The sequence below is a fragment of the Balaenoptera borealis genome (assembly GCF_965194805.1).
Source record: "Balaenoptera borealis genome assembly, chromosome: 5".
Lineage (NCBI taxonomy): Eukaryota > Metazoa > Chordata > Mammalia > Artiodactyla > Balaenopteridae > Balaenoptera > Balaenoptera borealis.
In genome coordinates this window covers 78,179,096-78,755,811 of record NC_138862.1, presented here as the reverse complement: position 1 = coordinate 78,755,811, position 576,716 = coordinate 78,179,096, and the positions used below count along the sequence as shown (strand labels likewise).

General features: G+C 37.8%; 2 protein-coding genes, 3 long non-coding RNA genes and 1 pseudogene across 16 annotated transcripts in view; 3 read left to right on the top strand and 3 right to left on the bottom strand.

Annotated features, from left to right (window-relative positions):
- TPRG1 (tumor protein p63 regulated 1) overlaps positions 1-104,002 on the top strand; it is a 376,146-nt gene extending 272,144 nt beyond the window's left edge. Inside the window, exons 5-7 of one of the 2 annotated variants that reach the window (XM_082393410.1) lie at positions 18,093-18,269; positions 77,677-77,830; positions 95,524-104,002. In XM_082393410.1, coding sequence (XP_082249536.1) covers positions 18,093-18,269; positions 77,677-77,830; positions 95,524-95,718 — 526 coding nt within the window. In that variant the 3' untranslated portion in view covers positions 95,719-104,002. Of the gene's footprint in view, positions 1-18,092; positions 18,270-18,566; positions 59,016-77,676; positions 77,831-95,523 lie in introns of those variants that run through there. The other variant, XR_014245019.1, reaches the window with a different exon arrangement.
- Positions 104,003-104,154: 152 nt separating this feature from the next.
- LOC309629511 (abasic site processing protein HMCES pseudogene) lies at positions 104,155-145,687 on the bottom strand (annotated as a pseudogene). Its single transcript, XR_014249488.1, has 2 exons — positions 144,990-145,687; positions 104,155-136,865 (listed from the first exon to the last, which is right to left on the bottom strand). The product of XR_014249488.1 is annotated as an abasic site processing protein HMCES pseudogene (transcript).
- A 70,020-nt stretch (positions 145,688-215,707) lies between these two features.
- On the top strand, positions 215,708-223,528 carry LOC309629406. Its single transcript, XR_014245060.1, has 2 exons — positions 215,708-221,067; positions 221,310-223,528. It is a non-coding gene; the product is annotated as an uncharacterized lncRNA (long non-coding RNA).
- A 63,876-nt stretch (positions 223,529-287,404) lies between these two features.
- Positions 287,405-311,045, bottom strand: LOC309629401. Its single transcript, XR_014245055.1, has 2 exons — positions 309,213-311,045; positions 287,405-303,374 (listed from the first exon to the last, which is right to left on the bottom strand). It is a non-coding gene; the product is annotated as an uncharacterized lncRNA (long non-coding RNA).
- Positions 311,046-313,725: 2,680 nt separating this feature from the next.
- LOC309629409 lies at positions 313,726-320,900 on the bottom strand. Its single transcript, XR_014245063.1, has 2 exons — positions 320,255-320,900; positions 313,726-315,699 (listed from the first exon to the last, which is right to left on the bottom strand). It is a non-coding gene; the product is annotated as an uncharacterized lncRNA (long non-coding RNA).
- Positions 320,901-334,672: 13,772 nt separating this feature from the next.
- On the top strand, positions 334,673-575,246 carry TP63 (tumor protein p63). Of its 10 annotated transcripts, XM_082393246.1 has the most exons (15): positions 334,673-351,208; positions 351,436-351,510; positions 436,494-436,622; positions 437,384-437,516; positions 496,110-496,364; positions 544,599-544,785; positions 546,772-546,887; positions 547,927-548,036; positions 548,682-548,818; positions 550,727-550,809; positions 553,724-553,860; positions 565,220-565,377; positions 567,580-567,724; positions 569,035-569,128; positions 572,084-575,246. In XM_082393246.1, exons 2-15 carry the CDS (start codon positions 351,449-351,451, stop codon positions 572,378-572,380), a joined length of 2,043 nt encoding a protein of 680 aa, XP_082249372.1. In that variant the 5' UTR covers positions 334,673-351,208; positions 351,436-351,448; the 3' UTR covers positions 572,381-575,246. The 10 variants fall into 10 exon arrangements, with proteins under 10 accessions (XP_082249372.1, XP_082249374.1, XP_082249373.1 ...); XM_082393248.1 differs by lacking the exon at positions 351,436-351,510; XM_082393247.1 differs by having other exon boundaries at positions 334,673-351,510; positions 548,682-548,806.
- The last annotated feature ends 1,470 nt before the right edge of the window (positions 575,247-576,716 follow it).

The following is a 576,716-nucleotide window of genomic DNA, read 5'->3' as shown; positions in this document are numbered from 1 at the left end:
AGGTTGGTAGCTTGGAATTGGCCCCAGTGACAGTGATTATCCCGTGGAAATAAGCAAACTAGAGATCAGAGTTTGATTTATTGTTTTGTTTATTGTCTAAACTTAAGAAAGTAATAGAAGATATATTAACAATGCAGATTAAGTTTAAAAGTGAGTCATGTCTGTGGCTATAATATTGTCATAGCACAAAAAAGTTGAGGAAATATTCTTCCAGAATTCAAAAATTATTATCCAATTCAGCAAAAAGTCACCTTTTTCATTGGTGAATGGATGAAGTCTGGACAGGTGGCTGAGGAAAGATGAATGCCAAGCAGAGGTTGCAAGGTTGCAGAGGGTCTGTGTTCTGGCTGGGGCAGAGGCCATTGGCTGTTCTCACATCAACCTGCTGACTCCCAGCCTAAGCTGGAAATTCCAAAGGCCTCTTTTTCCTCTTTATCCCTTTAGTGCTCTGTACTGCAAAATCATAACATGGGGCACACTTGAAAGCAGAAGTGCTTAAGGGAATCTGATGTTTATCATAGAGCATATACTGAAGTGTGCATTAGGAACTGAGAAGCAATAAGCTGATAACTGACATAGCTGGGCTTTGTGGATCTTTGTGTTTAATCATCTAGGAGGAAGGAGTTCCGGGTAATGCTTGGGCTTTGGCCTGGCAAACTGATGGGCTGTCTGTGCCACAATTCTAAGTTAAGAAGGACATGGTAACTCTACCTTACTGAGAAACCACCATATGCCAAACATTGGAGGAGAAACTGTGCACACAGTCTCACTTAATCCTCCCAACAGTCTTGTCATTCACTTTGTACAGAACTTGTTGTATAAAGTTGTGGGGAAAAAAATGTGTCTGAGGTGTCCATAGAGCCTCCTCATAGTGGTATTGAATAGATGGTTCTACATATGTGTACAGATGCCATCTCCATTAGTTTTCAAAAGGGACAGTAATCCTGACATATTTATATAGGCCTGCCTTCTATAGGTGCTAAGGGCATGAAATAACATTAAGTCAGTCAAAGCATTTTCCAAGGGATATCACCCAAACTAGTGCAGATTAACTTCTTTGAGATGTTCTAAATTTAGACAGATATATCATTCAGCAGATTAGAAAAATGAGTTTGAAGGCACTTGGGTAGCGAATACAAGGAGGATGGACAGAGAGACCAAAAGGAGAACTAGAGAGATGCTGTCAGCTCCAGCGAGATCCCAGTTAGCTGAAACCATTAAGAATACCCTAAGGTATTCTTAAAGTGTACCATATATACTAATATGTATAAAATAGATAACTAATAAGAACCTGCTATATAAAAAATAAATAAGTAAAATAAAATTTAAAAATTCAAAAGAAAAAAAAAAAAGAATACCATAAGGAGACTTCAAGTGAGACTCAGGCTTCCAGCCCAGCCCAACCCATTTAGGAATTTTATAACTTTACAGCTGTAAAGACAGGATGATGTTTATCTCCTCCTCGTACTGTCTTTCTTGGCCCTCTGGGAAAGGGCTTTTACAATAAATAGTGCATATGCTTTTAGAAGTGATCCATTAAGCCAGTACCAAGGAGAACATCTTGACACTCTATTGAGTCTCAGAAAAGTGCAATACGATGGCAATGACGTGGCTCTTCAGTCAAATGTACTCAAGATGTCTTTGTCTGTGGTGGTTCAGGAGGCGGGAGGAGATGGGATCTTCCCTCCACACACATTAGTGTGAAGTGGTGGTGTGGGTTTTTGTTCTCATCCCTCTTATTCCTGAATGAGAGGACTTGCCTCTAGTGGCTGGGATCAAGTAACTCTTGCTCTTCATCTTCATGGCAAATACTTTCAGCATGTTTCATTGCCTACTTCTCCCAAAACCCACCTAGGTTTTTATCCTCAGACTTTGGTGAAATCCGACTATCTGTGTCGGACATAAAGACAGTAGAATGAAAGTGAAGTCAAGGAAGCAGCCTGGTGTCATAGAAAGAGTCCTGAATTTGGAATCAGAAGACTTGGGTTTGATTCCTGACTCTGCTACTTATTATCAGTGTAGCTAGGTGAACTTGAGTGGGCTTTCCATTTTGTTTTTTTAAATTAGTGAATTTGTTTTAATACAGTCTTTAATCCATTAGAAATCCAATGCTCTTGAAAGAAGCACAGCTAGTGTTAATTTTTGGTATATATCATTCCAGCTTTTCTCCATGCAATCTTCTGTCAAAGATTTTATAACATTAATAGGTAACATTTATTGAGCACTTAAACTGTACCTTGCGATAAGTGCTTTCCATGCATTTACCATTATATTTGTATAATTTATATAATTTTGATGATCTCTAAATGACATTTTTCTTAGGTTTTTTTCCTCGTATTTTTCTTGGTTATCTTGTAATTTTTGTAAAGTAGTAGACAATTACTTTTAAACTGTCAGTGGCTACACAAATGTGAAGGTTTATATTATCCTTTTAAAATTGAAGCACCAAGTAAGGGAGAGTTACCAGTGGGCCAGAGTAACATTTCACAATTGGAAAGAGAAATGAAAATATATAAGGCAATCTCCACTTATTTTTTGATAAAAAATCATAAGTAATATTCCTGTAGCACTTTATAGTTTAAACATTACTCTTCTTCATTTAATTCAATCTTCATAACAATTGTCTGAGGCAGGAAACATGAACTCCAATTTTCAGATGAGGAAATCAAAGCTCAGAAGAGTAACACATACAAAATAGATAAACAAAAAAGACCTACTCTATAGCACAGGGAACTATACTCAATATCTTGTAATAACCTATAATGGAAGAGAATGTAAAAAAAGAATATATATATATATATATATATGTATATATTGTATAACTAAATCACTTTACTGTACACCTGAAACTAACACATTATAAATCAACTATATTTCAATAAAAATTTTTGAAAAAGAAGAGTGACACAGCTCTAAAGTAGCAGAGACAGAGCTCCAATGCATTATGCTGCCCTGACTTTTGCTAAAATGGTCTTTTGCTACTGTGCCCAGATTCCATGTTTGCCCCTTATCAGATTGTAACCCAAAGGTTAAACTCAGAATTCTGTTTCTTGGGCTTGGTGGGGTAAGTGGAATTGTGCAGGGCATCTCTGCTTAATTTAGAATGATTTTCCAGAAGAAAGAACTATCCTAGATGTTTAAATAAAAAGAAAGGCATCCGGGAAGTGAAGCAATGTTGAGGCACAGGAGACCGAACGATTTCCCAGGCACAGGGTGCCACAGGAGTTCACTGATCCCCAAAGCAATGCCTGTGTTTGCTTTCACACTTGCACTCACATTTGATCTTCAAACAGACCCAGGGAAGAAGGCAAGGAGGAACTATTGGCTTTATTTTCTGGTTGAAGAAACCCAGAGATTAAATGACCTATCTAAGGGCAACCACTTATTAAGGGTCACAGGACGGCTTGACTTCTCAGGACCTCTCTCTCAGCCCAGTTGTCTTCTCACTGTACTGCTCTTGCTGCCTTTTGTGATTTTTTTTCATCTCCCGACACAGCCATCACCACGGTTTAAATTGGTTAAATGATCTTTGTGCCTGTGTCTGGTTTCTTCATTGATTGTCTATTGTTTGCAGGGAGGAGGACAGTGATTCCTTGGGCAGGTTCAGAGACCTTTTCCTCTTTTCCTCTCCAGACCTTTCTGGCCTTGTGTTGTCCGTTTGACTTTATTTAGTCTTTTCCCAGAATCAAGTAAAAAGTCAGATACTTGTAGGGAATGGTGGCTGCCGTTGATGGGCTAAGGTCAATCATACTTTATCTTGTCACAGTGTAATTAGGAATGCTGAACTACTTTTGTAATGAAAAACACTGCTACTAATAATTTAAAAAATGAAGACACACCCAAACCAAAACCCCAAGTGAACTGAGGAATCAGGGACTGCTAAACATTTTAGTCATGAATAATAAATGTAATATGAAAATTAACAACCTGAAATGTATCTCCTACCCAACCCCACTCATTTTTGCATACTTTCATTTATTCTAGACTTTGCTACTCAAAGTGTGGTCTTGGAATTAGCAGCAGCAGCATCACCTAGGAGCTTGTTAGCAATGCTGACCCTCAGCACCCACCCCAGTCATACTAAACCTGAGTCTGCATTTTCATAGGATCTCCAGTTGATTCCTATCATTAAAGTTTGAGAAGCACCAGTCTAGATCACTCTCATGCTCATGCTCTGAGGATATCAGTGGATTCTCACTGCCTATATACCCTTCTGTTGCATCTCTAAGACCCTACATGTCATGGACCAAATTTCCCTTTCCAACCTTACTTACCATTATGCTCTTTAACAAATTCTACCAGTCAAATTGAATTGCCTGCTGTTCCCCCAAAATTCCTGACACAATACCTTGGCTTCGTGATTGTACTCATCCAATTTGCTCTATTTGGTATGTTTTCTCTCCTTCCTGTTCATCCAGACATTTCTTGTCCTTCAGGGACACTATGCCTATAAAGCCTTTCCATATTAATTCAACCAGAATAATCTTCTCTCCCGTCTCTGTGCTCACCTTATACAACATAATATAGTTCATTGTGTACATTGTGAGGAAAGCATTCCTTAAGTCAGGGCCTGATTCGGAGTCACCGTTGTCCAAGCCCATCTCTGCCCACCTGCCAGTACTTAGTATAGTGTCTGGCATTTGGTAGGGGCTCAGAACTGATCATGGACTTGACTTGCATCTAATTCTGATAGAGCCATTTATTGCTTGAAGACCTTCACTGACATTAGCAGGGTCCATCCATCGAGTCCTGCCTCTATTATCCTGGGCCTCCAAGCAGCTCAAAGCTCAACGAGACTTCCCCCATCCTTGGGTGAAAGCACTCAGGCTGAAAATGCCTCAAATCTATCAAGATGTTAATGACCTGTGGCAGGACTCTGGCAGCAACAAAGGCACCTCTGTTGCCAGAATCCATTTATTCTGGGTGGGTGTTTTCGACAACCACTTAATTAAACACATTGCTTTTCTCTATAAATTCCTCCATGGCAACAGCCTCATCCAGATAGCTAATGGTCCTAAGTAACCTGAATTACAGGATAGTGAGGACATTTAGATACTGCAGTCACAAACATATTGGAAGTGTTTGTTTTCCCAAGACTGCTATGAGTTAAGGAGGGGTCAGGAAGAGCCAAGTGGTGAAAAAAGGTCTAATGAAGCTAAATGCCCAGCTCCATCACTTATTAGCTATGTGACCTTGGTATGTAAGTCTCTTACATCCTCTGGGCCTCAGTTTTATCATTTATAAAATGGCTATGTAAAGAGGGATATTAATTTAAGAATTAAGTTATTTAAAATATATACAATGCTTATACCAATTTTTGCCACATAGTATGTGCCACCTAAGTGTTTGCTTTTATAATGATAATAACTATTATTATTATTAATAATATTCACCCATTTATACAACCATTTATGTGTTTACTGAGCTCCTTACATAAGCCAGACTCTGCCCTAAATGATGAAAATACAGAAACAAGTAAGACAAAATTTCTGTCTTCAAGGAACTCTCAGTCTTGTGGGGAAGGAGGACATGTAAAGGAAGTCACAGCACAATATGATACTTGCTGATACACAGTCCTACAAATTATTCTGTGAGAGCTCAGAACTCAGTGTGTCTGCATTGTAGACATAGGTCAAGGGGACATCCAGGATTAAGGGAGGAAGAGAAATTTCCAAAAAAGATATTATGGGAAAGAACATCTCAGGAAGAGGGAAGAATCTGTGTAGAGTAACTGAGACAGGCTCAGGGAACCACAGACAGTTCTCTGTGGCTGGATTAGTGAGCGAGAGTCAGAGAACTAGAAAGAAGTTGGAAAGGCAGAAAGGAGCCAGAAAGGAAAGAATTTTGAACGCCAGGCTAAGGAGCATGGATCAAATTTTTTTCTTGAGTCACAAATTGGAGATCCATAAGCCATTTCCACCCTGCTAAGTATTTTTCAAAATTTGAATTTGAATGTTTTTAGTTAAGGTATGTGCTTCCAGTTTGGCAACACCTTGTCACTTCCCATTGTCTTACACTGGCCCCTCTTCATTCCCTGATGCAGTGGTGTGTGCTTGGCTCTCCCACTCATGATGGCCAGCTGTGTGCATCTCTTCCAATTCCAGGTCCAGTGACCTCACCTTGGGATCTTGAAATCAGTCATGACAGGAGAATTTATACCAATGAAATAAAATCAGGGCATCATCTTATCATTATTGTTACTTTAGAATGTGTTTACCATTTACAGCACACCACTGCCTTTATGTTTCCTTCATGACCACTATATAGGCATTTCTGTCTTGAGTTAAATAGGGTGTTGACATTATTAGAAAGGTAATAGATTCTGGAAATAATTGCCAAATAATTTAAACTTAGTCTTGATTATTTAGGGGACTGCCAATGTGTGGTTTATTAAAGAAAACAAATAAGACCTCAACCTTGATATTGAGGCTATCAACACATTTAGGTCACTACAGCTGTTATACAGACAACTATTATAGTCTCTTATGAATAAACGTGCTGCCTGATACACAAAGAGGAAATTGTCTCCACTGCATTGGGTCCCTAGGTTATCGCAAAATGCCCTGTTGTATAGACAGTAGGTTGGGTTTAGGAAGAGTAATCAATGTGAAGAGAAAAGAGCCTCTGCTCCCACTAGTATGTTCAATAGAAAGAACTACCAAGTTTAAGAATTGCTGTGGTCTCTGAAACGCTGTGCTATGTGAATTAGTAAAAATGTAATCTTCTGAGCAAGGAAAATTACCAGGGAAATTGAGAGGAAACTGTATAATGATGAAAGGGTCAATCCTTTCATCCAAGAAGACAGAGAAATCTTAAATGTGTATGCACCAAATGATAGAGCTGCAAAATTTTTGAAATGAAACTGATAGAACTGAAAGGAGAAATAGACAAATCCATGATTACAGTCGGAGACTTCAAGACCATTCTTTCAATAATCGTTATAAAAAAATGGGCAAAAATTCAGCAAGGATTTAGAAGAACTTAACAACACTGCGACCCAATCAGCATTTATAGAACACTCCACCAAGTAACAGCAGAATACATGTTCTTTTCAAACATCCACAGAACATATACCAAGATCCACCATATCTTGCACTACAAAGCAAACCTCACCAAATTTAAAAGAATTGAAATCATACAGGGTATGTTCTCTGATTACAGTGGAATCAAAAAAGAAATCAATAATAGAAAGATAACAGAAAAATATCAAATGTTTGGAAATAGAACAATATATTTCTAAATATGGGTAGATAATCTTGAGGTCAAAGAAAGAGTTTCAAAGAAATTAAAAAGTTCATTGAATGGAATGCAAATAAAGACAAAACATATCCATAGCTGTGTGGGATACAGCTAAAGCAGTCCCGAGAAAGAAATTTATAGTATTAAAGGAAAAGTGCTCAAATCAGTTAAAGAAACATCCTAAGTCAATAGTATAAGCTTCAGCTTCAAGAAATTAGAAAAAGAAGAACAAACCCAAAGCTGAAAAGGAAAGAAGTAATAAAGATAAAAGTAAAAGTTAATAAAAAACAAAAACAATAGGAAAAATTAAAGAAGCAAAAAGCTGGTTCTCTGAAAATTTCAATAAAGTTGACAAACTGCTAGCAAGGATGACCACCCAAAAAAAAAAAAAAGTCATAAATTACAAATATTAGGAATAAAACAGGGGGTATCACACAGACCTGACAAACACCAGAGAGATAATGAGGAATTATAGCCAACAACTCTACACACATAAATTTGACACCTTAGATGAAATGAACCCTTTCCTCAATACACACACCCAAAATGAAATAGATAATTTAAGTAGCCCTATAACAATTAGGAAATTAAATTTGTAGTTAAAACCTTCCCCAAAAGAAATATCTAGGCCTGGATGGTTCCACTGGAGGATTCTATTGAGCGTTTAGAGAAGAATGAACACCAATTTACATAATCTTTTCCAGAAAATAGAAGAGAAAGGAATACTTCCCAGCTCATTCTATGAAGCCAGTATTAATTGATACTAAATCCAGACAAAGACAGTACAAAAATAAAACTACAGACCAATACCCCTCATGAATATAGATTTAAAAATTCTTAACAAAACATTGGCAAATAGAATTCAACAATATAAAAAAATAATTATATACCATGACCAAGTGGGGTTTATTCCAGGGATGCAAGGCTAGTTCAATATTAGAAAATTAATCAGTGTAATCCATCATATTAACAGGCTAAAGAAGAAAAATCATATGATCAGATCAATAGATGCAGAAAAAGCATTTGACAAAATTCAACATACCCATTCATGACAAAAACCCTCAGAAAATAACAGAAAGGAACATTTTCAATTTGATAAAGGACATCTACATCAAACCTATAATTAACATCATGCTGTTGGGAAAAGACAATGTTTTCCCCCTAAAATTGGGAACAAGGCAGGTGTCCACTCTCACTACCAATATTCAACATAGCCCTGGAAGTTCTAGCCAGTGTAACAAGGCAAGAAAAGTAAATAAAATGCATACAGGTCAAACAGGAAGGAATAAAAACTGTTCCTAATTGTAGATGGCATGATAGTCTATGTAGAAAATTCCAAGGAATCTACCAAAAAGTTTCCAGAACTATTAGATGAGTTTAGCAAGTTTGCAGGATACATGATAAACATACAAAAATATTTTAGTAATAATTTTTAAAAAATCAAAAAATCAATTATATTTCTATACACTAGCATTGAGGAGGTAAAAACAAAAATATAATAACATTTATAATCACTCAAAAAAATATTTAAGTGTAAATCTAACAAAATATATATAGGACTTACACACTGAAAGCTACAAACTGCTGATGAAAGAAACAAAGATCTAAATCCCATGTTCATAGATTGGAAGAATCAATATAGTAAAGATGTCAATTTTCCACGAATTTGACATACAGATTAAACATAATTCCTTTCAATCTCAGCAAGATTTTTGTAGGTATGGACAAAACTATTCTAAAAAATTTTTTTCAGTTTGCCTGTTTTATTTTTTTATTTTATTTTATTTTTTAATATTTATTTATTTATCTATTTATGGCTGCGTTGGGTCTTCGTTGCTGCACACGGGCTTTCTCTAGTCGCGGTGCACAGGCTTCTCATTGCAGTAGCTTCTCTTGTTGTGGAGCATGGGCTCTAGGTGCGCGGGCTTCAGTAGTTGTGGCATGCAGGCTCAGTAGTTGTGGTTCGCGGTCTCTAGAGTGCAGGCTCAGTAGTTGTGGCACAAAGGCTTAGTTGCTCTGTGGCATATGGGATCTTCCCGGACCAGGGCTCGAACCCGTGTCCCCTGCATTGGCAGGTGGACTCTTAACCACTGTGCCACCAGGGAACTCACTATTCTAAAATTTTTATGGAAAGACAAAAGAATTAGAATAGTTAAAACAATTCTAAAAAAGAAGAATAAAGTGTTTCTCACTGGCAAATCCTATTTTCTACTATATAACTTCAGCCCCTGGCCAGAGCTGATAGGACAAATGGGGGGCTAATCGGTTAGCTGATGTGAGACTCAAAAAGACAACTCAGAGGAATGATTTGGGCTAACGGAATCTCTTATCTTGAGAGTCTGAACTGGGAGATTTAGGACAACAGAGGCCAGTTAGCTACGAGAGCAGATTCTGCAAATTCACGTATAGTCAGGACTAAGGAAGCAATGAGGTCATAGGCAAGGTGGAATTAAAGAGCAGCAAACACTGGCAGTAAGCACAAGGAGCACATCAGTCGAGAGGAAACAGATGAGATGCATAGAGGGATACACAGACATCCTGAGAGAGACAGCCCCTAGAGAGTAAATTTCATTCCTTGTGACTTTCTAGGTTTCCTAAATCCCAACTGTGCTATGGTTCCTGTTTGTAGATTTCTGTGGGATTCCTCAGAGTATTTTTATAACACATCTCCTCTTCTTGGACTTGCCTGATGTGGGCTGTGTCTCCTGTACCCAAGGAGATGTAACTAACACAGTACAGTAAGCAAATATCTCTCCCACTTAAAAGAATAAAACAAGGGAGGTGGCAAGATGTGAGCATTTGTTGTATCCCATCCCTCTGTTCTTCCCTCTCTGTTGCCTCCTCAAAATTAGTCCTTGTTCTCCTGCCGCTTCTTTGGCTTCTGATCAAGTGAATCCCCTAAAGTGAATTTGGGGGAGGCAGGGAGGAGAGAGCCCCTCGGGGATGGGCCTCTTGTTAGTGCCTGGTGTGCCCAGTAGCTATGCAACAGCTATTCAGTTGTTTTGTGAGAAAGAGAGAAGGATGGGGTGTGCCCAGAGTCTTCTCTTTTGTGTAGCTTTTAAAATATCCTCTTACTGATGGTACTGTGGTAGAGAGAGGCCAAATGCCTGCTGCACAGGGAAGGTAAGTGGGAGAAGCAGCTAGATGGAATGTATATGGCCTGGGCTGGGGGAGTCAGAAGCGCTGGATTCTCACCATGGCTCTGTCAGTTGTACTAGATGCACGTCACTTTATTAAGACTTGGTTCCTCCACCTGTGAAGTGCGGATAATAGCCATTTAATGTGAAAACGTTCTCAAATTGCAAAGAAATTGTGGTTATTTCAGATTTGGCTTCTGCTTAAATCTCCTTCCACTCTCCTCCTTGTTCCTTTTGCTTTGGTCATGCTGGCTTCCTTGCTGTTTCATAAAACGTGATGGATCCCATCTTGCGGACTTTGTTTTCCAGGGGGAAAATTGACCATTGTTTTTTTCTGCACTCAACTGGAGCAATATGAAATGTCATGGTAGGACTTCTCTTACTCAGGCAAAAAGTGTTCTGTGGATACAAAAGTGGATGTTTCCAGGTTCATCCTTGTCCATATTTTATGGGGACACTTTGCCCTATAGTGAGTGGTACATGTTAAAGACGTGTTGGAGAAATGAATAAATATTCCTGATGCCTTTTTAGTGTACCTCCAGAGAATCATCTGTACTTTGCAACTTGTGCTTTTCCAACACTGAGATCTTCACCATACAGCAGGAAATGAAAAGCTGATAAGAGAGTCTTCTTTCAGGACATCAAATAGATACCTAGGGTTCCTTTTCCTCAGCCCTGTGGGCAATGGGCTGGGAATCCAGACACCTGACTCTGTGGACTTGTGTTCTCATTATCCAGTCTCATCATACCCATTAACTCTTCCTTAGGTGATTTCACCTCACTTCTTAGAGAACTGTGTATTCCTTAAGAGTTGAATGCTTTTCTCAGTATTCCCAGTAGCTAAGCACAGGGCCAGGTACATGGCTGGTTGCATGGGGTAGTGTGAAAAAAATGAACCACAGGAAGTCAAGTCAGGGGATGGGAACAGGGAAGGTTTGTGGACATCGGGTTTTTATTAGAATACTGTGTTTACTTGGAGGGTCCCCTATACACATCGGAGAGGCCCAGGGAGAAATTAACCAAATGACTGAAAGAATTGCATGTGGGTTATTTAGCTAAAGGTTTTATAAGACTTCACTTAACTCAGGGGGAGGCAAATTGCTTTGCTTCAATGCCATGCATTTTTCATCTGTTTGTGTTTGAATTGCAAACCCAAACTGGATTCTCTTCAGGGCCTGGAACCCAGTGGGTGCTCAGGGAATATGTGTGGAATGAATGATTCAGTGTTTTCCTCCTGAGTTGCTGATTCCTGTCTAACCAAGAAGCTGCTTCCTCTTTCAAGGGCTGGTTATTCTAAGAGGCTACAGGGGCACAGGAAAGAAGATTGATTTGTAAATCAGGTATAAGCACTCTATTCAATATCAGGGACGATGTCTTAGTGGTGTGTGTGTGTGTGTGTGTGTGTGTGTATGCGTGCGCATGTGCATGCATGTGTGTGCATATTTGGGGGAATCATATTAGAAGAAAATATTTGGGGGAGAAAAATCATTTCCAAACCATAAACTGACTTGACACGGCCTTAAAAGAGCAACTGAGAGTATTGTTAGGAGTAGGGCTGGGGCGACTGGCAAAGCATCTGGGATGGTTTGAGTAATGGGGTGGGGGTCCTGGAAACTTGCTCAGATGGGTCCCACCTGTCATTGCTGGTTCGCTGTTGCCCTCTGCTGGCCAAACTGTTGTAGTACCAGGAAACTGCAAATCTCCTGGAGCAACTAGGTTCCCTGTTTCCACCAGGAGGTCTAGGCCCCTTCCCCATCAAACAGGGGAAATGCAGCTAGTGCTGAGGAACAGCAGTGGTAGGAGAATGTAGCAAATTCTCTGCCAGGAGAGACAGGCTCTCATCACTGTGGGGATGAATCTTATGATTCTAATTTTTTATTCCATGCTCTGTTCATTTACTAATACCTTGCTCTCTCTTTGGCTCTGTGCTGGGCACAGTGAGGGGAGCCAGATATGGCTCAGTCACTGTCTCTACACCATAGGGTCTTCCATCATGTGTGTGGGGAATGAAAGGACAAGTACAGAAAATTGTGACTAAGGCCACAACTGAAACCTTAATAAAGGCTGTGTGTATTTAAAGGAAAGAGAGATGGTATCTACTTGGGGGCGAGGGAGGTGAGGGGAAGGTGCCATTAAACAGATAGCATTTAAGCTGGGAACCTGAAGGATAGGTGATTTTTTTATTTAAAAATATCTCTTTTAATATTACCCAGCCATAAAAAAGAATGAATTCACGCCATTTGCAGCAACATGGGTGGACCTAGAGATTATTATACTAAGCAAGCAAAGACAAATATCATATGATATAACTTATATGTGAAATCTAAAAAAAATAAAAGATACAAATGAACTTATTTACAAAACAGAAATAGACTCACAGACATAGAAAACAAACTTATGGTTACCAAAGGGGATGGTGGGAAGGGGATAAATTAGGAGTTTGGGGTTAAAATACACACACTACCATATATAAAATGAATAGCCCACAGGCACCTGCTGTATGGTGCGGGGAACTATACTCAATATCTTGTGGTAACCTATGAAGGAGGAGAATGTAAAAAAAGAATATACATATTTATATATGCATATATGGCTGAATCACTTTGCTGTATACCTGAAACTAGCACAACATCGTAAATCAACTGTGTTTCAATAAAAATTTTAAAAGATATATCTCTTTTATCATAAAAGTAGAAAGTTTATCATAAAAAATTAAACTTTGGCTAATAAAAGCATGAGAGCAAATGAAAGTCACTTGAAATCCCACCACTCAGATACAATCAGTGTTAACATTTTGATCCATATATTTTGCTGTTGTTACAAAATTGGAAGCACACTGAAGGTACCATTTTGTATCCTGCTCTTTCTCACTCTTTTGGTATGAACATTTTCCCAATGTTACTTTTATTTATTTATTTTTTTTGAAAATGTACTATTTTACGGGGGAGTATTTCAATGGGTACAACTGTGGATAGGATTCTTCAAACAGCATGAGGCAAAGCATACAGGTTGCACTGCACAAGAATTGTTAACTCTTCACCAATTCATTTCAGAAATATTTTTTGGACACCTACTACCGTGGCGACACAATGCTAAGAACTGACTCTTTCTTTGTGATGTTTACAGTATAGGAGAGAAGACTGACATGAATTAGGTAATCACAGAAATAACTATAAAATTGCATCTGGGAGAAGTGCTGTGAAGGAGAGATGTGCAGTTCTATGAAAGTATATATTAGGAATAAGAGAAGTAGTCATGGAGGTCTGGGAAAGCTTTCCAGAGTAAGGAGTAATTGAGCTCAGCACTATAGGAGTTAATTAAGTAAAGAAGATCAGGAAGAACATGACCGGCAGAGGGAACAGCACGTGCAAAGTCCCTTCAGCAGGAGTGGGCGTAGTGAGTCCAAGAAACTGAAAGAAGATCAAAGAGAAGGGAGTGCAGAGGCCTGAAATGTCGTTGAAGAAACAGGTAAGGCCTGACCCTACAGAGCCTCTTAGACCAGGTGAAAATTGTCATTTCTTGTAAGAGCTATGGGGAACTGTTGAAGTGAAGCCAGGGTTGGGAGGTAAAGGACAGACAGATTTTATTTTATTTATTTATTTACTTTTGGCTGTGTTGGGTCTTCGTTGCTGCGTGCGGGCTTTCTCTAGTTGCAGAGAGCGGGGGCCACTCTTCGTTGTGGTGTGCGGGCTTCTCATTGCGGTGGCTTCTCTTGTTGTGGAGCACACAGGCTCTAGGTGTGCGGGCTCCAGTAGTTGCGGCACGTGGGCTCAGTAGTTGTGGCTCACGGGCTCTAGAACGCAGGCTCAGTAGTGTGGGCTTAGTTACTCTGCAGCATGTGGGATCTTCCTGGACCAGGGCTCAAACCCGTGTCCCCCACATTAGCAGGTGAATTCCTAACCACTGCGCCACCAGGGAAGCCCCAGATTTGTTTTTAAAAAGGTCTACCTCATAGCAGTATGGTATGAGGCTGGGAGGGAACTAAAGTATATGTAGATAAACCAGGTCCAGGTGGCTAGTGGCCCAAGCCCAATGAGAAGGGGACTCCAAGAGTCCAGGCAGAAGATGTGGGAAGACTGGATTAAGATAGTGAAAGTCGAGATGGAGAGAAGTGGATGGTTTTGAGAGCTGTCTGGGGAGTAGAATGTTTAGGACTTGGCATGTGAGGTGAGGAAATAGGATGCGTCCCGAAAGACTCCTAAGTCTCTAGTATACATAACCGGATGCAAGAAAGGTTTTCCCCCAAGATAGGAACACTGGAAGAGGTCAAAGTTTGGAGGGGACAGTCATAGATGTTTGCTTTGTTTCCCAGAGAGAACAATTTCAGGAGTGGTATTAGATCATCACATCAGCTCCTTCCAGAGATAGCTCTTACCACACTTGCACACCACACTGAAGGGTCCTCTATTTGGGGGTGAGTGGTCCCATGGAGGAAGCCAACACTATGCCTGGATTTGCTGTCTCCATACTTATTTCAGGGCCTTGAACTACTGCTTGCTAGGTGTAAAGCATTGGGCAAGTCATTTTAAGGGTCTCTGGACCTTAGCTTCTTATCTTTAAAATGAGGGTAATAGCTTTTAGTCCAAAAGATTGTTGGGAGGATTAAACAAAAGCATTGATATTCAAGAGCTTTGTGAATGTCCGTGGACTGCACAAACACAATATGTTATTGTTATTCCTACTCCTATATTTGCTCTGAATATTACCGCCAAACTTATATTAATCTTAGGAATATAAAATTCAGTGTTTTCTCCAAGAGTTCTCTGGGAAGTAAGGTGTGATTGAAGTCTAAATAAATAAATATACCACCCAGAAGCTAGAGATGCTGGCCCCAAACTATGTATAAGCCTGTGTGTTTACTTGGATTCAGACTTCTCGACCCGTAAATTATGTAGAGTCTGTGTCACAGCAGAGCACTCCGTTCCTAAAAAGAATTCTCTCTTTTTTTTTTTTTTCCTGAATCCATCCTTTACCTTTTAAAATAAAACTCATTATGGAGTGCTAACATTTTCAGTAAAACCATTAAACTAAAATCTGAGGATTTTTTAGACTAAAAACAAGTCTGGTTTATTAGGCAGCAGCTTATAACTTGCTGCTAAGTAGATACAATCTATTTAGAGAAATTTATGTAGATATCTGATAAAACATTTCAGAATCCTCGTCTCTTTCTGACTAAGACGGAGAATGTTAAACAGATTATCAAGAATTCTTTCCTTCTCTTGGTGGAGTAGAAGTTGGGTATTGCAGCATTGTTAGAGTGGATGGAGACCAGAGGACCACGATTTAAACCAGATCTCTTGACCCTGCATCACTAACACTACTACCATATTCTAGCTGAGCAACTTTCAATGTGACTTTCTTCAAAGGGTAGTGCGGAGATGTAGAGCTAATACTTGTACATGCATAATGGCCAGCATATAATAAGGCATGATCTCATCTTTCTTTCCTTCCTTCTATTTCTCCCTATTTCTTCCTCCTTCATCTCCCTTTTTCTCTCCTTCATGTCTCCTCCTGTTCCTCTTCCTATTGATTAAACTTTTAATTTTGTCCCGCCTGTCTTTAGACTACATTGAGGAATGGCATATATTGGGGTTACCCAAGGTCACTTACTCACTTAGGTCCCTGACAATGATAATAACAGCTCATTTACAAACCACCGATTGAGAATCATGTCCCTTAATCCTCTCCCCAAACTTAGGAGATGAGTACTGTCTCCATTTCACAGATAAGGAACGTAAGCTACAGACAGGCTCAATAGCCAATCTTACAGAGTTAGTTAGCTGGAAGTTTTCACCCCCATACTCTCCCAACCCAAAGGCCTCCAAAATGATTATGATTGGCACTCCTTTACCACTCAACAGATATTTATTTAGAGCAGGCTATTTGACAGGAACAGAGTAAATAGCCCCGCAGGAACAGTCACAGCCCTCATGGAACACACACACACACAGACACAGACACACACACACACACACACACACACACATAGGGATGATCCTCAGACAACACTCACGGGCATTGCCCTACCCTCTGTACTTTGGTGTCCATTCTGATTTGTCAGTGTTCATGTGGTACCAGTTACTAAACTTGTAACATATCGTTCCTTCTTACAAACTATGAGAGGTGCTGAAAATGGAAAAGGACCAGAAAGCTTTGAGAAAATGTAATAGGGGGACAAGTTTATATAGGAGTTTAAGAAATCTTCTTTGAATGAGGCATTTGAACCATGACTTGAACAATGAGTTTTCTCAGCCTGCTATGAGATGGTGCTGGGCAGAGACCAGACCATACAGGGACCTGTAGTCCATGTTATGTAACTTGGATTTGATTCTGAAATCAAAAAGATGTCATTTAATAGAGTGAACAGGGGAGGAACATCATTCCTTTTGTATCTGAAGAATAGCACTCTGGTTACTATGTGAGAATGGATGGGAGCAGGGTGCCCAGTCCTAACCTTTACATTAGATGGATTCTGTGTAGTGGGGATTCAGATATGAATCAGTCACAAATCATCCTTTTCTGTCTCTTCGGGAAGACAAAACATGTACTGAAACAGTTATACAAGTCATGCAGTGCTATATACAAAGGCTGTGGCAGACAGACAACAAAAGCGTTGAGAGTGAGAAGAATTTCAGACCATGCTCACTTTCTTTTAACCAGAAGCCATTGCTTCTGTTTCTCTCTGTTCTCTCTGTTGGAGAGATTCTTAACTCTCAGAATTTTCCATGAATACCCTGAAAGGCTCTCAAATCTGAAGCAAATCAATTCAGTAAACACTTATCCAGTGTCTGTTTTGTCTTTGGCTTGTAAGAATCTCACTTCACTTGTTTCACTGTATTTCTACCATAAGAAAGTGATAGAATGAGCTTGAAATAGTGACGGTTTGGGTGGAGGTCACTGGACCTATATTCAAGTCTCCATTTTATCTTCAGTCAGCAATGCGACCTTTGGAGATTAGCATAAACTAATGCCTAGTGAGTCATCCAGATTGAGTTAGACCAAAGATTATTTTTGGTGTGCTTTGAGGAAGATGTGCTCCGTGAAGGTTTTCTAGAGAACTGGGAAGACATGGAGGAGCATGAATCAGTTGACTGCCAACATGATACAGTCTTGCTATTCCCCTAATGGATCCTGTCAAGGCTAATCATCTCTGAGCTCTGTGGCCATAAAACCTCTCCCTGTGGACTTCCCTGGTGGTGCAGTGGTTAAGAATCCAACTGCCAATGCAGGGAACACAGGTTCGAGCCCTGGTCCGGGAAGATCCCACATGCCATGGAGCAACTAAGCCCGTGCGCCACAACTACTGAGCCTGTGTTCTAGAGCCCACGAGACACAACTACTGAGCCCGCGTGCCGCAACTACTGAAGCCCGCATGTCTAGAGCCCGTGCTCTGCAACAAAGAGTAGCCCTGCTCGCCACAACTAGAGAAAGCCCGTGCGCAGCAACCAAGACCAAACACAGCCAAAAAAACCAAAAAACAAAAAAAATCCCCAAAAAACAAAACAAAACTTTCCCTGTGATCCTCCACCTCCCTCCTCCCTTAGTCATGGGGCTGGAATGAGAGAGAAGGGATGGCATTCTTCAGCTTCTCTTTCTTCCGGGGTGATCAAACCTCATTATTTTCTGTGTCAGTAGATATGTTTCAGACAATTCCATTATTTTCAACTTGGAAAGATTATGCAAACGACTTTTCTTCTCTGTGGTGTTTTTTTACAGGATAGACCGCTGGAACAATGAGAAGCAGAGGATTTTGCTGGTCACAGACAGGACTCTCTTGATCTGCAAATATGACTTCATCATGCTCAGCTGTGTGCAGTTGCAATGGATTCCCCTGAGTGCTGTCTATCGCATCTGCCTGGGCAAGTTTTCCTTCCCTACAATGTCACTGGACAAGTGAGTATGATGTCTTAGACTCGGGAAAGTGGTGCAGTGGGTGTGGGGCAGGCAGGGGAAACAATCACCAAGTTCAGTTCAGTGCTGTAAGCTGGGAGAATCCAGGGGAGAACAGTGACACTGTAGCCGAATTCATCAAACAATCCTTGAGTTTCAACTCTACGTCAGACACCAGGGATACAATTTTAAGTACATTTGTACTTTAATATGAGTACCTGACAAGTCAGTGGTTGAATGTAAAGTGGAAAGAGCTGTGGGGACATGGAGGAAATGGTTTTAACCTAATTCCTGTGGCAGAGATCAGAGAAGCTTTCCTGTAGAAGCGCTTGAGCCAATATTTGACATGGGGTAGGAGTCAGCCGAAGAAGAACAAAAGCTTAAGAATATTGCAAGCAGAAGGAAGAGAGAGCAACCAAAGGAATGAAGGTGGGAAAAAGTTCTGTAGAGTAAACACCATACAGTACCACTCGCATCTGTGGGGTAAGTCTGAATACCCCCCTGTCTCCTCAGGGTGCTGTCACCTGCAAGACACCCAGCACTTTTAATTAAGGCAGTCTGGTTCTAGACACCTTGGTGCCTTTATTCGTGACATTTTAACCCATGGCTTCTAGCCCCAAGCAACTGACCATTTCTACCCTTCCTTGCTGTACAATGTTCCTGCAACTTTTTCTACAAAGGTAATGCCTTCCACGTAGGGTCAACCAGCTCTGAAACATTCCAGGGAGAGGTGCAGCCAAATACACCAGTGTGGCCTTATAACAGCAACCGCTGGAGGGCCTTGTTCTTGGGGTCCTGCTGCCATCCTCACCCCCAGCAGCGGTCAATTGCCTTTGGGAATTGAAATTATTCTACAAAGCTTAATGAACAGAACCCAAGATGGCTAATAAGACTTCTTGAAAGAAGACTCTTTGGGATCTTTCCTGGAAGCTTAGTGGAGGAGGGGACATCACCTCTCTCGGAGAGGTTGACAGTTACCAAGAGACCTGATGAGGTCTATAGAGGAGGGTTGCTGAACTGAGCAAATTCTTGTTATGGTCTCAGGAGGAACTGACTTTCTTCAACATTTTAAATCTAAGCCGGAGGACAGCTGCCTTCCTCTGAACCTCTGAATGTGAACTCTGCCCGTGAAACTGTGAGCTCTTTGAGGGCAGGTACCTTTTGTTGTTGTCATTCTTTAAGCACCTGGCTGAAAAATCTTTCTAAAATACTGAAAAAAGTATAGGCCGATCAAGTGATTGGGTTTCCTTACGTAAAGCATATCATATTAGAAAACTATTTCTTATTTGCTCTTTTCATGGATGCTAGAAATGATTGATTTAGTTTACTGACTTTTTGAACTGGTGGATTTTTCAATAATATAGGCACGTGGTAAACATCTATTTAAATATCGCAAAAAATTATTTACTGTCAGGATATCTCTCCTAACCCAGACTTTCAGTTTTCCAGAATTATTTTCATAGGTGATAGTTAGCAGTTTCATGTGTTTTATTCTTTTTTTTTTTGAGAAATAATCTGCAAATATATAAGAATAAAAATGTCTTTGTATGTATATATGTGGATTTACACATATTTGTAATATTGATATACACATACATCTATCACAAATTATTTTACCCAGCAGGTACACATACCATACAATGTCCTGCCTCAAGCTATTTTACCCAAAAATATACCTTGGAGACTTTATTATGTAATCATGGAAAGATTAACTTCAGTCTTTTTACTAGTGCAGAATATTCCACTTCAAGTCTAATCTGTTTATCCAGCCCCTCATTCATGGATATTTATTTTTATCTTTTCTACTACAAACAAAGCTGCTATAAATATCCTTGTCTACAGGACTTTGCGCATATGTGCAAATGTATCTGTAATGTAAATTTCTGCAAGTGGAATTATTAGGTCAAAAGTCATGTGAATTTCAACTGACAGCTACTGCCAAATTGCCTTCTAAACAGGTGATGCCAGTTCATGCTCCCTCAATGTGTGGGTATCCTTTTTCACACACTCTCACCAATATCGTGTGTTATGAAACCCTTCTTCTTTGCCAGGGAAATAAAGAAAAATGTCTTATTTTTGTTCTAATTTCCATCACTAGAATTTGAAGGAAGTTGAGGGTGTTTTTCTTAGGTTAGAAAGTAATTTTATTTCTTTTTCTGTGAACTGCTTATTTTTGATCATAGCCCATATTTTTTTCTATTGAGATATTGATTTTTCTCTCACTGATTTGTAAGAGCTCCTTATATATCAAAGAACTTGGTCCTGTTTCTACCATATATATTGCAAATATTTTTTTTCCCATTTGTCATATCTCTTTTAACTTTATAATGCTATGTTTTACTGTCTTTGAGTTTTAGGTTGTCAAATGTATCAATCTTTCAAGACTTCTGAGTTTATTTCTTTTTGAGAAAGGTTTTCTCCACACTGAAATTATAAAATATATTTCCACGTTTTCTTCTAAAGTTTTACAATTTATTTTAAAAAATAGTTAAATTTATGTTTCATCTGGAATTTACTTTAAGTTAGAAAAAAGATAAGCAATCAGCTTTATTTTTTTAACCAGATGGCAGGCTAGATTTCTCAACATCATTTATTCAATGCTCCCCTTTATCAATATATATTTTACCATGTGTATTTGTGCTTATTTCTGGATTATCCATTCATCTGTTTACTAGAGTACAAAATGGTTTTAATTATTATAACATTTTATTACATTTTAATATCTGGTAGAGTTACTCCCCTCTTATTAATTTTTTAAAAGAATTTATTTATTTATGCATATTTATTTTTCCATCAGCTTGCCTAATTAAAAAAAATCCTATTGTTAATAGGATTTTCAAATGTTAAATCAACCTTTCGGTCTAAAAATAAACACATTTATTTATGGTGTATTATCTTTTCTATACATTGTTGAATTCAGCTTACTAATGTTTTATTAAAGAGTTTTGTGTCTATGTTCATGAGAATATTAGTCTATTATTTTCATTCTTTGGAAATGTCTTTGCCAGGTATTTGTGTTATGCCGACCTCATAAAACAAGTTGGATACTGTTCCCTTCTCTTTTATTTTCTAAAAGATTTTGTGTATAATTGGTGTTATCTCTTCCTTGAATGTTTGATAGAACTTACAAAGGAAATTTTCTGGGCTTGAGATTTCTTTGTGGGATAGTTTTAGATAATAAAGTTAATTTGTTTTATAAATATTGAGTTACTCGTATTTTTTTCTTCTGTGTTAATTTTGGTAAATTATATTTTTCAAGGAATTTGTTGTTTAAGTTGTTTTATTTGAAAGCATATAGTTGTTAATATTCCATTATTATCCATTTAATGTCTTCTTTCTTGATTTTCGTGATCTGCATTCTCTCTCTTTCTTTATTTTTTCTGTTGATGAACCTATTGATTTTTTTTTTTTTTTGGTTTTAACAAGAACATGCTTTTCACTTTGCCAATTTTCATGACTGTCTAATTCTATATAGTTGATTTCTACTATTTTCTTTATTTTTTTTCTTTCTTCTACTTACTTTTTGGTTTACTTCTCTTTTTCTTTTTTTAACATCTTAATGTGGAACCTGAGGGCATTGATTTTAGGACTTTCTTTGTTTCTAACGTGAGCATTTAAATCTATAAATTTCCTTCTACACACTGCTTTCACTACATCTCACAGATTTTGGTATATTGTGTTTGTACTATCATCCAGTTAGAAAGATTTTCTAATTTTCCTTGTGATTTCTTCTTCGACCCATGGATACTTTAGAAAGTGTACTGGAAAATTTCCAAATATTTTGAGTTTTCCTAGATATTTTAACATTACTGAGTTTTAATTTAGAGAATATACTGTCTTTGACTTTAATCCTTGTAAATGTATTGAGACTTTTTTATTGACTCAGCTATATAGTACATCTTTCTGAATGTATCATGTGCATTTGAAAAGAATTTTGTGTTTAGTTTTCTATAGATATCAATTAGTTCATTGAGTTTGATAATGTTGTTTAGATTATTTATGGGTTTACTGATTTTTGTCTAATTTTTTTTTTTATGGGTTACTGAGAGGGGAATGTTAAAATCTGCTATTATTGTGGGGTTTTCTCTTGTCTCTTTAATTTTATTATTTTTTGCTTCATGTATTTTGAGAGTCTATGTTAGATGCACACACATTCTTGATTAGTATGTTGTTTTGATGAATTGAGCCTTTTTTCATTATGAAGTGTTACTTTTTATCTCTGGCAATACTCTGTCTAGAAGTCTATTTTGTATCTCATATTATTATAGCCACTCTATCATTTTTATACTTATTTTTGCATAGTATATATTTTTTCATCCATTTACTATCTCTCTTTGTATTCAAAGTGCATTTCTTGTAGAGATTAATAATTGGGTCATACTTTTAATCTGTTCTGATCATCTCTGCCTTTTAATTAGAGTGTTTAGTTCCCTTTGTAATTTAGTAATTTTGATATGATTGAAGTTAAGGATACCTATTACTTGTTTTCTCTTTCCCCCTTCTATTTTTTATTTCTTTGTACTTTTTTCAACCTTCTTTGTAAGTATATAAATATTCTTCATAATTATATGTATAATTACATATATATAATTCTCCATAATTATATATTGGGTTGGCCAGAAAGTTCGTTTGGGTTTTTCCATAAGATCTTACAGAAAAACCTGAACGAACTTTTTGGCTAACCCAATACAATATATATAAGCTTTTTAGCTATAACATTTTACATAATTTTGTAGTTGCTTTAGGCAGATTTTTCCAACTTCAGCACTATTTACACTTTGATCAGGGTCATTCTTTGGCGTGGGAATCTGTTCTGAGCACTGTTGGATGTTTAACAGCAACACTGGCCTCTACCCACTGGGTGCTAATAGCACCGTGCCTCTGTGTTATGACAATCAAAAATATCCCCAGACATTGCGAAACGTGCCCTGGGGGTAAAATCACTCTGAATTGAGAACCACTGTTCTAGAAATTATAATATAAATACTTTTCACCATGCACTTATAGTTAATAATATAACACTACACTTAATATTATAGCACTACACTTAAAACATAGAAACCTTGTAAATACATTTTTCTAAGAATGTAAATGTTGGAAATGGCATGATAAAGTCAGTGTAGTCACAGGAGGAAACAAGAATGAGACTTTGAAGGAAGAAGTTTATTATACTTACAAGTCCCAGAAGGGGAGTCACCATATGCCATGTAGGGCCATAAGGGAAGACACAGTGTCTATCAAGAGGCAGAGGGGCAGGAGCTGGGGGACAACTTAGGCCATGATCTTTATTAGAGTTTCCACAGGAAAGGCAAGGCAGGGCAGGGTAAACAGTTTATGATTGGCCAGTATGAATAATTTTGATGGACTTTAAACTGCAGGTGGTTCCTGGTTGCCTGGTACCTGGTCCTTGGCTAAGGCAAAAGAATATTGCCTTATGGGAAGTATGGGCCAGATAGAGGAGGTATGCCTCTGGATTGTTTAATTTGCATATCAAAGTCCATGCATTGGGACTTTTGCTATCTCTAAGAGTTGGCTGCCCCTAAGAGAGGAAGTCTCTTCCCTGCCAGAACATTATAATACACAGAAAATTAAAATGTATGTATACAATATACATATAGCTCCATTTACATCCCCTCCTCACTGCCTTTTACATTGCACTTGTCATGCATATTACTTTCATGTGCATTTTAAACCCCACAAGATAACATTATAAATTTTGCTTTAAGAAATCATATGTATTTCAAAGAAATTAGAAAATAAAGTTATCTTTTATATGCACATGTTTTCATTTCTGATGCTCTTCGTTTGTTCCAGAAGATTCAAGTTTCTCTTTGAGGTCATATTCCTTACACATGAAAAATTACTTTTTAGCATTCCTTGTAGTGTAATCTACTATGATAAAATTTCTTATTTTTTATTTTGGGAGAGGTCTTTAGCCTTTATTCTTAAAGAATATTTTCTCTAGTTAGAGAATTCTGAATTGACATTTTTTTCTTTCAGCATTCGCAAGATGTTGTTCCACTGTTTTCTGGCCTCCATAATTTCTGAAGAGAAGTCCACAGTCTTTTGAACTGCTATTCCTCTGTGTATTCTCTAGCTGCTTTCAAATGTTACCTTTATCTTAGTTCTCAGAAGGTTGACTAAAATGTGCCTACTCCCTTGAGTTCTGCTATTAATTTCTAGTTTTAATATTACACTGTGTTTAGAAAATGTCTTCTATACTATTTCTACTCCTTGGGATTTACTGAATATTTTTTACATTTCAATTGTTAATTTATATCAACATTTCATAAATACTTGAATGTGCAGTCTCTGCTTTCTTTGTATAGAATTCGATAAGTGGTACTTAGATCCATTATCATTATGTTCTTTGTGTCTTGTTTGTCTTTGCCTATTATTCACTAATTAAGTTTTTTTCGCTACTTGATCCCTCATAGACTGAGAGAGGAGAATTAAATTTTCCTTAACTACTATGCTTTTTTTTTTTTTTTACTTTGTGACTTAACATTATGAATGTTTGTATTGTCTTGTTTGATGTAGGAACATTTATAGATGTTGAATCCTTATTTTAGATTATAATCTTTTTCATTATAAAGTTTATCTCCTTTAATGTCTTCCTTGTTTTTGGTCTTGTCTGCTGAATATTGCAAACCTTATGTCCTTTTTATTTGAATTTTCTTCGTATATTTCTGCCTGTTTTTTACTGTAAACTTTTGGGGTTTCTTTATTTTTTGATGTGTTCTTGTATGCAGCATATGATTGAATTTTACTTTGTGATCCAACCTGAGGGTCTTTTCTTTTAATTGGTAAGATTAACCTATTTATACATATTAATATGACAGTTACAGTCTTAGTTCTGCCATCTTGATTTTTGTATTATTGCATTTTTCTAAATATATTACCGTATTTTCTATATTTCCTTTGTTTTCCATTGAGCGTATTTTTCTTTAAGCAAGAAAGTTTAGAGTCTTTTTCTACTAGTGACTATAAGTGTAATTTATAGTAATCTTAATTCTATCTTTTTTGAATATTATCTATTTACTTCCTAAGATAAACTCATTTACATTAACAACCCACTTTTTCATCTTTATCATTCATTTTTTAAAGTTGCTTATAATTATTGTTATTAGTTATATCATGGTTATTTATTTAAAGAATATGCTTCCACTTGATACACCGTCTTCAGCAGTGTATATTAAAGCTCCATTGTGAAACATAAGAAATCTACATATTCATACTATTCCCACATTCTCTCATCCTTCACCTCCCTTCTTTCATTAGTTTTACCAGACAAATTTCATTTTTTATGGCTTGTTTTATTTGATTTCCCATGAGGCACCTAGTTATTACCATAGAGAGTTGGTGTAATTCTGGGCCTCCTAATTAACTTGTGTGGCTTTATTCAGATTTTCATCCTGGGGTTAGAGTAAGAAAGCCTGTCCCAGCAGCTAGCATGCTGTTAAAAATTAAAATGCTTACTCTGGGCCCCCCAGGTGTAGGAACATAGTGTGATGAAGGGGTGGTTTTTAAAGTTCTGCTCAGTTTTTTTTTTTAGCAAACCTCCATAGTAGAGTTCTGGACTGGGGATAGAGTCTTGGATTTCAGTCCTAATTTTACAACTGTTAACTTTGTTTCCTCATCTTTCAAAAGGTCATTCATACTGTCATTCTGTTTCATTAATAGTCTTATTGTACAGCTCTAATGAGATAATTTGGAAGAACTTTGTAATATGCCTTATAGATATCAGGTGTTAACAAGTTCTGATTCTCTCCCAGATAAAAGCTTTTGTTAACATGGAACTAAGTAGATTAATTTGATTTTTATCTTTATTTCCAAGTCAGTTAGCCCTTCTTGGTTGGGCATTAAGTCACCATTATAAGTCAGAGTTCAGGCAGCAGCAGGCAGGGAAAGGAGGAAGAGACAAGGGAAAATCACCTGCTAAATAATCATAAACTGAATCCAGAGGAAAGCCTGAATAGAGTGAGCAAATTCCCTTGTTATAAGAAAATGCAGTGACTTAACATTAGCACCTGCTGGCTGCAGAAGGTAATGCTGACACTGTTTACCAAGAGCTCTTACCACCCTCGTGCCATTTGACCTTCAACAGCAAGAATAAATAGCATGGACTAACTACATTTTAGAGATGAGAGAAGTGAGACCGAGAGGGGTCCAGGGATTCATGCACCATCAGCTATTTAGTATTAGAGTTGGGCTTCAAAATCAATTCATCTAACTTCCTGTCCAGTGTTCTTTTCTTTTAATAAATAATATTTTATTTACTTTTCTTCTCCCTCCCCTCCCCTCTCCTCCCCTCCCCTCCTTGTCCCTTCCTTTCCCTTCCATCCCCTCTTTCTCTCTCTATGATCTTGCTTCTGTTTTTTCATCCTCTGTCCTCTCCTTTCCTCCTCTCTGTCCCTCTGGGTGAAGATAATCTCTCCTGTTAATGTAGCTTCTGCTTCTCTTAAGAAGCTGTGAAGAGGACTATTGGAACTTAGCAGAACATGTGCCAGTGTATCCCACGTATTGGCACTTACAAAACAGAGTTGTTCTGTTTTATTCACTGTTTTTCCTTTGGCTTAATATGAAGTGAGAGTGTGATGGGAAGAGACAACTACAGGCTATGGATCATTTATCTGTGAGATGAAGGAAGATTCGCTTTGGATTGGAACATTCACCAGACACAAAACCAGGAAATGGTAAAAGGTCTGGTTTATCTTACAGAGTAACTAGCTTAACTAGTTGCTAGTACACAGCCTTTGTTATTGTTCCTTATCTGAGATGAGAACCCTATATCTTATTTCTATCATAATTGGATTCATGCCCAGATTTTAATTAAAATTTAATTTTCATAATCCTGTTGTGTCTATAACCTCCCAGAAAAGTGGAGGAGGGAGAGGAAGACTCTGTTTCTTTGAGATTAACCATTAGGTTAAAGCTATAACCAATTTTAACCACAGCAATTTTCTTACTGCTTGAATTTGGACAATTCATTTTAATTCCTGGGCTCTCAATTTCCGATCTATAAAATGTCAATAATAAAAATCCCTGTCAGGCCTAACTCATAGGTCATTATAGATTTAAATAATTCATATAACAGTGTTTTGTAAGTTGTAAGGTGTTAAAATAATTGGTACTTAAAGAGTTCTAAAAATCCGTATTTACTTGCTAACTCTCCCATTTTTAAAAATATGCCCACAAGAGATAATGATGAGGAAACTGAGTGGTCAAGTGACTTGTATGTAATCAAACAGATACATGATGGTGGGTTCTGGAACATGAGATCCTCTGATTTCAAATCCTCCCTTTGTCATGCACCTAGTTCCTACTGGTCCTCAAATGCATTGTAATTTTTGAGGATAAATGGGCCCCATTTCATGACCTCTGTTCCTATCTGAAGCCTGTAATCAGGAGGTAGAGTATAGCTAGTTTAGAGCTTAGAGAGCAGCTTCTGAAGTCAGGCTGCCTGGGAGCCAATCCTAGATCTGCTTCTGGGTGACCTAGAGCAAGTCACACAACAATCTGTGCCTCAGTCTCTTCACTTGGAAACTGGAGAGGGTAATAGTATCTATCTCAGTCCATGTTGAGGATTAAATGAGATAATACATATAAAATATTTAGAAAAATATCTGGTATGTAATAAACACTTGAAGGATGTAAGCTTCTATAATAGGTTTGGGAGAAAGACACTGATTGAGGATTCAGGGATCTGAGTCCTGATCTACTTTCTTAATCAGGAAAGTCTCCTCCCCTGGCTGAATTTCAGTTTCCTCACTTATAAAATCTCTGAATTTTTTTTTGAAGTATAATGTCTGGGATGGCCTCCTCTTTCATGCCTTCCTCCTGCTGATACTAAGTCAACAGGGGGCAACTCCTAGCATTTACAATGTTGTGTTAGTTTCAGGTGTACAGCAAAGTGATTCAGTCATTCATATATATATATATATATATATATATATATATATATATATATATATATATGCATACATGTACACACACACATATATATTCTTTTTCAGATTCTTTTCCCTTATAGGTTATTACAAAATACTGAATATAGTTCCCTGTGCTATACAGTAGGTCCTTGTTGCTTACCTTTTTATACATAGTAGTGTGTATATGTTAATCCCAAATTCCCAATTTATCCCTAAATCTCTAAAAAATTTTTTCCTTTTTTAATTTTTTTTTTTGGTCTTGAAATCCTATGCTTTTGTGGTACTCTATTTATATAGCAATTTTCCCAAGTCATTCATCTTAGAGGGCTGAATGATTTTACCTAATCAATTACTCCTGTGAAAAATGTCTAAGGTTTTCTGCTGGAAAATATTGTTGCTGTCACATTGATATGCCAACAAAAGCTGAGTGGGAAGGTCAGGCCTAGAAATTCCTTCCTGCAAGAGTAGGCATTACACATTTATCTCTCCATGACGTTTAAAGTTTGCATTCTGCCAAATATAAGGGATAGCAATGCTGCAGGAGGGAGGCTCGGAAATTGCTTGAGGTGGTCACCCCTCATCCTGTCTGTCTGTAGAGACGCTGGTGAAAGCAGGGGCTAGGAGCTGCCCCTGTTGACTTAGTATCAGCAGGAGGAAGGCATGAGAGAGGAGGGCATCCCAGACATTAACCCATCACCTCAACCTTGCTCCCTGAGATCCAAAGGCCAACGAGCTGCTCCGTGCCCCCAGAGTTCTAATTTGGCATATGTTTGTCAGATGAGAGCTTCAAAGGGCCTCTCCTCTGCTCTGGGTGAAACCAGCTCATGGCCCAGGCTGATTCTGCTGGCTTCGCGTCTGTCAGTGCGTCCTAATCACTGTTATAAAGTGTGGTTCTGCGGAACGCCTTGTAAAATATTTTCCTATTGCTCCAGCCACATCTCCTGTCTAGACAATCTAATTATGAGCGTGGAGCAAACAGCTGAAGTGTTTGCCGCCCCCAAGGGTTGCCTAACTCCAGGAGTGGCGGTGGAAGGAGAGGGGATAGGGTGTGGATAGCATTGGTTACTTCTTGTTGACCAGAAAATTGAGTGTTCCAAAGGAATCCAACTAACTTTTAATTAAAAAGAAATGATCTGGTGGAAGCTGGCATTTTGTTGTTTTTCCACACTCACTGGAAGATTAAAGGTAGCGATTCATTTCCCTCCAATCACATCTTTTTCTTGGCTTCAAAGGTGGTTTGTGGTCTCTTTGCTTAAAAAAAAAAAAAAAAAAGCCACTGACTTAGTCATCTGCCCTCCCAGCAGCATTCTGAAAATAAAAAGCGGCTCCCTAAATGTATGTTCTTTCAAAGTAGTAACTCGATTACATTCACTGAGTCCTTCCTGAGCTCTGGCCACGTGGCAGGCATGATGATGACAAGGTAATGAGACCTGGATTCTGTCCCCAGGATATTTACGGTCTCATGGGAAGACAGACACATATGAGCTAATGCTTTAACCAGGCTTTGATTACTGCTTCAGTGGAAAGCCAACAGTGCCATGGGCACAGGAGAGGGAGAGAGAATTTCTCCTGGGAGATATGGGAAGGTCTTAGGGAGGAGGTGGAATCTGAGCAGGTCTTTATAGGATGAGCGGAATTTGGGCAGAGAGACAGTGAGGAGTAGTTCAGGCATAAGCAGACAAATGCCCAACTAGTGTGATCATGCCAGCTCTCCTGTGGGGTTGGGTCTCAGCTGTTGAGAAGGCATGGTGGAAGTTTTTGAATGGTTTTGGATAATTATATGAGGTGTTTATTTTTATTTTTTAAAATTTTTATTGGAGTATAGTTGATTTACAATGTTGTGTTAGTTTCAGGTGTACAGCAAAATGAATCAGTTATACATATACATATATCCACTCTTTTTTTTTTTTTTTTAGATTCTTTTCCCATATAGGCCATTCCGGAGTAGTGGGTGGAGTTCCCTCTGCTATACAGCATGTTCTTATTAGTTATCTATTTTATGTTTAGTAGTGTGTATATTGTCAGTCCCAATCTGCCAATTTATGCCTCCCCCCCATCCCCTGGTAACCATAGTTTTGTTTTCTACATCTGTGACTCTACTTCTGTTTTGTAAATATGTTCATTTGTACCTTTTTTTTAGATTCCACATATAAGCAATATCATATGATATTTGTAATATGAAGTGTTTAGGTTTTAATCATCTTAGAATCTGAGACGTTGAAGGTTTTAGGGGAGGAGCTAAAACAATTGGCATTTTTCTTTGGAAAGATAAGGGGGGCAGCAATATAAGAAATGGTTTGGAGGAAACAGATGCTAGAGAAAGGCACAGGCTAAGGGAGAGATTCTCATATTCTCTGAGGGTAGAGTTGGGAAATTATAATAATCTGAACTGGGTCAGTGGATGAGAAAAGGAGACCATGGATATGAGAAGACTTGGCTGCAGTAGAAGCTCTGGCATGTCATGACCGAATCGGGTATTCTTTGTATGGGAGGGGGAGTGGGGGAAGGAGCTGTGAGCCTACAAGTGGAAGATGCTCATCATGCTTATTATTTGGGGGCCTGCTTGGCTAGGGGAAAAGTCGATGGTTGGAATAAACTATTCATGCCACTGACATTTACCGAGCATTTGCCATTACCAGATGCTGGGCTGGGCACTGTGATGCCATTGTGCTAAAGAGAGAGTTTCTGCCCTCACGGAGTTCACAGTCAAGGGGACAGTCAAATTATCATACCAATAAGTATAAAATTACAACACTGAAAGTGCTTTGAAGAAGAGCTACATGCGGTATGTGAATTATAGATTGCTAAGTAACTACTTACTTCAAAACTTGGTAGCATAAAATAAAAATCATTTATTATTTCTCTGTTTCTGGGTCAGGACTGTGGGTGTGGCTTAGCTGAGTCTGGTGGTTCAGGTCACTGGGGCCGTGACATCTCAAGCTCACTCGTGTGGTTGTCAGCAGGCTCAAATCCTTGATGGCCAGAGAGATCGGTTCCTGCTGTGTGAGACTTTCTCTAAGACTACTGACAACATGGCTGCTGGCCTCCCTCACAGGGAACAAGGGAGGGAGTGAGAGGGAAAGAGAGAGATTAAGCAAGACAGAAGCCACAGTCTTTAGGTAACCTAATCCTGGAAGGGACAGCTTATCACCTCCGCCATGTTCTATTCACTGGAGGCAAGTCGCTAAATCCAGCTTACGCTCAAGGGGTGGATGCCACACGAGGCCATGCATGTCAGGAGGTAGACACTGGAGGCTGTGGGACAGGTAGCCTACTGCATGAGGGCGATCAGAGCATTTATTACAGGATTTAGACCTAAATCGGAGGGTGAAGATGAAGGAAGATTTCTCTGAAGAAAGGCTTCTGGAACTCGGACTGAAAGAATGAGTAGGTGTTGGCAAGGTGAAGGGAGTTATGGAGAGTGGTTCAGGGAGAGAGAAGAGTTTGTATAAAGGAGGGAGAGAGGCTGGCACCTCTGAGGAACTAAAAACAGGCCAACATGAGGGCCCAAGGGACACCGATGTGGAGATGAGTTTTATATTTAGATGTTGATGAGCTATGGCTTTTGGAAGAATTAGAGTAATTCAGCTTGTATCTGTCACTTGCATTGGCATTCCCTAGAGGGAAGGGGTTCACAGGTAAAAGTAGTTTGAAAGCCCTTGCTCTAAACTGTAGGACCGTTTCTGGAACCGCTGGAAAATGGGTCTGATTCAGTGTATAAAATGAATCAAATTGCCCACTTATCTCTTAGGATAATTACTTATTGTGTAATGCGATAATGTTCATAAATCACCCTGGGCTTCTTGGGGAAAGGTATATAAACACAAGGCTTTATCAGTGATGATGGAAACAGATTTGGAGGATTAAAATCAGATGTGCACCTTGATGCTATGGCCTTCTACTCCCAACTAAGAGACCTGGGAAGTTCATGTGAGTTCTTGAGGAGGGTTTCACGTTAAGAAATCGAGACAGCAAGGTGTTGGGAGGTGGTTGGAATGGGTGTAGGTGTGGAGAGGCAGGGTGGGGGCTGAGGAGGTCTGTCTTTTTAGCTATTCACTCTGTTATTGAAGGGCACTAGCTTTCGTCAATCCAAGTCAAATGAATGTGACTACTTAGAAATGCACCATGGAGATTCTGCTGGGCTGGGAATAAGAAAATCTGAATTTTTATCTCTATTGTGTCTTCAGTGTTCTGTGTGTCCTTGAAAGAAAGTTGTTTCCCCTCTCAGAGACTTGCTCTACCCCCATGTAACATGAAAGGGATGAAACTAGACAATCTTTAAGGTCTCTGCCATCTTGTGGACCAATGATTTTATAACCTTCTTTCCACCATTGCTCTTGTGAAATGAGAACAATAAGAACTCCTTGTCAGCAGTCAAGGAATATTGTGACCAATGACAGTTTTTGTTTTGGGAAAGTGTTTAACATTGGTGGCAGAACTTGAACTTTTGTGCATTCATTCTACAGACCCCAGGGAAAGATGGAACCAGTGGAGAGAATATAGGCTAGAGTTGGTGTTTGATACATTTTTTTTTTTCCAGCTTCAACTGACACATTCTTCTTCTTTCTCCTCTTTTTTACCCCTCTGCTCTTCTCTTAGTCCAAACTCCCTGGACCCCGCCATATAGTTCATATTTTGGGGTTAAGAATATCCACCATATAGAGCTGTGAGGATTAAATGAGAACACTTGAGAAGTGCCAAGTTGATGACTGTTATAGGTGCTCCAAACACATTAGTTTCCTTTTGCTTTCCAATATGCTCTGCTTTTTTTTTTTTTTTTTTTAATTAGGAAGGTGGCACTCGACAAGTATCCTTTAAAGTATTGCAAAATGCTAATAGAGAGCCACTCCCTGAAAATTTACTGAGTCACTGATGGGGCAGTTAGGACTACAGGTCTGTGCTGTAAGTTTCACAGGAAAGAAATGTTAATTATTCACTCAACTCAAGGCCTGTTACTCTGCAACAAAATAATGGAGAGCTGGAGCCTGTTTTCTGATGGAAGTAGGAACTTGATGAGTTGGTTTGAGAAAGGCTAAGCCCTGTTAATGGGAGATGGGGTCTATTTCTGGGAGCAGGGAAAGTACATGTTAAAATGCTCCTCGGAACAAGATGGTAGCTCCCAGTTTAGACCAAGCAGGAGGCATGTATAAGAAGGGATGACTCTACAGGTATGCATGGAGAAGTGGCCTTAAACCCAATACATGACCACCTGAAACAACTAGGGTTATATTTTTTTTTTACCATTTGGTGATGCGGCAGCAGGCAGAGGAAGCTGGTTCCAGCGTAAAACCTGACTTATAGTGAAGAACATTAAGTAATTAATAATCTTTGACTTTTTAGTTAAAAAGTTGTTTCAGCTACTTCATATAGTTACAGTCTTTGTGTGTTGCCCTTGCATTTCTTTCTCCTTCACAGTAAACTGGATATTGCTGCATCTAGATTCTGGAAACAAGCTTTAATTGTAATAGTTTTAATGTGATGATTTGACAAATGGAAGACAGTGCCTAGTAGTCTCTGTAGGGAAAGAAAGATGAATTATATATTGGTCTTGCCCTCAAATAGTCTGAGCTGTAATTGGGAACAGGGAGAGTAAATATATAGAAAACTAATTTTCACAGAACAACACATAACATGACAAACCCTAAGTGAAAGCCAGAAGCAATGTATTATGGGAACAATGATGAGGCAATTATTTCTTTTTAAGGTTGGGAATTTTTGCTAAAGAGACAGACTGATGAATTTTGCTAGAGAACAGTAAGGTGCCTCATAGACTAGGGGAAGAGAATTATCAAGAGGTGATGATACAAAAGTATAAAACATTGCTTCAGAAGCCATGACTAGCCTCCTGGGTGGCTGGAGAGTAGGGAGAGTGGTGGGAGAGAGGAGGGGGAGAGGAAAACCTGTTCACGGAGAATGGCAAATGGCAGCATAAGGAGGTTGTATATATTTTGATTGGCTAGTGCAAGTCATAAAGGTTTCATTGCAGAGAGGTTTTCTACCTCTCTTGTGTCCCTACAGCCTATAGTACATTAGTATGTGGCAGGCACAACACTGTGTACTCAGTGACTGGTGAGTACCTGACCACACCAGATAGTGGTGTGTGGGATGGATTGGAGCACTGAGAAAAATATGATCGGATCTTTGATTCAGTCCTGGTGAGAGGTGTTGGATGCTTGACCTAGGCGTAGAAAGGAGAAGTCATAAATGAGAATCTGAGTATCATTCTCTTGCGGGCAACACTGATGAATGGCCTCAGACTCCAATGGAGCAAAGTCATTGAGATTTGCTTGGATGACGATGAAATCTGGAAACAGAATTGCCTTGGGGTTTATGGACCTACCATCTTCAGAAAGTATCAAGTTACATGACATACTGCGATGAACTGGGCAACAGGCAAGGATTTTGTCACACATGCTCTTGACTTTGCCTTTGGAAATCTGTGCCAAGAATGCCCTGGACTTGATCTTGGGTGCGGTGCTGTCCACTCACTCATAATGCCCTGGGAGGCGTGTTGACAAGGATGGGTGGATGGTGGGGTTTTGCTGAGCTATTTCGTGGCAAACCTCTGAGAGGAGGCGTTCCCCAAATGCCACAATACTGTTATTTTTGAGTAATGGACTGAACCCAGGTGCCTGATTGGACAGGGCCATTCTTCTAGATAAATATTTGGTTGCCAGGAGGTTATATTTAAATGAGAAATACCTCCTTAGGAAGTTATTGCCTAGCAATTCCTGCAGAGGGCAGGATCCCACCCCTGCTAGGAAATGTTTGAGAACCACCCTAAAATGTTTTCTGTACTCACTATACACTTAGTGTGAGGGCATCCACTTTGAGGTTCCCTGAACTCTGTTGCTCTGAATTACAAGAAAACCCAGCAGTGTTTGAGACATTGCATTTCTCTGGGGGAAATGCTTCTGGTCTTCAGTGTCATAATGGCAGGACTCTGAAGAACAAATGGAATCCGTTAGGGATCTGGCTTTAAAGAGAGAAATCAGTTCTCTGAAAAAGAGCCTGGTTCCTTCTGGAATCCAATCACAGAGTCTGGGGAGCTAAGGAATCTGGATCTTTCAGACGTAAGTCTCTCTTGCCTTTGCTCTTGCCCTTTGTAATCAATGTTTGAATGTTGGTTTTTCAGGCCCCACCAATTTAGCTTTTCTGGTCTCTCTATGGAGAGAATCCTTTTAGTTTATGTATTTTCTTTCCATTTTCACTGAATGAGACTATTAGGACTCAGCAATTAAATCTTATAACTTTTTTGGGAATCATCTGTCCTTAGAAATTCCCCAGTTAACATCCTCATTTTTTTCTTTTAAGGACTCAAAACAAAACACAAAGCAAAAAACAAGGCATAAGCAAAAACACAAGTAAAAAGATGATCACTCCAGTGTTCTGGATCAAAGTTCGTTTTTTGGGTCCTCCTATCAAGATCCATCTTAAACACATATTCTCCATGACAACATGTGGCATCAAGGTCACAAGCTGTGACTCTCCCCATGATTTTGTGAATCATCACTTAATCACTAGTGATGTATTATTTATTATTATTATTTTATTTTTAAAATATATTATTTTTGTTTTTAACACTTTGGATGCCTTTCATTAGGGGATCCACTGACATAGATCACGTCAGAAAGAAGAAACCTTACCCATGTGTACCAGCTAAAATACAAGCGAGAAGAGGCTAGTTTAACAGATGGGGCTGAGCCCCCGGGCTATGTAGGGTCTGTTTTGGTGAGAATCCATTTGGAGGAATGACATGGGGACTGGGGGACACTTGGCAGAGTCAAAGTTCAAGATTTGTTTCTTCTGATTTATTGCAGAAAAAACTACTATTTATGATGTGTTTAAATTCTTTCAATGTGCTATTATTATAATTCAGTAAATGAGAATGAGTGATAAGAAATATAGGTTTTTGGAGTTGGAAAGGAATTTAGAGTATCTGGGTCAATCTTTCTCATTTTATAGATGTAAAGTGTGGTCTTAGGGGACTGTGGTCCAGACTCCCAATGGCAAAGCCGAGAGTAGAGCTTAAAGATGGAGAAACAACCAAGGAGGTTGTTCATTGACTTAAGTCTGTAAATTCCAGCATTTTAGGTTTTCTTCTCCTTATGTCATCAGAAAACAAGGAATCTGCTTTTTAGAAACATCTAGAGAATGACGCATTGGCCAGGTAGATAGAAGATGTAGAATAAGAGTTTCGACTTTCCATAAATGAGCTCCCTGACATTACACTTGAATATCTTCTCTCTTCTCTGGACTATTTTTTAAACATCTGTAGAGCGATGAGAGCAGTCTGTGATCTTCCAGGTGTCTTTCGAAACCAAAATTCTATAATATGAAACTGTTATTGCTCTTAAAAATAATAATGAATGATATACTAAGGTGAAAAAAAAGGTCCAGGTGGTTTTATAGAAATTATACTACATGGAAGTAGTTTTAAATTTGACCTGATCCCAACATTTAATCCCTTGTGCCTTTGTCAATTGTCATTGCTGGGAAGAGTCTTTCAAAAAAGGTTTCCCCTCATTGCTTCTTAGAATTTTCAAATAACCATCTCTTTAAATCCTAATTTTCTTAAAATCTATGCAGTTTCCCTGGGCAGTTGCTGGGTGGCAGCAGAAGTGCTGAAGTGGTGACCTATGTAAAAAGCAGAATGGCAAAATCATTCTGAGGCTCATTGAGCACCGAGTGTATGCCCTAGTCTGCATAGCAAGTGAGTGATACAGCTGGAAGGGCTAGTAGGGCTGGGATTGGCAGGTAAAGGAAGAAGCTTTCCTTTCCCATTGTTTGTCACTGGTCCTTTGAAAAAGGTGGTAAATAATTATGGTAGCCACTACAATTTACTGAACAGCTGCCGTGGACCAGGCACTGCCGTAGGCTCTTTAGATATGTCATTGTAAATTCATATATCACCATTAGCAAGGTGTTATTATCTCCATTTTACAGGTGAGAAAACTGAAGAAAAGAAAAATTATCTGAACCATGCTGAAGGTCACAAAGCCAGCCAGCACTTTACCTGGGATGAAACACAGATCCCTATGACACCAAAACCTAGACTTTTCCTACCATGGGAGTGCTGAAAAAAATAAAGCCAACAACAGAAATCTCATCTCTGTTTTTGAGGTGAGTGAATCAATGGGTCAGGCAAAATTTTGGCTAGAGAGAGAATAGTAATGTCTGTTCCCAGCATATTAGTGTCCTGGAATCTGCAAGACACCTTGCACACTCATTATTTGATTTGATTCTCCTCTCTCTCACACACACATGCATGTGCGATCTCATAATAAATGCAGGAGGGTTGGTTAATTTTGAATTGTATAAGTGAATAAACTGAGACTCACTTGAAGGTGAAGTCATCTTGGCAAAGCCCTCAATAAATAGTGCAGTGCTGGGTCTCCTGATCCCTAGGCTGGGGCTTTTTCACTAAACCACAGTGCCTTGAAGAGATGGGTTATTTTCTCTACATGGGCTGTCCTCTAAGATCAATTGGACCAAAGGTAGAGGGACTGTTCACCTTTGCCTTAATGCATAGAACTGAGATGGTCTCCATCCATTTGATGGCCCTCGTCTTTCAACACAAGCTGACTCCAGCCTGCATTTATGATGATGCCTGTGTAAGCTGCAGCTGGTTACAGAGCTCTGCACAGAGTAGATGTCTCACTTAAGTTTGCCTGTCATGCACATAAAGAAACTGAATGTGTTGCTTCTTTACTGAAGGCCCTCAGTTTGTGCCAACATTCAGACAAATTTAGCTAAATGAGTCCTAGCAGAAAATAACAAAGAAAGTAATGTAGATATCTTGGCTATTGTGCATGCTTATGTTTTACATTATTTATTTTTGGATAGAATATATATATAAGAACTTCTTTCAAATCTTGAATATCGGAGGTTGCATCAGAGAACTTCTGGAACTAGAATGGGCCTTAGAGATGATCTGAGTCCAAAAGAGGGCAAGTTATTTATTTAAATCAAACTCATTTATAGAGTCATGGGTGACTGAGGTGTCCTGATCCCTTGGGACAGGAGCTTGGGCTTGAGAACCAAATAAATATGGATTTGAATCCTGACTCTGGTATTTACTGGCAGTGTGACAAGAGGGTAAACAGTTGATGTCTCTGAGCCCCAGTCTCATCTTTAAAAATAGAGATAATTATAACTACGGGTAGTTGGTTAGTCTAAATAAGCTAGTATATTCAAAAGCCTGGTGCTTGCATACTTTGTCTTTCTTATCTAGCCTGATGCCCCAATGTCTCTTATTTGGTTTGGATTCTAATGAGATCATGTGTTTTAGAGTTTACAGCACAGAGGAACTACATGATACAGGAGTACAACTCAGTCCTTGATAGGAAAAATACAGTGCAATCAATCCCTTTATAATTTATTTACGTCATAGATTAACCATGTTATAGCATGCTTTTCCCATATGTAGTTTTAGCATCTCTTATCACACTGGGATCTGCTTTGACTTGTATTTCTGAACCTGTATAATTAAGTGTTATATTATAGTGGGCTTCACAGCATTGGGTAATGAAAAGAATTCTGGCCTTGTAATCAGTGGAATTTTGTGCCAACTCTACCAGGCACTAGCTGTGTGATTATAAATGCCTCCTCTTGAGGACTATACATGAGCATTTTAGTTCAGGTGATCTATAAGGTTCTGATAAGTTTTCAGATTTGGTTGGTCTATATTTCTTCTACTGGTATATATTGAGACCCCTGTTTATTATGTCTGTATCGTGCTCTAGTGGGATGTGAGCAAGTGTCATTCTTCTAACTCAAATCAACCTAATAGTGCAAGTTTGAGCGGCTTCCCAACCATAGACTTCTCCTGCTAAATTGGGTGGGTTTTTGGTTATTTTGGTTCTTGATTTTTGTTTTGATATTAACTGCAGAGCCCCAATACTAAATAAGATCAGCAAGTTCACTTGTCAGCTCAGGCAAGGATAGACCTTTACAAAGTACCCCAGGTTACAGGAAGATGGCACTAGAGACTCTTGTCTCAGAAAAATGATGAGGCCTACTATCTGGAATGGAATGGAATCATAGAGTCACTAAATTGGAGACCACCCAAAGCAGACATCTTCTCTCCAGTAAACCTGACAAGTGGTTTATCCAGGTTATCCAGCCTCTGTTTTCAGGCTTCTGGTAAAAGAGAATTCACTATTTCTCGCCTTGTCTGTCCCACTCTGGGAGGCTCTGGTTAGAATGGTCTTTCTTCTATTGAGTTGAAATAAGTTCCTCTTGAAGCTGTCGCCTGTTGGTCCTAGTATTGTCCTCTGTAGCTACACAGAATCAAACGTCAGTTCATTAACCCAACAACTACTTAGTTCCTGTTATATGTCAAACACTGTGCTGAGCTCTGGAAAGGCAAAATATGACATCTTTTTTTCAGGGGCTTATAGTGTAGCTGAAGAGCTAGACAAGTACAATGTCAGTTGCAGTATGATGTAGCAATTGCTGCTTTAAAACATGGAGACACAGAGGAGTGCATCTTACTCAGAGAAGGAGGGCAGGAAAGATACCCCAAAGAGTTTGAAAACCAAACGTTTTTATGTCCTCCTTCATCTCTATCCTCTGCAGGTTAACTGTACTTCTAGGGTGTGACAGGCAGTGTAATTTTGGAAGTTACAGAAAGACTCAGGAGTCTTGAGTTCTAATCCCATTTTTGCTACCATTGTCCCCTGTGAGACATGGAACACATCAGCCCATGTCCTGTAGTAGAGGACGCAGATAGCACCATTTCATGTTACTAGTCCTGGACGTTTTAAAATAAACAGTCGATGCACTCATCTGATGAATCTCCCAGTGTTTCCCTCCTCTTTATTTCTGCTCCTCACTGGTCAGCCTAGAGTAGAAAATTAACACTTAATTCTCCCTGTATCTGGGCCTTATCAAGTCTCACTGAGCCCCCCTCTTCCACACCATGTGCCTGCATGGGGGTGACCCTTAGCTTGTGCCTGAACTGTTCCCAGCATTAAATTAAAAAGCATTAAATTTAAAAGCACACTTAGAGAAACCCACAGAAATTTTAAACGTGTCCAGGCAAATTGGAAGTTGCCCCTGGGATCTTTCCCTTGACCAGCACAAGAAAGATGACTAAGACAATGTCTGCCCACTCCTATGTGGAAATAATGTTGCATTTGTCTGAAGGACAATGAAAAAATGAATGTTGGAGATGGCCTGATGACAAGTTATTTTGTACCCCAAATGCCTTGATATCTCAAATCCTTTATTTTTAAAATTCTTTCATTCCAATTTTTTTCACTGATCCTTGGAGGGATTTTCAGAGAAAGAGCTAGTGGACCAGACTCAGGGGTCTGAGAAGTCTTTTAGAGCTGAGATAGGCATTCCTCCCACACGCTTCAGCCAAGCTCTGATAAGCTCTTGGAACTAAAATAAAATGAAAATATTGGGTGAATGGAACATCTCACAATCACTGGAGGGAAATCTCTTAATGATGGGATATGGAATCCAGTCTCCAAGTCCCATTACATAAAATATTATTTTCTTTGGAATAGGAAAAAATAATTGCTGTTTTTTTGGCCAGTCTGGGTAAATTTCAAGGTCAATGGCAATCTTTCTTGGGAGTTTTTATTATATTATGCAGGACTTAAATCAGAACATGGACTCAAAGAGACAGTGGAGTCACTGAATTTTGGATTTTGAATGACTCTCACATGTGTGGTAGGGAAAATAGTAATTAAGGCATGGGACTTAGGTAGTAGCACTGAGAATTCTCTAAGACCATGTTGTCAGGGTACAGATTTTCTAATGCAATTTCAGTAAACTTCCACCACTGATTCAAATTTTTGCAAAAGAATCCCCAGGATTTTCTACCTCCTCTTTTTTGATTTTTTTTCTAAAGGAAATAAGGCTTGTCCCTCAACTTGGCAATAGGTATTTCTCATTGATTTAAAAACATTTGGAGGGAGTTGACTAATTTTGATCATATTTGAGAACATATGAATAGCTATCAATTCCTACCTTACATTTAATTTTCATCTATGCTTCTTCTAAAACAAATACAAGACACTAAGTCTTCCCAAGAGCATATCTTGGGAATTTAGTGAATTTTGATATATGTATAAAAGTGAAGTTTATTATTTACTGTAATAATTGTAAGCCACAAAACCATTCATTTATCAAAAATTTACTGAGGTTAAGGCACTGCACATATTTATGCCTTTTGATTGCTCTAGGAAGAAGAAAATGGAAAATGCATCACCTACAGGGAGGCCTGAGGCCTTTTCCTTTTTGACTGGTCTCCCCCAGATCAAGCTTCTACTCGATAACTTGGCTCAGACACCAAGTAGCATGCGTAAAAGTAATATTTCAAGCCAGGTTCAAACAATCTGTTCAACTAGAATAAGCATGCATTGGGTATGAAGATGTGCATATCACTATATCAGGTGTTGTAGTGATACAGAGCCAAGTAACATAGTCCCTGCTATGAAGGATGCATTTTGCAATAGTTAATTTGAGTATATGGACAGCTATACTTTAAGGTGCAGTAAGCTTTGCCATTGGAATGAAGTTGGCACCAAAGAGAGAATTCATACAGCTGAGGCTGTATCTGGGGAACATAAAAGAAATACTTTATGACATGACTTTGAAGGAGGGAGCTAGAATATTGGTGGTGAGCTGGGATGTAAAGAGAGGGTTAGGGGAAGAGGGTGGTCCAGGTGGAAGGTACAGCAAGAATAAAGCCATATGGTCAGGAAAGAGCAGGGAAATTCAGAGAAGAGTGAGTGGATGCAGTTTTGCTGGAGTATAATGAAGGCATAGGGAATGATGAGCCTAGAGATGGGGCCAGATAAAGGAGGGAGGATTTGAATGCCAGTAAAAAGTCTTTGTACTTTCTTGGTGGAAATAGAGCTACTACTGAATTTTAAATGAGGAAGTGCATCCATTTAACAAAATTTTTTTGAAGTGCCCTGTATAGGTCAGGCACTATGTAAACTACTGACAATTCAAAGAAAGAAAATAGACAGTCTCAAACCTCAAAGTCTGCAGGGAGGAGAGGCAAATACAATTATTTTAATACAGGTATGAGTAACAAGAGGGATATGTTGTTCACATAACTAGGGGATTATGGGAAGTTTCTTAAAGGCAATAAACCTTAAGGATTGGATGGGAGTCATCTAGGTGGAGAAAATGAGAAATTCGGCTCCAATAAGACCCTTGGAACAATTTATATGATTGTTAACACAAGGAACACTGGGAAGAGAGATTTGAGTGGGAGGGATGGGGAAAGAAGGATGGGGGAGAGAGGGAGGCCAGTTGGGAGGCTGCCGCAACAGAATAGGTAAGAGAGGATGAGCCTGGACCATTGAGATGGCTGTGAGGATGAGGAGATGGTGACTCCTATGGAAGAAGCAGCAGCAGTAGATCATGATTTGATGCTGGAAGTGCGGATGGGGGTAGGAATGGCAGAAGTGGAAGAGAAAAGGAGTTAAAAACAATGATTGCAGTCTGAGAGGTGAAGAAGATGATGCTATTATTGTTAGAGAAAGTAGCAGTCATGAGCAGCAGGTTTCAGGGGAAATGTGTGGAGTTCAGTGTTGAGTGACTACTGAAAAGCAGAAAAAGCAAATTCCGTCAAACTGGGCCATGAGCAAAATTCTTGGGTTATGATGTCATAGTTTCTCTTTCTTCCTTCCTGGAAAATTTCAGGACATAGGACAAGTGGCCAAATATTGCCTCAAGTACATTTTAAAGTGCTGTTGTCGAGGGCAAAAAGATTGTGTGTATTAACTGTAAAGTGTAAAAACCAGATATTATTAACAATTCCTTGGCTTGGCTTATGGATGTTCTAAATAATACCTTGGGATTATTTATGATGACAGGTTTGGCGTTCTTCTTGGAACATATACCTGCCCCCTTAAGCAAACTGCTTCCTGGGGAGGAAACCAACAGAGGCAGGGTTTTCTCCAAACACCTAATTTTCGTTTCTTTCTCCCCTTTTCTTTTAACGTAGTGGGGAAAATTAGTGATCACTGGACCGCATATATATATTTAATGACCCCGCATGCTTTAAGGGTGAATCATGGTGGCCTCCTCTCCTTGCCTCCTTATTACTTCGTTTGCAACACCATCTCTGTCTCCACTGTAATTGCAGGGCTGGGGGAGATGTTGCTGGAGGAGGAATTAGCTACACTGTGGTGGTTTGGCAACAGAAAGGTAGAGAGGAAATAACATGGGACAGGAGGTCTGTGTGAAACATGTAGGCTTGTGGCTTTCTGCCCCCAAGGCAGCTTCCCCTACAGTTCCCTGCCCTCCGAGGGCTTTCAAGACATTGAGTGTAAGATGGGAGTGTAAGATGCTGCTTTTGTCCCCAGTATCGTTATCTTGCTCTGAAGGGGCAGCTTAAACACAGATATATGCAAACACAACACCTCCTATTCTACAATCTTAGGGGAATTTCAAAACCCCTATACATGTTGCAGAAAAAGAGTTAATTCAAAGTAAGGAGAGGAATTGATTTGGGTTGTCTGATAGTCTGGTGGAAGAAGGAATGCAGATAGTAGGATGAAGTTAAGAATAGGATACAGCACAGTTCTGTTCTATTAGAAACAAGCTTTTTTTAAAACTTTTTATTTTATATTGGAGTATAGCTGATTAACAATATTGTGATAGTTTCAGGTACACAGCAAAGGGACTCAGCCATACATTACATGTATCCATTCTCCCCCAGACTCCCCTCCCATCCAGGCTGCCATGTAACATTGAACAGAGTTTCCTGTGCTATACGGTAGGTCCTTGTTGGTTATGCATTTTAAATATCACAGTGTGTACATGTTGATCCCAAACTCCCTAACTATCCCCTCCCCCCATCCTTCCCCCCATTAACCATAAGTTCGTTCTCTAAGTCTGTGAGTCTGTTTCTGTTTTGTAAATAAGTTAATTTGGGTCATTTCTTTTTAGATTCCACATATAAGAGATATCATACGATATTTCTCTTTCTCTGTCTGACTTACTTCACTCAGTATGACAATCTCTAGGTCCATCCGTGTTGCTGCAAATGGCATTATTTCATTCTTTTTAACGGCTGAGTAATATTCCATTGTATATATGTACCACATCTTCTTTTTTTAACTTGTAACTCAAGCCTCCCCAAATCAAAATGGGCCACTTACTAGGGCTCTGCACATGTTTGTGCTCTGCACTCGGCACATGTTTGCCCAGTGGGGGGAATATAGAAGACTACATGAAGGTTCATGGCTTGCAGTGCTGAAAGCCAATTAATCATTCAGGGAGACCAATTGTTGGAAAACTATGTATAGGCAACCTCAAAACAAATGCACTGAGGACCATGGGTAGCATCAATCCATGAATTAGAGTGTAGTTTCCAGCTTTCCTAGTCCAATTTCACAGTCTATGTGGGAATTGCCATTAGCTGGCAAAGGGAAATAGGTGTCTGCTCTGACATGCTCAGAAATTGGGAACTCACAACCTCTTCAGGCAGCGTGTTCCATTTTTTAATGAGCTATAATTCGGAGAAACTTCTCCTATTTTGCCAAATCTGCCCCATCAGTGCTTCTTTTGCCTCTGTAGCCAAATGCAAGCCTAGTTCTTCATATCCATAAACATGTTTCTGATTTGTGAACATGTGATTTCTCAGGCTTTGTGTCTCCAGGCTGATTGACCCTCTTCACGGAGGACGTTCCCTTCTGTCAAAGTCCTCCATCACTACGCCCTTCCTTGCACCCCTGCTTGCCGATTTAGGCCTGGTGCCTTTTCTTTGCATGATGTTCCGTCTTTGTGGGGTTAAAATGGTGCTGTGACACGAAGGCTCAGGAGCAGCGAAGGGCCTGGGAAATCTATTGTCTGGATCATCAGAACGAGTGTTCTCAAGGCAAGCATTTGGGTAGTGGTCACCACTCCCCTGAGTGGGGAGAGCAGCAGGGGTCCAGAGGCCAAAAGGAGTCTTGGGTCTTCTGGCCCAGCGTGGGGTGTCAGAAGCTGATGCTGGGAAGTGGATTGATTTACAGCCTGAGCAAATGGTTCATCCAGATCCATAATGTCCCATCTCAGTAACGTGGTAAATGATGCTGTGAGGAATGCCTGTTTCCCTCTATCTCAGTTACAGTACATGTGCTCATTCCATCAATTTGGATATGGCATCATGGAAGGAGAAAAGTACCAGGCACTGCTCAGTGTTCTTAGGAAGTGTGTACATAGCATAACATAATAGAATTCCACAGGTCAAACCTTTCAGGATATATCTGAGGTCAGGTATGTTCTAGGCTGGAAGTCAGCAAACTTTCTCTTACTAAAGGAATAGATAACAAATATATAAGACTTTATGGGTCATACAGCGTCTATCAATCACACTACTCAGCTTTGCTGTTACAGAATGAAAGCAACTGTAGACAACATATAAATGAATGGATGTGGCCGTGTTCCAATAAAGCTTTTTAAAGTAATTACAGGCAGTGGGTCAGATTTAGCCACAGGCCCTAGTTTGTCAATCCCTACCCCAGAGGGTGGACAGTTAGTGTTGTGGAGGGTAGTCCTTGGCGGCTTATAGCAAGACCTTGTTCTGTCCTGTTCAACATTCCTGTGCGTGATTCAGTTGAAGGCAGAGGGCACACCTGGTAAATCTGCCGATTTTAGGAAATCGAGAATGTTCTCTAATATATTATGCAACATGATTAGGGTGCAGAAAGAGGAAGGTATAGTCTAGTGGCTAAGAGCACTGCCTTTGGAGTTAGGTGGACCAACATTTAAATCGTAGCTTTGCTACTTTCTATTTGGAGGAATTCTTACTAACTTGTGTAAGTTAGTCAACCTCTCTGAGTTTTATTTTCCTCATCTGTGAAGTAGCCATATTTTTACCTGTCTAAAGGGCTGTTGTAAGGATTAAATTAGTTGATGTATATAAGGTATTTAATGCGATATCTGGCACATAGTAAGTCCTCAATGAAAGGTAGCATGAGTAACCTCACTGAATCAATTACAGGAACAAAGGAAGCTGTCCAGTCTGGAGGAGAAAGGACATAAGCTGATTCATCACACTGAAGCAGAATCCCCCAACTGCTACTTCACATTGTGTCTAGAGACATTATCGACCTGTATATCGTGACTTTGAATGGAACAGTGCAGAAAGGTGATTCCCTCTTTAGTGAAGTGTTTACGGAAAGTTACAGAGGGGGAACTTATGAATGAAAGGGTAAACTGGGTCCAGTCCTTCAAATAGGCAGAGCAATTAGAAGAAGAGGTCTCTAAACAAAGAGTTAGAATATTCTGAATATTCTCTTAAACCACAGGGTTTTATCTGGAAAATCTCTGAGCTGGATCTGCAGCAACTTCCCGTGATCTCTGTGGTTGGATGGGATTCCTACTGCAGAGGACAGAAGGGAGTAGTGATATTAATAACCTTCTCTTTTGCTATTTAGGGATTTTGCTGTTAATATAAATCCTATATCAGCAGCATCAGCTGTTTACAGGACTATCAACGTGCTAGACTTGAAGATATTCCAGGTGGTGAACTGGGTTCTACTTAGCCTTGGGTCCCTCTAGCCTAGCAGAGTATAGGAGAAAATGTTTTTTGTTTTTTTTTTACAAGTATGAGAATCATACTTGAAATGATAAATTAGTTAGGAAAAAGGATATTATAGCCTATGGGATATAGTAAATTCTAAAAGGAAACATGGTCTAGTCAGCAAAGTTTTTCCTATGTTCATTACAGAAGAGACACTATCTAAAAATTACTTAGTTCTCATATTTATAAAACAGAGAAAGAACATTAAAGTAAAATGAAAAGAAATGAGAAAATAGAAATTAAAAAAAAATAACAGTAGAAGTTAGCACAATAAATATACAAATCATCTAAAACCTGATTCATTTTAAGGCAAAACAAGGAAGATAAAGCTGTCGCTAATATGAAAACAGAGAATTAAGTACTAAAATCACTAATTTTAGACAGAAATAGATAAAATTAGGAATGAGAAAAGAGTATAACCACTTCTGGAGAAAAGGTTAAAATAATCATAAGAGAATGCTACAAACAATTCCATGGGAAAATATTTGACATCTGAAAGGAAACAGATGATTTCTTGGTAAAATGTAAAATACAAAAACTAATTCATGAAGAAGAAAACTCCATAAAACCTATTTCCATGGAAAATATTAGAAAAATGAGTCCAGTTCTATCAAAAGTGCATCAGAATTCATTATCATTTCTTTCTTATTTGTAAGCACTTAAGATACTTCTAATGCCTTTCAAACTTTTAGAAAAAAAAGAGTATGAGTGTCTTGAGTGAGCTGAGACTCAAACACAGTTCATTTAATAGATGTATTAATAATAAGAACTGAAGAACTTGTGGCTCTTTTTTATGTCCTTCTTACCCACTTCCTCCATTTTTCCACTCTCCTAAGTTGTAGAATAGAGACAAGGGCATAAATCCTTTCCGCAGGCAGCTCCTTAGGGCTAAGGGAAAGCTATACAAATGGAGACTTGGAGAAGCCCTGGATCTTCCATTAAAGTGGATCTGGCAGTCATGATGGAGAGAACACAGGGCTTGCAAACAGCCTGGTTTAAAGTACCAAGCCTATCATTGCTATTTCCATTACCTTAGGCCAGTTAACCCCTCTGAGTCTTAGCTTCTCTGTAATATGGGTAGGATGCAATTGCATTATAGGGTTGTAATAAGGATGAATGGATACAGCACATGTAGCAGCCACTGTTGATTGCCTACCCAGCAACCACTTACCCCCTTCTTCCATTCTAGCCAGAACTAGTTTTATTTGTGTATTGATTTTCTTCTGAGAAGTATGTGATTCAGAGAAGGGGCTCTCCAGGACTTGAGATGAGCTCCCTCTCTTGTCAGTGAAGGCTTTAGGGGTAAGTGTATGACCCAATTCAGACACAACAGCTAACATGTAATAGGACTTTCTATGAACCAGATGCTATTATAAGGTCTTTACATACATTTACATATATCCTATGAGGTAAATACTGTTAATTAACCTCATTTTACGAATGAGGAACCTAATGAACAGAGAGGTTAAGTAATGGGTCCAATGCAACACAGTTAATAAGTGGTAGATCTGGGTTCAAACCTAGGAGTCTGGCCCCAAATTCTCTACTCCTAAACACTAAACAGTACTGCTTCTTACATAAGTAAAAGTCTGGGAGGACCATATATAACTTTATAAATATAAAGTCAAAATATATAATAATTGGCATTTTTTCATCATCCTTAATTTCTAAATACAGACTTAATGTTCATTGTAAGCCTGGGTTTCACAAGGATTGAGCGCTAGTTGAGCAGGCTAATTTTTGTCCTCCATGACTTTAGCTTTCTGATTTGACTCTTTTTCCTGCTCAGGTATCTACTAGTGTCATGTATTTTCTTCTTACCCCCGGGTCCAAACCAGCACCCAGGAAAGATTCTGAAAGTCACCTACAAGAAGATTAGAAATGGTTGCAAGCAGGCTGAAAGAGTTCCCTAACCCAGGGCAATGTCAGTAGGCATCATAGAGCTTTCCAAAATAAATGAAGCATGAACAGTGGAATTTTAGGCATCAGCCAGTGGATGAATGGTGTTATTTTGGGCAGTGGGTCATCCAGGCGCTCCTGAAGTCACATCTTGTAGGCGTTTGTGTATTCTTTCAGGGTGCCAGGCCAATTCTCTTTGCTGCTTCTGCACACCTTTATCTGCCTGGACATGCAGTTCAAAAGTCAGAGAGAGTCGGGGAGAGGGCGTTAAACATGTGGTTTCGAGCCTCATTTTGTTTTTGCCTCTTTTCTCCTTTGATTTCTTTCCTCTCTCTTATTCTTTCTCTTTAGCCCTCTCTTGTCAGTTCACTCTCCCCACTTCCCTCTCAGTCATCTCCTCTCTCCCTCCCTCCCTCCCTCCCTCCTTCCTTCCCTCCCTCCCTCTGTCTCTCTCTGTTTCAGTCTCTGCTTTCCTCTCTCCCTTTCCCCTCTTCTTCTCTGCCTTTCTCTTGTAGCTGTTCTAAAGAAATCATATTTTCTGGATTTTCTACAAAATTGCCTTGGGGCACTTCAAGGAATATCTTTCCCATCTCCTTGTTTTGATTACTTCGAATAGGTATACACAGCTGGCCTCTTTTCTTTTTGAGTGAAACCACAATCCATTCAGCAAATCACTGCTTTTCATTTTGCTGGCTGGAGGGAAAAAGGATCAGATAGGTGAGATGAGGATGTGGAGGGGGGATGGGAAGATAATGACAGATTTGATGATAATTAATATTTTCTGTGTCTAAATAGTGAAAGTCTCGTCCAAGTCCTCCAGCCAAGCTCAAGTTAAACTCTTGGTGTGTGGGTTTAAGAGCTCTGCAACCTGGCATGCTGGGGCTGGTTCAGAGGGAGTGATGCTGTATATGTGGAATTTTGTGGTTGTCTTTCATTATTATTACTGAGTAAACCATGCATATCTAAAAAGGAAACTTTAAGTAGACCCACTCGCAAGGTGAATTAGTATATTGGGTCTGAGTTACCTTGCCCATAATTTAAATTACCAGAGGTTTATGTATTAATTATTAAAGGCTTTGGCGTTCCTCAACCATTCATTTTCATTTTTATATCAAACCTCAGTTATTTGTGCCTCATGTTTGTGCCTATTTTTTAAAGTAATGGGACATCTTAGATCTTATGGACTGCTAATCATTTTCAGATCCATTAAATAGGTATTCGGCTTCCTTCAGAATTTAAGACTGGGAATGCCTCTTATGTGACTCTTAGGTTTTATTCTGGTTTTTCTTTCAAAAAGACATTTATTTTATATCAATAATGAAAATTAATAAACAAAATATGATTTTCTTATAATATGACTTGGCAATTTTAATGCTATGAAATTAGAGTGCTTTATTTTTTACAAATATATTTTAGTAGAGAGTAACTGGATACAGTTAGAGTTTACTGACTGTGAAATTGATGTTTTCAACAATATCCTTAAAAATAATATTGGATGGAATCATGAAAGCCAAGAGGGAAGGTATTTTCATGACGGAGAATGGTTACCAGTGACTAGTCAGTCACTGGTTCCATAAACACCTGTTAAAACTGAGCATGGCAAGGAATTGTCACCGCCCCCAGCCCAAATGTTTCATTTAAAAACAGGAAAAGTAAGGCATGGGGAGATTGACTTCTCTAGATCACAGAGCTAGAAACTAGCAGAGCCAGGATCTAAACCTGACTTTTAAATAAATATGTTAAATAAATCAAACATCTGGATAGAGGGATTGACACTTTAAACTTGGCCATTTTTATGTTTTGCAATAGACAAGATGACTGGAGACTTTCTCCCTTCTCCTATGACCAGAATTGTATTAAAAGCAGGGCAGAGCAAGGACATTTAACACAAAAAGGATACACAGATATTATTAATACAACGGCAGGTATTCAACGTGGTCCCACTCATGCTCCCAAGGTCTGGATCAATGTTGTCCCATTAACTTCAGGCAGAAAATGTTCTCCCTGTCCTCTGTCCTCATTTTTTCTTTCCCTTTCAAATTCCCCACTTTTCCTTGAGAATGGACTTTAGCATTCTTCTGTAATACTGGTTGTCACGTTGTTGGGAGAAGAAGGGGGTTACAAGTGGTTTGGAAAATGTTGGTGGACTTCGATTTGTGAATCTTTCTCTCCAGTACCTGCCAGGACCCAGCAGACCTGTGGAAGGTGGGTCTGCAGTGCTGCAGGGCTCCGCTTAGTGAGCCACTGCAGCTTTTCTCTGTCAGAGAGGGAAGGGTCCTTCCAGGACATCAGGCCTGATGTGTTCCACGGAATCACACACGTAAGAGAGGTGTTCAGCGCTCCAAGTAAATGAAGACATATCAGCCTGCGTAAAGTCAAGGATTTCTTCCTGATGCACGTCCAGAATGTTATTCGACTAACGTTCATTGAGAATGTCTAGAAGAGAGAAGTGTTTCCCGAGGTTCTTTGATCATAGAACTCTTTCTTCATAGACTTTCTGCATGTAAATATCAGAGGCACTGTGCATAATTTAACTTATTTCATTCTCACAACAATCCTTTAAAGTGGGTATTAACTCTGTTTTACCTGAGAGTCAGAGAGGCTAATTCACTTGTCCAAGGTCCTGCAGTTCTAGTGGTCCAGGTAGGATTTGAACTCAGGTCTTTCTGATTCTACAGCCCATGATCTACCCTTTATTCAATTCTGCCTGTACTTTCTCCATAGAGACTTCCCTGACTTTCCACACATGATGATTGATCTTTTCTAAGTGCTCTAGTCCATTTATACCAGTTTGTATTAGATATTTTGAGGGTTGTTGTCCAGTCCATATCAGTGTGGTTTGCATGGGGGCCCTGCTCTCAAAGGTGAGATTCCAGAAGTCATAGTCTGATCCCTCACTTGACTTATCTGCTACAACTTGCACCCTACCTCCCTCTGCTGAAAATATGCTGGCTTCCTTGGTGTTTCTTAAAAAATGCCAAGCAAATGCTCTGATTTCAGGGTCTTTGCATTTGCTGTTCTCTGCCGAGAACGCCATTCCCCAGATATCACGTGGATCGATCCCTTATTTTCTTTAGATCTCTGTTTAAATGTCACCTTTCCAGAACCCAGATCATCCTATAGAAAAAAAAATTTTCCCTGTTGTATTGATCTTTTGCTTTGCACTGCTTTATTTTTCTTTATGCCGCATATTTCCACAACATATTATATATTTGTTTGTTTCTTGCCTGTCTTCATGAGCCAGAAGGTGAGCTCCACAAGAGCTAAGACTTGTTTTTGTGCACTGCTGTATCCCCAGTGTCTAAAACAGCTCCAGCTTAGAGTAGGAGCTCAATAAATAATAGCTGACAGCAACTAAGTGAATAAATGTTTATTCTGTGCTACCCTACAACCAGGCCATGGGAGCAGATACCTGTCCCAAGCAGGAGCAATCATATTCTCCCACTCAGGTATTTGGAGTTGGGACTGAGAGACACTAGGTGGGGATTAGTAGTTGGGGTTGTGAGTAGGATGAGAAATACATGTAACCTTAGATATGGAGGCCAGCCATGTGCATGGAGGCAGAGGAAACATCTGGTCTTTTTCCAAAGAGAGAATAATGATGAAGCTGCACAGAGAAGTTTAGGTATAACAGATTATGTGGCCTGGGATAGAGGGAGATGGAATAGCTGTCTGGGTTCCTGGGCAGCTTTCTGCTTTCTGTTCTCTACTTCTCAGGAAGCCAGGCTGCATTTCTCTACCAGGTTTGGGGAGAGATCTCTGTATCCTTATAATAAATTCTTTCTTTTCACTCAGGTGAGCTTGAGTGGTTTAGTTGTAGGGATTGTTTTGTAACTATTAAGAGTAACAGTGGCTTAAACACTTAAAAGTTCAGGGCTGGCATCCATGATGGCTCACTGAGGCCATCAAGAATTCAGCCTCCTTTCATCTTCGCATTCTGTCGTCCTTCACCTGAAGACCATGGTGTTCATGCTTGTCACCTCATGGGCAAGATGGCACTGCATCTCCTGGCCTCACTTCTGCACGTCAGACAAGAGAAAAGGGGAAGGAGGAAGAGGCAAAGAATGTTCTCCTGGTGAGGCTTTGCTTTTTCATTTTGGACAGAAAGTCTTCCTTGGGGAATTCTACCTGTATCTCATTGTCCAGAAGAGTGTCCCATTCCTAAGCAGAGAAAGCAAGTATTTTAGCTTTTAGATTTTTTAGATTCAGATGGCAAAGGAAAAGGAGGTTGTAAATGACTTTTGGTTAGCTGGTCAACAGAATTTGATGCAAATAGAGGCCCAAAGAACCTGCTATGTATCACAGAGTTGAGCCTTAATTGCTCTCAATTGTTTTCTCTATCCAATTTGAAAGCAAGACATTGGGAGAAGGAACACATCTAATGCTTGTTCTGTGACCTTCAGAGCATGCAGTATAGTGCTGGACATATAACATGTATCCATATGAAATGTGATCATGGATTTTAATTTGTCTGAGACTCTTATTTTCCACAAGGGAAGGCTCAGCTCCAACCATATTAATTGCCATCTTCTCTGACTCCAACAGCGTTCCTTGTCTAACTTCATGTCTTAACTCTTCTACAGCTCGACTGTAATCACTTGCTGGTTGCACTGGGCCTTAACTTTCTTTTATACACTTCTAACAAGGCTATCTTCATGGTCAGTGCTCAATGAATTTGTAAAAAGTGAATATACATGTCATTGAGTACCAGATCTTAGAACTCGCTGTGCCAGAGGGTGAATTATTTACTCATTTTAAAATTTTTTTGGTACTGTTTAGTTTTCTGTGTATTTTTCTAGAATTCAAATAAAAGTAATGTTTTATTTGATTTTAGTAATAAATAAATAAATAATTTTCCTATAGATACCATCAAATGCTTAAGATTCTCTAAAAAGAACATGACTATAAACTTTGCTGAAAGTGATTAAAATGCTTGTTTTAAGTGCTCATCTGCTAGTACTGTGATGATAGACTTCGGCTATGAGCACCAGTGAGAGGGAAAGTGGAAGCCAACAGATAAGATGAGAAAAGAAACAAGAAATACTTTAGATCCCCCACACTCCAGGCAGCTCAAAGGGCATTGTGATTGTGATTTTTCTAGGAAAGCGTTTCTAATATCTGAGCAATTTGCTCTGAGTACTGATGATTTCAGAGGGGAAGTGTTCAGAGCTTCTGGTGTTGCTTTACTGTTCTAAGTGCTATGGGCATCACAATATCTGTCAGTACCAATGTCAGTCTGGTTGAAGATGCTGAGTTAATGTCACCCAGAAAAATCACCAGGGTTTTATAATGAGTATTTAATATATCAGCATTTTCAATGCAAAGTCAAATCTTGAAAGCATAACTCAAATGTGTTCATCTTTGTAAAATTTTCCCCAACTTAAGGTCTAATTTTTAAAGAAAAAAAATTAGGTGGGAGTATGGGGAAAGATTTAGAGAACTGAGTTCACAATGATGAAATAGGACTACATCACCTAACTCTATACTCATGGAAATTAGCACTTTGATGTTTAACAAACAGTTTATATTAAAAACAGTGACAGGGTAGAGAGAGAGAAAAAGAGAGAATGATGTGCAAAATGTGTGTGTGTACATGTCCAAAGTTCAGCTAAATAATAAAACTAGTTTCAAATTTTTTGGCTTTGGACAAATAATGTTGCTACTACACTTTTATCTTAAAAAGTGCGTAATATGTTGTGTGTAACAAGCAGATGCTGCTATCTGTGAAAAACTGAGATAGCAAAGTTTATATACTCTGTTTAGTTCTTTCTGGAATCTGTAATGAGATGGCAGTAAGAAGTAAGAACACAATTCCAAAGGTCAACATACATTGCAGGAGGAAAGGAAAGATAAGTATAGTATAAAAAAACTACTGTGAAAAGTTACATACTATTTACCATATAATTTTGGGTTTATGCTTATTTTTAGGAAGGGCAAACCCGGTCAACCCCATGACCATAAATCCCTAGTAATTGACATCCAGAGCCAGCTGTGTAAAGGACCTTGGGGGTTCTGTATTTCATCTCCTCTTTTTTTCTGCCAACCTTGGACTCTTCTCCATTGTCTCCATTTGCCTTTCTTTTCTCTTTCCACCTCAGCCAGGTCAGGGGCCCTTTTAGGCCCAACCCTGAGCAATGGAAATCAGTTTGAGCCAACCGGCACTTTCAAAATTCCTAAGTAGACTTCATTATCATGCAGGAGCAAATTCACCTTTACAAGGGCAGCTTGCTGCAGGGAAGGAAGGAATTACTCAGATGTCATTGCATCTATCCTCAAGCCACTGATTCGTGTGCCTAATATTCTGTGTTTGGAAAATAAGCAGCTTAAGATGGTTTGGGAAAAGACTCCAGCTTATTATGAGGTGGTCGAATTTCTGGGTGCCTGTGTCCGTGAGTGAGCCTTTTTTCTTGTTTTCAATTCCAAGCATTTATGGCAAATTTTATCCTGTGTCTGTCACCAAGGTGCAGGGTAAACCTAAGACTGAAAACCTAGGCTGACAATAGCTGCTTGGACCTTCAGCAAATGTGGAGGCCCAGTGATGGGAGGCACTCCACACCTGCATTTCTTCCCCTTGGCTGTCTCCACCTGTGTGCCTCACGGGCATCTCAAGCTCAACACATCATCTCCGCTGCCCCCATCTCATGCTCCCCCAGCAAACCTGTTTCTCTTCTGCAGGCCTTTATTTATGAGGATGGCCTCATTATCTTCCCAGTTATCCAGCCTTGAAAAATCACTCATCTTTGACTTTTTCTTCTTATTTCCTCCAATCTAATCAGGTTGTCACATACTGTCAAGTTTATCTTTGCTGCATTTCTTAAACCTAACCCTTTCCATTTCCAGTGTCGGGTCCTCTTTTGGGTCTTTATCTTTCATTTTCATTTTGATGATTATGGCTGTTTCCTGACTGTGCTTCAATGCAGCGGTTAAGAGCCTGGACTCTCCTGACTTTCTGGGCTGGCTTAAGTTCATGTTCAGCCACTTACCTACTATATACTTTTCAGAATATCTTTTATATTCTCTTTCTTTTGGTTTCTTCATCCGTAAAATGGAGATGATGCTATTTTGTATTTCATAGGATTGTGAGGATTAATTGAGACTAGTTAAACATCTAATACAGCACTGAATAAATATTAAGTACTGTAAGATGATTAGATTTTCCGGCCTCCACTGTGCACTAGTCCTCAAATTCATGCAATTTAGCACTACCAGATTATCTTCTTCAAATATCACTCTGATCAATTTATCTCTCTGCTCAAAATGCCACCAGTATTGTTCCATTTTCTCCTTATGCGTCATAAACTGGATTACAGAAAATCTCAGGTAACAGAGAGTTGTGCTAGGGGTTATGAGAAGCCACAGGATAAACATGCCTTATCCTCCTGAAGTCTAAATTTTGATCAATGTTAAATGGTTTAAATGTTAGAATATTAATTCTTGTTAAAATCAATCCATGCCAATTAAATGCAGTAGGAAACATAATTACATGATTTTAATGACAAAACAAAGCAAGAAATTGCAGATAAATTTTGTGTTTGTAGTGAGTGGCTTTGACCCTACAGCACTGATGATATTCCGCTGCAAAGTGTGAGAAGTAGTAACATACAACTTCATAGCTTGACTCAAAAGATCTTTGCAATATGGTCCCAACCTACTTTTCTAGTCTGTCCATTCCTAAATTCCCTTTATATAATTCAAAACCTCATCAAATCAGACATATCAATGTTTCCCATACATGTCCCATCTTTCCTCTGCCAATAAACGGACTCACCTGGTTCCTTCCTCTTGAACTGTTCTAAACCACTCGACCACCGCCACCAACACCCGCACACATTGCGTGTACTTTCCTTTGGTCTAAATTCATCTATGTCTTACAGCTAGAGTCTTGATGATGAATTGATAAAGAGAGGTATGAAAGGTGACTTGAAGGTTTTTTTCATTGAGCACGCTAATGTAGAAAGCTATGTCTTAAGCCATGTTAGAGATAAATAAACAAATAGATATATTATTTGTCATCAGTGGAATCAGCAGTTCAGGGGGGAGCGTTGATTAAAGAGAGGTTGGATCTCTTTGGAAGGAATAAGGTTTTGTGAAGAAAAGCTCTCTGAATGATTTCAGGGCAGAGAGGAATGGCTATGTTTGACTGCAGACTGCTTTAGGTAGAGAAGAAGTTGGGGAAGTGGTCATTTTGGAAAACCTTTGCAGATGTCTTTGGAGTTATATGGGCTGGAACTAAGTCAGGTAAACCCCCTCTTAAAATAGTGGGTGCAGGTGCCGACCTTGGGGTATTTGGGGAGTTAACTGGATGAGGAAATTTTTGATGATTGTGTGACTGAACACTGAGGCAGTCACAATTTAGTTGAAAAAATCCTAGATAGACCCAGTTATAGACCAAGATCTGACTTCTACAAATTTTGTGACTTTAGGTAAATTGACTTTCTGAGTCATAGTTTCATCATCCAAAAAATAGAAATAATAGTAGGGATATAAGAGTCAAATTAGGTGATCTGTTTATATATAAAAACACTTTGTAAATTTTAGTGGAGTTTCCCTATCTGTGAAATGGAGATAATAATATATCTCCACAAAGGTTATTCTGAGGATTAAATGAGAAAGCCATGCAAATCATTTACAAAGTGTTTGAAAAGATGATGCCAAGGGGAATAGGTATTAGTCATCATTATCATGAGCATTATTATTACTATTTATATTCTACACCTATGAAAAGGTATGATTTTATTATGGTAGCATTTTGATTATGGTTTTGCCACTAATTTATTGTTTAGGGTTTTAAAGGAGTAGTATCACGACTCCCTTGGCAAAATCTTCATCTCAGAAGTCAAGTCCTTAATTATTAGAGATTTTGACAATTATCTTTCATTTGCATAGTGCTTTGTTTACTTCAAAGGGCTTTCATAAATATTTATCTCATTAACTCCTGAAAACAATCCTGATCATTAAGCAGGGTGAGACTGACAAACACCAACTGGGAGATGGACAAATTGTAGCCAGGAGCATTGTTTTATGGCCATGGTCACAAAACAAGCTTATGGAGGATACAGTGGATCCATCTGCTGCTGTTGCAGAGACCTCGCAGAGTTCCGGTTTATGCCTCTACTCATCCATGGCTGCCCTTTGGGGGAGCTTCTGGAAGACGGGTACTAAAAGAACACCGATGTCTTTTAATTTTCCACATACCAAGTGGTGTTCAAGGACATCGGAGGCCTTGCTGACTACTTCTCAAATTCACTTTTTAAAAACTCTAAAGACATCTTTTTTGTTTTTGCTCGATGATTCTGAATATAGCAAAAAGATGTAATTTGTTTGAAAGCTTTCTGCAGCATCAGTGTAGGAGCTCCAAAAAGCGAGTTAAAACTTTTGCAATTGCAGGCTTTACAACAGAATATTAAGAGCGATTATCTCTGGGTGGTGGGATTAGATGTAATTTTCCTTATTTTTTGCTTTTTTGCTTCTCTGTACTTGCTACTTGTTTTTTACTCCTCATTAAATTTTATGTAAAAATAACAGTTATATTAGGTTGGCAACACTACCACACTTTGGAGCTGGTGTACGTCTCCTCTGCTTGGTACCTGGGTGACTTTGGAAAACTTCCTTCACCTCCCTGAATCTCAATTTCCTTATCTATGGAATATGATAATAATCACGCACAGTTCACAGAGTTGTGAGGGATTAAAAGAAATAACATAAAGATCATGGCATATGATAGGTGATCAATTAATATATATCTATCACCACCCTAACCTCTTCTTTCCTACTGTTCAAACTTATAGTAGTTTTAGGCTGGAAAAGAATTCTATGTGGAATAAAATATACACATTTGCAAAACTAAGTGAATGCTTTAAGGTGACTAATTACCCAAATCTCAGTTCTTTTCCACATGTCCTTTGGTGTCAGGCTCTTACAAGATAGTCTAATTAAATGCTACGTGGCAATGAGCAGAGAAGCCTGCCAGGTTATCATAGACGGGAGGTTGTGAAGCACTGTTTGCAAAGACATCCTTAGCTGTGAGGAGACGGATGGCAGTAGCCTGTGCAGTGTGGAGTGTCTCGCTGTCTCCTGGGACAGGCCAGAATTCAGGCATCCCGGGGTCCCACGTCTGCTTGTTCTGGCCCTTGTTCAGATCACTCTGCCTAAGAGGGACCTGAGGCCTTGGTTTCAGAGCTTGGGCTCGGTGTAGGCAGCTCTCTAATTGGTTTATGTCATTCTTTAGGAATTTCTTTTCTTTAAAGTTGGCGACTTGAAGCCAGACTGTGAGAAGAGATTCCGTGCCACGCATATCTGTTTTGTTTTTACCCAGGTTATAAATGAGGTGTTGTGGCAGCTTCTCTGGCAGTGTCCCTAGATTGGCTCCCAATTCCCCCATCTTCTATCCTCACCTTCGCAGACTGGGAAGAGCGCTGGTGGCAAAGTGCCTGCAGGAACCAGCCACTTTCCTTTTTCCCTTCTGCACGTAAAACCGAGGGCCTCCAGATCTGGGGCCTGGATAATTGAAGAGCTCTTTCATTCCCGGAGAGGGTTTGGCTGAGGGAAGGTGGGGAAAGATGTGGCAGGAAAGGAAGCAAAGAAATGCCAAGGGTGGGTTTGCTACAACACAGACTCTTCAAACTCAGCAGGACGGGGAATAAACCCATATTCCTCCCAGACCTGCTCTGACTCTTCTGGTTAAGGGCACAACTGTCTTCTCACTCACTGAGAATGCAAACCTCAGGGCCATCAAAAAGCTGAGAGAAGGGTGCACTAAACAATTTTTCAAGGATATTTCCAACTTGAGGTCAAGAACCTATTACCTTTGACTCTGAAGTCTACCTCTTTTGTGTGTGTGTGTGTGTGTGTGTGTGTGTGTGTGTGATAATTGTTCTTTATTAATATTTTAAAATTTTTATTTCTCTTAATGTTCTTTTATTCAAATTCTATTTGACCAATATTAATATTGCTAAAATACTTTGTACAATAATTTGCAAGGCATGTCTTTTTCTATCACTTTATACTCAGTCTTTACGTGTGGTTTTGTTTTAGGAGTATTTTTTATAAGCAGAACATAGTGGATTTTACTTTCTTTTTTAAAAAAAAAAATTGATAATCTCCATAATAGAACAGTTTTACCTATTTAACTATTTTTTTTAACATCTTTATTGGAGTATAATTGCTTTACAATGGTGTGTTAGTTTCTGCTTTATAATAATGTGAATCAGCTATACATATACATATATCCCCATATCTCTTCCCTCTTGGGTCTCCCTCCCTCCCACCCTCCCTATCCCACCCCTCTAGGTGATCACAGAGCACCGAGCTGATCTCCTTGTGCTATGTGGCTGCTTCCCACTAGCTATCTATTTTACATTTGGTAGTGTATATATGTCCATGCCACTCTCTCACTTCATCCCAGCTTATCCTTCTCCCACCCCACGTCCTCAAGTCCATTCTCTAGTAGGTCTGCATCTTTATTCCTGTCTTGCCCCTAGACCTTTTTTTTTTTTTTTTTTTAGATTCCATATATATGTGTTAGCATACGGTATTTGTTCTTCTCTTTCTGACTTACTTCACTCTGTATGACAGGCTCTAGGTCCATCCACCTCACTACAGATAACTCAATTTCGTTTCTTTTTATGGCTGAGTAATATTACATTGTATATATGTGCCACATCTTCTTTATCCATTCCTCTGTTGATGGACACTTAGGTTGCTTCCATGTCCTGGCTATTGTAAATGGAGCTGCAATGAATATTGTGGTACATGACTCTTTTTGAATTATGGTTTTCTTAGGGTATGTGCCCAGTAGTGGGATTGCCGGGTTGTATGGTAGTTCTGTTTTTAGTTTTTTAAGGAACCTCCATACTGTTCTCCATAGTGGCTGTATCAATTTACATTCCCACCAACAGTGCAAGAGGGTTCCCTTTTCTCCACACCCTCTCCAGCATTTATTGTTTATAGATTTTTTGATGATGACCATTCTGACCAGTGTGAGATGATATCTCATTGTAGTTTTGATTTGCATTTCTCTAATGATTAATGATGTTGAGCATTCTTTCATGTGTTGATTGGCAACCTGTATATGTTCTTTTGAGAAATGTCTATTTAGATCTTCTGACCATTTTTGGATTGTGTTGTCTGTTTTTTGATATTGAGCTGCATGATTTGCTTGTAAATTTTGGAGATTAATCCTTTGTCAGTTGCTTCATTTGCAACTATTTTCTCCCATTCTGAGGGTTGTCTTTTTGTCTTTTTATGGTTTCCTTTGCTGTGCAAAAGCTTTGAAGTTTCATTAGGTCCCATTTGTTTATTTTCGTTTTTATTTCCATTTCTTTAGGAGGTGGGTCAAAAAGGATCTTGCTCTGATGTATATCATAGAGTGTTCTGCCTATGTTTTCCTCTAAGAGTTTGATAGTGTCTGGTCTTACATTTAGGTCTTTAATCCATTTTGAGTTTATTTTTGTGTATGGTGTTAGGGAGTGTTCTAATTTCATTCTTTTACATGTAGCTGTCCAGTTATCTCAGCACCACTTATTGAAGAGGCTGTCTTTTCTCCATTGTATATTCTTGCCTCCTTTATCAAACGTAAGGTGACTATATGTGTGTGGGTTTATCTCTGGGCTTTCTATCCTGTTCCACTGATCTATATTTTTGTTTTTGTGCCAGTACCATACTGTCTTGATTACTGTAGTTTTGTAGTTCTTTTTTTTTTTTAATTTTAATATTTTTGTTACTGCCTTGATCCAGGTCTTGCGATTCCTTCTCGCAGAGGCTCCTAACTGATCTCATTTACTGTTTACTCTCCCAAATCCAACCTGCCTCTCAAGTTTTGACCACTTAATCTTTAAATCAAAGCTGTGGTCAAGTTCATATCTCTACTCTTATGAAAAGCTTTCCTCAGCCCCCAGTTGTTTATAGGATCATATCTTACAGGATAGGGATAAACTCATTAGCCTAGTTTTCAATATGTTTTATTACCTGACTCCAGTCTATTTGTCCAACCTCTGGGTTGACTTCTTCTCCCATGTATACTAGGCTTAAGTCACACTGGAACACTCAACATTTTCTGTGCAATGTTTGACAATTTCTTCTGGGAATATGATGCAATATTCTAAGTACAAGGGGTAGCTGGATATATGAAATATGTGAATGTCTCCCTGTTAGTTTAACCTTCCCACCAGCTGGTTCTGCCCATGGGGGACTGACTGGTGATTTTAACTGAAATTTAAGTTTCTAGAGAAGGATAAGTGTGAAGAAGATTTGGGATCCAGTATTCAGACTGTGTTGCTTCTGCAACAGTGATATTTAAGATCCTACAGATGGGCAAAACAAAACAAACAAAAAAGAAAAAGAAAAAAGCAAGCACTTTCTTGGAACTAATTCTAAATAATGTAATAATCAGATTGATGGCATAATATCACCATATGAGATAGTAAAATTTGTGCTTGGGACCCATTTTACTTCTTGAGTGGGAGAGACTGAGCAAAGTTAGAACTAGAATGATAAACTAACATTACTGAAAGACTCTGCATCTTACACGATTTTTGGGAGGAGTTTGGCTGGATAAAACCTACTGCCAGCCTGCCTCTACCCCCTTTGGAGAGATGAAGAGTAGGCTGTGTATCTTGGGGGGAAATACATAGGCCTTAAGGTCAAATAGACCAAAGACAATAATTCACTACTTTCAACTAGGCTTTTTGAATAGTTTGCATTTCAATTTCCTCATAAATCTAGAAATTGATATCTGCTTTGAAAGATTGCCATAAGATGTACAGGCAATGAATGTAAACTGTCTGATTAATACACACACACACACACACACACACACACACACAATGGGAGCAGAGGAGAGAGAGAATTTCTCCCTTATTTTAGAGCAGGGAGAAACTGGTTCATGATTTAAGTGCAATATTAATATTGACAGTTCTCAATATTCACCTTGCCTAGGGTGAGAAGTAGAAAAACTCCAACACTTTCCCACATTCATGCCTTCGTATCATGTCTTTCTATTTGGAATAACCTTTCTCATCTATGGATATCCACTTCTTCTTATACCTTCATGTTCCAATTGCTACTTCTTTCAGTATTCACTGATCGTTAAGTCAGTGGTGGAATCTCCCTTTTTGCTTTTCATGGTTTTCTCCTCCTTTCTTTCTTAGACCACATAGGTCTTTCCCAGTAGACTGTGAACAACCTATTGCAGAGGACTTCCCTGGCTTATCTCCAGTGAATGCTGCTTGGGCAGTGTTTGGACCAGTGAATGCTGCTAGGGCAGTATTTGGTCCCACTGAGCTCACATTTGCTGAATGAATATTATTGTTGCTAAGATAGAGTTCAATCCTTTACATCTTTAAAACTCCATTGTCTCTATGGCTTTAAATGGAAATTCATCTTTGTTTAGTATTCAGTACTTAGTTAACAGAAACTCTATTGGGCATCACTCTGATTACAAAAAGGGCCTTGGTCTCTTTGTCCTTTAAATTATTATGAAGAAGCTACTTTGATATTCTGAGACTCATTTCTTCTCTGCTGTCTGTAGAAATATGTGGGGATATGGTAGAAGAAGGCTGTAGTTGGACCGGAAGCATCTTTAGGGGATTCATGTATGTACAGATTTTAATTTCAATGATTAGAAGTTCCCAAGGGTGCACGCTACTGTATTAGGAATGATGCAGGATTAATTAAAGACAATGCTCAAACTGTCTTTGTGGCTCTTACAGCATTTTGGATAATGTTCATAATACAAATGGAATTAATTTTGCCAGACACTGAAATGTTTTGCCACTTTCTGATTATGTTGTGGGAAGATGATTTATTTGGTTTCATTTTTAAACTATCTCTTTTGTTTTTAACACTTAAGCCATTTCTTAAGCTTTGGCCAGGTTAGGAGATAGGAGACCTATCTATCAATCTATCTATCTATCTATCTATCAATGTCACCTGTTTGGGGTTCTATCTCCCCTAATTCAATAATTAGTTCTAAAATGGAGGTACATTGTATGATAAGTTGGTAATTCAATGCCTGTCTTACCATGATATAGCATGTTGAATTCCTTTTGCTTTTGCCTTGAGCTTTTAGCCTACATAAGTCATCGGAAGGGCTTGTTTGTTCTGCCGTATAGTTTCTGATCAAAAACTTCTTTATGAAAGATCAGGTGCCAAAGGTGGAATTTAACTATGAGTTATATTTTCCATGTCTACTTTCTCCAAAAGTCAATTTGAAAAATCAACTTTTCACAAGATATTTTAGCAGCAGCATATGTGAAAAAGACTCAGGAATTAGAAACTGTACTTGATGGTAAACTCCAGGTAAGTCAGCTTTGTGGTAAGTCACCAGCACAGCTCATGTTGTTGTCGGCTAAATTAACAGATATACAGCCTCTAGAAAAAAGGAGCGGGCTGTCATAGTGTATTCCACAGTGCCTGAATCACTGTTGTAGCATTGTTTTCCTTTCTTGGCCACATACTTTAATAAGGGCATTGAGAAACTGGAACATATTCAGAAGAGGGTAAGTTGGATGATCAGGGATTTTTGACCTTCTCAAGTGAGGAATGGTTGAAGGAACTAGGTGTTTGTTGTCATTGCTGTTGCTTTAAAACACACACACACACACACACACACACACACACACACAGAGGGAGATTCTATGATAGAAAGTTGTATCACTGTCAACATTAGAATAATCTTCAAGCAAACCTAATACAAGTCAATTTTCTTGATGAAAAATGAATTTTCTTGAGGGTTTCTGTTTGATAATTCCATTATATGGTAGGAAAACTGTCTCAATTTTAGCATTTGGATTTTGCCTTGAACTATAATAGATTACCAACAGAACCCTCTTCTCTTACATACCTGCCTTGCAATTATGTACAAACCATTGTGCCTTCCACCAGCCAACCAAGACCCCTGCCCTAGGTCCTCACTGTAGATAACCCTCCTTTGATCCTTACCTAGCTGTGGCCATCCCTACAGGGTTAGGAGCATTTAGGACCAAAGGGCTATACCCACCCATAACCCATGTCCCTCCGTGCCAGCTACTTGTTACTAGGACCAGTGGTATTAGGATCACCTGGGAACTTATTAGAAGTATAGTCCAGAACCTCGGGATCCACTCCAACAACTGCATCAGAATCTGTGTTTTACCGAGGTCCCCAGATGATTCAAATATGTATTAAAGTTTGTCAAGCATTGTTTTAAACCATGCTCTGGGTACCTGAGATGCTAGAATTCTTGGCCCAAATGGCCTCACACCTGCTTTCAGGGCTCTTCAGTGGGTTTGTCCTCCCAAGAGCGTACCATGCTGCCAATGGACATGTACTTAGGCCTGAGCGGTGACCAAGAGATGACCATTTGGGAAGCACACCTATGGGTGGAAGTTGGAGAGATGGGCTGATTGTTCTCACTCATGTATGCAAAGCTGCCACACTGATGGAGAGAACACAAGGATTGAAATAAGAGGAAGGATCTCAGTTCTCTATCTGTATTGTTGCTCTGGGCCTGGGTGGAAATATAAAGCTCTGTGGTAGAGGTAAATCTTAAGTAAAAACAAAATCATAAAACCCCAAGCTCATATGTATGCAAAACAATACTATTTCAACATGAAGATAAATCAAAAACATCAAGTAAACCCTACTTCACTTACCTCAAAGCAAATATACACTGTGGAATGTAGGTAAATCAGTTCTATTTCAGGAAATATCTGGAATTTCTTAACTTTGTACATAGCTTAGTATTTTACACCATGTTCCTTCTTTGTCACACACTCTCCCCCATCAAATTATGATTGGCAGATTTTGCAAAAATGCAAAAGAAACTAGCAGGAGGGCAAGAGAATTCAGACTCTTCTTTTGATTTAATTTACAGAGCTCTGCTAAAGGAGTGCTTTAAACCTGTTTTGAGAGGTACCAGACACTCTACATATAACCCTACAATAGTTCTGCAAGCTAGGCATTCTTATCTTCATTTTGCAAACCAGGTAACAGACTATGAGGATTAAAGTGACTTCCCCAGACCATGTAGGAAATGAAGACACTGAAATTTGAACCCAGGTCTGTATCCTCTAAACTTCATGACATCTTTTATTACATCAAAGTACCTCATTAAATACCATGGGGTTTTTTTGTTGTCTGAGTTTCACTTGTGATAGGTAGAGTATTCCCTTTGGTCAGGGATGGAAAGGGCCACTGAACACCCAATTCTTGCTGAACAGTTTAAACGGCTCACGTTGGCCGTGTTAATTGTGACTACATTTTTGTGTGGAAGTTAGAGATGGACATTTTTGCTTTGTCCACAAAATGTACTGTATTAAATACCATAAATAAACTTCCCCAAGAAGTGTTTTCATAAACTTAAAGGGAAAAATAAATAAGTATATGACATTCAATCTCTTGAAATTTATTCTGTTTCAGTTCCCCCAAAGTGGAAAAAGCAAAACATTTGCAGCCATCAGAGCATGGTCCAAGGGGCAGTGTTAGGAGAGGATCTGGGTTTCTGCTCTGTCAGTCAGTCTTCTGCGCCCATTGCCTTTCTGGGCAGCCCCGGTTGTTTCCCAAAGGGCCATGGAGCGGTGGGCCAGGAGTTTGCAATAACTGGTCTCTCTAATTGCCCTTTTATGTGTTCCAGACAATCTACTCTCAACCTCTCTTGAGAGGAAATGAAACAGATAAGATTCAAAAAATGTTTTTCTCAGAAGAAGCTGGGTGTTTTTTGTTTTTAACTTAGCTACTCTGTGCTTGTTGAAACTTGGTTATTTGGGGGTGCTCAAAAGTAACTTCCTTTTAAGAAAGGAACAAAAACTTATACAAACCTGAAGCCAATGCAATTTGCCAAATAACCCAATTGATAATAGAGGGAGTTGCCTCAAAATTGTTTCCTTTATTGTGTGGCATTTTTTCTTGGTAGCTCTGTAAGAGTTAACCTCTCCTCTGTATACATGGCAGCCTCTTGGCACAGAAGGACCCCAATATGGAACTGGCATGCCAGCCTCAGCAGCACAGTGCTTTCAGAGCAGGATCACAGATAGACTACCTGCATACAAAAGTACAACCCCTTCTGTCCTGGACATTTCTCTAAAAATCTCATTCTATGTATACCTCAGAATGGATGGATTCCCCAATCTCCCTTAAACAAACAGAAAACAATTCAAGAGCTCATTTTTAAAACTCTGAAATTCAGAAATGTAGACTAATGAAAGGAAAAAGTAGCAGCCAGATCAATCTGGTCTAAGGGATGAATATTTCTGTTGTGTTGTGATTTGTATTTTTAACAGTAAAGACCATGGGTCTATTCATTTCAAAACTGGTTGGCCATGAATTATAAGGTGGATATCGTGAAGGCAATGGCCATGGTTTGGACATAGACTCTATTCTTGAACAGTTCCAGTTCATCTGATGATATAAGACAAATATTCAGAATCCTTTCATGTTGGTGAAATTATCACACATGCTGTAAGATAGGCTCAGCAAGTTGAATTGTTTGGTTGGAGGCTTGAGGAGTTCTGGCTTTGAATATTGGAAATGAATGCTAGGACTCTAATGTTTGAGGGCTTGAATGTCAGGCTGGGAAAGTGTTTCGAATTTGATAGGCATCTGGAAGTGCCTTTAAGTTTCTGAGCTGTTCGGATCAGCACTGTGGAGAAAGGCAGAGGGTGGGTTAATTTAGATGAAGAGAGAGTACAAATGAAAATGTGAGCTCCAAAATGACTGTCTTTCTCATTTTGCCCAGTTTACCCTTCCCCCTCCCTGTGTCCACCTAGAGGGGTGGGAAAGGGAGGGTGGGAGGGAGACGCAAGAGGGAGGAGATATGGGGATATATGTGTATGTATAGCTGATTCACTTTGTTATACAGCAGAAACTAACACATCATTGTAAAGCAATTATACTCCAATAGAGATGTTAAAACAATCAAACAAACAAACAAAATGACTGTCTTTACATTGGTTCACTGGGGGAATGAACGACTGGTTGGGATAAATGTCTCTTTTTTTTACTGATTGATTGATTGAAATATATTTGTTATATATAGTATAACATTTTTATATTGTAAAAATGTTGTGCTACTTTCTGCTGTACAGCAAAGTGATTCAGTTGTACCTATATATACAAATCTATTCTTTTTCAGATTCTTTTCCATTATAGGTTATTACAAGATATTGAGTATAGTTCCCTATGCTATACAGTAGGTACTTATTGTTTATCTATTTTATATATAGTAGTGTGTATCTGTTAATCCTAAACTCCTAGTTTATCCCCCACCTTTCCCCTTTGGTAACCATAAGATTGTTTTCTATGTCTGTGAGTCTATTTCTGTTTTGTAAATGAGTTCATTTGTATCACTTTTTTAGATTCCACATATAAGTGATATCGTATGATATTTGTCTTTGTCTGACTTACTTCACTGAGTATGATAATCTCTAGGTCCATCCGTATTGTTGCAAATGGCATTATTTCGTTCTTTTTCATGGCTGAATAATATTCCTGTGTGTGTGTGTGTGTGTGTGTGTGTGTGTGTGTGTGTGTGTGTGTGTATCTCACATCTTCTTTATCCATTCATCTTTTGATGGACACTTAGGCTGCTTCCATGTCTTGGCTGTCATAAATAGCACTGCTATGAATATTGGGGTGCATGTATCTTTTTGAATTATAATTTTCTCCAGATATATACCCAGGAGTGGGATTGCTGGATCACATGGTAACTCTATTTTTAGTTTGTTAAGTACCTCCATACTGTTCTCCATAGTGGCTGCACCAATCTACGTTCCCAACAACAGTGTAGGAGGGTTCCTTTTTCTCCACACCTTCTCCAGTATGTATTATTTGTAGATTTTTTCATGATGGCCATTCTGACTGGTGTGAGGTGATACCTCATGGTAGTTTTGATTTGCATTTCTCTAATAATTAGTGATGTTGAACATCTTTTCATGTGCCTGTTGGCCATCTGTATGTCTTTTTTGGAGAAATGTCTATTTAGGTCTTCTGCTCATTTTTGTTTGGGCTGTTGTTATTGTTGTTGTTGTTTTTGATATGTTTTGTAGTTTTGAGTGTGGCTGTCAGGGACATATTTTCTCATTTAATTAAAACACTCCCCACTGATTCTCCAGTGGCTTCTCATTAGCTCTTTCTTCTTCTTCTTTTTAAAAAATATTTATTTATTTATTTATTTGGCTGCACTGGGTCTTTTGTTGCGGCGGCACGTAGGATCTTCATTGTGGCATACGGGATCCAGTTCCCTGACCAGAGATCGAACCAGGGCTCCCTGCATTGGGAGCATGGAGTCTTAACCACTGGACCACCAGAGAAGTCCCATCTTAGCTTCTATGTTAGGGTTAGGCTGCTCCAGACCTTTCACTGTCCTGATCAACCACCTAACCTCAACCTTACCAGTTATGTAGCCTTATTCTGGCCTGTCTCCCACTACCCTGCTGACTCGTATGTAGTCAAACTGGAAATAGATAAGAGCATCATAAAAATACAAATCATGACACATACACTGAATTTCTCTGTTTCTCTCCCCAATCCCAACCCAACTGAGTCTTTGCTCTCATGATTTCCTCTGTCTTCAGTGCACTTAATGCTATTCTTTTTCAATCACCTTCTTGACTTATCAAAGTCCTCATATCCATCAAACCCCAGCTAATAGACCATCTACTTTACAAAACCTTTAGACTTCTCTGAGTTTCTTGAAGACTTGTTATATATTCTTCAAGCTCTTTGCATGGTACTTGGTACAGGGTTGAAGATCATTAAACATGTGTTAAATAAATGAAACCTTCTTTGATTAAACTCTAAGGGATTGTTCCAACCTCTAAGTCTTATTTACAATTTTATCCAGAGCAATTTCTCTGGGCTTTATAGAGGAATGTTAATGGGGATTTGCTGATAATGTTGACACTCAAAGCAATTGTTAAATATTGTGGGAGTTACACTCTAAAAGGTTTGAAGGAAGGATCAGAATATGAGGCTCCTTGTACAGAATATCATAACACCAGTCTACCAGAGTATGTCTCTAAGGATGACAAAATTTCATGTCATCTTCATCAGTGGCAAGCAGGTTATCATTTTTAATCCTGGGATCAAAATTTGTTTCATTCTGACAAGCATGGAGCTCCAAATGACCTTCTAAAGCATGAGCATTTAGGTGCTCAAGACTAAAAGAACCATACAGTTTCTTCTCCTTTATCTAAAACTTATTTACCCTCAACCTTATGGGATTAGCTTTCCATTTAAGTGGCATCTGTGAAACCAAAGCTTTTGCTATAAGATGGACACATTTCCCTTTAGGAAAGGGCCTGAGAAGGAGGTTTGTTTGTTTGTTTAATTATTTGCCCATGACTCCAATAGTAACGCATTCCTAGTTAACCTGTCAATAGGAGTATAGAAATAGCAAATTAGAAAGAAGAGCTCTGGAGTCAGGAGTGTTGATAGCAGCAGGAAATGACAGCCTGATGGTGAGAGAAGAGAGAGCTGATATAAGAACTAATAAAGTTAGCAGTCAAGAATGTTTTAGAACTTGAGTAATAGCCTTACTCTTCATATACAACAGTTGGCTTTCTTAAAGGAAAACATGAGAGGATAGGAAAGAAGTATGGAGGTTTAAGTATTAATCTAGGTACTCTTCTAAATTTCTGTCTCTGTTTTGGCAAAGTTAATGGGTGAAGGACATAGGACATACATGAATAATAAATCCCTTCCATGTCTTAAAATCTGGAGTTCGTGATGATTTTTATTAAGCCATAAAAGAATTAGTTATTTTTAATATAAACTGTTTAAGAAAGTAAGAATGTAAATTTTAAAATGATATCCATCCAAATAATCCATTCGTACACCTTCTGGAAAATAAAAAAAATTCTGTATGTCATTTAAATGAAACCCAAAAGTAGATAATCCTTGGCTCTTTCTGGTCAGAAATGCTAGATATGTGCATAGTTGAGTGTCTTCTAGAGGGTTACTAATCTAGAGCCTTTAGTATTTTATAAGAAGTGTGTCTTAGTCTTTTGGGGCTGCTGTAACAAAACATCAAAGACTGAGTAGCTTATAAACAACCAAAATTCCTCTCTCACAATTCTGGAATCTGGGAAGTCCAAGATCAAGGTGCCAGCAGATTCAGCGTCTAGTGAAGGCCTGCTTTCTGCTTCAAGTATGGTGCCTTCTCTCTGTGTCCTCAAATAGCGGAAAGGGCGAGGGACCTCTCTGGGATCTCTTTTATAAGGGCACTAATCCTATTCATGAGAACTCTGCCCTCATGACCTAATCACCTCCCAAAGGCTTCACTCCCTAATTCCATCATCTTGGGCATTAGGATTTCAACATATAAGTTTTGGGAGGATACAAACACTGCGAAAACATAGCAAAGGGAAATGAAGATCCAGAGATAGTGTGCCCAGCTCTAAGCCACACAGAAAGTTAGCATTGGTGCTAGGATTAGACCCAGGTTTTAGTGACTGCCAGTTCAGGAAATATACTGCCATAACATGTAACATCCTAAGAATGGACTCATATGGCATTCAAACTCGTAAGCATCCTAACTTGGTCTGTGAATTTATTTATTCATCCATCATCATTAAAGAAGGACTTATTAAGTGATTACTATGCACCTGGCACTATAAGTGTCCATGTTTACTTTATTCTAAGTATTTGCTGTGAGCATACACACACACACACACACACACACACACACACAAACATGCAACAACAGCACTGTGAACCATGAAATCTTAGCTCATCAAAGGTCATACCTTTGGTTTGGACCTCAGTCTTCTTCACCTCAACCGTGAATGTGACCACCTCAAGGACAAGCACATCTAAAGTTTCCCAAGCAGATCAACTTCTCTTTTAAGGACTTTCAGCCCTGGAGCTTCCATATATTTTTTCTGTTACCCTTTTTGTAATTATTCACCCTCACTTTCTCTGAGTTCTGCTTTTGTTTTCACCCTAGGTCTTTCATTCTACCGTTTAAGATGATTTCTTCTTCTTCTAGGAGGAGAAAGGTCAGGTCTCAGCAGCCATCTGAGAATTTCTCTTAGCCACTAAGTTATCCTTTGGCTTTTTGTCTAGTAATATACATAATTAATACACATTATTTTGGTCTTTCTGCACAGATATTAATTTATTGGGACAGAAAAGGATCTTAGAGATGATCTAGTTCAACTACCTGGTTTCACAGAGGACCCTTGGAGCCCAGAGAAAAGAAAATGGTTCAAGTAACTCAGCAAATTGGTGGCAGATCAATCCGTTGAATGCAGGCTTCCTAAATGCCACACAAAGTTCCACCTCTGGCACCACACTGCCCCTGAATTCTCTCTTTATAGACACTGCTGATCTGTTTTTAACTTTATCACTCACCTCTTCCTCAAGGAATATAACTCACAGAGTTTCTTGGTTACCCATGCCAGTAAATGGTTAATCTCACTGCGTCCAAGGCCCTGGAAACTTCTGGGAGGGAGCCAGGTGAGCAAAGAGAGCAGATAAAGGCAGCACCTGCCTTGGGTTTGGAACAGCCTGGGGACACGGAGAGAATGTAAACACATTCTGCAAATCTTATTGTCTGACTCTGTGCCAGCATCTTTTGGGTTCTTGTCATGGAAAATGTTTCCTCTGAGGTCATTCATTGAACAGAGGAGCACTGAATACCCTCCGGGGTGCCAACCCAGTGCCCCCTTTTGTCCAGGTTAAATAAGCAAGGGACTAACGTTTCGTGGGCCTAGAAGGCCCACCTTTCAACAATACAGGATGGGAGGTAGGGAAACGGAGCCATTTAGAAAATACACTGTGCTGTTCTGAACTGCTCTCTCCCCCTGGCTGCCCGCCCCTCTCCTTCCTCCAGTGCGGCCTCCCTCTGTTTGCTCACCCATACTTACAAGCACACGCCCTGCGTTTAGAGCAAGCTGTTAATGTCTGTGCTTCCTCATAAATCTCGGGTTGCTGCCTGGAGCTATGTTTTTAATTCTATGGTGGAGCTTTGAGATTCGAGAATGAGTAGAAAGGAAGGGCAGCGGATGGGTGTAGTAATGGAAGCCGCCATTGCTCCTTCCGGGGAGCTGGACTTCTCATTTGCTTCTTTGAACAGGTAGTTTATACCTCAGCACAACATCTGTGAAGGCCAGGATGGAAGGAGAGGGGGGCGTCGTGGGAAAAGATGTTGGCTATCTCACACTGTGCAAAAGGATGCATGGCTTCTCTCCGAAGAAAGAAAAATGTGTGGAATGAGCAAATGAACCCAGACTGGTGACCGGCTGGCATATTTTTCTAGTTCAGCTAAAAATGACTTCAAGGAGAGGAGTCTGACAGAAATAATTTTTGTCTCACAAAGCTTGTAATTGAAGAAAGTTTTCCCTCCATTGAACTTGAGCTCCTCTTTGTGTTGTTCAACCATATTTATTTTCCATGATTGGTCCTTCGGCACTTGTTTGATAGCTTCTTCTGTATAAGCCTCATCGCTTCAACATGCCTGTGCTTTTCTGGTGTAGGAAGCAAATCTTCTACTGGGCTGCTGTGATGGTTTAAAGTAGTAATTGCTTGGGCCTTCCACCCTGCCAGCAACTGTATTTGAGTAGAATTTTGCGTATGAGTCACTGAGTAAAACGTGTAATTAACATGACTAAAGGAAGAGCTCTGGTCTTTGAAAATTCTGGTCCTCAGTTTATATATCTATAAAATGAAAGAATTAGAAACACACCTCTAAGGGGCCTTCCAACTCAGGCAGTCTAGGATCCTAAAAATCTCCAGCTATTATTATAAACCCTCTTCCTCTACCAAGTTCTTATGAGTCCTAATGGATCCTTTCTTTTACTTCTATACCTTTCTGTGAGGTTTTGAAATTTATCAGAAGTGAAGGGTACATTAACCTTCTTGCTTCCACTACTGTGGGAATGGAGGCCAGATCCAGTTGGTATCTTTGAGGATAGAAAGTGCGAACAAAATAAGTTGCAATAGGTGAACTCCTCTACTTCCGTAATGGGACTGTCAGGTTTCTATGTGTACCTGTTTAGGCCTGGGAAGCAGTTAATAGTAAAATAGGCCCAGAGATCACTAGAGCATGGGCATCTGGAGTTCAGGGATTGGGCCTTATCCATTTCTCTACTCGAGATAACACACTGCACAGAGAATGTGCTAATTAAATGGAGGAATTGAAGGTAGACAACTTAGGAATGTTTCAGAGAACCAGCTCTAAGGTGATTTAAAAGATCGTTTTTAACCTATTATAAAAGTTTTACAGAACTAGGCTTATTCAGTCTGAAGAACAGAGAATTGAAAGGGTGTTTTAAGGTGAATGAGAGTCTCTCTGATGGATTTAAGTTTAAGTAGGAAATTATATACATCAATACATTGATGGGAAACAGAAGCTGAACACATAAGAAATACCCTGGGACTCAGAATCAGATGAAAGAAGAGGGATTAATAGGTGAAGCAGAACATAGAAGATTCCAGCACCTCCTCTGTGCTAAAGATTTGCTCCTCTGGTTTTGTCTATGTCCAGAGATCATGGTGTTTATCTCTCTCTTTTTATTCTCTTTCACTAGTGGTTCTTGACTTGATGATCTGATTAAACCTGGTCGTATTTTTTATCTTATGTCCTGTTAACTTCATCTATTTCTATCAAAAACGTTTAAAAATTGCTTATAAGTGTTGAATAAAATGAAAAAAATATAAAGGCTCTAACAGTACCCAGTAAGCATTATGGTACATAATAGGGACTTAATATTTGCTTAGTCAGACAGAGCCTTACAGCATACAAAACATTTTTTCATTCATTATCCTCTTGTCCCTCATGAAATTGTTGTTACCTGAAGATGAGAAAGGTGATGTGAAATGCCCAAAGACACGGAGCTAGCAAAAGCCAGGGTTTACACTCAGAGTATGATATTGGGAAGAGAGCTACCAAGTCTTTCTTTGCTAAATAATTTGATTTTGGCATTCTTTACCTGGGACTATAATCCCACATTGATTAATTTGACCAAAGCAGCTCAGCGAGAAAGACCCAATCTTCTCACCCTGACAACATAACATTTTTGTAATTTCCCCCTACCCTTCTAGTGCTAACTTATTTTCCTATAATCTCATAATTGCTATTGTTGAGAGTATATAAAAATTTACAGTTCCTTTTGAGACAGAGATTTTCTTTCTGACCTTTAGCTAGGATCCCTGGGCAGGTTTTTTGCCCACAGATTATGGCAGGCTCCTTAGGGCAATTCTTTTAACTCTGTGTCTATTGGAAATAAAGCAGGCTATGTTGTGTAATGGCAGGAGCTTAACTTTGAATGTATTTTGTGACTATAGCCCAGGATGGTGAAAAGACCCCTAACTGAAGTCTTGAGAGACCAGGGCTCTCACCAGCTCAGCCCTGTCTGCAGTGATGCTTTGGGAAAGTTTTAGTCCTTCCTGAGTCTCAATATTCTCATCTCCAGAAAGAAGGCACTGGGCTATAGCTTCCAAAAGTCCTTCTAGCTCTGACATTCTACAGTTTATAAACCTTAAACTACTCTTCCACCACATGGTGGCTGATTTGTGCTTTTCCATGTTTGTAAAATAGGGTGGTAGGTGCTAAAGTTTCCGAGGAGTGATGGAATAATACTGGGTGTAGGCTTTGCAGCAGAAGATCTGTTCTACTTAAGGAGGCTATTTTGATACCCCTAAATTACAGAAGCCATAATCCAGAGGCTTCTTATGGGTCCTGTATGTCCTTGACAGGGTGAATGCTAGTAGCATCATGACCATAGCTGTCTACACCATTTACACAGAGTTACCAAGATCATAGAATATCACCACATTGAGACACCCTAAAGGACATATGGGGAAACTGAGATTCAGAAAGAGAAATGAGCTTGCCTATAGTCACATAGTCATACAGCATTAAGTGTCAAAACCAAGACTAACACAGCACTCCCTGACCTCCTGTTCACTGCATTTTTTACTCTACTCTTGTCACCTCGGATGACCACTCTCATGGTAAGCACGAGTAACTGTTTAATAAAGCGTTCCCAGTCATAAAGGCAACTATATTCTCTGCAATTGCCCTAAGGAGACATTTGACAGAATATGATAGATTTTTATAGCACTCTAGTACTAAAAGTTTTGCGGAGAAATACCACCTTAGTTTTACCTTTGGAGAGACTGCGTGGTTGTAGATTTCTCTTCCCAGCTATCACCTTTGGAGCTCAGGAGAGAAGGTTGGCTGAGCTTGTATGTTTAGAAGTATACTACATCTCTGAGAAAGGGCATTGCCACACTCAAATTGATTGGTTATTTAGAAATAGGGTCCCTCTTGAATTTCATGCTTAAACTTCATTTGGGGTTTCCCTAAAGTGAAAGATATAAACTGTATTTACTAGGAAAGCTATCTTGGAAGATTTTCATTGCCTTTGAATAAAAGCAAAATTGCACCCAGCACATAAATTGACATATGAAGCAGTAAATAATTGTATCGTGCAAGTTGTTTTAAGGGACTCAAGCCAGAATGCTCCATTAACTAGCATGCATAGAATATTCATTGAGCTTAGGGCTTATTACCAGGCCAGTGGAAAAAAAAAAAAAAGAATGAAGGAAAGTACAGGGGGGGAAGATAAATGTCAGTATAGCAGCTGAGAAAATGAAGGGTTAGAAAGGGAACTTTAGAGGTATTTATGATGTTTTTATTTTCCTCTCTCTTCCTTTTCTTTCTTTTTTTCCCCTTCCTTGGCAAAGGATCAAGTACACAAAAGGTGGGTATCAGCCTTCAAATATAATCATCAAGAATCTGAGAACTGAGCAGCAGAATGAGCCAAGCTCTTTTCTTACTTCGCTTTTGAAAGAAGAAGCTGAGCAATCAGCCCGTTGAGGTGTTATATGCATACGTGTGAGATTGTGTTTATAGACATTTCTACACGGATAAACATTCAGAAACCACAATGACATTCCCAGAGGAATCCTGTCCTTAATACAGGAAGTGACAGCTTTGTGAAGGCATCACAATTGAGCTCTGGTTTTCCCTTGAGGTCTGGTTTTTCCTTCTAGATCCCAGGATTTAATTTCTAGAAGAAATGAGAGCTCTGTGATGTTCCATGGGGCTGCTTAGAATTACAGGCAACTTAGTTTTAAAGCTTGTCGAACGCAAAGCACCTGAGCTAGGCTTAATCTCCAGGGACCTCTTTTGCACTCAGAGATGTCTAAAACCATAAACCATAAATTCTGATGGGTACATGCAAAAGCAGAGGCCACAGAAATTACAAATTTGTTATCCAATGTGGCCACATTCCCCTGCCACAACTTTCCTCCCATCACCACTCCCAAGCTGACTTTCTCTTGCTCTGTACTTGGGTTTACCAGATGACCAGGCTTGCGCTGTAACAGATGGTTACTGCCTCCTACAAAATGTGCGTCAGGACTGTGACCAGGCATACTCTTCCTATGAGCTCTGACGTGTTTGTTGCTGCAATTTTGGTAGATGGAATGTGTGCAGAGAATAGAGAACCATGAGACATAGAAGCTGAGGTCACAGGGCATTTTGAATTGGTCATCAACCCTCTTAAAGATCAGGCATACCCTCTTGGGAAGGTCCCAGTTCTTCCCAGTTCTTGGGAAGTCCCAGTTCTTTTCTCAGTCATTTCTTGCTTGGGTTTACTGCTTAGTGGATACTGTAAGTTGTAGTCATCTTCCTTCTCCTCGAAACTGTCTCCCATGTTGACGATGTCTTCCATGTTTCAGCTCCTGTCCCAGCACCTTGACTCTTCCTTCTTCCTTTCTCTTTTAACTTTGACCATCAGAATATTGGCATGAGTTCAGTATCCATATTTCCAGCCATGGCCTCTGTCCAGAGCACCAGAGTCACATTTCCAACCAGGCATTTACCCACAGAATTCTCAACAACGTCTTGAACTCATCATGTTTGAAACCAAATCCACTCTTTTCTTCTCACCTCCTAAATTCCCTGGAGCAATTTAACTAGTTGGTCAGCCAATTATCTCAGCATCAATACAAAGGTTGACTGGGGCATTACATTCCCTTCCCACACTTTTCTATTTGTTTTAATCTAATGAAAATGGCTAATCTAAAGAAAAAAACTCCTTTCTTGCAGGAGACAAGGAGAAGGCCTTAGGATCTGCTGGGGAAGTCCAGAGCAGCAGTCACTATTATCCTGTTGGAACCCGTGGTCCACTGAGGTGCCTTATGCTACCTTCACTGAACACCTTATGAAATACACCAGTGAGAAGTTTCTCGAAATCTGCAATGTAGGAGACAGCTTGGGTATCACTCTCCAATTAGCTTTGTTGGTGAAGCTATGTGCTTTTAAAACATGCACTGTTAAAAAAAAAATAAGATACAACCTGGGGTTTATATAGATAAAAACTATAATAGGTTTATAGGACTTTTTCAGTAAACAGTAAAGCTGTTTTATATTTGAAAAAAAAGAAATCAATATTTATAGTAACCATACCACTGCTGTTTCCTCTTTGCTAATCTCTGAGCAAAAACTGTAGTGTAATATTGTTTTAAAATTGCAGTAGTATTGTTTGTCTGTGTTTATTGCTTACAGGGTACATAAAATTTTGGGTGTATAATTAAATTTGAATTATTTTATTCAGAGAAGGAATGTGGAATAGTGTGAAATATGAAGTCAGATATGGCTCGGTGGTCATGTTTAAGTCACTCTTTTTCTCTGGGCCTTGGTAGTCTCATCTCTAAAATGGACACAATGAACAACTGCCCTTCCTCTCAACCTCACTGGACCATTGTAAGGTTAAATGTGATAAAGCATATATAAATGTTCTGTAAATCATAAAGCAATTAAGAGTTATTTTTAATGCCTTTAAATTTCATCTCCCCGAGTAAATTTAAAATTCATCAGTGGCAGGGAGGTCCCCTTCTACTACGGTTTCATCTTCCCTAGGAGACTTAGCAGTCCTTGGACACTCTGAGTAGTCAGGAAGTAAAACAGCTGGAGCTGTAAACGCAGTGAAAGAGCAACCTGTATACTTCCGACAAAACCAGATGTACACATAGGAGTGTGCTTACGGCCTAGAAATTCTTGCCTTCTCTGTTCTCGCTAAGTTTATCTTTATATGCTGTCATTCACTTCAGAATAGCATAACTTTATTTGCTATAAATTCAAAACATGACAATCTACATCTAAAGTCCTTCTGTGGTTGGATGGCATACATTACATTTCTTGCCTTATTTTAAACACATTTATTCATACAAGTGAATATGTATATGTATAAACAAATATTTTTAATTGGTAAGTTCCCTATTTTATAAAAAAGAATCTGAGGCAAAATGTATGTGGTTAGAGGCTAGATGGGACCTCCATCCCCCCTAACATGTAGGTGAAGTTGGCTTGAATCCCCTTCTGCTCTCAGCAAAGCTCAATTGTCCTCTCAAGATTTATGCAGATGTCCTCAGGGGCTTCTGGTCTCCAGGTTTGCCTCTGACACCAAGCTCTTGCAGGCACTAAATTAGTTCTTTGTATGGATCGTTTTGCTAGTCTCCCTGTTATACTCCTATTTCACAATACCTCAACCCATGCATCAACATCAGCCCCTGGCTTGACTCTTAACCACCCAAAATCAACAATAACAAAAAACCAAAATGAAAACCAGAAAGAACAACATAACACTGACACAAAGGCATTTATGTGAGAGTAGACTCACTGAGGACTTCTGGGAGATAGAGTGGGAGTTTACATCACAATAATGCCCCAAAATTCAAATGGAATATCTCTTCTCCTTATTTTTAAAAGACTTTATTAATAATAATGCTCAGATGCATCGCTTCATAATCTCCTCTCCTTTCCTCTCTATCCTGCTCTTGTTCTTCCCCAAACTCCTGTTCCTTTTCTCTTTCTTATTAAAAGTGCAGAGTCATTTATCTGTTTCTTTTTTTTTAACATTTGTTAATCCAACTGAAAAAACTTAATAATGTATGTTTCCAAAGCCGTTTCCTGCCTTTAAAGGAAAACTGGTTCTAATAATTAATTTAACATATATTTTGAAGTAGTAGTGATTCTCTTTTATTTTAAGTCAAAAATAAATACCAACTGCCTGGGTTATTACGTCTATCACTTCCTGGGCAAAGTCTTCTCTTATTCCTCATATCTGGTGTGTTTAAGCACTTATTTTCTCAGTGTCCTTTGCTGGAAGAAATTCAGGTTAAAGGATTAAAAAAGAAATTCTGTGAACTACAGAGAAATGCCACTGCAGTACTCTAATACTTGATAGTGCTTTATTGTTTTTCTGCCATAGAGAAATAAAATTAAATAATTTAAAAGGAAGCTAAAAAATAAAATATCAAAAGGGGGATGGAAAAAAAGGGGGAATGGAATAACTGTTCCCCAAATACCCATGAACACAATTAGCAGACTGGAGCATTAAGTTTTGGCCAAGACTTCCTATCAGCCAAGGCTAAAGGGGAAACTTGTTGTTCATATAGCTCTCCTTGGATGGAAGAAGGAACAACAGGTGTGTGTGTGTGTATGTGTGCACATGCATGCATAGGTATGAGCACCATGAGTGGTTGGTTAGTTAGTTGGTTGGTTTCCAGTCAATCAAACTACTTTTTGAATCTGTTAAGTGTATTTTCTTTAAGGCTTTTCTCATTAAATTATTCTTCTAAAGTCTTTATTTCGTTCCTGAAAACAATCTGGAACTTTCATTTGCCAAGCCATTTCTCAGTTAAAGGCCACCCCGAGTCCCAGATCCCTAAGAAAACAAGTGATCTCAGTCTGGGATATGAGATGATGACTGCTCTGATCCAGTTCTTTGTGTCTTGATTTCTCTTTTGTTGTTGGTTTTTGTGTCACAAAGTTATTTGTGTTTAGGACATTTTCCAAAATTGGCTTTGATTAATATTCAGTTTTATTAATGTAAAAGTATAAATAAGAAGAACAGTAATTCTGGGGATATAGAATCCCTTTTGTATGAATATTTTGACATAATAAGATTTTTAAAAGGTGATATAAACTAGTTTTTTCATTTCCCCTATGAATGAAATAGGAAAAAGTGGAAGAACGTGGGGGAAATGCATAACTAAATAAAATACCTGAAGCAATTTAATTCAATTTAGCAAACCTATGATGGCAGAGGAGAGGGAATCATGTACAGCTGAGATATCCACAGTCAAAAATTTCAAATTATTTACAATCTAATTGAGTAACTTGTTTTTAAAAGTACTTTTATAAAATTCATTTTTTTTGTTTTTACTCAGAGTCTTTTCTTCTACAGAACCTGGACTCTCTCTATTTAACAAATGTTTTCTGGTACTTAAAATGTGCAGCTATTCTGATTGTTGTTAAGAATACAAACATAAATGAGACAAGATTCTTGCCTTTGTGGAAGGCATTGCTTAATAGAGGAGGCAGATAAAAATGCAAATATTTTAAAATAAGTGCCAAAGAACTGAAACAGAGTTTGGATCAGATGAAGAGAATTGGAGATAGTTGAAGGTACATGGAGTATCTTAGACACAGACAGTTTAGCTGGAGTTTAATCTTGTATATTTCCCACCATAATTGTATTGGCTCAGATGGTAGGTATAAGGACCTAAACTAAGTTAGGAGTGTTAGGAATGGAGAGAAGATGAAGAGATTTTGAGATATTCAGGGTATCAATGGAAGATGGTAACTGGCATGATATGGTTGGTGAAGGAGAGGAAGAAATCAAAGATGGCATGGTCTGGTTTGGGTAGGTGATGAGTCCATTAATTTGAATGGGGAAAACTGAAAAAAGAGTAGGTTTAAAGGTTTAGTTGAAGACATGCTGAGTTTGAAAAGTCCGTGGAATGTGGGGTTGAGTTGGTGACCAGGCAGTTAGAAATTTAGGTCTTTCTGAAGCTCAGGAGAGAAAGTTGAGCTGTTTATATAGGTTTCAGACCATACAACACTGGGTCGAAGCTGAGTGATGGGGTTGATTGGTCAGAAAAGTACCTGAGGAAGAAGAATTAATGGAAAAAATTGCATTCAAATTCAAATTTATACTATCTCTAAGTCCTTCAGCACTGATATAAAAAAATCACCGTCAAGTTTATGAAATACTAGGTCAAAATACATTACTTCTTTTACCCATCTCACTAACTCTATATCACTTCTACTTCCGGTAAGTGTGATGGTCAAATGGCTTCTTTCCAGACATTCTTGCTTATCTCCAAGCCTTACCAACTTTTTTCAACTTGTGCATGCACATACTTTGCATTACTCATACAAAACAGTTGTGAAAATAGGAAATAATATTTTTGGTATTGATTTTATATTACAAGACATAAAAATAATCTCATCAGTTATGTAATTACACTTTATATTTATTGATTACAGTTTGCATGTATTCATGTAATTCAAGTAACAAAAACCCTTTGAGGGCAGTATGCTATCTCCACTTTAAAAGTGAAGGTACTTAGAGTGACTAAGTGAATTGATTGAGGTATTATAATAATAACTGTATTTCCACACCCAAATAATTTGCAAATGCTCAGGGAAATAGTTAAAAACCAGAAAGAACTCTGTGTGTGTGTGTGTGTGTGTGTGTGTGTGTGTGTGTGTTCATAATCATTGCTATGATATAATATGATATGATACTTTACAACCAAGGTTAATTATTCTCAATTGTTTCATCCACTTTATATTTGCAACTTTTAGCATTATCTTCCCTCTTTTAACCATTTGTAACAGAATCAGTTTTGTTTGCCCAATGGGCAGCAAGCCAAACGCTTAGATGCCGAGGTTTTCAGCAGAGAAAAGGTTTATTCACGAGGCAGCCAAGCAAGGAGATGGATGAACAGATCTCAAGTCAGCCTCCCCAAAGACAAGGGCCTTGGGATATTTATGGGATAAAGAAACAGGGTGGTCTGAGACATGGGGAAACGTGATTGGAGGCAAGAAAAAACTGAGGTAATCTGTGCTCTGTGCAGGCGTATCGGAGTTACATTCTTTTTCTTAGGGTGCTTATTCAGAAAATGATGGTGTTGGTATAATCTGAGGGTGGAGTTTTTGGCCTTCTGACATCAAAAGGTCATCCTCTGGACACTTACACAGTTGAACGGTCGGTGGTCTCGACCAATTTGAACTGGACAAGACTAGCTCCATGTTCCTGAAAAACAACTTAAGCCACCATTTCTATGGCCACCCATAAGTTAGAGGCGTTATCTATAGGGGGCAGTTAAAGGACTCTTGTGATATAGTCTCTAACCTACATGAAGCTTGGAGGGCATGCAATTTGCAGGAACAATTAAAGAGAGCTTAGTCAATGAAGGCAGGTTACAGAATAGTATTTATTAAGCAAGTTATAGTTCAAGGGATCTAACTGATGACTGCCCTTGGTTTCACGTTGCCTTGCTGGATTCTCGGACTGTGTGGAGTCTTGCTGAGAGGAACTAGTGATTGAGCCCAGAGCTGTAGAATAATAGTGAATGGATTATGGATGCTCTACAGCTTAATCAAAGTGATTTACAGACCAACGCTTTTTACTTTTGTCTGGCATCTTTCTCCTTATTTTCAAGGGAATTATGAAAGTGAACCAATGTTTTAGCAATCAAATGTAACTTTATATTCTTAACCCCTTGGTTTCCTGCCACATTAATTCAACAAGTATTTATGTAATTATTTATATATTTTTTATTTTAATTTTTTTTGGCCACGTGGCTTTTGGGATCTTAGTTCCCTGACCAGGGACTGAACCCGGGCCCTGGCAGTGAAAGCGCTGAGTCCTAACCACTGGACTGCCAGGGAATTCCCTAACAAATATTTACTGAATACCTACCTGGCATTGAATACTACATGCTGAGCAATGCTGTAGATAATTGTTGGGATAGCAAGAAGAATAAAACAGATTTTGCCCCCAGACGTTTATAGTGTAGAGGAAGAAGGCAAAAAAGGTAATGAACAAATTATAATTTAATGTGCAAATACTGTTGATAGAGAGATTCAAAGTTTTTATCAGAGACCAGCAGAGAGAACAGATAAGTCCAAAAGTTAACAAATGTGATAACATTTGATGTTAAACTCAAGGTAAGAGTGATTTAAGCATCAAAGCAGGTGGGGAAAGACATTTTAAATAAAAGAAACATGATTAGAAGCTGCAAATTACAGAGGTGTATAAAATGTTCTTGGACAAAGAGTCGTGCACTTAAGCTAGAGTTTAAAGTGTGTGTGTGTGTGCACGCGTGTGCGCGTGTGCATGCGGAGGGCTGGGAAAATGGAATAGGATGAGGATGGAAATTAAGATTTGTAGAAACAACCCTTTTGTAGGAAAAAAAGCTTTTGCCACATCTTCCTTTTTCCATCTATATGCCTGAATTTACCCACAGTCATGGTGTCTCTAAGATAATTCCAAGTAACACGTGCAAGGATGATATAAACATCTGTTTATCTTCTGTTCAGCTGTGTGGTTTCCCAAGGAGTTTCCATTGCTGGGTATTGGATGGACTTTTTACTGCAACATGCTTCACTTGCTGCATGGTGTGGCTGGAACCTGTAGCCTGAAGGCTTGGAAAACCTGCTCAGCTAAAGAATGTGGGCCTGCAGGCATGAAACCTGGTCTCTTTACCCAGTGTAAACAGGAAGCAAGTGATGGTTGTAATAAGGAAAACTGAGACTCTGGGCAGTGAACTGCTGGCAGACAGCATCTGAAGCAAACCAGGGGCCCAGTCACTCAGCTGGTAAATAATCGCTGTAAAGTCAAGAAGAACATTACACACACACACACACACACACACACACACACACACACACAGACACACACAGAGCTATACTTTACCTTAACCAGCACACAGGCCCTATGTAACCGGAGTTGTTAAAACTTGACCCTCTGTTTTTGAGACTGGAATAAAAGAGAGAGCCACGGGTGGGTGTATAAAAGCTTTTAGAGAAAAGTATGTGGCTGGTGGCATTCATATCAAATGACACTGCGTTCCTGTCACACAGATTGAGTTCAGGTGCTTGAAATGCTCAAGAGCCAGCTTGGGGACTTGGCCTTTTGTCTGCCTCCTTCAATGCACAGCTTGTCCCTCTGTCTTCACGGCCCCTCCTCTTTTTAAAGGGCTCACAGAAATGACTAGAAATGAAGTGCATCTGACTCGAATGAAATGCCAAGTTCACTGAGTATGAAATAGTGTCAACTTTTTCTTTCCAGCACTTTGATTCTGAGGCCACAGAGAATTCCCATGAAATAAAGCTTATGATGAGGACTGGGGAGGCATCCAGTAACCCAAACTGATATATATTGATCTGTGAAAAGGCATCCTGACAATCCAGAGAGTGTTGACCATGGAAATATTGAGGTGAATTGATGAATTGCACTTTGGACTTCTGGAAATCATAGTTCAGTGATGACAGTGATGATGTAGTTAATGATTTATTGACAATATTCATTATTGGCAATAGGCTTCCTTTAATGCTTTTGCAATATGATTCCAAATTCCAGCCTCATCTTATTCACCTTCCCCAACCCTTCCTGAAAGAGATTAGCATGTGGGCACACACACATAGAGCTTATTACAAACCCTTTGTTTATTAAAGTTAGTTTAATCTATGCAACCAACCTATGAGTTTGATGGTATTAATAACCTTATTTTATAGAAAGGAAACTATAAAATTCAGAGAGGTTAGGTAACTTGCCCAAGGTCACACAGCTCGTGAGGGCCATATTTGCAATGTAAGAGCAGATCTGTTTGATCTTAATACTCACGTTACATCATGCTATATACTTCCTTTAGTTCAGTGGTTCTCAACAGGAGACGATTTTACCCCTGGGGCACATTGGCAATATCTGGGCAACACTATTGGTTGCCATACCCGGGGTTGTGGTGCCACTGGTATCTGGTGGGTAAAGCTAGGGATGCTGCTTAACTTCCTAAAATACAGAGGACATACTCCCCTGCAGCAGAGGATTATTTGGTCCAAAACAGCAATAGTTCCAAGGTAAAGAAATCTTGGGTTAGTTGTATAGATGGACAGCCATACTTCTGACTTTAATTCTTAGAAAACTGGATGAAATATTTGAGATGCCTACATGAAATGCAACAGAATAAAAAATAATTTTTGCCTCGAGTATTTGGTGGGGCATTGTGGAAGAGATAGGATTTGAGCTTGGTTTTGAAAAATGAGTAAGAGCGTGAGCACTATAGATCTTTGTGGATTGAACAGACTGTCAGAGCTAGAGGTTCTTAGGCAAGCTTAATACAGTGGGTTTTTTGTTTTTGTTTTTTACATTTTTATTTATTTATTTATTTATTTTTGTCTGTGTTGGGTCTTCGTTTCTTTTTTTTTTTTTTTAAGATTTTTAGAAATTTCATGTAATGTCTGAAACATTTATATTAACATATTTCCATACATATTTCCATACAAATACAAATATAAGATTTTTAGAAATTTCATGTAATGTCTGAAACATTTATATTAACATATTTCCATACAAATAACCCAATGAAAGTTTAGTATTAGTTGTTTTGTTTGTTTTTTTATACTGCAGGTTCTTATTAGGCATCAGTTTTATACACATCAGTGTATACATGTCAATCCCAATCGCCCAATTCAGCACACCACCATCCCCACCTCACCGCAGTTTTCCCCCCTTGGTGTCCATATGTCCATTCTCTACATCTGTGTCTCAACTTCTGCCCTGCAAACTGGCTCATCTGTACCATTTTTCTAGGTTCCGCATACATGCATTAATATACGATATTTGTTTTTCTCTTTCTGACTTACTTCACTCTGTATGACAGTCTCTAGATCCATCCACGTCTCAACAAATGACTCAATTTCGTTCCTTTTTATGGCTGAGTAATATTCCATTGTATATATGTACCACAACTTCTTTATCCATTCGTCTGTTGATGGGCATTTAGGTTGCTTCCATGACCTGGCTATTGTAAATGGTGCTGCAATGAACATTCGGGTGCATGTGTCTTTTTGAATTACGGTTTTCTCTGGGTATGTGCCCAGTAGTGGGATTGCTGGGTCATATGGTAATTCTATTTTTAGTTTTTTAAGGAACCTCCATATTGTTCTCCATAGTGGCTGTATCAATTTACACTCTCACCAACAGTGCAAGAGGTTTCCCTTTTCTCCACACCCTCTCCAGCATTTGTTGTTTGTAGATTTTCTGATGATGCCCATTCTAACAGGAGTGAGGTGATACCTCATTGTAGTTTTGATTTGCATTTCTCTAATAATTAGTGATGTTGAGCATCTTTTCATGTGCTTCGTGGCCGTCTGTATGTCTTCTTTGGAGAAATGTCTATTTAGGTCTTCTGCCCATTTTTGGATTGGGGTGTTTGTTTCTTTGATATTGAGCTGAATGAGCTGTTTATATATTTTGGAGATTAATCCTTTGTCCGTTGATTCGTTTGCAAATATTTTCTCCCATTCTGAGGGTTGTCTTTTTGTCTTGTTTATGGTTTCCTTTGCTGTGCAAAAGCTTTGAAGTTTCATTAGGTCCCACTTGTTTATTTTTGTTTTTATTTCCATTACTCTAGGAGGTGGATCAAAAAAGATCTTGCTGTGATTTATGTCAAAGAGTGTTCTTCCTATGTTTTCCTCTAAGAGTTTTATAGTGTCCAGTCTTATATTTAGGTCTCTAATCCATTTTGAGTTTATTTTTGTGTATGGTGTTAGGGAGTATTCTAATTTCATTCTTTTACATGTAGCTGTCCAGTTTTCCCAGCACCACTTATTGAAGAGACTGTCTTTTCTCCATTGTATATCTTTGCCTCCTTTGTCATAGATTAGTTGACCATAGGTGCGTGGGTTAATCTCTGGGCTTTCTATCTTCTCCATTGATCTATGTTTCTGTTTTTGTGCCAGTACCATATTGTCTTGATTACTGTAGCTTTGTAGTATAGTCTGAAGTCAGGGAGTCTGATTCCTCCAGCTCCATTTTTTTGCCTCAAGACTGCCTTTGGCTATTCGGGGTCTTTTGTGTCCCCATACAAATTTTAAGATGATTTGTTCTAGCTCCGTAAAAAATGCCATTGGTAATTTGATAGGGATTGCATTGAATCTGTAGATTGCTTTGGGTAGTATACTCATTTTCACAATGTTGATTCTTCCAATCCAAGAACATGGTATATCTCTCCATCTGTTGGTATCATCTTTAATTTCTTTCATCAGTGTCTTATAGTTTTCTGCATACAGGTCTTTTGTTTCCCTAGGTAGGTTTATTCCTAGGTATTTTATTCTTTTTGTTGCAATGGTAAATGGGAGTGTTTCCATAATTTCTCTTTCACATTTTTCATCATTAGTGTATAGGAATGCAAGAGATTTCTGTGCATTAATTTTGTATCCTGCAACTTTACCATATTCATTAATTAGCTCTAGCAGTTTTCTGGTGGCAGTTTTAGGATTCTCTATGTATAGTATCATGTCATCTGCAAACAGTGACAGTTTTACTTCTTCTTTTCCAATTTGTATTCCTTTTATTTCTTTTTCTTCTCTGATTGCCGTGGCTAGGACTTCCAGAACTATGTTGAATAATAGTGGTGAGAGTGGACATCCTTGTCTCGTTCCTGATCTTAGAGGAAATGCTTTCAGTTTTTCACCATTGAGAATGATGTTTGCTGTGGGTTTGTCATATATGGCCTTTATTATGTTGAGGTAGGTTCCCTCTATGTCCACTTTCTGGAGAGTTTTTATCAGAAATGGGTGTTGAATTTTGTCAAAAGCTTTTTCTGCATCTATTGAGATGATCATATGGTTTTTATTCTCCAATTTGTTAATATGGTGTATCACATTGATTGATTTGCATATATTGAAGAATCCTTGCATCCCTGGGATAAATCCCACTTGATCGTGGTGTATGATCCTTTTAATGTGTTGTTGGATTCTGTTTGCTAGTATTTTGTTGAGGATTTTTGCATCTATATTCATCAGTGATATTGGTCTGTAATTTTCTTTTTTTGTAGTGTCTTTGTCTGGTTTTGGTATCAGGGTGATGGTGGCCTTATAGAATGAGTTTGGGAGTGTTCCTTCCTCTGCAATTTTTTGGAAGAGTTTGAGAAGGATGGGTGTTAGCTCTTCTCTAAATGTTTGATAGAATTCACCTGTGAAGCCATCTGGTCCTGGACTTTTGTTTGTTGGAAGATTTTTAATCACAGTTTCAATTTCATTACTTGTGATTGGTCTTTTCATATTTTCTGTTTCTTCCTGGTTCATTCTTGGAAGGTTATACCTTTCTAAGAATTTGTCCATTTCTTCCAGGTTGTCCATTTTATTGGCGTAAAGTTGCTTGTAGTAGTCTCTTAGGATGCTTTGTATTTCTGCGGTGTCTGTTGTAACTTCTCCTTTTTCATTTCTGATTTTATTGATTTGAGTCCTCTCCCTCTTTTTCTTGATGAGTCTGGCTAATGGCTTATCAATTTTGTTTATCTTCTCAAAGAACCAACTTTTAGTTTTATTGATCTTTGCTATTGTTTTCTTTGTTTCTATTTCATTTTTTTCTGCTCTGATCTTTATGATTTCTTTCCTTCTGCTAACTTTGGGTTTTGTTTGTTCTTCTTTCTCTAGTTTCTTTAGGTGTAAGGTTAGATTGTTTACTTGAGATTTTTCTTGTTTCTTTAGGTAGGCTTGTATAGCTATAAACTTCCCTCTTAGAACCGCTTTTGCTGCATCCCATAGGTTTTGGGTCGTCGTGTTTTCATTGTCATTTGTCTCTAGGTATTTTTTTATTTCCTCTTTGATTTCTTCAGTGATCTCTTGGTTATTTAGTAACGTATTGTTTAGCCTCCATGTGTTTCTCCTTTTTACGTTTTTTTCCCTGTAATTCATTTCTAATCTCATAGCGTTGTGGTCAGAAAAGATGCTTGATATGATTTCAATTTTCTTAAATTTACTGAGGCTTGATTTGTGACCCAAGATGTGATCTATCCTGGAGAATGTTCCATGCGCACTTGAGAAGAACGTGTAATCTGCTGTTTTTGGATGGAATGTCCTATATACATCAATTAAATCTATCTGGTCTATTGTGTCATTTAAAGCTTCTGTTTCCTTATTTATTTTCATTTTTGATGATCTGTCCATTGGTGTAAGTGAGGTGTTAAAGTCCCCCACTATTATTGTGTTACTGTCGATTTCCTCTTTTATAGCTGTTAGCAGTTGCCTTATGTATTGAGGTGCTCCTATGTTGGGTGCATATATATTTATAATTGTTATATCTTCTTCTTGGATTGATCCCTGGATCATTATGTAGTGTCCTTCCTTGTCTCTTGTAACATTCTTTATTTTAAAGTCTATTTTATCTGATATGAGTATAGCTACTCCAGCTTTCTTTTGATTTCCATTTGCATGGAATATCTTTTTCCATCCCCTCACTTTCAGTCTGTATGTGTCCCTAGGTCTAAAGTGGGTCTCTTGTAGACAGCATATATATGGGTCTTGTTTTTGTATCCATTCAGCCAGTCTATATCTTTTAGCTGGGGCATTTAATCCATTCACGTTTAAGGTAATTATCGATATGTATGTTCCTATGACCATTTTCTTAATTGTTTTGGGTTTGTTTTTGTAGGTCCTTTTCTTCTCTTGTGTTTCCCACTTAGAGAAGTTCCTTTAGCATTTGTTGTAGAGCTGGTTTGGTGGTGCTGAATTCTCTTAGCTTTTGCTTGTCTGTAAAGCTTTTGATTTCTCCATCAAACCTAAATGAGATCTTTGCCGGGTAGAGTAATCTTGGTTGTAAGTTCTTCCCTTTCATCACTTTAAGTATATCATGCCACTCCCTTCTGGCTTGCAGAGTTTCTGCTGAGAAATCAGCTGTTAACCTTATGGGAGTTCCCTTGTATGTTATTTGTCGTTTTTCCCTTGCTGCTTTCAATAATTTTTCTTTGTCTTTAATTTTTGCCACTTTGATTACTATGTGTCTCGGTGTGTTTCTCCTTGGGTTTATTCTGTATGGGACTCTCTGTGCTTCCTGGACTTGGGTGGCTATTTCCTTTCCCATGTTAGGGAAGTTTTCGACTATAATCTCTTCAAATATTTTCTCTGGTCCTTTCTCTCTCTCTTCTCCTTCTGGGACCCCTATAATGCGAATGTTGTTGCGTTTAATGTTGTCCCAGAGGTCTCTTAGGCTGTCTTCATTTCTTTTCATTCTTTTTTCTTTAGTCTGTTCTGCAGCAGTGAATTCCACCATTCTGTCTTCCAGGTCACTTATCCGTTCTTCTGCCTCAGTTATTCTGCTATTGATTCCTTCTAGTGTAGTTTTCATTTCAGTTATTGTATTGGTCATCTCTGTTTGTTTGTTCTTTAATTCTTCTAGGTCTTTGTTAATCATTTCTTGCATCTTCTCAATCTTTGCCTCCATTCTTATTCCGAGGTCCTGGATCATCTTCACTATCATTATTCTGAATTCTTTTTCTGGAAGGTTGCCTATCTCCACTTCATTTAGTTGTTTTTCTGGGGTTTTTTCTTGTTCCTTCATCTGGTACATAGCCCTCTGCCTTTTCATCTTCTCTATCTTTCTGTAAGTTGGGTCTTTGTTTCTGTGTGAAAGCTTTCTCTAGTTGTGGCAAGCGGGAGCCACTCTTCATCGCGGTGCACGGGCCTCTCACTGTTGCCGCCTCTCTTGTTGCGGAGCACAGGCTCCAGACGCGCAGGCTCAGTAGTTGTGGCTTGCGGGCCCAGTTGCTCCGCGGCATGTGGGATCCTCCCAGACCAGGGCTCGAACCTGTGTTCCCTGAATCGGCGGGCAGACTCTCAACCACTGGGCCACCAGGGAAGCCCAATACAGTGGGTTTTTTAAAAAAAATTTTTAAAGGAAAAGACTTCTAAAAATAAGATCTTACTTAGAACCCCAATACATAAAACCTATAAAAATAGAGCAGCTCTGATTGATTTGATTATAGGGACTGAAGCTTACCTTTTACCTTTTCTTCCATATCTTCTCCCCAGATCCTCAGGTATCTGTTGTTTTAACACTATTAATAATGGCGCTTTCTTTCTTTTCAAAAGAATCCTGGTTTGGATGATAAATTGTAAGGTCATCCAACCTATGAAGAAATCTAGTGTTCTAAGGAACAAGTTATAAAAATTATTGAGTCTGATTTTTTCTCTATCCCTTTTGAAAATGAGGAACATAAATTCTTTCCTAAATATTAGGATTTCATTCAAATGCTTTTAGCAACTTATATAACTATAATATAGATATCAAAATCTGGAAATTAAACATTGGTACAATACTATTAACTAAACTACAGACCTTATTTAAATTTCATCAGTTTTTTGTTTTGTTTTTCCTAATGTCCTCTGTCTGCTCCAGGATCCAATCCAGGATCCCATGTTACATTTAATTATCCTGTCTCTTTATTCTGTTTCACAGTCTTTCCTTTATTTTCATGACCTTGGTGCTTTTGAAGAATACTGGTTGGTTATTTTGTAGAATGTTCTCACTGTGGGTTTGCCTGATGCTTTCTCATGATTAGATTGAAGTCTGCTTTTTTGGGGGCACAGATACTGCAGAAATGATGTTGTGTCCTTTCACTACCTCATATTGCAGGCACACGATGCCTGTATGTCTTATTACCAATGATGTTAACCATGATCACTTGTCTAAGATGGGGTATGCTATATTGTTCCTTTGTAAAGTTAGTATTTTTCCCTTTATAATTGATAAATATTTTGGAAGAGGTACTTTGATGCTCAACCCATGTTTTTTGAAGTCATGGTTTCTGAGTAGAATTTAATATAGCCTTTGGCATCTAGGGAACTTTTATTATTTTAAAATAGTGCATATCACAGGTTTTTACAAAAGTGCTTTCTGGAGTCTATCATGCGTATTAAAGAAATGGCATTCAAAGTCTGAAACTGAAGGGAATAGGACTAAGGAAGCGAAAATTGTTCTTGCTTGTAAGTGATAATATTTATGTCTATAAATAGTATGCTTTAAAAATATTTTTGAGCAATGCACTTGGATCTGATGAGGTTGGTATTTAACATCATTATCATTATTATTATTTTCCCATTTTCAGATGTGTAAACTAAGGCTCAGGGAGATTAAATGATTTTTCCAAGTCTAATCATCAGTAACAGATAGGGCAAGGGAACATACTTTTTTCCCACTATACGCAGTGATGGAATGGACATGGTTAGATTGCAGTGAGTTCCATATCACTGATATGTCCATGTAGAAGGGTGTGGCTTCTTGGAGAGGATGAGTCTAGGCAAATTAAACAATAGATGAGTGGCTGGATCTATAAACCTAAGATCGCTTCTGACCTTGATTATTCCATGTTATTAGTTTATTCTTCCGATTTTGCTTTTCTCTCTTGGAAACTTAAGAAAGAACACTTCTTTCTGACTTTTTTTTTTTAAGATACTGGTGATGTATTTTCTTTTCTTGTTTTTTATAAATTTTATTTATTTATTTATTTATTTTTGGCTGCGTTGGGTCTTTTGTTGCTGCGCGTGGGCTTTCTCTAGTTGCAGCGAGCAGGGACCACCCTACCTTGCAGTGCGCGGGCTTCTCGTTGTGGTGGCTTATCTTGTTGTGGAGCACAGGCTTTAGGCACGCAGGCTTCAGTAGTTGTGGCATGCAGGCTCAGTAGTTGTGGCTCGCAGGCTCTAGAGTGCAGGCTCAGTAGTTGTGGCGCATGGGCTTAGTTGCTCCATGGCATGTGGGATCTTCCCGGACCAGGGCTCGAACCTGTGTCCCCTGCATTGGCAGGTGGATTCTTAACCACTGCCCCACTAGGGAAGTCCCCTTTCTGGCTTTCTTATCCAATCAACTAAAGAACTGGTGGAGTTTGCTGTAAGGGACGATGTCCTCCTTTCCAGAATCCCCAGACTACATGACTATAGTTTGTTTCATTCAATGATACTAATATTTAGATCCATTCTAAGGTCTTAAAGAGGGTGCTAGGACTGGGAACTAGTAATAAGAGGTAACTTCTGTCTGTCTTTGTCACTATAGACTCATGGAAAACAAGCAAAATCCTACTTGTCTGTTGGATTCTTTAGTCAGTGATCTTTAGAAGTGAGTCTGTTTTTTAAATTAAGGTTTGACATTATCTAATTTGGTAAATATTACTTGAACTAAAGTAGAGGGACAAGTACCTTAGTTTATTTTGAAAACCCACAGATACTGAGGCACTCTAGCAAACTCTATGTTGTTTATCATAAAGTCACTATTTTTTTAACTTCTGGTATCATCCCCAAACCATAGATTTAAATGCATCTTTTCAAAAGAGCACACTGAGGCTCAAAAAGCAGAAGAGAATTTACAATGTCACAGAGCAAGTAAATCAGCAGTATTATTTGCATGGCTTTTCTTTCTTTCTTTCTTTTTTTCTTATAGGTTAGGTCAAATAGTAGTGATGTATATATTCTAAATTTTAGATTCTTTTTCTTACCAACAGGGAAACTAAGCCTACAATGGAGAAGTGGTTGCCCAAGGGCAATTTGGTATAAAATTAAGAATCCAGGATAAAACCTATATTGAAAATGGGATTATGGGGAAAGACTACAGGCTTCTCTTTCTTCATTGAATCGTCATTCTGTATTAGTCCCTCAAAGCCAAGATTGGCCTCCTCATGGAGAAAAGGAAAAACAATGGTCACTTTATTGAACATGCTTAATAATTTAGATTGATATTGGAATATACTCTAAAGGTTTTAATTTAGACTTGTAAGCCAGTTGCCTAGGAAACATATTTGGATCTCACTGTGAGTAGGCCCTTATTCCTAATGTTCCTTTTTACCATGATGCAGAAAGTGGAGTAATTCTGGAAAAATCATTTACCTTCTATGAGTCTTGATTTCCAACACGGGAATATCATACCTTCTTTTACTTACCTGATAGGCTTATACTGGAATGAGATAATGGATATACAAGAGCTTATTGGAAATACAAAGATATGAGCTTTCCTAATTCATTTTCTTCTTTATATCTCTGTTTGCAGTGCTCCCTGAATTACCCTCCTCGTAACCCAATTCAACTTGATTTGACCAAAAGAAGGAATTTTTTTTCACTCATTTAACTTAAAGTTCAGGATAGGCTGATCCAGTAACTCAAATGGCTTTGTGAAGAATTTCTCTCTCTCCATGTCTTAGTTCTTTCACTTTTGTTGGTTTCAGTCTCAGTCAGGTTCTCACTGTGTGGCCAAAATGACCATGAATACCTCCGGGCTTGGATGCCATCAGTTTCACAACCACATTTGTCATGTGCCCATACCTGAATCAATCTCCTTGACCAGAGGAATGGATTCCTCTGATTGGTTAGGACTGAGTCATGTGCTAAAGTCAGCTCCACTTAAGCTATTTGGACTAAATGGAAGAATGTGGTTCTCCAAAGGAAAATCGAGGTACTCTTATTGGAAGAAGAGTCTCAAATGGAGGAAAGGATGCTGGCTTGGAAAGAACAGCAGCTGTCAGATAGGCCCTCTCTAACCTCGTTTCACCCATTGAAACCCTATTAACCCTTAAAGGATTGTCTCAAGAGTTTCCTTTTGAAGTCATTCCTAATCCTCTAACCACGTATGATTTCTCCCTCTTTTGTGTTTCTTTAGCATCATGTGCCTCTTTTTGCTGTTTATTTTCGTGGACTTTGTACGATCATCACAAGTTCATTTTTTATGTTATTATAGTGTCACTTCTGTGAGGGCAGAGACTATATCTCTCTTGTCTTTGAGTCTTCAGCAGTACCCGACTGGTGTCTGATCCATAATGGACTATCAGCAAATATTTATTAAACTGACTTCTTAATGTTGTACAAGTTATGAATAATGAAAAATAAACAAGGTGTGGCAGCTAATTTTATTATGTACATAATTTATTAACTGATTAATTTATTAAAAGACTAACAGAAGCAATGTTAACAATTCTGAGATACGATTTCTGTTTAAGAAGTAAGAATAACTGCAGCTGCAGGAGAGTGGTCAACTTTTGTGAGCACTGGCTGAGGAGGGGGTGTCTCTGGACCTACTCTACATTCACTAACTCTGTACCTTCTTTTCCTCTTCAGTCGTCCGGGTTTATGTCTAAGCTTGTTCCAGCTATCCAGAATGCCCACAGGAATTCCACTGGATCTGGAAGAGGAAAGGGATTGATGGTGTTAACTGAACCCGTTTTGATTGAGACCTACACGGGTCTGATGTCATTCACTGGAAACTGCAACAAACTTGGCTATTCCCTTGCCCGGGGGAGTGTTGGTTTTTGACATTCTTTTTGGGGGATAAGTACATCATTCATAGCTACATCATTACTGAAGATTCTGTTTCAGCCCACCATATTTTTGGACTGAAACAATTAGTTACTGTTAAATAATATTACATGATTTTGAAGATTCAGTATCTTAGGGGACCTAAAAGCTTGATTAGACTGATAAATACACACTTCAGACCTTATATAAGGATAATCAAATTTCTTAAAACCAGAAAATAAATTTTCCTGAGCCCATCAAATAATGTTGGCAAATGAGTGACAAATGAACACCTGATCATAAACTTGGGGAGGACCCTCTGGGTTCTTGTTTCTCTGTCCTCTAAATGTAGACATGTTCTTGGTCTTTATTTTCAGCCCTCTGACCCCGATCTTCTCTCTCACTGGGGTCTCAATCTATATAATTTTAGCTACCTTTTTTATGAGGATGACTTCCAAATCCATATTCTCATCCCTGGTGTTTAAGACTCAGTTTTGCATTTCTGTCTGCTGATCATCTATATCAGTGTTCCAATGGCCACTTTTACTCAGCATCTTCAAAATCTTGGATTTCTGTATGGGATTTTAATGGTCTCAGTCATCATCCCTGAAATCCATCAGTTTTGATGTCTTTAAACTTCTTGCCAGATACATTCCATATAGTATCTGTCTTTGTCTGGGCTGCTATAACAAAAATACTACATACTGGGTGGCTTATAAACAACATAAATTTATTTCTTACTGTTCTGGAGGCTGCAATTCTGAGATTAGGGTGCCAGCCTGGTCAGGTGAGGGCCCTCTTCTGGGGCTCAGATTTCCTGTTATATCCTTACAGGTAAAGGGGCAAGAGTGTTCTCTTGTGCTTCTTTTATAAGGGCATTAATCTCATTCATGAGGGCTCTGCCCTCATAAGCTAAGGCCCCCTGTTTAATACCATCACAATGGGCTTTAGGATTTAAACATATAAATTTTGGGGGGGACATAAACGTTCAGACCATAGAAGTACCACATCTGTATGTGACTTAGATTGTGACCAATGCCCACATGTCAAACTTAAAGTTCATTCTTCTTTCAAAACTGTTCATATACTCCTTCTCCTTTCCATTCTCACAGGTATGTTATTAGATCATGTTTTAAATTCTGTTTACCTGGATATTTGTTATAGACTTTTTTTTTTAAACTGTGTGTCCCAACCCCAGAGGATTTTTTTTTTTAATTAATTAATTAATTAATTAATTTATTTATGGCTGTGTTGGGTCTTCGTTTCTGTGCGAGGGCTTCCTCTAGTTGCGGCAATTGGGGGCCACTCTTCATCACGGTGCGCGGGCCTTTCACTATCGCACTCTCTCTTGCAGGGCACAGGCTCCAGATGCGCAGGCTCAGTAGTTGTGGCGCACAGGCTTAGTCGCTCCGCGGCATGTGGGTTCTTCCCAGACCAGGGCTCGAACCCGTGTCCCCTGCATTGGCAGGCAGATTCTCAACCACTGCGCCACCAGGGAAGCCCTGTTATAGACTTTTAATTGGTATCCCTGCTCCAAGGCTGACCCTCTTCTAATCCATTTTATACTTGGTTGCCAGACTCCTAAAGCACAATTTGATCATATCATTTCCTGTTCAAGAACTTTCAATGGCTCATTTCCTTTTGCAGGTTTTTTTTTTGTTTGCTCATATGTTTTGTTTTTTTAACAGCAGACCTTTCCTTCTAATAAAATCTGTTTCAGATGCCCAATATGTAAAACAGATAGAAGTAGGACCACTATGATTGAAATAGAGATGGGAATGCCACTGATCTCCTCTTTTTTGGGTCTCAGAAGTGCCCTCTGTGGAATGTCTATGGATCCCACAGGAGTTTAAGAAGAATGTTTCCAAAAATGCTGTTCTAGCTCATTCTGTTTCTATTTTCTTTTCTCTCATATTTCCTCTTTGTCTCTCCTTGACATAGGTCTAATTGTGAACAACTCAGGAGGTCATCTCATCTGTTTTCATCTCTAAAATTTTTTTTCAATTTTATTGTATTTTTAATTTATTTTGAAAAGAACCTTTTAATGTTGAGCACTATAAACATTATTATAATCAGCTCTTTGCCTGTCCAAAGAACCAAAGTTGAGACAACTTGGCTGGTATTCAAGTTAAAAATTCCAGCTGTTTTTTGGGGGGTGGGAAGGGGGAAGTGGGTGCTTATGTGAAGTCTAAAGTCTTTTCTTCAAAATGCTCACTTTCTCAATTTCAAAGATTCCCTCTGATATTTCACAAACATCAATTTGATGGAGGTATTCAAAATCCAAGCCTTGAATAACCCTCATTTTATTTTGTCTTTATCTTTGTTTACTTCCATTAGTATTTCTCTCCCTCTCTTTCCACTTCCCAGCACCCACTTTTTTTTCCCTCATGATGGCAAATATTGGTATAGTCCCCAAGGCAGGGAACTTCTCTTCAGACTGTAAAAGGAAATGTTGAAATCCTTAGCTGTCCTGTCGACAGTAGTGGAATGAAAAGTCGTTGGATTGTTTTGGCAGTGGTTCTGAAGCAGGTACAATTGGCAAATTATTATAACACCACTGCCCGAAAATCCCCGTTTGCCTCAAGATAGTGGCATTTGTTGACAGAAGCCTCTGAAATGTCCAGCACATTCTCTTGAGTTAGCATTTAAGGATCAGTCTGACAAGTGACATCTTTCTGCGTATTTATTCCCCTTGTAACCTAGGCTGGACTGTTTCCAAATGACCTTCGAAAGGACACAATACAGCATCATCCATGGAGCAAATCAGAAAAGATGAGAGGAGGGAAATATCTCTTAGTCCTGAGGTCAGTCTGTACCAATAGGGTACCAAGGCTGTTTAGTGTGGAGAAGAATGATCTCAGAGATGACATGAGAATTGCCTTCACATTTCACACAGATTGTCCTGTGGGATATTCCAGAAACTGATAAATGGGATCTAGAAAGCAGGATTATGACCAGAGGATGAGAGGATTCAGGGATTTGGATGGCAGTTTAAGACAAGAAAGAACTTCTTATAGTTAAAAATGTCTAAAGATGGGAAGATTTGCTCCTTGAAAGAGTCTCCCATCACTTGATGTGTACCAGTAGGGACTAGATAAAGTGGGTATTGTGAAAGGGATTGTTAAAGGGATGATTGATAAAATCATTTAAAACCAGAGACCTTATGATTCTCCAAATAATTGTTGTTGATGATTAGGTAATACATCCTTTTTTTTGGAGAGTTGAATCAATCATGTGAGACCCTGGAAAATTACCTGAACTTTCCTAAGGTTTAACTTCCTCATCTGTAAAATGGAGACGATGCTATCTCTTTTGTCTACATCATAAAGACCTTGTGAGGATTCAATGAAATGAGGTTAAATTATTTTATTAAATAAAAATCATTGAGTATCTGCCTGTAGTGCAATGTCACTTTGGCAGCAGAAACTGGGACACCATCCAAGGAAACTAAATTCAGTTCTTCTGGGAATTGTTTTTTGGTCACCATGGACCTGCCGACCATCTCTTTCCCATTTGACACATGGTATTCTCACTTGAGTGAGTTCCTTGTCCATAAGCTTGACAAGTAACCACAACCCACAAACCAGGAGACCTATATGTATACCTGGGCTTTTCCTTCAGGCTAGCCTCTGAACTATACCAATAATGTTTCTCAAAGGGGCATCCTAGGTCTGATTGGGAATAAGATTTGATACAAGAGGCATTAAGTACAAAGCATATCATCATAAAAATGTCATGGTTGGCCATTTTCTCTATCTGATCTTTGTCCATTCAAGAAATCCCACTAGAAAATCTCCAATAAATCTCTGTTCAGAAACTATTTGAACAATTCTATTGACAGATTGCTCATAGTCTTCTGATACATCTTGGGCAGCTCTGATGGTTAGAAAGTTCTCCTGTTGATTTAGATTCTGGAACATCCATCCGTCATCTCTTTTATTTAAAAATAAGATTCCCATGCTGGAGTAGGTTCAGCTTGTGTTTCAGTACCTGGATGTGGGGCATTGGGGTTACAGAACCAAGGTTGATGGATTCTCTAACACTTACAAGAAGGGGATCTGCCATGAATCACCACGCCTGGCCTCCCAGTGGGCAGTCGGGACTTCTTGGAAGCTGACATTTGGCCAGCCTCTAAAGCAAAAAAGAGAAGCCAATTTATGAGGATCTTTTGCCTTGTGCCCCCTTCTCATTGTCCCTTTGCTGAAGCGTTACTAAGGAAGCCTATTCATAGAGCCCTGGGGCTAAGGAAGCAAAGAAACCATCTAATCTAATGCTTTCATTTCACAGAACACAGAGCAAAGGCCTAGAAACTGGAAAGAAATTGCTCAAAAAGCAGATGGCGAATTTTTGGCAATATGGGGATTAAACTCTAAAGCTTCCAATCTCCAATTCCAGCTCCACTACTCTTTCCATATACCTCCATTCCCAGGAAAAGGCACATCATCTAAATCAGCGTATCATAGTTCCTGTGTTCATTCTGACGTGAGAAAACAATAGGTCACCGTTGTTTAGGGGGAATTTCCATAAATTACCTGTATTTTCTTAAAGGCTAAGGTCACTCATGGAGCTCTCTGATGTCCTATCTGATTTAAAAGCCCAAACAAAGCTGCGGAAGCCAGCAGATATTTTGTAAGGCAGCTTTACCTCTGCCTGGCATTTTGTGGGGCAAAAGAGGGGAGGGCAAAAGTATTAAATTCAGGCTTAAAAGCTCCTCAGAAATTCTTTACACACAGGAGACCAAGTTGGAGAAAAGAAGATGACTCCTGCCAAGGGGAAGAAAGAGAGAGATGAATGCCTGTGGTTTTCAAAGGTTAACAACAACAACAAAGCCCAAGTATTTGCACAGGGATGAATGTTCATTGGCTTTTGGCCAACAACTGTACGAGGGCTTGTGCCCACATCCTGTAGCTGTGGTTTAGGGACGCTGCTCATGAGTGACTTCTTATGCTTAGTGGCAGGAAACTTTAGTCACTGATGTGTAAACTCACCTTTGGTCTGCACCTCCCACAATGTGCTCTGAAGGCAGTTCGGGGACCAGGCCTCCTGATTTTCTTACAGATACCAGTTCCTCAGAGACTAAGGAAGAACTCAGTCTAAAGCCTTGGGAGGGACTGAGACTTGATCAGTACTTACCTTACTCCACTCAGTTGTAGCAACCCCTTAGGATAATTCTATAGCCACAGGGAGGAATTATGATATCCTCTGTGAGATCCTCCCTTTAACCTCAAAACCCCAGACAAAAAAAGGCGAGCTCTGTTTCATTTCAGGGCTGCAATATGAAATATGAGAGGCGAAGTCAGGAGGTTGCTTCTGAGCCTAGATCTTGTATCTGATGAGCTATTTTACACTCAAGTTTTAAAAGTTCGTAGTAAACTCAAAGTCTCCTTTTCAGTGAAGCTAAATGGAATTTGCAAGAAATTGCTCAAAAAGCACATGGTGACTTTTGGGCAATACTGGGATGAAACTCTAAAGCTTCCATTTTCCTACTCCTAGCCACTGCCCTTTCCATATATCCCCATTCCCAGGGAAAGGCATATCATCTAAATCAGTGTTTCACAGTTGTCATCTAAATCGGTGTACCATAAGTTACTTTGAGGTGAGAAAACAATAGGTCCAGTTTAATTAACTCTCATGTTTTTAGGCAGATATGAGAGATTGTTATGTTACATTATGGGTAGAGAGTATGTTGAGATCAATTTCTGTGAATTACCATCTCGTCTGTCACATCCTGTCCACAGTGCCTACCTCATGCATCTCAGGAACTACTTTTCCTTCCTTTTATATTCCCTGCTCACTCTTTATGGAATTATTGAAACAGATTGGAAGGGACCCTAAAGGTCATCTAGTTTAACCTCCTACCTATTGCAGGAATGCCCTCAACCAAAACACACAGCAGATGCAGGCTCAGCTTATGCAAAAGCATTGCCAGGGCAGAGAATCCCTTGCTTTCTACAGCAGCTAATTCTACTGCCAAGCAACTGCAGTGAGTTAAAGGTTTTTTCTAAATATTACATCCAAACCGTCCTTTCTGGAAATTTACCTATTTGGTCCTTGATCTTCCTTTGAAGTTACCCCAGGTCAATCAATTTCCTCTTTCATATGGCCACACTTCAGATAAAGGCAGTTAACTTCTGCTCTCCCAACAAAGTAGTTTTATTTTTGTTTTTTGACACAAACCCCCAGTTACCACAACCGTTCTTCATGTGCTGGATTATCCATAGCCCCTATTGTACTCCTCCTTGTTCGTGGACTATTCTGTTTGGTTAACATTTCTTTTAAAATATTGTATTCAGCACTGGCATGGCAATTCAAATATAGGCTGACCAGTGCAGGTTAGAATGTAGTTGTTCTTCACTTGCCAATGTACTGTTATTAATGAAATCCAGGTTTTCCTTATTATACTATTTGTTCACATGAAGCTTATGGTCAACTTCATACTATATATAATACATAACACTATTTTTTCTGATTTAATAATCTCATTTAAGGAACCAGTGAGGTCACTTTAGTATGGATTAATTGTAATGAACCTGGATTAGCTCCTAGTAATCACTGCTTTTCTCTTTTGACTTTTAAATTTATTCGTTAAATTTTTTCTAAAGTATGTATTTAATATTTTATCCTGAATCAGTGTCAGACTTATTTTTCTACAGTATCTGGCAACCAACATTATTTTTAAGTGGGATTTTTTTCTGTCTTCAGTCTGGAGGACAAAGTGGGAATTGTTACCATGATGGGCAGCTGAGCCAAGAGATCTTTGGTGTTGGTTAGCTGATCATTTTGTCCTCAGAGCAAAAATAGATGGGCAGTCCACTCAAGTTTTATTTGGTCTGTGTAAGCAAGAGTAAACAGAAGGCTGACTTAAATCAGCATCTACCACCCCACTGTTACTGAAAGTGGGGTCCAGCAGCTTGCCACTCTAAAGCCAATAAAAAGACAAGGTTGGTGGAAAGGAAATTTGCTTTATTTCAGGGGCTAGTAATGGGGTCGGAGGGGAGTGTGGACTCATGTCCAAAGGCCAACTCCCCCACGCTGACAATCAGTGGGCAAGACCTTTAAAGGGGAGATTCAGGCGTGTATAGGCAGAGGGAAGGGGCTACATGCAGAACAGCACAGGCAGCTCTGACAGTCGTCTTGAAATTGATCATGTGGTGGTCTGACCAGCATCATCTTGATTGTTCAAAGTACAGTTAGTCTTCAGTTCCAGAGTCAGTTTGTTCCCATTTCCTTGAGGCCAGTTCTCGGAATTGTGGCAGCTTCTGTCATGGCTACAGTCTGCTCATCATGTAGTTAACTTCTTCCAGCTGGTAGGGGTTTCAGTATCTACAAAACAGCTCAAAGGATATGGCTCAGAGTACTATCCATAGCCCTTGAGGAGAAACTAAAGGTCCTTGACTTTGCTTAATGGCTAAACTATTATTATATTGTCCTGTTTGACTGTTTTCCTTTGCTTCTGCATTTTCTCACTTCTCTGATTGAAGTTATTCTTTGGCTAAAGTTTTTCTACAGACAAAAGGCAGGCAGAAGACATGGGGGAGAAGGCCATAGGATCCTGCTCCGTTTCACCACAATACTATTATCTTCATTGAATGCAGATTGCCCAATTCAGTGGCGATAATTCCCACTGTCATTTTTGGCCTATGGAGACTAGCCACAATGAAGCTGTTTAAGAATGTTGGGTTTCCCCTCACGAATGTATTTCTCTTGGCCTTGGTGAAGGAAGTGTCTCTGAATCTTCTGAAGGGATATAGTTAGAGTGAAACTGAGACGCTCTTACATAATAAATACACTTGAGCATCACAGTCTCCCTAAGCCTTTGGATACCTTCTTCTAGCATTTCAACTTCATTCAGAATACACTTCCTCTGGGTCCATCTTTGGGTCAATTAACCAAGCAAACTATTGGAGCCATTTTTTCTCCCACCAAGCCTTTTTATTGTTTCCAAAAAAGCAATTTTGTCCACAGAAAATCCCAGTGCCCCACGTTTGTTACAAAATCATTCCCTAGGTCTGAGGCCAGGAGAAAACAGTGAGATATGGAATTCCTCCCACCAGCAGCATTTTCTGAAATGTAGACAGTTTATCAATTATAATTTATTCAGAAAAAATACAGTGTTTTAAGAACTTAATTCCAAAAGAAGACTGAAAAAGCCCAAAGGCTGAGCAGAAAACAGCCTCTGCAAGCAGCACCAGGTCAGCTGAGGCTGAGAACAGCCAGCAGGGTCAGGATCTGAGGGAAAGTCCACCGGTCCTACCAGCAGAGGGCGGTAGGCACAAGAGCCCCTCCCCTCCCACCATGAATTGATGGTGGTGGCCATTCTTCTTCCCAGGTTGCCCACCCACCCCACTGGGGGGTTTCCTGGTCTCAACCAGGACAGCCACTCCCCCAAGAAGCCACAACCCTTTAACACTGTGCTACCTCCTCCCAAGCAACCCAGCCCCTCCTTCTTCCGCTTCAGCCATCGCTCCAGGAGTCCTGCCCCGCCTCTCGGCGGGGAGGGGGGAGGGGGGAGGGGGGAGGGGGGCGGGGGGCGGGGGCGGGGCGGGGGAGGCTCTTCCGCAGGAACCAGCTGGACCACTGGGGCACATCTGACTCTACCTTTTGGAGTGTTTTGGGGGTCTTCCTTTTTGGGTGACTTTGTGGCCAGCCATTGCAGTATCTTCTGGCTGATGCTCCTTTTTGACCAGTAAGTCAACAGGAAGCAGACACTCAGGACTGCTGTTTCGGGAGTCGTTCACCAAGGGAGAGACTGGATGGAAGGTGATGTTCTCTGTGGGGTGGCTAAACCTCAGAGCTTCTTGAGCTAAGACCTCACCAAAGTCCAGCCACTTAGAGACTGCCTCCTCTCCATCTAATATGGCAGGCCGCCTGGGGTGGATGGCGTTCAAGCCTTTGCAGGAGTCCGCTGTGATGATGGTGTAAAAATACAAGTACCCCCTCCAACCCCAGCCCCCAGCCGTCAAAGATCCCGTCCATTGTCAGCAGCCTCCAGCTGTCCCAGACTTTCTCCCAGTCCTCAGGTCCCTATGCAGCACCCACGCTCTCTGACCTTTGTTTTGATTTGGGGGAAGTAGATGAAGTAGGGTTGCCTCTGGCTTCTTGCCTGACACGGCTGCCGCTCACAGAATCCATCTGCTGAAACAACACAGCGTCTTCCTTTTCCCAGAGGCACCTTGAAGGACCGTTTCTCCGTTATGGTGTCACTACAACAGCTGGGAGTGTTGAACTGCAGCTTGGAAGGATCAGCTCCTTTGAACCAAGACGGGACCAAGCCCCATCGCATGGCAGCAACTACACGCTCAGGTGAGTCTGCGCCCTTCTCCAAGCGCAGCCGGGACAGGAGCCCTGGGCTGCTGGACTGCCGGCTCTTGTACGAGGGGCAGTACCGGTCCGGGTCCCTGGCGGTCCCTGTAGGCGCAGGCCCTGGCGAGGGCCTCCCTGGGCAGGTGGCAGTCCATCCGCCTGCACACCCTCCGCGCCGCCTTCACACTGCGGGTCCCTTCGCATCAGGCCCCGCGCCCGCGTGGCTCTCTGCGCGCCCGCGCTCCCCGCGCCAGGCCCCCCTGTTGGAGCCATTTTTAGTGACTCAAACACATCGAATTCAAAATCTTATCCTGGTGCCCTCTAATCAATAACATTTTGTTTGTCCCAACATTATATTGCTGCCACCTAGATCTAATACGCTTCGAATCATTTCCCATACATGTTTTCTGTTAGTATGAATTGGCAAAACCTCAAAATTATTTAGGGGCACTTTGCACCTTCTCATGAATAGTATTTCTTTTACTTATTTGTTAGAAGCTGAATTTGGTTATAAGTCTAGAAACAATGCAGAATGAGAATAGATTATTGTACATTTAATCACGTACTGACTCTGACTACAATTGTTGATCCAGATGTGTTTTATTTTTTTTTCACTTGAGTGAAACAATAAATTCCCTGGCACCTGGTATTGCCAGTTATTGATCTGGCAAGTTTTTTTTTTTTTTCTTTTTACTTGATATTAAAAATCATCAGTGGCAGTTTACTGCCAGGTGTTAGGACCAGCAATGTACATCAACCTCCTAAACCTATGTCATATTCTAGTCAATAGGAAACTTGATCACCTCTGTGTTCTGTAAAACATGGCATTGGTCTGTTTTCCTGATGCTATCATGTGATGACCTAACCAGGTGAACAGGAAGTAGAAACTATTCCAAAACTTGTGTGACACAAATCTCTCCAAATTCTGAGGCTTATATCACCAAAAGTCACATTGGTGATTTTTCCAGGGTGTCAGTGGTCTGGGACATGTTAAGATATGCCTCCTAAGGGAAATGGCAAATTTCTGCTTTCTTATCACTGAAAAATGCCACCATGCTTAATGGGGTTCCTCAGATTATAGAGGCAACATTTATCTCCTTTAGGTCTGCTATTTGAACCTATTGATCAAGTAATCCCAAAGGCTGCTAGTTTTGAGTAGGGGACAGAAAAGGAAAAGGCTCTGCAACTGGTCCAGTCTGCTGTGAAAGCTACTTTGTCACTTGGACTATATCCCCAGTAGATCCAATGGTGCTTAAAATCTCTGTGGCAGATAGAAATGCTGCAGGGAACCTTTGGCCAGCACCTCCAGATGAATCACTGGATAGAGCTTAGGATATTAGGCAAAGATATCCCATTCTTTTAGATAACAGTTTTCCTTTTGGATTGCTACTGGGCCCTCGTAGAGACTGAACACTTGACCACACACCATCAAGTTGCAGTGCAGCCTAATCTGCCCATGATGAACTGGATGTGGTCTGACCCACCAAGTCTTAAGTTTAGGCATACACAGCAGCACTCTCTTATCAGTTGGAGGTGACATATACCTGATAAGGCTCAAGTAGGTCCAGAGGGCCAAGCAAGCTGCATGAGTAAGTGAACAATGGTACCTATTCCTACTACATTTTCTTCTCTCTCAACCTACACCTATGGCTTCATGGAGAGTTCCCTGCAATCAATAGACTGAGGCAAGAAAAATGAACCTGATTCATAGATGGCTCTGCATGATTTGCTGCATCACCTGGAAGTGGGCAGCTGTGGCATCTTCTCCATGGTGGTCCTGGAAGGCGATGCTGAAGAAAATGCCTCCTAGTGGGCAGAGTAAATGGAATTCCATTTCCATGTTCTGCTTCAAGACTACTTTCTAGTTTATAACTGAGGAAACATATCTGGAGTAGGGGTGTGATCCAGTTACTCTCACACATTGTCTCACAGAGCCACCACAGCTTCCTAGTGGTAGACACATGATGCCGTCTTCCATTTTGCCTATATCAGGTTGGGTACCTTTCCACATAATAGAAACCATTTCACAATTTTAAACACAAAGTGTTTTAATACATGGAATTAAGTATTTACAACATTGTTACAAAGGCTGGAGGCACAGGCTGGGACTCAGGAAGTGATTCCCAGAACAAAACTGCAAAACTGGCGCACCCGAGGGATAGTTATCTCTGCCATACACGAGAAGCTAGGCAATCAGGAGGCTGCTATCACAATAGCAGGTACCAGGAACACAGCCCCTTAGCTACAATTCAACAACCAGGAGTTTTTTCCTGGAACTGTTGGCTTCAGAGCCTCTTTACATCTGCTAGATCTGTACCAGCAAAATGAATACGACAACTTCTGCCCCCTTCCTCCTTACTTACTCTGAAGTAGGACATGGGAAGAGCATTCCGTTATTCCTCTTAATAGTGATTGCAAGAATTTATTGAGTATCTATAGGTACCAAGCAGGGTGCTAATGTCTTTGTATTCATTACATCAATGAATCCTGGAATAAATCTCTCAATATAATATTAATGTCAAACCTCCATCTTGAAATGAGGAAAGTAAAAGTACAAAGAGGCTAAGAAACTTGGCCAAGATTCTGTACTCATTGGTAGAAGACCTGGATTAACCTAGAACTTAATAATATCCAGAATCTAGCTACAAAGGAATCTGAGAATTGTAATGTTTAGCTTTCTAACTTCTGCAGTAAAAAAAAAAAAAAAAAAAAAAAAGCCCACTAAAACAGGGTTGGAAGAGATGTTGAGCTGGCCATTTTACTGAATCCTCAACCTGACATATTTAAGATAACTGTGGAACTATTTTTCAGCCTGATTATAAACTCCTTGAAGTTATCCACATTTCTCCTCCACCACACACATTTACCTAGGTAATTGGTAAATGTGTTTTATGATGCTGATCTCATAGACATTTCGGTTTCAATCCATGTCAGTAGCACTTGTTTAAGCTTCCAGGAAAACACTGCCTTTTTGTAGTCTGGTTTTATAGAGCAGCATACCCACTTAGGCCTTCTCCCTGACTTTAGAAAGAAATAGTATTTTGATTTTACCAAAAGTCTTTTTATTCCCAGACTTTGTTGTGGTTAAATACATAGCAACACTCAGAATGTGTCATCATTACAGAAAGTGAGGAATGGCATTTTCCTGGGGTAAAAAAAAAAAATCATAAAGAAGACTAGCTGAGTGATGGCCAGAGCACCAGCCAGGAGCTTGACAGCTTTAGAATGTAGCTAGTTTACCAGAAGTGTGGGCCACACCTAGAATAAGCAGAACGTGATGACCTGGTAGGTATTCTGGCCAGAAGGAGTGTATCAGGAAGAAGAGATGAGCTGAGGCTCCCCCAGGCTGACATCAGCTTCAGGGAAAGTGAACTGCAAGCAGTAGACACCAGCCAACTGATTCTAGTGACTTTTCAGATGATGATTCCAACAGGAGAGGTGGAGAATGTAGGAAGCAAAAATGACTTCCACAGGAACTAAAACATGTTCAGATTTGGATAAGTTGAGTATGAAGGGCTGTGGGACATAAGTGAAAATATTCCTGTCTCATCAACAGGTACACGTGAAGGTACGTTGCTCAGGAGACAAGATCTTTGGCTTGAGATAAAGGCCAGGGAGCCATCCAAGGATGAGCGGTAGCTGAAACCTTTAGTGTGGATGAAATTGCTTAGAGTGAGGGTATAGAACTTTCTGCAGTAATGGAAAATTCCAGAATTCTATGCTGTCCAACACAGTAGCCATTTGTCATGAAATATGGCAGATGAAACTTAGGAACTGAAATTTTGTTTTATTTTAACGAATTTAACTTCATGTGGCCACAAGTGTCTAGTGGCTATCCTATTGAATAGTACAGGTATAGGAATAAAGAAAAAGATGCTGAAAATGAAATAATAATAGCAATATTGAATATCTGAGCTTATACTGATGCCACCAAAGATAAAAAAGAACACATGCCTTTTTGAGGTTTTTTTTTCCCTCTCATATTTTATCAAATGGTAAAGAAAATCCAATGATACCAAAGAGTTTTGTTGGAAACCAACAGCTTCCCAACTCACCTCTTCCCACTTCCAGCTTAGTGGTAACTTATCTTAAGAGCCTTTCTTTCTGGTTCTGCTGGTAGTGACCTTCATAACTTTGAAAAATATGTTTCTATTTCTCTATATTGATTCATCAATATCAGATATTATCTGTTGACTGTCTTCTATGAAAGGACCAGACTTAGTTCACATACACTATCCTTCACACTTCTCTTTCCTCTCTACCTGTTTATTTTCACTTTTCTATTGATAAAATTTGTTACTTAAATAATACATTTTCACTTCTATTTCTCTGTCAATTTTAGTTTCTATTTCATCTCCCCTCTGTGAAAATAAAGATGTTGATGAGATAACTCTAGATTTCTCCAGCAACTCTTATTTTTTTGCCTTTTATCAAACATGCATTTACTTCTACCTTATCCAGGTTATAAACATTTACATTCTGTTCTGGAATCATATGAAGTGTGTCACACTTGTCTGCACTTAGTAATTCTGAGGAAAAAAGTGATGGGGCTTGTGAAAGGAGGAACGTGAGACAAATTATCTGTGCTTTGCTTTAGTTCTCCGTTTTACTTTGATGGTGCAAAAAATAATAACTCATTGTCTATATGTCTCCAAATTTACCATATAGTATCTTATGATTTTCTTACAGGCTTATAGGTTATTAATATCCTTGTTTTGCAGGTAAAGAAATCAAAATAGAAATAAATAGAATGACTTGACCAAGGTCATGCAATTAGGAAGTAGGGAAGTTGACAGTCAAGTTAGGTTTTCTGATGACGTATCACCTTGCAAATCTTTCTCAGTAAAGTTCCCTGACCACTCAAGTTTGCAAAAAAGTAATGAGTTGGGTTTCTTGCTTTAGGTTTAAAATCCATGGTTCATTTTGGAGCAGAGAGATCTGAAGCTTGTGTACGGTGGCCACATTTTCTTTCAAGGAACTGCAGAAATACCTCCAAGCATCTGGGTACGTCATGAACCCAAGTTGGCAAATGCTTACCTATCGGTAAAGAATCATCCAACATTAAACTAACATTTACCGGGCACTCATGTGCCAGTGTCTGGGTTAGGATATTTCATACTCATTATTTTATTTGCCCCTCACAGCAACTCTTTGAGTAGAGAACATATCAGAGATGGAATTGAGTAATTTGAATGTCAATAACTCACCCCTATCATTGAGTCTTCTCCTTCTTTAAAATGGGGTAGAATAACCTGTCCCCCAGACATATTTTGCAAGTGCGCATATTTGGAAGATGAATTGAATGTGGTAAAAGGAAATGAGATTAAGTGGTTTGTTTACTTGGGAGATAGGTGTAGACAGACATAACACTGATGAGTAATAGTGAAGTCTTATGAGGCCTTTGCTTCCGTTACCGGCAGTGAAACTGACCCCAATGAATTGGCATTGGGAACTGCTCTCGTGCACAACGCAAATGACTCCGAACACTCTTCTAAATTGCTAAATTCCAGTGAGGATCATGCTAGCATGATTGTGCAGTAGTAATGGGTTCCTGATCCACAAAACCCACCCAGGATATTTCCTATCATTTTCAGTAATACTGTGATTAATGCAAACTCATTAAAGAGGTATCTCAGGCAGGAGACAGATCCAGATTCTATGCAGTTTATGTGACAAGGGGGCTCTCTTTGAGAAGAAAAGACTGTAATGCTATAAATACAAAATTAGGCATAAAAATGAATGTTTTTGAATGGCAAAATACATCCCAATCAAATATCCCAATCAATATTAAAAAATATAGGGCTTCCCTGGTGGTGCAGTGGTTGAGAATCTGCCTGCTAATGCAGGGGACACAGGTTCGAGCCCTGGTCTGGGAAGATCCCACATGTCACGGAGCAGCTAGGCCCGTGAGCCACAACTACTGAGCCTGCGCATCTGGAGCCTATGCTCCGCAACAAGAGAGGCTGTGATAGTGAGCGGCCCGTGCACCGCGATGAAGAGTGGCCCCCGCTTGCCACAACTAGAGAAAGCCCTCGCACAGAAACAAAGACCCAACACAGCCAAAAATAAAAATAAAATGAATAAATTAAAAAAAAAAAATCAGCCTGAAATCCAACACATTCCTTTCTTAAAAAAAAAAGAAAAAAAATGAAAAAATATAGATATTACAAACCTGAAATTTACTACAAAATTAAAAATTCAGAAAATAACATAATACCTTTGTTAATTAGCACACTTATATAATACTTCATTCATACTCATTGTGACTGCATATTATTTGACTACATCTTCCTACGACAAGGGGAGCAGATGGCCTTGGGTCCTAAACCAGAAGTCAACAGTGTGGGCTGCAACAGCAGAGTAAAATGATAATGCTGAGATTTGGTACCTATTTCACTTATACAGATTGTTTTTTAAGAAAGTTAAAAAAAAAAAAAAAAAAGGGAATTCCCTGGAGGTCTAGTGGTTAGGACTCCGTGCTTCCACGCGGGCAACTAAGATTCTGCATGCCGAGCGGCCCGGCCAAAAAAAAAAAAAAAAGAAAGTAAAAAAAAGATCTGTGTCTCCTTCTGCATTTGATCCTCAAAGGCTGTTCCACCTGAGGAGGTCTGGGGTCCAGGAGTGAGGTTCCCTCAGACCATCCACCTTGGTCTTTCCAAGGATAACCAAGGAAGACGGTCTTGAGTAATCCACACCGTGGAGTATTATTTAGCCATAAAAAGGAATGAAACACTGATGCAAATTACACCATGAATGAACCTTAAAAACATGATGCTGAGTGGGAGGAGCCAGTCATAAAAGACTACATGTTGTATGATTCCATGTGCATGAATGTTCAGAAGAGGTAAATCCACAGAGACAGAAAGTAGATCAGTGGTTGCCCAGGGCTGGGGGGTGGGGAGGGTGGGAGTGACAGCTAAAGGGTACAAGGTTTCTTTCTGGGATGAAGAAAATATTCTAAAATCATTGATGGCTATGGATGCACAACTCTGTGAATATACTAAAAGCAATAAATTGTGCTTTTTAAACAGGAAAAAAAAAATTTCCATAAGGAGAATAGTTAATTCATTTTTTCTTCAGTTTATTGAAGTGTATTTTCATAAAATTATTATTAATAGTTTTGAAAAGTTTCATTCAGCTTTACAATTCATTGTTGATAATGGAAAATATTCATCAAGTTTCTTCCACATATGAGATATGAGATTTGGAAGAATTTTCACGTACTACCTCCTGACTCTACATATTTTAACGGTTGTTCTTCTCCAATACCCTCATGTTTCCTGTGCCAGATGCTTGAGGGAGCATTTGTATCTTCATAGGAGCTGAACTTTGGTCTTGCCCTTTCTTTGAATCTTGTTGCTAGTTGGTTACGGAAGTGGAGGCCAGTCTTAAATCAAGATAAGGGATAACTTAACTCTTCATGAAAGTGAGTGGGAACCATATAATTTTATCCTACCTGCTTAACCACAGCTAAATGCTAACCTACCTCAACGTTCCTTTAACCATATCTCACAAATGCCCATGGTCATTCTGACACCCAACTTGAGGGGACGAGTGATAAAGGGAGAGACAAAATGGAAAGGAACAGCACTTTAAACCAATTTCAGTTAAATAAAATTTACTTTTGAAAATTAAGGAAAAAAAGGAAAGAAAAATGGCCATGGGAGTACATTGCTAGGGCCCCTCTCACAGCCTCAGAATGGACCCATTAAGGGATGTATTTTGAAATTTAATCTTTATTAGCTTCACAAAAAATCCACTCTGACCCTAGGATTGTGGAAGGGGTAACAGATCTGGAGTGCAAAATCTTGATTCTAGTCCTGGCTTTCCCACTGATTCACAATATGGACCTTGGACATGTTATTCACCCCCTGGCCCCTCAGTTATTCCTTTAAAAAATAAGAGTTTGACTAGGTAACACCCAGAGTTCTCTTCTCCCTCTGACATTGAATTGTGTCAAATAGAACTGGCTGCAGTAGCAAAATCCACACAAATGGGGACCTTCCTGCCTTCACAGTCTCAGGGCACATAGCATCTAGGCCTAAATTCAGGAGGCAGAAGCAACCCTGGCTATTTTCACTCCGTTTTAGAAGCAGCTGCCTTGGTTTTCAAGAATGCAGTCATCTCTTCTCAAGGAAAAAGGTGTAGTCTTTCCAGGGACTCTAGTCCCCTGTACACCCCAGTGATCTTGTGAGTCACTACAAGATTGATGAGGGGCTTCTTTCCGTGGTGACCACTTCTGCTCTTCCCAGCAGCTGGAGGGCTTAACCCAGCCCTGACACAGCTTCCTCAGTTGGGTTGGGCATCCACTTAACCAAAGCATTCAGGGCAAGACTTGACAGCTCGGCACTTTGGGCCCTGGAAGGGATTCCAGAAGGGAGAAGGGTGGGAGCATGGTGAAACGACTCAACTGTGCTCTCATTTTTTCCATGGGTTAAGGTCTCAAGAGGTGTGTCTTAGCTAGAAAGGAACGTTAATGGCTAAGGAGGCTTAAGGGGCCCTCAAATGCTGAATGAAACATTTCTTGGTGGGTGGGGCTGTCCAGCGAGACTTCCCCATCCCATTTGCTTCTGACCTTCATAGAACAATCTTCTCTGTACCCTGGTCCATTGGGCTAAGCTGACTACGTCTCAATCTCAATAAATACACCTCTTTCACTACCAATCAATTCTCTGACAGTTTCCAGGTCTGCCGTCCTCTAGCTGCTTTTCCCCAGGTCTGGCAATGTAAGACCAAGAGCCATTTGCTTGAATGGAGAACCATGCCTAAAATTTAACAGACAGTCACAGCTGTGTTAAGAGGATTCAAGCTCGAGTACATTCTAAAATAGAACTCGGCCACAGAGGGCATGGAGACACGCCGTGCTCAACACTGCCAGAGAATGCGGCCCTGAAGCTTGGGTTTTCACGCCTCAAACTCATTAACCCCCAGCCTGCATTTCACACATCATGTCCCTCCAGAATCTCTGGCTTCCTTTCTTCAAACAGAACACCCTTTTCTTCCTCAGTGGCTTTGACTGGTCCTTGACTGTTATTGATACTACTACTCAACCAGAATGTTCTGAATGCCAAGGCTACAGTAGGAAACAGAATGTCCCTGTGGGGGAAGACTTGCTCTAATTATTAGAATTATTGGATTATAGGCATGTAGAGTTGGAGGGGATCCTAGAAATCATGTAATTCTACCACCATCATCCTACAGTTTGGGCAAAAAGAGGACCAAAGTTTACGCAGTGAGTTTGGGTCATTACCGAGAAAGTGGAAACTAACTCCTTGCCCTGTATTTATTTCTATTAGACCATTTAATAATCATTATTCTTAACTCTAAGTAATTTTGCAAAGATACTTTAGATAAGTTTTATAGACTTAGGTACCTACTACAAACATTGAGCCAATTGCCTTAATCGTTTGCTTTAGTTTGGGAGTAAAACCGAGCCTAGAAGTGCCAAAGAAATTATCCTCTGACATACACAAACATCCGAGATATTGTTTTCCTTATCCAAATCTCCATGTACAAACATCATAGTTTATAACTAAACACACTGATGTATACATATATTCATTCAAGAGGCTGTCAAACTACGGGCTGTGTGCAGGTGCTGTCTCTTGTCCTGTGAACTACTGAGAGAGGAAATAAGATAATGCTGAGGTGGAGTCCCTAACACAACAAGAGAGCCAGGCATGGCCCTCTCCCACCCTTGCACACTGTGACTTTAGAATAAGACAGATTGGGATACCTAATTTTAAAAGGTTTAAGATGGCTAAGGGAAAGAAGAAGAGAGAAGGATTAATTTAAACTAAGTCCAAGGAAGGCTTTTGGGGATGGTAGTATATGACCAGATCTTAAAGGATGGGTAAGAATTTTACATGCACACAATGGCAGGAGAGTGATCATCAAAGAGGGGGAAGTAGGGTGGACACAGCATGGAGATGGGGAGGGCATTGAGGGTGTTGGTGCCAACTTGTGGCCCGCTGATGCTATATCCCATGGCTGAGTCAGAAGGAGGAAGCACAAAACTCTACTCAGAAAGAGGGAATTCTCAAAGAGTTATATCTAATTTTCTAGGTGTGAATTCCCACATCCAGAAAAAAACACCAAGTAGGTAAGACTTTCAGATTTTGAGACTCCCTCATTTTAGCTATTTCTCTATAAAGAAGTCCCAAGATCTTCCTCCTTGCCTCGGTTCAAATCTTAGCTTTAAACTTGCTAATACTAAGATCTTAGGCAACTGATCCAATCCTCTCGGATCCTTTGTTTTCTTATCCATATACCTCCTCTAGGGTGCTTGTGAGAATGTAAATAACATAAAGCCTCAAAATTGCTCATAAGAGTACTTGGCACCTATGAATATTTAAGTTCTTCCCTGTGAGTTCAGCCTCCCAAGGCTTGAAGATGGATATGGCAACCAGACTAACTGGATCATTTTTTGAGGCTTGGGTTGAATTGTTGACAAACCACAGAGTCAGGATAGTTATGCGTAGGGTGATCAACTGTCCCAGTTTGTCCAGGACTGACGGGTTTCCTGGGATATGGGACTTTGATTGCTAAAATGGGGACAGTCCCAGGAAATCAGGATGGTTTGTCACCCTACTCTTGTGGTTAAGCGTGGGGCCTCTGGAGCCAGTCCATCTAGGTTCCAATCTTAGTTTTGCCATTACCACATGCATAAACATGAACAAGGTACCCAACCCTCCATACTTCAGTTTCTTCATCTGTAAAATAAAGACTTAAATAATAGTACTAACCTCGTAAAGTTGGTATGAAGATTAAATAAGTTAGTATACATAATTTAGCTCTTTTTAGTAGTAGAAGATACCAAACTTTCTTTGTCTTGACCCACCTAACTCTAAGTTCCTTAGATAATCCTTAAAAAAATAACTTGTTGAAAGGAATCAAATTAATTGCTACTTGTGTACTTACACACTCTCTGTCTTCACAATGGATTTGAGGTGGAGTGAATCTCTTCTCTCGGTGACCCTGGCACCGTGGGCTTGCCCTGTCCTCATATCGTGGCACTGTGTTGCTTGGTCTTTTGCATCATTGGGTATTTGGGTTAGAATGTGGCTTATGACTCAGAACCTTTCTACTCCCCCTGAAGGGAGCAGGGCTCAGCATTGGGAGTCAGGACACTGGGCTCATGGGTTCGACCTTGGCCACAGCCTTCCCTCTCTGGATCTCAGCTTCCTAATCCTTTAAATAAGGGGGTTGAATGGCATGACTCCCAAAGTCCTTTGGTTTTGAGTGAAAACATTGCAGGGATACATTTTCTTCTTTTCCCTTTCTTTCTCTAGCTCAGGAAACAGAGAAGGGAGAAGCAGACAACAGCAGTCTCCTTGCATGTCCCAAGATGTCTCCCCATCCTAAGGAGGGGAATTCTGGAGCCTTACACAAAGGCTAGTGTAGGCTCTGCCCCTCTAATTATGGCCCATTAAGGCCCCAGATCCCTCCTGTCTGCAGAATGTTCTATTTAACATTCTCCCTGGCGGTGCCGTCGCCAAGGACGCAAGCCATTGCACTCACTTCTGTTGATGTTTATGTTGAGAAAGTAGATAATCCTCACTGCAGTGACAAGTTGATTGAAGCAAGTAAAAACCGAATAGGGTTTAGAATTCTAATTGCTGACAGATTCATAATGGTGTGTGAGCCTGGTGTCTGCTTGGCTGCCCTGCTGTTCAGAACAAAGTGTGAAGTTAAAGAGTATATTGTTTCTGGTATGAGATTTCTCAACCCCAGAATTGTTTCTTTTCTGAAGGGAGGTATGGGAGGGAAATGTGGCTTTCTGAAAATGATGAAGAAAAACATCCAGAGGACTTAAGGGGAAAGAGACAATCAGGTGGGGTTTTCTAGTGAAAAGATAAGTGGAGATGGGTGTAGGGGGAAAACATCTGAGTTCTAGTTGGATGGTGACATTGTGTCACTTGGGGCAAGTCACTTAACCTCTCTGACCTGTTAAATGGGTCTATTAGATTGAAACTGTTTACAATTTTGTTGTCTTACAGTAGTTTTCTATTAAATATTTCTAGGAAGAATAACACACAATCAAACAAAATCAGAATAGTTTTGATTTAATGTCCCTAATCCCCTGGCACTAGCTGGGAATATACATTGCCCATTGATATCTATATGTGTATGTTAAATTATACAAAGTAGATTGCAAGGATTCACAAATTTCTAATATTGGCTGTCCTTGGGTTGATAAGGATGTCAGTAAGACTAGGGGTTGGGAAAAATGTATTGCAACTGTATCTGCATAGTTTTATTTCTTATATAAAATATTTGAAAGAAATATAGCAAAATATGAAGAATTATTAATTATAGGTAGTGAGAAATACAGGTGTTATAATAGTTAAGTACTTCTATTTCTCTAAATTAAAAAAAAAAGTTGAATAAATATTGTTGCTTCTTCAAATTCGAGTATTTTGTGATTTGGTCAGGTATCCTTTTTGAACCTCAGCTTTCTCATTTATAAGATAAGAAAGTAAGTCTAGGTGATCTCCAAGATCCTTTGAATCATTAAATTCTATCTCTGGTAAGAAAATAAAAACAAGATGGCTAATTGACAGGGAAGGAAGAACTAATTTTAAGCAAGTATGCTGGAAGATTGTGTTGAGACCCTATTAAAAGTAAAGGTGATGATTTTGTATTCCTTCCAACTTCCAGTAATTCTATGTAGATATATAGTTCCCAAATGCTAATTTAAACATCCAATGTTTGAGAATCACCCACAGTATTTCTCTGCCTTTGCAGAAATTACCACTATGATGAAGAGGAAAGTGGTAATTATTTCAGAGGAAGAATGGGCTCTTGCAATGAAGTGTGGTTTGGGAATTAGAAGATTCAGGATTTTAGTCCTGTCTATGGTACTCTCCATCTAGGTGACTGAGCAATTCACTTTAACCTCTCGGGATCCTGGTTTCCTCATTTGTAAAGTGAATGAATTGGACTAGGTAATTGTAAAGGTCTCTTCTGTAAGGAAAAAGAAAGAAGCAAACATTTTACTTGATAATAAAACCACGCTGGGAGAAAGATGGAAGACAGCAACAGATCAGGAATGTCATAGGTAGAGTTTGTAGTGATTATAGCTATTAGACTAGCTGTGATCAGTCTTTTGGTCATCTGGAAGCCAAGTATTCCACAGTTTTATTTCAAGGTGGAGTCACTCTTTCAGTCCCTTCTCTCTGGACTCTTTTTTGCCATCTTCTCTATAGCATGTGCACTCTATGCTGCTTTGCTCTTGTGCTATGCTGGGCTCCTTACTTATCTTTGTATCCTGAACATTATTTTTCTTGATGCTCTGATTATTCTCCATGAAAACACACACACACACACACACACACACACACACACACACACACACATATGTATATACACACACATTTGAGATTTTTCAACCTCAGAAATATATATATACATATATATATATTTGTAGCTCATGGTCTTTGATTTCTTAACCACTTTCATTTTCAGGAGTATCCCTCCAGTGTGCACTCTGGGTAACTTCCTAAAACTTTGGTGCTGAAAATCCTTTGTAATGGATAATTTCATGTTTATAAAAAATAATTCTTTTACTCACTCATCAGTTATTACTAGATGGAGTTAAAAATGGTTTTACTCCTCTTGAAACAAAATATAGAATGCTTTTCTTTCAGAAATAAACTTTAGTTCTGTGCTCTAATTGCTATATTATTTTGTCTCTTCATATCCTTATCTCATATCAATCTGACTTTTTTAGAATCATCTCCTGGATTTATACAAGTCTTTCTCCAGTAAGATGGTGAAAAGCTTCAGGCACATTATGAGCTAATAAATTGACAGTTTCTAGATTAAAGCAAATGCAGAGACAATGATTAAAGAGCTTCTACACTAGTAAAGTGAATAATAAGCACTCAGAGATTGTCTGTGGATAAAGGATCCCTGTGGGCATATTTCAAAGTCCATTCAGTGGCCAGGGGTTGGAGAGCTCTTCTAGAAGAAGAAAAACCATAAATCACTTGCTCTTCAGATTTTTTTCTAAGGAGACAGAGACTGAAGCCATGACTCAGGCTTGCCAAGATTTTAGACCTGTGGTTCCACAAAGTCTAAGAATTCTGAAGCTGAGACCACTGAGTTATCTTTCCAGTATCAAAAGCCAACTGAGCATGGATAGTCCCCTGGCATTCTGAAGACACTAAAATAGGATGGTCCTCTACCTTTCTCTAACCGTTTTTTTTGCCAATCACGACTTCCATTCTATATTATGGATGGTGGTGCAAATTCAGGAAAAGGTATCTGTTGGCCATGCCAAATCCACCAAACACAATTTAACCATTATGAATATTCAATCCTTTTGTTAACTTTTAACACCTGCTTTTTCAGAGCTGTTGATTTTTCTTTAATGATAAGTCTCACCCTGACCCCCTTAAAGTGTAATTGACAGAGAGAAAACAGAGCCTGGATTATTGTCACTGTCAATGGACCACAAAGAAGACAAAACCTGATGACAGTGACATGTGGGGGGGAAGTTCCAGTGATATTGTATTTTCCGATCCACTGACAATCAACACGTGTTTATGGAAATCACTCTGTCACTGGATTTCCATCACAAACCTTGGGAAAGAAGACTGAGAGAGTGAGGGGAGAGGAAGAAAGTTTTGGAATTATCCCCGAGAGAGATCATAAATCTTCTACAGGGCTTGATTTCTTGTAACTATTTCTTGCCTTAAGAACAGTAAGAGTCAAATGACTACCCTGAACTACTGCTTTTCTGCTGACATCTAAGAGAAATACAATATCTTGATATTAGACTAGAGAAAGAGGATTGAAAGTTATGTAGCTCATTCTTCTTATTTAAAGACAAGGAAACCAGAGAGTGAAAGCCCACGATCTCACTGAGAATCAGAGTTGGAAGTTGTATTTGATTTTTTCACTCACAGGCCCATGTTTAGTCTGAGCTTTGGAGGTAGACTGCATTTGATTTCAATTCCAGCTCCTCACCTTAATAATTGTACACTCTTGGGCATGCTACTCAATCTCTGTGCCTCAGTTTCCTCATTTGTCAGTTACAGATAGTAGTAATATCTATTTCATAGGATTGTCGTAAGGAGTAAATCATATAATTCAGGTAAAGTGCTTAACACAATCCAGGCACATATTAACACAATATGTATTAGCTATTCTTCTTCTTCTTCTTATTGTTACACCATACAACTGAGGGCATAGTGAGTCAGATATATAATCCCTGGACAGCGAGGTATGGTTAAGAAGATAATGGCAAATCTGATCCCATCACCCACTGTCATTAAAACACTTTTGAGACTCTGCATTGTCTTCTGAAATGCCTGCCTTCCTTATCCTCAGGATAAGGCTCACAAGACCCTTCCTGGTTGGCATCAGCTGACACTCCCAGCCCCATCCTTGGTCATCTTCCCTCCTTATCCACGTGTCTGCTGTTCCCCTCCCCAAGGTTTGATCAGTCCCACCCTAGTTTTCTCAACAATCCATGACCTCTCTCATCTGTAGGGCTTCACATTTGTCCCCTCCACCTGACAGATGCCCCCTCTAAGCTCTTTTCCTGGTTAATTCCATGTACTCTTCGAATTGATTTGCTCTAGCCAGGCAACCCCTGAACAATCTGGACTTACTTTTTTCGTATCCTTCATGACACACATTTGATTTTCCGATTTCCTTGTCTGTCTATCTGGCTTGACTAGATATAGACCCATAAGGTCAGGGATTATATTTTTTCCACTGTTTTATCCCAGCTTTTAGAGTAATGTCTGCTTTGTGGTTGCTGCCCAATAAGTATTTGTTGAATTGAGCAAATGATACACAGGGTTCCTTTCTCCCTACATAAAGAATCTTGCAGCCTGAACATAATGCAAGCTTTTGTTCTATTCCCAGTTGCTGGTAAATGGGAGCTTACAGGTCGGAATCAAAATCACCGAGGTAGCAGTTTCCCAAGAGGGACCCATCCGAACCTTTGACTACACATGAGCAGGGTTTAGGAAAGAACATTGCTGTGCCCTGAGAGAGGCCTGGAATATAAACAATTCAGCCATGAGAAAGAGAGGAGAATGGTGATTAGGTCTCTGTGCTAAGCGAGGGACTTGAAGATGTAGGATTTGCATTGTCTCTCTGGGTAATCCTCCCTTATATTTTCTCATGATTGCCTGCAATAAGATTTCTTAATCGTTTGGGGGGTTTAGAGTGTGATCCCTTGAATGTATAATTATCTCCATTATTCAAAACAAAGAAGATGCGTGCCAGTCGGAAAAAAATAAAAATAAAAATGTAGCCTCCAGCAGAAAACCAAGCTCAACTCTCTCCCTCACTCCCAGATTATCTTTTTTGTTTATTCCCAGTGCCCTCCCTCACATGAAGCATTCCACATCTCTGTTTCTGAGGGTTCTTAAGTGGAAGCAGCAAAGTAAGAGTAAGTACAAGTAGTGGATGGGTACTGGGACCGAAAGACATGCGGCATTCAGTTCAGACCAGGTTAGATGGCCAGATCTCACAGTAGAGCATGTGCTGGACCAAAATGAATTTGCCGTACACCTTCATAATTAGTTTCAGTGTTGTTTTGTCTTGTTTTTTCTTCTCTTCTCCTTAGGAAACACATTATTCACGTATGCTCCTGAACTCTGGAAACTGTGGCTCTGGTTCCTACAGCCTGTTCAGTCACAGGCTTGCTGTCTGTAATCCTGGGGACAGCCCCCCTCACCTCCACCCCAGGCCACTTGGTATAATGAGAAAGGATCCCACATGGAGTTTAGATGAGTGGGTTCTAGAGATATCTCTGTCGAATACCAAGTGGGTGACCTTGAGATATTTCTTCTCCTTGGGTTTTAATTTTCTCATCTTTAAAAGAAAGCATTGGTTTACAAAGGCTAGACAATTTTTTTTTTTTCTGTAAAAGGCCAGATAGTGGATATTTCAGGACTTGGGGGCCACATGATCTTTTTTGCACACACTCTGCTCTGCTGCCATAGCACAAAATCAAGCCACGGCCAATAAGGGTGAGTGTGGCTGGGCTCCAGTGACACTTCATCTATGGACACTGAAATATGAATTTCATATAATTTTTACATGTCATGAAGTATTATTCTTCTTTTGATTTTTTTTCACCACCATTTAAAAATGTAAAAACCATTCTTAACTCATGGGCCATATAAAAGCAGGCTGCAGGTCATAGTTTACCAATCACTGACCTATATCTTAGTTCTCCAAGGAGGGTCTGTAAAAGTTCAAGGGAGCCGTGTGCCATGAATACACAGCAGCACACTTTGTTCCATTGATTTGATTTGCCTTTTTGTCACAATACTTAATGTACCTTGAATTTTAAATGCAATTAAATGTGGGCGTGTGATTTATTTTGTTTATCAAAGGGAGCTTGAAAAGACTGAGGAAGTCTTTTAATTTTGATTTTGATTATCTCCAAGGCCTTCACGTTCATACTCTAAGAACTCCTGGAATGGGTTGCAGCTGATCTTCAGCTTCTAGGGTGATTCTGGACCACTGTGGACCAAACAACATTTGTTAAATTTCATTTATTCATGGCCATGACAGGGAGCTGAGGCATGAATAATACAAAAGAGTGGATACAAAATCATTTATACTCCATTCGGCTTTAAAATACATCATGGATATTTTCTCCCTCTGGAGATTTACCTTCTTAATCCTTTTTGCTGATATGAAAATTAGTTTGCATTACCTGAGCTCACAGTGGATTATGGTAGAATTGGGATGCAAAGGAAAGATGTGCTAGAAATGCAATAAAAATGACACCCACGGTTAAATCTTCCTTCTCAAAGCCTCTTGACTCTCCTAGTCACTGAGCTTTTTCTTTTTCGCCAGTTTCTTCATTGCTGCCCTCATCGGAGCCGTAATATTGTCTTTCCCGTCCTGACCATTCACCTTAGCCTGACTCTGGTCCTGGGACTCCCCTGATGTTTCCTGTGTGGCAACAAACTCCCTCACTCACCTGGTTTTGAGACTAGGACATAGAGAACACTGCATAATTTGAATAGTTGATTGACCCATAAGGAACTGATTAAGAATGATGTATCAACTTCAATTAAAAAATTTTTTAAAGGTACTCTGATGGTGGAGATCTGCCTTGGCTTGCACGTGAGTAGAGGTGGAATAGCCCTCCATTCTGGTGATCATTTTTTCATAGTGTCCTCCTTTTTCACCCAGGAAGATGTCACCACTTTCCAGGTTAGCAGACCAACATATGGATGCCTTCTGAACCTTCTCAGCCACCCCCTTCCTCCCCATGCTGGGCCTGCCTGTATCCCCTCCTAGGCCATCCCTAGGATGGCCTCCTGTCCATTTGCTGACATGATTCTGCACTCTAATAACTACCGGAGATTCTAAGGGCCAAAAGGAATTCTTGTGACTTACATGCATTTTAACTGGACAGGAGATAAATCAGGTAGGGATACCTTCTGTGATTTCACTTGGATAGGAGATTAATAAAGTAGGAGGAATAAGGTACCCTGCAGGGTCATCTGAGCCTGTCTCTTAAGACCCTGCAGCAGGAGCACCCAGGTGATTGAAAGGTTGGGGATATGGGAATTCTGGATTATAAGTGCTTTTGAACCCTTCCTTCCTGGCAAGGAATCCCAAACATTCTGTTTTCTGGAAAGCTGAATAAGATTTTTAAATATTAATTGATATTTTTACCTCCTTCCAATTTCTTGGATCCTGGGACTATTCTCTTTAGCCTCATGCTGTCAAGGTGAATTGTTAGTACAGAAGTACAGAAACAAGACAGGAGGAAAGGCTTGATTTTTTAGTTTCAAAATAGGCTTTTCAAAGCCCATGACAGACATGAAAACTTTCAGAGAAAATGCGGTAGAACTTTTAAGAGTCTGGCTCTTTTAGAAATTCAAAGCAAAGTCAAATAACAAACTAACAATTTTTGCCACCAGACAGAACTGGGATTTCAATTATATAAGATTATACCATCTTTATATCTATGTATAAAGATAATATACAAATGTATTGTATTACAGTTTTCTTTGTGTATCTGTGTTTTCTGTATTGGAAATACCATATGTGCTACACTTTTTAATAGCATGGGTAAAGGAAAGACAATATAATGAGTGTATGAGCTTCATGAAAGAATAAACTAAAAGGGAAATTTGAAAGCAGAATGGAAAATATAAGATGAAGGAAAGGGCTGTGGGGATCACGTAAACTGATGACGGAGGTAGTCAATGGTCCTGCTCTCTGTGTTTCATCAGAACACACGTGAGTGGCAGGTCCTAGATCTAGGGACCAGACCTTTGAGTGACAGGAATCTTTAGGGAGAATGACTCAAACCACTTCCTATGAGGTAGTCACTTGCAGAAGATTTAATGGAATTATCTTTATCATTTTCATACATCTGAAGCGCTGGCATGGAGGAGGCATTATACTTGTGCTCTAAGGGTTAGAGTAGGACTAAAGTTATGGAAGCTCCAAGAAAACTGGTTTCACAAGGTGAAATAGCCAGTGTTGTTCAAAGATGGGATGAACTGCTCCTAGGAGTTAGTGAGTTCTTTGTAGAGGGAGTTTTCAAACAGAAATTCCAGAGCCATTTGGCAGAGAACTGTACAGAAAGGATCAAACAACAAGTTCCAGTCCAAACCTGAGATTCTATTAGCTAATGATGGCACTGTGAAAACATCGACAGAGACAAATGTGATCTCAAAGGCTCAGCAGGATATGGGGAAGACCAAAAATGAGGACCTAACTCATGAAATCATTTTCTGCTTGTATGCATTTGGCAAAGTATAATGACTGGCCACATCTTCTAACATAGACTTTCATTAGCCGATTGGATAGGAAGATTTTAGGTTTATTCTAAATACGGAGACTTGAATATTGCCTAAATACATACTGGATAATTTGGCAGCTAAGAGTAGTTTGAGAAGAGAGTTGTTATTCTCATTTTTTTTAATAAACATACACAAGAAGAGAAAAAAAGTGTTTCTAAAGGCAGTTTTAAAGGATCAGAAGCTGGGATTGAAGAAGAGGCCACAAAGCTCCATTTTACTGTGGGGTGTCATTTTTCAAATGGCTCCAAATCACATTCCCGAGCCTGTCTGGAAAGGCCAAAATATTAGTGTTCTTAGGTGCAAGGCAGTTAAGTGATTACTGTCTCATGCCAACACACCTTGGTTTCAGCTGAGATCGACACAGCGAAATTACAGTCTCTGTGTCCTTAAGTTGGCCTCAGACTTTTCTGACAAACAAAAAGACTATAGTCATGCCCCTAAGGCACGTGTAGAACTCAGGGTAGAACTCAGAATCAGGATCTTGTCTCCTCCTTTGAGTTTGCAGTTCAGACTTTAGACATTGGACAGTCATCTTTTTGTCCAGAAATTTCACATCACATCCATTCATTCAGCAAATGCTTTTTTAGTACTTCTTATGTGTCAGTCGTTATGTTAGTCACTGTGGGGCTAGAAGATAAGGTAGGCAATGTCCTGGCCTTCAGGAGCTCACAATGGGAGTGGAAATCCAGGAAACCAACAATAAGAATGCTTTGCTTTGCTTTACAATAGAGTCCTGGGAGCAGTTAGTGGTGGACTTCAGAGGGTTGATGCAGGCCAACTTTTAGAGGTAATTAGGTTTTAGGCAAGAAGGCAAAGATGGAAGATTGTGGTTGGCAGAAAGAGTAACATGTATTAATGTCTAGGGGCATGGAAGGATAGGAAGCCTTAGTGTCTCAGGCTGGCTGGAGGAAAAGGTGGATGGATGTAGGGGATTGCGGGTTAGAGGTGAGGGAAGCCAGGTAAGATGGAACCAGATGCTAAAGGACTTTGTGAGCTGACCCGAAGAGTGGGAATTACATCCTGAAAGTGATGGGAGACATTCCTATTTTACAGGGCTGCTGAAGAACCAATGAGATAAGACATGTGAAAATGTTTTGTAGGAACATGTGTATCTAGAAATCTGTTTACATCTTCTGTCATTTCAATTTTGTGGGGAAAATCCTTGGACCATAAGAGAATATAATCAAAAGATCATAAGAAGACATAAGTGCAAAGCTTTCCGTGGTGGGAAAGGGCTCAGTGAGACTCAAAGCCAAGGTAAACACACGATAGTGAGGCAAGAAGGCACCCTAATGCCTTCCAGTAGCCCAGGGATAGTATGGATGTCTCAGGGAAGCAAGAGCTTGTATACATACAGAACGTGACTCCTTTAAATTTACACTGGGTGTAAAAGACTACAGACCAAGTGAATTTACTTGCTTGGCAGCCCTGGAAGAGTCTAAGAGTGCCCTGGTGATTGAGATTTCAACTTTTAGAGGAGCATAAAGTGAAAATAAAATATTCTAAAAGAAGATGTTGTGACAGAGAAAAAACACTAGAATCCAGGGTCAGATACAATCTGAACCACATTTGAATCCTGGGGACCACACCCTCCCTCTTTTTGTCTTATTCTTTTAAATTTTAATGGAATTTATTGAGATATACTTAGCATTTTTACCAATATATTCACCCATGTTACCACCACCCCAGTCAGATATAGAATATTTCCATCCACCTAAAACGTTTCCTCTTGCCACTTCGTAGACAATCCACTCTCCCTTCCAGGCTTGGGTTCCCGTCACTATGAATAGTTTTGTTTTTTCTAGGATTTCAAACAAATGGAATCTTATGTATTACTTTTGTATGACTTCTTTCATTTAGTATATTCTTTTGAGATTTATCATGATGCTGTGTACATCAGTGACTTTTTTTCCCCTTTCTATTGTGCAGTAGTTGTCCATCACAGGGTTATGCCAAAATTGTTGATCCATTAACTGTTGATGGATTGTTTCCAATTTTCAGCTTATTCTTTTTTCAGTAGACTCTATTGGCCAGGATGTCAGAGACAGGGCCCCTAGGCACAAAGTATAACTTGCTACAATAGTTTGAAAGGAGAATTTGACAGCACCTATTAGTTTTAAAATTTCCATCCTTTTTTTATTTAGCAAGTCTACCCTTTAGGATCTATTGTACAGAAATACCAATATTCACACAAGTCTGCAAGGCCATGGGTATGAAGCATATTTTTAAAATTCTCTACATGTATTCCTCTAGAATCTCCAGCCATTCCACAGTGGTTTTTGTTGTTGTTGTTTTGTTGTTGCATCCTTACCTTTTACTCCTCCCTATTGCTAAACTTTTTTAGCTGACCTGAAGGTAATTTAGGAAGGAATGCATCTTTTTTAATGCACCCAATTCCTCATCCAAAAGAACTAGATATCTGTATATTCTATGTATTGATATACGTATCCTTTTTTAACATCGGAAAGTTTTTATTACCCCATAGCTGCTAACTTTGGTTTTACTTTTTCATCCTTAATTCTGAATTTGTTCAGAATGTAAGAAAGTACCCGAGGAGTTTGTTAAAGTGGCTTGTTTAAAATGGTATTGTTCTTGCAATTCTCTCTGGCATCCTGGGACACCTCATTATCTGGCTAGGTTTTAGCCAAATGCCTTTTCAAAGAGTTTTGTTTTTTTTTTTTTTTTTTTTTTGAGTCATCTAATGAGTTTGCCCTACTCAGTGGTCACTGTAATAATTTTTATTTTACAACTGATGGCATTTAGTCACAAACCAAGTAAATATCCTTCAGAGAGAAAGACCAGGCAATGGCAGAGCACTGGATCCAAGGAATTCCCTACCTATGTCTTGGTATCTCTTCAGCTGTCCACCCTAGTGCATATCACCACGCCCAGAATATCTACTAGCATCTATAAAACAGTAAAGTTTAAGATAGTGTATAGCTCAATGACGTGAGCCAAAGTCAAACCCTGGTGATAGGAAAGTCTAGATCTGAAATTTGATCTTCCGCTTATTATACATGAATTCAATCATTCATTCATTTATTTAAGTGTTTATAGAAGTCCTCTTTTTTGTGCAAAACATTAGTCTAAATTCTGGGCCAAGAATAGGAATGGATCATTCTTGGTTTTTAAGTATACCTATCTAATAAGAGAACTAAAATAGGCAAGTAGCAACAAAGACAATAACACTGAATCCTAACTATGTGCCAGGCACTGTGCCAAGAATTTTACATCACTTTTATATTTAAATCTCACAGCAGGTAATGTTATTATTCCCATTTTATAGAAGAAGAACCTGATGTCTAGAGAAGTCAGCCAACCAGATCAAAGTAGCACAATGGTAAGTGACAGAGCTAGCATTAGAACAAGGCAGTTGGACCCCTGGGCCTGTGTTTTTAACTTCCTCACTATGCTGCTCTGGAAAAGAATTTTTCCACTTCATAGGTGCCATAAAGAACAGTTTGAAAGCAGGAGTCCTTCTGGAAGGATGGGAGGGTGTAGTCAACAACCCATTATGACCTCCCTAATCGCTCACTGCTTTCCATATGTATCACTCATAGTTTCACATTTTTTTGCTTTTGCTGCTGCTTTGACTTCAGCATGAAATGAGCTCTCCCGCATATTCTCTGAGATTCAGGTCAAGTGGTACTGATTTCATGACGGCCTTCTTGACATCCACAGCCAGAGTTAATTGTGTTTTCTCTGCATTCCATAGCCATAACTTGTCACTTTGCCTGATATTAGAGTTGATTTTCTTTTTACCTATTTATTCTCTCTGTACCTTTCTTGAGTGAAAAATGTGAGTATTGTTCATCTTTTATGCCTAAAACTGGACATGGTAGGTATACCAGAAGTAGGTACACTTTGACCTGCCAGAATGCTAAGGGTTAAATGTAACCAAGAAAGAGTTGGATATGAAGTAGTTACATTTTTCTTAAACAATTATCATTTAGTCATCTGTCTTGAGGTCCAGTGCTTCTCCATCCTGGCTTGTCCAGAAGAAGATTTATCTTGAATCCAGCTTTCTTCCTTCTCTCCATCACAGGAAAGAAGAATCAAGTTGAAGCAGTTTGTGCAAAAGCAGTTGAAGTGATGAGACTCGATCATAAATATTAGAAACCAATGGGTCCCTACTGTAACTTCCAAAAAGCTCGGGAACCTCCTCATGGTCTGGTGTATAAAGATTCCTTTCTCAACAACAATCTGCTCCCATTTCTTTAAATAATAAAACCACCGAGATTTTTCTGAGTTCTATGCTCTCTGCCAGGGAGATTCAGAGATCCCTGGAGCCTGAACTAGCAAAGCTCATGCAACCTCTCCATTTCATGGGCCTGAATATAAACTCTTGTCATCTGTCCTCTGAATGTTCACGCACTGTCTCAGAGAGGTTAACTGATTCACCCAAGATCACAGAAATACTTATTATGACTTTTAAAAATGAATTTCCCTAATCGCATGGAGCTAAGATGAAGTTACCAGGCATTGACTATCATTTTGGAATTTGAATCATGATCAGTTTCTCCTTTCTGTCATATAAGAGATCTAAGATCTAAGAGAATATATCTGAACTTCTGAAAACACAGATGCTGTAGAAGGAAGGTTGATTTTTATAAACTAAGGGGTTAAGACTATAAAAAAAAAGGCATAGTTTCTAGTTTCCCTGTCACCTAAAATCCTGTTGGATCAGGCTGTGTCCCTTCCCAGCCAGAGTATTAAATTAACTGCAAGTTGCTCAGAAAGCTGTATCTATTTCAAGGTCTCAGCCCTGGCTGTGCCTTTTTTTTTTTTTTTTTTTTTCATCTGAACTGTTGGGTGGCAGAGGGGTCCCAGAGGGTGGGGAGATAGAAGGTAGGAGAGAAAGGGGGTTATTTCAGGCCTTGCTTCTCTAAGCCTTCAACGTCTGAGCCCCAGGACAGACCTTCCTGTTGTGAAATACTGGACCAGTTGTTGCGGTCTGAAGATAAACAACATTCCAGTAGTTCCCCTAGAGGCTACCCGAGGCCTTGTGCTTTTTAACATTTCCCTGGCCCTACGATGATCCAGGAGCTGAGGATTACTGCATTACCCGCTTCAGCACACACAGCAATTTTGTGGTCTCTGTGCTCTTAAACTGGGTTATGGTAATGAGCTCAGGGTGAGATCTGGATGACTCCACTGGCTCATTAAACCCCTGAAACACTAGCATCTTTTGTGTACCTTTGGACGCTCAAGCTGTGCTGATTGGAGGTTTGTAAGAACAAGGGTTCTTTGCCCTGATGTGCGAGGTTTCTGTCTTCATTAAAGTTTGGGGCTGAGTTAGGACTCACTGGGGTTACGTAAGGGCAAGTTTGGAAACCAGATGCAAGCCGTTAACTAAATCAGCCTGGGTTCATCATGAAAGGGTTGGGCCCCACTTTGCTGTACCCAATAGAACAAACGTTTCAAATGAATTTCTCATAAGTTCTTGGTTCTTATATAGGTAGGCGTGGCTTTAAAGGGCATAAAACCACAACAAATCAAAGGATAGCTTAGACTTGCCTTTCACTTTATGACTGAGGATTTGAGTGATGATTCATGGACTGTGAATGTCGACCCTGGTCCCTGGCTTAGCTCTACCTGCAAACATCATCAGGGCCAACAAACTCGGGAAACACATTCTCTCTGCTCTGGTCACTTTCTACAGTTTATCAATTTCACTCATAACCATTGTTATAACTGTTTCCCACAACTACCTATAAGACATATAAAGGGAGTATTACTAACCTCATTTTAATGATAAGAAACTGAGACTCAGAGAAATGAAGACTTTTCCCAAAATGTTACAGCTGCCACCATTGTATAAGTAAAACAATTTAAATTGTGTTGCCTTTTGTGCGTGTATATGTATGTATAATTGCTAATTCAGTAGGTATAAGATGGCTGTGACAGGCAGACATCTAAAGTGTCCCACAGTGATTTCTGACTCTTTTACTCCTTACAAAAAGGAAAAAAAACATTTCTTTGATGTAGCAACAACTTTACTATTAGGTTCTGGGTGTTGCAGTATGGGATAGCTTGAACAAATATTCAGATTAAAATATCGAATGTGATATTTCCAATAAAAAACAAAAGCATCATAAAACAATAGAAAAATGAATGAAAAGAAACATGACTATTTTAATCATTAACAAATAAATACAATATTATACCTTGCATCTTCTTAATAAGACTTGGCACCTGGCATGCCCAAGTTTTGAAACAATGACATAACAGTAACAAATTACAAGTAACTAAGAAAATAAATAATGAAAAGATTTATATGATCATCAGGCTAAATGGTCATATATTCCTAGGATATAAAAACAGCTAAAGAGAACAACATCTGTAATATGATAGCAGATTCACATTGTATGGAGTAGCACTTGAGGAAGAGGTTAAAAAAGAGAAATAAATATAATCACAGTAAAAATGCCTCACAGGTACAATGCCATATAGTTTTCCAAATTGTTTAATATAAATTATTTCTTTTAATCTTTATACAAATTCTGTGATGTAGTGAAGGAGGCAAGGTGGAGATTATTATTTCCAGTTTACAGACATGGAGACGGAGGACCAGAGATATTAAAAGTCTTGCCTAAGGTCAAAGAAGAGAAAAGGTTAATAATCAACTCTTGCTCTTAGAACTTTTCATTAGTGCTTATGCATTTATAGCTTATCATTTTGTAATAGTATGCACGTCAAAATCTCTGTGTGTTTACAAATGTATATAATACAGAGTTTTGATGGCCAATAAATAGGGACATATGGAGAAAAAGGTAAGACTCCGCATATTTTAAAGCAGCAATGGAGTAATTGCAAAATAATTTTACATGCCATTAAAAATCATTGAAAACTTTCCAATTAAACCAGCATTTGAATAATTCAAGAACTGTGTCACATAAACCCTTCTTTTCTTTTTTTTTATATACATATATGTTTTGTTTGTTTTGTTTTTAGGGGCAAGAAATCCAGCATCTGTAAAATTTGCTTATAAAAAAGAGACTTTTCTCTTTGTATAAAAATCATTGTCAGTTAAAGATTAAACTGAATATGATTATTTATATTCTGTTTTTGAAATGTACTTTAATGTGTGATGTGGACTCATCAGACCACGAGGCACATTTTGCCAAAAAGTGTGATGAGAACGCATTCAGCAGAGACAGCCAGAAGGAGGGAGTGGCACTTGGAGGTGGGGAACCAACAGGAATGGCAGCCATGACCCTGTAACATAGGGGAAAGCAGAGTATTCCTAACTCCCACTCGAAGCTGACTGCCCAGGGCCAGTGGAATCAGCAGATGTCAGAGCTTAAAGATCCTCTGGTCCACTTACAGACAGAAAAATAAGAGGACAAAGAAGGAGAGAGGCTTGCTGGTTATCAGGAAGAACAGCCATCTTCCATGATTTCCGCTCTCATCTCCCCCCTCGTATTTAGAGGAATAACCTGGGATTTGGTGGTGAGAAGAACAAACACTGAGTGCATATTACAGCACTGCCATGACCCCAGGGCTCTTCTGCAACCTTTCCTGTCTTCCCCAGGGGCAAGTGGGATTGACCTTTAGCCCACTAGGCAATGCCTTGGACTGAAGCTTGGTCAGACATCTCCACGATCCCCTTCTTGGTTAGCTAGGGTCTGTCATTATGATGTGAGGGAAAATGCAATGTGCTACGACTCAGAAGTTCTGTTTCTGCACTTTCCACCTGTAAAATCTGAGACCAGTTCCTTAACTTTACAGGGCTTCTGTGTTTTCATCCCTTCCATGGAATTTAATAGTTCCCACCATGACACCTTCCCACATTTTCATGAGGATTTAATAAGATGGAGGGTATTAACATTCGTTAACCCTGAAGGACAACATAGGTGTTAATTAACACCATCTATTCCCAAGTGTAGAATAGTGGTTAGAAGCTCAGGATCTACAATTAAACAAAGTTTGTTCAAATGTTGCTGTTGCCTCTGAGAAGCTGTTTAAATTCAGACATGTTGTGTCTCTTCACTAGATCTCAGTTTCCTCATTCTGAAAAGGCAATGACAGTTCCCACCTCCCCTCAGTGGATGACTCTGAGGGTTAAATTAGGTAATGCCACGCGGGCTGACACAGTAAGTAATCGGCACATGTTTCTATTACTATGACACCGCATCTACAAACTGTGGTTGCTGTGATTCCCAAACTCTGCAAGAGAAAGTCTTTCTGGAAATCCACACTAGAACTCCTTACACTGAAGCAATTGCCCGGGTGCTCTTTTGAGCTAGTCCTTAACTATCCTTGGGAATTTCATTGTTCGCAAGTTTTAAAAGGCAGCTATTTTTATAGTGGGCAGTAGGAGTGAAAAAAATCAAAAGGATTTTTTTCTTTCCCATGTTTTCTTACTTCTGTATTACCTCTAAATTTTTCTGGGAGGATAGTGAAACTTGGTGGTGGGGGAAGGGGTGGTGGCAGTATATGAGGAAAGGGAACAAAAAACAGATTAAGGAGTTACCAGACTGGGAATCTAGTCCTAGGTCTGCTCTTAAGTCATAGTGTGAGCTATCATCTCAGGTGTCTTTTCTAAGAATTCCAGTTTCCCAGTGGTGAAATGGGGAGGGTAAGATTAGAGTTCTTCAATGTGGTAAATAGTCATGGTAAAGCATCTAACACAGTTTCTGGTACAGGATTAGTACTAAATACATAGTCATTTTCTCCCACTTTCTTTTTTAGGGAATTTCTAGTTCTGATATTCTATAATTTTAGAAGTGTGTCTTTTGGCAAAGTGAGACCCCTCCGTCTTAGATATGCTGAGGTATTTAACATAAGGCAGAACCTAGTGGGAAAAGTCCCAGGAAATCAGGAGATGGTTTCCTGGTCTGAGAAACTCTTCCCTAGCCTACCTCTAAGACTGTTTCTTTAATGACAATTTTGTGATGTCCTTATAGTTGACACTATTGGGTACAAAGCAGTACGTACTTTGAGTCATTCTCTCCAAAGTGGCGATCGGTCTCTTGGTGCCAATCCATACACAGTGAACCACCAAAGTCCTTTAGAAACCAATGTTTATTAAAGGAGGATGGACTGTACTGAGCCAAGCCCTGCAGACCACACAGAGAACTGAACTTAGAAGCCTCACCTAATTAATTGCTCTCATTGGCTCTAGTAACCAGCCAGCTTCACTACAAAGATATTATCTAAGAGAGCTGAAAAAGGATCTTAAGTATGCTCTCTAATCAAGCTCCTCATTTTATAGGAGGGGGAAAGAGGGATGAGAGAGTACAAGTGACTGTTCAGGGATCAGAGATCAGTAGAAGAGGTAACACTGAAAGCTAGATCTCTTGACCCCCAGCTACAACATCACCAATGCCCGAAAATAATGTCAAGGGATAGAGAATACTTTTTTCTTTATGTTAAACTGAACTTCCTTCCACCAAAATTTCCAAATTTCCTCTAGACACTCAAGTTCAGTAACTTAATGGACAATGTTTTGTATTCTTTAAACGAAAGACACTGCAGAGGCTATTTAAAATGGCCTGGAGACTAAGCCTGCTGCCCTTGCATGGGGCCAATTTCTGGTCAGATATCACTTACTAAATGGAATCTCAATGCACGGATTTTAGGGTTTTGTCCTGTGGGTTTAGTTGGTCTGTTGGCCCAGCTGTTGGAGGTTCAGGCTGTGTGGTCTCTTGCCTCTGTTGCCCCTCTGGGGAGACTTGTTCTTGCTAATGTCAGGGCATGGGTCCTGCAGAACCCAGAGAGACAACATGTGAGGTCACAGGGAGGTCTGTTGCCTGGGGTGATGGGTTTACGGAGAATCCTGAGGAAGCTGAGCAGTATCAGGCAAATAGAGTAGAGGTTGTCCATCTTGAGCATCGGAATCATCCAGAAGGTTGGTTAAAACACAGATTTGGGGCCCTACCCCCCAATTTTCTGATTCAATATATCTGAATGGGTCCTCAAAATTGCATTTCTATCCATTTCTTTAGTGACGCCGACACTACTGGTCTGGAGACCACACTGAGATCCACGGGCCTACAGCAGAATGAGTTAATGCACACAGTTGATATCCAGCCACACACAGCTGATGTCCAGTAATTTGAATGGCATATAAAGAATTCTAGAAGCTCTCTCTGTAATGGGCTCTCTGGGTAAGGACTTCAGCTTTTTCCTTTGGGTCAACTTGGGTCTTTAATGATCTGGCTAGCATTTAGGAAGGCATTTGATATTCTGGTTTTAATGTAAACACTTCCCACCTGTCCCAAGTATGTGTATCCCTTTCCAAAAGCTCCAACATTTCTGACATTGGCGGAACCCTAATCTCCCGTCTCCTCCCTTCTCGCGCTCTCCCTCTCTCCTGGCCAGCATCTGTTCTTTTCCCAGCTGTGGCTGCTTCATTCTGTCTGCCTCTTTCTCTTCTTGTCCCCAACTTCTCACTGGCCCCTCCTCCACACTCGGATCAAAATACTCTGTTTTTATTTATTTACTCGACAGCTGTCAGTGTTGTGTCTGGATCACTGCAGTGCAACTTGCAGGGAAATGCGATCCTGAAGAGTCCTTAAAACTTCAGCTACTTGTAGTCACTAATGTACCCACACTCAATAACACAGATACCTTCCTTGGTCCCTGGATTGCTCTGAAAATGGCTGGCTTAGGCCTGTGTGTCAGGGTGACCCCAGGAGGAATGAAGCTAATAGTCCTTGGAATTTACACTCGACCATTTAAAGGTATTGAACAATTCTGAGTATTTAAAACTTTAGCACTAGAAAAGGAGATGGAATTGTTCAGTGGAAAGAGCTCTAAATTAGGAGTCTGGAAACTACAATCCTAATTCCAGCTCTCCTACTAATAAGCTGAATGACCTTGAACAATGAGCCCTCCCTCTTTCTTTCTCTCTTTTTTCTCTCTCTCTCTCTCTCTCTTTCTCATCCTTAAATTGAAAATAGTACACTTGATAATAGCCTGCCCTCAGTGAGTCTAAGTAATAACAATGTGAAGACTCCCTTGAATGTTGGATTTCTCTATGGTGATTCCACATACTGTGCATAGCGATCCCAGGTCGGGTTCTAGGGGGTTTCCAATCTTTCACTGGGGTAACTGCAAAACGAGAAAGTTGTGGGTTTTGAGGCAAAGAGACTAGGACAATGAGAGCAATACAAGTTAATAAATCAACCAGTGAGGATTTATTCAGCAAGTAATATGTCTAAAGGAGATTTGAGAGAGGCAACCTGACAGGCATTTATTTCACTAGTGGTTGAAAAGGCACTGAACTGGACCAGATATAGGAAAGGTAATAGATATGAAAGAAAAATCAATGTGATGCAGAATGAAAGTGACCAGATTCTATGAGTCTGTGCTGTCTTCTGTCTTTCATATCCATGCTCTAGCTAAACCAACCTGAAGGGTGAAAAGCACAGAGTCATGCCGATAGCAGTGGGGAAATGACCTAATGGATGAAATGAATAATAAATACTGCCTGGTAACATTTTTAATTCAGTTGCACTGATTTCTCGCATTAGTAGGTAACCTTTCTGGGAAGTGGTTACTGTCATATAGTTTAAAGAAAAAAAATCCTTCTTAATGCCCAAAGTGCAACACTGTGTGAACTTAATTTATTTTCTCTTCTTTAGTGCCTTAATTTTTTGGGTTTTTTTTTGTTACTAAGTGATGACGACCAAAAAACATGAAAAATTGCATTAAATAATAATTCATCTGTTAGAGCCAATTACAATTATAGCACACAATCACACCCTCTTTTCCGTTTGGCTGATACAATCCCCCTATAAAGTGGCCAAGTAATCACTGTTATTCTCCTTCAAATTTGGGATCTGGGATCAGAAAGGATCATGGACTTTGTTCACATGGATAGTGAGTGCGGTAATGTCACCAAAACACAGAACTTAATTTTCATTAATTAATTTAAGAACATTTAATATGTCTTAGAATTAGGACTTACCTGGGCTTATGAAGGTAGGCATGTTTCCTGTCCTCAAAGGCGATTCAGGGGGGAAGGTCAAGTGTGTGAAAGAGTGGGTGCAACCATGAGTTCCAGGTGGTGTGAGGACAGTACTATGTCAAGGAGGGGCATAAAGCTGGAAGCTTCAGGAAAGGAAGTCACATGGTTTACTCTCAATCTCTAAGTTATAAAAGGTTCCTGTCTGACAAACATTTAAGCTTCGTTTTATTATAACTCTATTCCTTAACATCAAACAATTCAATATGTAGAGTGCATATGAATAAGAATTTATGTAGAATAAATGCCTTCTAGAAATATTGACTGTGATGCCCGTTTCTGTAAAACAAATACAATGGGTCACTTCACTTAAATTATAAATCAAACATATTTCCTTGATGATAAACATCTCAGAATATGATTTTGAAGATATTTTGCTGAGAAAAGAGTAAGGAAGTGGCCAGTTCCAGGCATTCTGTGCAATGTTAAGCCATTGGTCCATGGCAAGCCGGTCACCTTTCCTTCATAGGACCTGTGCTACACTGCAGAAACTTTTTAAGTTAAGAATTTCCCCGACATTTTAGTCTTTCTCCTGCCTTCACTTCTTACCCTTCATTTTATATTTTCCATGTTGGTAAATTCTCAGCCTAAAAACTCCTCTGTGAATAGAGGCCATTGCAATAGGGGGGTTACTTATTTTTTATATTATTTTTCAAGTCTTTGACTCCTTTCAGAACTAAACCTGTATATTTATTATTATAGAGCACTAGGGCATAACCTCACAAAGACTATATAGAGTATAGTTGTTTGTAAAATAAATCAATATGCCTGGTTAACATTTCCTCATTAATTTTTTCCAATGTAAGACATGCTCTGAACTTTACATGATGAAAGAATCTTTCACTGAACATATGCGCTAAATTCTTTTAATAAATACTTATTGAGCAAGAACAGCTATGCTGGGTGAACGAGTGGAGCTCTCAGAGGAGCTTTAGGAATGATTTAATTAAATACCTTTATTTTAGAAAAGTTCAGTAAATACCATAACTCACCCAACAATTCAGAGGCAGAGATGGCACTAAAATATCGCACTGTTGATTTCTGTCCTAAGAGGCTACTTTCTGTAACTGAGTTAAGGTCAATGGTATTTTCAAGCAGGTAATTTTCCGAGGCCCAACCATTTCACCACAACCTTAATTTAATCATAAGTTCTTGAGAGACTTCTAGTGCACCAGATGTTGTACCAAATTTTGCTGAAGCTATTTGGGACCAGTGATACTTGCAAACTTCAATCGGATATTTGCAGAGTTCCTAAGCAATTAATTGACAGTAGTATTCTATAGTGCAAAGATCCCTGGTCTGTTAATCAGTGAAGAATCCTACCAATAATTTTTTGGGGGCCCTTAAGCAAGTCCCTTGATTTCTCTAGGTCCTCATTTTTCTTTAGTAAAATTATGAGACTGGTTTAAAGATCTCATTTTTTTCTTACATTCTGACTCTATAACTCAAATTTGGCTATTGTATAGATACTCAGGGTGATAATGACTAGATGACCCCCATTATCTTAAAGGGTATTTCATGTCTTGCAAAATTTAATTGGTGTCTCATTGTTCATTAAGTACTTTAAGTATTTTATACAGAATTTTAGTTTTGTTTAATTTTTAACAGGTATATATATATATATATATATGCATCAGTGTATGGGGATTTTGGATTTTGTTTATCCAAAGGTAACTATCCTGTGAAAGAAAATGGCTATAAAAACATAGTCTCTTTCATGGGAAGCCAGTCCACTTAAAACTAACTGTAAATAGACCATTAACACCTCTATACTTTTACTTATGAAACTGACAGAAGTTTAGCCTTGGGTAAAATCAGCTCAGCACACAGTGAGAGGAATGTGGTGGCCTGCACCTCATTGGAGAACAGACTAAAAATTCTTCTTAAGCGGCCCTCAGTTGGAATGGATTGCTTCATGAATTCTTTCCATATCTAATTCTCATGATTCTGCAATAACTCTACTTCCTGAACATAAAAATAGGTTGTCAGCACAGCAGTGAAATGGTGACTCCCTTCCACCCTAGGAAGGAAGGGTCTCTGTTAGATGAGTAACCACAAAGGTGGACAGGTCCAATTCCCAACCAAATTCACATTTTTTTCAACTCAAATGAAATACCACTATCTGTTTTTTTATTTTTAAACCACCTAAATTTTGAGGACCTGATATGACTGAGAATACTGAGCTATAGTGGACACATTCTTGGAAGTGAAAGGTACTCTAAAAATACAGATATCATTGACCTGGCATCAATAGGCTCTCACTACATCCCTTCATTCCCCTCCCCCCACCCCTGCAGTCTATCTTCAGTAAAAGTGCATCCAAATATAAAGTATATGGGTCGTGTCCCATTCCATGGGATCTTGAAATGTCTGGACTTAAAACGGGATAAAGCTAAAGCTGTGTTTGAAGTGTCCTAAACTAGGGCACCAAGAGCAGCTGCTCTTATTTCCAGCTGGATCCCTCAGCCTGACAGGGAAGAAGAGCAACAGCTACCTTGACAAATTCTCATTTCCAGGCATTTGGAGATTCAGCTGTGAAGATTGCTCAAGGCAAAAAGCTGACAAGTCCAAAGCAAAACAAAACAAAACAGAAAACAAGAATCAGAATAAAAACAAAAATTATTCCATCATTTTTAAAGGAAATAGTCCATTTAAAATGTGAATCAAACACATACACTATTGACAAATTTTTATAGCGTTCTGTAACTCTGCTGCTTCTGATGTTTGTAGTTGTTCATATTCATGATGAGGAGACAGGCATTCAAAACTTTTCAGGTAGATTTTGAAGACTACATTCAGAAAATGAGATGTACCTGTGTAGAGGCTTGATCTATAGAACCAGGCTTAAAGTAATGAGGAATGACTTACAGTTACAGAAAAATTCATCATTTGCTTTATTATTACTACTTGCCATTTATTGAGCTTCTACCTTATATCAGGCATTGTATTAAAATCTTTGTTTATGCTCTTTCATTTTTACCACAAGCCTATGAAATAAGGAATGGTAAGTGTCATTTTATAAATGTGGGAAGCGAAGCTCAGAGGAATTAAATTGACCAAGTTTACACAACTAGATAGGGGTAGATCAAGGATCCAAACTCAGTCAAACCCTACTACAAGCCTGTCTTTAAAAATACTATGTTGAGTGGCAGGGAAAAAAAATTGAAATTATAACCGATATTTTTCTTCCTTAACCCTGGTACTCCCTTTAATGCCATGATGCTATCCAGTCAAACTAGGTAAATCTAAATGCATTAATTGAGGAAAGAGGTGGCAGAGCAGGGTGAGTAAAAAAGACTGTTATTTTGGCTTTTGAGCTTTAAAAGTATAGCTCTTGAGGAGGGGCAGAGACCAGCTGATTTTATACTCACCCCATATCCTCTTCCTCCTATAGCACACAGCTCATTGTTACTTTCCAGGCTCCTTTGCAGTTAGGTGTTGCCATGGAATATGAATGGATGTGATGTGCACCATATCCAGGCTGGGAGCATTAAAAAAAAACAAACACCTCCACATGGGATAATCCATGTTCCTCTTCTTTCCTTGTTGGCTGGTTGACTGGAATGAGAGGACATGCTTGGCAAACTCAAAAGTGTTGTGTTAGACACGATGGAGCCCTGTATCATTGCATGGAGGAGAGCCACTGTTCGGAGGATCAGTAACACCTGTTTAAACTTGAAGAAATATACTTCCATTGTGTCAAGCCACTCCAATTTGGGGTTTAGGTATCATGCACTAATACAGGGAAAAAAGCTTGAAAAATAGATTGAAGAAGGATATCTGATGAATATGTATATGTAAGGGGAAGGGGTGGTACAGGGGCTGGAGTGTCCCCATCTGGAGTCCAGATAAAGATTTCTTGAAAATATATAGGACAAAGACCTGTTTTTTTTTTCAAGAAAAAGAACAGGTTTTTTGTTTGTTTGCTTTTTGGGAAGGGATGTGTGTGAAGATTGATGGAGCCATACCTATTAGATAAAAATAGATTTATAAGAAGTATCAATCAATAGCAATAAGCCCTTCTTGTCTGGATCTCAAATTGTTTAAAAAGAAAAATATTTATTAGACACTTTAAGTGTGAAATATATGAATACTAAGTAGATATTTGATGATACTAGGGAATTATTTTCTGCGTGCTAATAGGATTATATCTTTCTTTTTAAAAGAATTCTTACCATTTAGCGATTGCCTAAATGTTTTCAAATGAAATAATATGATGTCTGGGATTTTCTTCAAAATAACCTTGGTGGGGAATGCTTGGGAGTATAGGTAAGACAGGATTGGTTTGGGGTAGATGATTGCTAAATCTGGGTAATGGATACATGGGGTTCATGATATTTTCTCTATTTTTGTATATACTTGCAACCTTTTATTATTAAAAAGTCTAAAAAAAGAAGAAAATGTTTCCTAGGTTGGGGAGAGAACTGGGTTACAAAGCAATGAACATGTAGATATTATGAGATCCTGAAAAAGTTATTCTGCCACTTTTTTTTAAATCCCAGATTAAAACCTTGAGAAGGATACTCAAATCCTCATATAGATTTGTAGAATTAGAGAGCTGAGAGGCCTGTGCCTTACTTCCCAGGAAAGCCTGGGCAAGAAGCAAAATCCAGTGTGGAACTGAGTGTATGGTGTGTGTGCAAATAGACCCTTGGCCTCACAGTTTCCTATGGCCGAATGTGGCCCAGAAGCAGCAGAATGTGACCAAGGAAACACAGGAAGAGAACCAGACCTCTTGGCCGTGAGAATGAGGGATGACTGAGCAGTGACCTGTGTGGACCTAGGGACATGAATCAAATTCATGGTGGATATCTCAGTGAATGGTTAGATGGCAGTAGAGGACCAGATGTCTCCTGGTGCCTCAGCATAAAATAAATCCTTTGGAACTGAGCCGAAAACCTGGGACAAAGAGAGGATCCCTTAAGTGACCAAGATTAAGTTTCTACCTCCTGGTAAAACGGGAATACAGCATATACAGGACGTTCAGTTACACACAAATAAAGAAAATGAAAATTTTTCTCACTTGCATGTTTGAACTACAATTCATATACACTACAATTACAGTGCCTTTCAGAAACCCAGTGATTAATTCCACCACATTTTAGTACCCCGGATGAAGCTCTAAACACATCCTTGTTTCTCTATTTTTCTTCTTCATTACCTTTATCTCAGCCCTTTATGTCAGTTAAATATTTAAATTCTAAATTCCTATAGGAAAAGCTCTTCCAGGGAGGTAAGAACTCTGGGCTGAAGCCTGTGCTCTGCTCATAACTATTTGTGTGACAAGTGAAAATAATTTACCTTCCTGGAACTGAGATTCTTCTTCAGTGAAATGAGGCTTTGCCTCTAAATCTACATTCAAATTCTCTTTAAGAGTGGTTTTTTTTTAGGGTTTGGTTTTGTTTCTTGTCCTCCAGGTGGCCAAGAATGTCAGGGAATGTCAAACTATACCATGTAGACTCACTAGTTGACCCCATATGATGTAGTTTCACAGATCATAGTCCAAAATAAAATTTCTCAAACTGGATTAGGGGTTAGGATAGAAGTAGTCAGTGTTTTGTGTGTATAATATTACTGGGGAAATCATAAAATGACAAATTCCAAATACTAGAAGGGATTTTAGAAATTATCTAATGCATTCTCCTTTGGTTCTCTCTCTCAAGAGAGAGTAACTTGTCTGATATTACAAATGATAGTGGTAGAGCCCTGCTTTGAACACGAGTTTTTTTGGTTTATGGTTTTTTCACTACTCCTTCCAGCTTCAACTATAAAGCTGCCGATTTCAACATGTCTGTCTTTGTTGTTCATCCCAACTACTATTACTGAGCATCTGTTGTATACAGAATGCTATGAAAGCTATGTGAGTCATCGTCGTCAGGGGTGGTGCTCATATTTAGGGGGGAGAGAAGCACCCATATTTTAAAATTATATCAGATAACACAATTCCAAGTGGGCTTTGTTGAGAGCTTCCTTAGGAGCCTTAAATAAATGTTTTGGATGTAAAGTTGAAGAAGAGCACAGTTCTGGGAGACGAATAGTATTTGACCTGGACCTTGAAATTTGGGCAAATTTTTCTGAAACGTGGAGTAGGAAGAATTGGGAAAGATATTTCAGAGTGGAAAAAAAGCATCAATAAAGTTTTAAAGAAAGAGAATGTAGAAAATTGGGGGGAAAATCTCTGTTTTACTGATGTACCCAGAATCATGGCAAGGCTGGAAGTTAGTCCTGGGGTTTGGGCCTTGCCATGGAAGAGGGAGTCATTGAGTTTAAAGGAAATGAACAATGGTGTGAGCTCAGTGGACTCAAGAGTCTCTTAAAGTTAAGTTTCGCAAAGTTAACCAGATCCCTGTTTGGAAGAATACATTGTTTACATGTTTCAGAAGTACATCTAAGCATGGGAAATTAATAGGGAGGAGCTTTGTCTGAATCCCTAAGGAGGTCAATGAAATTAGGGTTAGCTTCACTGGGAACATTAAGTTTAAAATTTGAATTCAACTAGGTACCAAATTAGGACTGGGAAGATGCTGGCTTTAGGCCAGAACACAGAAATACAATGGTAAATTAACTTAAAGTGTTTTAAATTGTTTTAAAATAAAACCATTTGCGCATAAGAACTTTAGGGCTGTGTAAGGGCCTGAAATAATTCACAAGTTTGCATTTTCAGAGTGACAGGAGCAGCTGACAATGCCTACTATGATTTTCCTCCTGAGGGCTTGTTTTAACACTGTCTTACCTTCACACATTATAAGGTTTAGCTTTTGGTAATGAAAACAAATAATTCTAAAAAATGATATTAGGTTTGCCAGGTTCCAGGGTTTTTGTCAGTTTCCAACTGCATTGCCTCTGCCTTTATATCTGGATGGTACTTACAAATAACTATTGTCCCAGGGGAATCATTTATGCCACGGAAATAGAAAAATAAATGAAATCTGTATGCTTTTTTATGATAGCAGCTGATCTTGCAAAAATTCCCTCCATGTGTAGTTACTTAAAATAATGTGTAAAATAATATGAACTCTGGCTCTGGAGCCCAATACCTGGATTTTAATTTCACTCCTACTACTTTCTTGCTCTGAGACCTTGGCAAAGGTAACTTCTCTGTACTTAGTTCCTTCATCCTTAATATGGAGATGATAATAGTAGCTATCTCATAGAGTTGTTTTGAGGCTTAAATGCATTATCATATGTAAAGAACTTAGAATGCAGCTTGGCAGACAGTAGCATTGTAAAAGTATCAGATATAATAGTAATAATTTTAATTAATTAATTTATTCAGTTGCATTAACCACTGTTCTCACGCTGCTCCTCATATCCCAACTATGCCAGACTACCTGTTCTTCCCAATCAAGCCAGGCATGTTCCCATCTCTTCCCTTAGTCTTGAGTCATTCATTCTGATGAAATGAACTTCCCTCACTTAACCTCTTGATGAAATGTTCTCATTCTTTAGCTTTTGGATCCTGTGACATTGCATTTTGAAGTCTTCTCACACCATGCCCTTCTGTAGCAACCCTTAGCGGAATTCATTAAAACCTCTTCTGTGCTCCCATAACGTTTTTCATATAATACCATTGTTATATATTTATCCTTGTTGCTAAAGTATGAGTCTACAAAATGTTGCCCTTTAGTCTTTTTTCTCTCCAGAGCCTTAGACAGGGTCCTGTTCCAAATGAACACTGTATAGATAGTCATCAAATTAATTAATTAGATGGCACTGTGCATATTGATATCAGAAAAAGTAAAATCATTAGAAATCATGAGACTCCAACAAAAATATCACTAAAGTTTGTTGAACTGTCTAGAAATAAGAATTTAAGTAAATTAATACCACATGCAGGATTACAATGGATTGAAAAGAGGCTTTTCAAGAGTGTTTTCTATGACAACTCATGCCAATTAATTTTTATTGAGTGTGAAAACAATTATGCTGTGGTTTCCCGCTACAACAGTAACAACAAATTTTTTCTAAAATTGTGAAGATTTATAGCATGACATGTCACCATACTTCGAAAGCTTTTAGGTCCACCAGGTTTTATTTATCTAGTCACAAACACTAAGTTGTATTCATACACACATGCACGTGTATACACACACCACCAGCACCACTGTTACCATCCCCTAATCCAAGGCAATCTCTCATGGATCCCCTCAGTTAATTAATTATTAGCATGATTTTGAATTGCTGAGCAATATGAAATCCTTTCTTATCACCTTTGGGAATTCATGAAGAAAGAGTACTCCTAACACTGATGAGTCTGCAAGCTAAAATATGTCAGATAATTCAGTAGATATTTCCTAAAAGACAAAAATGCAAATTAATTATTTTAGTTCAGTGGAATTAAGAAAGGCGCAATAACAAAAACAGCATAATGATAATAACGATAATGATAAATGCTACAATCTACCAGGAACAGAGGACAATCATAAACTTGTAGTTGATAAAGAATATTGTCTCAAAATACAAAGTTCACAAAATGAATTGGACAAATTCATAATCGCTGAAAAATTTTAACACACGTGTCGGCAACCGATCTACCAATCGAATAAAATTTAGCGCTGAATATGGAAGATTTGAAGACAAAATTAACTAGCTGATCTAAATATCCAAGCAATTGGTCACAAAGGGAGTTTCACCAAGTTTCAAAGAATCAATATCATGTTCTTGAACCAAAGTGGATTTAAATTAGGCATTAGCTACATAAAAGAATGCTCACACCGACACTCAACAATAACACGTTTGCAAATAAAGAAACACACTCTAAAATAAGTCATGAGTTAGTGAGGAACTCATATTCAACTCAAGAAACGACAGAAGAGGAACTAAAGAAATTTGTAGGAAAAAAATGCAAATGGTAAGAGCCAAAAATAATTTTTAAAAAAGTAAACAACAAAATCAAAGGCCAATTCTTTTTTTTAAATTAATTAATTAATTAATTAATTAGTTAATTTTTTATTTTTGGCTTGTTGGGTCTTCGTTTCTGTGCGAGGGCTTTCTCTAGTTGCGGCAAGTGGGGGCCACTCTTCATCGCGGTGTGTGGGCCTCTCACTAATGCGGCCTCTCTTGTTGTGGAGCACAGGCTCCAGATGCGCAGGCTCAGGAGTTGTGGCTCACGGGCCTAGTTGCTCCACGGCATGTGGGATCCTCCCAGACCAGGGCTCAAACCCGTGTCCCCTGCATTGGCAGGCGGATTCTCAACCACTGCGCCACCAGGGAAGCCCCAAAGGCCAATTCTTTAAACAAACAAAAATTAACTAATTTTAATTGCATGAACCTCTATCCAAACTAATCAACAAAAAGAGAGAAAAGACAATGGATTGGATAAATGTACTAAATATTCACTAATTTGTATTAGATTTTAATAAATAATTTTAAATTGTCAATAAATCTTAGGAATAAAAAGAAGAGATGACTGTTTTCTAGAAAAATATTAATTTTAAGTTTGACTTAACAAAAAATAATAAATGCATTAAATGAATAGTAATTATAAAAATTGGTTTGATTGGTTTGATTGGTTTGATTCCCTTCAGAATATACAGAGGTCATGTTTTTTTTTGTGTTTTTTTTTTTTTTAACATTTAAAAACAAGATATTTATTATTAGCTTTTGAAGTTCAATATAGATATGACTTCTGATAGGTTTTTACAAATACTGAATAGCTTCCAGATCTTGTCTTCTTTTGAGGATCTTAGGAGATTCTTTTTTTTTTTTTTTTTTTTATTTATTTATTTTGGCTGTATTGGGTCTTTCGTTTCTGTGAGAGGGCTTTTTCTAGTTGCAGCAAGCGGGGGCCACTCTTCATCGCGGTGCGCGGGCCTTTCACTGTCACGGTCTCTCTTGCTGCGGAGCACAGGCTCCAGACGCGCAGGCTCAGTAGTTGTGGCTCAGGGGCCTAGTTGCTCCGCGGCATGTGGGATCCTCCCAGACTAGGGCCCGAACCCATGTCCCCTACATTGGCAGGCAGACTCTCAACCATTGCGCCACCAGGGAAGCCCCTAGGAGATTCTTAAGAACTACCAGATTTGATGACTGCAGTTACCATCCAAGGAGGAAGAAAATTCATGACTTCTCAAAAATGAAAATTAACATTAAATTACAAGTCTTTTTTTTTTTTTTTTGCTCTGTCTTGCATGGCTTGTGGAATCTTAGTTCCCCAACCAGGGATTGAACCAGGGCCCTGGCAATGAAAGCGCCAAGTCCTAACCACTGGACTGCCGGGGAATTCCCTAAATTACAAGTCTTGATTATTCTTATGTACTTTTTAACAAAATGGTCAACAGAATTTTAAAAAAACACAAAAAAAATTTTGCATTTTACATAATAAAATACATAAGCATTTTAAAATACAAAGTGACACTATGAAGCAGTGACAGGTCTTCCTCTGTCACTTGTAAACTGGATTAGAAGGCCATCCCCAGAATTCCAGTAGTGCTGTGGAAATATTTTAATTTACAATTGGGATAAACTGAATTCAGCTGGGAGCCAAGGGGTCTAGGTTCTAGTTGCCATCTTGCACCATGTGATCCTGAATACACTCAAATTCTGGACATCAGAAGGCCCATGACAAAATGAAAGGGGCTGAATCAGGTCATCTTAAATATCCTTTCCAGCTCTGCTATTTTGTAACACCATGAAATCAGAGTAACATGTCCCAAGCTGTTTGGGATCAGGGATTTTAGAACCTAAATTCAACATACAGTACTTTCAATCTTCATACTTCTTTTTTGTGTCCTGGTCTTATTAAATATATGTGTATTTCCACATTCTGTGTCTTTAAATATATTTTCCTTTTTAACAGTCTTTTCATCATTAGCAGTAAAAAAGTTTCTCAAGGGTGTACTTTTCATTTCTTGCTTTTATTTTTTTTCAACTTGCTTTTTCAGTTTCTCCAAGATCTCTTCCGGAGTTGTGGAGGCCAAAAGCTTCACCACTTTTTCACGAGATTTACCACCCTTGTTCATTGCACCAGCTTTCTTAGGCATCTCGGTGCCCAGAGGGAGCCGGGCAGCAGCCCGAGCACCGGGTCCTGTCCGCAGCTCCCTCACCCCGGAGCCGAGCCGCAGCATCCACGCCAAGGAGGCGGCAGGGAATCAGAGGTCATGTTTTTAATGTTGATTTTTACCACACATTCAAGGAATATGTTTTATTTATATATATATATATATATATATATATATATATATATATACACATAATACACATAAATACATATATAAAATAGAGAATATATAGAAGAAGCAACTCAATTCCTATTATGAAGTAGATATTATCTCAATCTCAATAACAGTAAAACTTATATGGTACTTTACCATTGTAACCGAGCAGGACCCTATGGAGCCTTCCTGGGACAGAATCCCCTGTCTCTTCTTCCTGCCTCTTGTTTGTAGAAAAACTTTAGCCTCCTAGGCCTTCTCCGAGTTTCAAAGAATAAATTTAATCAGAGAAGTGAGAAAATGCAGCAACAAAGGAAAACAATCAAGACAAAATGATAATAGTTTAGCCATTAAACAAAGTCAAGGACTTTTAGTTCCTCCTCAAGGTCTATAGATAATATCCTGAGCCATATCCTTTGAGCTGTTTGACAGCTACTAAAACCCCCACCAGGTGGAAGAAGTTAACTATAATGCTGCCCACAAGCACCTAGAACCCAGACCAGCTGAAACCAGAAGGTTGATGATGTTGACTCCTGATTATCTCACCATCACCAACCAGAAGAAAGTCCATGAGCTGATCACACACCCTAAAACTCTTTCCCTCACTTTGTCTTTAAAAACCTTTCCCTGAAAGTCACTGGGGAGTTCAGGCCTTTTAAGCATTAGCTGCCTGGACTCCTTGCTTGGTGCCCTGCAATAAACTCTGAACTTTCCTTTACTGCAACCCAGTGTCAATAGATTGGCTTTACTGCACATGGGCCAGTGGACCCAAGTTTGGTTTGGTAACACCATGTGTTACATACTATTTTAAAAGTGGTAAGATGGAAATTCTTCTGCACTGCTGGTAGAAAAATAAGATTATACAACAATTTTAGAGATATCCAATAAAGCTGAAGATATATTCTTTGACCCCTCAATTTCTCCCCAAGAATTGCTCTTGTGTTCATGCCCTGAGAGATGTGTTTTAGGATGTTCATTGCATTGCAGTGCTGCATTAGTGATGAGTTAGAAACAATTCAATATCCAGCAAAAACTGTGTAGTTAATATTGATAAACAAAAGCCGTGTATATTAGTACGGATATATCTCAAAAACATAATATGGAATTTGGACAGTAAAAGTAGAGCAGCCTACAGAGATTTGACAAAACACAAAGTCAAAATAGAGGTTCTGTGGAGATAAGGGGTGGGATTTGAATCAGGAAGGAAATTATAAGTAGCTAAATTATATCTGTAATATTTTATCTCTCTGAAAAGGAAAGAAAACAGAAAAAAAAATCTGAAGAAAAATAATAAAGGAATTGTTCCAGTATCCAATTAGAGAAAACAAATCTACAAGATATAAAAATCCAGGCCAAAATCAGACATTACTCCAGTAACATTCAATTCTGTATTACAACAGAGCAGTGTCTTCAGGTATCTAAGGAAAGAAACTGTGACTAAAGGATATTCTACTAGTCAAGATTCATTCATTGTATAAAGACAGTTACAGGTCGACATTCTCTCACATGAAAGAATCCAGGGAGTATAAGTATGCATGAGCCCTTTGGGAAAACATTTCTTAACAATAATATCTAGTCAATTAAAGGATGACTCAAAGAATACAGAAATGAAAAATGCATGATTTAAAAAAATAATAAAGATGACTAAGTAAGTAAGTGACTCCACTTAAAAACAAAAATATGCAAAACAATTTTGCTAATTATGATAACAGAAGTATATTTTACAAACATTAGCAGTGTAAACCTAATAGAAACCACAAGCTGAGAGGAGGGATTTGATGCAGTAATTGTCAGAGTTCTCATATGCTCAACATTTTAGCCAAAGGATTCACAATCCTGTCTACATTCAAAGTGCATAGTTAAAACATAATGACTTCACTTGTTTTTTTATACGAATTTTTTTAATTAGAAGAATTTTTTACAAAATATTTCTTGTAGCAAAGAAACACACAAAAAGTCAGCAACTTCAGATTAATTTCACTTTCTATTGCTTCTGCTACATTTAAGTAAAGCACTTATAATAAATGTTAGCACTTATATTACTGCATACTATTATATTAAATGATTATTATACTATTATACTACTAATTATTATACTAATATATACTACTAATTACTCAATAACATTACTCATGTTATTGGTTTTCCTCAAATACTGATGATTCTAATTTGTCTCTTCATCTTTGTATTTAAGAATGTTTAATGTTTTGAGAATATGATTTCTGTGTTTTCCAGCCTGTCTTCAAAATTGTAAAAGAGGGAGAAACGTGCTGTTTGTCAGGTTATACCAATAGCTGGCATTGAAAATATGAGAATTTCCTCTGCCTTTTAAATGTAACCAGTCATCCAAGGTCCTACCCTGTGTCTCAGGTCTAAGCATTCATAATTACTGCTTTTGCTTAGAGCGAAAGCACATTTTCCTCTATTGTCTATTGCCTGGGGAGTGAGAGATGTGAAGAGCAGATCTCTCTGAATATTATCCTGAAGTTTGCCCCAAGACTTCCTTTCTTAAGGATCTATTACCTTTAAACTTGGCAAACAAACATCCAAAGCCATTTCTACCTTTTATAGCAGTGCTCCCTTTTAAGTATATTGAACTGTGATTTTCTCAGGAATCAAATCCTATGTGTGTGTGTGTGTGTGTGTGTGTGTGAGATGTATATATATATATATATACATATGTATATATGTGTATATATATATATACATATATATATAGATATAGATATAGATATATAGATATAGATAGACATATAGATAGAAAACAATGATCTAGTATACCTTCTGTTAAATGGAGGTGAATCTTCCTTGTTTTCAGCACTGTAACTCATTTATATTGATTCAAAATTCATATATATAATAGATACAAGTACTTAATATGTAATTCTATATTTATAATTTCCACATATATACTCACATGTGTACATACATTTAGTGATTTCTAAGGGTGTAAAAGATCAGAAGGAGGTAGGTACATGTTCACATTTGATTCACTTTCACTCAATATCTCTTTAAGTTCGGAACATAATCACTTTCCTTGTTTAAGAAAAAGTTATACTTAACAGAAATTCCAGGAATTCAAAATAACACAGGTCAAGCTGTGTGTGTATGTGGGTAAGGATTGAAAATAATCCTTACATAAATAAATATCACTAATTAATACTTTTTATAAAAAATAAAGTTCTGAAGTATACCTCTCATATCCTTTTTATCAATATTAAGATAACTGACATCAGACTTTTAAAATTTGTTAGAAGTCAAATTTTTAATTTCAGAAATCTAATGAGTTATTGGAATTTCATAAATATTTTAGGACATGCACATTAATAAAGATATAAATAAACCATTTAATGTCTTATCATCATAATGTCTTACAATTTAAAATATTAAATTACCTGTAATAAGCCATATTATTGACCATTTTTTAAAAAAATTTTATTAGAGTATAGTTGATTTACAATGTTGTGTTAGTTTCAGGTGTACAGCAAAGTGAATCAGTTATACATACACATATATCCACTCTTTTTTTAGATTCTTTTCCCACATAGGTCATTACAGAGTACTGAGTAGAGTTCCCTGTGCTATAACAGTAGGTCCTTAATAGTTATCTATTTTACATATAGTAGTGTGTATATGTCAATCCAAATCTCCCAATTTATCCCTCCCTGCCCTTACCCTCTGATAACCATACGTTCATTTTCTACATCTGTAACTCTATTTCTCTTTTGTAGATAAGTTCATTTGTACCTTTTTTTAGACTTCTCATGTAAGCAATATCATATGATATTTGTCTTTCTCTGACTTCCTTGACTCAGTATGACAGTCTCTAGATCCATCCACGTTGTTGCAAATGACATTATTTCGTTCTTTTTTATGACTGAGTAATATTCCATTGACCATTCTTTATTACATTCACTTCTGGCTCTCTTTAATGGCAGTGATGTTAGTGGTGTGAGATTATCATGATTTTACCCCATAGAACTGCTGGGTTTCACGGGAACTACTGACCTCAGGATTTATACGAGGTAAAAAAAACCCTTATTGTTTAAATTACTTTTGACTGGTTTTCTGTTATTGCAAATAAAAACACCCTAACAAGAAAAATAACTAATTTTTTAAAAGTTACTGATAAAAATACAATTTTTCTTTTAGGAGATATGTTTTTAAACTTATAAGTTGATTTTGTTTTATATAAAAGTTAAATTTCATGTGAAATATTGTTTGCTTTGTCTTTTGCTGCTCTCTGATGATGGTTAAAATGAGTTCTGAGTGCTATTCTGGCTTCCATGATTCTGAGAGCAGTTCCAGAATGAAGTTAAATTTTAACCTTCACAAAACAACCTAGCCTAGTTCTCAGTCACAATGGTTGAAATGAACTACAATATTCAGCATTGGTAAGGTATTTTTCAGGCTATATAACAATGAATTGCTATCAGATTCATGATGTGGATCCAGGAAGATAAAACTGTTCTGATTGTGAACTGTTATCTATTGCATATACTTACCCAGAGATATATCTGCTCAGGCAACTGAGAATAAATCTACCTGCTTGGAACCAAAGGAAAAAAAAAATCATTTTCTGCGCTAAATTAGTACGAACTTAATTAAACAAATAAAATTTAACAAAACTTTACATTGACAAAGTGAAAGGGAATTAAACAAGAAAAAGATTAAAAAAGGGACACTAAAGTACTCAAAGTTTTAAAGAAAAAATTTTCATCATTTCTCCTTTTTTATGTTCATTGTTCAGAGGAATATACAGTATAAAAATTTATACACTTTAGTTTTTCATTAATTCATATGTAAGCCTGAGGAACAGATTGAAAATTAAACATTTAACTGGAAACCTATATTTGGTAGGTGAGTACTTATGAATATATCTTGAAAACCAATATTTACTAGTAGTGTTTATAGCAAAAACCTTCACATAATGATCCATTGGTCTCAAATTTATAGGTCACTATTTACCTAGAAACAAACTGACATTTAAATATACAAGTACTATTCAGGACTGTGGGTGCCCAAATATGTTTCTCCATGAGACTAAAGCAAATACAACAAGAAATGGTTTGAAATGTGCCAGAATTAATGTTTAACCTACTGGATTTAGAAACAGAAAACCTAGGTTTATGCTTTCATTTATTACCTTTGACACTATGAGCTTCAGTTTCTCATCTACAAAGAGGAGATAATAATGGTAATAATAACAATAACAATGGCAGCAATTTGTTCTAAGGAAAGGTCAAACCGAACGAGTTAAAGTATGAGAGAATTTTCTTTAAATGAAAAATTTATAGAAATCCTAAATTTTAGAGTGTTCTGAATTGCTATGTGATGGGCCATGTAAAATATTACCTAAAAAAATAAAAAATAAAAAAAATAAGCAGATGGTTCATTTCACACTCATTCTGAGAAGAGTTCTGTTTACAGTTTTGATTTCGGGGCTTTTTTATTTTGCTATCTGGGATTACCCAAAAGTAATCATTTATTTTTAAGTTCTTAACCTATTCCACCGGTCAAATGTTTCTAGGGGAATCCCACAAGGCCATCTTTATGGAGTCTTATAAGCACTGGAATTGGAATCTAAGAAATCTGGGGTCTGTTTACAGCTGTCACATTAACTGTGTGGTGTTAGGCAAATCGCTTTAACCAAACTGATTTGGGGCAAACCCAGAGTTTCGTGAATAACAAATGAGATAACGGATATGAAACTGACCAGTTAACTGCATATGCCTCTGGTCCCCTTTGTGAACCTGAACAAATTGAGTTCTCTCTGTGTGCCTTGGTTTCCTCATGTGTAGAATGAATAAGTTGGACAGGATCATCTCTGAATTCCTTCCAGTATTTATATTAACTCAGTCTGTAATTCACATTTAAAGAACTGTATCTTAATATTTTAAAGTGTTTAGACATTTTTGGGAAACGCTAAAGCATAAGGTAAATACTTGTTTTTGTCATTGTTAGAGTAGGAAGATAAAACTGGTAAAAGGACATTAATATCGGGGGCTGCCATGTTTCTTATTCTGTTTTCTCCACCCTGCCCCTTTTTCTCTTCCTGAGCATGCAGGACTATAGTGACAGGATAGCTGGGGAGTCCAGACACAGAGAAGCACCCACATGCTGACTTTCCCTCCCTCTGTTTTTTGTTTCCAGTAAGTTCAAAGTAAAGAAGAAATAAAATCTACCAAGGACTTGTGTACTGGACACTAAACTTAGACTGGCCCAAGATCCCTAGCCAAAGAATTATTCCTAACCTCTTTACAATGAAGGCGGGTTTGATTATACACTTTTGATTTTCTCCAAAGGATCTACTTGAAAAAAGTATAAAGGACATTGGAGGGTTTTTTATTCCTCAGTTTTCCGTAGTTTCTTGCAACAAATGCCATTCATGAAACTTCTAAATTTTTAGTGCTTATTTCAGGAGGGAAGGAAAGCATCTATGGGACATCAGAGAGGAGAAAAACATGGTCTTACACCTCAGGTGCTATCATGGAAGGGTTTCCTGAAGAAGAGGAACAGGATGATTATGGAGACTGCAGGACTGAGAGATGTCTATGGGGAATTTGTCCTGGAAAAGACACTCTGTCCCACATTTTCCAGGTCCCTAGTGTCCTGTGGTCATATTCTCCCTTTGCATTCTCACTCTCTGTCCTCCTGGACCCAGTTAGTATGACCTTGAAGTCTCCATCTCCCACTTCAGGAAGGTGGCGGTGAGAGTTTCCAAGCATTCTAAATTAAAGTCCATTTTCCCACACACACTTGGTTGCATTTCATAGTCAGTTACTGTAACTGTTCTGTACAGTGTTATAAGTGCATCATAGAGTAAGTAGCTTTTTGTGACATAAACCTGGGTCCCTAACCAACATTTATGCCATGGTTTCCATAGGAAATTTGGATCTCAGTTCCAAACTACTGCTCAGTCTCTATGTTAAGGAAGACTTGAAGATAATTTTTTCAAGTATGACCTTCTAAGTTGAGGGTAAGAGGCACATGAGAAATGAAGGTCCAGTCTAATCGTGGTTTGGTTCTTGACGTCTGCTGAGTCTTGGGAGAATGGCTTGGTCTCCCTGAGCTTCCATTTGCTTGATAGCAAAGTGAGATGGGACATTTCTACAGCGAGTTGATAGTTACATGCCAAGCATCTTAACAGACATAGAGAACAGACTTGTGCTTGCCAAGGGGGAGGAGGGTGGGGGAGGGATGGATTGGGTGTTTGGGATTAGCAGATGCAAACTAGTACATATATAATGGGTAAACAACAAGGTCCTAATGTACAAAACAGGGAACTATATTCAATATCCAGTGGTAAAACATAATGGAAAAGAATGTGAAAAAGAATATACATATGTATAATTTCTTGCCGTACAGCAGAAATCAACACAACATTGTAATCAACTATACTTGAATAACATAAATTTTAAAAAAAGCATCTTCTAATAATCCTTGTGTTTGATTCTGTACTTCAGCCATAGGGAATTGCTAATTCCCTAGAACAGCTACGCTGTCTCACACTCTGACACTATACGCCTTCTGTATCCTTAAAGATTCAGCTCAAGCATCACTTCCAGGGAAATCTTTCTGAGCACCGCACACACGCACAACACAAACACACACAAGACGGTCCTCCCTGGAGCTTCCACACGCCTTGTGCTTACCACTGTTACAGCATATATCTCGCTGTATCAACTTTAGCTCTTGACCTGCCATCTCTCACTTTCTGAGAACAGGGGTCATGTAATTTGCCATTGAATACCTGAATATTTGCACATCTCCTGGCATGTGGTAGGTAATCAATAAATATCTTTTGCACAAATGGATGAATGCATGAAAAAATGATAATGATTTTCCCTGAAAAAGCAAATCTCTTTATTTTTTTTATGCTGAGTGATGCCCCTCTAATTCATGGCTCAGTTTACCTGGACCAAGCATATTTTAAGTTGGGTGAGTAATCGAAGCTGCTCCATGTCCCAGAATGCATTAGCAGGAGCCCTTCAGGGTGAATCCACTCTCCTCCCCTCTCATTCACCCAGTCACACTGACACACCTTTCCTTTAGACTGTACCTTGGCCCCTAAGGTGCAAAGTGTTCCGAAGTCTGAGTCAGCCACCTCTGCCCATCCACATGCTTGGCTGCTGTCCAAGACTCGGATAAGAAACCATCCAGGTGCTCAACCTCAGAAAACCAACAGCAAGGTGGTCGGGGTCAACAGAGACCAAATCAACTGAGTGCGGAATAGAAGAGGAAGAAAGCCCTAGCCGAGAGTCAGGAGACTTGGTCTCGTTTCTCCACGGGTAACATATACAGCCTTCAGTGAGTTGCTTCTCTCTGGGCCTAGTCTCATCATCTGGGAAGTAAGTGGGTCAAGCTCAATGATCTTTGTGGTATTGTCCAATTCTCAAATTCTAGGATCTGAAATAAAGGGCAAGCCAAATATTTTCCATACCTGAAAGGATAATGATATTTGCCTGTAGCAACTCTATCCACAGGGGAAGGACCAGGAGCTCAAGTTCACTGTCAGTGATGATTCAAAACGCACACAACATACTCTCTTGGCCCTCATTCCATGAATCATCCCAGAATCATTCCATGATTCTAAGAAAATTTAGTCTCACAGCCCCTATTTATTAGCAGTGGTAATGCGGTACTAGTACCAAGCAAGGGCCACAGTCTAGTCTGCATCTGCCACTTAAACAAGCAGCTCCCGGGACTTCCCTGGTGGTCCAGTGGTTAAGACTCGCAATGCAGGGGGCACAGTTTAGATCTCTGGTCATGGAACTAAGATCCCACATGGCACGGCCAAAAAACAAAAAAAAAAAGAATGAAAACACCAAGCAACTCACTCACCATTCCCTCTGCACCATCTATCTGCAGATTCCCCACCAAGCACTGCATTTGTGCCCTGTAAATAGGCTGGGATCAAACACTGATTTCTTTGGAACAGATCAATAAGAGTAATGGTAATAATAGCAGTACTACTACCAAGAGTCCTACTTTTTATTCAGCGTGTAATGCTTCCAAGACTTGTGCCATATGCTCCACATGTTTACTCATTTTGTTCTTATAACCACTCTGTTAAGGCAGTATATTTATCCCCCTAATACAAAAGAAAATACCCAAGTTCATTGTTCACGTAATTCAGACAAAATGTATAAACTAGCTGAGAAAGGCTATATGACAATTATAATCTCCCACATGTGTATAGCATTTTAAGCTTACAAAGGCCGTTTTACAACATCATTTGATTTGGTTTTTACTATGAGGTAGTGGCTGAGTCATGATTGTTTTCACTTTACAGAATGGAAACTTGAAGTGAGTTGAGATAGTAGTTCAGGTCTCTTGATCCTCAGTCCTGGGCCTTCCCAAGAAACCACAAATCTGTGTTGGGATTCCTCAGAGGTAAAAAGGGGTCCAGGGCCAGCGGGTTTCCTGGAGAACTGACCTGAGGTCAGACATAGGGTGTGAGGCTGGATTTCCAGAGCTTAGATGGAGATGGTGGATGAGATCAGGCTATGAACAAATGTAGAGATGGAAGAAGGACAAGTGGAGGAGATTCATTTTGTTCATGGCATCCTGGACCATATGCACATAACACCAACTGTACACAGTCATATCTGTGCTTAGCTCACTTTCAGCAGCACAGAGAAAGGTCCCAGAGTGTGGTAAGAAGACAGATCATTCTGGGTGGAGATATTTCTGTTTCCGCAGGGGCTTTTGGTGCTTATTCAACTTGAAACTTCTAAAATAACTCATTATGTGTGTAATAGCAGGTGTTCACATGCAATATATTTGCGTGGTCTCACGTTATTTGTTGTTCCGTGGCAATTTCTCTTCTTTTTTTCTTTTACCTACTGTCAGGTCATTAGTCAGACAGAGTGAATCATGCACAATGTTTAGAAAGGAATTATATATCTGAATCCTTAGGACAAGGAAATTTGACATCTCACGTTCTGGGTAGAATTAGGCTTGCCAAAGTTGGTAGCGGTCATTCTGTCATTTGGTGAAAGTCAAAGCTTAGAAAATTCAGGATTGCTCTTATTTTATGAAAACTTAACTCACAAAAGAAGGGCGGGTAAAATTCACTTTAAGAAACTGGGGTTCTACTTATCTTATGCTTTGGCCCCCCCGAGTTAGCTCTAGAAGTCTATAATTGGAAGGACGATCAAATCAAAGGCGACATCCTTTAGCACCGCTCATGTTCATCCAGGTACGTGTGCCTCCAGCCCCTGAGTCAGCCTGGAGTGACTCCTCTCCTTCTGCTTTCCTGGTTCATTTCCATTGATCCTGTCTCCTAAATGTCCTCAAATTCATCTTTTAATCTCATTTCTATGCCTTTAGATTTGCCCCTGTGAACTATTGCAATAGCGTTTTAATCATCATCCAGGCTGCAACCTGGGCCAGATTACTGATAGACTACAAATAGATTACACCAATGTGTAAAACCTTCCATGGTTCTATAACCTCAGGGTAAAATTCAAAATCCTGCACATTCTGCCCCCTTAGCCTCACTGATTGCCCATCTACCACACATTTATTTAACCATATTGACGTTCTTGCAGTTTCCAGAACACTCTATAGGTCACCATGTCTCTGATTACAGCGATACGTTATCCAGAATGTATTTACTATCCTTGCCCCACAAGTGATTTATCACACTTTCTTCATAAATTTCTTCTCGTTGCATCCATCCCTGACTGCTCCCTTCCCCAGGCCTCCACTATCCATTTATCCTTTGGCAATTTACACAATCTTCTCAGTTCTGATTTCACTAGAGTTTCAGTTAATGGCCCATACATTTGTTTACTCACTAAAATGAATTTCTCAAACACAATAGCTGTGTTTTTATATCTCTTCTCCCTATAGGAAAACTCGACAAATATTATTAGAATAAATATTTAATAACATATTTAAAAAAATGTTTCCCAGTGCAAACAGGGAAGTTACTCATATTCTTTTTTTTCTTTTTTCTAATGAATGATACAGGGAAAGCCTTGTATCATCATGTTGATTTCTTTTATTTTCTGAGAATGACCCTTGTTTAGTAATAAAGGTTTGTTCCTTCAAAACTGTTTAATTCAGGCGTCCATACTTGTAGCATAAATGGACTTCTGAGAATGTCCATGTTTATCCTCTTTACTGTATAACTTCTGGGAATAATTGCTTGGGATCCAGCCCCGCCCTATCATCTCTTAATATTATTCCTACTTTCAAGCCATCATTAAATCTTTACATCAACATATTGTTCATTCAACCATTTTGAAAAATTTTGGAAAGAAATATTTTTAGTTTACACCATGAAGAGCAAGTTGTCACTTTTAGTGAAACATCATTCTTATTTAGAGATACTAATAATAGATTGGAAAGCTTAGAATGTTTCACCTTGTTTATATTGGATATGAAATGTAAATGCCATTTTTGTCTGTTCCTTTTCATTCATGGATAGTATTGTAACCTGAAAACCCTTACTTTGTATTCTGGCTCCACCACCTGCTTCATCTATAAAGTAGAGGTCCTAATTATACCTGCCTCATAGGGTTATTGTGAGGATTAAAAGATATAATACATACGAAGTCCTAATAATGCCTGAAACACAGTAAGTAGATAGCTATTAATCTTTATTTTTGAGTTCCTCTTCTTGGCCTCCCTTACCTTAGGTCACTCTGTCATTGTGAGAACTGTCACCTTCTGATTCTGGATCTTATAAATGTTACAGTGTACAGATGTGAAATTGTTTTGGTCATCCTAGATCGTTTACATTCTCATATAAATTTTAGAATCATCTTACTTTCTTCAAAAAGCCTGCTGAAATTTTCATTGGGATTGCAGTGAATTTAGAGATTAGTTTTCACAGGGAGGATATAAACAATACTCAGTCTTCCAATTCATAAATATTGTATATCTCTCCAATATCTTCAGGTTTTATTTGTTTTTATTTTTTTATTTCAGCAATATTTTCTAGTTTTCAGCATTGATACCTTGTTATACTTATAACTATATAGTTGATGGATTTGATGATATACTAAATGGTATTTAAAAAATTTCAATTTCCAATTATTTGTTGCTTATTTATAGAAAGACAATTGATTTTTGACTAGTAACTTTGTTTCCTGTGAACTTGGTATATACATTTATTCTAAAAGTATTTTTTGTGAAGTTTATTGGGCTCTTAATATTAACATTATTTCACCTATGAATAACAATACTTTTACTTTCTTTCTTCAGTTTTTATCCTTTCTTTTATTTTCCTTGCCTTATTGCACTGTTTAAGACTCTCACTAAAAAGCTGAAGGCAAAGGTTGAGGAGGAACAGGACACCCTTTCCTTATTCCCACTCTTAAGAAAGAAAGCATTTTAAGTCCCTCACTATTAAGAATAATGCTAGGGCTTCCCTGGTGGTGCAGTGGTTGAGAATTTGCCTGCCAGTGCAGGGGACACGGGTTCGAGCCCTGGTCTGGGAAGATCCCACGTGCTGCGGAGCAACTAAGCCCGTGTGCCACAACTACTGAGCCTGCGTGTCTGGAGCCTGTGCTCCGCAACAAGAGAGGCCGTGATAGTGAGGGGCCTGCGCACCGCGATGAAGAGTGGCCCCCACTTGCCGCAACTAGAGAAAGCCCTCGCACAGAAACGAAGACCCAACACAGCCATAAATAAATAAATAAATAAATAAATTAAAAAAAAAGAATAATGCTAATTACAGGTTATTTTTAGATGCCCATAGTCAGATTGAAGTTTTCTTCTATTCCTGGATATTGAGCGTTTTATCATAACTGCTTTTTTGCACCTATTGAGATAATGTATGATTTTTCCCCTTTGTCCTATTTATGTGATAAATTTCATTGATTGATTTTCTTATTAAACCAGGCTTTTATTCCTGAGTTAAAAATCACTTAGTCACGATGTATTTATTGTCTTTAAAAAATATTGTTAGGTTTAACTTGCTAATATTTTGTTAGAAATTTTTGAATTTTTGGTCATAAGTTATATTGTTCTATAATTTTATTTTCTTGTGATATCTTTGTCAGGTTTTGGCATTTGGATTATGCATATAATTTGGAAAGTGTTTCCTCCTTCTATATATTCTACAGAATTAATATTAGTTCTCCCTTAGTTGTTTGTTAGAATTCATCTTGAAGCCATTTTTGACCAGGATTCTCTTTGTGGGAAGGTTTTTGATTAAGAATTCAATCTCCTTAATAAGTAAATGAGCAGTCAGATTTCTTATTTCTTCTATGTTCATCTTGGTAAGTTGTATTTATCAAGGAATTTGTCCTTTATATCCAAGTTGTCAAAGTTATTGATATAATGTCATCCATGATATCACCTAATTATCTTTTGACACCTGTAGTGTTTCCTCTTTTGTTACTGATATTGCTAGTTTTCTCTCCCTTATTTTTTTGAGAAGTCTTGCTAAAGTGTTTACAAATAATCAGCTTTTGCCTTTGTTGTTTTTTCCTATTAGTCCAGTTTCTATTTTATTGATTTTTCACAATTATTAAAAAATTTTTTTAGTATTTCTAAAATTTGTTATTTTTCTAGATTTTTTTAAATGGTGGAAAGTTTGCCCATTGATTTTACTTCTCTTTTCTTTCTAACATAGGTATTTAAAATAATAGTTTTCTTATTCTTCTTTCTATTCCCATTTCTTCCTGAAAAATTCAGCCCAAAGAAAGTTTGGTATCAAAATTGGGAAGAGAGGAAAAACTATGGTGGCCCAGAGCGAGATTTTAGAGCTCAGCTAGTGTGCGAGAGGTGTCCAAGTGCAGATTTTGGAGCCCAGCACAGGGCATTGGAGCCCAACAGGGGTGAGGAAAGTTTCTGTGTGTGGGGAGAGGGACAGTTCAACATGGAACATTGGAGTTCTGGCAATGGAAGGTAGGAGCATGTGTCAGCAGTGAGGAAGATTTTTAACATATAAGTGGTTAATCAAATAAGCAAAACCATTAAATATCATGGAAGCCAAGTGCCTCAGTGTTAGAGAAGGGCATTGCAAATATGGAAAGGGAAAAACAAAATGAAACTGTTGGTGTTAGGTTAGAATTGAAGATATCAATGTGAACTCATGGTTTTCAGTTTAGATAGATAAATAGATACAGAGATAGATAAATTAATTAATAGATATATAAATAAGCATAGGCATAAATGAATATGTGTGTGCATTCCCTAGCTCTATTCACTAAGAGGACTTGGGAGCAGAGGTATGCTTATATAAATGAGCATAATATCACTTAAGTCTTGGTTTTGAAATATAATTCTCCACTAAAAGAAATGAGGGATCTTTGAAGGAATGGCTATTTCCAGAGCTTGGGCAGGGAAAGCACGAGATGAGCCTGGAACATTCTATAATGCTGAAAGAGTAAAGAGATACTCTTAGAATGATGGGTACATGTCAAAAGGACAGAGAAGCTAGTTTGAAGGGGCCCCCACTGGCCAAATCTGGGTCAACTTAAGCACCCAAATAAATAATAAGACTGGATTATAGCCATTAGAATAAAATAAACATCTATGAATCCATAAAAATATAAATAAATGATAAATGCAAAGTTTAATAAGTCACATAAAGTATAAATTTTAAAACACAGCAAAATGTGCTAAGGCACCTATACTAATAAAGCTTGTGGTAAAAAAATATGTATCAGTAAATCCTTGAATTCCACTTCAGTTACACTTTAAATATCTTAGACTTACCCTTCATTGTATTCAAGTAGTATTATATTTAGTGCTCTTTATAAGAAATTATGATGTAATATAATTTTAAATATCTTCTACCCTTCTGTCTACCTACATATTTATTTATTTTGATTATCTATCTATCTATCTAGAAAGATCTGAAATAAAGTATAAATCATGTATAAACAATGGTTATTTCGAGTGGTAAGAATTATTTTTAACCCTACTCTTTCAACTTTTCTCTATTAAAAAATAATGATGTTTCTTTGTAAACATCTATGTGTTTTCCCAGGCAACTTTAACATGTTTGTGCTTCCCCTCTTAGAGAGTATCCAAGCTGGAATTTTCTGTGCTTCTCCGCATCCATTGTCCATCATCTTCCACCCTGCACTGTGACCTAGGAGGTTGACCTCTGGATCTTACTGTCTAGGCTCCCCTTCCCTGAGTCTTCCAAATGGGTTTGGCCAATGGGAGGCATCATCTTGAGATCAAAGGGAGGGTATTTGTCTTGCTGGCTAGCTTTCCATCAGGTGATGGTTGGGAAGTGGCTCCCATCTATGGCTACAACTCCTGTCAGCCACAGCTCCTGTGAGGGACCCTCCCTTACAGCTATAGGTCACGCCAGGTATTGGCAATTGCTTCTTGCACCTGCCCCTTGATGTAATCTGGGTACTTTATCATCCCTGATTGTTTTACCTAAACATGGTCCATAGTTTTGTAAATTGCTGTTCATTAAACTCTCTTCAGCAACAGTGTGCCATCTGTTTTCTACTCAGACTCCAACTGACACAGTATTTAATGACTCTCTCCTATGAAAATTATACTTCCTCTCACCATTGACTCACTAATTTATAGATCTTAATTTTCTATTACCCAGCTAGATACCTTTCTAATTCTAAATAATAGACTGCAATTTCTATTTCTTTATTTATACATTTTAGACTTCCCAATAGAAAAGATGAATAATTTAGCTTCCCTACAGTTGCTAAAGGAAGGGATTTGTCAGACAGGAGGAGCTGTGCATTCTTAAAATAATTAATAGAAAAATATCATGTTAAAATTACCTTTGACCTTGGTCCCTCAATCACTATATCCTCCATTTCAGCTGCAATTTTATCTTCCGATTATGTCTAAAAGTGTATGGCATTTTTATTCTAGATATGATATCTAATATATCCCAAATGTTTTTTTCCCACTAATATAAAATGTATTAAACAATAAAATAATCAGGATATGCAAGTATCTCATGAAATAGAGTATATAATCTAGATAACTGGGACCCACCTTTCTGCAGGTAACCTCATTAGGAAGTAAAGATCTTTTTTAGAAAGAGGCTTTTTTCATATTGAAATATCTGAGCAGCCAATTGTAGAAATCTGTTGCCATAGAATCCAACAAAGCATAGCACAGGTGTGCTAGGCCTGGGCTAAATAATAGATTGTACAGAACTCTGATTCCTTCAAATTTCTTGACTTCTGTGATCAGTGAGCTGGGGTAACGTCTGTTGGAGAAGTGTGGTATCTCAGACGCTCTCTCCACAGGCTTCCCTAATTCAAATGATGGCCGCACCATCATTCCAGACCCTCAGACTAAATACCTTAAAGTTATTCTTGACAACTCTCTTTCTCTCACCATCACATTCGATCTGTTAAAAAAATTCTGTGAGCTTTTTCTTCACAATTTACACCAAATGACAGGTGAGGTAGATTATTGTTTTAATTTTGTTTTGAGACTGGAGACTCAAGGAGGTTAAGTGTGATAAGACTAAAGTCACATAGCAAAAATATATTATGAAAAATTAGAAGATGTAAACGGGAAAACAGTCAGCCTCACAGATCCCTCCCTTACCTGCAAATCTTATTCTTTAGTGTTACATCAAAAACATTTGTTATAATGATGTTTGACTATGCTTTATGCTGATGAAGACATTTTTCTTATTTATAAAAGCATCCCTTTTTCTTAACCATGGGATACAACTTTTAGAGTCTCAAGAACTGAGTCTATGATGTTTGAACTTGTTCCTGAGTTTCACTGTTGGCATTTTCACTTGTTCTTTTACTGCACTTTGACCAAGAAACTGATGCTAAGAATTTTGTGTTTTGTTTTTAAGTCTGTTTATATGGATTATAAATGGGTGAGGTTTAATTTAAAAACAGTAAAAATACTGTAGCAACAGCTTACATTAACTATTATTAAATTGAACATGACTGGTTTGAGAACATATTTCAGGTGTGTCTATGATAAAGGCAGTTCTCACTGTCCTTCGTATGTTTTGTGTATTTAACTAGTATTTTTGTGTCTTTGTGATTGGAATTGTTTAGATAAGATTCCTTTAGTATCCCTGAATCACTCCTGCATTTGTTTATTTTTATCTTTTCAACTTGTTTAAGTAAAGGGAGTAAGCAGAAAATTAGTCTATCTCCTTTATTTTAGGACTAGATTGAAACTCTGGTAAAGCAACCAGTTTTTGTGGGTTTTTTTCACTCCCTTAATTGAGTATCTGGACAAATAAAAATGAGAAAATACCAAAGAAATAGAATTGTGGGAATTTAATAAAGCAAATAAAGTGGCTTTAAAAAGGTTTTAAAATAATATATCAATAACAGGTAATTTTAAAAAGCATTACAAATAAGAGAAAATAGTTTATGGAAATAAGGAATCCATTGATAAGATATTTGGGGCAGTCAGATTTGTCTCATAACCTGTGCTTTACTGGTGGGAGTGAATCTTAAGAGTTACAGAAGGCAATTTATAGTACCTCTGATAGTTGATGTAAGGTGTAGTATGAAGGCAGGGGAAGAGTCTGGATTACTTCTAGGTTTGAGGTTTATGTTTCCTAACTCTTAAATTACAAATGGAACAGAGGGGGTAATGTGACCTAGTTTAGATATCTGGATTTGGAGATTCTAAGCTTGGCTCTATAAGGACTAGCTCTGCCACCTTGGGGAAGTCATTTCCCTTCTGTAGGGCTCAGTTTCTTGTGTGAAAAAAATATACTAATCCTTTAATCTAGCTTTCTTATCCTACATCTTTTGACTGACCTGTATTCAGATTGGCTGAACTGTCTGAACTAAAAAGTCAGAAAATCCTATTTGTAAATGCTTCAGTGTTTCTAATTGAATGCATACTTTTGTAAGTGAATAATAAAGGTTCAAAAATACTTTGGTTTAGCCTTGCCTGTTAAGGGATATTATAGCCTTCAATATAGCACATTATTTTGTTAAAAAAGCATAAATAATGTTTATTTATTTAAACATCTAACTAACATCTTTCATCTACAAGTTCATATGACAATCTACAACTACAATATGAAAGTTAGAGTATAGCATCATACTTCATACCATAGCTATGAATTATTGAGCATCTAGTATATGCCAAAACTTTGGATCCTTTACCTACAGTTTGATTATAACAAGTCTACAGAGTATAATATTAGCCCCACTTACAGATAACCCTTGGAGATGTTTAATGGTTGCCAAAGATCACACATGCTAATAAATGACAGAATTTATTTCATATACTAATTAAAAATCTTTTTCAGATATGAATTAAAATATGGATTTGACTAACATTAAAGTATGTATTTTTTTCTGTAAACTAAATTGATAAGAAATGGGTCAAAAATCCCATTTTTTCCCAATAACTTATACTGTCACATTGAGCAAAGCATTTACTTCCTCTGGACCTTGGTTCTACCCACTATAAATGGAAGGATTAAGCAAGGTGATCTCTATTTGTCTCCATAGTCTTAAAATAACAAACTATGAATGCATTTCTCTGGGCTTGTATCCCTTTTTTCTCTCTCCATGCATGTACAAGTTATTGTGAGATCATATTTTTAAAGCATTATGATGTGATTTTTACTCCTAATGTTTCCTCCATTCATCCAGGTAGGCATTCTTTGTATTGCCTCAAAGAAGAGATGACATAGCAGAAATAAAAGAGAAAAATAGAGTTAGCCCTTGGCTTTTGAAAGTCTTAATTTCAGGGGTCTGGGTAGGATTCACATGCTTCAAATCAGATTATAGAGAATACTACGGGGTGTGAGGGAGAAGAGAGATGCTTCCCATTCTGGAGACTTCAATAGATCCCTTGGGTTGTCAGGGGGAAAGAGATTCTGTGCTGATGTGGTAAGTGGGGAACTCGGTAGGTCTAAACTGATCTTAAGTGGCACCGACAGTAGCAGCATCGGCAGCTGAAGACCTCCGAATCTCACCATTGCACTCACTTAAGATAGAGCCTTTGCTGGCTGGGGCTTAGGAACCACATGGAAGTAGAATCAGAGCCACAGCCACTCACTCAGTTTTCACTGGAATGAGAAATGTACATTGCCTGGGTTGAGGGATTTTTTCACCTATCTTTCATGATGGCATCCAGTGAACACGACAGCAGCCAGCAAGCTGTCCTACAGAAGTGTTATCGTGCCCGACACTTTGTTTATCTCCGTCCGACTCGCTCCATGTACAGACACTCATTTTAATGTGCCAGAATAGTTATAAAGAAATATTATAAACTCGTCCACTCTAGATGGAGATTTAGGTCAGGAGCAGTAGCAGGACAGAATAGTATGGAAGACAAAGTTCCTTCCCTCGCCAACCAAACATTCTTATTTGTATATGGGTGGGACTGGAGAGCTCTTGGTCTCTTCCACAAACTGATTCAGTGATAAAACACACTTTGTAAAAAATAAGTCCTGCGTGTTCAACTAGAATATATTAAGAATCCCAAATAGGGACGATTCCCCTTAAGGAATGAAACATAATATTTCAAGCACATTCCTCTATAAAGAAAAATTATTTTGGATTGTGGGAAAATGCCCAAGGCACTATTGATGACCCTAGTAGTTATGCCCAAGTTTAAAGTTATTTTTTATACATCTAATTAAGCTTCATGGGATCTCAGAGCCCTGAAGTTTATTTACCACAAATATTAATTCACTTCTATTCTACCCAGGACAATGTGTGGTAAAAGGGAAGGTTCTTTAACTCTCATTTCTAAAAGAAAATGGGATCAGATGAAAATATGCACCTGAGCCTCAGCATTTAACTGTGGATTTAAAAAGGGACAACCTTGGGTAGATAAGTGTCACTGGTTTTGCCCAAGTGCATTTATTACACAGCCTTTGATTACTTATGTGTGTGTATAGTTGTTTTTCCAGAAAATATCCCATTGTACATTATTCCCAAGCATAATATATGTAATTCCAAACATCGATCACAACCAGCACTAAGTATTAGAGAACTTACAGTAGTCATTTGTACTCTTTCTTTAATGTACTGCTGGCAATGTGTACACACTGCATTGAAGGAGCAAGATGAGATCTTTGCAAAAGAGAAAAATCTGTCTTTGAAACACTCTGGGATGAGGATATTGGCAGCTAAAGACATTTAGATGTCAGCTTATGGTACAATCTATTGTCCTTGCCATGCTTTTTCATCCAAGGTCACAATTCAAAGGGGCCAGTTAAGGGTTAGAACTTTGGCAATAGCTCAAGTTAACTTTTGTGTTCCAACCAAGAAATATTACCATTACATTCTTGTTGCAGCAACCTAGAAACAATGGGTCTCCACCGTCATCCAAATTCCCACCTGCTGCCCCATTATTCATTAAACATGTATTGATTATCTATGCGAGTTCTTTTTCTGTGCGAGAATTGGCAGTGGTGCTGTGAGATGTTGGGGTGAATAAGACACGGTTTCCACCCTCAAATGACTCTAGCCCTGCAGGGGAGAGACAAGGACTCTGAATCATATGAGGCAGAGTATCCATCCAACCACTGATTTTATGATTTTATGATCTTTTTCTTTGTGATATTGGATATTTTTAATAATTAAACATTTTATCAAATGATAAACAGTGATGAGCTACAGTGTACCAATTATATGCTAAGTGCTGGAGATACAGGCAAAACTGAAGACGGGGCGCTTAATGAGCTAACAGCCTGCTAGCTAAGGAAATCATTAATAATGTGCCATAGACTAGGTGTAATGCCCAAAGATGAATTCTAAATACGTTTTGCCTAAAAGTACCATTATTTAAATATCCATAAACTTCTTAAAAGACTATTTTGAATGGGCAAAAATAAATCTATGTTTATTTGGAAATGTGATCTCTGGTCTGTTTTGAAAAAAGAAAAAAAACAGTATGGCAAGATGCAAAAGACTCAGTCCTTGGAATCCTGAGATCTGACTTCTAGTCTTACTCTTTCTGTGTGATTTTGGGAAGTCTTATCCACTCTAGGCCTTAGTTTTCTGTGCTGTAAACTTAAGAAGTCTGACCGATTAGTTTCTGACATCTGGGTCAATTCAGTGACTACAACTGTGTAGAAATCACGGACTTGACTTCTTCGGTTGTCCATCCGCAAGGTCAATGGTGAAAAAAACTGACCATGTTGGTCTAAAATTACAGGACCAGCTGTATAAAGAGCTTCGTAAAATGAACTGAGAGGTGGAACTTAGAAACCAGAGGGACTTCCCAGGGAGCTGGTGAAAATCCCTTCTTCCCCAGAGCCCAGTTCCCAGCTTCCATTGCAGATATAACAGTTTCAATGAAAAGAAGGCTCCTGAAATGAATCTGTTTGTGATGGCAAATTCTTAAAGATCCAGGACATCCTAATCCCTTGACCTGAAGTTGTACTGAATAGAGGGATTAGGGTACTTGATGTGAAAGGTGAGATCCTGAGGTTAGAGTCGAGGTGATGTCACTGGTTTGGCCCCTTGCTTATGAGACCACAAGCAAGTTCTTTGCCAATGCAGGGGAGATTTTTCTCCTTATTTGGTCTGTGATAAGCACTGGACAATCACAACAGCACTTATCACAAACAAAATACGGAGAAAACAAAATAGCTGTCTGTTTGCCTAAGATTTTCCCTTGAATCACAATGGACTATTGCTGAAGGGATGGTGCAAATACACAAGAGGCCATTTCTACCAGTTTTCTTATGAGAAATCATGTCCCGAAAGATGAACTGCCTTCTGTCGGGTCTATCTCATTTCTCCAACTATTGATTTTGAGTTAACTTTGGCTAACTATTATTATTAATTTCTCTTATGAATGTATATTATTAGGTTGAAAATTTGTATTCCTGATATTTTTAGTTCCTTAGTATAAAAAATTATTCTATGGCTGTTTCAACCAAAATCAGTTTTGTGGACCACTATACATAGAATGAATAGAAGAGAGATTATTTTTGTGTATGTTTGCACTGGAGATTATCCTATTATATGTTTATAAGAGACTTTGATGGTTGGTCTGGTGCATTATATTAATGGGGCAGACTCCTGGCTATTTGGTTCTCAGACATGCAAAAAAAAAAGAAGAAAAAGCCTGCTGACTATTAGTTCTCTCAATGCAAAGCGAAATATATGATGAACTTTGCTCTTCTCACAGAGCAACAGTGAGAAAGTGTTCCTCAAATTATCAAAGGACCAATATATTCTCTTTTCATTTATATTTTTCTAGCCAAATATTCTTTCTCATGTGCCACAGGAGACTTTGCCCTATGCAAAGGTTTTAGTCACTAGAGGGAGATGTAATCACAAACTCCCTTTAGTAGGTTGGAGTCCATGGGACAGATGGAAAGGCAAACGAGCCAGGAAATGACATGGCCCTATATCCTGCCAGAAATCTCAGTGGTAACAGAGCTCCAATGGGTATCTTACGTTAAGCTCACTCTCTGGTATTCCGATGGCTACTTACCAGAAAACATCTCTACTTACCAGAAAACATCTCTACTGAAAAACTGGCACCCTTAAAGGACCACAATTTCCATCGGTGTTTAAGTAAACACATGTTACTGTTAGATGTCATAGGTTGTTGAAAGCCTGGGCTACTTAATAGTATCATGAAATACAAATTTTTAAAGAATATTTATGGGCCCTGTAAATGAATGCTTCCTTTTTTTTTTTTTAATTTTTATTTATTTATTTATTTCGTTTTGGCTGTGTTGGGTCTTCGTTTCTGTGCGAGGGCTTTCTCTAGTTGTGGCAAGTGGGGGGCACTCTTCATCGCGGTGCGCGGGCCTCTCACTATCGTGGCCTCTCTTGTTGCGGAGCACAGGCTCCAGACGCGCAGTCTCAGTAGTTGTGGCTCACGGGCCTAGTTGCTCCGTGGCATGTGGGATCTTCCTAGACCAGGGCTTGAACCCATGTCCCCTGCATTGGCAGGCAGATTCTCAACCTCTGTGCCACCAGGGAAGCCCCAATGCTTCCCTTTTTAAGGAAACAAGAGAGTCTGGAATGTCAGAAGAAATGGGAAACTTAAAGGTGATCTAATCCCCTCCCCTCAATTTACAGATGAAGAGACTGGGTTTCAGAAGAAATTTGTTTAAGACGCTTCTTGGTAGCTACTTACTGAACTAGAATCTAGGTCTCTTCATTCCTAATTCAATGTTCACTTTACCACCTACCTTTCCATATGTCTTGAGCACCTAATATTTGCTGGGTCCAATTAGTCATACAAAGATGAGTGAGAGCTGTCTCTGACCTAAAGGAGTGTATGATTTAATGGAGGAAGCAGAATATGAGTAACAATCACTAGAAGACTATGTAAGTTTCTACAGTAGGGGGACACATAGAGGCTACGTAAAAACAAAAAAGCTAATTAGTGTACATGGTTTCAGCTGTTTGTATCCCACATGCACACTGTAAAGGAAAATTTTCACTCAGGTTCCCTCTCCAAACGTTGCATCTCCGAGTACTCCAGCCTCAACCTCTCCTTCTGTGAATTATTATACATTTAAAAATATTAGTAAGTGTTGTTCAATGAAAAAAGTGTATAAAAATATAGGTAATGTGTCATCTTACTTATATAACAAAGGACATGTGTACAGAAATGAAATTGGAAGTATGTGGTATAAATGTTAACAGCACTTGGTTTCTGAGGGCTAAAAGTATGGATGAATTTTACTTTTGTGTCTTTTTATTAATTATTATAGAAGTAATAGATGAATATATTTTTATTATAAAAATCAAAATATGAAACTTGGAACTTTAAAAATTTTAAAAGAAATTATAGAATATGTTAGGGATATTGGAATTAGAAAGGACTTTATAAACAAGTCCCAGAAGGCACAAACCATAAAAGAAAAATATTGATAGTTTTGATTATATTAAAATTTAAAACTTGTTTTTTATGACAGGACACTGTGAATAAGAGCAAGTCAAAGATGGGAAAAAAATTCTTGCAACTCAAATAAGTGATAATTTATGATGAAAACTGTGTCCAGGGCTTCCCTGGTGGCGCAGTGGTTGAGAATCTGCCTGCCAATGCAGGGGACATGGGTTCGAGCCCTGGTCTGGGAAGATCCCACATGCCGTGGAGCAACTAGGCCCGTGAGCCACAATTACTGAGCCTGCGCGTCTGGAGCCTGTGCTCCGCAACAAGAGAGGCCGCGATAATGAGAGGCCCGCGCACCATGATGAAGAGTGGCCCCCACTTGCCACAACTAGAGAAAGCCCTCGCACAGAGACAAAGACCCAACACAGCCAAAAATAAATAAATAAATAAATAAATAAATAAATAAATAAATAACCCCCCCCAAAAAAAAACTGTGTCCAGAATTTATAAAGAACTTCTAAAATTAATGAGAAAATGTCAAATAAGCCAATAGAAATATGACCAGATGTTAAATATAGGAATTTTGAAGAAAGAGAAAACTGAGAGGCCAATAAGTTTCTGAAACTCCTTTAACAATCAGAGAAATGTTCATTAAAATCACAGTGAAATTCACATCCCTCAGACTAGCAAATTGAAAACTTGGAAAATATCAAAGATTGATGAGGGTGTGGTAAAAGGAAGCTCATACACTGCTGGGGGAGAACAAATTGGGAAAATCACTAGCAGCACAAATTGACAATATCAAATAAATTTGAAAATACCATATTCTATGACTGAGAAACCCACTTCTAGGAATATTACTTAGAGAAACACTCACATATCCAAATGAAGAAATATGTTCAAGAATAATCATTATGATATAATTTGCAAGACTGAACTTGGGGTAATGTAAACATTCATCAATGAGAGAATGAATATATAAACACAGTGAAATTCTAGGCAGCAATTAAAATAAATGACCTTAATGTATCAAGATGGATAAATATTAGAAACATAATGTTGGGGGTAAAAAGATATCATTGGATACATACAATATAGTACCATTTAAATTTTTTTAAATTAGTGAAAGATATTATTTGTATGTACTTATGTATGTATTAAACTTATAAAGCATATGATGGGAAGGATATATATTAACAATAGAACAGACATGATCTCTGGGGAGAAAGAAGCGGGAAATAGAATTTTAGGGAAGCATAGGATAAATTTGTATCATGAACTTTTTATTCCTCAGCATTTTTATGTCTTTGAAAACATGTTATATTTCTTAAAGAATGATTGTATTTTTTCTCCCCAAAATATATTTTTATTTCTTGAAAATTCTGAAGCCAAAATGGTAAAATATAACAACATATAAATCTGGTTGGTATTGATATGCATGCCTGTTAATTATTTTCCATATTTTTGTTTTTTAAATATTTCATGACACAAATTAAAATGTTAAAAAATCAAGCATAATGACTTTAACAAATTGTAAAAAAGTGCACTTATGAATCTTTTGGAATATTGAACATGATATTTGATGACATGAAATGATTAATTTTTAAAATCTGGATAATTATCTTGTAACATGAAAATATTTACAGGTAATATTATGTCTGAGATTTTCTTCAAAATTATCTATAAAGGGTGAAAATGGGTAGGAGTAGAGATAAGATTGGCTTTACATTGATAATTATTAAAACTGAAAGATGCATACATGGGGGTTCATTATACTAGTCTCTCTACTTTCCCACAATAAAAAGTAGAAAAATGTGCAGAGTTTAAAAAAAGAATGAAAGTCATAGGGGAAAAGAAAACAAAACAAAACTATGTAGAGCTTAATTTCCCCTTATAATTCACACCACACTACTGTCAATTCCAGACCTATTCCCTGAAATCCTTTATGCATTTGTATCTGTAGAAATGTAACCATATGCTTCTTATACATGTTATCACACTGAACATATTCTGTAGCTTCCTTCCTCTCACCAACAACATTTGTTAGAAATCCACCATGGCAGTACAGTTGTCGCCATGTAATTATTCTTAATACTGCATTAAACTCCATATTAAACTCCATACCATATTCTCTTATTGATCTATTGGTTTTTAAATCCAGTTTGAAACTTTATGAACATACTGCAACTAACATCCTTTTGTAAATGTTATGGACATATTTTTAAAGATTTTTAATTAAAAGTTCTGCAATTGACATATATTTATAATATTTAAAAATTATATGCACATCATGAAAAATAAAATACACAAAGGCTTCCAATGACAATCACAAGTCCTCTGTCTTAACCTTTAACACTGTCCAGGACATTTCCCCTTTTATGGGTTAAGTTCATCTGCTGGTTACTTCCAAAACACTAAATGATGTGCTTATACCTCTATTATTTTTATTTGAAAATGTTATGTGACATCTTTTGACTCTCTAATTTTACAAGATGAGAATTTAACATTATTACACTATTTCTCATTTCTTCCCAATATTTAAACTGTTTTCATATCATTTTTAGTTCTTCTATTGATTGTAACTTTAAATGTAAGTTAAGCTACTTATCTTATAAATATAGTATTTACACCTCTGTTTCTCATTTCAGCAACTTCAGACGGTGCTGTTTAGCTGCTCACTATGGAAAGTAAGGAAATTAGTATTCCTGTCCTTATTTTTACACAACCTTCGCCTTCTAGCTCTCAATTCCTGTTGACCAAACCTTTCAAGGTTAGCATTTGCATTATCTTCTGAAGTTAAAGATAATGAGTTTTTTACTCTGTATATACATTGACTCTAAAAGGTGACTACAATAAGCAGATAGTACTATTACGATTTGATAAATCTTGGTCATTTCAGAGTGAAATATGCTAAAGTGTTTTAGGATGAATTTCCTTTTCTAAAAATCGAATGTAATGATCCCTTTGTGTTACTTGGTGTATAATTTTCTTAGAATCTGTGTTAACTGGATTTGCTTTTTTATACCCCATCAATTGCTCAAAACCATAGTCCATTTTAATTTATTTTATGTTTGTACCATGACTCTGTATAGCTTTTTTTCAAAATTAACATCCCTTTATTTTTAAAAATCAATAGCATGGCTTCACCATATCCCCACATTTTTCAGGCTCTTAATTGCACAGTCAATTACATGGAATTCCCTTTTTCTTCCTTTTTTTAATCCCTTGAAATCCTCTCTCCCAGACCCTCTGACACCCCACTACAATCAGGACTGCTTGTCCTCTGTGCCTACTTGCAAGGGTGTTATCCTGGAGGTTCACTGTCCTCCCAGATCAGAACCTCTCTTTCTTAGATTCCATATTTTCTTCTCTCTTCAATATTTCCTTGTTTTGTTGGAATATGTTACCTGTTGACTTGCTTAGATAAGATGTATAAGAAACAAATTTTGGTGTTATTGCACATCTGAAAAGCTTTTTATTTTGTAGTAAAAACTTGGGCTAACAACTTGTCAGGATAGAGAATTCTATGTTAAAATAATCTTCCCTCACTGTTTTGGAGCTATTTTTCCACTACTTTCTAGTTTATAAAGCTAGATGATGCGAAGTCTGGGACCAGTTTCATGCTCATTCTTCCATAGGTATACTTTTCTTTCTTTTCCCTCTGTCTACTTTTGGGATTTTAAGATTTTCTCTTATCCTTGATATTCTCAAATTCTGAAGATGTAGGTAGTAGGTATATTATTTCATTCATCCCTGCTCTCTCTATACTTTGAGTCCTCGAAGTATGAAGACTGGTGTCCACTTTTACTTCTGTGAAACATTATTCTGTTATTTCTTTAAGAATATGTTCCCATCATTTCTCTTATTTCTCTTTCTGAAACTTCTTTGATGGGTACCATGCTTCCTGATTGCTTTGCCCTGCCACTTGTATTTTTTTCATATTTTCTATCCCTATTTCTTTACCTTTGCATTCTAAGATTTTTTTCCTCAAACTATTCTTCAAATACTTTTCTAAGCTTCTATTCCTATGAATTTTTAATCTCCAACAGTTCTTTTTGATTCTTTGATTGCTGATATATATTTTTTGCCTTCATTCTTATTTAATAGGTGAACTATCTTCTCAAATCTCTCTAACAATATAATTACAAATATAAACATTATTCCTATTTCCTGTGTCGTTCTTGTGTCTTTGGGGTCAGTTTTTCTTTGTTCATCTTTGTTTTTTATTTGATGGCATTTCCCACAGGTCTTGTGCTACTTTGTTTCTATTCTAGATAAATGTGAACAATTTAATTAGGATTCAACTGGTTATTCGGGTTGATGAGCCTAGAAATTCCTAAATGCAATGTGATATCCTTGATTCAATCTTGGAACAGAACAAAGACATTAGTGTAAAAACTAGTGAAATCCAAGAAAAATCTCAAATTTAAGTGATAGTAAGGTATTAATGTTAATTTCTTGGTATGGGCAGATATGTAAGATATTAACATTAGGAGAAACTGCGTGAGAGGTATATGGGAACTCTTTACTATATTTTCAACTTCTCTTTAAATCTAAAATTACTTCAAAATAAAGTTTACTACACACACTCACACACAGAGCTCTATTCCCTTTGTTTCTTTTCTTGGCTCAGCCATTTTATAGGAATTGTCAAGACTTAAACTTCTTTAATAAATATTTATGAAGCACCTACTATGTGTCAGAAAATGTGGTAGATACTTGGAAGATATAAAGATAAATAAGATGTTTCAACTTATATTTATAAACAGTCACATTTTAAGAAAGACATGAATGTTATTTATAATTTCCCACTTATATCTGCTAAGCGGGTATCTTTGCCTTTGTAGAATGGAATCAAAGGGCCCAACTTCTAGGTGAAGAACTAAAACTTATGTCTTACCTTTAAAATTTTAACTATCTGAGCAGTTTCTTGCTTACAGTAGATGCACACAAAAGATGAAAATATTTGTGATGCTATATTTGTGAAGGTAGGGATAGCCTGTGATTCTGCCTTAGTGCCTAACACAATGTCATATGTATAGTAGGAATTTGAAGATGTTGAATAAAAAAAAGAGTTTGTTTATTCAATAAGTACATAATGCATGCTTACTGTGTGCTAGGCATAGAGTTTACATTTGAAGAAAATACATGAGTGTCAGAGAGGTGATCTCTCCAAGGTAAATGTTGAAGGTAAATGGGTGACACATGTAATAGTATGGAGAATGCCTGGGGTCCTGAGTCAGTAAACTTAGGTTTGAAACTGGGTCTGTCACTTACTGTCTACCGTGTCTGTCCTCAGATTTATCTTGTGTCCAGTGGGATTTATAATATTCACTTTACAGGTGTTTAAATAAAACAATATATCCTAAAGCATTTTGGAAATAAGAAAATGTTAATCAAAGTAGTCATTTTAATATACAAAGATCCAAAATGAAGTAAAACCAATTTGCCTATTTATTCTCTTTAAATGATTTCATTTAGAAAAACATTAATAAACACCTTTAGAACATATTTTAAAATATTTTTAACAAACTGGAAGTCAATTTTTGAAACTTTTTGGCACTGTCTATAATAGTGAGTCTAAAAATTTCCAATTTTATATTTTAAGAAAATTGTTGACAAATAATGACTTCATTTCAAGGTAAAAGCAGGTTCAGGTATTTCAATTGCTATCAAATCTGTCATGCATCAGCTTCATAGCCGCTCTTCTTCATGACTTAGTATAGTTTACATTGCTACGTGACCTCAAAGTGTGGTAGCCTTTGACAGCTCCCTGGTCATAAAAGATTGGGAAGCAAAGTGACCAAAAGCCTTTTCTAGCTTAGAAGGTTCGATGTTGAAAAAGTCAGTATTCCTAAGTGAGTCATTCTTGAGTGACTCGCTACTTTCCTTGAGCAAGTTATTTCACCCTTCGTGAGACACGTCTCTTCCCTGTAGGGGCCTGGGACATAATAAAGTAAGACTGTATCAAAATCAAATATAGTAAGACTGTATCAAAATCATTTCACAAATATTTGTTGAGAACCTTCTATTTCAAGGGCCCAAATAAACATTTATATAATGCTTTATAATGCAGTTTAACGAACAGTATCTCAATGAATTCTCAGAAAAATCCTGAATTTGTGGTGCTAATAGGTGAACGTTATCAGCATTTCATGGAAGTGGAAACTGATGTTCAACATCTCATATGTTTTAGGTCATAAAATCAGGATTTGAACTCAAAACTCTTGAGGGCAAATCCCAATTTCTGTGAACTATACCACAAGTGATTCCCAAGAGAGTTTCTGTGGGGAAGCAGAGATAATGAGACACAGATCCTATGCTCAAGATGTGTGCAGTCTCTAGGATATAAGATCTTTACCTAAAGTGTGCTCACATAAAGTAGAAATTGAGAACTGTAGGAAGACGAGTACAATTAAAAAATAGAAAAATCAATCAAAAGGGAGGGAAAATATCAGTCAAGTCAGGAGAGACTCCACGTAACGGGAAATGTTTGATTTTGGCTTTGAAAGAAAAGATTGTTTCAGGGAGGTGTATTTCATCCCATTTTTGTGCACTTTATTTTTTAAATCAAAATATTATGTATACAAAGACTACATACATTATATTTATATGGCTTAAAGAATAATAGCACTGTTATTACTCATATATCCATTACATTCTCAATATCTTTGAAATTCCCCCAGTGGTCTTCATCTATTAAGAATCTTGTTTCCCCTCTTACAGAGGTTGCCACTATCCTGAATGTTAATTATTCTTTATTCTCTTGCTTCTTTTGTAGTTTAACCACAGATACATGTGTCCCTAATTATATATTGTTTAGCTTTTTGATCTTTATATAAATGAAACCATATTATACATGGTCCTCTGTGATTCATTTTTTATTCAACATTATGTTTTTGAAATTCATTACTATTGATTCATGCAGCTGTAGTTCATTCACATGTATATTTGAGTTGTTTCTAGTTTATTCCTTTCTATTACAATGCTGCTATGTACAGGCTTGCACATGACTGCTAGGTGCACACATGCAATATTTGCATCTGTTCAAGAACATTTAGGTGTGGAAATGCTGGGTCCGAAAACATAAAATCACACCTTGAAGTGTAACAACTAATCAAACTGCTTTTCCAAAATGGGTGTGCCAATTTATTCTCCCACCAGCAATGTGTGACAATTTCCATTACTTCATATCCTTGAAAATAGAAGCCATCATTTTCATTTATGTGTCCTGATCTCCTAGCACAACACCTGGACCATGGTGGGCACGGTGTAATGGTTGTTGGTCAAATGAGTGAATGAAGAGAGCTGATGCTTAAGCAAAGCCAGAGAAAGAAGATGCAGATTCTTTTTGGGATTGTTATAGAACATACACTTTTTTTCTAGTGGGAAGAGACAGAAAACCTTATTGCTGAAGAAGGTATTTGTAGGCAAAATTTTATTTTTTGTGCCTACCATGGTAAGTGCTGGGTCACTTTCCAACTTGTGCTCTGCTTCTTGCTAACATTATTCCTTCCTTTCTTCCTGACTTGGGCAACACTCTCTCTTTTATCATTTTTAGTGCATAAGGAATGCATGTTCATGAGAGATGAATAAAAAACTAGAGGGCTTCCCTGGTGGCGCAGTGGTTGAGAGTCTGCCTGTCAATGCAGGGGACGCGGGTTCGAGCCCTGGTCTGGGAGGATCCCACATGCCGCGGTGCAACTGGGCCCGTGAGCCACAATTGCTGAGCCTGCGCGTCTGGAGCCTGTGCTCCGCAACAAGAGAGACCGAGATAGTGAGAGGCCCGTGCACCGCGATGAAGAGTGCCCCCCACTTGCCGCAACTAGAGAAAGCCCTCGCACAGAAACGAAGACCCAACACAGCCATAAATAAATAAATAAATAAATAAATAAATAAATAAATAAAATTAAAAAAAAAAACTAGAGTTAAAGACATTTTTTTACATTATCATCTGAAATTGCATCATTATGAAATAACCACTATTAACATTGTATGGATGCATCATTCTCTATTTGTTACTGAGGTCATTTTGATGTTAGTGACTTCAAGGCTAGAGGAACTAGCTTTGGGGAATGTGCTTATTGACACAGAATGCATATGGAATGACACAACCTTTTGGTTTTAAATGTAATCAGATATTCAAAGCAGTAGCATGGACTTTCAGAACATTAGAGCAAGGAGAGAATTACAGAACATTTAAATCATTCCCCAAGACTATTAACCCCAACAATAATGATTACACTTCCTTGCTCTGAAACTTCAGCGCTCCCAAAGAGTTGAAGAGAGGTCAAGGTCCTCAGCTGAGCATGCAAGAACTTAGTATAGTGCTCTTTCCAGTATGAAAGATTCAGTCAATAAAAAATGTTTACTACCTACTACATACCAAGCTCTGTCAGAGACTTTTTTATTCATGCCTAATGAAAATAGTGATACAGTTGTTTATTGCTACCACCAAAAACCATCTGATTTTACAAATGAAGAAGCTGAGGCTGAACATTCAGCACTTTTTGCTTAAAGTCTCAGAATAAATCACCACAGTGCCTGGATAAGCCAAGTGCCCTGATCCCCAGCACACTACACTGAGATAATTCTATTCTAGGGAGTATCAATCACTTAACACATTCTACTTTCATTGAACCAAGGGCAAGTGACACCTAGATTTTCCACCTGGCATTATTCTTACCCATTAGGCCTGTCTCTCTTCTTTAGTCACTCATGGGTGGCTTTGATTTCTTACCTTCAACTTGTCTCCAGCCTGACATGTGGCTGTGACACATGAAGCAGAGAAGAGTGGGGAGCAGAGGTGGGTAGTGTGGGGTGGAGCTGGGGCAATGAAAAGTAGTTGACTGGGTACTGTTTTTGCTCTGATATTATTGTCTAGTTCAGATCCAAGATGCTGTCCCTCTGTTGTTGCTGTGTACTCTTTGCTTTGTAACTCAGAAGTGTTTATCATGACAGGCTGTGCGCAGATGGACTGGAGAGAGGAGAGAAATTTGACCCAAGAAAGATGTCACTTAAATAGCTGAGGCTAGTATTTCACCAGATGTCCAAACATTTAACCCATTAAGGGCTTTATGAAGATCAGTAGCAATGCTTTCACTTGCTGAATTATTAAGCAACTTTTTTTTCTACTTAGTTAATGGTGGTAAGTATCTGCTTGTTATAAAGCATATTTTGTATTTAAAGGCATTTGTATTTAACATCCTCTCAGATTCATTCATCAACCCAGAGAGATGATCATGATAAATATCATGACTCCTGGTTTACAAAATAGGCAGCTGAGGCCCAACATGTCCACAGTCACATGGAAAGCCAGAAAAAGCTAAAGCCACCGAAGGAATTGGGAAGTTGGGAGGGATCTCAGCAGTTACCTGGGCCAAAACCATACTCAACGGATGAGAGAAATGAGGCCTAAAGGGGTAAGTGATTTGCTGAGGCTTCCCTAGTGCATCGTGAGTTCATATGGGACTTGAACTCAGGCCTCTCCCTGCAGCCCCAGGGTTTCCTCTACCAATATTTCTGTTTCTGCCTTTATGCTGTCCCAACATGCCTGCCTTACTAGCTGGCAAAAAAGCAATTCAATGTGCTGGCTGAAGATGAAGGGGAAAAGCGACTGCCATGTTCTACCCAGTCATCCTGTACAATTGTATCAAGCTTCAAAAGCCCTCCTGACTCTTAATAAGTAAATGGGTTACCTGAAAAGATTGAAATCAAACATTCCTAGTAATTTTGAGAATTGCTTAAGTTTCTGGGTTTAAAATAAAAGAAGTCCATCTCTTTGATTTAATCACTGTGCCAACATAGGAGGGAATGGAAAAAAAAAATTCTGATTTTAAATTCTCCCTAAGGGAAAATAGAGAATTGAGAAAACTAATGTGGAGTGGAGAAAAAAAATAATGAATCAGTAGTCAAATAACCAGGATCTGAATTTCAGATATGTGTTCTTCTGAACGTTTCTTTGATTTTCTGAACCTCAATTTTTTCTTATGGAAAATGAGAATTAATAATAGTCTTATCTACTTCCTGGGATGATGGTGAGAATCTGTGGCTAATCACTGTAACTGCTTTATGTAAATTTAAAATTATGTTACACTAATATAAAGTAGTATTAAAAATAGCATTAATGGCCATCTCTCCTTTGGTATAATGAGAGAGGCAGGAGAGCTTAGCAACTCAGACAAAAGACTGGGGAGTTGTACTGTCTGGGTTTGAATTACAGATTTATTATTTACGATCTTTGTGACCTTAGGCAAGTTACCTAAGCTCATCAGTAAAATATGGGTAATAACAGAATATCCCCCACTGCTTTGCTATGAAGATTAAAAAATGGGTTAATGTATGTGGCATTCTTAGATTAATGCCTTTTGCATACTAAGTGCTATATAAGTGGTTGTTAAATAAATAATTTTAAAAAGATATTGGTTACTTCAAGGCAAATGTATGTTCAGGACAATAGGGGTATTTTCTTGTGGTTTCCTTTAGCTGTCTTCCTATCTCAATTCTAGCCACAGACCTTTACTTATATAAATGACATCTCACCTCCAGAGACCTTACATGAATTCTCACCCAAACTCCCTAGAAACCTGCAACCAGATGACCTTTGTTTTGGTTCCCTGAAGGGGGCCAGGGTGACTGGTCTTCCCAGGTCCATGGTGACCAGATGGCCTTGAGAGGGTCTGCTGGATCGAAACACAGATTCCTCGCCGCTGGGAACACTGCCTAATGATCTCAACACTGCTGTCCTGACTTTTCAGGAGAAGGGAGGGCGTACCCTGGGTAGTCTGAGTCTCCTTTAGTTTGAGACCCATGGCCCATTCCCTATGGACCAAGGCAGACAACATCTGCTCTGGGCTGACACTTTATATTGACATTCTTGATGCATTTGGTAATGCTTTTACTTCTCTGAACTGCTGGTCTCCTGACACTGGTCTAAGAATTTAGTATGTATTAACTTATTTTTAACGCTTAACCCTATGAGGTAGCCACTATTATAAAACACATTTTACAGATGAGGAGACTGAGGCACAAAGTTTAGTCACCAGGAAATCTAAGCTTGGAACCTAGAAAGTCTGGACAGTAATGGGAGTAGCTTAGATTAATTCTACCCCCATTTTGTTCCCTGGAACTTAGCCATATGGCTCATCTAAATGCAAAACGGCTGGGAGTTCACTTTCTAGTGACAACTCTACCCTATGGAAAGGAAATATGAATATTGGGTGCACAGCTAGGTTTCCCTTCATAAATCGACATTTATTACTAAATTATTTAGGATGATTTTCCCAAAATATAAAGAACTATGAATGGATATTTTTATACATCATTGAAATTTACTTTCCAAAGAGTTCAAACCATAATTGACAGGAGTGCCAATTTCACTGCACACTGGATGATTTTATGAATTGTTATAAAAATGTTTTTTAATTTGGTAGTTCAAAATTGTCTCATTTTAAATTGCCTTTTCTCATTACTAGTGAGAGGAACCTATTTCCATGTTTGAGAGCTAACTTTGTTTCCCCTTTTGTTATAAGTTTATTTTCCCTCCATTTAGTTTAAGGCACCTTTATTTTTTGTATTAATTTTTTATGTATCCTACTTTGAATACAAGAAAGAAAATGCTTTCTGAATGAAGTCTTTAAGGATCATTTATAATAATATTAATAATAATATTTTAAAAGAGAAACTGCATTATGTTAAGCAAATATAAAATGATAGCATGTAGAAATTATAAAAGTCTTTAATGTAATTAAATATTGGCTAAAGGAAAAAGAAGCAATTTATTTTTAAAAAAGCCTACGTAACAATATTTGTGATGTAGACAGAGATATAGAGATACACCACATGCTTGTGTGTGTGTGTGTGTGCGTGTGTGTGTGTGTGTGTGTGTTCCAAATCCTTACAACATGGCCACTTTTTCTCTTTTGCTGCAGAATACATTCATACTTTCCAACTTAATTTATGTTTCTATTTGCCTTAAAATGAAGAGAAATCTCCATAATTCCTATGCAGGCAAAAAATTAGTATGATCTGAGTTTATTATAGGTATCAATAATTGGTCAGTTGATTTCTGAATTAATTACATGAATAAGAATAAAGAAAATATATGAATTAAAGAGAATAAAAACATAATGCACATCTTTTCAGAAGGTTTTTCAGAAACACTGTTTTTAAATTTAATGTATGTACATACACATTTAATTGATTATATTTTGATGTAGTGCTGAGGCTTTTTGTAGTTTCAATATCTTTGCAGTGGAACAAAGAAATTATAAAACACCTGTGAAGCACCCTGAATGCAGAAATTAAAGAGTTTTATAATTCTCTCTCCCTACCTGCCACCCCCAATCTTTCACCTGACAGGCAACTAACCTGACATTGTTTTTAAAGCGACCCTCCTTATGAGGTAGTTCCAAAATATGCTACTTAGCGTTCAGAGAAAAACAGAACTCTTTTATTTATATTTGTATTTCATTATTTACCTAATATTTAATTAAAGCATGTCAAAAAGAAGAGAATCATAAAGAGATTTGGAAGCAAACATATCTGATCCTTGATAACCCATTTGGAGGGAGCTTGCTGTACTAGTGCCATAGAAGAGTGGATCTCAAAGTGTGGTCCGCGGACCAAGAGCCTCAATTTCACTCGAGAACTTGTTAGAGCTGCAAATTATAGAGCCTGCGAGGGCTCGTTGTTTGTAGAAGGAAGATGGTGTGGTTTCAAAGGCAGCAGTACTAGACCTTTTGCTTGCTTTTCCCAGGTTCTACCACTACCTAGGGAGTAAAGGGATCAGACTCCATCCACCCTGACTCTGTTCTCATATTCTCTTCTCAGGTGAATAAAGCTTTGCTAATCTGAAATGGAGACTCTTCTCTCCTTCCTATTGCTGAGCCATTCGAATGCCACCAACAGACAGGTGAAAGAGAGCCTTGAACCCACGTCTCCACTCTCTTCACTAGGTCAGTGTAAAGAGCACTGTGCAGTGAAGCCTGATGCCCATTTTATTCTGCACTTGTTCCCTGTGTGTGGCTGGGATGGCCTGCTTGAAGGTAGTGGTTGTCCACTATATTGTATGTTTGAATCACTTGAGGAGTTTTTGAAAAATACTAACGCCCTGATCCATTAAAGCAGAATCTCTGAAGATGGGACCCTGTCAAAGGTCTTTTCAAAAAGCTTCTCAAGTGATGCTGATGTCTGGCTTGCGTTGAGAATCATTTGTCAAAGGAACTCAGTAAGAACATTCCATCAGGGGCCTTGTGTCTCCAATTCACAGGTGGGCAAACTGAGCCCCAGAGAGGTTTCATTGCCTTGGGCCACTAGCAAGTGACAGGGTTGGAATTCAAAGTCCCTCCGACTAAAATTCCATGCTTCCTGCAATCCTCAGTCTTATTGACTAGTGTGTTTACAATCCTGCGAGTTGAGACAGATGAAAAGATTGGTTGTGAAAAAGTGCTACACGAATGCCAAGAAAGGGCCAATTAGTGATAAATATAAAAAGTCCAAAGGGAGGCTGGCCCACACAGGGGAGCATATATTCCATGGAACAAGGTTTCTAACGCATTGGGGATTTAACTTTGAAACCCCGAAGGCAATGAGAAAGTATTCTCCATGAGCGAGATGGTCTTTAATGGCTCCCCAAATGGAGTCAGTTTTAACTGAGGGCCAATTAGCAAGTGCATTCTAGTGATCTGATTAATTAATTAATTTATTTCCTGAGAGTAATCTCTTAGCAAAGTGTTGTCCTTGATGTAACTAATTTGTGACTCTTTGCAAAACTCAAAACACAGTGTTCCAGCTCAGGAGGAATTCTCTTGCAGCTTTTCTTGTCCTCTTTTCTTAATGGAAATCCTAGTTCCTAAGACAACTCATTACTGAAGTAATTATGCCCTCTGCCTCTGTAATCAGGGCCTGATTATCCAAAAATCTGAAGTAATCTCTTCCCCCCTCCAAAAAGTAAAAAAACACACTCACTCTCAAAAGGGCAGTTTTCTCTCTTCTCTCTTCCTCTCCTCTCTCTCTCTCTCAAAAGAACAGTTGGTTCTGAACTTGGAGTACTACACTGGAATTTCTCCAGAAGTTTATAAATCTTTTGAAGATATGGGTTCCTTGTCAAAGGGAGGGTTTTTGTTTTCTGAGTCGGATGAGGACAAGGTATGCGTGAATGGGTGATCTCAGTTCAGTTTGCTCAGTGCACAGGGAACCACCTCCTTCTCCTGACTAAAACCCTTTGATGACATCCTATTACCCCCAGGCACCTTTGGCATTAAAGACTTCTGCTTTGACTTCTGTCTTCCTCTGCAGCTTAACCTTCTGGCACATTCCTTTCCCTTTCAAACTCTGTTCCACTTACTGGAAATGGAAATCTGTACATCTCCTTGTCCTCAGGTAAGTTTCTCTGTTATTTGCCCGTATGACTCTCATCTTCACATCTACATGATTAACTGCCTTTTCTTTCTGCACAATCCAATTCAATCATTACCTCTCCCTGGAAGTCTTTTCTGCCTTTTCTAATTCTCTTTCAATCCCTACCTCATCCTTGCCCACCAATATATATATTTGACTTAGAATCCTCTTCTCTGTGTTATCATAATAACCGGTACTATTATATTATCAATATTTTAATTTCCCTCTCTCTCAATCACTGTAAACTGTGAGAAATGGTATCTTCTTTGTCTACCACTTCTTTCAGATAACCCCTTGCCTGACACTAAAGAGGATCTTTAGACTTAGAAAGATTAATGTTGCAGAGACATAAAGCATGAATTCCTCAGGTGTGTCACTGGCAATGAGGACACTCTTATTTTCACCCCATGGTTCCTATACTCCTGTATTCTACCTACTAGAGACAGTACCATGTAATAGCCGTTCATACATGTACACACTTCCTGAAGGATGCCAGTGCAATCTCACAGGTATCACCTCTAAGCTGGTGTATGAGCCATGTCCTCAAAAGAGCATGTCATTGTTTCATCATGCCAGCAGTGTTTGGGTGGTGCAGTATTCATAGGACCACTGGTGTACCGACTACTGCACCATACTTGCTGCAAATATGGATCCTTGGTTCCTTCATGGGTTGTTGCTTCATAAGATCATGTATCAGTATATTGGATGCTCTGTAAACCCTTGTTTATGATGTCAGTGAGGCCCCTACAGGCAGGAAAATAAAATATATTCCTGCACATTTGTCAGTTTCAACCAATATGAAATTCTGCCTTTTCCAAGTTGGAATTACTTATGACCAAGTGATGATTTGGTCTCCTCAAGAGATGCAGTTATATTTGGAGTTCAGCTTTGATCTTCTCTTCTGGAATGTTGGGTACTAGGCAATGGCAGTAGTTAGATCAGACTTGGTAAGGGAGAGCCCATACTATTGGGTCCATCCATTGCTTCCAAACTTACTTCCACGGCCCTTTTATTTCCCCCATGAACCCATGGTGTCACTGAGCAGAGCAGGGAGAGGACAATGAATGTCTCTGGCTGATATCCTCTGGTCAGGTGATTTGGTCTACTTGGTTGTTTATTGACTCTTCTATGACAGGTGCTCTCTGGTGGGCATTAACATGCAATGCAAAGTTCTTTACACTTGTTGTCCTTTCTCATATGTCCATCCATGAGCTTCTTCCCCAGACTTCCTGGTCTTGATTTTCCAATCTTTCTCTATCCAAGGTTCTGATCAGTCAGCCAGACCATTTACCACTGACTGTGAATCTGTATATATTCTTTCCGCAGACTACTTGTTTTCCACACAATGCCGATGACTAGGTATAGTAGCCCCAAGCTCTGTCCATTAGAAAGATTTCTACTTACAACTATCTTTCAGGGTTACTCTGGAGTGGAGCTTTAGTGCAGCTGCTTTCCATTTTCAGCTGGCATCCACATATGGAACCAACCTATCCATAAACCAAGCTCAGATTTTCCCCTTTTCTATCAGATGGTTGGAAAAATTCCCATGCAACCAGAGGTGTCAGTAGAAGAAGAAGTGTTGGTGCAACGGTGGTAAATAGCATGGGATTCTGAGCTACTTGCTCATGTGACTTAGTCATGTCCTCCAGTCCTGCTTGTGTCTAATCACAAGTGTACAATCTCCATGTTATGATGGACCATTATTAGGTCTACCTGACCATATGATTTGTGAGTCTGATGAAACCCAGCTTATGATGGACAGCTCTGGCTGCATGATCACATGATCCCCTTTAGTCAGACATTTCACCTTTGCCAGAGTGCAGAAGAATTGCAACAGTGAGATCTAGGGAAATAAATTATCATGGAGTTAAATAAAAGGCAATTAACATACACTAAAACAGTAGCATATAAGTCTGGGGTATGGTAAAGAAAGTTTTAAGGTCCTAGACTATTTAGAAAAAGGGTAAGGGTATTAATTAAATGTACACTTTGATATGTTAATTATGTTTTAATTGTTCTCAATAGCCACTGAAAAATAGAAATAGAATGCATGACTTCCAAACAAGTCAATAGCGAAAGATAATTAGAAAAAATTCCAACGGAAAGTCAAAAAGAAGAGAGAAAGTATATAACAGAAAGGATGAAGGAAGATAGTAAAGTGTATTAGTAAAACACTGAAATTTAAATGGATTAAATTATATAATTAAACATAAGGGCATATTTTATTAGAAAAATATATAATTAATACTCTTTAAAAAGTATGTATGTAACATAAAGACACAGAAAGTTTGAAACTAAAAGAATGGAAAAAGGTATACTATGAAATTACTAACTGAAAGAAAATTATATTAATATCAGACAATAAAGTATAAGGAAAAAACATTATTAAAGTAAAAGAGAGTCATTTTATAATGATAAGGCATTTTAATTCAGTAGGAAGTTACAATTTTTAATTTATATTCAGCTAATAACACAGCTTCAAGATGTAGAAAGCAAAAAATCAAGAGTTGTAAGAGCAATAAAAGAATTCCACAATCACAGTGGGAGATTTTAACAAATTTCTCTGAGTAATTGGTAGATCAAGCAAATCAGATCAAAGTAAGGATAGAGTATAGTTAAGCACTATTGTCACAAACTAGACCTAAAGAACATGTAGAACATTGTATCCAATGACTGCAGAACACTCACTCTTTCTGAGTAACTATTCTTATAGCTGCTTATAAAAATTGACCTTAATTTGGGTAGTAGTGGGTCAAAGAGGAAATGTACTGTGATTCAGTACTGTGAGATATTGCTCATGGACTGCCATATTAGCAGAGGGCATCTGGTTAAGAGTAAACAGAAGAACCTGAAGCAAAGTACCTTAAACAATAAGAAAATATATTCTCCAACATAGTAGCAGTTAGGTGACTTGACTTCAGCTCCTTAAGTCAGGGATGGTTCCTTATCTCTGCGATTTTGTGTCCGCATTTTTCCACGTGTGGTTTTTGTCATTCCCAGGGTTGAAGTAAGATTGCTGAAATGTTTACAAGGATCACGTTTGGCTTTCTCTCTCGAAGACTTCTCCCATAGTTCCCCACACATTGCCTTGGCTAGTTTGGCATCACGTGCATATTTGTGAACCCATTTTTATCAAAGAGGAATGGGATTCAATTAATTCTTTCTGATGGAAGGCATGTTCATGAATAAGTCACCATAACTACTATTGAGAACTAGGAAGGGTCTGAGATTTTACTTGCAAGCTATTAAGTTAGCCTGCCCCAGTTTATGGGTGCTGGTAGAAGACATAAATCTATTTGGTCAGCAACAAAGGACAGTTTCTTACTCATGGCAAGAGAAGCAGCCTGAGTATCAGCAATTTTGTACAGGTTCCCTGAGGCCCACCTCCTAAAGGACAGCCAAAAGAGTGGAGGTAACACCTGTACATACTTAGGTACATTATAGGAGAAGAATCCTGAGTTTAGGGAACTTGAATATTTCATAATGACCTACAAACCTGCCTTCCCCTTTTTGAAAAAGAGGCACTCTCACTCTCTTCCAAGGCTCTTCACCACATGAACATCCTTGAAGATATATTCTGGAATAGAGTTGTTAGTGTCTCTGCTCAGAGGAAGTACAGAAACGTGGAAAGACCCAGGGATAATTGTCTCCTAACAACCGCTGCAACTTTTCTATCTTGAAATTGTCTATGAATGAATAGAGTGAATAAAGGCAGGTTGGAAATGCCTGATTTGGTGTAGAGGCAGACTCTTTCCCTAAACAAAGCCAAGATATCACTCTTCCAAGAGCAAACGCTTCAAGTCATCAGAATTCAGAAGCCTAGATATTTCCAAAACACTATTTACAGATTTGAAGTTTAAAAAAAAAATTAATGCCTCATTGCCCTGAGAGATAGCTTGTCTTGAGAGAGTATACTTTTAGAGCAGAAACTCAATCTAGAAAGGAATAGCCCAGTGAATTAGTAGAATACAAAAGTACTCACTGTAGAAATATCAAAACACAAAACAAAAATTATTGAAACAGTCAATGCCCTAAACATTCCTGAACTCATGAAATATCTGTATGATTAATTGTTACTTCTAATTCTTAGTACTTGTCTGGAATATGTGCAAGTAGAATATGTACAAGTCTCATTTCCTCAAAAGGGCTCTTGTTCTTCATCTGCAAAATGAGAACATGGACCAAGTTATCTCCAAGGCTCTGATAGCTCTGAACAGATATGGATATGTTATTTATTGAAACTTCCCATTCCCAACACTCACCACTCTTTCCCATTTTATCTCACAAAATATATAGCCTCAACTAACATTTGTGAACCTGTTTAAAGACTGCAAGCATTTTGAATGCCCCAGTCCTCCTATGAGGTAGACAAAAGTGTTTTCAATTTCATTTTTCAATTACAAAAGAAAAAGTGCCAAGATGGATCAATTGACTTGTCTATGGTCATTTTTTAGACCAGACATGTATTTAGTAAGTAGCAGACACAGTACTCAGATGTTCTGAGTTTGAGTCCTGGGACTTGATACCCTCCTATATGATTGTTATCAGAGAATCCTCAAATTTCCTTCCTGCATATCAGGAAACCAATCACCAAGGAAAGTCATGTCCTGGGTTGCTTTGATGGTGGAAGACATTCCAGAGCATAAGAATCCAGGTGACTTCAGGAATGACTTAATAATTATGAAGCTAAGTGGACACATTTTTTTCACTCTGGTTACTCTGGTTACAATTTCATCCAGCCTTCTATGAACCTCCCACAGATTGCCTCATTCCATATGGAAAAGTAACTGTAAATAAAATCCAATGAGTAAATAGTATTATTCTTATGCCTTCTGTGATAGCCTTTCTTTAATTGACAATCATCCATGTAAAGTTTATCTCTGCTTGATCTTTTCTGCAATTAATTTACTCCTGTGTGAGGATGTGCATGAGCTTACACACACACACAGACACACATGCACACACACGTTATGAAGAAAAGGGAAACTTTCATTTGACTCATAACTGGAAGAGTCATTAGAGATAATCATATTGAGTTATTATTATTGGTTTATGTCTGTCTCCCTACCAGATGTCACAATCCTTGAAGCTGGGATCATAGTGTCATCCATCTCTATAACATCAGCTCTAAGCATATGACTTGGCATTTGGTAGGTTCCAACAAATGATGGTTAAATAACACAACACAGAAATTATCCAGTTCAATCTTCTCATTTTATAGATGAAAAAATTGAGACTCAGGAAGATGACAAGTCTATGTTTACACAACTAATTAGTAGCAAAGCCATGTATAGAATTTAACTTTTGACTCTTATAGCACACTTTCTAATAGTCCAGGCCACCTTAGTATTTTCAACTTATACGAGAAGTGTTTCTTTAAAACGCCATCTCCTATGAGGATGCGGTTAACTGTACAGAACTAAATTAAGCTGTGGGAAACACTGGGTGCCTTTAGTCTGGAACAACACCACCACCTCATTTAAGATTAGCCACTGTGAGTGGGATGGGACAGATCTGATTTTGCATTGCTGTATATCCTTACACTGAGCTTGAAACGAAACTGCAGCCCCAATACTGCTTTGAAAGGTACATGGCTGTATCCAAGAAAAATAAAGTCTCTACTCAGCAAAGCCCCTCTTCAATTATATGAGAGATACACTAGCAGGAAGGGTTTTTAAGAGAATGTACACTTGAGGATAAAGTGGAAAATGAATTTGATTAGAATGAAAATCATTGCAGCATATTGAGGAGGAATCAAACAATGCAAATTAGAAATATGACATCACATTTCAAAAGAACATTTCCTTGTAGATGTTACAACTTAAAGTACAGTCTATCTCACCTTTCCTCTGAATGGCAAGACAACAGATGAGGAATAGAGAGAAGAAAGCAGGAAATAACTGGCAGTGAAAAGGAGAGGAATCACCATGGGAGACCTATTGTCAGGGTCAACTATTATTCAACTTAATGACTTGATTTACTTAAAAAATAGTGCCTTTAAAAATTATCCTTTTATGTGTTCCATATATACTCTTTAGGGTTTCTATTGGTCAGTATTGTGATGCAGAAAACAGATTTCACTCTAAATGATTTGAATAAAAGAATTTATTATAGCATGTCAGATAGCTTACAGAATTATTAAAATAGTTGAGTAAAAAACTGTAGGATGAGATTCCAGAATCTATTCTCTAATCTATACGGCAGAGCCAGACTGTCAAAGGAGCTGCTTCTCCTGCCATGATCAGGAAGCTGCTTGTCAAATCAGGAGGCACCCTTATTACATATATGAATATAGGACTGCCTCAGTCTGAGCTGCTAAGTTAGCTACAGTTACTGATTCTAGAACAGCATCATGGTGGTCCAATCAGGAAACCTCCTGTACAGAGTTGGAAACTGCCACTAGAGTTTCAGAGTCCCCCATCATGCCACCTTTTCTACTATCAAGAAGCCATTTTTGGGGCTTCCCTGGTGGCGCAGTGGTTGAGAATCTGCCTGCCTATGCAGGGGACACGGGTTCGAACCCTGGTCTGGGAAGATCCCACATGCCGCGGAGCAACTAGGCCCATGAGCCACAATTGCTGAGCCTGCGCGTCTGGAGCCTGTGCTCCGCAACAAGAGAGGCCGCGATAGTGAGAGGCCCGCGCTCCGCGATGAAGAGTGGCCCCCACTGGCCGCAACTGGAGAAAGCCCTCGCTTTGGGTCTCCAGAAGACCCAACACAGCCATAAATAAATAAATAAATACTTAATTAATTAAAAAAAGGAATTCCTTAAAAAAAAAAAAAAAGCCATTTTTGCTAAATCAGCAAGCCTCTGGGACAGAGTTTGGCATCACAGCCATGCCCCACTTGCTATAATGTATGTTGAAAAAATACATGCTCAATATCCCATTTATCTCAGTTCCAATTTCAAGTCTCTTGTGATTACGTCTGTTATGGAACCTGAATCAAACTTGGGTCACCAGCTGAAAATGAATTAGGAATTTTTTTTTTAGCTTTCTGTTCTCCACAGGAAAGAGAAATCACACAAGAAGAAAATCGGAATAGATATTCTGAACCAAACCTCCATAAATGCATTAGACTTCACTCTTCTCCATGTTCGTCTTAATTTCAAACTTTTTTTATTATATATTTGGTCCATCGTTGAGCATAGTTCCAAAGCCTAAAACTTTCCTACTGTAAATAGGTACTTAATAAATATCTATTCATTTTTTTTTTTAAAGGAGAGATGCATTAGACAGACTGACAAAACCTAGTATTTCTGTACTGCTTTATATTTTGTGGAAAGTATTCTCACTTCCATCTGTTAACTCCTTTGAGGTCCTCAAACAGCCTGTAGAGTAAACAGGACAGCTATTACCCACCCTCCTTTAAAGGGGAGGAACTTGAAATTTGGAAAAATTAAGCAATAGCCTTGCCTTAAGTTCTTCCTGGTTTTTTTTTTTTTTTTTTAATTAATAGACTTACTTTTTTTTTTTTTAAGTATTTGTTTATTTATTTATTTATGGCTGTGTTGGGTCTTCGTTTCTGTGCGAGGGCTTTCTCTAGTTGTGGCAAGCGGGGGCCACTCTTCATCGCGGTGCGCGGGCCTCTCACTGTCGCGGCCTCTCTTGTTGCGGAGCACAGGCTCCAGACGCGCAGGCTCAGTAGTTGTGGCTCACGGGCCCAGTTGCTCCGCGGCATGTGGGATCTTCCCAGACTAGGGCTCGAACCCGTGTCCCCTGCATTGGCAGGCAGACTCCCAACCACTGCGCCACCAGGGAAGCCCCTTGCCTTAACTTCTTACAAAAAATAAGTGGTTACCTAACTTTAGGATCAGACATTGCGTAGCTCTACCACTAACTAGTTGTATGACTTTGGGGCAGTTACTTTTCATCTCAAATTCAGTTTTCTTTCTTTGCCTGTTTGGTGACACCCAGCTGTGACAATTAAAAGAGAATTGCCTGAAATGCATAGTGTATGCTTAATAAATGGTAGCTATCACTTCCTCTAGTGTCGTGTCATAAGTATTGTGTGAGGATTGTTATCAATAATGTTTGCAAGAATCCCTTACATTCATCAGAAGAAAGTTGTCATTTTTTTAATTAAAAAAATTTATTGAAGTATAATTGATTTACAATGTTGTGTTAGTTTCAGGTTTACAGGAAAGTGATTCAGTTATATATTCTTTTTCAGATTCTTTTTCATTACAAGTTATTACAAGTTGTTATTTTTTTGAGCAGCAATATTATTTACAATGGAATTCTCACAAGTACCTTCTGTTAGGGCAATTGTTTTTATTGAAGATGAGTACATTGTGGGCATGGAAATTGTGAAGGTGAGAGGACATTACTGGTGGCCCAGATGATGAGGCTACACATTTGCATGAGAAAAGTCACAAAGTTAAAGCAAATCAGTTGCAGAGTTAAAGCAAATCCCTAAGGAAGAAAAATGAAGTTTGTTACAGTAGCTATGGACTTACTGTTTTTGCCATAATGCAGTTTCACACTGAGTTCTATTAGCAAATAAGCTAATAGATGGGGTTTGCTAACATTTCATTCCTAGTGTTATACTGGTCATGGTGACCAACTTGAGCAGTAAGAGAAAATAATGTCTTGGATGCCTTCTTTTCCCACTTCCCAGTCCTTGGATAAAAGTCATTCATTTAGACATATCCTGGTTCCTTCACTTGTCAGATATGTGATCTTGGCTGAGCTTACAAATAATGTTTCTGAGAGCATATCCTCATTTGTAAAATAGGGACTAGTACTTCAAACTTAGAGGCTAGTTTTGAGAATTAAATGCAACAAGGTGTACAAAAGCACCGAGCACGATACCTGGTGCACAATTGTTTCTCCAAAAACATTTCCTAAAAGTTGTGTGGCTGTCTGTCCCTAAATTTTATAGCAATTGCCAGATCTTTGGATATCATAGATCTTGTTCACTTTTTAATATAAATATGGAAAATACATTTATAGTCATTTGATTTCTATCAGACATTAATAAAAATGTATTTTTAAAAGAAAATTACTCACATTATACCTTACAACAAACATTAGGATATTATAATAATCTCTTTATATATTGTATTATTAATAATTTATTAAAGTATATAATATATAGTAAATAAAATATATCAATATATTTTAATATCAAAATAGTAGGAGATTAAAACTTCTTTAAAGTTATAAAATCTTGAAAAAATAAAATGAATGTTTCAATACAAAATTTAATGAAAATACATGGAAAATTTTGCAGAGATGACTGAGCTAAACCAGCTCCTCGACTTTTAGTAAATGTCATAGAAAGCAGACAATTTATTCTCAGATGCTAGGATCACTGTTATCTAATTTCTGGAATAATGAATTTCTAAAGTAAGGAAAAGACAATTATCTAAGGAATAAACTATAAAAATGATAAGTGCAGTTACTAAGCTGAATGACTAATCATGGTTGATCAAAGACCAAAGTTTATTTTGTTTATACAAAACATTCTGCAGCAATAGCTATAGTATAGGATAAATAAAATTATTTGGAGCCCTGTATAATCTAGAGCAAGTGACAAACCCTGACTTAGTTTTATTGTTTGTTTATTTGGTCTTGAGGGTTTTTTTGATGTAGTATGTTTTGTTTTCATGGGTAAGATAGAGACAGTGATACCAACCGTACAACATTTTTGTTGAGCTTGAAATAATATGTGTGGATATGATTTGTAAACTGTAAAATAGACTACAAAAACAGTTGTCTTTCCCTCCCAGTAACTTGAATAGTTTCATGTCTATGAATCGTCATATCACTAGAATTTGACCTATTTTCTCACTCATCTTAGATACTTACCAAACATATGTGAAATAAGAAAACCAAATGGAGTCCAAGTTCATTTTATGGAGTAATGTTACCTCAAGATAATCCTGGCAACTCCAATTCTATATCCCCTAGCAACTCTACTTAAACAACAAAGAAGGAAAAAAATTTCAAAGCCCAGTTTCCTACCATTTCCCTTCCTGAAACCCTCCCTGACCAACCCCACAAGAAACGTTATCTCTCTATTTTAAAAGATGTTGACACTTGCTGCTTATATAATTCCCTTAAAAACTGCTTATTCATCATTTTATGTGTAAGTCTATCATTTATCTAACTAGACTATAAATTCCTGGAGGTTAGTCAAGTGTGTTTTCACCCTCCATAGGGCTTTCCTTGCCTACATTTATTAAATAAAATGAAGTTTATGACATTAAAGATCTGGGGTGTGTCCACCCCCCACCCAATTTGAATCAACAGAGACAAGGCACCAAAACTCAATAATCCTTGTCTTTCTGTAATGGAGGACCAATCCTCTTCTCAGTTCACTATTTGAATGTGAACTGAATGTAAATGAATGCTCACTAACACTCATTTCTTCACCCTAGTCCACCAAATAGAATCCTCAACTCCCCTTTCCCATTTTACTCTTTTTTAATGAGGAAAGATTCTTCTACTGAGAAGGAGATTAAGTTGATCTATGCAATAAAAGGCCTAAGAGAATGGTATTATAGTAGTTGCAAGATTAAGGAAAGTGGCTAAAATTGTGTTGAGCTTTGCTCTGGATTGGTTATTTGGGGCCCTGCCAAAGTCCATATATGGATAAAAGTAAAGAATGGAATGCCTTTAATTGCCTTCACCTGTTGAACTATGCTGGCTGAACTTGACAGGGCTCATGTACTGATCCACATGGGTCTCTGTGTGCTCTAGGACTGTAATTAAAGGGATGAGTGAAACTGCGGATCAATTAAAGTCTGAGAGAGTCTCGGGGTAGTTTGTTTAATAAGCAGGAATTTTGGCAGCAGTAGACTGTGGGCTGTAATGAGCCCAGAGAGCTGGCAGTTGTAGTTTCAGTTCTTTCCTTTTTCGCTCTTCCTGAGCTTCTCAACCCTCTCATGGTCCAATCTTGGATCTGTTGGCTAAATTTGAAAATCCAGATTCAGTGTTGTAACTCACAAAGTGGAAAGAGAACACATTCTAAGAAAATCAACATGAATACACATGACAGAAGAAGATAGTGTACTAGGTATTTATCCCTGTGTTGTATGTAGCAACCAAGAAATAGAACCTATGGAGTAGAACCATAAATTTTGCTGTAGCTCTACAATGTAGTACTATGTGACCAAGTAATTATGCTGTGAAAGAGAATTTACTAGCATAAAAATATTTTAAATATATATTTAATTAAAAATTTATAAATTGTTTCTATCAAATGATCCATTAAATGTTATGTATATATATACATACACACGCATATATGTATATGTATACTTGTATGTATACATAAACAGGTATGTTTATATATGTATACATATACATGTATATTTATATCTGTATACATATACATGCATATATAATAAAATTTCCAAAATTTCTACAGCTTGCACATTACTTTTGTGTCCAGGAAAAAAAATTCTTAAAAGGGAGGAGAATGCATTGCATACTTATTTCTAAAGATCTACTGTTGAGCACTCGGTATTGAAGAAAAGTACACGTTAATTGAAATTAAATCCATAGACTCTGTTTGTTAACATCTGATTTACCCTCGCCTACCCCCCCCCAATAGAAAAAAACACTTGCCTAGGGCCAGGAGAAAGAAGAGAGGTGAAAGAGGGGAGGAGGAGGCTGAAGAGCGCTCATGTGTCCTGGTAAATGGAATCTGCCTGAGCATGCACTGCCTTAGCTGCCAAACATCTTCTCGCAAAGAAATATTGAGGAGCTGCTGCTATGGCTGATGAAATCCACCTGACCCGTTCTTTTTGTCTGCTTGCCTCCTCCGCCTCCAGTGCGTTGTGCAAGAGAAAGCTTAAACCATCTTCCTGTCAGGTGGAACGAGAGGACAAGCACCAGGTGGCCATGCTCCTGGTCTTGGGGCTTGGGGTGCAGCTGCTGGGTAGAGGGTCAGGCCCTGCCCCAGAGCACGTGCTGTCCCTGCAGTGAAGGCTGGCTAGACACAGTGTGCTCACTTCCTGTTCCAAAGCCAGACTTTTAGGTTTGAGGAGCCAGATTCTTATGTTGCGGGGTTGAATGACTATTAGGAATGCAGGGAACAAATTAATTATTTTGCAAGAGGAATTCTACCTGGCCAGCACAAGTCAGAGACTCTTTAGTGACTACAATGAAAGCTGGGACCTGGGGAAGAGCTATGGAACAGTAGAAGGTTACATCAATTCAGTTGACCATTGTTGGGTATTTAATATGGCAAAGCACCTTCTAGGTATTATGAGACAAACAGGGACTCTGTCCTCCAGGACTTTCCCGTTCCTGCCCAGGAGACAGACATATAAACAGCTCATACGATTTGACAACGGTGAAGGGAGACCTTGGGGTGAGTTTTGGAGATCCAGTTGGTCACCCATTTCTCTAAGATCAATACTACTTAAATGTAGACACTTGGCCTTCTGCCTTCTTGTGCAGTTAGGTTGGTAAAAAGATAGTTAAAAGAATTATAGTAGATATAGGATACACTAGATACTGGGTAAGTGGTCCTAATCCAGGTTTAGCAGCTGACTGAGATTTGTGGTTTGGGGTGAGTTACTCCTTTGCACCAAATTTCATTTTTTCTTCAGCTCCACCCAGTTCTAGCATTTTCTTATTGTCATGCAAACAGCATATCTGTGAGAGTCAGTGAAGGGTAGCCATGTTACAACTGTATCCTCCCAGCTGAAATCATAGAATTAATCATAGGTAAAAGACCATGATGGCCCTTGATTTCTTTCTTCTCTTTCTTGTTCCTTATCTTTTTGATTGCTCACTGTAACCCTATCCAAATCTAAGCTCTATTGAGCTCTTTTGTGTGTCATGTTCTCCAATAATGTCCACTGACATGCAGCCTGGAATAATAAAAACAGTTCTGGAAGTGTGCTCCCACTGGTAAACCAGGAACTCAGAAGCTGGCTTGACAAAGCCATCTGTCCCTTTATCTTCTATCTAGTTTCTTTCTGCTTGACTATGTGCTACCCATGTCAGTCTGCTTCTAGTCTAGCCCAATTGCCTCTCGCTCACCATAGAGCATGCTGATGAGTGAAGTATAAACCTTGCTTTCTGATTATTGAGAGTCTAGCAGAAGAGCACTGACAAATAAGTACACAAATGACCAAATAATAAAGCAGAATAAGATGAGTGCCCTTTCTTTCCAGGAAAAAGGCAGAAAGATGGTGGCCTTCAGAAGATGAAGAACACACATTCAGCCTAAGAAAGGTATAATGGGAGAGGGGCCATTCAAGCTGCACCTTGGAGGATGGCATTGTGTTTTAATAAGAATGGTGAGGAGAAATAAGGCAGGGCACGCTGAACTTAACAATGTTACAAAGGTATATGCATGGGGGAGGCATGCATGGAGAATGGTGCACCATTGACTTACTGGACTAGCTAATGGTGCTAGATCATGGAAGACTATGGACACCAGGGTTAAAACTATGGCCTATGTGGTAGGCAGTAGAAGGCCTCTGAATGTTTCTGATTAGAAACGTGGCAAGATTAGAAAATAAACAGACAAAAAACAAAACAAAAACAAAAAACATGTGCATGGTGAAATAGCTCAGAAGACTACTTTAAAAAATTAAGTATTTCTCTAAGTAAGAAATGATGATACCTAAATATTACAGGGTAGATATTGCAAGGGGAAAATATGCCAGACTCAGCCAGTGATTAGCAATAGAAGTCCAAGAAAAGAAATCAGAGCTTAACGGTAAGTTTTGAGCCAACTTAACAAGGCAGATGCTGGAAGAGCCAGGGAGGTTGGGAAGAGGCACTGCTATGATGGAAGGGAGTAAAGGCAGAGTGGATCACCTTGAGCTTCAAGGATGCATTGCAGATGTTGGTTAGTTACTTAGGAAAGGGGGTTGAAGCTGAAACCCCAGTTCAGGTTAGAGTACCCGAGCTGGTTACCATCATTATTAGGTGGTGATTGAAGCCATAAGTGTGTGTGAGAGGTGAGCAGTGATAACTGAGTAAAGAAGAAAGAGAAGAAATGGCTTCTGCCTGAAGCTTCCCTTGAACTCTGGTGGGCAGATCTGGCCAGCACACATACAAGCACAGATTTGTGGGTTTCTTGGCTACATTTACACCAATGACTAGTCCATCCCAAAGCCCCAACAGTTGGTTTGGATCAGAGTGTGACCACAAGAATCTGATCTCAGCCAGAGTAAGCTCTACAGGTCAACTCTGCTTCAGAGAGGTCATGGAGAGGAAGATTCCTCAGCGCACCTTGCTCTCTCTTCAATATGGTCAAGTCCCAATTATAGAATTGCAAAGTTGAAAGCACAGTTTCATATATATATATATACATACATATATATATATATGTATGTATATATATATATATGAATAATGCATCTATAAATGATTTGTAAATTATAAATTTATAAATTATAAATTATACCATTATTACTTTTGTTGCAGATAGTATAAAGAAGAACCATATTAAAATGTTAAGTCATTCGAAAAAAACAAACTCTTAGCAATAAGCCTGTTGGGCCCTCATTTGTCAGTTGAGGCGACCAGGAGGGGAACAGCTTGCCCGAGGTCCAACAGTGCCAGGGGTAGCGCTCAAACCATCAGGCTTTCAGTCAGGTCCTCTTTCCTCTTTTCAGCCAAGTGAACTCCTCTCCCCATCCTTGCTGTTTTGCAATCTATTTAACAAAACATCCTATTTAGTAGAGAAAGGTGTCATTTTCTTTCTCTTTCATGTTCAATTCTAAGTTTGAGGGCATTTTGGAAAAGTTGCCAACAAGTTGGAAAATGGGAAAGAGTCGAAGGAATGGCAGAAGACTGAATTTCATTCCACTGACCTGCATTGAGAATTTAATACAGTTATGCATTTGCTAGGTGCTGTGGGACACAAGGAGAGTCAGAGGGGCTCTGTATTCCAGCTCCTCACAGGCCCTGTCGGGGAGACAGATGTGCAAACAGTTAAGGCAAAGCTGGATGAAATAATTGTCAAAGAAGAAACAAACAATATTTTTGGTTTTGTTCACTTCCTGAATGGATAGAAACCTGGAAGCTCTGATGTTTGGCACCTCCTATGACATGCTAGGGGAGAAAAAGGTCACCTTTGAGCAGGCCATTTTTCCATAATGCCAGGCATTCTAGGATCATTTAGGCGGTGGAAGCATCCTATGACCCAGTACACCCAGGACAAGAAGCTACAGGGTTTTTGGATCACTGCCAAGCTGCAAGATGAACCTGATAGGCTTCCTAAGTAACAGCATGGCCTCAGACTCGGGCCTGACTTCATGCTATTCCAGTCGTGTGACCTGTCTCCTCCACTGATGTTAAGATAACACTTATCAGTCCGCCTTGGAATCAGGTTACGTGTGTGTGTGTGCCTTCTTCCGCCACTGGAGGAGAGAGCAGTGACCGTGCCTTTCTCAACTGTCTCCCCCAGAGCCCTGGAGCTCAGTAATGCCCAGTAAGTGTGCAGGATTGGCTGGAATTTTGGCAGGCCTCTTCATTTTTCATTGGTAAAACCTAGGGCTCTTCTAGCCCTGTTGGAGAAGGAGAAAACGCACATCGTGTTGAAAGCCTTGGATGATTTCAGAGACCAAGGCTTTAAAAGAGATGCAGATGTGCAATTTACTCCCTGTGGCACTCTGTGCCAGTCCTATTCCCTGCCACTCCTGTGTTTCTGTAGGTGGTTAGAGGGGTTAATACGTATTATTCTTTTAGTTCTTGCTTTCTGTGATTCTGTTATTTTGTTAGGTAAATTCAAATGTAAAATCCCTTTTAGTTCAATTTCTCTTTCTTTATCTCTACTGATCCTTGACATAACAAGATGTAAATTAGTCAGACATTGTTATAAATGTGAAAAGATTTATTTTTTAAAAAAGGAGTGGAATAGAAGAGAAAGAGCACTGCACTGTTATTGAATGAGAGTGATCATTCATTAACAGGTTCTTACCTTTCAAACTCTGGACCAAAAGTCATTTACGAGCATGGAGATATTTGTCCCTTGTTACAACTCTGAGGTGAACTTTGTTCATTTTGATTGGCAGATAAGGAAGCAGCTTGGCGATGCTAAGAAATTCTCCAAGGTAACGGAACCAGTCAGTGATAGAAGCAGAATCCCAGTTCAGACTGACCTCCTATTATACCTCACTTCTCCTTCCATCCATTCTGAGCAAAGCACTTAAGATCTCTGGGTCTCAGTTTGGCTGTAAAAGGGAATTAATAATACTTCATAGCATTCATAGAATATTAAAATCATATATGTAAAACAGCCACAACTTTGGAAGCCTGAAAGAGCTAAGCAAATCTAAGAGATTATCGTATCATTAAATAGCCAGTGTAGTAGCCCAGGTTACCAAATCCTGCTTTCAAATCAAAGTGAAATTTGAAAGCTGTTGATCTCTCAGTAACAAAAATCTCTCAATCCTGGTTTTCCTCAGTGCCCTGCCATTTTACATCCCTAGATCAAGCTATTGCCTCTCTCATGAGTTCAAGTTTACTTGCCTATAGAATTAGAGAAGTTAGAATAAAACTAAGAAAATCTAAAGATTATCCCTTGATTATTCTTTAATTATTAAGTTAGCAAAATTTTTCAAAATGATAATCCTTACAAGGATACAGTGAAACTAGTGCTCTCATATATAGCTTGTAGCAATAGGAAATCTTTTGTAATTCAACCCATCAATATTATCAGATGACAGTGTTCTTGTACATATATTTTTGACCCATGAATTGTTTCTTTAGTAATGAAGTAGTTTCTTTAGTAAGAAAGGGTGATCATTTTGGAAATATATGAATATGCTTGTCTCTTTTGCCTTTTCATATATCTGACTTTAACCCGAGTCAGCCTGAAGCACTCTTTTACTTTTTATGGGGATGCAGAGTGGGGAAGTACAGAGAGTAATTAGGGTTGGTATAACAGGAATGCAAAGAAAGAGAGAGAGAAAGTTAATATTCACTTTCTGGCAACTAAAATAGGAATTAAATGTCCACAGAAAGGTAATGAAAGTTAAAGCAAGGCTTATTAAGCGAGAGAAGGGTTTCCTGAATTCCCCTATCTTCTACTTTAAGTCTTGAAAGACTTGGTCTTGCTTTTTATGGAAGATACTAGTCATATAAGGAAGAGAAGGAGGGGGCAGCCCATTCCTTCTAGTTTGAGTGATTGTAAGAGAAAGAAGAGAAACCAAGATCAGGCACCATGTTTCTCTTCCCCATCCAAAGGACCAACTCTATTGACGTGTGCAAAGAGATCTAGGGGTTCCTTTAGAAATACCCAACTAAACAGGGAGAAACCCAAAGACAATTGGGATAATGGCCTGCTTTCATATTCAGAGCATGATGGAGCTTAAAGCACTAAAGAACTCCAGCCTTCTGACTAGTGCCACCTCCAAGATTGTGCAAGCAATGAGGATGAGATGGTCCAGGAAGGTCAATGTGCTAAAGATGACACAGACGTGTCCATTACTATACTGCTTACAATGGCAAAAAGGTCCACATAGCCTCCATGTCTAATACCGAAGAAAGGTTTAAATAAACTGAGGTACCCTTCTTTTGACAGAGAGTTTTGTGAGGAAGCTGACTTCGAATATAAAAAATACAATAGCATGGAAATCTGAGCTTTTTCTCCTTGCTCTGCTTGTCATCCATTGATTTTTGAAATATTTTAATATTTAAGATCTATTTTGCAGATAAACCTATTTTGCAACGGAATTGAACTTTTTGTAAATGAGGACTATACATTTTGTTTGCACTTCATTCAAAATCAGTTGGAAATTTTTGATCTAAGTATTCGGTGAATGACGCAATGCAAAACTTCAGCTTTGAAGTTTTAGATAAATACAATTATTGAAAATAAAGTTTACAAACAGGAAGATGTTGAAATTTATCCCTATAAAAGCGAGAGAAACAAAACAAATTAAATGATGAAAGTTCAAACTGTGTAAAAAGTTTAATTTTGAAATTATTTGTGTTTTAGAATATGTAAACCTGTAGAAAGAGAATTTTAATGAAGCTCCTGTTTATATTAGATGAATTTATATTCTGTTTTAGAACAGAATAAAATAGAGAAGTTCTTTTATTTTGTAGTATCGAGGTTTGGTGAAATTTTCAAATGAATGAAAAAAGAGACAACTTATTTAATGAGTTTTGACTTGTAAAAATATTTATCAAAGAAAGATATTCTAAACAGAGGCAAAAAAAAACAGGATCTTTGAAGATATTTGGGCTGAAATATTTATATATTTTTCTATAAACTATATTAGAAAATATCTTCCACTTTGCACTGAGTATATCAAATATTTCAGCTGCTATGAAGAGAGTATTTTCTCAATTAAAAATATGTCTATAGAGAAGATTCAGTTGAAAATGACATAATTTCAAATATGTCAAATTATTGTCATAAATTTTGAGGGAAAATTCCTGCCCTCAAAGAATTCACAATCAGAGGATGAAATTTAACTGAGCTAAATGAGTGTAATGTCTCTCATTTCATGCAAAATTCTAGCTGCAGTAGTATGTATTTTCTGGTATGTATGTTCAAAGGAGCTAAAAAATTGTAAATTGTGACTTCAAAGAAATATTTGTCAAATGTCTGAAAAAATTAAAATAATATCTATTGAAAAAATGTATTCTTCAAAAAACATTAGTGTCATGGTATTAGAAACAGATGTAACTAAGAAAATTAGTAAAGTTTGTGAACATATACAAACAATGGTCATTCAGTTAGATTGTTGAGTTCAGATAATTAATATGAAGACTTTTTTTCCAGTCTTAAGGTACATGGATATATGTTACTTAAATTTTTTAGTGAAAAAAATTTTCAGTTTTATTTTGAATATAGGTTTTGAATAGTACTATTTTTAGGTACATTGCTATCATATAACATTTTATGGATCAATAAATAAAGATTTCAAAAATGTTCATAATTAATTTTAACTCCCCTTTTATTCTCAAAATTACCCTGGATTGATCACATTTTATAATTACCCTAGATATAGCAGAGGGATTTCTCCATATTGCTGCTTTATATCCAGAACAAAGACTAGAGAAAAAACACAATTCCATTTTTAAAAGCATAGGGAAAAGACTAAAGAATTTTTTTTTGAGTGCTAAAATGATCATGCTAGGTGGTGGTGATTATGTTCCTTTTTCTTCTCTAATTTCCATTTTAAAAATTGACATCATGTTCTTTTTACAAGGAGCAATTATGCTAAAGAGAAAAATAAGAACAGAAAGTGTTTAGAACTTCCCGGAGAAAGAGGCCACTTGAGTCGGTATGGCTTCATCTGCCAATAGGACGCTGAGGGCAGCAAAGGTAAAGATGCAGGCACACCATGCCAGCTTCCTCCACATCTCGAAAACACATGCCTTTTCTGCATCTGTCAAAGCATCAGCTGGTCAAGATGTTCTTCTTTCCTTTGCCCTCCAGACTCAGCCAAGGTAGTACTGACAAATAAGGTCAGATTTGGGGGCCGAGGTGAGTGAAGCATTTTATATTTAGATCCATAGACACACACTCCTGTGTATGTCCCGGTGACTTCAGGGGACTTTCCACAGCCATGGGTGTCCTGTGTCTAGTGTGAGGTAACTTCCTGGCCCACTTAATTCTCTAGACTCAAATCACTGGGTGAAGGGGTGAATTCCAGGGCTTATGAATTTAGGTGTAAATGGTATCTTAATAACATTTACTTCTCTTCTGTACTATCTATTCACTATGATGGTAATTTATACATAAGATATTTTGGTAGGGTGCTCTGTTTTCCTCTGTCTGTGATTGCTAGTTCCAAGATTAAGGTTGCATGGAATATGTGACTTCATGACTTTCAGCTTGGATATAGCTGGGGATTTTCTGAGTGATTATTCTGATTAATTTAACTAGGGGACTATACATACTACAAATAAAATAGAATAGTGCTTGGCACAAAATCAATACTAGATAAGTATTGATTATTACTTTTCACATTTTATGGAGGAACAAAGTGTCTAAAGGGGAGAGTTTCAGTGGAGACAAGAAGATGATGAGAAACGGTGTGAAATAACAAGATTTAACAACTTAGAATACAAGTTGGGCACATATTATGCAGAAGGCACTGGCTAAAACTCTGGGAACAAAATGGTGAAGAAAATTCCTGCCCTCAAAGAATTCACAATCAGATGATGAAATTTAACTGAGCTAAATGAGTGTAATGTCTCTCATTTCATGCAAAATTCTAGCTGCACTAGCATGTATTTTCTGGTATGTATGTTCAAAGGAGCTAAAAAAAGTTGACCAAAATTTAAGCAGTTGAGGGAACGGTGGACATCTTCTCCTCATCAACATATTCAGAGAACAGCATTTGCCTCATGGACTCTTTTTTCTACCTGACATTATCTAGCACAAAGGAATGGTTTAAATGAAATAACAGTACAGTATGGTTGCTGTGGAAGACACTGTTAGATTGCCCATATAGCAGGTTTTTTCTATTTCTTTTCTGTTAATAAAACTTGCTTCTTGCTTCTTAGGGATTGCAGTAGCAATATACTCAAGAAACGTGGCTCCCAATCTTCAGTAATAATCAAAGGGTGAACCTTTATTAGTTTAAGGCTAAGGCTTTTGCTAGTGTCTTTCCCTTTTGCCAGTAATTGGTTTGCAGTGGCATACAACCCTGCTCTGGCTACTAAAAGTAAGGGAAAATGTATTGGAAAATTTCAAATGAAGGAGCTTTAGAATTAAGGTTAATATGAAAAATCCATTTGACATAGACATGGAGAAAACAACTTGCTATGTGTCCTTGAGCGGAACACTTTATCCTTCTCGGTCTCAGTTTCCCCATCAAATGTATCATTCTTGACCTGTGTAATTAACAGGGTTATTGTTAATATTACAGAAAATAATGGATGTTAACATGATTTCCAAATTGTAAATGCCTGTAATATGTACATAACTACTATTAATTATAAATTGCTTTGAAATGTTTATTTTTTAACATCTTTATTGGAGTATAATTGCTCTACAATGGTGTGTTATTTTCTGCTTTATAACAAAGTGAATCAGCCATACAGATACATATATCCCCATATCTCCTCCCTCTTGTGTCTCCCTCTCACCCTCCCTATCCCACCCCTCTAGGCGGTCACAAAGCACTGAGCTGATCTCCCTATGCTATGTGGCTGCTTCCCACTAGCTACCTATTTTATATTTGGTAGTGTATATGTCCATGCCACTCTCTCACTTCGTCCCAGATTACCCTCCCCCCCCCACCCCCGGTATCCTCAAGTCCATTCTCTACATCCACGTCTTTATTCCTGTCCTACCCCTAGGTTCTTCAGAAGCATTTTTTTTTTTTTTAGATTCCATATATATGGGTTAGCATACAGTATTTGTTTTTCTCTTTCTGACTTACTTCACTCTGTATGACAGACTCTAGGTCCATCCACCTCACTACAAATAACGCAATTTCATTTCTTTTTATGGCTGAGTAATGTTCCATTGTACATATGTGCCACATCTTCTTTATCCATTCATCTGTCGATGGACACTTACGTTGCTTTCATGTCCTGGATATTGTAAATAGTGCTGCAATGAACATTGTGGTACATAATTCTTTTTGAATTATGGTTTTCTCAGAGTATATGCCCAGTAGTGGGATTGCTGGGTCATATGGTGGTTCTATTTTTAGTTTTTTAAGTAACCTCCATACTGTTCTCCATAGTGGCTGTATCAGTTTACATTCCCACCAACAGTGCAAGAGGGTTCCCTTTTCTCCACACCCTCTCCAGCATTTACTGTTTGTAGACTTTTTGATGATGGCCATTTTGACCGGTGTGAGGTGATACCTCATTGTAGTATTGATTTGCATTTCTCTAATGATTAGTGATGTTGAGCATCCTTTCATGTGTTTGTTGGCAATCTGTATATCTTCTTTGGAGAAATGTCTATTTAGGTCTTCTGCCCATTTTTGGATTGGGTTGTTTGTTTTTTTGATATTGAGCTGCATGAGCTACTTGTATATTTTGGAGATTAATCCTTCGTCAGTAGCTTCATGTGCAAATATTTTCTCCCATTCTAAGGGTTGTCTTTTCGTCTTGTTTATGGTTTCCTTTGCTGTGCCAAAGCTTTTAAGTTTCATTAGGTTCCATTTGTTTATTTTTGTTCTTATTTCCATTTCTCTAAGAGGTGAGTCAAAAGGATCTTGCTGTGATTTATCTCATAGAGTGTTCTGCCTATGTTTTCCTCTAAGAGTTTTATAGTGTCTGGCTTTACATTTAGGTCTGTAATCCATTTTGAGTTTATTTTTGTGTGTGGTGTTAGGAATTTCATTCTTTTACATGTAGCTGTCCAGTTTTCCCAGCACCACTTATTGAAGAGGCTGTCTTTTCTCCATTGTATATTCTTGCCTCCTTTATCAAAAATAAGGTGACCATATGTGTATGGGTTTATCTCTGGGGTTTCTATCCTGTTCCATTGATCTATATTTCATTTTTTGTGCCAGTACCATACTGTCTTGATTACTGTACCTTTATAATATAGTCTGGGGTCCGGAGCCTGATTCCTCCAGCTCTGTTTTTCTTTCTCAAGATTGCTTTAGCTATTAGGGGTCTTTTGTGTTTCCATACAAATTGTGAATTTTTTTGTTCTAGTTCTGTGAAAACTGCCAGTGGTAGTTTGATAGGGATTGCATTGAATCTGTAGATTGCTTTGGGTAGTGTAGTCATTTTCACAATGTTGATTCTTCCAATCCAAGAGCACAGTATATCTCTCCATCTGTTTGTATCATCTTTAATTTCTTTCATCAGTGTCTTATAGTTTTCTGCATACAGGTCTTTTTTCTCCTTAGGTAGGTTTATTCCTAGGTATTTTATTCTTTTTGTTGCAGTGGTAAATGGGAGTGTTTCCTTAATTTCTCTTTCAGGTTTTTCATCATTAGTGTATAGGAATGCAAAAGATTTCTGTGCATTAACTTTGTATCCTGCTACTTTACCAAATTCATTGATTAGTTCTAGTAGTTTTCTGGTAGCATCTTTCGGATTCTCTATGTATTGTATCATGTCATCTGCAAACAGTGACAGCTTTACTTCTTCTTTTCTGATTTGAGTTCCTTTTATTTCTTTTTCTTCTCTGATTTCCGTGGCTAAAACTTCCAAAACTATGTTGAATAATAGTGGTGAGTGTGGACAACCTTGTCTTGTGCCTGATCTTAGAGGAAATGTTTTCAGGTTTTCACCATTGAGAATGATGTTGGCTGTGGGTTGGTCACATATGGCCTTTATTATGTTGAGGTAAGTTCCCTCTATGCCTACTTTCTGGAGGGTTTTTATCATAAATGAGTGTTGAATTTTGTCAAAAGCTTTTTCTGCATCTATTGAGATGATCATATGGTTTTTATTCTTCAATTTGTTAATATGGTGTATCACATTGACTGATTTGCATATATTGAAGAAGCCTTGTATTCCTGGCATAAACCTCCTTGATCATGGTGTATAATCCTTTTAATGTGCTGTTGGATTCTGTTTGCTAGTATTTTGTTGAGGATTTTTGCATCTATGTTCATCAGTGATATTGGCCTGTAGTTTTCTTTCTTTGTGACATCTTTGTCTGGTTTTGATATCAGGGTGATAGTGCCCTCATAGAATGAGTTAGGGAGTGTTCCTCCCTCTGCTATATTTTGGAAGAGTTTGAGAAGGACAGGTGTTAGATCGTCTCTAAATGTTTGATAGAATTCACCTCTGAAGCCATCTTGTCCTGAGCTTTTGTTTGTTTGAAGATTTTTAATCACAGTCTCAATTTCAGGGCTTGTGATTGGTCTGTTTATATTTTCTATTTCTTCCTGGTTCAGTCTTGGAAGGTTGTGCTTTCCTAAGAATTTTTCCATTCCTTCCAAGTTGTCTATTTTATTGTCATATAGTTGCTTGTAGTAATCTCTCATGATCCTTTGTATTTCCGCAGTGTCAGTTGTTACTTCTCCTTTTTCATTTCTAATTCTATTGATTTGATTCTTCTCCCTTTTTTCCTTGATTCTGGCTAATGGTTTATCAATTTTGTTTTTCTTCTCAAAGAACCAGCTTTTAGTTTTATTGATCTTTGTTACTGTTTCCTTCATTTCTTTTTAATTTATTTCTGATCTGATCTTTATGATTTCTTTTCTTCTGCTAAATTTGGGTTTTTTTTTTTTTTCTTTTTTCTCTAGTTGCTTTAGGTGTAAGGTTAGGATGTTTATTTGAGATGTTTCTTGTTTCTTGAGGTAGGATGGTATTGCTTATACTTCCCTCTTCCCTCTTGCTGCATCCCATAGGTTTTGGGTCATCGTGTTTTCATTGTCATTGTTTCTAGGTATTTTTTGATTTCCTCTTTGATTTCTTCAGTGACCCTTGGTTATTTAGTAGTGTATTGTTCAGCCTCCATGTGTTTGTATTTTTCACAGATTTTTTTCCTGTAATTGATATCTAGTCTCATAGCATTGTGGTCGGAAAAGATACTTGATAGGATTTCAATTTTCTTAAATTTACCAAGGCTAGATTTGTGACCCAAGATATGATTTATCCTGGAGAATGTTCCATGAGCACTTGAGAAGAAAGTGTATTCTGTTGTTTTTGGATGGAATGTCCTATAAATATCAATTAAGTCCATCTTTGTTAATGTATCATTTAAAGCTTGTGTTTCCTTATTTATTTTCATTTTGGATGATCTGTCCATTGGTGTAATGAGGTGTTAAAGTCCCTACTATGATTGTGTTACTGTCGATTTCCCCTTTTATGGCTGTTAGCATTTGCCTTATGCATTGTGGTGTTCTTATGTTGGGTGCGTAAATATTCATAATTGTTATATCTTCTTCTTGGATTGATCCCTTGATCATTATGCAGTGTCCTTCTTTGTCTCTTGTAATAGTCTTTATTTTAAAGTCTATTTTGTCTGATATGAGAATTGCTACTCCAGCTTTGTTTTGATTTCCATTTGCATGGAATATCTTTTTCCATCCCCTCACCCTCAGTCTGTATGTGTCCCTAGGTCTGAAGTGGGTCTTTTGTAGACAGCATATATATGGGTCTTATTTTTGTATTCATCCAGCCAGTCTATGTCTTTTGGTTGGAGCATTTAATCCATTTACATGTAAGGTAGTTATAAATATGTATGTTCCTATTGCCATTTTTAATTGTTTTGTGTTTGTTATTGTAGGTCTTTTCCTTCTCTTGTGTTTCCTGCCTAGAGAAGTTCCTTTAGCATTTGTTTTAAAGCCTGCTTGGTGGTGCTGAATTCTCTTATCTTTTGCTTGTCTGTAAAGTTTTTAATTTCTCCATCGAATCTGAATGAGATCCTTGCTGGGTAGAGTAATCTTGGTTGTAGTTTCTTCCCTTTCATTACTTTAAATATGTCCTGTCACTCCCTTCTGGCTTGCAGAGTTTCTGCTGAAAGATCAGCTGTTAACCTCATGGGGATTCCCTTGTATGTTATTTGTTGTTTTTCTCTTGCTGCTTTTAATATTTTTCTTTGTACTTAATTTTTGATAGTTTGATTAATATGTGTCTTGGCTTGTTTTCACTTGGATTTATCCTTTATGGGACTCTCTGCACTTCCTGGACTTGATTGACTATTTCCTTTCCCATATTAGGGAAGTTTTCAACTATAATCTCTTCAATATTTTCTCAGTCCCTTTCTTTTTCTCATCTTCTTCTGGGACCCCTATAATTCGAATGTTGGTGCATTTAATGTTGTCCCAGAGGTCTCTGAGACTTTCCTCAATTCCTTTCATTCTTTTTTTCTTTATTCTGCTCTGTGGTATTTATTTCCACTATTTTATCTTCCATGTCACTTATCTGTTCTTCTGCCTCATTTATTCTGCTATTGATTCCTTCTAGAGAATTTTTAATTTCATTTATTGTGTTGTTCATCATTGTTTGTTTGTTCTTAAGTTCTTCTAGGTCCTTGTTACACATTTCTTTTATTTTCTCTATTCTGTTCCTAAGATTTTAGATCATCTTTACTATTATTACTCTGAGGTTTTTTTCAGGTACACTGCCTATTTCTTCTTCATTTGTTTGGTCTGGTGGGTTTTTGCCTTGCTCCTTCATCTGCTGTGTGTTTCTCTGTCTTCTCATTTTGTTTAACTTCCTGTGTTTGGGGTCTCCATTTTGCAGGCTACTGATTCGTAGTTCCCGTTGTTTTTGGTGTCTTCTCCCAGTGGCTAAGTTTGGTTCAGTGGTTCTTGTAGGCTTCCTGGTGGAGGGGACTGGTGCCTGTGTTCTGGTGGATGAGGCTGGATCTTGTCGTTCTGGTGGGCTGGACCACATCTGGTGGTGTGTTTTTGGATGTCTGTGACCTTATTATGATTTTAGGCAGCTTCTCTGCCAATGGATGGGGTTGTGTTCCTGACTTGCTATTTATTTGGCATAGGGTGTCCAGAACTGTAGCTTGCTGGTCATTAAGTTGAGCTGAGTCTTAGCTTTGAGATGGAGATCTCTGGGAGAGCTTTCACCGTTTGATATTATGTGGAGCTGGGAGGTCTCTGGTGGACCAACGTCCTGAACTCAATTCTCCCACCTCAGAGGCACAGGCCTGACACGTGGCCGGAGCACCAAGACCCTGTCAGCCACACAACTCAGAAGAAAAGGGAGACAATAGAAAGAAAGAAAGAAAGAATATAAAATAAAATAAAGTTACTAAAATAAAAATTAAAAAGAATATATTAAAAAGTAAAAAATTTAAAAAGTAATAAAAGAAAGAGAGAGCAACCAAACAAAAAAAAATCCACCAATAATAACAGGCACTAAAAACTATACTAAAAAAAACCCAAAGCAGACAGACAGAACCCTAGGACAAATGGTAAAAGCAAAGCTATACAGACAATCTCCCACAGAGGTGCATACACCTACACATTCACAAAAAGAAAAAGGAAAATATATTTATATATCTATATATAAAAAAATAAAAGAAGAGAGCAACCAAATCAACAGACAAATCTACCAATGATAATAGACTCTAAATACTAAACTAAGATAAACATAAAACCAGAAACAAATTAGATGCAGAAAGCAAACCCCAAGTCTACAGTTGCTTCCAAAGTCCACCGCCTCAGTTTTGGAATGATTCATTGTCTATTCAGGTATTCCACAGATTCAGGGTACATCAAGTTGATTGTGCAGATTTAATCCGCTGCTCCTGAGACTGCTGGGAGAAATTTCCCTTTCTTTTCTTTGTGCACACAGCTCCTGGGGTTCAGCTTTGGATTTGGCCCCATCTCTGCATGTAGGTCGCCTGAGGGTGTCTGTTCTTCACTCAGACAGGACGGGGTTAAAGTAGCAGCTGATTAGGGGGCTCTGGCTCATTCAGGCCAGGGGGAGGGAGGGGTATGGAATGCGGGCAAGCCTGTGGCGGCAGAGGCCAGCATGACGTTGCAACAGCCTGAGGCGTGCCCTGCCTTGTGTTCTCCCGGGGAATTTGTCCCTGGGTCATGGGACCCTGTCAGTGGCGGGCTGCACAGGCTCCCGGGAGGGGAGGTGTGGATAGTGACCTGTGCTTGCAAACAGGCTTCTTGGTGGCTGCAGCAGCAACCTTAGCATTTCATGCCCATTTCCTTTGTCCACGCTGATAGCTGCGGCTCGCACCAGTCTCTGGAGCTCGTTTAGGTGGTGCTCTGAATCTCCTCTCCTCGCGCACCCCGAAACAATGGTCTCTTGCCTCTTAGGCAGTTCCAGACTTTTTCCTGGACTCCCTCCCAGCTAGCTGTGGCGCACTAGCCCCCTTCATGCTGTGTTCACGCAGCCAACCCCAGTCCTCTCCCTGAGATCTGACCTCCAAAGCCCGAGCCTCAGCTCCCAGCCCCCACCCGCCCCGGCGGGTGAGCAGACAAGCCTCTTGGGCTGGTGAGTGTTGGTCGGTTGGTCGGTACTGATCTTCTGTGTGGGAATCTCTCCGCTTTGCCCTCTGCACCCCTGTTTCTGCACTTTCCTTCGTGAGAGCTTCCCCCCCCCACTGCCCAACCCCCCCGTCTCCACCAGTGAAGGGGCTTCCTCATGTGTGGAAACTTTTCCTCCTTCACAGCTCCCTCCCAGAGGTGCAGGTCCCATCTCTATTCTTTTGTCTCCGATTTTTCTTTTTTCTTTTGCCTTACCCAGGTACATGGGTAGTTTCTTGTCTTTTGGGAGGTCTGAGGTCTTCTGCCAGCATTCAGTAGGTGTTCTGTAGGAGTTGTTCCACATGTAGATGTATTTCTGATGTATTTGTGGGGAGGAAGATGATCTCCACGTCTTACTCTTCTGCCATCTTGAAGGCCTCCCTTTGAAATCTTTAGATTAAAATGGATATACAAATAAATCAGTGATACCAGGAAAGTACATGTTAACATACCCACACTATGAAAATGTGCTTTTTACTTAAAGAAACTTAAGGTAAATATAATAGTGTGTAAAAGACTTCCCATGCATTTATTTATGTGTACATATTTCATTTTCATAATTAATTTCTCTCAAAATCCATGTGATTGGTTGATATATATGTATAATACATTACATTACATTATATTATATTGGTTTCCAATTATTCACTCTTAAGAGCCATGCTGCAATAAACATATTTTTCATATTTCCTTGCATAGATATGAGAATGTTTCTCTAAAGAAGTGAAGATTAACTTCTGTGTTGTAGCATATACATGACTCTAAACTTTATTAAATGCTGTCAAATTGTTCTCCAAAGTGATTGTGTCAATTTGCAAACCCACTTATGAAACATGAGAATCCCTTTATCCTTTCTACTTCACCCTTTGACATTATTGAACTTGTTAATTTTGTCAATATGATGGTAGGGGAATGAAAGTTACTGTTGTATAATTTGCAGTTCTCTTTTTAGAAATTAGAATAGCTGGAAATAGATATGGTGGTAATCAAAAGAATTCATGATAACAGTGATTACATAATTGAGGTTTATTTTTCTCATATAAGAAGTTGCTAGCATTGCTTTTGCAGATCATTAATGTAATTGAGAAAATTAGGCTCAGCCATCTTTCTGTTGCATTATCCTAAGTATGTTGTCTTTTCTTCTTCATGCTTATCATCCTATGGTTGCAAGATGATTGCTACTGTATCACTTCAATGTTCAAGAGAAAAACAGGGAGGCAGAGAGATGGCTCATACACTCTCTTCTTGAATCTGTTCGCATTTATCAGGAAAGAAAAAGTCCCTAATCCTCACTCCAGCAGACTTCTTACATAGTTTTTGCTCAGAACTGTGTGAATTAGCCAACACTAACACATTGGTCTTGTAGCTTTACAGATGCTAAAAAGAGATGACTATATCCCTCACATTTTTTTCTCATCTCAAACCGTCTTAGCTTTTCAAGGATCTCTATCCTTTATATGACTTTTAGAATCAACTTGTCACATTTAATTTTAAAAATTCCTATGGGATTTTTATTAGAATTGCAATAATTTTTTTCATTTGGGATAAATTTAAAACTTTATAATGTTGTAAATAGCAAACAGTGGAGCCTACATTTTAAAATCAATCTGACAATCTGCTTTTTAATTGAAGTAGCTAGTGCCTTTATATTAATATAATTATTGATATAATTGTGTTTTAAGTCTACTATCTTGGTAATCTGTTCTTGATTTTCTCTTAATACTTTCATGCTTTCTTTTGGGTAAATAAATTATGTGCTATAAATGCATTATCATTATTTTGGTGCTATAAGAAATGATAAAGATAAATTCTATGGGAGAAAAGAAAATTAAACCAGATGGAAGCACAGATCTTCAGGAAAGAATGAAAAATATCATAAAGGTAAATATCTAGAAAAATATGAAAGATCTCTATTATTTTGTATTATATAAGCACTTAAGCATTTATCTTTAAATTTGTTAGAGGACTATTAACTGTTTAAGGTAAAAATAATAATAAAATATTGTAGTTTTGCAGCATATATATAAATAAATCATAAAAAGCACAAAGGGTGCTTACCCTCATTTATGGAAGAATCCTCCACCTCCAGCTACTCTAAGTGGCATGGAAATAGGGGCAGCTCTTTTTAATCCTAGAAAAGATTTGAGTTTGTTTTAGTATTTTTATACCTTCAAACTTCTGGTAGGTTTCAAAAACTGATTTATTTTTTCTGTTATTATTATTATTATTTATTTATTTTTATTTGGCCACACTGCACAGCTTACAGGATCTTAGTTCTCCGACCAGGGCCCTGGCAGTGAAAGCATTGAGTCCTAACCACTGGACCGCCAGGGAATTCCCTCAGAAACTGATTTTGTAGCTTATATGGCTTGTTTTATGTGTTAGGGAGCTTTGAATTTCTATATTCATCTTAACCAGAAGCAGAAGTATATCATTCCCTTTCAATAAGTATGAAGTTACAATTGATCCATAATTTATTTTGAAGTGTGTTTTTTAGTTTACTAATAGATGAGGAATTTGATGTCTCTGGTATTGATTTATACTTTTACTGCATTGTGTATTATATTAATTATTGGACTTTTAAAAGTGTTATTCTGTGGTTGGCATTACTGAGAAGTGGTATATAGATGTGGAGTTGCTGCCTATCATTTTTTTCCAAAAGGATAGAATCTCCCTAAGAATGAAGCCAATATAGAACTGAGAAATAGAGAAAGAGCAAGGTCTAATTATATTAGCCCATAAGTCAAGTTGCTTCTAATGTTTTACTTGGATTTTCCGGTTACATAAGTCTATTATTTCCCTTCTTGTCTCAGGCCATTTTGGGTTGATTTTGTTGTTGTTGTGTATAACTTGATTAATAGAGAAAACATGATGAATTCATTTTTAGGAATATTGAGTTTGTGTTGTGATGGAACATAACACATCTTAGTATGAAGATGTGAATTCAGAATAAAATATCCAGAAAGAGTTTAGTGTCGTAATGCCCTGGGGCTTGTCAGCCATGATCATGTGTAGTGAATTAATGCTACAATAAAGGTCTTTATCATCTGAAGTCATAAATCTCCTGTGATGATTGATTGTATGTGTCAACTTGACTGGCTCACCAGGCGCCCAGATATCTGGCTAAACATTACATCTGGGTATTTCTATGAGGGTATTTATAATGATGTCAGCATTTGAATCTGTAGAATCAATAAAGCAGATTTCCCTGTCCAGAGTGAGTAGGCATCATCCAATCCATTGAGAGCCTGGATAGAACAAAAGGTGGTAAAAGGGAGAATTTGCCCCTTTTTCTGCTTGACTGGTTGAGCTGAGACATGGGTTTTCTCCTACCCTCAGACTAGGACTTATACCGTTGTCTCTCCTAGTTCTCAGACCTTCAGACTTGAACTAACACACTCTCTCTCTCTCTCTCTCTATATATATATATATGTGTGTGTATATATATACACACCTCCTTTTATTGTGCTTTGTTTTATTGCACTTTGCAGGTACTGCAATTTAAAAAGTTGAAGGTTTGTGGCAACCCTGCATCAAGCAACTCTATCAATGCCATTTTTTTCAACAGCATTTGCTTACTTTGTGTCACTGTGTCACATTTTGGTAATTCACACTATTTCAAACTTATTCATTAATATCATATTTGTTATGGTGATCTGTGATCAGTGATCGTTGATGTTACTACTATGACTCGCTGAAGGTTCAGATGGTGGTTAGCAGTTTTTAGCAATAAAGTATCTTTTGATTAAGGTGTGTACATATCTTTAGACATAATGCTGTTGCACACTTAATAGACTGAACTATAGTGTAAACATAACTTTTATACCCATTGGGAAACCAAAAAATTTGTGAGGCCCGCTTTATTGAGGTGATCTGGAACTGGACCTGCAACATCTCTATATATACATATATATCCTCTTGGTTCTGGTTCTCTTTCTCTGAAAAACCTTGACTAATACACGTCCCTTTTGCTATTTTATAGAACTGGAAATTATGTACTATTCTATCACTTTCATTACTCAAGATCTTTTGTTTCAAGCAACATTCTTTCTTAAAATATCTCTCTTGGCCACTTTTTTAGGTTCCTGGACCAAATTCCAATGTGTGTGTGTGTGTGTGTGTGTGTGTGTTGGGGTGAGGGTGTTCCCACACAATACCAAGCAGTTCTCAGACACCAGCAGGTGACACTACTGGTGATTAAATGCAATCTTCAGCCCCTCTCCCTTCCTTGGAGGTCAGGGAGTAGGATGGGAAGTTTCAACCTTCTCATCACACATTTGGCTGTCCTGGCAACCAGCCCCCATCCTTAGTTGCTTTCTAAAATTCACCTCATTAACATAACAAAAGACAACTTGATTGCTCCTAAGGGTTTTAGAAGCTCTGTGTCAGAAACTGGGATGAAAACCAAATATATATTTTTTATTATAAATCACAATAACACAGCCACAATTCACATTCTGAGGGCAATGCTACATTGTTTGCAGCTTGGTATCACCAAAGAGAAGAGACAGTACTCTGGATTTGGCGACTGTTCTCATTCATTTTCCTGGCCATTGCCAATATTTAGCAAACAAAATTGGCTTTGCCATAGTTACCAGGAAATCAGTGCCTGTGCCCATCTATCTAAAGCTGTGGTGAGTATATCTGAGCATGCATTCGCCAAAAGATGCCGTGGTGCTTGCAACCTACAGCATTTCCTGGAACAGCCTTATCATGTAAAATCATTTTTAATTATTCCCTACATTTCTTCAAGAGAAAGCCAGAGAAACAAAGGCTCTCTTCCAGAACACTTTTTTTTTTTTTTTTTTAATAGGAATTTAAGCAGAATGAATCCTTAAGCAAGTCACTTCAAGGTAGTTTAAATTGGCCAACCGGCCTCCGCAGAGGGTTTTCTGGGCACCACCTCCTAACGGTTCCCTGGATTGCTGCACTGTCTGTAGCCAATCTTTCTATAATTGCTTAAGGTTTGCATAAAATTCTATCAATTAGTCTTTTCAATAACCTTCTAGCATAGGTGATATTTCCCCTTTTTGCCAATGATAAAGCTAAAGATAAGAAAGATTAAGCTATTTCCCCTAGGTTATATTGTTCATTGGTTTCAGAACTCAGACTTTCCATTATTACACTTGATACGATTATGGTTACACACTATTTTGACTCTGATGCCACTGTTTGAATTTGGCTGAATTAGTCCTTACAGGTAAACTACTGCAACAACAACCCCCAAAATCTCAAGGATTAACAGAATAGAAGGTTATATCTCCTGATATAAAAATTCAAGGCTGGTAGCCTTCTATGTAGTAGTCATTTAGGAAGCTAGCCTTCTTCCATCTTGTGCCTCTCCCAGTCTCTGTGGCCTCAAAGTCCTCTCGTTTCAGCCAAAATAGGGAAAAAAGAGGGAGCATGGAATTATCTGTTGGAAGTTTATAGGCCATCCTGGGAGTGGTACACATCACTTCTGCCCACTTTCCATTGGTCAGACTCAATCATACAGCCACACTAGCTGCAAGGGAGGCTGAAAAATATGGTTTTGAGCTATGTGGTTAGGAAAGGGAATGTTTCAAACACTTAACATTTGCCATGGTCACTTTGATTTACCTACTTTGATGCAGAGATATTTAGCTTAAAAATATTAAACATTTAAAAAATTGGCAAGTATATTTTATAACAGATACCCCTGGCCTATATATGATTCCCAATCCATCTGTGAGTTTTATGTTAAATCAGTTAGAAGTAGATTCAACTATAAACAACAACCACCACAAAGTAACAGTGGTATCTCCTCCATCATTAGGAATCCAGATTCTATTGGCATGACTTCTATCCTCAAGGAAATCTCATGTACCAATAAGCTCAGGAGAGTTCCCACCTTCCATCCATGTTGCAGGCTGAAATAAGAAAAGAAAAAAATAGAGTCTTCTTCCAGATGTCTGTCCTTCCCCCTTTATGGAAACGTTCAAGAAGTGGCAAGACGGGAATAAAGACACAGACCTACTAGAGAATGGACTTGAGGATATGGGGAGGGGGAAGGGTAAACTGGGACAAAGTTAGGAGTGGCATGGACATATATACACTACCAAACGTAAAATAGATAGCTAGTGGGAAGCAACCGTATAGCACAGGGAGATCAGCTCGGTGCTTTGTGACCACCTGGAGGGGTGGGATGGGGAGGGTGGGAGGGAAGGAGATGCAAGAGGGAAGAGATATGGGAACATATGTATATGTATAACTGATTCACTTTGTTATAAAGCAGAAACTAACACACCACTGTAAAACAATTATACTCCAATAAAGATGTTAAATAAATAAATAAATAAATAAATAAATAAATAAATAAATAAATAAATAAAAGAAATCTTTCTTGACAACTTTGACGTATATCTCATTGGCTAAAACTTATTGACATAGCCACTCTAGCTGTTAAGGAAATTGGAAAACTTGTTTTTTTGGCTGGGTATATTATTGGTCTTAATGATATAGGGATTCTATTAGTAAGCAAGAAAAAAAGATGTAACTGAGATATGAGCTAGCCGCCTCCATTATCCCTTGCCCCCATATTTCACACTTACTCCCTTTCTGATCATTTTGCATATCAGAGGGGTACATATCAGAGAAAGGATGAAGTTCAGGGCAAAAGTATGTACTGGTCTAGAGTAAAGTAAGAAATCATGCGTATTATTTGGTAATCAAAACTAGGATTTTAGATTTTGGTGAACTTTGCTTCCCAAGATTTGTCAAAAGACCTATATCAATATGTCCTACTGGACAACTCATATAGCTACAGATAGCTCCTACCTTCCCTTCTTCTCCTTATTTATTTCCTTTCCTTATTCTTTTAATATATGTTTATTGAAAGTTGTTATATACCACACACTGCACCTAGAAATCAGTGGTAAGCAAAACCTTCATTGTTTCTTCCCTTGTGGAGCTCATAGTCCTTATCTTCCACATATGCAATGCCTTTTTGACACATTTTCAGGACTAATCATCCTAAAGAGTTATTTGCATGATTCTCTCTCACTAACAAAATATAATATTTAGAGATGCTGTGTGCACAGTGGTTGAGAATAGACAGACTTGGATTTGGCTTCCAACTCCATCATTTACTAACTGAATAACCTTGTAAAAATTAATTTCTTTTCATCTCAATTTTCTCAGTAGTAAAATAAAGGTAATAATATCTAATTGATGGAGGTATTGTGATAAGTGTTAAGAACAATATTTTTTTTTTTTTTGCTGAGTCGGAGGGTATGTGCATTTTTATTTAGCTAGATATCACTACATTTCAATACAGCAGAGCATAAGAGGACATGTTTTCCCACACTCTCCCCAACAGTGTGTTATCAAATTTTTTATAATTTTCTGATACAGTAAGTGTGAAAAAATTTTTAAGAAAAATATTATCCCACAGTCATATTGTTTATGGTTTCTGCAGCATACTTTAAAAGAACATAAGAACAATAATTTTTAAATTATTAATAATAAGAAAGTTTAAAATTCTTAGTATGGCATTTAAGACTATTCCACCTAACTCTGATATATTTTAATAGATTCATTTTCCAACACCCTGAGCTTTAAACATACTGGATTATTTGCTATTCCTGAAACATTTTAATATTTTCTGACTTTACTTGTGGTTTTTTTACTTACTTGAAATGCCTCACTCTCTTTTTCTTTACTTGAAATCATTCTCAATTTTTTAAGGCCCATTTTAGGCACTATCCACTTCATGGAGTTTTTCCAAGTGTACTGGCTAGGATTAATATGTATTTCTCCTGTGTTTCCCCAGCATTTATTTTTCACTGTTACCAAAACTCTTATCACATTTTCATATCACTAATTATAATACTCTTACTATATTTATTTATATTAACTATTTTTAAAATAAAATATTATTTCAATTCCAATCATATAATTTTAGACAGACTTAATAATTTAAGCATTCTTTCTAGATAACTCAGTCTCTTACTGAAGGACTAAAGACCATGCTGAGTTCTTCAGATTTCTAGTCTGCCACTCCCACCCGGGTTACTCTTCAAAATGACATGGATATATGACTGGGGAAAAGTAGCTTAAGAAGTTTCATGACTGTAAGAGTGATACAACTCAATGTGGTATCTTCTATATTCTTGCTGATATGGTCAGTGAAGTCAGATGGTTTGTGCTGCTCCTTGAACTGCTATAACAAAGTACACAGATAAGTATGGCTTAAAACAACAGAAATTTATTCTTTCATAGTTCTGGTGCCTAGAAGTCTGAAACAAAAGGGTTCAGTAGGGCCATGCTCACTCTGAAACCTATAGGGGAGAATCCTTCCTTGCCTTGTCTTAGCTTCTAGTAGTGCTCATTGATCCTTGGTATTCCTTGGCTTGTGGCTGCATTGCTCCAATCTCTGCCTCTGTCATTACATGGTATTCTCTCTGTATGAGGATACCAATCATAGTAAATTAAGACCCACCCTAATGATTTCATCTGACTTGATTAAATCTTCAAAGACCCTTTTTTTCCAAATAAGGCCATATTTACAGATACTGGAGGTTAGGAATTCAATATATCTTTTTAGGGGGGACAAAATTCAACCCATAGCAGTAATCATTATGAAATATACCCAGAACCTTCAAGACAAAGGTCTACTATTGAAGAGAAAGGATTTTTCTAGAGCCTTATCACAACTGAGGTGAGAGAATTCCTCCCACTGCAGGCCCTTCCAGCCTTCTGCCTCACCTAAGAAAAAATATAATAAAACATGCTCAACAGGAGTAATGGCTTTCAAAGAATAGATTGGAAATCCTGTAGCCAGGAAATGCAGTAGGGGACAGAGGGGATAAAAGCTGTTCTACTGGAGAAACATTTGTGAAGGTCACCGTCCCAAGACAGAGGCCCACTAAAAGACTGAGATTTTAATCAGAGAATTAAAGAACAGTCCCCCTCTCACACAATTTATCATCACACCAGTAGGGCTCCAGTAAAATAACAGTGGATTACAGCTTACAAAGCTGCAAGACACAGACTCCCTCTTAAGAGGAATACTTAAGGAAGCCCAAAGTCAAGAGAGGAGACAAAAACAAGGACACTATAGGAATTTAAATCTTCTGGCATGTACAGTTACAGCAAACGTTAAACATAGCCCAACTCCTAGCCAGATTAATATAAATCCTCACACTAAAGGCCTATTTATCTCAGTGTCTATTACTCAATAAACATATCCAGCTTTTAGAGCATGCCAAAGGGTAAGGAAAAACACAGTCTGAAGAGACAAGTCTTCCTCAGAGCCATCCTCAGAATGCAAATATTGAATTTACTATGTAAGAAAAATAAAATAACCATGGTTAATATGTTAAGGGCTCTAAGGAAAAAGTAAACAAAATGCAAGGACAAATGAGTAACGTAAGCAGAGAGATGAACACACTAAGGATCAAAAGGAATTTCTAGAAATAAAAAACCCTGTAACCAGAAATGAAGAATGCCTTTGGATGGCTCATCAATAAACTTGACCTTGCTCAGGAATAAGTGAGCTTCAAGATAGACAAACAGAAACTTTCCAAAATGAAATTCAAAGGTAAACAGGAATACAAAAGATGAAAGAAAGAAGGAAAGAGAAAAAGAAAGAAAAGAAAGGGAGGAAGGAAGGAAGGAAGGGAGAAGGAAAGAAAGAAAGAGAGAAAAAGGAAAGAAAAGGGAAGAAAGAAAGAAAATAGCAGAACAACCAAGAACTGTGGGACACTATCTTGGATACCAGGAGGAAAAGAAACAGAGAATAGAAAAAAAAAAAAAATGTGAAGTAATAATGACTGAGAATTTACCAAAATTAATGACAGGTACACCAAACCACAGATGCAAGAACTTCAGAGAATGCCTAACAAGATAAATAATAAACAGACAAACAACTTATGTTCATACATACCTCTAAATATATCATATTCAAACTCAGAAAACCAAAGGAAAAAAAAAAATCTTGAAAGAAAGCAGAGCAAAAAAAAACACCCCAAAACAAAAAAACTTCATCTATAGAGGAAAAAGGGTAAGAATTACAGCAGACTTGTCATCAGAAGCCAAGCAAACTAGAAGAAAGTGGCATGATATTTTTAGTGTTGAAAGGAAAAGCAAAACAAAACAACTAACCTAGAATTCTATATCTGGAGAAATTATGCTTCAAATGTGAGGAAGAAATAAAGATTTTTCAGACAAACAAAAATAGAGGCAATTCATTGCCAGCAGATGTTCCCTGCAAGGAATGTTAAAAGAAATTCTTTAGGCAAGGGGAAAATGATGCAGGTCAGAAACATGAATCTACATGGATACAGGAACCAAAGTTCCAAGGCAAATTGCTAATTCTAAGCCAAACACAGGAAAACATAAAATTAGCCTAGAACATCTTGCAGTGCCAGGAAGTAAGGAAGTGCTCAAAAAAACCGAAAGGATGGGGTATGTCAAAGGAACAGAGAAGTCAATCTGAATGTGCTCCCAATGGACAAAGCTGGGATCATTTGAGCAACAAAACAAATAATGCAGTATTGGATTACAGCTGAAAGACTCTGTACTTTATAATTCCATTTATATGAAATTTGATAAAAGACAAATTTATAGTGACAGAATGCAAATCAGTAGTTGCTTGATGCTAGGTTGTGGACTTGGCACAAGGGAACTTTCTGTTATGTTGAAAATATTCTATCTCTTAAAGAGGCTGGTAGCTATATGAACATATGCCTCTGTCAAAGCCCACTGAACTATATAGTGAAATGCATGTATTTTCTTGTCATCAGAATGTACTTCAATAAAGTTGGTTTAAACTATTCTGTTTTAGAAGTCAGAATCAGGGGAAAAACAAACAAACACACAACACTTTCCTTGTCTTCCTCTTCTAGTAGCTCTATGAGGCAAATGAATGCCTCCAGCATCATAGGTAAAAGGATCCGTGTATTAAAGGAATGACTGAATCAATGAATAAGAACCATACAGAAGAGAAAAGCACATTAGTATATTGGAAAAATATTTTCCCCAATACAATCTCTTACATTTTCATTTCTACAATAAACTTCTTTCTATATCTATCACCAATTCAGAATAAACAGTCAATATATGTTTATAAAATTCCAGTATCATGTAGACAGCTTAACATGAAAGCATTTAGAGGGCTAGGAAGAATGGGTAGCCCAAGTCCTGCTCCCAGCACTGGGACTAGAAATCACAAGCCACTCCCATCATGTAGGTTACAATTTACTCATTTGCACAATGCAGGATGGAACCTGATAACATCTTCGATTCCTTTTAGATCTAAGTTTCTGAGAAATCAAACCTATATGTGATACGTTTCTTTAAAAGGAGTTTTTACATTATATTAAGTTTGTGATTTTTTGTTTTGTTTGGTTGAAGGGATTCATACCATTTCAAAATCAATCCTGGTATGTATGCCCTCCTGGTTTTTCTGAAAACTTGGGCTACTACAACAAAGGCATCAGGAAAGAAGACTATTTTCAAAGGAATTCACTATGCATATAGTTCTGGGAGTTTCTGTTTTCGTTATTTCTTTTACTCAATATTTTAATTGTTTCTTTAGTGTCAGGGATGAGGGTTCAAGGGACCTGGCATAACATCAACATGCATTTCTAATCGAGTTTCAGAAATCTCGGGTAATAGAACCATTGGTGAAGATTACTTTGGAAGATTCATTTCTTCACATATCAAAGTTAACGGTGGCCATGTAACACGTGATGTACCTCACGGTACCCTCCTGCCACCTTTCAGAATCTAAGTACTCTTTCCCACAGGTGCTGAGAGTGTTAGTTGCTGAGTGCTCTCAGCTCAGACCCTTTCCTGGAACTGTCCATTGGCTAAAGAGAGCTGCCTCATACAAGGTCCTCACTTCTCCTTCCTAGAAGGAGCCCTCATTGAAAGACTGCTCGAAGTGGAGGTATAAATGTCTAGCCCCTCACTCTAACTGGGACACCTCTGAAGGGTCAACCCAACTCCAAAGCTTTCTGTAGCTCTTACTGAAGGCTTTGATGTGACTAGATTGCAATTCAACTTCCCTTCTACCCAATCCTGCTTTCTTTGCTCCCCTACAGGTGTTCCTCTCCAAAGCACTCCCCAGTTAGCTTTCTACTATAAATCTATGAAAGAAAAGAAATCTCTATTTTAAAAAAAAAAACAAAACACAACAACAACAAAAAAACTCCATCTCATACGCTACTTCCTGGGGAACGTAAATTGTGAAAAAGGCCCAAACGTGTTTCTTTACATTGTTCTTGTTTAGTTGGAGGACTCTCATAAAGAACTAACATGCCCGAAGTCCTCCATCCTGCCCCATCAAGATTCTAGCCTCATTTGTGGTTACAGATCTCCTACATATGGTACTTAATTTCTGGGCAAAGTATCTATTAAAGTTAAACATATACATATACTTCAGGGATATACTCAATTGAAATCGACCTATATGTCTATGACACGTAGTAGAATGTTCACAGGTGCACTATTTGTAATTGTCAATTGCTGAAAACTGAAAATACCTCTCAGCAGTAGACTAGATAAATAAATTGTGGTATAGTCCCACAATGGAATATTATATACGTCAATGAGAAAGAATAGTCTAAAATTACAACCAAAAATATGGATGAATCTCACAACTAAGATGTTAAGTGAAAGAAGCCAGACACAGAGGGCATATGCATTATTTAACTTAAGTAGAGGACAAAGCAGAGAATATTTATCCCTACTGTCCGGATGGTGGTTATCCTTGGGGTAAGGAGAAAGTCACCAGAAGGAAGCACAATGAGATGTCTGAAATTCTGGCAATATTCTGTGTCTTATTCTGGATGCTGAGTGTTCATTTTGTTATAGTCGTTGAGCACAGTTATGACACATATACTTACCTGCCGACAGGCATGTTCTATCTGCCAGCGCAATAATATATTCCATACAGTACGCCAATAGTATGGTTCCCAAAAGTGCTTCCAAACATAGGATTTTATTTGAGCTTCTTGGAACTGGTGATGCAGAGACCATTATCATCATTTTAGAGGTGAAGAAAATGAGGCTTTGAAAATTCAGTTTTAATTCAATTCAGCTAATACTTTGTAAACCCCTAATGTGTGCCAGGAAGAGAGGACACACTGAATAGTAAGATATAAATAGTCTTTGCAGTTTAAAAAAAATGAAATAATTTACTCCCAGAGCATATGACTAAATAGGATTATAGAATTGTGGAAACGAAAGGGACCCCAGACGTCACCACAACTCTCCTCTTCTAGATGAGGGTGAGGCCAAGGGCATGGACTTTATAGTGGCCCTGATTTGGGTTAAATTTCTAGTTCCAACACAATCACTGGGTGACCCTGGGGGCAAGTTACCTACCCTCTTTCTGCCTCAGTTCCTGGATCTGAAATGCAGTGCTTAAAATATCTACCCCAAAGCATGGCTCTGAGGGTAAATTTTTGAAATCTGGGATCACATCTAACATACCACCCAGCAACTAGTAGTTCCAAGGTAGATTACTCTCCCTTCCCTCAAGGTGATCTGAGGTGAGTGGCTCAAAGTCCAACACCCTTTCTAGCATGCTTTTCTGCTTTTCTAAATATGTACAAACAAGATGTAAAGTGTTAGGTACACTGGGGGTGTGAGGGACATGCCACGTAAGCCCTGTCCGCTTTCCAGGGAATCTGCCTGGGGAGCTTCTGTGTTTCATAACCTGCGGGTCTGGAGAGCCTCTGGCCTAGCAGGGAGCCAGGGGCTGTCCCTGGTGTTGACGGCATGGCCGTGAGAGTACAGATGAGTAATCCTTTCTGGGAGGAAAGCAGATACAGCAGCCTGGAAAGCACACGTTCGGGGAGGCTGAGTAGGAGAAAGAGCTTAGATGAGCAAAGACCACCATCCTTGGGGTGTGATGCAAAGCCTGGGGAATGTGGCTGAAACCAGTCCAGCCACCGTCCTCATCATGCTCCGGAGCCCTCTGAGCCCTGGCAGCTGTTAACGGTGACTGATGCGTGACACCCTGACCTTTGCCGACACTGTCCTTCCTTCTTATTTTTCATCCCCTGCTGTCCCTGTTTCCCACATGCATGTGGATGGCACATAGGTCTATGGAACTGCTTGGGGAAAAATCTCAATCTCCCCGATGCTTGCCCTAGGACTTCAATGAACCACTTGTTCAGGAAATTGATAGAAACTCTCATTCCAGTAAAACACCGCCTGCTTCTCTGCAAAAGTTCCTCCCCTGCCCCAGTCACTCTCCTTATGCCTTTAAAGGAGGGCCAGACTTTTCAAAGTCTCTTTCTCACCCATGAGGAAGCTCCCTTATATTTTAGAAAGCACCTTCATATCTGGTACTTCATTTGCTCCTCATGACATCCCTTTGGGGGAGGCGATCCAAGTTATTTCCTTTTCACTGCAGAATAAAGTGAGGTTCAGAGTGGTCTCCTGAATTGCCCAAGGTTACACAGCAAAGTAGGTGGCTGTCAAAATTAGAACTTGAATCTACTGAAAACCAGCCCATTGCCTTACCCTGTGCCGGCTCTCGAGTCCACAGGTATCTCTCTATGACTCCTACTGCTTAGCAATCTGTTCTTTCCTAATTTGTACTTGTGCGAGAAAGCCTACCAACAAGAATTCCCTCCTGTACTCACCATATTCCATTAAATTGAATTGAAGAAAGGGAGCACATGGGCCAAACGGACCACGTGAGGTAGCTTTAAGAATCGGCTTGACCATCATATCTAGGAAACTGTATCTAACGTCCTCAATCTGGGATTGCATCTCTCCCCTCCTTATGTTCTCATAGCACCCTGTGCACACATTTACACTGTATTTAAAGCACCTACTTATGCATTCTCTCTCTACCATACATATAAGATCCTTGAGTTCAGGGACCATATCTTATTCATCTTTTTATTTTCTGGCACCTGAACATGGTAAACAAATATGTTTGATTGAATGATTGATTGAATATAAAATAATGCAGTCAATGGTATTCAAAGTCAAAAGGTATCTAAAAGGTAATGTACCTTGACCCTCATTTTACCAAGGAAGATACTGAAGCTTAGAGAGTGAAGAGGACATATTTAAGGTCAGAAAGAATAAGATGCAGGAACAGGACCACTTCTCCAAAGGCTCGTCTGTGCTTCTCAGTTCTTGGTTTCTACTGTAATGCTCAAGTTCTCTCTCCTTTCAAATCACCCTGTTTGATCATATCTGAAGATAGTAAAAAAATACTCTAATCTACATTGCTGGAGAAGTCTCCCCCTCCAGAAGTACCTCTGAGAATTCCTCAGAAATATTTACATGTTCTAGTCATCCAGACTGTGGCTAAAGCCAGCTCTTTGGTTTGCCCTCTGCAGTCTCACAGCCACTTTTTGAGGCTACTTATCCTCTGCCCTTGCTGATTCCCCTAGCCGTGGACATGTTCTGCCATTCCCCAAGCATTGAGCATGAGGTGCAAAACATTTACCAAAGACATGCAGATAGCAAAAGGGAATTGCAAAGCCAGAATGAGAAAACTGGATATTGGCTATTAGACAACAATGCTTCCTGGAGTCTGCCTGCCAAATCATATCAGAAGGGGGTTATGGCTCCTGTGTTTGTCCTCAGCTCCCGGCTGGCCTTCCACCACACTGCAAAGGTCTCTACCAGATCCTTTCCCTGAGTATCAGTACCTTGGCCCAAATTCTCATCTTTAGTCTGCAAGAGGAAATCTAAAATGAACTTTTAATAAAGAAAGGAAAAATCTTGAAGAAGAGCATCTCACCTCCCCAACTTCCATGATGCGTTAGGCAAAATCTGTCAAGGCAGGTCTGAGGAATTTGCATTTGTAATCCTTCACCAGTATTGGCTTCCCAAAGACCAAAGAGTAGGTACTGACGTGTACAACCAAAACTTTCTCAGAAGAGAGAGTAGTGTACCTCAAAGAAAAACTCTTACTTCTTTCTTGAACCACAGTAAGAAAATTCACAGTAAGCTTAGAATACTTATTTTGTTCCATTTTCCGTCAATCAAACATTCAGGTGTCTAGACCCAGAGCACTTTTCTCAAAACTTGAAAGCTATCTGATCAGGTACAGATAGCCAATGGCAAATATTTGGAATCCGTGTGTATTATTAACAATAATTAACATTTACTGAGTGGGTACTATATGCCAGGGACTGTGCTTAGCCCATGACACACATTTTTCTTTTTTAATCCTCCCAAAATCCTATGAAAAAGGCACAATGATGCATTCTGGGTGTGGTTTAGGGTGCGGCTGTTTTCGTGCCCAAATCCTACCATTCATCCCTCCTCTTCTCCAGAGTTCCCAGCCAAAGAGCATATTCACCAAAGAATCGGCCAAATAGGAAAGAAACTGCTGATATTAATAATGTCTGGGAAAACACACAAAGGAAAACTCTTATGAAACAGAATTGGAGAAAACAGCTGAGGCCTGAGGCTTAGGAGCAGCAGACCTAGTGTCTACTCATTCAGCCTTCAGCGTGAATAAAGCCTAGAACAAAGTACAGAGTGTGGTCAGTTTCTTAAACAGATGCCAAGAGTGGAAAAGAAGGGTCATGAAATTTGACTTTAAGACATTGCCGTTCTTCCCAATGATCCTCTTAAGTTCTGATCAATTACATGAACAATCCCTGCCCCTAGGAAGATTCCAATGAGGTCAGACAAAAGACTGTGATGTAAGAGAAGTAGTAGAGGTGCTCCCACCATAAGTCAAGGCAGATTAGTGAATACAGAGATTAGAGATCCATACATGGGTCCCCTTTCTGTAATTTACAGAGGAGGAAGCAACAGCTTAGTGAGGTTAGATATCTTGTTCACTATCAAATGGTAAACAGTGGTCTTCAAAGACAGGTTCTTTGGCTCCAAATCCTTCACTTTTCACAGCTGCCTAATAATACCACCTGTTGACTCTTACTATCTTCTAATATATAGGGCCTAAACTCTTTGAAAGTTCTCCCCCATTACGTCTAGGAACCCCCAAGGACTAGCTCTCATTTGTGTTTATGAATTTGGCTTGCCTTCATCACATCACACCTATCACTTCTTGTTTTCTCCTGCTCTGGAATCATTGAAGGTGTTACTATATGTGAAGCTGCCAACTTATTCTTTTTCATGGTGTTTGGAGACCTACTACTGGGTTTCCCTGGGATCCATCTGTACCTTTGCTGACACCTATACACTATAAGTTTCAAGGTGTCCAAGGGGTCTGGAGTCCTCTTGTACTAAATGCATTTTGGCTTCTATGCAGAAGTAGGGACAATTCCCTCCTTAGTATTTCTTTGACACAGGCTCTGAGGAAGTGCCACAGTGTGCCTGAGAGTTTTGGAGAAATCTGTCTTTAGAGTTTCTGTTTGCAGAGTCAGACAGTGCCTATGAGACAGGTCAGGATGACCATGACCGAGGCAGTGTGCTGCTTGGCCAACCCTTTCCATTTTTGTGTCTGATATTTTGAATCAAATGCCCTTGTAATTTATTTCTTGTTCCCATCCCCAAGATGTCAATATTTTGTAAGGCATATCTTAATCCAAGAAAAGACCCCCTTTAATTCAATTGGAGAAGCTTATTAAGTCTTGAAACTATTCCACTAATCTTTAGAGATAGCTACATGCCTCTCATTATTAATATGCAAGAAAGGGGAAAATAAATGTGAAGGGACCATGTTGTTACTGGCCCTATAAATGCTACTAACTCTCCTACACATCACACCTTGGGAGCATGTGAAAGGCAGCCATGGACAATAGTGCTTCTTTTGGATGGTTGCTGAGGACTGGATTTCTGACTTACCAGAGTTTCCCCTACTGCTTATTCACTCTGTCTCTATCACCTGGCTCTTTCTTCTGTCCTTATAATGCTGACTTGCTCAGGGTGCCTCAATGGATAGATACACACTTCCCCCAAACACACAACTCTCACCTATGTAATCACCCATACTTCTGAATTAGAGACTTTTCTATCATTTTCTTTTTGAGATGGACTCAACATCTCACAGCTCTAAAGCAGGGAAAGGGTTATTACCTACTTCTGATGTTTGAATGCTCAACTTTTTAACCGTTTGCTGGTCTGTAAACAAAAATAGAAAACGAAATTTATAACCCAGATTTCTGGTATATCACATCAGCATGACTTAGGAAAGAAAAGGGTTACTTAATAAGTTCCTTCAATCCTCTCTTGCTAAGCACCTACTCTAAGGAAGCTTTTGCCATGGAATGGTAGTAGTGAGCCCGGAGAGCTGGCTAAGACACAGGACTTCAAAGAGTACTAATAGAGAAATAGACAGGTACTGAATTCTATTCAAAATCATGTATATAGATACTTAATATGTGCCTATAACAGGAATGACTACAGCTGAAGGCAGTATGATGTAAGGGCCATTACAATACATAAGAAGTTGCTTATTCCAGTTGAGGCGATCAGGAAGGATCTGTGAAATTTTGATTACATTTTGACACATGATGACTGGGGAAGGGTATTATTCAAAAAAATGGTATTATTCTTTCAAGGACTCAAGTATTTACAAGTGGAGAGCTGAATTTGGTGTTCAGTTTGACCTGAATATAGAATTTGTTTAGAAAAAAAAAAGTGAATATAAGCACAGACACATACTCTGGAGATAGAAATGGAAAGCTTGGTTTCTGATGCCCAAAATTTCAAACTCCATCTCATAGGCAGTGAAAGAATCTTTGAAGGGTTCCGATCAAGGGAGCCCTGTGATTAGAAAGTGATTTTAAAGAACCTATAGGCAGTGTGGAAAATAAAATGGGAGACAGACAAGAAAAGAGGCAAGGAGAGTAGTTGGAATTCTCTTTGAACAGCAGCCTAGTGTTCATACAGAAATGTACAAAAAAAAAAAAAAAAAAGAATCCTTGTGGGGTAAGCCTTTATTATGCATAACATCTACTTCTTGTTATCTTCTTATGGAATCCATATTATCTCATTGCAAGAAGTTGGAAAAATACTGAAGAAAAGAAAATTAATCCACAACTCCCCAATTAAAGGAACACAATAGTTTATATTTGTGTTTATTTACTTCTAATCTTTTTGTCTGTGGAATTGAATTTTCCAGGGTTAAGATTATAATACACATTTAATAGTGTTTTTAAAGTTCTTATTATAAGCATTTTCCATACATGTTAATTATTGTCTTAATCATCTTTTAGAAAAATGACAGAAAATTGAATAGAAAAATTTTCTTAAGTGATTATAACTATTAATCATATTTTTTGAAAATTGAAAGGTATAAAGGCACAAGGAAGACAACAAAATTCAATTATAAAACCATCATTTAAAGATAAGCAACACTGAGTATCATTGAAGTACATTTTAAGTATAAAAATACATTAAAAATTGGAATAATGCTCTATAAAATAGTTTAGAACTTTTTTTGCTTGTGATAAAAAACATTTAGAAGTGGTTTAAGTGTTGTATAATATTACATCTTAGAGATATATCATTATTTATTCATATCTGACAATAACGATAATAATTTATTCATGATTCAGAGCCAAAACTACACTCAAAGGCAGACTATTTCTTAATGCTTGCGTTACAAATCATAAAAGAAAGTAACCAAGTATAAAAGATAATAAGTTAGATAGACAATAATAAAACAAACTTGAAAAAAATATTAGGAAGGATTAAACAGAGATAAAATCAAATACCAATGGATTGGGAAACAAAAACAATACTTAATAAATAAATAGAGTTGGCAACACTGCTCTTTGAAACTAACACCTTTTGGTTTTTCAGTCTTGGATTCTTATTCCAGCTCCACTGACACTGTCTCTGGAGAATATCCTTAGTCAGGCCTAATTCCTGGCTTCCCTTACACCACTCCATACCAGTGACTTAAAAAAAAAATCCATAAATATGCAATTCATTTGATGGAGATTAAATAAATATATCGAGCTTTTGCAAAATTAGGATGTTGTTATTTCAATTTAAAAAATAGTTTAGCCTAATTTTAAATATATCTTGGGAAAGTCAGATCTCATATATGAAAGTTATATCTCAAAATCACAAGAATACATTCTGGAGTTACAGGCCCTTGCACAGGCTGTACATTTGGGGAAAGGTCTTAAACTTTCTTCTTAGATGATTTCTGTGAGGAACAAAGTAAACAGATGAATGTGTTGTTTCACAGAGGAGGCAACTGAAAGAGTAGCTTAGTCAAGGCATCATAACATGAGTCCATTGTCAAAATCCTGCATTCATATTGTTTCTCCATCATTTACTGCCCCATGGACTTGGGTGAACCAATCTCTCTGCACCTGTTTCTTCAACTGTAACATGAAACACTGAGGATACTCTGCTTCCAGAAGACTCTGAAAGGCAGGAAGAGAAAATACTATTTTGAAAAGCATTTACCAGCAATAACTTTTAATGATTTTACTACCCAAGACATTCATCTTTTCTTCATATCCTGGTTTTTAAAAAAAAATCTTTACAAGCCTAGCCTGCTGAATTTATAAAATTAGATTTGGACAAGACACCAAGAACCAGCATAGTACAAAAGCACATTTGGAATTATGAAGGTGATCCACGGGTATGATGTGAATTTTTTTTTTAACTTTTTATTTTATATTGGAATATAGTTGATTAACAATGTTGTGATAGTTTCAGGTGTACAGAAAAGTGATTCAGTATACGTGTACATGTATCTATTCTTTTTGATGTGACTTCTTGCCTCAGTATTTACAGCTTCATATTTCTCCACAACCTGACTCGAATCTTCCTTATTGAGATTAAACTTTGAGATCAGGAATTTTTCCTATGAGAAAAAGGCAGTCATGCCTAAATCCTCCTTACGTTTAACTGCAAGAAACTCTTTTGCTTATTAGTCATTCATTCAGTAAACATAAAAATTTGCCTGATTATCCACTTCATTAATGCTATGCAAGATACAAAAATAAACAAGACGTGGTTTCTGCCCTTGGGGCTTTTACAACTTAAAAGCGAGGAACTCAATACAAAGCCCAGAAGAAAATAGATAACTATTCAGAGAAAGATTTCATCTGAATTGAAGCTGAGCTGCTTCTTTGGGAAAGTGATAATTGAACTATAACTTGAAGAATGTAGGAGTGTAGGAGTTTTATGGGATGGCGGAGGGTATCCATGCTTGAAGTGAGATAGGCCATGAAAGCCTTGTTCCTTATTCTAGGTGATAAGAGCGTTTTAGATTACTGTGAAAACTTGTAACATGACACAACCTGTGTTTTAGGAATATTATTTTGGTCCCCCTGTGAGAGAGAAGAGGCAGGAAGGTGATGGTGGCATAGATCCCTCCTTACTAGGACAGAGATGGGAGGGCCTGGAGAGAAGTGATGCCCTAGAGGGAAATGAGGGGCCTGTGAGTCTCTGCTTGTTTAGCAATTACTACCAGCAGAAAGCTTTCTCTTTCACTGATGCCATCTCAGAGATGTGAAACTCAGTTTGCTGGCATGGATACGCCTTTATTTACCTTCTCTAAAACAGCTAGCAGGTTCCATACAAATGATGTCTTCTCTGCATGTTAGATTGCTGAGATATTTTCTTTCCTCAGTGGTAGATAGCCATGTCTGACTAAATCTGGGAAGTCTTGTTGCCTGACTGCAGTAATGCTTTCCACAAAAGCCTTAGATTTGGCCATGTGCTCATGTCTTTGTAATTGTCATCGCTGTTGTAATAAAATCAGAATGTGTCACTCGCTCTGGGACACACCTAACCCTCTGCCTAGCTGTGAGCTCATGCGAGAAAACATGAGCACCTATCTCCACGGAAAGACCGGGAGTTTATTTGGCTCCAAGTTTGGAGGCCAACTAATGTTTGAGCAATTTAGACAAAATGGCTATTTTTAACCATGGTATCAGTAGAACCATTTCTTTTTAAGTCATTTACAGAGAAATGGTTGCAGTTTATTTTAGGAGTAATCGGTTTTATCGTGAGTAGTATAATGCTCCTGAGTACAGATTCGTTATTTTTGAAGTTTGAGCCTTGCTCTTTTCTAAGTTTTCTAATACTGTGTAGTGTTTAGTGATTGATTTTGCTATATTTCTGTCTGATCTAAATTTAGAAATGAGCATAAGAAAGATAAAATAGAAATATTTAATTGATTTATTTGTGTATTCATTCATTCCAAAAGACGATTAATGATTCCCTACCGAGTTCCAGGCATTGTACTAAAAGCCAGATGTGGAGTTAACATGGCCTTTACCCTCCAGAGCTTACATTTTCATAGGAGTCTAAGGCACGTACACAAATATCTCTGCTATAATTCCTAATGTTATGTGGGTCTATGAGCAAAATACTGGGGCACAGAGAAGAGAATATTTATTCCATTAGAAGAATGTAAAAAATATTCACAAAGGATATGACATTTTAGATGGGTCTAAGACATGAGTGGGGTTTGAACAGGAAGAAATGGCAAGAACATTTCAGAATGAAGAAAGAGCATGAAAAAGTGAAAGTGAAAGGTGTCTTTAGGAAGGCAGCATGGGCAAGTAGGAAGAGCACAGAGATACAGATCTGTGTCTGAGCCCTACTCACCCCTCTGAGATTTGGGGGTGCTTGAACAAGTTGCCCAACCTCTCTTGAAAACTGAGATAATACCTATCTGGAAATGTATTCTTTGATTAAAGGAGAAAATATATGTAAAGCACCTGGCACCCTGGGACTATTAGGTAAATGTAGTCTGATGCTATTCCAGAGGAAATAGCATATGATGCTATAGGATGTGTGGATGAGAATGGAGAGGTACCCAAGATTGGAAGCATTGGTTGGGACCAAATCAAGTAAAGGGGAGTAGTTTAGATTTTATTCTGAAGGCAATCAGCAGTCGTCTATTTTTGAATCAGGTCTTGGCCAAGGTCAGATTTTTGTCCTGCAGAGATCAAACTGGGACAGGGAGGAGAATAGATTGAGGGAGAGTGAAGCTAAGGTTCAACTGGAAGACTATTGAAATGATCCAGGTCAGAGAAGCTGGGATATAAACTCTGCATTGGCTGTGTGTTACAAGGGAGGAATGGACCCACAAGAACTGTCATGCACACCCACAGACCAGATTGGCAGGGCTTAGTGACTACTGAGCCTGGAAGTAAAAAATCCCAAATTATCTCTCAAGGAAACTCTGAGAAGTGTAGGCAACTTTGTATTTTCTTTTGCAGTAGCACCAATACATCTGCTTACTTGTCCAGCTGCTTGGAATTGGAAGAAGCTAAATCCACATCAAGAGGAACATGGCTATTTTCTGCTGCTAAGTCATTCCTAGGCACGTGGGAGTGTAGAAAGAATTTAACTGTGCCCTCTCCTAAACCTTTGGTATTTATTGACAGGTTGTTGACTTATTGGGAGAGGGAGTTGAATCATCTAGCAGAAGCCTCTCTTACTTTAAGATCAAGAAACTGAACTCAGAAGAAGTGACATAGCTGAGAATCAGAATGTACAAAGCATCAAAGCCAGAACTCAAACACAGGTTTTTTATTCTTAGCCCATCACACTCTTCTTTTTTTTTTTTTTTAACTCCCTTGATATGACAAATTGCTGAGCATGCAAGCAGACATCTCTAATGGCTGAGGGGTGAGTGTTAACTTTGTCCACCTCCATCTACACAGAGGTGAACTGTTTAGCTTCTGAAGCTTAAAAGCTGGTTGAAGGTCAATCAAATGGAGCCAAAACACCTTGTAGTTTATATGTAAATTAATAGTAAAAATTAGTTGATTTATGAAAAAAAATACAAACCTACAGGGGCATATTGCTGGAGTCAAGTCACGCAAAACGTTTCTTTAGTTTTCTTAGTTTTGATAACAAATTCATGGGGACTTTGTTACAAAATGAACTGCAGGTTCCAATTAGAATTAGCTCAAGGATTGTTCTCCATGAATAGAAAATGTTGATTCCTCCAAATTTGAGGTATATTAGCAACAGAACTATTATTAAAATACATTTAAAGTCCTCTGTCCTTTACAGTAACTCATCATTTATCCTTTTTGCCTGGGAACAAAGTATTATATAAAACATAATTCTAAATTATTGATAATTATCTTTTCAATGGTCATTTAAACAAACATTTTGGATGTTAACTATTTTACCTATTTCTTACACAGTATATTTGGGAACCATTCCAGAATGGTTGGTTGGAATCATCATTATGAATATAGATTCACCAAATTTTAGATCTGAAAGTGTCCTTAGATATGACCTACTACTTGTGATCCCCTATGTGATGAACTATATGTAGTGTGGTCATGTGATCTTCCAGTGGGATAGGTAGAATGAATACAGACATACTGGGGGCCTCTAGTCCAAAGGTGGAGCTATTTATTGTATCCTCAGGGAGCTAAGAGTATTTAATGTAGAAGATAATTTTAAAAGTTGGCCAAATGCAAAGTGCAATAAAAAAAAAATATTGCTGTCTGGGGCAGAGAAGGAAGCAATGGACTTGAGAAAAAAGAGATCTGGGTTCTAATTCCAGTTCTGTCACTTCCTTGGGTTAAGTTTCTCTGTCTGGGGTTGTTGTTGTTTTTCTTTGTTTGCTTCAGTTATCTCATTTGTAACCAGATGATCACTATGAATGTCCCTTTCAGGTCTGACCTATGATTGTGTGATTCTTCTGTTGAGGGTGGGTTACTTTAAACAGAGCTCAGGATAAACTGAGTGATGAGTAGCCCAATTTAACTCAGAAAATCAAATATTCAAATTCACTATCATTTCAACCTTTTTTTTTATTTTAAAGTGACATTTAGTGAGCACTTACTAAGTGCCAGAGTATGTGCAAAGCACATTAAATGTGTCCACTCATTAAATCTTTCAGCTCTATATGAAGTAGGTACTATTTGGTCTTAGTGACTTCTTAACATCATAGGATATTTTTGTCATGTATCTAATAGGAAATTTAAGCAGGCTTGCTAATGTTACTGTAAGCAGGATGTGAATCCAAGACAGCCATTTGAAAGCATTACCAGCGCATCTTTCTTGACTAGAAAGAGCTCATTGGCCACACATGTCCCTGCACTGACCAATGGTATACCCTCTTGCCAGAGTTACCAGTATCATTAGGTTGGAAACAAGTCTTAGGAAGTTTACATCATCCCTATATTTTTGAAGTTACTAAATGTGAAAAATATCATGACCTCAGTGTTCCCTTGCTGAGCCGGATTCATAGCATTACAACCACCTGCTCTTCCAAAGGTTTCCATTTAATGCAGGTTTAAAAATAAGGGCTCTGAACTCTGTCTTGCTTTCTTTAGAGAAAAGGTGTAAGTCTGGTTGGAGTGTTTAAGAAATTTCAGGGTGATGCAGTGGAAAGAACTTGTCTCAGCTCTGCCACATGACCTTGGGCAAGTCAACTGCACAGGCTTTCCATTTCTCCATCTCTAAAGCAGTGGTTGAATAAGGCAATTTGGTTGGAGAAGAGGGAACCTGGATTAGATTATGTTTCAGTTTACTGATCTTTAACATCCACACAAAATCTTTAAAAACTAAAATGCGCAATACTTGGTAAAACATGGACTGGTTAATGAAATGCTTAAAGCAGGTAATTAAAAACTTTTAAATCCCCTTTGTATCTTCCTCCCTCCCTTCCCTTCATTTTATTCCTCTCTTCCTTCCTTCTTTTTTTTTTTTTCTTTTTTCCCATCCAGGCACTACTCTGGATGATAGGGATACAGTTGTGAATAAAATAGATAAAGCTACCCAGTCATGGAACACACATACTCATGGGGGAAAAAAAGACATAACAAGTAACCCAATAAATAAGTAATCGAAAGTTATAATAGGGGGCCATGAAGAGAATACAATGGGAAAATGGATTTAAAAGTACTGGTTGCAAGTAGGGACTTTTACATTTTAGAGAGGGTGGTTGGGATGGGTTTCTCTGAAGAGGAAACATTTTGCTGGAGATTTGAATGGTGAAACTGAGTTAACATTTTTCTGAGAGGAGAACATCACTGACAGAAGACAAGGCACATGCAAAGGAGCTGGGGAAGGCATGAGCATGGCCAGTTTAAAGAACAGAAAGAAGGCCTAAGGTCAGGAGCATGGTGAACATGAAGGGCAGTGGAAGGAATGAGATCAGAGAGGTGGGCATAAGCCAGGCCATGCAGAACCTGTAAAGGAGTTTGGTTTTTATTCCAAGCATACTTGAAAATCATTGAAGTGTTTTAAGTAGAGGTATGATATATTTCACATTTTTGAGCTACCGCTCTAACTGCAATGGATTATAAGAGTCAAAAGTAGAAGCAGGGTTTCCCTGGTGGCGCAGTGGTTGAGAATCTGCCTGCCAATGCAGGGTACACGGGTTCGAGCCCTGGTCTGGGAAGATCCCACATGCCGCGGAGCAACTGGGCCCGTGAGCCACAATTACTGAGCCTGCGCGTCTGGAGCCTGTGCTCCGCAATAAGAGAGGCCGCGATAGTGAGAGGCCCACGCACTGCGATGAAGAGTGGCCCCCACTTGCCGCAACTAGAGAAAGCCCTCGCACAGAAACGAAGACCCAACACAGCCATAAATAAATAAATAAATAAAATTAAAAAAAAATTGAGTCTATCAACATAAAGCAAGCATCAAGCCCGATTCATTAAAAAAAAAAAAAAAAAAAAAGAGAGTAGAAGCAGAAAGACAAATTAGAGAAAATATAATGAGTGGTTCAGGATCACTCAAAATCCAGGAACCTGGGAAATGTTGTTGAAAGAAGTGAAACTTGAACAGGGATCTGGTTTGAATGCATCCAGTAACAGGCGACCCATTATCTTTGAAGGCAGCCTACTCTATTTTGAGACAACTCTATCTCTCAGAAACTACATGCTGCAATCAATCACAGTATACAATAAGTGCTCAATAAGTGTTATTTCTCCCATTTTTGCTCTGTACTATTCATGCATCTGTCCTAGATTCATCCTTCGAGGTCACGCATGATGATTCAAGGACTCTAATTAGAACACACTGAGTGTACAAAGACTACTGAACATCTCAGTTTCCTTTAATCAGTCCAACTGTGCACAACTTTATACTCGCTTAGTGAGAGAGCCATTACTACTCCCCAGCAGACTAATTACCATAGGTGTACAATTCTTGTTACACACACGCTCGGATTGTGCTGTGATTAAACGGTTATGCTGCTTTGCATATCCATACATAGTGAGAAGGGTCTGGGTGTTGGTGGCTTTAGCCTTCTAGCTACTAGAGAAAGAAGAATGTCCCTCAAGCTAAACCAAGTAGATTGGCTTTAAGTAGCTTTAGTCACAGGGTGAACAGAAGACAGCCTGTGCTAGGTGAAAGGGGCATGGTTTGGCTATATGGAGGCAGACGGGGTTCTGGAAGGCAAAGTAGCTAGGCAAGAGGCCAGTACCCTATAGCTGCAGTACAGCTGTTTGGGGAGACTGTTTGGGGAGCTGTTGGTGGGCAGTGGCTCGGGGCTATAATTTTTAGAGCCCATTAACTAATAGAATCATCAGATATCCGTACTATGTAAGCTACACATTTCTTCTGTTTCTTGTCATTTGTTCTCTTCCAATTGGCCTTTAGTATTAGTAAAGTCATTTTGAACAATTCCATCTTATCTCAGCTATTTAGCAGGGTACCAAGAGATGGGGTATGGAACGACATTTGGCCTAGAACTTTGACGAGAAAGTACCTCATCTCTGAAATGTGGCATTAGGAGGGAAGGGGTCAGCAGGAGTCGCCAAGGGCATGGTGGTGGACTAATGGTGAGAGAATCTGGTGATCCTTTTCTCTGTTCTTTTCCAGGTAAAGTTCTTCTTTGATTCTTATACCTTGTGCTTTGCTTTACATAAGTGAAGACATTTCCCTGGCATCCTCACCATCCTGATCCATCTTCTAAACAGATGCTCCAATTTGGTTGTTTTCAAAAGTGGGGTCCCCAGGTCAGGAGATCAGCTATATCTGGGGATTGCCAGAAATGCGCATTCTTAGACCCTAGTCAGACGTTCTGAATGTGGCACTCTTGGGGTTAGGGCCTGGTAATTTCTGTTTAACACACCACTCCAGATGATTCTAAAATGCATTAAAGTTCAAAAATCCCTGCTCAAATTAGTCCTAAAATAAGGAATGTAGAAGAGTTCCACACTTCACCTGGGTGAGGGAGAGCAGGACTTACTTCACTTAGTATGATAATCTCTAGGCCCATCCATGTTGCTGCTAATGCTATTATTTCATTCTTTTTTATGGCTGAGTAATATCCCATTGTACATATTTACCACATCCTCTTTATCCATTCATCTGTTGATGAACACTTAAGTTGCTTCCATGTCTTGGTTATTGTAGTGGAAAACAGTATGGAGGTTCCTTTAAAAAAACTAAAAATAGAGTTACCATATGAATCAGCAATCCCACTCTTGGGCAAAAGACAGAAGCTCTAATTCAAAAAGATATGTGCACCCCAATGTTCATAGTGGTACTAGTTACAATGAAATAATGCTATTATTCTTTGAACATTGGGGAAACTTATGGTTACCAATGAGGAAGAGGTGTAGGGATAAATTGGGAGCATGGGATTAACATATGCATACTACCATATATAAAATAAACAACAAGGATTTACTGTATAGCACAGGGAACTATATTCAATATCTTGTAATTAACCACAATGGAAAATAATAGAAAAAAAGAATATAGATATATACATATATATGTCTAACAGAATCATTTTGCTGCACACATGAAACTAACACAATATTGTAAATCAAATATACTTCAATAAAAAATTAAATTTAAAAAAATCATGTTTCCAAATGATACATACTAATATGGAAAAATATATACTAAAAAATTAGAACAGCAAAATATAAAACTGATATATTTGTAATATTTCTGGTGTTTTAAACAAATATGACTAGAGATTGTATTAATAAGATGTATATGTATAGAAAAAATAGAAGGGAATGTACCCACACTTTAAAAGTATTAATCTCAGAGTAATAGTTTAATGGTGACTTTTACTCTTGCTTTTCTTTCTTGCTCAACATTTTTTCAATGAATTAATTTTTTGAACTTCATTATTTAAAAAAAAAAAAAAGCTGATGGGTGCATATCTTTTCAAGCATACCCATGCTGGTTCCTTATTTCAATATTAGTATTCAACTGCTGGATAAGCTCAGGAAATCTAACCTCTCTATGCCCTTGTGTCCTCCATCCTTACCTGGGATATTAATCCATGAGTGCAAAGTGATTTATTTGCATAAAGAACTCTGTCAGTATTAAGAACCATTGTTAAACATGATTATTAACTATGAAATTTCTTGGTTCCCGTTTTATATCTCAGCACTATTAAGTTCTAAAAGAGGAAGGTAGAACTTTATTTTTCATCAAGTAAATCCTAAGTTGCTGTGTTTTTGCATATTTATTCTTACTTTATACAACAGTAACAGATGACTATTTTAGGGATTATCAAGAGCTTCCCTCTCATGATTCTGTAATCAAGTCCTTTTCTTTTTCAACACGGCTTAGCTAAAGAAGAATGTTTTGTTCTCATAACTTTTAAGAAATATATGTAAAAACTGTTGTTCAATATCAAATAATAAGATTTAGAATAATAGTAATAATAAGCATTATTATCAAGAGAAATGCTAATATCTACAGCTGTACCTCATCCATTAAAGAGAGAAAGAGGGAACAAGAAAAAGTCAACTGTGAACTACTGGGAATATATTCATTCATTAATTCAAAAAATATTCATTGAGTGCCCACTATGTGCCAGGGACTGTGCTAAACATTGTTGTGAAAGCACATCCTGAGGTTTATAGTCTAACAGAAGTTATAAAACATTATTTGATGTTAGCCATTGGAACTCAGATGGAAGTAAAAAAGGAAATTGGATCAGAAGAGAGCTATAAGGCAATGGTTATGAGCATTTAGAAGAGAAACATACATTGCCACTGAGATGTAAGTTTTTTTTGGAATTCAGTGTTGGAGAGGTGATGAAGGGGAGATCATCCAAAAGAAGCATAAGCGACGACTTTGGGGTGGGAAATGGTGTCACATACATGGGAAACACAAATGGTTTTCTTTTGCTAGAGAATATATCCTTCCTTAGAATGCTATTATAAGATTTACCAGTCTAGAATAGCATATAGTCAGACCTCAGTACATGGGGAGTCTTTTGATTACTATACTTGGAGTAGATCTGTTTGGGGGAGAAGAGGAATATAGTTTGGCTGCCCTGAGAACTGCTTCTGCACATCCACATATTCCCCCGAGCCCCAAACCAACCAAACAAACAAACAAATAAAAAAATTCAACTTGAAAAATCCTAAAATATAATGCATTTTAAAAGTATGTTCTCTTGAGTAGGTTGTAGAGGAATTTTCCATAGCCCACACACTGAAATTTTCAGAAAGGTTCTGACTATTGCTCCCTTTCTTCTATGTCTGTCTTCTTTTTGTGATGAGGATCCTCCTCACCAAAAGAGTGAGCAAGAAGTGGAGTCTTCCCTCCACTGCCCCCACCAGCTGAAGCAGGAATTTCACTCCAGGAAACATTCCCATCATTCCCATGGTACTCTGGTGAATAAGATTATCTGTCTTCTGTAGAGAAGGAGCAGAAAGAGAGATAGAAGAGGGAAATGGGGAGTGGACAGAAGTTCCTTCTAAGATGTTCTAGGTAGGGTCCCAAGGGCTTACACTGCGTTACTTATTCAATCCTCCCATCATGTGGTAGGAGGTAGAGCTGAGACCCAAATTCACCCCCATCTTCTTTCAGAACATTTTTTAAAGAGCTAAATGACGAATGAGAGTTTGGGGGTAGAGAACTTGACAGAAAGTTGCTGTGAAGGGAGAAAAAAATTTGAAGACTGATTTCTTTTTTGAGTCATTGTATATACTAACTGGTGATTCTCTGACTTTTCATAGAGAACAGTGGAAGGATAAATAAGGAAGAGTAACACAGGAGGCCAGCAAAGGAGCTGAGGATTATAGATGTGATTTTTTTCAGGAGTTTTGATGCTAAGGAGAGGTTGCTTTGGCAGTGCAGCAACTCTGAAGGAAGGTTTTTCACCACTTTTTTCAAATGGGAAAGATGGACCTCCTTTGTGAGCCCAGGGAAGAATTCAGACCCTCTGAAACAGTGCCTCCCAATCTAGGCTGTAAGTTAGAATTCTGGAAGGATTTAAAAAACACAAATGCCCACCCCTACCCCAGCTCCTCTGTAATGGATCAGGGGTCAAACCTGGCCTTCAGTCTCTTCTAAAGATCCCTACCTAATTCTAATGTGCAGTTGGGGTTGAGAACTCTTCTTTAAAGAGGTTGAAGAATAAAAAGAAAGAGGAAATGATCCTCACAATGAGTCAAATATCTATGAGCAAAATAACCAATAATTTTCTGATATTTATCAGAAATTTCATATATATCAAAAACACCTATATAATCCAAAAATACTTGTTTTTATTTTTATTACAGTAAGTGTTCCTGATGGTAAAAATTGTTTAAAAGAGAATGTGACAAGATAACAGATGTCTTTGGGTAATTGTATATAGGTGAAGTTTTTTGTTTGTTTGTTTCTTTAGATTTGTTGGTTTTTCCAAAACAGATTTAGAATGTGCTAATTTTATCAGAAGATACAAATAAGACACAAAGCAAAAATCTGCATACTGAATCATTTTACCTACATTCTCTAGAATATACCTATAATTACATGATAATTTGAAAGAGATATTCCTATAAGAAAAGATCCTTCAAACATAATAGCAATTCAAACTTAAAAAAAAATATTCACCATTGATTTCAGATATTATTTGCCTTCCTTAATAAAAAAATCCATTCACATGATCACTAAATGATATTGACTGCTGAGTAATTTCTATGCATTGTTTTCACTTACTACAGCTCCTGGAGATTGGTACTTTGATTAGTCCTACCTAACAAGTTAGGAAACAAAGGCACAGATGGGCTAATTAACTTGCCCATGATCAAGAGACTACAAAATGGCAGAGGTAAAATTGGATCTCAATCTTGCTCCATGGCCTAGATGGTATGCTGTATTACACACTGATGTGCTCAGCTGAGTTTTGGAAGTCTTCAGAACTCACATACATCTGGGAGGTCAGTTATCATTTCATTAGGCAGTCTTGCCAACTTATTTTAATGGCCAAGCAAGCATCTCATTATGCATGTTACCAGGTACTCAGCAAAGCTCCTTATCTGAAAGAATCGTAACAAGAACCTCAAATCTACAATAGTCAATGAATCTTAAACCAGTCACGCATTGGATATTTAATGTAGAGAGTTCCAAGTTATTTTCCACTTAAATAACAACAATCCCAGGAAGTGGTGGTAATCCGTCCTCATTAGCCCTCACTTTAGTTTAATAGCCATTAGTGACAACAGGGATAAATTTTATAGGTGCTGATTGACCCTGCAGGAAGCCTTTGAAGTTCCCCCACTAGTTTAGGAGTCTTTGAAGTTTTGTTTTAGCTAAAGGGTTAGGTCAAAGACCTGGGAAAAATGCATATTAGAGAAATAAATACAGATACCAACCTTTGCACTATATGCGTAATTGTAAAACTGTGGTTTGGTGACTGTGACCAAAACAAACCCGAGCAGAAATTAACATTAAAGGACTCCCCAAATTGCTCTAAATTTTCTGAGGAAGGACTTAAGGTTTTTGTATGTGTTATCACTCTGTTCTCATAACATTACCAAGAGAGGAGAAAACAGCCTGCATGTTTATACTGCTCTAAAGCTTTCACAACTCATTTGATTCACATAGAAACACCACAAATAAATGTGAAGCTCACGAAGGTAAAGTAACTTGCCGAAGGTTGCTCCGCCAATGAATAGAGAAGTTGGAAGCCATTCAGAAAACTGGTGCAGGATATCTTCCACTCCACCCTAGCTTCCTCTATTCTTGAGTTGGAGAAGTTGAGTCAGAATTCAACTTAGCAGGGAGAGGAGACCCAGGTCTAGTCATGAATGACATAAGGAGGAAGTGAAGAGTTAAAAACAAGAAAAGTACACTGGTCCAATAGCTTACATTCTATTTAAGCTGAACGTTGACTAATATCCAATCAAAAGCCAGGCATGACATGTGGCTTGCAGGGTCTTGGTGCTCTGGACAGGGGTCAGGCCTGAGTCTCTGAGGTGGGAGAGCAGAATCCAGGACATTGGGCTGCCAGAGAACTCCTGGCCTCAGGGAATATTAATCAGCGAGAGCTCTCCCAGAGGTCTCCATCTCAACACCAAGACTGACTCCACCCAATGGCGAGCAAGCTCCAGTACTGGACCCTTTACACCAAATAACTAGCAAGACAGGAACACAACCCTACCCACTAGCAGACAGGATGCCTGAAGTCATACTAAGATCACAGACACCACAAAACATGCCACCAGATGCAGCCCTGCCCATCAGAGGAACAAGATCCAGCTCCACCCACCAGAATGCAGGCACAAGTCCCCCCTACCAGGAAGCCTACACAAGCCACTGGACCAACGTCACCTACTGTGGGCAGACACCAGAACCAAGAGGAACTATAACCCTGCAGCATGTGGAAAGGAGACCCCAAACACAGTAAGTTAAACAAAATGAGAAGACAGAGAAATATGCAGCAGATGAAGGAGCAAAGTAAACACCCACAAGGCCAAACAAATGAAGAGGAAATAGGCAGTTGACCTGAAAAAGAATTCAAAGTAATGATAGTAAAGATGATCTAAAATCTCGGAAATAGAATGGATAAAATACAAGAACTGTTTAACAAGGACCTAGAAGAACTAAAGAGCAAACAAACAGCAATGAACAACACAATAACTGAAATTAAAAATGCTCTAGAAGGAATCAATAGCAGAATAACTGTGGCAGAAGAAAGGATAAGTGAACCAGAAGATAGAATGGTGGAAATAACTGCAGTAGAGCAGAATAAAGAAAAAAGAATGAAAAGAATTGAAGACAGTCTCAGACACCTCTGGGATAACATTAAATGCACAAACATTCGAATTATAGGGGTCCCAGAAGAAGAAGAGAAAGAGAAAGCGTCTGAGAAAATATTTGAAGAGATATAGTCTAAAACTTCCCTAACATGGGAAAGGAAATAGTCAATCAAATCCAGGAAGCACAGAGTCCCAGGCAGGATAAACCCAAGGAGAAACACACCAAGACACATATTAATCAAACTATCAAAAATTAAATACAAAGAATAAATATTAAAAGCAGCAAAGGGAAAGCAACAAAAAACATAAAAGGGAATCCCCATAAGGTTATCAGCTGATCTTTTATCAGAAACTTTGCAGGCCAGAAGGGAGTGACAGGATGTATTTAAAGTGATGAAAGGGAAAAACCTACAACCAAGATTACTCTATCCAGAAAGGATCTCATTCAGATTCAACAGAGAAATCAAAAGCTTTAGAGGAAAGCAAAAGCTAAGAGAATTCAGCATCACCAAACCAGCTCTACAACAAACAATAAAGGAACTTCTCTAAGTGGGAAACACAAGAGAAGAAAAAGACCTACAAAAACAAACCCAAAACAATTAAGAAAATGGGAATAGGAACATACATATTGATAATTACCCTAAATGTGAATGGATTAAATGCTCCAACCAAAAGACACAGACTGGTTAAATGGATGCAAAAACAAGACCTGTATATGTGCTGTCTACAAGAGGTCCACTTCAGACCTAGGGACACATACAGACTGAAAGTGAGGGGATGGAAAAAGATATTCCATGCAAATGGAAATCAAAAGAAAGCTGGAGTAGCAATACTCATATCAGATAAAATAGACTTTAAAATAAAGGCTGTTGCAAGAGATAAGGAAGGGCACTACATAATGATCAAGGGATCAATCCAAGAGGAAAACATAACAATTATAAATATTTATGCACCCAACATAGGAGCACCTCAGTACCTAAGGCAACTGCTAACAGCCATAAAAGGGGAAATCGACAGTAACACGATAATAGTGGGGGACTTTAACACCCCACTTACACCAATGGACAGATCATCCAGACAGAAAATAAATAAGGAAACACAAGCTTTAAATGACACAATAAACCAGATAGATTTAATTGATATTTATAGGACATTCCACCTGAAAGTGGAAGAATACACTTTCTTCTCAAGTGCGCATGGAACACTCTCCAGGACAGATCATGTCTTGGGTCTCAAATCAAGCCTTGGTAAATTTAAGAAAATTGAAATTATATCAAGCATCTTTTCCAACCACAAGATTATGAGATTAGAAATTGATTACAGGAAAAAAACTGTAAAAAACACAAACACATGGAGGTTAAAGAATATGCTACTAAGTAACCAAGAAATCACTAAAGAAATCAAAGAGGAAATCAAAAAATACCTAGAGACAAATGACAATGAAAACACAATGACCCAAAACCTATGGGATGCAGCAAAAGCAGTTCTAAGAGGGAAGTTTATAGCAATACAATCCTACCTTAGGAAAAAAGAAAAATCTCAAATAAACAATCTAACCTTACACCTAAAACGATAAGAGAGAAAAGAACAAAAAAACCACACAAAGTTAGTAGAAGGAAAGTAATCAAAAAAGTCAGAGCAGAAATAAATGAAATAGAAACAAAGAAAACAATAGCAAAGATCAATAAAACTAAAAGCTGGTTCTTTGAGAAGATAAATAAAATTGATAAACCTTTAGCCAGATTCATGAAGAAAAAGAGGGAGAGGACTAAAATCAATAAAATTAGAAATGAAAAAGGAGAAGTTACAATGGACACTGCAGAAATGCAAAGGATCATAAAAAACTAATACAAGCAACTATATGCCAATAAAATGGAGAACCTGGAAGAACTGGACATATTCTTAGAAAGGTATAACCTTCCAAGACTGAACCAGGAAGAAATAGAAAATGTGACCAGACCAATCACAGATAATGAAATTGAAACTGTGATTAAAAATCTTTCAACAAACAAAAGTCCAGGATGAGATGACTTCACAGGTGAATTCTATCAAACATTTAGAGAAGAGCTAACACCCATCCTTTTCAAACTCTTCCAAAAAATTGCAGAGCAAGGAACACTCCCAAACTCATTCTATGAGGCCACCATCACCCTGATACCAAAACCAGACAACAATATCCCACACACACACAGAAATTACAGACCAATATCACTGTTGAATATGGACGCCAAAATCCTCAACAAAATAGTAGCAAACAGAATCCAACAACACTTTTAAAGGATCATACACCATGATCAAGTGGGATTTATCCCAGGGCTGCAAGGATTTTTCAATATATGCAAATCAATCAATGTGATACACCATATTAACAAATTGAAGAATAAAAACCATATGATCATCTCAATAGATGCAGAAAAAGATTTTGACAAAATTCAACACCTATTTATGATTAAAAACTCTCCAGAAAGTGGGCATAGAGGGAACCTACCTCAGTATAATAAGGGCCATATATGACAAACCCACAGCAAACATCATTCTCAATGGTGAAAAACTGAAAGCATTTCCTCTAAGATTAGGAGCAAAACAAGGATGTTCACTCTTGCTACTATTATTCAACATGATTTTGGAAGTCCTAGCCGCAACAATCAGAAAAGTAAAAGAAATAAAAGGAATCCAAATTGGAAAAGAGGAAGTAAAACTGTCACTGTTTGCAGATGACATGATACTATACATAGATAATCCTAAAGATGCCACCAGAAAACTACTAGAGCTAATCAATGAATTTGGTAAAGTTGCAGGATACAAAATTAATGGACAGAAATCTGTTGCACTCCTATACACTAACAATGAAAGATCAGAAAGAGAAATTAAGGAAATAATCCCATTCACCATTACAACAAAAAGAATAAAATACCTAGGAATAAACCTACCTAAGGGGGTAAAAACCTGTACTCAGAAAACTATAAGACACTGATGAAATAAATCAAAGATGACCCAAACAGATGGAGAGATATACAATGTCCTTGGATTGGAAGAATAAACATTGTGAAAATGACAATACGACCCAAAGCAGTCTACAGATCCGGTGCAATTCCTATCAAATTACCAATGGCATTCTTCACAGAACTAGAACAAAAATATCTTAAAATTTGTATGGAGACACAAAAGACCCCAAATAGCCAAAGCAATCTTGAGAAAAACAAAAAAACAAAAAACAAAACGTATCTGGAGGAATCAGACTCCCTGACTTCAAACTATACCACAAAGCTACAGTAATCAAGACAGTATGGTACTGGCACAAAAACAGAAATATAGATCAAAGGAACAGGATAGAAAGCCCAGAGATAAACCCATGCACCTATGGTCAACTAATCTATGACAAAGGAGGCGAGAATATACAATGGAGAAAAGACAGTCTCCTCAATAAGTGGTGTTGGGAAAACTGGACAGCTACATGTAAAAGAATGAAATTAGAACACTCCCTAACACCATACACAAAAATAAACTCAAAATGGATTAAAGATCTAAATGTAAGGCCAGACACTATAAAACTCTTAGAGGAAAACATAGGCAGAACCCTCTATGACATAAATCACAACAAGATCTTTTTTGACCCATCTTCTAAAGTAATGGAAATAAAAACAAAAATAAACAAATGGGACCTAATTAAACTAAAAAGATTTTGCACAGCAAAGGAAACCATAAACAAGATGAAAAGACAACCCTCAAAATGGGAGAAAATATTTGCAAACAAAGCAACAGACAAAGGATTAATCTCCAAAATATACAAACAACTCATGCAGCTCAATATTAAAAAAACAAACAACCCAACCAAAAAATGGGTGGAAGACCTAAACAGACATTTCTCCAAAGAAGATGTACAGATGGCCAAGAGACACATGAAAAGATTCTCAACATCACTAATTATTAGAGATACTCAAATCAAAACTACAATGAGTTATCACTTCACACCAGTCAGAATGGCCATCATCAGAAAATCTACAAAAAATAAATGCTGGAGAGGGAGAAAAGGGAACCCTCTTACACTGTTGGTGGGAATGTAAAGTGATACAGCCCCTATGGAGAACAGTGTGGAGGTTCCGTAAAAAACTAAAAATAGAATTACCATATGACCCAGCAATCCCACTACTGGGCATATACCCAGAGAAAACCACAACTCAAGAAGACACATGCACCCCAATGTTCATTGTGGCACTATTTAAAATAGCCAAGTCATGGAAGCAACCTAAATGCCCATCGACAGACGAATGGATAAAGAAGATGTGGTACATATATGCAATGGAATATTACTCAGCCATAAAAAGGAATGAAATGAGGTCATTTGTAGAGAGGTGGATGGACTTAGAGACTATCATACAGAGTGAAGTAAGTCAGAAAGTGAAAAACGAACATCATGTATTAATGCATGTATGGGGAATCTAGAATAATGGTACAGATGAACCTGTTTGCAAGGCAGAAATAGAGACACAGATGTAGAGAACAAGCGTATGGACACCAAAGAGGGAAAAGGGAGGTGGGATGAATTGGGAGATTGGGATTGACATATATACGCTACTATGTATAAAATAGATAACAATGAAAACCTACTGTATAACACAGGGAATTCCACTTCACTGTACAGTAGAAACTAACACAACATTGCAAAACAACTATACCCTAATTAAAAAAATAAAAACCTTATGTGAAATATATGTAAATTCCCATTTATCTCATGAGATTTTGTGCATTTCTAAAGAATAAATTCTTCCTAAATGAAAAAAGAAAAACAAGCCAGGCACTATGTGAACAGAATAGAAGCATAGAGTCTGCAATCGGACTCAGGAATGATTCCAAGTTTGCTTTTGATCCATCTGCTTCCTCCCTCTCTGGTCACTAGCTCTCTATCATCTAGACAGTGTTGAATTTGGGAGATGACAAAAAGCAGAGTCCTAGGGAGGCTGGTACGCTCAGCAAATTACCAAAAAACTAGGTCAGGTGCAAGGACTCTGACAGGGTCTCAAGTGATGGTGGTGACTGGTTGTCAAGGATGAGACAGAGGCGAGTTACTAACACAAGGACACAATGTAAGGGTTAGGCTGGCAGTGAGTGTCCCTTGAGGTAATACTCCAAGGTATTGCCTAGACGTAAATCAACCACATGGCTAGGGTCAGGATTGATGCCAGAGCTCTGAGCAGGGCTGAGTCTGTACACTGTAGGTAGGGGTGGTGGTTTTAAAAGCTGGTGACAGGACGGGTAAACGTCTGAGTGTGATACCATCCAGGTAGCCTCCACATGGTAGAGATATCTGCAAAATAATCCTTCATTAAATGCCAAAGTGGGATCCTTTTCTAAAACTTCTTGTTAGGTTTCCAAATTTAACCTTACATTTCAATTTAGCATTATTAATATGTTTTTATAAGTGGAACTCCCTGAGGGAAAGAAGTGGGGAAAACTGATATCTACCGAGCTCCTTCTAGCTGGGGATAGTGCCTGCCTGCTCCATATTTCACATAGTAGAGCGGGATCATGTGGGCTTAACCTCTAGTGTCAGAAATACGATGTAGGTATAGAAATATTTTTTAAAATATCAAGGTACGGCCAGGTTTCTAAGGATAGTAAGATGCTCTTCCCCAGAGTCAAAGGAGCTCACTTTAGTGGGAGACGGGCATTCTTGGTGAAAAAGGAAACAAAGTAGGTGGGGAGAATGCAAAGAAGAGGCGGCCAGCTTAACAGCAGTTAGCCTGCCAAGAGTTCCACCCCAGCTCTTGAACTTTATGATAGGAGAGATATTGTTTTAAAATTCTGTCCCAGCAGAATCATCCCTGGTCGAAAGTCTCCTAGAGAAAAAGAGAGTGGATGGATAATGATACTCTGGGATGGTGTAGAATTGACTTCGCCCATGGGAAGGAGAGACATGGCTTAGTTTCATTGTAAATATGCCCGAAACCAGAAGACTAGAAAGGGTGACCATTCACAGCCACTTCCACCTGCCTGATTTTATTTGCAGAATCCCTCCTCTTTTATCCCTTGGAATATTGGAAAACTTTCAAAAGACAAGTAATCTTAGCACATTCTGTGTCTTTTGAGAACTGTGGATGAAAGGGACACATAAATTTCGGTTATGATTACTTATGCGCAGTAATTTTAGTTGGATTTCCCTGACACACCTTCTCCTTTGTAATATTTTTCTGGGACCACGTTTATGTGTGAGAATGTGTGTGTGTGTCTAAGTGGCTTTGACCCTAGGGCTCTCTTTGATTTATAGGCAGCTCTATAAGTTATGCTGGCTTGGTTTCAGAGCCTGTTTGTTCTGGCATCCCAATAAAGACTTTCTTCCCATGGCAACGCCAGCCTACGAGGCAAGGCCTAAGGGGAAACACAGTTTTCATTGCCAGAATGAGGCAATAGCACTTTTGGGGTGCTATTTTGCTGGGTGGCGTATTATTTCTCAAGCAACCTCACTCATGCAAAACGAAAAAACTTCAGGGTTGGAATATTACCATGGGAAGCAGTAATCTTGGTTTTCCTCAAACAAGTTGAGTGATCTCATGAGACTTTATTTAGTTGGGGGAGGGGTTCAATTTGCCCTCTGCACGGTGGCAAGACTGCGGGGCATGACCCCTATGAGTAGACCCAACAAAGGCACATTCCTTTCCAAATATTCTTCCCTTTTTTATTCTAGAGGTCAAAGTTGAACTCCAAGGTCAATTCTGTCCTGTCACTGACACCCTCCTCTGCTTACTTTCAGAAGAAACCTGTGCTTCTCAGTTGTGGCTGCACATCAGAATCCCTTGGGGAACTTTCAAAAATACCAAAGTGCAGATTGCATCAGCAGAGATTCTGATTTACTGGCATTGTGGAGGAGGGCTTGGGCAACAAGTTTTCAGACGTTTCCAGGGAATTTTGATGTATGGCTAATGTGCAGGACCACTGATCTGCTTCAATCCCTTTGAGACCCTGAGAGGGGAAGTAACCTCCTCAAGGTCATGAAGCAAATAGGTTGTCTTTTTTTTTTTTTTTTTAATTTTTTATTTATTTATGGCTGTGTTGGGTTTTCATCTCTGTGCGAGGGCTTTCTCCAGTTGTGGCAAGCGGGGTGCCACCCTTCATCGCGGTGCGCGGGCCTCTCACTATCGCGGCCTCTCGTTGCGGAGCACAGGCTCCAGACGCGCAGGCTCAGTAATTGTGGCTCACGGGCTAGTTGCTCTGCGGCATGTGGGATCTTCCCAGACCAGGGCTCGAACCCGTGTCCCCTGCATTAGCAGGCAGATTCTCAACCACTGCGCCACCAGGGAAGCCAATAGGTTGTCTTTTGACCACACATATTGACTCATAGTTGATTAGAATGCCTATGTGTAGTTAATCGTGCTATTATTATCTAACGAATTTTCAGACTATTCACATAGTACACCAAGCAATCTATGTCATTTGGGTACTGAAATACAAGGTGCTGACTCCCATTGCACTCTGCACCAAACCAGAATGGGCTGATTTGTCATAAAGAATGTGATTATGGCTGAGGGAGGAGGAAAAATAGTGGCGAAGTAGACTATACTGCCACAGCCTTCTGCCTAAAGGGCATCTCCTGATGATGTATGTCATCTACACTGGAAAGCTGACTCCTGGGTATTTTAATTGATTTATGCTCCATATGACCTGGTGATAAAAATTCCCTAGTGAGCTCTGTACTCCTACCCTCACTTCTTGATGGTTCAGGTAGGTGTGTACATGTCACAAAGTGTGAGATGGTGGCCATTTTCTCGGCAAACTAGTTTGTACCAATGAGAATTTTGTACCCAAGAGCTCTCAGTTTATTGGTATGTGTTCATATTTGAAACCAGAAACCAGGACACATTTTATTTTTTGTTGTTGCTTCTATGTGGTGTTCGCTAAAAAAGAGAGTCATTTTTGGTAATGACTTCTTCTACCTTTTCAACAGATTTTAGTACCAGATTCAGAGTACCAGAAGGGTCAACCAGAAGTCCCCAAAAGGAGAAGCTTCACATTAACACTTGGCTTCTTGTTGCTTCCATGCATGCTGCTCATCTGCTCTCAACAAACGCACAGCTTCACAAACAAATGAGGGAAATCCCTGGAACTTCTACTGTTGCTGCCATTGTCTCTGCCTCTCTTTACCCTCATCCTTTGCCACTTATATCCAAATAATTTAAATATTTCCATATATGAAGATTTGAGTATTTAGAAAGTTATGTCAGATTCCTAAGTCACTGCATGGTAGAACTAGAAGGACTCTTAGAGAAATGGTAGTGTAAAACCTCTCCTCTTTCCCTACCCTACCATCTGCTTCCATTTCACAGATGAAGTCATTGAGCCTCATTGAAGTTAAATGACTTGCCCACAGTCACACAGTAAAATTAAATAGTAAAGCTGGGGTGAAATAATAGGATTCAAAATTTCAAGTCTACAATTTCTGTCCATTTCACCCTACAATATGAAATAAATCATAATATAAAATTAATTAAATGCTAAGGCAAGAGTTCCAATATGCTTTTAGGGATCATCTTACATGCATAATACATGTATGCTAATCCTATGTGCATAAATATCCTAGTTTAACTCTTGCTTATTATTACCACTAGAGGCAATAATCACCTTGATAATCATCAGTCATTGAGAGTATAACACAGAGAGCATTAAAGCTTGAAGGCACATTCAACATCACTGCTCCAACATCCCTATTACCAGGAACATGTACACCTCGAAAAGGCAAGTGAATTTTCAAGGTCACTCACATGATAAGGAAGATTTGCATAATACTATGAGCAATCAATCCTGATTTATTTAGGCTTAATATTTTCAGAATTCCATGATAAATATGGTTAATATTGTGAATACCAAGTATAACACAAGAGAAAAAGGGAAAACTTCTAACAAAAGCTGAAGTAATGTGACTTGAGCTTTCTTAGTGATATCGGACAAAGTTCTTCTTCTCTCTGCTTGAAAGCTCTACTAACTATCAAATGGGGCATTAGAGCAGAGGACCTTTAAGGCTCTGCTTTTGTCTGAAGGACCTCCTTTTCCATGAAACTGGTAAAGACCAAGCGGTTGACTGTGATTACTGAATACAAGAAGGGGGAAATCCTCATCAAGCTATGCTTCACCTCCGAGGCATTTTTGCCAAGTTGAAAAGGGCTACTGAAGAAAGCAATAGGAAAACAGATATTTAATCCCTCAGGTCCATGATAATGTATGGGCTTTCCGTTTTTGCTTCTCTACATAAAAGACATGTGAGTCTCAAAAGTACAGGAAAGCGAAATAAAGAACAAGAGAAGCTATTGAGGTTTAAAAAAAACTCATATACATCACACACGTATTAAGTGTATGGTGAATATTCTGTTTCCTTAAAAGGAAGGAATCTTAGGAGTGGCCTCTGAGTAAATAGCGTCTTTGGAGGAAAAGGGCTACATGAATGCACGAAGTTCCCAAATGATAAATAACCTGGAGACTATGTTCTCACAAGCTCACCTTACCAAGGGTGATGAGGAAATACCTCCTAATTTTCATACTAGGGGTGACTTGGACCCAGAGCTCTTGAGAAAGGAAGGTAGGTGTAACCTAGTCTGGGTGACTGGTTCTTCATGGAGTTTTAAATGGCTGAAGGGGAGAAAGGGCACATGGCAGCAGCCCCACCCATGGTGCCCGAGCTCACTCAGAGCTTATACTTCCCATGGAATTTTCTAGAAGGAAGAGTTCCTTAGGTGATCTGCAGAGCAGCTATAAGGGTCAAATGTACCTACCATGCTACTGACTACTTTTTCCAGCACAGATGAAAATGCACTTATAACACTGAATGCAAATCAGATACCCATGCCTCAGTTCCTCATCCTTCGGACCAGCCATCCTAACAATTCAAGGACTTGCATTTTGGTATCCTGAATACTGAGGATAGGAAAAATAGGTGTTTTTTTCTTCCCCCCAAAGCCTGGAAGAGTTTTTGACTTAGGAAGCCAAATTCATCTCCCTATTGTAAATGGGAGGGTGCATTTATGTGTTTGCTTTATGTTAGGATGACAAGCGGTGCATACCTTTCGGAGGCGAGGTCTGGGTGTACTGGGGTGTGTCCCAGAAGAAGTCAGTGTTCAGAGCTTTATTTTTTTGTGTGTAAGCTATTCAGTTTAATTATACCCATGCAGCTAGCTCACTTTTTATTACTCTTATTCATTTTAATATCCACTTCCCTTGGCTAAGCATAGAGAAAAGATTCATTTATTATTTGAAGAGCTTCACATTTAAGATGCCCTATTAGTTTGGAAAGCTGGAGACTTCACTGTAAACGTGCCATAATAATACTCAGAGAAGATGAGCTCTAATCCAGATTCTAGCTTGGGGCAGAAGAGCTTCAGAATTACTCAGAATGTAAAGGCACTTGACTGACATGAGGTGGGGGCGGGGGAAGGGGGATAAAACAGGGCAAGAGTGAGGGGACTGGGGACCAGGAGCAAGATGAGACAAATGAGACTGACAGTGCATATGTCTCTGTTCAGTTTTAAGTTGGTAAGGAGAATAACAGATTCTACTTGACATCCCGAGAACAGCAGCTGTCAAAACTGTCAGTCAGTGGGAGATTGATTCCTTTCAATTACTTGTTGAACCAAGAAGTTAAGAGACAGAAAATATCTATGAGGCCATCCAACTCACTTCAAGTGCCACCACATTAGCAAATTTACTTGTTAAAGTCAGCATCTGAGGGCACAAGGTGAGTTCATTATTATCTTGTGTTGACATAATAGAAAAGATGAGGAAGAACAACATCTATTCATTCATTCCACCATTTCATTCATCTACTCAACATCCTCTCCCCCCCCACCTCCACCCGTAAGGTAACACTGACTTTGTGCCAGGCCAGGTGCTAAGTTCTGATGATACAAAGATGTGCTAAGTGCTAAATGCTGGTCATTCGAAATTGGAAAGATTCAATCCCTGTCCTCAAGGAGCTCACCATCTTCTATGGGAGGCAGACAGAGGAGCCAATGATGCAAATTCACTGTGATAGGTGTACTCACTTGAAAGGTGTGTGCCAGGTACTGATGTGAAACAAAAGAGAATGAGGTGGTCACACCTTACGGTATTCAGAGAAGCCACCCCTTTCCAAAGTTAAAGCTGCTGAACTGGATCTTGGAGGACGAGAAGGAATAAGCTTCTTGCTCCTTGTTCCAACAGGGTCTGAACCTCTACCTTCAAGCCAAAAGACACCAAATAAGCACATCTCACTTTATTATTTCAAAGTTGGAAACATCTTGGAGAAGTAATCCAGCTTCATCATAATCATCTGAGAAATTTTAGGAAATACACATTTCAGAACTCTGATCTCCAACAGAGTTTCTGTTTCGGTGGATCCAGAGGGGGTTTCAAGAATCTGTACTTTTATGTAGTTCAGGAAGTAATTCTGATGTGTGACCATGTTTGAGAATTACTATCAGACAATTATTCTTAAATTGTGGTCCCTGGACCAGCAACATCACCATAACCTGGGAACTTGTTAGAAATGAAAATTCTTCGGCCCCATCCCAGACCCATGGTGTCAGAAATTCTGGAGGTGAGGTCCAGTAGTGTGTAGTTTAACAAGCCTCCCACATGATTCTGATGCAGGTTACAGATTCAGAACCCCTGCTCTGAGGCAACCAACCAGCTCATCAGATGATACTCCTACATCATTGCTGAAGAGAGTTTACTGAATGGTTTGTGTGTATAGTTCTGGGCAATTTTAAGAGAACCAACAAGGGATGCAGCAACCCCAGATTAGCAACATTTGAAGTGGTTATCACCCCACACCCAAAAGGGCACAGGGAAGGAATGATGTTATAGGGATCTGATAGGAGATAAAATATGAAAGACAGTTCATGTTACAGGACCTGCCCTGTCTGATCCTAATGGAAGTAAGAAGGCTATGGTAGGAGTGGAATAAATGCACAATGTGTTCTCTTCTCTCACCTTCCAAATTCTTACCTGTGTCTTCCACTTTGCAAACCCAGCCTGAAGTTAAAGGACAACTATGCCCAGGTGATAAAGTCTGGGGAGATCAGTTTCCCATGGCACAGAAGAGAGCAGAGAACTACAGAGAATGAATTAGACATAGGAGCAGAAAACAAAGTGTAACCAGCATATAACCAACCTCCCAGATTCTCCTCTCCTCCAACTCAACTACCAGCATTATCTTTTCAACATTTTAAGTCACTTCTACTGTGTCTATCTCCTGACTCAGCTTCGTCTACACAAACTTCTAACTTGTTACTGTTTCTATTACTTGTATCCATTGTTCCATGTTCTAGAAAGAAGATCTCCGGTTCTTCGTTATTTGAAGATGCCCATCTCATTCCACCAATATCATTAATTCTTTGGATTAAACATATGCAATTTCTTTTACTGTTCCTCTTCTGACAATGTTTGGAGTATCTTCAAGTCTGATTACCCTGTTCACAGTCCTATTTGCCATGTTCCTCTAGTTGTAAAGATCTTCCTTGACTTACAGTGGGCTTACCTCAGGATAAACCCATTATAAATTGAAAATATTGTAAGTCAAAAATGCATTTAACCTACAGAACTAAGCCTCGCTTAACTTAATCACGTTCAGAACACTTAGGTTAGCCTACAGTTGGGCAAAATCATCTAATACAGAACCTATTTTATGATTAAAGTGTTGAATATACCATGTAATTTATAGAATACTGTACTGAAAGTGAAAAGCCAAATGGTTGTATGGGTACAGAAGGGTTGTAAATGTATTGGTTGTTTACCCTTGTGATCGAGTCACCGACTAGGAGCTCTGGCTGGTTGCCTCTGCCCAGCACAGGGGAGAGTATCGTACCACATACTGCTAACCCTGGAAAGATTGACATCCAAAATTCAAAGAGCGGTTGCTGCTAAATACATATTGCTTTCGCTCCATGGCAAAGTCGAAAAATTGTAAGTTGAACCATCATTAAATCAGGGACCATCTGTACTTAGAAAACTCTTCTTTATATCTCCCACAGAAATCTGCACAGACCAATCTGATTCCATAAACATTTGCCCATCACCCAGTACATGTCAGGTAATATGCTTAAACAAATGAAGAGCTTTCAAAAGCCCTGGCTTCAGGCTCCTCACTGTAGGACCTGTACATTGAAAATGTTTCTAAATTGTATCTTGCTTCTCAGGTACTACAAAAACCTTGATTTCCATTATTTCATGTATCTTTCATGTATTCTAGTGAAGTAGAAACCAGTAACTAATATGTTGTCATATTTTACTTAGGGGTTGCAATATACAATTAGATACTATCTTGCCAAGGTCGTAGTAAATGGGAGCATAGCCCTGAGTTCTGCTGCTTCTCTGTTTTTGTCAACTGTGGCCGCAAAAGTTGAATTGCAGAAAGGATAAGTGCATTTTATTTTGAGGAAGAGAGATATTACGTGTTGCTCCCTTTCATCTTGATTTCCATAGTTTCTGGAGGCTTGTACCTCGATTTCTCTGCCACCAAAACAGAGAATTAATGCCTACTTTCTTCACAGAACTTGAAAATTAACTAATTTGTGTTTTGAAGAACCCAAACTATCCTTAAAATTATCAGAAAAGATGCAATTCATCATAATAACATGATGGATTCAGAATCTTAGGGCTGTAAGGCCTTTAGAGAAGTTTTGATCCAACCATCCTTAAATTCTTATCCCACATCAGAATCACCTGAAGGGCTTCGAAACTAGATTTCAGGCCTTACTCCCAGCATTTCTGATTTAGTAGGTAAAGGGTGAGGCCTGAGAATTCACATTTCTAACAAGTTCCCAGTTGATCCTCATATAACTGGCCTGAGAATCATGCTTTGAGAACCACTGATGTAGTCCATCCCTATATTTTAAAGATGAGATCACTGAAGCCCAGAATAATTATGAAACTTGCCAAGGAGACAGGGCCATGACCAGAAGTTGAGTCTTTCACTTCTCATTTCAAGTTTTCCCCCATTACAAAACTGCTTCCCTCTTATAAATGGCTATTTCATTTAGGTTATTCGTATCAGTTTTAAGTCACTGGTAGTACCAAGGCACTGCCTTCCCCCCAACCTACCCAAAACAGACACACAATCAATTAAAGACTGGGGTTTTACTGCACAGAAATGGTTTCAAGATAAGCTTCCTGTCTGCCTTTTAACCAGATCTCAGCCAACAAACCCCTCCTAAAGAGAAAACCTGGAACCAATATTCTTTCCTTTTTTTAGTTTTAATAAAGGACTAGTTTACCCTGTCTGATGGCAGATGTCTGAAAACTGACTGGAAACTTTGAGAAATTCATTTAATCTCCCCATGTTTCTGCTCTCTCCATCTGTAAAACGGGGTCAGCTGTATTGTACCTCATGTGCAAATCTGTGTGCTGTGAGGTTTAGCGGTTAAGTGACTGCAAAACATGTTGCAGATGGATGTGTTATGGAGGAATGCTTAATATCAAAGTGAGATGTCATTTTCTTTCACTCTGCATCTGTAGTTTGTAAAACAAATGCTTCTAAATTCACAGTATTTTTCTCACATGTACTATTTTTTCCAGAGTGATATTTTCCCAAAGACTCATGCTGACTTAAGCTTCTGGAACCTTGTAGGTGGATCTGCTAAATTAAAGACTTGTATTTCAATTTTCTATATAACACTGGTGGGCTGAATGCATCACAGTGACTGAGGAAAGTAGAAAAGATTTCTAGTCCTGAGGGGCATGAATAGAACTCTGTGGGTCAAGGATCTGTGAATCTAACCAAATGTGAAGCCATTTCTCTACCAAAAGGGATAAGCAGAAGAATCACTGGTACCCTGGAAAAACTTCAAATGTAATAAAATATAAGGCTAGCTTGCTGGATGATAGAAGGATAGATAGAGAGATAGATAATTAGATTTAGATATAGATGTAGATGTAGTTATTGATATGAAGACCACAATAACTTTTCAAAAATAATTAAAAAGTATACAGGATTTAAGTTGTGATGATCCAGATTTCAGTTCTGGTTGAATTTCATTTTATTCATGTTTAAGATGGGTTAATAACATCTCTCTTGCTTACTGGTAAGCCTGTTAAAAGGATCAAATGAGGTAATGAAAATGAAAGTTCTTTGTAAATTGCTATCCTTATGTAAGGTATTCTAGTTATCAATGTTCTGCATTCTTTAACCTTCCTCCATTTTCTACATAGAAAAGTTGATATTTTTATATTTTGAATATCCTATGACCACATGCTGAAACTGTCTTTAAAGGAATAAAGGTGACTGAAACTAAAGCGTGAACTGAACTCCAATATGGATATATATCTGTGCATGTACAGGTTTGTGTACATACTTGTGTGTATATGTGTGTGTGTATATGTATAGTTGTAGTTCAAAAGTTATTTCCAGCCATAGAAATAGCTGTGGAGGTCTTATCTGGAAATTAAGAGAGGAAAGAATGGCCTGCTCCAAGGGTGAAATAGACCTGGTGGATACATCTAGAGAGATATTGCCTCTCCTTAGAGCATAGGTCTGATTTACTCAAATTCAGACCCTTTCTCCATTTTCTATAACTCAGGATTACAAGTTGAAAGGTTAACATTTTAAGTAATAGGGCATCTTCTGTGAAGGGTCTTAGAATATGTGTTATGGATTCCCAGAAATAAACATGGATTTTTAACTCATTACCTAAAAGTGGCCTCAGTTATGTGTACAACCCAGTTTTGATTATGGCTTTACCTACCCTTGAGTTACATATAGTTTATTCTAGGAATTTCACTGTCATCCAGAAACATACTCACACAGAAATATACCGCTCTATGTGAGAACTGAATTACATTAAAACAACCCAAAAGATCCGGCGATAGTGCTCTCTGACAGTTGAGAAATTGCTGGTGGTCTCATATGCATTTACAATTATTTACAACTGACTGTAATCCCTCACCTCAAATTTAGGGTACAGCAGATAAAGACCTGAAGAACTGCCGTGGTCTAGTGGGGAGAGCAGAACTCCCTTGGTCTGACAAAGTCTCTTAAATGCAAAGTTCTCATTTACAATCTGAGGATAATAGTGTCCATCTCAAGCATTATCAAAAGAGTTAAATGCCCAAAACACACATAAAGCACCTGGCAAAAAAATACAGGCTCTAGGATATCATTTTTCTCTCTTTGATAAGTTTGATCAGAAGCATTCCATCTAGAATTTGGAGATTCTTCTCACTCAGAACAGTGAGATATAGGGCAGATCAGATGGAAAACAAGTAATTCCTCACATGTAGATGAATTGAAGTGGTCTGGTGGTGAAAATAAAGCTGCAGAAAAAGAAAGATTTTGCTTTCTGCTAAGAGAATGGGGTGATATGGAGTTTTTTTTTCTTTTTGTTCCTTCCCAGCAAGGTTTGGGTGACAAGAAGGGAAAACACAAGTTTTTAACAATGACCCTAATATTCCAAACTATCAAACCTTCCAGTGTAAGAATCTCCAGACACACTGACTGAACAATAAACAAATACATTAGGTAATTCTCTATTCAGTATTCTAATCTTCATTAATAAATAATGATACCTCATATGAGCTTCAGAATTTTGTAACACACTTATTGAAATCAAATTCTTTATATAAACAAGGACCTGTAAAATGATTTGACTTAGGTCCTACATACTCGAGGAATGTCTCTGGTCATAATTGTCCCCCCAAAGTGAGAGCTGTGTGTCGAGCCTGTGACTTAGGAGGAGGACGAGGAGGAGGAATAGCATTATTTCTTCTGGCTCATGAAATCACAAAGTCTTAGAACCACTACATTAGAGCAGAAAGTCACTGGGTCCATTCAGAATGCCTACAGCCCCACCTTGATGCTATCATTGGTCTCAAAAGGCTTATACTTGGAACTTAGCCTAACATAAAAGAAGAAAGTAGCACCAGCTCCCTAGTCTAAACTTATTATACATCTTTCTTATGATTCTATTGAGTTAAGAAATTGATTTGCCTTAAACAGGATTTTGGAACAGCAACACCAATACATTTTAGGGTGCAAAATCCTTTTTGCAAAATAAATCTTCAGAAAAATCCAAATATATCAAAAGGTTAAAATGGGGGTGATGAGTTCTAAAGTGAGACTAGGTTCTTCAGCGCAAAACTACATTAGCCTCTGAGGCTTCTCTAGGGAGACATTCATATGAAGATGCTGGTTTATGGGTGTAGCTGAAAATGTTGTAAGCAAATAAAGAGACTCTGGGAACTTCTGAAGATACTCCATTTCTATCTCCTCTTGGATTAGTTGCATTCATGGCTGGAGTAAAGGGTAATTTTAAGAAGGGATTTTGAGATGTTTTCAAGGATCTTTGGATGACAGCTTGACCTGGGGACCATACATAAGACTTAATAAATCAATATGATGCAAAGCATTTTGATCACCAGGATAATATTTCTCCACTCGCCCCCATTAAATCACTTTCTGGTCCTGTTTAGCTCCTTTAAGGATCCATCTGTTTCTCAGATTCTGCATAATAAAAATTCTCCTTTGTTCCAAGAGTTGTCTAGTATGCCCTAGTAATGGGAGATGCATTGTCTTAAACCCCAAACCACTGCCTTTGCCAGCCCAGTGCCTTGCTCCTAGCTCTGCCTTTTTCTCCTTTCTCCTCTTTATCTACTTCCCAATTTTTTCCCCTCATCTCTGGATGCAGAAATGCATGCTTTTCTACGTCTATTTTTCTTTGGGATAAAGCTGTAAACCAGCAAAGTCTCAGAAATTTCTCAGTTCTTGTGGGTGTTGGTTTGAGAGCAGTTCAACAACTTACCTTTAAGGTCAATAGCAAAATGATATCTTTTATTATGAGCATTTCTTTTGACAAACCTCTTGTCTTTGTCAAAGATTAAATCATTCAGCCTTATAATAACCCCACTGACAATTTTTACCTCTATTTTTACCTTTCCTGGAGGCCTATGCTATTAATAGAAAACACACACAAAAAAACATTTATTAACTAATGTGTAATTAATGAATTTATTTGTTAAATATAGTGCTTTCTGACATTTTTATGTGTTTTAATCCCTAAGAACAACAATGTATTTCTGTTTCCAATGGTAGCATCCTGTCTTATACACACAGTAAATTTAATGGATTCTCAGATCTATTCTATTGAAAAAATAATATCTCTATCTATCTACCTATCATCTAAAAAATGGTTAAGATGGGATACCATGATTTCTGTTCCAGGGGTCTAGGCAAATTATTTTAGAATTTGTCTTTGGTCGAAGCTGCCTCTCTCCATATCTATTGAATGAGAAGCTCAAATTTGGAGACTGAAAGTTAATTCCTTGTGATCTTTTTAGTAATCACTAGAGTTGTTCACTGAATATTCTAGGCACATAGTATAACTGCATTTCCTTATCCTCTTCAAATAAGACATGCCTTTTCAGCTAGCTTTGGCCAATGGAATATGATCATATTGATGTATGATATATGTCATTTCCAAGCAAAAGTCTTTACGCACTGACACCTGACTCATCATATTCCTTTCTGCTTGTCATGGTTACTGCTGATGTCCAGGCAGCAAAGGTTCTGTTAGCTTGCATACCTGAATCAGGATGATGTAGAAAAGAACCTCCAATAAACCCACAGTGGATTTGCCTTATGAATAGAAACCTTTTACTGTTTAAGTCACTGAAATTTGGAATTATTTGTGAAACAGCACAACCTAGATTTTCCTGGTTGTATAATCATCAATGTTATTCACTCTATGACATCAGCATAGTTATGGTAACATAACACAGTTTGGTAATACAATAAGTGTGTTACCAAATTTGTTGAACTTCTGTGGAGTCCTCTTTAATTATGACTGGTGTTGGGTGGGTAAAAATGAATGACAAATCCTGTGCACTTGTAGAGAAGGCAGGACGTGTACCAAAAGCTATGAAACAAAACAATATGTATTCAGGGCCCTAAGGCAGGAACAAGGTGTTAGGAAAGTTTGATTACTTCCTGTTGGAATGTCATGGAATCTTCCAAGAGGATGTGAGCATGAAGCAAGCCATAAAGGGTGGATACGATTTGAATATACAGAGATGGTAGTGATGGAGTCCCCACAGTAGGACGTAGGGTGAACAGCCCCAAAGCAAACAAATGTAGGTCATGTTCCAGAAGGGTGAATGTGATTGCATACCCTGATGAAGTAATGTATTATTGACACCTTGGGGTTAGATTCTTAGGTTAGGAGCCAACCTCTCCTTTGGGATAAGGAGGGCTGCTCCTCGAGACAAATCAAGTTCTGCTGGCTTCTAAATGACAGAAGCACCATATATGTGGATCTGTCTTCCTCTTCTAGCAGAGTGAGACATTTTACTTAGTGAGACACAGAGCCAAGACAATTGATTTCAAACACGTGGCTGCATACACATTTTTTAAAAGAACTGCATTCGAGCTGAGTTACTTTCCTTTTCATCAGTTTACAGTGTCTAATATAGTATTCTGTTTATCTCTCAGTATAAGTTCCCTGACATTTTCCTTTCCAAAGGCAGAATTAAGCACTTTTATTTGCCCTCCTTTCTTTCTTTCCTTCTTCCTGTCACACATTTATCAATAGTCTACTAATGCCAAGTATTCATGATTTTTCTATAGGATTTTCTCTACTTCTTGTTGCACTTAGCAGTTTCTAGCATGTGTCATGCCTGGCCTCGAGGATAGTATTCATGTCTTATTCATCTTTGTATTTCCTTGCCATTTACTATCCCCACCCAACACAGACATTTCTGGTATGTACTAGATATTTGCTGAATGAATGGTTTTTCCCCTTGTTTTCTTTGTCTATTCTTTTTTACTCAAGCATGGACACCACCGCCCATTGTATCTGCCCCAAAGCAGATGTGACCACTTTTGACCACAGCGGGCACCCAGTCATTAGAGATCTTTCCTCCCCTGTGCTAACCAGGGGCCTCAGCCATCCCATTTCAGCTGTGTAAATGAAGAGTCAGATCGCAAGGCTGCCAGGATATTTGTGGTTAAACCACTCTACCACCTTGGGATCGTGTTAACTCTGTGTTATGGTTTGAGGGAGTGTGTGTGGGTTGAGATTGATTTGACTTAGCCTGCTTTTTTTTTTTAAAAGCTGTAACAGGATAGTGTGCTTCAGGTTCACTTTGTTAAAATAAAGCTAACAGCTCTGAGAAATGGTTTTGTTTGCTTTCTACCACTGTTTGATATAAAACTGGTGCCCAAGGAAGGTGAGAGGCCATGGAGGCATTCTACTTGAGAGGAGGCAACTTCCTTTCCGGCAACCAGGCTGCGTATAAGCTGAAGAGTCCTTGAAATAATCAATGGTGAGGAAAAGGGAGGGAGGGCTGACTTCTTTTAGAGTTAATGTTTGCCCCAGGATATGAAGATTTCAGGTTAGAAGCAATTCTGGTGGAAAGGGTATAGTGGCCATGTAAAGGGTGTATCTGGAATCCAGCGGCAGTTAATAGGTTCTGATTTCTCAATAATACCTTTATTCTCTTGGGCTCAAATTTATTGACTCAGTCTTGTTATGAAACTGGACTCTTTCTCCTTCCTTTGACATTGTTTTCTTTTAAATGAGAAATGCTCGAAACTCTGTGTATGCTATCCTTTAAGATGGGAAGCTGCTGACCGCCATTGATGGTACCTTCTGGCAGTGTGAACAGATGTACATTTAATCATTTCTAAGCTCTTTCTGTAAGATGAATAACTTGATTTAGGCATGAAATCAGCCTAGTGGAACAGAGCAAGCTTATAACAAATCCTAGAAACTTTAAGACTGGAAAAGTTTTGGAGGTTATGGTGTCCAATCCCTGACAAATGAAGAAAACGACATTCCAGATGAAGAAATTACCTTTCCAAGACAACACAGCTATTCAATGGCAAATCCAAGAGACATAGATTGAAACTGTGCTCTATTTTCAAATGTGTCAAGGTCAGGATAGTCAAAGAAACACCGAGGAACTGTTCTAGACTGGAAGAAACTAAAGAAAAATGACAACAAAAGGCAACATCTTTGAGTGGATCTTTGTGGCAATAAAATAAATTGTTGGAACAATTGTCTGGAAGGTGAATGAGGTCTGAGGATTAGATGGTTATAATGAATCAATGTTCGTTTCCCAATTTTAATGACTATATTATGGGGATATAAGAGAATTGTCAGAGTTACATTCTAAAATACTCAGGGGTAGTGAGGCCTCATGTGCAACCTCTTTTCTAGTGATTCAGGGAAAAAACTCTGCACCATTCTTGCAAATTTTTTAAGTTTGAAATTATATTTTGAAAATAACAAAAAGAAAAAAAAGAATAAATACTTTTTAAAGATGAATTCCTGTTTCTTTGAACAATAGAGAAAGATTTGTCAAAAGACCCCCTAGGGTTACCCAACAGATTGCAGCCCTTTGAATTGCCCTACTTGCAACTGTGTATCAGTAGCAGTTACAGAATCAAAGTGTTTTTCCTTAAGATAATAATCATGGACTGAGACCTTTCCCCTGTTCTTCTCCTTGACATCTTTCATCCACAATGGAATACGGCTCGTTAAAATATACCTTTACACAGTACTTTGAGGTAAAAAGCTACTTCATTACATTGTGCCAATGCTTTGGTTTTTATCTCTTATGTCTCTTTCAATTTAGTGTAGCCCCTCCTTTCCACCTCTTGTTTTTAATGCCATTTCTTTGGCAGAAATCCAAGTCAATTCTCCAGCAGGCTATTCCTCATCCTGAATTTGATACCCACATGGTATCACTTAAAGTTTTTCTTGCCGGGGAAGGCAGAGTGATATGACACTTGTGTGTTATGTACAAAGATGGGTAGCTCCAGTTTGGTTTAGTAATCAGTGACCAGGTATTTTCAAGTTCTATCCTGGTTCTAGCTCAGGGTAGCTGCCTACCACAATATAATTTGAGGGAAGTAGGAATGTCTCTTCAGAATTCTTTAAATCCCTCAAAACCACTTAAAATTAATACCTTAGTGAGAAGATAGTGATAGCAGCATGGTTTTTCAATCTTGTTATTCCTCTGCATAAAAATAGAGCAACTACAGAGCAAAAGCAAAACAAACAGTTAAAACACACCAAAAAAACCCATGAGCAATATATACAATTAAACTGGGTAACAAAGAAATGCTACAAATGCCAGAATACACCAACCAGCCAAAAGATCAACCTCTGAGTAGGTAAGACAGAGGGAATCTATCTGACAGATGTAAAAAGTAGAAAATCCCAAAGTAGACCGTGGATATTCACTGTAAATCACAGCAGGTCAATTTGAGAACAGCACTGAAACTGGTAGATGTTTATTTAGTCCAATATCAGGTGAGTGCAAGGAGCCTGTGGTAAGTAGGGTCAAGAGAGGATGGAGCAATCTAGCCCCCGCTAAATCATGAACCAGCCAGGATTCCTTTCCAGGACAGATCCTTACACAGGGGGGACCTGACAATCAGACTTGAGCAAGATGGTACAGGAGAGACAAAGGAATGAGAAGAAGCAGATAAATGTTGGGAGGGAAGCAGAACCAGGAAGTCTCAGAAAGCAGACCAATGGCATTTTTTGAACATACAAGAAAACAGCAGAAAATCTGACCCATCCCAAACATTTTGATAGCAACACTTTATGCCAAATGAAAATGAGGAGCATATATATGGCATACAAGAAGACATAAGCTGAGGATTTTATATCTAGCACAACTGACTTTCAAGTAGAAAAGGCAAACAGAAGGTTCTCAACATTTATGAACAAAGAATATTTTTCCCATGAGCCCATTCTGAGGAATTGCCACAGAATAAGCTTTCAAAAGTCAAAAAGATTAAAGAGACGTCATCATAAAGTATGGGGTTGACTATTAAATAAATAGTTACTAGGAGAACTAACAGTAAGTGGGACTTAAAAGGGAGAACGTACAGTAGATAACGGTCGCATGTTCAGACAGAGTAGGTATCGCACAACCATAAGACATAGGGAGAGAATAGGGAGAAAATAGGCAAAATGTTTACCTGTCCTCAGTAATTGTATTGGTGGTGGTGGCATTAGTATTGTTCAGAGACTGCTGTATGTGTAATGAGTGAGAAGGAGATAAATAATTGTGGGCTATGCTATTTCTATCAGCTCTTATGCCACTGAGAACCAGGATTCTCCTTTTGGAAGAAAAGGGATACATATATAATACAGAAGAGGATAAGTAAAAATGCTGTAATCCTGAATTTGAATTGCAAGGGTCAGTATGATCTCATGAGGTAATTTATTTTAAATACAAGTATATATCCTAGTGTTTTCCATTAAAGAGGCCTAGAAACAAAGTCCAATGAAGTAGCATCGAACCTTACTACTACCCAGTTTGTGATGCTGAAATGCCATTTCCCACCAAAAGAAACCAGGGATTTTTGGAGAAATGAGTAATTCCAAGTCTGGGGCAGGAAATGTAGAAGATGATCCTGGAACATTTTATCCTAACAAAGAAGCTATGTCATGCCAAAATCAGGGATAGAATTTGGGTCTAATAACTTCAGTCCTCTAAGCATCTTCCTTGCACCATATTCAGCCACTCTAGTGCAACAACAAACTTCCTCCATAGGACTTGCCTAGATTACATGCAAATCTTTGTTTAGAGGCTCTTTCAGTCTCTGACCTCTCTGGTTCATAGTTATGGCTAATTTTATGGCAAGGACACCTGTTCCTTGGGATCTAAACTCTAATCCACTGCAAGCTCCCTGCATATTGGCAGAAGTAAAGTCCAGCTCCTATCTACTTGGGATAGATCCAAACAGGTGTCTTAGAGGCAAAAGTCCCCTTATCACATTACAAAATGCTTCGCCATGTGGTAATGTCCATTAGTGAAATCCTTCTTGAATTGGTGCATGCTAGATGCTAAGATCTCTTTGAATAGGGGATTTGAAAAATCACTCTTGTGTCTTTTTTATTTATGCATTAATTAATTTGATAAGCTTGATTTAACACCTACCATGAGCCAGGCACTGTGCTAGGCTCTAAAGAGAGAGCACATAGAAACATATTTGAGTCCTACTCTGATCAGTCAACAGTCTCTTCATCCTGACCATCACAGGGAAGCTCATAAGGTGAGAGAGTTTGTTCATGATAGACAATGAAGGGCAAGCTCTACCATGAGTCTCATGGGAATATAGCTTCAAAATTAGAACTATAGACCAGCAATTATCTCCTTGAGAAAGGCAGGAAAATGTTTTTTTTCTAAAGAATTGTGAGTCCCCCCCCACCACACACACACACAAAATCATGGAGTAAACAACACGGAAGGGAACTGGTTGTGCATGGTGCATGTGTTTTGAATTCTTTCACTGTGTTTAAAGATACACTAGACAAAATCAATATATTTAACACAGTGTATGTGTGTCAAATTCCTGTAAATATGTCATATTTTAGTAGGCATTGGAACAACTGCCATGCTCATTCCACATTGATGCCCTTCTTCCAGCTGGATCCTTAGTGTATAGTCAGTCACCCTAACATCTCCTCTTCCAAGCCCAAAGTCCTCCCAAAGCAAGCTCTAACAGTTATAATCGCCCACTCAGATCTGATGTTTCATATATTTTAATTTTGTCTCTTCATTTAAAAGTGAGGACATGAAGGATGGATGTGTCCATGGAGTTGGGCAGATAATAAAATGACCCAAAAAATGTGTTTCTTAAGTAATGTTTAATGCATTAAGGAAGACTTTTTGGGAATAATCTTACTTTGGGTCTTTCTATAAAACAAATAAGGAAAGTACAAATATCTCTTTCATTAGTTAATATTTAATTCTATGTCATGTTTGCTTAAAATGAGGAGCATCAATTCCTTCATGCAAATTGTAAGCATAAAATTTATCATCCAGCATATCGCCCCTCATGTTTTGTTAAACCATGTGAAAGATGTAGATGCATCACCCACATAAAAGCCTCCTTCCTCCTTCTCTTTGTTTTTTTTTCATGATAAAACAAGGGCCTTGTTTGTTTTCTCTCTTTTCTTGGCAGACAGCAGTAATATTTTTTGAAAAATTTAATCTGAGGTCTGTATCTTTCCTTATATTTATCCGGCTCCAGTTCTTTTTCACAACGAAAGATTTGTCTATATTCTTTAGAAATTGATGACCGAGTGTCTAATTTTTTTGTTGTCTCAAGAGATTACAGATTATTTTAGCATTTTTCAAGTCAGACTTTATTTTGATATCTATTATAGTACTTTGTATAATCATAATAATAGAGGATCTTCTTTGTTGAATAAAAGGTACGACTATATCAATGAGAGTTTGTAAAAGTTTAAAGCCAGGTAAAACAAGGTTATACTGTTCCATAGCTGTGCTGAATTTAAGACACCATGGCAGCTGGTAGAAAATAAATGAGAACTGAAATATAATAGATATCTAGTGTTTGACCAACACTCCTCCTAACACTTCTGCAAATGCTTCTGGATATGGTTTTTCTCAAGAGATACTATTATATTTTCTTTTTTTCCCTCAGTGTAAGTTTAAGGTTTTGACCTAACAGAAAACAATTATTGTTCTTCAGCTCTCTCCTTCTCCCAGCTCTTCCCCCTTCCCCTCCCCCTTCTTTCCTCCTTTTTTCCTTCCTTCTTTTCATTCTCCCTTTCTTTCTAACTAAAGCTTATAGATACATTTAAATTTCTCCTTCCTTTATCCTCTTTCTCTTTTTTCCCAATGGTAACTACTGTCTAAATTTGGTGTGTGTCCTTCTTATACACACTTTCGTACTTTTTCTAAATATATCTGATTTTGAATAGTAGGAAAGTATTATTTTGTGTGCCTTTAAAGTTTACATACTTGGTGTGACATTCTCTGTGTCTGCAGCTTGCTCTTTCACCCAACCTTATGCTTGGTTGTGTTTTCATAGTGGGTGCTTCAATAATGATCCAAATCCCTTTCTCAAAGTTCGGGAGGAGAGCACAATACCCAAGCTGAAGTGAGAGTGGAATCCTGCATTTCTTCCCTCAGTTGACTAGTCTAGGACTGGAATGACCAATTGGAATCAGATGTTTTAATTTGAGACCAGGGAAATTGGCTCAGTATCCCTATGGTGGCAAAGCAGGGAGATGTGACCTGGGATTTGCCAGCAGCCATGTTTCTAACAAAGTGAAAGGGGGGTGTGATCTGTGTGAATAGGGCAGCAATCAGAATGAAGCAGAGAGGAAAGATGGAGAGAGTACTGACAGAACTCAAGTCCTTGGTCCCAGTCATCTCTGAGGCTGCCTGCTTTTACAGTTTAAATGAACAGTACATGCTTCTTTTTCTCCTACTTGATTTGCGTTGAGTTTCTGTTACTAGCAATCAAATTTTTTGACTAATAAACAATATACATTTTTTCTTTATGAGAGAGAGAGAACTGGTATCTGTTGAGGGCCTACTATGTGCTAGTCATTATATAATGAACTATATGCATTATTCCAATTAATCCTTATAGCAGTGCTATGAGGTAAATATTATTTAGAATTAAGGAATGCATAGCTGAGAAGCTGACATATAGAGAATGTAAATAATTTGCTTAAGTCAGTTAGCTAGTACATGCCAGAGCCAAGATTCACATCCAGGTTTTTCTGACTTTGGAATCCATGCTGTTTTGCTGTCCTACATTATATCATGTTAATCAGAAGGTAAACCAATTCAAAATGCCAAGTCTCTAAAGCAGTGTGATTTAGTGGAAACATGTCACTTGGTCAGGAAATTGAGTCCCAGCTCTCTCTTTTACTGGCTATGTGATACTGGACAAGCAAAATTCTTCTTTGGTTATTTTCCTTCACCTACAGCAGTTTATCTTATGCATAGAATGTGTTATATAGACACCATTTGATTAATATAAACTTATTATTTTCCAAGTAGAGCATGGATTTCCAGAGAGCTTCCCATAATCCCTGGCTCTTCATTCAGGGCCAAGTATTTATGACAGTGGGGAGGGTTAATATTTTTATTTGTCTGTAGCTAAGAACAAAGATAAGGTAAATGACCTATTCAAGGATTCAGCCCCCAAAATCAAACCCACAACTGATACAGTACACAATTCTTAATTTATAAAAATCTACCAAAAATAATAGCTATGGGTTAGCAGTGGGTTTTCAAACATATTGTTTTCTAAAGTTCTTTTGGTGTCAATTGAATAATACCGATAAACCTTTGTTTAGCATACATCAAAAGTAATATAACAGTGCTCCATTATGAAATTATAGAGAATTATTTTGTTCATATTTTATAGGTTAAAATAGACTTTCTAATACATCATAACCACATATGGCAGATTCTGAGGCAAAATCTAACCTTCAGGTAAGGTTTGGTCCTACCCAACAACATAAGTATTTTTAAAGTATTTTTAACTCTTAAAAAAAGTTGAACTAACTGAAAAGAAAAAAGTCTTTTCCTAAGAATTTCTGTTTATCTGAGTACTGTGTAGGTGTAGTCAGGTTTTTCACACATCCCACATTCACCTAGAATTTGAGTGAATATTAATATTTCTTCTTTTTTTTTTTTTCTACTATAAACACTGTGTTTTGAGATTTTGGATTGGTCGAGCTTTTATAGTTTCTGTTAAACCCATTTGAATACTTTGATCCTGTCAGATTTTCTCCTACTGACATGGTGATGTTGACACGTACAAGACTGTATGAAGAACAAAAGCAAAAAGGCAGTTAAATTCTGTCATGCAACTGGCTGGTTACTTATTGTGAAAACTGATGCACTGATTAAACTTTCAAATCTAACTTCTCTCCCCAGATTTGTGACAAAAAGCAAAGACTAAGTTCTTAAATGCCTATCACTTTCTGCAGGAAAACAATATTTTAGGTCAAAACTGGTACTGCCCATCCTTTATGTGTAAAAAATCAACAGAATCTCCCACACTAGGACACATCTCTCTCATCTTCTTGAACCACACAGAAAAATAAACCTATGGTGTTTTAAATTAAAAGACATTTTCTTCCATACCTATATGAATTCTTAAAGCTTTTTACTGGAGAGTCTTAGGCTATCCCAGATTCCTACTGCTGGCTAGAGATGCTCACCAATGCTATAGATAAAACATTTCAGCCTCATGAGTTCGTATTGAAACTGAAGGTAGATCCTTTAAACTATAACTTGCTTAATAATAATGAACTGAACATGCCTTCACTGATCAAGCTCACTTTAACGTTTTTACGAAAACTTGCATGTGTCCTCCAAGGATCATGTAGCCTAAACAATAAGATGTTTGCCCAAGTTGTTCTTTTAGGAACTTGGAGTCAGCTGTGTCTAGTTCGTCTAATTCGAGCTTGAGCTGGTTAAGACTGGATAGGTCCACCAACCCTCCAACTGGGCATGAGTGAGCGTCCAACTGGTGACCTTTTGATGTCAGAGGGCTGAAAACTCTACCCTCAGAACATGCTAAGGCAGCCATTTTCATCCCAAGAAGAGGCTTGGTTGTGTCTGTTGCACCTTCACAGAACTAAGATTACCTCACCTTTTCCTTATTTTCAATCACCTTTCCCCACACTCCCTATACCTCAGCTTTACCCTATAACTACCCTGAACCCCTCTGTTGGGAGAAGTGGATTTGAGATTTGTTCTCCCAACTCCTTGCTTGGCTGCCTTATGAATAAATCTTTTCTCTACTGCCAACCTCAGCATCTCAGTGTTTGCCTTGCTATGTGTTTGTCAGGCAAACAAGCCTGGTTCGGTGACACTATCAGTGCCTTTTTATTTATTCTGATTTTCCACTGTGAAATTTTTCAAAAGAGAGAATCCAGAAGGCATGATATGAGAATGGTTGTGGCTGACTAAAACCTGAGGAGACAAAAAAAATTTCCATCAGTTTTTATTCTATGTCCCTGATAATTATACTTCTAAAATTGTCCTCTAGATACAAGTTTCCTGGAAAATAGACAGTGATTTCTTCACCTGAAATATATTTTTTTGGTTATAAGACTTCAAAGGCAGGATATATTTCTGGAATGGAGACATTTCTGGGTCACTGTAGCATTTCTATAAGCACTCCCGCCCTCATATGTTCCTTGGTCTTTAGCTTTTAGACTGTTCTCAGTCTCTCTGGGCATCTTCTTCCTCTTCCCCTACTTGTTTCTTAAAATGTTCTCAAGGGTTCTGTATGCAGCCATTTTCTTAGTCTACAACAAATTCAAACTTCCCATGAATTCTATATTTTTTAGACTCCAATATCTCTATTTTTGGTACTGATTTTTTCTTAACAGCTCCAGACCCATATAAACAAATGCCCCCTGGCAATCTCTCTTATAGGGACCTCAAACTTAACATGTCTGGAAACTGAATTATCCTCTCTGCTGAAGCAGAGGTAAATTGGAGTGACTGCCTGGCCCATGACATTTCCTTCCACCTGAGTGAATAAAGTTGACAGGTTTTGGTTGGGCCAATCACATTCTGTTTTCCAGAGGCTTGAAACCTGAGTGAAGAAGCTAGAAATTTTAAGTATTAGAGCTTAATCATTTTGATGGTAATTCCAAGAAAACTGCTATTGCCAGGCAGAGAACCCAGAGGTGTCCAAGTTTCTTCCAGAGTCTGTTTCTGCTTCTTATTAATACAGCATTAAAACCTTCACCTCTTCATGTATTCCTTATATTTAATAACTGTACTATTATCTACCTAGCTACCCAAGCTAGAAACTGGAAATCTTAATACTCATCTTCCTCTCCACATTTAGTCATTTACTCAGGACAGAGCTAGGGCATTTTAGGCAGAGATTATATTCTAAAGTCTGAAATTGTCCAGAGTCAAAATTTATCCTTTAAAGTTCCATAAGATTGGAGACTACCTTTATGTCTCTCAGTAGATCTAATGCACCCAAATTTTCATCCAGGGCTGGAACAGATTGCTGTTTCTTTAACTGAATAGCGGATGAAGTAGTTAATTTGCATTTAGGCACTAAATGTCTGCAAACTTTAAAACATTAGTCTCACAGCAGCCCAGTGAGACTGCCCATAGAATCCAGGGTACTCAGGAACTAAAGCTGACCAAAGAATGAAGAAGGCATGTCTCTCCTTCAAGTTCATGTTCATCACATGAACTTTTTCACTCTTTTTCTGTGTGTATTCTCAAATTAAATGAGCATATTACAGAACCCTGCTGGGTCTCCTACATGTCTCAACCTCTCTATCCCCATGTTAGTCATTTTGATTCAGCATAGCACTTTGTTGGAATAAGAATTATTTTCCCTATTTATAGATAAGATATTAGAGCCCCAAAGTTATCAGATTGATTGAAATTACACAGAGGGTTAGAGGCAGAGCTAAGCTTCTGATCCAGAAATATTGTGCTGTTTATACTACATGATATAGAACTGCATGGAATACACAAGAGAATATTTATGGCTGAGATAATTCAAGTTGACTTGATGGAGAAAATGACATTTGATCTGGCCCTTGAAGAATGGACATAGCATGGACAAACAGACATGAAAAAAGAGAATTCTAAGTTAAGGGAAGATCATGAGAAAACCCTAGATTTACCAGTTCAGAATATAGTTGGGGAAAGGTGAGAACAGTCCAGGAGTTTGTAATATAGTATGCATAAAGGGAAGTAGGAGATAACAGGTCTGGAAATGTAAACTGAGAATGGGACTTGGATGCCATCAATGAATAAATAAAAGAATGGGAGGAGAGGTAAAAAGAATTTAAGAAGGTAGTAAAAAGAAAGGGAATGGGGAATGGAGGGAGAAAAGATGGAAAGGAGAGAGAAGAAAAGATGAAGTAAATCCATCTGTTCAATAATATGCAACACGATTCTTTACTATGTCCTGGGAATCTTGCTAGGATATAGAACTACGAAAACCTGGTTTTGACTAGTACAGATGAGATACGTGGTTACTGGCCACCCCAGTTAGAGGAAGAGATGAATAAAACCACAGAGTTACCCTCTCAGTATGGTAAAAGATTATATAGTTTTTTAACATAAAACAACTAAATGTAAAACCATCAACAAGAATGAATTTCTTAACTGAAGGCTTAGTGTAAAAAGTGAGTTACAGAATGATTCATTTATATAAATGTATATAAATAGAATACCACTTATGCAAACTTTAAAGCACATAAAACAACACTAAAATGACTGGATGCACACATTTAGTAAAAGAGAGAGTGCAGACGCAAAGGATATATACTAACTTCAGGACAGTAGTTTCCTCTGCAAAGTAAAGGAGAGAAGGGCTAGCTTTAAGTGGATCCATATTATTTCATTTTTAAATTGAAATGAGAGTGAGAAAAAAAGAGAGATAAATCTGAAACATATAAAAAAAACCCTTTAACCTTTAAGAATTCTGAACAGAAGATAACATGGGTATTTCTTATATTACACCCCTATTTCTTTGTATATTTGAAATATTTACCAATAAAAATATAAATTAAAATAAACCACTGAATATTAAATATTAAAATAAACCACTGCATCATCTCACTGAAAAAAAAAGGAAGAGCAGAAAAGAAAATTATAGCAGAAAACCAGAGTGACAATGTAGAGTAAAACAAGATCAACAACTCCAGAATCTGGAGATGTATGGAAAATGTTGGTAATTGAGAAGTAAGCTGGGCCTCTTGGACAGATTCTTTCCCTATACCTTCCCTTAAGTACTTTGACGGGAGAGGAAGTGAACTCAAGACCTTCAGAAACGCATTTACAAGTAGAATAAATATCGTTGGGAAATACGTTATAAAGAATTCTAGAAAATTCTGGCAGTATAAACCTATGCAAATGACCAAGAAATGAGATCAAAATAAATATTTTATCCTCCTTTAAGATTCTAAGCTTAAATATTTAATACATATCAAAAATATCAATAAGAGAAAAAATAAACCAAATCATCAACATAAAAATTCCAAAACCAGAGACCTTGGTTTATGGCAGAACTGGCTTTGCATATCGGTAAGGAAATTAGGTTCCGTTCAATAGATGGTAATGAATAAACAAGTTTACTATGACTGAAATAAATAAGTGAATCTAATTCTCTACTTGAAATCATATACAAAGTCTTTTCTAGGTTGATTAAAAACTTAAACGTTAATGGTAACACTTTAAAATTGTAGAAGAAAATAGTGAAAGATATAAAAATAAGACAAAAATTATAAACTGTAAAGAAAATTTTGATATATTTTATGGCATTAAAATTAATATATCTGGGCTCTTGCCTTTGGTCAAAATAGAATAACAGAGTCTGGATTTCCCATCTCACTTGAAACAACAACAATAAAACAGACAAAACAGTAGCACTCAAGACACTGGACATCAGGAAATGAAGAACAGTGATCCCTGAGAGATAGTAAGTAGATGAGGTGAGCCCTATAATTATCCCAGCTTACTGCCTTGAGTGTTTCCAGGCTGCATTGGAATAAAAGGGATCCAAACAGAGCTCAAAGGTCTCCCTGAGTTGAGCAGATGGAACTGGGAGTCTGATGAAGCCAAGAAAGCTAGAGTTCACAGGGCAGAATGCCAGAGAGAAGAGAGGGCTGCAGGGGAAGAGCGCTTTGGAGAGGTGCAGATGGTTTCCCGCAAGCACTCACCAGAGCACTGATTAGCATATGCATGTGAGGAAACTTTTTGAAACCAGGGGTGGAAAACAACTGAAAGTATTATGAGGGGAAAGTAATTAGAGCTTATAAGGAGGGATAGTGTCTGTTCCCAGCAGGCAGAATGAAAATACTCATAATTCAGAAGGAAAGAAGACTACGAAGAAGGATCCTGCCTCAGTAGCAAGGGGAAATTTTGGCAGTATAAAACCTATGCAATAAAGTAAGGATGAAGAATTACTGTTTTCCAGTAATTTAACTGTGCAGCAGAACAAAGCCAGACTATATTTTTTGAGAATACAAAATGATCCAGTACCCAACAAGGTAAAATTTACAATGAAAAATTACAAAACAAGCAAAGAGGCAGGAATATACAATCCATAATGAAGAGAAAACCAATCAATCAAAGCTGACCAAGAAATGGTAGAAATGATAGAATTATCACACCTATACAAAATATTAAAATAGTTATTATCACTGCATTTCTCAATAATAGATAGAATAAGTAGACAATCAATAAGGATATGGACTGAGCAACACTATCAACTGACTTGACCAAAATAACATTTCTAGAATACACCACACAACAAAAACAAAAAACATTCTTTTCAAGTGTGAATAGAGCATTTACCAAGCTAGACCATATTCTAGCCATAAAACAAAGATCAATAAACTTAAAGGATTTAAGTCATATGAAGTATGCTCTCTGATCACATAAAATTAAGTTATAAATAAATAACAGAAAGAACGCTGGAAAATTCTAAAACTTTTGGAAACTAAACAACACTTCTTAATAATTTAAATAACTTCGAAATAATTCATGGGTCAAAGAAGAAATCAAAATCAAAATTAAGAAGTATTTTCAACTGAATAAAATGCAATCAAAATGTGGCAAAATGTGTGAGATGACACTAAACTATACTTGGTAGTGGTGTTTTATATTGCAAATGTCTATAATATAAAAGGCGTCAAATCAATGACCTCAGCATTAACTTTAAGAAACCAGAAAAAGAAGAGCAAATTAAACTCGAAGTAAGAATAAGAAAGACGATAATAAAAATCAGAGCAGAAATCAATGAAACAAAAATCAGAAAAACAATAGAGAAATCAATGAAACTAAAAATTGATTCTTAAATCAATAAAATGTATAAACCTCTAGCCAGACTTACCAGGAAAAAGGGAGAAAAAACACAAACTACCAATATCAGAAATGAGAGAGATAACGTCACTACAGATCTGGCAGATACTAAGAGGTTAACAAGGATGTATTATGAACCACCTATGCCAATACATTCAACAACTTAGATTGAAATGGACAAATTCCTTGAAAACTACAAACTACCAAAGCTCACTCAAGGAGAAAGGTATAACCTGAATATATTTCATAACTCAAATAAAAAAGAAATTGAGTTTATTTATTTCTTGAATTTTCAATAAAAGAAATTCAATTGCTAGTTAAAACCATTCTCCCCACACCCCCACCCCCACACACAAATACACTCTAGGCTCAGATACCTTCACTACTAAATTATATCAAACATGCAAGATAAAAATAATATGAATTCCACACAAACTTAGAAATTTGAAAAAGAGGGAATATTTCCCAATTTATTCAATGAAACAGGCATTACCTTGATATCAAAAAAGACAAAGACATTACAAGAAAGGAAACTACAGGCCAATATTCCCCCAAGAAAACAGATGTAAAAATTCTAAGCACTATTTTGAAACCAAGTTTAATACAATATAAGAAAGAACACGCATGTGACCACTGCATCGTGACCATTTATATTCTAGAAATGTAAGCAAGGCTGTTTTATCATTCATCTAACAATCAGCATAATTCACCATATTAACTAACTGAAAAGAGGAAAAAACAAAAGATCATCTCAATAGATACAGATAAAGCAATTGACAAAAGCTAACGCTGATTTTGAATGAAAAACACTCAGCATTCTAGGAGTAGAAGAGAACTTGCTAAAGCACAGCTAGGGAAAACCTACAGGTAACATACTTAATGATGAAGGACTGCATGGTTTTCCTCTAAGAAAGACAAGTTCTCTGCTCTTGCCATTTCTATTCATCATTGTACTGAAAATTCTGATCAGTGCAATCAGGCAAGAAAAAAATAATAGAGGTCATCCAGATATAAAGGAAGAAGTAAAATTGTCTTTAATCACAGAAAACATGATTATTTAGAATATTTGACTGAACCTACAAAAAACTACTAGAACTAATACAGGAGCTCAGCAATATTGCATGATCAATACAGAAATAAATACATGATACATGATCAATATACAGAAATAAATAAATAAATAAATACCTTAATATTGGCCAAACAAGTTGAAATTAAGAACATTATAATAACATCAAATACATGGAAACTAAAAGGTAAATTTTGACAAAAAATGTACAAGACCTTTATACTGAAAAGTAGAAAACCTTGCTGAGAGAAATTAAAGAAGACCTAAATATATGAAGAGATATATTATGTTCATGTTTGAGAAGCCTCTCTATAGTGTTAAAATATCAATTCTTCCCAAACTGATCTATAGATTACAATCAATATCCTAGGATAATTTTATTGTAAAAATTGGAAAATGGATTCTAAATTTCATATGGAAATGCATAGGACCTATAATATCCAAAGCAACTTTGAAAACGAAGAACAAAGTTGGAGGACTAACACTACCTGATCTCAAGAGTTATTACAATTCCACAGCAATTAAAAGGATGCAGCACTGGCATAAAAATAGATTGTCAAACTGCCAGATGCTAAGGTGGTCAATTAGGATAATGAACCAGACCTAAAGCAACAATCAAGTTTTTATTCACTTACTGTGACAGTGCAAGCAAGAGGCACAAGAGAAAAGAGCTGACTCCCCAGTGTCTATTTTTCCCCACAGAAGACACTGGGCAAGGTTCAGATGATATGCAGCACAAATGAGAGAAATCATCCAACTGCTAAGGAGCTCTAAACAAGAGGCTCCTGCCTGTTTATGGACCTCGAGTGCCAGGGGTTGGGAGGAGGGAAGGGCTAGGAGTGAAAAAGTGATGAGTCAGAGTGAGGAAAAGTCTCTCAGCCAAGCCCCCCATCCTACATATCTACCTCCTTTAGTAGGTCCTAGTGGAGGTGTCTGGGAAGAACCTCGTTGGAGGCCCCGATAAGAAGGACTCTAGCTAGAAGAGCCAGGGCTAGTAATGAAGATAGGCATATGGTCATGATTGGCCCAGAGGGGTTGTATCCCTAACTGCAATTCCCTCCAGAGACTACAGTAAGTGGCTGCACATCAACCCTGGTGTGGGGTGGGCAGCTTCCCCCATAAGACCTATCGGGCAAAGCCTGTGATTGAGCCCCAAGGATCACACATAGAATTTTGGCCAGCAGCTGAACTCCTCATAGATCAATGGAATAGAACAGAGATTGCAGAAATAGACCTATACACATACAGACAACTAATTTTTGACAAAAGTGTGGCAAAGGGATAATCTTTAAGAGAGAGTGTTGAAATAGCCAAAGATCCAGATCCAAAAAATGAACTTAGAGCCATACCTCACACCATATACAAAAATTAACTCAAGATGGATCACAGACCCAAATGTAAAGTCTAAGCAATATTTATATATAAGTCAATATATATCTATATACTCTCTATATACTAATAATGACCAAACAAATTGAAATTTCTTTAAGTAAAACCTAAACCTATAAAACTTATGGAAGAAAACATAGGGGGAAATATTTGTTGTATTGGGTTGAGGCAAATATTTCTTAGTTATCACACCAAAAGTACAATCTATAAAAGAAAAAAAAAGATCAAAATTAAAAACTCTGTCCTCTGAAAGACACAAGCAAGAGCAGAAAGACAAGGAAAACTGTGAGAAAATAGTTTCAAATCACATATCTGTAATAAAACTTGTGTATAGCATATATGCTCTTAAAAGTAAAAACAACAGCAAAAAGTCTACAAATAATAAATACAAGAGAGGGTGTGGAGAAAAAGGAACCCTCCTACACTGTTGGTAGGAATGTAGATAGGTGCAGCCACTATGGAGAACAGTATGGATGTTCCTTAAAAAAACTAAAAATAGAGTTACCATATGATCCAGCAATCCCACTCCTGGGCATATATTAGGAGAAAACTCTAAATTGAAAAGATACATGCACTCCAATGTTCATGGGAGCACTATTTCAATAGTCAAGACATGAAAGCAACCTAAGTGGCCATCAACAGATGAATGGATAAAGAAGATGTGTTATATATATATATATATACTATTCAGCCATGAAAAAGAACGAAATAATGCCATTTGCAGCAACCTGAATGGATTTAGAAATTATCATACTAAGTGAAGTAAGTCAGACAGAGAAAGATAAATATCACATGATATCACTTATATGTGGAATTAAAAAATCATGATACAAATGAACTTATTTACAAAACAGAAATAGACTTACAGACATAAAAAACAAACTTATGGTTACCAAAGGGGAAGGGGGGAATAAATTAGGAGTTTGGGATTAACATATACACACTACTATATATAAAATAGATAATCAACAAAGACCTACTGTATAGCACAGGAAACTATACTGAATATCTTGTAATAACCTATAATGGAAAAGAACCTGAAAAAAAATATGAATCACTTTGATGTACTCCTGAAACTAACACAACATTATAAATCAACTCTTCTTCCATAACTTTTTTAAAGTAAAAACCACACAAAAATAGGCAATATATTGAACAGATAACTCTCCAAAGAAGATATACAGATAGCAAGTAAGCACAGGAAAGGATACTCAACCTTGTTAGACATAAGCAAAATGCAAACCAAAATTAACATGTAGTACAGTTACATACTACATCACCATGACTCAAATTAAAAAGATTGACCATATTAAGTGTTTAAAAAGATGTGGAAAAACTGGAACTCTTATACACTGCTGGTGGGAATGTAAAATGATAAAACCTCTCTTGAAATAAACAGTTTCTTAAAAGTTAAATAATTTAAGTGGACACCTGTAATATAACCCAATCATTCCATTACTTATGTATTCACTTATGAGATATGCAAACATATTTTCATACAAAATATGGCCTGTTATGAAACTTCATGTCAGCTTTTTTTGTAATATCCAAAATTGGAGACAACCCAAATGTTCATCAATAGTTGAATGGAAAAAAGGCAAATTGCAGTATGTCCATATGATGGAATATTATTCTGAAAAAAAAAAGTTATTGATATATGCATGCAACCAAATGGATGAATCTCAAAATAATTATGTGAAGTGAAAGAAGCCAGACAAAAAAGAGTACATACTATATGATTGCTAAAATTCAGTCTTAACATATTGTCATAGAGCAGATAAGCGGTTGCCTAGGGAGGGGATTGAGGGCTGTAGGCAGCAGGGCATGAAGGAGGGATTGCAAAGGAGCATGAAGAAACTTTTGGGATTAATAGAAATGGTCATTATATTGATTATGGTGATAGTGTAATGGATGAATAACATATGTCAAAACTTAACAAACTGTACACTTTAGGCATGTATAGCTTATTGTATGTCATTTATATTGCAATAAAGCTGTTTAAAAATTATTAATTTCTGTTCATGAAAACATATTTTTTTCTTACAGATAATTATCACAGAATAGTCCTGAGCTTCACATGCTGTTGGATGGCAGAGAAATCAAGCTAAAAACTGGTTATTCCGGGAATTCCCTGGGAATGATGACTCTCTCCATAAATCCGATCTTCGCCCCCTCCCAGGGTCTTGCTCTCTCTTCTGCAGATCATCTCGTGATGTCTCAAAACCAGTAGTGTTAGGCAGAAGAGAGAGCAAGACCCCAAACTTGGTCACAGGAAATTCCCTCAATTTCCTTTCATAACAGTAAGACTTTTCTGAAGGCTTCAGGACAATTGACACAAATTGTGAAACAAAAATCTGGAAAATGAGTATGTGATTTCTATCAGTTGAGTGCTGAGCTGGCTTCCACTGACCCATGAAAGCCAACTGTTAAATGTTCAGCAATTTTACAAACTAGTGGTTAAACACAGCTATCATTAAAAATTAAATTATATACTTTAACAATTAAGTAATATTAAAAGCAAAGATAGCAAACACACAAAACTCATCATTTCCTCCTTAACTACACTCACTATTATCTGTGCTTTTGAGGTTTCCATCTCTCCCCACTCCACATTCAGTGACATCATGTTTATAGTTTGAAATTGGCCATGGTGAGAATACTTACTCCACAGAAATCAGCAAATACTACAAATCAGGGCTTGATTTATTGTTCTGTTGATAGTTAAGAAAATAATGAAAAAAATGTCAATACAAATTAAATTAAAAATTATTATGTCTGTAGTCATTATATTGTGAATAGCACAAAAAATTAAGGAAATCTTATTCCAGTACCTCAAAACTATTATCTGATTCAGCAAATAAATTTGTCCTGGTATTGACAAATCAAAGTTGTACGAAATATCTTTTTTGTTTCACTTTGTTCTTACACATTAACAAAGGCAAAAACATCAACCAGTACTCATATTGAAACCATATTCATTCATCAGTTGCAAACATGAGTTCGCTATACAAAAGTTTAGCAAAACCCAGTAGAAGTATTCCATTGTATATTCTATTATTATTTGTAAATTTTGTGCTATGTAAACAAAAACATTATATCATTAAAATTTATTATAAACTTAAATATATGAAAATATGCATTCATTTTTCCTCAGAAAGTCAACAGAAAAACATTTAGCAGTCTATCACTGGGCTACTTCCACAGTTCATAAACCAGACCCTATTCAGAGGTTTTCCTCCTGGGCATCTCTGTCTTGGCCCCTTCCAGTCACTAGGTGGTAAGTACCAGTTCACTTCCCTCCAATGGTAGTTGCCTGTCCATGAAATGTGAACCATGAATAAAAATATTTTATTTATATTTCTGTAACTAATCATTTCTCTGGAGTAAATTTCTCAAAACAAAGCAATTCTTAACTCTTAAAATGACAATTCTTTTCTCGTGGTGATTTTTCAGTTTCAACAGGTATCCTGTTACATAACTTAGACACCAAAGGCAGAAGCTATATGAATAGACAGATAAAGTGGCTACCTTAAAAAGCAAAGGGGTTACTATGGGATTATATGAAATCATGTGTGTGAAATTTTTGAAAATTTTAAAGCACTGTAGAATTTAAAGAATCTTTCATTCAAAACAATTTTTTTTAACAAAAGCATTGCTTGATTACTGTAGCTTTGTAGTATAGTCTGAAGTCAGGGAGTCTGATTCCTCCAGCTCCGTTTTTTTCCCTCAAGATTGCTTTGGCTATTCGGGGTCTTTTGTGTTTCCATACAAATTTTAAGATTTTTTGTTCTAGTTCAGTAAAAAATGCCATTGATAGTTTGATAGGGATTGCATTGAATCTGTAGATTGCTTTGGGTAGTATATTCATTTTCACAATATTGACTCTTCCAATCCAAGAACATGGTATATCTCTCCATCTGTTTGTGTCATCTTTGATTTCCTTCATCAGTGTCTTATAGTTTTCTGAGTACAGATCTTTTACCTCCTTATGTAGGTTTATTCCTAGGTATTTTATTCTTTTTGTTGCAAAGGTGAATGGCATTGTTTCCTTAATTTCTCTTTCTGATCTTTCATTGTTAGTGTATAGTAATGCAAGAGATTTTTGTGCATTAATTTTGTATCTTGCAACTTTACCAAATTCATTGATTAGCTCTAGTAGTTTTCTGGTGGCATCTTTAGGATTATCTTTGTATAGTATCATGTCATCTGCAAACAGTGACAGTTTTACTTCTTTTCCAATTTGTATTCCTTTTATTTCTTTTTCTTCTCTGATAGCCATGGCTAGTACTTCCAAAACTATGTTGAATAATAGTGGCAACAGTGGACATCCTTGTCTTGTTCCTGATCTTAGAGGAAATTCTTTAAGTTTTTCACCATTGAGAATGATGTTTGCTGTGGGTTTGTCATATTGTATATTAACACATATATGTGGAATCTAGAAAAATGGTACAGATGAACCGGTTTGCAAGGCAGAAATAGAGACACAAATGTAGAGAACAAACGTATGGACACCAAGGGGGGAGAGTGGGGTGGGGGTGGTAGTGGGATGAATTGGGAGATTGGGATTGACATGTATACACTGATGTGTATAAAACTGATGACTAATAAGAACCTGCTGTATAAAAAGTAAAATAAAATAAAATGATCCATCTTTATATGGGCTAAGCTTTAAAAAAAAAAAAAAGAACATGTACAAGACTTGTATGCTGCAAACTATAAAATGCTGATAAAAATAATTCAAAGAAGAATTACATACATTAAAAAAATTTTTTTAAACATTGCTTTTGTAGTACAAGGAACATCACTTATAGAGTTAAAAAGCTAATGATAAAGTAGGAAAGTAGATGCAATGAATATTTCATAGAGTAGTAGCTTTAATCTATAAACAATTTTGCATATCTATAAGAAAAAGCTGATATTATAGCAAAAAAAAAGAGTCAAAAGTCATGAAAAGAAATTTTACAAAGAAATCCAAATGGCCAATAAAATACAATAACAATCTCACCAGTAATAACAACAATTAAATCTAAAATAAGATATCATATTCACTTTTAAATTTAAAGATTTTTAAATGATGCTCTTGGAGAAGGTGGTATGGGGAAATAAGGGGACTCTCAAATACTCTTGATGGAAGTAAATTTGTACATACTTTCTGTAGGGCTCTTTGAAGGTGTTTTCTATGTCTCTTGACCTTACAGTTCCACTTCTAGTAATTTATACTAAGGTAGTAGTTAAGGACATGTGGAAAGATGTAGCTAAGTGGAGGTTTGTTACAACTTTGTTTTAATAATGATATATATATATATATAAATAGACATATGTTTAATAATATATATCAAATACAATATATATATTCAGTATAAACTTTCCTTATAATAGTTTAAATAATTTGTAAGTCTAACAAGAATGAATTGGTTAAACTACTTATATACATACTGGATACTAAGCAACCATAAATATTATATAAAGAAATATTAATAACTGTCTTAGAATGACTGATACATAATTTTTTTATAATTTTGGTGTGAAAAATAGCAGATTTTAAAACTGTATGCACTGTTATCTCACCTTTGAAAGAAATATATATTATGTACACACGTGTACACATATGCACAATTGAAGGATACACTAAAGAATATTAACAGAGCTATTATTTCAGGCGGCTTTATTTCCTTCTTTTTTTTTTAACTTATTTGTGTTTAATTGTTCTGCATTGAGCATGCATTACTTGTCCTAAAACCATCTCTATATTATTTCAGCATTTTATGAGTTTCATAACCAGGTGATTCAAGGACTTGTTAGTGTTCAGAGTCTTTGGGATTGCAGCTGTTTTGCTTAGAGACACATTCGGAAGCAGCTTAGTATGGTAAGTATGACCTAAGAGGACACTACTGGAAGGAGGACAATTCCTTGTGTTTGCACTTTTTTGGGCTATGCAAGTGCTGTGCTGGCTTAGCAGCCCGCAGGTGGTTGCTCTCCCTGTGCCTCAGTGTGGAAATGCAAAGAGACTGACTCATTTTACTGAATCATTTTACTGGGGATGTAACTCTGGGTTTGGTTACCCGCAGGCATTTCTGCTCTGACTGAATATCCTGGGGTAGGGTTTTTTCTCTCTCTTTTTTTTTTAACGTGTTAACAGAGGCTCTTCTAGCCCAAGTGAAAGGTTGTGAATGATGGGGAGGGAGAAAAACACCCTCTCAGTTATATCCATTTACAAGGATTGGGGTAACCTGACCTGGGTTTGTGCCCTTCTTTGGCATCTCTGGGCAAAAATCCTCAGGCTTCTGACTACAAAGTTAGAATTTTGACTGCAGGATGATGGTTTATATTTAAACCATCTCTATGATTCTATCCATTAAGATCATCCTAAAGGGGCCTCCATACATCTGTCAAGAAAGGCCCAACACAAAGGTTACTTTTGGAAATAAGAGAATGTAGAGTTTGCTGCCTAAGACATTGGGAAGCTTTCTTCTGCATCTAAATGTGAAGTCCCATTTGTTAGGATCTCTGTTCTGTGCTATGAACAATCTCCCCATCATTTCTTCAGTTGAATATATTGACAAATGCATTATTATGAGCAAGCAATTTAATATTTCAATTTGAAAACTTACACTAAACTTTAAAAATGACCCAGGATCTATACTAGATGCTGAGAAGAAAAATGAATTATGTAAAGTCTAGAGGTCAACTCAAGTAATAGAGAGTCCACAGGGACTTTGTGTGAGCAAGTCTAGGGTGTCCATAAAGTTTGGAAACATAGGCATATATGTATAATGTCAAGGACTTCTCCAATATATAAAACAAATAATGTAATATCATCTATGTCTCTAGACTTTAGTAGACACTTTATTGAATATAATATGATAAGTACTCTGGTGACAGTATAGAGTCAGACCCTAGATTCCAATGAATAATTATTCTGCCTGGTAGAGACAAGTCAGGAAAGAGAAAGAGAGAAGTTTACATTAAATAGGGCTTTGGAGAATGAGTAGATGTTCATAAGGTGAAGGAGATGAGGAAAGGTATTCCATGTAAAGGTAACAGCGCTGGAACTAGGAACAGACTCTGGTCTTGTAGAAGATAGAGGTCAAAAGAACTTTCAAGGAAGTGGACATACAGAGTATTGTCTATTGGGGTTGGGAGGCTGGAATATTGAAAACTAACTGGAGAGATCATGGTGCCAGTTTCCTCCCATTCATGACCCTCCCACTGGCAGCCAGAGGTTTAATGATCATCAGATGGGTGCTGGTAGGGAACATAACTAACACATTTTCAGAGAGTGGGCTGGGCAGTTAACAGGGGTAACATTTTGTGTTTAAGAAGCATTAAGGGCAGATCAGAAATGTGCCTGCCTGATAATCTGTAGTGGTTTCCAGTGGTATCAGATTAAAGAAAAAACACTCACACAGTGCCTGGCACAGTCCTCTGCAGGGCTGGAGTCTGACAGGAGAATTTCTAGAGCCAACATTCTTGAGCCTGAGACCTGAAGGCTTGGTCCAGTTAAAGTCCATGGTGAACACTGCAGTTGAATAGGATCAAAGCCCAAGTACAGGGTTGAAGGGTAGAAACTGGTGGAGGAATCTCAGAGACTCACCTGGCATCACCTGGAAGCTTGTTAGAAATTCAGACTCTGCCACACTCCAGTCCTATTGAATCCGAATCTGCATTTCAACAAGGTCCTCAGATGATTGTATGCTACTGGTCTGTAGAGCACAGGTTTCGAATTTAAGTAGCAACCGTCTAAACTGCTGGGTCTCTAATTTGGATGTACACTGAGATTACTTAGGGAGTTTTAAGAAATACTGATCTCTGGGACACTCCAGCAGATACTGTGATTTAATTGGTGGGGTTAGAACATCAAAGGACAGAAGATCAGAAAGGTAATCAGGAAAATTTGTCACCAAGAAACAGGTCCTTGCTTTCACAACTAAGTGAAAATGTGGATTGAATGGATGGATGGACAGAATGATGGCTGGCTGGATGGATGGATAAGAACAGGTTAGAGGATTGTGAGATCAACATTTACAGTTTTGATCAGAACCTTTGGGGGTGTACTCCCTTTCGATAAGCTTGGGCCAGCATTTCACACAGCCTTGACTGCAGACTAACTGAGAGAGTACCTGTATTAAAATGTAGATTCTGGCCACTCTCCACATCTTGAATGATCATCTTTAGAGGTGAGACCAAGTAATCTGCATTTTCTATACATGCTTCAGGAGAACCTTATAGGTACTAAAGTTTAACAAGTGCTTGGGTAGATAAAGCCCTGGCTAACTGTAGAGAGGCAATCTAAATTTAATTATTTCTCATTGAGAGGGTTCTTGGTATTTATTTGGACAGGACGATTTTTCATTGTGCAGTATTGACCCACACACTGGAAAATGTTTAGAATCCCTGACTCTGACTACTAAATGCTAACAACATGCCCTAGTCATTTTGACAACCAAAATACCTTCTCTTACATTTCCAAATGGTGCCCCTATAGGCTGGAAATTGCTAGCTCAGACTCCGAAGTTCCCTGCCAGGATCATGTGGGCTTTGCCTATGTCTAACACTTGACTAGGTCAGAGATAGAATTTATGCAAGTCAAATCACATCTCCTGAAGCTGTGGACACGTGCAAGCAAGGAACTGTGGAGTAAAGTGCAAAGAACTCTGAACCTGTAATCAGAAGGCAGGGGTTTGAGGCCCCTCCCTAGCTGTGTACCATCAGGTTACCACTTCTTTTGCCTGGGGTTTCCCACTCTATAAAATGGGAATAAAAATACCTGGTTCAGTTGTCTCATAAGACTCTTAGGAGGTGATGAATATGAAAACACCTTAGATATAATACAATTTTATTTAGATAAAACTTAGTATTATTATAAAGAATTTACTGTTCTGTCTATTACATGGGAAGCCTCCAGGGTGGGTGTCAACTTATACCCTGACAGCACCACAATACTGTGTGTTTTAGAAGTTCTTCTGCAGCCTTGTCTGCCAACCCACAAGCCCTTTCATGGGTTAAAATATGTGTATCATGTTGCTCAAATAAAAATAAACTGCAGCTGCAATTTTAAAGGTTGTTTTTGTTTCTAGCTCCTGCATCCTAAAGCCTCTTAGAATTTCCCCCATACACATTGAAGAGCAGGTGGTCAATGGGAAATTCCCATAAGTCCCCTGCATAGCTGTTTTTAGCCTGCCTTCGATAGTGAGGTTCTGCTCTATCAATTTCTTTTTTGCTATCTCTTCCTGTGTATATTTTCTTGCTCTCATATATATTGCAAAATTATAATGTAAGCCTGTGTGCCAGATATCATCCTTCCCCCCCTTCCATATCTGCTCTCCATCCGCTCTTTGCCCCAGGAGCCTGGCACCATGGACTACATAAACATGCCTTCTACCTTACAGGTGAGTTCAGCCAGTATGTATCTCCAGTAGGAAGTCAGAATGGGGAGGAGAGTGAAGTGAGGCTCTTTATTTCTCTGATTCCCACTTCCTGTGAAATTTACTCAGGCTGGCTGTGCCCCTTCACAGAAGGTCATCTACTCTTTAGAAGGCAGCTTCTCTGCAGGCCTTTCTTTCTGCAGGTGAATTTCTCCCATCCTGTGACTGTTTGGGTCTTGGGATGGGATGCTGCCACTGATGTTACTCTCAGTTTCTGCATTAACTCTTGTATTTCCTGTAAGCTCCACCTACACCTTTGTATTTATTCTTTTTGAGGATAAACCCACTTTGAATTATCTTATTTTCAGTGGGACATCCATGTCCTGTTGGGACCTTTACTGATACACTGGCTCACCAAGACACTGGTTGGAGACCAAAATTAGCCATGTCTCTGCCAATCATTTGCCAAGGGACCTTCCCTGTTAAGGCTTTGGTCTTCTCCACATATAATAAAATACAAATTTTGGATTGTGTGATCTTGAAGGTACATTCCCTAACCGCCAACTATAGAGTTTATAATAGAACAGAGTAAGAGAAATTATTCTATAGGTGTGAAATTCTGCCATGATTATCATTAGCTAGAATGTGCATACCCGTGTTCTCTTCAACCCATGTTCTCTGTGACTTGTGGCATCCGTGCAGGTGGAAAAGGAGCTTTCTGATGTTTGAATTACTTTGACACTTATTAATGTATGTGAGTCCTGGTGGGTGGTGGTTTTGATCATTGTTTGCATATTTGGAAATGGTGTGCACATTAAATTTAGAAACATCTGATTGTTGGCCTATGTTGTCCAAATTTGAATGGTTTCAAAAAGGAAACACAGCTTTCTGTTCTTTTAGACAACATTCATCATCGTCCATCAATCAATCAACTAGCTGTCTTGGAACACTTACTGTCACTCATGCTGATGCCAGCTTCTCAGTTACCATTGTTTTGACTCTTCAGAGGCAAAGAAAAGCACCCTGAGAAAAGGAAATGACAAGGAATGCTTGGCCATGGCAGCCTTTCATTTGGAGCCAAGAGCGACGCTGTCGACTCCCTTCAAAGCAGTGTTACTATTTTGTCATGTTACAATTTTTAGCAAACCTCTCTTGAAGGAACTTAAATCAGAAGACTTGTAGTTTACTGTTGTTGGCTATAAACGGTCTATTGAGCTGATAGGGTGACCTGTCAAGACATATTCAAGAATAAAAACCCACTTTCATTTCAGCCATTCCTAGTGAATTCAAACCTAGTTTATGCTGCTCCTTTTTCTTGTTCTATCAAAGCACGGTACATGATATTTTGTAAAGATTATCTTCATTATCTTATTTCACCCTCATCATTATCTTGTGAACTTTGGTTGTGGTGACATTTGGTAAACAGCACCATCCAGACACAAAGTTAAATTTTCTGCTACAAGACAAATGCTGCATTACACTGTGCTGCAGATGTGTTTCTATTCTCTGAGAAGTGTTACGTGCTTAGAGTATAAGCTTTTTCTATTCTTTCCAGTAGCCTAGGACAGAAAGACCACATAAAGCTGCCTGAGTGAGACAGAAGACAGAAATATGCAGAGTCACATGAAATGGCAAATGTGAGGAAAACTCCTCAGTTCTCTGGCAAGAGGTAAAGCTCCCCAAGCCAAGAAGGCAACGTTAAGTCCAATTCAAGCTTCCATTCAATTCAATCATCATCTCTACACTTCATTCATGCAGGACCATCCCACATCTTTTCAATAATCAAGGTCTGTGAATTCTAACTGCACAATGTCATCTATAATCAGTCTTTCTTTCCACATCTGCAGCATCTTCCACTATCTAGGCCTTTATTATCTCTCTCCTTGACTTTGCAATGACCTTGGTCTTAAATGGCACCCATGTCTATCCTCACACTTCCATTCGATTAGTCTTCTTGTTGTCATGGTAGATGCTCACCAAAGATTTGCTTGAAGGAGAAGCTAATTTGTTTGTTTGGAGAAGCTGATTACAGAACATACATGATAAGGACAACAAAGAAATATTACAGGAGTACTACAAGTTGTCCCAGCAATAAATCTTTCTGGATAAGATCTAAGGAAGTTCTTCAAAGAAATTTTACGTTGTAATATATTGTGTCAATGCAATGCTCCCACTCCATACTCTGTATTTAAGCTAAGATACTGTCTTAGTCTGCTAGGGCTGCTGTATTAATATACCACAGACTTAAGGCTTAAACACAGGAAATTAATTTTCTTGCAGTTCTGGAGGCTAAAAGTCTGAGATCAGGGTGCCACTATGGTTGGGTTCTGGTGAGAGCTCTCTTCCTGTCTTGTAGACATCTGCTTTCTTGTTGTGTTCTAAAATGACCTTTCCTTGGTGTGTGCCCTTGGAGAGAGAGAGAGAGACTGAACTCTCTGGTGTCTTTTCTTGTAAGGGCACTAACCCCCACGAGAGGTCCCCACCCTCATGACCTTATCTAGCCCTAATTACCTTCCAAGGGCCCCATCTTCAAACACTATCACATTGGTGATTAGAGCTTAAGCATATGAATTTGGGGGAACACAGACATTCAGTTCATAAAAGATGCTTTGTTTTGTAGGGAAGATATATTAATTTAAAACTTTATAGTCTCAAAACCTAACTGCTATTGTGACAGCTTTGCCACCAGTCTTTCCAAACTACTTGCAGCATGGTCATGGCTGTGCTCTGTTTCTGGTGACTTCTCGCCAGTCTTTGTTTGCTTCATCAGTGCTTCCTCAGGCATAACTGTTCTTCATTATCTGACACTCAAGGCCTTCACTCTGAAAATTCATGCAGTTCCTGTTCTTGAGTAAGAAGAGGACTGGCATTATTCAATCCTGTCATCTGCCAAGTGAACTCTGGCTTTTATACAATGCAATTCAAATTCATGGAACTAGAGTTGGAGGTGATTTGAAGCTGGTCTCTATTACTTACTAGCTCTGTGGCACTGAGCAATTCACTTTTTCTCCTGGAAATTATTTCCCCACTTGTGAAATAATCACAATAATATCTGCCTTACCTACACATGCACAAGTTTGTGAGACTAAAAATTAAATAATACCCATTTGTTGACCTAAAACAAATAAGCTGCCAGCTATTTCTCCAGGAAAAATGGGTTTATTGGGGATCAACAAAGAATTTCAATTCTGGGTGTTATCATGGGAAGCCACATGCAAGTCCCTGGCAAAAATGGAGAGAACTCTTTTAAAAAGGAGAAAAGGAATTTGGGAGGGCTATAGTAAACAAAGAGTACTTTGGAGAAATTGAGATTTCAAACTATAGTGGCTTTTCATTGGCTGAGTTGTCACAGTCTCTCATTGGCTGAGCTCTTGCCAGGCAAGAAGAGGAAATCTTCCTTCTTCCTGTTGGGCTCTCCTATCAGCATAGGGTATGAGAACTCCTCTTTCTGACCTCTTGATTCTATTTTATCTGAGGATTCTCCTCGTATATTAAGTTTTACACATTAAAGTGACATAAATTAAAAAGTAAAGTACAAATGTTAGTTGTGACTATTATTATAAATAAAAAAGAATAGAGAACAGGTGTTTTTTTCAAAATAATATGTAGTTCCATGTCAGTGAGAAGGAGAAAGTGAAAACTGAAATTTTCCTTTGAACAGCAGTATTCAGTCTGGGATTCAAGTACCTCTAGAGGTATACAAAGCAATATAAGGAGCACAGAGAATGAAGAATTTTTAGTTAATCAATGTCTAGATCCTCAATATCCACATCTCCTCTTTCTCCATAAGAAAAGTCTAGGAGCTGAGAACTTCAGGCAGTTATCCTTTCTTTCTGGCCCTTTCTCCGTGATCCTTTTCTCACAACAGCAAAAACTAAGGTCTCCCACATCTTTCTATGCTGCATTGCCCCAAGGTGTAAAAATCCACCGGGATCCTGAAACAAATGAATAATTTAAAATATCGATATTGAAAAATCTACTTTAATCAATTGATTTGATTGATTTTTATCAGTTATCATAATAACTGTTATGATAACCAGAAGTCATATTTTGGCACTGAAGTCTTACATCTCTGAGACATTAAAAATAAGCTTAAATTTATATATGTGTTTTATTGCATAGAAATAGAGCTGAGTGATCATTTAAAAGACTTTCAAGGAGAAAAATACATTACAGGAGGATGTAATTCTAAGAGAGCAATAGAATGAATATATGATTGAAAGAAGAAAACAGAATGATATATTATTTCCAAATATTAAGGAAGAATTTGCACATGTATTTTTTAAAAAATAGGTCTACATATCAAACCACTATAGTATTTATATTCTATTGGAATCAGTTGTTTTATTTAAAAGTAATAGTTTTATTTACAATGTCAATATTTGCAATACTCTTAAAAGTATTACACTTGCAACTATCCCAATTTATGATAAAATTTTTAATACAGGGTATAAACTGTGAAGGAAGGTAACATCATTGTTCAAAATTACATTGAGACACGCTTCAAAATCTTTGAAGACCAATGCTCTAGTCAGTGGTTTCAAAAGTTTGGTCTCTAGGCTAGCCAACATCAACATCAACTGGGAACTTGTTAGAAATACAAATTCTGGGGTCCCATCCAGAAGCTTTAGAGGTGGGCCCAGCAATCTGAATTTTAAAAAGCACTCTAAGTGACTCTGATGCAGGCTAAATATTGAGAAATCTTTTCAAAGTCTTACAGATCTCTTTCCTAGGATATTTGTCTTTCTCTTCCCTTGCTTTCCTTTTTAAATTTCTCTTCTCTATAAGAAATAGCAAAATTAATGAGCAATGTGGATTTTAGAAACACTTGTGATTTATAAAATATCTGCCTGGTAAAAAGCAGTCATAGCTGTAGGCTGAAATACGAAGATGAGGTGATAAAGAATCTAGACTCTAAAAGCAAGTAGTTGGAGGATTGGTCAAGATGACAGAACTGGAAAACCCTGAGCTCACCTCCTCCCACAGGCACCAAATTACAAGTATTTACAAAGCACCTATCAAGGAGAATGACCTGAAGAGCAGCAGAAAAGATTTTCCACAACTAAAGAGATAAAGAAGGAACCCTAACGAGATGGGTAAGAGGTGCCGGGAGGTGTTATAGTCAAGACCCATACACCAGGTAGGCGACCCACAAATGGGAGGATAATCACAATTACAGAAGTACTCCCAAAGGAACGGGGGGACTGAGCTCCACATTGGGCTCTCCAACCTCGGGGTCCTGCAGTAGAAACATGAGCCTTCAGGATGTCTGGTTTTGAAGATCAGTGGCGCTTGTGTATGGGAGAGCTGGAGGATTGTAGAAAACAAAGACTCCAGTCTTAAAGGGTATTCACGAAATCTCACATGCTCCCAGCACAGAGGCAGTAATTTGAAAGGAGCCTAGGTCAGACTCACTGACTGATCCTGGAGAGCCTTCTGGAGACGCAGGTGGCAAATGAGACTCTTTCTGGGGACATAGTCATTTCTGGAAGCTCATTCTACCACGAGGACACTGGTGCTGGCAAGGGACATTTTGGAGTCCTTCCTCTAGCCTGAGAGCATTGGAGGCTTACCCACGCACCAGCGGGCTGGCACCAGAACTGGGACCTACTGGGCTGCACAACTCGCTATGCCAGGAATGGGCTTTGCCTACCAGCCCACCCACCATAACCAACCCTGCCACAACAGAAGGGCCCTTACAGCCCACATAGGGGACAGCACTGAAGGATATAGCTCTGGGGACCAGAAGGAAGTGTGCTGCTGGGACAGTACTCAGCCATTAAAAAAAAAAAAAAAAAAATTCCACAACATGTATGGATAGAGCGTATTATGCTAAATAAAATAATTTACACAGAGGAAGACAAATATTGGGCTGGCCAAAAAGTGCCTTCGGTTTTAAAGTAAAAATAAAAGACACATTTTTCATTTTCACCAAGAACTTTATTGAACAACGTATTCACCCTTTTGTTCCATTACCTTCTGCCGTTTTTCAGGCAAATTCATAATTCCATCTTCCCAAAACTTTTAATCTTTTTGAGCAAAGAATTGTTCCAGGTGCCTTTTACAGTCTTCCAGGGAGCTGAAATTTTTTCCATTAAGAGAATTATGTAAAGACTGAAATAAATGGAAATCCTAAGGTGCAGTGTCTGGTGAATACGGAGGATGAATCAGAACTTCCCAGCCAAGCTGTAACAGTTTTTGCCTGGTCATCAAAGAAACATGCGGTCTTGTGTTATCCTGATGGAAGATTATGAGTTTTCTGTTGACTAATTCACTTTTTGCCGAGTGCTGCTTTCAGTTGGTCTAATTGGGAGCAGTACCTGTTGGAATTAATCTTTTGGTTTTCCAGAAGGAGTTCATAATAGAGGACTCCCTTGCAATCCCACCATATACACAACATCACCTTGTTTGGATAAAGACCGGCCTTTGGTGTGGTTGGTGGCGGTTCATTTCACTTGCCCCACGATCTCTTCTGTTCCACATTATTGTACAGTATCCACTTTTCGTCACCCGTCACAGTTTCTTTTAAAAATGGAACGTTTTCATTATGTTTAAGTAGAGAATCGCATGCGGAAATGTGGTCAAGAAGGTTTTTTTTTGCTTAACTTATGTGGAACCCAAACATCAAAGCGATTAACACAACCAAGCTGGTGCAAATGATTTTCAGTGCTTGATTTGGATATTTTGAGTAGGTTGGCTATCTTCCACGTGGTATAATGTTGATTGTTCTCAATTAATGTCTCTATTTGGTCGCTATCAACTTCAACTGGTCTATCCTACCCTGGAGCGTCATCCAGCAAGAAATCTCCAGCACGAAACTTGGCAAACCACTTTCGACATGTTCGATCAGTCACAGCACCTTCTGCATACACTGCACAAATGTGTTTTTGCATTTCGGTTGCGTTTTTACCTTTCTTGAAATAATAAAACATAATATGCCGAAAGTGTTGCTTTTTTTCTTCCATCTTCAATATTAAAATGGCTACACAAAAATTCACCAATTTTGATGTCTTTTTTTAAATGTACGCTGATATGATAGCTGTCACATACAATCTAACAAAATTGTTTTGAATGAAGTTAAAGACAACTAAGTGCTACTAGAGCCATCTTATAGAAAAAAACGAATGAACCTTTTGGCCAACCCAATGCCACCTGTTATCACTTATATGTGGAAATCTAAAACAAACAAAATAAAATGAAAAGAGACTAATTGATACAGAGAACAAACAGGTGGTTGCCAGAAGTGAGGGGGTTGGAGGGGGGTGGGCAAAATAGGTAAACTGAAGGTACAAACCTCCAGTTATACAGTAAAGTCATGAGGATGTAAAATACGGCATAAGGAGTATGGTCACCGATACTGTAATAACTTTGTATGGAGACGGGTGGTTACTAGACTTATCGTGGTGATCATTTCATAATGCAGACAAATGTCAAATCATTATGTAGTACACCTGAAACTAACATAATATTGTACATCAACTATATTGCAATTAAAAAACAAAAAATAATAAATGACACATACATAAAATAAAAAGCAAGTGGTTCAGCAATCCTTTAATTCTTATTATATTGTTGAAAGCTGGTTGAAAGACCCAGTGGTTACACAGTTCATTTCTTAGATAAGGTAACTGTCTAATCATTTTCTAATTGTCCCTTTCAATCATGACAATGCATTAGCTATTGCCTTAAGCATTTAATCAGAGTCCTGACCATACTATAAGGCATATGCTAATGTAATAATCAACTAATTGGATAGATGAGAGGCTACCCTGAAAGGTGAGAAAGCTGACTGGGCCTGGGAGAGTAGGGAAAAGGCTAAGCCTCCTGATACACAGTGTTTCATAGCCTCATCAGTCATTCTTGGGCCATTCTCTCAGGAGGAATTTCAACGGTTTCACTGTACTGCCTTCACTGATGACCCCTGCTTACTATCCCACAACTTCCAGAACTTCTGCAACAATCCCAGTGATTAAATAAAAAAACTACTCTCTGCTAAGTACATTTGCATTGCCTTCCTTTTCATCCACAATTATCACTGCTATCCTCAACTCTTGTCTTTCACATTTATTGATCTGTTACTATGTCCTAGACACTGTACTAAAGTGTTTGACATATCAACTCTGTTGATCCTCGCAACAACACTCTGGATAATGTATTGGGTTGGCCAAAAAGTTCGTTTGGTTTTAAGTAAAAATAAAAGACACATTTTTCATTTTCACCAAGAACTTTATTTAGCAATGTATTCATTAACCGAACGAACTTTTTGGCCAGCCCAATACTTGCATTATGTCTATCTCGTAGGTGAGGAATCTGAGGCAGAATAGTTAAATAACTAGCCTATGTTCACACAGGCTAAAATATTAAGGCTGAAATATACACCTGGGCAAGCTAACTTGTGTTCTCACTTAATATCTGTTAGAAAACACATGAATTAATTTATATTCATTATTTAATTGCAGCCTTACACCATCCTAGAATGTAGGTTCTATCATTATACCCATTTTAAAAATAAGGAAGCTAAGTCAAGTCAAAATCAGATCATTTGTATTTGGCAAAGATGGGGCTTGAATCTAGGTCTATCCAATTCCCAGCCCTTGCTATTTGCCACTATGCTTCCTCTGTATGTTTGCAGAGTCCCATGTCTGGGTGCTCCTCATTAAATTAGAGAAAACAAAAAAGATCAATAGGTGGCCACTAATAGTGTCAACTGTAGGAAATATGCATGCAGACTATGTTGGATTTGTCCGTGGCCACAGCTGAATTTGCAGTTTGGTGTTTTTCAGACTCTGACTCTCCTAACATTTCACCAAGAGTCTCTCCCTGGGAAAACCTGACTTTCCCTTGATTTCTGTAAGCCAGATTTGGCCACAGTTTCTAAAGACTCCACAGTGTTTGTTTTTGTCTTTTTTTCTGGAGGAAAAGAAAAGAAAAAGAAAGAGAGAGAGAGGGAAGGAGGGAGGGAGGAAGGAAGGAAGGAAGGAAGGAAGGACTGTTCTCTTTCCAGCCTCAGCTGCTAAGATTTTCCTCCTTCTCCTCCTGCATTCTGGGTGTCAGTCACATGCAAACTTTGCCCTTCGCTGACATGACATGTGCTTCCACATCTCAGTACCACTATACATACACACCTCAGTAACTTCTGCTCTCTTCTCCATGGTTAAAATCTTCATTATCATTCAAGAATCAGTTCAAGCCTTTTCCCTGGTAATGTTCCCTTCCTGCTTAGTAGCTCTGTAACACCTTATTCACACCTCTTTTATGGCACTTAAACCTATCTTGACTCATTTCTTAGAGTCCTATTCTAGACTATGAGTATCTCACAAAGAGGATTATATGATACAGTTAAATTCAGGAAAAAATGGAATAAACCTGTCCCCTGATTTGGGGACATTTGATGACAGTTTATTAAGCCTATGATGAGGAAGTAATGCTTGAGCTTTCTGAACAAGATTAATAATTATGTGATTGTATTAGTTTGCTAGAGCTACTGTAACAAAGTATCAGGCTAGGTGGCTTAAGCAACAGAAATTTATTTCCTCACAGTTCTGGAGGTTAGAAGTCCAAGATAAAGGTGCTGGCAGGGTTGGTTTCAGAGTCCCTTCTTCTTGGTTTGTAGACGGCCATGTTTTCTCTCCATCTTCAAATGGTCTTTCCCTCTGTGAGTTTCTGTGTCCTAATTTCTTCCTTGTATACAGTCACTCACCATATCAGAGAAGAGCTCACCCATATGATCTCATTTTACCTTAACTACCCCCTTTAAAGTCCCTGTCTCCAAGTACAGTCACATTCTGAGGTAGTGGGTGTTGGGACTTCAACATGAAGTATCTCCCCATGAGTTTTGGGGACATACAAGTCAGTCCATGACACTGATGGTTCATATATCATCTCTATATCATAACTTTTCTATAGTCCAATCTTTCAGCAAAATGACTGTGTCAGGGTTCTTCCAGCTATTTCAACTTTTTTTTTTTTTTTGGAACCGAGTCCTTACAATAAATTTTCTCTGCTGGAAATATGCATAATATGTGTTGTGACCCCTAATTTCTTGAATGGACCCTTGTTGATATAGCACATTAGAGACTGCTGCCTGATCAAGCCAGGAACACACACGTGTTGCCATCGCTGTTGCCGTGGCATGAGGTATTTCCAAAGACAAGGTAAAATGATCTTTGTCTGCCTTCCGCTTTCCAGTTTTCGACCAAAGCCTCCCATTCACAGAACTTAGGTAGTTGTCAGCTGGCAAGGCAGTAAGGAAATGTTGGCTCTGGTTCCCTATGATACAGAAGGGGCAGGGATGGAAAAAAGACAATAACTTGCACATTTATTCTTCCTCAACAAAACAGTAAATTCCATGACTGTAGTGATTTTGACAGTGTTCTCCCTGTTGTTTTCTTAGTTTTAGAACTAAGTCTGACAATTAATGCTCAATAAATTTTTGTTTAATAAGTTATCATCATTTTTATATGAGGACATTTATTCATTGGTTATCTGTGTAACAAGTAGAGGAGACAGAATTCATACTGTTGATATAAAATTGTACAAATTTTCATTTGTATAGGAGAACTGCTATGCTAACATTCTACTAATGATAAGGCAGAGGGGTAGAAAAGTAGACTGAAAACAGCCCTTGAATGACAGTTAAGAAACCTAGGATATAGACTGTACTCTGTCTTCCTTGACCATGTGACCTCAGTTCACCTTTCTGGGTCTTAATCATTGAGTCAACAAAGTTGCCTTCCTAAGTGCCTTCCTTGTGTTATATGACATAGATATGGTTATATATAGCATAAGTCATTTTTTCCAATAATTCACCAAACCCTATTGATAAAATATATCCCAGATCTCTCAATGACTCTTCATCTCGTCTGCCATGACCCTAGTCTAAACTACCATCATCTTCCCTTGGGTTACTGCAAAAGCTTCCTAGCTCATCACCCTGCTTCTGATCTTAGCTCTCTCAAATAAGCTTCCACAAAGTAGCCAGAATAGGACATCTTTTTTTATGCAAATGTGATTATCATACTTTCAGGCAAAAACAAAAGAAAACAAACAAACAAACAAAACTTCTTTGGATTCCCATTCTTAATAAGATCTTCAGATATATTACCCGATCTGACCCCAGTCTAACTCACTAACCTTATTTTATACTACTTTTCTCCTCACTCTGACATACTATACTTGGTTCCTAGAAGGCAACCAATTCACTTTTTCTTCTCAAAACCTTCTCCTGTGCTGTTATCCCTTCTACCTCATGTGCTCTTACTCCCAGACTTTGGCCCACTCTGTTTTACATAGCACTTTTCATCTGTTGCACTTCTTTATAGATTTATAACTATATTTTATAATAATTTGTTTAATGTCTTCTTTACTACCAGAATGAAAGTTCCACAAGAGAAGGAAAAGTATGTTTTGTGCAGAACTAAGTCTCCAGTATGCAGCCAGATGCTAAATAAACATCTCTTGAGTGAATGAATGATGAGGAAGTTATTGAAGAATTTTAAACAGAAAAGAGGCTTGACCTGGTATATAATCTTTCTAGAAGGTTACTCCGAATTTTAGTTTCTCCAATGTAAAAGAGGATTAGATGATATATAAGGTCCCTACCATTCTCACATTCTATGATTTTGTTCTCCTAAATCTGAAGAAAAATTCTCAGTGTTCATCTGATGTTTCACTTATTATGCCTTGCCTATGACATGGGTAAAAAATTGGTGTTAGAGCTCATGACAAACAAGCTAAAGCCTGCATCACTGAACACAGGATTATGGATGCAAAGTCAAGGGCTACATGAATATGATCTTGTTGATTTCCAAAATGGACTTTTTCCCCCCCTTTGGGATTCCTTTGAGTCAGAATGATTGGCAAGATTAGAGAGACATCTCAAAATCTTCAACAATGCCCTTGAATGCAGGCTCACACATACTTGATTTAGATAACTAGAACCCTTTACGTTTTTATTTAAACTCATTAGCATGGGGACATGAAAAATCCATGATTAGTAGTGGTCTGGAGATAAATTTAACTACCTACATTAGACGACATTTTCAGAGGATATCAGATTTAGAAGATAAGTAGCAGCCATCCCGCCAAAGTCTATCATGTAGTTAAACATTTGCTGACTCAGCAAACTTTTTTGTTTACGTACATCACACACTGTGCTAGGTGCTGTGAACATGAATATACTACATATGGGGAAATGAGGAAAAAATAACTTTTCCAGCATGACATTTGGTTGATTAGAAGAGTTAAGAACAAGAATTGTGAGCCTTAATATTTGGTCCCTTTCCATGATGACAAGGATGGGCATTGACTAGAATTATGCAGGAAGTTCCCACCAAAATAAAACAAAAGTTGCTGCATCTTATAACCCATACTGCAAAGAAGGAAGCACAGCACATGGTAGGCCTCTTTGGGTTCTATAGACAAAGCATTATACACTTAGGAATACTACTCTGGCCCATATACTATGTGACATGGAAGTCTGCCAGCCTTAAGTAGGGCCTGGATCAGAAAAGAGTTCTACAGCAGATCCAGAGCACAGTAGAATCAGCCCTGTCACTTGGGCAAAATGATCCAGTAGACTCTATGGTGTTGGAGATGTCAATGGTGGGAAAAGATACAGTATGGAGCATAGGGCAACTTTCAGTTAAAGTACTGCAGCACAGACTCTTTGGATTCTGAAGCAAGGCTATGTCTTCAGCAATAGAGAATTACAGACCCTTTGAAGATAGCTCTTGGCATGTTACTGAACCCTGGTGGAGAAAGAAAATCTAACCACGAGTTACCAAGTTACTAGGAATCTGGAACTATGCCTTATGGGTTAGGTTCTCAGACACCCACCAAGTAATAAAGTCAGATGGGCCCAGCAATAGTCATTATAAATTGGAATTGAGCCTGAGCAGGACCAGGGATATAATAAATTGCATGAGTATATAGTCCAACCTTCCCTGCCACTCACCAGAGTTGTACAAGTAACCCTCCTCTGGCTTGCACTTATGATTATATGGGGATCTTAAATAAGGAGGAAAAAAAACCAAGCTTGATTACAGATGAATGAACTTGATTTCTGGGTACATACAAAAATAGATGGTGCTGCATTACAACCACATTCAGGGGTAATCCTGAGAGACAGTTGAGAAGAAAAATATTCTCAATGCATAAAGCTGAGCAGGAACCTGGTTATAACTTTTATGTGGAAGGAGATGTGACCCAATGAGTTAATATACATAGATCCTTGTGTAGTGGCCAATGGCCTAGATGTCTGGTCAAGAATGTTGGAAAGAAGAGATCTAGGGTATGGATCATGGTATTATAGTTACCTCTTTTCCTATTTCTTTGTAATTTTGTGTTCCAGTGATCTATTGCTGAGTGACAAATTACCCCAAAGCTAAGTGACTTAAAGCAACCACCATTTTATTATATCTCATGATTTTGAGGGTCAGGAATTCTCAAACAGAGTCAACTGAGCAATATTTCTGCTCCACATGGCATTAACTGAGGTCATTTGATAGTACTTAACTGGTGGATGGCTGGTCTAGAGGCCCTTAGACAGCTTTATTCACATGTCTCATGCCTTGACAGTGATGTCTGTCAGGTTAGGATTAGTTAGGACTATTGACAAGCATACCTACATGTGGCCTTATCAGGATGGTGACTTCAGGGTAGCTGATCTTCATGGCAAATCAGGGCTCCCAGAGAAAATGTTCCAGGAGGTCTAGTTGCAAGACTTTTGACCTAGTCTTACAAGTCCCAGAATGTCACTTCTGTCAAATTTATTGGCAAGTCACTAAGGCCAGCCCGTGTTCAAGAAGGGAATTAGTCCCCATCTTTCAGGGGGAAAAGTAGCAAGTGTTTTATGGCCATTTTTAATTAACCACAGTTGGTATTATATCTGAAAAAAGTTTTTTTTTACCTTCTTGTTGGCTGGTTCTTTCAGGTCTCTCATTAGACAACTGTCGACTACCTGTCTACAACAAAAAAGATCTTCCTTATATAGTCATAAAATTCAATGTTCCTTGGGGGACTTTGCTTCGGATGGAAGAAGCCATTTCCCATCCTTTCATCTGGACACTTATTGATTTCCTACTATGGACAGAGTAGTGTCTAGAGGCAGTTAGGCAGAGTGAGGATTAGATCTGTGAACTCAATCTACTCTGTGACCTTGAGCAAACTACTTAAACTCTTTGAGCTTTAATATTCTTATCTGTAAAAAAGGGACAAAAATACATGCCCAGAGTTCAGAAGTTCTTATGAAACTCCAAAAGTATTATTAATGTATGGGAAAATATTATAAACTATTTTTTAAAAAGCAGCCTTTATTAATGTACCTATTAAGTCAAGAAAATAAGAAAAAATTGAAGTCAGATAGAACACAATTACACACACACACACACAAATCTAATACCAGGTATGGTGGCTGCCTTAAAGTAGCATAAACCATAGTCATGTTGTTTCAAAGGAGAGAAAGATTATATCTGGTTGCAACAGTAGGAAAACTTCATTATTATTATTCAGTGATTCCACTATCTCAACTATACAGGAATCTAATGGGTGATATCATACTAAAGTTCAGAGACATCAAAAAGTCTCTTTAGCTCAGCCATAACTGGAGTTTTCTGGAATGATGCTGTACTGGGCAAAAATGGTTTGGCTTCTGGAAATGCATCTGGACAATTCAGCGCTGTTATTAGATTTTCTCTGTTTCTTTAATGTTAGTAATAAGACCTGCAAAATAATCTGATGAAGAAAGCTAAGGTATGCAAGATTTCATCAGAGTAGGCTGCGCCCATGGCCTCTGGGAATTTTCATACTGTGGTTCCGAGCCCTGGGTGCCTATCTGGAAATCAAGAGCCCCAGCACTTCAGTCATCAACCCAGCTCCACATGGCAAAGGAGCATGTTTCCTGCATCAGATACACCTTGCTTCAGTGAATTGACTCAGATGTGGTATTTTAATTGGCACTAAATAGAATTATTATTTAATTAAAGCAGAGGCTAATTAATTTTCTGAGTCATTGTTTGTGCAAAAGATGCTATATTCCAGTCACAACCAACTTAATTGAATAACATCAAATACTCAATTTGGTGCCTTCAGGAGGTCTATTCTGTTTCTTCTAGTTTCTTATCCAAATGGATACTTTTTTATTAGGAATAATTGAAGATAAGATATTTAGATTCATAAAATGTCACAGTGGAAATGGACTTCACAGAACTCCCTTAGCGTGGACATTGAAGAGACAGTAAAACTGACACCCAGAGAGTAAAAAGGAGCTATCCGAGATCACACAGCTAGTTAGGGCTGGGTCAGTTCTAGGACCAGTAGATCCTGACTCCCATTCCAGTGATCATTCCATTATACTTCAAAACAGGAGCTTTCTGAGAGAGGACCAATGACATGCCAACATAAGAAGCAAACTCATAGACTATTTTTCCAGTACCAACACTTTATCACTGGAGAAACTGAGGACCAGTGGAAAAAAAGACTTACCCTAGTCACATAGCTAAGCCAGGATGAGAGCCCCAATTTACACTCTAGTAATCTGTCCATCATAACCTGGTTTTTAGAGTCACCTAGAGAGTAGATGACCCTGTTGTGGTAATGAGCGTGGATGTGCCCACAAGAACCATTTTTGTGAATACTGAACATTGCAAAATAATGACTTTGGAAAGAAATCGCTTCCATGAAAAAAAAAAAAAAAGGTTGAGTGGTGTGTAAGCCTGACCCACAATCTTCCTTAGGCCTAGCGCTCTGCCTAAGGTAAGCCTCACTCTTTCAGAGACCAGTTCTCCCATGAAGATGTCCATGAAGACTAGGACCTACGGCCATCCTTCCCTCATTGGGCATCCCCTTGGCACTTAGGTCCAATCTGCATCTCACCCTGCAAATCTGAACTTATTTAAATTCCTTGCATGTAGTTCTCAGTCATTAGTTTTAAACCTCTCAAAGAAAGGGTGTCAGCTGTCTTCTCCTTCTATCACATCCTCTCAAGTACTTCGTATGTGAACAGCACTCAATACGCACTCAGTATAAACTCACTACAACGATTCCTGAAAGACCTGGAATGCAGTAGGTTAGCAAGGACTAGAGGTCTAAATTGTGATGGCTACTTACTCAGCATGGAATAGTCAATGAATCTCTGTAGAAGAAGAAGCAGGATTTGAATCCAGATTCTTATACTTACTGGTATTCTGAGCCTCAATTTCCTCATTGGAAAATGGTCATTTTACTATTTACTTCAGGTGCTGTTGTAAGGATGAAATGAGACAAATGTATGAGCCATTTGCACAATGCTTGGCAAATAGTAGGTACTGAAGCCATAAATCCTAGTTCCCATATTGCCTCAGAGGTTACAGGTAAAAATGCTTCGCAACTTCCTTGTTATTAGAAGGCAAGGGCCCCAACACTCTTAGTGAGTTTTTTGTTCTTTGCAACTTTGCCAAATATATTGGTCAGGTAGACAGAACCATGCTCAATGCTTCTGTTCTGCCCCACTGTTTGTCTGACATTTCCACATTAATATGCAGTTCACTGACCTTTTTTTAGGAGGACGTGTCTCCTGCAAAGCCCATGAGTTTGTCTAAATTCTAATTTAGATTGCCATTTTCTCTGACTAAATCAAGACAAGGAAGAAGCTAATGGTGAGCCGCTGTCAAAAGCTCCTGGGCATGTTTCTATCTTTCACACCGAGGAAGGAAGGTCAGTGTGCTCCTGTTAAGGTCAGGGTGGAGCCCGCAGTCTGTTCTTATGTCACAAATTCAGCTGGAGTGAAGAAACCCGCCTTGCCTGAAATGGTTGTCTTCATGCATTCACCCTTAGCGGTGAGTTATTGGTTATTCATAATCCCCAGCTGTGCCCTGGGGAAGGAAGGGTTGTTGCCAAGTCCTCCCTTCAGAAGCACGTGTGTGACTCTTCCGGACTACAGATCAGGCTAAGATGTGGGTGGCTGGCTGTGTAATGAAGGGAGGTCGGTGAGATCTGTCAGCAACTGTTGCATCAAGAGTGTTATGGGTTTTCCTGTACCCAGACCTCCCAAATTTGGGGTTGCTGAATTGCTTGGGTTTATTTCAATGATCAGTCTGCATCTGTGGGTCTCAGCCAAGGGTCAGGGGACATCATAACTGCTGTAAAAGGGGAAACAGCCCTTAATGAACTTCAGGGACAACCCCACGAGGAAAGTGGAGTCTTCCTCAAAAGGCCTGAAGGAGATTGCAAAATCCAGGGTACGGGGGATGGAAAGTGATCTGTGGATCAGATCTACAGACAAGCAAGGGCAAGGCTGGAACAAATAAAGGACTCCTCTCCAGAAGAGTTTAACTCCTCAGACACAGGCTTTGAGAGCGAGGGTTATTCCCATGGGATAAGGCTGTAAATCTTGATGTCCCAGAGTGGCTCTACCAGGAAGGGTTCCCACAGATGAGGCAAGGCTGGATCAGACTATTTCCTGGAAGTGTGAGGAAGACCTAGCTGCTCTTTGTCCAATCTGATCTAGAGCAAGATCGCACCTCCTTTTCTCCAACACCCGCACTAAGAGGAAGCATCAAGACTTTCCCAAGGACAGGAACCAAGAAGGATTCCCTTAAGCAGCAAATCAAAGAAGAAAAAATCATGAATTTTGGAATAAGGGAAAAATCAGTTTTAAATTTCAATTCCTCTCTAACTAGTAAGTGACTTAGGGCAAATCACTTAATCCTTAGCCTCCATTTTCTCAGCCGTAAAGGAAAGAGAATGTCAACCACAGGGTGTTGATATGAACATCAAATTAGATCAGATATGTAAGCACACACTCTATAAAGCATTGCTAATGAAAGAGATATTACTCTCTCCTCCTTACTTAGCCGATTTCTTTGTTCACTTTTTCTTTTTTTTCCAGTGTTGGTAAATACTGAATGATGACCGAGTCAAAGGAAGGCAGGAAGTAGTGAAACCTAAGTAACAAGAAATGAAAACATCACATTTTTATTTTTTGGGGAAAGGTGTTTTACATGCTCTATTTCATTTGATTCTTACAAAAACCCTTTTGAGTGGGTATATGCATTTCCATTTTACAGGTGAGGAAACTGAACCTCTAAGTCCAGTTACTTACCCAAGGTTGCACAATTAGCAAGTAGAGAATCTATAACTCCTAACCCCAAGCACTTTTCACTCCGCTGTCTTAAGCAGTTCACAGATCCTTTGGGATGACAAAGCAAACATAAAGAAATTCCAAGAAATTGCAAAGGGGTGGGGCGCTGATTTAAGAAGTCTTCCTGCAGGAAATTTGAGGTGGATTTTGAAGAGTATATAAAATTTGGGCCAGAGCAGGAAAGTAAGAATATATTCCAGACCTGGGAAAAAGAATAGACAAGGACTCAGAAATAGTAAGATGCAGACAATGTTCAGGGCACTGTGTCTGAATGTGTGCTAAATATCTTGATTCCTGAAGGAAGTTTCCTAATGGTTTTCAAAGCCCTGAATCCTTTTCCTGGTTCAGAGGTAGGAAATGCTAGATCACACTTAGAACAAGAAACCCTAGGCTTTCAGAGATCAGTGGGGTGATGGTTTAAAATCCTTGCTGCCTAAATAACCTAAGGAATTATGAGAAGTCCTTACAGAGGCTGCCTTGATGAGTCTTGGGGAGAAAAGAGATCCCATCCTTACTACAATTCAAGAACATTTCTAAAAAAATTTAAATTAATTATTTAAATGTCTGAGTAATATCTTAAGTTTGAAAACCTCTGATCTAAGAACAAATCCCAGTCTTTTGTAGAAGGAAGAACAAGCCCAGAGAGGGAAAATAATTTGCTGAAATTCACAAAACTGCTTCATGGAAAGCACAAACTAGAACTCTAGTCCAGGATCCTTTCTCCTACTTAGATGAGACTCTTCTTGGGACTGCAGCAAATGCAAATCTCAAGGTACCATCTTGTTTGGTGGTAAATTTTTAAATTTAAGAACCTACTGAGTTGGAATGTTCATCAGATGCCTGAATTGCTCCTAAAGCATTATGAGCAATGGACTCAGTTTTTCTACTGTCTGAGATGTCCTATTGTACTGTTAGATGGTTTCTATTGTTTGTAAAGTGCTTCTTTATATTGAGCCTTATTTTCCCTTCCTGAAACTTTCTCTCCTTAATATTAGTTCTAATTCCTCTTTGCCAGAAGGCCATTTACATTTCTCCATGAACTTTTTCTGATCCAACTTGAACATCCTCAAAAGGCTTCATTCCTCTTTCTTAAGGCATGGTTTTGTCACCTTACCTACCTAACCAAATTCCTCCTAAAACTTTCCAGGATGTTTGCTTTTCTTGAAAGCTGTGGTGGCTAAAACTGTACCCTTGGTATGGTCTGACCACAATATGCCATACTTCCTTTCTTTGGAAACACCCTGCCATGAATGTAGCCTACATTTGTACTTTTTTTTTTTCTTTAAGTGACCACACCATTGTGGTTAAAAAAAAAAAAAAAAAAAAAAAAGCCCTAAATCGTTCACCTGTGCTTTTGCTAATCACATTACCCTCCCTTTGTACTTTTGCATTTCTATGTATGATCCAAATGCAGAGCTGTTTAGCTGTCCTTTTTAAGTTTTGAAATATTCGATGTGACTTGTTTTTCTACTTGGGAGATGCTTCTTTCTGCTCTGAATGTGTCATTCTCTACACATCCTTTGTTTATCTCTGAGCTTATCCTTAGTAACTTTGTAACTTCACTGATTTATCTCTCTCTTCTCTTTCTCAACATCAGTAAACTTGCATCAAAACTTTGATTTTAGACAATTAGCAACAAGCGAGTCAGCGAGGTGGGAGTAAACAAGGGGAATGTGAAATAGAGATTTCCTCCTGCCAGAGTAGAGCTCTTGCCAACTGCTTTTGGTTCTTGCTGTTTTTGATGAATCAAACTGATTCATCAACTCATTTAAGATATGAGGACCTGAAGGTTTCACTTCTCTCCTACTATCTAATTTTCACTCCATCTGCACTAATGATAATAATAATAATGTTGTGACCACCTGGAAATCACTTCACATCCCCATAATTATCATCTCCTCTGTAAAACAATTATGTGACTCAAGTTCCTTCTTTGGGAGAAAATTTCAAGGAACTTCGTTGAAGGGAATTTGCTTGCTGTCTTAAAATATTTTAAGGGCTATCAAGGGTAAGGATTAAAATGTGGCTTCAAGAGGTAGGATTAAGGATTTTACTGGGTAGAAATTAGAGTGATGCATATTTCACTTTAGCATAGAGAAAAGAACTCTATTAGAATCCATGCTATGTGTAAATCTTGCTGGTTGCCTGTGAAAAGGTGAGTTCCCTATCAAAGAACGTGCTGAGACAGCAGCTGGATTTCACCTCAAAGGTTATGTGGAAGATTCTGCATTAGAAAGAACATTTGGAAACATTTCTTTTTTTTTTTTTTCACATCTTTATTGGAGTATAATTGCTTTACATTATTGTGTTAGTTTCTGCTGTATAACAAAGTGAATCAGCTATACGTATACATATATCCCCTATTTTACATTTGGTAGTATATATATGTCAGTGCCACTCTCTCACTTCGTCCCAGCTTACCCTTCCCCCTCCCTGTGTCCTTAGGTCCATTCTTTATGTCTGCATCTTTATTCGTGTCCTGCCCCTAGGTTCTTCAGAACCTTTCCTTTTTTTTTTTTTTTTTTGAGATTCCATATATATGTGTTAGCATACGGAATTTGTTTTTCTCTTTCTGACTTACTTCATTCTGTATGACAGACTCTAGGTCCATCCACCTCACTACAGATAACTCAATTTTGTTTCTTTTTTATGGCTCAGTAATATTCCATTGTATATATGTGCCACATCTTCTTTATCCATTCATCTGTTGATGGACACTTAGGTTGCTTCCATGTCCTGGCTATTGTAAATAGTGTTGCAATGAACATTGTGGTGCATGAGTCTTTTTGAATTATGGTTTTCTCAGGGTATATGCCCAGTAGTGGGATTGCTGGGTCATATGGTGGTTCTATTTTTAGTTTTTTAAGGAACTTCCATACTATTCTCCATAGTGGCTGTATCAATTTACATTCCCACCAACAGTGCAAGAGGGTTCCCTTTTCTCCACATCCTCTCCAGCATTTATTGCTTGCAGATTTGTTGATGATGGCCATTCTGACCAGTGTGAAGTGATACCTCATTGTAGTTTTGATTTGCATTTCTCTAATGATTAGAGATTTTGAGCATCCTTTCATGTGTTTGTTTGTTGGCAATCTGTATATCTTCTTTGGAGAAATGTCTATTTAGGTCTTCTGCCCATTTTTGGATTGGGGTGTTTGTTTCTTTAATATTGAGCTGAATGAGCTGCTTGTATATTTTGGAGATTAATCCTTTGTCAGTTGCTTCGTTTGCAAATATTTTCTCCCATTCTGAGAGTTGTCTTTTCGTCTTGTTTATGGTTTCCTTTGCTGTTCAAAAGCTTTTAAGTTTCATTAGGTCCCATTTGTTTATTTTTGTTTTTATTTCCATTTCTCTAGGAGGTGGGTCAAAAAGGATCTTGCTGTGATTTATGTCATAGAGTTTTCTGCCTATGTTTTCCTCTAAGAGTTTGATAGTGTCTGGCCTTACATTTAGGTCTTTAATCCATTTTGAGTTTATTTTTGTGTGTGGTGTTAGGAAGTGTTCTAATTTCATTCTTTTACATGTAGCTGTCCAGTTTTCCCAGCACCACTTATTGAAGAGGCTGTCTTTTCTCCATTGTATACTCTTGCCTCCTTTATCAAAGATAAGTTGACCACATGTGCATGGGTTTATCTCTGGGCTTTCTATCCTGTTCCATTGATCTGTATTTCTGTTTTTGTGCCAGGACCATACTGTCTTGATTACAGTAGCTTTGTAGTATAGTCTGAAGTCAGGGAGTCTGATTTCTCCAGCTCCGTTTTTCTTTCTCAAAATTGCTTTGGCTATTCAGGGTCTTTTGTGTTTCCATACAAATTGTAAAATTTTTTGTTCTAGTTGTGTGGAAATTGCCATTGGTAGTTTGATAGAGATTCCATTGAATCTGTCGATTGCTTTGGGTAGTATAGTCATTTTCACAATGTTGATTCTTCCAATCCAAGAACATGGTATATCTCTCCATCTGTTTATATCACCTTTAATTTCTTTCATCAGTGTCTTATAGTTTTCTGCATACAGGTCTTTTGTCTCCCTAGGTAGGTTTATTCCTAGGTATTTTATTCTTTTTGTTGCAGTGGTAAATGGGAGTGTTTCCTTAATTTCTCTTTCAGAATTTTCATCCTTACTGTATAGGAATGCAAGAGATTTCTGAGCATTAATTTTGTATCCTACCATTTTATCAAATTCATTGGTTACCTCTACTAGTTTTCTGGTAGCATCTTTAGGATTCTCTATGTATAGTATCATGTCATCTGCAAACAATGACAGTTTTACTTCTTCTTTTCCAATTTGTATTCATTTTATTTCTTTTTCTTCTCTGATTGCTGTGGCTAAAACTTCCAAAACTATGTTGCATAATAGTGGTGAGAGTGGGCAATCTGTCTTGTTCTTGATCTTAGTGGAAATGATTTCAGTTTTTCACCATTGAGAACAATGATAGCATTTCTTATAAGGTCCTTATCAATCTGACATTCAAGAACTCTGTAGGGATAGAATAACATGAAAGGAGAAGAAAGAATGTTTTACATATTTTCACGTCAGTGAAAATATACTTCTTACCTTTTAAACCCCTCACCTTCACTGTAGCAAAATTCTAAGCTCAAGAACAGACCCTGGTATATCCTCTCTGAAGAGTTACAGGCAAAATGCCCAGCATTGCTGTGCCAGCAGGACTATTCCAGTAACCCCAAATAACAGACTTCTCCCTTCCACCTTCCATAATGTGGTTCCACCAGGATAACTGCAGTGGGAGAAAGCTGGGTTTGACAGTTCACAGCACTTCAGGTTGGTTTGTTTATTTTTCAGTAGCTTACTGCTACCAAGATTTTCTCTCACTCATTATGTGCACGAAGTGAGTGGACAAGAGAGATACACTCATCACAGACACTCAGGGACAGAGGCTGATGGAGCCTACATTTTGGTATACACTTCCATGATTGCAGACGCAAAGAAAAAAGAACATGGTGAATCATGTCCTGACTCTTGAAACTTCTACCCAGATTCTGAGGTGATAGCAGTGGTATCATGCCACTTAGTTTTGTAATTCTCTGCGTTTTTTCCCCCTAAGGGATTACTAAGCATCCCAGACACAATATCTTTCACATTTCAAGAGAAATATTATCAAAGACATCTGTTTTCTTTTGTGACTCAGCCACATAAAACAGCATCAGCCAGAATTTACATGTTCAACTCTCCCAACTCTTAGAAATGGGAGAGCGATAGTACATTTTCTCCATACATTTTCAATTTTGACTTTTGAATCCTAGAAAGTTTAGATCTGGAAGGATCCTTAGAGGTCATCGATCTTCTCACTTGGTAAGTGTAGAAACTGGAGCTCAGCAAGAAAGACTGACTGTTGAGGAGCATGGGAGTCAACAGTGGAGCCTTTATGCCATAGATCATGTGATGCTTTTCCCAGCTCTCGTTCTAAAACATTTGTTATCCATGCTCAGCTCTATTGGCAGATGTGGTTATAGAATGCATACTACCTACTGCATAAACGTAAGAAGTAACTGAGATCAGTAGGGTAAGCCACAAGTGTAAGGAGCTACCCACAAGACCTGTTTTTTCAGTTTTTTTGGATTTTAGGCAAGGTCAAGATAAGTAACTAAAGAACAAAAGGACATCAGACACCTGAGTGGGAAGAAGATTACCATTAAATGTGGAACAAAGATCAGATAAAAAAAAAAAGCCAAGGGGAAAGAGCAAGCTAAAAAATTCCACAGGGACACTGGGATCTGTTCTTTTGACTGTGCATGCCAATGAGAGCCATGCACAACAGTATTTTGCCATGTGCACACATGCAGCCTAATTGGAACATTGTCACTGAGCTGAATGACACATGGTAGCATACTTCGCATGTTTATGAGCTATTGTTAATGCTGCCAACTTGATTATAAAGGAGCTTTGTTCCAAAGGCTTTGTTAATTGAGGCAACACTGTAAGGTTACAGATGGCTTATAAAAGATGCCAATGAAATTGGAAAGTTAGTGTCGAGATGCCTGGTTCATCACCCACCAAGCTCTCCAAATCCCACAGCTGGGGTCCTTTAACTCTGACTGTGAGGTGAGCATTGTCCTAATGTCTGGGGCCAAAATCCATTCACTTTTTTTGTGTATTTATCCATTCGTTTTTCCATCCATTTATTCAACAAGTACACCTACTTATGTTGGGAACTCAGCTGCATCCACCAACAGGCAAGATAGTCTGACACTGGCTTGTAATAAGTTTGACCAGACCCCTTCTGTGTAATCTATCTGTTAGCAATATATTGATATCTTGTTTCTAGTCTACTCACGTACTTGTTTCTAAGTTTATCAGATTAGTGTTCATACATATGTGGTGACATTTCCTCAATGTTCAATGCCTTTAGATATTACAGTTAAAAATTAAATGCATAATGAAGTAAATATGGATTTCCATTCACTATTTTTTATTTCATTGATATTTCCAAAGGTATAAGAAAAATATAACAAAAGAAAGAGGTAGCAGAAGCTTATAATATCCTTCAAGTTTTAGTAAATATTTGGCTATTGTCATCTGTTGTCAATGCAAACAAATATATATTTATTCTGTTGTTATGTAATGCCATCACCTTGGCTTTTAATGTAGGTTGCAAGAAACCTACATTTGGCATTTTAGATAAAGCTTTTATAGATAATCTTACTAATCTTACTAAAATGTTTTATTTTAAAATTTCATACTATAAAAAATTATATTTTCTGTCTAAGTAGCATATATGCTGTTTCTTTTTGATAATGAGATTTATGTATTGGATAATGTTTCCTTTTTTGCCTTGGCCGCCTGGAAACAGATTCAGATGTGATACTATGCTTATTCATAGAACCATATCAACCCTTCCATTTTATATGTTTATTTATTTCATTTTTACTTTGTACTGAATCTTTTATTTGTATTTAGTCAACAAATTTCACAAATAGCCTTTTTTTTCCCTAAGCCATCTTAAACTCTAACTAAAACTGAAAATAAATGAAAATGTATAAGGATCATAAAATAAACATGTGTTTACATATGTTAAATTGTCTAATAAACTTTGGATTTCAGTCATGATAGAATAGTTTTTATTATACTGAAGGCAAATATAACTATTAAAATATGTATTTTTTTTCACATCTTTATTGGAGTAGAATTGCTTTACATGTTGTGTTAAAATATGTATATTTTATGTTAATATGTAAAACAAGTATTCGAAGGCATTTAAGAACAAATAATATAGGCATGATCTGAGGGCAATGAACCCTGAAAGAATAAAAGCACAAGTATTCAGCTTCAAATTCACCTGGCAGTTCCCCTGGAAAGATTTTTTCATTTGCAATGTAGGGCAGCTAGGGGTGGGTGGTGAGGAACCTGAGCAGAAAGCAGCAGTCTTACCAGGAACAGGCGCCAGAGGTTGAAGTTTGTGGCTACCAAAGTGGTAAGGATTTAAGGTAAGAAATCACAGAGAAGTGGAAACCCTACAAGTGAACTCCCACATACAATATAAATATTTCATTGGAGTTTTGACTAACTCCAATGCTGGACATGTGCAGGACTAGAAATCCAGAAGGAAAAAATGCAGAAGAAAACAGTAGCTTGGAGACTACAGACATGGTCAGAGATTTAAACAACCATGAAGTGTTGGGAACACAGAGATTGGGGCTCAAACCCCACCAAGGTGGAAGAGCCTTGGTAAATACTCAGGCTTTCAGTTGAGAACCCAGAAAGGACCATGACTAGGAGAAAGGACTGAGGGTTGTGTCTTCAAAGTATGGGCAATGCTGAAATAGAGCTGACCTAACAAAGTCAAAAACCAGTCCTAGCAAGATCAAGGTGATGTGCAGGTATTCTATCTGCCTGCCTGAGGAAATCTTATTCCTCTTTGGAGAAAAATAACATTATTCAGAATGTCTAAAGTGCTTTACTCAAAATATCTGAAATCAAATTAGGAATTATAAAACATGGTAAAAGCAGAATCAAATGACCAAAACTTCAGAGAAAAAAGTAGATAATTGAAACAAAGCCATAATATAGTTATCAGATGGGGACTTATAACTAGGATTAATATGTAAGAAAATAGAGGAAAAGATAAATAATTTCACCAGTAACTTAAAATTTATGAAAAGGTCAAATGGAAATTGTAGACCTATAAAATACTAAACTAAACTTACAAATTCAATAAATAGTATTGGTAGCAGATTAGAAGCAAAATGATGGAAGATAGTGAACTAAATGACAGATCAGTAGAAAATATCCAACCTAAGCACCAAAAGGGGAAAGATGAAAGATAAAGAAAAGCATCTAAGAAACATATGAGACAATTTTTTTTAAATATAACAAATAAATGGAATACAGAAGGAGAACTGATATACAGGGAAAGAGGGAGAGGACTATAGAGAGAGAGAGAGAAAGAAAGAAACAGAAGTAATAAGATTCTAGCTGTTTTTCAAAACAAGTGAAAGGCATGAAACCACAATAAGCTCTATGAACCTCAAACCAGATAAAATCAAAAAGAATATCTAATTTACATAGAAGGAAGCACAGGGCTCATAGTACATAAGCTTATTTCAACACTATGAAGCATTGCATAACACCTGAGCCTGGCCATTAAAAAGCTGCAGCAATACCACTAGTAAACCACCATGTCCAACCAAGTCTTGTCTAGTGCGAACCATAGGGCTGGACTTAAACTAGAATTCCAGAGCCTGTGGAGAGTATTCATCCAACCTGGCCTGTTGTCTGAGATGTATAAAGTCAAAGGAACCTGAAAAAACAATATTCAGGGGTAAGGCATTCACCTGAATAGTCTGGACAGGGGCATAAATCAGACTCACAGAACTCCATGCATCTATGGGATAGAATTTGCATGTCTCAGACTGAGTCAGCTCTTGGGAGACACCAAACAGAAGGCAGATCCTGGAGACATTTCCCAAGGTTTAGAGGCCTAACTGCTAAGAACCTGTATGGGGTATCATGATCTAGACCACAGCAAAGCAGAAACTGAAGAGCTCATACTGGTTTAAATAATGCCCAAATGTACCTCTGAGTCCCTCCAGCTCTTTGCCCCCTTTTCAGTCTTCAAATTTGGAGCTTGCTTCAACATTATATTCACCTCTTCAGGTCTCAGTCTCTCTCTCCCTACCTCTACTTCAATTTTTGCATGCATAATTATCTTGTTGATTGGTTTCTGTTTTCCTAGTCTTTGAACTTAGAATTTGCCTCATGTTGAAACTTTGACCAATTTCCTGCTGCTACCAGCCACTTCACTGCCTCAACCTCATACCTGTAACCAACTTGGCCTAAATGTAATCAACAGTCTTGGATTTCAGACTCTATGAACTCTCTGGACCCATCAATTTCCATAATTTACAAGGGCATTGGACTTACAACCTTGGTCTGCTTTCTCAGAGGCTCTCTCTTTTCTTTTCAACCATCATCTTCATTTTGAAACTGGAGTACTCTGAGAAAATCATGAATTAATCATCTTTCTTTCAGAGGCAGAAGAATATCCAAAGTGAATAATGATGAGAGACCAAAACAGTAACAGCAACAGCAGCAGTAACAGCAGTGGTGGCAGTAATGTTCAGTGAAGCCTGGCAGCTTCTTCCTTATGAGCTGTTTCTAGGGTTGCAGATTAAAGAGTTTACCAAAGCCAAATCATTAATAGGTTCTGTGGTGCTAATCCATTTTTTTAAAATTTATTTATTTATTTATTTTTGGCTGTGTTGGGTCTTCGTTTCTGTGCGAGGGCTTTCTCTAGTTGCGGCAAGTGGGGGCCACTCTTCATCGCGGTGCGCGGGCCTCTCACTATCACGGCCTCTCTTGTTGCGGAGCACAGGCTCCAGATGCGCAGGCTCAGTAGTTGTGGCTCACGGGCCTAGTTGCTCCGCGGCATGTGGGATCTTCCCAGACCAGGGCTCGAACCCGTGTCCCCTGCATTGGTAGGCGGATTCTCAACCACTGTGCCACCAGGGAAGCCAGCTAATCCATATTTTATAGTTCTTTCAGAAGAGTTTCCTGTCTCCAGGGACACAGAGCAAGGCTCCATCTCAACCTCTTTGGTAGCTGGTTTTATCATTGTCCGGGTAAAATATCGAATTTGAAAATTGTTTACCCAACTTGGTACTTCATTTGTTCTTTCTTCTCTTTTGAATGTATTTATTTCTCTCAACAATGATTGAAACACCTTTATGTAATTCATTTACATAAGCTTCCTGGGACTATTGTTGAAACAGGAATTTTTCCTACTTCACAAACGAATGGGTAAGATCTCATTCCAAAACACATAACTGAGAAGTAGTAACATGTTGAAGAGGTGAAAACAATTCATTTGGAATCATAAGACCTTATGTTTGAGAATTAAATTTGTCCTTTACTTTTGTATAGGAGGAAGTGCTGAGAGAACCCCAATCCTGAGAAGAGTTTGATAATACCTGTTTAACTGAATAAATACAAATAACTTATGCAGTACTATTGGGGAGGGTGGTGGAACAATGGAAAGGAGGGCATGGGTTCTAATTCCAATTCTACCTTAAATTTGCTACATGACTTTGAATAATGAATTTAACCTCTATAGGCTTCAGTATTTTATCTTCTGAAATGAGAAAGCTGACTGGGTTAAAAGTTAACATTTATTAGACACTTACTACATGTCAGTTATTATTCTAAGCCCTTTATATTGAAATTATATAATTATTTATAATAACCCTAAGGGGAATGCAGTTTTGTTGTTGCACCCATTTAACAGATGAGTACACCAAAGGACATAAAGTTTAAGCAACTTGCCCAAAGTCTAACAACTCATAAGAAGCAGAGATGGGGGTGGGAGTGGGGGGGTGGAATTTAGATAGTCCAGCTCTCAAATCCATTCTCTTAGTTATAACCCTCTTCTGCCTCTTTATATTGTTCCCCACTGTTTTAGATGTTCTCTAAAGCCTTTATTCTAATTAATGTTGGATATAAGACTACTAAAACTCCTGTCAGGACTGTTCTCTATTAACTGAAGAAATTTGCCTTTTAGAGTTTTTCCAAAGGTAGTTCCAATAAGGGTGGCAAAAACACATCTGCAGAATCTGGCAATTACATATTAGTATTTAATCTCCCTATCAGCTTTTGAGGTCACCACAAATAAATTTTTTAAGATCAGCACATATATAAATTCAAATGTCCATTAGGAAGCACACATACCATCTGATGCAGCTGTCTATGCTATATAGAGAACCTAATTGAATCTCTAATCAGTATAACATGTGCTGAATTTTAGTGTTGTGTTTCTATTACTTTGTGATTTGAGATTTGCACTAGATGTTTGGTAAAAAGCTTACACTTCGTTTTCTATCTAGAAAGTCGGTGCTTATTTTTGGTCCCAGCGTTGATGTTTCAAACCCTTCTTCAGTTCAGGTTTAATGTGAGTTTTTTTAGACTTTGCTCTTGGATTTAAACTTCAATCTTGTGAGTAGCTAAAATCTGCACTTTTGTGAAAGTCCAGGAATTTTTGATGAGAAGGAAATAGGGAATTTCTAAATTGTTTTCCTTTTAGCACCCTTGAAAAAGCCACATGCACTCATTTACTTTTTTTCAGAAAGGCCCAGATCTAGCATCCAGAAATCATTCCCTCACATGCCTCACATGTCTGGTTGGAGTGTATTTGGATGTCAAGAACCGCTTGTTTTCCTGGAGCCTCCTGCTTTGGGAGTGCTGTGTATCATCTTCGAGACTTCCTGGGCACCTAAGCTCTTAATTTGCTGATTGCTTTTAAAACCATAAATACTCTGAAAGCCAAAGAACTCATTCAAAAATTCTGAATTTACCACCTTGAGTAAAAGCCCTCATTCTATCAGGTGACTCTCCTGTCTTTAGAATACTGAAAGAGTAATGAGAGGAAGTCCAGATAAATAGCTAAGCTTTTCCTCAGTCATGAGTAGTGTTCATACACACGTTATTCAAGTTCAGAAATTAAGACAGCATTGTGTTACAAATTATGGTATTTCTCGGGGAATTCGTAGATCTGTTTCCCATATTTGGGGCAGTCTAGTGGGTGATGAATACCTGGTTCTCAGAAAAAGCAGGTGGAGCTCTGATTTGCAGTGTGTGTCAATTTCATACTCACCAGGGCCAACTTCAAGCTACTGACAGGAGTCACAGAACATGAGACTGTAAGGGGTTGCCTACAATTTGCTCTTGTGAGGCACTGCGAGCTGGCTCTGGCACACCCCTGCTATCCCAATGAGAAGTTAAATACTGCTTTCAAATGATGCATGACAGTAATGAGTGTGAAAGAGTGGAAATCAAAATCAAAAGATGTGGCTTCAAGCCTTATTCTGCCACTGATTGTGTCACCTTAAGGAAACCCTTTAAACTCTCTATATCTCTCCTCTCCACTGAAAAATGAGGACAAAAACAGCTTTCTTGTAGGGTTCTCAGAAGGAGTTCAAGAGTAGCTTGAAATGATAGCACTGAAGATAAAGAAAATAAAGTAAAATGACTAATTAAGATTGTTTTTGGCGGGGAGGAGAGTAGATATAGAAAGAAGATATGTTAGATGTTAACTAGACTTACGTGATCATTTTGAAACTGAATCATTACATTGTACATCTGAAATTAATATAATGCTGTATGTCAATTATAGCTCAATTTTTTGAAATGATTAAAATTTTTATAAAAAGAAAGGAAAAGATTTGTGAACAGGAAGTTACATATGACAATGGCATTGGAAGAGTTAGCTGGCCAGAGTGTATATAATAACAGTAGAAGAAAATTATTCATGAATGAGACAAACTCAGACACTCCAGATCTTCTGAGGTGATCAGAGCATCACAAACATTGTCTTGGTCTCTTCAAATGTACTGTTGAAGGGAGAGTCCACAGGCCAAGAAAGGAAGGAGGAACTCAGAGCAAGCCTGCCATGAAATCCCTCAGATCTTTTTTACGCGTGGAAGTTGTGAAATGCTGTTTGCATATATAATTAGGGAATGAAGTGGAATAGATAGCTACAGCTCAGTTATAATTAAAGTATAATGCACAGTAAAATCGCCTTGTGCAGCCAGTGATGCATTCGCGCCAGAAAATATTAATTCTCTTTGACTGTGTTTTCAGCCTCTTCTTTGGGCTGCAGGGAATGGCTGTTACATCATGACCTTGATTTCACACACTCTTTTTGTACCAGAAGTTCTGTTTGCAAATTCTGGATGGCCCTGTATTCAATTATATAGCTCATAGAGTCTGCTGTTTCATAATGAACGCTCTATTGTTAAAATAGAGGCGCATGCTTCTTTTTAATAGCACAGAGCTAATGTGCTGCCATAGATATAGGCTCCTGGGTTAAGAATTCATTTATACGCTTTTCAGCTGCACTAGTACATTAGCTCTGAAGGATAAACATCTAATGCAAAAGGATAGAGTCTCTTTTTTCCTGGAGCTCAGTTGCTAGGAATCTAAGAAGGTTGAAAACCAGTTATATAGGAGTAGAGACACACATACAAATTCCTGAAATGCTGTGTGTGTTTTTCTCCTCCCTTCTGCATAAGCAATAATGCAGTGGTGGAAGCATCACTGGGCTGGAAGCAGATGGCTGTGATGTTAATCTCAACTCGGTTTCTAACTCCCTGTGTATTCCCAGGCAAGTCACTGCCCCTCTTTGAGCCTCTTTTCTCACCTATAAAGTGAAGAAGTTGGACTACATATCAATGCAGGCCTTTCAGGTTCTGTTTTCTTCTTCTTTCCCCCCACCCCCGAGTTTACCATATGACCTATTTCATCTATAGTAAATATAATATTACTAATTCTAATTTTTCTTGAGAGAAGCATGGCGAGGCAGAAGGGTTTCTTCCTTTGAGAGTTTATTTTATTTTGTTTTGCTTGCCAAAGGAGGTGAGATGTCAGTGGCTCAAACTGATTTCTGCTTTTCTTTTGCCAGGAGCCGTTGGACACCCCATGTAAGCAACAGGTAGTCACTTTTGGAGGTTTTATTCCACCCTAGTTTTTATTGCCTCCAAGAAAAAAGAAGGAGAAGAAGCACAGTTCTGAAGTCCCATTTTTTTTCCCTCTATTCTCTGACTTATTTAGACATTTCACCTATATATTTTTTCTTTAAATATTAAACTACTTTTTACTATTATAACAAAAGTGTATAAGGCATACTTTGGAGATATTGAGGGTTCAGTTCCAGGCCACTGCAATAAAGCCAAAGTCTCAATAAGGCAAATCACACAAATAGTTTGGTTTCCCAGTGCATATAGAAGTTATGTTTACACTATAGTCTATTAAATGTGCAATAACTTTATGTCTAAAAAACAATGTATGTATCTTAATTTTAAAATACTTTATTGCCAAAAAATGCTAACCATCATCTGAGCCTTCAACAAGTTATAACCTTTTTGCTGCTGGCTGTAACAATTTCTTAAGATAAGACAACAATGAAGTTTGCTGCATCAATTAACTCTTCTTTTCATGAACAATTTCTATAGCATGCAATGCTATTTGATAGCATTTTACTTACAGTGGAATTTCTTTCACAGTTCGAGTCAATATTCTCAAACCTTGCCGCTGTTTTATCACCTAAGTTTATGTAATATTCTAAATCCTTTGTTGTCATTTCAACAATCATCACAGTATCTTCACCAGGAATAATTTCCATCTCAAGAAACCACTTTCTTTGCTAATCCGTAAGAAACAGCTCCTCATCTGTTCAAGTTTTATTAAGAGATTGCAGAAATTTAGTCACATCTTCAGGATCCATTTCTAATTCTAGTTCTCTTGCTATTTCTACCACATCTGCAGTTACTTCCTTCACTGAAATCTTGAATCCTTCAAAGTCATCCATATGGGTTAAAATCAGTTTCTTCCAGACACCTGTTAATGTTAATATTTTGACCTTTTCCCATGAATCACAGATGTTCTTAATGGCATCTAGAATGGTGACTTTTTTCCAGAAGGTTTTCCATTGATTTTTCCCAGACTGATTGGAGGAATCACTATCTATGGCAACAGTAGCCATACAAAGCATATTTCTTAAGTGATAAGACTTACAAGTCTAAATTACTCCTTGATCCATGATGTACAGAATAGGTGTTGTGTTAACTGGTGTGAAAACAATATGAATCTCATTGTACATCTCCATCAGAGCTCTTGGATGACCAGGTGGATTGTCAGTAAGCAGTAATATTTTGAAAGGAATCTCTTTTTCTGAGCAGTAATTCTCAACAGTGGGTTTAAAATATTCAATAAACCATGTTGTAAACAGATGTGCTGTCATCCAGGCTTTGTTTTTCCATTTATAGAGCACAGGCAGAGTAGATTTAGTATAATTCTTTTTTTTTTTTTAATCAGTCATCAATTTTATACACATCAGTGTATACATGTCAATCCCAATCGCCCAATTCAACACACCACCATCCCCACCCCACCGTGGTTTTCCCCCCTTGGTGTCCATACGTTTGTTCTCTACATCTGTGTCTCAACTTCTGCCCTGCAAACCGGTTCATCTGTACCAGTTTTCTAGGTTCCACATAGTATAATTCTTAATGGCTCTAGCACTTTTGGAATGGTAAACGAGCATTGGCTTCAGCTTAAAGTCACCAGACGCATTAGCTCCTAAGAAGTGAGTCAGCCTGTCCTTTGAAGCTTTGCAACCAGGCATTGAGTTCTATTCTCTAACTACGAAAGTCCTAAATGACATCTTCTTCCAGTAGAAGGCTGTTTGTTTACATGAACAATCTGTTGTTTAGTGCAGCCACCTTCACTATTGATCTTAGCTAGGTCGTCTGGATAACTTGAAACTTCTACATCAGCACTTGCTGCTTCAGCTTGTACTTTTATGTTATAGAAATGACTTCTTTCTTTAAACTTCATGAATGAAGCTCTGATAGCTTCAAACTTTTCTTCTTTATCTTCCTTGCCTCTCACAGCCTTCATAGAATTGAAGAGAGTTAGGGCCTTCTTATGGATTAGGCTTTGGCTTAAGAGAACGTTGTAGGCAGTTTGATCATCTACCTACTAAAACTTTTTCCAAATCAGCAATAAGGCTGCTTCACTTTCTTATCATTCTTGTGCTCACTCGAGTAGCACTCAGTTTCCTTCAAGAACTTTTCCTCTGCATTCATAACCTGGCTAACTGGCACCAAGAGTCCTAGCTTTCAGCCAGTTCTGGCTTTCAACATGCCTTCCTCACTAAGCGTAATCATTTCTAGCTTTTGATTTAAAGTGGGAGACATGCGACTCTTCCTTTTACTTGAAATTTAGAGGCAACTGTGGGATTATTAATTGGCCTAATTTCAATATCGTTGTATTTCAGAGAATAGGGAGGCCCAAGGAGAAAGAGAAAGATGGGAGGAATGGCCGGTAGATGGAGAAGTCAGAACACACACATTTATCGATTAAGTTCACCATCTTATACGGGCGCCCCAAACAATTACAATAGTAACATCAAAGATCACTGATCACAGATCACCGTAACAAATACAATAACAATGAGAAGTTTGAACTATTGTGAGAATTACCAAAATGTGACATGGAGACACAAAGTGAGCAAATGCTGTTGAAAAAATGACACCAGTAGGCTTGCTCCATGCCAGGCTGCCACAAACCTTCAATGGTAAAGTGCAAATAAAGCAAAATGCAGCATCACTCAGTGTCCCAGGACTTCAGCCCTCACCTTTAAAAGATGTTTTCCTTTTTATTCTCCCATCAGAAAAATGAAACAAAAAGAAACCAGAGACAAAACAAACAATCAAAAGCCCCTCTTACTCTTTCTAAGATCAGCCCCAACAGTTAATTTTCCAGCCAATTTCCTACCGACAATTTATCTTAAACTAAATGGTCAGCTACTAAATGAATAGGTTAATGGAGCACTTGAAAATAATAAATTTACTTTCCTTAACAAAGAATGAGTAGAAAAGACAAAATTATTTTACTATCGTAGGGAAGCATTGTGCAAAGGACATGGTCTTTGAAGTGAGAGTCCTGTGTCTGGATTTTAGATACGGCACTACATTGGGGTGTGACCTTGAATAAGTTTTTTCACTTCTCTGAGTTTCATCTTCCTCATCTGTAAAACAGAAAAAAAATGAAACCTAGATTGCAAGGTAAGTGAAAGGATTAGAACTAGTAAATATAATGTGTTTGGTAAACTGGCACTCATTAAATTATATTATTTACCTCTCATCTATCTGATAGATTTTTTAAAATATGCTTTCACTCTTCTTCACCACTCCCCACCCAAATCCTTACCCATCTAGCCAAATTGGGAGATTTTTTTGGTAAAAATTAAGAAGTAGAAAGAGGACTGGAAATTTTCCACATGAATTCAGATGGGTTAAGTAGAAACCTAGGCCTCTGCTAATTTCCTTTCTTGGATATTTAACTGAAGATAACCTCTAGGGAGATGCAAACAAGGTCTTGGCTAAAACCATGGTGAAACAGGATCTCTAGGCTAACAAGAACACAAAATTTAACCATTTGTTAGAAAGGTTTAGATTTCTTGTAAGGTGGGGAGAAGGAAAGTTGGGATTGAGTTTGGGAAATGGGCCATTTAATTCAACTATATTTTATTATGTTACTTCCTAGGCAAAATATGAAACAAAACTGAGAAAACCACCATTACAGTTTGTAAAGTTTGTAAAGCCTTCACATTAATTATCTTATTTGATCCTCTAAAAATCCTGGGATACAGATAGATGAGAAGTTCACTTTACATGTCTTATTTACCTGGGAAGAAAAGAGAATATGCCATCTTTCCAAGACTTTGAAGAAGTAAGCAGAAGGACTTTCCTTAGACGCACACCTCCAGACATCCTATTTATCTTTCAAATACAATATAATAACAAATAAAATAACAATGAAAAGTTTGAACTATTGTGAGAATTACCAAAATATGACACAGAGACACAAATCATACCAGTGACCAGGCTCTGATGTTGTATTTTTTCCCCAGTGACTCCCATGTAGTATCTCAGAGCTTTCTAGCAGCTTGGTTCTCTTCTAGGGGTATCACTTGTCCTCACTGAGACAACACACAGAATTAAAAGAGAAAGGCATATGACCTCCTGAGGGCTCAATTTCCTACAAATAAAATAAAAACAAAGATGCCTGCCTAGTCTACTGACACCAAAGCCAAGAAGGAAACTCTGGCTCCTAATGTTAGGCCACTGCTCATTACAAGTCAATATACTATTTCATTTAAATTTGAGAAGAAGTTTCATATAATTAGTAAACATTTTATCAGAAGTATGTGTTTGTCAAAGGTCTCTCACTGTCATTTGGAGAAAATGCAAGAGTATCTGAGTTACCCTTCAAAATACAAAAGCCACATACATCCTTTGAAAGTCCCATTGTGGCTGAGTTATTTGTACCTGTCTCTGTGCCCTCATAGTAATATCTTTGCCTCAATGATGAATTTACACTGTATTATGTCACAATTTGCAAAATTGTCTTCCTGCTAAACAGTGAGCTCTTTGAAGGCAGAGCAATGTCTGATCTTCCAAAGCCCAGTATGGATCCTGGGACCTAATATCAGATCTATAAATATTTGTTCAATAAAATGAAGAACCATGAGAAACCCTCAAGTTTTCTTTTTCTGGTAGTACGATGGCTAGGAAACTGGATACAATCTCATTGAAAACAATTAAGTAACATAGAAAAAAATTTCTTAATCTTATATGCATCAGTGAGCTAGAGAACAAGTAAAATATCATCTTGATAAAGCACTAAGTGAAGGTAGGAACACAGGAATATGATGGAGTACCAAAGGTAAATTTCACTCTGAGGGTGTTAATTGACCATTGTGAACTTGAGCTTTAGTGTTCACAGTTTCAAAGGGCATAAAGAACAAAAGATAAAATGTCTACCCAATATAAAGAGTCTACAAAGATATCAACCTGCCATTAAACTGGGGTATCAAACACTACACACAGTACAAAATATTGAAACAAAACTAAACATGTATCCCCTCTCACCAGGATGACGTTAGGGGAAATCAACAGCCACAAACCTAAATAAGAGTAAAACAAGAAAACATCACTACTCATAATTTAGAATCTTAAGCAAATTCTTGTGCCAGTTTCAGCCTAAATTCATAGTACGTTATTGAGCCCAAGGTGTAGAGATGAAAACTTAATTGCACATTGACTGGTAATTCCCATAGGCACCTGATAGAAGCAAATGCAAATATTCTAGAGAAATTCACCTTCGTTCCAGATCTCAAAACAATTGTTTTGCTGCAAATAAAACTGATTAAAACAAACTGTTCGCAGTTAAAAATAACAAAACACACAAAGAGACAAGGCACCATGAGTGAGAAGCAGTAAAAACAACAGAGCAGAGCTAGGCCTGATAATAGGGAAATTATTAGGTAGAGTCTATAAAATAACTGTTTAGTGTTAGATAGGTTTCTGAAATGGTCCTCAATTATTCCCACCTCTTAGTATTCACTTTCTTGCATAATTTTCTCCCCTTGAGTAAGAGAGCCAGATGTGGTGACTTACTGTGAGGAACAGAAGACATCAAATGTGATGGAATGTCGCTTCCATGATTGTGTGTGACTGTGACTTCGGTCTTACCAGCACTCTCTGTCTCCTTGACTTGCTTGCTTTAATGAAGCTAGCTGTAATGTTAAAGAGCAGCTGAGGGTGACCTCCAGCCTACTGCCGGTGAGAAACTGAAGCCCGTAACCCAACAGCCTGCAAGGAACAGAGTCTAGCAAACAACCATGAGTCAAGCCTCGAGATGTAGATACAGCCCTGATGGATACCATGAGTGCAACGTTGTGAGAATCCCTGAAGCAGGGGACCCAGCTGGGTTGTACCTGGATTTCTGACCCATAGAAAATGGGAACTAATAAATGTGTGTTGTTTCAAGCTGCTAAGTCTTCAGGCAATTTGTTATGCAATAGATAATTAATATATTACTGTATTTAAGGAAATGAAAGCAAGCATGAAAAATACATGTGGGAATAAAAAAAGGTAAAGAGGAACCAAATATTTTTGAAAAAGTACCAAATAAATCTTTCTAGAGATTAAAAAGATACAAAAAAATACAACAAAAGCTTGGAGGATGGGCTTTGCAGCAGACTGACACAGCAGATGAGAGAATTAAAAAATTAGAAGATAAACTTGAAGAAATGGCCCAAAATGCAACATAGAGGGACAGACATAAGAAATATCAAAAAGAAGTTAAAAGAAAGGGATAGTGGAGTACAGTCAATATTTTAAAATACGCTGACTGATAACTTTCCAGAACTAATGAAAGACATCAACCAAAAGTTTCAAGATGGTCATTAATGTAAAAACTGGTGAATTTGTCTAGAGTCTGTAGTTTAGTTAATGTTAATATTTTTAATCTTGACAAATGTATCATGGTTATGCAAGATATTAACACATAGGGAAGCTGGGTAGCATGATACATGGGAACATTTCTACTATCTTTGTAACTTTTCTGTAAATCAGAATTTTTTCAAAAAAGTCAACTCAGTAGAGTTATTTGTGAGAAGGTATTCATTGCAGCCTTATCTCTTATTACATATAATTTTTCCCAATTGTAAAAAATTGAAGAAAAGTTGAAATTTTTATTATAGTAAAATTGCTAAGTAAGTGGGAGCATTTTAAGCCAATAGACATGTAGTAGTTTAAACTGATAATTATGACTATTGTGAGTATATAAAAATTTCTTCTATTATAAGGTTAAGTTGAAAAGCAGACTATTTATAATAATAATGTACATGTCATTATAAATATACATATACATATATATATATCTCCAAAAGTCATTTACATACATAAATTTGTATGCTTTTAAACAAAGTCTAGAAGGAAATGCCAAAACATAAAATAGTGGATAGCAGGATAATTATGTTTTTCACTTTAGTGTATTTATATAGTTTTTAAGATAAGTATAAAATGTTTTTGAATACCAAATACAGTCTCTCAAAACTAATGATTCTAATATTCTATTATTGGTGGTAAAATTTAATGAAAGGCTAGCAAACATAACTCAAAGCTTCACTTGACTTGAAGAACATACAGTGAATTTGGGAGGTTTAGTCCTTATGAAAAGAGGGAAAAAGTTTTAAATTGCTTAAGATATAAAGATATCTGATCACAACAAATTCATATGTTATCAGTTAATTAACTACTATAACCTGGCTTTTTAAAATAAAATGATCCTGGAACTAATCAAATTCATATTTCTAAGTAAAGCAAGGAAGAAGGAGGTATGTGTGTTTGTGTTGGGGTAGAAGATGTGGATACCCTTGAAAATCCCTGAAAAGTCCTGAGGAAAAACATTTATTAAGTATAACATCAGGCCAAATGAAAAAGTTTTGTAAGGAATTAGAGCAGTGGGCAGAGTCCATTGTAATAAGTTCAGTTCATTAATTCTCATCTTACCAGCTCATCTGTCATCAGAGTTCTAGAAATGAATTTCCTTGTGATTCATCCTTCAGCTCATGGGCCTGAATTCTTGGACACGTGATAAGCCAGGGTTACTAAGGCCATATGTCTTTCATAGTCAGAAACACAAGGAGACAGGCAATGATTAAGGCGTTAGATCATGACAGGTCAAAATCCCAGAGTGCAGGTGATGTAAAAAAATTTTATATATTTTACTTCCTTGGGCTGTTTATTTAGCTTGACTTGGTTCATTTTGTACCTCATTTTCAAACAAATTTAAGGCAGATTGTGGTTTATATATATTATCAGTTATTTACATAAATTGTCCCTGAAGGTATTTATCCTATCTTTTTTCACCTTGAAACTAGAGCTCCAATCAGCAATGTCATAATTTGTTACCCAAACACTAAGCCCTGATTATTCTGTCAGGATTATAATTATTTTAATATCTTTCCAAAGAAACCCACATTCACAGCACTTCAGTATTAAAATCAAAAGAGTACATTTTAAAAACGTCACAAACTTCCAGTCTCTCAGTAATATACAGTACTCTTTCCCCCAACATTTGAAACATCAAGTATGGACTTCATGAATGGGTACAACTAGTTTCAATCTTAGGACTCAGGAAAAAAATACTGTAGTTTCATATGATGATTTTTTTCTTTGCCCTTCTCATACCATCTAGTTAGAGATACCACCAGCCTGATTGTATCATTGCATTTTTATATTTTCTGAATTAGTAATCATTAAGTGCAGATTTCTGATGAAAAATACTCATAAACTATAAATGAGAAATCATTTTAGTATAAATCTTAATTATCTTTTTAAAACTCTTTTTCAAATTCTTTCCATATTTGAATGACAGGTGAGTTTCATGAAGCATAGAACAGATTTGTGAGCCCAGTTTATCTAAGTGAATGCTTCTCCTTTTTTCTCTTGGAAAACAGTAATATTCAATGCATTGACACCATTAACAGAGAGTAAATAAGAATGGAATTACAATGCTTTCAATAAAGTGGGTATGTTATCTCTCATTGATGTTTTTTTTGAAGAGCAATCAAATTGACTAAGCTCAAGGTTGGCAGATGTTCTTGAGGATTCTGTGTTCTTTGGGAAAGTGTTGCCCTGTATGGCTAGCACCCAGGCAACCTCGCTGGCTCCACAAAGCTAAGTGGGAACTCCTTTTCTTTTTTACTGCATTCAGCCCCTTGTAAACAATTCTATGTATACAGATATATGTACACACAGAGATTTAATTCCCTTCATGATTTTGGTTTTCTTATTTATTTCAATATGGGTCTAGGGGTAGAAGCTCAAGTGTAGGACATTTAATCTGCAATTGACTATAGGAGTTGGCTTTCAAAAGACAAGATATGGGGCCGGGGGATGTTTGAAAGGTACAGCAGGTAAGCTCTTAACATTAAATCTGTACTGATCCTGCTGAACCCTATGTATAAAATAACATATCACATGTATTCTGGGAACGGAGTTGGCCAGAACATCAGACACTGAACTGTCAGCTGTAAGAGGGAGGCTGTGTCATCCACCTACACAACTACTTCCCACTCAAGGATAGACAATGTAACCCATTCACAAGGTAGGTGAAAGCCTGTCTTGATTTGGATTGGTATTAATTCACGTGATTGCAATACCTTCCTAACTAATCTTCCCATCCCGCTCTTTCCCCAGCTCCAGTCCATTCTCCACAGGCAGGAAAGAGTAATCTCTTTAAAAACTTTCACTGGATCATATCACATCTCTATGTGAAACCTTTCAAAACTGTTTCATTACTTCTTAGAATAAGACCCAGACTCCTTTCCTGGCTTGGTATAATTTGGCTCCTATATCTCACTCTCCTCTTGTGCCATCTGCCCGTTGTTTGCCCTGGTCTGGTTGCACTGTCTTCTTTCAATCGCTTAAATAGTCCAACCTCTTTCCCACCTCAAAGTTCTATGTATGCTCTTCCCTCCACCTGGTGTGCTCTTCCTTCCACTTCACATGATTTACTCCTTGCTCCCCAGATCTCAGCTTAAACACCAGTTCTTAAGACCATTCCCACCTATCTAATCTTCTAAAGTAGTTTGTATCACTGCTACTGCCTCTCCCTCCCATTATTCATAATTCAGTCTCTTCGCTGGTTCCTTTAATGGTACTTGTCACATGTACATAATTTTATTTGTTTACTTGTTTGGTCGCCTTTCCTGAGTTCTGATGGAAGTTAGCACGTGACAAAAATCTTCACACGTTGTGCCCAAACCCATATGTCCGTGCCTCTGTGCTAGACCTCCTTGTCTCCAATCTTCCTGCTCTTTTCTTTCCAGACCCCTAACAAGAGAGTCAGGCCATTGCTCACTGCCCAGACATTTTTTTACATCTATTTATTTTATTACTTCAGGTCATTTCTTCTTCCTCACAAAGTGGATGACCAGGTTTACTAGTCACAACTCCACTCTTTGGTAACATTTCTCCTCCCTAGTGGCTTTCAAAGCCAACTTCAAACGTGCTAGAAGCAGCCACTTGTCCGTTTTTGGCCTTCATCCACTTACCTAGTTCATAAATCATGTTTTATCTTGAGGAAGAGGAACTGGTTGGGCACCATCAACCAAACCTCGGTATTGCTAGAAGCCGGCCTGGAACTCACATCTACGCCTTGCTGTCCTCCTATTAAACACCAACACAATTTCACAAAGCATCAGTGTTAGACAAGGCCTCCCCATGACTATGATGGGTCAAGACAAAAGTAAGACCAGTCTGTAATCACTTGTAAACACTGTAAAAAAGATGAACATTGTTCAAACCACAAAAATGACCACACAACCCCTTATCACAGCCGATATGATTGTGTGGCTTCTTTGCCCAAGTATAGCTTCAGCTTCACTTCATTCATCCCGTCTTATAGATAAGATTTATCAAGATGCCCATTCATAGGATTGTCCCACTTCCTGACAGCATCCAGTACATAGCAAAGTCCCAATCCCTTGAACACTCCCCCAAATAGGCTAACACAAACCCAAATTCTAGAGTAATTTCTTTCTAACACTCTTACTGAGATGCCCAATGAACCCCCATGGTGTACCTTCTTCCTTGCTATAACAGTAAGTCCTACTTGTTCAGCTACAGAACTGTGTGGTCTATGGCTAGAGGGCATGGACAGGCTCTTCCACCTCCTTCAGCTGGTCTTAGGGGCAAAGTTGAGGAGGCTTTCTGGTACAACTGCTATAGCTGACAGGTGTGTCTGAGGTACCTTCTCATGGCTCTGACCTAGTTCTGGTTCTGCTCAGGCCCAATATGGGTGTACCATTTTCATCTTTTGCTTGACTGATTCCGGGCTGACTTTATGATTTAGAAGAATGGAAATAACCCAGCTGATGATGCAAAGTTATAGATACGTGGCCATTTAGTACCCCATGGTCAAGTATTCTGTGGCTCTCAAGACCTGGTAACAACCAGGAGCTCTTTTACCAAAAGACGTATTATTTTATCTACTGTGGGTGGTGTAAACTTACTCCAGAATATGAGGGTTTGCATTGTGATTCTCTCACTGGGGCTTGCCATAAGCTTCATGCTGCATATTTTTCCACCAGACACCTGAAGTCTTCAATGTTACCCAATACATGGGCCCGAGCACTATTCCTAGGCATGGGATATGTTTCCTCCAGAACCCAAAAGAGCTACCAGGCTCCCTTGTTTCCTTCTTTATGGTAGGGGATGCAAGATGCAGCATTTTTTTTGGAAGGCATATTTTGGCAGACTCCTGACCACTGGATCCCTAAAGACTTCACTGAACTATCAGGATTCTGAATCTTCGTAGGGTTTCTCCCCCATGCCCTGGAGCATGTGCCTTATCAAGGCTTCCAGCAAGGCTGTCTCTTATTTGTCTTGCCTGAGCAGCATGATGTTATTGACATAAAGCATCAGTGTGATGTTCTGTGGGTTGACCAGGCAGTCCAGATACCTTCATTCTACAATATGACAAAGAGCAGGAGAGTTAACATAGCCCTGAGGCAAAACTATAAATGAATATTGTTGCATGTCCCATGTGAATATGACCTGTTTATTTTCTTCCTTTATAATCAGAATAGGCAAGAATGCATTTACCAAATCAATAGCTACAGATCCTATACCCAAGAGCTTGTTAACCTGCTCTAGCAGAGATATCACCTCTGGCATAGCTTTGCAATCAGGGCTATTACTTGATTGAGCTTTCAAGAGTCTATGCTTAGTCTGCAGGACCCATCTGAGTTCTGCACACATTGAGAAACTAAACAGAGATATGATCAGGATACTCCCTCCACCCCTGTTCCATTCCTTACACTATTTAATGAGATCATTCGTCACCATCCTTCCTGGAATGTGATATTACTTTTTATACACTCTTTGGCCAAGTGAAGTAGAGGGCAGTTTCAGAGGTGTTCACTTGAACTTTCCCACTCTGATAGCTCTTACTCCGCAGGCCAAAAACCCAATGTGGGCATTACCCAGTCAAGTATATTAATTCTAATTACTTGATGACTGGATAAATGACCACTAGGTGGGTCTCCAGACACAGTGGACCCATTGTCTGGTGGATTTGAACCAGAATTCCATGTATGACCTGATCACGTGAGCTCCCACTTCAACAGGGTACTATGACTAACTTAAGGTCTCTGGGTATCAATGTCAACTCAGATCTCTTGTACTCAGGTCAATAGCCGTAGGCAAGACTGGCTATATAATTTGCAAGGTCTACTACTAATGAAAATGTGGGGCCACTTGTTTAAAATTATTAAAAATTTCAAGAGGGTGACAATACAGCATTAAACCAAGTTAGGAACCCTTCTAAATACAGAGCACACCCTTGAGGCCTGCCCTGGCTCTAGGTTTCTTAAGGGGAACCTAAAAGCATTGCCATGGCATATACTTGCCATAGCATTAGAGGTTACTTTTTCCCAGGAATCCAGCTAACTCTTCAGTCAAAGGATTCTATATCTAAAAATTGACTCAGGTCCACAAATCAAGCAAGAGACTGTGACTTTGTGTTGGATGACCACCTTTGGCCTCCCACTCCCCCATCTTGCTTTTTTCTGGCTGTAGATTTAAGCAGAACCCTTGTTGGCTTAAATTTATTTTTCCTGTCCATTTATTTTTCCCTTAGGTAGGCCATGACCATCTCCACAAACTCCCTGCAGGCCAAACCCCCTTGGCCGCACCTCCAACATTTCTGGTCATTATGGTACTTATGATCTCCTGGAATCTGGCAGCTAAGTGCCACCATCTGGACTCTATTACCTGGTGGTAAATGGACATCATTGCCATGAATATCATTGAGCCCAGCTCTGTGAGCATCTCTCCTACAAGCAGCCTTGGGTTGCAGAGGAGAGCCAGCACTGAACTTCTTAGTGATGTGGCTCCTCTTTTCCCTAGCACATTTCTCATGGCCTTGGAAAATCGTGTGTCTTCTTAGCCCATCTAACATATTTCCCCTGGAAATCTTCTGGCTTCACACAATATATCCTTCTAGCATGTCTACCTCCCTTAGACTCTTTATTCCTTCCTACCATCTGCCAGAAAAACTCAAGCAATTCCTCTTTACTCATCATTGTTCATCACTTTTTCCAAAGTTATAAGAACCACTCCAGCAGTGATCTTGCCCCATCCACGATGGTTCTTACCAAGGTTTTAAATCCCATGTCATGAGAAAGTACACCTAGGTCAATGAACTCTTTCTTATGTAGTCTTATATTCCAGCCCCCTCAATCAAGAATTCTCAAAATCCAATCCCAGGGATATTTCCCTGACTTTTGTTGGTACAAGCTAGATAATTCTGGTAACTCCTTTGGTATATAATTAATTTTTTCCCTTATTATGACCAGCTGGGTTATGCTGCGCTTTAACTGTATTTAGGGTCCTTGCAGTCAAGAGAGAAGGTAAAAGCATTCCTGATGTGGAGTATTTACTGCTTTTATAGGAAACGCCTCGGTAGCAACTTGCAATATGAAGGAAGTTCTTACTAGGAAAGGGTAGTCCATTCTACAAGCTGAGGGTTTAGGGGAATGCTATGGTCAGAATATTTCTGTCCCCTCAAAATTCATATGTTGAAATCCTACTGCCCAGTGTGATACTATTAGGAAATGGGGCCTTTGGGAGGTGATTAGGTCATGAGGGTGGAATACTCATGAATGCAATTAACGCTCTTATAAAAAAGACCCCACTAAGCTCTGTAGTCCCTTCCACCATGTGAGGACACAATGAGAAGTCTGTAATCCAGAAGAGGGCCCTTCCACGACCATGCTGGGACCCTGATCTCAAACCTCCAGCCTCTAGAATTGTGAGAAATAAATTTATATTGTTTATAAACCATCCAGTCTGTGGTACTTTGTTATAACAGCCTCAACTAAGACAAAAAGCCTACAGAACCAGCTTATCAGAGGCATCCACTTAATGTCCCCAGTCCATATTTCAGGGTCTCAGGTATTTCCAACCAGCCTTGGCTGACCATTCAAATGTCTCTTGAGCTCTGTGACTTGGTCAGGTGCTCAGTCTGCTGCTTAGCTTGTTTATTTTTGCAAAGAGGCCCTCACCTCTTTGTAAGCTATCAAAGAGGCAATCTGACTCTGATACTTAGCCTTTAACTGCTTGTTAAGAGCCCTTTGTTTCTCAATATCCCTCTGCAGAGTGTCAATACAACCGAGCAGTAACCATACAACTCTACTTCCTTGTAAGAACTGTTTTCCCTCTGTCTTCCTAAAAGCCTGAGTCTTAGAAGCTGCAAGTCTGCCCCTACAGTGGGTCTTTTCCCAGGTCAACATTGGTGAAATCTATAGCAATTGGGCCTCCATCTTGGAGCAGAAACAATCCACACTCCACATAGCTCTGGATGCCATTCTATTTGCTTGACATGTAGAGAATGAGTCAGTCCTAAATATTCAACTTCTATCTGCATTCTTGGACCACTCTGAGGACCACTTGTATCAACCTGTGTTCTCTGAGAAACAGACCCCAAGATGGAATCAGATGTGCAAAAGATGTACTAGGAAGAATGTCTTTGGAGGATAAAGAAGAAGAAACCAGAATAAGGGGGGTTATGTCAGAGGGTGATAAAAACTCTCTCTGAAAAACCAAGAAGAGGAGAAAATTAGGAGAATTCAGCAGAAAGAGTTTCAGACCAAAGTTTAGTCAGGCCAGTGAGGTATTATTGACTCAAAATCACATTGGAGGTGTCCCGTGTGTTGCCAGAATGGTCCTGGTTTGGTAGCCCCACTAGGTTCAGTCCTTGGCTGGGAGGAGCCTGGATGTACATTGGCCTCAGTGAGAAAGCAATAAGGATGGAAGGGGCACCAGCTGTGTCTGTCAGTCAGTGATGTGTTCCACATTAGAAGAGTTGAGCTGTGTATTTCCATGGCCACCACGTTCTGCATCACAAATGTCTCATAAAAGCCCTTTTTTTTTCCCTCTTGAGCCAGTGGTTGGCAATGGACAGAACTCATTGTGAAACACTGCACCCTGACCTGGTGACCCTGGGCCACACCATTCCACCCTCATCCGCCAACCCATGTAAACTCTCTGAGTTCCTTTCAACCTCTAATGCCACACTTCTAAGCATATTTCAAATCAGGGTGAGCACTTATTTCCCATTTCTTAGTAGAAATTCTCCAAATAGAAACAAATCCATCAGGAAATTGAGACTCATTCTTTGACATCCATTCATCCTGGCATAATATTTGTCACCCTCTTATTGTGCACACCTTCCAGAGACAAATTCTACAGGAAGGTATTTTTAATGGTTATTTGTGGTGGTTTTTTATTTTATACTTTTGAGTATCAAAATGTAGTATTTTCACTGTACAAAATTTGAAAACTACAAAAAGGTATCAGCAAGAAAATATTTTCTTCACTCCATAACCCCATCCACTGAGAAATAATAACTGTTAAGAGTTTATTAACTTCCTTTCCCTTGTTTTGCCTTTGTGATAGTGTCCATATAAATTTTTCCACACCATGAGAATACATTGCCTACATTGTTTTATTTCTTCCATTAAAGGGCTTTTAAAATTTACTTTTTAAATAATTTTGCCTTGATATCTTGTGTTGATTATTAGGAGGAAAATAAGCAAATTAGAGGAGAATGTAGTCTAATAAATACTATCTCTGTCTATAATTATTGTGTATATATATTAATATATATTTATTAGAAATATATTAGATATGCATATAAGTATACATACATGAGTATATACACATATTATAGGTAATATTTGTAAATATACACATACACATATATCTGTATATTATACATATAGACATACATATATCTCTGTATAAATATCATCACTATATCTTGTGGCTCTCTCCCTCTTTCCTCTCTCCACATATTTCTCTTTATGAGTGTATAGTCAGGATCTCACAATCTGAAAAAGAAAGATGATTTTTACTTTGAAAATATATGTCTTACAATCATTATTCTAACAAAAATGATCATTCAGGCCCATGGGGAAAATTATTTACTCTCTTCAGAAGTATAACATAAGTGATAATGAGTAGGGATCCAGATGGTCTAAATGGATCAGTGGCTGAGTGGCAGAACAATATGTTACCTACACAAAGGCAGCCAAGAGTAGTTGTGTTTTCAGATTGATGTTATTCCTCCAAGGTTGTGCTTTAAATTTACTCCTTAGAAACTTGGCACAGAGATGTTTCTGTAAACAAGACCCATTCAAGGGTCATCCCATGTGGATTCCCCTGTAAGGATGCCCTGAGAATCACTTCCATCCCACAGAAGCATTTTGTCAGTGCATCCACTCCCACATGCTTAAACAGTGTGCACAACCCAGATTTCAAAATAAGCAGAGTTAACATTCTTGACTCCCAGCCCAAATGTGGGTGCCCGTCATGAACTCATGCCTTCCTTTAGGAGTTGACATTTGTGGTGCTTATGTTATCACAGGCTGACTGGCCCAGGAAAAAGTCACCAAAAGACATGTGCTAGAGACCATGCATAGCCCTCCAAAACATAAAAATATACACAATGCATTCTGGATCTTTTGGCAGGGGAGCGGGTTGTCAAAAGTATGGTGATATTTTCAGGCAAACAGGTTTACCTGAGTTCCGATCATGATTCTACCACTACCTGGCTGAGTGATGAATGCAGAGTCACAAACTAACTACCTAGAGATAATAAGACCTAACTTGTCTAATTCCTAGAGTTTGTATTGGTTATCTATTAATAGATAGATAATGGACATGAGATATTTAATAAATGCCAACCACTATAAAAAGTTTGGGTTTGTAGAGGTGCTGTAAGGAAAGAAGATACAGTTTATATTTACCTTTATTTTCCCAGAGTCCTGCACAATACAAGGCATACCATAGGCATTTAATTCATGTTATTTTATTGAGTAAAAAGAGTAATGTCTGGGAGTAAGTAAAGCTGGGTCCACTGCCACTGATGGTTATGTGATTGTGTGACTATGAGTTTGTTTCTTAAGCTGCCTGAGTCTTAGCTTCCTCATGCATACAATGGAGGAAATAACACTACTTGTCCTAGTATTAATACATCTACATGACAGTTGGGAGACTGATGAGATAACTTCTATGAAAGTGTTCTGTAAAATTAAACCACTATGCACATGCTTGTTATTTTTAAGTCGTTTGCTGGGATGTTTTTCGAAGCAAATTGTCTCTAAATTCCTTTTTAACTTTGTGTATAGCTAATTTTCAAAAAAAAAAAAAAAAAAAAAACGGCATTTATTAAATGTCTCCTAGTTCCTCTGTTGGGAGCTGTGCTCCATTGGTAAACAGTATATCTCACGAAGCTACATACCAGAAAAGCAGCCAGTGGTTTAGGAAATCATCACACCATAGTTTTTGGTAGTCACTAGTATGTACAGATGGGATCTTTTTTTTCTTGGCTCACACCCACTCCTCTTCCTTCCACAAAGGATGGCTTTTGTGGCTTCCTGATAATCAGGATTCAAAAAATAAGGCACAAATTTTTGAATGTGTGTCTGAGGGAAGGTTCAGCCACAGCTGTCTCCCTTGGGCTCAAACCTCAGGAAAGTAAATAAGAATGCTACATTCTATCCTCTCCCACCTACACACATGTTTCATGAATTTTAGTAAACATATTCTTATCTCATTAATTTAATCAGGCACCACATACCTCAGCGAGCAAGTTGGTCATCGGCAACTCAGGGACACAGCTCAGCAAAAGTCTTTTTGTTTTTAATCTGTGAAACTTAAGATGCAAAAAGGCAAAGAAGATCGTTCTCAACTTTACTGGAGGCCAGAGACTGGATCTTACTGATCTACTTCATGCCCACAGCTCCCAGCACGCTGACAGGCACACAGAGGAAGCCCTTAAGGAATATGCATGTTGAATCTATTAATCAAACATCAAATCAGTGAGTAAGTACCATAGAGTCTTGCAAGAGAATTATACTGGAAACCACTAGAAATTCAGGTCTCATTACAATATCATCCCTTGTCATTTATTTGTAATAAGCAATCAAACAAATGCATTAGATTCAGAGTCTAGAAGCTGAAGGCCAATTTATTTTACATATTATCTTTTTCCCTCATTCTTTTAACAAATATATATTTTGTACCTACGATGTGTTGTGTGTAACAAGAGCCTAAGCAATTATTGTGGATAAAAAAAAAAATTCATGTAAGTAATTGGTTGCCTAGAAGTTCACAGAAAAATAAATGGCCCTTTAGCACAAGTGTAGAACATCATGTAATACATTTTGTGGACAAATATTGTCCTTGGTTTCCTCCTATTTTTCTTTCTCTTGATGTTTATACTGGTTATTGATTTTATCATTTACCTACGTATTTAATTTTTTACACTTTTTAATTGTGGTAAAAAACACATAACATAAAATTTACCAGCATAACCATTTTTAAGTGTACAATTCAATAGCGTTAGGTATATTCACATTGTTGTGCAGTGACTCTCCTGCACTTTTTCATCTTGCAAAACTGAAACTGTACCCATTAAACAACAACTCCCCATTTCCTCCTCTCAGCCCCTGGTTACCTTGCATGTGTATTTTTAAATCTCCTTCTGTGTATTTTATAAGCTACCTCAAATCACTCTGGAACAAAATGATTTCGTGTAGATGGATAGATAGATAGATAGATAGATAGATAGATAGATAGATAGATAGATAGATGATAGATAGATGGACTGTCTGTAAATGTAGCCTACAAGCCACAAGGCTTGTGAGATTTTAGTTCCTCGACCAGGGATTGAACCTGGGCCACTGCAAGGCAGTGAAAGCCCCGAGTCCTGACCACTGGACCACCAGGGAACTCCCGAGCCTACAAGTTGATAGTCATGGACTCTCAGGGTTGGACAGAATCTTAACATCATATATTCAGCCTTATCTTCTGCAGTCCCAATATAAGAATTAACAGACACACTTGCTGTTTACAGCACTGCCAGACATTTGTGTTCCTACAAACACACACAGTATAAGGATAAATACTATTTAATGCAACCCTCATCATAAAAGACCAAATAATGTATGGTGCATTTATAATTGTATATGCTGAATAATAGACAGGGAAAACCTGGTTTTGATATTGATTCCTCTGCTTACAAGTTTGTATGCCTGATAAAAGGAGGAAAACTTTCCACGGAGAAGTTTCAGTCTCCGCGCAGCTCCAACTCTCCTCCACTAGTCATGCATTTTCCATGGCAGTTATTGTTGGGGATATCCATATTGTGATGTGTCCTCCAGCCAGGGTCTTCAGTGACACCATGCCTAGTGTCATGGGCAGGAGGAGTATATACTTGGAACCCATTCCTCTACCAGGATGAGTAGCAATACTTTAACTCTACACAAACCCAGCTACAGACCACATTAATGTATTCCCCCAACCCAAACTAAAAGTATCCTCTATTCAACTTGCCCTTGCCTGGATCTTAGAAATCCTGCGGCCTCTCTATCACCACTCTATGTGAGATGAATGGTGATGAAGGGGAAATTGGAGTAGAAAGAGATGGTAATATTAGATGACTGTATTTAAAATATCTCACATTTGTATATTTTACAGAAACATAATGGCTATGTATACACGTTGCTAAGATATTTCCTAGAACCTTAGAAGGGACTATCTATGTAAGTAAGAGGTCTTGACATTCAGACTTTCTTAGGTTCACAGTAAATCTGTGCCTGAGATGAGGCTTGGAGAAAACCCTTCGATGGGCTTTAAAAACTGAGCAATTCCTGATATGATGCACTGAGATGTACACAATATCACAGTATCACAGATGTTTCTGCCAAAAGTAGATAACTCAATCTAATCATGAGGAAACATCAGTCAAACCTAAACTAAGTTACATTCTACAAAGTAACTGGCCTGCATGCTTCAAAAATATCTGTCATGCCGTAAAGACTTGTGTTTGCCAGGGAAGGGTGGGAGGAAAGAGAGGGTTGGATTGGGGGTTTGGGATTAGCAGATGCAAATTATTCTATATAGGATGGATAAAGAACAAGGTCCTGGGACTTCCCTGGTGGTGCAGTGGTTAAGAATCTACCTGCCAAAGCAGGGGACACGGTTTCAATCTCTGGTCCGGGAAGATCCTACATGCTGCAGAGCAACTAAGCCCGTGAGCCACAACTACTGAGCCCGTGTGCCACAACTACTGAAGCCCACGTGCCTAGAGCCCGTGCTCCCCAACAAGGGAAGCCACTGCAATGAGAAGCCCACACACTGCAACAAAGAGTAGCCCCCACTCGCCACAACTAGAGAAAGTCCGTGCGCAGCAATGAAGACCCAATGCAGCCTAAAATAAATAAATAAATAAACAAATAAATGAAAAGATAAATACATTTATTTAAAAAAAAAAAGAACAAGGTCCTACTGTGTAGCACAGGGAAGTATATTCAATCTCCTGTAATAAACCATAATGGAAAAGAATATGAAAATATATATATATATTCTTCTTCATATATATGTGTATATATATATATATATATATATATATATATATATATATATATATATAACTAAATCACTTTGCTATACACCAGAAACTAACGGAACATTGTAAATCAACTATACTTCAATTAAAAAAAAAAAATCTGTTATGAAGCACAATGACTGAGGAACTGTTCCTGATTACTAAAGACTAAAGAAACAGAACAATGGAATGCAATGTAGGATCCAGAATTTTCTGTTGCTATAAAAAACGTCATTGGGACAATTGGCAAAATCTGAATAAGGTATGTAGAGAAAGTAATCGTATTTTATCAATGTAAATTTCCTCATTTTTTAACTGAACTGTGATCATATAAGAGATTGTCTCATTTTAGAAAATATGCACCAAGACACTTAGAGTCAAGGTGCACCATATCTGCATCCGACAAATGGTTCAGGAAAAAAAAAATGCAAAGTGCCAAATAAGGACTTCCTGTGTCTCCTTATTTATCTCTCTCTCACGTGGGCACTGAGCAAAGGAGGGGTGGGAGTGAGGAGCAGCCCCCATACAGCTGTTCAGGGATGTCTGGAAAAGAAGCCCACCCACATTGCTCTGGGACACTGGGTGTGACTTGGAGGGTATCGGGTTTGTCTGTTAGGGACACTGCCAACCTCCTCCCTCCCCAATTGGCCTCTGTGTTTCCTTGCATGCCCTCTGATTAGAAAAGTGTCCCTTTCCTCAGACACTTCTCTAAAGCATCTTCTTTCTTCTCAGTAGACTCTGAGACATTAGCTTTATGCACTTTTTTTCTATTTGATGAATTCCTGTGACCTGTAAGAAGGTGGAGGTCAAATTAGAAGAAGCACATGGCTAAGCTTGCAATGCACTTGCTTTTTCATTGATATAAAAAAGCATTTGACCCTAATACAGTACACTTAAATTCTTGGCCCAGCTTTACTCCTACTAGATGTCCTACTTCAGCAAATATTAGATTCATAGAGTATAAAGCTGGGAGGGTCGGTAGGATCCCTCCAAAAACAGAACCTGGTTTCTACTTCTATGAAACAGAGATTGTGGAGTTGAACTGAAGTTATGTCCAGAAAAGTGTTTTAAAACTAAAAATCATCAAACTCTTCAGTCCCTTTGATTTGGGTGACACTCGATGAATTTACTCCGCCACCTCTTACTCTAGAAAGTTCTCTCCTTGTCCCCATATTATAAAAGAGGGACAGGCCAGGATGACTTGGAGAAGAGAGGGCCTGAGGTCCAGTTACCCTGACGAGAAATTCAGCTTCTCCAGTCACACAGCCACAGACAGCCAGAGCTCTAAGGAATGTGAGACATCATCTACTTTAAGCCCCTCGTGGTGGCATCTGTTGTTTTCTGTTGCCCTGAACCTATTGCCCTTTCCTCGCTTAATAGAACCTCTATTTTCTTGCAGAAACTCTCTTTGCCCCAGTCTTGGTAGGGCTATCAATCAAGGCATTCAGATTTCTCCTGGCCTAACATGACATCTTCCTTCGGAGAATTCGAATCTTAAGGTAAGTGACTCAAGTTAAAAAAACCAAAAAACAAAAACCTGTTGGGTCTGACATTGCTATGGTGGCACTACGAAATGACTCTATTCATTCCTGTTACTTAGATCCCTGAAGCTATTCTGGTTCCAGCCTTTTCCCATATCTTGTTTTTCAACTTTCTCTTCCAGTCTGTGAATTTTCATATTTTGATCTATTTTTATATTTTTAGTTTTACTTAGCAGGAGTTAGTTTCCATTGCTAATGACAAAAGAATCCTCACTGGTACATCCTTCCTCTTAAAGAGAAGAATGTAAGGCCCAAAGACAGTAGACTACTTGCCTAAAGTCAGGGAGGAAGTTGGGACCAGAGCCCAAACCAAACCCAGGTTAGTCAGTTTCTCTCTACACCTGCTGCCTTCTTTAGAGCTATAGCAGCCTTGGAAGGAATGAACTATTCCACATCATTAAGGGACTCAGTGGAATGAGTCATTATTGAGCTCTTAAAAAGTCTATTGGACTTCTGCTTTGGGCCATAATTGAGGATATGAGACCAGAATTTGTTCTTAATAATGAAAAAAAAGGAGCAATCCATGTGTTCAACAACCATAAAAAAGAAACAGTTGCTGACATACATAACTATATGGATGTATCTCAAAAACAATATGTTGAATGAAAGAACCTACTAGACACAGAATACATGCCATGTGCCTCCATTTATGTGACATTCTAGCATTGTGAAGTCCAGCATGGTAGCCACTAGCCACATGTGGCTTTTTAAATACAAGTTGATTAAAATTAAATAAAAATTAAAATGCAGTTTCTCAGTCACATTAGCCATATGTGGCTAGTGGCTACCATGCCAGACAGTGCAAATGTAGACTATTTCCTTCATCACAGAAAGGTCTATTGGATAATGTTGTTCTAGAAAACATACATCTGATACATAATGACAAAAAAACCAAGAGAGTGATTGTTTAGGGTCAGTGGTGAAGAAGGATTAAGCACAAAGGGGAGCTTTTAAGGTAATGGAAATGAGGGGATTTGGGGGGTAATGAAATATTCTATGTCTTGTTTGTGGTAAAGACTACATGGTATATAATATGTCAAAATTCCTCAAATGGAATGGTAGAATTAGTGAATTTAGTGAATTTCATTGTATGTAAATTATACCTCAATAAAGTTGATTCTAAAAAGTCAAATGTTTCATGGAAGTTCTTTTTTAACCACTTATAATAATTATTAGATGCATTTTTGCAAAGATATAAACATGTTATTTGTCCACTAGACCGTATTTTGCTAGTCCCTGGAGATACAGAGATGAATCAGATAGCAAACCCGCCCTCAAGTTGTTCACGGTCCAGTACAGGAGATGGGTCTTATGCAAAAATAGCTCAAATCCAGGAAGAAAGTAGCAGGTGCCCTTTCACAAGTGAAAATATCATGATTTAAGACATTAGAGGTAGGGTAGCTTCCTTTTACCTAGAGGAATGAGAAAGGCTTCCTGTTCTTTGAAGTATTTGTGAGATATATGCACATGGGGTTTAAAAACATTCTAGATGGAAGACAAAATATGATCCAAGGTGGGGGACAACACAGAAAAGTATGTCACCCAGTGGATAGAGTGCATAAAGGAGAGCAGTGAAGAAGTAATTCACATGGATATAAATGAGAAGGGTTTGTGTTTTGAATACCTGAGTTTGGCAAAGTGCCCATTCTTGGCTGCTAGGCGCTGAAAGGAAAAAGTGTACTTTTATTTTACATTGTGTCCAGAGTTCCAGGCCCTCAATGTTACTGTTTCCCTAAGCTCTTTACTTTCTCCTCCTCTTCCTACAAATCAAAAATCTTCACAAACAACATCATTCAAAGATGTAGGTCATGCTCAGAAAGGCAATTACCTTCTCTCAGCCTAATGCGTAACTTATTCTATTACAATCTCTACCTAAAAGACTTAAGGTGTTGGAAAAGCATCTAACTTGCACAGCAAAGAAATAATTTATGCATTTGTATAGTAACCTGGGCCCCCCTGGGTGAAGAGGGATGTAATATAAATGTAAGTGGCAATTATGGTAATTATAGTATAATTGTCACTTATTTTCCCAGGTTCTGGATGGTTGTGTGCCATGGGTGTGCTGTTGAATCCTGGAGAGTTTGCCTTTTGCCCTTGGTCAGGGTAGCTCTCTGCATTTATTTTCACGATGCAATAGGAGCCAGTATGTTTCATAATTATTTACATAAATTTTTACCATTTAGTATCTGTCCCTCTTACCTAATAATTTTAGGATTTTTAAAAATAACAACTATCGATGTCAGGGCATACATTTTAAATGGTCTTTTTATAAATTAGGCTATAAAACTTTTGAAATTAAAAGCATACTAAGAATGTTTGCAAATTAATCATTTCTTTGGGAGCCTAGAGCCTCTGCTGGTAAGTTAAAATATTTGGAAGAGCGCTGCTTATTTCCTAGAAGTATATAAAAAGCGGGCCTGAAAAGAGCACTAGGTCTTGCTACTCAAAGTGTGATGCAAGGCCCAGCAGCACCAGCAGCAGCTGGGAGCTTGTGAGAAATGCAGAGTCTCAGGCCTCACCCCAGACCCACTGAACTAGAATCTGCATTAACAAAGTTTCCAGGTGGCTCGCAGGTGCATCAACATTTGAGAGGCACTGCATTAGAGATCATTCTTTCACCTCTCATTTTATAAATGGGAAAGGCCGGGCACTTGATGGGACTTGGCCATGCTCAAAGGAAATTGAGTATTTTTAATTTAAGAACTCTATATACTCCGGTCATCTGTATTTGCTAATAGCAGGGAATAAAGCCAAACACTTTAACTCCAATTAACAAATCTATAATTAATTAGTAAAATGATCTTCCCTCAAATTTCCCATTTTGTAGAACAAGCTGTTTGAATTGGCTGGGGCTCAGGCCGGCATATTTGTGAATTTCACAATTCACAGATGTTAGACACCCTCAGGCTAAGTAAGGAAGAGAATGTCGAGTTTTAAATAGCTTCTCCCTTCTATCCTGGCTGAAGCAACAAATAAAATACTTTTATGAAACACATTTTGAACCAAAATTTCTCAAAAGGAGATGTCAAATTGCTCTGGAAATGACTTTAGATTATCTCACAACTTTGACAACTTCTGATGTCACCAATTTACAGGTCACCTATGGTTGGGGGTGAAAGGAGGTTATGAACTTGCCATGTTAGTGACACTTGGGCACGCTGTTTTTTTTTTTTTTTTTTTCTGTTGGAGTCTATTTTAATTTAGCTTCTGAAACATATTTCATTCAATATCCAAATCCACAAAACCATGATAGGTTTACAGCCTGTATTCAGAAAGGAAGTGAATTATTCTGTATGTAGATTTTTTGATATTATATTAATTTTTGGATATATGAACAAGTTAACGGTTTTACTCCAAAGTAGCTCGAGCCAAAGCAAAACCAAGACCAGCAAAAACAATGACATAAATAAGAGAGTGGGAGAGACTGAGAGAGATGGAAAGAACTCGAATGTTTTCTGTAACAGGCAATTTGAAATAATTTTGTAAGCTTTAAAATAGTTGAAAATAGTGCATTATTTTCCATTTTAATATTACTTTAAGAAAATTATGTGTGTGTGTTTGAGGTAGGATATTTGAAAAACTCAATCAAGGTTATTATTTTTTTTTAATTTAGGGAAAGCAAAGCTAAGGGGATATGAATGGGTATCTCTTTTAGTTGAGACGAAGAGTGAGTTCTAGGTTAAATATAATCAAGGAATTTCCCTGTCTTTGCTATTTGAGATTGTGACCACAACAGGCGGTTGGCTGAAAGGGAGAATGAAGGGTGGGGGGAAGGGGGGGTGGAGGTGGAGATGAAGAAAAAAAACAAAACAACTTCCTAAGCAGCTCTGTGAAATATTTAGTTCCAGAAGCAGTTACAGAAGCCCTCAAATCAAATCAGTATGCAGAGACAAGGAAACATTAATTAGCTGGAGCAGGGTGGACACTCATTAGCTCTTGTTCTGTTGTGAAAGTCCAGGCTGCTGAAATTAAACTCTGATGCCATTCATGCCAGCATCCAATCACCAGAGAGACCAGAAGTTCAGAGATGACTCCAAGTTGCCAACAAGTGTGGCCACTATACGACAAGGACTCTAAAGCCGTGGTAGAGGGGGAAGAACAACTTTAGAGAGGATGCCCAGCTGGTAAGATTCGACTGTTTCTGATGTTTTAGTCCCTTGATGAATCTCATTGGCTCAAATCAAGAAACGCTCCGCCTCTTTGCAAATGTGTGTGAAGGGGGGAAGTGTCTACCCTTCTATGTCTGATAGCATTTGACCCTATTGCTTTTAGCCCTCTGGCTTTATATCTATGTATACACAGGTATATGTGTATATGTTATAATACTGTTCTCCATTTGTTGATATCAAAGAGAGTTGAAGGAAATGAATTTTGAAACTTCACGGTGTGCCACCCTACAGTACTGTCCCGACCCTTACATCCAGCGGTGAGTTTAAACGTGACGTAACTTCTATCAAAACTTAACTGGAGTGCCTTGTGTATGATGAGTGTTTCTGCTGTGTACAAAGAGCAGCCTCTCTTTGTTTATGAGCACAGTGATATTATTTTGCACTTTCTGTGGACTTAAAGTGGTCTGTGAGCATCTCTTCTAGTTTTCTTTTTTTAGTTCTTATCTGGATGTACAAAGTAACGAAGTTTGTAGACCATCTTCCCATGGTTTCTTAAAAAATGGTCACACCATTTTAAGATGTTTAAAATCTGTTATTTGCCTAGATCAGCACTCACCAACCCAAGAAGAAGACATTTCATTGGACAGGAATAGAATAGTCTGTGGATGATCTTCAAGTCAAAAGAAACACAGAATAATTTTGATTTATACCTTAAAAATAGATAAATAGCCATTGTTATACCAAACAGATTGTGGCTTGTCATTTTGGCTCTGTGGCATATTTTATTCTTGATTTGTTTTGTAACAAACATCATCTTTTGACAAATCTGACTTTTAAAACTTAACAGTTATACTCAATTTTATTTCTGTTTATAGGAAGGAACGTTTGCCTAGCACTAAGAGGGAATACTAGTGAGCATGCACGATGTGTGTGTGTGTGTGTGTGTGTGTGTGTGTGTGTGTGTGTGTTTCAAATTAGAGTTTGCTATTTTTAAACTGGTAAATGAAATCTGAACAGTGTTTTTCCAGTCATAAAGTTATGGGAGATATTCAAGCCGTATGTAGCAGTGTGATGTTGTTAATTTAACAGCATGAGATTTGATGTTGGAATTTCATACTTTACTTTCTGAGACTAATGAGGGAGGTCCTCTGATTGCTGAAAACGGTGTGGTTCCACAGGAGTTAACTTGTCATTCACAATGGTGCCTATTAGAGCCTCATCCCAGCAGTCTAGTGGGCTCTCTGGCCAGGACTCACGGTCACATTGCTCAGGCAGTTAAGGAAACTGTGTGATCTTTTTTCATTAATAAGATTTGTCACCATGTAAACATTAATTTGGGCTATATAGACGTAGCTTCTTTTCCTGTGAGATGTTTGGTGGGCTGTGTGAGACAGCAGAAGAGCAAAAGTAAGAGAGAAATGTAAATGGAATGGTTGACAAAGTAAGAAAAGAAAGGAAGAAAAAGGAAAGAGGGAGAGGAAGCAAGTTTGTGGTCCTCCAGCTTGAAATGGGAAATGTGAATGGTGATTTGATTCCTGCCTTGCTGTGTGCCATGAACAATAGTAGCAAAAATGAATGGCTCTGGAGTTCACGTTCTTACATAAGATTTCGTTGGAGTTGGGGGGTGGGTGGGTAAAAAACAAAACACTAAAGATTTTCTATTTCTCAAAGTTTTATCCAGCCTCAAAATTTTCTACTTCAATAAAATCTTTGAAATAATATTTCTAAGAGGATAATTGTGATGAAACATTTGCTGTATAATGCTTCCCTTGATGGCGTCTTTTTTAAAGTAGGTGCATGGATCTCTCAGCTCTGGAAGAAATTTTTTTCTATTGACTAGCAACCCGCATGTCAATCATGTACACCTCTGTCCAGAGGTATTTCTAGTGATTGATGAGGGAAGCCTGTAAATACAAATACATGAGGAAATTGCTTTTCGGAGTGTCCCGGAAACCGGTTAATTCGTGGAGCAAATATCACCTCAGTTTTTGTCAGATTGTAAAATTTAAAATAATAATAGTACTTTAAAAATATTTTAAATTTTCCTGAATCCCTGAACTTTAATCTTGGTGAATGTCACTTTTGGGGAAGGGGGGACATGTTGGGGAGCTGTGAGATGGTGGTGCAGGGTGGTCAGGGAACATTTATTTGCCAAATAAATTGTTTTAGGCAAGATTATGTACTTTCCATTTGTAATAGAAACTTAATTCCCAAGTAAACGAAAGAAAAATATTTGTTGCCGAGCATCTACTCTGTTCAAGGCACTGGAAATACAAAAATGAGTAAGATATAGCTGTAATGTTTATTTATTTTATTTTATAGTACTTATATATTTAATAACATATATTTGCCTCATGTATTTTAACTGCTTTGTCAGATATTTCAAGGACTGAATTACTACCATTTTTCTGTCTAGACTACTTAGTGAATAAATGAATGAATGAATAAGTGGGATATCACTATAAGAAATCTATAATACTATATATTGTCGAAGCAAGAATCAAACAATATTCTCTTTGATGCGTAAGGAGTGAATGAGTTTGAGCTGGTTTTTCTAAGCAGACAACCCTTGCAGTTCTCAGTTTACAAAATCTATTTTAAGTAAGACCAAATTTAATCATTCCATAATCATAGTCTTCTACATAGTTAAATTTGTCTTTTTCCTGACCTTGTCTTTAGAAAGAAATTATGAAAGAGAATTTTCAAAAAAGGAAAGAACAGGATTTCTTGTTATTTTTAACTCTAAGCTACCTTAATGCATAAATGTCTTTTTATCAAAAAATAGAATAAATGAGAGCTGCTATTATCATTTACTACTGAATGTTAATGCCATTCTCCAAAACCCAATTTTAATATACATTTCAAAGTATAATGGTAATCATTCTCTCAGTCAAAATTGAGATTTCACCCTCTGTTATTTTTTCCTTTGCACCTGAACATATTGACACATTATGTATTTAGTTGTGCTCTGATGTGGATGCTAATTTACTCTAGTCTTTACAAAAACTTTTCTGAAAATCAAAACAGTACTTAAACTATAGAGCTTAGATTTCCCCTTTGATGCTATTGACCATTACAAGAAGAAGAGAAGGTGGACAAATCACAAGTTTTGTAATTTTATTGCTAACTTAATTTTAACAAAAATAGATGAAATTATGCAAAATCAATAAATAAGAGCCAAAGGGTAAGATACAGTTTCCTTATAAATTAAAACCATATACAATGAGTTCTGTTTACTTTTTGTTAGTAAATATTCAAAATGAATCCAAAATTTAGCATTTTACAAGTTAAATTTTTGTTAATTTATGGTTTGGGCTATAATTTTGGGTCTTCTTGCACCCTTTAGTTTTTAGAATTGCCACCTAGTTTTTAACATAAATCTCTTTAACCAAGTAATTCTAAAAGACAGATTAAATTCCTCCAAATATCATCTCGAAAATAAACCAGTTAAAATGATAAAAAGGAATCCAGATTAAATTTTGAAACACTGTGATAGCTGAGGACTAAAAATAAGAGAAAGTAAAACATATTACTATTTGAACCACTTGTAAAATGATTTTGAGTTATTTTTTCAGTCACCCTCTACTCAAAAGAAGCTTGAACTGTTAAAGTACTGTATGGATGAGTAAGAAGTATTTCCTTTGTAAATTACATATTGATTGTGAATTTTATGCTTTACTAGCTTAAAGGTCAACTTTATTAACTGTATTTTCTAAATATATCCCAAAAAGAGGAGGAGGGGAGTGGGTGACAGTGAACTTACAATGGAGGATCATTTTATTTGTCAAATGCAATCGCATAAAGACAGATGTAGTTCTGTGTTGAGTGTCTTCCACTTGCTTCTCCACATCCACCCTACATCCTTCTTGTTCTGAATCCCAGGAAGCTGACTTATGAAGATTGCATTGACAGTTCCTTTCTCCTCTGGTTTCCTCTTGGGTTCAACCAGTGGGCACCTCTAGCAGGAGATTGAAGGGCAGGAGGAGAGTGAATTTGGGGTATATGTTTCCCTGCTGTTCTGCTAGGTTTTCTACTAAAGGCTGCAGGTCCTGTAGGGGCTCTTACCACAGTTCCGGACGTCTTGAGTTTGAGTAACTGCTCTCTCCTCTCCTTTTCCTTCGAGCATAAGAGTGGTAACCATTTGTAGACACTGCTAGCTCCAAAAAGCCATACCATATCTCTTCTCCCTTGATCAATAGTCCCTTTATTAAACTATCTCCATCTGCTCTTTTTTCAAACGCTCTTCTTCCTCCCAGGATCATACCCAGTAGAAAAAAACATGAAAAAGTTGCCCATAGTGTTGTTTACGTGCACATGGAAACTTCAAAAATTGATATAACATTTAATAATATAATTGCTGATGCCAATTAAGGATGTATCCACCCATTTCAATGAGCAGACCAGTTTTTAATAAGGCTAAACCATTAATTTTAGCTAGCTCCAGAATCACTAAGTTTCTCTGTCTGACTGAAAGGAATGAGCCGACATGCTGCAGTCTGTGTAGGTTGTTAAGTCAGTACTTGAAAAGAAGCAAGGCAGAGGACAGGAAGAGCTCGTTCATAAAGAAATACAAAGGTACAGTTTATCAGCAGGGACTAATGTAGCCACCAGTTGTAGTCAAGAAAAATCTGCCTCCAACCCTTATAATTTTCACAAGAATACATGTCAAAAGACCTTTATGACCCACTGTAGTTAGCCAAAAGTATGATGTATTATAATTCTGTATGCCGCTCCTGAGCTGTGAGTGCATTTAAATGGCAGAGAGGCAGGGAAGTGTGTCAGCTGAGGGCACATAGGACTTGTCAAAAGACTATTATCCAATAGTCGTAACTCCACCACTCATTGATTATGTGACCTTCATAAAATCACTTAAGCTATCTAAATCAAAGTTTCCTCATGAGGTAAGTAGGGATAACAACTTCTGGCCAACTGTTCACAACTAAGACATTGAGAATTAAATATTAACCCAACCAAAGTCTGAAATGCATCCCCTTAGGGTATTGCTTAGCTCTACTCTTGTGGGTATGGCACAACAGTGAACTGGAGATTCCTTCCCAGCAACAATTGTGTCCTCATGGAGGCATACCTTAAGTTCCATTTTGCTCTATATCATCTTTAAATTAAGCACAAAGATGATTATCAGTCTTGACATGATCTTGTCTTGTCTCAATTCTTCTGCTTTAGAATTGAGAAATCTAAAACCTTAGAGAGGTTAAGTGATTTGCCCAAAATCACACACACAAAAATAGTAGCAGAACCAAGTCTAGAATTCAAGTCTCTTCCCTGTTCAATGCTATTTCTACCACAAAACATAACATGTTATTAGGTCTGTATAGAACTTTATGATTAACAAAGTGTTATTCAACACATTACATAGCTGATCCACTGGGGCAGGTGTGGTGAGCAAAATAATGGCCTCCAGAGATAGCCACGTCCTAATGCCCAAAACCTGTGAATATGTTAACTTACACAGCAAAGGGGTATTAGGTTGCAGATGGAATGAAAGCTGCTAATCAGCCGACCTTAAAATAGGTAGATTATCTTGGACTATCCATGTGGAACCCAGTGTAATCGCAAGAGTCCTTAAGTGGAAATGGGAGGTAGAGAAAGAATAAAAGTGATGTGAGGTGAGAAAAGACTTAACAGATTTTGAACATAGAAGAGGATCAGGAGCCAAGGAAGGCTGGCTGTCTCTTGAAGCTGGAAAAGGCAAGGAAGCACATTTTCCTTTACAGCCACCAGGAGGAACATAGTCCTGCAAACACCTTGATTTCAGCCCGGTGAGATCTGTATCAGGCTTCCAACCTACAGAACTGTGAGATAATACATCTGGGTTGGTTTAAGCCACAAGTTTGTGGTAACTTGTTACAGCAGCAATAGGAAACGAATTCACCACGTAACGGATTTTTATCCTCAAATTGTAGGTATGGAAACTAAAACTTTGTTTTGATTTGTTTGTTTAACTAAAGTATTCCATGAGCTTATTTATTTTCTTGGTGCTGAGTGGGGAAGATAGAAGGTATGAGTAAGATACCATCCTAGACCTCAGGGAATCCAAAGAAGAACTTCACACATAGAAATACTACAGTGAAATGTCTGTTTAGGTCTTCTGCCCATTTTTCGATTGGGTTGTTTGTTTTTTTGATTTTGAGCTGCATGAGCTGTTTGTAAATTTTGGAGATTAATCCTTTGTCAGTTGCTTCATTTGCAAATATTTTCTCCCATTCTGAGGGTTGTCTTGTTTATGGTTTCCTTTGCTGTGCAAAAGCTTTTAAGTTTCATTAGGTCCCATTTGTTTATTTTTGTTTTTATTTCTATTTCTCTAGGAGGTGGGTCAAAAAGGATCTTGCTATAATTTATGTCATGGAGTGTTCTGCCTATGTTTTCCTCTAAGAGTTGGATAGTGTCTGGCCTTACATTTAGGTCTTTAATCCATTTTGAGTTTATTTTTGTGTATGGTGTTAGAGAGTGTTCTAATTTCATTCTTTTACATGTAACTGTCCAGTTTTCCCAGCACCACTTATTGAAGAGGCTGTCTTTTCTCCATTGTACATTCTTGCCTCCTTTATCAAAGATAAGGTGACCATATGTGCGTGGGTTTATGTCTGGGCTTTCTATCCTGTTCCATTGATCTATATTTCTGTTTTTGTGCCAGCACCATACTGTCTTGATTACTGTAGCTTTGTAGTATAGTCTAAAGTCAGGGAGCCTGATTCCTCCAGCTCCGTTTTTCTTTCTCAAGATGGTTTTGGCTATTCGAGGTCTTTTGTGTTTCCATACACATTGTGAAATTTTTTGTTCTAGTTCTGTGAAAAATGCCATTGATAGTTTGATAGGGATTGCATTGAATCTGTAGATTGCTTTGGGTAGTATAGTCATTTTCACAATGTTGATTCTTCCAATCCAAGAACATGGTATATCTCTCCACCTATTTGTATCATCTTTAATTTCTCTCATCAGTGTCTTATAATTTGCTGCATACAGGTCTTTTGTCTGTCTCCTCAGCTAGGTTTATTCCTAGGTATAGATTGCCAACAAACACATGAAAGAATGCTCAACATCATTAATTATTAGAGAAATGCAAATCAAAACTACAATGAGGTATCACCTCACACCGGTCAGAATGGCCATCATCAAAAAGTCTACAAACAATAAATGCTGGAGAGGGTGTGGAGAAAAGGGAACCCTCTTGCACTGTTGGTGGGAATGTAAATTGATACAGCCACTATGGAGAACATTATGGAGGTTCCTTAAAAAACTAAAAATAGAACCACCATATGACCCAGTAATCCCACTACTGGGCATTTACCCAGAGAAAACCATAATTAAAAAAAGAGTCATGTACCACAATGTTCATTGCAAGTCTATTTACAATAGCCAGGACATGGAAGCAACGTAAGTGTCCATCGACACTTGATGAATGGATAAAGAAGATGTGGCACATATATACAATGGAATATTACTTAGCCATAAAAAAGAAACGAAACTGAGTTACTTGTAGTGAGGTGGATGGAACTAGAGTCTGTCATACAGAGTGAAGTAAGTCAGAAAGAGAGAAACAAATATCATATGCTGACACATATATATAGAATCAAAAAAAAAAAAGGTCATGAACCTAGGGGCAAGACAGGAATAAAGACACAGACCTACTAGAGAATGCACTTGAGGACACGGGGAGGGGGAAGGGTAAGCTGGGACAAAGTGAGAGAGTGGCATGGACATATATACACTACCAAATGTAAAATAGATAGCTAGTGGGAAGCAGCCGCATAGCACAGGGAGATCAGCTAGGTGCTTTGTGACCACCTAGAGGGGTGGGATAGGGAGTGTGGGAGGGAGGGAGACACAAGAGGGAAGAGATATGGGGATATATGTATATGTATAACTGATTCACTTTGTTATAAAGCAGAAACTAACACACCGTTGTAAAGCAATTATACTCCAATAAAGATGTTAAAAAAAAAAAAGAAGAAACACTACAGTGAGGTGCAAGGAAGGGTAGAAGGCCCTGGATGTGCAGACCGCGGACTGCAAGTGCAAAGCACCCACTCTGAAGGCAGCAAGTTTGAAGGGTGACTTTGGTTAGTAGCATCTGTTAAGGTTTCTCAAAATGCTTCATAGGGAAATACATTTGACTCTTAGGAGGTAACTGAAACTGTGATGCTCAATTTCAGATTCAGGAAAATACAGTAATATACACATTCACTTCTGATGCTGTCAGGAATTCAGAGAGCTGTTACATCGATACCCTGAGACTATGACTTGATAAGTCCAGGTGGAGCCTCGGAATTGCATTGTAAACAAAAACAAACAATTTTGATTCATGTACGTCTCAGACCACTCTTGGGAAAAAACAGCTGTAGGCCTTCTGGTGGTATAAGTTTCCCAGTTAATTTTAGGTTTAAATTACACTGATGCCTCCCTCTGAGAAATTGAGGGTGAGGGGAAGGAATGCAAAAGCAGCATTTTTATCAAGCACACCAGATGATTTGTTTGTATGCACACCCAGTTTTGAGACAGTGAGACAACTTGGACCCAATGTCCCAGTTGAAGCTCGTAAAAAGGTACCCCCAGTGGTATGAACAGCAGAGACCACATGCCTTTCCAAAGACAGACTTCATGTTTTCACTTTACTTAAAAGCCAAATGGATTGTGAGATTAAAGTGGCAATTTTCAATCTGTTTCAAGTCAAGAGAGCCAAGTTTTTGATTAGCTGTTTTGTAGCTCAAATTTGTCCTGACAGGGTTTCTATCTCCTTTAAAGAACTCACCAAGGAATACTCCTCAAGCAACAAATGATGGATGGATAAAGCACTATAATTATGATCAAAGTCCAAAGACTCCAGCCTATGTAATTATGCACTTCCCAGCCTCTGAAAGTCACTTTGTTCCATTTAGAATAGGATGAGACATGGACATGGGGTGGTGTGTACTTTTTGGTTTGTCAAGTTTTGGGAAATGACAGTTATTAACATTTCTGTTTTACCTTAAGCCATAATATTTGGGGGATAATTTAGAGGGAGAGAATTTTCACTCTATTCTTATCGTTTGCCTTCCATTCTCCACTTACATCTGACTCTTTTTATTATGAATTAGACTCTTTCAAGTTCAGAATGAAATAATTAAGTTTAGAAGAAGAATTATGAGGGCTGAAAATCTCCTTGCCACTTTAAAATTTCTCGCATCTTTTTTTGTTTCAAATGAACAAACTTAATTTGTCAGGTTGAACAGCACCCATTCGCACTTTCCATGAACTCGTGCAGCTCTCTCACAATTGAGGGCAATACCAGCATTATAATAATAAGACTGATAAAGCATTTTGAGCCAAGAAGTACAAAATTGGGGACTTCCTAGGTGGCGCAGTGATTGGGAGTCCGCCTGCCAATGCAGGGGACACGGGTTCAAGCCCTGGTCCGGGAGGATCCCACATGCCGTGGAGCAGCTAGGCCCGTGAGCCACAGCTGCTGAGGCTGCACTCTGGAGCCCGCGAGCCATGGCTGCTGAGCCCACAAGCCACAACTACTGGGGCCCGCATGCCTGGAGCCCATGCTCCACAACAGGAGAAGCCACCACAATGAGAAGCCTGCACACTGCAACGAAGAGTAGCCCCTGCTCGCCACAGCTAGAGAAAGCCCGTGCGCAGCAACGAAGACCCAACGCAGCCAAAAATAAATAAATAAATAAAATTTAAAAAAAAAAGAAGTACAAAATTGGAAGCTAGTGTGATAATTTAATCAGCCACATGGTTACCTAGAGTAGATTTTTTTTTTTTTAATTTATTTACTTTCGGCTGCATTGGGTCTTCGCTGCTGCACATGGGCTTTCTCTAGTTGTGGTGAGTGGGGGCTACTCTTTGTTGCAGTTCACAGGCTTCTCATTGCGGTGGCTTCTCTTGCTGAAGAGCACAGGCCCTAGGCGCGTGGGCTTCAGTAGTTGTGGCACGCGGGCTCAGTAGTTGTGGCTCACGGGCTCTAGAGCGCAGGCTCAGTAGTTGTGGTGCACGGGCTTAGTTGCTCGGCAGCATGTGGCATCTTCCCGGACCAGGGCTCGAACCCGTGTCCCCTGCATTGGCAGGCGGACTCTCAACCACTGCACCACCAGGGAAGCCCTAGAGTAGATTTTTAATGTAAGCTTTTTTTACAGATGGTGATGTAGATTGAAATAAATAATAGAATACATACAAATTTATGATAGGGGTAACACTGCAATAGAGACTTTTGTCTCTAAAGTTAAGTGTGTCATGTCTTAAGTTTGTTGATTGTATTTAACTTATCCCCCATGTTGATTGTATTTAACTTATCCCCCAGTCATATCCTGACATTTCATCAGGGTGGTCAATTTTTAGAGCTTCCTTAAAAATATCAAGCTTTAGATATTTTATTTGAAATTCAGCATTAGCTTTTCTTTTTCTTTTCTGACTCAGTGTTTCCATTTTTGTGCTTGAAGTTAATAGTGTCATTTACTTCTTAACTGCCTAAATAATTTATTGAAGCTTTCCATGGGAGAACTGACTTTCTTCCAACTTTTTTCATTGCAACCTCCCTTAAGTAAAAAGTGCTAATAAGATGTATGTTTCCATTTTATTTTTCTTTTGAACACTTTTATCTCAGGCAATGAATGAAAAACTTTCTTCTTGACAGGATTTTCAAACTAAATTATGAGCAATCAAAAGTCAGCATCTCAATCTAATGCGATATATCTATGCACCTGCATAAGCTATTTTTTAGTATCTTGTAGAGGCTGATGTGGCTTTAATGACTATTTCAAGCTTAGTGAAGAGATCTCACTGGATGACTTCTCTTCACATTAGCACTGGTGTGAATGTGGCACACTTTATAGAATCTTATGTTGAATCATGTCTTCACTGAGTGAAAGGCTTGTCTATGAAAGCACTACTTGCCCTTCTATCTGACATTTGAGGACCCACCTTATCTTCCTACATAAAATGTATATACAGTTTTACCTCTAAATTTTGAATATTTTCCCTCTCTACTTTTCTCCTCCCTTTCTTCTTTCTCTCTTTCATAGAAGCTCTGTATATCTTTGCTTCTTGGGAATATAGAATATTCCTGAAAAAGCTAAAAATATCACAAAACAGTTTGTTAAAAACTAGTTCAAGCTTTGCTCTGCAAAAGTAAAATTGGGACATTTTGTGAGAGAAATTATGACAGCCACATATCAAAAATAAAAACACCAAAAAACTGACAAAATATATAACTTCTGGATTTTATTTAAAAATGTTTTTTAGTATTGATATCTAGTTTATCTGAGTGGCTAAGCAAATTTTAAAGGAGTTTTGTAAGTTAGCAAATATTTAAATAAACTGATAGATATTGTTTTTTGGGGTGACAAGGAGGAATAGAAAAAAAGAAATGATAAAGGCTTAAATAGTCCAAGCTTATTGGAAACTACAAAATTATTCAATAATGTTCAGTAAATATTTATTAAATGAATATATGATAAGAAATTTAAAAATTCAAAGTTTTTAAGTACTGGTTTTTGCTATAGCAGATCTAACAACATCTGAATTAAGTGCAAGTTAAAGAAAGATCTTTGAAGCTCAGGTCGAAACATAAATGTCAGAGCACTTTAGATATTCTCAGATGAAATATTCAGATAAAAGTATTTGTGACTTGATATTAATGATATCAAAAATTATTAGAGAAATGACATGTTCTCAACAATAGTAGAAGCCAAAAATCAAATCTAGTAAAACAGTTGTTTTCCATGTCATCTTCTAGCTCCATAATTTTTATAAATTGTAATCATAAGATAATTTCAATATTCTATTAAATAAATTACATAAGACCTTTCCGTTTGTCATATATTATGTATTTATGATAAGTAACCGCATAAGGATTTCATCATATCAATGCAACTTAATACATTTATTTCCCTTATTGAATATTTAGGTTGGTTATTACAAATTAAAAATAGTATATAGCCACCTTTTTTGAGTTATTTTCTTGGGTTCATTTCATGAACCAAATATTTAAGGAAAGCAACTAATACATGTTCAATCTATATAAATTGCTGTGTAATTTACACTTGTTATTTCATGTAATCTGTTTTTTCTTAGCTACGTAATATGCCCAGTTTGCAGATGAGAAAATGATGCTCAGAGAAATGACTAGCTGAACCAAGATGACTTAACTAGTATGTGGAAGGAACTCTTTGTATTTTCATTTTTACCTGAGTCAGAATTTGAAACCAGGACAACCTGATCTAAAGTCTTTTCTGTTTCCTCCAGAATATGCTGCCAGCTAAGAAGTAGGAGGGTTAGCAAATAAAAGTGTATATACTTTTTCAAGTTTCTGGAAAACATTGTTCATTAAAAGGGTATGCCAATAAATTTTGCCTAAGAGTTCCAGTTTTAGATATTACTTTAAAATTTTGCTAATTTAGTAGATGACATATGGTTTTAATTAGCACTTTTTTTATTATTAACTAGGATAACTACAGAAACCACGATTACTAATTTTCTAAGATCTCAACTTCTGATCCTGTATTTTTAGAAAATGAGGATGAGACATAAGCCACTAAATATCTAGCATTTATTGAATTCTTATTATGTGTCAGAAACTGTTCTATGCACTTTACATATTTAATTTTACACATTTAATTCTCAAATCACCTTAAGAGGTATTTACTAGTATTATCTATTACTAACCAAGAGACAGTAGTATAATGTTTAAGAGACTGGTTTTTGTGACCAGGGTGCCTTGGTTCAAATTCTCTGCCAGTTGTTAGATCTTCTAACTTAATCTCTGTGTTTGTTTTCTCATGCATGATGATAGTCCACCTACCTGTGTGAGTGGCTTTGAGAATTAAATGAGTTAATTATACAAAGGACTTAAAGACAGCAACTGGCACATAGTAAGTGCTGTATAGGCAGTAGCTCTTATCCTTATTCTACAGATGAAGACATTGAGGCACAGAGAGGCTGTGTAATCTGCCCAGGTTAAAATAGCTGGACACTGGTGGAGATGAGTAGGATCCTGATTTCTATAACATGATTTTTTTATGGTCATACCTTAATTAACTCTCAGTAGATTCTATGTAGGGATGATTTTTGTCCTTAGTTTTTATTTCTTTGTTTTTGTTTTTATTTGTTTGTTTGTTTTAATGCTTAGAGACCCTAAAAATTAATTATTTAACATTCTAGAAAAATGGTTTGAATCTAAAGAGAAGAAATGTTATGAAGGATAATTTTTACCATTAAAACAACCCAGGAAAAATTTTGAAAACAATCTATTCTGTCTCTGGATATTAATGAGTTTCAGCCATCCTAACTAGGATGTTATACACAAGGATTCAACTTTGAAAACTTGGAATTGCCCACTTTGGAAGCTCGGGACCTCTTACTTCAAAAACTCACTTTTAATTGTTTTCTAACTGTTGTTGTTTATTTTGAATCACTACTTTTGCTCCCCCATTGCTGTTAATAATTCACAAATCCCTCATTCCCTAATTTCTGTTATGAAATTTGGTGACGTAAATAGAATCCTCTTCCACATTCTCTCAACTCTATCCAAATTAATTCAGCTTTTATCCCATTTCCACTACCCATGTGATATTTTTTCCAGTGTGGTATTTTGACTTGCCACCACCTTGACCTTTTGTTCCTTGTACTCCTCTGCTAGCTCGTCTTAACTGAAAGCTGTTCTTTCTCTGAAAATGCCCATATTACCCATTGTTCTTCAGTAGAAGCAAAGCCTTTTTATTCAGAGGGCCAAGAGATGGACCTAACATATTTCATGTTCAGCACTGCTGTTTTCAGATCATTGTTTACCCACCATCACTCATTAATTTCATGTCTTCTGAAACCTCTTCCGTCAAAGTGATTTACTGAACTTCATGACAATGCACTGACTGACTTTAGGAGCTTCTCCTCGGTAACTTGGCTCCATTTTCTTCTTTACTTCTGCCAGCTCTTTGGGAACTTCAGTATCCTTTTGATGTCCTTCCTATAATGTAGTCTCACATTTCCTTGGCTTCCTTAACTCAAGGAGCTCCCATTTCTGCTCTGTTCCAGTTACTTCCCATATAACCATGTCCTGGACTTCCTCATTACTGGAAGTTATTCCAGTCCCAAATCATACCACCTCACACTTCCATTTCTGATCAAAATCAATTGTCCCTTTCCCTCTCTCACACCCCCAGCCTGCCCTGAACCTGTTCTGTGTGCACACTCTCACAGGCCCCCTGCAAAAACCCCATCCCTTCTTCAAGGTTTGTCTTAATTACTGTTTATTTCATGAGTCTTTTGTGCATATTTCCTTACAAGTTTCTGTCCACCTACTAAACCCTCACTACTCAAAGCGAAGTACATGGAATATTACAGAATCTGGGGTCCTGCATCAGTCCTACTAAATGAGAATTTACATCTTAACAAGAACTCAAAGGGATTCATGGACACTAAATTTGAGAAGCACTGCTGCTCTAGCCCAGTAGTCCTCCAGGTATAATCCTGAGATCACAGTAATAGCAGCACCCAAGAACAAGGTAGAAATGCTGATTCTCAGGCCCCATCTGAGCCCTACTGAATCAAAAAAAAACCTGGAGTTGTGGTCCAGCAATCTGTATTTTAACACACTCTTTAGGGGATTCTGATCACACTGAATTTTGAGAACCTACTTATACAACTTTCAAGTGGTGGGACTGTCTTGTTTATTTTGATATTCCTTGAGTGTATATAGCAGGTGCTTTACAAATGCATAATAAGCGAAGAAGTGAATGGCTGAGTGAATAATGCTTTTGCATATCATTGCAAATAATGTGTTATATTTCTTTTCTCACATGCCATAGAACTTTATTTATATTTCTGTAAAGGTATTTCTATGTATTTACTTAAAAAACTAAGCTCTTAACTATTTCTGAATATATATCGTGTCCAATATTGAGTCCTGAACATAGTAGGTATTCAATAATTGTTTAATTCAGTTAGAATGTTTTTGTTCTACATTTTTATGTTTTTATTCTCTCTCCCTCACTCTTTATCTACCTTTCCCTTACTTGATACATTGTTTCAGATCAAGTAAAGGACCAAATAGGAGATACAAGGCAGGCAGGGACCTGACCTATTGGAATTCATATCCATATAACAACAGAAATAAATCTTAGGGAAAAAAAAGTTGAAAAAAGTGAAGAAGGCAAATGAATTGGGTTTGAGACTAGAGGTGGTGGCTGGCCACACCTATAATCTATTCCCTGACAAAATGGCTTTGGTTGTCATGTCAAACCATATGAGAACGTGTGCAGTGCAAACACTACTAGAAACCAGAGGCAACTTGGGTCTGAAACAAGCTTCGCTAGTCATAAGGGAGGGCTATGGTTTTCATTGCCTAAAGAACTCTGTTCAGTCTCAACCAACGAGAACCCTGAAATGAAATTGTCAGGCTGGGTAACTAATGCTGCTCTTGGCAGCAGCAGCCCATGGATTCTTTTCATTGAACAGGGACAGACTATAAATAATAGCATTTGTGTCACACTTTGTCACTTCCAAGAACTCCAGAAGCACCAACAAATAGACACCAATGTTCTATGCCAGGTTGCAGGTGGATATACAGGTTTTTTATACTCAGGGAGGAGGGTCGCTGTAACCAGATAGGAACCCAAATCATGATGTGGTTCTTCAGTTTAAGATTTTAGGCTAAAAATGACTATTCTGTCATTTTGGACTTTTTCTTAATTAGTCATGCCCTAAAATTTAGGTCTTTATTGGGGCATTAAAAATTTCTAACATAGTGAATATCTGTGCTAAAACAATGACTGCTTCGTATGTCTCAGTTCTGTGATGAACAGTTCACCAAGGTCATTAAATATGACCCATAAACTAGTTCCAACTATCTCCCTCTTAGAGTGCCCAGCTCAACAGGTCTTCCTCTGGTGGCTTTTCTAGTCACACACTACAATCCAGAGGGCTGATGGAGGGGATCAATTGTTTGTGTTTGCCTAGAAAGCCATTTCAAACTCTATGTGGTTGTTCTCAGGAAGCCGACTATCCCTTTTGCCATTTTCCTGATCCTACGAGGTATGGTTGTCTGGTCATTGTGCACGCAGCCCTCCTAGGAAGGCAAAACCCAAAGGATGGGACATTGTCTTATATACATAAAAAAAGCCTCTGCCTTTCTACCTTTCCTCCACTCAACCCCTTGCTTTAGCAGTTTCCAAGAATAGAAAAGTTAGCACTAAAATTCATGAGTTTCAAAACAAGTGGACTAAAGAATATGCATGAGTTTTAAAGATATTACTATTTATTTCATTTGCAATGAAAATTTTGCTTCTTTTAAAGAAATCGTATTAAGAAACCCTATGAGATCAACTGCATTTTGTAAGAAGCTTACAGATTTCTGCATGAAAAAATTAACTAACTAATTTCAAACGTTTTTACAATAATATTTCTTCAAAGGTTTATTATTATAATCTGCTACTTCAGTGGGAGTACATATTTTCTATAATTTTAAGCAAAATATATTTATAGTATCACATTTTTGAGCAAAAAAATAAAAGAGGAAGGAGGAGGAGGAGAGAAAGTCTTTCAATGGCAGTGCGTGCTCAGATGTCATGGCCTCTTATTTAACTGCAACCTCACCCCCTTCCCCTTCCACTTTTCCAATCCCCAGTTCCTTACTATGTTATTTTGTCCGTATAATACACATCACCTTCCAAAATACTACTTCATTTACTTATGTTTATTGTTTCTTACCTGTCTCTCCACAGTGGAAGGTAAGCTCCATGCGGATATTTGTCTGCTTTATACCCTGATTTATCCCAAATGCCTAGAAAAGAGCCTGGCACATATGGATGCTCAGTGAATAACTTGTTAATTGAATAAATTATGGAGAAGCAGTTAATTAAATAATCCTTAGTCACTGATGCTTTCCCCGATGACTAAGGTACAACTTCTTTAAAATGACTGAAAAAATCTGATTGAAAAAAGGAGTTTTTTCTTTCATCAGGGATATGAGGCTTAAAAGGGTGGTGACCCAAAGTCACAGAGCTGGTGAGTGGGAGAGTTGGGACTTAGTCAGCACTTCACGTTCAGAATTCAGTGTGCTTCTCACTAAACTTTGCCGCTTATCCTGTTTGTAAGCCTGGATATCTTGTTTGTCCAAATCTCTCATAATTTTTCAGGGTTTTATTATGTAAAACCCTTTCACATATAGTATTTGAGCCACAGAGCTATTATTAGTTACATTTTATAGATAAAGAAGCTGAAGATAGGGAGCCAGTGACTTGTCAAATATCACACAGAAGTCTAATTGAGGGCAAACGCAGGACTAGATTCCTGGAAGCTAATCTAATAGCCTTTGTTATTACACATTTCTCTTGCAACTGTTGACTTAAAAAATGTACTGGGTACCATCTATGCACCAAGCCCTATTCCAGGCACTAGTGAGCAAAAACTCATCCCCGCTGTCATGGAACTGATACTTTCAGTTCACAAATAAGCACATGATGTGCTGGGTAGTGCTAAGTCTCTGCATAAAAGTGAGGCAGGATAAGGGCTATGTAGAGAGAATGACAGGTTTGGAAGGAATCCTATATGAAATGGGATGTCATCTAATAAGTCCTCTCAGATGAGGTGAACTTTGAGTAGAGATCTGAAGAGAATAAGGAAGAAATCTGGGGAAGAGAGAATTCCAGGATGCGAGGAGATTGGAGTGGCTGAAACAGCGTGGGCAAGAATGAAGAGATGAGATGAGATCAGTTGTTAGGGAGCAGGGCTGCACATCTAGATGTAAAAAAGGGTTGACTTTTCTCCCATAAGAATTTTATTTTCTTACATTTTAAAGCATTACTTTGGCTGTGTGCTATGTGGGAAACAGACTGTAGAGACCAGATGTAGGGGCTATTTCTCTAGATGAGAATTGATGATTCTTTGTACTAAGGTGATAAAGAGTGGTAGTATCAAGGATACATTTCAAAAGATGACCAATAGAATTGTTGAAGATTATAGAGAAGGACCTTATTTGGGGCTTGGGTGTCATCCATAGAGAGCATCTGGTTTCCACAGCATGGTATTACCTTAGTGAATACATGTCAATTCAAAGCTAACTCTCAAACTTGAAAGCTTAGAGGCCTGATGCTTCAGCACAAGATCATTTCTTTGTTAACACTCAGACTGATATATGAAAATGAGAAAGCCAATATATCATCTCTTACAATGGGAAATATGGCCATCTTGAATAAGCTTCCTTTGGCTGATAAGCATATTCTTTTCATGTAGACATATTGTAGGGGATAGCAAATTGGATTCAGGATGTTGCTAGATGAATATGACATGGCAGAAAAATGGAGGTCAATGGATAATTTGATAGCCTGATAAATCCATCTCCATATAGCTAACTCCATAAAGATATACACACTGAGAGAACCATATAGATACTCATGTTCTTGAGCCAGAATATACATGTGTCAGGACAAAGCTGGAGACCCAATAAAATGTACCTCTCTTCTTGTTCCTCAACCCTGACAATAACCAACAAATTCTCTATCCCTGACTACACATTTTTCCTTTAGATATGTTAATATATTTGATCAGATTTCACTCTTTTTTGGCCTAAGATCATTTCTGTCTCTTGACTTTGCCAATGAGATCCAGTATGTTTCTATTTTACTCACAAAAGGCAATTAATCTTATTTCTCAGTTTCTGAGTTGTCCCCATTATTTGTCACTATTATAAACTATCTTATATAATTCTCCTAAAACTCTGCTCAATAATTATCTGCTAAATTTAGACCAATTGAATCAAAACAAATACAGTTTTCTTTTCAAATCATGGTACCTGCTGGTTGTCGTGGTGGTGGTGTTCTTATTATAATAATAAAATAACCTAATTTCCAGATGTCTCAGTTCAGTCTACCTAAAACTAGACCTTTTTGGATATATGGTATGTTAGTTTTTATGAGCTGTAATTATTAAGCAAAAATTCCTTTAATTTTCTTAAAGATTTTGCCCGAAACCATGTTTTATTTATAATAAGATGCTTGTCTATAACCTTTATATATTTAATGATTAAATATAAAGAGATTCTTAGTCTTTGTTATTTTAAACCCAAAAGAGTATGTTAGAAAGAAGCATCTCAAGTCTTTCATGTGGTTCTTTGTACTTGGGGGAGAAATGGTTAAATTTCAGCCCACCCTCCACTAGGGATGAAGAGATTAAATAATCAAATGATGATTAGATCTTCTCTTTATGCGTGTTTGTTATTCATAGAACATTCTATATACCTAATCTCCCATTTATTTGTGAGACAACTTTGTGCTTATTACCTAAACCTGGGAAAGCATAAGACCCGTTTGCCAGCAGTGTGTCTTACAGTACAAAACCAGTTGAAGTATCCCACTAAACATATGAAATATTTACTTAAGTAAAAGAGTGTTAACATGAAGGTTTTGAATTTTTAAATTTATAACCATTCTAAAGAAGCAAATGACAAGGGATTATTCATGACAAAGTGAAAATATAGATTATTAAAATGGAAATGTATATTAAAGAAGATGAGTTAGTTATATTTTCTTTTACATGCTATAGGACAATAAAATCATTTTAATCTTAAAATCAAAACATGATTATTTTGTTTACTGGCTTTGATATTAGAACATAAAAGTATCTGAGGTTACTAGATACTCATATCCTTTAGGATATTTACTAAAGGGTAAAAAGTGTACAAATTGTTGGTATGTATATAATTACTTTTGAATAAAGTAATTTTAAGAAGTATTTTTCAGCTGAATCTTTGTGGGAGAGATATATTACTAATGTTTACCTTGAAAGAGACTAGAGTTCTCAGTTATACCAATGTTGTAATGGCTTTTTTCCAAAAACATCTATCTAAAAAAAATCCTAAAGAAATGATCAATAGAATAAGTTGGAAAATAGAGAAATCATAAAGCCCTTTCATATTTGCATTAATGACCTACATATTTAGAAACCTCATGTACTGAGATACCTCACACCCAGATTTCAACATAAAATTTCCTGGCCCAACTCTTTTGTGTCATGTCCTCTTATTTTCCATTGTCACATGCCCTCAACGTACTTTTTTGTTCAGCTTGATAAGCTAAAAGGGATCTTAATTGAGTTAGTGGAGAGAGGCCAAAGTTTTGCTTTCCACTGAGAACACCTGAATGGGAAGGTCATGGGACAGTTCTTGAAATGTAGCACCCTGTGATGAATTTTATAGTAATATCAAGCCTTGATCATCAGTTAGCACGAAATGCCATAGCTAACCTTCTCACAGACTCACAGAATTTCTGGAAGTGAAAGGAACATTTGTCATAATTTTTAAAGCTATCTTTAGTTTACTGGAACACAATTAAATGGAAGTTGAGATATCTGCTTCTGTAAAATCTTTAAAAATTAGAGAGACTTATGGTTTAATTTAACTCCAATATGCAAGGATCTCAGAGACTGTAACTTCTCTTACAACAAGAAAAAGTTGGACTGAAAAATCAACTTTTCTTGTACCTATTAGAAAAGTGAGGTTGCAAGACAAATAGCCACCATAAAATCTGAAGAGATAGGTTCATCCAGAGAGAGACACAGTAGAGATCTGCCTAGCTGCAGCAGAAGCCGTAAAGTGGTGGGATCATTTAACTGATTAATTGCTGGAGGTTGTGTCCACTAGCTTAAAGCAAGAGACCCTTTGAACTGCAGTCTTGGAAGAGACCCACGCTTTCCTGGGCTTCTACTGGGAACCCCACCAGGTTCTTACTATGATTATCTGAGTAAGATCCCCCATGGAAGGGAAGGGAAAGAGAAACCAATGTGAAATAAAGTGTTCTCTATAACATCACAAAAGGACTATTATCTAGAGGGAAAGACTGCTGGAGGCTCATCAGTTGGTAATCTTCCCTCTCAGGTCCCATCCACCCTTAATATCTTAGTAAGGAGGAAAAATAACATCATTGAGAGGGGCCAGGGTTTCAAGAAAATAGATTGGGAATACTGGAGTCAGAAAAGGGAATAGAGGTCAGGAGGAATAAAGCTATTCTAGTGGAGAAACACTTGTGAAGATCACATCCCTATGTTACAGATCCACTAAAAGACTGAGGTTTAATTAGAATCAAATAGAACCTTTTTCCTCCCCAACACCTTATCACTATACCAAGTGCACTCCAGTATAACATCAGTAGATTACACCTGAAAGATCTGTGAGTAAGAGACTTTCACAAAGGAATGCCCAAAATCAAAGGAAGAGCTAAAAATAAGGACACTGGAGAAATTTGAAGCCTCTTACACCTATACCTACAGAAACTTTAATCACAGTCTGACTTCTAACAATATTAACATAAATCATTAAACTAAAGGAAAATTTACTTTTACATGTCCAGCTTTTGACAAAAATTTCAAAGCATGTAAAAGGTAGGAAAGTCACAGTTTGAAGAACAAAACAATCATAACCTCAGATATGACACAAGTGTTGAAGTTATCCAAGGGGAGATTAATGAGTTAAGGGCTCTAAGGGAAAAAGTCAAAAACATGCAAGAGCAGATGAATAATATAAGGGAAATGGAAAATTTAAGAATGAAAAGGAAATGATAGAAATCAAAACAATGTAACATTATGATTTATTTCAGGTATACAAGTCTGGTTCAACATTCAAAAATCAGTTTATGTAATCAATCACATTAACAGGCTAAACAAGAAAAATCACATGATTATATCAATAGATGCAGAAAAAGCATTTGACAAAATCCAACATGTATTCATGATTAAAAACTCTCAGCAAACGGTGAATTAATGGAACTTCCTCAAGTTGATAAAAAATATATTTTATATATGTTTTTTGTATGTATCTATGCAAACAACCTACAGCTAACATCATACTCAATGGTGAGAAACTAAAAGCCTTCCTGCTAAGATCAGGAACAGGCAAGGATGTTCCCTTTCACCATTGCTTTCAACATAATAGTTGAAGTCCTAACTAATACAGTAAGTCAAAAAAAAAAAAAAAAAAAAAGGAAATAAAAGCGTACAATTTGGGAAGGAAGAAATAAAACACTTTGTGTGCAGATGATATGATTATCTATGTAGGAAATCCAAAAGAATCAACCAAAAAAAAAAAAACACCCTCCTGGAACTCATAAGCAATTATAAGGAAGGTTGCAGGATATAAGTTTAATATACAAAAGTAAATTGCTTTCCTGTATACCAGCAGTGAACAAGTGGAATTTGAAGTGAAAAACAATGCTATTGACATTAGCACATAAAAAAGGAAATACTTAAGTATAAATCTATCAAAATAAGTACAATATCTATACAAGAAAATCTATAAAACATTAATGAAAGAAATTTTAAAAAATGGAGAGATAACCCATGTTCACAGATAGAAAGATTTAATATTGTGTCCTTCCCAACCTGATCTATACATTTGATCCTTGAACAATGTGAGGGTTAGGGACTCCAACCCTCCACACAGTCAAAAATCCATGTATAACTTTACAGTTGGTCCTCCATATCGGTGGTCCTGCATCTGTAGATTAATTAAACAAACTATGGATCATGTATTATACTACTTATTTATTTAAAAAAATCTGCATGTAAGTGGACTCAAGCAGTTCAAACCTTTGTTGTTCAAGAGCCAACTGTATATTCAATACAATCCATATCAAAATCCCAGGAAGTTACCTTGTTGATATTGACAAACTGATTCTAAATATTATATGGAGAGGCAAAAGACCCAGAATAGTAAATATATTATTGAAGAAAAACAAAGTTGGAGAACTTATATTACCCAAGCTTAAGACTTAAAGTAATCAAGACAGTGTGGTATTTGGTGAAACAATAGATAAATCAATGGAACAAAATAGCCCAGAAATAGACCCACCTAAATATAGTCAACTGATCTTTGACAAAGGAGCAAGGTAAGTACAATAGAGTAAAAATAGTCTTTCAACAAATGGTGCTAAAATAAGCAGACATCCACATGCACAAGAAAAAAAAATAATTCTAGACACAGACCTTATACCCTTCATAAAAATTAACTCAAAATGCATCATAGACCTAAATGTAAAACTTAAAACTGTAAAACTCCTAAAAAATAACAGGAGAAAATCTCAATGACCTTGGTATGGCAATGAATTCTTAGATATAACACCAAAGGTGTGATCCATGAAATAATTGATAAGCTGGACTTCATTAAAATTATAACTTCCACTCTGTGAAAGACAATGTCAAAAAAATGAGAAGACATGCCACAGACTGGGAGAAAATATTTGCAGAAGACATATCTGATAAAGGACTGTTACCTAATATATACAAATGACTCTTAAAGCTCAATAATAAAATGAATAACCTGATTAAAAAGTGGGCAAAAAACCTGAACAGACACCTCACCAAGGAAGATATACAGATGGCAAATAAACATATGAGAAGTTGCTCAACATTATATGTCATTATGGAGTTGCAAATTAACACAATGTGATACCACTGCACATGTACTAGAATGGCCAAAAAACAAAACACAACACCAAATGCTGGCAAAAATGTGGAGCAGCATGAACTCTCATTCATTGTTGATGGAAATAAAAAATGGCACAGCCTCTTTGGAAGACAGTTTGGCAGTTTCTTACAAATCTAAACATACTCGTAAAACACAATCCAGCAATTGTGCTCATTTGTATTTTCCCAAATGAGTTGAAAATGTATATGCACACAAAAACCTGCATATGGATGTTTATAGCAGTTTTATATCAGTCTTATTCATAATTGTCAAAGGCTGAAAACAACCAAGATGTCCTTCAGTAAGTGAATTGATAAACTGTGGTACATCCAGGCAATGGAATATTATTAAATGCTAAAGAGAAATGAGCTATCAAGACATGAAAAGACATGAAAGGACCTTAAATGTATATTACCAAGTGAAATTAGCCAATCTGAAAAGGTGGCATAATGTATGATTTCAACTATATGACATTCTGGAAAAGGCAAACCTATGGAAATAGGAAAAGGATCAGTGGTGACCAGGATTTTTGAGGAGCGAGGGTTGAAGAGGCAGAACACAGAGGATTTTTAGAGGAATGAGAGTATTCTGTATGGTTCTATAATTGTGGATACTTATCATTATATATTTGTCCAAGGCTACAGGATGTACAACGCCAAAAGTGAACCCTAATATAAACTACGGACTTTGAGTGATAATTTGCCAAGTTAAGTTCATCATGTCACAAATGTTCTACTCTGGTTGATGATGGGGGAGACTATGCATATATAGGAATAGGTAATATATGGGAAACTTCTGTACTTTCTGCTTAATTTTGCTATGTACCCGAAACTGCTTTAAAAAATAAAGTCTTAAAAACAAACAAAAAAACAGTATAACAAGAATGAAGATTACCTTTTATGGGTTCATCAGTAGACTCATCAGCAGCCCACAGCCAGGGAAAGAAGCAGTGAACTGGAAGATGTCAGTAGAATCTTCTCAAACTGAAATTCATAGAGAGAAAAAAAACAAAGAAAAAAAAAAAATAACAGATCATCCAAGAACTGTGAGACAATGTCAAAACATGTAACGTATTTGTAATTAGAATACCAGAAGAGAGAACTGAGCAGAAAAAAATATTTAAAGCAATAATGGCTGAGAACATTCCCAAATCAATGGAACAAAGAACTGCAGATCTCAGAAGTTCAGTGAACAAGAAGCAGGATAAATGCCAAAAACAGAACACACACACAGCACGCACCACCTCCCCAGGAATATCATATTTAAATTGTAGAAAACCAAAGACAGAAAATCTTGAAAGAAGCTGAGGGGGCAGGGGGCATGGAGGGAATCTTACCTGTAAGGAACAAGGATAAGAATTGCAGTACACGTCTCAGAAATCGTTCAAGCAAGAAGTAGAGTGAAATACTGAAAGTGTTGAAAAAAATACAAACCTAGAATTCTACATCTAGTGAAATTATCCTTCAAAAGTGAAAGAAAAGGCTTTTTCAGACATATAAAAACTAAGGGAATTCATTGCCATCAGACCTGCCTGTAAGAAATGTTAAAAGAAGTTCTCAAAGCAGAAGAAAAATAATATAGGTAAGATGCTTAAGTAAAAGTATCTTTCTTATATGAAGAAAGGAAGAGGGTTGGGGAAAGAATAAATGAAGGTAAAATAAAATATTTTTCTTATTCTTTATTGGTCTAACAAAGGTAGTTTAAAACAATAATAGTCACAATGTACTGTGTGATTAAAACATATAGCTAAGTAAAATGAATGATAGCAGTATCCCAAGAGATGAGAAAAAGGGAATTGAGAATTTTTGGTTGTAAGGTACCTACTACATGAAGTACTATATTATTTTTTGAAGGCAGGTTTAGATTAGTTGAAAAAACATAATGTGAACTCCAGGGTAACCACTAAAAGAATGTTAAATTATAATTGATACAAAAATAGAGGAGATAAAATAGGGGTGGTTGGGAGGGTCAAATAACAAATGCAATAAAGAAAAACAGTTACAAACATGGTCACTATTAACCCACCTAAACCAATAATCACTTTAATGTGAATGGTCTAAACATACCATTTAAAAGACAGAGATTGTCAGAGTGGAATGACAAAAACCAATATCCAAATGTATGTCATCTACAAGAAACCCAACCCACTTTATTTTTTTTAAAGATATTTTTTTTTTTTTTGATGTGGACCATTTTTAAAGTCTTTATTGAATTTGTTACAATATTGCTTCTGTTTTATATTTTGGCCTTTTGGCCACGAAGCATGTGGGATCTTAGCTCCCAACCAAGGATCAAACCCACACCCCCTGCATTGGAAAGTGGAATCTTAACCACTGGACTGCCAGGGAAGTCCCAAGAAACCCACTTTAAATATAAAGACTCAGATAAGTTAAAGGTAAGAGGATGGAAATAATATACCATGCTTACACTAATCAAAAAAAAAAAAAAAAGAAGAAGGAAAAGAAGCTGGAACATTTATATTCATAAGAGACAAAGCCAAGGAAGTCTGAAAGGCGTTACATAATAATAATGGATTCAGTTCTCCAAGAAGACATAATATCACTAAATGTGTATACACTTGATAATAGATCATCAAAATGCAAGTGGCAAAAAGTAATAGAATTAAAAGGTGAAATAGATGAGTCCACTATTATAGTTATAAACTTCAATACCAAAAACTTGAAGCAACCAAGATTTTATTCAATAGGTGAATGGATAAATAAATAAACTCCAGTATATCTATATAATGGAACACTAGTCAGCCAAAAAAAAAAAAAAATAAGGAATTATGGAAGCATGGAAAAATGACATCGATTAATCTTAAATTCATATTGCTAGGTTAAAGAAACCAATCTGAAAAGGCTATATAGTATATGATTGCAATTAAACAACATTCTGGCAAAGGCAAAACTATAGAAACAAGAAAAGGATTAGTGGTTGCCAGGGATTTGGGTTAAGGAGGAGATTACTGAATAGGTGAAGCATAGAGGATTCTTTTGGGCAGTAGAAACTATTCCCCATGCTACTGAAATGGTGGATACATGATAATGATGCATTTGTCAAAAGCTGTAGAACTTTATAGGACAAAGAATTAACCTTAATGTACACAAATTAAAAAAAATCATTTAGGAGATCAAGAATCTTCCAATGGAATGTGGAATGTGACAAACCCATATTAGAATTGTATAGAACTTCTCTCTGAAGAGGATGGGGGAAAGGTGCTGATCTAAGTAACTTTAGAAATGGGTCTGTAAGATGAAAGGAAAATGAACTGAACATAAAAACTGTACTCTAGTTGATAAAGTTGTTTCCTGTGAAGATATAGGTTAACAATTCTGAAGCCACTATATATGTATACTGGAATTGAATAATCAAATTAATGGATGGTGGATAGTAGAACCAGATTTCCCAACAATGTAGTGGAGGTTATGGATAAGCAGTGGGAGGAAACTTAAATTATCCATGTAATAATGCATTCAAGTTGGAGACATCAGTATGAATTCATGTATATTTAGGTTAATATAGACACAGATGGTCACATATAGAAATATTTATGGACATGTGTATATTCAAGGGTTAGCACAAACCTATACATCTCCTTGCTCTATCAGCTGAGAAACAAGAAGCAATAACATCTCAGTAGCAATGGGCACACTCCTTAATTCTAAGACTGGGCATAGAAGCAAGAGCATTGCAGTAGCAATGAGCACACCTAGTACTCAGGACTTTGTTTCTAATACCTATTTCTAATATTAATGTTTCTTGGAAAAATGGCTGATTCTTGAACTGGGGCAAAAAATATACATGATAAACCTGGAACATTTTGTAGTTCTAGAAAGTAAAGATTTACTTAAAATAAAAACAAAATGAACCACAAAACACAGGGATGGGCTTTTCCAAAGGGACAAAAGCACTAACTGAGGAGCTTCCAATGCCCAAAGCTGGAACAATTTGAGTAACAGAAGATGTGGAAAATCGAAAGCAATCTTGACAAAGAAGAACAAAGCTGGAGGTATCATGCTACCTGACTTCAAGTTATACTACAAAGCTATAGTAATCAAGACAATATGGTATTGGTGCAAAAACAGACAAATAGATCAGTGGGACAGAATAGAGAGCCCAGAAATAAATCCACATGCATATGCTCTAACAATGTATGACAAAGAAGGCAAAATATACAATGGGGAAAAGACAATCTCTTCAATAAATTATGTTGGGAAAACTGGACAACTACATATAAAAGAATGAAACTAGTGCATTTTTCTTATACCATATACAAAAATAAACCCAAAATGAATTAAAGACTTAAATGTAAGACCTGAAACCATAAAATTCCCAAAAGAAAACATAGGCAGTAAGATGTTTGACAAAGGTCTTAGCAATATATTTTTGGGTTTGTTTCCTTAGGCAAGGGAAATAAAACCAAAAATACACAAATAGGACTACATCATACACAGGGAAAGAAACCAAGAGCAAAATGAAAAGGCAATCTACTGAATGGGAGCAGATATTTGCAATTGATATGTCTGATAAGGGGTTAATATCCAAAAACAATCCAATTAAAAAATGGGCAGAAGAACCTGAATTGACATTTTTCCAAAGAAGACATACAGATGGCCAATGGGCAATGAAAAGATGCTCATCAATAACCAGCAGGAAAATGCAAATCAAAAACAAAAAACAATATCACCTTATGACAGTCAGAATGACTGTTATCAAAAAGACAAGAAATAACAAGTGTTGGCGGGGATGTGGAGGGTACACTGTTGCTGGCAATGTAAATTGATACAACTACTACATAAAAAGAGTACAGAGTTTCCTAAAGAAATTAAAAATAGAACTACCATATGATCCAGTAATCCCAATATTGGGTATTTATCTGAAGAAAATAAAAACACTTGTTTGAAAAGATATATGAACCCCAGTGTTCATTACAGCATTATTTACTATAGACAAAATATGAAAGCAAACTAAGTATACATCAAATGGATGAAGAAGTGAATGGATGAAGAAGATGTGGTGTGCTTAGACAATGTAATATTAACCCAGCCATAAAAAAGAATGAAATGTTGCCATTTACAACAACATGGATGGATCTAGAGGGTATCATATTAAGATAAAGACAAATACTGTATGTTTTCACTTATATGTAGAATCTAAAAAACAAAACAAACTTGTTAGATAAGTTATTTATCTTATTCTGACACTGAAAGAAAAAGGAAAGAATTATTTTTAAGCAAATGTCTTACTTTCCATTTCAACTTATCTTTTTGGGGATGGGGGGTTAGGACGGTTCTTTACTTCAGTTTTTTAAACATATGTGGATTTAGGATATAGTTTAAAGAGAATAGTACTGAAAATGAGGAAATATAGTTGGAATCCAAATTTGACCTCCAAGGGATTTCTGGGGCTCATTTTTTTCCCGTGTAAAATTGAGTGATTTTACCTTAATCTGTGGCTTCTGTATGGCCTCTGAAATTGCAGATTGAGCTATTGTAAAATGGACATTTTTCTAGGGTGTAAATTTATGGTTTTGACCAAATCACTACGTGTCTGTTACTCATAAAATGGCTAAAGCTCTCTGACCCTGCTGATTTCTGTAGCTTGAACATTCATTCTGTGGAAACCTGGAAGATGGTATTCTTGACTATGTTTATAAATGTCAGTAGGTACCAAAATGATTTTTAAAATACAATTTGAGTTCTTTACAATAGTGATTATAGTTAAAAGTATAGAATAGAATATGGAAGGACTTCAGAGTTGGCAAGCACCATAGAATCCAGGTCTTTTAAGCCCTGTTACATCAGTGGAGGAAATTTAGATTCAGAAGAATGGATTTACAGAAATACCAAAAGATCTCAACTTAAAGCTTCTACCCTATTCTTCACAGTCCACAGAGATGAGCGGCTACAGATCTAAAAGGATGTAAGGGCCAGTTCTAGGCAAGATGAATTAACTATCTAATTCATAGTTTGAATATTTCATTTCATTCATTCTTTCATTCACTTATGCATTTAGCAAACAGTAAGTTTCTAATATGGGCCAAGCACAATTTTACATGCTTTGGATACAGGGAAAAAAAAAAAAATATATATATATATATATATATTATACCATTTGGTGTATATATATACCATTTCTTGAATACCTACTAAAATGCTTTAGCTCACTTAATTCTCAAAACATTTTAAAGACCTAACAACATGGAGACTAAGAGACATTACTTGGACATTAGTTGTCCAAGGCTAAAGAGATAGTATGCTACAGATTTGGCCTTCAAACTCAGATCCGACTGCCCCTCTAAGAGTATATTCTTTCACCTTCCCTGTCTCTCTCTCTTAAAATCTGCCCTTAACAAACTTAAAGTCTTGGGGTGGGGGGAAATAGACACATAAAACAATAATATACATGTCAGCAACAACAGTAGCATGATATCTAGCAAAATTACTTAACATAAATTCAACAAATCATTTACTGAAGGTCTATCTCATTACTCACATCTTTTTTGTAAGCTGGAAATAGGAAGTTCAAAAGAGCTATACTCAAAGACATACAGAAAGATTTTTTTTTAAAATCACAGTGGCAAAGTTTAAAACTAGATGAGACCTTCCACTTTACCTGTTATTGCTTCCCTATTTTCTGAGAAAAACCTGTTCCTGCAGTGCAATATGTCTTGACCAGAACACACAAGAATCAGAGGTAGTTTGAGGAATGTTGACTCAGAATTCAAGATTTCTGGCTCTAAAGTTTATTCAAGATGTCATTTTTCAGTTTTCTTTTCTTTTTTTTAAATTAATTAATTAATTTTTGGTTGTGTTGGGTCTTCATTGCTGCACGCGGACTTTCTCTAGTTGCGACAAGCGGGGGCTACTCTTCGTTGAGGTGCGCGGGCTTCTCACTGCGGTGGCTTCTCTTGTTGTGGAGCACAGGCTCTAGGCATGCAGGCTTCAGTAGCCGTGGCATGCGGGCTCAGTAGTTGTGGCTCGTGGGCTCTAGAGCACAGGCTCAGTAGTTGTGGTGCATGGGCTTAGTTGCTCCATGGCATGTGGGATCTTCCCGGACCAGGGATCGAACTGGGGTTCCCTGCCAATGCAATTTTCTGCCTTGGATAATAAATATAATAAAGTTTCATCTACTTTCATAATGAATGAAATAATAATATTTCTTTTTGTATAATTTTAATAAAATCCTTACCTTTTTATGTGTGCATGTGGTAGAAGGTTATAATTTTAACAAAGGCAGAAAGGAGATGGCTGATGGGGAGAGAGTGGCATGCTGGAGCTAGCTCATACCTGTTCAGAAGAGCTGGTTATTAAATTTTCAGGAATTTTGTAAGTCAGTTGTTAAACACAGCCATTATTTAAAAGTAAAGCCTATTAACTTATAACTAAGTAAATAATATTAAAAATAAAGGCAATTAATAATCAAAACTCATTACTTTTTTTTTTTATAGTGAATACAGAGAGATGTCAGAGGAGCTAGTTAGAGTAGCAAGTATTAAATTTATTTATTTATTTATTTATGGCTGTATTGGGTCTTCGTTTCTGTGCGAGGGCTTTCTCTAGCGGCGGCAAGCGGGGGCCACTCTTCATCGCTGTGCGCGGGCCTCTCACTATCGCGGCCTCTCTTGTTGCGGAGCACAGGCTCCAGACGCGCAGGCTCAGTAATTGTGGCTCACGGGCCTAGTTGCTCCGCGGCATGTGGGATCTTCCCAGACCACGGCTCGAACCCGTATCCCCTGCATTGGCAGGCAGACTCTCAACCACTGCGCCACCAGGGAAGCCCCAAAACTCATTACTTTTTAATTATTTTACTACATTTTACTATTATCTATATTCTTTAGGTTTATATTAATTGCATTTGTGTAGTGAAACTACTCCCTTTTAAGAGTGTGTTACTACCCATCTCTTCTCAACTCTGCATTCAATGGCATCATTTTTATAGCTTAAAACTGGCCACAGTGGGCGTATTTACACTATGGAAATTGGCATATGCTACAATTCAGGGATATTGTTCCTCAGAGATTCAGTTGATAGACATGTATCAGCATGCCACTGGGAATAGGGGAATATCACAAATACTGATCAACCACTGCTAGCCACAAAGTCAAGCCTAGTCTGGTATTATAATCTTGTGTTTATACCTATTAAACTGCTTTGGTACTGGATCAGGTCCCAGTTTGATATGTTCTGTGTAAAAAATCCCAAATAGGTTGGAGTCTAAGCAACTTGAGGACGAGGTAAATGTGATACTTGCTGCCATTGCATCTTCAAACTGTGAGGGGACATGTCTAAGGGCATAAGCCAATGTGTTGAGGGCAGCAAAGCAGGAAGAAGGGAAGAACTCCAATCCTTGATAATGTTATTGACTCACTGAATCAATTAATTCTAGAATCACACTTCAGACATCTTGTTATGTGAAAAATATATTATTTTAAAGCCACTGTTGATTGGGGTGTCTATTACTTGCAGCAGAGTGTAATCTAACTAATATACCAATTACCCTTTTTATAGATAAATGTCAGCTAATTTCTACAGCCGAGACAGTTAGGAAAGTTCACTTAAGGTCTTATTAGCACTTCTATTTTAAAGGCTTGTCTTTTTTATTTTTAATTTTAAGTACAACTTTGACTTAATTATAGCCTCCAGTATATGAAAATTTATTTGAACCTAGGTTCTTTATGTGAAATGTAACCAGAAGGAAACCTTTAAAAGTATGAACACTCCAAATATATGTTTATATAATTATGACCACTAATGACTATGATGAATATCTGATATCCAACTTAAACTAATTTTCCTTAACAAAAAAAGTGACAGCAGAAGCCAGTTATTCCAAGATTTACTAAGCCTTTCTCATTTTTGGAGGTTGTTTATAGCTGTAACATACTTATTGAAAAAATTATCAGTAAGCATGAATCCAATTATAAACTGATCAGTAGCACTTAATTAAACACCATTTTTTCAGTTCCTTGGAAATTCTAATAGTTATAGAAACAACATCTAGTGATCCAATTTTATACTATGAAAAATGTGACCCTATAACAGAAAAAGTCCATTTTGGCTGAATAAAGAAGAAGTAAGCACTTTACTATAACCCAAAAAACCCCGAGGAGTGTTATACAAAAGTAAGACCAACTAGTATGAAAAGACTGATTACAGGAGGTCATTATTTCTATGAAGTGGAGAGACAGAGTATAGAGAAATAAATTTCTATGATAAGCATGATGCTGCATATTCTACCAAAAACAATAAAATTGGAAATGTTCAAAGTAAACCTAGAGTCTGAATTCCAATACTGCAGTGAAGGGAGGAAAAGAGGGAACTAGAGGAAGAGAGAGAGAGATGAATATTAATAAATGATTTGGAACAGGTAAACAGAGTAAAGTAATAATAGATGATACAATATAGGTTAATGTACTATTTGATTTACCCTGTGGGATGTCAAGGATCTGGAGGGCAGCTGAAGAAATTCTTTTCAGCTTCTAAGGAGAAGAGTAGAATGATGTAATACCCTAAATTCAAGTTTATTCTATATGGGTAGTTCTCTAATAACATAGCTTGAGTATAATCTTCTAACTGGCTCCAGGTCTATTAAAAGATAAAATGTTTTCATGTGTTTATTCAGTCATATGCATTTGCAAAAAAAATAATGTATTTGGTATTTTAAAGTGACAGTAGAGGAACTTATGCTTGTGACGGTATATAACACTTTAACATTGGACAAGACGTATGAGAAAACTCTTTTTAAATATTGGACAACAAATAGTGCAAGCCTGCAATTCTTGAAAGAAGGAAAACTTACGAAGTATGTTCCATGACTGTCCCGGCTCTCTACCAGGTAACAATTTCCTTAACTGTGACAGAGGGAGCTGAAGCCTAAGCAAACTTCAGGGGTCCAACTGAAGTTAAAGCAGAAATCAGAATTAAGAGTTGCTGCAGCAGTTGGAATCTGTAGGAGAGGGCACCAGAGAGGGAGGAGTTGAGCTGAATGGGGATCCCAGAGATTACATGGGTGCTTCTATCAATTCTCTGGCTAAGAGCTGAGCTTACCAAGCTCAGGAAGACACTATGGGAAGCTTACAAGGAAGCAAGTACTAAAGAGATGAGAGCAGAACAGAGAAACTGAAGGTTGCACACTTTTGGAAGACATTGATGCTCCAAAGCCAGTCAGAGTGGACAAATCTTGTTCATATCCTAAGCATTCAGCTGAGACATCAGAAAGACCATGCCTTAAGAGTATGGATCATGTCCTAGGGCAGACATCATTGAAGATTTTCTGTAAAGAGCCAGAGAGCAAATATTTTAGGGTCTCTGGTCCATATGGTCTCTGTTGCAACTACAATACTTAACTCTTTTTGTGGTATGAAAGCTTTTATAGATAATACATAAATGAATGGGTGTGACTATGTTTCAATAAACCTTTATTTACAAAATAAGTAAGTGTTGAGCCAGGTTTGACCCACAGGCCATAGTTTGCTGATTCCTGTCTAAGTAAGTCTACTCTATATTGACATTTTAAAGCCTAAAACTAAGCTTTGATAATATCCACAGAAGATATAGAACTTAAAGGTAAAGTCTCACCAAGTTAGCGGGGCTTGAGGGACACATTTAGGCATTATACAGATATGTTCTAACAAAACATAAAACTAAGCTAATAAAGTTCAAGATAAATAGTCAGTAATTAAGCTGCTTGCTTGAACAAACACCCATAATCTTAAGAGAAAAATAACAAAATCCAGTATATCTAAATCCTATCATCCAAATTTCTGAATATAAAATAACACAATTACAAAACAAGAAAAAAAATGAAGTCAATATAAACAGACTTTGAGATAGCTTTGAGTTTTGATTTAGCAAATAAAAACTTTAAGGGAGCTACTATGAATAATCTCAAGAGCTAAAAGCAAAATATAGTCTTACTGATAGATGAAAAATCTAAGCAGAGAAGTGGAAAATATAAAAGAAAACAAAATAGAAAATTTACAATTAAAATGTACAATAACTGAACTTTTAAAAATCTAATGTATGAGCTTTACAGAAGACTGGAGATGGGAGAAGAAAGTTCAATGAGCTTGAAGCAAATAGGGATGATCTAATATAAAGAAAGAAAAAGACTGAAGAAATGTTAAGAGCACCGCAAGAGCATATGGGACAATATTAAGGGATATTGTAAATGTTTAATTAAAATCCTAGAAGGAAAAGAAAATGAGAATGAGTGAAAAAAAAATTCATATAAGTAACAGCTGAAATTTCCTTAAATTTTATGAAAAACATTGACTTTCAAATTCTCAAGAAACTCAGAAAATGCCAAGCAGAAAACAATACAAAGAAAACCACACCTAAGCGTATCATAAATACATTTATAAAAGCCAGAAATAAAAAAACCTTGAAAGCCAACAAAGAAAATGGAAAAACTTTATTTAGTGAACAAACAATACAAATGATGGCTGACTTCTCATTAGAAAAAATAGAAGCCAAAAGACAATGGAAAATCACCTTTTAGACAGCAAAAAAATAAACAAAACTAACTAAAAGCAAAACAAAACCCTGTTAAAGCAGGATTCTATATCCAATGAAAATATCTTTGAAAAACAATGACAAAATGAAGATATCTTCAGCAAAACAAAAAGTGGGCATATTTGTTGTTAGCAAGTCTGAACTACCAAAAATGAATAAATAATTAAAAGTTAAAGAAAATTCTTCAAGCCAAAGGAAATTATACCAGGTAGAAACTCAGATATATAGGAAATAATAAAGGGCATCAGCAATGACAAATAATTGGGATGTAGTCAAAGTAGTACAGAGGGAAATTTATAGCTTTAAATATCTATATTAGAAAAAAAGATAGGTTTAAAATAAATGACATATGTCTAATTAAGATGATAGAAAAAGAAGAGCAAATTAAAGCCTAAGTAGGTAAAAGGAAAGAATTAAGATATGAGCAGAAATCTACATTAGAGAAATTTTAAAAAGTCAACAGTTGATTCTTTATATACAATTAATAAAAATTGTTAAACCACTAGTAAGACTAATCAAGAAAAAAAAGAAAAATCACAAAAGCTGATATCAAGGATAAAAGAAGGGATGTCACAACAGATCCTAAAGATAACAAAAGGATAATATGGAAATATTATAAACACCTTTATCCCAATAAATTCAACATAGATGAAATTGACATATTCCTAGAAAAATATAGTTTACCAAAATTGATTCATAGAGAAATAAAAATTTTGAATAGCTCTGAATTAATAAATAACTTGAATTTGTTATCAAAGACCTTCCCACACAGAAGACTTGAGGTCAGATAGTGGTGACTCCAGTCAACAGTTAAGCAAGACATAATACCAATCTTACATAAATTCTTTCAGAGTATAGAGGAGGAAAGAACTCTCCTCAAATCATTGTAAGAAGCCAGCAATGTGGTACAAACATTACAAAAAAAAAGAAAGAAGATTTCACACCTATCTTTCTCAGGAACATAAATGCAACGTCCTAACAAAAATATTAGCATATCAAATCTCTCAGTATATAAACTAACAACATACGATGACTAAGTTATTCTACCCCAGAAATTCAAGGTTTGTCCAAAATTTGAAAAACAAGCAATTTAATTCACCACCTTAACAGAATAAAAGAAAAAAAGTAACGTTCTCGTCTGCATAGATGTTGAAAAACTATGACAGAATTTAATAACGTTTTATGGTAATAATTCAAGGAACTAGGAAGGAAGAGATCTTTCCCAGTCTTATAAAAGGCATCTACAAAACAACTTTCAGCTAGCATTCCACTTAATGAAACTTGAATCGTTTCCTCTTAAGTGAGAAAAAGGAAAGTTTGCTCTTGCCAATCGTATTCAGTATTATTCTAGAGGCTCCAGTCAGGACAGTAAATCCAAACAAACAAATAAAAAAAAATTATAAAGATTAGAAACATATAAATTAAAATAAAGAAATCCCTAAAGAATTTATAAAACCAAGTAACATATTAGAATGAATAAGTAAATTTATCAAGGTCAAATAATATAAATTCCAAAAAAATCCATTTTATTTCTGTACACCACTAATAAACCATTGGAAAACAATGTTATTTACAGTCGTATAAAAATAAAACCATAAAATAGTGATACTTAGAAATAAATTTAACAAAAGATGGACAAGGCAACTGTATTGAAACATTGATGAAAGTTAATCATGTGTTTTAGAGTCTGACATTCCTAAGTTTAAAAAAAAATCACCACAGTTTTGTTATCTACAGCTAGCTCTTTCTTTCACTCCTGCAATTTACTTAACTTAGCTTAAATTCAGTTTTATTACTAAAATTCACTTTGCACATGGGTTGTTAAAAGAATTAGAAATATAATATATAAGGTAATTGGCATAGAACTTGTATTAGACAGAAGCTCAGCAAATGGAAATAATTTTATTGTTATTATTATGAGTAAGATACAAAACGAGATGCTTATGGTTATTACTTTAGTGATAAAGGAATTATAGGCAAAACTCTGAATAAAGTCAACGATATATAATTGATTTCATGAGTGAAGATTTATTTTTATAATGGTGAGAAAACCAGGCTTCTTTAGCTCTGTATTTACTGATAAATTCTGAAGACAAGAAAGACACCATAAAAGAATGAGGGATTCTTTTCCTAAGAAAATGAGAAAACATGTTCCAGGACTTCTAATTGTGACCCGTTGGATCCTGGACCACACCACCTAAATCTGCATGCCTCCAAAAAATGCAATTGCCTTTGTTGTTTGGAAAGACGACCTCAAGTATCTTCATTCAAGTTCTATCAAAAGCAGAGACTGAGACAAAGATTTGAGGGCTGGTAGTTTATTTAGGTAATGATCCCAGGAGGTAAGAACGAAGAAGCAGAGCACGGAAGAATCAATAGAAAGTGATTTATCAAGGTTACTGCTGTGGACAGTGGGGGTTTGTTTCCACCATGATCTCCTGAGAAACATACAGAATGCCTCCCAGAATTTTCTACCAACAGAACAGAAAGCTAGAGTATTTATTTATTCACAAGCTCCATTAACTGAAGCTTAACCAGGCTGTGCTTGCTCTAGGCTGAGCATATTCTTGGAGCATCAGAGAAGGCCTTGAAGTAGAAAGCAGGCAAAGACATATAATGAGTTTGAGACTCCATTAATGTGTGGTGGATCTGAACTGGCATGGAACTGCCCTCTGTAGCTGGGGCTGAAATCAGAGATGAGATGAGGTAATAATGATGTTAAGTTGAAGAACCCATCTATGACACCAGTTTGAAAACCCTGGTTAGGTTTTGTTTACTAATACTGGGAAGTAGCATTAATAGATTTTCACCTGGAAAGATTTTCATCAAGGGACAGTTATCAAATTAGAATATTTGACTGTTATACTGTATAGAAAAGTTACTATGTCCATAATTCATTATTCAAAAGTGTATAAAAACATAGGGAGCTTGAAAAAATGTAGAGATCAGGAATGTAATCTAACTTTATATTCTATTAAAGTCCAGATTGCCAGTGCTATTTGACCCAGGTTACATAACTCATTTAGAGATCAGAAACATTCCCCATATTCTCAACCCATAGATTTTTCCACAACTCTACACGGTCTGTATCCATATCATCTCCTGGTTGTCTGAATCAATCCTGACTTTCAAACAGGTTAAATGGAAGGATTCCATGGCACAGCTGTGTCCTTCCTCTCCCACCACGGGGTTGGGTGGGCTGCATCAGAGGAAATAAAACCAATTACAGCCTGAAGATGCAATGCCACTTCAGTCTGTCTTCTGATCTCCTAAGCGTTGCCCCATTTAAGAGAATGAATTCAGAGATTTAAGTTTTTGTGCAAAAAGCTCTTCTTGCTTGTTAATTAGTTCTTCTGAAGAACAGAATAGGTAAGTCTTCTCACAGCTCCCTTTCTCTAATGGAGTCAGAAACTTTTCTGTGGCTATCAGCACTCACCAAAAAGAACTTTGCATGACTTGAAAACCATTAATATAAATTTTAAAGTTTGTAATTAGGTAGGTTAAAAAATAATATTCAAATATTTAAATCTTAACAGCTTTCCCATGTATCAACAAAATCATGTCAAAATTTTAATGGCAAATATCTTACTTAGAAAAATAGCAAAAATTAAAATACTTGGAGATGACTTAACAAGGAAAGTGCCAGATGTATATGAGGAAGACTACAAAACTTCAGTGAGAAATATTGAAGACCTGAATAAAAATAGAAAAAGCAGTATCTTGATGGAAATACACAATAAGGTAAAGATGTCAGTTCTCCTCCCCAAATAAAGGTATAAATGCATTGGAATTCCAATCACAATCCTAGCAATTTTTATTTTTTCGTTAGAATTTGACAAAATGATCTGGAGAAGTAAATGGCCAAGAAATAATTGGAAAAAAAAGTCAGATTTCCATTACCAGATATTAAAACATATTCCAGTATTATAATACTAAAATTGCATGATAAATAAGAGTGCAAGAGTAGACAAACAATCAATCAAACTGAATAGAAATCCAAAGAGTAGATTCTGTTCCTTGGTGTTATAAATCAGATTATTAGTGCTCATGTGAGGGAGAGAAATAGAACGATTAAACAGTTATGTACCAAAACAACAAAAATGAGTGTTTATCAGAATTTGAAGACCTCTCTAAATGTAAAAGCAAACGTAGAAACCATAAAGGAAAAGAGCAATTGATTTCATTATATAAAATTCTAATTGTCTACATTGAAATAATACTACCATATATAAATTTAAAAGGAAAACTAGGGAAAACATTGCAATACATGGCAGAGTGTTGATATTCTTAACATGTATATTTATACATTAATGCAAAATAGAAAATCCGAAAGAAAATTAGCAAAGGACATGAGTAAGTAATTCCTCAAAGAAAAACTGCAAATGGCCAATGTGTTTGAGAAAAACACTCAACTTTGCCAGAATCTAAAGAATGGCAAATTAAGGATGAGCTGCCGTTTTTGCTGAATAAATTGGCACTTTTCTTTTCTTTTCTAAATTTAATACTCGGTGTCATAGAGGTTCTTAGGAAGTGGGTACCTTCGTATATTGCTAAAGATGTTACAACATCATGGGGGAAAATAGGATAATATTTGCCAAAGCCTTAAGAACGTTCACCATTTGACCTATCAGTTTCATTTCTGGGAATTGCTCATAAGGGGAAAAAAACAGATATAGACTGTGTACAAAGTTGTTCATTGAAGTATTATTTATAATAGCAGAAAACAACCCAAAGAAAATCAATACCGAAATGTCCTCTATGGCTTTAGCTAATGGATTTTGCCTGGGAAGCCTTTCACCCTTGTTCTTCTCTGAAAATTCCTACTCAAAAGTAACACAGGCATCAGTCCTGCCTCTGTGAACTTATGGTGTTCCCTACATACTGCGAGGGTTCCACTTACCCCGCTGCACCAAGACCATCCTCCCACTTCCCACACTAGACTGGGATTCTTAGAGATGATGGGTCTTTTTATCCATGGGGGCTCAGTTACTGAATGATACATAGAGAGTATTATAAATGTTACTAATGAGCACTGGGAATCATGCCAGGCACTTCCATATGCTATTTCGTTTAATTTTCATAAAAATCTTATCCTTTAGGTGCTTTTATCATTTCCATTGTACAGATGAGAACATTCAGGATTATCAATTAATTAATTTACCAAGTCCATGTAGCTATTAAGTGGTAAAGTTGAGATACAAGCCTAGGTTGATCTTAATCCACAGCTCTAATTCTTAATGATTATAAAGACATTACCTAAAAGAATAATAGTATCTAACTTATAATAGATAACCACGTTTCATGTATTAAGTGCTTTATATGTATCTATTCATTTAAGCTTAACAACTTCACGGGATAGGTATTACCATTATACCCATTTCACAGATGAGAAGTGGGGTATAGAACAATTATATAAGTTGCCCAAGGCCCGAGCTAGTGAGTGACAGAGCTAGAATGAAGCGGCATCCATTACCCTTTGCTGTCTTGTAAAATTCTTACCATTTGTGTGATGCTTTGATAACAATTTATAGCACATTGTCAACTCATTCGCTTCCTTTAGAGACAAATCTTTCTTTGAAGACCCAGTCACTGAAATATAAAATGTCAGGGCAGCAGACACAGTAGGAACCATGAGAAATGCCACTTCTGAAACATGAAGGGCTATATTTCTTCCTTAGCATCTGGTGAATCAGTTCCATTCCCCATCATATTTAGCATATTGAATATCCCACCATATAGTGGGACAACTTCAGTTCCCAAACACAGCCAAAAATGATGACTTCATCTTCTGTTCCTTCACTGGGAACATGGTCTCCTCTTTATACTTGAACATGAAGTCATCGCAGTAGCCCGCCAGTCGTACCCCCATCTCACTACTTCTGAATTTGTAGAATCTCTGTTTTGCATGACCTGGAATAGCAACATCTCAGCACCTGCTCTCAAAGTGTTAAAGTGCCCAATGTTCTCATCAGAAGGAAATCTGCAGAATTCAGACATGTCACCTAGAATGAAAAATAGGTTCACTAAGGTTTTACATTCAAAGTTTTAGGGACTAACAAGATTTGATTACATCCTAGACATCTGCAGTTTCAACAACTGCAGGACAGCAGTTGGTGAAATATTCTGACTGCAGTACGGGGTGTGAGTGGGTGAAAGAGAACCCATAGAATGACATGGTCTTCCTCTAGAAATGTGACAACCTCAAGACAATACAGCCATATTGCCCCCCCAAAATTCTTTCATCCTTTATCTTCCATTTAGGAATTCAACGTTTATTTGGTGCCTATGATGTGCCAGGTACTTTGCTAGGTGCCAGGAATACAAAGCTGAGAAAGATACACTCTGTCTTCAAAAACCTAACATCCTGTAGGGAAGAGAGAGTGTTAATCAAACAATTGCCCTACACATTATAAATGTTGTGGTGGACAGATAGACAGGGGGCTTTGAAGGTAATATGGACAGAGCGACCAATTCCCCTTTAGGAAGTCAGAATTGTAGAAAAGGGAATTTCAGAAAGCAGGAACTGCATGTAAGTCAGCATAAAAGTGAGAATATGGCTATATTTTGAAGATTGTGGGTAGTTTATTTTGTCCAAGGCTGATGGCAGGAAATGGGAATAGGGCAGAAAGGAAATATGCCATCTTGTGGGTAATGTTAAGGAGTTTAGACTTAATCTGTGTAGCCATAGGGCATTACATAATTATTTACTCTCAGGAAATGGAAGTATAAAGAAATGCAGAGTAGAAGTAAAAATGGAAAACTGTTAGTTAATAATGTTCTGTGAGGAGAGGAATGGTAGTGAGTTAATGGGAGTCTCTCATGTCTTATTCTGTAATCTATATTTTTTTAACTTCTGTGGTGAGAATGTACTAACGTATTATGTCTGTAATGAAGACAATAAAACAAATAAATACAGAGAAAAAAAGGAAGAGAACAAAGAAGACCATAAGTATGATAGGCCCTAAGAAACCTAGAAATGAGGCGAGCCGAACAGAATGTGGAGAAAATAAGACTTTCCTAAAAATTTATGAGATTATTTTCAACATAACCAAAGATAGGAACCAATGAATAGGTTGCCATAGCACAGAAAAGACCTCAGAAAGGGCAGGAGATTGCATGGTGGGGGAGTGGGTAGTGGGGAAGGAGAAAAGGGCATAAAGAGGATGTTTAGAGACTTGCATAAGTATGTTTGTAAAGACCAAACACCAAATGGACTGGAGATGTTGTTTTTTTGTCTCTTCTTCCACTTACTTCCCTGCTTTTGTCCTCTGCATGTGTTCCTTCCTCTGGCTCACTTTGTTTTGAATACTTCCAGCAGTTTCTTTCTTGGTCTTCAGTGCTACTCCCTTTTCACTTCTCCTGCCTTTGTTCTTCTCACTTGGCTTCTTCTATACTCTAAGGCCCAACCAGATGAAGTTTTCTAGAGCCCACTTCTTTTAGGTCTTCTTCCTCTGAATAACTGTAGCACCTTTGTTGAACTTCTCTTGTAGTACATGGCTTCCTATATGCTTCATAGAAGCATAAAAGTCTTACATAACAACCAACATGGGGCTTATTTCTAGGACTGTTTCATAGTTCATCTTACGTAAGTTTGTGTTCAGTGGAAGAAAGAGAGAAGGAGAGGAAAGAGGAAAGAAGGAAAAGAAAGCTCTTCCTCTCTCAGCTGCTTTTTCTATAGAATTAGAATTGTGATAACAATGCTTATCAAATGCATTTTTCTCTTCCCAGTGGTCTTACCTTGAAAGGGTTGAGGGGTGAATGAGAAGTCATATATTTCTTCTTCAAAGAACAACCACCGTGAGACAATATGATCTCAAAAAAGATGAGAGTAGCTAAAAAACAAATGAACAGAGAGAAGGAGAAGGCAGCAGTGAGAAGAGCCTTGTTTTGGGAATTGGAAACTCCATATTCTAGCCTGACCTTGTACCAAATAGCTCTGCAGCCTAGAACATTGCACTTCACATTTCTGAGTCACAATTTTTCCCCTGTAAAATGAGTTTAACTATTGAGTCTCTAAACTGTTTGATCTTTGTGGTAGAAGGACAGGGAGGGAGGATGCAAAGCTGTGACTAGTCCTTCCAGGAGAGGAAAATAAGTCAAGTAGGAATGTGTGCTTGAGTGTCCAGGTCCAGATCCACTCCAGGCACTGATTTCTGATTTTTCCCCTTGAAGCAGTATTTGTAGCTTCTTCTCCTCAACATAGGCTGGGAATGGAAGAGAGTGAGTGAGTAAGAAGTAATCTAAACAAGACTGACTGGAAAGGGAACTCTCTTAGAGGCAGGGTGGTAATGCCTGGCAAAGAAACTGAGATGAGGTGTAGCAGAATGTTCTCGACTCTTTGAGACCATAAACCCTCACATCTCGGCTTTCAGAGAGTGATTGGCAGCTGGCTTTCACTGTGGCTCCCTCAGAAACAGATTCATGGACCACTAGAGCTAAGTAGGATTTTAGAGTCCACCTGATTGAAAATAAACAAATCAAAAAAACACTCAAGAACTGAAAAATAATTACAAATTTCACTAACTTTCCAGGTAAGGGAGCATACCGCTACTGAAAAATATCACTGAAAAGTTATTAAAGGGGAGTTCAGGATTTTTAAGTGCTAGAAAGAGAAGTTTCATGGTGATTGGGCTACTGAAAGAGTGGAAATTTGCTCTCTGGGTAAGGGAGAAGTAGCCTATAGGTCTGTACACAGTTGGGCAAAATAAGCCTCATCATTCATTGGTCAGGAAAGCGTCTTCAGTCAGGTTTAATAGAGTCTGGAGAAGCAAGATCACTCAAAGTCCATGGCCCCTTACTGGCTCACTGGGTTTGAATTAGTTGTGATGAAATAGAACTGTTTTGATACTTCCTAAACTAATGTTCATGTAAATGCAAAGCTTTCCTTTTACAAAAACCAACCTCTCCATTCTAAAGTGGGGAAAACCAAGACAAGAAATGGGAAAGCACTTGCCGGGTTTGAAGGGGCTTAGCTCTGTGTCAGGAGTCCCTTTGTCTTTTACCCTGGATGGCAGCCTGCTGCAGAATTTTGATGGCCCCTTCCCAGCTCTTTCTTCATTGACGTCTTTACTTCCTTTGAACACTGGGAACCTAGTTTGTGCTCTTCTTTTATAATTTGAAAGGAATTTGGAATTAGGCATGAAAATGAAGTGGGCTGCTACAAGAAATAGTGAGACTGTCAGTGATCTGAGTTGCCCACGGGATAACAAAACAATGGCAGGGCCACTATAAAGAAATATTAACCTTCAAATGTGTGGTTTACTAGATGCCCTTTAAGGTGACTTCAAATTCTAAAACTCTGTATTAGAGGGTCTGTGAGCATTGTATTTCCATTATCCCATGAGTATGGGATACTTCGCTACCATGAGTATGTTGAAAGTAGAAATGGTGTCTTATTCACAATGCTCTGGAATGTAGCAGGTGTCCAAAAAAATGTCTGTTAAATAACTGAGTGAACATGTAAACTGTGGAGCAGATGACTGGAGAGCTCTTTGGAAGGACATCTATCAGTATTAGAGTATGTTATTGCTCTTTATTTTCTTTTCATTTCAGAGAAACTTTCAATGCTGCGTTGTCTCTGCAATTTTATTAGAGGCAAAGTGAAGCAATGATTATATCAAAAAGTCCAAAAATATGATCCAGTGTCTGGTTCCTTACAAGGAATTGGGGGTTGGGGGTATTAAGTTTAAAGAAATATTTTCATTTTGAGAGAAATACACTGTAAAATGCCTTAGAGGTAGTCTTATCTATCCTCCCCATGTCCCCCACCCTCCTGCCCCCTGCCATTGTAGAGATGAGTAACTTGAGAACTAGGAAAAGATATAATTTAACTAAAGTCTTCAGATCTCCAGGTCTCAAATATTTAGAAATGTTACCAGCGAGTGTGAGAATAGGGTGTGATCTTTCCTAAGATAAGAAAGATTTATTCTGATGCTTTTGTGACTGGGGAAGGCTCCTTGATTGCAAACACTTGGTTGCTTAAGAAGATGGAGTTTACATTCATTTCTGACACTGAAAGTATTGGCTATAACACTCTTACATCCAAGAAACAGCTGTTTGGTTTCCTCTTGTTCTGAAGTTATTTCCTGACCCATTCTCTCACTAAACCCAATTGAGTCCTTATCACTGTGTTCTTTAACAAATGAAGATATGACTGCTGATAGGGTTCAGTCCTCTGGGGGTTTATGGCCCCAAAGCTTGGCAAGGGAGGTGATCAAAAAACTGATATCCACTACTAGCAACCCTACTCAACTGTCACACCCTAGGACCTAGCCAGGAGCAAACATGATGTCTTGTCTATATAAGTGGTGACTTGAGAGGTCCAGCAGGATTTCTGTTTAGAGCAGGTGAATCTAGCTCAAAATGCTTATTAGAGAGATAAAGCTGTTTCCAGCCCCACATTTCTCCTTCTCGAATTAAGAATCTCAAAACATTAGAGCTGAAAAGTACCTTCCAGGTCATCATGTATTAATTCCTCACTCTAAAACTGACAGAGACTAAGCCCCAGAGAGGGAAAATAAACCTCCTTGAATCACACATCTCCAATGGCAAATGGGGTTTCCTGACTCCTAGAATACCTTCCACTGTACTCTGCTGCATCCATCAGCGACATAGAATGATAGATTGGCCAACATGTATATCTTCCTTCTTATAGGTGGAGAAACTGAGACACTGAAGTACATTTAACTTGTTCAAGGTCATACATCTACCTAATGGCAGAACTTGTTCTTAAAAATTCTTTACCTAAAAATTTTAAGTCCATTGATGGGCTTCTGGGGATTCCATGGACTGTTCATATGTGAAAGTGTGTCAGAACTGTGTGCAAATGTATGCGTTTTTCTGAGAACACTGATAACTTTCATCAGATTTTCAAAAGGGTCATGACCCCAGAAAGGATAAATATGTCCTAGATTACCATACACTTTTTGTGGCAGTTAAGGTTTTTTAAAAATGTCTTACGGCCATACATAGGAAAGAGTTTCTGTCTTGAATTTTTGGAAAACCCTTGCCAGTAGTTTATCTCCTTGTTAAAGTGATATTTATACTGAATGGTCCACTTGAGATATTATCAGGTACTTTATGGGCCGAGGAATTGAAGGAGAATATGGTGGATATCGAAAACAGGTAAGGCTGGTTTCTTTTCTAAACTCATATATTGTGTCTTTATATTTTTGTCAGGGAAAGTCCTTGGTTTTTTCATCTGGTAATGGTAATCCTTGCCCTTTTTCCTCTACCTTGCCACTCCCCCTGACACAATGAGTCACCCAACCAGTTAAATATCTTGCACTTGGAATGAGACGGCATGGGTTTTAAATTCAGGCTCTGCCACTTGATAGTTCTGTGACCTTGGGAAACTTGTTTTTCTTTTCAGACTTCCAATCTCCTGGGAATCCTTTCAGTCAAATGAAGTCAAATGCTTTCTACTATGTGGGTAAAATCAAATACATATACAAAACCCAATGAAGACTGTGTAGAGTAGTAGAGTACCTATTAACTTAATCTGCACATCTACCATCCATCTAATGAAGGTCAGGTTATCCATGAGAACAGGATTCTAGCTCTGCCATAACTTGTTGCTTGTCATTGGACCAGTCACTCTCTTCCATCCCCCATCTCAGGACATCTGTTTCCTTGTCTGAAAATTAGGGTCATTAAAACAAATAATCTCTCCTTTATTTCTAGCTCTAACATTCTGTGGTCTCCCCAGCTGTCAATGAAGTCTCGTTGGATCTGTGAAAATTATTGTCATTCCATGATTTCCCCAAGGCCACACCTCGTATAACTTCCTACAGACACCTTTCTTTGAATTGATCTTGGGTGATACCCTCAGAATCCAAGAACTAAGTTCTTCAAGAAGGAACCCAAACCTGGCTGGAATAAGGGGGGGTGAGGTGAGGAATGAGGCCTTAGGACTGTTACTGGCATCCTTAACTGTTCTATTATATTCTTCTTTGCGTAGGTCTAGACCAACTCGTTGTATTATCCATTTTTATAGAATCCCTCTATTAATGTAGTTTCCAATAATTAAAGAACTATTTTTAGAGGCATATTTAATTCTTCTGTATGATCTCTTGTGCTTTCAACTAGAGATGAAACACATTTCCACGTGTTTGAAGTTTGTCCTGATAATGTTTGTTTGACCAGACTCTTGAACCCAGTGTGTTATATAATAGAAAGCTAACTGGAGTTGGCAGTGTCATGAATTTTCAGTCTTTGGTCCATCATGACAAGCAAAATACAAAGTGATTTAAATTATTCACAGTATATTTATTCATATAACCTCTGACACATGAAAAGGCAACTAGCTGTGTGTTGGAACTCTGGGTCTCTCAACCTTCACACTATTGCCATTTGGGGCTGGATAGTTCTTTGCTGTGGGGAGCTCTTCTGTGAATTAAAGGATGTTTAGCAACATCCTTGGCCTCCTTCCACTAGATGCCAATAGTATGCCTATTCCCCAAGCTGTAACAGCCAAAAATGTCTCCAGACATTTCCAAACATTCCCTGGGGGACAAAATCACACCTGGTTAAGTACCATTGCTTTAAATGATCCCTTTCTCTGTTTAAGCTTCAGGGTTCCCATCTGTAAAAGGAAAGCAGCCTCCCATTCAAGGAGTCTAAGAGTCTATATCACTGTCCTCTGGAGTCTACAGCACCAAATGTTCTCTTGTTCTCTTGCTATCATACCTTGGGTTTCTATTGTTATTTACTATATAAACAACACAGTTTTGTTTTAATTGGGTGGCTAACAGAAATGCAGAACTACAGAGCTAGAACCACTTAAGTAGATCATCTTGCCCAAGACACTCATGTTTGGGTGTGAAAATCAAGACCAGAGATAGAAAGTGAGCTGCTCAAGGTCAAGTTTGTTAATGCCAGGACTGGAACACAGATTTCTTACCCTTTCTTTCTGCCATAATTCAATTTTTTTTTTTTTTTTTATGGTTTTGGGTTGTCATCTTCAGAAGCATCTTTAATCTTACCATAAAGGTGTTATTTTTACATCTCTATTATTTCATTGATAAACACCAGCTATAATTTGATACTGAGATGACTATTTAACAAACTTATTGAGTTCATCTCTACATACTAGTATTATCTTTTTTCCAGCTTTATTAAGATATAATTGGCATATAACATTGTATAAGTTCAAGGTGTACAATATAATGATTTAATATAAGTATATATTGTTAAATGATTACCACAATAAGTTAACATTCATCACCTCACATAATTAGAAAAAATTTTTTCCTTGTGGTGAGAAATTTTAAGATCTTCTCTCTTAGCAACTTTCAAATATGCAAAACTGTATTGTTAGCTATAGTCATCATGTTGTACATTACATCCCCAGAATTTATTTACTTTATAATCGGATGTTTGTTTCTTTTGACCACCTTCACCCAGTTCCTCACCCCTACCCTCCACCTCTGGCAACCACAAATCTGGTCTCTTTTTCTATGAGTTTGTTTTTATTTAATTTGTTTCCTTAGGGACTTGGCATTCGCTTCAACAAATATAAAATACTTTTGAAAGTTTGGACATATTCTTCCTATTTTGTGTTGGGGTGGGAAAGAAAGCTGGAGACTGCATTTCAGTGACTCTAAAACATTGAGTTTGAATGCAAGTACCATCAATTAATTATCCACTTGTCTGTTGTTTTTTCCAAGGCAATGATGTAAAAATTCCAGAATGACTAAATGTTGGCTAAGTAGAACACAGCTATACTTAATCAACATAGATTTGATCTTTGAGTTAAAAAAAGTATTATTAAATAAATGAAAAATTCTAGAGTTTGCAAAAACATAAATCTAGGTATTTTGATATAGCTTTATGCATAACACATTGATTTTGTTGAAAGTCGCCTCTGTTATTATAGAGAGAATTTAAATTTCTTTCCTTGGCCTGAAAGAAAAAGGGAAAAAGAAACTAGTCTTCACATTTAAAATTTTGGTGTTAAGTGGGTTAATTAAGCTTGAGTTATGATACCTTACACAAATGTTTACCAATTCGGATTCTAGCTACTAAAGGAATGTATTTTAAGTCATCCCAGTTTAGGCAGTATCTGATTTTAGATACAGAAGAGTTATGTGTGCTGATGCTGTTTGGTGACTAGGGAACACTTGTCTGACTGCAGTGCTGAGAAGATAAATCCCCTTGTACCTTTCAGAAGACTTAGTAGCTTAATCTGCATGGACATTTGAAGTGTCTGGAGTGAGACCTGATAAAAGGTGGATCAACAGGTTGTGCAATAACTTGAGGTTAAATGCCTGCCCAGAGGCTCCTAAAGATGATTCTTTTGGTTTTTCTAATTGAGGTTGTTAAACAGCAGCTGTAGGAGCAGCACTGTGGTGAGCGAAAACTAGCAGGATGGTTTTCTGATATGTCTCCATTTTAAGTAATATAGTCTTTATGAAAAAAATGGTGCCATCCTTCACAGATTCTGTTTCAATAAGCGCTTACTGAACACCTTACTCTGGGGTGGGCTCAGTGTTTGGCGCTCCCCTACACTGTTTCATTTGGTTCTCGCTACAGTGTGGCTGCTTAAGCATTATTATTATTTCCAAATTACAGATAAAAAAATGGAAGCCCCACATGGTGAAGACCAATAAATAACATGGCAATTTTCTACTTGCAAATGCAGAAACTCCAGTGTGGGGTATATAGTTAGATAGGTATCACCATTCGGGATCAGAGGTTCTTAGGAATTATTGACTGGGCAGCTATGACACAATAACATGTCTTATGCCCCTTGAGGTGGTCAGGGTAAGACCATTTTCATCTTTATGCTGATGCACGCTGATGAAAAGAGTTGACACACAGAGAACAGGACCATCTAGTAGCACTGACTTTTTCACTTCTTGAAGTTAAGATAGTGAGTTCTATTACACCCTCTAAATCTTTCAGGGATAATGATTATGGTGATGATAATAATCACATTATTCCATTCTAGGAACCTAAGAAGGCTTGGGTCATATTAACTCATTCCAAATATTTTTGACAGTTAATATATATAGTACAGAAGTGATGTTATAAATTGTGGTTAGGCAGATTACCAAGGTCCATCCAAATCAGAACATCTGTGATTTGTGATTTCACAAAGCGTAGTTAATCTCGGTTTCCAAGTGTCTAAAAAGAGCAATAGAGTTTGAAATTAGAGATTGGAATTAGGTTTACGAATAATGGGAAGATGATATATGGGGTTATTGTCTTTCCATGGCTTATGATAAAGTGGATTAAATAAGACTCTAGAGATAAGTCTAGTTTAAAACGACTCGTTACCTCCTGCTGTTAGCTTATTAGCTGCTTAGAGTAAGTTATTACTCCAGGACTCAGTTTCTTTGATTGTAAAAAAGATAAAATAAATTGTACCTGTCTTAGATGGTTAGTGTGAAGATTAAATGAGCAAATGTATATAAAAGTGTTTAGAGTCTAGCACAGAATAAGTCTCAGTAAATATTATTTATAAGTAGTAGTATTAGTATTGTATTGTACTTCAAAAAAGCCCTTGTATTACAGGCAGATGACTCTAGTAATTGCTCCTAAAGGGTTATATGTGTCAAAACAGAATTAAGAATTTGTCTATTTCTATGAGGAGATGAAGCTATGAAAATTCCTCTCTTGACATTTCTAAAAATCACAATAAATGATAAAACAGAAATTTAAGTGAGGCAGACCCAACATGAATGAGAGATCAGGGAAGTCCAACTGATTACGGAAAACCATCTTTCAAGAAGTCAGAGGTAAGTGTGTATGGGAACAGACTTGCAGTAACATGAGGATATGTATAATTTTTAAGCTGAGCAGGGAGTGTGGGAGAAATACAAAACAGTAATTATTTGGATAATATTTACTCCTATGGAGAATAAAAATGAAAAAAAAAAAAAAAGATTCACAAGTTCACAAGGCTCAGTGGCAAAAAAGCCTGGACTTGAGCTTGCCGATAGGGAGCCCAATCCCTTTTCTGTCACTTACTAGATAATGAACTTGGTTGGGTTGCTCAGGGTGTCTACAATCATTTTCCTCTTTTGCAAAGCAGGGGTGATAATGCCTGGCATAGAGTCATTTTCAGTAATATTAGTTGAACGCATTCTTTGAGTCTGAACTACCTCTCTTGATTTAGTACTAGGTTTTTTTCCTTTTCCTTCTTCTTTTCCCCAATCAACACCACATTCAGGATTTACCCTTAATAAACTGAGTAAGTGGGTAACTTCTCTGCAGGTTTGAAATTCCTGACTGTGATGCCTTATTTTATGGCGCATCCCTCCTAGTATAGGGTTGGCCAAAGAACTCTCCTTGAATTAGCCCTGGGGGACCTGTGCTTGAGAATTTGTCCTGCTGAATTGGCCTTTGGGGGTTCCTTGGATCTGAAGCTACATTAGTGGGTTAGTTACTAAGCTTCCAATGGACCGCTTGTTGTTTTAGTAGCTTCCCTGGAAGAATTAAAGGTTTTAACTGAATGTGAAACATCAGACAGAAACTGTAGGGAAGATTTATTGACAATGAATCTTAACTTTCCAAAAGTTCACTTGAAACCAACTTCCTTCTTATTCAAAATGATTCAGATTTGAAACCCTCCAGGGGCCTCTCCCGGACTTTAGAGCATTAGGGAGCTTTTTGCCTGCTGTCATAGATTATCTCTCCATTGTTTCTTGACTTGTTGAGGGGGAGATTTGATTGGTAAGTCGCCTCTTCCCTAGGGCCTGAAATTCTTTACTCATTCAGAAGATAAGTAGGACTCCAACAATACATTCCACAAAGCTTTCTCCCCTGCATGGATCCCAAGGCAACCAGCCCGAGCCATGCCAAGGGTATAAGGAGCAGGGCAGTTGCCACAGGGAACGAACAAAAGGAGAAAGATGAGGTTGAGTGATGCTGGGGGTTGCTACGCCTGCTACTCTGTTTTTAACTAAGTACAGAATCAGGATTGAGTAGAGCAAAAAGCACAGTCTTGAATTTGAATCTTTGCTCTGTCATTGGAAATGTGATCTTGGGAAACTCAGTAAACTTCTTTCATGTTCCTTTTCCTCTTCTGTAAAGTGCACTGAATAATTTCTGTCTTGAAGTGTTACTGATATTATTAGAAATAACATATGTATAAAGAATAGTAGGAAATTAACAAATCACATCATTAACAACAGGTGTTGAGCACTGACTCAGGCAATGTGTGCCAGGCACCATCTATGTCCTCCATATGTATTTTCACATTTCAGCCCCTTGAAATCTACAAAGTAAGTGTCACTGTCATTTTTACTTTGCAGATGAGAAACACTAGAATTGGTGAGTTTCAGTAACTTTTTTCCAACCAGCTGGTGAGTGGTGTTGCCAGAACTGGAACCAGGCCTGACTCCAAAGCCTATATCATATCCATAAGCCCCTTTCACTGCTTCTGTTTTCATGGGGCCCAATTCAAAGTTCTGTCTGTATGAAAAGGAAAAGAATAGGCACGTGGCTCCCTGTCTGAGTAGGGTTTGCATGTGATGGGATTGAAAGAAGTGGTAGAGAGCAGGGTTGTTTAGGGCTTTAAATAAAAGTAGTTTTCAAAATCCACTTCCTTAAATCCTAAGCAGAGAAGAAGCAGGAAGTGCATCAATGCTCTATATTTTGGTCACACAGTCATCGGTGATCCATAGGAGAATTTAGAGCTCTGCTACTTGTATTTCTTTCTCAAAAGAAAAAGAAACAGAGGCTCAGAAAGTGATCATGACTTATCCAGAGTGAGGTAAGTCAGTTGGGAGAACAGTTTACCACACCTTGTGCACCCTCATTCAGGCCTCTAATGAAGGAACCACAATTAATGAGATAACCTCAAGATCCCCGACACTGATAGGAACCTGCTAGCTATCACTCACACTTTAGTGTGAATTAAAGGCACCTTGTTGTTACCTGTCCCAGAGAACATTTCTCTGGGTTCATATTTGGGCAACCAAGCCACATGTTCTCTTTCTACTTACCAACCAGATTTTACTTATAGGTTAGGCTAGTCCTGTGCAATAGGCTGGAAGAGAGAAGAGCTACAGTGGGGGCAGGAAAGTAGGAAGGATGCAGGAGTGTATGTGATGGGTGGATGCATGTGTGTGGGTTTCTGTCCTGCTCTGACTTAAAAGGTTAAGTGGTGAGGTCATGTGGACTCATGCTCTTTTTCTTTCCAGAATATTCATTTTCTGGTTCTCTATGTGGCAATATTGAATTAACTTTTTAAACCCCAGTTCCCATTACTTCCCACGTGAAGCTACCCACAGCTCGTAAAGTAGTTTTTTCGGCTTTCTTAGACAACCCAACATTTATAACATCTCTGCAGTGTTCAGATCCCAGTTTAATTGTCCCCATCTCAGGGAAATGCCTTGATATTAGGCTCAGGCAGCCCTAATACATGCTTTTTATGTGCCCTCTATTCCTTTCTTCATGCACTTGTCAGAGTTCTAGGAGTGTTACTAGATTGATTGACGTCCATCTCCCTCACTAGACTCTAAGTTTAAGGAGGGACAGGTCTGTTGGGTCCAGTGCTCTAATTCCTCAGGACCTAGTATAGTGCTCAGCATGGAATCACTCGATAAATATTTCTTGACTGAATGAGTAGTTTGTGTCCCTTTGCGTTGTATATAACTTTCGCATTTCTGGCACTACCATTGAATTTTGTTTCCTTAGGGTTTAGCACAGTGTTGGCACTTAGAAAATGTTAAAAAAAAAAAAAACATTTTTTAAACATTTTTGAAAGAGTAAAATGGATAAAATAGGTTAAAATCCCTCCCCCATGGAAGTTTTGTAAATTTCGATAAATTCAGGCAGCTACAAAAATTCCTAGGAGTGACGTTTTCCTCTGAGAGGAAAAATATAAAAATCATAGAAATCTAGTGTCCCAAATATTTGTAAATTGTTATGATTTTTAGATTTACATTTATCCAGCTGTATGACTTCCCTCAAGTGTTGTCCATGTCGGTATAATGTTTTCATATATAACATGAGGTCATTAAAAATCTGATTTCGTGATTGACAGCCCAGGTTTTTCTATCCCCATGCTGTCTGGGAAGGTATATAGTAAAGGCTCAAGGGCTTGGACTTTGGTATAAAGAATGTGTTATGGTCTCAGCTCTGCCACTTTCTGGGTGTGCTCTTCAGGATAATTGTCTAAGCACGCTGAACCTCAGTTTCCTCATATGTAAAATAGGGATGGTAATAATAGCACCCATCTCATGGGTTTGGTATAAGGGTTAATTGGTAATAAGGGTTAATAATGCATAGTGTCTAACATATAGTAATAAGTTCAGTGAACAAGTTTAAATTAAAAAAAAAAAGGTATCTAGCTATCTCAGTTTCTCAAAAACTGTTCTCCAAATAATAGAATTTTTATTTTTTAAAAGAGTTTGAGTAACTATTGTTTTTAGGACTTTGAGGCCAGAAAAGAGGGGACCATGGAATCAAAAAGGTGTAAGTTACATGTCTCAATAAGTGTACCATATATATGTCCTCAAATAATCAATATTACATCAAAAATGAGTCATCCATAAAATGATTCCATATGGTGACATCTTAATTTGTAATAGGAATACCAATACCACAAGGGTGGTATCATCATTTCTAGGTAATTGGATTTATGAATTTCTGCGTATTTCCACTGAAGCAGAGGAGTTACAGCAAGGCACTGCTGGGGAGTAGAAAAAACCCTATGCTCTGGGAATAAAGAAACTGGATTTGCTCTTACCTAAATCGCTGCAAACTTGAGCAAGGAAATGTCCCTCTGTGGGGTCTCAGTTTCATTGTTGATGAAAAGAGAGGGTTAGTTGGTCTAGGTTTTTTTTAATCTTCCTTCCTCCTTACTTCTGAACTAATTTTTTTTCAAATGAAATTTTACTAGAAAACAAAGACAACTTAAACGAATGCAAGCTGAACTGCTGTTCTTGATAAAAGTGGAGAAAGAAACAGCTATTTATTTATATATATAATAAATACATAATATATAATATGTATAATATGTATTATAATAAATACATATTTATATACATATATTTATATATTTATATAAACACATATGTATTTTTTCACTTCAGCATTCTGGTTCTGTTCTTCATTCTTAGTTTGTTGTTGGCGTTACCTAACACATATCATTACTATAACTGGAGTTTCACCTTAGCACAGAACTGCTGTTCTCACCTGGAGGGATAATGCCTTCCACCCTCAAGTTAAATCAGAACCTCTAGTAGGCCTGGAGAGCATGTTGAGTTCATGAAACAGATTTAATATAATATAGAATTTCATATTTGGAAAATTGAAAAGGAACCTATTGCTTTCAAGACGTTGGGTAACGGAAAATCCTCTTGGGGGTACACTGGATTCTCCAGGTGTGTGAAAGATTTTTTGTATGTCAAGAGGTGCAAAGGAACACTGGTTTAGACCTGGAAGAAGATCATTTGCCACTTTAAGTTGCTCATATTCTGGAGAACGTATCAGTCTGCTATGGATTAACCATGCCAACAGCCCTTTCACGGTAGCTGTGACACTGCTGGGCCTGGGAGATCTGAAAAGAAGGCAAGATCGACTGACTTGCAGAGCTAAAGAAGTGCTTAATTCCATATTGCCCATTCGGACACCATGTCTACCAGACATGGACTGCTTGCACCTTGTTCTGAAACGTGCTTTTTAAATATGGAGAAAATCTCTCTATCACATTGTAATATGTCACAATTGCCCCCAAATATCATCTCCACCCTCCCCCTTCACACACAAGATGACAATTATGGCAAACATCTTGGCAAGAAAATAGGTCAGTTTGCCACTATGACCTTAATCCTTAATCCTGGTTTTTGCCCTAGAGACTCCTCCTATCTTCTGCCTGTGAGCCCTCAGCTTCTGTGACATCCAGCCATACACCTGATGCTGGTATACTTCTCATCCATCCAACACCTATAAATCAGATCCAGGATTACCTAGATCCTACATATCAGCCAGGTGAAGGGTAAAGCTCTCTAAAACCACGGAACATAGGTTATCACCAGCTTTGATTAATAAATAAGGTAGGGCCCGAGAGAGGGCTTGAAACATTGCCTAAAGCAGTAGCAGTTCTGACCCCAGAGCCCTGCTGCTAAAATGGAAAACCCAAATAGGCCACCCAAACCCAGAAGGAATAACCCTCCACATACTGCATAATCTCTTCTACACACAAAAAGATCTTCCAACTCTATGTAATAAGTCTCATTTCATTTTGTTTCCTTTTGGTTCCTTGAAAGCACTCTCTCGCTAGCTCGCTTTCATTAGATTTTAGCAATATATATGTGGATGAAGCATTTCAGCTTTGTTGATAATTGTTGTCAACACTGATCGCATTTTAGAACCATACTATGATAATTTTTAATAGCACAGTTTTATAACATCAGCTAAAAACAGAATTTTAAGAAACGCCTCTGTGTTTTATCACTCCAGCAAATTAAACATTTTTATTTTCCTGTTCCCTTCCAATATCTAGCTAGATGCTTGCATAATATTTGAATAGCTGTAATCACAGCACAGACAAAATTGTATTACTTAAATGTATCATGTATGCATTTTTCTGAATTTGCCTCAGAGTGATCATTTTAAGGACTGCATATCATTGTGCTGTGTAGATTTGCCAGCATACACTAAAAACCAGTCTGTCATGTTGATTTTAGGTGAGTTGTATACTTTTTGCTATTATTAACAATTCTGTAGTCATCATCTATATACATTCATGTATTTTCTTTGTTTTGAAAATTTTGTTTTTTGGAAATAGCCTCAGGTGTAGGTTTGTTGTTTCAGAGGGTAAGGATATATTTATGGTTGTAGCATATACAAATTTTTGCTCTTTTACATATTTCATAGTAAAACCTTATTAGGCAGAATGCCACTAATTTGAAATTTAGATTACTACCCTGGAAGATGATTACTCTTTAAAAGACATAATAATATTATAAATATGAATATATCATAATATTATAATTTCTAATATTATAAATTCAAAATTCAAAATGTAAATCAAAACCATGAGATATTACCTCACACCTGTTAGGATGGCTATTATCAGAAAGATACCAGGCAACAAGTATTAGTGAGCTTGTGGAGAAAAGGGAACCCTTGTGCACTGTTGGTGGAAATGTAAATTGGTGCAGCCATATGGAAAACAGTACGGACACTCCTCAAAAACTAAAAATAGAGCTAACCTATGATCCAACAATTCTACTTCTGTATATTTATTCAAAGAAAATGAAGACACTAACTTGAAAAGATGCTTCACTCCCATGTTCATTGCAGTATTATTTAAAATAGCCAAGATATGGAAACAATTGAAGTGTCCATTGGTGGATGGATGGATGGATGTATAAAGAACACATGCACAGGGGCTTCCCTGGTGGTGCAGTGGTTGAGAATCTGCCTGCCAATGCAGGGGACACGGGTTCGAGCACTGGTCTGGGAGGATCCCACATGCCGCGGAGCAACTGGGCCCGTGAGCCACAATTACTGAGCCTGCGCGTCTGGAGCCTGTGCTCTGCAACAAGAGAGGCCGCGATAGTGAGAGGCCCGCGCACGGCAATGAAGAGTGGCCCCCGCTTGACACAACTAGAGAAAGCCCTCGCACAGAAACGAAGACCCAACACAGCCATAAATAAAATAAATAAATTAAAAAAAAAAAAAAAAAAGAACACACGCACACAAAATGGAATGTTACTCAACCATAAAAAAGAGTGGAATCTTGCTATTTGTGACAGTATGGATGGACCTTGAGCACATTATGCAAAGTGAAATAAGTCAGACAGAGAAGTACAAATACTGTATGATCTAAAACATGCAAACAAACAAAAACAAACTCTCAGATACATAGAACAGATTTGGGTGAAGACAGTCAAAATGTACAAACTTCCAGTTAAAAATAAAGAGTTATACAATAAATAAATAGGTCATGGGGTTGTAATGTATAGCTTGGCAACTATAGTTAATAATACTGTATCGTATATTTGAAAGTTGCTGACAGAGTACATCTTAAAAGTTCTCTTCACATGCAAAAAAAATTCCCTAACTATGTGTGGTGATAGATGATAACTAGAACTATTGTGGTGATCATTTTACAATATATACAAGTATCAAATCATTGTTTTACACCTGAAACTAATTCATCTTGTATGCCAATTATATCTCAATCAAAAATTAAATTGAAAAAAAATCAGTAAAGCAAATTTAAAGCCTGTAACTGGATAAAGTATATATGGGATCCTTTCTGTATTATTTCTTAAAACTGCATGGGAATCTATAATTAATTCAAAGAAAAAATATTTTTAATTTTAAAAATTAAAAAATAAAAACTTTCAAAATTTGTACTGTACTTATATAACCAGAAATTTATTGCTAATTAAAAATGGATCTTAACTATTCTTTAGAGTGGCTTTCCAATATTTTTGATCTGTAGCCATAATAAATACATGCTGTTTAGGTAGCATATGTGTACTGTGCACACACACACAAACACATAAATATCTATAAGGTGAACCACAAAATTTCATAACATAATACTTACCCATACTACATGCAGTGGGATCTGATATATTCCATTTGTTCCATTGTGATTTATTTCATTCCAGAGTCATCTATTACATGATCTCATTCTCCCTCTCTCTCTCCCCCCGCCCCTTTCTTTCCTTAAGCTAGCTGTAGCCCACCAAATTGGTTTCATGATCTTGATCAGTAGATTAATAAATACTCTTTGGAAGCAGCTTTGCCAATATGCAATATGCAGAACTTAAAAATGATTTACTAACATTGAATTCAAATATCTATATGTACTATCTTTTAACTTCAAATTTGGAACCAGCAAATAATCCCTCGCCAGTGGTAGCAGTCATAAGAAATATATTCAGTAAAGGAAACCAACTTGTTCTGTGAACAAAAGTATAAAAGAAACCACAATCTATCTTTCTGTTTCCTCTTTCATTCATTAGCTAGAATCTGATTTTTATTTCTGTCGCTTGTACATTTTATACCAAAATCTAAACTCTGACTCATGGCATATAACAGCATTCAGTTTGGTTGCTTAATTTCTTCTCTGGCATGAATAAATCTGAGGAAAAACTCAAGTGACATATGCTTACTGAGATATGGTATGCCAAAGTAGCTAGTAATTTCTGACATAAAGGAGACCTTTAAAATGTGTCTGCTGACCACAAATGGACAGATTATAAAAGGCAGTGTATGCAAGAATATTTAGAGTAGGCTGGCCAGGGGCTTAAATCCCCAAGACCACCTGGTACTCAGAGATTTAGTCATTGATTCTTTCATTATCCTCTACTTCACTAGCCTACAATGACATTGCTTAAACTGCTAGAAAGTAGCATAACATGCAAGGGATAACATTCACTTATTAGAATATTTAAAAATATAATTACTGCTAATAGACTTCTTTTTACCCACAAATTGCTCTATGGCTTAAAGATATGGACAGAAGAGTAGTTACAAACCTTTCCATTGTTCAAGAAATTGTAGAGTGCCAGCTAATTTTTTCCCATGTTCCTACAAAAGGCAATCATTTCATGTATGTAGAATGTAAGTTATTATAGTATGTCTTATTACATTCTTCCATGTAGTTACACGTACCCATGTAGTTAATTAGTGTTCAGCCCTGTTTTTTCTTTTTTCCTCTATGTCATTTTTAATCCATTATAATATAGTACATTAGTTATCTTGTACATCATTTAAATTTAAAATTCAGCTGCAATATAGATTTTTTTCCCCACATGATTAAGTTAGTAATTACTATCTGGCTTTATTGAAAACAAGGAAGATACAATATTAAATAAAATACTACTTGCCCCCTTTTGGTAGGATTTAAATTTGCTTTTATAACAAATTGTTATGATATTTTCCTACTTTAAAACTAAACAGCCTTTTTTTATTCCAAAAGAATTGAATTCATGAATTAGTTATAGCTTTGCTTCAAAAGACTTTAGCAAACATCAAGATTATATTTCTCTCTAAACCTTTCATCATTTTGTCTTAATTTTTTCTGTTCTTTTTCCATTATAGGGACAAAATCTAAAACTGAAGTATAATGTTAAAACTTTGTCTTTATGTTAAATTAGTCCTTACTTAATATAGCTTTATTTTATTAACTCTTAATGGAAAACGTAGTAAAGAGAACATTGATTTTTGTTGTTGGTGGTGCTTTATTTAAGAATTACAGTTGCAGATTTTTGTTGTTGTTGCTTTATTTAAGAATTACAGTTGCTTTTTTATTTACAATATCTTTACTAAATATTTCTGTAGACCATTGGCCTTGTCTTCGATTTATAACCCCAAAGAGGATACTTTGAGACAATGTAATAAGGGGAAAGCTATAGTAAGGAATTATAAAACAAAGGGATTGTGGTTCTTCTTTAAAGAGTTGGGCCATACAACTTAACCTTTGTTCCCATATTTTTTATCCACATAATAGATACCTGTGACCTTGCTTATACTTCATAGAAATATTTGGAAATGAATAAATATATATGTTAATAAGTGCTTCAAAATCTTGAAATAAAGACACCTCATTTATTTAGTAATAGCAAGAAGAATGTGTTGTGTAACACCCGGATATCAAATACTTATTTAAATCTATTATGTTTTTAAAAGTGTCTATTTTTCACTGGACTTACACTGTACTATTAAGTCATGGAGATCTGTGTATGTGTTGGGGGAAACTGGAGAAGGAGGAAAGGAAAAGAGAAAATGCACTAACTTGTCTTTATGTGCCAGACCTTGTAAATATACTTTCTCAGGTAATTCTCCTAACAACCCCGCTGGGTATATACTATTACCCCCATGTTGTACAGGAGGAAAATATAGCTCAACGAGAGCAAATAACGTGCCCATGTCTCCCGATCAATGAGTTCCTAAGCTACAATTTGAACCCAACTATAAAACTCAGCTCTACAGGACACCACAAGGTTTCTCAACTTTCGAATTGCTGCTCTGGAAACTTCTGTTTACAGCTAAAATAGGGAAGGGCAGGGCTAATTTAATTAAAAGAAATAATTTATAATATTACCCAAAGCAATTTCTTTTTTAGCTTCTCTCAATGTTTCCATGACAGTTGTAGCTGAAGATTTGGATCATTTCTTATTTTATCTTGCTGGTTTGCCCAACTCTAGTTCCTGGACTTACAAAAATATACTTGCTAAACACGAGGGAAAGGACAGGACTTATACTGCAATTTCTCTGCTTGGTTATTTATGTAATTAACATGGTCATCTCAGAGAGGGACTGGAGATTGATGAAAGGAGGGGAGGCTTGACGGAGTTAGGGAAATTCCAGATGACAGGGATTGCCAGATTTCCTGCTGACCCATTATTGCCAAACTCTACCTCCTACTCTTCTTGCACAGCTGTGTGCTTCATTAAATAGTGATGCCTACAAATCACAGCAGGGTTAAAGTGCAGAGCAGGGGGAATTCCTGTACACTGGCCGCTGCCAAGTTCCTCGAGTTTTAACAGCACACTCACCAAACTGCTTCCCTCCCCTCCAAAAACTAGAGATAGGTTCAATATCGAGTGTATTCATCAAGGATAGCACCTCTCTGTTCTCTTGGAGAGTTTGAAACATCTTGTAGATACATTGGTAAATGTGCTGCTGTCTAACGCAACATGGTATGGGTCTTGTGTTGTCAGATATAAGACTTTTGACCTCGATGTTGCCATTAGTCTTCCAGTTGAGTCAGGGACCATTACCTAATCATTTCAAACAGATTTTCCCATTCACAGTTTGGGTGTAGTGCTTGTCAGAAACCTGCCTTATGGGATTTAGGGCTAAGAACCCTGTTGCTACTGCTCAGGGGAGGGATAAAGGGATGTGACTTAATTCAACAATGTATATTGAAAGTGGATGTGTGCAAGGCACTGTGCTGACTGAAGTAGAGGATGACAACATAAATAGGAATGGGCTAATATACACTAATAGGGCTAGTGCAAGGGAAGCTCTGATGAGTGGTATGCTGGAGTTTTTAAAAAGGCACAATGGGCATATGGGGGGAAAATGCAAATTTCACTTGGATGGATTGGAAAGTTTCAAGGGAGAGGTAACACTGGCTCAAGACTTTGAAGGATAGATAAAGATGGAGGCACTTACAGTGGAGAAAAAAAAAAAGTATAAACAAAGGTATGGAGAGTGGAGTTTAGTGGATTATTAGAATGGTCTGTTGCCTTGTGTTAAGTAGTAGCATTATATAACTGCATTATAATACAAACAGTATTGTTTGTCTGGCAATTAAAAAATAATGTAGTTGTCTTCATATGGGCATTTTTGTCTCCAATCAGGCCCATCTTCATCTTATCTTACACGAGGTGTATTCTTGTATTTATGCTATGTTCATTGCACATACAGGCATTTAAATTTGTGACACTTGGGACTTGAATAAAGAATATGAGAGAAATAGGCAGATTGATGGAGCTTCTGTAATGGGAGGCTATTTGTATGGTTGTTGATGGATGGACAGAGGATGAACAGGAATGTGAAGGATCAAAGTGAAGGGTCTGGAGGTCCCTGGAAGAAAATTAGTAGCTAGCTGGTAGGCAGAATTTAAGTCTGCCTTCATCTGGAGAGTTTCAGTACCCAATCCAGACAAGGAAAACAGAGTAATTCAAGTTAATTGCATTTGTTGAGCACATACTTACACAAACACTACAATAGGCACAATGTGGATATTGACATACGGTAATATATTGTCCTGTCTCCAACTACAAGAAACAGAGACAGACATGTAAGCAACTGTTGCACAAGATAGAATTCAGTAAGTGCTAGTAGTTTGCCATGGAAGTATGGAGGAAGACATTTATTTTGACTGGGGAGGGATAAGAAACATTTAAGAAGAATTATATTTGAGGTGAGATGTAAAGATTAGCTGGGTTGTTGATTATTAAACAAATGTGGAAAGGTATTTTTGATTGAAAGAAAGAGTAGGCCATAAAATGCAAGTGCTATTTCAGAATTTAGACTAGGATATCAATTATATTTTATCATGAGATGAGATTAGTGTCAGATCATCAAGTGTCTTCAAAGCCATTCCATTGAGTTTGGACTTAAAACTTGATCATTGAAGATATCTGAGAGGTGAAGTGAAGCAGTCAGGTCTATGTATAAACTCAGGGGTGCTGGGGGGCTCCATTATTGCCACAGCTTATAGCTCTAAGAAAGAGCTAGGCTTGTCTGAGAATTCCCCAGACAACCATAGCCTAGGGAGATAGGACTGGATTGTAATTATTGATTATTTGGCTTAAGGGTCAGACATATATTGAGATGCACAAACTTAGCTCTTAATATGAGTTTGATGGCCACTCCTTCAACCCCACCTGCTTCTGTGGGCTCTTATAGCATTTTATTTATTCTCTCCTATTTCTATTACTTAACACACTGCCTGGTAAGTAATAAGACTCAATAAATGTTTGCTGAATGAACAAACTACTGATTTATTTTAACAAGTGAGGAAGAGCCTAGCGATCAGAGCCTGAGTAAACAATCTGTACAAGCATCTGGTATTGAGCAGGACAGAAGACTAGCCTTTGATTCTTTTCATTTTGTCCTTGAGTACTTGGATAAATCACTCATTTCCTGAGGTGAGTCTCCTTTGTTTGAAATCATTAGGGAACACTCTTCACTGTGCTTTACCCCCAATGGACTGATCCAGTTGCAGCTTCAGAAAGTCAAGCTTCACATCTCCCCAATTTATTTCCTCTTTGAATTTTGAAAGGGTCAGAGTTTGAAGGCTGCCATAAAACAACTAAAAATTTTCCAAAACAATACTATCTTATAAATACCAACGTTGAACAGATAAATTACAATTTCCTACCTAGAACAAATTGTCTGAGATAATTATTAAATTCTTAATACTATATTAGGTATATATTACCTGGAAAATTTTTATACTCCTTTTTATAATTGCAGTTTATGCTTTCATAACATTTATAATTGCATATTATATTAATAAACAAGTCTAACATTATAATAAGTGCAAATCAATTTCTAAGTCTTTTAAGAGACATTACAAATCACTAATTAGGAAATATTTGATCAGTGAAAAGTTTTTGTCCACTATGGAAAGAGTGGTTAAAGTCTAGTCTTTGTTCTCTACAAAGTATGTTTTTAATATTTCCCATTTTTGCTTGACACATCTGAAATCAAAAAGCAATTTGGGCAAAGTTTGGTTTCCAACTCTCCAGTTTATATGGGGCATTCATTGATACTCAGTGATATATTGTTATTATCTAGAGGCATATTAAAGACACCATGTAAATGAAATTGTCTGTGTGTGTGTGTGTGTGTGTGTGTGTGTGTGTGAGAGAGAGAGAGAGAGAGAGAAGAGAGAGAGAGAAAAGGAGAGAGAGAAATGCATGACAACACAGGACCAGACCCTCATAAGTTGGAATGTGGAAGAGGCACTATTAAATTTCTAAGTGTTCTCCCTTCAAGTTCTGGGCTCATCTCTTCCCTGCAGTGTCACTGTGAAAGATGGTCATGTTTCCAGCATTCTCTCCTAACCCTGGTGCTCTGCTTGTCCTGAAAGCTTGCAGAGACACACGCAAAGAGATTAGGACTCAGCTCTGGTCCCTTCAAATAGTGTAGGCTCATTGCTCAAGCCATAGAATATATCACAGAATAATGTAGATATATCAACAATCAAAGGATGAGTATAGAAAAAATCTTGCTTTGGCACAGGTTTGATAAAGTGTGCATTTGTAGTCAAGTGCCTGGAAATTCTATATACTTTAGTGCTGTTTAAGTGACTTCTTCTGTTTCTTAGAGACCTCTCTTTTAAGACTTTCTCTCTCCTTGGTGTACACCACAGTCTTTGGTAGATTCCCGTTGCTTGGGGATCATCCTTACACCTTTCCAAAGTACTCTCAAAAATGGGAGGTCACTGGTTTCTTAGGAGAGAGTATGAGAGAAAGGAGTAAATAGATGCCAAAGATTTCCTTCAGCATGATTCTCAGAATTAATGAGTCAATTTTACACACACACACACACACACACACACACACACTCCTCCATTTATATAAAAGGCATTTTTTAAAGTGCTGTCTAGACTGACATATATACACTAATATGTATAAAATAGATAACTAATAAGAACCTGCTGTATAAAAATAAAATTCAAAAAACAAAAAATAAAGTGCTGTCTAAAAACCAAAACCAAAAAAATAAAATAAAATAAATCCAAGAGAGATTTTTTTGGTGTGTGTTCACCAAACCATTTTATTTTCCTTTGGGGCATAGTTAAATATATGTTCCAGCTTCCCTTAAACTTAGATGTGGCCATGTGACTTGTTTCTAACCAGTACAACATGAGCAGGAGTGCTGCATGCTACTTCCAGTCTTCCTAAGGTTACAATAAGATCCTTTGCTTGCTCTCTATCTTCTCCTCCCTTTCCCTGCCCTCCCTCCCTCCTCTCCCCTCCCCTTCATTTTTTTCCCTTCTCCTCCTCTCTTCACTTCCAGGTTGGATAAATAGGACCCAGAGGAAGTTTTTGAGCCCTAGAGGATAGCCTGGCTACTAGATGGAAGAATTCAAGATCTCTGTCTAGAACTTGTAGGAAAACTGCACAGGAGAGTAGCCTGAAAGGAAATATCCTCCTAAGACTGTGTAGTGAGAACTAAACTTTGATTGTATCATTTGTTTTGAGACTATGGCATTTAATTTTCACTGTAGTTAGCTTTTACTCTAAAACAAGGATCATGTAGAGTATGTTCCGCTCAGCCAAAAGATGAAGTTCTCAGGGAGAGTACATTTGATGTCTCTATGAATGTGCTACCTTTGTTCTTCTAGGGAATATGCCTTGATCAACATGAAGACCTGCTAGATATGTAAAGTCAGCAGGAGATTATTACAATATCCTACTGCCATTGATGGTAAATGACTCTATACCTTTAATAAGGTCACAAATACTGAGTCTGACACCATCCCTGTGGTGGTTTGGGGTCCAGCCACCATGGTATATAAATCTGGCACTAAAATTAGAGCAGTTAGCCATGTGAAGAATTTGGGTTCTGTACCTAAACCACAATGAACCTTAATGCAGAATAGTAAAGATTTATCACTGTATACATTTCTGTGCAGTGATTTGGTTTGTTTGTTTTTCTTTTGTTAAAAAAATCAAGAGACCATAAAATTGTCTGAGAAATAACTCTGTGTCTCTGTGAATACTGAGGCTCCTGGGAACTGAACCATGCCCCTCAGTATAACCCCTGTGACTCATCATTCTCAAGGTGATGAGGATTTAACTTTAGACCACAGTATAGAACAGGGATAACCATTACCTCCCTTTTATTGAGTACCTGCCAGGTACTGAACTAAACACTTTCCTCTTACAGCAACATAACACGTTAGGTGTTTGTATCTCTGTTCTCCAAATGAGGAAACTGAGGTTTAGGAAGCATAAGGAACTTGCTCAAGGTCAACCATCTGTAGTGTGGCAAACCCTGAATTCCAAAATTCCTGTTTCTACTAGTGCCCCAGGCTCCTGTTATGGACCTATGGACCTTTCGATTGTTTACCTTTAATTGTATTCAATACCTCCCTTTTATGTATAATGCTCCCTTTCATGAATATATTTTTTGTCACTTTTATTTTATTTTATTTTTGAAGTATAATTGATTTACAATGTTGTGTTAGTTTCAGATGTACAGCAAAGTGATTCAGTTATACATGTTTATATATCTATTCTTTTTCAGATTCTTTTCCCTTATAGGTTATTACAAAATATTGAGTATAGTTCACTGTGCTATACAGTAGGTCCTTGTTGGTTAACTATTTTATATATAGTAGTGTGTATGTTAATCCCAAACTCCTAATTTATCCTCCACCCACCTTTGGTAACCATAAGTTTCTTTTCTATGTCTGTAGATCTATTTCTGTTTTGTAAGTAAGTTCATTTGTATCATTTTTTTAGATTCCACATATAAGTGATATCATTAGATATTTATCTTTCTCTGTCTGACTTGCTTCGCTTAGTATGATAATCTCTAGGTCCATCCATGTTGCTGCAAATGGCGTTATTTCATTCTTTTTATGGCTGAGTAATATCCCATTGTATGTATATACCACATCTTATTGATCCATTCATCTGTTGATGGACATTTAGGTTGCTTCCATGTCTTGGCTATTGTAAATAGTGCTGCAATGAACATTTTGTTGTAATGAGTTCACACTGTAAAAGTTTTCTCAGATTCTCAGTCACTGGACTTTGGATACATCATGGAAACAGTGTGATCATTTGCACATTTTATGTTCTCCTTCAATTATTTTGAATTTGAATCTCGAAAGATCATGGAAATGTTACTCCTGATCACTTCCCTTTTAAAAAGATAGAATTTACTGCTCTTTTTTGTTTTTCACTCAATGCCAACATTGGAATGGTCCTCTTAGAAAAGGAACGTTTCAGCTTTCACATCACTAAACACAGTGGAGATATAAGAAATCTATGGCTCTTATTGTGACTAGACTGAGTAATGTTATGATAACCTGAATTTTGCAGAGAAACCTTTGAAAATGACCCAAAATAAAATAACAATTATCTCATTCACATTCTTTTCCCATTGTGGCGCTAATCTATTTTTTTGAAAATGTTTTACCTATCATTCCACTTGTCTCCTCCTGAAAACATTTGCCAGAATCTCCAAGTATCATTACATGTAATTCAAACCACGGATTGCAGTAACCTCTGAAACATGATCTCACACTTGTACAAACCAACAGATGTGGATACACACACACAATGTTTTCTGCCCTAAAGCTACTCCTATGTTTCAGCATCTCTAAAATTAAATAGTTGCTGCTACTATTCGATAACCTTCCTAACACACAAATACCTACTATTATTTGGACCAATTATAGGTCATCTCATAATAAGCAATGTACTAAATGTTATCTTTCACATGGATAAAATCATATATTCATTTGAGACAGGGTGTCATGTAATACTTGTGACTAGGTAGTAACTTTGAAAAATAAATAAATGAATAAAGTTTTTTTGAAAACAAAGATGTGGAGAACATAACTACAGATAGCAGTTGACGGCTCCTAGAAGGATCTGGATGGAATGGGAATTGAAAAGAGATACACTGTTTTCATACAGCTGTAGTTGTAGTTTTTTAAATATAAATATGCTGAATTTAAATTTTCCTAAACTCAATACACTAATAACATGACCTCACAAGCCTACAGGTCATAGAGAATATCTGAAATTAGGGTGACAAATATCCTGTTTAAATGAGGCTGGTCTCATTAATGTAAAGTAATCATGCTTGTCCAATCCCTAAAGCTGTTTATTGCTTCCATAAAATCTGGGAATTAGGCCTGAGGATATATGTTCTGCACCGGATAAGCACCTTCCTTTAGAGGAGTTTTCTCTGTTTTTGTTCTTGTTTTCCTGTTAACTTGAAATTGGATCCAGCCTCCAAAAGTCAGTTTTGCCCTAAGCTTGGAAAGGGAAGACAGAATTAGTAGCAAAAGCCAACAGGTTATATGCAAGGGATAGAATTAAAGAATGTGTTAATGTGGAAAAGGAGAAAGCTTTTTGTCATCTGCTGTTTCCCTCAGGCTCCAGGAAGCTAAAATCAAAAATTGTTAAAGGCAGATAACAACACAAGGGGATCATCCGATGGACAGGGCATGCATGTTGGAAAAACAGTGCTAATCTGTAACGAATAAACTACAAGAATCTGTCATGAGCAGATCTAGAAATGGACTTCAAAAACATTGATTTCCAAGCGTCTGGAGGTAATTCCCAGAGACAGCTTTGCAGTGACCAGAGAGCCAAGGTTGAAGAAGACACAAACTCCTGGAATAGGAGTGATTTTATGTTTATTTTTGAATAAAATGTTTACAGGGAAAAATAAACCTGAGAATACTGCATAAATGACATTAAACAGGCTAAGAATGAAGACCCTTGCTATATTATTTAGAAATCTAATGGTTACTAGAGAAGATAATCATATGGTTAAAGAAACACATAACATTTTGAAGTTAGCCAACTAACAGTGATTTGGTTTTCCATGGGGACAGAGAATCTATGAATGTGAGACTGAATGTGGAAATGCTTTTGTACCTTGAATCACTTACCTTAGGGGGGAAAAAAGCAGCTGTTGCAAACCCCTGGGAAAGGGGCATATTTAACATAAATAGGAATATAGGGAGGATTTAGATGAACAGATGTCTCTTGTTTAAATGTTCCATGTGAGGAACTTGGATGTCTCTCAGCCACAGACATGACTGAGTGAGAAAAGGAAGATTACTCAATTGCCACAATCGAAGAGGATGGTCAGGAGAAAACAGTGGCAAAGACAAAACCCGTAGATGCAAGAGGGAGAAAACAGTCCATAGAGAGCAGTGTTTCGATGATTAACATATACACATTACCATGTATAAAATAGATGAACAACCAGGACCTACTGTATAGCACAGGGAACTATATTCAATGTCTTGTAATAAGCTATAATGGAAAAGAATCAGAAAAAGAATATATATATATATGTGTGTGTGTATATATATATATAACTGAATCACTTTGCTTTACACTGGAAGCTAACATAACATTGTAATTTATATTTCAAAAAAATGGTCATTGAAAAAATTTTTAAAATAATAAATAAATATGTAAATAAAATAAAACAGTGTTCTGAATTGGTTTGGTGGCAGTGAAAGGACTTGTTCCTAGGGAAGCTGTGCTCCTCCTGGTAATCACAACTTTCTTTTATATGTGCTCATACATCTTCTAATTTAAAATGAATCTGTAGCTTTTGGGTCGGGGGGGACTTATCTTGTTCTGAGTCCTCAGCTTCCTAATCTGTTTGTGGAGCCCCCATCAGGCTCGTCTGTTCCCCCTTGATTGCACAGCCATACTTCACACATTCATATGTGCTCTTTCACATCTAATTTATCAGAAATCCTGTTATACCCTCATATCATTTTTATAAACATTCCACCTGACTGACTCACTTACCCAGTCTCTTCTTTATAACTTGAAGTATTGAGGATTATGCAGTTAAAATTTTATTTTGTAGGTCAGGGTCAGCAAATTTTTCTTGTAAAAGATCAGATAGATAGTAAATATTTGCAGCCTCGCAGGCCTCATGGCCTCTGTCACCACTTCTCAACTCTGGCACTGTGGTGTGACATTGTCCATAGATGGCACTTAAGCAGGGCTGTGCTCCAAAAACCTTCATTTACAGAAACAGTCGATGGTAGTTTTTGTGGATAGTAGTTTATAGACCTCTCTTGTAGATGAGAATCTTCTATTTTTCTTGAGTAAAATTTCCTTTGAGAGTCTTTTTCTATGGAATTATGGCCTCTCCTTTTCTTACTGTTTTTGAAATATCCTTTCCTGAAATGTAGATAAATGTTTTTAATATGATCATTTTTCATATACCTTTGAATCTATGACCAACCTGGGTTTGTTCTCTAAGTGGGATGCCATTTAAGAAGCACAGAGCCATCAAATCGAACTTAAAAGAATTTTCTTTCATTTCATTTCATTTTTTAAAAATTCTCATTTATTCTTTTTCTCTGGAAGGATATTAAAAAAGACCCAGTCCATAACTTTGAGTGATAAGTTCCTTTCTTCTTTACTCTTCCCCCATTTTCATACACATTACACTCTATTCATCTCTTCTCCACCAAACCCTATCCCAAATCCCCCCACCCCTGCAAGCTCAACCCACAAAATTTTCAGTTTTTACCCTGTCACCTCTTTGTTCTTCCCTTTTTCTCCTTCCTCCATTCAGAAGTCAAAGAACTAGGGCAAAGAGGGAGAATCTAGGCTACTGGAGGCCAGGTCAAAACCCATGAACATTCCTGATTTTAATTTTTTTTATCCTGTCAAATATTACCTTTTTGATTTTCATGATCATTATTAGCGTAAGTATCAATATATTTCAATTACTTGTAAAACACACACACTTATACACAGTACCCAGAAAGAGTATCATTGTAAGCAGCCTCAGAAGCCACTCTACCCTCAACCCCTTTAGAGAGTGCATCTCTTCATTAAAGACTGGAAGCTGGCAGGGAGGGGAAAGGGAGAGACTCCAGCTACCACTTCTTTACTACACATTCACCAGCCAGCACCTCCTGACAGACTTGGCCATCTCACACTAAGACAAAGCAGGCAAACAAACACAAAAGGCTCACAGGACCACACTGCCACCACTCTGTAGCCAACGTTGGAATTGTTATTTTTACTCCAACTTCCCAAATATTTCCTTCAATATGAGCATCATTGGACAGCTGGAGGGGGAAGAGCAAAGAGCCTGTCCATAGACAAGTTTGCTCTCTCCAAGCAATGTTCATAAAGGCAGGCTGCCTGCAGGAGGTGGGATACCCAGAAGCGAAGGAGACAATTGCCATCAGATGGGGTTGCTATAAGAGTGCATCGAGAGGGAAGATCTTTGTGGAGATTCAGAGGCCTGAACTGAAGTTGGGGCAGCGGTAGTTCTTTCTATAGTTAGGAAATTTTAAGAAAGAAGTCTTTGCAGTCGTGGTGTTGGCTTGCAATGGGCAGTCTTCCCTAGGGGTCAGGAATAGCTTTGTGTAGATGCATTGTCTTGTGTCAGCTGAATGTAGCAAAACTGGGGCCGATTGTGTAATAGTTGAGGGTCAATAGGTTTGGGGCCTTAAAATAGTAGAATAGCAAAATGGGAAGGAAGCTTAGTGATCATCTAGTATTCCAATAACCTTCTTTTACACATAGGGGGAAATCAAGCCTTGAGAGGAAAAGGGATTTCCCCCAAAGTTACCTACCCAGTTAGTCTGCACAGAGAAAAAGAATATGGACCTTACCATCAAGTGTGTTTTCCTCTGGATTGCTCTTCATGATTAGAAATATTAACATGGTGTGGAATGCAATAGGATCCTTGAGTTATTCTGTGAAGATGGGTAACCGGAAAAGGTAGTGAGCCATCTTGCTTTAGAAGTTCAGCTAGAACTTTGTTTCATAAAGGGGTTTCTCCAAACCTCCTGGAAGATGTCTCCATGTTTGCTTCACATGCCCAGACTTCCCTCCCTGGGAGTAAGGATCAGCCAGCAACCCAGGTGATTCTGATTTGCTTATTTTCCCCACTTGAGAATCACCAGAGCTAGACACCAATGGTTCTTAACCATGCCACACATTAGCAGCTCTGTGGAACTTCTGAATTTTTAAATAATACTCCTGCCCAGATTCTACTCTTCAAAACTCTTATTTAATTGGTTTGCAGTCGTGCCCATCCATCTATATTTTAAGCATCTCATGTCTTCTAATGTGTAGCCAGGTTTGAGAAATAGGAGACTAAAGGAAGCCTGAACGTTTTGGCCTGGGTTGGGATAATAGCACACAAGTGGAGAGGTAAGAGGAGCAGTTTGGAGAGACGTTACTGAGGATGAATTAGACCAGAAGAGGGCCATTGCTCAAGAGGAGAGGAGGAAAGCAGGGCAAGAGGCTGGGAGACCTATTTGGGAGAGTAATGAGGTTCATATAGACTCAGGTGGAAGCACTCTGCAAGCCTGATTAAACAAAGACGTCAGGGCTTGGAAGGAAACTGTGAGGACAGAACTACCGGCTCTGAGCTGAAATATATTTGGTTTCCTCAGCAAGAAGGAACGGCAAAGGACAGATGACTCAGAAGGAAGTTTTCTGAATTGGCAGGTAAAGAAAAGATAATAATGGGGCAGTTCTAGAAGTGAGAGTGTGTTTTACTGTCAGAAATTCTAAGGCCTTTGTCCATCAGATAACAAGTTCAAAAGTCTCCTGTAAAATGAATAATAGACTCTTGGGACCAAAGGGCCTTGGAGATCATCAGAGCCAGCCTCGTCACTTCACAGGGGAGGAACTTGAATCCCAGAGAAGGTCAGGGACTTGCCTAAGATCACCAGGAAGCCGGGGCTCTGACCTCTGTCTGTTCTGGTAGAGTCAGCACAGTGTAAATGGTTAATAGCACAGCCTGCTGGGTTTGCTGCCCTCACTAAGTGTGTATCTTTGGGGAAGTTACTTGTGCTCTGTGTACCTTAGTTCCCTCATCTATAAAATGAGGATTATGATAGTCTACTTTATCATGGGTTGTTGGGTAGATTATAAGAGTTGATATCCATAAAACATTTAGAACAATGCATAGCATGTAGTATGTGTTCTATGATAGTAATTATAATCGTTACACTGTACTGTTTTACTCAAGTGATAAAAAGCCATCTTAGTGAACAAGACTGTGATAATACCTTGCCTATTTAAGGATACAGATTTGGAGAAAATGCAGATTTATCAAAGTATTCTATTTTTGATAACAACTCCAAAGGGATAGATTTCAGGTGAATTCCAAAGCTGTGTGTTCTCATGTGCGGTTTTGTTAAAGTGCAGATTCCTGGGCCTCATTCCAGGCCATCTGAAACAGAATCTCTTGGAGTCCGGGAAAGGAACTCTGTATTTTCCAAATGTGGACCAGGTGATTCTGTTGAATGTTAAAGTGTGACACCTACTGCCCCTTGCTGGGGAAGTGGAATAACCTCCTATGGTCAGGATCCAAGGCCTTACCTCTCCATGAGAGATGGGTACTATTCTCTTTTCACTGTGACAGATATGGAAATTGAGGCTCAGGGAGGCTGAATAACTTGCCTAAATTGACTGACTTTGTAAATAACAGACTAGAGACTCTGAGGCCAGATCCTTAAGACCCCAGAGTTGCCATCCTCCCAGTTATCATGTGATCTTGAGGAAGTAAAAGTACCACTAGGCTTCAGTTTTCTTATCTATAAAACGGGGTAATGCTGGTATCTACATCATAGATGTTGTGAAAAATGAATGCACGCCAGGCATGTTGCAGAGTACCTTGCCCATAGAAGCAATCAAATATTAACTGTTATGTCTGCTATAGATGTTCGCATTGTTATTTTTACTCCAGCTTCCCAAATATTTCCTTCAATAAGCATTTGCTTGACACCCCCTTGGTACCAGATACTCTGCTAGACTGTGAAGCCACAAAAGCCAGAAACTGAAATAAATGAGGTTCCTATCTCATAGAACCAACCACTCAGTAGAAACTGTAAATAAGAAACTATACTGTAAGAGAAGATGTGATCCTGATCAGAAAAAAAACTATGAAGTGCCTTAATGATTTAGCAAAAACAAAACTTATCTACCAGGCTCTCTTAGGAAATATGTCATTCTGGGTGGGTGAGTTTTTTAGATAAACCCTTTAAAGAGCATTTTCTTTTTCTTTTTATATTGGAATATAGATATTTCTGAAAATAAGACATACATACTTTGCTGTCCTTCTAAACCAAGAATAGTGTGTTCCATGAAAACTGTTGATGACTCAAGGGTACCACTGGAAACTTTATTCATTGGGTTGTATCATCACACCAAAGTCCTCAGGGGCTTCTGGGGTGTACCTGTCTCTTTGTTTCTGTTCTTGGTTTTAAATTTTTTCTCTTTTATTGTTACAAAACATCCAATTCCTTCCTTACAGAGGTTATTGTGATCTATCAGAAAGAATAAAACTTCAGAGTTAATCCAACCTGTATTTGTATACTAACCATGCTAGTCTGCATGAACGAAGGCCATTCATTCATTCATCAAATGTTTCTAAATGCCCTATTATTATGTCAAGAATTGTTATTTATAGGGATACAAAGATATATTCGTGTAAGTTTTTGTTCTTGAGAGGCTATAATGTGGAAGTTTCTTAATCATTCATAATTATAATTTCCTCACATCTCTCAAGTAGAGCTAAGGCAATAGCCAACATTGAAATGTCAGGAATTTGGGGGTGTGGTAGGAGAGGGGTACAAAATACCTATATTAGTATGGTAATGGCTTTTTTCTTAAAAGCAAAAATCTTCAGATTTCTTTCAGTTCATGAAAACAGACACTAATGTAGTTCTTTAGTGAGAGCGAAGTGACATAACAAGAACTTTCAGAAAGCAGGGGATACTCTTTGCTTTATGCCAGTTCGACTTATGAAAGGTTTCATAGGAATGAGATACTTTCAGAAAGCAGGGGAAACCTGTATTTCCAGGTGCAGTTCTAGGTCCTGGGATGCAGCAGTGAACAAGGAAATCTGCTCCCACTGACTTTGCATTCTGATGGAGGACTGACAATAGCCAATAAATACATTATACAATTGCAGATAAGTGATCTAAAAAATATATAGAAGAAGTGTGTAGAGAATGAAGCATTTTCTTGGGTTCATTTATTTGTCTAAATTCAATCCGGCACATTCCTCAATCCTAAGAAAACTCCTCTGATTTCCATTTCCCCATAGTCCTTCCAGAACTCTGTGCTCATATGTCTGAGCCATGGATGCTACATGAACTTCCCATCTGGACTTCACATTAGTGCAAAACCGTAACATATCCAAAACCTGATGTCATGGTTATTGCATCTATTCAAATATCTCCTAAATTCTAATTTGGGCGCAGTTTATAGGTAAATGCCTGTGTGTAAGCGTGCATGTGTCTATATTTGCATGCTATAATGTTAAAAACGATATTATAAGTAAGGTGGACCCAAGTCTCCCTTATCATGATCTTCTACCAGATGCCAGATTTCAGGTTGATTTGATCAGAGTATTAAGTGATAAATTTATTATAGGAGAGTGATGTATGACAATAATATTTTTTTAAGTTCATGGATTTAGAGAGACAGCTCAGCTGGTGAAAAATTTTAAATGTACACTTTCTTTCTGTGGAGCATTGCAGTGGGATCCAGGAAGGCTGGGGCTTAGCACTAAAGCCCTATGGACTTCCTATGGGACTATCAATAAAACCCCCGTGAGTCCTCATTTATAAAGTATACATGCTGAGAAGAAAAGTCCTTTCCTATTCTGTTGTTGTTGTTGTAAGAACCAGGAAATTAAAAATATCATTCTTGACTTCCACTTCCTCACTTGTTAGTTGGGGCAATACCATTTCAACATGAGTAAATTACAATAGAATTGACTAAGGACAAAAAAAAGAGCGCCAAATTGAGGAAATGAACCCAAACAAAAAACAAAAAATTGTAGCTCTATGAATCCATTTGGGCTGCTAAAACAAAATAACACCAACTGAGTGGCTTATCAACAACAGAAATTTATTTCTCACAGTTCTGGAAGCTGGGAAGTCCAAGATCAAGGCACCAGCAGATTCAGTGTCTGATGAGGTCTCACTTCCTAGATCATAGATGGCTGTCATGTCTCTGAAAATTAACATGGTGAAAGGGGCAGGAGAAGTCTCTGGAGCCCCTTTTATAAGAATACTAATCCCATTCACGACGACTCTACCATCATTACCTAATCACCTCTCAATGACCCCACCTCCAAATACCATCACATTGGGGATTAAGTTTCAACATATGAATTTTGGGATGGGCACAGACATTCAGTCTATTGCAGTAGCCCTTCTGCGCTGAGTTTTGTACTGGGTGTTGGCAAATGTAAATAATAAAGCTTGGGGGGATATAGTGGAGTATAAGAGGTTGTAATTTGAAAAGGCTCCTGGCTGAAAACTAACATGTAGGATACAGCTGGATGAATGATTTGCAAAAGGGGTCAGGCCAAAGGAATAAAGGAGATGAGGGGCAAAGTCTGATAAGGTTTTGTTCGGGGCACAAAGATGAGAGACTATAAATTCTGAGTTAGGGAAGCGTAACCTGATGAAAATGCTGTTTGTCTAGACAGATGATCATACATAGGTTAGGAGAGAATTCTGACAAAAGAAATGAAGGCAGGAAGAAGGTTCAGTAGGAATTGGGAGTGTGAGAGAAGGGGGCTGTAAGTCAGAGAAATCTTACCTTTAAGGCAGCAAATGCTTAGGACAAAGAGTGGGGCACAAAATATGCATCTTAGAGGATGTGGTACTTAAGAGAGGAAAAAATCACCTCAGAATTAAAAACTGGTGATTGACACTAGATATACAGACTTTGATGAGAGAATTTGGGGCCTGGGGTGCTCAGTAAAGAATTATAAGGAAAACAAGCTGTAGGCAATCAGGTCTTCAGACAGGTAGCGATGAGAAGAGAAAAGTCTTCTGAAGATGAAAGGGTGGTTAATTAACTATGGTAGAAAGGAGAAAAAATGAATGTTGAAAAATACAAAAGAGAGTTTCTTAAGAATTAAGTTTATCAGTTCAGTAATATGATATAAAAAGGAATTCCTTGGTTATGTTACTTTGTTGTTCAAATTGTGACAAATCAAAAATGTTAAAGCATAAGATATGCTCTAAATGCAATTTACCCATTGAATTTTTTTTGTTAGGTTTTTTTTCTTTTTTTTTAATTGATCTACAATATTGTGTTTCAGGTGTACTGCAAAATGATTCAGATATATATATATAGTATATTCTTTTTCAGAGTCTTTTCGCTTATAGAATAATACACGATATTGAGTAGAGTTCTCTGTGCTATACAGGAGGTCCTTGTTGGTTATCTGTTTTATATTTAGTAGTGTGTATATGTTAATCCCAAACTCCTAAATTACCCCCCTCCCCACTTTCTCCTTACTCATTTAAATGTTGTTTGCCAAAAGTGAAGCTGGGATATAGGTTTGACTTTGGGGTGAATAGAGAAGGAAGAGACCAATCATTTTTCAACATGAATTTGAAAAGAAAAGATTTCCATGCAACAAAAAAAAAGTTCTTAATGGGCCTGATTTAGATTATGTGAGTGACTTCCTGAAGGTGGATTCATCTCAAGTATTTGAATAAATTTACTCCTCCAGGGCTCTTGGGCACTGCTGGGTACAATAAAGAGGCAGTTTACTAAAAGACATCTAGGTGCTCTTCAGCATCCTTAAAATTAAGCATGACAGTTAATAATGATAATGATAATAATAGCAGAGTAAACTGAAAATATGGGAATGTTTCTGAACTAAAAATATAAAATAAATTGTGTGAATTTTAGAAGTTATACAATCCTAAATTTAGAATGCTGTTGAGGCCAACCAGAAGACTTGCTCTGGAAAAGATCCAGAGAGGCTGGTAATACAAACTTAAGACATAATTTGATGGGTTGATAGATTGGATGGATGGATAGAAATAAGGTTGGAAGAAAGAATGAGAAGCCATGTTCGGAGGTTTTTTTAAATTAATTTTTATTGGAGTATAGTTGATTTACAATGTTGTGTTAGTTTCTGCTGTACAGCAAAGTGAATCAGTTATACATATATATATATCCACTCTTTTTTAGATTCTTTTGCCATATAGGTCATTACAGAGTATTGAGTAGAGTTTCCTGTGCTATACAGTAGGTTCTTATTAGTTATCTATTTTATGTATAGTAGTGTGTATATGTCAATCCCAATCTCCCAATTTATCCCTCCTCCCCCTTTCCCCATGTTCAGAGTTTTTAACAACATTTATCTGAGAACTGGGGACATTCCCAGAGTATCCGAGTACTCTAGTCCCCATGACGGGCAACAGAGACCTCAGCTGTCTTTTCTTACACTACATTTGTCAGCTACTCCTGGCAAGACGGAAAATCTGCAGAAAGGCCAGATATTCTATAATATCACTCACAGATTAGTACTAATTTTCCCACACCATTTCTTGCTTATTTTGAGTGCCAAGGATAATTATTGTGATGAAACAAAATTAGTAGGCTATTTTGTTCTTTTATAGAAAAGAAAAATTCTAACTGTGGGAAAAAACTTCATATTGTGAATGAAAATTAGAAGTCATATATGTAATTTATTTAAAAATGAGCTTTGAAGTTATACAATCCTAAATTTAAATTCCAGCTCTATCACTAGCTGAGTGACCTTGAACAACTTCCTTATCCTCTCTGAGCCTAAAGATGGTCATATGTAAACTGGAAAAGCAGGGCCTATGAAGTGAAATCCTGGCACAACCAATGGTAGTTCTTTCCTGCCAATCACCAAGCAAGTAGCGCACAAGCCAAAATGAATGACCTATTCTGGCTTTCCTATCCTTAGGAAGGCTGTAGTCCAGTGGGAAATGAGGAGTTGGAGCACAAAAGGTAAAAATTAGACAAACATTGAAGGTGTTTTATTTCCAACACTAAACTGAAAAACATTCAAAAAAGTGACGTCTCATTCATTCCCTACATTAATAGATACTCAATATATATATTGTTGAATCATTTGCACATAAACCTTTACTTGAGATACAGTATTAAAGAAGAGCAGCAACACATTTTTACAGAAAATTTTATTATTTTTTAAAAATCTGAGCAATTTCACTACATTATTTTTTTAAATGTATTTCAGGAACAGAGATAATGGTAAAATAATTAGGAAGTGATCAGTTTTGAGTAATTATTATCTTTGTTTTCCTAAATTATTTAAGTTTAATATTTTATAATAAATTATAATAATAATTGTGTTTAACAACTAGCTAGGAAAATTCCAGAAAATTTAGCAGTCTGCTTTCATTAGCCAATACTCCAGCACAACAGTGGATCCTAGGGTAAGTTCTTCAGGTCTAGACCTCAGTTTCCTTATGAAATAAGGGAGCAAGACTAGACAGACTCTAAGATCACAGCCAACATTGACATTCTATGAGGTCCTCGAAGATTTAAACTCATGTGTGACCCCATCTTCCCAACTGTGAGAGCAGTTGGTGAGGCGGCCCCTCCAGATCTGTTCTCATGGAGATTTCTGGTGCCAGATTCTCTCTCTAGCAGAACAACTGACACCCAGTCAAGGGGGCCTTTGAGTCAGGAAATCTAGGAACAGCCCATGTTCTTCTCATCTGCATCACTACTAACTGCTGTTTTATTTTGTTAAGTGAATTAGGGGATGTTTGTCTAGAATCAAGTATATTTCCTAGTTTTATAACTTTAAGTTTGGATGATCTAAAGAGAACTAAGGAGGCTTTAAATATTCAGAAAATTAATGGGAACTGCTGCAAGAGGCTGAGTTGGGTAATTCATGATGAGAATTAACATCTGATGCATAAATTTATTCTTACTGGACTGTGAATAAAGACCGATGTTGAGTATAATATAGCAGAATGAACTGATTTCAGATGTCAGCTTTTCCATATATTATATAAATACATATATGATGTATTTATTATATATATATGTATTTTCATATATATATGAAAAACTGCGCTGGATGGTCTTTGAGATCTATTCATTCTAAAATCCATCTATAACACTAAGGTTGTTTTGAACTTTGAAATTTTAGAGATTTGGAGACTTTTCAGGAGAGCTGAAAGAACCTAAATGTTAGACAGACTCCAGTGATGACTTTTAGGGAAGAACAGGAAAAGTGAGAGGGAATACAGGCTGTTATCAGATACCCCTTGGTGTTTTCAGGTCATTTCTACAGAGTAGGACATTTCTTTCTTTTCTTTTCTTTTCTTTTCTTTTCTTTTCTTTTCTTTCTCCCTCCTCCCTCCCTCCCTCCCTCCCTCCCTTCCTTCCTTCCTCTTTCTTTTCCAGGAAAAACAAGCTTAAAAGAAAAAAAAAAAAAAAGACTTAAGGCTTGCTGTCTTTGGGTGTGACTTTTTTTTTTTTTAACATCTTTATTGGAGTATAATTGCTTTACAATGGTGTGTTAGTTTCTGCTTTATAACAAAGTGAATCAACTATACATATACATATATCCCCATATCTCCTTCCTCTTGCGTCTCCCTCCCACCCTCCCTATCCCACCCCTCTAGGTGGTCACAAAGCACCTAGCTGATTTCCCGGTGCTATGCAGCTGGTTTAATAAAACCACTTGAACAGAGTGATTGTTCTATGAGTGAATTGATACTGAGATTCACCCAAAGGCAAAATGTTGGAAGATAGGTAGGACTTAACCTCATTCTTCCTGTCCTGTGACACCAACTGATCACTTTCCTTCCTTTCTCTCAAAAATGTTTTACATATTTATTCAGAAATGGAAATCAATAATGGGTTTGCAAAGAAGAGACCTTGAAGATCCTCAAGCCTACACCACTGATTTTTTCTTTTTAACAGAACGCTTTCTTCAAATGAAATCTTGCTCAGAGCCCTAATACACGTAAGACAGGCAAAAGACAAACTTCATGGTGTTAAGGAGAGAGGAGATCTACCAGTATGGCCATTTCTTTACGTCTGGTGAATACACCGAGGCACCTAGGGTTTCATGAAACACAATTTGATAACCACCAATCTATCCCACAGCCCACCCCTATCTTTTGTTATAAAGCCCTCTTGATTCTTGAGGCCCTGGGGGAGGAAGTTGCCCAGGTTAATGTAGCAAGCCTGAGACAAAGGTGATCTAGGAGAAACTGAGAGGTGATGAGGGCATTGTTTTGGTCCAAGGACTCAGATACAGGATGAAAGGTTTGAACTGGATTGAAATGAGGGATAATTCTGGTTTAATGTAATTACTTCTGTGTGACACTTTTGCAAGTTGAGCAGACTTTTCAAATACACTATTTAATTAGCTCAATTCAGTAAGTATTACCTGGATACAAATTATATAGTATTTGACCTAATAGAACCAATGTATTGATTGTGTAAATGTGAAAATGTATAATACATTTTCTATAAGTAAACCTTTCAAGTAAGGCTTTCAACCACCCTATGAAGGAAGCATAGTTGAAAAAAGTAAGGTACAAATACGTTAAATAACTTGGGAATGGCCTCATAGAATGCCAACGGTTACCTGAGATTTGAATCCAAGTCTGTCTCCCTCCAAAACCCATGTTCCTTCCACTCTAACCTCAAGGAACTATCAAACTGCAAGAAATACAAAGATGGGAGATACAGGCTTAGCCCTGAATTACTTAAAATCCTCTATAGTAATTGTTACACAAGCAAAAAGCTAGCGTTGACTAGATCCAACAAGAGGCCAAGAAAATTTAAAGAAAAAAGATTATATTTCAAATAAGCAACCAGGAAATACATTGTGGGCAGGAGAGCACTGAGGATTGGGTAGGCATTTGAAAGGCAGTGGAGCAGAGATGATGATCCTTATGTCACATTCAAGGAAACTGAAGCTCACGGAGCTGATGGGCATTTCCAAGGTGTTGGAGCTGGTTAGTGGTGACATCAGAGATACAGGGAAGGTCTTTTAGAAGTCAAAGAGAAACTAGAGGGAAAATATGAAACAAAGGAATAGCAGAGTAAGCACAAAAAGAAACCAGAACTTCCATGTAGAAGTAGTGAAAGAAGTAGAAATACTAAGTGACTATGGAGCCCACAGTATTTTTCTCTCTTTTGCTTTAGAGGAAAGTGACAGTGTCTAACTTCCATCTAAGATCCTTCTTTCTTTTTGAATCAGCCCCATACTGTCTGTTACTTAAGATCTAGGTTATGTTAACTGTCAATCTCTTAGAAACTACACCTATGTTTCTGCCAACTTTAAGAAAAAATTCTCCTTTTTTGTATTGAATGTCACATACTGAACATCACTATTACTGAGAATCTACATCATGTTGCTGAGTTCACCTTCTAGTGCTCACCTGGCTGTCAGGCTACAAGTCATAGTGTTAAGGTCTTTGGATATTAGGGACATGCTTATGGGTCCATGTACATGACAATCCATGTGACAGTTTGTTTACTTTTTGGAGTTTGAATAATTCATATATTTGTTCACCTCCATTTTTGTCACTGGTTAGGAATTGTTTTTACTTTTATTCTCCCCACTTCCTTCTCCTATTTTATTTGAAGAAAAATTTTAATGTAAATCAAACATATTCAAAAGTGCCATCTATGGGAGAAATCTTCTTAACTGTCAGTCAGTATTAGATCTATTAAATTTTATTTCCTTTCTACTCACTAGTTGGGAGTGTATAAACCATGTCTGGGTTCCAATTCCAAAAAAGAAATGAAGAAAATTAATTTACCCTTTCAAGTTAAAGATATTGGATTTTCAGATGCTCTTCTAATTATAGACAGATTTTCTAGATGTGCCCATCAGGGACTTCATAAACTCTGATAGCCCACTCTTGTTTCCAACTCCACAAGGTTAACTTTCTCACTCCTCATTGCACCTGCTCTGCAAAGGTCATTGTATTCACTCTCATGGATTTATTTTCACCCTATGATGAGGATTTCTGTTTCTAAATATCTAGCCCATTCCTCTCCCCAGAGTTTAAAGTTTATTCAACTGCCTGCTTCACTTCTTGTATATCCCATCGGTTCTTCAAACTTAACATGCTAAGATGGATCTCATTGTCTCTCCTTTCTTTCCAAGCTGGATCTTCCAACTGTGTTTACTGATTTAGTTAGTGGAATCATCAACCACTCAGTCCAAGAAAGCTGGAAACTTGAAGTCATCCTTGACTCTACTCTTCCTTCTTCTTCTGTCAGTAACATAAACAATATCTGACTTAACCTTTTCACTAATAATTAAAATTTTCTCCATCTTTTCCATCCCCACTTCTATCATCCTATTGTCTTACCTGGACTTGTGCAACAATCTCCTAAATAACTTTGCCCATAAACCAATAAGCTATAAATCCTTCCTCTATACAACTTCTGGATTTATCAATGAAAGACATATTGTTTCAATCTAATGCTTCAAATCTTTTAATACTGTAAGGATGGATACGCTAACCTACATATGTGATAAAAAATTATATAGAAATCACTCACACATAGACACACACATAGTAAAGTACAGTAAACCTGGGAATTTCTGAAAAATATCAGTAGGTTATATCAATGTTAATATTCTGGTTCTGATATTATATGATAGTTTTGCAAGATGTTACTTCCAATTGGGGAAAACTGAATAACTGGGGCATGGATAATCTCTACATTTTTTATTACAACTGCATGTGAAGCTACAATTATTTCAAAATAGAAAGTTCGTTTAAAATATCTTACAAAAAAATTCTTCAATACTCACTAGGAGTATTGAAATATTTAAGCTTTTTAAAAAACATATCACATAAGTTTCTACTTCCCTCTCCAGCTTTATCTCCTGGCATTCTCTGCCCCAAATTTTTACACTGTGCTAACAATGCCATAGACTGCTCACTCTGCACCATTAGTCCTTATCTGGCCTGACTGATTTCTTCTCATTATTTAGGGCTCTTTCCTTGATCCATCAGATGAGATGATATATTTCATCATTGTGCTTTTATAATATTATGCACACTTTTAATACATTTATTAGAGATTTGTTTTCCTGCTTTACCTTCTCTACCAGGACCTTCTAGAGGGTGACATAGTCTAATTCACTTTTTATCTCCAGTGCCCATTATCTTCCTGGCAAATAATAGATGTTCTCTATACATCTGACTTTAGTAAATGAATGTGCATCTCCATATAGCTTGAAAATCATCAACAATAAATCCAATGCTATTATCTTCTATTATGTAACTAGACCAGATCATTCATTTGCAAATTTAAGGTGATTGACTATCCTAGTACACTATTTATTTAACTCTTTATAATACTAGCAGTAACGATTAAAAGCTTAGCTAATTTCATCCTGGAGTAAAATTAGTCTACTGATAATCACAATGAATCACATACTAAGATGAGATATGCAGATAAAATGCAGATTTGGAGAAGACATCACCTGAGAAAGCTGATGTTTTCCTTCACATGTATAGGGAGCAAGGTTAATTTTTTATTTTAAATAAAGGCAAACTTGAGGACCCTACAACAAAATGAAACAAACAGAAATACCTTTCATTTGCAATCTATTCAGATGTTCGCTTATCCCTTGGTCTGACATGGAATTCTATACTCCGGTTAAAAACCACCCCCACACACATTAAGATGTGTAACAGGTGATTTAAAAAAAAAAATCTGGATCTAGAGGTTTGAGTTTATTGTCCCTGGGCCTGATGCTAAGATGGTAGTCATGAAGGGGGTGATTATGCTGAGGGTGAAATTTTTTTTATCTTGTTTTTTTGTTATTATTCACACTTTAACATTAATATTGTTAATAGTGATAACAACACCATTATCTACACAACCCTTTTACAGTTTACAAACTAAGTTTATATACATTATATCTCTTCTGTATCTGAGGGTGAAATTTAAATTTTCTGAACTCATTTTCATTTTCTGATTTTACTTTTTACCTGCTGGAGGCTGAATGGGCAGATAATCAGTTGAGACATTTATGAAATGGATTTAATAATAGGTCAGACTCGCTGTCAGACTTAATGAGGGAATGTTTATTTTCTTTTTGAAATCGGCAGAAAGTAGAGGTGCAGAGTGTAACAACATTATTATTTAAGAATGAAGAGCTTTGATAGAAGACTTGATTGCCTGATTTTATGGCAAAATGGGATCCTTGCCACTGCCTAAAGAAACACCAGTTGTGTAACTTGTAAAATTTGCTGTGTATCCCTGAATGATTTTGAAGATTCACTTGATTTTTTTGATTGACTATGCTTTAATTTTAATATCCAGTATCATAAGTACAGAAACTATAATCCTAGTTTCATTTTTGTCCTTTTAAGGTTCGTAGAAACCCCAGCCCATTTCTCTTGGAAAGAAAGTTATTACCGATCCACTATGTCCCAGAGCACACAGACAAGCGAATTCCTCAGTCCAGAGGTTTTCCAGCACATCTGGGATTTTCTGGAACAGTAAGTATCAGATAAGCAAAAAACTGTTGAACTATTATAAACAAGTAATTGTGGATGGTCAAAGTATTGCTTACTAAGGCATGTTTCTAGAATCAATAAAAACCAGTTAATGTTGTTGGGAAAAAATTATTCTCTGCAATAGTATCTCTGTGTTCAAAATTCAGTGGAGATTTATTCAATTTCCAGCACCAAAAGATCATTATTGTTCTAAGGTGGTATAATTTTGGAGGATCAGAAGCCTCTCCTACCTAACCCAAAATAACTTCCCCAATGACTCTCTGATACTCAAATTTGTTCCTTTGGTTTAAAGACTCATTTACCGTTACGTTGCAAATACCCTCTGAGAAAGTAAAACACTAAATTTTGTTGGTCTGTATGCCTTGCTAGGAAAAGATCTCCTTCTTAAGATCAGGTTTGGATATGTGAGTAAATTAAGGGAAAGATGAAACAATATCAGAGCATTGGGGACCCAGAAGTTTAGGGTATATCCCTGATACTTTCCTTCTATTCTGTGTTCCACCTAGCAGTTCTTTGATGAGGGCAAGGATCATGACTCCCATTTTACAAATAGGGCTTAGATTTGGAATGCCAGAGATTTCACATCTGGTAATTGGTTGAGCCAGGATTCAATCCTAGGCTTTTTGACTCCAATCAACAAGCCTTGCCAACTTTAAAGCAAATAGAGCTCATTGTTACCGACTGAATGAGTGTGTTTTAGTCCCTTTCCACACTTAACCCACTTTTGTTTTCCTTTACGGTAGGCCCATCTGTTCAGTTCAGCCCATTGACTTGAACTTTGTGGATGAACCATCAGAAAATGGTGCAACAAACAAGATCGAGATTAGCATGGACTGTATTCGCATGCAAGACTCAGACCTCAGTGACCCCATGTGGGTGAGTGGCATGGGCTTCCCCTTTAAATCTGTGGGCCATGCTATCCACACCTCTGTTATACCCGTCTCTTTCATGGCACATGAAAAGGCAGGTGGCTGTGAATGGGCAAGGCCATTGGAAAGCTAGTCAATGTGGTGAGCAGAAAAATAATTAGGATCTGTGGGATCTGGGTCTGCCTCAACTTTTCATGATGCATACGTTTCCACTGGTATGGGGAAGGGGGTTGGAGATAATTCCTTGCATTCTTTATCTAAATTGCTCCTCATGTCTATCCCAACTTAGAGCAGATGGTGCCAGCCCAATGTTTTACAGCTGGTGGAGACAGTCAGAACCAAAGCCAAGATCTGAATTGTATACAAAGTACTTTCCACTATGGCAAACTGCCTCTCTCATAGAATTATCCTTCTTTAATGACGGAGGATGAGGTAAATTCTACGCAAACACACAGATTCAAGTAATGGAGTAAGAGGAAAGAAGCTAACTAATATATAAAATAGGCTCTTTTTTTGGCTTTACCACTGAGTCCCTCATGACCTTAGACCTCAGTTTTTCCCCTATAAAGTGGCAAAATCTTACATGCACACACCTCCCAGGCAGCTAAGGAGTGTACGGGTTAAGGATAGTAAAACATTTTTCTGAGGCGTTTAGATGAAATTTCTTGTATTTGTGCAGCCCATCATGCTAACTGGTGGGTTTTCTTTTCTTTTTTTTTAATCATTCATGCACCACACAAGCCCTATTGCGTTTTCTATAAAAAACAAATAAAAATTTGTAGAAAAATGGAAACGAAAGGAGCTAGAAGAAGGGTGGGGTGTCATAGAGTGTCTGCTGATGTGATTAAAGAGAGCACTTTATAAAGTGCCATGACTTTCTTTTTTGGGGGGAGGGGGTGGTTACCAAATTACTTTATTTGAAAGATAGTACAGATGAAAGATGTTTTGGTATGCCTTGCCTCTCTGGTCTGATGTAAGATTTTCCTGGAATTCTCACTATATACCCTTTAATATAGATTGTACTTTTTAATACTGGGAGAAGGGGAAGTGGGGGAAGAGGACAGGAAACAACCAAAAATAGAAAATTGTAACTTTTCAAATACACTGATATTTTGTCACCAAATTGATAAGTGAAAAATACATTTCTTCATTGGCCCCTTCCATCTTAATATGGATACTAGTCTCAATTATCCTTGAGCTAGTAGAAGGAAGCTGACAGATAAATCCAAGGGACAGGTAATTCAAGGCCTTGGAATGTGTGATAATTAAATATAAATATTTATAAATATATAAATTCTGATTTGACAGTGACTTAGAAATTAGGATGTCCCCAATTCATTTAATACTATCACCTCTTAAGCTAACAGGTTTGCCTAGGCTGCTGCTACCTATCTTTTTATAGTCTCTCCAGGCAGGGATTTTCTGTTTCTCATAAAAGCAAACCAAGTTATTTAGTTTAAAATGCAGAATCAAGCCTTTTTATTTACAGTTCCTATTATTATTATCTTTTCACATACTGAAACATGTGGTTTCTTAATGTTCCATGTTGTTTCTTCTTTGTTTTATTAGACATTTTCTCCTTGAGAACATCCCTTTTTTTTTTCTCCTGTCTAGCCAATCCCTATCCATCCCTCAACACCATGCTTGCCTTACCTTCTCTAGAAAAAGATTCCATATCATTGTTCTCTACCAGTCTAAATTAGAGACTATTCCTCTGAAGAAACCTAGGTATATTTTTAATCATATTACTTATGACACAATATTATAGTTGTTTCTTTCTCTATCTCTAAAGGGGACAGGAACCATATTTTGTCATGCCCAGTATTTGTTACCATGTTTGGCCCATAGTAGGACCTCAGGAATTTTTTAAAATTAAGTAATTTATTTATTTATTTTGGCTGCACTGGGTCTTCGTTGCAGCTTGCGGGCTCTTCGTTGTGGCTCACAGGCTTTTCTAGTTGTGGCGCACGGGCTCTAGAACACGCGGGCTCAGTAGTTGTGGCGCGCAGGCTTAGTTGTGGTATGCGGGATCTTAGCTCCCTGACCAGGGATTGAACCTGGACCCCCTGTATTGGGAGTGCAGAGTCTTAACCACTGCACCACCAGGGAAGTCCAGGAATTTGAAGTCATAAGAAATGAGACTTGGGAGTTATCTAAAAAGTCAAAATGTTCTCTTTAAAATAGTCCTATTCAAAATAATTTTTTTTTCAACAGTGGAAATGTCCTATATTCCTACGTTCAACACATTAGCCACTAGCCACATGGCTCCATTGGACATCTGAAATGTGGCTAGTGCAAATGAGGGACTTAACTGTAACTTTAGTTAATTTAAATTTAAATTGTTTCATGCAGCTAGTTGGTAGTGTATTGGGTAGCACAGCTCTAGAATATCACCAATCAGGGGACCATCCTCTGCTTCAACATTCACAGCAGCAAAACTTCCTGTCCTTTCCTCCTTGTGTATTCCTTCCCTTTTGATTATAGTGGGTCAGTATAAAACGTGTTATGCTTTTTCTTTACCTCCATTGTTTCCCCAGTTCTGCTTGAAAGTACCCTGATTTGCCATTTGAGTTCTAAAACTTCAGTCATTTAAAGTTCATTTTGGTGCTTTTACAAAATAGCTAAAGGAATCTTTGGAGAAAACCTAGTGGAGTATCTGAGAAAGTGTCAGCTAAGTTAAACAATGATCTTAGAAGAGGGTAAGAATGAAAGAGAGAAAGCCAAGAAAGTTCACAGATATAATTGTTCTTGTGATAAGTATCTTGTTTAGCTAAGAATGCACTGCCTTGTGTTTTTTTAGGTTATTATTATTTAAGAAATATTTAAGATGATTATTCATAGGTGTTCAAATTTTTTTCCTGAGCATCAGCTATGAATATATACACTTGATGTTGATTCTTTTGGAATTGATTTTTACTTATGCTCATAAGAGCAGTGGCCTGATTGAAACTGAGAGTATTCAATTTGAAATTGATCTAAATTTTCCTCTTGGATGTCTGAATTACAAATTTTCAAAGCTACGGCTTTCTTAGGCTTCAATATCGGATGATGATTAACACATCTGATATTTTATTTAATCTTTCCCGGAACTTTGTGAGGTAACAATTATTATCCTTGTTTTATAAATTAATAAATAAAAAAAGGGGGTTAAAAAACTTTTCTAGGCTGACATATGTAGTCAGCAGCAGTGTCAGTATTTTGCCCACCTTACTGGGCACAATCTTTTTTCTTCTCAATCTTTCTCTAAGGTATTGTATTTGAGAGGAACTTGACCTCTATTTCTTCTTGAGTACCTCTTTTTCTATGAAATTGAGGTTCATCTGTGTGGGTAAACCTCCACTCCTCCATCATGAGATAGTCATACCTTAGAGAGTCACCACACCTTTCCCTCCTCTGGAGAGGCACAGGACACCACTGCTAACTAGGAATGATGGAACAGAGTTCTACCATCTCTTACTAGCAACTTAGAACTTGAAATTGTATGTCAGATTGAGGGTAACAAGAAATCAGGAAATAAGAGCAGGATAGAAATGTTTGCAAGGAGCAAGGGATTGAAGTGATTCAGGAAAAGCTGGAAAACAAAATGAAATGGGGTTTTGCCAGTAGGGGAAACAAAATACGTCACTTGGGAATAACTGCATTGAAAGGAGTGTACAAGTGGAGTGAGAGTGAACTTAAAAAATAAACTTGCCTGTCTGTGGCTGGTCTGGAGTTTCATCTCCATAGAACTGAGACATTGCTGTTAAAGTATAATTCTATATGAATCCTGGGTTTTCCCTTGTCTTAGGACCATTCCAACATCCTCATAGATGTCCATGTGAGGAGGCCAAATGGGTGAGACTAGATAACAATGATAGTCCTCAGCAACAGGAATGGCAAAATAGTGGTCTAGCTCAGGGTGTAATAAGTGGTGTTCTGGTTTGGAAAATAAGAACTAGGAACCTCTGAGATTCCTAGTCCTTCTAAACTGAGATCTGCTGCAACTGGTATGAGGTTCTTTTCTTCCATTACTTGGTAGCATATTTTCACTTTTCTGTGTATAGGTTAATAGCTAAATAGTTCCAAATCTCTGCACATAAATTACCTTCCTCTTGCATATAATAAAAAAAATTTGGGATCCCTGCCAAGCATTCTTTCACTATGCAAGAAATATGAATCTATGGACATGAAATGACTTGTCAGATTACTAAGGACAAAAATCTTAAAATTGAGAATGTCATCCCATTTTTATTGATTTTTGAAACAACCTTCACCTTAAGAACTAGTCATGAAGTGAAGTCCTAATGTTTTGCTCTGATTATGAACAAAGGGAATATGAATTGCAAAGAATGTGTGTGCCTCCATCATTAGGATGATTTTAGTGTCACTGAAGAATAAACTACATTGGATTAGCAAATGAAGGCGAACAAGATTTCTCAAAAAATGTTATAATTTAGGCTATGTTTCCAAGATCCTTACTGTTTCTTGATCCTGTTGTCTAATGTATTACTTTATATCTCAGCTTTGCCTTATTTATAAGCTGTCTAAGCATGCCTGTCATGTCCTTAAGAGGCGGCTGATGGTATTAACACTTAAATGTTTTCCTGGAATGATGGATGGAAACTATATAACACTTACTTTTGTATTTCTTTATTCTTTGTACTTTGAAGGAAGCCCTATTTAGTTGAATTGGGTTTTTCCCTAGGGATTTTAGTGGTAATTATCTAAAACCATCCATTTTTGTAAATTATTATTGTAGCATCCAGTTATAAATGAAGGGTCTTCAGCTGTACATACCAAAAAACAGTGTTTTTGTATTTGGAAAGACTTAGGTCACAGCATCTAGCATGATACCCTGTATCTTCTATGACCCAAGATTATATAAGATTTCAAGTAGACTGTATAGACGAGATCTAGCCACAGGCATTTCTTTAGAATTTTCTTTCCTGTATGCTATGTTCTTTGTGATACAGATGAACAAATCATGGTCTCTAGCCTTGAGAAGACCATAATATAGCAGAAAGTCAAGTGTGTATAATATTACTTTTGAAAAGTACTCAAATGCATGTATTTTTTTTAAGACACATAAAAAAGAAATGGTCTATTGTGCCTGAGTAAAACTGGCAATATGTTACAGAGAAGGTGATTTTCATTTAGGCTTTGAAATATGAGTCAAATTGATCAAAAAGAGGAAAGCAAAGAGTAATTTAAGTTTAGGTAACCATTATGAAAGTAATTTATTTAAAAAACTATAATGTGAAGCTCACAAGTTTTAAAAGATAAGACTGAAAATTTTGGGTAAGGGGAAATTTATATAGAAAAGAAAGACAGAACATAAATTTAAAAAATTAAAAAAAAAAAATTATAACACATGACAAAGGTTTAATTGCCCAAATAAACTAAGCACTTAAAAACTGGGAATTCCCTGGCAATCCAGTGGTTAGGACTCCATGTTTCCACTGCAGGGGGCGTGGTTTCAATCCCTTGTCAGGGAACTAAGATCCTGCAAGCTGCTCAGCCCAGCCAAAAAAAATAAAATAAAATAATAAGAGAAAGATGAATCTCCCCCTTTGGCAAAGAGTATAAGTAATTCACAGATGTTTAACATATATAAAATGTTCAACTTCTCTAATAATAAAAAATTGTGAATTGAAACAATAAAATTATTTATCATCTATTTGATCAGCAAAGATTTAAATTATTGATAATATCCAGTACTGGTCAGAGTGTTGGGAAACAGTCAATCTTTTTACTTCTGCAGGAGTATAAATTGGTATATGTGGTGGGCAGTTTGCCCATTCTCATTTATTTAATGTTAAATGTACTTACCCTTTGGTTTATAAGTGCCCTTCTTAGAAATCTTTTCCACAAAACAAAAATATATAAATAAGTATACATACAAACACACACACACAAACATATACGGAAATGAAGCCTTCATTGCAGCATTGTTTATAATATCCATATATATTATAACATATAATATTTTTATAATATCCATATATATATAATTATCCATATATAATATAATATAATATAATATAATATAATATATATTATCCATATATATTATATTATATTTTATATTATATTATAATATCATATATATATGACATTATATCTGTCACATCAATGACCAGATAGACTTCTATAGACTTTAAAGTTTTTGGGGACTTCTCTGGTGGTCCAATGGTTAAGACTCCGCACTTCCACTGCTGGGGTCTTGGGTTTGATCCCTGGTCAGAGAACTAATATCCCACATGCTGTGCAGCATGGCCAAAAAAAAAGTTTCTGGACTGTGATAGAGAGGAAACTACAGTTTAAAGCAAATGAAGGTTAAGCCCACCATTGAGAGATGGTATTAGTAATTATGATGTGTGGTCTTTTTCATCTTGGCAATCCTATTGTTCATGAACCTCAGTGTGATTTCTGTATTTGTGCTTTATGTGAGACATCCTTTATATTCTGATAAAGATTATGTAGAATTGATCTTATTTCTTGTTAAATGTTTGGTAGACTTGGCTAGTGAAACCATCTGGGGCTGAATATTTCTTTCTGGGGAGTTCTTTAATTATAAATTTAGTGTCTTTAATAGTTACAGGACTATTGAGATGATCTATTCAATCTTGGGTAAGTTTATATAAATTGTGGGTTTTGGGGAACTGGTTAAATTTATCAAAGTTTTTGAATTTATGTATGTCGAATTGTTTGGTGTAGTCCCTTATTACCCTTTTAATGTCTGTGGGATCTGTAATATCCTCTTGTTTCATTTCTAGTATTGGTAACTTGTGTCCTCTCTTTCTCTGTCGGTCTTGCTAGAGATTTATCAGTTGCATCAATCTTTCAAAGAACCAGTTCAGCTTTTGAATTTTACAGTTATTTTGTATTGTCCTTCTGTTTTTATCTTCATTATTTCTGGTCTTACTTTATTTCCTTTCTTCTGCTTCTTTGGGTTTATTTTGCTCTTCTTTTTTAAGTTGTTTCAATTGAGTGTTTATATTACTGAGTTGAGATCTTTCTTCTCTTCTAATGTTAGTATTTACATTTATAAAATTTCCATTAAACACTGCTTTAGCTGCATCCCATAAATTTTGATATGTTGCATTTTCACTTTTGTTCACTTTAAAATATTTTCTAATTTCCCTTAAGATTTTTTCTTTGACCTATGTGTATTTACAAGCATGTTGCTTAGTATCCAAATGCTTAGATATTTTGTTATCTCTCCATTACTGACTTCTACTTTAATTTCATTATGATTAGAAAACATAATTTCAAATTTTTTCAATTTGTTATGCTTTGTTTCATGAGTCAAAATATCGTTTATTTTGGTGAATGTTCCATGGGCACTTGAGAAGACTGTGTATTCTGTTTTCGCTGGGTGCAATGTTCTATAAATGTCGATTATATTCAGTTGGTTTATGATATTATGCAGTTCTTCTATATTCTTGCTTATTTTCTGTCTACTAATTCTATTGATTACTAGCACTCAATTACTTCTATTGAGAGAAGAGTGTTGCAGTCTTCAACTCTACTTATGGATTTGTCTCTCCTTTCAAATCTGTCAGTTATTGCTTCATGTTTTTGAAAGTTTTGTTTTTAGGTGCATCATATTTGAGTTTGTTACATCTTCTTTCTATCATTGTATAATATTTGTCTTTATTCTCAGTAGTGTGCTCTGCTCTGAAGTCTACTTTGTATTTATTTATATTAATATAGCCATTTTAACTTTCTTTTGATTAATGTTTGCATGGTAAATTTTCTTCTCTATCCTTTTACTTTTAACCTGTATTTATCATTATATTTGAACTGAGTTTCTTCTAAACAGTAAATAGTTGTATCATTTTTTATCCATTCTGACAATCTCTTTCAATTGGTTTATTTACATCATTTACATTTAATGTAATTATTGATATGGATTTTTTTGACCTAACACTTATTTTTTAACTTATTTTGTCCTTTGTTCTTCTGTTTCCCTTTTTTTGCTGCCATTTAGATTATTTGACCTATTTTTAGTATTTGATTTTAATTGTTCTATTTTGGTTCTGGCTATATGTCTTTGAATAGTTTTTAGTGATTGCTCTAGAGACTGAAATATTCATAATTTTTCACAGTCTATTGAGAATTAATATTTTACCACTTCAAACGGAATGCAGAAAACTTACCACAATATTGATATTATAACCCTTCCCATGATGTTGTAGTTGTCATATGTATTACATCTATGTACATTGAACGTTACCTCAGACAGTGGTAAAATTTTTACTTTCAACTGTCAAAAGCATTTTAAAGAACTTACGAGAATAGTCTGTTTTATTGAACATGATATTTATCATTGATATTGTTCTTCCTTTGTAACAAAGTTACAGTTCTGACTGGATATTATCAGAAAAAAATAGGGAATTCCACGTACCCTTTTGTTCATCAGAATGAATTTTTTTCAAAGAAAAAGAGATGCTTTTATTTTCTAAGCAGGATCATAAACCACGTCAAAGCTTTAATTTGCTGAATTTTTATTGATCAAAAGGTTATAAACATTACCTCCATGCCTCCCTCATTGTTTCCTCTCTCCTTGTCTCTACACACACACACACGTGCACACAGACACACGTGCATGCACACACACACACGCACATACATGCACACACACGCACATACACGTGCACACACATGCACATACACGTGCACACGCACACACATTGACTCACATATAACTCAATTTGAACATCTATAGATATTTTCTAACATTATAGAATTATGTATATATATGTATATATATGGCACATACTCTGTGAAAAAAGTGTGTTTAAGTAAGTCACTCCAGTCAAGTTGCAAGGGACTGGGTAAGAGCATTGCTACCTGAGTCACACAAACATTCTAAATCTTCCTTCCTGCATGTCTTCCCTTGGCTCAAAAAGTGGAAAGGCTATGTCATACAAGTAGCAATAATTTTCTAAGTGTCTTGGTCTCTTAGGCACCAGAAATGCACGATGTTACCCAACTCTAAGTCTGACACTAATTTCAAGAACTCACATCAAGCTCTCCATTTTCCTTCTATTCACTTCCTACTTTGATCTCCTTTAGGCTTCCAGAGCCATCCTCACCACCACTACTGTCCTCCTTTTGTTACTTCTATACATTCTCTTGCTCCTTTCCATGTTTCTTGCTTCTTCCCATCTCCACCTCCCCCTTTTTTGGTCTTCCAGAAAACCACTAGAGTTTAATGCAGGCAGATTTGATCAACAACTTTTTTTTTTCACTTTGATGACTGACTACCTGCTATTTAATATAGGGCTTTACAATTTATTACTTACTTTAGAATTACAGCATGAGATTTATAGTCAGACATACTAGAGTTGGAATTCTGTCTTTACCAATTTTAGCTGTGTGAACTTGATAATCTCTATGAGTCTCTCCTTCCTCTTTTGTATGGATGGACATAATATCTATCATCAACCTCGAGGACTGTGATTTTTTTTTTCATTACCTGATTTGTTTTCATTCAAAGTTCCTGGCGTATAAATATACAGTCAATTAAAAATTAGTATCTTTGTTATTACTTGTCTATGCTGATTTTCATAACAACTCTTGTGAAATAGGTGAATACACATTACATTTTATAATAAAATACAAATTGCTCTGATTATTAAAGCAATGCACACTCATTAAAAAGAATTTTAGATGTAAGTATCAAAAGTGTATAGAATTCCTAACTAATGATAATAATTATGAAAATTTTAGGTTTTTTCCAGTTGTTTTCTTAGAAGAAATAGATTTTATAAGACATATTTGGATCATGTCATATATAAATTTTGTAACCTGCTTCTTTTTCTTTGCATTCTATGGTGAACATTTTTCTCTTATTCACTAATCTTCAAAACAACATTAATCACTGTATTATATATCACTACATAGGTATGTAATGATTTATTTATCTGTTTTTCTACTCATAGATTTTTTTTTTTTTTTTTGGTGTATAATTGCTCTACAGTGTTGTGTTAGCCTCCGCTGCACAACAAAGGGAACCAGCCACATACATTCCCTGCCTCTTGGACACCCCGCCCAATCCCACCCATCTAGGTCATCACAGAGTACTGAACTGAGCTCCCTGTGCTGTACAGCAGGTTCCCAGTAGCTATATATTTTATACATAATAGTGTATTTATGTCAAACCTAAAGAAGAATATGTACATACAAAACCCTTATTGTGCTAGCTGCTTAGAAGTATAATTATTAAGTAAAATGTATGAACACCAGTGTTATGGATACATATTATCAAATTTCTTTTCATGAGTTTTAATTTTTTTCCAATTTACACTCACACGAATTGTGCAAAAGTGTCTATAAAGTGGAAATCAATTTTGGTTATACAATCTCTTCTCTAAATAATGCAAATATGTCTAAGTGACTAAAGGAGTTTCCAGTCATTTGCAAATGAAGATGAAATAATCCCTCTGGATACATTTTTAAGTGCAAAAGGGATAGTAGTTTTTGCCTGGAGATGAGTAAGACATCTTAGAGAATAGAGCGTCTATGAGTAGGGTGTGTAGACCTAATTAGGATACAAAACATGTGAGGAAAGAGATGGTAAAAGAGGGATATACAAAGTATATTTCCAAGCTTTACCTTAGGATTAGCGCAGAACACGGGACTGGGCGTATTTTCTCCTTTGCCATCCAGCACTTCTTAACCCTTGCTTTTAGTATCCCTAGCATTCTTACCCCTTGGCTAGTACCATTAAAACAATCATCAACCATAATTTGTGCCATATAAGCTTTTATGTATTAGTTCTATGGACACAAATGAAACAAACAAGAACATATATTCTGTATAGCAAAAGCACTCTAATTTTTGGAAGATGGGTTTGCAGTTACTTATGTTGCTTATGAGGTGGCTCAAAATCCACTCCATTTAGATTAAGTTCAGGTGTCCCCAGAAGAGACTGTTTTTCTGTTCTCTTCTTTGTACAGTGTAACCAATCGGAAGGCACCACTTTGTTCAAGAGTGCCAAGCCAGGGACTTTACCTTAAACCCAAGTATGCATTTCAAACCTTGAACAAACAGTCTGCTTAATAAAATAAGGGAAAGGGTTTTCTTTTTCTCTCTTCTCTAGAAATTCACAAACATCACTTGACAGGTGACAACTCCTCCCTTACAAAAGGGGCTGTTTGCTTTTTGCTTTGGTGTTTGGGTAAACTGCAGCACGCACTGGCAGAGAATTTATTGCCTAGGGGAAGGTGTTTGCAGTCGCTGTGTTTAATCTGAAAAGAAACCCTTTTCCTGCTATCCCCTCCCTTGGTTTTGGAGGAGGGAGAGTTGGAAATGATAGCCGGGGGGGAAATAGTTCCCCTAACACCTGTCTTTGGTGTAACCTCAGCAATGTTACTTAAGACACTGTGTTCAGTGTGTATGCATTCAGAATGACAAAGTTGAAGAGGGCAGATAAACAAAAAGGGATTTCAGCAGAAACACTGGAGCTGATTCTGACCTTGCATCCTCTTAAAAACCAATCAGGTTGAAATCCTAGCATGCTGGCTTAAAGAGAATCTGATTTGTTTGAAATAATACTCATACTATTAGTCACCTGTCCTTCCTTTGGTCACCAGTTTATTTAATGTAGTTTTAATCTATAAAGCCTGAAACAATCTAGAATATTAGACTTAGAAACTATAGACATGATCTACTCCTAGTCCAGCCTTCCTTTAATAGATGGGAAAACTAAGATCCAAGTTGATTACTGCTGGCTCCTCCAACATTTCCAGTAAAGTTTGTGGGAGAGAGTCAGGGCTGACTCAGTTTTCTGGTTTTTCTAAACCTGCCTCTACATCTACTATTAGAGACACATGAAGAGCTCAAACTCTGGAGGTAGATGGCTGCCTGCATTTGAATCCAGTTCTGTCATTCACTATTTGGATGATCTTGGTATGTTTCTGATTCTGGTATGTTTCTGAGCCTCGATTTCCCCACCTGCAAAATGAAGATGATGCTGTTGGTGACAGACCATAGAAAAGCTGTTTAGAGAATTGAGAGAAGACATGTACAGCAGTCAGCACAATACATTGCATGTGGTCAGTTTTCAGTGGTGATGGTTGTTGCTGTTACTGTTTAGAACGTGATAATCTGGAAACCAGAAATTATTCATCTTAAGTAGAGCAATTCCTGATGCAGGAAAAAAATGAAATTTGCTTAGATTTGTATTTTTGTATTTCCATAAAAAGAAAGTAATATTTGAAGATATGCTAGCATGCTGTAAGAATCTGTCTAGCCCATCCTTTCCCATTTGAAACTAGATAGAGTTGAGTTTTCTTCAAGTTAGAGTAAAATTTTGAAGCATATTTCTTTTAAAAGCTGCAGGTCTCATAGAATTCAAAGAAAACATTTTCACTTTAATTATTAAATATTATTATTTTTTCAGTTATTTGGCTGTCATTCAGTAATCTTAAAATAGTAAAATATTACCTTTTCCCATCTACTAGTTAAGAGCACACACTTTGGGTATACCTGGGTTTAAATCTTAGTGGGATAATGAAGTCGGAGCTGCAGGGATTCCTAGACATGTTAATTCAGTGGTTCTCAGTGTGGTCTCAGGCCAGCAGCATCAACATTACTTAAGGACTTGTTAAGAAATGCAAATTCTTGGGTTCCACTCCAGATGTGCTAAATCAGAAACTAGGAGAGAGAGGGCAACAATCTTTCAATAAGCCCTCCAGTTGATCCTGCTATTTGAGAAACACTGGTGCAATCCATTGTTTTAACATACGTATTTTAATAGGTGGGGAAACTTAGGCTCTGAGTGGAGAGTGACTTGCCCAAGGGGACACAGCCATAATGACAGAGAAAAAACTTCTAGGTCAGTCTTTACTTTAAAATAGATATTTCTATCTGTGATTCATCTTAAAACATGTAGAAAGCGCTGCTGGGTTACGTCATTTCAAAAATAAAAAGGCAGACTGTAACACTTTAGAAGAAGTAATTAAACATATTTATTAACTGGTTGGCTACATGTCTTTATCAGTAAGATGTTGTTAAACAAGATCGCACACCTAGTCTGTTTTCTAATTGTGAAGATCGTTCATAAGAATATTTTCCCTGGCAAAATGACAAAAATTTCAAGTTTGTATTCTTGTCAATTCAACAAGAAATTACTGATTATTTACTAAGTTCAGGATATTCTGCTATGGGCACAAGTTTAATAAAAGAGCTGAAAAAAAAAAGAGCTGAGTATACCACTACCTATAATATAGAGTTGGTGGGGGAGACAGATATGAAATTAATGAACTAGATTATAAATGATCTAAATGATCATACCTACTGAGGGATAAATAGAAAAGACATTGAACACCAGACCAGAGTTTAGTCATCAGCAATGATTGCTGCACTGTATAAGTTCAGTGGCAATATTCACATCATGCTCTTTATGAAGGGTAGCTCTCAGGCATTAAGCAGCTCAGTGGTTCTGCCATCTAGTTAACATTTGATGCTTGCTATACTTGAGAAAATCTGGGAAATTAACAAATAAACAAAGAGCACATTCTTATCCCCCAAACTTCCCAGTTTATTATGGGACAGGAGACACATACAAACAAATCTTATCAAGATAGAAAATAAGTACCAGAGGAGAGTATAGATAAACTTCAGCAGGAATTCTGATGATCATTTCTATTTGAAAGCTCAGGAAGTATATTGGCCATGTGAAAAAGCAGGGAAAGAAATTATTCTAGGCAAAGAGAACCATTCAAGTTAGTTAGGTTAAAGACTTAAGCGTGTGAAACATTCAATGGAAGAAAATAGGAAATTGTGATGCTTAGAATACTTGTCTCATTTGGAGTAATGCAAATTATTATTTTTTTAAATTTCCTGGACCCACAGAACATATATATCCACTCTCAGTTTGAGACCCCCTTGACTTAAGTGTAGACATGAATTTGGTAAATTGTAGCATGGGAGGAGGGTCAGTTTGGTTTGGCTAAAACCCAACAAGTAAGAGGAGTATGGGAATAGACAAAGAGTAGAGTTGGGTTCACTTCAAGGAAAACAGTAGTACTTTCTAACCTGGTGACCTTGCTGAGCTGATTATAGGGTACAGAATGTGGGTGACGAGAGGATGAGTGGTTGGAGGCGTCGAGGCGCCCGCACGCTCATGTGACGTCAGACTCTGCCATGCCGTGTGCTGATTGTCAAGAGAAGTGAGTGTGTTGGGACTATGATTAAGTCTCTCTGGATGACTGTTCTTTTCACATAAGGACTTGTTCACTGTCTAGTTTTTCCTCCCCAACATTTACTCAGAATATATCAAGGGCCAGTTCTTGGAGTAGGAATAGTGAGTCCCTTCACTTTACAGCCTAATGAGAGATAAAGGTGCATATCCCACTAATTAGAAAACAAGAACCATGTTGACAAAATGTTGGACTAGGGATATAAAGCAAGGCTGATAAAACCTTACCTGAATTAATTATTTCTAATTAGAAAGATTATCGGACTCTTCCTCTGGTAAAAGGTAAAATGTAAAAAGTGTGTGTGTGTGTGTGTGTATGTGTGTGTGTGTGTGTGTGAGAGAGAGAGACAGAGAGACTCTTATTTTGTGCAGTATGACCCTCTCACTTCCTTTGTGCATATAGGTTAGCTGAGTTGGGTGCCTATCAGAAGTATATTGTCTGCAGTGATATGAGCTTACTTTTGGTCCCTTTTGTCTATCCAAGTTATCCTTTGTGTTTAGGAAAGACATATAATTCACCTATAGATTAAAAAAACAGTTACTTCATTGTGTTTACTTATCCTCCCAAGAAGCTGAGAGCTCTTATGGACATTATTCAAGCCATTTCCCACCACACACTCTTAAAGAGGTAGAAAAAGAGCAAGTATTTTTACCATCTCAATTTTGTACCTCCATAGCACAGGGTGTGAATCAGAAGCTAATTTAGAAATAAAACCCATATGATTTGTCTTGGAATTGGGTATGGTTTGTTCTGATGGATATTACTACCTGCTTTCTTTCAAATGAGAGCTAGATGGTTCTATAAAATATGGCTTTTAAAAATAGCCCTCTCTTCAGTGGTTAGGTAGAGTATCAAGATGATTTTTCTATAACCTCAACTTTAGTGGAGGCTTAGGGATTTAGTGATGTCAGCTTCTCTAGATGAAGGGAATCAGCACAAACCATCTCTGCTATTGAATTAAATAGATGTGGCCCAGAGATATTTTATTTGACTTTCAGTAAGGGTCTGTTAGAAAAAGAGACAACTCAGCTGCAGGAAATTGATCAGATAGAAGGAAAACTAAGGAGGATGTAGAAGAAGAAAAACAAAATCTATTTTGTGAATAACTGATACTGGGAAACAAATGTATTCCAAAATGTTGTCTCTTTTTCTTGAGGTTTAAGAATTAACACATCACATGTAAAATTAAGCTCTCTGGAGGACCTTTGGCATAGGAAAGAAATTTAGGGTTTTAAATATGGGGCTTTAAAAATTTACTCTTCTTTGTATGTTGAAAGGCACTCAGACGTATAGCAGTCATGAGTTTTAGTGACAAAACACTGGCCTGAGAGTCGAAAGCCTTGGCTGCTGCCTGGCACTGCCGTCCCTAACTGGCTTTCTGTTGATGGACAAATAACTTCCCCTTCTTGGGTCTTAGTTTTCTTATGCCTAAAAATCTGGAACCAGACTAGCTGCTTACTCAACCCTTTCATCCTCTGTAATAGATAAATCACCAATCCCTTGCTTCTGAATTCGGCTTTGCTAGGACTCCTCTTGTGTCTTAATGTGGGTACATAGCACAGGCAAGCACATTTTCCAGAACCATTCCTGAAAGGACCTGTAAACCACTGTGTTCTGTCTGAAATGTGGAACAAAACCTGTTCTACACAGTAGCTCTGCGGCATGGAATCTAAAGACTTTGTTACGATCTTTCTTTTCTTTTGGTTCTCTAAGGGCAAGGAGGTTGGGGGGATTTGGTAAAAAACAGAACACAAAAGCAACACTTTTATATCTGAGAAAATGAATACTTCCTAGTCATTGTTTTTTGTGGAGGCGAGGTGGGCGGTGAGGGATTGCACTCATAAGATTAGTCATAAATGTGAATACTGTCTGGGGCTGGTGAAAGGAGAAGTAACTCACTCCTTCTGTTATTCTCTCACTCCCTCTAATGTGCTACCTCTATCTTCCTCACAAGTCCCGGAGGCAGTGTTCCTTCCAAACAACTACCTGCCTAACCAGTTCATTGGAATGTCTTTCTGCAGACTGTCTGCTCATTCAGATTTCTTCTGAAAATGAACCTCTCTAAAAGCATAAATCACATTAAAAAAAAAAGTGGTAAATGTTGCACACAAAATCTCTCCTTTGGTTTTAAATAATGCACAAATCCACCTACCTACCCCTCCTTGAAATAGCAAAAGCAAAAGCATTTAGGACGATAGTCACCTTACTCTTTTTAAAGAGAAGACTTTTTTCTTGGTTGCATTTGTTCTTTGGGGTGACAGGAATTAAGCTCTTTTGATGCAGTCTTTCCTCTTTATCACATGCACGCCTCGTGATCCCTCATCCTGCAGCCTAGGGGTGATTTTATGAAAATATTAACTCATGTTATCTTTGCTGGCATTTTTAAATTAACAAACACTAAAATTTGAAGCAAAAATTATAAACTACGGATGAACACAAATCTTGCCTTATAACAAGTTTTGCCTTTATATGCATATAAAAAGGTCTTAATCTATGAGAGAAATTTAATAATTACTGAGTACGTACTGCAAAACTTTTCTTCTTTGTATAATAGCATCTTAGGCAATAACCAAGGTGTCAGTGAATTTCTTTTTCCTTTTTCTTTTTTTTTTTTTTTTTCCTGATCCAACTGCCTATCTAGTTCTACCAAAAAACCCTGAGTGGGAAGGAGTCACATAACATTTTCTTATTCTGATTGTGTACAGTTCCTAACTAAATAGGGATAGTTTGTAACTTAAATTCATGAAAAAAAAAAGAGGAAAAGTGTGCCAATCTCTCAATTTGTGTAGTGAAAATAGGATGCTATTCATAGTGTCCTAGAAGTTGAATTTCTTGCTGTATCTGATGAAAGTATGAAGGGTGAAGGATAAAATAGGCATTTTCTTTGCTGCTTTTGTTTTTGAAGGAATTCTCAGAATCATTTGAGGTTTGGCAAATTTGAAGTGTAGTTTTGATTTCTAGTTCCACTCCTGTAACAAAGTAATGAAACTATCCTATTCATCTATCAGGAAGTTCACCTAAAGAGTAGCTCGTGGTTGGAAAAACCACGAGTCTCAGTTTTTACCATGAAGAGTGTAGAGTGCTAAATTATCTGATAGGCAATAGAAACAAGCCACTATCTTATGACTGAATTATAAGAAGAAAGAGACTCTTGGTTCAAATATCCCTGTAGACTGTGCAGTCTATACAAAAAAAAAGACTATTGTACAGAGAAGAGGATGCTACCTTAGAAGTTTGGAAACCTAATTCTGGTCATGAATTCTATACTATTTAGCTGAGTGATCTGACACATGTCACTAACCCTCTCTAGTTTCAGTTTCTTCATGTATAAATAATCTAGATAACTGATATTCAAATCTAGATAAGTTGATATCTAGATTTAGATATCAAGGGTTTCTCAGAATAACCCATAAAACTGAACTCTCATGCTAGCACATACAACAAATCAAATAATATTTTATTATTAGAGATTTATTTCAAGGGCTAAATACTTTGGGCTCTGGGTTCAAATATCCTGGGCATATGAATAACTAACCTCTCTAAGCTTCAGGGTTTTTGCTGTTGTTATTTTTTGTTTTCTTTTGTAATATGGGATTAATATGACTACTGTGAAAACAATGAGATAGTAAATATAAAGAGATCATCACAACAGCATTGCTCAATAAATGTTGGCTTTTTTTAATATGTACTTTTTATTGGGTCAGTCATGGAACACAAAGGATTGTTTTAAATAAGCACAATTTAAGGGATAGTTTTGTACAGAAATTATAATGCTTTACCAGCCTCAAGATCCATTTTTTTATTTTGGTATAGGTGTTATTATTGTGTAATTCTTTTTAAAAAAAATATTGAATCTCAAAGATAATAAGTAGTTGCAAATTATTATTTTAAACTCTCTTTACAATTTCTGGATAATTGTTCATCAAATTGCTCCAAAATCCTGAAAGATCTATATACGTATGAATGTATGTATGTAGGTATGTATCTATCTGTCCATATCATTCTCTAAAATTTTGATTCTATGTAATGATCAAGTTAAATAGCAGAATAGAAATTTATTCTGGGTGAAAAGAAAAGTAAAATTTTATTTCATTAAATGTTATCCATAGTCAGTCCCTTTGAGAATATTGGGCATAAAAAAAATTATGGATGTTGTTATATATGTGTGTATTTTTGTTGCAATTCACGTCTGAGAAACCAGCTCTTCTATCTATTTGGATTAGAGATTGTGTGCCCAGTGGATGCAAGAGCTATGTTTGATCTTTCCTTGGTATTCTTCCACTTAGTTGGTATTCATTTGAAGCATAATCATTTGTTTAGTTTTAATCCAATAGATAGAATAATATGGTCTCTGAGTAAAAATGTGATTATAATAAATATATACTATAGATAGTTGATGTACTCTCTCTGAGATGCATCAAAAGAGAAATAAAACTTTTTTAAAAAGACTGTACCCATTTAGACCTTCAATCATGTTCCACTTCAAAGTGGCCACCTTGGGCAATTCTGTTCCTGGACCTTCTCCTTTGTTACTCATCTTCAATGAAAGCTTAGCAGGAGCATAAGAAAATGTGTCCTTATCTAATGCTAACTTTTTTCTGAATTAGAATCATCGTATCCAATTTGATCACTCATTTTATACACTAAATTTGGCAGTGCTGAATACATTTTTGGTTCATTTTTTTAAAGGCTGGAAATTTGTCACCACTGATTACATTCCAATAATGAGTCACAAACTGATTCATAAATGACAACAGATTGTTCAACAGGCTCAAAGTTCCATAAAAGCAGGAACCATTACTTTCTTTTCTTTAAAAAACATTACAAAGCCTGGCACCATTTAGTTTTTGGCCAATTCTTTTTGAATGGTTTGGAGATACAGTGGGCTCACCTCTTTAAATTGTGAGCGCCTTAAGGAAGTTATATGACCTGAGTCTTCCGTATGCCACATAGAACCTGATGAAGACGCTATACTAAGTAGCCCTTAATCTGTTAATTTAAAATCAGGTCAGTCCTACTTTCTCATTGTCTTGATGTAGCTTTTGAAAACTAGATACAATCCCTCTAACAATTTCTTGTCTATCCTTTTTGGAAGTTTGCCATCCCCGTATGTTTTCTATGGCTTTTTTTTGTTCATCTGGAACGTGTACATATTAATTTAAAATGCTTCTTTGACATCTATTAAACGGCTTGCAATAGATTTAAGCAACAGAAGTTTGGGCATTTGGGCAATTGTCAAAAAGTTTTGTGCCTAGAAGGCTGTTCTTTTTTTCTTTGAACAACATTTTTTGCTGACTTTATGCAAATTTGAAGAGGCTAATCCAAGTCATCATTAAAGATTATTAGGCAGGACAAAACATTTAATGTTGCAAGTTTTCTCTTGAAATTAATCAGTCACTTCCACTGTATAAATTTTGTTCTATGCCAGAGGTTTTAGTTTGAATGAATCAAAACTAATTGCAGCAAGGATTTAGAAAATGATACATATTCATCAAAAACAAACAAATAAATAAAATATCTTATGTTTGAATAACCTTCTGCAATTTAAAAAAGTTATTTCATGTCCATTATCACTCTTGATCTTTACAACTAAATGAAATGTGTATCTCGTGCCATTCTAAGTACATTAACTCTTCAGATTTGGGTGTAATTAAGTGTTATTAAAAGCCATTTAACTTCATTAATGTACAGGTTAGTATGTATGACTAAATAAAAGGCATCCATAATATTTTATACTGTTAAACAAGTGAAACTATGGCTCTTGTTCTGGAGCTCCAAGTTAAAAAGAATAGGATCTCAAAGACACATTTTCTTTAACATTGTTTCATAGTCTACCTGCAGATGACATTTATAATATTATATGTTATAATATATATAATATAACCATGAAAGATATTTTCAGCACTGACCACCTAATTGGTCCTGAAGAAACCATCACTTTATTACTCATGATTGCCTTCTTTTCGATAATATTACAAACTCTTTCTTAGACCTCCTGAGTTAAATATTTGGGCATACTCAATTGTATCAGTACTACTTAAGAATGAATAAGGGTTTGCTTGGTTGATTGCTGGTTATCAGAGAGTGAGATCTTGGCTGTCATTCAACTAAATCAGAAAACGTCTGGGCAACATCTGTTAATGTCGATCAATAGGTCAGTTCTCATCAACGTTCAGCAAATTCATTGATTCACTTAAAATATGTTGAAAATGTTCTCTGTACAAGACCCAGTTTAGTATTTGTATGCCCAACCTAATGGTTTTAGTCGGGATATTTTCCTCAGTAGGATTTGATAGTGTATTGAAAACCTTGTTTGTAGAGCATAGTGAAGTGATAAATTGTGCTTTTGTTTACATGGCTAATTGTAAGGGTTTGGAAACACTCGTTTGATGTACTAAGAGCAGTTAATGAAGACAGTTAAATAAACAATCCTTTCTAATGAATCTAGGAGTTCATAGAGACACACACTCTGCTAATTTGCTTCTTGTACCTGGTCCAGACTTTTATGTATCTCTTCCCAGGAGGAACACCTATTTTGAATTTAATGGAAAACCAGATTGTTTAACATCATAACCTAACACTATACTCACTTACTTAGAATGTCAGTGCTAGAACTGGCTTTTGAGATCATCTATTAGTTAATGCTTTTTTTTTTTTTTTTTTTTTTTTTTTTTTTTTTATGAATAAGAAAACCGAAGCTCAGAAAAGTGAAGTGACAAGCCCTAGATTACACAGCCAGTTGGTGAAGGAGCCAGCCTAGAATCCAGGTTTTCTGATTGTTCCCACCACACTATGGTGCTTGTCTTTAATTTTTTAATTATATATAATATATCTTGAACCTAACTCTGTATTTCACCAATTAATATGTACCAACTTGAGACTATCAAACTTTTTTTGGATACTGTTAAACAGTTGCTCTCACATTGTCAATTTTGCCTAACTGCAACTCATATTTACTTGGAGAAAGTATTGAGACTTTTCCTCTAACGTGTTTGGTGTTCACTCAGTGTCAAGTTTAGTGCCTAGACCGTCATGTTTGATGGAAAGGTAGATTGAATTTCTGCCACATTGTCAGGAACTGTGCTCTAAGAGCATGCCACCCCCAGTCCCCAGATAATCCCGTCCTGCAGCCTTGGTGGTGTAATGAATTCATCTTGCACGAGTCTGCTGCTTCTGGAGGGCTAAGCAGGGGATCAAATCCTCCCTTTGTAGTGAGACAAGCTGCCGGAGAAGTGATTGATATTGCAGACAGAAGTAGGACTTCAAGGAAGGAATAAGCAGATAAGTGGGGGTAATAAGTAGATAATACTACTACTTTGCACTTAGTGTCTTTTATCTGAGCATCTGAAGGCAGCTGTATCTTCAAACATCAAGGCCCCTCAGTGTAAAGAGAGAGTAGGGTCTCTCCATTTACTCAGCGGGCGCCTCCACGATCAGTAAATCAGTGAAAAGATTTCCAAGGGAAGACCAGTGGTAATTTTTTTTTTTTCTTTCTCTGGGAAGCTAAGTCACCAGGATATGAAGCAATCGCTCTAAATGTTATCTTGATCTTGGTGCAGTGTTCTGTATGCACTTTCCCCTACAATGTTTGTATCTGAAAAAAGAAACTTCTACTGTATCAACTAAGACATTTACTGTATTTTTTAATCCCTTCTGATCATGTCAGACTATACTCCCTTTGAGTCTCATTCTTGCATTTATTTTACTCCTGAAAAATTTCCCTTGTGAATCTTATTTTAGGTCTAAGTCCTTATATCGTAAATCTTTCAGACAGCTTCAAGCTATTATGTCTCCAAGAAACCATTGTGAAGTGAAGCTGTGTTTAATAAGGTGGATGGACTCAGATCTCTTGGAGTATGCCTTCATTAATTTTGTACACATCTTGTTAATTCAGACAAAGAGGGTGAGCTGTCAACCAAAATTGTTTCCTTTTAGCAGACCATAACTCAAAATTCAGAAGCCAGTCCTTAGGAGAGCTGAAGAACAATACTGGCTGCCACATGTTTTTTGTAAGTTAGGTAACTTCGTTCCTTATTAAGTAGAGACTAGAATAATTTTCAAGATGTTAAACCACCATGCATATATACTAAGGGACATTGAAAATACTGTTGAATCATCTTCTCCATCTTATTTTTTTGTTGTTCTTTTTTTCTCTGTTTTGTTTGCTAGTTGACTGTGTTGTGTGAAAAGGAGATTTTTGTTGTTGTTTTTCTTTAATTATAGAAAACTCAGGGTTAGGGAAGGTCTCAAATGTTATCAGATCTAACCACGAAAGTAGTCTGGCCTTCAGCTCCATAAGTACAGTATGAAAGTAACTGGCCTAAGTTTAGGTGGAAAGGAGGACACAGATTCATCCAGTCTGTGTCCCCTGAAGATCAGAAAAATATCACTTGATATGGAAAACAAACAAACAAACAAACAAAACAAAAAAACAAATAAAAAAACCCAACCACTTAATTCATGGCTAGATGTTTCATGTTTTGTCTAAAGACAAATTTGTTTTCTTTTAGCAAACAACATTTCCTTTAAAATAAATTTCATACTTGGCAGAAGATAAAAAAGAACTATATATATTCAGCAGTGCCTCTGCAGACATCTTTCATTGTGGCCAAATTCTTTTGTGAGCTCATGGGTTGAGACAATGAAAGATAAAATGTGAAAGCAGTTGTATTCATCTGTGTGCTTGGGGGAAAGAGTGTGATGAGGAGAACCCACAGATGATCGTATGTATCACTTATTTGGCAATCTCAATCTACTGTTGGTTATTCTCATCTCTTTTCTTTTTCCCTTCCACTTTAAAGTTTATAAAACACATTGTCTCATTTGACAATTCTCACTGTTACCTTGTAACTGAGGTGATGTAAGTGGTGGTATCCCCATTAATAAATGTGAAAATGGAGTTTCAGGTCTCTGCCAAGCCCACAGACTTAGCAAGTATCAGGACCAGGACTTTAAGGCAGGCCTTTTGACTTAGAGCTGCTGCTCTTCCAGCCAGGGTTCAAAAATATTCAGGAAAAAAAATTCCAGAAAGTTCCAAAAAGCAGAACTTGAATTTGCCACAGCAGCAACTATGTACACAGTGGTTACATTCTATTAGCTATTATAAGTAACCTAGAGCTGATTTAATGTATGTGGGAGGAAGTGCGTAGCTTATATGCAAATGCTATGCCATTTTGTATAAGGGACTTGAGCATCTGGGGTTTTGGTGTCCCTGAGTTTCCTGGAATCAATCCCCTGCAGATACTGAGGAACAACGACATAGCAAATCAGTCTGTTAATATGAAGGGCTGTACAAATGTTAGTAAATACTGTCTTCAAATATATCCTCAAGACCCATGTCCTCAATTGGCCTTTTTGGGAGCAAGTCTTTCTACAGAATGGAAATAAAGTTTAAAACTATGTATAAATAAGTCATTTGCCATGAGCTGAATTCACTTGCTTTAGCTTAATAGGTAGATAAGCTTTTCATAACCCCAAACTCTCTTCTCCCTCAAGTCAGTCTTACTTCCTTTTTTAGTTTTCAGCCCAAACCCAGGGAATGCTGCTCCTCTTGCTAGATGCCAGGTTTTGTCCTTTCAGTGTAAAGTGAAAGCTACCTTCTACACAACTACCTGATGTCACTTTTTCCTCTCCTTGTTTCCGCTTAGTTTTGTGTTTCTATTTGCTTGAGCGTGCTCTTTTCTTCCAAGCTTTCGTGAGGTAACTTTTCAATATACATGAGTACCCATTACACTTCTTGGAGTATCTGAAGCATCATGTCAGCAGTTTTTACAGATATCTAACTTGCCTTTTTTCACTTAATTCATATTTCTTTTACCTTTTAGGAGGCTCAAACTTAAAACTGAAAAACTTTTCACCAGAGAGAAACAGAGATTAACGGAGATTAACATTTACTAATACTTTCATGTGTTTATTAGAAAACCCATCATAGTGACCAAAAGTTAACAGATTTCAAAGCAGAACTTGAGGCAGCTGAATGGGGTCCATGAGATGCAATTCTGGTACCCTTAGAATGCAAGCCATAGCACATATGTAAACACATATTTCTCTTAGTTAAATGCAATGGGTAATGTAATCCTTTCAAATGATGCAATACTAAGAATGAGGAGTGCCACTTCATATTCACAAAGTAGTTGCAAAGCTTAGGAAGCTTATTTTCCATCTTTGGGTTTCATATCATCTGTCTCTAAAATGAAAACTTTTGGCTATATGATTTCTAAAGTTTCTTAATAATGTAATATTTTTCACTTCTATTTTTACCAGTGCTTAGAATGACTGCTCCTGTTGCCATCACTAAAAATAAGGCATTGTCTTTCATCCCTTATCTTTAGAATACCACACTTCTCTCCAGAGAAAGTGATGGGACCCTTTGTCCTTTCCCTGCTCTTCTTGCTGGGGCAAGAGAAGAGAAAGTGTGTCTACCTATAGTCCTAGGAAATAATGGGAAAAGGAATTATGAGCAAATTCTTAATTGCTTGCTAACTACTGAGACCCATAGTCTTATAGAAGAATAATGATGAAGAAATGGGTCCTTGTGTTTGAATCCCTAAACCATCTTGAGAACAAACTCGAATATCCCTTCTAGGCCAGCCCTGGCTGGGTTAGTTTCCTCCAAGCCTGTGGATCTGTTGGAGGACTGGTTTTGCTTTACCGTTCTAAATTTAAGTGTTAGCCCCAGATAGGCAGAGCACTGAACTCTCTAATTAGCCTTGCAGGTCAGTCTTTAAAGAAGTAAGGGTACAGCATCTAGTAGTTTAAAATGGCATTCTGTGCATTGTTTGCTGAAGGTCAGAGGGCAAATGCTGTTGTGACAGTTGGGTGAACTTGGCAGGCACACTTCTCTGGAGGGGATGAGAGAGGGAAGAATAGTTGATGTTGATCTTTGGTGATAGCAGTGGCAGAAGACTGTCCCTTAAACTCTAGTGTCTCTTTGAAATCCTTTCAATTCATGTGGAGATTTTCCATTTTTAATCTAAGGAATTAGAGAGATAGAGTCACAGGAAATAAGCAATGATCTAGCCCAAACCTTTATCTTCAGGGAAGATTTTTGCTTCTTTGTTTTTGCTTTTTAAATGTAAAAGCCAAATTTACTGAACCATAATTTATGTACAAAAAGGCATCCAAGTATGTGAATGAATCTTGACAAATGTATACACCTCTGTAACCGTTCCTTTTTTTTTTTTTTTATTTAAAGCCAAATTGATTGAACTATAATTTCAGGGACATTTTAACTCATAAATCATAAAGGCCTAGTTCCCTTAAGTATGAGAAAGATAAAGATAACTGGAGTCCACCACAATCGTATTTCAACATATCTCTCCTATACCACCTTCCATCTCCCATGTCCCGCCAAGCTCACCTAAATCCATCTTATTCTTCTGAATACATAATTTCATGTTTTTGTCTTTTGGCCCATGCTTTTGTGTTCATTCAGAAATGTCTCCTTTCTCTTCCTCCCAAACCCTTCTCAACCTTAAAGACTCAACTCCTTATCTTCAAATGGGGAATTAATCAGTCCTCCTGTGTTTCCATAGAACTGCTACTTGTAACTTATCACTTAGTATTTATTTTAGTTACTAGTTTACATACATTTGTAAACATATTAATTTTTTTTACATATATCTCTTCCACTGGATCAGGAAGTCTGAGGACAGATAATCTTATTCTTTTTTGAGTCTTATTGCAAGACCATGCACAATAAAGGATTCGGTTAATGTTAGACATGAAAAGTATATGTGTGTATGTGTGAAAGAAATAATATGGTCTCTAAATTATGGTCTCAAATATCCCTTCTAGCATTAGTGTACTCCCAATGGATCTATTATTTCACCTTAAGATAATAACAAATCAACTAATTTTTAAGCAGCTACTATCTATGTTAGCCTTGACTTTTGTTTTTCTATCTAGATTGCCTATTTAGAAAGGGAGAGGAAGTAATACTCAAATCTGACCATTTTCCCAGTGAGGTGTACTAACATGCATGTTTGACCTATTCCTCTCTAGAGTAACAGTGGAGATAAAAGGGGAGGTGATCTGATATTTGAGGATCATGCATGAGTTTTAGTTTACCTAAATAGTCTTCTAGCTATTGACCATGACTAAAATGTATTATGGTTGCTGAATAAAAATTGTAAGAATATGAACCATTTGAGGAATGAGTTGGGAGAGAAGAAGATGAATGTTATCTTTTAAAGAGATGCTCAGACTGAAGTATGGGTATCCTGGTTCGGTCATAATCCTACTCACAGATTCAGGACACACCACATATACTGTCATTGACTCAGCCCTTTGACACTGTTACTTAAACTCCTTACCTCACAGAGAATCTATCTGAATTACAAAATCTAGTGCATAAAAAGGAATAATTTTAAAAGAGGAGCATAAGTAGTTGATTAAGGTGGGAGTAGTATATACGCATTTCATTCACTGAGCAACTGAGCTACAGGTAATGACTCAGTTTTATTTTCATTTTGTTGGGGCAGCTGCTCCTTCTACTCCATAGCATGTGTGTGTGTGTGTGTGTGTGTGTGTGTGTGTGTGTGTGTGTGTTTCAGATTATGTATAATGACGTCTGACTTTGCACGTTTCTTTCTGTGATTTGAACACAACAACTGCACTGGGTTCCATTTGAAGAAATGATTTCTTTATTATTAGGAAGCTATTATACTGAGTTTCTCTTTACTTTTAAGCAACGTATAGTTGAATCCTAAAGTCAGTGTCAGTCTTTGTTGGAAATTACCTAGAGTTTTTAGATGCAGCTCTCCTCTTGAGTCTTTTTTTTCTTTTTTTTCTTTAATCTCTTTGAGACAGCTGTTGCAGAATTATCCAGTTAATGATCAATGCAGATAATGTTTTCTTACAAAATCAAACCAGTGGCCTCCTCAGGCCAGAAGATCTGGCTTAACCACTCAGGTCACAGAGGCACACCTACTTGGTTGCACCCCTTTTTAATCAAGCTGTGAATCAAGCTTGGGAAGCTGGAATTAAGTCAGTTCATTGTGTCTGTAATAGTAGGAAGCTCAGGAGATCAACATGAAGGGGAAAAAGCTGCTAAAGGGGAGAGAATATCTTTGAGAGTCATTTGTGGCAACAGGACCGCTCGTTTTTCCTGCCTAGCATGCAAACAAATTGATTTACTCTGAGGCTGAATTCATCCCCATTGTTAAGACCTGTGTGTGACAGGGTAATCTCTTCTGTGAAAGGCAACTTGTATGGCACAGGAGCACATGCAGCCTTAAGCATAGTTTATGTGTGAATTTGAATATAACTTTTAACCCCTCTGTAACCTGATTTCTTTATCTGAGAAGTGGGAGTAATAATTCCAGGCCTGCTTCACAGATGTGTCTGATGGATCAAACTAGAATAGTCATCTGGTAAACAGAATTTGAGTGCCTATTCTGTACACTTCCCAAGCTTCAGAAGTGCAGAACTAAATCTGGCATCACCCTTGTCCTCATATTTTAGTGTGGGACTCATGAAAACAGAATTAAAAAGCAATGAGATGAGATCTATAATAATATAGGTATCCATAGAATTGGGTAAAAATTAAGAGGCCAAAGTAACTGGCTGCTTAGAGAAGACAAGAAATGATCCAAAGGTGCTAGCACCATGCTGGGTACATAACAGACACTCAAATGTTGAGTAAAATAGAGGAAACACGTTATATGGGAGTTGAAAAATGCATTTGAGTTTGCCTGTCTGAGAGGATGGAGGAGCCAGGGTGTACAAAGCTGCAGCATTGGGAAATATAAGATCTATTTGCTCTTAAACTGCAATGTATGATATACATCCTAAGTCTCTTATTATAAATCCCCTAAACTTCTGCATCCTTCTTTGTCCATTAATAGGACTTTTTAAATAGAGGCACTCCTAGACAGAAACATAGACTACTTTAAAGCTAGAATTGATCATGGGATCCATACCACCACATTGTCATGTATGTACTCTTGATGTTAGATTTGGTTTTCCTTTTTGATAAGCAATCCCCAGGGTTTACCTCCAAACCTTACCTATGAGACTTCTAACTCCATATATGCTTTACTTTCTTCTGTATTCAGAGTCTCTGGGACAAAAACAACACCAAGAAGCCAATTTTTTTAATGTTTTTATTATTTTTTTGGACCAAGGCTTATTGCATCCCACACTTAGAGTGAGCGGTACTTTTACTCTCATGGCCTGTTGTCACAGAGTGAAGATTACAGCAGCCTGGTGACATCTCTGTCTGAGAGAACAGCCAGTGCATGCTGCTTTCCCAGTTCTGAGAAAACACCACAGTTTGTCATTCCTAAATTACTTTTACCCCTCTGCTGAAGGTGGTTAGGGACATCAGTTATACTGGGTCCAGCTAGGGCTTCAGTCTTTCTTTTTTTCCTGATCATTTTGACTTCTTTTTAAAATGTAACTTTCCTTGTTTTATGTAGCATTTTTCTGCCCAAACAGACATTATCACAACAGTTGCATGGTAAGAGTATAGTTAGTGTCCCTTAGAAGTGTATGGAGACCATAAGTGTGTGGGTTTATTTCTGGGCTCTCTATCTTGTTGCATTGATCTATGAGTGTGTTTTGGTGCCAGTACCATACTGTTTTGATTACTATAGCTTTGTAGTATAGTCTGAAGTCAGGGTGTATGATCTTCTTCTTTGGCTATTTGGGGTCTTCTGTGTTTCCATACAAATTTTAAAATTATTTGTTCTAGTTCTGTGAAAAGTGCCATTGATATTTTGATAGGGATTGCATTGACAGAAGAATGGATAAAGATGTGAGATATATTATATATATATATATATATATATATATATATATATATATATATATATATATACACATACATACACACATATATACATACAGTGGAATATTACTCGGACATAAAAGATAATAAAATTTTGCCATTTGCAGCAACATGGATGGACTTGGAGGGCATTATGCTAAGTGAAATAAGTTAGACAGAGAAAGACAAATAATGTATGATATCACTTGTATGTAGAATCTAAAAAATACAACAAAGTAGTGAATAAAACACAAAAGAAGCAGACTCATAGATATAGAAATACAAATTAGTGGTTACCAGTGGGGAGACAGAAGGGGAACAGGGCAATATAGGGGTAGGGAGAGAAAAAGGGTTATTATGGGATTATATGGAATCATGTGTGTGAAACTTTTGAAAATTGTAAAGCACTATAGAATCTAAAGAATCTTTTATTCAATTAAAAAAAAAAGTATGGAAAATCTGAGACTGTCAGGCTGACATAGGACTTTAGAAATCCCATAGGAATTGGCTAACCCTTTGCTGTACCTGTAGAGGGCTAAGAAACAGAGAGGCTAGATAACTACTTCAAGGTCAGATAGGGAGTCACAGGGTGCATAAAGTGGAACTTAAAATATATAAATATTTTATACACACACACCATGTTCATGTACACCACTTTTTCATACTTAGGATCTAGATGTAGTGCAAGTATGAATAGTGCAGCAGAGAGGATGAGTGAAAACAGGGCTCCAAGAATGGCTCAGTTCAACCCCCATGGTCCCTGATACAAAGGTAGTGTGCACACTGGGGAGATTCACAGATGAGATCATTGAAGTTTTCCCAAAGTTACAAACCAGTGACTTCTCCATTCTGTTGCCTGGTGCTATACCGTGTTTAACAGTGAGAGACATTTCCTATAACTGAAGATGAGTGCAGAAATAAGAGAAAGACTTTAGAACTCGCTTTCTCTGAGAGTCTGAATTAAAAGAGATAAAATGTGATATTTCCCTGGAGTTCATCCAGGACTCCAGAGTAAATGCACCTCCTTTTTATTTTGCCTTTGGATTTTTTTTTTTTTTTTTCCTGGAAAGGGTGGAGAGGACTTATGTAAGAAAGAAAGCTGAGTTGCCTCAAAATACAGCCTCCAGGAAGAATGAGGCATCCCCTGACCAACCTATATTCCTGCTGAGGAGAGAAAAAATGAGGAACTAAAAGTGAAGCCTAAAATCTCCACCTTGCTAGAAAGATTGAAAGCTTGATAGAAATCAACTGGTCTATAAAATCCACTGCTTTCACCAGCTCTTTAGAAAGGAAATACTGCAAGGAAAAGATGTGACGTATAAAGTTGATAGAGAAGTTGTCTGTCTTCATCAATAGTAAAATTTAGAACATGGTTAAACAGAAAAACGTGAACACCAAGGAGACTAGAATCACAGTAATATAGGATGCGAAATATGTAACAAACCTAAATCCAATTAACAGATTAGAAAACTGCAAGATAGATGGGGAAATGTCCTGCTTCAGGTAACATAATCAATTTACTGGCAGAGCCAGAACTTAACCCAAAGTCCATGACTCTTGGAACAATATCCTTTCATGCATGATCCTTAAAGACAAGATGGGTTGATTTCCCTGTAGTTATTAGGTAGGGTAAATTATTTCAAACCTAGTATCATATTGAAATATATCCCAGTATGGAAACAAGGAAAGGTGATGTGTTATGCAATTAGCTTGAGTGAATATTTGTTGATTATCCATCCACTTAATGAAAAGGACTAACTCGAAATGAGAGTTGAGATCTGGACCCCACGTTTCTGCTGTTGATTCCAGTGCTCTTTCCACTCCTTCAAGCTGGCAATTGACTATATTGTCTATGACCACTTACTGCAGCAGCAGCTGTTTGGAGGGTATGGCAGTAAGCAGAAAGGAAATGAATGAAATATAGTTTTAATCAGATTATCTATTGAAATACTAGAAAATCTAGTGTTTAAAAAATAAGAAATTTTGGAGGTATTTAGTAGCATGTCCAGACTACAGATATGAATAAATAAAAGGATAAAAGGGTTCTGAAATCCATTTAGAACCTATTATAAACTAATCACTCCTATAGGTTGGTTAGGAAGTTAAATGTTATAAGGTGATATTTTGATTATATAGATGAAGGTTCAAAGAAGATAAGTAAACACACCAATATTCAAATACAAGTTGGTGTAATTTAAAGATCTGCACTTTCCAAAGGTGACCAACTAATGGCGATGGAGATCAGTATGTTCATTTTAATAAATAATGTATAATAGCAGTAGGAGAAAGTTAATTTTGTTTGTGCATTTTTACTCTAAAATATTAAAAATATATAAAATAATTATAGTTGCTAATGATGTTGTGGCAGGGTGAGCTCTGTTTTATATTGACAGTCTAAAGAGAAACTGGTATAATATCCGGAAATCAATATAGTAGTATCTATTGGCCTTTAAAATATTAAAATATCTCATAATCAAATAATGCAGCTTCTAATAATGTATTTTAATTAATAGCATAGTACAGTTTTGCTTTAAGATTATAGTGTTAAAGAAAAATAGAAACAAATCAAATGCCCAATTAGTGGGAAATGGCTAAATTAATTCAATAGCCCTATATAGCAATTTAAAAACATAGGGTTTACTTAAAATACCTGAGTAATGACCTGAGTATGCAATCATATTAACAGGTTAATTTTTAAAATAACTATATGCATACATTTATACAGACACATATACACACTTTTCACAAAATATATCTTTAATATGTTCTATTATATGTTCAGTTTGTAAAGCACACAGAATTATATGGAATATATATCTTTGGTAGAGAAATTACCAAAATTTTAACAGTGGTTACCTCTAGGTTCTGGGATAAATGGCTAAGAAGTCATTTTTATGTAATAAAGTAATCAGAATTTCTATTTCAATATATATAATACTAAACAGCAAAGAAACTTGGAAAATATATGACAAATATGTCAATGAGTTAATATCTTTATTAATAAAGAAAACACTACTACTCCAATGAGGTAGGGATTGGAGGGGAAAGCAAAGGACATTACTAGATCATCTAAAGAAGGAATGCAAAGGGCTAAGAAACATATTGAAATACATTTAACTTTGCTCACAATCAAGGGGATTCATATTAAAATAAGAAAATATTTTTTTTCATTTGCATAGTTGGAAAAGATCATTCTAATACTGTGGTTCTTAACCTCATACAAATGCAATTTGATTCAGCCCTTTGGAAAATAACTTGATTCTGTACCTATCAAGTGACTTAAGTTCATAAACTTTGACCCAGTACTTTTACATGTAGGAATATTTAACATGGGACAATGCTCATAATACCATAATAACTAAAAAAAAAAAAAAAATGTTGAATATAATCCAATTTTACTTACAGAATATATATATAAACATAGAGAAAAGACCAAGGAAACTTTTAGCAATAGTTCTCTATGAGTGTTATGCTTATAGATAGCATCTATTTTTTATTTTTATTTTTCAGTTTTGGGCTCTAAATATCACATTATTTTTATAATCTAAAAGTCTTAAGTGCAAATTAAAGACAGTATGAGAGATGATCTTATCTCTTTGCATATGGATACCTATTTACTTGGACTGTTTTGGATCCCTTCAAATCTTGATTTCACCATTTAGTATTTAATATATATATATATAGCTTGAGTACATCTATAAGATTTAAGACAGAACTTGTCTCCCCTTCTGTACCTATGAGGCTTACTCATCTTTCAGAGCCTCACTAGGGACCCTAAAATGGATGTGATTTTTTATCTTGCTTTGGAATTTAGCTTTAGACTTAAGAGAAAATTGATTTGATGAATTAATTTAGTGGCCTTCAATGGCGTCTACAAATGCTAATTCTTCTTACCTGTCTGGAGCAGGAAAGGAAGGAAATCACTTAACTTGAGAAAGATTAGAGCTGTGAAAGTTACTCACTGTGTCTTGCTGGTCATCCTTTGACTTTATGGTGGCTGGTATTAAAATGATCTGATTGATTTTGTTCTGGAGCAGCTTGGAAAGTCCCAACATTTCTTAGCTTTCACGCAAGCTCTATAAAACCCCAATCTTTTTTGCCTGTTGCTGGTTTATCATGCTGACAATTTTCCTTCTTGACAAATAATTATTGAAGATTTGACGTACTATCCTTGGATTAAAAACATAATTTCTCTCTTCTATTGTAATTAGGTGCTGTTTATTGATTCATATAGGAAAGGCATCCATGTCATAATAAATACTTTGGGTAAAGAATCCATTTTCAACTTTCTGTTTTTCTCTTATAGAGTTAAATTGTTCAATTGGACTTATATTCATCAAGCTTTTAGACATGAAATGTGATATGATGACCAGTAGTGTACTCTGACCTCAAAAGTTCATAGCCTCATAGGGGAGACAAACAATTATACAAATTTTTTCATTGTAAGGTAACACTTTATTATTATTTTAATTAATTAATTAATTTATTTATTTTTGGCTGTGTTGGGTCTTCGTTTCTGTGTGAGGGCTTTCTCTAGTTGTGGCAAGCGGGGGCCACTCTTCATCGCAGTGTGCGGGCCTCTCACTATCGCGGCCTCTCTTGTTGCGGAGCACAGGCTCCAGACGCGCAGGCTCAGTAGTTGTGGCTCACGGGCCTAGTTGCTCCGCGGCATGTGGGATCTTCCCAGAACAGGGCTCGAACCCGTGTCCCCTGCATTGGCAGGAGGATTCTCAACCACTGCGCCACCAGGGAAGCCCTATTATTATTTTATACACATTCATATAAAATAAGAGAAGACTGAACTTCAACTAGGGAATTGGAGAACTCAGATTCATTTGAAGAATTTGGAAATGTTTCAATTTATCAGGTAAAGAGAATGAAGGCATTTCAAACTGAGGGACCAGATTGAGCAGAGGGACAGAAATGGTCAGCTGGGGCCAGCATGTAGCAAGCAGAGTGGAAAATAGGGGTGATGAGGCTGAGAGGGTAGCTTGGGACCAGCCTGTGAAGAAGGATCTTGAGTGCCTACAAAAATAATTGGTTCTGTCCCAATGGCATGGACTCATCCTGAGGAGTAACATGATCATAGTTGTTCTTTAGGAAAGATAAAGTGATGGTGAGGGGCCTCTAGAGGGAGGGGAGAATGTAGAGATATTGCTAGATATTCATTTTCCTACCTCATTCAGGTAAATTTTTGGTGAAAGCATAGAGGGTTGATAAATTTAGAACCAGGCACATATTCTTTCTTGGAATCTCAACTACTAATATAAAAACAAGTCACCAGTCTTTTTTTACTTTAATAAATGACTAACTAAGCCTCTTCTAACTTCTCTGTTCTCTCAATTCAATAGAACTAGAGTCTTCATGAGGAGAACCCACTAAAACACTTATCTCCATTTTTATGGCTTCATGAAACCTAAACATTTCCTTGTTCTCTATACTTACCCCAAGCCACAGGGGGCAAGCATAGATCTGAGAGACAAAATTGCTTCCATTTTTTACTTCCTAGAATTTTATAGGTACACTGTTGTTCCCTACCCAAACTTACATAGCGTGGATTAAGAACTTCAGACAAGTATTTTCTGTGTGCTGAAGATTTATATACTTGCTTAACTTTCTCACATAGAGATATAAAATGGAGACATTGATATTTGGTATATTATAAAGATTGCATGTCAAATTGGAGAGAAAGAATTATTCAATAAAGTGATGAAGATAAGTTATATATTTTGAGTGGAAGTGTATCTTCATTTATTTCTCATACCAATACAAATTCTAGAGAGTGAAAAGATTTGCATATGAAACAATTCAAAAACCGATAATAATGTGAAATGATAATATGGCTGAAGGATTTTATAATGTTGGGCTGGCAAAGGCCTTTCAAACTATTTTTGAAAATTAATAAATCATAAGAGAAAAATGATATGATAAATTCAGTTATGGAAAAAATAAAATGCTTCTACACCAAAAAGCAAACCATAAATCCATATACGAGTTGAAACACCAGAAACACAGACACAGGAATACACACAGTGAAAAAATATTTGCAGCACTTATGATAAGGGTTAATATCTTTAATATACAAAGAGCTCTTACATGAGTATCTGTTAAGAAGGATATTCAACAAAATTTTAACAGTATTATTTCAGGAAAACATACATGTTAATCTTACGTCTTGAATGACTTCTCCTTCTAATGCACTAGATTTACAGCAGTGGCATTTTCATTCAAGGGATAGTGCTGACCCCTGATTCTGAGGCCATGAAGCTTTGAGGAATTTGAGGGGAATGTCTGGGAATGAAAAACTATGAGCTGTGAGTAAAGTTAAATAAAGTTGTTCTGACTCCTGAGGACTTGGGAAACCTACTTACAATCTTTGAGTTTGTTTATTTACCTGTAAAATGGGAATAATAATACTTACCTACATCATTAGGTTATTAGGAAAATTAATGCATATTAATAAACCTTTGAGGTCCAAGATAAGCATTGTTGCATGGTGAATACAGAGAATGGTTGCTTCTCTGTAACCTTTTGCTTAAATAAATGCATGATGTTTACATCAGGTATTCACACTAATTCTGAAATCAAACATTATCAGATGTACTTTGATTCACTCTTTTATGAAAATGTTTGTGCTAAATTCAAATTTAAATGGATTAGTAGCTATTAGTGAATTTAATATGAGGATATCCTAGAGCAAAAAACATGGATTTTCCCCCTAGTACATTGTACCTTTCTCTTTATGTCATTTAAGCATCTTAGTATCTGTGCAACTCAACTGCTTCATTGTACAGTTCAAAGATGAGCAAACTGAGGTACAAATATCCCAGCAAAATAAGAGAAATGTAAATAATCCTCTAAATCACTTCCATGAATTCTGGACAGAGACTCTTATCTTTATAATGGTCTTTAGAAATCATTTAGTTCTGCCTCTCATTTCACAAATGAGGAACCTGAATCCAGAGTGGTTAAGTAACCTGCCCCAAGGGCACAGAATTGGTAATAGTTCCTGTATCTCCTAGTTACTCCTGTAACCCCCAGTCCAGTGCTCCTTCCCCTCATGTACCCAAAACACACAAGTAGCTCAGCAGATTTATCATATCTTACATGTAAGATACACACATTTTAGATCTTGGTAGTTATGTAGATAGAGATCACAGTCTGACTGGCATGTGCTGAAGGCTAAGGTGGTAGATAGAAGGAATTTGATCTTTTTCATCCATCAAATCTTGCTGGGAATCTTTTGACTTTGCGAAAGATGAAATTTGTTTACATTTGATAGAATATCATCAGCATCTGAAACTGTGGACCTTAGATTTAGGGGTTCAAGTGGTTGCACTACTCTATTCGTGTAAAAAAGAATCCAGTAATGACTTTCTGGGCAGTTGTGCTAATGGCATTTACTCCAGATTAATTTCCAAACCTGACTCATTCAGAACTTCCTACTGGGCTGAAGAAAATACAGATGTAGGGGTCGTATCCCTGGAGAGTCTTATTCAGTAGATACGGGGCCGGGTCAAGAAATCTGTTTTTAAAAAGCACCCTGGATGATTCTCAGGGTCATCCAAGTTTTTGAACCACTTAACTAAGCACAGCTTTAAGGAAACAGCTAACTGCTTTCTACTATTGACCCAGAAGCTGTCAGTGGGTGTATAATTTAAAATCATGGTACAAATAATGAAATTGCATTTTTCAAGTCATTTCTTTTTTACTTTCTTTCTCTCTCTCTCTCTCTTTTTTTTTTTTTTTTTGCCTTGTAGCTACAGCTTATTTGGTTAATTACATATAGTAAGAGGTCATCTTTCCAATATTTCAGTGAAGAAATGAACATTTTGCCTGATATAAATTTGTAGCATTAGTGTTGTCATATTCTTGGACACTTGAGATCAAATGATATTACTGAAAAATTTTTGCAGAAAAAGAAACATTCTTACCAGTAACTTAGGGGCTAAAAAGTAAATATCACCCCGTGATCATATTATCCTTTATGTGCATGCATTTTATGGATGCAAAAGGTGAAGTAAAGAGGAGGCAAATCCAAGGTCATGAATGTATTTGCACACTTTATTTTTAAAGTTTATATACTAACTTATTCTGGCTTCTAATTTTCGTCTAAATTTTAGAATAAATCTAAATATTAACTTACTGTACAGATATCTTGTCCAGTTATAACTTTCATGCAGGACAGGGAATTTGGCTTCCCAAGTGTGGGGAGAGGAGTGATGTTTAGATATAAATCTAACTGAATTATGTAGAATACTCGACAGCAATGAGCATATTTTAGTGGATCGCACAATAACCGTCAGGGTGCATTTCATCTTCACTAAATCATGGTAAGCAAGGCCAGATTCTACATGAATGTTATCATGTATTTATGTAAATATATTTTTAAGGCAAAAGGTAATTGGTCTTTCAGACTTTAAGATTTATTCTTTTTATTAATAATTACCTGTTTATAAAAATATTATCTTTGAGCATTAATAAAAACTAGATACGGTAGAGAAAATAAATATTCAAATAGATTAGCTATTGTATTGATTCCATGTTTCAAGAAATATGATAGAAAGAAGCAGGTTATTTTTTTAAAGGGCTTTAAAAAAATGGGCACTTTCCCCAGGATTTCTATTTCCTGTACATAATGTGGATGTTTGTTTGTTTTTACAAGTTAACGGGACCAATGGTTTAAATTGTTATTGAAACATGCTCTGGACGATCAAGTGGCTTATGTTAGCATAGCTTTGCATGAAACCACTGGCGTTTCTCTTGGGAGAAGAAGTTGAAAACCCTTTGCCTATCAGGCAGTGGATTTTAATTTTTATATTAAGGGCATATAAGCATGGTTTCCCCAAATTTCTAACTGTGTAATCATTCTTGAAACTCCACATCTAGGTTTAAAAAGCGAAAACAACAAAACAAAACTTTCAAAAGCTTTCCCTGAAGTTTTACTTTTCAGTTGCAAAGTGTAAAACAACTTTCTGAAGTGCCTTCTGTAAGTCCTGGTGGTGGTACGGTTTGTGGTTTGTTTGGGAAGATTTTGTTTTCAGGAAAGAGTGTACTTTCTTATGAAAGAGACAAGGGAAAGTTTTACCTGTCTCTCTCCTGTTTTTTTTTTTTTTTTCCCCTCTCTTTCTTTCTTTTTCTTTTAAAGATTGGTGATAAGGAATTCTAACTACTTAATGAGATGGGAGAGGCCTCACTCCATTGGAGTGGAGGAGTCCAGGTGGAAGTTGATGGATTGGACAGGTAAAGAGAAGAGTCCCGCCCCCTCATGCCTATAGTTGGGTATATATTAGGGAACCTAGAATTATGTACAGAGAGAGAAAGACAGAGAGGGACTTGAGGTCTGTTATCTTCTTAGTAGATTCCTACTGTAAGGGTCTCAGAGGGGGTGGGGGGTTGGCAAAATCCTGGAGCCAGAAGAGAGGACAGCGGCATTGATCAATCTTACAGCTAACATGTTGTACCTGGAAAACAATGCCCAGGCTCAATTTAGTGAGGTAAGGCTTTTAGATTTTAGCACTCCATTTAGAGATGCTATTTCATTTCTATTTTTTTAATAAAAGCTTACATGTTGGTGGTTCTTGGTCACCCAATGTAATGTTTTTGCAAACTGTGTATAGGAATCTCTTTTCTTGGTTAATATTTTCTGTGGTGAATGTAAGATTCTTTTTTAAGTAAAAGATGAAACAGTAGGAGAAAAGGGAAAAGAAAAATTTCTGGGTGATGGTGTGTATTTGAGGAAGCCCAATATTCAGGAGTTTATAAAATCACTTTGTATAAGAACAGACTGAGAGAGCAGATCACATTCTGCCAGATACACTGAACTGACTCCTCTGTTGGGTATTCATGTATCAGTAAGACAAATTAGTTGATTGTGTCTCAACTCAGTTAAGTTCTCAGTTCTATCTTCAAACTTCATCCTAAAAGAAAATGATGCTTTTTTTTTTTTTAAAGTAATCAGGTGAGATTTTTTTAAGCCATCTTCATTTTGAATTCTGTCAATCCAGAGACCCACCTAAATCCTGAGGGGACTTCACTCAAGTCCCTATTGTCTGGTGATTGACTTCGACTTTCACTGTATGATGACAAAGTTATTTTGGAGCGATGCATTATTAAATATTTATACATGCTTACATGTAAATGTATATTATAGCACATAGGATTTTATTTAAGGAATTGATGTTTGCCTCCCTGATCTCTCTTCAACACGTTTGTCTCAGGGATTTAATCTCTGAAGGGATAAGAAAAAAATCCTAAAGAGACTGTAAGGCTTTGAGGAAGTTTCCTAAGGTTGAGGGAGGTCTAACAACAATATTAGTTTACATTCCTCAGAATAGGGCAGCTGTGTTGACACTAATCAGATGAGGGGGGGAATGCAGTGTGGAGAGAGCTAGTTCAGTGTTTCGGATGAAAATGCTTGCAGGTGAATGCTTGGAAAAGTAGACTGTAGTACTCAAATAGAGCTCCTTAAGAATCAAAACAAAGTGTATAGTACTCGGACAGACAGCACAAGGAAGCGTCCCCAACAGACAACAAAGCAAGGCCAGCGCTATCACATATTGACCACACTATTGTCTAGACACCTGAACTATGTAAATATAGCAGGGGAAATATCAAGTTATCTAAAGAAGGAAAAGGAAGTGCCTATTTTCCTTTAAAACATTCAAGTAGGCTTGCTTGTCCTCAGTGGAGAAACTTGAGTTTCTTGTTTTTGCTTTAATATTGAAAGTTAGCTTAAAATGTTACTAAGCAATATTTTTTTTTAAAAAATGGAGGTAACTTCTGTGATTATCTTGTTTCTATTTGATCCAATGTTGTCCAGTTTTGAACATTAAAAAAAAAGATCTGTTGGTCATATCATATCTGACTTTGTGTTCATGAGATATATCACGCGCAGTCATTTACAAACAGGCTGGAATCTCTGTGTGTGTAAGTAAAAAAAGGTAGAAGCAAAAGTTGATTTAGAAGTAACTGTAAGAAAAGTATGAAGTTGATGTAAAGTGGAAAGAAATGATTATTTCTCATAAAAGAAAAAAAAAATTGCATGAATACTGTGATGAGAAGGTATTTGTAGGAATGACTGCCTTTTATGGAGGTAAAAGAGTCATGCTGTATGTGAGAGTACAGCATACTCACAGTGAAAGAAAATACCTTTACATGAGTCTGCGTTTTTCAAAACTTTAAGGGATGTGTGATCAAGAGGCAGCAGCTGTCTGTTTTCTCTTGAAATTCTGCTAATGTACATAGAGGTTACTGATGAAGAAACATGGCGGCATTTCTCTATCCTCTTGTGTCGTTTCGTGTATTTCTGTCATGATTTTTATATCCATCTGCTAGTGTGTGTAATATGCGTTATCTTCATGGCTTCATTTCCGTTCTATTGCTTAGACCGGTTTTCTTTTCTGCATAGGGTTATCTTTTAATAACTAGCCCTTTGTAGAAATGCAGTTCTACATGTAGGTATATGAAATGCCTGGGACCACAGGGCCCTGAGAATCCAGAAATTTCATACACAAGTTATAATGCTTTAGCATTCACCTTCTGGTAACATTTATTAATAACTGTCAATATGGAATCAGCCATTTATGATTATCACATAAGAATTGTTAAAAGATGGTCAGATTAAAAATAAAAGGGCATGTCATTCCCCGTGAGAGTGAAAATTATTTGAAAACCATAACCTGTTCTCTGACTTCAAATAATTTTTGAATTTAATTTGCTAGCAAAGTCCTTGGATTGGTAACTCAAAAACAATATAAGAACATTGTTCCTCCCCTTTCCCCTTTTCCACAATTTTCCAGTTCTTTCCCCCCAAGCAGAGCTGGATTTGGGGAAGCTGTTACTGAACAGGAAAGGGTCCAGAAGGGAGGGGAAGGTGAGCAGGATATAACAGGCAGGGCTTAAGTTTCCACCCTTGGGTTGCAATGAAGAGGCCTCAAGCAAGCACCTTTCCAATGCGCCAGGCTGGAATGATACAGCCTCTGGGATTGGTCTCATACTTGGAGAGCGAGGCACTAAAGAAAGGAAATTGTTCATAGATTAAGTTTTAGTTCCATTTTCTTGCCAGAAAACCTGGGTTCTCTCTCTCTGTGTGTGTGTGTGTGTGTGTGTGTGTGTGTGTGTGTGTGTGTATGTGTGTGACAGACAGACAAAGAGACACAGAGAGAGAGAGAGAGAGAGAGAGTGTTTGAGAGCCCTCAAACTCCTCCTTAGAAGAATGACATTTTATTAAAAAATCCCCATCTGGGTTTCTGTATGAAGATGGAAAGGTACTTTGGTGAATGGGTTACAACATTCAGGACTTCAAATCATATACTGAATCACCTCATTTTACAAATCAAGGTTAATGATTTCTCTTTTTGTACTTGAGAGATAGATATAGATATAAAAATGAGTCCCTGTTTACTTAACTTTTTCTCTTTAGACAGAAATACACTCTAAAAAGGGCCACTGTGATTCATGGTAAGTGCTCCAAAAAAAAGTTTCCATAAAGAACTGGTATGCAAATCTAGTTGAGAGTAAGAAGAAAAGTGCTGAGGCAGCAGTATAAGCTCTGAGTGTTCAGGTCATTGCCAATTAATTGACCTCTGGGCCTGCATTGGCAAGGAAAATAGTCTTTCATGTTCCAATACTGTTTCCAAAGGCTGACTCACATTTTTTCCCATGGGAGTGGTTTTTCTCTTTATAGTTAATAAATGTATTCTTTTTAGCTTTCCCAAGTTGCGCCACTGAGATATTTAGCACCATAGGTAAAATCACAGTAGGTAAGAAGCAGAAGCAGCAGACTTAATTCGGTGTCAGCCAGGCTAGTTCCTCACTCCATGATGTGGTCTTAGATTGCACTACTTGTTTTACAATTGGTTGCCCTCAAGCCCAGAGGGGACTGGGAGAAAGAGATCTTAAATCACAGATCATAGATCATACTTTCCTTCACTGCTATTGGAAAAATGAGTGGTGATAATAAATCACTTATCCTTTACCTAGATAAGGAAAAAGCATGTTTGGTTTGTTTTGTTTTCTAGAAGAGCAGTGATCCTCAACGGGGGTGTGGAGAGTACAGTAGGAAGTATGAATGAATGGCTGGTTAACTATAGCAATCAAAAAAATATTGGTTGTTCTTTCATCATACCACATATATTTTCTGAATACAAAGTTTGCTAAAATTTTCTTAGACAATAAGCATATACAGAATTTGGTTTCTTTTTGTATTATCAATTGTTTCATGTATTTTATTTTTTTCCACTTTGAAACTTTTTTTTGAATTTTATTGTATTTTTTTCTATACAGCAGGTTCTTATTAGTTATCTATTTTATACATATTAATGTATATATGTCAATCCCAATCTCCCAGTTCATCCCACCACCACCACCACCACCACCCCCCCCCCAATTACAGAATTTAGATTCTATATTCTTCCTATTAAGGGAGGGAGTATATATTTGAGGTCATGAGATTTTATGTTTATCAAGGAAAGATATGGGTCAAACAGTTGAGAACTGTTACCACAGTGTACCCAAGCTTTCTTTGAGGTGCATGTAATTGCGTTGGGAGGGACTTGTGCTTGTGAGATAGAGAGGAATGGGTAAAAATCCTCCCTTCACAGTAACAGTGTGAAATTAAACTTTTCCTCTGTTGAATACATTTTAAACTTCTAATTGTTTTATGTCAGTCAATAAGGAAGAGCGAACACAGATACCCAAAAGACACCTCAGTGAAAAATGACTTGGTTATTTCCATAAATGTCTTACTGTCTTGAAAATGAAAGATTTTCCAAGTCCAATGGACTCGGAATTTTCTTTTAAATATATGATGAGCAAAAAGTCAGACGACTGATACAGCGTTATTGTTCCGTGTCAGTTCAGGGAATGAGTTGCCTGTGAAGGATATCCAGTAGGGTGGTGGATTTTGATTCTGGAAGAGAATGGATTGAAATGTCAAGGTAAAACAGTTGATATAAGAGTTAACCTATAAATCTTATCCCAGATCTTCTCTTAAGAACATAATTTGGAGGCACAAGAAAATAGGGACCTGTGGCTTATTAATGTGTTATCTCTATAAACATTTTCTAATTTTCACTTATACCTTTTAATTAAGTTGAAATTTGTTAATATTCATGAGGAGTAGTATTGAGGAAGAGAAACTTAGGTTAGAAAAAGGACTATAGACTTACTCTTTGTAAATAAATGTTTACTGAGTATCAGTTACGTATAAGATGGTACATAGGATACAAAAATGAGTAAGAAACAGTTCCTACATTGATAAGTTACAGTTCATAGGGGGAATGAATACATACAGTTATAATTAATACAGGAGAGATCTTAAGTGTCATATGAGAAATGTGAGCAAGATAATATAAAGGATCAAAGAGAAAGAGAGTATTTCAAAGCAGGAGGATCACAGAAGTCTACATGTATATGTGTGATGCAGATTCACTTGGAAGGACAAGTAGAACTTTCTAAAGTTTTAGAAATAAAAGAGGGAAGGGGGATTTCAGGCGAAGAAACAAGCATCAGCAGAGGCACAGAAGTAGGGTGAATACTGGGGTACTCAGAAATGTCAGATAGTTCTGATGGAACTGAAAGTATGAAAGAATTAGAAAGTAAAGGTAGAATTGCAAGGTAGAGTGGCTCACGGAGCACCATAACACATTTAATATAGTGGCAATGATAAACCATGGAAGGGTTTTAAACAGAGGAATGGTGTAATTGGGGCTGTACTAAGGTGCACTTGGGGGGGATAAATGGCTTTGTTCAAGGCTGCCTAGAAGTATAAAAATGCATTTCTCTGAATTGCACATTGGGTGCTCGTTTTGTAAGAATATCCATCACTTCTCTGGAACCTTTTGAAAGGGTAGAAATGGATTGTTTCTAAAGTCTCATGAAACTTGTGTTTTCCCTGCCCATAGATCTCGTTAATAGCTATGGTTCCTGCCATAGAGAAGTTGGGAACTATTGGTCTTGGTTTGTCCCTATTTACTACTGCTATTTAAGTGTAATTATTAATAGCACCCCTTTTATTTTCCAGAAGTGTTCCACTTAGAAGATAAAATGTATAGTCATCCTGTAAGTAAAGACCCACTATTTATTTTATTATTTCTCTCCACTCCCCACCCCAAAATTAAAAAGTAGTATATATTTGGTTATAAACTAGATACAGTGTCTTTGATATCCCAGCCACAAATCATTTAGATTATTTCCCTTACAAAAAGGAGCATTTCCTTACAACTCAACACTTACTGAGAGCTAGTTACGTGCAGTCATGGTGCTTGTGCCAGGCACTGGAAGGAAAGCAGAAATAAGTAAGTTGCAAGCCACTGGCCTCTGAGAATTCACAATCCTAGTGTGTACATAAGGTATTCATAAGTGACTCCAGTTTAAAACAGAATGTGGTAAGAGACACCAAAGGCTCTCAAAGACAGCAAAATGGGTCAAACCTGCTCATGACGAAGGTAATATTTCACATAGTTTGAGAACTAGAATTTAGCTACAGGGGGAGGAAGGAAGGTCATTCTGGGTAGAAGGTAGAAAAATTAATAAAAATACAAAGAATAACTGCACAGGACCAAATGAAAGAGCATGCTATATTGACTTGAAAAGAGAATGTTGATTTAAACACTGATCTATATTTAATATGTATGTCAAAATGGAAAGCTTTTATAAGAAACAGCAAAAATAGATGGCAAGGGCTTTTATCTCACTAAGAGCTAGAACCCATGAATATTCTGAAAGCATGGGCAGTGTTCAGAATTAGAGATTCAAAACTTTTTCTACATGCTCTAGGAGTGACAAGTGTCATCCTGCAGGGAGGGAGAAAAATTAGTCCAAACGATTGCTTGGTCTGGGCAAAGTTAATTGTTTCCTGTTCCCATTCCTTTAGACCTCTATAGAGATAGATAAGGTGTCCCATTCTTACAGGGACTTGGTAATTACATTCTTAAAGTAATCAAAGCTAGGAACAAACTCTAGACTGATTTTCTATGTTAATTAGGTTTAACTTTACTTATTAAATAGTCATCTTAGAATCAGGATGAGAAAACTATCTTCCCTGATCACTGCTCTAAAAGTAGATAGTGATCCTGGAGCTAAATGTGACACAATATGCCAAGTATGACTTTTGTTCAAGATGAGAATCCTAATTGGGAAATAATAGAGCAGACCTAAATATGAATGTATCATTTAAGAAACAACCCCCCAAATTTACCCCAAAACAATAACAATACAAAATCAAGATCTTGGTATCACAAATTTAAAAATCTTTGCCATAAATTTGTCAAATTTCACTTTGGACAAGGATATACATTTTCATTTAAGATTTGAACAGAAATATTGGGGGAAGGCATGTCTTTACTTCTCTTCATATCATCGCCTCGCACAATCTCCTTCATCACTTCCATTTCACCCAGGAAGAAAATGTAAGCAATTTAAAAGATAATGGTGGGGGGGCTTCCCTGGTGGCGCAGTGGTTGAGAATCTGCCTGCTAATGCAGAGGACACGGGTTCAAGCCCTGGTCTGGGAAGATCCCACATGCCGCGGAGCAGCTAGGCCCGTGAGCCACAACTACTGAGCCTGCGCGTCTGGAGCCTGTGCTCTGCAACAAAAGAGGCCACGATAGTGAGAGGCCCGCGCACTGCGATGAAGAGTGGCCCCCACTTGCCACAACTAGAGAAAGCCCTCGCACAGAAACGAAGACCCAACACAGCCAAAAATAAATAAATAATTGATTAATTAATTAAAAAAAAATCTTAATGTTGAAAACATCAAGATTTGTCAAAATTATTAAAAAAAACAAACAAACAAAGTTATATCACATGTTTATACTTGTGAAGAATTGCAAATAACCTAAATATCTACCAGTATGGGTTGAATAAATAAATAGGATATATTCATAACAATGAAATCTTAAAAAAAAAAAAAAAAAAAAAAAAAGATAATGGTGGGGTAGGCAAGGGTAGGTTCTTGGGGAAGATAACTCAGTCACTTGATTTAAAGGCAAAGGGAGTGGGTAGGAGGGAGAATGATGCTCTATGATAAATGGGGGGATGTCCAAGCTTGTATCCCATTCCTTTCTCGTCCTTACCAAACCTAATCCTCTTCTAACGCAAAGTGAATTTTGTTGAAATGTGTTTTGTTCTGCCTTTAACTCTGCACATATTAGGGGAAGCAGTGAAGTTCCACAGGTGACCCTGTTGCTATACAACCTCCTTTGCAGAAAAAATTAGTTAACTGAAATGTCTGTAAAGTCTTTTCAGAAACAGTACTTTATGCTTCCCCACACTTGATTTTTTTATTTGGTCTGATATTGTAGCACCCCTATCCTATCTCCAAAGCATTCCTTTCCATTTTCTGCCGAAAAAAAATCTTAGAAAGTTCTTCTTTCTAAATGTATTTCATGTTTGAAATAATGACTAACTTTATTCTGTTTCAGTCTCTTTTCCAAAGACATAGTAAAATTGAACTGTCCTGTAAATTCTGAGATAGCTCCCCCAGATAGTATTTACCTGTCAATGTAAAATTCAGTAACGAGGAGTGTTAAGATAAAGCACATGTTGATTCTAGCTAAGGGAATAACTGGCAACAATAAAATATTTTTGGAATGTCAGTGGATATGTGTAGAGTGTAAACTGATATCTTATGCAAAACTTGTGATCTGAATTGCATCTTGTCTGTGTTTCTTAAATGGGACAAAAAAAAAAAAGAAAAAAAAGATTTCCTTATAAAAGCTGAAAGAGGGAATTTTGAGTCAAGCTGTGGTGTGTTGCCAGGGGCGGAAATTTATGATACACTCTCGTCAGCTCTTCTGGAAACACTACAAAAGAAATAGTTCTACTTTCTTATTGCTGCTAAAGCCACTAATAGGTGCAGTTTAGTATAATACCCCTATGAGCATTACCACCCCCATAGTGAGCTTGCCTTGGAAAGAACTCTGTACAGGCATTTTCTTTTTCCTTTTAAGCTTGCGCAAAACACCCAAAGGGGCCATTTCCAATCCAGGCAGCGATCTTTCTCAAGTTCATTCTTTCTCAGATCACAGAGACAATGGGGAATATGCCCTGTTTACTCAAATCAGTCTGGATTAGTGTCACTCTATTGATGGAATCAGAATTAAAAGGAAAACCATTACTCTCTCAAAGGGCAACATCAGATGTTTTGGGAATGGCTTGATTACTTTTAAATAGACCATTTGAGACTCTGTCACCAGACTAAAGTTGAGGACTGCACAAGATCTACACAGAGAGAAACGGTAACACTGGATAAAGTAGAAAGCCCATAATAAGCCTTAGGCCTGGGAAATTATTTCAGTAGATAATCCCAAAGTGCTTGAAAGCCTGAAAATCAGAATAGTGAGAATTCAGAGAAGTTACTTTTCCTGCCTTCTTTCTATACGCCAACTCTACCCCTCAAATATTTACCTTCAGGTCAGATCCTTTCCAGTTTTTAAAGCCTTGCTAGGGGCCTACTTCACTCTTAAAAATGTCTCAGATTCCACCGCCCCCCCGCCCCATTCAGAATCACCCGACTTCCTCTGAACTCTTTTGTACTTCTCTGTTCCTCCCTTATTGCTCTCCCAGTCTCTGGACTGGAAACTGTTGGAGGGTAGAGAATATGTGGTATTTATCTCTGTATCCTCCCTGGGGTCACCAAATAATGTTCCTGAATGTGACGGAAGCATGCGTCTGTTGCTGCTGCTTGGAGGGCTATCTTCAGATAAAAATATGGCATAAATACCTACAGAAATGGCTGTTTGTAACTGATCTGTGCAGAAAGCAAAGCAATTGCACACATTGTACAAGCCTGGTCTCCACCTGGATGTTCTGAATCATACGGTTTTCTCTGACATCTTGTAAGTCTTTTTTTTTTTTTTTTTTTAATGAGTCCAGATATTTCTTTCCATTATACTTCAAGTGGCAAGAAAGTTTTTGAAAGACAGGGCAGTTTCCTGAGTAAGGAATGACTTGTTCTCTAACAGAGGTAAACAGTATAAAGTGTACTGCTTTCACTTAATTGATTACCCGGGAGGACAGAGAATGTGTTTGATTTTTCTACAAAACGGAACCGATTAGATTTTTATCTTGCTTTGCAGTCACTTTTTAAATGTGTTTACTTGCTTCCACACCATTCCCTTCATTCATTTTGTCTCCTGATGTCTCTCAATCATCACCAGGGATGTGGGTGGTTTGCTCTGGGTGAATAAGCTTGATGATTTGCAAACACTTTCACATTTTATTTTCTATGGTGTTATTACTAAAGGATGCCTGAGAAAACTTTAAGTCATTTTGACATAAACGTGGTGCTCCAGGTTTTTTTTTTTTCTGTCCAAATAAGACACTAATGAGCTGTTGTAATTATTAAACTGATTGATTGATTGTTACTTTCATAATGGGGTAAATAGAATGAAATGAATAGATGAGTGTCTTTTCAAAGTAAGGCATGTCTTTGGCATAGCTGGAAACTTTGGTTTTATTTCGCAGTTAAAAGTGAATCTTAAAGGAACACTTCAATGTTACATAAGTCACCATGTCTAATTACAAAGCATAGTAAGTCACTGAAAACTTTATCTCAAATAAAATGAAAAGTGTAGCAATCTGCAAAGAACTTGACAAGCAAAAGCAAATTAGAACTTAAAAAACAGTGTTCCTCATTTGAATATGTACAGAATAGTAAGATTGAGTAGTATAGTCCGTATTTTATGTTTCAGTTTTCCATTTGCAAATGAAGGCTAGTGTTTCAACCTGTGTGTGTGTGTGTGTGTGTGTGTGTGTGTGTGTGTGTTATACAGTCTGGGAAATGAAGTCATGAATTTAGACCATTTACAAGAAATGCTTTGTAAGTCTGATAAACTACAATCTCAGTTCCTCAAAACATACTTTTGTAAGCCCTTAATTATGGCATTATTCTAAACTGAATTCTAGCTAACTGGGCAGAAAATCATGGAAATTAGAGAAGGAGGGACCAATTTTGTGGCCTCTCTATCAGCAACTAACATCTTACTCGAGGCTTGTGTCTGGGTGGTTTCTCTATCTGCAGGAAGTAAATCATTATATGACCACAAAGATTTGGGTTCTTATTGCTGACCTAGATGCATGAGAAACAAAATCTAGACCATCAGGTAAGAAACACTGCCTTGGCACAAAAATGTGTATGTGTTTGTTTCAAGGAAGTAGAAGCTCATTAATAAACTTCCCAGCTAGGTGTGAACTACCAAGTATTACTCATGGCCTTGTGAGTGACAGGACTGGCTATTCTGCTACTAGTTCCCATAACAGCTGAAGCTAAAAGCACAATTCCCACCTACCAGAACAAATCAAAACACAAAGTAAAGGTCACTGAGATTATTTGGAGATGCACTGTAACATTCAAGGGCAGTAGTATGTAAAGAGGTGACTCTGATTTGGAGACAGACTTACTTCAGAGTAAAAAAGCAATACTTGTTTGGGTTATAGTTGAGTTAGAATAAAATATACTTTCCGAAGGTGATTATTATTTTGAAATGTTTTGCATTTATTCTTTAATATTTGCTGAACACCTACTATGTCCCAGCCATGGTTCCGGATATGATACTCAGCACTAAACAGATATCATGTCTCATAATTGTTTAGCAGTGAAGACCAACATTAAAAAGTACTTATACAGATCATTAATTTTCAATTATAATTATGTGATGCAAAGGGGAAAGTTACTGTGCCGTGACCATGTGAAACAAAGAATACCTATCTGGGCCCTCCAGGAAGGCTTTGACTTGGAAATGACATTGAAGCTAAAACTGAAAGATGAGTTGGGAAACAGGCTGCAGGTGCAAAAGGCTTGAGGACTGAAGAAGTTTGCCTTTGTAAAACTGAAGGAATGCCATTCTTTAGTGAGCAAAGAGGAGGGTTTCAAATAGTGTGGTGTAGGGCAGTTTAGAGATTTGAGGCTTGTGTTCTAAGAGATTAGAAACTTGCTCAAGGTGTTCAAGCATGAGGGTGGCATGATCAGATCTTCAGGGAGTTTCTGGTGGTAGCTCCAAGGAGCTAGGTCTCCAAACGAATGGCTAAAGTTTTATATCCTGTCTTTAATGAGTGGAAAATATTTTCTTTAGATATAAAATAAGTACGCTTTCGTTGAGTGTAACTCTTATTTATCTTTTTTTTGAATTTTATTTTATTTTTTTATACAGCAGGTTCTTATTAGTTATCCATTTTATACATATTAGTGTATACATGTCAATCCCAATCTCCCAATTTATCACCCCACCACCACCACACACCACCCCCCCCCCGCTTTCCCCCCTTGGTGTCCATACATTTGTTCTCTACATCTATGTCTCTATTTCTACCTTGCATATGGTTCATCTGTACCATTTTCCTAGATTCCACATATATGCATTAATACACGATATTTGTTTTTCTCTTTCTGAATTACTTCACTCTGTATGACAGTCTCTAGGTCCATCCATGTCTCTACAAATGACCCAATTTCATTCCTTTTTATGGCTGAGTAATATTCCATTGTATATATGTACCACATCTTCTTTATCCATTCGTCTGTCAATGGACACTTAGGTTGCTTCCATGTCCTGGCTATTGTAAATAGTGCCACAATGAACATTGGGGTGCATGTGTTTTTTGAATTATGGTTTTCTCTGGGTATATGCCCAGTAGTGGGATTTCTGGGTCATATGGTAATTCTAGTTTTCGTTTTTTAAGGAACCTCCATACTGTTCTCCATAGTGGCCGTATCAATTTACATTCCCACCAACAGTGCAAGAGGGTTCCCTTTTCTCCACACCCTCTCCAGCATTTATTGTTTATAGACTTTTTGATGATGGCCATTCTGACAGGTGTGAGGTGGTACCTCATTGTAGTTTTGATTTGCATTTCTCTAATAATTAGTGATGTTGAGCAGCTTTTCATGTGCCTCTTGGCCATCTGTATGTCTTCTTTGGAGAAATGTCTATTGAGGTCTTCTGTCCATTTTTTGATTTCGTTGTTTGTTTCCTTGCTGTTGAGCTGCATGAGCTGTTTATATATTTTGGATATTAATCCTTTGTCTGTTGATTCATTTGCAAATATTTTCTCCCATTCTGAGGGTTGTCTTTTCGTCTTGTTTATAGTTTCCTTTGCTGTGCAAAAGCTTTTAAGTTTCATTAGGTCCCATTTATTTATTTTTATTTCCATTACTCTAGGAGGTGGGTCAAAAAAGATCTTGCTGTGATTTATGTCAAAGAGAGTTCTTCCTGTGTTTTCCTGTAAGAATTTTATAGCGTCCCATCTTACATTTAGGTCTTTAATCCATTTTGAGTTTATTTTTCTGTATTATGTTAGGGAGTGTTCTAATTTCATTCTTTTACGTGTAGCTGTCCAGTTTTCCCAGCACCACTTATTGAAGAGACTGTCTTTTCTCCATTGTATATCCTTGACTCCTTTGTCATAGATTAGTTGACCATACGTACATGGGTTTATCTCTGGGAGTGTAACTCTTACATAGATATTCCAAGCAGAAATCTGAGTGACTCCGAGTGAAGGATACTTAAGAAAGTGGGTAAATCTCAAGACAGATTTACTGGTTTCACATCTGAGCTCTGTCACTTACTACCCTGAGCACTTAATCTTGTGGAGCTTCAGTTTCCTCATCTGTAAAATAAGTATAAAACATGGGATAATAATTCCACTTAACTCATGAGAATTAATTGAGTAAATATGTGCAAAGCACTTAAACACTATGAGGAACATAGTAAGACTCAGAGAGAACTTAGTGGTAGTAGCAGAGGAGGAGGAGTGATAGTAGTAGTAGTAATAGCTAAGATTCTTCTCCCAGAGGATTAAAATATGGATGGTAAATAGGGTTCAGACTTTTTTAATCTTGATGGTCACCATTATTTTATTGAAATTGATATGTCTTCAGTTTCATATCACGGTGAGCAAAACTACCTCCTGTGGGGCTTCCCTGGTGGCACAGTGGTTGAGAATCTGCCTGCTAATGCAGGGGACACGGGTTCGAGCTCTGGTCTGGGAAGATCCCACATGCCACGGAGCGGCTAGGCCCGTGAGCCACAACTACTGAGCCTGTGCGTCTGGAGCCTGTGCTCTGCAACAAGAGAGGCCACGATAGTGAGAGGCCCGTGCACTGCGATGAAGAGTGGCCCCCGCTTGCCGCAACTGGAGAAAGCCCTAGCACAGAAACGAAGACCCAACATAGCAACCAATCAATCAATAAAAATAAATAAATAAATCTTAAAAGCAGAAACCTACCACTAAAAAAAAAAAAAAAAAAAAAAAAAAAAAAAAACTACCTCCTGTGATAAAACGTTAATCACATTTAATCACCCCAGTGTTTTAAGTCGTAATTTCTGATATGGTTTAGACAGATACATTATCAAAGTTATTTTTAAATATTTTAAACTCACTTTAAAAACCAGCAAAGCATTATTGATGAGCTTCTAATGTTACCATGGTATGCTTTCCATATAGATGGTATAACCCATCACTAAAGATCTCCATTACTGTGTACTTTCTTCTCTTAGCATTACATGTCTGCTTAAAAAACTATTAAGACAGGGATTGTTATAGATTGAAACTTTCCTCAAACACATTTTTGACCCAACTTTAATAAATAACTCCTGGTTCACTTTAAAGAAACTGCAACTCTGTATACTTTTCCCTATTATTTTGATCAAGAATTACTGAATATTAAAATTATACCTTTCTGCTAAGTCCAGTGCTTCCTTGGTATGTAATGGTGATGTCAGGCTTTTTTAGAATTGAGATGCTCTTGATTATAATATTATTTATTTGTCATTATTACTAAAAGGGAGTACTTAATGAAATCATAGACTTTAAAGATTATTTTTCCTTAATTGAGCTCTACACAGTGTAATTTAGCTAAATTTGGATTGAGTTCTAGTTTCACTATGTTTCACACTTCCTAGCTTTTCAAGTACAATGGCTAATATTTGTTGACACTGTTGTCTACCTGATTAGCCAACTTTGTATTTATTTGTCTCACCTGTCCTTGTCAGCCTTGGCTGGAGCTTTTAGGGAGCTCTCTCCTAAGTTATGGAATCTTGGACCTCAGAGGAATCTTGACACTTTGTGTCAGAACATAACACATTCTAGTAAACTCTTTGCAGGCTGTCTTTCTAGGTTTGTGGGTTTTAATGCTTTATTTTTACATTTTGTTCATTATAAGGTATGAGTATATTTTACCTCCACTCACTTTCTAGGATCATTTGGAAGACAAAAGAAGTGAAATATTTTATATCTAACAAAACCTGGTTTTGAGAAAAACGTGATGCTGAATACATTCTTAAGGTGAAAAGATGGTGTTTTAATTTAACATAGAATACAAATATCTTCTTGACCTCAAATAGAGCACATTCAATCAATTGTGTTTAATTCTAGCATAAAACAAACCATCATTCTTTGAGGTGAGGCAGGTGGTAGAAGACTGAAAAATGACAAGCATTTCTCCCTCAGGCCGTGCTTGTTTAAAAGTCACTATTCTGCCAATATTTGGGGATAAAAATGTAGTACTGTCTGCTAGAGCATAATCCAATGGATGCTTTGCAAAGCCAAGGTCATGAAGAAAGCTGTTTTCTTTTCCCAGGAGGGGCTTTAGAGTGTTCAGAAAGCTCCTCCATGAAGCCTGAGGTGAAAGGTTATATTAGCTGAGGAAACTATATATGCTGCCTGAAATAATTTGGATTTGTAGGTTTGGTCTGGCAAATCTGTATGAAGAAAAAAAAAAACCAGTTATCTCATTTTTTGAAAGCAATCTCATGGCATTATTTTTACATAGTATTGTAGATGAGAATGGTTATCCCTAGAAAAATGTTAGAACTGGTGTACCATTTATGTTTGATCATCAGATTCAGTCTCCTCAATTTTATACAGGTTTTACTTTATAGCAAACTAAAGTCCAGGTTGTTTAAGTACGTTGCCCAGGGGTAGGTGGCAAATTAGTGGCAGTGTTGGGCCTTAAACCCCATGTTACCCAAGTCTAAGTTCAGAGTTCTTCTGCATTACTAGAATCCATTCACGAATAAAAGGAGCACTGAAGAATGTTTAATTCCTTAGCCTCCTCTAACAGTCAGTCAAGGATTATAAATATAATTTTTTTCAAATGAAATTTGGGCAAGTTATTGTTTCCTGTGACAAGGATCCATTTGAATTTAGGTAAATAAATTGATTATATGTTTCCAAAGTAACCTCTCCTATGCCTGATATGGTCTGCATTCCCATTTTTTATTAATCTCTTGCCATATATTATTGACTATCGTTGCCATAAATTAGCTATTACAGATAGTAATATCTAGGAAAGGCGAGAAAAAGAACTTATAAAATTCTCTTACACAGATACATTGGAGGAGAGATTTTCAGAAATGCAAATTATATCTATGTTCCTGTTTCATTGCACTGGTCATATGACTTGATTGGAATTCTTTTTTGATGTTAAATTATTTTACAGGAAAGTAATTACAGAGTCAACTTTAAGTAGGTATAAACCCAGGTATTCAATATTAAGTTTTGTTTACAGTGATATATACTGATATACATTATTGCTGAGCTGATGAGAAGAAAATTCAGGCCCACAATATATTTAGAATTTAAGATCATTAAACAATGTAATCCAGGAAGGAAAAATAAAATGAAACTAAAAGAACTGCATTTATATAGGACGCTTCTAAAACAATGACCAGTCAGGAGAAATCTCTATTCTTTACTGCCATTTTAATTCTAATCATCAAAACTGAAGAAATAAATCAGTCTGTAGATGACTATGGGAATGCGAAAGAACTTAGACGGGAGGAGATAAACAACAAGGAAACCCTCTTTCTATATTTGGGCATGGTAGTTATACTTGCTCTTTCCTAATGGTGAAAGCAGGCAGTTTGAGATTCAGCCCCTGGGTATCCCTACACTTACCATACCAGCTCCATGTTTTAAAACACCCCCAGGGTGTTCTGTGATTACCCGGAGTATATGAAGTTTCTGTGACCAAGGTGTGTTTTATCCTTTCTGTGGGCATATCAGCTAGTTTGTGGTGAAGCTGAATACATTTCAGCTACAGATGTTGGTAATTTTCTAGGGTCCAGGCAGTGTCTTCTATTTCAAAGTTATTTTATAGGAAATGAAGCATCTGTTCAAATTCAAAGGAAATCCACTGTTTTACTTTATCAGGCTTATAATAGACATCAGGCAAATCGTGTTCATTTTCACCTTTTATACGTTGTGGAGAAAAGACTGTCTCCTCTTTCAGACATGATAGGGTACATATTCAACACTGTTCATTCATTCACTGAGTCCCTATAGAGTATGTTAAGATTATTTGAACATCAAGATACCTTGTTAGAAAGGGACAATCTACTTCCTATTACATTTCAAATGTTCTAATAGCTTTTGTTGCATAAGAAACACATGGGTCACAGAGGACCCCACAGAGTTCTTCTCAGGGCACTTTTTGGTACTCATACGAGTGTCATGTTCTAACTTCGGAGACTATTTTACTTGTCATCATAAATAGGCATCTCATTAGCATCCCAGCATAACACAAATTTCTCCCTTCTGTGTTTATGGAATTACTGAAGTAAACAAAGGGTCCAGTTACTGCTTCCGTCATCCCACCAGCTTCACTTTGGTGGAAAAGAAGAAATAAATATTATTCACATTAACCTGGCACAGAGCTAGCTTCATAGGTTGCAAAGTGTGCAGTTATGAAAGGGCCCCGTGCTTTGTTTAATGTTCTGCTGTCACCATTATGAAACTCTTAATAATTTATGAACAAGAGGCCCTGTGTTTTCATTTTGCGATGGGCGCTGTGAATTATTTTGCTGGTCCTACCTACCTAACACTTGTTCTTCTTGGCTATGCTGGTCTGCCCTCTGCCTCTAATTGTACTTTGTCAACACGTCCACTCTCTTCAAATCAAAGAAATAAGCAAAGAAGAAACTTTTTTGGTCGTTGTCAACTAAATCCTTTTAAAATTAGCTTCAAAAGTACTAATTCCTATGGCAGGTTTATGATATAAATTTTTAATAAGGCCATGGAAAGTCTCCAAGGAGATTTCTAATCATACAATTCTACTTTGGTGGGTTTGTTGCTGTGTGTTTCAGGCTAGTTAATTCAAAGTTAGTGTTGGTTTTATGCTTTTTTTTTAAAGACAATTGAGTATACTACTTAGCTTTTGCTTCTTTAAAGTAAAATTTGAGGGAAGCTTAAATTGAAATATGTTTTCCTATTTTTATCTTGAATAATAAGCAGCTCTTTGCCCAAACCTGAGAAATCTAGTTTTACATTATATAAATTGAGGCGTCAGTACTGGAAGCAAATCCTATTGTGAAGTAAAATATTTCACCCGAACTTTTTGGGATTAAAAATTATGGCATGTAAAAGCATAGCCATCAACACCTATTAATGGCTTGAAATACAGTTTCTGCTTCTTTGGTGCCACCCCATACGTTCAGTCTCACTGCTGTCCCAGGGACGTCGTCTTTGTACCCCTGAGGTAAATGGAGTTTCCATTTCTCTTATGTCCTTCAAGCAGCACTGAGTGTTTACTCACTGGCTTTTAAAGCTGGGTCCCCAAACTTTTCTCTTTACATTTATTGGAAAAAAAAAATTCAAAGGGCCATGTTTCTTTGTTCTCCTCCAAGCGCACAATTAGCTGAAGTTCCATTCTGTGTAGCTCGAAGGAGGAGGAAAGGGTTGGCCCAACAGGCTTTTTACCGCCTGTGAGAAAGTGCTTGGCGAATTTCTTTGTCCCCTTTGTCAGGGGCGGCTACCTCCCTAATTGTACTGCTCTAGGGAAGCACGTGCCTCTGGGAGCATTATCTGATTCCTACAGGACGCTCAGGAGTGCTTTGTATACTGACCCTTAACTTGAACACAAATAATAATTTCAATCCCCTTTCTAGGCTGTTGCCGCAGGCTTGGACGCCTAAGAGCTTTCATTCAGCCAGGGGTGTGGACGCCTTCGTCCGGGCCTCAGGTTTTAGTTCTGTCTCTCATAGCTGTCTCACCTGCAGTTTGCCTCACCTGTCAAGAGGGGAAGCTAAAAGATGGAGGACAGGAGAACTAGGAGCTGTGGAAGTCAGAGGGGAGAGAAGGCGAGACTAACAGCTGCTCTTGTCAGCAGCGGGATAAGTGTAAAGAGATTAATAGTTATTTGAAGAGCAAATGGGGACATGGCATTCGGCAGTGGAATGCGAATGTATAAATGTAATGGAATGGGCATGCAACCGTTAACATTTAGACAGATGCTCTCTGGACTGAATGGAATGACAGAGTCCTTTCTCCTCCCCGTGTGAAATACTTAAAGTTTAGTAAAATAATTTTCGTACGCTTAAAGTTGAATTAAAATTGTTTTCAAGCATCCGTTTCTTTGTGAGTTTGTTCTTCTCCGTAGTTTGACTTAATCTGGGACTCTGTTATATTTCAGTTGAAGATCCAGACTCCTCATTTCCTTTATAAAATATGTACCCACAGGACTGCCTTCTTCTTTTTGCTTTTGATTTGTTTTCCTTTTGCTAACTTGAAGAAACAGTGAGGTTTCCACATGTCAGAAGATTTCACAAAGGGAAAATGGTACACAGGCTGGTGGCCCCTTCTGGAAATCTGTCCAATTTGACTCAGGAATGACTTGAATTATCTTATCAGGCTGACAGATGGAATGGTGTTGTCAGGGCCCTGGGCTTGGAAGATTTGGTTTCAAAATCCCTACTCTTTGCTTATTAGCCGATGCTTGAGCAAATCACTTCCCCTCTCTGATAGTAATACAGTAAGGATTTTTTGCCGATGAAATGAGAAGTTAAATCATTCTTCCCATAAACATCTTATTGAATACCTACTTGGTGCCGGTTTTCCTAGAAGAAATAAAACACCTGGCAGAGAAGCTATATGAATTAATGTACTTCTGAATTATTTCAAACATAGACTTTTAATCATAACTAGATGATATTTCTCTTACACATGTTCTACTTTAGAAAATAGTAAACTGCTACAAAGAAAATGAAAAAACAGATGAAAAATTAGGCTGTTTGGATGGTCTGCTAGCATGTAACCTGTTAAAATATATAGTTGCCTCTCCCTGTCCCTGCTACTCATTTCCCTCCAGTCTTCATGAACCCAGTCCCTGGGGGCAAGTCGGTACCCTGAGACAGAATTTAGAATGATGACGAAAAGGAAATTTGGAGGACAACTGATTTTTCTCAGTAAACAACAATTTGATGCTTAAGTGTCCTCTAGAACATATCTATCCAGTGGTCTTTTTCATTCTGAATACCAGGACAGAAGAAGAAAAAGAATAGCAGGCAGTATTTATTTATTTTAAAGAATTCATAAGCAGCTACGGAGCACGGGCACTTCTTGCCCAGTTTGCAAATGAGCACATAATCCACTTTCAAACGCTCTCGGGGAGACCGCAGTCTCCAAAGGTTGCCCATGAAGCCGTGTGAACTGTGCAGGTCATTACAAAACACACACGCCTGGGGTTCCTCTTGGTGTTTCGAACTATGCATGACACATTGGTCATTTTCCCTTGAGTGCGAAGTGTTGCAGACGTGAGGTGGAACTCTGTAGAAGGCACTCGCCAAATGATGCCTTTTTGGCAGCAAGGATCTGCAGCTTAAATGGCTAACATGGGGGGTTTCTGGGTGTCCCACAGCCACAGTACACGAACCTGGGGCTCCTGAACAGCATGGACCAGCAGATCCAGAACGGCTCCTCGTCCACCAGTCCCTACAACACAGACCACGCGCAGAACAGCGTCACGGCGCCCTCGCCCTACGCACAGCCCAGCTCCACCTTCGACGCCCTCTCGCCTTCGCCCGCCATCCCCTCCAACACCGACTACCCGGGCCCACACAGCTTTGACGTGTCCTTCCAGCAGTCCAGCACCGCCAAGTCCGCCACCTGGACGGTAAGAGCACCGGGCGCCCATGTGTCCTTGAACCTGATCCCCAAGTACAAGGGTCTTCTCCATCACCTCTCCCCCCACCCCGCCCCCGGCTCTCTCTCCCGTCAAAGCTTAGAGCTCCATATTGAATGGTGCAAAATTTCTCCCTGTCCTCTAAGGACATTTTGGTTTGAAATATTCAACACTGAACCAGAGAGAGAGATAAAGTGCCATTTAGTAGGAACAGCCCTGATCTGGTAACCAAACTCCTGCATTCTGGCTGGCTCCTAGCAATTTCAGTTGATGCGTTCTCGCCTGCCTCACGCTGTTGGGAGGTCCTTTGTGTGAAAGATTTTTTTTTGGAAAAACGTAAAGCATTACGCCAATGGAAAATACCGTAACCGTAGGATATGTGTTTGCAGTCTGCAGAATGTAGGCGTTACCAGTCTCATTATTTTGAAAAAATAAATGTCCCAGTAAGGTGCGATTTAAAAAAAAAAATGAATAAAATCACAAACACAGTGTAAAAAGAAATTAAGATCTCATCTATTAAGGAAGGGTTAAATTTGTGCATGTGGGTTCTATAGCATGAATCATAATTTATTGATACATATATATCTATTACATGTAGAAGCAAGTTTCCCTCCCAAAAATCCTCCTAAACTACACATTAGAGGCCTAAATTAGCTTCAAAGAGATTCTGATGAAAAATGTTGAAAAAAATCTTATATAGAACTTTTCTAAGAAAACATGGACATACTTTTAAAAATTAAAAAAGCTACAAGAATGTTGATTCTATTTCAGAGTTTATTTTATTATAACATGAATAAAGCTTAAATATAAGGGAGGAAACCTATAAGACTGGTTTTAACTGGTTGATCAAAGAATGCCCAAGACCAAAGTGACGCACATTTTGTCAAAGAATTTAATGTTTGCCGAGATTATAGAAATGCTTCCAAACGTCATCGTCTTGTTGAGAAGTAGCTTTCAAATTGTTTTAACAGATTTTTCCCTCTTTGGCAAATAGGTTTCTTTGGAAATCATTTCTCTTTGTATGTCACAGTATCCAGGCTTTTCTCCAGTTGTACAGAGTTTATAAAATAATCTGCATTAGTAACACTAAATTCCAACATAATTTCACACGTGTCCCCTCATTTTGACCTCACTTTTTTGTGAGCTAGGTAGGGCACATTTCACAACTCCCATTTTACTAGTGAGGAAAGCTGAAAAAACATCGGGATTCAGTGGCATCCCTAAAGTTACAGAGACTTTTGTGTAGCTGGTCCTATTTCTGATTCTGCCACCCTCCTCCCACTAGATTATGTCCTTTCTTTTTCTTTTCACCATTTCACATCAGGATGTCCCATAATTGTCTAAAAATTTATCTTAGCGCTTTTCTTTCATGGTTTGAGAAGCGGTTCTGTCATGGTTCGTATTTCAACCATAAAGTAGAAGTGTTAGCTTAAAACTTGATCTCTCTTCCATGTGCTTTTTTTAATCAATCGTGTCATACTGTTTAGTCTCTTTTATATGAATAATTGTGGAAGTGGACACTCCAGGTGAGTAAACTTAGAGTAAACTTAAAGATATATTGGTTGATTGATCTAAGTAATATCTTGCTGAAGAACCACTAAAATAACCATTTTATAAATGGAGCACTGATGTGTTTTTGAATAGGGGTCACACCAATTGGATGTTTACAGCCACTGAACTTCAAAGCTAACAGTTTTTCATCTGACATTTGCAGAGCTCTACTATATTAAGAGTAAGAACATCTGAGGGATAATGGGCATATTGGGGCCACTAAATGAAGAATCACCGCCCTCCTAAAATGGCTTAAGAACCTTGGGGATGGAGCATGATGGAACATCAATCTTTCTTCCTCCTCCCTCCCTCCCCACCTCCTCATACAGAAGTCTTAATGCTTTTTTTCAGTTTTAGTGCAATTCTGAACCATCTTCCATCAAATCCCCTCTCTCAGAGAGGTACACTGTCTCAAAAAAAAAAAAGGTTGGGGATATATACATAAGTGGTAGGTTAAAAGTAAAGAAAATGGGGCTTCCCTGGTGGCACAGTGGTTAGGAAGCCGCCTGCCAGTGCAGGGAACACGGGTTCAAGCCCTGGTCCAGGAAGATCCCACATACCACAGGGCAACTAAGCCGTGTGCCACAACTACTGAGCCTGTGCTCTAGGGCCTGCGAGCCACAACTACTGAGCCTGCGAGCCACAACTACTGAGCCTGTATGCCACAACTACTGAAGCCCACGCCTAGAGCCCATTCTCCACAACAAGAGAAGCCACCAAAATGAGAAGCCCGTACACCGCAACGAAGAGTAGCCCCCGCTCGCCACAACTAGAGAAAGCCAGCACGAAGCAACAAAGACCCAACACAGCCAAAAATAAATAAATTAATTAATTAATAAATTAATTAATAAATTATTTTAAAAAGTAAAGAAAATGTTTTGTAGAGTACCCTAGTAAAATTTCCTTACATGTGACAGCAGTGGTATCAGGACCCTGAAAGAGGGGTAAGCACTGTGGTGATGGGAAAGAGCATCTCTTGGGAGCCAGAAAACCTGGATTCTCACTGTGATCATCCTCGTGACCTTAGCCAAGTCACTTCATCTTTCTAGAATTCAGTCTGTGCCTCTGATGAGGATGAATGGGATGAAAACTACTTCTTTTCCTTAAGATGAGATAGTGTTATTAATCAAGATAGGTTTTAGAAGAACTTAGCTTCTAATCAGTTCATTTGCCTGCCATTAATAAGTGACCTTGGTTAAGCTGGTTTGCCTTTCTTGGGTTTCTGTTCAGTTGTCTACAGTGTATGCTATAGATATTACAGAATAAAATGATTGAATTAGATGCCCATTCCATCCTACTAGCGTATCACATGGTATTTATATTTTTATTCATGATCTTTCTTGTTTGCAATTAGGCTTATTTTAGGCCCAGCTACATTTCGTCTAAATCCAGCACATTTGAACCCTTGTTTGAGTAACTCCTGAGATCACCTAAAAATATGTAAATTCTTAACCATGGACACCAGTGTCTTATACATAGCAGCACCTAACTCTTTGAGCCAAATTATATACCCTCACACTTATACACAGATCTCACATTTTTAAGTGTTCTTTCATGCGACTTGGAGGCTCAGAACCGAGGCTGTTGTCCCATTTTAGAAATGAGGAAACTTCGAGAAGTAAAGGTTACATGGCTGATCACCAGCCAAAGAAATAGAGGAACCCAGGCCTCCCTCCCTCCCAGTTCAAGTCTCTCCACCATCTTATCTAGACTGTCTTTCTCTTGATTGACAGAAGGCAGGGAGATACAGGCACTCGCAGGCCCTGTGTAGCATGGAGTGAAGCCACCTGACAAAGGACATTTTTTATGCTACATTATACAACACCTATTTCTTAGGCATCTGTGCATTTTAAAGCAATTTTTCAAAATAAAAACACTATATTTTAAAAACTGCCCACAAACTGGAAGCAGCAAAAGCAGCTGTCATTAGGAAGGGTCACATGTACCTCATAGTCTTCTGGTAATTCTTTAGTAAAAATCTTGTTAGTACCATTTAATCACTTGTCATCCTTTCGTGTTGTTTTCTCTTTTAATTTCTGGTTTTACTAAGAGTCACTGCCAAAATATAATTAATGTATTTAAAGTATATACACATATTTCCTTTGCTTTCTCTGTTTCCAATAACGAATGTGTTCCCAGTTCCATAAAAATATGGTATCTATTTTAAAATTCTTCCAATGAAATAAAGTGAAGAGCAATGACATTCTTCCATATTCTCTCTTTCACACACACACACACACACACACACACACACACAGAGTCACACCCAAACCAACACAGAATTTAGGACTTGGGTTTCAGACTTTCTTCTTATTTCCACAGTGTAATTGTTACTTACTGATAGAGGCCTACCATTTAATATAATATAGTGCTGGTCTAGCATTATAGCTGGAACTCATCAGCCACAGGCCAGTAGACAGTATGGTAATTTGGAAATGACAAGAAACTTAGGTGCAGATTTCAACCCTGAAATTTACTAGCAGCAACTGGGACCTGCTCAGAGAGTTCAATCTCTTTGAACTTGACTTTTTCCACCTACACTTAGGGATGTTCATACTTTCCTTATCGTGAGGATTACATGCCACATGTAAGTGCACCTATCAGCACCTGACTAGTCATAAGCATACATGTGTTTACTGAGTCCGAATTTGAATCCCTTTGCTTCACGAGCTTATTATAGTTTTGTTGAGGGTTCCGTTGTGCCGCAAGTAATAATTTGAGAGAATGCAAAGCAAAATGTCTTCTACTTTTTTTTTTTTTCTTAGTGCTTTTGGGCTATTAGCATGCATACTCCAGCACCACAGGACTGTAATATTATCCACTACTCAAATATGTGAATAGATGGCATAGGATGATATCAGGCCCTCCCATATGCAGACTGGCCGAGCTGCTTTCCTAAGTCTGTCCAAGAAGATGTAGGCTCTTCTTGCCGGCACTAGGAAAGGTCTTTTCCAGCTTTAAGAACCTGTTGAATTCCAGCATTTATTTCTCATTTATGGGGATGTCTTTTTTTTTTTTTTTTTTTTTAATTTCTCCGTGTTAAATAAAAAATAGCAGTGCTTTTGTGGTGGCAAAAGTATTAGAGGCAACCTACACACTCACCAGTTGGGAACTGGTTCCATAAATTGTGGCATATCCACATGACAGAATACTCGATGGCCATTCAGAAGAATCATAGGTACCGATCTGGAATGCTTTTGGAGTTGCTGGTGAGGATGAGATAAGCCTTCTACGGCACCTACTTGAGCTTTGAGAGGACTGGTAAGGACACTACTTCTGGGGGCAGAGTACTTTCTTTTGCTGAACTCCAGGGACAAGGCTTTTTTTGTGTGTGAATATAGATCAATCTGTCTTGATTATCAGCCTCACGCACCTTTGACAGTTTGAGAGTTGTTTTCCCCACAACCCAGGACACACAGTATAATCTGTGTGCAGATACTGGGAAAATCCTCAGGTTAGTGTTTTTCTGTTGTGCTCTCCGTCTGAGATAATGACCCTGGACTTTGGACATACATCCCTTTTTGCTCTTGTGATTTTTTTCCCGTCATAGATGTCAAGGTCTTGTAGGGCAGGCACCTGGACCTAGTGCTCAGAGCCATGTCCAGCATATAGTAGGCCCTTAGTAAATATGAAAAAACTTTGTTTTCTCCTCGTGACCAAAGGAAATAATTACAGTCCCAAGCAGTATCCCTCCATTCTGACCTTGACTGTTAACTGTCCATTAATTCGATGCCATTTGCCTCCACCCGTGATTTAGAGAGCCCTCTTCCTTTGCCTTTCCTAATCATGCCAGCCTCACGTCGTGTTCAGAGCTTTGAAGACTCTGACTTGAGCAAGTGGAGAGATTAGGGAGGTGGCATTTGAAAGGGGAACAGCTAGTTCCCCGGAGAGTTTCATTGATCCCAGCATATCGGGTCTTGCAAGCTCGCTCCCCTTGGCTCCTCCACAGGCGAGCTGAGATGCATGCCTGTGGCCCACCCTCCCTGTCATCAGGTTACCTGTAATGTAAGACTTCCAGAAGAAGGCTGCCAGCTCTGCAGAAATCTAATGCAAGCCGGCCCATTGCGTGGCCCTCTGGAATCTTGGGACTCTTAAGAATAGCCCATCAAAGGACATGATGTACAGACAAACTTTTCCATGGTGAATATGATTTATCAGCTTCCTTGCACAAAGGAAACGCTTCTCTCACCAACGCTTGAGCCTTTACTGGGGCTGGTCTTAACTGAGAGGCTGTTAGATTTCATTGCTGAGGGACAGAAGTCAATAGACTTGTCTTTTGCCAGTGGTACATTTGTTAATCATGACAAAGTTATTTTCACTTCTTGCCAGAGCTATCCTATAAATCTCCAGAGATACATAACAAAGTGTCTTTGTGTGCTCCTCCCATGATAAAGAAAATAATAACATTGAGCATTGTCACCTGTTATCCAAGCTATTTCTTAATTGATGAGGGTATTGAGGAAGAATGTCCTAAATAAAGGGTTTGGAGATTCTTGGGGATGGTTCATGTTACTTATTTAACTCTAGGTTTTGGACTTTAAAGTGAATTTCAATTGTAAGCCATGCTATAGGGGAGTTGTCCCCACATCCAGAGCAGAATAACTTAGCAAGTTTGCCCTAATTTGTTTAAATTAACTCTAGGTTAATGTATTCGTGATAAGCCAGTTTCACCTAATCTGATGTTTAGGGCCCTCCCAGACTGTGCTCAGTGATTTCCTGAATCCACGGTAGAGTTTCTACTTAAAGGAAAAGAATTTTATATTTATTTATTTATTGCATCTAATGTTACGAGAACTGACCACTGATTAAGAAGAAATAAATAGCAAATTTAAATAAACTTGCCTTTCTTTTTCTACTACAAAAAGAATAACAGCAACCCCCCTTTTTTTCCCTTCTTATTCTTTGTCCTGTTCCTCTTCCTCTTCCTCCTTCTCCTTCACTTATATTATTATTCATAGTAGTCAATTTGGTTTTGTAGATATTACCAGCCACTTGGTATTTTGTTTTTCCACTGTGGCTTTGGTTTCCCAGAAGTGTGGATTATTTTGAGGAGGATTGTGATATAAATAAATTACCATGGAAATTTCCATCAAGAGCAGGGATCCGATCCTCAGGCCCATTTCCCTAAAAAATCACTTCCACTAATAATGGACTACCTTGAAGGTGGCAAACCCAAATATCTGGCACTAGGGGGTAGTGGAAATGAGTCAAATGGTGGGGATGGGAACAGTGGCAAGATGAGCTTACACACCTTGTCTGCAAGGGAATCTGCTTTGCAACTCCACCCTGGTGTCATGGGGGAAGGTAGGGCTGGAGTTAAAAGATGAATTTTTCAAGAGCATCTGGAAACCTGGATTTGCATGTAGTATCTCCAGATCTTTAAGTGATATATTCATTTAAAAAAAAAAGTTGTAAAAACCACAGACCAAACAAAACAATAGTCAGACTGAAGGCTGTCTTTGCAGTATATTTAACAGTGACAAGGGACAGTTACTTAAAATTTAAATAAAATAACTGGAAACTAGAGCAAGCATCTAAGGGGAAAGTTACAAATAAATATATTCCATTTGGAAATAATAATTCTCTGTTCCTTTCAAAAGTCCTATAGATTAACCGCCCCCTCCCACCCCCCTGCAATAAACTAAGCAATACATTATCAACGTAGATCTTTCTCAGTTTGTTTTCGTGCAGTTAATGACCTTCCTACCTTCATATTCCTATAAGATTTTATTTTATAAAATATAATGATCTGCAGCATTGGGTCCTTGGCATAAAGAAAGAATCTTCTTTGTTTTGTTTTATCTATTTATTTATTTTAAAATTTTTTATTTATTTATTTACTTACTTATTTATTTATGGCTGTGTTGGGTCTTCGTTGCTGTGCGCGGGCTTTCTCTAATTGGGGCGAACAGGGGCTACTCTTCATTGTGATGCGCGGGCTTCTCTTTGCAGTGGAGTCTCTTGTTGCAGAGCACAGGGTCTAGGCACGCGGGCTTCAGTAGTTGTGGTGCACGGGTTCAGTAGTTGTGGCTCGTGGGCCCTAGAGCACAGGCTTAGTAGTTGTGGCGCATGGGCTTAGTTGCCCCACCACATGTGGGATCTTCCCGGACCAGGGCTCAAACCACATCCTCTGCATTGGCAGGCGGATTCTAACACTGCCACCAGGGAAGCCCTGTTTTGTTTTAATACTTAGAGAATTAATACTTAATACTTAGAGAATTTATGGGACTCCATAACTTAACTAAAATTGGCCAAAGCTGTACCCAGAAAAGGCAGTGCGATTGAAAGTGCTTCGAATCAGTTTTCTCAGCTCACTAAACAATGGCTCATTTGTAATTAGCACATGGAGGGTGTGACAGAACAAAAATCACCAGAAAACTGACGTGTAGACAGAGAATAATGTCATTGTATTTTTCTTGAGCCATTAAAAAAATACTGTATATCATTCAGTTTGACAGAGATTTCTTCAAGTCAGCCCTGAATAATAATAATAATTAATTATTATTTCCAAATGGAATATATTTATTTGTAACTTTCCCCTTTATTGCTCTCAGTGTCTTCCCATATGTGAGCTTTACACCTTCTCCTGTTTGCGTTCCCTGATATTAACCATTTCCATAGTGTGATCAAGTCTTGTAACTGTCCCCACCCCCTCTGGTGGAGAAGGGAATATGTATTTTTCTCATGAGCGGTATTTAGCAATCAGCTGTCATGTCATGGGTAAAAGCAGCTACATATGAAATAAATCCTCATGGTTTTATATCAGCAGCAATTAGTATGTCTATTGGGTCACTGGAGCCTGAAGGAGGCATGAGATAACATAGCTTTCTGCCCAACAGCTTCTAATTTTTTGAAATTAAAGAAAAGTTTATTGTAGAACAGAAAGGAAAATCTTAGACTCTTTGAAGCCCTGCAGATGTTTTGTAGACGTAGAATGGTTTTTAGAACAAGGGGTCCTGTAATTAGGCACACAGGGGCCTAAAGGTACTGATCTTAGCAGCCATCTCTCCTGTGGTTTTTAATAAAGATTACGACCCCATCATCAGGCTGCCCTCAGCTGAAATTTAAAGGAAATTGAGAGTAGCCAGAGACCCTAGGTCTAATTTACTGTGAGGTGAATTAGGGAGGGATTCTCACTTTACAAATAGAATCAGCCTTCTCATTTCACTTTGAATCTAATAATGAAGACTCATGATTTCTTAGTTAAAAAAGTAAAACAGTATAATTTGCCACCTTGTTATTTTATTAGAAGGGTCTGAAGAATTGGAATGTAATTTCTAATTGTTTTATGCAGAGTTAATTCTGTGTCTTCAAGTTCATCAAACAGGTGTTCTTTTGTGGGTTACTCATTTAGTTTGCATTTTTGTTTTCCTCTTCATGATGTTTTACCAGTATCATCTGCACTAAATCTTGTGGAAAATATAACAAATAAGATGAGGACACTATTTCAAAAGACTTTTCTTTTACTTGGAGTGGTTTCCAAGTTGTATTAAGTCGAAAGAATAATGATTGCTTACTTAAGGATCCTCATTTGAATTTGAGAAGTCATCTGACAGGCTCCTGAAGAGTGTGGCTCATTAAGTAGAACACAGAACTCAGAAGGACAACTTGTGGGCACTAAAAAACTCTGTGGTCTGGGGCAAGTGACTCTGTTTGTGCTCATCTGTTAAATGGGTATTGTAATATTTACTTGGTAGAATTGCTGTGAGACTTAATTAAAATTTACACAGTACTTTGGGAGCCTGAGAGGTGAAGCTCTAAAAACACAGTATGTTATTATCTTAGGATCCTGCATTTTTGTTTTTAGATTTACCTGCGTGAATAGTACATCATATCCATGCTTTCAATTTAGGCAGTTTTTCAAGGTTTTCCATTTATAAGCAGACATGAAATGAAACAATATAGATCTATAAGTCCCTAGAAATAAATGTAGGATAAATATATATGTTTGCATATGTGTATTTTTTTTCTAATGTAAAATAATTTCTTCTTAAAACATGTTTAATTAGATCCTGTAGTTGTTCATCAGATAATTTTTTTCTTAGAGTCTCAGTGTTTTATTGGTAATATTTCAGCAAACCAGTAACAGAATTTTAAATTGTGATCATTTTGACTAGGTCATTAGAAGAAAAATTTAGTTTTTATTAAAAATGCAAAAATAAATACACGTATTTATATAAATACAAATATCTTAAGCTTGTTGGGTAACAAAGGAGTTAATTTACAATAATTATAATTTGGGCTTCAAAGATATTCCTTCTTTCTCTCTCCCCCTTTGCTTACTTTTTTCCTTCTACTCTATCTGTTAATCTGAGATTTTATGAATCTAGAGCCCTAACATTAAACGTTATAAATTGCCTCTCTCTCTCTCTTTTTTTTTTTTTTTTTTTTTTTTTACTACTTTGTATTCTTGGAAAAGCAAATTTCATTTTCCCATAAGAACAATGTTATAATTATGGATTACGTTTCTGAACAAGAAATTGTCATCAAGTAAGTCATAGATATGATTAACTGTATGTCATAAAAGCAAAGTTCTATAAGCTACGGTAATTGTTTAAAACAGCAAAATGATTCTCATAGTTCTATAAAATTTGCTTAAATATCTTGTATGCCTTGACATATGTGTGTTAAGTGTGTGTTAAGTTTACTTATAAAATCCTAACAGTTATTTTTATAAACTTGACTTATCTGAAACTGATATGCTATTGTAATAAGCATTTAAATTAACATTTGACCGACAAGAATTTTGATGCATTTGATATGTAACGATTGGAGAAGCCTATGTTTCTCAAAATAGGGGAGTTAGAATGAATAGTTACAAAATGTATTCCTTTTGCTAAGAATTATATTCAAAAAATTTCTGTAGTGTAGACCATTATTTATTTTAAGACAGTGAATCAATTTTAAAAGATATTATTACCGATTTTGCGTGTAAGAAAAGAAAAGAAAAACTGGATCCTTTTGAATTTGAAAATAGAGTTTTGGTGTGTGTTTACTATCCCTGCCTGCCACCACACTCTCCAGAGTGGAATGGTCTTGAGAGGAAAAATTGTCCCCCAAAGCAGCTGGTTATGAGAAAGGCTAGGAGCTCTATTGGAGAGAGTTCCGTTCCCTTGCATTGGTGATTGATAGTGGAGGTGTTTGAGGACACAAATTGCGTATTAGACCCAGGGTTTGGTGTTTCCCTCTAAACACTATCTATTCAAGTTTATCACCTACCCTCACTCTTCCAACCTTTCTGTATGAAACAATGGAATTAGTGGGGAAGGCCTTTGGGAAATGGTGTTTAGTTGGTAATTAGATAAAGCAGATTGCCAAACATGTAAAATGCAAAGCATTTTCATAATAGAAATTTGGAATAACTTTTTTGTACTTCCACAGTTAGAATGGATTCATAGGAAATGTCTCCTGTTGTGATTATTAATAATTCCTTTTTTGAACTAATCCACATAGATAAGTAACCTCTTTTTCCTTTACTTATTCTCACACTGAGCATGTGTTGAAGTTATGCATGTATAAATAAATGCACACTCTTTTTAAATGCTTTAGTCTAACTTTATTCCCTTTGCGTTTAGGAAGACACTTGGCAAATAACTATTTTAATTAGTCTTTCAAGAGAAAATCATCAACCTCTAAAAGTTACCATGGATAACTCATTCTTTAGGCTTACATTGTCCTTTCATAATATTCACTGGTAATGGATTATGTTTTATGCTTATCTTCAAAGACTACAGCTTACACTTTTGTATATAATTGTAACAAAGGCATATCTTGCAGGTATTTATATTTTATCTCTGAGAATCATCATATAATTTAACAAATAGTAACTCGTTCATGAACTTTTTGGTGTAAAAATTGGAATGACAAGAGATGAGGAACTTGAGATCTAGGGAAAAAAAGATGTCTCATTCAGCAGCAGAACCAGAAGGAAATATAGACTTCTTCCTGTCTAGTTTCCTACTCATGAAGCAATTAAATATATAGCTATTTGTATAAGTTTCTGTAATGTATTCATATTTCAGAATTGATTTCTTGCCTAGCACTCCACAGTTCTCAGCTATAATGCTTTTCTTTGCATAAAAATTTTAGACATAGGTGTTAAAAGGTGTAAGAATTGTGCTGGGAACAGTCTTTTTGTTAAGTTTTCATAGAATCTTCTCTCAGCCTCCACCCAAGTGTAATTATCCTCTTAGATACTTTGGGATTAAGAGTGGGAATAGAGAGAGGATACTCAAAAGAAAGAACAGGAGAGAGAGGAAGTGAAATGGTTTCTAAGAAAGTAGTGAGTGGATCCTTCTTTAAAGGAAAATGTGTACACTTTGAATTTGTAAGTTCAATGTTTTCTAAGACACTTTTGTTGTCCTGGTAGTGTATTTTCATGATATGGACTTCTACTTTGAGGAAAAGAGCCAAACCAATTCAAATGGAATGTTCAAATTCAGTCTAAAATCTTCACTTCATTGATTACTGCATTCGATAGTCTACTGGATGTTTTTCTTTGATGTATAAGAAAATACCTCTTATTTCCTTTAGCTATCTTTTTAGGAGAGCTGACTAAGCTGTGTCAGAAAAGGAGAGGAAAGGGGACTTGTTACTTACTTTTACCTAGCAAGTCTTATTCCTTTTTGAGAACTGGGCACTTACTTTAAAATGTACACAATACTAGATGGTCTTAGTCAATAAATATATGGTAAGTAAATATAATTCTATATACTTTTCTAAAATGCTTTGAAATTTCCTGGAAAGAAAATCTCTGTAATTATCTGCTTGTGTTTTAGTAAAATAAAATTAAGCAATAAAATTTTAAGGCCCTTTACCCGTGATAGTAATGATGGTTTTATTTTGACAGATGTGAGGTTTAACTCGTTAGTTGGTACCATAATGTAATAATTGAAACTGTATATTCATGTAGAAGCATTTTTAAATTTTATACATTATTTCTACCTATTAGAAGTATTCTTTTATTGCAGTTACTTTTGAATATAAGTTTTCCTTCTGACTAACTCAGAACACAACCTAACTTCAAAGAACTTAGGTTGGATTCTGACATTCATACTGTTTGCCATTGAGGATCCTAGTAGATATCTACATATATATAGAAATGACCAGAGCTACTTGGATATCTTTTGTCGTTGGTCTCAATAAAAGCGTCAGCCATGCTCAGCACATGGAGAATGCTTCAAGACAGGTTAATCAGAAGCAAGGGAATTAGCATGGATATTTTACACCTGGGTACGGGCCACACTGTTACGTGAACAGTGAGAATGGTTATATCCTTCCGAGACTTGCTCACAAGCGTTCCCAAACTAACAGATTTTTCTTTTTTTAACTGGTTAGAAAATTTGTTTTGAAGCTGTCACTTGGGCATATGCTTGTGGGGCATAGATTTGTTCTTAATGTATTGCTTTCTTAATTTGTTTGGCATTAGAATTTAAGCTTCAGAAACCAAAAATAATAGTAATACTTTGAAACATTTAAGCAGAAGAGGGAATGATCTTTTCCCCATAAATTCCTGATTTAAAATGAAAATATTATTTCAACTGCTAAATTACAATGAGATGTGATATAAAATATATAACCCTGTAAAATATGAGAGATATTTACAAGTGTATCCGTTTTAGTTACCTTGCAAGACTGAAAGTTACAAATATTGTGACCTATCTTAGTGCTTACCCATCCAACAAAGCTTTGCGTTTTTCTGAAAGCAGGGACTGTGGTTCTTTCATTAAAGAATGAGCAAAAGTGCCTAAGGAGGCAGAGTGGTGAGTGGAAAGAATTCAGGATTGGTGGTCAGATAGACCTGGGGTTGAATTCCACCTCTTTCTATCTATGTTGCCTTGGGCAGGACACTGTCTCCAGGGCAGTTTCTTCAACCCTAAAGTGGGGATAATACATCTTTAGGTAGCAGGGTTATTGATAGGATTAGACATAGTGAATGTAGAGTGCATAACACTGCCTGGTAAATGGTGATTTTTATTAGGATGAATCATGAATTTAGGATTAGAATTTGGACTAAACCTGCCCTTCTCACAGATGCATCAGGAACTGCAATAAGGAATCCAGTCTATGGAGTACCTCTAGCTTCTGATGCCTTCCACGATGTGGAAGAGATGATATATTAGAACAGTCCTTTAAAACTTTTACCCCAATTAGGAGCAGGGGAAAATGAATGTCTGCCTTGGGCATCCTGAGGCTATAATCTGAAGGGTTCCATAGAAAAAATATAATTTGTTTATTTTTTTGTAAAACTTGTTTCAATTTTGCATTTTAATACAAATATACATTTAAATATATTTATCTCCCTCTTTTAAAAAACATCTTTAAAATTAAAGTTCCAGGAAGATGAGTAATATTTATCTTGTGAGTTTGAGTTACACTCAGGCACACTGCCATTTATATTTCTGACGTACAAGTACCTTAACCATTTAAGCGGCACAATTTTGAGACACATTGATTTGCTCTGGGAGAGAGCCCTGGGGGTTAGTTATTTTTGCAGCTTCAACCTGGAAAGAACAAGGACCCATGCTCTGAAAGGGTGATATTGTTAATCAGTGAGCAGAGCTCCTTTTTTAATGCTAGCTTTTCCGAAACCAGCCACATTCTAGATTTGCTGGGATGGCCCCAGAGGGCGCAATTAGCACAAAAGGGAGGAAGTTCCTGGGTGGCAGATTCCAGCTCAGAAGGAAGAATGGCCAGGGTTCTACAGGGCTGGAATGCACCACCTCCAGTGATAGTGAGCGCTCAGCCCCTGGAGCAAGTCAAGATAGAAATGAGACCCTTGGCTCAAGTTTTAGGTGAGAGAATGGATCAAGTGGCCTCTGAAGTTCCCTTTGAAAGAAAAATTCTGTGCATCCAGAAGAGAAGGCTTTTGTGGCCAGAAAGAAAGAAGAGGACAGCAGTTGACCCAGCGGTTGGTTAAGTGGGGAAAAGAGTACACTTTCCAGGGAGGCAGTGGGAACAGCTGAAGTAAAAACACAGAGGCCAGCCTGCTTTGCTCACCTGGAGACAGGACTCTGCTATTCTGCCTGAAGCTGTGGTCACGGATAGGAAACAGCAGAAGTCAAGGCTCGAAAGGTAGGATGGGGCCAGCCTACGTAGGTTAAGGCATTTGGACTATATCCCACGGGCAGTGGGCTGACACTGAATACTTTTTGAGCACAGGAATTATCATGCTCGGGACTGTAGATAAAACCCATTAATCCGGCAATGTATGGAGGTTGGTTGGAGGGGGCCTGGAGGAAGGGAAGCAATTTGGAAAATGCCACTGTAGTGTAGATACAAGATGGTGGGCTCACTCCCTCAGTGACACGGTGCACTGACGTGGGGAGGACAGAAATGAGAGAAGGCCAGAGGCAGCTGCTGAAGTCATTGTTTCCAGAGGCTACACAGGAAGGCAGGGAGGAGGAATGGAGAGCCAGGCAAGGAGCTGAAGTGATTAACTCTCTTACTAGCGGAGATCTGAAGGCTGCCATTTTCTAGCTGGGGCCTTTGCAAATCTCTTAACCTCCGTGGTGTCTCTTATCTCTAAAACAAGGCTAATGACACCTACGCTCCAGGGTTGTTGTGAGGATCCAGGGAGATAATAAAGTGAAAGTGGTTTGTAAACTCAGAAGTCTGTCCTCATGCAAACTGCTCCTGCTGCCTTGGGATAGAGGCGGCAGGAAAGGCTTGCAGCTTCCTGTCTTGCAAAATGAATGAACATTCGGCGTTTTTTCACCCTGAGCTCTAAGCTAAAGTTATTGGCTGAATGAGATGATTCTTATCCAGCCTATTTCAAAACTTCCTAGATGTTCTCTCTCACCCCCAGTAATAAAAGCTGAAAGCCTATTAGCTCCCGAACACTTGGCCCTTCTGCCTTTCTTCTCTCCCCGAGGAGAAACCCAAGTAGTCTGTACACTAGAATTCACACTCTTCTCCTGGACTGATGGAAAGGGCTGGTTGCAGGAGATAAGGACCTTTTTGTAAGGCTCTTCTAACTGGGTGTACTGCAGAGGCCTCCCTATGGAGACAGTTCTTTTCTATTAAGTTGGCTGCTGTCACAGACAACACTGCCCGTTTCCCTCAGTGCTTGATAACAGACGCAGTAACATCCGTGCCTAGGTCATAAGCCATCCCTTCCAGGGACTGATTTCCCCCTTGAAGCATCAGTGAGTGGAGAGGCCCTTGTCTGTCAGAATTCTCATGACTGAATCATTGCCATGAGCTAATGTCTCCAGCTTTGTGAGTCAGCGCTGGCCCAGCCTCAGTGTTGTAGGCAAGAAAAATGAAGGCACAGGTTAGACTTCCCTCCCGTCATTAGCTTGCATAGGGGGAAAGCAAACTGAGCAGTCGTCAGAAAGTGGTACTTTGGAAATCAGGTGTTTGGTTCTTCTCCTCTGTAAGGATGTCAAATAAGTGTAAGAGTCTCTTTGAGCGTTAGCAATAATATTTTTACAAATCCTGTGATTTTGTGTGAGCACTTTGTTTTGCTTCAGGCAAAGTAGGTGAAATGATGTGCTTGGAAGATGAATGTTCTTGTAATAGGCAAGATGTAGCTTGCAGGAAAGCATCTGTAACCAACCCATTCTGCATGCGATAGGGCCAAGACTTGTTTGTGTTTTATTGCCTGTTCAAACATGTCTAATTTTTAAAAGATTTATAAACTTTTTAGAGGATTCCTCTTAAAATGTTATTCCTTCATATAACAAGTATATGTGTTAATAGCCTGGTGGTTAAAATGCATACCCTCATGGTATGTGGGCAGTGCTAACATTGAGCTAAGTGTTATAAAAATAGTTGTCAATATGAAGTAGATGTAAAAAGTATTAGGACTGTCAGGAGTAGTTCATAAAGCTACCTATTAATCCAGTAGGCAGAAAGAAATTATGGTTTCCAGTTTTTTTACTCTTCGTGATAGAGATTTTGTGCAAAGAAGCATGAGAGGAGCACCTGGATATTTGTTCCCAAATACTCAGAGATATTGCTCAAAACTTGATCAAAAAGAAAATAACAGAAAGGGGGAAGAAATCAGTGATGGGGGGAATAAGCTTAAATACTATCAATATCAATTCAACAACAGTATTTTTAACTGTCTTGACCCCTCTCTGTCCTTTATCATATGTAGATCATATATATAATTATATATATATATATATAATTATGTGTAATAAAAAATATCCTGTGGGATAGGGAGAAGCCTACTTGTTTTGTTGTTTTAGTAGATGTTACATGTGTACCTTCTTAAATCTGTGTACTTTAAGAAGTAGTAGGGTTTTATGGCCGTGATCTCATTCTTGCCACCCTTTGGGGAAGAAGGTTGAGGGTATGTGCTGGAATTTATAACTTCAGAGTCCACAAGATGGATTGCTATTCCCCACTACTTCTGCAGCCCCTCCTGTTTTCCCTTCTCTTCCCCATTCTTCTTTTTTTCATTCTGTCAAAGACATGAGTTACAGTGGTGAAAAGGGCAAAGAAAGCAAAAAAAAGGATAGGAAATGGTAAGGAAAATAGGAAGGAAACTTCCAAAACTTAAAGTTTAGAGGCTCTTTTTAGTAGAAGGAATCCTTTGAGCTTCTAAAAGGGAAGTTAGTATAATAAAAGTTTTCTTCTCCATAAAACCAAATCTTTTCAAACTTTCTGAGGCTTCTGTGAGTATTGTGTGTGGCAAGGGCAAGCGTTGTTCTCTATCTTAGAAAATTCAGAAATATTTTGTCACTTAAAGTGAATCTGCGTTATTTTTGATCGGTTTCTTAGAAAAGGCATTATTTCACATTCAGAAGCTTAATTTCCCTTTTGTTAAATTTTTTTCTTGGAATATTTAAAATTTTACCTTCTCTGAAGCTTCAGAATTACTACTGACCCAAACAGGTATGACCAAGTATACACTTATCATAGCTGTCGTAGAATTTCCCCATTTGGTGCTTTATATGTTTTGTATCGTATGCATATGCACACATGTCCCCAGGTGCCTTTGTTGAAGCTAAGTTGATGACCCCGTTCATTAAGTCTCAGTTGTTACAATTCACTGAAACACACCTTTAGTTTCAAAGTGCATTTCTTGAGCACCAGAAGGTGCACTTTGGAGAAAAACACACGTAACTCCACAGTTTACGCGTAAGCAAGGGACCAGACCCCTCTGAGACTCAATTTCCTCCTCTTTAAGGAGGAAATAATCTCCCTTGCAGGTTGTTGAGAATGCAGTGTGGAAGCCTTCAGTCCAATCTGGCCACTGAGCAGTCCCTTCCTAAATCATGCTAGTTACTATTAGAGCTCGAGGCTTTAGGGTAATCCTGTTCATAGGTAAATTAGCCCAGCTTCAAAAAGCTCACAGTCCATCAGGGCAAACTGATAAACCTCACCGTAATTCAGTGTGACAGGTGCTATAATCTGTCTGGAATGTCCCCCTACCCACCACCTTCCTTGTCTGCCAAGCAGACTCCTATTCAGCCTTTAAAACTCACTGAAAGCCTTAATTGTAGATGAATCCTTCCCTTGCCACCACTCACTCAGGAGTTCCTTTTCTTATGTTCATGACACTTTGTACATATATTCAGAAGCACGGTGTACCGCCTGTCTGTCTCACCATTACCGTGTGAACTCAGAGGCAGTAGCTTTGTCTTTTCATCTCTGTATCTTAGTGCTGGCACATAAAATGGGTCTCAACAAATATTTGTCAGATGGTATCCTTGTCTGAACAAAGCGTGATACAGCACAGAAAACAAACTGCTTTGTTCAGCTTCACAGAGGACTTCACATTTACAGTTGGCTCTCCAAAGATGAGCAGGGTCTTGCAATGGGGAAAAAGAGAAAGGACGTTCCAAGTTGAGGACCCAGGTAAGTGAAGGCATGGAGACATAGCCATGTTGTGTAAGTCTAGGAGTAGGAAAGAGTCTGGCATACCCGGACTGTGCAATGTTTGGAGGAATTGGAGAGGAGCAGGAAATGAGGCTGGAGAGAAGTTCACAGAGCCAGATGGAGAGGGCCTCTGAATCCTCCTAAGGAGTTTGGCTTCAATCTTGAAGGCATTGAGGAGACACGGAAGGGCTATGAGTAGGGGGACGACATCATATTCTATCGGAGGAAAATAACTGGCAGCAGGGTGGAGGTGGGGAGACTAAAGGCAGGGAGGCTATTGCAATAATTCAGAAACTAGATTAGGCAAGGGGAAACGAAGGTGAGTGGGGGGTTGGGAGCGGATTTGCAGTGTGCATTTCAGAGACGGAAACCTACTTCCCATAACTGGGGTTGTTTTGACTCCTAACATTGTAGCATTTCCTGCACAGTTGTTTTAGAGCTACTTCTTATCAGGACTGCAGTAATAAACAAGTCAAAGAATATATTCCTCAAGTGTTGGGGGAGTTTCTGGTGTTATGCTTTTACTTTCTTCTCTTAGGATTCGTCTTGGTTATTTATCCTACCGCTTTGTCTATGAGAGGACACACATGTCTGTAGTCGGCCAGATCAAGAAACACCTTCTGTTCTTTCTGGTTCTGCCTTGCATGGAAAGGGTCTGGAAGGAAATTTTATTGATTGAAGAAGGAAGAGCCCTGGCCAAGGAGCCAGTGACTGGTTTGATGGCTTTGGCCCAGGTCCTTTTGCTGCTTTGGGCTTCAGTTTCTTTATCTATGAAAAAAACATATTGAAGGAGATCATTAATCCTTCTTCCAATTTCTTATCCTAAATATAAGAATGAACACTTTTGGCCTTTTACTGGATTAAAAATAATGTATCTAACAGTAGCTCACAGAAAATGGAAATATCTTTCACTTCAGTTTTGGGTATAATGCAGAAGAAAAACAAGAATGCTATGAAAAAAAATAGCAATGCTATTTTACAAAAATCAGTAACTGCACAAATATGCTTTGACCCAGGGCTGGCCCTCAATTCAGTTCAGTAAATTGAATTATAAAATCTCTCCATTCCTTTTTGCTGAATGTTAGAGGTGAATTTGTTACAAAGGATATTAACTGGTAAAAAACAAACAAACAAACAAAAACTACTTTAATTTTTACCTGTACTCAAAGAAAGATTCAGCATTTACTTGACAGATACCATATTTCTAAACCTGGTTGTAGGAATTGGACCAAGAGGGAAGACTTTGTAAATCACCTGCCTAGAGATCCAAGCATCTGAAAAGAGGAATCAGGAAATCAGTGTCTCTTCCTGCTTTAGTACCTGGAACATACTGTTCTGAGAAGTACAATACAGGGAGTGTGCTAATTGGTACTAAATATAATATGATTAAGAGCTTTAAGCATTCTGAAAGCTAGATCCATGCAAACAAGTTAGAAGCTGACTGTCAACTTTTAGAGAATCCAAGTCCCCTTCTCCTTTACCTAATTTTTTGACCCAGATATTAAGGAAGCGAATGGAAGAGCTAAAGAAGAGTGCATGTGTTATTTTAAAATTATAACTAGACAGTGTTTGGAACAACTTCCTTGAAAATTAGTTCATTGCCTTTCTTAACTAAATTCAGTGTCAACGATCTCTATACTTTTCTGACAGTTTTCTTCAAATATTTGCCCTTTTAATTCTTTCATTAGCAAACCAAAATGTAGCCTTAACTTTTTTCAACCAAGATAAACTATTTTTCGGGGGTAAATTTGTGCTCACTACACAGGCACATCTCACCTGATATATAAAAATCTCTCTTTATACAATCTGGGAAGTATTAACACTGATTAAATATTAGCTACACTGTCAGTCTTCATTTTCTTGGACTTAGGAAAGAGTGGCCAGTGGCCATTTGCTGGGATTAGAATAGGATGGGGGAGGAGGGCTTTGGCAAGAGAGCATTAAACTGTTGACACAAACACAGTTCAGCATATCTGGAGTTCAGATTTTAAATCTGACAAAGAGAATCTAATTGGTGAATAAAGCTAGACCTTTATAAATTGTAGTTAAGAGTTACCCTTTTATCAGTCTATCATAGTTCCTGATACAAAGGATAGATAATTCGTGGGTTTGAAAAACAAAACTAAATATTTTTTTTAAAATCTACCTTTCAATTTGATTTATTATAACTCCGATTTTCATGGCAAAGGTTAAGGATAAAGTTCATTTTATCAAATTAAAAAAAATTCTGAAACTATCTGGAAATTATATATGAACATTAATTTTATTGGAGTGAGAAACTTCTAGTTTAGTGACAGGAGTTGAACTCATTAGCATCTTTTCTTTCCTAATGGTGAGTTTGTATCACAGACTTCAATGATATATTTATTAATCTCAAATATATTTTTGATTTGTCTGCTTTGTATCAGTGTCGTTTCCCTTTACAAAGCATGCAAGATTATTCTTGTTTTATTATGCTTACCACTTGAGTGAAAGATGGATAAGGTAAAGTCTCCATCTAGAATTCATAGCCTTTTGGCTCGGAAGACAATTGAAGATCTATAATTATAATAAAAGAACCAAATTAATATGTGTCGCAAGAAAAAAATAAAGTTTTTCTGGGCATTGAAGGAGTAAGAGAGCACGTTCAGTAAATATTATTGGAATAAAGGAATGAATGTGTAAAAGTGGGGTGAACATCACTTATAAGGTCTGGATCAATTGAAACACAGCATCATGTAAGACTCTGTAAGATTTAAACCATTGTGTAAAATTGTCGTAATACAGTACTAGGGAAATGGGAAAGACAAACCCCAAAGTTCCTGTACCAGCTTTTTCTGGATGAGATAGTCCCAAAGTGCTAACTCAGAGGAACGGCCTGGCCTTCTGTTGTCTGTGTGGTTTCTCTTTCCAGTGCCAAGGCTGCCAGCTTCCCCTGAAAGGAAAACTGATAGGGGTTCAGAGTCTAGTGAGGTGTTCTATCTCTGACAACAACAACAGAAATCCTTGTAGTTTTGATGTGGAAGATAGTTATTTATCTACTTGAGGTTTCTTAGCCTATTCTTTCTGTGCCTATTAAATATTTCTACTCGAATTGATTAGTTATCTGCATTATTAGTTTTCCACCCAGTCGATTGGCTTAAATATCAATCTGTTGCAGAGCATAGTTTAAGTAGGCAGAAAATTGTGCAGTTCTCTTTGAGGGTATTTCGTACATTATTTTGTAAGCCATGATTGTATTTGTCCATTTATAACGTACAGATGATTTTCACTTCCACTATGTGAGCTTCACAGCAGCACTCCAAGTTCAGTGTGCTATCCTCATCTTCCAGTGTAGGAGGAGGGCACGGAAGCTCACAGCTGAAGTGAGGAGGCTGAGTTCTCTGGCTGCTAGATGGTGGAGGTAGGACTCTGTTTTCTGGTCATGCGCTCATGTTACAGAAGTGGTGCAAGTCCGTTCCTCATCTGCCCTGTTTGAGCCCCCTCCCCCTTCCTAATTTTATTCCTCTGTTACAGGAGCACTGTAATTAAAGAAGTGGGCATTCGGCTGATATGTAGTAATTTTAAATTTACAATCCATAGCTCTTGCATTTTATTTGTTTTTATTACTTTTTTAAAATCCAACACGATCAAATGAGGTTTATTTTTTTCCTATTCTTTTTCAAATTCTTTTCCCATTTAGGTTATTACAGAATATTGAGCAGAGTTCCTCGTGCTGTACAGTAGGTCCTTGTCGGTTATTTATTTTAAATATAGCAGTGTGTACGTGTGTGTACAAGGGCTTGCATTTTAATTTTTGGCATGGAACTTGGTGTGCCGTGAAAGCTATCATGTCCTCATTAGAAGAAATGAATCTTCAGACCATGTGATCGTTCTAATTGCTTTTTCTCAGCGGGTTTTACTAAGTGACTGGCAAATGGAAAATATGAAAGTTAGCTTTGTATTCTCTGCACAGGGCTTGATGGGCTTTACCGTTCTTCTTATAGTCAACCCCAGGGACTGGCAGATGGGCGGCTGTTAGAGCCAGTGTCCTGATTCCAAGGAGGTTGCTCAGGACCAACTGTCCTGAGTAGATAGCTCAGGTACAGTGGCTCAGATACAATAGCTGGAGCTAGAGACAGCTTACCAGCTAAAACCAAAAGTTACAGTAGTGACCTAGTAAGGGAGGGTAAAGCAAAAACCTGTTTGCTTCTTCTATCCTTTTCTAATAAAACATACTATTGGACTTAAAATTTTACCTCTAGCAGTATAGTGAGTTATGCTTGTTCTCCTGAATATGGTGTTATGGTGTCAGGAGTTGGCGACAGATGGCCAGCTCCAAAATGTAGGTGGTGGAGATGAAATTGCTAGTTACCATTTATTGAGCATCAGGCCAAGAGCTCCGTGAGGTACTTAACATTATGGTAACCGATTTATACAAGAATTCTGCAAGGTAAGTGAGTAATAGTCACATTTCACAGATGCAGAGTTACATACCCTTTCAGGTCTAAAGTCATCTAGCAAATAAATAACAAAGCGATGGAGATCCTATCAATCCAGGAATGAATGACCCTTTTTTTTTTTTTTTTTTTTTTTGATGTGGACCATTTTTAAAGTCTCTATTGAATTTGTTGCAACATTGCTTCTGTTTTATGTTTTGTTTTTTTGGCCGTGAGGCATGTGGGATCTTAGCTCCCCGACCAGGGATCGAACCCACACCCCCTGCATTGGAAAGCAAAGTCTTAACCACTGGACCGCCAGGGAAGTCCCAAGGAATGAATGATCCTTGAATGAAGTGTCCTTCCTGTTTTTATCCTGACTTTCACTATTTTATATCTGTTACTATCTTATAGCTGTCTTTTGCCTACCCAAATTTAAACACTCCTAATGAGATAAAGAGAGCAAGGGCAAAGGCAGGCTGGATCTTCCCTTATTCCCTATTGGTAAACAGTAAATGGGATTAGATTTGCTAAAGCCCTCCCTCCTCCATTCTTGGTTCCTTTACTTTGCTCCCATCTCCCTGCCCCTGGGGTAGGGAAATAATATGAACTTCCACTCAATTTAAGCCCTGTATAGTTGTTTAATTTCCTTTCCATTTCCCTGTTCTACCTAAAGCAAAGAAAGTATGGTGGGAGAAAGCAGGAGTGATGATAGTGATGACATCAAGAAGAAAACAGGGTGAATGAACAGGAGCGAATAAGAACTTCAGAGCAGTATGCAAATAAGTTCATCTCTAAGTATAAAAAAACATTGTGCCTTTGGCTTGAAAACTACCTTCCCAATTTGTGAGCATGTTTAGGATTATGTAAGTGCAGTGTCTTCATAACAAGTGGAACACCTCTCACCCAAAGAATGCAAAGTGCTTTGCAAACAGTAGAACTCACAATACCCCTGTGATCTAGAGAGATTTTTTTTTAATGATCTATTTTATAGACTGGGAAGTCAACTCAAGATCTACTGATCTGTCCACATCGACAAAATAGATCTAGGACTAAATTGTAACTCTAACTTCCTGTCTCAGATATAAACCAATCTAGAGTATTAATCTCACCTCAAAGATAGCAATTTTCTCCAATTTCTTTTTCTTTTTTTAAGAAGGAAAACACAAACTACATAGTAGATATATTTGTATAGAAGGTAGATCTTGAAAACATTTGTTTAAGATAGTAGTACCTGTTTTCCTTAAAAAAAAAACAAAATCAAAAAGTTAGGTCTCTGCTCCACTGGATTTCAAAATCAGAGCAGTTTTAGCAGTCGGAAAAGAATTGTCCTTTTGCACTCTGCCATTTGTCTTCACGTGAAGAACCCATGAATTCAAGTGGAAAATATTTTATTTTGAAAGATGCACGGGAAATAAAGAATCATCCCGAAGAAGTTTTGTTCAGAATGTACAAATATATTAATGCAGGTAAAAGGAAGAAAACAAGTGGGATGTGTGTGCGCATGTGTATATGTGTGTTGCAGATAAAACAGATTTTGAAGGTTAGGAGACATGACGATACTTGTAAGGAATGAGGGAGACAAGACCGGAGGCGCCGGGAAGCTCGACTACTGTGGAGTGCTCAGTTGAGACTTGTTCTTGCCCATGGCCTGCGGCGTTTATGTAGAAACTGGGGACGCTTTTACTCGTTCCAAAGCCTTACCTGATCAGACCTGCCCAGGTTTGAGTTTGGGAAAAAAAGTGTTTGAAGTAAACAGGAAAATTACTCACCTTAATGATGTGTTTTACTGGCACTGACAATGCTTTGATAGTCTGACAGATTCCTTTTTTTTTTTTTAAGTTTTGGAGAGTAGTGACTTGGGGGGACTTTATTCATATTCCATTTGGAAAACAGATTCTTACGCTTACCCGCTTGGTCCTATGAAGGCCGGGGGAGTGGGCTTTGTGCCGTTCACATTTATGGGATTGCTTCTGTTCCTCTTAGTCTAAATCAGGAATTTTTCATTAGAGATTTCTACTGAAAAGCAACAAAAATAAAAGACCATTCATTCTGTGTACATTCCGTGCATGTGTCTCCCCGACTGTACTGTCGTTGTTGCCACAGAAGAGATTCTTCCTAGCACTTGGGCTGCGGGTTCCTGAACTTGTAGGTTGCTTTCATTTACGATAGTGATTAAGACCATAATCCAACTGGTCTGATGAGAGAGTTTGGTGCACCAAACAGAGCAAGCACACCCTTTCTTTCATCGGAAACATAATTCTCTGCTTAGGATGGGTCATTTTTTTTGGAAAAAAATATCATGTGTAGTTTGATATTTTGTTCAAACATGATAATTAGATGTTGATTTCTTACATTCGTTTTTCCTTTCTTTTTTTGCTAAACTTGTTAAAGGATACACAGCTTTCAACTTTGAGAACAGAATCATGCATTTTAAAATATTTTCATCTTGATTGGGATAGAGATGGGTGGTCTGGTCCCATGAAAGGAGTCCCGTGACAAAGAAAACCTGAGTTCTTAATCTGATATGCCCCTGATTCACTGTGACCTTGGTGGAGTACAGTCTTGTGCCCAGATTGGGATCCCACACACATAGAGTTATAGGGTTTACGAATTAAAATTCCTTTGAGGTCAGATTCTGCATAGTTTAGGAAGCTATGACTTGTATAGTTTGACAGAATGCAGATGGATGGTTAAATTTGATAAACTTCAACTCCTAATACTAACAGACTAAAAGAGGGAAGAATAAATTGTAGGTTATGAAGGCCTTTAAAACAAGCAATCTTCGCCTGCTCTCTCCCCTTAGTCCTCGGATTGGGAATACCTTGAGCATTTTTTTTGTTTTTTTGGCTAAGTCCCAACTGGAAATGAATCAGGTGGCCAATAAGATAAAATGAGTGGAAATATTGACTGTAGTGTGTGTATACCAGCCACCTGGTGTCTCAGATATAATGAGTATAACGAAAGCATTGCAACATGTTCTTACTACATGCTTAGTCCCCATTCTGTTAGCAGCTATTTGCTTGTAAGATGTTTCATAGAAGTGGGTTAGGAAAGATTTGGCTTATTAGTCAGATGTTACTGTCAGCAGATCTATCTTTGAAGGAAGTACTCAGAATGCACACTTCTTTGATTGATTGTATAGTGATTTATTTCCATGAGTATTTGCTGTTTTCAACAGATTTCACTCTTGGTTCTATCCACATTCCACATTCAAGAAAATGTCAATTTTGGAAGAAGAGATTTTTTTTTTTTTAATTTGGTTCTTCTGAGGAGATAAATCAAATGTATGTGAGCAACTTAGAATGTCAGGAATCCCTCTTTGAAGAGTAGATTTTCTGATTTCACTTGGCGTATAATATGAAACTGAATGTGCGCAAAGCGTTAGAGGTTTGCAAGAGTCATCAGCATTTATTAATGGCAATTTCACCTAGGGGAGATGGACTTGTTCAGAAAACACCTTTTAGCACTGGGGATAGTAGGCGATTGGAAAGTATTGGGTTGGATGAACCAAAATGTTTTGCACTGTGACCTGTAGAAATAATGACATCAAGTAGCCGATGTATGCCACCATTTCTCATCTCACTTCCCCCAGAGTCTTAGAGTCAATGGCATCTTGCTGATAATGGTTTTGGCAGTATCTCTCATACCTGTTCCCAATGTCTCTATCCCGCAGCAAGCCTGTAGGCCTCTGGTTCAGCTAGTACACTTGGCCCCAACTCTGCTCCTCCCAACTCTTCCTCTTCAGGGTCAGCAGAGGGATCTTTCCAACACACAGCTCAGATCAAAGATTGTGGATGGCCCATTGTTGGTGACTGCACACTGACCTCTAAGCATGCCATGCTCTGATCAAAGTGTTCCTTTTTGGCCCAATCTACCACTAATAACAATAATCCCTTTCTATTTGTAAAATGCTTTATGTTTTTCAACACACACACGTATATATTATCACATTTAATCCTTCTAACAAACCTGTCAAGGTGGCAGGTATTATCCTCACTTCTCAACTGAAGAGTTATGTAACTTTTCTTGAGATTACACACTAATCTGTACACAGGAGAGCAAGCCTTCTGCCTCTGTGAAGATTGTGTTCCTCACAGTATGCTGTGATTCCAGACCTACACTCTGACCCACAGTCAGGCATCAGAAGATGATTTTTGTTTTGTTTTCTGACCCCTATGCCTGGTCTCTTGCTGTTCCCCCTGTCCAAGATATTCCTCTCTTTCTTCCCTCATTCCTGCCTGTCAAAATTCCCTCCATCCTGAAATAAGATTGGCAAAATGTTAATAACTGTGGAAGATAGGTGATGGATAACGGGGTTCAATAAATTTGAAAATTTCAATAATAAAAACTTAAGAAAACTTCTATAGATTACTGCCAGCTAGGGTTGCCAGATTTAATAAAACAAAACAAAACAAACAAACAAAATCCAAGATGTCCAGTTAAATATGAATTTCAGATAAAATTATTTTTGGCATGAGTACACTCCATGCCATATTTGGGATGTACTTACACTAAAAAAAATGATTTATTGGTTTTGAAATTAAATTGTAACTGGGTGTGCTGGATTGTATCTGGCAATCCTATTCCCAGTTCAAACGACAACTCTTTAAGCAGAAGTGAGGTTTTCATCCCTCTTACTCTACTGAGTTCAGCATTAGTGGGGTGATAAAAGTTTGCACATCAGTTTAAATATAAACTAAGCTATCACACTGTCCTCCACAGCCTCTTGGGCCTCCTTTCCTCTCTCCATCCTCCCTCCATTTTCCCCTTCTTTCCTGCCTTCCTTTCTTCCTTCTTTTCTCTTTGTAAGTGTCGTATCTGTTTCCTTCCTCTCTTTTCCTTCCTGGTAATCCTTCATATTTGTTGGCGAGGGCAGCTGCTCTTAACAGGTTTGTTTTATTATTTTTCCTGCTATTTCTAAAACATTTTAATAGATACACTCCAAGGCGTAACTAAGACAGTTAGGTTGCATTCTTTTCCCCATTGGGGCTAATGAGAATATTAAGTTTATGAAGAATGCAGAAGAAGTGAGCAAGATGAAGCATGTTTCCATCTTCAGCAAATGAACTCTAAAGAAATAGGAAGTAACATTATGATAAGCTTTTAAGAGGTGTTGCAAGTAGAGGTAAAGGTTTGTTTAAATCTCTCCCCACTCACCACCTCCTATCCCCACCCCGGGCAAACACACACACACATAACATATTTGTGGCTCCCACAGTCCCTAATTATCCAGCATGGAAATAGACATCTCAAAATTATTTTAGTTCTTATGGATTTATTTAAAAAGGGAGAGGAGAGCAAAAGTTCAAGACGTGAACTAAAGGTATTAAAGAGCAAATCTGATCTAATTTATTAAGTTTCACCTTTCCTTTTTGGCAGTATCTTAACAATACTCCTAGGATCTCAGTATTTCAGCATGCTGACTTCCTGTATTTATGTGGAATAAAGAAACTCAGCAATTTGTCTATGAGATGCTGTAGCCTTGAATGAAATTCATCTTATTGTTGTTCACTTAGAACCTTAGGGACAGCTGTAGTTGAAGGAACCCTAAAGTCTCTTAAACTTTTCTCAAGTTCATTGTAGCACACTTAAAAGTTGTAATAAAAATACAGAAAGTCGAAGGAGATCAGCAAGCATGGCCTCCGTTTGCTACTCATTTCCCTCATTTTTAAATCCTATTATATTTACACCTGGGCATCCATTTCTCTGAGATGAAAGGAATGAAGGATATAAAATATCAGAGTAACAATGATTCTCAACAATTATTGTTGGTCCTGTTTTATGGAGTGATTTAAAACTCTTTGCTAATCTGACTTAGTTCCTGTCAGAAGGACAGGACAGTAGGATTGCAGTTTAAATATTGTAGATAGAAGCACAAGAAGAGACGCTGCTCCCACCACACAGAAGCAACAATAAAACATGATGCATTATTAGGAACCTCAGAAATAGAATGAAGAATCCAGTTTCATTGATTTCAGTTACAGTGATAAAACCGCTTTCCAGTTTTTTGTCTTTCCTTCTCTACTTTCTTTATTTCCTGATTCACCCCAGAAACATATCTTCCCATACATTAGCTAGGACTTGAGTCAAAGATTAGTCTTCAGAAGTATGTTTTGAAGCCTTTGTGTCACTAAAATAATTTTGCTGGTCGCTGATCTAGCAATAGAGCTGCACAGTGGAAATAACTGCTGAGAGCTGCTATTCGTCAAACATTTGCCCGGCACCCAACACTGGGCTGTAGACACTGCAGGGTTTCCCCCATTTAACCCTCACAACAAGCTTATGGTGGGTGGCGGCATCATCTCTGTTTTAGAGAGGAGGAGCCAGAGGCTCGGGCAGGTTGCACCACTCGGCTGACCACACAGGGGTTTGCAGGGGGTCAGACTGTTGTTTCCCTAGTACCCCGAGCTGTCGCTGTACAGGTTAGGAGCAAGGGCGCTGCCATCAGGGGGCCCTGGAATTGAACCTGGTCCTGCCACTTAGTAGCTCTGAAAGACTGGGCAAATTATTTAACCGTTCTGAGTTTCGATTTACTTATCTGGCAAGTGAGAGCAATAATATCTACTTCACAGTTTACCGTGAAGATGATATCAGACATAAGAAACTTAGCGAAGTGCCTAGACTTAATGTCAATAAGTGTTAGCTTGTTTTTTAACAGACATCAAACGTGGGTCCTATTCATGCAGCTGTATCACCAGTGCTCAGGACTCAGAATACTTTAGCATTAGGGATGGCGAATGTTATGGTTCATTGAAAGATACAGATCTTAAAATTTTCTTTTTCGTGTAGTAATCCTCAAAACTGTAGATGTCTAGTCGTAATTCAGTCTACTAATTGAAACCTGAAATTGGAAGCTGTACCATCGTTTTAGGAATGGATTGAGTTGTTTATCTTTTCTTCTCAAAATAAAAAGCTGTTAAACTCTTGATGTTCTAAAAACAGTTTAGCTGTGTGTGTGTGTGTGTGTGTGTGTGTGTGTGTGTATGAAAGAGAAGGGAGGGAGAAATGGGGGAGGGTAAGCACATACAGTAAGGGTTTAGAGGGTATTTGTTGCAATGTTCATCAGCCTACATCCCAATAACCTGGGATTTTGAAGCCAGAAGCGCTTTGGTATTTTTGTTTCATTATTTTTGTGTCTTAAGTTTATATTCTTTTTGTGCCAGCTATATATATATATATATATATATATAAAGATATATATATATAAAGATATATATATCTTTCCCAAGTGGTAAGTTTCTGGAGGGTAGGGACTCGCCCCCCTCCTCCTGTCCTCGCATATAGTACAGTGACTTGAACATAGCAAGGGTTCTGTAAATGCACAGGGAGACATCATTCAATGCACCATATGATGTGTGTACAAGTACAGTAGGTGCCCTGGATTTGACACTAAAACCTAGACTAGAGGCTTGACTCTGTCTTCTACCCTTGTTTTGTTGTGAGCAAACTAGTTTACCTACTTGAGCCTCTTTCTTCATCGACAGAAAGGGGATAAAGGTGATTTTCTCAGAGTTAGCTGAGAATTAAATGAATAACATTTATGAAAATGTTCTATAAACTCTGAAGGACTCCACGGATGGGTGAGCAATGGTGTCATTTATGGAAATCAGTAGATGCTATCAACCTCCATACTCTCTGGATATATTCTCCCAACTCTTCTCATAAGACTGGTCCCTCTAGCCTTCCAGTAAAAAGGGTCTCTCACAGATCCAAACACATTAAAATGATTGGAATAGAGGGCTCACTTTTAGGGTTAATTTGCAAGTGAGACTCCAAAATGAGCAATGAGTCTAACAAGAGACCAGATATGATGGGTATCATCTTGCAAAGGGTGCCTGGGCCATGATGTAGGGTAGGACTATAAGTGCCTCTAGCAGTCAGTGGGTTCTAAACGTGTTTCTGTTCACTGCAAAGACACAGCCTTCAGCAGGGAATAGAGGTTTAGGAACTCTGCACTGTGAGTCTTTTAAAAAGAGAACACCAGACCATGCGTGTGGACGTATAGACAATAACCTTCAACGCTAGTGTCCAGGGGTTGAAGAAGGACAGCCACTGAGGAGGAACTCCTGCTAGTTTGGGATCCACAGTGTGAGGCAGTGTCCTGGACCAGGGACTAGGACACATTCCTGTTGGCAGTGGCCTGAGCTCTGGGCAGGACTGGTGCCTTCACAACCCAGAGGCTGCCTTGTTGATATGCGGAGGTGAGAGCTGAGGAAGGAGTGGGGACATCAGGTTTGGGCCCCAAGGGGAGAGGAGTGAAAGATGTAGAAGCGCAGGGCTTTGCAGGCTATTGGGAACAATGAGTCACCCTGAGGGGGAAGGAAGACACTTTCCTCTCCCTTAAGGGTAAGTGATGGCTGAAACTCAGAGCTGTGCCCTGGAGGGTGGCGTGGTCAGCCAGGCATGCCACTGCGGCAGTGGAAAGGAAGCTGGTGGTTGGCATTATCGTCTCTCGCCTACAGGGTGTGTGTGCCCAGAAAGCTCTCCGATGAGCCTGGATCACACCTTCTTAGAGAGAAGAGGTATAGGAATGAATGGTTTACAGTGAAAAGATCACGGGGTTGGAAGTTAGGAGTCACAGGCTCTAATTCTGTCCCATTGCTGACTTCTGGTGTGACCTTTCCTCTAAGTCTGTTCTCTCATCTGTGTGTTGGAGAATTAAACTAGGTTTGTCCAGTGGGGCGAGGGGTAAGAATTCTCTGCCCACCATGGTTGTTGCTAGAAGCATTTTCACTTCCCGGATAATTGTATCTTCCTGTATCACTGGGGGATGTCCAGGTTTGTTTTACTGAGGGACACGGAGTATGCCAGGGAGTCAGGAGACTTGTTTGCAGGTGTTTAATCAGCACTGAGAAGAGGACGAAATCCCTGAAGTTCATCCTCAGTTCTGTCGTTTATTGGAGTGTCACTTTAAATATTTGAGCCCCAGTTTCTACACATGTGAAAAAGGAGAGCATTCTCACTACAGGAGTCTCCTCATGGCTGTTGTGACTTCAGGAAACACTAAAGGTCAGCTGACATTTATTGAGCACCTGCTGTATACCAGTCACTCTGACAAACGCCTTCCAGTGTCTGCTTTGTGAAGGTCACTGTGAATGGGATTACGAGTCAGGCAGGGTTGGCAGGGGGTGGCACTGACAAGAGACACTAAATGAAAGGTGAGTTTACCCTCCTGGGGAGATAAAGTTGCAAAATTACCAATCAGGACTGTCAAATCTTTTTCAACTGGCTGTCCAAAGTCATACCCTCAGGCAGCTAGGATGAGGCTGGCGGGCTCCAACCCCACTCCTTTCCAAGGTCGGTGCCAACATGCTGCCCTCCAGCAGGGAGGCTGCAGCTGCCTTTGGGCCAGGCTGGTGTCCAGGGCTGGCCACAGAGCTGCCTGTGGCCTCCTGGAGAGGTCCCAGGGCACGTTTCTCTCTGCCAAGATATAGCTGCTTTGTGGTGCAGTCTGAGTGTCCCCCCTCAGCCCCACCTGCCAGGCCCCGTGGGCTCCCGGCTGGTCTTCACGGTAAGCGGGTAGTAGACAGCCCACCTGCTTGATGTCAACATCTGTGGGCGCGGCCCCAGGAAGAATGTGCCTCTCCCAGCCTCGGCTCAGGTAATTAATCCCCACAACTGACAGGTGGCAACAGGCGGCCCTTTGGCTGGGGCCATCAAGAAAAGTGCTTGGAGGAAGGATTCTTTTCTCTTAAACTATTAAGAGCACAATTCGTACATGTCTGGCAGCTAGACGACTGTGGCAGGAAGGGAGACGGGGAGAAGAAGTGAATACCATGCCAGACGACTCTGGGGCCAATTTGGGGATCTCCACCTGCCTGATCAGTAGGATAGATCCAATAGGATATGGTGGCCCGCGTCCTGTTTGCAAGCTCGCTTTGCAGAGTTCCCTTCCTTTGAAGTAGATGTAGCCCGAAGTGGAATACCTTAGTTACTAATGAAGAAGTTGAAGCCCGAGAGGGGAGATGATTTGCCTCAGACGCTGCAGGAAATCATTGTGCAGGTGGAGGACCAGAGCCCTGTCCTCTTGACTTCCTGTCCTCAGTTCTCTAGGCAATATTTACTGCCCCACATGCAGTTCAGAAATGAGGGCATAAAATTGTGGTCTAGTCACAGGAGGGGAATTACTTGGCTCTTGAATGCTATTTTGGTTTTCCAGCGAACCTTTTAAAGTTGGCTTTTCAAGAGGACACCCCCAACCCAGCCCCAAACCATACACCCGCATTCACTCCGTCTTTTCATTTTTGGTGTTTCGGTATGCCATCCATCATAGAACATTAGCCTGATATTTGTTTAGAGTGTATTTACTTCACTAAAACCTTTGAAGTGGCTACTTTTTAATTATTAATTTTTTTTTAAAGCCTCTCTTCCTAGATGTGAAGTTTATAAAGTTTCTCAAGTGAGTTTATTTGTAGAGAACAAATCTGGAATATAGTGTATAATTAGCTCGTACAGTTATATAAGGTTATTCAATATATATACAGTATATATGCAATTATATAAGGTTATTCGGTATATTTCAAGCAGTTCATACTGAAGCTGTGTCTAGCTCTTTCTAGCTAAGACTCTTTTTCCATTTTAGTGAATTGGTTATTTATCATTAATTTTCCAAAGCCTCTTGATCAAAAATCAGGTTTTGACCCTTATATTTTTATTTTCAAGTATCTCATCTCTCCCCCTTATTAATCTTTCCCCTGCCAAATCAATTGCCATAACTTAATTGTGTCCTCTCTGAATACCCCGTCTGCTTTGTATGATTTTCTTTCCTGACTATTCCAATTATTGATTTCATCACCCTCTTACCCTTATAAAAGGGCCTTTTAAATTTGACATTTCCCAAGAATACAGTTTAGAAAAGAAAAAAAATTTAAGTCCCTGAATGTCTTAGGATTGCTCTGTCTAAATTAAGGCAGGCTTTGTACTTGATGATTGCTGAGCGTGGATGAACGTTGTTGTGACAGCTTTTGAGCTTGCCCTTTTTTTTCCCCCGCCAAATATTTTACATTATTTAAGGTAGTACAGACCCACACCTTTCAACTCTTGTATTCTTTGAACTCCCTGAAAAAAAGAATTAAAAACTAGAAGTGCACCTAGCATTTCCTGTTAGTGAATGGTAGTTGTCTTTTAGATTATCTGTAAGTCTCATTATTTTTCTGTTAATTTTAATCAACCCAAATTCTTGCAGAAGGCCAGAAATGTCACTGATGTTTTTAAGCATTAGCTTAGGTTTTACTCTCTTTTTACGACCCAGCCATCTTCAGAGTAGGTAATTTGCCCTAAGTCTTAATGGACCTCAGCTGCATCTAGTTTTATATGCTAAGGTTAATTCTGTGGGCTAATGGCCAGTAGTAGGTCATAATGTGCATAGTATTACATTAGAAAAAATTTAAAACATTTTCTTTTAGCATGACAGCATGCCAGATGTGGATTTATCTGGAAGCTGGCACTGTAGCATCAGGATGGCATTGATGCTACCCTACATAATTTCTTCCCTTGAGTAGTAAGGTGGATTATATAATTATTGATTTGTTTATACTATCCATATTCTTGGAGAATTGTGGGTCAAGGCAGCCTTGCAATTGGGATTTTCATATAGTATGGCATTTCTTCTGGAACAGGTTGAAAGAGTAAAGTTGTTTTTTGTTTTGTTTGATGGAGTGGGGAGGAAGGGTCTTTGTTCCACCTTTAGGAAAGAGAGCTGTTAAAAAATTATGCAGGTGTGTGCTGATATTAGCTGGCATCTCTATGCATTGTGATACTGAATTACCAGTCTGGCAGCCAAGAGCGTGTAATATAGTATGTCGATTGAGGCAGGTGGTGACGGTGGGTCATAGTTAGTGGAATGCTTTTTTCCCCCCTTCTCTTTGCAACATGTTATTAGTAAAGGAGCTGAATTTACTCTTGTTTTCCAAAATCCCCAGAGTTATTTTATTTGAACATGATATTTGGCTTTAAGCAGCTCACTCACTCCTCAATACACCAAACCTCTTCTCTTCCCTTCCAAAACAAAACAAAACTTAGGCAAAGCTTGCTTTTGCGTTTTGTCAGGGATATTGTATAGCAAAAAAGAGTTTAATTCATGTGTTAGTTTTGAGGCACCTCTGTTCCATACCACTGTAGAAATACTTTGCTCCTGTGGATGTTCAAGACTGTGTAAGAGGAAATTTGGTTGAGGCCCACCCCAAAATTTGGCTCTTCATTCTTGCTTGTAGGCTAGTACTTCCTAAGAATAAACACACTCTCGAATGTGCATACATACATGTAAGTACATACATTGACTCCTACTCTTTTATATATTTCCTATCTGGAATCAGAAAGATTATCAATACTTTGTTTTCCACACTCTTTATAAAGAGTTACCTTGCCAGTGTGAATCTGGTAACTGGCGTCTGTAACAGATTTGTACCAGATCATAAAATATTCAAAATAGAAGAAACATTATAGATCATCTAACAGAGCTTCCTCATTTTCACCCTGTGGATTATTGTCTCAGGGTTCAGGGAGATCCTATGCATTGCCTGAAATTCCTCAGTGAGTGAGTGTCAGAAGTCCATGACTTCTTTGGAGAGGTCAAATACTTCTATCTTTGGAAGAAAATTCTTTCACATATGCTTTCTTTTCTTTTTTCTTCTCATCACAGTATTTCATCTTCTAATTTCACATTATGATTTGCATAATTTAAGCAGCCACAAGTTCACGTGCAGTCTTACCTAACTAGGTACAAAGATTAGTACAGTCCACTGCTGACTTATCAAACCTAGGATCAGCTGGAGTAGAATTGGTTCTTAAAGAAACTGGTGGGCATTTCATGTTATTCTTTTGTTCAAGATCCCATTCTGAGAATATAGTTACAAAATAGGGAAGACAAATCTCAATTTCTAGAGAAACATATTTACTAAACTAAAAAGAATGTGATATTGGGTCGAAAAAGCACTATGGAATATTGTAATCCTATAGGAAATTGGTGGTCGTATTTTATTTTTTAGATGACCTCTGAGATTTGTACCTGTTTTTCTAATCATATTGCATTTATGTAAATTCACTCTGCTACCAAATACACCAGTTCCCTTTTGGCCCCATACAATGAGCACCAACTGCATGGTGCATGGTGAGGAACATTGGTCTTTATGTCAAGATGGTCCTTTTTGCTGAATGGATTTAAGCAAGTCTCATTTCCTCTCTGGAATCAATTCCTCTTGGGCTCCTCCTCTGTAACTGTAGTGGCTGGACCAAATGATTTCTAAGCTATTCCTGATCTAACCTTCTAAGAAAAGCTTAGCAAAGGTATCTTACACTAAAAATTCCTTGAAACAGGTGAGTCAATAAAAGAAGCATAGAACCAAGTCCTTGGTTTAAAATGTCAGTTTGGTTTTTTGTGGAAACTCAATCATTAGAGTATGTTAAAGTTGTAAAAAATATGCGCTTTCCAGAAGTAGGAAAATCTGAGTTTATTCCCATGTTGCTTAGATTTAGTTGAGCAACCAGTAGAAATCATTTTTTCAGGGATGCCCTCCTGACCCTCTGGACTAAGTAGAGCCCCATGTTTTACCCTATTTCCCTCTGCTTTTTCAGAACATATGTCACAATTTTAGAAATAATTTATTTAATGTCAGTGCTTCCTTTAAACCAACTCCCTTAGGGTAAGGAATACTGCTAGTTCCCTGGAACCTAGGACAGAGCCTGGCATGAAGCAGGTACTTAATAAATACTTGTTGAATTAATGAGCTAACTTCATCTCTCTAAACCTAAGTTTTGTATCTGAAAATCAAGAGGAGAAGGAGGTTTAGGCAAGATGTGCTGTAATGTTTCTTCTGGGTTCTAATATCTTATTTCTATATTCTGTGTCTTCTAAAATCATAAGTCTGCAATGATTTTACAGGTTGGTGCTGCCCATGCTAAATTCATTTAAGAAAAATTTTAATTAGGAAATATTTCAAGCATATAAAAAACAATAAGTAAATTTAGACATCCAAGTATCTACCAAAATGTTAAAAATATTTCCATATTGCTTCAAATCTTTTCTTTAAATAAAATATGACAGATAAAGCAAAAGATCTCCCTCCATTCCACTTCAATCCCTTCTTTCCTTCCAAATATTAAGATGAAGGAAATACATCTGTATGTAAGAACATGAATAAGTCTTAAAAACATGAGGAATAGAAATGCCAGACCACTGAGATTAAATTTTGAGCAGTGTAGTATAAGTAAATATTAAGTTCACATAAAATTATATTACATGTACTTATGGATATATGCATGCATATTTTACAAATGTGTGGAAGCAGATCAACAAAATCCATTAGTTTTTTAAATAAATGAATCTAGTAACTTGAATCCAGTTTAGAATCCAGTGATTACTAGCAGATAAATATGAACTGTGTGATTCATTGCAAATGGTTAATCTTCAAACTTTAGCAAACTTTTATTATCTGGCAACAACCAGTTCCTGAAAGTTTGAAATAATAATGTTTCCACAGTGTTCCCAAGATTACTTAAGCTACACTAAGCACTTTATGTGGACGATGTTAGAAATAGGAGGCTTCAGTAAAAATCATAATACATACATGCCTTTTATGTTGGTCTTTGCAGTTGACTAAGGCTTCTCATATCTGTGATTTTTTTCCTCCACTCTAAGAGATGTATATTGCATATTATAATTTTTTCTGTTTTATGTTTGTGAGAGGTGAAGTAACTGCATAAAGACTCAGGGAATAAATAGAAGAGGCAGAGTTTAAATCTTGTCTTTTGACCCCTAGTCCAGTAAATGTTGCTTCCCATTATTGGTTTTGGATAAGAGTCCTTTTCCAAAGCTCTTGGCTTTAAGAATTAAACCCTTTCCTCTTCTACAACAAAATTGGCCTGTTAATTCCAGTGTTACCTCATGGTATTTTATTTTCTTTGTCCAGAATTAGAACAAATTATTTTTTTCTTTTCTCTATCTGTTGATGAGTCCAATGACTAAGCCCTGTCTCATTTTGCTCCTGAATATTGGGAGCCATGTGTTAAAACTAACTCTCATTCATTCTGCTTTGACTTTAGAAAAGAGATAAGAAAATGACATATTATTTTTGCAAGCATCTTTAGTTCTAATGAATAATAGTTCTTGGCCTGTTTTGGTACTTCCTTGCCTATCTTTCACGATGAAAACTAGAAGACTGAGTTTTAGTAATTCCAAAACATTTTCTCCATCTCTTCACCTTTTTCTTCATTTGTACTGCTCTAGTTTAGGCTCTCCTCATTTCTTGTCTGAATGGGTCCTAATGAGTCTCCCTTCTTCCTACTTTGCCTCAGTCTTGCTCCTATCAGCTTTGTTTTACTTACTACATAGAAACTGATTAGGTCTTTCCCCTGCTTTGCAATCGTCAGTGACTCTACTTTGCCTGCTGGTAGAGTCCACCTCTTTCTTGTGACATCCAAGTCTCCTCTGAATCTGGTAGCTGCCTTCTTCACTTAGCCTCATTGCTTTCTGCTCTGCCTCTCCTCCTCCTTCCCCCAGCACATCTCTATTTCAACCATATTAACATCTCTTTGCTTGTACTCATGATGTTCTCTCTTCATAGAGAGCCTGCCCTCTGCCTCTTGACTCTTCCTTTCTCCTGTTTTTGGGTGCACCATCTAGTTGGTGAACAACTTGTCTTTTTTAAGGCCTGGTTTAAATATCACTACCTCTATAAAACCTTTCTTCTCTGCTTTAGTGGAATATATTTACTTTTCTCTTTCTCTCTTATTCCAACCAATCCATCACTGGATCTGGTTAAAATATATATGGAAACCAGCTGCTCTTCACCAGCTCCCCTGCTGGTCTAAGCCACTCTCATATTTTTCACTTGGATTATTTGCAGTAGCTTCCTTGCTGGTCTCTCTGCTTCCATCTTTGGTCAACAGAGTTTATTCTTCACATAACAGCCAGAATCTTGTTAAAATGCAAATCAGATCATGTCACCTTCTCAAACCTCTCCAGTGGCTTCCTATCTCACATCAAGGAAAACTGAAGTCCTTACTCTGGCCAAAAACCTTGCATGATCTGGGCCCCAACTTCTCTCTAAATTCTGATCATATCCCCTATCACTGTATCCTTTGTTCACTGCTCTACAATGACACTGGCCTTCATGACAGACATACTCACCCCAGGACCTTAGCACTTGCTGTCTTCAGTAATTGGAACATAATTTCCCTAGTAGTATGAATGGCTCACTCCAATGCTTCCTTCAGATCTTTCTTTGAATATCAACTTACCAAAGTATTCTTCTCTGACAACTCTAGATAAAATAATATCCTCCTCATATAACGGTCTCTAACTCCTGGCTCTTGACTCTCTACTGCCTTTAAATTTACTCTGATTTTCTTTATAACACTTACCACTATCTGACATAGTATTCACTTGTTTATTCTAGAATGTTAGCACCTTTAGAGCCTTTGCTTTTGTTCACTTCTGAATTTCCAAACCTAAAACAGACTCTTGAATATAGTACTTTCTCAATAAATATCAAATTTATTAATTAGTAGTTAATTGCTCTATCCTCTGTAATTCCATAACGCTTTACATACCTATAGCATTGTTTGTATTTCACTCTACTTCTAAACTGTGAGCAACTTGAGGATAAGGACTGAGTAATTTTTTCTTCCAATTTATTTTACATGTTAAAGACTATCCTACACAGTGAGGATATATAAGTTTCTCCATTTGAGGGTTTTTAAGTCTTATTTCTGTCTTTTCCTAGTACAGAATAGAGTACCTGGCATCATATAGTATGTGCTCAAGTCAATGTTTGTTCCATAATTATTGAATGATGTGCAAATGGGGAGATAAATAGATTTAATTTCTAGTTTGCAATGGCAACTGCTTAGCAGATTCTAAGGTAGTCAACGTTTTATTTTCCACTAAAATATTATGAATTCCAGAAAAATACCTAACTAAATTAGACACTCAAGCTATTGACAGTCTCCTGTAGCAAATTTATTACTTAAAAAGTATGGAACTGAATTGAAAAATGTCAAAGGATGCCAATACTAGCTCTGGCTATAGCTTGCTATATTCATGGAAAACTACAAAAGCAAATTAAGGGCCTGTATTTTAAAAAAAAATTAAGCATAAGGGAACATGATTTTAATGAACCAAAGAAAGCAAAAGCATCCAAATAACTGAAAAAAAAAAAAAAAGGTTTAAAATGTTGCTTCAGTACAAAGTAATAAAACATAAGCACTGTGAAGTTGGAGAAGAAAATAATAAATCTAGAATAGCAGGCTCTGATGAAAAGATGACTGGATAAGGTAAAAAGGGATATAGATGAGATAAGCAAGTTCAAATGAAATGCAATAGAAGAATTTCAATTCTTTGTAGTAGAATAGAACAGAATTAACTCTAGAAAGCCATACTTATGGTAGAGAAAACAAATTTGAGAAGCTTTCCCAGAATGCAAACAAAAGAAAAAGATGTCAACAATTAGTGTTTGAGTATATAAAATGTATGGTGGATACAGAGGGGTATCCAGAGTAAGACTTATATGTTTCTAGAAACTAATAAGAGCAGAAGGAACAAAAACACAGGTTAAAAAAAAGGAAAAAATAAGAAATTTACTGAGTTGAGTTCAAGCATGTAAGTTGAAAGAGCTCACCAATTTCCAAGTTATTTTGAGAAAAAAGACATATTTAGAAACATTCTCACTTAAAACAAAAACAAAAACAGAATAAAGAAGGAAACAAAATCCTGACAATTTCTAGGGAGAAATAAGCAGCTTGCTTAATTTAAAGGAAAAAAATTCAAATTGACCTCAGACTTCTACAATGCTAAAATATACATTGACTCAATTATCCAGTTTCAAGAGATTCAGTTAAAATTAATTTACATACTAAAGATTTGTATACTAAAATGTGCTCTTCAGTGTTATTTTTAATATTTTTACAATGGAGTAAAATTTATACTATAAAAGAAAACATGCTTAAATAAATCATAGTATATCCCTTTTTAATACTATAAACATAACCACATAAAATTATATTTTAAAATTAGAACAGACTCATATGTTAAATAAAAAAATATACCAAACTTTTTATGATACACCCCAGTTTGTGTATATGTGTGTGTGTGTGTGTGTGCATGCACACATAGGAAAAAGTCTAAAATATTGGTATGTATCTCTGGGTAGGGGGAATATGTCATATATTTTCTTTTTTCCATAATTTTTTATGTATACATGTTGTTATAACTATGAAAACAGACAGATTTATAAAAAAAACAAAAAAGAGAAGTTGGATAAGTTTTTAATCCCCATAACTGCTTCTAATAGTAACAGCACTACAGGGAGAGAAACTTTACAATTTCAAACGTAAGGTTTGGAATGTTTAATATCCACCCAAAAAGCTGCTGGAAATTCAATGCAGTGGACTTGCATCACCAAAGAAATTCTTAAGTTATAGTAGATTCTTTTTTCAGGTATAAAATCAACTGGGTTCTTGATTTGATACCTGTCAGTAGGAAAAACCTAGCTAGAGATAAATATAACCTTGGAAGAACAATGAAAAAAAAAATCTGTTTAGAATGGTAAGAAAATGTGGAAAGGGGAAATAAGTTCAAACTAGAAGTGGAATCCATGAAACAAACCAAAAACCTAGAGAAAGAATTATTTTTCTCAAGAATGTTGTATAGTCCCTTATTACATTGGATATGAAGTATAATAGAACCCAACCCCCCAAAAAGAAATGCTTCATGTGTTCCTCAGTGTTAAAAATTAGAAACATCAGAATGTTGTAGATATAGCTAAAGGAGTGCTTAAAGTGAACTTTGTAGAATTAAATGCTTATATTAGGAAAATATGAAAGTCTAAAATCAATGATCTAAGATACCAATTTAAAGAAGAAAAACAAAACAATAGCAAATTGAATGATAGTTCAATTAATGTAGTTAGACAAGAATAAAAAATTAAAAGTCATGCATGTTAGAAAAGAAGAAATGAAACTGGCTTTACTTGCAGTTGACATCATCATCTATGTAGAAAATTGTACCTACAAAAAACTACTAGAACTAATAAGTTTAGAAAGATTTTGTATATTGACAGGATATATGGTCAATATACAAAAATCAATTATATTTTATGTATTAGAAAAATACAATTTGAAATGTAAAATTTTAAAGTATTATTTACAATTTAAAAGTATTAAAGAAGTAATCTAACAAATTTGTGCAAGATTTGCACACTGAAGACTATAAAATATTCCTGAGAGAAATTAAAGATGTTCAAATTAAATGGAGATATATACCATGTTCATGGATTAGAAGATACAATATTGCTAAGATATTAATTCTCTTCAAGATGACCTATATATTCAACACAGTCTCATCCAAAATTCTACCAGGCATTTTTGTGGGAATTGATAAATTTCTTGTAAATATTATATGGAAATTCAAAAGACCTAGAATAGATAAAACAATTTTGAAAAAGAAGAACAAAATTGGAGAAATCAGATTACCTGATTTTAAGACTTGTTATAAAGTTAGAGTAATCCAGACAGTGTGATACTGATGTATGAATAGATCAATAGAAAGGAAGGCAGTGTCCAGATAAAGACCTGAACACATATGGTCAATTAATTTCACAAAAGTTGCCAAGGATATTCAATAGGAGGAAAATGTAATCTTTTCAACAAAATGTGCTGGAACAATTGAATATCCATTAAAAAGAAGAAGAGAAAGAGGAAGAGAAGGGAGAGAAAGGGGGAGACTGAAAGTAGATATAGGACTAAATGAAGGAGCTAAGATTATAAATCTTCTACAGGAAAACATAGAAAATCCTTCTAACATTGGATTAGACCAAAATTTCTTAGGACACAAAATGCATGAGCCTTAAGGGCAAAATACTGATAATTTCTTAAAATTAACTGTTTTGGAAAAGCACAGAAAGTGGGGTAAAAAAGGCAATCTATAGCCTGGGAGAAAATATATAAGTTTTTAACTTATATTACATAAAGGACTTGTATCCAGAATACATAAAGAACTCTTTTCACTCAAATTATGAAAACAAGCAACCCAATTAAAAAATGAAAAATTAGAAAGTATAAAAGATTTGAACAGACACTTCGGAAAAGAATAGGAAATAAGTATATAAAAATAATATAAAGTAAATATAAATATATTTATATTTTGAACTTTTCATTGTATAAAATATAAATATAAACGAAGTATATATGTATATGAAGAGATACTCAAGATCATTAAACATCAGGGAGATGCTAATTTAAACCACAATGAGAACCACTACATACCTGCTAGGATGGCATTGAAATTGACAATACTAAGTGCTGACAAGGATATGAAGCCCTCATACGCTGCTGGTGGTGATGTAAAATGGCACAACGTCTTTGTAAAACAGTTTGGAAGTTTCTTATGAAGTTAAGCATACACTTAATCAGCAATCACGCTTGCAGTACTTATCCAAAATAATGTAAACATATGTCCTAAGATTTGTATATAAATGTTCATAATGCAGTTGTCCCTCCATATCCATGGGAGATTGGTTCCAGGACCCCCAGTGAATACCAAAATCCACAGATGCTCAAGTCCCTTATATAAAATGGTATAGCATTTACATCTAACCCACATACATCCTCTTTTATACTTTAAATCATCTCTAAATTTCTTATAATGCTTAATACAATGTGAATGCTATGTAAATAGTTGCTGGCATGGCAAATCCAAGTTTTGCTTTTTGGAACTTTCTGGAAAAATTTTCCTCCATATATTTTCAATCCATGTTTGGTTGAATCTGTGGATGTGGAACCCACAGATATGGAAACCAACTATAGTTTTATTCATAGTAAATAAAAACTGGAGATAATTGGTGACTTGATAAATAATGGAATTCCATTCAATAATAAAATAGAATGCTGATACATGCAAAAACGTCAGTGAATCTCAGAAGCGTTATGCTAAGTGAGAGAATCCAGGCACATAATGTACAGTATTATTCCAGTTCTATAAAAATTTAGAAAGGCAAATGTGTAACGAGAGAAAGCAGGTACAGATTGCCTGAGAATGGGTTGGGGCAAAGATTAACTGCAAAGGGGAAAAAGATAATTTTGATGAGGGGTAGGGACTCGGGGAAGGCTGGGGAGGGGATGGAAATAGTGTGTATCTTACTCATGATAGTGGTTACATAAGAGTGTACACGTGTCAAAAGTCACCAACACATACTCTTAAAAATTGGTGTATTTTATAGTAAATTACACTTCAAAGCTGATTAAAGGAAAACAAAGCATACATACCCAAAAGAAATTGGTCTTTAGATTTACAGAATCTCAGGTCAATGTTTGGGAGCATTTTAGAGGTAAATTTTAGAAGTCCCAGAGAGGAAGAGAGACATTAAAAGAATCTAGATGTATTCCAATTTGTAGTCTCTGCTGACTTGAATCACCAGGGTATTTTAAAATCTTGGCATAAATTAGATTCCCGTTTTTAGTGATCTTGCAGAAGCATGGAAAATTGGTGAAGATGATAGTGGCTATTTGGTGGGGGAAGTGGGCAAGTCTAAGGAATTATGAATACACTGTAGGCCAGGGAGACTGAATTTAGTACTGGAAAAATATTAAATGTCATCACAGAACCAATTTGCAAATAATGAAGGAAATAGAGTAGCAGAAACTTGGCTTTGTCAAGAAGGACCCATGCCAGACCACTTCAGCCTCTCTGATTACTGAACAACAGTTCTGGAAGTTTAACTGGAAGCAACAATTGGAACATATCCTGGCCCTGGTCAGATATTTAGATTTAGTCAATAGTAAACCCTCATCACTAAAATTGGAAAATATGGTTTACAGCCCCAGACGCAGCCCTAGCTGAAGAGTAATATCTAAATTTTCCTGGCACGGTGTGGAGAACAGAAGGAAAATATGTTTGAATTGTGGGTGATGAATGTATGGTGTGTTTGAGGCATGATGAGGTTTGCATGGGTAGAACACAGGAGTGGGAAGTGTGTGTGTTTGGGGGGTGAGGGGAGGGAATGAGAGAAAGATGAAGCCAGAACACAAAGGGCCTTCATACACCATGTGAAAGAGCAGGACCTCTTTCATGAATTCCCCAGAGCCGTAATAGAATTACTGACAGACAGCTGGTCCTAGACTCTAGGTCGGCTTCCCCCTAGTCCAGGATTATTTCACTTCTATCACTTGCTGCTTCTCCCTGCACTGAAATGAGCAAACATTATTATACTGAGAAATAAATAAAGAGGAATTATTGATGGTAAGTAGATCATTTTTGAGCTCCATTTTAATGTTAGAGAAGATTGTATACCTCTTAGGTTGATTTGGCAAATAGCCACACGTTTGAGAATTAGAAAAAAATAAAAGTACAGAAATATGCACTGCAGAGCCAAGAGAATGAGGGATGAGGAACTATTGTTCCAGGACTATGGATGATTCTTATATACTGGTTGTTAACCAGATCTTCTCTGTGACCTCAGGCAAGTCCTCTGCCTTCTTCTTATCTATAAAATGGGGATAATAATACTGATCCATTATCTGTTATCTGAAATTCTGAAATTCAAAGAACTCTGAAAAACAAAAGTTGCTTTGGTTTTGTTTTAATTTCATAAGTTCGTGGCAAACTCAGGTGGTGGTGAAACCTGGCCTGAACATTGAGGGTTTATGGTCATTTCCTACTTAGTGTGAATCTTCATGAATTCTGAAGAAATATTAAGATTTGATTATAGGGTGGCCCACTAAATCCTGCTGGAGGTGTTTATAACATATGCTATATGAACTCTACTCCCTTTCTAAAATCTAAACAATTCTGGATTCTGAAACATCTGGCCCCAGGGGTTTCAGATAAGAGATTGTAGATCCGTAATACCTTCCTATTAGGCTTCTGTGAAGATTAAATTTCTTACACCACAACTCAGAAAATGGTGAAGTTATTATTGCATATCATTACTGAAACACAGAAATTAGATCCCCCCCTCCCACCTCTTAAGGATGAGTGAAGATTTAACCTGATGATGCCTAAGATTATTCTTAGTACTTTTACGTTTTAGTCTGTCAAGTGTGATTTACAGTATATCAGCTATTGAAACAGAACGTTTCTCTTAACTGTCTTACTCTGAACACTTATCCTTCTTTCCTTGCAATCTTTACACGCTTGGATGGGTGCCTTATTTGCCTTTAGGTGTTAGCTGACAAACTTTTTTTGCAGTCATCTTTCCTAAGGTGCATTTTATGAAACTCATGTTTAGATTATACATCTCCTAGTTTAGTTAAAACACAAACAGATATGCTTATTTTCTGAGAGTTCTCAATAAAAATGAGTTCATAACATGCTTTAAGACGATGTCTTTATTTGTAAAGTCATTGGTTAAAAACACTAGAGGAAAAATATCCACCTAGATTCCATTCAGTGTTTCCCAAGTAGAATTTTATTTTTGTGGTTGATTTATGGCATGCTTCCTATTTCTTCACTCTATATAAAACCCTTTTGCTGTGTTTAATCCTTGACCTGTGGGCATGGAGAAACGATTATGTAATACACATCTAGTATTAGGAAATTTTTAACTGAAAATTTCATATAATGAAATGCTTGGGAGAAAAAGAAAGATTATTTAAATAAATATTATATTTCAAAAGGAAGAGATAAAGCAATTATTTTTAAATGTGCTTTTCCATGGGGCATTTGCCTCTATTCAGAGGTGGGTTGGAACATAGCAATAATGAATCCCTTTGCCACTCTGGCTCCTGCTCCCCAGTGTCTTTTCCCTGGAAGGATGTTGCTGCCAATTTAGGATTGTAACCTGTGTGTGTCTGTTTACCTTTGTTTGGGTAAGTGTTACTAGGTACCCTGTTCTTGGCCATCAATTCCACTACCTGGGTGGTTTCACTCAACATCAGAATGAGGAGGAATGCAGTGATGAGGCATTGACCCAGAGAACAGGGGTGATAAGGTTTAAGATAGTATAAGGATTAGAATGTAGACTTTCTATACTGTTTCAGAGGTGGGAAGAGGAAACAACAAGGATGGAACTTTTTCTTCAAGGTCTCATGCTTTCTCCACCCTATTTTCAAATTTTACAGTCAACCAACCACTGAACTTCCTCTCCCTACAGAAGGTAGTGTGGGGAGGAAAAATTTCAGTCACTTGCGAGTGAAAAGATAATCTTTTTGCTGCCATGATTTGCTGTGTTGTAGTAGAGCAGTCCTTCTTTCATGAGAACGTATGACCAAGTGGCCCCTTCCAGATTCCTCATTCTTTTAGGCTATGACCTTAGAAGATAAGTGCAGTCATTTGCGGGAACTTTTGCTTTGCAGTTTTCTAGTTGGTTGACCTCAGGTAAAATCTCTTCACTATCTGCCAGATATTCTATCTTAAAACATTTTTTTCCATAAACCCTAATTCCTATGAGTATTATAAGGGGGGGGGGATTAATTATAGTCTGTTTAATATCACTCAGTACATGAGAACATTGTTTTTCCATTTAGTTTCTGGTACTCTGTAAAGCTGTTCATAGTGTTAATCATTGAAATACTTCTGAGAATCTCTTTCTTCATCCTAAAGAGAAGATAACAGGAAATAATGACATAAATGTGTTTTGATAAATGTGAAATAGTTTGTAGACATAGGATTTTATTTAAAGTGGAAAAAATGATTAATTTGATCAATGAATGTAATTCCCTCGAATAAGATTGCTAGATGTCATGCATATAGTAGCCAACGGTGAACGTGATGCCGAAAGCTCAGCCTCTGTACACCAGTGCCGAATCAAATCCCAGAGATAGAGTTTTGGGTGAAGTAGAAGAGAATAGCTTTATTGCTTTGCCAGGCAAAGGGGGGCAGAGCGGGCTCCTGCCCTCAATAACTGTGTGACCCAACCCTGGAGGATTTGGTGAGGAGTTTTATAGTGATGGTTCAAGGGCAGAGTTGATGATAAGATTAGGGTGTGTGCAGAGCCTGCACTCCTTTAATCTGGTCTCAGGTAGTCTGATGAGTTTTTCTGGTTGCTTTAATCTGGCCTCAGGTGGTCTTCTCTGGAATGAAGAATGCTAACTCCATTTGTTGGGGGTTTTGGTTCTGTAAGGAGCTCAAAGATATTGTTCTGTGTATCCCTTGAGGCAGAACCAGGACCCTGCCCCAAGGCTGCACTATTGTTTTCTGGCTGCTCCTCATTTGTCTCTGCATCCTCTCCCTTCCCTGATTAGCAAATGTTTGAAACTGCCCTTTGGGGCTCAGGGAAGGTCATGGAGGCTAGAGTCTGTTCCCTACAAACAAGGAATGGGGGACCGGGAAAGGCTTCTCTACCCAGGAGCCCCACAGGGTCCTGCTCGGTTTCATACAGGCAGCTATAAAGGTATGTGTTTACAGAAAGTAGATATATGTTCCTTGTTCTGATTTTGAACAGGTATTTTGAACAACAGTATCTCCTATTGTTTCTCTTCTTTCCTCCACCATTGGCCCATCTCTAAGCAGTATTCCACTGAACTGAAGAAACTGTACTGCCAGATTGCAAAAACATGTCCCATCCAGATCAAGGTGATGACCCCACCTCCTCAGGGCGCTGTCATCCGTGCCATGCCTGTCTACAAGAAGGCCGAGCATGTCACTGAAGTGGTGAAAAGGTGCCCCAACCATGAGCTGAGCCGTGAATTCAACGAGGGTAAGGAGAATGGGGATCTGTGTCCATTCAACTAAGTTCCTTGAAATAGAGCTCCTGTGGAGACTTTTGTTTGGTGCCCACTTACCTGGTTTCAACCTCTGCTGTCTGATGGCAGCTCAGGCTACCTTTCTGGATGACAAGACTGTCTGAGAATAATGATGAGTAAATTTCAGGCTTTCACAATGATTGAACTGTTTATTTTAATATTGGTAATTGCTCAGTGACCTGGACTTGCCTCTCTACTCCCTACTGCTTCCTTCCTTCTTCTTCTTTTTTTTTTTTTTTTTAATGGGAGGGTTTAAGGAGAACATGTGGCCTCTGCTCTGTTGGGCCCTGGCTAGGGGCTTCAGTGCCTCTCCCAGGGTGATTGTCAAGGCCAGACCAATTAGGGTCTAGAAGGGGGAAGAGATAGGAGCATAAAAGATAAGAAATATTAAAAAAAAAAAAATAGAAGAAGAAAGTAGGAACTAAGAAAAAGAAATGAAGACAAATAATGGATAAGAAGAGTTAATAGAAGATCTAGAACGTAAGTTGGGGACGGGAAACAGTAAAGTGAAGGACTGGGAGTCAAAGAGCAGGTATCTTGGGGCCACCTTTAAGTGCTGTATCCATAGGTAAGTTAGGCCCCAGCCTCTGAGCCTCAGATCCAGTAATAGTTTTACAGAAGAGGTCATTATTTCCAAGGGTCCCCTTACATCTGCTGTTCTAAAGTTCTGTGAAGGCAGGCTAAGTCAAGAAGACAGAAAAATGGAAAGGAAGGACAGAAGAAAGCATAAAGATTCATCAAAGAGTGATGAGGGTGCAGGAGGGTTGGGAGTTAGGATACTTTTTATAGAAATTATATGAAAAATAGAAAGATTGGTAGGTAGCCAGAATGTGTATATGTAGAGAATATAATAGATGTTAGAGAAAAAAGTAATGGAGAAAGAAAATAGAAATTTAAAAAGAGAAAGTTAAAATCCTCCCAGCTTAATACAACTATTTTTTACACATTAATTTCTAGTCCTTGTTTATATGATCGCATTATCCATACTTTGCATCTTGCTTTTCACTTAACAATATGCTATAAAGTTTATCCCCTATAGCTAGGCTTCATTATAGGTTTCCATAATTGCCCTCCATCCCTCAAGGTGACATAGCCATTTCTTATTGTTTTTTTTTTCTCACTGTTTGACATAATAGTTGTTTTTAGTTTTTGCCATAATAGATGATGCTTTAGAGAGCAGAGAGCATCTTGATACACTTAACTTTTTACTTTTATTGAATATCCAATTTGTAGAATGAGAATGTGCAGCCAAAGGTTAAAACACACCTTCACGTCATTAACTCTTGGAGCAGCTTTCTTTTCGAGTTCCACCAGGTATCACATTTTGTGAAACTTTGCCTATACTCTTTCAAAACTTGCTTGCCTTTTCTTACCCTCTAACCTGAGGCTCTTGCAGCGCAATAAAAACAGTAAGTTTCCCATCTTTATGACCAAAGTAAGATGGAGACTTCATGATGAAAAAAAGAATAGGCAAAGTGAAAGTTATATCCTTGCCATCCATAGCTTCCTATTTAGTATTTTTAATGGTCAATTTGGGGGCAGTATTTTCTCTCAAGCTAATATATTTTTTTAAATTAACTTGCTCCTTTTTCTTCCATTTTCCAGAGAAGCTAGAAAAATCGCCTGTAGGGATCAGGGCAGAGATGTAGTCATAGAGTTCTCTACCACTTGAATTGTTTACCCTGAGCACCAGAAACATGGGACTGTTCCCTTAAATACAGATGAACATTCCTGTCCTTTCTGTGGCTGTATGGGTGGTGATACTTTCATGTGTTAGATCTCTGGCAACAGGATCTATTCCTCTTTTCAAGGATGTATATTTCCTCTATTACACAAACCATTTCTTTGGTCACCAACGTTATGTCCATACAGTTTCATTTTGTTTTCTTTGTTTTGAGAGTGAAGAACTAAGAATTTTTTTTTCTGTCTCCGTTCTGCAGGACAGATCGCCCCTCCTAGTCATTTGATTCGAGTAGAAGGGAACAGCCATGCCCAGTACGTAGAAGACCCCATCACAGGAAGACAGAGTGTGCTCGTACCTTATGAGCCACCTCAGGTAAGCAGATAAGGACTGGGAAAACTTGAGAGTATTAGTTTTGGTGATAGGGGATGTTTCAAGCATCAATTTCTATTTTAGTCCTTGTTATAAAACAAGTAACCTTTGTTGTGTTTCTTCTCTCCCTCTTCTCCACAGGCCACTTCTCTATCCCCCTTCAAAACTCCTAAATTTGTGCTAAATTTGTACTTGGTAACGTGGCTCTGTGCCCATGTTCCCATCTTAACGGCAGACGATAATTGAATCTACAGTTGAGTTTATACGTGGCATTATTATCCAGAGATCTTAACTGGTAATTCAGCTAGTAGTGGATGTACATGAGTACTGGATACAAGTACTTTTCCACTGGCCTGAAAATAGGAGAACCTAAGATGGAACTCTTAGCTGAAGTTTGAATGTACAGGTTCGCAGGTTAGAAAAGCAGAGTGGTGTGGCAGAAAGAACACTGGGGTAGTGAGAACAGAGACTCTTCATTTGCTGACTCACTCTGAGAACCTTTAGCTTATAACTCTCCATCTCTGGGCTTCAGATTGCCTCACCCATAAATCCATTTTCTGGACTAGATGATTTAATTCTGAGGACCTTTTAAGCTCCAGAGTGTTCTTTATAGAAGTGTACATTCACATATATGTTATACTGTTTTATCCACCTCGGGAAAATATCCCTGGAGCATTACTGCTATAGTTAGTAATTTTTTCATCTCTCTCTTTTCGTATATGTGATGAACCCTATTTGAATTACGTGATATGATCAGCTTGCAAATCAATATGTAGGGTCAAAGATCGTTATTTTTTAAAAGCCTATCTCACCTTGGGTAGGGTCCAATGTTACAGATATTAGCTTTAAGCTTCCCAAGATCCAAGGCAAAGAAGAAGCTACTGTGGATTTTACAGTTTGCCTTTGTAGAAGAAAGCACATCGCTTCCTCGGAAGTGGAGTTGTTTAAATAAGTGAGAACTAAGAAGGAAGAACTGAGAAGAAAGGACGTCAGTTCAAACCATGGTTAACACCGACTGTTTTTTCCCCCTCTCCGTGTTAAGGTTGGCACTGAATTCACGACAGTCTTGTACAATTTCATGTGTAACAGCAGTTGTGTTGGAGGGATGAACCGCCGTCCAATTTTAATCATCGTTACTCTGGAAACCAGAGAGTAAGTGGCATTTGCAGAATTGTCATTCTATAGAAACTCTGGGCAGAGGACAAAGTGAAATTGTGTTTGCTTTATCATTACCTTTGCATGTGCAGCAGAGAGCTACCCTTGATTTTGTCCTTTGTGCTTTAAATCCTTGCTGCAAACACTTACATAAAAGATCTAAGAAAGTGGAGACAGAATGGGGTGGGTAAAGGTAGAAGAGAAAAAAAAAAGAATTGGGAAGGTGTTCAAGTCGCTTCATACCTGAATTCTTGACATTTGACTGGAATAGTTTCTGATTAGACAGTGTTTGTTTTCATGTGGCCCCTGAGGCATTTAACAGTTTCTTTGAATAAGTCTGAGCTGCCTATGGGGATTTTATCTGGAGACATCCACTGGCTTAACTCAAGTTTCCTTCAAAATATGTAGCTAAATACAGCTGTTCAGCTAATGGCTTGGAGGTTCTTTGCAGAATAAATGGATGCTATTTACTAATATTGCTCATGGCGTGTAAGCACTTTTTTGTTCTGCCAGATGCTTTGGGGCCCATCCTCAAAGCAGCCATAACCGAGCTGGTAGTGGTGGTGCACTGGTGATGGCCAGTAGGGGACTTTTCAAATTATTTTAACTTAACCCTTTCTTCTCCTCTTCTCTAATTCCTAGTGGGCAAGTCCTGGGCCGCCGCTGTTTTGAGGCCCGGATCTGTGCTTGCCCAGGGAGAGATAGGAAGGCAGACGAAGACAGCATCAGAAAGCAGCAAGTCTCAGACAGCACAAAGAACGGTGATGGTACGAAGCGCCGTAAGTAGCTGTAGTGGCCAAACGGGGTAGGGTTAAGTCTTCTCCAGAGAGGGGGGCTGGGGAGTGATCTTTGAGAAGCTGCAGAATAAGACCTAAGGGCTTTAGAGGCAAGTATGACCCGAGGCCCCAGAGCTGATGGGAGCAGCTCTCGCTGAAATGGACTCCAGGTGTACACTATAGCATTTCAAAAGCAAATCATCACGGTGAGGATTTCTTAGTCAGCAATGCTCCAGATATGACTGCCAAACCAGCAACGTCAGCATCATCTGGAAACTGGGTAGAAATGCAAATTCTTAGTTCCCAGACTTGCTGAATCAGAAATTCTGGGTGTGAGGTCCAGGAACCTATGTTGTGTAAGACCTGCAGATGATTCTGTTGCCAGCTAAAGTTTGAGAAGCAGTATCTCAGCCTATTGGTATCCATTTATTTTTCTATTATTGAGCATGAGGGTTGAAAATGCCACCTGCCCTCCTCTTGAATCTGGGGGAATAGCGAGACTTAAGAACACATTTTATAAAGCGCAGTCTGGGAAATATGCAGATCTGGGTTTCATTGAATCTTGATGTGTAGGACCCACTTGGGGCCTTAGTTACATCATTTATAGTGAGGCTAATGATTTAGGTCAGTTGTTTTCCAACTGGTCTTTTTAAGCAGTAAAAGCTTTTATTAAAGAAATATTTCAAAGAATGCAAAATAGGTGAAAGCAGAGCTGCTGTAGCTGAAGAAGCAGGAGTCGGGGTGAGTTGTGGTTTCACGCTCCACTCACACCACCCCTTGCCCGTGAGGTACACGTCCCCAGAGGCCTTCAGGTAACAGAGGTTCTTCAGGTAACAAGCGTTTGAAAACCATTGATCCACACGAGCTACTAGAGCGTGAGACATAATTCTAGAAGGTGGCTTGCATAAGCCTGATATCACGACAGCAAGTATTGTAAAGAACATCACACTATGAATTGTATCATGAAAAAGGTTTTAATCTTTTTACTGATTATTCTGCAGAAGAAATAAAAATTTTTGTTGCATTTTACAGAACAACAGTGTTATAACAACTGACCTCCATTAACTTCTGGCTGTTCAGTGTGATTTGCTTTTCCAGTTAGTCTCTTTTTCTCCCTGATTATTCCTCAAAAAATCATATACATAGGATTTATATTATATATACAATATCAATAGTACATATAATATCCATAATTATATCTCTACCCTTATTTTCCTCTTGGGTCTGTCTGTTGGCCTAGCTCCATACACTTCCCCGAGCACCTCAGTTACCAATAAATCAGTAACTTTCAGTAAGAATGATTATTTGAACTTTGGTAGGAGAATCCTCTCTATACCCTGGATCCTGGGTGTAGTTTCTACATTGTGGAAACTTTAGGGATTTATGAGATTAATTCACTCATTTTACCAAAGAGAAAACTGAGGTCCTGGAAAGAAAGACTGCTAATCAAAAGTTATGCGATGTACATACTGACATCGGAAGGGTAAACTCACAAGGCTGAATGCACTGGCAAGACAACCTCTATAGCATGCATTTACCTCCTTGGAATATAAATGACCTGAAAAATAAAACACAAAACCAATGTATCTTCCTTTCCTGAACAGCTGTTCACAGACCCATGCCAGGAAGAAACAAGGATTCCTGCAGCACTACTTAAGCCAGAGGCCATTTCCCAGCCTCCCCGACCTCCCCTGGGGTTTTCTTTCATTTGTTTTCCCTCACCTTCCCTCCTCCCCACCTCATTATTGCTAGGTTTACATCTAAGGTAAAAGCAATCATCACCAATTACTGGCTGCTTAGAACTAGAAATTCTAATCTCATAAGTGTTGCTGGTGCTACTGTCTGTGTAATAAATGTATTTATTGCTTCAGAAATGTTCCCAGGATGAAACTTGCATTTTTCCTCCACCAGCTTTTCGTCAAAATACACATGGCATCCAGATGACATCCATCAAGAAACGAAGATCCCCAGATGATGAACTGCTATACTTACCAGTGAGTCTCCCTTGGGTATTCATGATCGCTTCATTTTCACCTTCTTTGAATGAGCTTTTACTCTGGGGTCATCTTTCGATTATCTGTGACAATGAGAAGAGGGTGACGGAGACTAGTGAGATAAAACAGAGAATTTATTTTTTGCAAAATTAGGAAATTACTCCTTCCCTCTACAGTTCTGGTACATATTAACAGTGTGGGCTCTTCTACTTACTGCTCACCCAGTCAAAGCTACCTTCCTAATAAAATTTCTCTTATGCAAATATTTAAAATTAATTTGTACTTCATTATTTAAGAGTGATAACATGATTTTAGACAGCATGGTCATACCAATTTAGTACTAAAATTTTGTCAGAAGGCATTCACAAAGTTGATAATACATAATGAATTGCCTGGGATTTCTTTTAGGGAGTGCTATAAAGAAAGCCAAGCCAGGCAGAATCCTCAATTATATGGGAATGGCCAGAGACTTGGCCTAGTTATTGTGTAGGAACATTTTTCATTCCTACAAGGAATATAAGCCCTCTCAAGGTCACCAAGGTGCCCCTTTTTAGGCTATGGTTGTAGTTCATCGAATTCTTATTACCTTAGGTCTTTGCTATCTAGAGTGGCAGCAGAGTTTGGGTAACCAGTATATCTCTTGATGCCATCTACACTGACTTGCGACACAGACAAGCTAGGCCAGGAGATCTGACTGGGATTAAAACTAAGCCACAGGTTTGGGTGTGTCGTGCTTGCTGCCCTTCCTTCTTCGGGCCCTGAAGGTCAGGTAAGGGAATTAGACTGCTTGCTGGCAGAATAATTAGACAGTGAGTTAGCTAAGATTCTCAGTGTCTTGTTTCTCAGGCTACATATGGAAACTGACATGTGAACTCTAAGTTAAACATTTTCTTGCTATACTAGATTTTCTGAAAGACCTAATATGTTTTCAGCAGATGAGATAGAAACCACTGGAAGAGCTGTTTTTTTTCATGAAATTTCAGTTTGTACTAATGGAGGAGATACCCTGTATTCTGTTACATCTTATTTTTAGTGACGAATTAGCCAAACTGAAATGTGTAAAGAAAAAAAAAACTCTTAATTTACCATGAATTTGGTTGATATTTGTTGAGTGGCAGTAATGCAAGACCCTGAGCACTTAGAGATCAGTAGGGTACAATTCTTACCTTCCAAGATCTTGCCTTCTAGTGAGGAGACAAATAGGCATAATGCAATGAAATCAGTGCTTCAGCAAAGCTAGGCATGACACTGTGGGAGCACATAGGAAGGATGGAAGAATCAGCCTAAAAGACAGGTCAGGATAAACTTCTCAAAGAGCATGATCCCCAGAGCTGGGATTAGTAGGAGTTAACCCAACAAAAGGTAGAGAAAATCTTTCCATTTCTGAATTCTGACAAACTCTGCCTCTCATGCTCAGGGAGGGGACAGGTGATGTGCTAGGGTGCACAGGGTAAACAGACACTCACTCTCGGGGTCAGGCAAGTGCCCTTTGTTCTCCACTTGCCTGTCTCTAGTCCTGGTCCTGCTCAGACTTTTTTTTTTTTTAACATTTTTATTGGAGTATAATTGCTTTACAATGGTGTGTTAGTTTCTGCTCTATAACAAAGTGAATCAGTTATACATATACATATGTTCCCATATCTCTTCCCTGTTGCATCTCCCTCCCTCCCACCCCTGCATCCCACCCTTCTAGCTGGTCACAAAGCACTGAGCTGATCTCCCTGTGCTGTGCAGCTGCTTCCCACTAGCTATCTATTTTACATTTGGTAGTGTATATATGTCCATGCCACTCTCTCACTTTGTCCCAGCTTACCCTTCCCCCTCCCCGTGTCCTCAAGGCCATTCTCTAGTAGGTCTGCGTCTTTATTCCCGTCTTGCCCTTAGGTTCTTCATGATCATCTTTTTTTTTTTTGGATTCCATATATATGTGTTAGCATACGATATTTGTTTTTCTCTCTCTGACTTACTTCACTCTGTATGACAGACTCTAGGTCCATCCACCTCACTACAAATAACTCAGTTTTGTTTCTTTTTATGGCTGAGTAATATTCCATTGTATATATGTGCCACATCTTCTTTATCCATTCATCTGTCAATGGACACTTAGGTTGCTTCCATGTCCTGGCTATTGTAAATAGCTGCTCAGACTTTTTAAAGCTTTTAAGAGACTCTCTTAAAGAAGGAAGCACATTTTACCTCTGCTGAAAACATGTGTCCTTCTAGAGGTAATTACAGTTAATTCTAATTATTTGTGGTACTTATGCTTTATAAAGTCACTGTGAACACTGTACTAGCAAATACTGAATCATTGCTCCTAGAGGAAATACAGGATTAGGTTCCTGTGAGCCTCTGGTCATGTTTTTAGTAACTGATCAATGCATTACCTTGTTTCATGTGTATTTCTTATTTAATATATACTGTTGATTCATTAACATTGAACTCACTGCCCATAGCACTATAACTCATGGCTGACCTAAGCTTATCTAACACATATTCTCTCCATAAGGCACATCACAGCCTTCTTGCACTTAGGATCATGAGATAGCACGGCAGCTGCCCTTGGGAACTATTTTAAATGGAAAAATCACCCACAAAAAGTGAAAAGTGTGGCCCTAACTAGACTACGAGAAGGACATCTGTTTCCAGCATGAGATCTGAAACAAAAAGGCGGAGCATCGCCTTCTTCCCCCTCAGCTGGGAACATGCACAATGGTTGAATCAGCTTTTCATCACTCTGTGCATGTCTGTGAATGACTGCAAAGCCTGCCAGTGTTGTTTTTCCTGTTACAAATAAATGTTAACAAGTAGGCGAATTCGTCCATGCAGAATCCACGAATAATGAGCATTGACTGTACTTCTGATAGTTCTACAGCTCTTCATTTTTTCTTCACTTTTCTTCTGCTCTTTGACATAGGTGAGGGGTCGTGAGACTTACGAAATGCTGCTGAAGATCAAAGAATCCCTGGAACTCATGCAGTACCTTCCTCAGCACACGATTGAAACATACAGGCAGCAGCAACAACAGCAGCACCAGCATTTACTTCAGAAACAGTGAGTGTGTCCCTGTGTCCTTTTAGGAGACGTGAGTAAGACGACTGTTTATTCAGATCAGCAACAGGGTGATTGTCGGGTGATGTAAAAGATGAGGTTGTGAGCAGAATATGGTAGGTTCAGATGGGCTGGTGTGGGGCACCTTTTTTCACTTCAACAATCTTCTGGGTTTCTTATAACCTTCCCTTTGAGAAGTTCCACCTACATTTTGCAATTGAATACAAACCATTTCAAGTGAATTACAAAAAAGACTCACACTAACAGAATTATTTCTCTTCTCTATGCCTCTGATCCAAACACGTCTATCAATAGTTGAACTTTGAGTACACACTCTATTCTAGTAATAATGTGTCTGTTTAAAAACATGTTGTCTTCCTCATCTCGATAGATTATCTTGTCCCTCTCCTGGGACGCACACAATCCACTTTTGGGAAAACTGTTATAGAGACAGCACATAGGTTTTACTATAAGTGACTTGAGTGCTGTGTTGAGGATTCAGAGTCCCAGTGCGTGCTCATTTGGCAAACATCTAGATGCAGAAGGGCAAAGTGGCATCATATTGCCGTGTTTTAACATCCCCATTCTAGGTCTTCTTCCAGCGATACATGTTTACATCAATGAGGTCAGATTTTGCAACCATATTAGAATATACATACAACCTATTTACATGTTAAGTTTTACCTAGATTCTTGTATCTTTGATTATGTTAATTGTTTTATGACTAACCAGAATAAAATAGCTCTTGTAAAAGGAAGAGAAGTTGGTGAATCAGGGCTCCACTTATACTTACCCTTCTGTGGTTAAGAATAATCACTTGTTAGCTTAAAAACTATTGTGTCTGTACTGGAAGTATTGCCAGAGTCTCTGTAGATAGATGTAAAATATAGACATTTGGGGCTCATTTTAGTAATTCAAGCATTTGACTTTATTCTTCAGGCAAAAAAAAAAAAAATAAAACCAAAACCATCTTGCCTAAGTCAAAGATTGTCTTTTACAATAGAAATGTAAATGAGCAATAAATAGTGGATCTTTTCTCATATATTATTAGCTACTCTAGAGAGATACCTATGGAAAGTGTAATAAAAAGAGATTGTTTTTCTTTTTTAAATCAAAATAAATGTAGGTGAGAAGGTTGGACTGTATTTCTGATAGTCAGAAGGCATCCTCTGAGCCCATACCTACTGACTATGAGGTATGGAGTGGGCAGCAGGGGAATAGAAAATAAGTGTGCTCTCTCTTTAAAGGACTTCAGGCTCTTTGAGCATTTAAGACCTTTTTTGCCTGGAAGAGATCTCACCATTCACTTCTGGCGCAAAAGTTTGCAAATCATAATTATAAGGTTTTAGAGTAAGGCTGACTGGAAATTTGAATCAGGCAGTTCCTTGGGGACACAGGGTACTCCAAAGGAGAATTAGAATTCAAGGTTACAGAATTCCCATTGCCAATCCTATGTAGTCTTTAGGATATCAGATAGAAATATATATTAAAACATTCAAGTGTAAAACTGATTTAGTTCTTATAAACTCATACAAGAGGAATCAAAGAAATAGACTTGTAACATCATTTACAAACCAAAAGGGGATAAATGCCTTCTCCAAGATATGCATGTCATGCTATTAAGACATACTCTCAGATCGTCACCGGTTCACTCTGGAAGTGTTTGGCTTAGACAAAATGACCTCAGAAGAACTAATCCATAGCAGATCATGCTGAACTAGTTGCTCCGTGATTTCCTGCCTTTTTTTAACAGGAAAAGTTCTGTCAGTATTAAATGGTGTGGTTTGGAAGGTCTGACCCTCTAGCACAGGGGTTGGCAAACTTTATTTTCTGTAAAGCACCAGTAGTAAATATCTTAGGCTTTCTGGTCCATATATATGGTCTCTTGTAGCTCCCCAGTTCAGAAGCACAGCAGCAAACCACAGACAATATGTAAACAAATGAGAGCAGCTGTTACAATAAAGTTTTATTTTATGGACACTGAAGTTTGAATTTCATATAATTTTCACTTGTCATGAAACATTCTTCTTCTTTTGAATTTTTCCTACCTTGTAAAAATGTAAAAACTATTCTTAGTTTATGGGCCAGGTTTGGCCCATTCACTATAGTTTGCCAATCCTTCTTCTAGATAAAAGAGTGGCTCCTTCATGGCTTCTTGAGGTTCATATTTTTTGATAGGAGTATCTGGAAGCTAATCTATATATTCTAAAGTAGAGAGGTATTAAAAGATTTTAGGAAGTCTTTTAAGGTGTCATTTCAGTATCTAACAAAACAACAGCAGCCTTTAACAGAGGCTTCTCTTGTCTTTCTTCTGGCTGAAAAAGACATGCCCATCTAGACACAAAATATGGTTCATCATCAGCTAAGACTGGAATAGTTGACGTGACTCGTGTAATAAGCTTTTTACCGAAGATCTGCTACGTGAAAGCAGTAAAAATAGAGATGAGATAGTTGAGGTTCCCGCCTTCCTATAGTTTACAGTTTGGTGGTGAATTCCTAACCAGAACACCTTTTGAATCTTAAGAAAGCTCTGGAAGTTTATTCTCAGTATCATGTAAGTTCATAGGACAATTTTAAACAACCTGTCTAGATTATACAGTAGAAGGAATAGTTTTGTCATAATTTTAGAGACTTTACAGGCCAAGATGATCTGTTTCAGTTGGGGGCAGGTGCATTTGTTTGTTTTACATGGAGTACACAAGGATATATAGTCCCATGTCCCTGGATGATGAGTTATCCAGGGCTTATAACTTATCTAGCCTAATTGGCTTGCATTGCTCTAAAGGGAAATTATTTTATTTATAATTAATATTCCATAAAACAATCTATTTCATCAAAGAAGAAACTATATCTTAAAATTATTATTTTAAGAAGCTCAAAAGATTTTAGAGACATATTTTCACTTTTTTGCATGTGTGGTCACAGATAACTAGCGAGGAATTTGTAGCCCCATAGTTTCCTGTGGTGTCCATTTATATGTATCATTGCATGTTTTTGAGTGCTTGTCTCACAGTATATAAGAGCTAACTTCAGCTGTGATAAATTGTGCATGGAAATATAACAGACTGCAAAATGAAATCTTTGCAAAATATAGACATTTGGTCTAATTATGTCTTTGTTACATTATATATACATGGGTCTCCCTCCAATGATTGATATACATTTATATAAATTCTCCCGTTGCTGTATTCTTCAGCTCAGTTTTTTTCAGCTCTTTTATTTTTATACAAAGCTTCAAGAAAGAGCACGAATGATTAGACAAAGAAAACTGGAAATCTAATTCCTGGCAATCATTTGAAAAGAATACATCAGCTTGGAAAATGCCTATGATAGCCTGTGATTTCCTTTGCAAAAACTTAGTACCAATATGTTATGCTGGTAAGGAATCAATTTTATGCTTTTCTTTATATTAGAGTGAAAATTAGTGGGAGGAGAATACACTCTGTATGAGGTAGCAATAAAATATTTTCAGTTTAATTGCTTCTATTAGTTCCTCACTATATGTTTTCTCGCTGCTTGCTTTTCATTTGTGCATGGTTTTCCTTTTTCAAAAATTCCTTCACAATTACCTTCATGATCATAGGCTTTCTGGAGGATAAATCTTACACCGAGTTTTTGTGAATCGAGTTGTTATAGCTGTAAGTAGGCTTTATTCCATTTATAAGGAAATTTGATTTTAGTTGAATGGCTCACATTGGAATAAACATAGGGAGTTATGTTCATAGGAGCCAGAATCTAGTGAGAGGACAAATTGGACCCATTCTTGCCACCAGACTCCTTACCGTCATATTTTCAAGGGACATTAACTCTTAAGACAGTTTTGCAGAAGCCACTTGAGACCATTTTAGCAATCTTTATGACATGTGTACTTTTGACCAATACTATCTCTTGTTCATTTTTTTTCTTCTGTAATTTACCCTCCTTCTTGGGTAAGATCTGATCTGAGAGCAGCATTACTTTGTTAAAATTTTACTTAGCCCAACTCTGGAGAATTATTTTTAAGTTTCTACAGAATAGATGTACTTTGATTTTAATACAAATGTATGACATCCTGAGGAGCTCTTAGTGTTTCCTTCTCCTTTATGATCACTTGATGATCGCGGCTTATTAGTATCAATGATATAGGTCAGAGAGTATTGGAGCAGAACAGGATCTTCAAGACTATAGTTCTAACCCCTTTGTGCTAGAGCTGGGGAAACTGAGGCCCAATGAACTACACCTGTGATTTCATAGCCAGTTCATAATAAATCTGAGACTAGAATCAGATCTGGAAGACATAGCTCTTTACAATATTCTGGACTGCTTCATTAGTTAAGAAAGTCATAATAAGAAAACACAAAGCAAGCATTCATTCCCATTTTTCTGTCCCTGTATCAGGTAGTTGGTATTTACCCTTGTGGTTTCAGTGTAAAGTCCTATTTCTTTAAGCTCATCTGGCTACGATTTTCTTCAAGAATGTTGATAATTCTTCCTCAGATTCATGTATCTGAGAAAGAAGCAAGTAATATTTTCAGAATTATCAATGTAGACGAAAGCAGAAGACACAAATCTTTCTCTCTCTCACTGACAGATATGACTAATACCATATTTCTAAGTCTGACTTAGAAATTCTCCACACTTCCAGAATATTTGTTTGAAATTGCTAGTTTCATAGATAAAAAAAAGGTAAATATGGGCAGTTTCATGTGGTTCAACCTTATAGGTCATGGCACTGCACAAGCCTTTGCAGTTTACACAGTTAGTTTAGAACTTCACGAAAATGTTAGGAAGTTGTCAGGACAGAGATTTATTAGCTCTGAAGTGGTAATGCAGAAAAACACCCTCAGATTAATTAAATTCAGATAGATTAAATCACTTTTCTAAGGTCTCACGTCTCATTGCAGAACTTGTCTCAGTTCTAGTCTCAGTGTGTAATTCTCTGGTCCAGACATTTTTTTCATAAGTGAAAGATGATTTCTGCATGTTGTCTTATTCAACCCTTGGTCCAAGAGAAGCCCCAAGATGTAATATCCACACAAGAAGTCGAAGCCATTGTTCTTTAGTTGGTAATAAATTGCTTCCCTACTAATTTGTATTCTGGCATCTTCTTTAAGATGATCTCAATTCTTGCTGGTGAGATGGCTTACTAAATCTCAGCACTGACCAAGTGAAAATTGCTTTGTTCCTTTGCAAGGAGTAACCAAATGTGATTCAAAAGCCATCTGGGCAGTAATTCCCAAACAGTTCATAGGGTTGCACAACCCTTAGGAAAATAAGAGGATTTGTTCCTGGCATCCTTGTGTCATAATTGATTTCTTCATTATGCAAAAGTTGTTTTGGTGAGTTTGATATGTGCATTTCTAGGCCAAGTTTGTGACTGAAAGGATTAGGATATTTATCCATCACAATCTGGGCACATGCAAAATGCTCATTAGTAGTTCTTTACAAAGGCATGATGACACAGCCCCCAGACTGATAAGATCATATTTCTTCATACTTCAGAGTTAGGCTAGACAGGAACAGTAATGAGGTATCATAATTGGGCAGATGACATTTTACAAAAGATTGAAGTTACTTCTTGACTCTGCATTCCTTTTTGCAATTAATTGAGTCCAGTATGCCAAGCACCATACTAAGCATCTTGACCTACCTTGTCTCAATAGTCCTCAACTGAGTAACTTGTGGAACTTCTTAAAAGTATGTGTATGCCTGGGTCCCAGCCTGGTCTCAGAAAGGATCCGGGAAAATGCATTTTTTTAAAGTTCCACAGGTGATTCTAATAGTTCTAGATAGTTACCATTGCCTTCTCTCATTTCTTCTTCATAAAAATCTTGGGAAGTCATCTCTGAGTAATCTTAAAGGAAGGTAAAGAGGAAGGAACAAAAATAGCCGTGTGGCATTCTGTTCTGACTATACTATGATCATGAAGGTAGAAGGATGTGTTTCTGTATTCAGTTGATGTGAATATATGAAGTCCTAAGCCTTCATCTTTTCTTTTCTCTGGTTCCTCTCTGCAGTCTCCTTTCAGCCTGCTTCAGGAATGAGCTTGTGGAGCCCCGGAGAGAAAGCCCGAGGCAATCTGACGTCTTCTTTAGACATTCCAGCCCCCCAAACCGATCAGTGTACCCATAGAGCCCCATCTCTGTATTTTGAGCGTTATGTGTTTGTTGTGTTTCCGTGTGTGTGTGTGTGTGTGTGTGTGTGTGTGTGTGTGTGTGTATCAAGCCCTCGTAGCCAGGACTTGAAGACACTTTGGCTCAGAGACCCAACTGCTCAAAGGCACACAGCCACTAGTAAGAAAATCTTTGAAGGGACTCAAAACTGTACAAGAAAGGACATTTTCTGCAGATTCTGTATCCTTAGATCTAGCATTGGTCCATCAGGAACCCCTGTGTCTGTCTGTGAGCTTTTGTGTTGTTTCTTGGGAGGGAGGAGCTCAGGTTGGGAAGAGGGGCATTACGATGTTTATTGGAACCCTTTTCTGTTACCTTCTGTTGTGTTTCTAAAACTCATGAAGAAGCTTTTGAGCAGGTCTCAAACTTAAGATGTCTTTTTAAGCAAAGGAGAAAAAAAAGTTGTTATTGTCTGGGCAGAAGTAAACTGTAGGTGACTGAGAGACTCAGGCCCTTTTAATGCTGGTCATGCAATGATACTGCAAATAGTAACAAGCTAAGGTGTCAAATGTACTGCTGGGCAGAGAGGTAATAACTACCCTGAGTAGCCACTGCGGGGAATGATTTTTTCTTCTTTTTGAGAACTTGCATTATCAGTATCCTCTCCTCATATGTAGTAGAAAGTTCATTAATTCTGTGTCAGGACCTGCCACTGCCACCCCATGTCAGCATCTGATGTGATAGTCTTCCTTGCTTTTGGAAACCCTCCAAAATTTGTGTTTGGACCCCAAGGCAGGTAAACCTCTTTTGTCATTTTAAGAGGAGGGTAAAACTACCCCAGTAATATTCTTTCAGGCAGTCATATATCATTCTTCCATGTCCACAATGGAATTCAAAGTCCTCTCACCAAATCTATAATTAACTCCTTTGATTGGAGCTCCGTAAAATCAGCCATATCACTGACACTGTTCAAATTGCCTTGTCCAGGACACTTATGCTTTATTTAAGTGATGTCCAAGCAGACACATTTTTAAATCAACACTCCTGGCCTAAAAATTAAAGACAGGAAGAATAGATAATTTTTCTTTTTTGGTTCAAAGACTTCAGAGAATCTATTTCCATTTTAAATCATATTTTAAAATAATAGTATAAAGACTAAAAAAATCTGCTCCCCACACCAGGTCACCAGCTCTTTATTCTTTGTCACCACAGCAATGATTTCTTGTTATTGAGGCTGTTGCTTTATGGATGTGTGATTTTAATTTTCAATAAACTTTTGCATCTTGGTTTATCTCGCAGTTTTTCTTTTCTGTCTCTTTTGCTTTTTTAAATTCCTTAAATGCTAGAATATTTTCATTTAAGTGCTTGAAGTACCATGTGTAAGTCTAAAGAACAAGAAGAATAGGTCACTTTGGTTCTGTCTACACTATTGTCATAGTTGGTGTTTTTATTTAAGATACTCTGTATCAAGGCCATCAGTCCTAAAAATAAATTTCAATGCCCATGTTAACTTGAAAATTTATTTTAGCCGTGTGCATGTTTAATTTCATCATAAAGAGCTAGGCACTATAGCATCATTTGTTCACATCTCTGAATAAACCTTGAGTTATATCTTCAGTTGCCAAGTTCACTAGAAGAAATTTAAATCAAATTCCAGTTTATTAAATAAATTGGCTTCCGTGACACTGGTGTTAGGAAATATCCAGAAATCTGTAGTAGAACCTGTTGTGCATAGGTTTTAAAAAAAAAATTACAATACGTTCTGATCTTTGAATAACAATTTTTAAAAACTTCAAAAACAACCGTTCTAAATAAAATTAATATAGTCACTTAGAAAAATACTTAAGAAAAACAAGAAAAATACTTGAGAATAAACATGTTTATGTTTTAGATAGAAGTATAATAGTAAAATCAGATGATCCTGTTACATTGGCACCGTTTTCAATTAATCTAAAAACTTTCTAATCCTTTTTAAGGAATTCACGAATTCCTTAAAGTGTTAGTGAGTATGTTTAATTTTTTAATGTTGGTTTTTTCTTCCGGAGGTTTTTTTTTCCCTTCACCCTATTTTTATGGAAGTTTTTAATGTGTTTATAGTGATGTTTATATAAATGCATATATTTTATAATTACAGTTGATCTAGCTGGAGAATAAATGCTGCCTTTTGTCTTTAGAAGCAAGATTCCTCAGCTAGAGAGAAAAGTTACCTGTGGGGAGGTACTGGGCAAAATTTCGAGGAGGAACAATTCCTTTTCTCATGTTCATGTCTGCCCTTTTTCTGACCTGCCCCATATCCACGGTGTTTTGCTCTACCCCCAATATCCCTTTCCCCTCTGGGATCCCGCCATGCAAAAGTGGTTTGGTAAAATAGATTCACCCTGATGTATTGCCAAATTCCACTAGAGAGTTGCTTTTTCACTAGCAATGGAAGATTTAAGGCCAAAGAAGGAATCCTTTGGTGGAATTCTAGGACAAATTGTAGGACAATGTCCAGGGCACTTACATAATCTCCTTTCATCTTCATAACAAGTCTTCTGGAGTGAGTGTAATGCCTGTTCTACAGATTAAGTAAATGAGACTCCAGAGACTTGTATAATACCCAAAGTCACTTAATTGATTTGTGTCAGATCGAGAATGTGAACTCTGATATTTCGATTGGCTCCAAAATTTATGTTCCTTCTTTGTTTGTCTATGGTTTGTGACCTACCTTCCTCAACAATAATTTAAGTGGCTTAAAATAAATGAACTAATAAAATGGTCAAAAATAAAGACCACAAAAAACAGGAGAAAGGAATTGTAACAGGATTTGGAAGAAGGCATTCACTATAATTGAGGGTCCAGGGAAAATTCATAGCTCTTAAATACATTTTTACTTTCCTAGTGGTGGGCATTAATGATTCAAGCAATGCTTCCATTAGCTCTTGCTGTACATTTGACTGATTTGGGAGGATGGGAGAGATATATAGACATTTATTTAGGTCACAGAGGACCAACCTGCCTCTGGAGTCTGGGCAACCTGGCATCTTTGTTACTTTGTGGTGGGCAAAGATAGAGAAAGAAGCACCTGGCAAAGCTTCTCTTGGTCACCTTGCCCTGAACGTTCCTGCACTTTGATATGGACTTACAGATGTTCCTAAGTGTATTCAAATGTGCTGACTCTTATTCAAGGCTTCTACACAGGGATGGAGTGGGTTTGAGGATAGCTGGGTCTCCCTTTACTATATCCCTTGCTCCCTGTACCTATTTCCTCTCACGACTTCAGCCACTTCTTGATGTAACCTATTGCTCTCCACTGTCTTACTTCTGGGAAGGTGTCACAGAATGAAAGGAAAAACTCTTGGAATAGGAGCCAAGAGACCTCTCAGCCCATCATTTAGCAATGTGTGACTTGGGCACATTTTTTCTTAGAGTCTTATATTTACCCATCTGTACAACAGGCATAATCATTTCTGCCCATCCCTACCCTGCCATCCCATGTCCTCCTCCACAGGGATGTGAGACTCATTTGGAAAATGGATAAAGGAGAACTTGGTAACCTGAAGAATCTAACAGTTGGGAGAGTTTATTATATAAACACCCATTTATACAACATGGATCTAAACCTGTCTTCTTGAGAAGGGCTAAAGTGAGAAATCAATACCCTCCTACTTTAAGACAGTGATTCTAAAATGCAGCTGAATTGTCAATTGCACATTGTCATGTTCATTTATGCAAATATAGCATATTGTTTGAATTCCTCTAGCTGTGGCTCTTCAGTGATATGGAATGGAGCCTTCCCTGTTTTGTGTAATTACGGAGAATGCAGAGCGGCAGCTTTGAAGTCCAAGCCTAGCACAACTGTAGCACTCAGGTGTTAGAGCCACGTGTTATTTTTTCAAACATTATTATACCGTGTTTGTTTGGAACTTGTATTCATTTACAGAGCCTTCTAAATCTGATACACATACACACATACAAGCAAATAAAACTCAAAGAAACATTTTTCCTCTCTTCTCTAATAACAATATGGCTGCAGCAGGAAGGAGACAAATAGGAACAAAATAATACATTTTATTTGAGGAGTGTAAACAGGGAGGTTTTCCCCTTTTACATGCTCAGCCCAATCTTCATTCTCTGGTCACAATAATGACTCACTGTAAATGCCTGACGGTGTATACAGTTCTTCCTCACCTTATCTTTTTTGGTTCTCACCATAGCCCTACAAGGTAGGTTGGATTGTTATCCCCATGTATCCACTACTCTATGAGCTTCTCCGAGATGTGACCATTTCTTATTAGTTTTCCCACCTCTAGCATCTAACTCATGCAGTAAGTGTATATATTTTTAGTTTTTATATATTTTCATTTTCTGATGAGGGATATTTACTGGCTTGCACAGGAACCTATAGCTTTCTAACATATGCTGGAGGGAGACTTAAACGTTGTTTTTCTGACTCTATATCCTTCCCCGATTCTAGTAGATATCACTAGTTCTATATTCAAGAGAAAAGTCAGCAATGGCAGTTGAATAGAGAATGTCGTATATAACATAATACATAATATGACAAACCAATTCTAGTAAATTTCCAAATTGAAGTAACGCCGAATGGAAAACTGTTTTGTTTTGTTTTTTCTTTGTCTCTCAAGAGACTTGTGGAAACTTAACAGAATAGTTGTTTGGACTCCCAGGTTCCCCTTGTGTGGAGAGGCTGTTGACATTCCGATGGGTTCCCCCATGGCCCATGAACAGCTAAGCTGAGAAAGCATGTTTCCGTGTTGAGTCCTCTGCATGATGGCAGGTTGTGCTACCAGATGCCCTGTTTGACTGGCTTTGTGGTTATTTTCTGCATATGCCCAAATGGCCTAGGAAGCTATAGGTGAAACACCTCAGCTGCCATTTAGCTTGGCGTCCCCATGTCTTTCATAAGCCTTTGGGTCTTCACTCAGTTCTTTTCCCTTATTGATTTTCACATTGAAAGGGATGCAGAAAACAATAGAGGGAAAAAGAGGATGCAATGATTTCCCCTCACAAAGGAGATGCTTTAGGAAGATATTCAGCTTTGTCCTCTATTCATGTAGGAAACACACGATTTGATGATAGCCTTGTGATCCCTGCCAAGGTAGGAGAGATTCTCAGATAGAAACACAAGTAAGTTCCTGTCATTGTTCTGGAGGAATATTTTTGCAAGTGTACAGTTAAGGCTGTGTTTTAATATGAGACCTGTTGGAAATGACCAGTCCCCACTCTTCAGTGTCCTGTGCTCACCATCCTTCCCGTGTTTGTGTTCCCAGGACCTCGATGCAGTCTCAGTCTTCCTATGGTAACAGCTCCCCACCTCTGAACAAAATGAACAGCATGAACAAGCTGCCTTCCGTGAGCCAGCTTATCAACCCTCAGCAGCGCAACGCCCTCACTCCCACCACCATTCCCGATGGCATGGGAGCCAACAGTAAGAGCATCTCCCTTTAGCTGCAGCTGGAGGACCAATAGGACTAGTGTAGGGGAAGACTTTGCTCTGGGATGGGGGGAAGCCTTGCTCTGAAGCTACGTGAGAGGCACAGTGGACAGGACAGATCAAAGTTGAGTGGCTTAAATTTCTCACGGTGAACTTTTTCTCACTTGTAAGATGTATGGTTCATTACAAAGCACACTGGTAGAGACAGAGAAGGCTGTTCCTTTAGTAGGGATAAGGATCTCTGTGAAAAAGAACAGTCCACTTCCTGCCAACCTGGATGGGGACCCACCTTCTACATTCTTTGAGATAGTCAAAAGGAAATATGTCCAACTTGTGGGAAGTAGCATAGTGTGGTGGACTTAAAATCTAGAGAAATAGATGGTAGTCTGGACTCTATTGCAGCGTTAGCTGCATAACTCTGGACAAGTCACCTCTCTGCTCTAAGGCTCAGTTTTCCATTCATAAAATTATCACTCTGCACAGTTAACAGTTTTTGCGTCTGTGGCCCTACACTTTTGGGCTTCTCAACTCATCTTTTCCATCCTATACACAGTTATTAAAGAATTGACATAGGGAAAGGAGTCTCCCTTTTATTTATTCACACACAGATTCCTCATATCAACTAAGTATAACCATAAGAGGCAATGTGAGAATCGGGCCTCGACATGGATGATGATTGGTGCATAGCTTTGCTGTAAATATAATTAGCTTGTCCACTAGAACTTAACCTAGCAGAGTGGATACCCAAACTTGAAAGGAAAAAAGGATGGTAAAAATGCAGAAGGGATGCAAAAGCCTAAATACTGTCCATGTATCCTATAATCAGCCTCATAAAACAGTGCCTCAGTCTTGTCCTAGAAATCGTTCATTATTTTGATCAAGCCTTTAAACTTGCATTTCACTGTTGCCTTGAAGAGATTGGGTTTTCTTAAAGAAGTTAAGGGAGGCTAAGATTATGACTCTTTCTGGTTCTGATAGCACATGTTTAGATTTTAATGAGATAAGAGATATATGAGGTTTGGTTTGGTTACCTGGTATGACAATGAAGGCATTAGAGCCAGACTGCTCTCTCACTAGTGACAAATACATCCTAAGACTCTAAACCTGACCCTTTGGCAGGTCTGCTGCTTTGACAGGAAAAGGAAAAGGAACCATTTATTTTTTGCTTTCTTTCTGGTGATGTCTTAGAGTCCCCAGGTTTTTCTTGAGATGACAAAATAGTGACAGTGGTAATGATCCTTCACATTTGTGTAACAGTTTACTTACTTTTTCTTATTTATGCTTCATAATTTTCCTCTGATGGCATCAGGAAAGTCAGAGGGGAAACTGATAAGACATGCTAGGCCTATGCTCTTTAGCTGGCTAGTTGGTGGCAGAGGCCTTTACCCTTTGGCACACTACTGTTCACTGAAGTAGAAGCAAATTACATTCGTCTTTTTGTAGATATGTTATTTTGCTTTTTTTTTTTTTTTTTACCTGAAGACAAAATTTGTTTCATAAATATTATTGGTATTGAGCTTTTCTTCTCTATAGGTGAATGTTTACAGTTTATGGTTTAGTAAGAAACCAATCCAAGTTGGTGGTGTTCCCAAATAAAATCCTGAAATGGACCAGGAAAAAGAGCTGGGGTCTTTCATTGCATCCTTCCTTATGAGGCATTTGGTTCCCTACAAATATTGCAATAAAGCCTCCCATTCCCAAACCAATATTCCAAAGGGCCCTCTCTCATTCACAGGTTTGTTCACTTAAGTTTTCTGAGCATCTGCTCTGTGCCAGGCACTGTGCTCGGGTCTGTGGGGACCCAGACGTGTATAAGGTCTAATCTCCATGCTTAAGGAGACTAGCCTAGTGAGGGAGACAGAAATATAACCCATGAAGACAAATACAAGGGAGACTATATTAACATCAGGAGCAGCAAGCAATTGGGACAGAGCATTAGAAGTAGAGAACAAAGTGGGAAGAGATTGTCCTAAGAGAATGTACCAAGGTCAAGAAGTATGTAATTAGTTTGGAGTTTGGCGACTATTCTGTTCAAGGAGATGTAGGGTGCTTAAAGGGGTGTAGTGAGAGATAAGACTGAAAAGGAAGGCTGGTAGATGAGGCCCTTGGTAACATTAAGCCAGGTGAGATGGACCACTGGGATGCTGGTATGTGATGACGGCAGTAACCCTCTCTGTTCCTCCTGCTTCTGTTCAGTTCCTATGATGGGCACCCACATGCCAATGGCTGGAGACATGAATGGACTCAGCCCCACCCAGGCCCTCCCTCCCCCTCTCTCCATGCCATCCACTTCCCACTGCACCCCCCCACCTCCGTACCCCACAGATTGCAGCCTTGTCAGGTGAGTCTACAGCATGCGCCCCTGGGGGCCTGTCCTAAGCATCTCTGGGTGGTGGAGGGTGGACACTGTCAAAGTTAATAGCACAGTTGGAAAGAAAGCAAAGCAGCCCAGTGGTTGACGTTCAGCCACTGTTATCTCTGATCTATGGAGTCATCAGCAGCGTTTAATCAAAGCAAACCACAACAATCAGCATGGGAAAAAGTGAACATGTGAGTTGATAGGCATATAATTTTTCATGCCTGTTTCCCACATCTTCACTTACTCCCCTCCTCCTCCAACACATTTTTACAGTAAGCTGTGGCCTTCAAATTGGTGCTCAGGGCTGGGGTTCCCAAATGGGCACTCAACTTGCTATCTCGCTCCCTTTCCTGCTCTCTAGGCCTCATAGCTCTCAGCCACCATGGGATCATTATTTTGGAGTTGGATGTCCATAAAAAAAGTTTGAATGTTAGTAAAAATGACAGGGACTTTCAAGAACCTGATGGCCTCTTTTGCTTTGTCGTATGGGAACTGGGGACATTCCAGGAAAGGGAGTTCAGATAGCCAGAAGAAAGAAAGGCATGAAGTCTGGAAAATTCTGTTTCCAACAGAGGCAAGCATCGGTGCCCAAATCTCATGCCTAGTGCCCTGCTTCATGTGCAGAATGATTTTTTTCATTTGGCTGCTGGAATAATATGTGTTGGTTCCCATGTGATGGATGCAACAGTACTAGCAGGGTCAGAGAGGTGGCAAAGGGCATGGCTTATCAGCCAGCATCTGGCTCTGTGACGGTGGTGGCATCACTGATCTGAGACCAGAGCCGTAAAGGAGGGGGTTTGTATTTTGATGAGGACGCCAATCAAAAAGCATGGATGACTTCACAGTATAGTGGCCTAGTTTTTTCTTAGCCACATAAACCATTCTCAGAAACCCCAGGTATAAACAATTGAAGGAAAGATGCTCTTTTTGAAGTGAAGAGCTAGGAGGCAAGAGGGCTGGAAACCTGAGCACTGGACTCCTTCCTTTCACCCCCTGCAATGGCTCCTAAGACACTGATATGGAACCCCTAGAATTCCACCAGTCACCATTTGAAAAACCTCTGCTCTGCAGGCATCTTTAAACAGTTGATTTTAATTTGATAGACCTAAAGTTCGTGTCCCTAATCATCCCCAGACCTCCAATCCAAGGCCCCACATATATTTTATCTGCCCCTAATCTCTTATGTAGGGCATCCCAGGGCAAAATGTTGGGTTTTCCTTTATCTTGCCAATGCAGTTGGGGTGAACTTTCTTTTTCTGTTTCCTCCTTCCTCTTCCCTCCTCCCTCTGCAGTTTCTTAGCGAGGTTGGGCTGTTCATCATGTCTGGACTATTTCACGACCCAGGGGCTGACCACCATCTATCAGATTGAGCATTACTCCATGGATGTAAGTAACCGTTAGACTTTTCTCTTGAGTTTTATTCCGTAAATTCCTCCCTCTGGTGACATTCACCTTGTAGTTGAATCCCCTCTGTTTTTTGTCCTACCCCCAGTCCTCAGTTTTACTGGGACACATAACCATATTAGAAAGATTCCCAGGCCTCCGCCTCTACATAGGAGAAGTTCAGGATCAGTGATCCTCAGCTTCTCTGATCAGTCAGCAGTTGTCTATTGTGTGCATACTATATGCAGAGTGGGAGTGACATCTGATTCCCACCTTCAAGGAATGTATGATCTCTAAAGAATTCAGAGGACTTTTTGGTTGTTCTCATTAACTGGTGTAAGACCCCAGGGAGGATCGCAGGAATCAGGTGATGTTATTCTCACTTTAAAACATGGAGAGACGACAATATGGTCATTTGCCATGATGGGTTGATGACAGAACCAGGAATAGAACCCTGAGATGTAAGCTTCCGGTCTTTAACCCTATTGATTGGCCTTTTCTGCCTTTCTTTAAAATAGGATGTCACAGAGGATTGAGCTGTGCCTCTCGATTAGAACCATATGTTCATTCATGGTCAATTCTACCAGAATAGGACCCTGCCATGCCTGATCACTGGGAAAGATCACTGGTCATGGGTTCAAGTCCCAACTATGCTTCCTAGTGGTAATGAGAACTTGGGGTTATCACTTGGCTTCTCTGGACCTCAGTTAATCAAATTAGGTTCAAAATCATTGCCTTCTGGCTCTGATAGTCTTGGAAGCAAGCTGGATAGGAGGGGACATTTTCTTGCTTCCTACAGCACTTCTTGAACTACTGTTCACGTGGGTGGGAGCTCATTTTGCTCTGGTTTACAACAATCTGGTTTTCCTCCCAGGCTGCTCTTCATGCTGCTCTCTTTGGGGTTCACTATCCTCCTTTCTAGCTTCCAGAGGGCCCTTTGGGCTGGTGGAAGAAGATACTCTCTGTCTCTGCTGCCGCTTCTGTAGTTGGGACCTCTTTTTGCCCCCCACCCCCCCTTGAGCACCGATGCTAGAGACGTCCCTGCAAGCGTGAGAGCACCTCTGCCCTCTGGTGACAAGTATATGCTGTGCTGCCCCTATGCCCGCCCCTCTCCACTCCCTCAATCACCCCTGGCTGCTGCGCCCTGATGGAAGAAATTATAAGTAAAAGCTATAGAGAAAGCTTCAGGAGTACGTTCCGACAAGTTTCAGAGAACTTTACAATGATGTCCATCCACTGAAGGCAGTTTGACACAAGACGGTGTGTTGCCCTGTGTCTGAGAGCCTTACATGATGGAACAGGAAATGTGTCCCTTCCCTATATTTGCAAAGTTTTACCTTCAACTGTCTCACTGTCCCCACTGGGGAGTACGTCAGGATGCCCCTTTGGCTGCTAGGATCTGCTGATGCTCTCCACAAATCTATCTCTGCTGGTGTTGGCTAGGTCCTGGGCCAGGTTCTGGGCCACAGTTTTCTCACCTGTCAGTATAAGTTAAAATCTACCCAGAGAGTAATGCAGATTAATGGAGCCTAGTGTACAGAGAGTTTTGGACTTATTGGGAGTTTCAGAAGCATAAAGAACTATGCTCACTTATCTATTTGTGGAATAACTTCTTTATAATGTATGCTAGAATAGGAAATTGGAGTACCCACACTGCACATTTCCAAATTAGGAAATATTGGGAGGCTATCTGATTTCCGCATCCTCACTTCAGCTTCTTCCTGCTCATCACTGGAAATAGACACCTCCTTTTCCGCTTGTCTCTCAACACCAGTCTCAGTTACTTCACATACCTCCCTGGAAAAGGAATATGGTTAAATTTTGGAGTTGTTATAAGTATCCCCTCTAAGATGCAAGGATGGGTTAATCATGGTATAACATAGTAATAATTCAGATGATTTAAGATTTACATAGTGTGCTTTATAATTTGCAAAATACTTTCATATCCACATTTGCATATAAGTCCACAGTATGTGTTGACCTAAAAAGGAATTGTATCCCATTTTACCAATGAGGCAACTGAGGCCAGTAGAAAATAAGTGACTTAATGAAGGTCTAGAGCCAGTCAGTGACAGAATAAGAACTTCTGTCAAGGTCTTCTGACTCTACGCACAACGTTCTTTCTACCTACCATACTGCTCCATAAAAAATGCACGCCAACACTAAAGCTAATGAGGAGCTAGTGCAGGTAAACAGAGATGCGACCACAGTTAGTTAAGATCAACCATCTTTGTAATGCCTTCTACCCCCAACCACAGAACATGGACACGTACTCTGTATTTTGATACCCTGATTTATCCAAACACCAAGAAACCTTTTGGCCATTAGGGCAGTTTTAGGCTCAGAGGCGGTCCTGAATCCACAGTTCACTCACTTAATTGTGTAACTTTAGAATTATCAACCTCTCTGACCTTCAGCTTTTCTGTCTATAAAATAGGTGGAATAATATCTACCACTAATCTTAGCATTAAATGAGATCATGAATAAAAAATAAGTAGTTCAACCCCTGGCATGTCGAAAGTGTTCAATATCTGTTAGTGATCTTTTGTTCCCATCTCCTCATTTGAGAAGTGATGGCATTCCATTAATATCTTTCTTCCAGTGATTAGAGCGAGGTAGATCTGAGAGTTGGAAGTTTCCTTTACCTGATGTTTTTGTTTGAGGATTTGTGTTCTCTGATCTAAATATTACCTCTATTTTACCACTGAAGAAACTGAGACCGATAGAGAATAAGTAAAATGCTACCTACAAGAAGAGATGGCACCTCAAGCCTGTATATCTGTGCTTGGTTACATATACGCCAAAGATTAATAAAGAGCTAATTTTATTTTCCAATGTAGAGTTCAGTAAATGCAGGTCAGTTAAAGCCGAGCATTGGGGAATGACAGAATGGTGTGGACTAAATGTCAGTTTGTCTCCTTGTCTTAATTCTTCCTGATTTGCTTCCCTATTGCACAGGATTTGGCAAGTCTAAAAATCCCTGAGCAATTCCGACATGCCATCTGGAAAGGCATCCTGGACCACCGGCAGCTCCACGACTTCTCGTCCCCTCCCCACCTCCTGCGGACCCCAAGTGGTGCCTCCACAGTCAGTGTGGGCTCCAGTGAGACCCGGGGCGAGCGTGTAATTGACGCCGTGCGCTTCACGCTCCGCCAGACCATCTCCTTCCCACCCCGCGATGAGTGGAATGACTTCAACTTTGACATGGATGCTCGTCGCAACAAGCAACAGCGCATCAAAGAGGAGGGGGAGTGAGATGAGCGTTGCGGTTCGAGCTCTTTCCGTCTTCCCACCCCCTAACCCCACTACCAGGCGCCACTGTTTGACCAGCCAAGCATTCTTCCTAGCTCCCCTCCTTCCTCTTTTCAGTCAGGTTTCTTAAGGGAAGGAGAAGGAAGAGGCTACTTTTTACCTAATGTGCAACCTGGCATCTGATTGTGATTCTGGCTTTAAGCCTTCAGGTCTCTTGCTTGCAGGACTGTAATTGTCATGGCTAGGCAGAAGTGAGCAAAAAAGCAGTGTGTGTCTCCTTAAGCTGCAGAGGTCTCTCCTTGACTTTTATAAAGCATTTTCACCCTTATAGTCTAAGACTATATATATAAATATATAAATATACAGTATATATTTTTGGGTGGGGGGCATTGTTTAAAATGTAATTTAAAGGAAAAAAAATTGAGTTGCACTTATTGCCTTTTTTTTTTTTTTTTTTTTCTTCTTTTACTTTTTGGATGGCTTATCTATACCCCATCTCTCAAGGCCAGCCATGTATGGTAATAGGTATCTAGATCTTGATAGGACATGTGAGTGACAGTGACATGTAGGTGCCTTCAGTTCTTTTGATGCTAAACACATGCCACATCAAACCTTTGGTTAGATCTGCTTGTTATTATGTGGGTGAGACTGTATACATATGTACACGATTCTCTATGTTGGTATATTTTATGTTACTGATATCCCTACTACTGATGGTGGTTGCCTTTGGGGTGATTTAGTTCAAGTGCAAGAAAAAGTTCATGTTCACGCTATCACTCACCATAGGAAAGGAAATATTCTCTCTTGCTTTTGGTTGGGATTGGGGAATGTGAGTCATGGCTAAAATTCTTAAAAAGTCATGGAAGCCAGTTCAATAACACCTGGTATCACGTGTCTGGGTATTTCAGCAATCTCCTCAAATTTAATGCCAGACACCTTAACTCTCAGTATTTTTTGGCAAAGCATTAGCTGCCAGTACAAACGCCTGTAAACCAAATTTTCCTACTAGATTGATTAACTCAATTACACATTTGCTACCCTTGTTAGAATTAAGGTTGATTTGATTGGGATGAATGCCATCGGCCTAGTTCTTGCAATAAAGCTTTAATGTCTATTAAGAATATCCAGGAAAAACAGGAATCATACAGAGTTATTGAATCTCCACTAAACAGTAAGAGATCTCAGTGAGCCATGAATTGAAATACTTGGAGGACTTTTTGAAACATAAATAGTATTATTTGGCAAATGTTTCTTCTAACGACCCTCACGTTCTATAAAATTCTGCATATAGAGGCTTGTTGATCTTTCTCTCTTCAAGGTTTAAAATAGGAGCAGTGATTTGGAAAATATAAAATTATGAGATCAGTTTTCCTAAAGCATCAGTTGTATCACCATATCACTTTTCTTTTTGAACAATAATAGTTTCACTTTGTTGGAAAGTAACTGTGAGAACCCAGTTTCCCGTCCATCTGTCTTCTGGACTGTGCATACACATAAAAATGTCCTGACAGATCAGAGGATAAGCCTTCCATTGGAGATGTTGCCTGAACCACATAAGCAAAGAGTTGTCTTCAGACTCTGAAAAAACGTGTAAATGGAGATATTGCTGTACATCTTTTAGAAACATACTTTGTAGCAAATACTTTTTTTCAAACTATGAAACAAGTATTTTGTATATATGCTAATGAGCTCTAAAAGCCTGTCGTGCCTTCTGGTAAAGGGCTATCATTGCACATAAGCTTCCATTTTTATTTTAAAGTGCAAAAGGACTAATGTGGCTCAAAAATATATATGAGTTTCATCTGAAAAGTGTATATATGTTTTGCAAGTGAACGTGCATACTTTGTGTTTCACTATCTTTTTCTTCTTGGGATACCGGGTTTTCCAGAACCACAGTTGAAACTTTTTTTGTTATTATTATTGTTTTTATATTTTCCTGGAAACACCATTTAGTAAGACTACAATGTCAAATTTTAAAATGCCATTACTGTAAGATGGGGGGAAGGGAAAAATTGATTTTTATTTTTTTTTTTTAGTTTTGTATGTTAAAGAGAGTGAGTCCTTGATTTCAAAGTTTTATTTTGCATAAATGGTAATAAGCACTGTTAATATGTGGAACAAGCATGCAGGTTTGAAAACCTATTAACAGGAAGAATGAAAGCCATGCCTTGGCAATGCTAGGAGGGCAAATGGCTTCCTGGACTATCATGAGTGTTTGAATAAACCTAGGACATCTTCTGAGCTATTTCAGCACTCTTCAGGTGGCACTAAGGACTCAGAAATTCCTTCACTGTATATCATGGGTTTGGCATGAGCCAAAGTGAGGCACAACTACTGGCCTCACATCCTGGTGGCAACTTACGTTTTTTGAGTGTATGAGTAGCTAGCATGAGGGGCAAAAGAATATTAAGACAGACAGAGGGGGCATGGGCTTAATGGAATTCTTGTGGCCTCAGTTCAGTACAGTTAGCAGAAGAATGGGTAGATTTTTGTTTGGAGCTGATTAGAAATGGAAATGGAGACTAGAACTTACTTCATTAAATCCATTTACCTTCTGTTTTCTTGATATTCCCCTAAAGTATAGTATGCAGGATGTTGAATGTTAAAAGGTTGCATTTTTTTTATTATTTTTATAATTGTAAAAAATTAAGTCAATGCCAAATGTTTTATATGCTTTATTAATGTTTTTGAAAAGTTTTTCTTATGGATGTGATGCTTTTTTTTTTTTTTTTTTTAAGCTTCAGTTGCTTGTCTTTTGGTATTTTGGGTAATGGGCTTTTGGTGAGCCAGAGGCAAATCCACAAGCCACTTATGTTTGCCAGGACATGCAATAAAATTAAAAAATAAATAAAAATGCATTGAGAAATGGTGTTGGGTGTGTGTGTGTGTTTGTCTGTCTGTCTGCCTGCCTGTCTATCCTTTGGCCTTATTTTTATTGAGGTAGAGGAAAAAATACTGAAAGAAACATTAGAGAGATTCAAATATTGATACTTCTAATCCTGAAACAAAAAATCATTATTTTCTTATTTTAGCCAATCTAAAGACCAGGAATATACACCTCATTTGGTACACAAGATACTCGCAGATTTAATATGTTATTTGATTGAGGTGAGAATGAGTTTGCTTTGGAACAGGGACTAGACTGCAGATATTCCTAATGTCTAATTTAGTGACTTTCCCATGGTGCTCAGCAATGACCTCCTCAGGACTGCGGGCTGGCATGCAGATTAGCCTGATTTTATGTGGGGACAGCATTGCAGATGGTGGGCTATGGCATGTTCCCCTTTAAACTCAGTGTTAAATATCACCTTTCAATTATATATATTGATTCAGCAAATGAAATATCTTCTATCAAAACGGTTTAATGATTTTTTTTTAAAGAAGTAAGTTTGTTCTTTTATGGACTGACATTAGATGGCATGAAAACAATTTAGTACCTTGGATTTATATATAACTTTACAGAATAACATATATATAGTATTACATACATTAATGTGTTTTCCTATTAATAGTTGTAATCACATGATGAAAAAATGCATTCCTATTGGCAAGGCAGTTTCAGCTTAAATTAGGGGTACCAAAAGGTTCCAGTTCTTATTCCTTAAAATTTAGGTGTTAGATCCCTCAAAATGACATGGTTGATACAATGGCTGCCAGAAAAAGAAAAAGCAGTGAAAATGGTTAATCCTTGATATACTGTTAAGGCACTTTGGACTGAATTGTCATTTATTTCTATGTTTTTTGAGCAGTTCTAACCATTTGTATGGATTGGTACTTCATGACTTTTATTCTTTCTTAGAGGTCTTCTGAAGTGCATAGAAGCAAAACTTTTTTAACTTTAACGGGTTTTTTTTAGAGAAGTTTTATCTTCATAGCAAAATTGAGAGAAAAGTACAGAGACCACAGATGCTTAGCTTCCCTCATTATCAAACCTCCCCCTCCAGAGTGCTACATTTGTTACAACTGAGGAACCTATGTTGATACATCATTATCACCCAAAGTCCACAGTTTACATTAGGGTTCACGCTTGTGTTGTACATTTTATGAGTTTGGACAAATGTATAATGACATGTCCACCATTATGGTATCATAACGAGTAGTTTCACTGCCCTAAAAATCCTGTGTTTCACCTATTTATCCCTCCCTCGCAAAAACTCCTGCCAGCAACTTTTACTGTCTGGCATTTTTTTAAAATTGTCTCCATAATTTTGCCTTTTTAAGAATGTCATAGGGCTTCCCTGGTGGCGCAGTGGTTGAGAATCTGCCTGCCAGTGCAGGGGACACAGGTTCGAGCCCTGGTCTGGGAAGATCCCACATGCCGCGGAGCAACTAGGCCCGT

Excerpts from the sequence above, each read along its gene's own strand:
- TP63 (XM_082393246.1), top strand. The coding sequence starts at position 351,449 with ATGAATTTTGAAACTTCACGGTGTGCCACCCTACAGTACTGTCCCGAC. Across the intron at positions 351,511-436,493 it reads CCCGACCCTTACATCCAGCG|GTTCGTAGAAACCCCAGCCC; the intron begins GTGAGTTTAAAC and ends TGTCCTTTTAAG. Across the intron at positions 550,810-553,723 it reads ATGAACTGCTATACTTACCA|GTGAGGGGTCGTGAGACTTA; the intron begins GTGAGTCTCCCT and ends TCTTTGACATAG.